General features: G+C 41.3%; 17 protein-coding genes across 32 annotated transcripts in view; 6 read left to right on the top strand and 11 right to left on the bottom strand.

The window, feature by feature from the left end:
* LOC125745640 (urea transporter 2-like) overlaps nucleotides 1–6,358 on the bottom strand; it is a 9,395-nt gene extending 3,037 nt beyond the window's left edge. Inside the window, exons 1-7 of one of the 4 annotated variants that reach the window (XM_049018663.1) lie at nucleotides 6,309–6,358; nucleotides 6,107–6,206; nucleotides 2,866–3,027; nucleotides 2,437–2,626; nucleotides 979–1,107; nucleotides 425–617; nucleotides 44–191 (exon numbers count right to left, since the gene is read on the bottom strand). In XM_049018663.1, the coding sequence (XP_048874620.1) occupies nucleotides 44–191; nucleotides 425–617; nucleotides 979–1,107; nucleotides 2,437–2,626; nucleotides 2,866–2,977 (772 nt within the window). In that variant the 5' untranslated portion in view covers nucleotides 2,978–3,027; nucleotides 6,107–6,206; nucleotides 6,309–6,358. Of the gene's footprint in view, nucleotides 1–43; nucleotides 192–424; nucleotides 618–978; nucleotides 1,108–2,436; nucleotides 2,627–2,865; nucleotides 3,028–6,106 lie in introns of those variants that run through there. The other 3 variants (XM_049018662.1, XM_049018664.1, XM_049018665.1) reach the window with 3 other exon arrangements.
* Nucleotides 6,359–30,083: 23,725 nt separating this feature from the next.
* Nucleotides 30,084–90,585, bottom strand: LOC125745629 (SET-binding protein-like). Its single transcript, XM_049018646.1, has 4 exons — nucleotides 89,905–90,585; nucleotides 65,665–66,244; nucleotides 37,087–40,327; nucleotides 30,084–34,881 (listed from the first exon to the last, which is right to left on the bottom strand). Exons 2-4 carry the CDS (start codon nucleotides 66,100–66,102, stop codon nucleotides 34,361–34,363), a joined length of 4,200 nt encoding a protein of 1,399 aa, XP_048874603.1. The 5' UTR covers nucleotides 66,103–66,244; nucleotides 89,905–90,585; the 3' UTR covers nucleotides 30,084–34,360.
* Nucleotides 90,586–109,734: 19,149 nt separating this feature from the next.
* On the top strand, nucleotides 109,735–131,038 carry LOC125745638 (serine incorporator 5-like). 2 transcript variants are annotated; one of them, XM_049018659.1, is made up of 12 exons: nucleotides 109,735–110,089; nucleotides 113,124–113,291; nucleotides 116,442–116,620; nucleotides 117,412–117,494; nucleotides 119,167–119,260; nucleotides 120,394–120,602; nucleotides 121,047–121,139; nucleotides 121,557–121,683; nucleotides 122,103–122,172; nucleotides 124,073–124,109; nucleotides 126,436–126,580; nucleotides 127,125–131,038. In XM_049018659.1, the coding sequence occupies exons 1-12, from the start codon at nucleotides 110,063–110,065 to the stop codon at nucleotides 127,267–127,269; spliced, it is 1,377 nt and encodes a 458-aa protein (XP_048874616.1). In that variant the 5' UTR covers nucleotides 109,735–110,062; the 3' UTR covers nucleotides 127,270–131,038. The 2 variants fall into 2 exon arrangements, with proteins under 2 accessions (XP_048874616.1, XP_048874615.1); XM_049018658.1 differs by having other exon boundaries at nucleotides 124,070–124,109.
* An 828-nt stretch (nucleotides 131,039–131,866) lies between these two features.
* thbs4b (thrombospondin 4b) lies at nucleotides 131,867–148,754 on the bottom strand. Its single transcript, XM_049018649.1, has 22 exons — nucleotides 148,502–148,754; nucleotides 145,796–145,993; nucleotides 145,212–145,459; nucleotides 144,230–144,332; nucleotides 143,782–143,864; nucleotides 143,649–143,700; nucleotides 142,028–142,179; nucleotides 140,934–141,071; nucleotides 140,317–140,394; nucleotides 139,793–139,945; nucleotides 139,147–139,251; nucleotides 138,955–139,062; nucleotides 138,719–138,878; nucleotides 137,563–137,681; nucleotides 137,366–137,418; nucleotides 137,087–137,280; nucleotides 136,286–136,464; nucleotides 135,883–135,931; nucleotides 135,355–135,551; nucleotides 134,326–134,498; nucleotides 133,370–133,509; nucleotides 131,867–132,213 (listed from the first exon to the last, which is right to left on the bottom strand). Exons 1-22 carry the CDS (start codon nucleotides 148,587–148,589, stop codon nucleotides 132,155–132,157), a joined length of 2,829 nt encoding a protein of 942 aa, XP_048874606.1. The 5' UTR covers nucleotides 148,590–148,754; the 3' UTR covers nucleotides 131,867–132,154.
* A 21,549-nt stretch (nucleotides 148,755–170,303) lies between these two features.
* LOC125745635 (poly(A) RNA polymerase GLD2-like) lies at nucleotides 170,304–199,333 on the bottom strand. Of its 3 annotated transcripts, XM_049018655.1 has the most exons (19): nucleotides 199,158–199,333; nucleotides 198,592–198,760; nucleotides 198,279–198,377; nucleotides 197,821–198,073; nucleotides 197,210–197,324; nucleotides 197,029–197,120; nucleotides 196,815–196,878; nucleotides 196,100–196,166; nucleotides 194,823–194,899; nucleotides 194,318–194,446; nucleotides 194,164–194,207; nucleotides 191,370–191,506; nucleotides 184,372–184,463; nucleotides 184,140–184,219; nucleotides 179,934–182,020; nucleotides 178,032–179,439; nucleotides 174,874–174,969; nucleotides 174,555–174,779; nucleotides 170,304–172,760 (listed from the first exon to the last, which is right to left on the bottom strand). In XM_049018655.1, the coding sequence occupies exons 2-15, from the start codon at nucleotides 198,723–198,725 to the stop codon at nucleotides 181,946–181,948; spliced, it is 1,458 nt and encodes a 485-aa protein (XP_048874612.1). In that variant the 5' UTR covers nucleotides 198,726–198,760; nucleotides 199,158–199,333; the 3' UTR covers nucleotides 170,304–172,760; nucleotides 174,555–174,779; nucleotides 174,874–174,969; nucleotides 178,032–179,439; nucleotides 179,934–181,945. The 3 variants fall into 3 exon arrangements, with proteins under 3 accessions (XP_048874612.1, XP_048874613.1, XP_048874611.1); XM_049018656.1 differs by lacking the exons at nucleotides 198,279–198,377; nucleotides 198,592–198,760; nucleotides 199,158–199,333 and having other exon boundaries at nucleotides 197,683–197,959; XM_049018654.1 differs by lacking the exons at nucleotides 184,140–184,219; nucleotides 184,372–184,463; nucleotides 191,370–191,506; ... (9 more) ...; nucleotides 198,592–198,760; nucleotides 199,158–199,333 and having other exon boundaries at nucleotides 179,934–180,231.
* A 1,750-nt stretch (nucleotides 199,334–201,083) lies between these two features.
* Nucleotides 201,084–252,167, top strand: LOC125745644 (homer protein homolog 1). 3 transcript variants are annotated; one of them, XR_007398726.1, is made up of 10 exons: nucleotides 201,084–202,124; nucleotides 225,905–226,061; nucleotides 232,352–232,483; nucleotides 233,990–234,082; nucleotides 235,543–235,685; nucleotides 247,524–247,680; nucleotides 248,655–248,765; nucleotides 249,162–249,242; nucleotides 250,378–250,623; nucleotides 250,954–252,167. XR_007398726.1 is itself a non-coding variant. In XM_049018670.1 (9 exons), the coding sequence occupies exons 1-9, from the start codon at nucleotides 202,120–202,122 to the stop codon at nucleotides 250,564–250,566; spliced, it is 1,068 nt and encodes a 355-aa protein (XP_048874627.1). In that variant the 5' UTR covers nucleotides 201,084–202,119; the 3' UTR covers nucleotides 250,567–252,167. The 3 variants fall into 3 exon arrangements, 1 of the variants encoding a protein (XP_048874627.1); XR_007398725.1 differs by having other exon boundaries at nucleotides 250,378–250,638; XM_049018670.1 differs by having other exon boundaries at nucleotides 250,378–252,167.
* A 490-nt stretch (nucleotides 252,168–252,657) lies between these two features.
* Nucleotides 252,658–306,043, bottom strand: jmy (junction mediating and regulatory protein, p53 cofactor). Its single transcript, XM_049018650.1, has 10 exons — nucleotides 304,569–306,043; nucleotides 280,900–281,073; nucleotides 265,994–266,144; nucleotides 265,313–265,482; nucleotides 264,976–265,141; nucleotides 264,246–264,433; nucleotides 262,507–262,593; nucleotides 261,316–261,402; nucleotides 259,640–260,210; nucleotides 252,658–259,518 (listed from the first exon to the last, which is right to left on the bottom strand). Exons 1-10 carry the CDS (start codon nucleotides 305,382–305,384, stop codon nucleotides 259,208–259,210), a joined length of 2,721 nt encoding a protein of 906 aa, XP_048874607.1. The 5' UTR covers nucleotides 305,385–306,043; the 3' UTR covers nucleotides 252,658–259,207.
* An 8,596-nt stretch (nucleotides 306,044–314,639) lies between these two features.
* LOC125745647 (G-protein coupled receptor family C group 5 member B-like) lies at nucleotides 314,640–319,503 on the bottom strand. The gene is made up of 7 exons (XM_049018676.1): nucleotides 318,953–319,503; nucleotides 316,420–317,277; nucleotides 316,221–316,327; nucleotides 315,951–315,978; nucleotides 315,701–315,777; nucleotides 315,556–315,604; nucleotides 314,640–315,473 (listed from the first exon to the last, which is right to left on the bottom strand). The coding sequence occupies exons 2-5, from the start codon at nucleotides 317,273–317,275 to the stop codon at nucleotides 315,710–315,712; spliced, it is 1,059 nt and encodes a 352-aa protein (XP_048874633.1). The 5' UTR covers nucleotides 317,276–317,277; nucleotides 318,953–319,503; the 3' UTR covers nucleotides 314,640–315,473; nucleotides 315,556–315,604; nucleotides 315,701–315,709.
* Nucleotides 319,504–324,077: 4,574 nt separating this feature from the next.
* On the bottom strand, nucleotides 324,078–338,493 carry LOC125745645 (G-protein coupled receptor family C group 5 member B-like). 3 transcript variants are annotated; one of them, XM_049018674.1, is made up of 7 exons: nucleotides 337,447–338,493; nucleotides 325,856–326,713; nucleotides 325,657–325,763; nucleotides 325,399–325,426; nucleotides 325,142–325,225; nucleotides 324,993–325,046; nucleotides 324,078–324,910 (listed from the first exon to the last, which is right to left on the bottom strand). In XM_049018674.1, exons 2-5 carry the CDS (start codon nucleotides 326,709–326,711, stop codon nucleotides 325,158–325,160), a joined length of 1,059 nt encoding a protein of 352 aa, XP_048874631.1. In that variant the 5' UTR covers nucleotides 326,712–326,713; nucleotides 337,447–338,493; the 3' UTR covers nucleotides 324,078–324,910; nucleotides 324,993–325,046; nucleotides 325,142–325,157. The 3 variants fall into 3 exon arrangements, with proteins under 3 accessions (XP_048874631.1, XP_048874629.1, XP_048874628.1); XM_049018672.1 differs by lacking the exon at nucleotides 337,447–338,493 and adding an exon at nucleotides 328,229–329,266; XM_049018671.1 differs by lacking the exon at nucleotides 337,447–338,493 and having other exon boundaries at nucleotides 325,856–329,267.
* LOC125745646 (G-protein coupled receptor family C group 5 member B-like) lies at nucleotides 333,278–345,660 on the bottom strand. 2 transcript variants are annotated; one of them, XR_007398727.1, is made up of 10 exons: nucleotides 342,781–345,660; nucleotides 342,582–342,688; nucleotides 342,299–342,325; nucleotides 342,097–342,216; nucleotides 335,074–336,160; nucleotides 334,875–334,981; nucleotides 334,600–334,627; nucleotides 334,342–334,425; nucleotides 334,193–334,246; nucleotides 333,278–334,110 (listed from the first exon to the last, which is right to left on the bottom strand). XR_007398727.1 is itself a non-coding variant. In XM_049018675.1 (9 exons), the coding sequence occupies exons 5-8, from the start codon at nucleotides 335,927–335,929 to the stop codon at nucleotides 334,358–334,360; spliced, it is 1,059 nt and encodes a 352-aa protein (XP_048874632.1). In that variant the 5' UTR covers nucleotides 335,930–336,160; nucleotides 342,097–342,216; nucleotides 342,299–342,325; nucleotides 342,582–342,688; nucleotides 342,781–345,660; the 3' UTR covers nucleotides 333,278–334,110; nucleotides 334,342–334,357. The 2 variants fall into 2 exon arrangements, 1 of the variants encoding a protein (XP_048874632.1); XM_049018675.1 differs by lacking the exon at nucleotides 334,193–334,246.
* A 625-nt stretch (nucleotides 345,661–346,285) lies between these two features.
* LOC125745642 (betaine--homocysteine S-methyltransferase 1) lies at nucleotides 346,286–351,646 on the bottom strand. Its single transcript, XM_049018669.1, has 8 exons — nucleotides 351,383–351,646; nucleotides 350,942–351,074; nucleotides 350,632–350,744; nucleotides 350,065–350,256; nucleotides 349,317–349,464; nucleotides 347,900–348,082; nucleotides 347,383–347,611; nucleotides 346,286–346,590 (listed from the first exon to the last, which is right to left on the bottom strand). Exons 1-8 carry the CDS (start codon nucleotides 351,398–351,400, stop codon nucleotides 346,413–346,415), a joined length of 1,194 nt encoding a protein of 397 aa, XP_048874626.1. The 5' UTR covers nucleotides 351,401–351,646; the 3' UTR covers nucleotides 346,286–346,412.
* A 3,381-nt stretch (nucleotides 351,647–355,027) lies between these two features.
* LOC125745639 (betaine--homocysteine S-methyltransferase 1-like) lies at nucleotides 355,028–360,749 on the bottom strand. Its single transcript, XM_049018661.1, has 8 exons — nucleotides 360,603–360,749; nucleotides 359,929–360,061; nucleotides 359,710–359,822; nucleotides 357,775–357,966; nucleotides 357,033–357,180; nucleotides 356,198–356,380; nucleotides 355,681–355,909; nucleotides 355,028–355,430 (listed from the first exon to the last, which is right to left on the bottom strand). Exons 1-8 carry the CDS (start codon nucleotides 360,744–360,746, stop codon nucleotides 355,241–355,243), a joined length of 1,332 nt encoding a protein of 443 aa, XP_048874618.1. The 5' UTR covers nucleotides 360,747–360,749; the 3' UTR covers nucleotides 355,028–355,240.
* A 746-nt stretch (nucleotides 360,750–361,495) lies between these two features.
* dmgdh (dimethylglycine dehydrogenase) lies at nucleotides 361,496–383,166 on the top strand. 2 transcript variants are annotated; one of them, XM_049018651.1, is made up of 16 exons: nucleotides 361,496–361,732; nucleotides 362,359–362,530; nucleotides 363,292–363,390; nucleotides 363,959–364,123; nucleotides 364,587–364,791; nucleotides 370,065–370,313; nucleotides 370,622–370,820; nucleotides 371,643–371,812; nucleotides 372,087–372,240; nucleotides 372,816–372,981; nucleotides 374,002–374,132; nucleotides 374,894–375,111; nucleotides 377,082–377,239; nucleotides 377,698–377,757; nucleotides 380,457–380,591; nucleotides 381,237–383,166. In XM_049018651.1, exons 1-16 carry the CDS (start codon nucleotides 361,617–361,619, stop codon nucleotides 381,459–381,461), a joined length of 2,622 nt encoding a protein of 873 aa, XP_048874608.1. In that variant the 5' UTR covers nucleotides 361,496–361,616; the 3' UTR covers nucleotides 381,462–383,166. The 2 variants fall into 2 exon arrangements, with proteins under 2 accessions (XP_048874608.1, XP_048874609.1); XM_049018652.1 differs by lacking the exon at nucleotides 361,496–361,732 and having other exon boundaries at nucleotides 362,397–362,530; nucleotides 363,296–363,390.
* Nucleotides 383,167–383,257: 91 nt separating this feature from the next.
* On the top strand, nucleotides 383,258–403,785 carry arsb (arylsulfatase B). Its single transcript, XM_049018657.1, has 8 exons — nucleotides 383,258–383,663; nucleotides 383,945–384,131; nucleotides 385,023–385,213; nucleotides 385,685–385,892; nucleotides 389,225–389,468; nucleotides 393,372–393,442; nucleotides 401,583–401,711; nucleotides 402,426–403,785. The coding sequence occupies exons 1-8, from the start codon at nucleotides 383,397–383,399 to the stop codon at nucleotides 402,689–402,691; spliced, it is 1,563 nt and encodes a 520-aa protein (XP_048874614.1). The 5' UTR covers nucleotides 383,258–383,396; the 3' UTR covers nucleotides 402,692–403,785.
* A 1,008-nt stretch (nucleotides 403,786–404,793) lies between these two features.
* Nucleotides 404,794–453,461, top strand: LOC125745651 (LHFPL tetraspan subfamily member 2a protein-like). Of its 3 annotated transcripts, XM_049018685.1 has the most exons (5): nucleotides 404,794–405,204; nucleotides 422,118–422,178; nucleotides 422,260–422,318; nucleotides 438,312–439,081; nucleotides 449,594–453,461. In XM_049018685.1, exons 4-5 carry the CDS (start codon nucleotides 438,670–438,672, stop codon nucleotides 449,779–449,781), a joined length of 600 nt encoding a protein of 199 aa, XP_048874642.1. In that variant the 5' UTR covers nucleotides 404,794–405,204; nucleotides 422,118–422,178; nucleotides 422,260–422,318; nucleotides 438,312–438,669; the 3' UTR covers nucleotides 449,782–453,461. The 3 variants fall into 3 exon arrangements, with proteins under 3 accessions (XP_048874642.1, XP_048874641.1, XP_048874640.1); XM_049018684.1 differs by lacking the exon at nucleotides 422,118–422,178 and having other exon boundaries at nucleotides 404,794–404,984; XM_049018683.1 differs by lacking the exon at nucleotides 422,118–422,178.
* A 2,763-nt stretch (nucleotides 453,462–456,224) lies between these two features.
* Nucleotides 456,225–485,358, bottom strand: LOC125745648 (secretory carrier-associated membrane protein 1-like). 2 transcript variants are annotated; one of them, XM_049018678.1, is made up of 10 exons: nucleotides 485,129–485,358; nucleotides 473,472–473,549; nucleotides 471,141–471,242; nucleotides 469,056–469,060; nucleotides 464,297–464,418; nucleotides 463,746–463,874; nucleotides 462,155–462,314; nucleotides 460,849–460,950; nucleotides 460,351–460,468; nucleotides 456,225–459,131 (listed from the first exon to the last, which is right to left on the bottom strand). In XM_049018678.1, the coding sequence occupies exons 1-10, from the start codon at nucleotides 485,183–485,185 to the stop codon at nucleotides 458,979–458,981; spliced, it is 1,026 nt and encodes a 341-aa protein (XP_048874635.1). In that variant the 5' UTR covers nucleotides 485,186–485,358; the 3' UTR covers nucleotides 456,225–458,978. The 2 variants fall into 2 exon arrangements, with proteins under 2 accessions (XP_048874635.1, XP_048874634.1); XM_049018677.1 differs by lacking the exon at nucleotides 469,056–469,060 and having other exon boundaries at nucleotides 464,297–464,402; nucleotides 485,129–485,355.
* Nucleotides 485,359–496,429: 11,071 nt separating this feature from the next.
* Nucleotides 496,430–575,898, top strand: ap3b1a (adaptor related protein complex 3 subunit beta 1a). The gene is made up of 27 exons (XM_049018647.1): nucleotides 496,430–496,743; nucleotides 504,519–504,594; nucleotides 504,754–504,828; nucleotides 511,119–511,214; nucleotides 512,448–512,608; nucleotides 512,803–512,869; nucleotides 518,952–519,134; nucleotides 523,251–523,400; nucleotides 524,369–524,466; nucleotides 525,216–525,270; nucleotides 526,719–526,790; nucleotides 527,286–527,348; nucleotides 527,575–527,707; nucleotides 528,980–529,089; nucleotides 530,916–531,092; nucleotides 532,540–532,726; nucleotides 533,808–533,938; nucleotides 534,439–534,580; nucleotides 537,268–537,394; nucleotides 539,069–539,249; nucleotides 544,709–544,757; nucleotides 545,390–545,493; nucleotides 557,171–557,399; nucleotides 557,871–557,955; nucleotides 561,742–561,839; nucleotides 565,585–565,723; nucleotides 575,078–575,898. The coding sequence occupies exons 1-27, from the start codon at nucleotides 496,607–496,609 to the stop codon at nucleotides 575,229–575,231; spliced, it is 3,279 nt and encodes a 1,092-aa protein (XP_048874604.1). The 5' UTR covers nucleotides 496,430–496,606; the 3' UTR covers nucleotides 575,232–575,898.
* The last annotated feature ends 818 nt before the right edge of the window (nucleotides 575,899–576,716 follow it).

Raw genomic sequence — 576,716 nt, 5'->3', positions numbered from 1 at the left:
ATTTTTTTAAAGGAATGCATACAAATGAATTTTAATTCCTTACCTGACACCATGCCAATGGCTGAACCAATAACTGCATGCAAACATATGATTGGAGACGAAATAAACAATGCAAAGGTGATAATCCCTCCTGTCCATGGACTGTCACATCCATACACTTGTCCAATACCAACAGGAACTGCACGGAAAAGCTAAATAAAGGACATCAGTGAGCATTATTGAAACCCTGCTGTAAAATATCTATGTCATTTTAAGAGGTACAAGTGGAAAATAGTCAGGTTTCTGTCTTATTGTACAAAAGAATCTCTCCTGATTTCATCTATAAAACAAATTGTCTTTCTGTTGAAAACTTGACAGCTGCACCTAATTTAATTTAATTTGAATATGACTTACAAGGACCATACTTAGCCAGAAAAAAAATTACCAGAGCTACATCCACATCGGACAAGTTGGTGCTGTGGAGAGAGAATCTGGGTTCAATTAGAACCTGGGGGAAGTAATTATTATAGGAACCAACTGCCACTTTGTGGATACAGACCAAGATGTTGAATGGCAATGTAAATACTGGGAGGTCCCATCTGCTGTTAACTGAACCCAAGGCACTGGAAAGAACTGGGCTGTTAAAAAGAAAATATGAATAGCTGGTGAGCGTAATTTAGGAAAATAAAGTTTAGTCATGCACAATGTCAAGCTGATTTCTACATAAAATGAGAACAATTCCAATGTAATATTATAAAACATTAGAGAAAATGGATAATCTATTTCTTCAGAATTTGACAGGAGCAGTATGAATATTATCCATTAATTTCGTTTACTGTAACTAACAGTTTTATTCTCAAATCAATAAACTTGGATTGTGAAAGCAAAATGTGGATCACCCACTGTACAGTATGTGAAATGCCATATTATATATTATATTATATTACTGATATTTCAAGGCTCCAGTAAGAACATATATTTGTCCATACAAACACTCACCATGCCATTGACATGAAGATATTTGGAAATAACAGAAACCAATACCAGTCTCCTTTTTCTGAAAATACTGCTATTAAAAGACCAACCAGGATCCCATTATAGCCATGCAAACCAGAAGTTATAGCCTCCCTGAAACAGAAATTACATAAAAGTCACAGTAATTTACATATATTCCTTTCCTCTTCTACAGTATAAAAAATTATAGTGCTTTTACGTAGAACTTAATTTTTATATCCATCCATCTTCCAACAACTCTGAAAAAGTGTTGAGGGGGTGGGAGATGGAGTCTAGCCCAGGCAGCACAGGGCAGAGGATGGGGTACACCCTGGATGGAATGGCAGTCTATTGCAGGGTACATATACAATACAGCCAATTTAGATACATACAGTACTAGTCAAAAGCTAGGACATTCCAAGCCGCCTACAAAGGAGGGTGATAGGCTGTGTCTGAATTCAGGGGCTGTACTGTATCCTTCTAAGGCTGCATTCGAAGACCGAATGTGTCACAGCAGTGCGACAAGGGTGTCCCATTTCAAAGGCTCCTTCAAATGCGTTCTCGAAATGCATCCTTCCTTTCCTGCTCTGCGAAGGATGCAGCCTAACATATTCCAAGATTTATTGCGCAGAGGTAAAGTGGGTGTGTCCCAGCTAGGCAATAGGAACTGTGCTTTGTGACTCAAGGGTAAGGATGGGAAGATGCAAATAGGAAATTATTCGTAGGCCAGAATTATTCGTAGGTCCCATTTGACAACGCTTTCTGTTCGACCTTTGAACAATGCAGCCCCTGAATTCAGAACCTGGTACTAGCGTCAAATGACATCATCAGTGACCGCCCCTGACTGACGTCACAAAGCGCGGCGAGGTATTTCTTTCGCTGAATTCAAACATATTATGATCTTTCACTTTTCTGTAGTCCTGCTTAAGTTTTTTTTATTTTCAAGCGGCATTGTTCGATGTTTCGCGTCTGCCCCATTTCTTCCAAGCGGCTTGCTATTACGGCAAATACTTTTTTTATTTCGAGTTGTGCCATCTAAATCCCACTGGATCTGTTCATTTTATTTCGTTTCTGGCTGTTCGCTGTGTGTTTCAAAAGATGCCGGTTGTATTTTGTTTCAGCGACAGGCTATTTGCATAACCAGTTGACAGCAAATGCGTTTGCCAGTCCCACCCCAAAGTACCAAAGTTTGGCACTTTCGATACTGGAACTTTCGGTACTGGTACTTGACCGGAAGTCAATGGAAAAGCGAAAGTACCAAAAGTACAGTACCGAAAGTACCATACTTTGTGCGGTGGACAAGCGTCCTAATACTCCTCCAAAAAGTTTCAAATCTGGCAGAAGGGCCCTTACAAGAGCATTTGAAGGCATAAACAATCAGGCAATAAGTATTTTGAGAAACACTCAGTTGCAATGTTTACCAGGGTTGAAAAAAAACACCTGTGTTTCAGTGGCAATATGTACCTGCTTTGTCTGAGAATGATGGCGGACAGAGTGGCAAACAGATTGCCGAAGAAGCCATTGAATGCCCACCACGTATTCTGCAGGACCAGACCCCCGAAGATAATGAGCCCACTGAGAGGGTTATTAACGAACATAACCTGACTGGCCCCACGAAGAACCCAATCCAGAATCTGAAAAAGAATAAACTGCCCTTCAAGTTAAAACAAGAGCACATTATATAGTTGAATGACGAGATCTGAGCATATGGCAGATAAGGAAATCATCCATTCATACATTGATTATTCATTCATTCCTTCATCCTCTTTTAATTGAATAGTATATATAATAGTATATATATATATATATATATATATATATATATAGGCACACACACGCAACACATTTAATGAAATGTCTTAAATTCAGCTCAGATATTAGATGGTCTCTCACTTTTCATCCATCCTCCAAAAGCCTCCATGTCTCCATTTATGTATGATGCCCATCTGGAAAGGTGAGGCCTTATTCTCTGCAGCAAGCTGAGGTTCTCGAGCCGCTCATTCATTCTTATTGGCTGCTTCTTCTAGTTAGGCTGAGTTGACTAGTCTGGCACTCCTGCGAAAAAGGTGCGTTAAAGCCATTGGTGCTTTCTACATTTGTAAAATAAATTTACACCATTTATTTAAAGGTAATCAAATACAAAAACGAAAAATCATTGGTAAGTTTTCATTTCTTATTTTAATCATTTTAATTTTAGGGTAACACTTTGCTGAGGGGGCACAGATAATGTAGTAGTACACGCTCGCTCAATTAATAACCAGAAACTAAGTGTCAGTTATGTATTGATCACATGTTCATTCATCATTACTCAATCATGACAGTTTATGTATTTCATGTAGGAACTATAAGCTGATTTGTACTTCAGTAACTGAATTACTAAGTTACTTGTGCCCCCTCAAGTAAAGTGTAACTGATTTTACTGAGTTTACCACCACAAAATCAAGAAGTCAATTCCATAAGGAAATGATGCATAAAATGCATAAAATAAAAACACAGTTTTAGACATTTTAAATGAAATAAAAAAAACAGACACTAAATATAAAATACGAAGCACTGGCAAATCACTGGGTAAATCAATGGGGTTTTCATCATAAAGATTTCGTTTTTGTTGATCTATTTCTGTTCTATTGTCATTTACTGTTTATATTAGGAAAGCAAGTACTGAACAGCCGCCAAACAGGAATAGTTACTTTCCTGCCTGGAGTACACACTGTTCTCTTCTTGGTCCTAAATTTTGCATCCATTAAAAACTGCTTTTTTTAAAAAAAAAAAAAAACAATGACAAGGTAAATTTCATTAAATGTATGTGTAATTTCTCCTGGGATTTAAACTGATTACAATTCTAAGAAATATAATGGTTCACTTGCCACTCTTACCTTAAAGTCTATGCGTGATAATTATTCAGATGTCATATACTTTGATGAAGTTTGCCCATAACATTAAAATAAAAGCACGTTACTGGTTTATGATTTCAGTTGTACTTGTGAAGGTCTTTAATGCACCTCATGAAAAAAGTCAGAGAACACAGTCATCATTTTTAGTATATATTATGGAAGAAATATGATTTTTCCTGACTGTTACCAGAGATACAAAAATCGGGCTGAAAATGATTGTCAAATATGTATGTACAATTCAGGAGAAGTGAAATCTATTAAAAAATAACATTTAAATTTTGAGACATTGTGACCCCATATTGAAATGAGACTTGATTCTGTCTCTCATGATATTCCACATTCCTCCTGTAAAGTACAACTCCATAACCCTCAAACAAACCTTTTTGTAAAAAAAAAAAAAACTATTCATACATTAATCTGGGCCAGGCTAAAATTGTTAAATAAGGCTACCTTCATGTTTTATTAATTTCAGTTTAAAGTTTCAAGTCATACATTCCAGTCACCTGAAACACCACAAAATGTTCCGCAAACTGTACAGGTAGTGTAAATCTAAATCTTCTCTTGTCCTGGCAAATACCAGCATGAGATTAAAGATAACTTGAAAGTAGACATGGCATGATTATCTTTTTATATAACAGACAGCACAATAAATTGACAAATCAGAAAAAAATTACTTTAAAACCCGAGTTAATTCTTGTTCATTGTCACAAAGCAGTGAGAACCTGAGAAAATCACTATGTGATATTTTCAGGTTTACCACCAGAGACCACTGCAGTACCATCTTAAAAAATTGTAGGCTTGTATACATTCCGAAGATACACTTTTTGCATGATTAGTGTCTGTATGAAAAACATTATTCAGTGATGTCTATGGTGTACATATACACCTTTAAATTGTGTTACTGTGGGGGGGGAACGTGTGGTCAGATGGTCACCAGTTCAGATTTCGTGACTGTTAGAGTCATTTCACCCATGTGCCCAAGTAGAAGACCCACAAGCCTAGAAGGTCCAGGGACTGGCTGACCTTGCCCTCTCACTCACACATTTGGACAAAATACCAGCTAAATATCCATCCATCCATCCATTTTCCAAACCGCTTATCCTATTGGGTTGCGGGGGGTCCGGAGCCTATCCCGGAAGCAATGGGCACGAGGCTGGGAACAACCCAGGATGGGGGGCCAGCCTATCGCAGGGCACACTCACACACCAGTCACTCTCACATGCATTCCTATGGGCAACTTAGCAAGTCCAATTAGCCTCAGCATGTTTTTGGACTGTGGGGGGAAACCGGAGTACCCGGAGGAAACCCCACGACGACATGGGGAGAACATGCAAACTCCGCACACATGTGACCCAGGTGGAGATTCGAACCCGGGTCCCAGAGGTGTGAGGCAACAGTGCTAACCACTGCACCACCATGCCGCCCCCCCAGCTAAATATAATAAATGCATATAAATGAAAGTGTGAACTTGGATGTTAGACTAATTAGACTAATCACTGAGAACACACAACAACACTATTATACATATGAATTTCAGTTTTGGTTACAGGTTAATTTTGGGTGCATCAAGGGAAATAGAAACAGATAACAGGCACAAAAAGCATTTTCCCATTTAAATATAAGCAAAGCTGGAAGATGTGTGCCAAAAAATTTCAAGTAGTTCCTCTCCTTTACAACATAAATATAACATATTTGTAAAGGAAAATCTCAGTGAACGAGATTTTATGCTCAAAATATTGTGCAAAATGTATAAATATTAGTGCTGCCTCGAAATGTAGGGAATCTGACACATCAGTCTAATGGAGACAGACTACATTTTTATTTAAGGTTCCACAAAATAAACGTACTTTTTCTGTTATGATGAATCTGTAGGTAATGTAAATTAATATAATAGAATGTAGTCTTATTACTAGTACACAATAAAAACCATATCACATCGTTTCACTTCAACTAATTATCCATGAAGATTAACAAATTAACATACTGCACATACAATAAATCCAACTATCACAACAAACCGTGTGCAAGGTTTGTTTTCGAGGATATAGAGAGATTTTGAGAATGCAACCTGATAGGAATTCTCATGGAAAAAAAAGTGTCTTAATGCGCTAAAATCACTTCTTTAAGAAGGGTTGCATTATTTATGATCTGGGTAATAGCTATTTTTAAGTTCATTATTTAGTTGCAGAATGGAAAAAAGCAACCTTAAACACTTCAAAAATGTACGAATAAAAACTCACACGAATTAATCTGGAGCAGTTCTGAAGAGGCCCGTTAACTCCAGAAGATTCCACCGAACTTTAGGTGTCCGTTTCCGATAATGACATGTAGTAAAACTACCTGTGGGTGTTTTACACCAGACCCAAAAGTAAGTTTGTGACAATTTATACTATTTAGAATTAGCAATAGGTATTTAGATTCATTTTGCACTTGCTTTCGTACCAGAAAGTGCTAGCTGATACTCTAGACTGAAGAACCATGTGATTGGGTCTCTATTCTGTCCGTCTCATCCGATAAGGCCAATTAAAGACCAGGAGGCGTATCCCTCTTTCTTTTTTGTAGTTCTTTTGCGACCTCACAGTTAATGTTTATCTAGCTACTGCAAACACAGAAGGGTAATGCATGGTGTTGCAGTGGTTAGCACTAGGACACAGGTTCGAGTCCCCTCCTGGGTTACATCTGTGTGGAGTTTGCATGTTCTCCTCATGTCGTCGTGGGGTTTCCTCCGGGTACTCCGGTTTCCCCCCACAGTCCAAAAACATGCTGAGGCTAATTGGAGTTGCTAAATTGCCCATAGGAGTGCATGTGTGAGTGAATGGTGTGTGAGTGTGCCCTGCGATGGGCTGGCCCCCCATCCTGGGTTGTTCCCTGCCTCGTGCCCATTGCTTCCGGGATAGGCTCCGGACCCCCCGCGACCCAGTAGGATAAGTGGTTTGGAAAATAGATGGATGGATGCAAACACAGAATGTACAGGGGTTTTGTGCCAGGTACTACCTGTTCCAAATGTTAAAATTAGTTTTCTAAAATTACTCTTCATTGTATGATGACTGAAACACTTCATAACAACAACGTCTATAATAAAAAGTTACAGTCCTTTCTAACCTGACTTTGCTTCCATTTAACTTTTCAATAGGCCATAATGATTTTGAATAGAATTATGCCATATAACAGAATTTTATGATTTACTGGACTTTGTTTTAATAGTAGAGTGTTATTCACATAGCAATAAAGTAGCAGATGTATGAAGATGGCTATATAATTTAGTGTTCTCACCTGAGACACTGGTCAAACATAAATAAATAAATAAATAAATAAATAAATGGCTCGGTAGAGGTCTACTAAATTGTTGATCATTATAAAAAAGAGAAATGGGTGGCACAATGGTTCAGTGTGTATAACTGTTGCTTAACCTTGAAATATGGCCCCTACTGTTTGTGTGTGGAATTTGCATGTTAATCCTGTGATGTGTGGCTCTCAGCGTTAGATCTTGGTCAGAAGGTGGCCAGTTTAAATCCTGTGGGTGGCATAATGATGTCACCATTAGGCCCTTGAGTAAGGCCCCTAGCTCCAGTTGCTCCGGTGGTGCTGGATGCTAGCTGGTCCTGCTCTCTAACCTCAAAACTTTCTCTTATCGTCATATACATCTGTGGGTCTCACAGAGAGCAATTTCCCCACAGGGATGAATGAAGTATTACTGTTTTTACATTATTATGTCTTGCTTCTGAAGCCCAAAACCAAAAAGTTAGGACTCTCTAAATCACCCATAAATTGCTTCAGGTCCCCTGAAAATATGATGTCTTTTGTCACTGTTTTATTCTAATTGTAGCACATATGCAATTTTCCTTATTGTCGCTGCTGATAAAATGATATGACACACATAACATAGGATATGACTGGCATTACCTAAATAAATTTCTTTTAAAAAGCACATTTAGCTGTAATATACTATGGAGGCGGGTAACACCAGTATGTTTGTAAAATATTTCAGATAGAATTTTACATACTTTCTTCATGCGGCCACTGAATAATTTTTCAGTTGTCATGAGTTGGCTCACTTATCCTTGATCTTGTCATTTTGATTCTTTACTGTCTTCTCTGTAATATATAACATGGCAGCAGAATCTTCAGAGAAACTCTAAAATTGACTTACACTGATGTGGGTGACAGTGGGGAGTACAGGTTTTTTAGGCAGGAAAAACAACTGAAGGAGTCAGTGAAAATCACAAAATATGTCACATTCACTTTGTGTTAACACTTTAAAAGTTCATTAGTGAAAAGAAGTAAACTAAATAATTTTTCATGACGGTGTGTGAGTGTGCCCTGTGATGGGCTGGTGCCCCGTCCTGGGTTGTTTCCCACCTTGTGCTTATAGCCTCCAGGATAGGCTCCAGTCTGCCCATGACCGTGAATAGGATAAGCGTTTTCAGAAAATGGATGGATGGATGGATGGAATTTTCCATGACATTAATAATACTAAAAATTCCCATGTACCAGATAATAGTGGTTTATTTGATACTTTGATAATGATGCTCTAGTCTGGAGGAATCTGAATACATTCTGAAAGCATCTACAATGAAATATTTTAACTTGTCAGTAAGTCCACACATCAGAGTGTACAAAGTCGGGATACATGCTGAATGGGATGAAAATAAATGTGGTATGGAGGTTTGAATCATTCACTACTAAGCAACATGTTTTACATTAATTCTCTTAACATGTTTTATATTAATTCTCTTAACAACATGTTTTACATCTGTCTCCAGATGTAAGGAGGGAAGGGTCCTGTTGGTTCTGCAAAACAGTGAAGTGTTTTTATGTTTTTGTGAGTGTGTTCCTGAGATATTGTGGTTATTACTAAGTTGTGTACTGGAAATGAGTGCCCATCATCTTACATTGATGCATTTCTTTCCTGCTGGGATGGGCTGTGAATGACATGCTCTCATCTACAGAGGGCTGATTTTATCCATATTCTGTGATTTCCTCTGTCAGCAGACCGGAACTCAATCAAGAATTTCTTTGGATTTACATAAAGGTGCCCAAATTAATGTCATGCCTATAGCCAGTCATATGAAACTGGAAAGTTGGAGGACTGGTTTCTCCTTCATTTTATCAGGTTATTTTCCTCTATTTCTATGAGTCCTGCATACATTATAGCTCCAGACTAGATAGCAATCTATCAATCAGTCAGTCAGTCAGTCAGTCAGTCAGTCAGTCAGTCAGTCAGTCAGTCAATCATTCAAAGTTATTTTTATTTGGTAATAGAATTACTTCTCTTGAAATACCCTAACTGAGCAATTATTATGTTTGTGATTTTTTTTATAAACCAGATGTTATAAGATATTTATATCTTATATAGTGACAGCTTATACAGTGACAATTACTCACCTTATAAACTGGCATAGTGTAAATTACCATTACAGTTCGTTTACAGGCTGTTCTATGGTAACTGAATTACAATAAAACGACTGTCTACTTTGCAGGCTTCAATTTAAAAATAACATCCTTGCTTTGCTTGAAATGCCATAAATTCTCTGCTGTTGTATCGCAGCTATCAAATTACACTGCATAATGGGTTGCACCTTCACCATTAATGAAGAAAAATGCATGAGATTTTGGTAACGGAATTACTTCAGACATTCAAGCAAAAATATTTATAGTGTTCTGAATTGCTGATAAATATAAATGGCAGGAGATCAGATATTCTGAGCCTATGATGAAATCTATGAACTGAAGGGTGTTACAACGGGACATGATTGACAGTCCAATAGGTTATGAACTCTAAACACTCAAAAACACTCTAATAGGTTATGAACTCTATGAACTCTAAACACTCAAAACTAAAGAGACCACGAAGAGTCTTATCAAAGACAGGTAGGCAAGACTGAAACAAACTAGAACTTTAACCAGAAACACAGAAACACAGAATGAGAATCTAGATTTATAATAGGCATTACCAACTGGAACTGAGAACAGGCAGGGATTTATAAACTCAAGTAACAAGCTCTTGATGAGGGGCAGGTGTGGATCATTAACAATTAATAGTCAAACACTAGAGACTAGGGGCTTTATTTTGACATTGTAATGCAAAAAGGAACTAACAATTAGTATCAGTTAACAGTTACTAACAGTAACCAATCGGAATGGCACGTCAATGCAGCGGCATATTATCTACTTTGCTATTACAATGGCACATTTGCCGTGTGAAGCCATTGAAGCCAATCGGGGTTAAGCAGTATGGAATGCCCTCAGAGTCAAAGCCCTCTGAATCAACACGTCAAATTTGTATATCCTAAGACGTAAAAAAATGAACATGTTGACACTGCACAACTGCACTGTTCCACATTTGTCCAAACGTGTACGTCATAAGTCAAATGATCGATACGTGTTCAAACACAGAACCAGCATCATCCAAGATAACCAACATGTGCAGCCCACATAACCATAACACAGGTGTACGTGCAGCCCGATGCGCTCCTGTGTCAGAATGGGGTGGATATGTGATGCTTTAATGGTCCAAATGTCTTAAGATGTCTAAGCTGAACATATTATAAATAAAGTGCAGTCTTTGTTCAAGCAAAACAACCTACAGTTTTTAAGGTGATGTAAAATTCTCAAATAAAAGGAAATTGGGCTGTTATTTTTCTACTCTCACAATTCATATTCCTTACCAGGCTACAGACGATTTAACTCTTCTGCCACCTGGTCCCTCCTCGCCCGTTCTGCTGCCAGCGTACACTCCTTTGTTGGCATCAGCACTTGCAGTTCAGCATCATGCCTTTCAAAGTCCTATAATGTGTCATTTATGTCCAGCAGACATCCATCACACATGGTAATGTTACGCAACATACAACATACCACAAAGAATACCGTGACTTTATAATCCGCGGCATTGTAATGTTTACATGACTTATCTAGACATCTGAAATGCATTTTCAGCAATCCAAATGTCCTTTCAATTATAGTATGCGCTTAATTCTGATTATGAGCTTGAAAGGTTTTTTAATGATACGGTTTGTTCTTTACTTAATATATACAGGTATATTGTTTTTCTTTTGGTGTGTCATTAAACAGTATGATTACGTGAAAGGACCAGACGTACTCTATAAAAAAGTACATGAAATAAAATAAAATAACCAACCATTAAAAAAACCATTAGTGCACATATTTGTGTCAATACCAACTGTCGTGCACCCACAAGTTTCTAAAATGTGCCGCTGAAATACCATTTAACAATGCGCCACTGATGTCAGACATAATTTTTGTTGGTCAATAGCGCAATGTTGTTTCAGGTCAGGTCAGGTTGGGGAGCATGCACTGATGCAGTGCGTTGCCACACCCACCACACAGCAAAACTCCTTGGGATCCCGGCCGCCGATCTCCCAGGCAGATACACAGTCCAGTCCTACCCTCCACAAATGGCAATCCATCTGCCACAGCCAGGTGTTACGTGGGCGTCCCCTCGGCCTGGTCCAGCTGCTTGGGTCCTCAGCAATGAGGATCCTGTAAGCCAGGTCACCCTCAGGGAAATGCGCCTCATGGCTGTAGTGCTGTAAATGACGCTCCCTCACAATGCAGATCATGTGTCTCATTCAGGACTCCTCTAGCAACCATTCATTCAACACCAAGTCAAACCAGCTGGACCCAAGGATTCTCTCAAGAGACACAGGAGTCCAGTATTCGTCTCAGCTCACTGGACAGCATCCATGTCTCACAGCCATACAGCAAGACAGGGAGCACCAGGACTCCAAAGACTTAGACATTTGTCCTCTTGCACACACCCCTTTCCAGCAACCTCAAGACTGCCCATCCATCTGCTGACTTCGTAGGAAGTCACCAGAGACATGAATGTCACTGCTGAGTTAAGTAAATCTCTTGACAAGGTCGACATTTTCCCCGCAAACAGACACATTACTGATGGCTGTGCCTAAGAAGTTATTAAATGACTGAATCTTGGTCTTTAACCAGGACACCTACAGTCACAGACACAGATTCCTCACTCAGTCTCTTGAGAGCCCCGATCAGAGCCTCCATTTATGCCACTAAGGTCACAGCATCATCAGCAAAGTCAGGATCAGTAAATCTTTCTTTACCAACAGATGCCCCACAGTTACCAGACCCCATGACCCTGCCAAACATCCAGTCTATACAAGCATTGGACAAAGTAGGAGCAAGAACACACCCTGAGCAACCCCAGAATCAACTGGGAAGAACGCGGAAGTTCTCGCTCCACTCTTTGTCAGCACTCACAGTACCAGTGTGCAGGCCAACCATGATGTCCAGCAACTTCGGTGGGATCCTACAAAGTCTCAGGATGTCCCTCGAGGCAACTCGGTCAATTGAGTCAAATGCTTTATGAAAATCGACAAAGGCTGCAAGAACCTCTGCCAATATTTGTGCTTGGGCTTTATGAGAACCCTCAGTGCCAGGATACGGTCGATGGTAGACTTAGGTGTAAAAACAGACTGCTCCCGTCGTTGACAGAAGTGATCACAGATCCTGTTAAGGCTGGCAAGGACATTACCTGGCACTGAAAGCAGTATTATCCCCCTGCTGCAATCCAGGTGATCACCCTTCCCTTTCCAGATATGGACTACAAGTCCTGTTTTCCTGTGAGTTGAGATGAAACCTGACTCCCAAATGGAAGCAAAGATTGTCTGCAATGCCAGGAGGACAGCCCTACCACCAGCTTGGAGAAGTTCACCCACAGATCCCTGTGGCCTTCCGCACCTTCAGCTGATCGACCACCCGTGCAGTCTCACTGAGATTTGGTGATTCACAGCTGATTGGAGAATCAGCCTCGAGAACCGTGGACCCAGAGATGGCCAATGTCCTAGCTGGAAGGTCAACTTAAAAAACTGCTTAAAGTAGCTGGCCCAGTGGGTCACAACTGCAGTGTCATCCATAAGAACTGTTCCATCACCCGCCCTGACTGCAAGTCTCTGAGGAACAGATTCAGATGTGTAAGCAGGACGTGGGTCACTAAACCACAGATGGTGTGTTACCTGCTCACAGATTCATCTAACAAATGCCTCTTTATCTGCCCTCAGAGTCCTTACAGCCGTCCTCCTCAGTTTCTGGTACAGACTGGAGTTGCCACCAAGTCGTGCACTGCGACTCCTCTCTATAATATCCAGGGATTCCCTGCAACATGAAACATCTTCTTCCAGGAACACTGGCAACACCATCATAACCCTTGGCAACCTTCAGGGTCTGATCACAGAAGGTCTCCCACATCACATTAGAGTCACCAGTCACACCCAAGTCTGCAAGTTCCTCCCACAAACTGCATGGAAACTCATCAGAAACAGCTTGATCTTGGAGTCTGGCCAAATCCAGCATCACTCTCCTAGTAGGTGGTAGCCTACTGGATCTAAGCTGAATCTTCAGAGTAGCAACAACAATTCTGTAGTCAGAATTCACAAACTGGGCACTTCTGTAGATCCAGCGACCCGCAGCCCCTGACGTTTTGCAAAGTGAAGGAACATGGAGCCACTCTCACCCCGTTCTCCATACCTATGGGGATTGACACAATCCTCATAGTCAGCCCTGTCAGTGCCAGTGGTCGCATTGAATGAAGCTCCCCGACAGCAGAGGAAGATGGTCATCTTGCCAGAGAGACAAGATGTTCCACGTGCCTACCAGGATGGGTCACCTCAAACTGGGACCCAAGTGTCATAGCTTGTGTTGGTTAAGATGAACATAGATGTCAAATATGGCTTAATTTTATTATCTTGGAAATCCAGTTAGAGACTTTCAACTTAACAGAATGCAGAGGATTTCTCAGTTAATTAGAATTCTTTATATCCATTGAAAGATTTGGTGCACCTGGAGAAATTTCAATTTCATGACATCAATCAAAACTTGTACTTTCTGTTTATCAGCACAAGGAAGAAAGTTGCAATAAAACTGAGTGTACTGACGCAAAATCAAGACCAGTACTAATGACTACTGAATAATACTAAAGCAATGTGAATGGATAATGAAATGAATGAATAAAAAATTAATGAATACATGAATAAGTGCAGAAACAAAATAAGCAGTAAATAAATAAAAGGAATGATGTAAAGTGAAATTAAATTAGAAGTGGAGACAGTGAATAGACTGCTACTTTGGGTATGCGTGTGCCTGTGGTCTGTGTGTGTGTGTGTGTGTGTGTGTGTTTGTGTGAGTGGGTATACCTATCCTTATGGGGACACAATGTCCCCATAACGTGATAAATATCAGTTTTTTTTCCCTTATGGGGACCGGTTTCCTGGTCCCCATAAGGAGAAACTCTATTTTATAAAAATCTGTGACTGCTATGAAAAAACTAAAAATGCAAAAAGTCTTGTATTTTGCTTGGTTACTTATGCTTTTGGTTAGGGCAGGGTGGGGGTTAAGGTTGTCATAGTTAGCATTAGCATTTTTCCCATAGAAGTGAATGAGCGGGCCCCATAAGGATTAAAAAAAAAAATGCAGAGTTACTGCTTGGGTTTGGGTAATTTTCTTTGGATGTATCTCTATCAAGTGCAGGTACTGCATATTCTGTGAAGGAATCTGCAGGATTTGCAGCTCTTCTGTATTTATTCAAGCACTCAGCTCAGCAGAGAATACTGAAAGGATATTTAGTTTCCATATACTGTAAGAAGGCAGCCAAAATAGATGCTAAAATTAACACAATGACAAATCAATTTTCTTAATAAACTTGTTGTGACTGATTTAATAAAATCCAAGGAGCATAATTTAAAAACTATTAAAATTTAATCTACAAACGTTACATTCATGCTATTTCTCAAAATATGTTAATGGCCCATCTTATATTTGTCTTCCGGTTTAAAATTATAGACTTCCATCTGTATAAAGTAACTATGTCTATTAGTCTTATGTCTGTCAGTATGTAATACTGTTTAAATTAGTTTGTAATACAGCAGCATATAATAATGTTTCATAGGTATAATTTAATTGTTGCATGTGTGTATTACAATACAAGTTTCACTGCGTAGCTTCAATATGCATATGTGATAATGGATGGAATTGCAATTTATTTTACATTATATTGTATGAAAAATAAGCCATTTGTAAATATCAAAAATTTAAATTTCAGTCTCTGATGCTCTTATGATGAATAGATAACAGTATCATGCAATAACTAAAGAGGAGTCGGGGAAACAAACATGCAGATGATTTCAAATTTAAATATTTCAAGGTTGTTTTGCACTACTGAAAGTTCAATGCTACAAATGTAAATACAGGCAGCATAATTTAAGAACTGCAATGTAGTTGCAGTTGCATCATCCACTGCTGTAAAGAAACTGGAAAAAAATACTACCGTCTCCATGACAACTGACACAGATTGCTTATATAAACCATAGCTCTTGCTTGCCTTTTATATGGATGTGAAACTAAAAAATTCATTTTATTAACGGTCATACAACACATTTTGAAAGAGTATAAAAAGGGCATAAAAACATGCATTAAACCCTTTTATTATGTCAGTGAGAATGGATGCTGAAGAAACAGAGTGCATGCAAAAATAAGGACCCGACATTTTATAACTTAACATGATTTATTTTTAAGCACAATAAAAATCATCCTTCTGTCCTTCCATCCATCGTCCATAACTGCTTATCCAGTAGAGAACTGTAGTGAGCCTGAAGGCTATCTTGGGAAGCACAGTGCCGAAGACAGGGGAACACCTACTCACTCGTTCAGTCTGACGCTCAGAAACACAATTTAGAAACACAGACTCTCCTAACTGCCTGTTTTTGGATGTCGGACAGAAACTGAAAGACTTTGATGAAGCCCATGTAATCTCAGGGAGAAAATGCTGGTAAAACATAGAGACTCACGGGGTCAATAAACAGTCAGGCAGTATTCTACTTTGGTTATTCTACCAAGGGCCACATTTAACCATAAACACAAAATAAAGTTGGTAGCACAATTATTTCTAACCTTTATCTCAAGAAAAACATTGGAAGTATCTGCACATTTTATAAAATTGATGACCAGCCATAACATTAAAACCACCTGCCTAATACTGTGTAGGTCACCATGATGCTGACTCCAGAATGACCATGTAGGGAATTTAGTAACTCCAATTAGATCTCAAAGAGACTCGATTAGATTAGACTGGAGGCCAAATCAACACCTCGAACTCTTTTTTATTTTCCTCAAACCATTCCTGAATAATTTTTGCAGTTTGGCGCATTATCCTACTCAAAGTGGAACATGAAAGAGGTTTGCAACAACGTTTAGCTAAGTAGTAGGTGTCAATGTAACATTCATATGACTGCCAGGACCCAAGGTTTGCCAGCAGAACATTGCCCAAAGCATCACACTGCGTCCACCAGCTTGCCTTCTTCCCATAGGGCATCATGGTGCCATCTCTTTCCCAGGTAAATGACATACACACAACCAGCCGTCTATATGATATAAAAGGAAATGTGATGCAGCTCCATATGCAGCAAGCTTGATGCATTGGATTCTGATACCTTTCTATCTATTTGTACAACAGTAGCTCTCCTGTAGGATCAGCCCAGATAGGCTAGTATTCACTCCCCAGCTCATCAGTGAACTTTGGGTACCTCTGACCTTGTTAATGGTTCACTGGTTGGCCTTCCTTGGACCACGTTTGGTAGGTACTGACCCCACAAGACCTGTCATTTTGGAAATTCTCTGATCCAGTCATCTAGCTATCACAATTTGGCTGTTGTCAACAATGTCATATCCTTACACTTGCTATTTGTGATGCTTCCAACACATCTACTTCAAGAACTGACTACTCACTTGTTTAATATATAATATACCTTTCACAGATGTTACTCACTTCACTTGTCAGTGGTTTTAATGTTATGGCTGATCAGTGTGCCTTTAGAACTGAGTTTGTAATATTCCCTTTAGAGATGGTAGGTTATCTTTAATAAGAAATAATGGATAGTTAATTTTGGGATGGACGGAGCTTATTATATGTTAGTTCTTGCCTTTGCATATATGCAATGGTTAGATGGGATTGAGATATGTAAATTTCTTTGAATATTTTATTGTAGGTTTATGATTGTTTCCAAACAAGGAAAGAGATCTAACCTGGAAACAGACAAAGAAAGGGATTATAACCCATCCTTCTATTTTCTATTCAGTTTATCCAGCTGAGGGTCACAGTAAGGGGATTAGCCTCGTATGCACATTCTCAGTGCTTCTCTGTGGTTTATATTAGATCCTCTTATATAAATCTATCAAACTGCCTGTGTCCTTGAGTGCCCCATGTGCTGTCTATGCATTCTTTGGTGCCACAGGGTATACCAATTTTTGTATCTTGATTAAATCAAGTCATCCCTTTTGCTGAGCTGTTGACTGAGTGAATTACAGGATGTAAATCACATTAAAATGAACATGTTAGCTGAGGACTTGCTATAATTTTTCAATTTCAATCCATTCCCAGAAGATATTTAGAAGCAGAACAATTTTCCTCAAGCAGCATCTGCAGTTTCTCAGAATAACAGCATGAAAAGCTTGAATATGATGGTTCCTTATTAGCTGGCTTAAAAAAAATAATAATAATCATAGAGCCGACACTGCAAATGACTCCATTCACCCACAAAACTGTCATGAGTCACACTGTTGCCATGGCATCCAAGGCATCTGCTCCTCAATTTATTTCCATAAAAAAGGTATTTCTTCAGAGCTCTTGACAGATAAGGTATGCAGATTGATCACTTTCAGCTGAAGAGAAATGCAGCTGAATGGAAAAAAAAGGGATAAGTGGAAATGAAATGAGGATGTGATGGTTCAGTTTAAAGTCTCATATTAGGTAGCAATTTTTAGCTAGGCTGATTCATGCAGCATCTGCATATCAATGTGACGTCGACACAGGTGGATCTATCTTTTTAGCACTTAAAGCCAATTGCAGGAGCCTAACTGTTACAGAATAATATGTGGCTTTTTTAGATTTTCATAGCCATTTAAAATAATGTGCAAGAGTTTATTTCACACCGAGGGCACCAGAGTAAAGTGGCTTTTCTGCAGAACTTCATTTCCTTGTGCTTGTAAGATGTCTTTATCGACGCAGCTACTTGCTAGCTTAATGTAAGAGTAAAATAATTATCGTTTTCATGACAATTCGAATGGTTTCAATCTGATTTATGCCTGTGTCCTTTGCCATGCTTTCAACAGTTCTAAGGAAACCCATTGCTTCTTTATTTTCACATCTTTACACTTCCTTGAAAAGATCACCACTTTGTGCAGGGGCAATTTATGTTGTCCTTAATATAGTTTAAATCCCAAGAGAAAAAAAATTGTGTAAGAAGTGGAGATAAAGTAATACGCCTTCAATATCCAACCAAGCCTTTTGTCAGATTTTCAAAGGCAGCCTCTCCTAAGAAAAAACGGAAAATTGTGAATAATGTACCTTATATTTTATACCTTATATTTCTTTTGCACTGCGATTTGTGTTGTATGCTGGAAAACAAGACAGCAAAATAAAACATCTCATGTACAGTATTTCACTGCTTAAAAAAGTTATCATCTATCTAAAATAAAACCTGTATATATGCTACAATACATATTCCTGTCAATAATGATATAAAACTTCTGAAATGCTGTGGTCTGTGCGGTATGTTATGTGAAACAAAATCAATGCAGCATCAATGCACTGGTGAACAGCTGTTAGTGTACCTTAAATTTGAATGCTAAAAATTGTTATGTATTAGTGAATTTAGTGATTGTCATTGTTGACACACCACAGCACACAAGGACAAAATGTGTTCTCTACATTTAACTCATACCTGTATGTGACAATGCAACATAACAGGTGGCAGCTAATTCAGGTCACTGCCCGGGGAGCAGTGCTTGGGGGTGGTACCTTGCTCAGCATACCTCAGTAGTCCCTTGCTGATCAGAGGTTTGGACCTGCAATCTTTCAATTACAAGTGCACTTCCCAATTACAACAGCCATTGTCATTCAGCTAACAATCAAATTTGACAATCTAGTTTTCTGTGAAAAGTTTTTGTGGTATATAACAAATCATTTCATGGTAGAGTGGAACAAACCAAATTAACATTCAATCAAACGGTAAAAGGACAGAAAGCACTCAATCGTGCAATTAAACTGTAGACTTCCTGCCAACTGGGAAGACGGAGCCTAAACTTGGGGTAATCGCATCTGGCAGTGGAAACACGCCCAACAAATTTTCATGGTTTTATTTGAAACATATTATAGGATACAAGAAAATGCCAAAAATTTATCAATTTCTTTGAAATAACTTGTGTTTATTAGGCTAGGCCAGTTATACAATGCATCAGGTATGTGTGGTGCTGCAGGTATGATGTGGTTAAGTTCTGGGGTAGAGGAAGATGTTACAGCCCAGGTCTGGATCCCCTAGGCTGTGCTAGACTCAGCTAAGAGGATGGAGTAGAACACTTTAGGAAGAAGAACAAGGGCAGTTGAAGGTCACAGCCATCATTTTCAGGCAGGATTCCCCCCTCTGTGGGGCCCTAGTCATAGCAGTGTTTCTCTCTTTTTGAGGATTTTAGCCTTTATGCTATAGATCTACCACCCTGCAGATGTATGTTTAATTAAAGCAGCACCAATGTATAGTAAATGAGTTTAATGATTATTTTACATGGGTGTTCACAGTAGAGAACACGAGTAACTTACCACCATTTAGTATGAATACAGCGTTGTCTATAATCCAGCAAACTATAGGCCAATCAGTTTAACTAGTATTACTGAAAAATAATGGAAATAATCCAAGTGAAAATGGTAGATTACCTGGATGAATAACATTCTGAGGGATAGCTAACATGGATATAGAGGTAGATCCTGTTTAACTAATTTACTTAAGTTCTTTGAGGAAGCTACAAGAGGAATTGATCACAAAAAGGCCTACGATGTGGTCTACTTTGATTTCCCGAAGGCCTTTCATGTTGTCCCCCACAAACAGCTCTTGCTTAAGCTCAAAGCTGCAGGGATTTTAGGAACTATAGCAGCTTGGATCGAAAACTGATTTACAGGCAGGAAGCAGCGAGTAGTTATTAGAGGCACAATGTCACAGTGGGCCTGCGTTCATAGTGGGGTACCACAGGGTTCAGTTTTAGGACCACTATTGCTCCTAATTTACATTAATGATTGACACCAGTATGTACAGTAAACCGGTTAAATTTGAAGATGACACTAAGGTGAGTGGTGTAGCAGATGCTGATCTAGCAGTGAAGAGACCACAATGGGATTTGGATTTAATTAGTGACTGGGCTAATTATACCTGATACCTGGCAGATTAAATTTAACATAGAAAAATGTAAGGTAATCCAGGCAAATATAAAGTACAGATATTTTATGGGTTCCACAGAATAAAGGTAGCTAATTACGAGAAAGACCTTGGTGTGTATGTTGATGCTTCCATGTCCTGCTCTTGCCAGTGTGGGGAAGCAATAAAAAAGGCCAATAGAATGTTGGGTTACATCTCTAGGTGTGTGGAGTTTAAGACAAGGGAGGTGATGCTACAATTATATAATTCCTTAGTAAGACCCCACCTACAATATTGTGTGCAGGTTTGGTCGCCATACCTTAAGAAGGACATTGCTGCCTTGGAAAGGGTGCAATGTAGGGCCATGAGAATGATTCCTGGTCTTAGAGGAATGTCTTACTGTATGAGGAGAGGTTAGCTGAGCTGAATCTGTTTTGCCTCGAGCAAAGGAGACTAAGGGGGGACATGATCCAGGTGTATAAGATTCTAACAGGTCAGGTTGCTGTTCAGCCAAATGGCTACTTCAATATTAGTTTAAATACTAGAACTCGTGGCCATAAGTTGAAATTAGAGGGAGAATCTTTTCAAATGAATTTGAGGAAGCACTAAAGCATGTAGTTAGAGTATGGAATAGTCTTCCTGCTAGTGCAGCGCAAGCTAAAACCCTGGGTTCCTTTAAATCCGAGCTAGATAGGGGTCACCTAGGTGTTGGTATCTGGTATCCATATATTGTAGGGTATCATATTTGATGACTAGCACAACGTGTATAAGGTAGTACCACAGTTCAGTCACTGTCCACTAGATTACAAGGGCTTCCTTCTCCAGGATCTTTTAGGATTGGTTCCACTACTAACTCTCTTTTCAGGTCCTGGAATACTGTATCCCCCTTGAGGGTTGAGAAGATGCCACCCTCAATGCCCTATGCCACTAGAGGTCAGCAAGCCTTTCTGTGTGAAGTTTGATACTGGGGCCACCAAGGCTGAAAAAAAAGGATGAACTACCAAGGAGCTGTTGGATGGTGGCTGTGGACAGATGTCCACAGATATTTACTCCAAAGAAATTGACACAGGTCTGCCAGTAAACAGAGGTGAAGGGGGTATCATAGTCAGTGAGAAGGTCCTCTTGGATCTGCACATGATTTGCCAAGAGGAAAACTCCCTTTATTATTGCTTTTGATATGGCCTTGCAAAGATATATGGTTTTGGATACTTGGTGGTGTAATCCATAAGTACCAGGATGCACTCTTGTCCCTGGGTTGACTTTGGCAACAGCTCTATGTCCATCCTAAACCATTCAACAGGCACCTCAATAATCGGGAGTATTACCAGAGAAGCTGGCAGTGCTGGCAGAGATTTCAGGGCCAGTGAAACGTTCTCATATTTTCTGCGAAAATTAATACATAGACCCAGGTGTTCAGTGAGTGGGTGCAGAGGGCCAGGCACATTACACAGTCTATTTTCAAGCTCAAGACCACCAGTGGCTCGGTCATCTTTCCTTGTCCAGGTGTCATGCAATTGAGAAGATTATTGTGGACCAAAGCATACTGTTGCAGAGTCCCTGTTTCCAACAGGTCTTGAGGGTAATCCTCCTTTTGGGCTTTGGTGAAAGAGCCCTTTGGGGTCACCTGCAAAATAAGGGCCAAAACTGGGGCTGGGCCTAGGAGGGGACCCATCTTCCTGATCTACCTCCTCTGCACTTCCATTTCCCAGGAGCACTGAATTAGAGTGATCTGGAGTCATGGAATTCCATCACTGCTATCAAGGAAGCCACCCTCAATGCCATATACCACTAGAGGTGATCAAGCCCTGGACAATCATCTGATATCCTACAGTAATCTGCTATACTATTGTTGTGTATTAAAGTTACACAAGAGTTAAAAAATTAAGTGTAATGAAATGTTGTGTCTTCACAAGCCATAAAACACCATTACTCATCACTATGAGAGTGGCACTACATAGCATGAAATGGCATTCACAAACTACGCATATTCTCTTTTCACATGACATATTGAACAACATCCAATAAATTGAGCACAAACAATTACAGAGGGCAGTTCCCCTTTTCCATTGTGTGGCTCAGTGGACTAAGCCTCTGTGATTTTGATCAGAAGGTTGCCGGTTCAAGCCTCGCCTCAGCAGAATTGTTACATGTCTGTGGGCTCTTAAGTAAACAAACTTGCTCTCACCTATATGGAGAGCAATATGGGGCAAAGCGAAAGGAGAATTTCCCCACTGGGATTAATAAAGTATCACCATTCTATTGTGTTCTGTTTATTTACAAATCTTATCTTCTTGGTGGACCCATGCAAAATAATGTCTTTCATGAGATCCTAAGATAGTAGCAGAATTCTGAGAACTAGCTGGGTTGACAGTTTTAGGATTGTTTGTGTCAAAAATAGGTTGCGGTGACATCAATGGTGTGAAGTCATCTTGGTTTTCTGGGCTGTATCGTGAGTGGTTGTATGCTGGATTATGGCATCCAGTAACTATCCACATGTCTATGGAAGACCCTGTTAGTTCGAGCCAGAGGACCTTTTTTGGAGCCTTTCTCCAAGCTGCCATTTCTGACTTGTTTAATGATAATCTTTAGCAGACACTAATTGTCCAACTCCAAAGTGTTCAGCTGAGGTTGTCTTCAGATTTGAGTGCTTTATGTCTTCCCATGAAAAAAGACAGAAAGTTTGCTGGTTTTTCTCATGGATTGTTTAAAGCTCTGGATGAATATCTCCACAGGACTGCAGGATGAAATAGTAATGTGCTTGGTATCCATCCATCCATTTTCCAAACCGCTTATCCTATTGGGTTGCGGGAGGTCCGGAGCCTATCCCGGAAGCAATGGGCACGAGGGAGGGAACAACCCAGGATGGGGGGCCAGCCCATTGCAGGGCACACTCACACACCATTCACTCACACATGCACTCCTATGGGCAATTTAGCAACTCCAATTAGCCTCAGCATGTTTTTGGACTGTGGGGGGAAACCGGAGTACCTGGAGGAAACCCCACGACGACATGGGGAGAACATGCAAACTCTGCACACGTGTGACCCAGGCGGAGACTCAAACCCGGGTCCCAGAGGTGTGAGGCAACAGTGCTAACCACTGCACCACCATGCCACCCCTGACACAGTGTGCATATATATAATTTTATTTACAATTTTTTTTATATACATATAATTTACATTTTCATTATTTTTAAAAAATAATAATAAAAATAAAAACCAGAATTTCTCTGATGAGATTACTTCCCATATTACTAACCAGTTGTTCTGATAATCCTGTGTGAGCAAGGAGGGTATGAAGGATGTTGATTGTTTTGATAACATGGCGTCTCTACTGTGAATATTTTTGTGTAGCCATTTTGAGCAGCATTGACCTCTATAGGGAACTTCCAATGAAAGAACAGTCTCACATAATCAGCATGAACTTGCTTCCTGATAGTTCTTGGTCATTCCTGTGTGTGTACAGTAGAAAACTGCAGCTGCCTTGGAGTTTGTTGCAGAGCATGACAGTCTTTTGTCCACTTTCAAGAGCTCTTCACTTTCAATAAGTGGTTCAAATGATGTAGAACTGCAGCTATATTTGGTAGATTTGCCATGAATAATGATCAACATGACCCAAAAATTAACACAGCAGGCTGGTGTTGCTGGGTCATGGCGCCTTCAGGACTGCTTCAGGCTTATCCTGCATCCTGCTTAACCTGCAGTACTCTACAGAATCTTTAAAGAATTCAGTTTTCCTTTTTGTTTACCTTCAATGTACCATTTCCAATTTCACACTACATACAAATGCAGTACATTCAGGGCTTTAGAGACCAGGCACACCAGCATATTTATGGCCAGCAAAATCTGTCTGGACTTTGGCTTTTCGGTCCTATACGGTCATTTACTTACGCCCACAATTTGGTAAGCAGATTAGCAGTGCACCTAAAATATTAATGAGAGGCGTATTGTGACGCCGAAAAGTTGCAACCTGTATAAATTCACCATATCCTTATGTTTAATAAACGTGTCGGACATGAAATTGCAAAAAGTACCGCCACACCACTGGCATCTTTTTTTTTACCTTGTTTATCCACAATATTACCTCTTTTATAAAATGTTGTGGTTGTTTCTTTACCGCCAATTATATACTGTACAGCCCTGGTACAATGTTCTTTTCTCACTTTTGACTGTCACTTTAACTGCATCCCCTGTACATTTTTCAGCACAAAAATACTTCTCAGTTCTTTGTCATCCTTGCAGGATATGATTGACAAAGCTGACACTATATTCAACTCCTAGTTTGATCCCTAGATTTCTGATGTCACCCAGGTGATTTTTTTTGATAATTTTTCTTTCATAGCATGAAGTTCAAACTGTGCCAAAGTTGCTTGCGATTCATTTCATATCGCTTAGCTTTACACTTTTTCTGTATGCGTCAGAGTCAGTGCCCATCCAACCCGGCCCTTTGTGTCTCCTCCCTGTTTGGCCGGCAGGAATTGCTGGCCATCCTGTCCTCCCTGTCATAAGTGGATCGTCACCTTTCTCCCGCCTGCACCACGCCATGCTGTGACAGAATGTGCCCTTTACTGCTGTACAGGTGACATTCCTTGTCATTACAGTACCAGTCTGTTAGACCATGAAGTCTCCTTCTACATTGAAAGCATGCCAGGACTTTCACCGGATAAATTTGTTGCAACTTGGTTGACGGACTTTTGCGATTCTCACGTGTCTTTCATGTCATACCTGAAGCATGTTCCAGCATGTATGTTCCACCTGTTTCCAAAGCATGTTCCAGCATCAGGTCTTCCAGTAAGGATCTGCGTCTGTGCGCCTTCACTGTGCATTTCACAGATAAGCCTGTCCTTCAGTATGTCACATTCACCTTCGCCAAGCTGCCAGTTTTGCAAGCCTGCATATCTCAGCCACATATTCCAAAATAGATTTGTTTATGCGTCACTCATGATTATGGTACCTGAATAGCACAGCGATGACCAGTGGTTTTTTTCAATACATTCACAATGTCTTTAAAACGTTTTAGAACCAGTTTTATCAGTGCTGTTAAACTATGCAGTAAGTTACGTGAGAGGCTTCTCACACAGTTCGATGCCCCACAGCTATAATGTTACAAGTCATCCAGTAAACGTGCCCCATTCTTCAGAAATGCTACAAAATGCATCCATTTGACCCACACATCCAGACACTTTGTACGCTTCCTGTGTATGTGTGTAAACAACCAATCAGGTGTAAACAGTGTAAACTCCCCCTTACCTCATGTCGTTCTTCTCAAGTTGCCCTTTTCTTCCTCCATAAGCCACCGGGCAAGTGCAGCCAGCCGGGGTAATTAGTGCTCTCCAGGTGGGGGTAATTATGGGCGTGGCTTGGTCCAGGGTGTTTGATTGTTGGTCCACAACATGGGTGCTGAAATTTTAACAGGTGGCTGCTATCCAAGGTGCTGAAGGAGAAGTGTGGCCACCTGTCTGTCGGCTGGGCCAGTATGGTGGCTCAGGAGTGAGGTTTTGAATGCTGCCTCTATCCTGTGTGAGAAGTTTGTATGTTCTCTCTGTCTCATGTGCATACACTGGCTTCCTCCCCTAGTCCGAAGACATGTGGCTACGCTAACTGGCATCTCTAAATTGCCCATAGTGTATGATTGCCTTAGAGTGTGTGCCCGGTGATGGACCTGCATCCCATCCAGCTGGTAGCCCAGTCTTATGGCCTTTGTTGCCTGTGATGGACTTGAGGTCCTCCTCCAAAGCTGACCAGGATAAGTGGTGCAAAGATGGATATGTAATAATACCAATATCCCAGGTGGCTCAGCGGGCTGCATTGTGGCTGGATACCTCTAGGGGTCTGGCTTTTAATTCCAGCCCCAGCTCTGTTTATGTGATTTTCATATTCTTTCTGTGCTTGCATGGTTTTTTTTTTTGAGTTCTTGGATTTTCTTCCAATATTCCAAACATGTGGGTGGATCAGTGTCTGTGAATTGCCTCTTTGTATGTGTGTGTTCCTCTTGATGGACTAATATTTTCTGACTTTAGCTCTAAGCTTGACATGACCCTAGATTTGATAAAGTTATAGAAGATAATAATAATTTGCAGAGGAAATATTTCAGTCAGCCGAAAACCACACAGAAAAATCAAGACATAAAAAGGCAGAGCAAAAATGAATACTTAATATGCTTTGGGAAATCACCCAAAATAGCCAAGTTGTCTCCCAAGTACACAATTTAACAAGATGTCCTGGAAACATGACAGCACTGATTAATTAGACGGCCAACCTGAGATGCGACACTATCTGTATAGTCTCCTTCGTCACAGTTACTCATGGAAATAAGACAGACTGCACTATGTGTTTCTCAGGGTAGTTGAAACAATAAATGCAAAGCAAACTGTTGATTTATTACACATGCGATTTATACTTGAGTAAAGCCTTGCAATGTAACCACAATGTGCAATAAAATGGAGCACATGCTTACACTTATGAGTGGTGCAGGCATGGGTGTGTTAAGTACAATGTTCTTATTTAAAAAATTATAGCACTTTAGTCTTATTTTTGGCTTTATCGCAAATTGCTCTGGTTTTTATTGGAAGCTATTTGTGAGTCATAGATCAAGGTTGACACGTCTGAGTCACCCCAGTCTGTTTTTTCGGCGTAAGATGAGTGCATTAGCATACTCCCACTTCCATTTCTTAACTAATTTCGCCCAGATGAGCTGCAATAAAAGCAACATACACATGTAAATGATGCTAAACTGTTGAATTTAATAGATGAACATAATAGATTTTCAAATACAAAATAATGGCCTGAAAACATTTAGTAAAAAATGTATGCTTTCACACTTGGCTTGCACTGTATTGTATTACCATCTAAAAATGGCTTAACAACTAACCCCGACCACAGCTGCTGGAAATTCGGTAAACCCCAAAGCCTATAGCTGTATTAGACATGTCTTTCCCTCCCCAAAAACCTGTTGTCTACAGAAAGCACAGAAAATGATGTCTGTAGGTTGATATGGCTGGACTGCGTGGACTGATTTAGTTTTATATCTGACAAGTTGTTTTTCTTTGTGAAGAATTTCAGTTTGTAGAAATTGGACCAGCTTCCCTTTTCCATGACTGTTTTTCTTTATAGCCTCGAGGGAATTACATCACATTACATCATCAAAAGACACTTTAAACAGATTTTTTATTATTTGTTTATAAGGAGTGAGATCAAATTTTAGATCTGATCTGGTCTTTTGGTGTTTTTATAAGACTTGAGATTTTCCCTTTCCTTTAAAAGGATTATGCAGAACAAAGCTGCCCTGTCTTTAATTAACTTACATATTATTTGGATTTTTTCAGTTATCATAAGCACTATACTTTTAATATATGGTCCTGCCCAGCAACAAAGCTGGAGAATCTAAAATTCATGTTATGTGGGGTAGAAATGGAGGGGTTAGGAAATGAATAAAGAAGAATGAAAAATAACACAATCAATTTGCACAGATAGAAGGTGCCTGTTGGGGCCTTTTAAATACTTAAGTATATTTTGATTCATTCCAAGCATTGAGATAAAACCTTTAAATATTATTACTTTATACATCATGCCACCTAGCTCTGTTGAACCGAAATATACTAAACATTTTCCCATTTCAGTTTTTATTATATTTTTATTTATATTTCCTTAATTATATCCATTATGCATGCATATCAATTATACAATGCAGTGCACCAGTAGGGGGCGTACAATCGTTAAATATATAATTATATATACAAAAAATTTTTTATATGCATTTATAAGGTAAACATTGATTACACTAACAACATAAGTGAATAGCATACAGCAGGCTTTTAGGAGCATAGTGCTCATGTTAAGTTATTGAGCAAATCTCTTCTAATTTTAACATATTGAAGTTTTCGAATACATATTTATTTATCATAAGATAAATCCACTTTCTGCTTATCCAGCATTCCTCTTCACATATTAGCGAGTTTGTTTACACTGTGACACATATAGGACAGGTACGTACCCTGCAGCAAGCAACCAGTAACCTTATGATTTTACCATACTATAAAGAAAAATCCATCCAACTGCTTACCCTGGGCAGGGTGGTGGCAAGCCAGGGGTCTGTCCCAGGAAATGCGGGCTGTGATGCCGGGGATCCCCTGGGTGAGATGTCAGTCTTCCATTTGGCACACAATTTAAAGACACCTTAATGGCATGTCTTTGGACTGAAACCAAACTGCCCAGAGAATAACACCCCAAACACATGGTCAGTCATTTGCACCTTATAATCAGTCATTTGCATCTTATTCCTTAAAAACCTATTGAACTTATGAACTTACTGCTTGACCACAAATCTCCTAGGCTCCTAGTAGTCAGCTTTATTATCCATTTTAAAGCTACTATGAAGAGCTATTATTTGCTATTTTAAAACTCCAGTTATTTTATGAATAACAAATGTATATACACAAATCATGCATTTATTTAAACATATATGTAGCTAAAAATAAATAATTTATTAATAGAATGAGAGCTACTAATAGTATTAAAAGCAACACTCTCCAGTGCAAATGGTGATGTGTTAGTTGGCTGAGAGCAAGGAAACGGTCCCTGCAGAGACACTGCCAAGGAGCATATTGGCAGTTCACTAAGTTGCCATGGCAACAGGAGTTTACAAAGTGGAACCAGCCTATAGTGAACAGAGTCCCACTTAACCTCAAACAACCACTTGTGTGGAAGTTGTCTAAGCCATTTTAGTTGCACAGCACAACGGTTAGACAGCATGTTGTGACTGCAGGATCAATGAGTAAGTTATCCTTTGATCAATCACTCAGTAAATAAATAAGTCAAGTGACATTAGTTACCGTCCTGTGCTAGAAATCTCCTACTCCTGTGGAGTTATAACACTTCATTTATGGTTGACAAGGAGCCCTCATGCAGTATATTCCTATCAATCTAATCCATAACACAGAGGTATGGTTACATATAAATGTGAATGCCATGTGTTACAGCTCATCAATACCGTTTATAACACATTTATAACACATTCATAATACCTTTCATGCGGTAGGAATTACCATTATGATTGCTCGTAAACAGTGTATGTGGGGAGTGTCATCAACATATATTCTTAGTGAAATATTACCTTAGTGGAAAAGAAAATGATAGCAAGCCATATTGTAAAAGACTGAGATGAATATAAATGTAAACTTTTTTAATTGTAGTAGTTTTGATTTTAAAGTAAATATCACAATAATTTTCTTGCTCATTTCTTTAAAGGTTCCAGGAATTTTGGAGCGGACTGCATATAGTGTTCTGTCAGTAAAATAAGTTAATAACTAGTATAAACCTGGTTCAATGGGTAACACTGTCGCTCCACACCGCTATGGCTGGGTTGGAGTGCTGCCTCAGCTCTGGTTCCCTCTGGGTTTCTCCTACAGCTCAAGGAGATGCAGTTACTGTAGGTGTTACTGTCCTAAAATGAATGTTCATCTTGTGCCCTATGCTGTCTGGGACAGGCTGCAGGTTGCCCAATGACCCCATCCAGAAGAGGCAGATCTGATTGGTTTAGTTTAACTCCTTGTTTCTGACTACACCAAAGTGATTTTCGAGTCTATTATGACTGCCATGATTCACGCAATTTGAAATATTTATGAAAACAGCCTTTCGGTCATTATATCTTATTTTGCATAAAGTAAAACTACGAGAAGACATTTAAAAATGATAATTTCAATGATAAGATATGATCTAAAGTGATCCATTTGTAATATGTAATTGGATGTAGATTTTCTTATAAAAAGGTTCAACTAGCAGGGTAACAATGTATGCATAGAGCCATGCACAAAACATACTATATATAGGATATTCAGAAACATTATTAAATAATGCAGACTTTTTGTCAACTGACAACCCAAACATTTTATTCTTAATGCCATTGTTGTGGTAATACAAATAATAATGACAGTAAATACCATGATTCTGTTTATGAAACATTGTTAGCACAGTAAAATAACACACAACTTTGTATTCAGTTGTGGATGAGTGTTTTTTTTTATTTCCACACATAAAACAAAACCAGATAGCAGAAAGATGAGATTTTTCATTAGAATAAACAAAAGAGTAAGACTGAAAACAGGACCTAAACTTGCAAATACCCATTTTTAACAAATACGTACCTATATATGGATAAATTTTGTCCAAATTACCTGACCAATCTTTGTCATATTTGTCATAGTGAAACCAGATTATCAGATACATACATATATTGTTTGTTAGTGTCTGCTATTGGAATATCCATAGAATATAGAAAAATGCTTTATGAATTAAAATGTATTACTTACAAAGTATAAAATAATATACAAATGTTTCTACATGTTTAAAATACAAACTTACTGCTTGTTCAAAATGTACAAACATACAATCAAGTGACATGCAAAGAAACAATACAATAAAAAACAATGTATACAAAAAGAAAAAATGCCATTGTGGTTCAAAACTCACACTGTGCTTTTGCAATTTACATCCATACATATATATTTTATTCTCAGATACTTCATTTGAACATTACCATTATAAAATTATCATTTTCAATGTATAAAATTTAAAACACATCTGCATTGTTTTTTTTTTAATTCTTAAATTTTTTTCTAGTCAGGTTATATTTGTCTATCATGTAAATGTCAATAGATTCCAATAGACAGATTATGTCCCATTAACCTGAACATGCTTTGTCAAAGCGAAACCAGATTATCAGTTACAGTAGCAAAAACACATTTCATAATGTCAAGGCACCAGTATGTTAGCTGGTATATTAAATAACCGGGTATTTTACATCTTACCAAAATGTCAACCATCAAGCTGCGACCTCACAGAACCATCAATTTTGCGTGCATCTTTATCTTAAACAGGAATCCACAATAATGACAGAATATTTACACTCCAGGTAAGAATGGCACATTTAGAGTCATGTAGATTTACAAGTTTCTATTGCAGTAACAACTAAAGGTACTGACTGTGAATTCATGACAAAGTTAACTGTTTGCTGAGGAAAAAAATAAACAAAGAAACTTTGGCCCCAAACAGCATTCAGACAACATTTAGAATTTTAAGTTAAGTGACGCCTGCATGGAACAATGAAATTTTTAGTCCAAGACATCATATAACCACAGTTTGACTCAATGCAGTTGGATACATTTCATCCAAAATATTTACAACAGACATTTGGTAAATAAATATATAAATTAAGGCTGTGCTATCATTGCACGGATCACTACTTTGTGCAATTTACAAGTTGTTGTTTTTATGGCAATTGTTTCACATTAAATTCTTTTATCCCTGTTTTCAAAACCATAAAATTGTACGCTCACTTTAGAAGGAACATTACATTCACAAAATGATTTATTTTTATTTTCTGTTGATAAATTTAATGCACAGTTGCACATATTTAATTTATTACTATCTGGAATAAAAATATTTGTGTGTAAAAACAAAAATAGTGTACAAGAAATTTTAGTAGTTTAATACTTAAAAGTTTACGTTGGTACCTGTACAGAAATATAATGCTTAAATATAATGAGACTGAATTTGTCATGTACACTATGGCGTTGAAAAAAATTATAAATTTACGCATTAATGCACATGGGTCGTAGAATTTTTATAAACTGTCTATAATGATACAACTAGAATATAGCAACCAGGAATTCCATTATAGGCACAGCTAAAACAGAGGTTCTTGATTTCTTTACTATGTTTCCCATATAGTAGTACCTAAATATGGGTCAGTCTCCTAAATGCATTGCAGCATTTAGATCACCTAATACTTAAAAAGTACTTTGCAAAGAATGGCTAAAATGGCTCTAGAAATATACTGTAGATCTATGAATTTATACTTTTAAATGCCTATGCAATTTTCACACATTTCTTATCTAGATGACTGAAATCGAAATAAATCAACACAGGCAATTATACAGGCAGTACTGAAAAAAGGCAATGTAATGTAATGCAATGTAGCACTGATCAAACAGTAAATGCATGTCACTTTCTCATCAGGAAATTGATTCCATGACCATCTTGAAAATCCAGAAGCAGAAAAAAACAACTAATTAAAATGAGATTAAGAAAATGAATGAATGAAAAAAAACATATATTATGAAGTTAAAACACCTAAAACTATTGTATATTGTACACAATAGCTAACTGTATGCCCAAGATAAACAGTATATAAAGCAATAAATGAGCACAAGGCACATTAACAAATGCTTCTATAATGAGATGGCCCTTAAAGGACAGCTTACAACAGATATATCGCATAGCTATGTCACCGGTTTGCTACTTTCCATGTATGAGTCTTTACATATTAAGAATGTTTCCCAAAACTGAAGCATTTATATTGTTCACTGTGAGAATAAGCAAAAACACACACGTAAATTAAAATTGCACATATTTGAAAGCAGAATTTCCTACTTCCTTCAGATGTAAATGATTACCTTTATGGCCTAAATATGCAGGCTGGCAAGATTATTTAGGTAAAAGTGGGAGAAGGTTATACAGTCAGGTACACAGGGCAAGGTCTTTTTTAAACACCTTTGCCCATAATTTTGCATGAGCATTGAATTTTCCTGTTCAGTGTGATCTCATTAAAAGATTTTTGCTGAATGACCAGAAGTTCTTCTCCAGACATGTAAATAACACAAAGCATTGTTCTGACATATCAGAATTTATGAGGACTTCAGACTTAAAATATCTTAGCATACATTTGCATATGTCTATACATTCACTCAATACTTCCTGTACGAAAAATGACTGAACTTGGCTGACATACAAAACTGCATACAGTACAAATGACCACTAGACACTTTATTCAAATACCAATATTCTGTTTTATGAGGATTGTGTCATTGTGGATTACTATTATTATGAATTATAATTAGAGTCTGGAATATTCTCCTGACCGAAAGGTCATCAAGGTTGTCAAGGTTCATGTGCCTTATGTTATTGAGGGCCTGATTAGTGTATATTTATCTTGGAAAAAGTGGATGATTCAATTTGTTTTGATCTATTGTTTTAGAATGTTTTAATCTGGGAAGAACATCCAGATACTCTGCTAAAGGTATCTTCCCTAATGCTGACAGTGTGTCTATTCAGATTGACTGATGAATCTACAGATGCATAATTTGATTTTCTAAAACAAAAGGATGTTAAGATGCTGTATACATACCATACATATGCAGACTATAGACCTTTTTTCCTTTTCTCCTGCCCATGCAACCCACTTGCTAGCAGATTTGTTTGTTTGCTCGCAATACATTTAAGATTATTTTACGTTTATGTTTCTGTTTTGTTTAAATTCTGTTTTTACCATGTTATCGACCAATTCACTGTCCACAAATGTACACATTTTGACAGTTCTTAGGTACCTGATTGAACATACTCCATCAATGCACAGACGGTGGAAGGAGGGGGACTCAAGTCAAGAAATCATGAAAAATATGGGCTCAAATTATTACACGAGTATTACTTTTATTCAATTGCTCAAGCGACGCCTCATTGTTGACATGTTTTTGAACTGTTCTAGGAATATCTCAACATTAGAACAAACACATGCTAAGCATGTACTGTATCAACCTAAATGCACAAAATAAGCCCATCTGACTGGAGTCTGAGCTGGTGCTAGGCCACGACAGTCCCGTGTATGAAAAAGGCACAGTGAATGCAGACAGATTTGCTATTCCCAGTTATATGAAAGTCTGCAGACCTTGCCCCCATATCATTTCTCCTAATGTAATTATGAACATTTGAAAAGAACTAAGACTAATAGCAAAAAAAGTGACTATAAAGACTCAAAGTGCAATACTGACTAGTGACTGCCCATAGTAATAAATAATGAAAAATGTTAAAGCAGACAAACAAAAAGTTTTCAATTTATATACATTCCTATATGCTCTAATGGCAGAAATGGATTAAAATAAATGAGAGGGGAATGATTATTGACTGAAACACTATATCTTCATAATAAATGGATTGTGCTGTAATTAAAATCCATGGGAAACAAAAGATGGCTATACTCTGAGAGCAAATGAACAATAGTCTATATACAGTTGCTGGTAAAGGTGTGGCCAAACCACAGTTCTAAACAAGATAATAATAACGGGACTTTACATGATGCTACAGCTGACACGGTAGAATCGATATGAGAACTGCACAATGCCTGCTCAGTTTAAACAGGTTTCGCTTCAAGGACTGCCTGTATCTGCCTTGAATCTTCCAAATAAATGTCGATAACATTAACAGGCCAAAGTGCTGGGACAGTTCAGGGTGTGAAGTGCAGTGATAAATGACCGGATGGCAGGCTGCAGATGTTGGCCCGCTTCTTCCCTGTGGAGAAGCTCACTTCCTTCTCGCTTCCTTGACACCATCGGAGCCGCTTGGCTTGAACTTGCTCCCAGGGCTTCTCAGGCTGACTCGGCTGCGGCTGAATCTTCAGACGACCCGTACGAACCACAGAATCAATGGTGTCCTGGCTGAAGAACTCAGGCTGCTGGAGAAGGCACTTCTTCCCTGGGAGGTCCACACATTTTTCCAGCACTGGCATTTGACGCATGGGCTCCTCATCAGCCAACAACGGCTGCTTCCTGGGTCGCCCTCGCCTCTTCTTCACTATGTTGTTGCCAGTCTTGGCTTGTCTTTGGAGCCTTTTGGCCTTCAGGATTTTGTTAACATGGTCCAGATTCTTTTTGGTAGAGAGAATCTTGCAAGCATTTCTCATGCTGCAGTGAATCTCCTCATGTCTTTTTCGCTTAAATGTTTTCTTCATTGGAGGACTGTGGGCTTCTGAGGAAAGAGAAATAAATATGGTTTAAGATTATACACCTAATGTTACCCTTAAAGGAGTATTTTAGTATATTCAGCAAAAAGTATACAAAAACATGTACTTAATATTATGAATGTGACCCTGCACAGGAGAGGCAGGTATAGAAAATGGATGGATGAATGGATTATGTGATGCCCGGCCAGTCCGTTCCTCGTGTGTGCCACGCCCCCTGATTACCCACGTGTTCTTCCCTGATCGTCTCCATCTGTGTCTGCTTATTTTGATTAGTCATGTCTTATTTAAGTCCTGGTCTCACCTGTTTGCCCTGTCCATCATTGATGTGAGTCGATGTTCGTGCTTCGTACCCTGAATAAACCCCTAGTTCTGCCCCGTATTCTGGCTGTTTGCTTGATCCATGCCTGCCTGCCTGTCCGTGCGCCTTACCCGCAATCCACGATCATGACAGATTATATGTAAAAATGGTTTGTATGTAAAAATGCATACTGTACACATATAAAATTCCAACACTTTTAAAAAGATGGGTTTAAAATGATTGATTAGATGTTACTGCAAGCAGACCTGTATTTTTTGATTTCCATTTTTCAGGGAGAATGGGATTATCTTTGCCATAAATGATAATTACGTCTGTGAACTTAATTTAATGTTTGTCTGAACATTGATTATGTATGGCTGTATACGTGCTTAAGAATACAATTTGTACAATTTCAACAATATATTCTGAAAGTTTGAAGAATTCAGCAAAAGACACTTACACAACATCTGGAAAAGAAAATCCAAGCTCACGTAATTAAACACGTAATTAAAAAAATCCCATCTGATTATAATCAGCCATTGCTACATTTCTTGAATTTCCATTTATACGCAGACCATAAAATATGGCATTGGTCCTAGAATATGTAGATAAATAATTTACTGCTTTCAACTCTATTCTGGAGTCTTGGAAAGTAGCCTGGACCTTAAAAGAAAACTACACTCATGCAGGTCTCATGTGGGAAAAAGTTATAGTCTATGGCTTTCCAAAAGAATACAGGAGGATGTATCATTTCACTTCAGATATTTGTAAAATGCTTTTAGCGATTACAGATTTTTTTCTGGTAGTGGGAAATGGACAAAAGAGAAGCATATTAGAAACGCAACAAAAGTCAAAACGTTTTATTTGTATTATTTTTGAGTGTTGATTGGACACACATAAGGAGGAGCTGAACAATCCTTGAACAAATATTAAACAAACCAGAACTGTAAAACTGAAATGTGTTCTTTAAAATCTATTAACACCGTCATAAAGAACTCTCATTGTAAATGAAATCAATCCAATATTCAAGGGAAATGGTTTTCAACTAGGGCGGCATGGTGGTGCAGTGGTTAGCACTGTTGCCTCAAACCTCTGAGACCCAGGTTCGAGTCTCCGCCTGGGTCACATGTGTGTGGAGTTTGCATGTTCTCCCCATGTCGTCGTGGGGTTTCCTCCGGTTTCTCCCCACAGTCCAAAGACATGCTGAGGCTAATTGGAGTTGCTAAATTGCCCATAAGAGTGCATGTGTGAGTGAATGGTGTGTGAGTGTGCCCTGCAATGGGCTGGCCCCCCATCCTGGGTTGTTCCCTGCCTCGTGCCCATTGCTTCCGGGATAGGCTCCGGACACCCCGCGACCCAGTAGGATAAGTGGTTTGGAAAATGGATGGATGGAGTCCATAATGGAATGGCACCTACCTACATTGAGCTATTCATCCGGACCCACGTTCCATCATAGCTAACATTACCTGGCTTATTTATTCTGGGAGCACATTGACTAACTCATCACTTAGCAATGCTTGATGTTCTCTTCTAATATTTCGCACATATCTAGTAGGAACCCAGTCCTCATAGTATTTTGATGTAACTGACAATTCTGAGATTAGGTTCTAACAATGTTTTGTAAAGTTCTTATTCCAATGCTATCTTGTACTTGTTACGTATTATTAATTGGAGACTCAGCCTAGGGGCACTTGTACCTAATTGGCTTCTTTACAGGTATTTGCGTGAGACGTGTTATCTGCCTTTCTAGTAAATTGATTGGGACAGAACTATATGCTAAATAAGTAAATGCAAGCGCTAAAATAAGTAAAATTGTGACCAAGGCAGAAGTTCATCACTGCTTTATGCTTTGGTACACAAAGCTCGTTAAATTTGCTTACAGAATCTTTAACTACAATGTGAGTCTCCTTACCTTCCAAAAGAGGAAGTGGCAGCTGTGTCCTCTCCCTTTGGCCATTTCTGAATAGTGGACTTTGCTCCGCGTACAAACCCTGGCTTTCAAGGCTTTGCTTCTTGTTGATGATGCCTTCTCGAGAGAACTGGAGTCTCTGAAACAGGTCTGATGAGAAATCCTGCCTGGACTGTATGCTGTCAGTGTGTCTGCATTTGCTGACACTCTGTATCTCATGCATTGGTTGTCCTGGTTGTTGTAGAAGCTTCCATTGCTTTGACTGTGGAAGAGATGATTTGTAAAGAGTATTTGCTTGAAAGATATTCTGAGAGCTTCTTTGTAGAGTGTGAGTGGTTTCCGGGTTCTGCTGCTTATCTTTTTGTTTAGGGTCATTGTGCTCATTTTCCAGCACCCTGAGCCTTTTACTTATATGGCTCAGAAATGTAGGCTTCATTGTCCTTCTATAAAGCCCACCCAGGTCTTCGTTATGGCAGCTGGAGAGTTGATTTTCATTATGCTTGTGTTTGTGCTTGTGTTTGCGTTTGTGGTGTCGGACGTTGGGTAAGGTATCGGCACCACCTTTAGGAACCATTAACAATGGCTGGACATGGTCCATTTTTGTGATGGGTAGCTGATGGGTACCAAATCTGTGTTTGGTACCAGGAGTAAACTTTAGATGAGCTCCAGAATGGAACTGGGATCCTGGGACAACTGGTCTTGAAAAAGGAGGGGTTGTTGTCCCAAAAGTATGAGGAATGTATAAAGGAGCAGGATATTGACCATAGTAGCCTAAGTTCATCATAGTGGTTGCAACAGGCATTGATGTATAAGGCATTGTATAGGGTGCATAGAAATTGCTGCTGGGAAAAGGATAGCCAAATCCATGGATAAATGGTGTCTTTGTTATCAACTCATCGGTTTTGCCTGGCTTACCACGCCGTTTTTTTGATTTCATTTCCAGATTCTTTCGAAACTGATGTAATTGGTCATAAGGAAAACATGGAACAGGATAGTACTGGTCATAATGAATTTGGTAAGTACTAGGATATAAATTCTCACAATATAACCTATAGCTGTGATGAGAAATATGGAACATCTGGAACTTGCTAATCAGTTCCTCTAGGTCAACTAGAAACTGAAGATCATTGTGCCTTTGAACACCCTTGCGTTTGCGCCAGTGCTTCTGTTTCTTCAGATTATCTGGACTAAGAGGAGTTTCTATACTGGGTGCAGTGCCATTCCTATTATGCCAGTGTCCTCTCCTTGATTTGTTGGCACTGTCGGCTGCAACAACCTCAGAGGGCTCAAGGCTACAAAAGTCAAAAGAATATCTTCTTCGGGAAACAGAGCCTTTCTCAGCTTGATCAGAAGTGCTGTTGTTGTCCGTGCCGATTCCACTATCACTAGGGATCGTCTCCTCACTATGTGACTCACTGACAGGAGATAAGGTAACCTCTTTCAGGGAGACCACCTCAGAGAGATGAGAAGGTGAGTTAGTCATAAGTTGAGGAGGAGAACGCTTCCAGTTGCTGGTCTTTGGGGTCTTCATGGGTAATCCACTGACGGCCTGAAGATTCGGCATGGTCCTCGGCTCCTGTGTATTGGTCCCTTGATTGAAAAGATGTGGTGTACAGCCTGTTCCACTAGCACCCACAGTTTGGGCAGAATTCAACTGGATGGCTTTGGGAGAAATATGCACAAGCGACCATGGTTTGGAAGGCACTGTAATGTTTTCAAATGAGTAAGAGGACAGTTGCTTATTTCTCATTTTGTCCTGGTCACTTTGGACTTGAACCCCAGGTCTTGGCTTCCTACCCCTCTTTTTACCAATATAAATAGTTCCTCGCTTACTGATGTTAATCTGCTTTCCAAGCCTGGCCTCGATTGTTGATGCTACAGTTGAAACAGTATTTGATGTGGGAGCCATGGATTTTAAAAACAGATTGTTCTTGTGACATGACAGAATTTCATTTAAGATACGTTTCATTTCAACTGTTTTTGTTTTATTAGAAGTGCTTTTGTTTATTTTAGTGACCTTATTTGCCTTCATTTCTTTCACTTGGTGGGTATGGGACAAACTATCATGGCCCATCTTAACAAATTTTGCTAAACTTTGCTTCCTCCTTCTTTTCTTTTGTGTATGAGATGTCTCCTTGGTAACTGGATTAACAGGACTGTCAGAGGTTTCCTCATGAATTGTCTCAACTGTAAGTAAAGGTTGCTTTTTTGGACGCCCACGGCTCTTCTTAACAGGGGCGATGACAGTCAAGCTGCCCACGTTGGTGTAGAGTGGGCTAGAAGGGGTGATAGGATATGCTGAGGGAAGCTCTGGAGCATTCTGATGACTTGACTCTTTTAATTTTGTACATGACATTTCCTCTGTCTGCAATTTGAGTGATTTCTTGTCTCTTTGTTCATCTGAAGCTGTCCTTGCATTGGACCTCCCCATACCATTTTTCCTCAGCCTTATCTTACTTGTGTTTACCATACCGCTCACAGGTCCTGCCATCTTTGTTTCAGGTTTATGATTATCTGCCACCTTTGCGGCCCATGACTCTATCTTGTTTGGGACCTTTGACTCTTTGTCCCTTTTTTTGGCTAACTCAGGGGGTTCTTCTCTTAAGTCTTCAGAGAACACTGCATCTTTTACTGACTGTTGATACTGTCGCCTTCTTCCAGCGTGCCCCTTTGACTCATCAGCTTGCACAGGAGCATACACTGACAGCATTTTGCTTTTCTCATTACACTCTCTATCCCCTGAAGACAGCTCAGAATTGTCAGACTCATTAATTCGCCTCTCTTTCACGCTATCTTCAGAGATGCTTTTAGCCATTTTCCCTTCCACGACATCAAAATTATAGGATGAAACTTTTCGCTCATATTTCCTCTTAATATTCCCAAACACTTGCGCAGAAACCTCACGTAAACCTTTATCTTTCTTGTCAGGAGCAAGTCTCATTAGACTGTGCTCTGTCTTCTGAGCTTCCTTTCGTGGAGGACTTGTAGGTATGAATGAGGGGATTATCTGGCAAGGGCTTCCAGTAACACAGAAACCAGAAGAAGGGTTGCTGGCAACTTTTTTTTGCTGGGATTTAGTATGGGTATTTATCAAATCTGGCAGAATATTGTGGGCTACATTCGTCATCTCTCCTGTAGGTCCAACACCTGTTCTGTTTTCTGGGGATGGACCTGATGATGCTTGTGACTTTGCGCTGTCCAGCTGAGGGTCACGTGTGTTTTGATTTAATTTCTTGAGGTCCACCTAGGAGACCAAAACAGAAAAGACATTAATAGAAATAATGTGAATTCCACAAAACAGTAACAATTCAAGAAGTGCTTTATGTTAATGAATAAAGTTCTTCCTGAACAAATATGCAAATGAGACTATATCTGTCATGATCGCGGGCGTGCTGAGCGGCGATCGTGAGGGTAGGCTGGTATGGAACAGGCAGGCAAGGCGAAATCGGGGCAAAACTCGGGGTTTATTAGGGAAACTAGGAACAGGCAGGATACCAGCACCAGACCACATTGAATCCACAACTAACTACAATGACGGACAAGGGGAACAGGTCAGACCAGGACTTAAATACACAAAGACTAATCAAAGGAAGCGGACACAGCAGGAAACGATCAGGGAAGCACACGTGGGTAATCAGGGGGCGTGGCACACACGAGGAGTGGACGAGCCGGGCATGACAAAATATCATTATGAATAGCATGAAAATTTTAAGTTTTTTGTCTTAAACATATGGCAAAGATAAGGAGAGGACTTCAACCCCTTTATATATCTTTTCTATATATACATTTTTCCCCAAAGAAGCTGATGTCTGCACTGTTAGAATAAATAGATGATAGTGTCTGTAACCAAGCTAAAGGAACGGAGGACGTGGAGTAGTACTGACCATTAATGCCTCCTAACAACACATTTCATTAAACATTATGCTTTTTAAAAAAGAAGAATTTATAATTGGACTAAAGTAATGAATGTTTAAACAAAAATTCATCTAATTCAGTATTAAAGATGAACCAAAAAGAACACTTTAATGAAAACAATATTCATGTAACTCTGCTCCGTGTTGATAATAAAGTGTAACAATGTAGTGTAACATTAATCAAACTGATAAATAAAAATTTAACTTGATACACATCTCCTGCTCATCTGGCAAAAGGCATTTTAAGGCATCGATTTAACATCATTAAATTATCATCATGGTTTACAAGTATTGCATATCTCCTGATATGACCAGTAACTACTTATGTCATGTCATGTTCTTATGAATGATCCAATTGCATTATTCTGTTTGACAGATTATTTTCATTGTTGCGACTGGTTTAGTCTTTATCAAGGACTGGGGGTTTGAATCTCGCCACCAATCTGTAGGGGGGAAGTTTGCATGTTCTCCCTGTGTTCTGGATGTTATCGTAAATACTACTCTCACAGTCTAATAAAATGCAAATTCGGATGTGTAAAACTGCCCATACCGTGATACTGCAAGTGAGAAAAATCCTGTGCATTAAAGTGCAGTAAAAGTACCAATGAGAAATAACCTGCAATCCTACTAATCTCAACTTGAGAAAAATGTAGATTCAGCTATTTATTTATATGGCATGAAACACAGGTAATGAATCAGACCAAAAAAACAGATTTTATTTTCCCGAAATTATTTGCTAGCCAAACAATACATCTGAATGTAGGCCTACATGTATGTATATTTATAAGAACAAATGCTCAGGCATAAGGATTTATTAATTTCAAATCGAAACTGCAATTTGAAACAACGCTATTAGCAAATGGGAAATGCTGCGATTTACAATATACAATATAACAGCATGTCTAACCCAGTGTTTAAAACTATCATGAGAACAGTTTTAGATATAGTTTTATATACATAGTTTTACATATTCATGCAATCCTCCTTGTGTGACAGTCATTCTCAGCAATCAGAAGTGCCATGCTCCAGAAATCTTACGCCAAATCTATCATTCCATTATAAACCTAAAATTAGCTGCAGAAAAGCACTGGGTTAGTTTCCAAACCATACAGAATTCTTATAAAGTAATGAAACTGTTACATATATGTGAATGTGTGTGCAAAATGGCTCAAATCGAAAATCTCAAGCCAGCCAGCTGACCAAAGTTGGCAACCCTGTAAGATGATGCACCTAAGTGATGGGGCTGACCTTCATTTTAGCAGCTATTATTTTGACATACAGTAACACCAGAAAGTAAATTAAGCAGAATAATTTAAGTCACGTGATAACAAAGACAGGCCAAGCTACTCCGCGTAGCTTAATGGCACGTCTATGGTTGCATTATATATTTTCCGAGTGTCTTATTTTAAGATATACTTGCATGGCAGTTGTTCTGTGATGATATTTACGTTTTGCTTTGCAATGCCTACAGACACTGTACAGAATTTTCATTCACTTTCAATGTGACAGAAATTATTTAGACCCTCACATGTTATTCACATCTTCCTTCCACCATATTGCAGAGTAATCGAGAAGAAAAGTTTTAACTGATGCGTTTTATTAATCAAGTAATCGTTAACTCTAATACTAGTACCAGAATGCTATCTTGATTTCTGTTTTTAAATGAATTTCAACCTGAACAAGAATACATTAAACATTATAACAACAAGTTCGAACAAGTTGTTTTGTTAGTTTAGTTAGTTACTGGAGGGATCAATTTCAATCATAAAGGGACACAGCCTTTCATTTATATTTTTTACTTATACATACTTATACTTTTACTTTTTTACTTATGGTCAGCCACTATATGGGGGCAGGGGAATATCTGGGTATAAATGAAGGGCATATTTGCAAGTCGCACTGGTGCGCCTAGTTATAAAATTTAGTCGCACTGTCTCCAAAAATGGTCGCAAAATGCTACTAAATGTTTACAACCTGGAACCATGTGGAACAACAAGGTTGATTTTTTTTTTTTTAGCCACTTTTCACACTACACAAGTAACAAAAACAACACACACACACACACACACATGAACCAGCTGAGAAATATGTCTCTGGGCATACATCTTTCAGTCTATATGACGTGCTTGTAAAACATTACGTTAGTCAGCCAATCACTTTAGATCTTTACACTGCATGTTTATTAGGTCACGGATGCTGAGATTTACTGTTTGTGCGTTGGAATTTGGAATAGAAATTAATTTTTCAATCCTGGATACGACTGGAGCATTTTGGTTGGTATTACAAAAGCACCGAAGTTTGGTACCCAGCCCTACGCTCACGTCATTATGCAACAGCAGGTGGTGCATTGAACCATTTGATAATATATATGTAATTTGAAAAACACGATATATAACGAACCATAGTAAATGGTATCCTTACATTCCTGTTAGGTAATGCTTTACATTAAATGCACTTTCATAATGCATTCATAGAACATTCATTGCACCTTCATAATGCATTCATATGCAACATGTAAGAAAACCGTAACATCCTATCATGCCTTAATAGGTTTAATGCACATAAATAACAAACATTATATGATTATACGATTATAGTATTTTATATTATATTATATTATTATATTATATTATTGTTTGTCATTAATGTATACTACAGCTGTTAAAGTATGTTAGGATGTTAAGGTATAATCCTAGTTGCTTATGAATTTTCTATGAATTCTTTAAGAAAGCATTATGTAGGTGCACTTAATGTTTTATGAATGTGTTATAATGACGTTATGAAGGTGTAATTAATTACCAAATATTAGAATTCTACTGCCAAACCAATTAGGCCTACAGTATCAACTAAAGGATTAATGAACGCAAAATTTGATGTGAGAGAATTTAGCATCCTTTCTCTGAGATCAGATTCATGTTAAATCTCACTTCTGCTTACAGGCAAAGCTTTATCATAGAGTAACACATGTTCATCTGTGCTGTGGCAAAAGAAAGGCCAATAAATCTCATGATTTCGCTGAGCGCAAAAAGAGGAACCATCTAGTTTTCAAATGCACCAGCTCGCTTTGAAAGGACCATCATTTTGTTAATGCAGCCCAGCATTTTGGGTGGCATGGGGTCTCAGTACATAGCACTCCTACAGAAAAGCTTTGAATCCCACCTCTGTTCTGCATGTGTGGGGTTCTCCCTGTGCTGCATTGGTTTCCTCCAGGTGTTCCAGTTTTCCTCCCTCAGTCCAAAGACAATTCAGTTTTTCTAAATTGCCAGGGATGGTATGTATGCATCATGCAATGGACTAGCATCCTATCCTGAGTGTACCCCAGCCTTGCACCCTAATGCTGCCTAGGGTAGTGTAGAGCTCCCCTACAACCCTGACCAGGATAAGCAGTTAGAAGTTGGAAATCCTGTATTTTATACATAGCATATACATAACTAGCATATATATAGCGTATAGCATATAGTCCCTTTCAGTTCTCATTCTCTATTTTTGGTAACTGCTAAAGAGTCCTTTGACTTCCAGTGAAACAAAATGTATTCATAATGAAAATTTGGTCTCCTTTTCTATTTGTAATCAAACAAAATTGTGTAACACTTTACATTAACTGCACCTTGCTACATTAATAACAAACTTTATATGATATTTATATTATGTTTATTATTAGTGTATATTAAAGCTATCAAGGTATGTTAGGATGTTATGGTATACTTACATGCTGCTTATGAATGTTATATGAATGCATTATGAAGTATACTGAATGCTATATGAATGCATAATGAATGCGTTATGAAGGTGCAGTTAATGTAAAGCATTACCCAACAATGTCCTTGAGAATCACCACTGGCACTCTGATACAGTATGTAAAAACAATAAATAATTAAAGCTGATAACGGACAAAGTTTTTATCAGCTTTGTAAGAAAATGTATCACGAATTAAAACAAAAAGAAATGCTGCAAATTGTTTGCATACATGCCAACTTGACTGTGGTGAACACAGGGAGCTGGGTGACGGAGAACTTGTACATTTCAGTGAAACCTGTGAGCGATCAAAAAAAGTCTCCTTATACAAAACATGTGTGGGCAGTGGTGGCTTAATGGTTAGGGAAACGCACTTGTAATTGAAAGACTGCAGGTTCGAATCCTCAAGCAGCAAGGCACCACTGAGGTACCCTGAGCAAGGTACTGCCCCATAGCACTGCTCTCCGGGCGCTGAATTAGCTGCCCCCTGCTATGTCACGATGTCATATATGGGTTAAATGCAGAGGACGCATTTTGTTGTTGTGCACTGTGGCGTGTCAACAATGACAACTATTCACATAAGTGTAACTTTCACCTAGTTTTGATTTTTCAATACAATCATGCTGACGGATCCACTGATCGGAAAACTCTGACAATATTGCCGTTTTCGTCTATAACCCGGAAACAAATTCAGGGAGGCTATAGAGGGTGGCGTATATTTTTTCTGCGTATTCAGATAAGCCTCTGCAGTAGGTCATGTCTGATACTGAAATCAACTCAGGTTTGGACTAAGCGCATCACAATTCATGCGATTTACATCTCTCAGCCATGAGACAGTCACATAATGGCTAAACACTACATCCGTTCATTACTTATGGCATAATTCAGTGACAGTAGAAACTGGTCTAATTACCATTGCATATACAGCAACTAAACATTTGTCTGAGAATAAATTTAGATGCATCTTTACATTGCTATATTAAAAAAAATTGAAGACCAGTTTCAGTTAATCAAGAGGATAACATCTGGAAGCTCTTCTGTGCTATGATGAAGTACTGCAACTGCCTCTTCTCTATAGAGCCATATCAGGGGAGCATCCGGTCCTGATAATTACAGATTGTAAAAATTAACAGTGAATATTTATCTTGTGCCAACAGTTACTTGATTCAGATTCCTTCCACACTGATGATGCGTTCTCTTCGGATTTTCCTAATTAGGCCAGATGCATTTGCCATCATCAGTCTCCTATATTCAAATAAGAGCACTCTTCAGTATTAACCCACTCTCTTTTAAAAATCACAGAGAATAGGTCCTTTGCGCTTTTACAGGTACTTGTCCCTTTCCTCTTGAAAGTAATTACCAGATTAGTGGATTATCTCTGTCCCTCTCACTCTCCATCTCAGCATGCAGCAACTCATGTAGTCTCAGAGCAGTCACACTTTGCTGTGAAAGAATTCGCAACAAGCTCAGTGTGGAGTTCAGTACAAGCTAGTCAATGTTCACTGGAGGAAGGTGTGTGTATGTGTGTGCAACCACTAACACCGCCTTCCAACCCTTGGTGCAGCATAATTAAATAACAGGCACAACAGTGATGAATTAAACAGAGATGCTCCATTGCTGGTCTCGCTCACTTTATTTCTGCTAAGAAATGGCACGACCTTCTTAGCTTCTTAATCCTGTAATCTACTGAGTGTACAATCATAGACATAATTCATGGAGCTTTCCAGGAGCCGTTTAATTTAAATAAAATGTCCCACAGTGTGCATTTCGGAAAACAACAGAAAGATATTAATTGTATTATGTTTCCACGGAGTAGTGGTGGGTTGCATGCCAGTATGAAGAACCTTTATGAATGTGATGTGTCGCATGCCAATATCGAGAACCTTTGTGAATGTGGAAGGTTATATGCCGGTATCAAGAACCTGCATCAAGACCACTCATCCATTGCTTACAGTAATACTGCACTCCAAATTAAAGTTCAAACTGCTATTATTATACCTATTACTATTAACAATAAATAAAATCAAACAAAGAAACCTTCAGGTATCATGGTATCTGAGGGCACAGATCTACAAAGTGAATGGCACCGGTACAAAGGCGGGTCACAGCAAGTTCTGAAAGGATTACATGGTAGAGTTGGAAATGCAATAATTTAATCCAGCAAGCTCCTACAGTATACTGATCCACGATCAGATTTCCCAGCCCCAATCCTAGAATTAACCTAGATAAACTAGGAATGTAATGGTAGAAGTATTCATATAAAAAATTTTCAGTATGGGTCTTTCGGTTCGGTACGCATATTAACCGAACGAATGCGGCAAATGCAGAACCTTTGATCTGTGTATTTGTGTGTTTCACTCGAGCCACATTCGGAAAGAGACGGATGAAGCCGCACCATTACGCATGCGTGTGTAAGTCCTAAAGTGAAGCTGGAAGTTGTTAATGTGATTATAAATAAAGCACAGGTGTTTCTTTAAAAGCTACAGCATAATGGATATTTGTTTTGTTACGCTTTGTATTTTTTTAGACAATAATTGTGTTGCACAGTTCTAATATGAAGCCGAAAGCTGCTGATGTGAATACAGTACAGATCAGGTTCAGCTAATTTTCTATATGTGCACCTCAATGGATATTTATTGTATTTTGATTTACTTGAGATAATATTTAAGGACATTTCCGTTTTTTATTAGTAGGTTGTAGCAGTACTGAAACCTATACTTAATATAGGGTCACAACTGAGCTGGCATGATAAAAATTGGGTTGCGATGCAATGCCCTAGAATCTGCAAGAGGTTTGTTTTTATAAACAAGGGTACTATTTTAATCTGTTTGGTTGTTACAAATCAAATTAAAAATGCATTCAAGCATTAGAATGACTAGTTAAGGTATGAAAAGTGGTGGGGTCTGGGGGGAGGGAGGGCATACATTCCAAATCCTTAAACAATTACAGTAGTCATCTCTGGGTTTACCATTTCTTCTACCTTACCTAGCTGATCCATAACACTGCTTTACTCTGCTTTTGTCATGTTGGTATGCCTTGTGTTTGTTCTGTAACCAATGGTTACAAATGGCCAGTGCTACATCCAGCCAACTTTCCCCTGGCCTGCCTGCCCCTGAACAGTGTGTAATATCCATTCTGGAAAACATTCTTCCCCCTTCACCCGCCCCCACATCGGAGTGAGAGAAGCAGTAGGCTGCTTCTCTAATTAACTGGCATGTGGGACTGATACCCAGGCTTCGCATATCTTAAGGTCAAACATTCCCCCCGGTATTCTCTGTGTAAATCTGATATTTTATATGCATTAGGAGAGCAAATTCACAAGAAATTACATCATGTGGTGCAAATCACAACGTGCATGCTGCATAAATTGCACTCGCCTGGAAAAGTCTAGTTATGCTAAGGGCAGGACAACAGCAGAGCAATGGCGAAGCAATAGCTTAATTAGGATGATGGCCATTTCATTGAGGGGTAGGCTTTTTAAATTGTTTTACCTTTTCAGTTATTTATGGTTTGCTTGGTTGTAAATTAAATGCTCAGTTTGACGCGGCTGATGGACCCACTTTAGTGATTTAGAGAGTAAATGAGGGACGATTCCAAATTTCTGCTGCAATTTTTTCCAAGGAAGGGAAATGTAGCAGAAAAGAGAACAAAACAGCCAATCACTATAACAAAAAAATGGAAACAATGAAGCAAGCTGTCATGCCCGGCTCATACGATCCTCGAGTGTGCCACGCCCCCTGATTATCCACGTGTGCTTCCCCAAGCATGCCCAGCTGTGTCTTATTATTTCGCCATGTCTTTGTTCTATTTCAGTCCACGTCTTGCCCTGCTTTTTGTCCGTCATTGATGTTACCTGAAGTTAGTGATGTCCCCTTCTGTCCGTAGCCATCTTCCCCTTAATAAAACCCCAGTTTTCCCCATATTCTGCCTGCTTGCCTCATCCTTCCCTGCCTCCTTCCTGCCAGCCTGCCCGTCTGCACCGCGAACTCTGACACAAGTGGCACAAGAAGCAAGTGGCTCTGTGACCAGTACTAAGTGGAATCTCAAAATTGCTCTACTGTATATGAGTATGTGTGATACACTAGCACTGTCCTTAGTGTGTACCCCTGCTCTGTCTCCTATGCTGTGTGGGATGCACTGGCACTGCACTGAGTGTGTACCCCTGCTCTGTCTCCTATGCTGCATGGGATGCACTGGCACTGCGCTGAGTGTGTACCCCTGCATTGTCTCCTACGCTGCATGGGATGCACTGGCACTGCGCTGAGTGTGTACCCCTGCATTGTCTCCTATGCTGTATGGGATGCACTGGCACTGCGCTCAGTGTGTACCCCTGCATTGTCTCCTACGCTGCATGGGATGCACTGGCACTGCGCTCAGTGTGTACCCCTGCTCTGTCTCCTATGCTGCATGGGATGAGCTCCAGGCTCCCTGAGAACCAAAGCTGAATAATAGGTTAGAAAATGAAGAAAAATAAATTACAATTTGTCCATTATTATTCCTGTCACTATAGGTCAATCAATCGATCAGTAAAAAAAATATAAAAAAAATAAAAAAATTGGCATCGGCAGATTAATCAGACTACATGGTCGATATAGTGCTGGCTGTGTGTGGGTGCGTGTGATTGATATGCAGCCAGGCGGAACACTCATGTGCTGTAGGGTGGTTTATCAGCACCTATAGTAGGGAACCATGTGTGACAATCAAAGGTAAGAGTTCTAAATTCCTACTGCTCATACCAGTTTCTCTTGATTAATAACACCACCACAAAGCAGAAAAGATCTGTTTCTAAACATATTGTTTTGTTACTTTTGTCAGAAACTGAATAATGAAATGCCAATGTGTTTATATTATTGGTATTGTTTTTATTTTCCATTTTAAAATGCTGCATGCCCCTGTGTAATCAATATTTAGAGTTCATTTTTGTTATTGTCTGTTGTTAATATTAAATAAATATTTAAAGTTGAGCAGTTGCGTTAATCAAGTGTTATTTCTCTACATGCACCATTACATTCCTGATGCTATTATATAATAAATAATCATAATCATAATAATAGTTATGTAATAATCATTACAGTCAAGACTGAAAGGCAAATCTTACCATCAGATATTGCAGCAGAACATCTTAGCACTCCCCAAGAACAAAGCAAAATTAAAATGCATGGAAAGTTTCTAGCTAGCTGAGATAGCATCATAAGGTCAGACCATTTTTCTCTTTCGCTCCTACAGATACATACCCGAGTAACGTATCATACCAGAATGGCTCGCCACAGAGTTTGGCCAAGCAGTGCCCAAACGCAGCCCGAGCCCTGTAAGCCTGACATTTCCCCCTGCCGTAACCAGGAAGAACAAAAGTCCTTATTATTATTTTCTGTTAGCTGTTGTAGCCTTGTTTGTTATTCCTTGTTTTGCCTTCATTCTTTTTTCCGAACTGGTGTGTGTAAGATACAATGTAAATGTTTCAGTTTGTTCCCGCAGTCACATCCTGTCCTGCAGCATGTTTACACATGGTATTGCTGTCCCTAGACATTTCATTATTCGGAATACATTTTCATATTTACCTTATCCCCATATTGCATTACTTATAGCTTATTTATTATTATTTTGTCTACTTATCCACGTATTGCATTGTCTTCTCCCGTATTGCACTACTGTGTGTCATCTCCCACCCCCGCAATTGTGGCACAAGAATTTCACTGTATTCTCAGAATACACAGGATAATAAAACAGCATTCTGGTGAGGTGGAGTCTTTTGAGTCTGATGAGTTAAAGTAAATAATACATGGAACAGGCACACGGACAGCAATGGACAGCATATGCAATAGAGTCTACAGAGTCACCAGTTCTGCTGAACTGCATGTCTATAAATTGTAGGAGGAAACCCACTCAAAAAGTGCTGGGAAAGTCACACCCAGTGAGCTAGGGGCTGCACTTAAACTTTCAACCTTGATGCTGTAAGGGAACAACTCTACCCACCGGGCCACCATCCTACCGCCAGTAAAAAAACACACTAATTACACAATTTGAACCTACCTTGTACTTATTGCCAAATATGTAGTTTGAAGCACGTTAACAAAATGACGTTAATTTGTTCTCCATGCCGCTGGGACAGAAGCGCATTGCTCAATACTGCCAATAGCACTAAAGGCTCATGGCCCTCGTCAGCTACTTTCCCTCTGTCAATAAATCTACCGCAGTTGCCTGTAGCTGAGGGAAGTAAATCATTTTAACCTATGCTGGAAAAGAGAGGGAAAATGAAAGGAGAGAACGGGCGGGGGAAAATAAATGATTAACTTTGGTAGGCTCCCACAGCTCCCTGTTGAGATATATAATGTAGCTGTACAATGCAGCTGCTGTGGAACAATGAATCCATTCAAGTGAACCATAAACAATTTAATTTGATAACGGAGTAATTAAAAAAAACATCATTCGTGAAGAGGCACAGTCATACTCATATGAAAATTAATACCCCACAACGAAAGGCTTCCAATTAAAGATTTTCTAGTTTTCCAGGACTGGAATACATTCACATGTGTGTAATTTTGCCATTCGGCTTAAAGAATGGCAACTCGTGCACCTTCAACAATTTGAAACTATATAAAAGGGGCCGGTAATCACTGTGCCTCCCCCTCCTCACATGCCATTCACCTGCTACACTGTACTAGGTAGGATAAACGTGTGCCATGACCCATAAACTCAGGCTATCATCCACATTGTCATAGAGTCAGACTGAAATACCAAAATTACCCCCTTAATTGCTGTCCTTATATTGCACTGACCATATTAGCAAGATTGAAACTGACATCATCATAATTACACAGTGAATCCTCAAATAAAAAGTCAGACTGCGTTTTGCAATTCCAGTAAGTTATGGATGGGAGTGTGCGGAGTCTGTGTGCTTTACCTCATGTGAAAAGATAAGACATTCATTTATTCAGAAACAATGTCTAACATCATCAATAACACTTGGCTGCACATATTAAATATAGAAATATATTTATGCATTTAACAAATATAGAATAATTTAGTATACTTTCCACCCAAATGTTTGAAATTAACACTTTGTAGATCGTCCAATTTATGCTGAACTACATAAGATACATTACACTGCATATTGATACAGGTAAAAAAAATCTATATTCTATAAATCCAAACTTGACTATTTCATCATGCTAGTGTCTGGCTGTTAAAATTTGCAGTGTTAATTTTGTTGATGAAAACTATGACAAATATTTGTCAATTAAGATTTTTAATTGACAAAAATGAGACGATAATAAAATGAAAATTCATTTATGATGCCAAATCTATGACGAAATGTACCGACATTTTCATCAATGAATAAAAAATGTCAGGAAGAGATTAAATTGGAACTGATGCAATGAGAAGCAATGTCTTTAGTTAGTGTTGATTGTAGTTGTGAATAATTTGATAATGTTGACTTAACCGGGTTCAAGAGTATGAACTAGAGATGCACCGATCAACTAGTCAGGGACTGGAATCGGCAGATTTTCAGCGTGCTTGGCCCATATCGGAGGCTGGCTGGTGAGTCTCATGTATTTCCAACACTGAACTGGTCCATTTTACGCATGCACCACAGGCTTATATTCAGTGGCGCAGGCAATGACCTCACAGCCGCCTGCACAAACATAGCCAAATGGCCACAGTGAAAGTTCTTCACTGTGAGTGAAGATGACACAAAGATGGCAAGTTGTAATACATGTAAAGCCAAAGTAAACCGCTACGAAATAAAGTGCATGTGTGAAATCTAGGCATGTGATAAGGTTGAATGTTCAACAAAAGCATCTCAAAAAGGTAGTAGTTGGCTGTGTTTGTCCAAATAGCGTTTTGTGTAACATTTTGGTCCTTCGAGTCGGATTGGCAGTAATTATTCCTGGCGTAATGGAGAATGAAGAGGAAATGTATGGAGATGGAAGAGCTACATGCCCAGTACGTCAACCTGCTCGACTTCAGGATTATGAAGTGCTATATATAGGCTACCCTCGAAGGGATGTAACTCTGAAGACCACACGCATTCCTAGTGTTGAGGGACAGCACTCAGGAGATGGCCAAGTTTGTTTCCCTTCCTAAATCACAAGCTCACTCTGACCAGTGCTATAGGGATTCCCCTCTTCATGAGATCCACGGGGTAGCCCCAGCACATTTAAGTATGACAGAGCCTTGTGATGCTTCAGATGAGCGCTCCTCATTGGAACAACCTGCCCACTACATTGCCTCTGACTACCTTGATGAGCTCCAAGCAATTAGGGGAGAGAATGCCATGCTCCATCCAGTCTAAAACACAAATTCCAGTCAAGCCTCAGGGAACTCAAAGAAGTACGTGCTGAGATTAGAGAGCTGATCCAGGCAGCCTGCTCCATGAAGATCGACCTCCATACTGTTCCCAGTAGCCCAGCATCTAGCCACGTTCTCCCTGCCATACCACCAGTACATAAACCAACCTTTAGGAGTGATCCTACTTTGTACCAACATCAGACAATAATGACTGAGGCAGAGGAGGAATACCGACGGCCTGACCCTCCGCCATGACCTGTACCAGGTGCAGGGCTCAGTAATGAATTGGAAGGCCTGAACCTAGCACAACAGAGGGAACACCCACTCTTTCCGCATGGAGACACCATAAGTCCTAAGGGCCTTCCTCTGCATCCTCCAATACAGTGTTGGGAAACCCAACACACTCCTCAACCTCACAAGCTATTCAGAACCCAAGTTTTGTGGGACACCTAACAGAACCATTGCATTCAGCCATACATCTTAACCCACCAAACCTGCAGTATGCAGACCCAAACATTTCAAGGCATCTGAGGCCTACTCACACTACAGCCTCCAAGGTAGAGCCAGGCATGTCCTCCTTTCCTTTCCCTACGTATGGTCAACTGCCAACAACAGAACAAGTATACAGAGGTCCCAAACCAAACATTCCAAAATTCATCCATACTGACCCTAGTGAATTTGCCAGACTCCGTATAGCTCTGCAGAACCTACTGCCACCAGAGAAAACAGGGTTCTTTAAATATCAGATATTGGTGGACCATTTGAAATTGGAGGAAGTCAGGTTAATAGCTGATGCTTATCTTAATTCGCCAACCCCTTATACTGACACTATGGCAGCATTGCATGAAAAATTTGAACAGCCCCACCAGCTGGGCCATTATCTGAGCATTATCTCAGTCAGTGCATTGCAGCTGCTAAGCTTTCCACAGGTCTGCTTAGAGAATGGGTACGCACTAATAAACGTTTCTGGCGATGTGATAGACGGCAACAAGCTGCCCAGTGCGATTTACAGAAGCCCTGCACTATATGTCAGAGGAAACATCTCCTTGTCCTTCATGAGCTGCACCAGCGATGCAGGGCACAAAGGAAGAGAGCTGCTTGAATAATTCTGCATCAGACATACTTTATTTGGTTTGACCGACAGCTGGAAGCAGAGTCATGTGGAGCTTGGACACCTTTACTGTTCTCGACGACGGCCCAGTGAGGACTATGAGGCTACCCAACGCTGCTAAGACCCTGGGCATTACAGGCATAGCAGAAGAAATCGCACTGTGTACAGTACGGCAAGATATTCAGACCAAAACAGTTTTCAGAGGTCAATGGCATCCTTCAGTATGCAACGCCCTTGCTGTGACAGAAGGAAATGCTGCCCTTAGAAGCACCCAAGGAATCTGCCAAGCCTACTTTACCAAGAGGCGCTTTCTAAGAGACCCTGCCAAGTCTGAGGCCTATAAGATCGAGATGGAAAAGCTTATCCAAGCTGGAATAGTTCAGGATCTCACCCAAGAGACATCACCAAAGAGAAGTCTGGTATATCTCTCACCATTTCGTCAATCACAACGGAAAAAATCGTCTTGTCTAACTGTTCCCATCAATACCTCGGACAAACCCTGAACCTCACCTGTTGCCAGGCCTTTCACTTGGTGCCTCCCTTTTGGGAGTATTGATCAGGGAGCACCGCATTGCAGTCAGCGGTGACATAAAGGAGATGTTTCACCAAGTGTGTCTCCTCCCTGCAGATCGCTCCCTATTACAATTCCTGTGGCATGACCCAAACCAGGAAGAGTTCCCCAGGACTTTCAAATGGTCGATGTTACCATTTGGCATTGCATGCAGCCCCTGCTGTACTGCTTATGCCCCGCAGCGACATGTTGTCGGCCATAGTCGGCCTGGGGAAGATGTCAGGGTTTCGGTTGAAAGGTGCTTTTATGTCGACAACTGTCTTCAGAGCCTGTGCACACCGAAAGAGGTTGGTCACCAAGCTGAGAGAGGTTCTAGCCTCTGCTGGCTTTGACCTGTGGCAATGGGCAAGTAACATCCCAAGTGTGCTGGGTCACCTACCACCAGAAGCCAGATCAGAGGGTCTGGAGCTGTGGCTGGCGCAGGACAAATCTGATCCGTTGGAGTCTACTTTAGGCCTTAGCTGGCATTTGCAGTCAGATACCTTGGGGTGCAAACATTAGCCAGTTAGCTATGAGAAGCCAATTATGCGGAACATCTACAAAGTATTGGCCACACAGTATTTCCTGCTGTGCTTTACTACCCGTGCGAAGATTATCATAAGGCAGCTATGGAAAAAAACATCGTGGATGGGATGATACAAACCTACCGCTGGACCTCCTGCAGTCATGGCAGACATGGGAGGAAGAGCTGTAGGCAAAACTACACGTTACCCTTCCACAAGTATATAACTCATCCAAGGTGAATGTAGAAGATGTCACCTATGAGATCCATATCTTTGCAGATGCTTCAGAACAAGCTTACGAGGCCGTATCACACCTGAGGACCGTGTACAAGCAAGGGCAGATAAATACATACTTCATTCTTGCAAGATCAAGGGTGGCACCCAAACGTGTGCAGCAGTAGTAGCAGCCCAATTGGTCTCCATCCTGGAAAGGGAGCTTACACTGACGATAAGTCAAACCGTCCTTTGGTTAGACTTGACCACTGTCACTACAAAGTCTTTGTGGGGACCAGGGTAGCAGAAACTGACAGAACACTGCATCTGGCCTTTTGTAGATTAAGAAAACAACCCTGCGGATGACCTTACCCATGAAAAAACCCTGAAACAGCTCATTCAACCTAACCGATGGACATCAGGGTCCCCTTTCCTCAAAGGGAGTCCCTCTTCATGGCCGGAAAATCCCAAGCTGGGGATTTCAGAGGACATCACAGAATTATGGAAGTCAGCATTTTATGGGGTTAGTACAACACCCGATGAACTAACCTGCATAGAAGGTAAGAAATGTGGCTCCGGGCAGGAACTCCTGAACACTGCCGTACAGGAAATGCAGCCTGAGTCAAACGTTGGTACCCAGCCTACAGCTGAGCATTGCTGGAGAGCGGAAATCCTCATGCTACAGCAAGCTCAGCAGGAGTCCTTCCTTGCTGACTACCAAATCCTTGTAGCAGGGAAACAGGTGAGCTCCCGACGCCGCCTGATTACTTTAGCTCCAGAAATCGATCAGGCCACTGGACTCATCAGGGTGGATGGGAGACTTCGGCGTTCTGCTGAACTGGAAGAATCGGCGGTGCATCCAATAGTCTTATATGCCATGCACCCGACTACACAATTGCTTATTCAGGACTATGACAATCGATTAAAACATCCTGGTCCTGAAAAGGTTTATGCTGAGATGCGGTGATCTTACTGGATACTTTGTGGTCATGAAGCTATTCGCCGGTATCAGCGTACCTGTGCTGATTGCCAAAAATGGAGAGCCACGACCATAGTCCCTAAAATGGCTGATCTACCTGCTGCTCGCCTTCACCTCCATAAGCCTGCCTTCCATTCTACAGGCATGGACTGCTTTGGTCCGCTGTTGTTTAAGGTTGGGAGATGCACGGAGAAGAGACAGGGAGTCATTTTCAAGGGTCTAACTATGTGTGCTGTACACCTGGACCTTCTCACACGCATGTATGGATGCAAACTCCTTTCTAATGGCTCTTAGGAAGTTTATTGTCCGAGGAGGAACACCAGCGGAGCTGTGGTACGATCATGGGATCAATTTCTGAGGCGAGGAAAAGGGAGCGGCCGTGATGATGCTGGATCCACAGTTGCTGCGGGCCTTGTGACTCATTGGGCAGGTAAACAAGGTCCATTGACAGGTCAGGTTAGCAGATGTGGACACTGATGGACGCACTTACACCAGACCCGTGGCAAGGCTGCCAGCCCTGACGTCTGGTGAGGATCACATCAACACATCAGGATGTAGGTCGGACTGAGTCACATTTTACTAGTTGCGAATGTGCCCTGCACATTCAGGGGCGGCTGCGTAGAAGGCTGCATGCGGGAGGACTCCACTCGCAATTAGACCGGGTTCCTTTACGGGCTGTTCGTCGGCTGGTCATGTGTTTAGTTTAGCCAGTCGCAAGTTAGAAGGAACAGCCATATTTTTCCTCAGTTTTTAGTGTGGGTTCTGTACTGTATGTAGGTATTGCTGTATTTATTCACCGTTTTTCAGGATTTATTTGTTACATGTTTATATGGATTATTCAGTGATTATAAGTACATTTCTGTTATTACAGCACTTTCTGCGTATCTGCACATCAGTCCCTGAGTGCTTCTAAGAGGTTATAAAGCCATCGTCATTCCCATCCCGAAGTCCGTCTCTTCCATTCACTGTCCTAACCGACACTCAGGAGTGTTTCTGCCATAACACTAAGGAATCACCCTAACAACCCTCCGTAGCACATTTCATGAGGAAAAAAACAAGACTTGCAGGGCAGCAATAACAGGAAAAACAAAACAAACTTGAAGCACAAATAAGTTTCACAAATTTTTCCTTTAATGTGCTTGAAAAGTTCACTTTGAACTGAGCTAGGTATACAAATAAGCACAACTCAATTGTTTTCACTAGTGTGGTACTTGTTTATGGTTTTAAGAGAGAATAATTGAGTTTTCTTTATTCCAGTTCCAATGAAGATGTGTCATATGAAAGTAGGCCAGTTTAGAATTAGTCCAATATTTCATATACAAACATAAGTTAATGTTCAAACCTACTGTCATGCCATAACAACTTTACACTGGCCTGTCTCCTTCAAAAATCTAGTTGATAAGAGGTAGACCAATATGTGAATGTTTGCATGTACACAGAAATTTAAGTGAAATTTTCTAATAAATGTGAAAATCATGTCTTAGACATGACTAAACCTCTTACTTTCATTCACTGCATAATGTGTAGTTGTTGACTAAAACAAACTAAAAAACAAACAAACCATGACAAACTAAACTGCTTTTTCGTCAAAACAATAAAACTAAAACCAAATTAAAATTACTCTCAAAAACAACACTGATCATGTGCTAGGGACTAGAGTACACAAAGTACTTATTTCAATATACTTCCCTGGCTAGAAAGTATAGTAGAGTGCAAAAAAAAAGAATAAATAAAAGCAAACTGGTACTAGAAAGGATGAGAGCAGGACCCTTTGCTAACACAGGCAACCCACTAGCTGCCAGAAGCAGGCAGATGTCCAAGAGCAAGCTGCAGAATTCCAGCCAGGACCACAGCTGGAGCCAGGAGGTCACCCCACAGAAAGGGGAACAAGAGTGCTGGTATTTCGGACCACAGCAATACTTTAGATCTTAGTGATCAATCATCAATGTACCATAATATATAACAGCTCCTTACTGATTGATCTTCACAAATGCAGAACAAGAAGTAGAACATATGTTGAGAAGTGATTGTTAGTCTTCTGAATTGGACATGCACCAGTATCGGCAGTATCGATCCAGGCCTATTAGGCAGACTGGGTATCGGCCATATGTGACCGATCCACGTCCAATAATTACTTATTTAGTTTGTACAAAGATAGCTCCTATTTCTTGTTAAATCGATTAGTACAATCAATCACATGACAGGTCCTTCATATTTTATATGTGTTTTTGTGGCATTTAAGCTGAATACTAATGCTGCCACTCAGTTTATTTGCCACTCAGTTTGTGTGAGCGCTGTGAATTCCGCTTGTGATGTCATACACATACCGTTTGCAGCAGGAGCGTAAGGATATCACATAAGGTGACAATCGGGGAGTGTTTCTACTTTTAACAGCAACCAGTAGCACTGACATTTGCAAGTTTTGAGAGCTGAAAGTAGCGTTTGGTGGGAAAATCCCACCAAACAAAGCAATATCAAAAAACATGAATATGACAAAAGCCATGAATGATTTGGGAGTCGCTAGTTTGGGCTGTTTTGCACACTCGCTACAGCTTGTGATACGCGAATGGCTGCTATCGCAATGAAGTGTAACTCACGATGCGGGGCATTCGCCATTTGCGTATACTCTCATGGAATATTTTCAAACTGAACTACTAAATCGCCTCGAAAATGCTTAAAATGATATATAGAAACGAGGCAGAAAAGTATGTTATGTATGTTTCTAGTAGCCCCATTAAAGATTTATTGGCATAGATCTTTTCATTTGCATGTACTAGTTTAAAAAATATAAATAATATACATGTTGGGATCTGAAAGGGCTGGCGGGAGTAGTTGCATGACATTGGTAATTACACCATATTGGTAACCACATGAGCCAGGTCATATGACCTACCAGGAAAAAAAGGCTGCCAAGATGGAATCTCATTCTCTTGCTGCTGTGTTTTACGACTGGACATGGGGGTAATTGCTAGTAGCATGTAACTCTTCATGGAGGACACAGAGGTGACTGTTTGGAATTTTATCATTTGATGTGATCCCCGACAAGCTGCTGGGCTACAGATATTGAGGCTCTGCATTGGAATGCTACCTCTTGGTGGTACTGTGCTGTGAGGACATTAAGCATTCCTGCAAAGGACCAGATCAGCCACTGTTTTATGGTTATTTGATAGGGTTTGTTTCTTTTATTAGTTGCCCTGATTGCTGCCATGGGCTAAGTTGTGAGATGGTAACTTAAGTATTGTATTTCGGGTGGTGGATACCGGTTGCTACCCTCCCCTTATATTTGTACGTGACATCTTTCTGTACAAGGCTGGATCCGCACAAGCTTTTGCTCTTCGCTGCTGGGGTGCCACACTGAGGGGGGGTACTGTATTGTTGTATATTGTAGTGGTATTTGTCTGTTGTGTGTAGTGCTTGTCGTGTTGCATGCTGTGTGGTGTTGGGTTTTGCTGTTTTCTTTGTCACCAGGGGCCTCCTGAGCTGAGAGCTGTGTGTGGAAATCTGACCTTACTACCTGCAGAGTAGTCAGCCGCCCCTCCCCAGCAACATTTTTTTATTTTGTCTATTTGATTTTAGATATTTGTAATAAAGTGGATTGGGTTTTATTTTCATATGCCTCTTTGTTATTGTCCCTTTGCGGGGAGGGTTCAGACTTAGTCACATTACAGAAAGGAACATTAGGGGTTTCTCCTGCCCTTACCAGGAGGTGGTGTAGTCAGAGAGCAGTGTGGGTATTCTGTGCTTTGGGTACCACATACAGTATAAGGTTTGTGTGTGCATCCACACACACACACACACACACACACACACACACACACACACACACACACACACACACACATATATATATATATATATATATATATAAATAAAAAAAAGTAAAAAGGGCACTTGTATTTGAACTGGTATCGACAATTGTGTATTGGAATTGAATGGGAACTGAAAAAATGTGTATCAGTCCATCTAAATCACTCATAGTTTTCACTGAACATACTGCAAAAAACCTAAATGTCCTTCATTTCTAAAGAGGATAGAATGAGAGGTAAAGGCATTGCTGTATTGTCTAATAAATGATACATTTAAATGTCCTGTCATAATGAGGATAGAAACAATGGCTTATTTATTTTCTTTTATTAAAGACACACATTGGCAATTTAAATCATTACTCATGGAAACTGTTGAAAAGCTCCCATTTCTGCTACACAGGTGAAAAGAACCCATTCTCTTTTTTAAAATCTATTGTGACAAAGTAACCAGTGTGTGTATTCACTTCCCAGTCTCTGAAACTGGGCTAATATCCAAAGCACTTCTACACAAAGAGGGAAAGGATGCCTGCCGTTTGCTCCTTCAATGCTATCCAGTCAAAAAAATGCAATTCATATGGGTGTCACATACTTCTTCTGGCTTACAGACAACACTGTCCTCCCTCATTTTCACTCGTTCTCACTGTTAGTTTTACTAGAGGGCTGCATTGCTCTGGGAAACCACTCATCAAAGGCCAACTCGTGATCACTCTCCATTTAATGTGACAGCCTGTCACATACAGTGGACACAAACCAAGCAAACAGCAGCATGTGTTTGCATCCCCTCCCAAGCAGGGAACACCTATGGACATTGACAAGGGTAATAAGGAGGGAGGGGGCAAAATTTAACAGGTTCAACAGTTTTCTTCAAACTCACTGGTTGAGTTCCACCCTCCCTCCTCATGATACTGAGATTTAAAATCTAAATTTCTTCTCTGATGAAAAAAAAAAAGAAAATAGAGGAAGACCTCAGTGGACATAAGCTGCTTTTAGCAGAAACTGACTGGCTTCACAGAGTACAGAATCAACAATTTTATAAATGACTAATCTCGCTTGACTATATATTATAAATGACTAATCTATCTTGACTATTTTTTCTTCAGAAAAACCTTTACATGCACCAAAACATGGCATATAGAAACTTGATTACATTATGGTTTTGGTTAAAGAAAGTTTCTTCCATTTAAAATTTACCTTGGAAACACCAGTCAGCCCAGGTTAACCTAATTGCCTGTTTTACTTTCTCAATAATTATTTCATCAAACAAAGTTAGCTAGGTGAATCCAGGAGAAAAGGGAAATATGGGGGTTTCTCCAGGTCTCTAGCAAGCTATGTCAAGCTTTGTAATCTGTTGCTGTTTCTTTGTACTTAAGAGGTTATGAAGTTATCCAAACGGCAGCAAAAGCTCCATTTTGTGTGTTGTGAGTTGTGTTTTTCTCCATGTGAACCATACTGCCCTGTGCCCTTGTGGCGTGGAGGTCTGCTGCAAGGCAGGACAATCTGCCACAACCTACAAAACATTAAGAGGCTCAAGTTTGTGCTTTGGGTCTGCAGGCCCAGAAAATCCTCCCTCTCCACTTCCTTACTGCGGCTAATCAAAAACAGGCGCTCTTTACCACTGACGTTTCATTCTTACTGTTTATGTTATATAACACAAGAAAAATCTTACTGTATTTTCTACAAGATAATATGATTGCTTTCACTACGAACATAAGCTTATTCCTTTATATCCATCCATCCATTTTCCAAACCGCTTATCCTACTGGGTAGCGGGGGGGTCTGGAGCCTATCCCGGAAGCAATGGGCACGAGGCAGGGAACAACCCAGGACAGGGGGCCAAGCCCATCTATTCCTTTACATGTTAGATACTTTAAACTACATTATTAAATCTAAGAAAATACACAGAAGATCAGAAGAACATAGAAGTAGGCCTACACAGCGATGATGGTGATGACGATTTTTATTATTATTATTATCATCATAACAATCATCATCATTGGCTTACTTGGAACATGTGCTGAATGAATCCATAAAAATACACCCTATACTATGATGCTAAACATGATATTTTTCTAATGACAAATGTATATGTAGGAGTACGCAACAGCACGTTTCTGTCCTTAAGTGCTCAGCGACCCTCTAAGGACAAAACTCTGCTCACTTCAATCCCCCATAAAATCCTTACTCTAAACCTTCCAGCAGACACTTTCCGTGTCTGGCCTGCCAAACCTTTCACCCGCAGACAGAGAAGACGTCATATGGAACAAGTTTAAAACAGCGCTCTCAGACTTTGTATGTTTTGCCATTGACTGAATGACTGAACTCTGTTTTGGAAGCATTATTGAGAGAAAGAACAGCACAGAAATTATGTGTGAAGATGAATGTGAATGTGCACAGGGTTTCACAAGATGTGCTTCTGAGCTATTGAGGCTCGACCTGTAATGTAACCATTACTACAGCACTTGAGAATTCTATGTATGCTTTGTCTCCTCTTGAAATATTTTTCTCCATAAAATGGCCTTCATTTTGTTATACTGTAAGCAAACAAATGTTAATTTGTTTGTTTGTATGTTTTGCAACTGGTGCAGTCTGGTGCAAACTTGTCAGATGCTTCCCCAAAACTGCACAAATACTTGGATTCATCAGAACAAACAAAGTATTTCATGTACCGTGAATAAAAATATAGTAACTTTTTCATGTTATTTCAAGCAATACGCTTTCCAAAGAATACAAAATTTAGCCTTCGTTGCTGAAATGAAAATGTTGTTTTTTGTGTTTTATTTTAAAGGAGAAAAGGACATCAATTCCAAGATTATGGACTATTTCTATTTGTGGAAATGGCTCAGGCAATGTAATTTTGGGCAGAAAAAAACACAACAAAAGTTTAAAAATGTGCCCAGTCCCACAAGCCATCATTTATGTGCAATAAACAGAGAGCTAGAATGTGGCTGAATGCAATTTAATATGAATGAAGTTGCATTTTGTTTTCCGCAAAGATTATTCACAACTGTCCTTAATATTCCTTTTCCGAGTAACAGAAATTAATTGCACAATTTTAATTGCACACAAAAGAAAACAAATTTTTACTATTTACTATTTTATAATGGCCTTTCAGGTATAGGTACCAGCAGGTCCCTAGTAACCCTGTTCAGGATAAGTAGCTGGAGGATGGATAGATGGATTGTTTTCAATGTATCACCAGCTTCAAGTAGCTCAAAGCACTAGACTGTCCATCCATTGCATTAATCTGTACTGATTACAGCAAAGAAACCTGAGAAAATAACTAATGTGAGACCTAACAAATAATTATTTTCATTAGGAATTCAGATGAATACCATATGTAAGAGTTACATCAAAGCAATGATGAATTATTTAGTTTCTTTTTAATTTATCGTTTTCTTCGATTTAATTTTCTACATTTATTTTCCTACATTGCAAAAAGTGATCTGTGCCTACATGTTTCTGCAGCACAGAAGTTGTTAAATCTTTAATATGTATATAGCTCATAAATAATAATTTCAACAATAACAAAACAACATAATAACTATAAGGAAGAGACTATTTAAAAAAAATCTTATTTTTGTTGAAGATTCTATTCAAGGTACATGCGTTTTTTTTTTTTGTTCGCATTATAAAAAGTGCCTGTGTGACATATGAACCATTTGGCTCTGATTTAGAACTGTCTTTTTGTTCTTACTTTATGGGATTAAATATCGAGATATATATCGTATATCGTCATTCAGCTTCAAAATATCGAAATATGATTTTTTAGTCCATGTCACCCAGCCCTAAATCAAACCTACAAATACATATAAACCAACTTTACTGAACTACACACCACTGCATAATTCAAGGACTTGAACTGACTGTCCTGCCAAACAAGATGATACAATAGTTTGAAAATTATAACAGGTAGTAATGTTGTCCTTAAAATAGCAAGGAATGCCAATTTTAAGATTATAAATACGATAACAGTAAATTTACTAGAATATGAGACTAATCTATTTAATTAGTTAGTCTGAATAATCGTTATCTCTGGAAGAATCGCTATCTGGAAAATGAACAATAATTAAAGAAAACAATCATTTGACTGTTGAAAATTCTGCATTCTACCACTATTCAAAATCTGGTTCATTTTCACATAATTCTCCAAACACGTTATAAAGATGATCTTGGAAATTGGTAGTTTTGGCTTGCAAGAAACTAGCAAGACTGCACTTCTAAAGCTGCATTTTGAATGGACCCATATTTATTCAGCAGGTGTTTAATTTTTGGTAAATTGTTTCAATAGTAGAACTTGACCACATTTAGGTGGGGGCTTGTGCTCAGGTAAATAGCTAACAGTTGTCAAAAGAGTAAACGCTGTGAGGTCAGGTTCATTCCCCAGATTCTTCCTTTGGCCTCACATGCAGCACTCCCCCTGTGCACTTAAGCCTGTGACACTCCCTTCCCCACAGCGGGCTCTCATTTCAAACAGGCTCCCCGTATGCCCAGTCTTCCCTGTCAGCCTCTCCACTTTGCCACCATCTGGCCAATTAGTTCAGCCAAAATAAAAAAAAAGAGAGGGACCCAGACACAATGAAACATAGACACTTCCCATCTGCTTGGTACCAGACTCAGAAGCCATCACAATACAAAAGCCTGGGTCTGACCCCAATGCCATGCATTGTTTGTGGAACCCACTCCTTTCCCACTGAGTCATCTCCACGTGTGGGGCTGACAGAGCCTGTTGGCACTACATCATCAAATATGCAAATATCCCATGAGTGAAACTCACATGAGCTAAAATAAATGGTACATTTTCACAGCTTAGGTGTATACGATGAGGCGTCTTTCTGGAAGATAGAGGCTATTAGCAAGCTGTCTAATTTACCAAGCAAGCGCATTAAAAATTAACACAAACATCCACACATTTTAAATCAGGCATTTGATTAGATAAAATCTGATTAAATTAAATAAATAAATTTCCATAATGGCCAAATGTTAAATTTAGCACCTCTGATGTTGTGAAGCACAAAGCTAATCAATGACTACTGGTGTTGAAGAGAGTTGTTAGTACTGGCATTTTCCTTTTGCTTTGGCTCATAAAAATATTAAATTATAAGGTCTGTGCCATAACTCTATATGTACCAGAATAATTTTTCACAAAAATAATAATAATAAAAAAAATCTATGTAGTTAAAACATAGTAGCGCAGAATGTTTTCTAAACTACAACTTGGTGTAATGCTCTGAGGATAATGCCTAACACTGGATCCTTGTTGCTCTGTAAATCCCAATTTCCAAACTGTAAACAAAGACTGGCAAATAAACTGCCTTCACACAATATGGAGAAAAATATCAGAAATGCTTTTCAGAATTTGAGAATTTCATCCCTGTTAAACATGCCAATCAGTTTAGCCAGGCTTATTTCTTCTTTTGCAATGCTTTAGTCATTACATTAGGCATGATTATGAGATCTTACCATCTTCTTGTGAATTTTTTCCTCTTCCTTTGCAACCTTGCCGCTCTTGCACTGCTTGGCCATCTTGTGTTCCCCGGATTGTTTGATGGTTATGCGTATCTCAGGGGGACATATGTAGTTCTCGAGGCTTTTTGGAGGCTTTTTGGCCCTCTTGGTGGTCTGTATCTTCATTTTGAGGCTGCCTTCTGAGAAGTTGGCCTCCTTAATAGAAAACTCTTGCTCCTCAAGCCCATCCTGTGACCATTTTCCACTGTCCAGGTTCGACCCTCTGAACTCAACCCCCTCCTTAAATTGAACGTTCTTCCCAGCCATGGATAGCCCACTCTCGATGGTGTGCAGGGGACCCCCCAAGTTTTTGGGGAGGTCGCTTCTGCTTGAGTGCATGTCAGCCTCCCCCTCCTTTAGTCGGGCAGAGCTTGTGAGCTCTCTTTGCTCCATTGATGTCCCTGGTTTCCGATTCAGATAGAGGGACTCTGTGCCTCGGATGAATGGCTCAGTTGTCAGCTGTCAGTACAGACTCAAACGTCCCACCTTGCCATTGCCCCAGAAATCCAATGACATTTGCACATCTGCCAGGATACTGGGGATAGAAAAAACATATGTTTGAGGAGGTATTGACCCACTGTAACTTCTGATAAGTTCACTTTATCAATGACTCCTCTCAAATGCATTTTACTTCCTAGGGACCGATTTCTTCATAATAATCTTCCAACTTAAATTACAAGCATACTAAAATATTTATTAAACATAGCTCTGTTAAATCAATATAAAAAATATAATTTAAGCTTATTTATCACACAGTCCTCTTTAAACAACCTCTCGAAGTGCATGCGGCACTAAACAAGTCGATTTAGGCATACGTCATAGCTGTGAAATGTCTAATATATGTACTATATACTCATACATATATTTCTTTTCAATCTCATTCTGCTATTCTTGCATAGCATGCAAACATATACATATTTAGTTCATACATAAAAAGACATATGATGAACATACACATAGATAAAGAGCTATGAAACTTTTTAAAACACCCGAGAGACAATCCCTGGTATTGATGCTAATTTCATAATGACTAATAAGAAATTTATTTCTGGCTTCGCATCCATCCTGTAAGTTCATGGTGTTATGTGGAACCATGTGATAGACTTTTTTCACAGGAAAAAAAGGTGAAAGACATTCCAGTGGGGTGTGGAGTTTTGGGGTGAGTCTGCATTACCTAAAAATAGTATGAATGCACAAATTTTTAAATAATATATGCATGTAATATTTTGGAAGCCAGCATCCCAATGCAGTAAATCATTTTGAGGTGAAACCATTTAATGCATTAGTGAAGGTCTATTTGTGAGTAAAGTGTGATTTCTTCTAAAAGTAAAGTTTTAAGCTTATACGATAAGTTTGCAGATGGCATGCTATGTCAAGTAGGGGTGTAAATTGTTGGCTGCAAGGCAATTAGATTCAATTAAGATTGAGGGAAGAATTTGATGCATGAGAAATGTTAAACTTCCCTCACGATTCAATTTGTTTTAATAACCTAAATTCAAACCTCTTATAACTTCATAAAAAAGTCACAAATATTACCATGGAAACTTAATTATGCACCATGAATGGAATACAAAACAGTAGAATCTCGGAACATTCATTTTCATTGTTATTATTAAATAGAGAGAACAAGACAGTGTAAATTGTCAAAATGCGAATTACTGAACGGTTCAGAAAAAATGAAATACCTAAAAGAAGGGCTACCTGATTGTTTGGAGGGCAGGGGCGAAACCATGCCAAGCTGACACATATTAGCAGAAGGACTTTACATTGTTATTCTGTGCAAAGCGTAAGATCGATTTGCAAGTCAGATTTAACACTGCATTATAAACATGTTGCAGGCCAGTACTTTGAGACCTCTTCCAAGTGGTGAATGAGCAGATTAAATCCCCTGTCGTCCATTATGGCTAGTGATCCGATGCAATCATTTCTATTAAGTTAATATGTATGTCTTTAGCTTTAGTGATTAGTGAATATGGATAAAGTTTAAATTGACCACCCAGGAGTGTGGGAACTTGTAGGGACTGGAAGGTATGTTGAAGGTATGTTAATTATTATTATTATAATAATTAATAATAAATTATTTATCAACCTTTTATCTAATTGAAATCGGACTGAAAAGAAGATCAGTGGTATCGCCCATCACTACAGACTTGTAAACCGAGTGAAAGGTTTTCTTCATGTTTAAAAAAATTGATGAAATGTGTAAAAACTGGACATCCCATTTGTCGTTCGCTTTTTACCACATCCAACAACTATTGAAACGGAGTTCTCTCCAAAAAAAAAAAAAAAAAAAAAAAAAACAGATCATAACTATGTGAATTTGTTGGACTTGAACTGAGGTTGGTCCCCAATGACTTTAAATGGTCACACCACACCTCGATTGTGGCCATGAAGGCTCCCCAACACCTCTACTTCCTCAGGAGACCGTAGAAAGCCGGGGCGTCCTGCCCAGCCCTAACCAGTTTCTACAGGGGTGTTGTGGAGTCTATTCTCACAGGATGCATCATATCCTGTTACGGCACCCACTCACAACAGGACTGAAAAATGCTGCAGAGGTGGTTAACACAGCACGGAGAATCACGGGCACACAGCTTCCAGCGCTCCAGGATATCTTCTTCACGTACTGCCTCAGAAAAGCAAGCAGCATCTTGAGAGACTCCGGGCCCCCAGGACCGTCACTTTTCACCCTCCTCCCCTCCGTCAAATGCCTGAAGTCCATCCGCACATGTACTTCCAGATTTAAAGACCATTTCTTCCCAATTGCAGTAAGAGTATTAAACAGGCAATAATACCAACATTTCCTCTGCCACTATTACCTCATGCTATGCTGTTGCCATCACCATTATTTTATTCATAATGTATTATCATAACATCCCCACTGCTGTTCTCTGCTTATATTATTAACATTGATAATTTTTTCTTCCTATTACTATACCCTATTGTTGTTACATACACTATATGGACAAACGTACTAGGACACCTGACCATTACACCTACAGGAACTTTAATGGCATCCCATTCTAAATCCATAGACATCAATATGGACTTAGTTCCCCCAAAGCTGCAAATGCTTTCTGTGGAAATTTTGTCCATTCATCCAGAAGAACGTTTGTGAGGTCAGGTACAAGCTGGACGTGAAGGCCTTACTGAATCTCTATTCCAGTTCATCCGAAAGCTGTTCGATAGTATTGAGGTCAGCGCTCTGTGCGGGCCAGTTAGATTCTACCACACCAACCTCACCCAACCTTGCTTTGTGTGCAGGAACAGAAATGGGCCTTCCTCAAAGTATACTCACAAAGCTGTGGTGTGGCGTGCTTTACACCACTCCATCTGATGCTTAGTATTGTGCTTGGTGATGTGAGGTTTGCATGCGGCAACTCAGCCATGGAAACCCATTCCATGAAGCTACTGGTACAGTTCTTGTGCTGGGGTTAATGCCAAGGAAATTTGGAACTCTGCAGTCAACAGAGCATTGTTGACTTTTATGCATTATGCGCCTCAGCACTCAATGACCCCGCTTTGTTACTTTATGTGGTTTGCCACTTCCTGGCCGGGCTTCTGTTGTTTCTAAACTCTTCCACTTTTCAATAATACCACTTACAGTTAACCATGGAACATCTAGCAGTGAAGAAATTTTACAAACTGACATTGCATAGGTGGCAATCCATAAAAATACCGTACCATGCCTGGATTCACTGCCCTCTTCAGAATAACCTGGGGGGTATTCCAAAAAGCAGTATACGTTGCTTAGCAGGAAAACCTGTTTGATTTATGGTAGTATGAACTAAATGTAAGTGAACGAAAATAAAGTTCATTTACCCACACTGCCTTAACTCTAACAAGCTATCTGGCTAAGCAACAAATCCTGGGGGGTATTCATGTCATTCAACTAAAGCAGTTCAGCTTTAAGTAATGAAGGTACGGTATCTTCTAACTGGAAGCATGCTAATATAACGCCCATATTCAAAAAACGGGATAGAAGTAATCCAGCAAACTATAGGCCAATCAGTTTAACATAGATAAATGTAAGGTAATCCATGCAGGGAGCAGAAAAATAAAGTACAGATATTTTATGGGTTCCACTGAAATAAAGGTAGCTGATTATGAGAAAGACCTCAGTGTGTATGTTGATGCTTCCATGTCTCACTCTCGCCAGTGTGGGGAAGCAATTAAAAAGGCTAATAGGATGTTGGGTTACATCTCTAGGTGTGTGGAGTTTAAGTCAAGGGAGGTGATGCTACGATTATACAATTCCTTGGTAAGACCCCATCACAAATAGTGTCCGCAGGTTTGGTCACCATACCTTAAAAAGGACATTACTGTCTTGGACAAGATTCAATATAGGGCTACAAGAATAATTCCTGGTCTTAGAGGAATGTCTTATGAGGAGAGATTAGCTGAGCTGAATCTGTTCAGTCTCACGCAAAGGAGACTAAGGGGGGACATGATCCAGGGATATAAGATTAAGATAAGAAAAAACTTTATTTATCCCGAGGGAAATTCTTTTGTCCTTTACATGCTCAGTGCAACAATAGGAATAAAGGTAAGGTAAAGAAAATAATACGATTCTAACAGGTCTGGATGCTGTTCAGTCAAATGGCTATTTCAATATTAGTTTAAATACTAGAACCATAGGCCATAAGTGGAAATTAGCAGGAGAACATTTTAAACTGAATTTGAGAAAACATTTCTTTTACAGCATGTAGTTAGAGTATGGAATAGTCTTCCTGCTAGTGTAGTGCAAGCTAAAACCCTGGGTTCCTTTAAATCAGAGATAGATAAGATTTTAACAACTCTGAGCTATTAGATAAGTTCTCCCCAAATTAGGTTGATGGGTCGAATGGCCTACTCTCACTTGTAAATTTCTTATGTTCTTAAAACGAGAAGGGTATTTTTTTCCAAGGCAGAACAAATGCTGCTGATGGAGTTGTATGAAGAAAACAAAGATGTAATCACTAAAAAGGCAATACTGTAGCCATAAATAAAACCAGGGAGTTCGCTTGGCAAAGAATTGCAGACAGACTAAATGCGTAAGTTATGTAAATGTTACAAATGCCTAATACAGTGGCATGGTGGTACAAATGGTTTATGGTTTAATAATCTTTCGGGAATCTGTTCCCACACGTCAGGCGTTTCAGACAACGCTTAACTAAGCGAGGCAGTTAGCCTGGTCTGGAGCAAACTTGTTCACTCACCTAAATTACCATGGTAGCTCAGCAGGGATTCATTTAAGACACGTTGATGGAACGGAACTCCCATTTAAATAAGCAGACTTGTCGAAATAAGTCAGATTTTCCTTAATCCTGCTTCATGGAACAGTCCCTGCCTTTTCACAATTGCTTGTAAACCTGACTGCATGGCTAGGTGCTTGATTTTATACACCTGTGGCAATGGGTCTGTAAGAAACACATAAAATCAATGATTAAGAGATATGTCTAGGGCTGGGATTGTTAAAAAATTTTCAATACCAAAACCAGAATGATAACATAATTTCAGTTCCGGTTTCTGAACAATACTTTTTGCGATATCAAAATGGTTTTAAATCAGTTTCAACAACGACAAGAATGCATTACACATTATGGCACTAATCTTTTATTTCAAGCCATTTTGTTAGTTATTAGATCGATTGTGATCATAACGAGCCTAATATTATGTATGTTTTACCAGGGTTCTCAAGATTCATCAAAACTTTGTGGGCGCAGCGTGTGTCTCACACTCAATGCATGAAGCTTTATAGCCCTGCCTACCGCATTCAACAGATCTTGATCTAACACTTCCATCTTGCCTGAACTCCACATGTGTGCACATCCATATAATAATGTGTATGCAAGGGGGATCACATGTAACGTTTATTTGAATTTACCCTGAAACAACAAATGCTATTTTCTGATTGGCTGGTACTGTAGGTGGACATTAATTAATTAAACTCAGGACAGCTATGAATTTGGCATGGGGCGTGAGAATTGGTCAAAATGTGTGTCTCTCATGGTCGATGCTTGAGTCTTGAGGGCCCTGATTTATCTTTTATATTAAGTCTTATTTTTAAATTTTATTTTATACGACCCATAACGTTTATATATCATAAACACAATGCCTATAAAAAGTATTCACCCCCTTGGATGTTTTACCCATTTATTGCTTTTATAATTCAATCATGATCAACATAATTTGGCTTGACAAAAAAACAAATTACAAAAACCCTTTGTCAAAGGGCGCTTTTCCACCGCACAAAGTATGGTACTTTCGCTTTTCCATTGACTTCCAGTCGAGTACCAGTACCGGAAGTTCCAGTACTGAAAGTGCCAAATCAGCTGTGGTACTTCGGTACTTTGGGGTGGGACTGGCAAAGGTATTTGCTGTCGATTGGTTATGGAAATAGCCTGTTGCTGAAACACAAAATACAACCAACATCTTCTGAAACACACAGTGAACAGCGAGAAACAAAATAAAAAGCAGTAGAAACAAAAATATTAAAAAAGTAAAATGGAAAGATGGACAAACACAGGCACGACTCGAAATGAAAAAGTATTTGCTGTAATAGCAAGCCGCTTGGAAGAAATAGGGCAGACGCGAAACACCGAACAACGCCGCATGAAAATAAAAAAAAAGCTTAAGCAGGACTACAGGAAAGTGAAGGATCATAATAACGTTTAAATTCAGCGAAAGAAATACCGGACCGCGCTCTGTGTTGTCAGTCAGGGGCGGTCACTGATGATGTTATTTGGCGCCGGTACCAGGTTTTACGCCAGTGGAAAACCGACATAAAAGAAGTACCATACTTTTGGCACTTTATGGAAGTACCGAAAGTACGGTACCTGGTGCGGTGGAAAAGCGCCTAAAGTGAAAACTGATTTCTACAAAATAATGACAATAATAATGGATGCAAAGACAAATGAAATACCCAAGCTTTAACTGCGGTCTATTTGGAAGAACAGATACAAGATCAGGTTTGCAGTGACAAGAAATAAAGTATTTTGTATAATATGTTAGGATATAATATACTATGGTTATCCAAATACCCTGCCTCTAAACAGAATACAACTGCAATCTGGAAAAAAAAATTACTCGATAAAAAAAAAAAACAACGATAAATGAAATTTAAAAAAAAAAATTAAATGCAATCTGGTCACAAGAAAAAGATCATGATAGCTTGCCAAGAAATTAAAAAAATATTTTGTTCAATATACTAGGCCAGCACACTATATGGGTGCTGTCCTAACAATGTGATTTTGTTGTAAAAAAATAAAGGAGTTCAAAATAATTTTTTCACAAACCCATCTATAAGTGATTTATACAGCAAGGATAAAAATGATTCTGATTGTCTCACACAACGCAATCAGCTTTCATGTAAAAGCAGCGGAGGTAAACTTTATCTAATATATGTTTAATAATCACTTTAATCTATAAAAAGGAATAACATGCCATATTGATATTAATTTCACCCATTGTCCAGCCATATGATATACTTCATCCATTTTTTTAAATCAGTATACCTCACTTCGTGTTGTCATGTGATTCGTCACAAACTGATACCAGTATTCTATACCAGCGGGAAACCAACATCACCAAGCACAATACTGTACTTTTGGTACTTTCTCGAAGTACCAAAAGGAAAGAACCTAGTGTGGCAGAAAAGGGTCCATAGTGTACCATACTGCTGCCATTTTTATTTATTTGTTTATTTACTGATTGATTGCCTATCCATCCATCCATTTTCCAAACCGCTCATCCTACTGGGTCGCGGGGGGTCCGGAGCCTATCCCGGAAGCAATGGGCACGAGGCTGGGAACAACCCAGGATGGGGGGCCAGCCCATCGCAGGGCACACTCACACACCATTCACTCTCACATGCATTCCTACGGGCAATTTAGCAAGTCCAATTAGCCTCAGCATGTTTTTGGACTGTAGGGGGAAACCGGAGTACCGACATAGTATAGCCTATTAGTGCCATTGACTAGTTGAATTCCATAATGCGTGCACAGGGAGTAGGGGCAGGAATCAAGCGATTCACCAAGGCATTGGATTAAATGACTGACTGGTTGGATAGATCAGCGTTTTCAAACTAAGGGCCGCGGACCGGTGCTGGTCCATGAGAGGGTTCCTGCTGGTCTGCGGAGCCCCGCTTCTGCACCAATCAAAATTCAGTCAGATCAGGTCAGGAACAAGAAGAACAAGAGTAATACTATGTATTACTATTCAACAATGTACTATGTAACAATATTTATCTATATCTATCTATCTATATGGATACGCATCCACAGGGTGGGGGGTGGGGGGTTGGGGGCAGTCGTTTATGCAGGGCCCTGCAACCCCAATGCCTGACATGACTGGTCCCCAGGACAAATAAGTTTGAGAAACACTGGAATAGATGTCTTTTTTTTTTGCAGTGGCGGGCTTCCACAGACAAATGTTACCAGCAAAAATGCTAGATGCATGTGATCAAATGTCAGTGACTGTTATTTTGTACAGATCAGGCAGACTCTGTACAAAATATGACTCTGCATATAGAAAAAAAGCAGAATAACTGGGCCTAAGCAGAGATATCCAAAAACGCAGCAGTAATGACAGTGCACCATCCACTGTGGTAAAGGCACCTCCCTAGTTCTCCATCATGATTCTCAGATGATACTGCCCATAGATGAATTGTGTGGTTTCCCTGAAAACCCTGGCATTCCAACATATAATAGACAGCAGCGGTAAAGAGCTCAGTATATAATTTTCTTAGACTGCCTTTAACCATTTTAGTCAACATTCCCCAGTCACGCTTGCGCATTTTCCCCTTTCCAAACGCATTGCCAAAGTTAGTCTTCTTGCTTTTTTCCTGGAAATGTACTTACTGATTATGGTATCACCAGTTATCTATGCTGCATGAAAAATGCACAGAAACAGCAAATTGTGTAAATAAAAACAAACGAATAAAAGGCTTCTTTCTAACTTACAGGCCAGGGCAAGGTGCAGAAAAAGCAGTAATACATTCATTATTAAGGTTAGGGGACTTTGCAATATATAAAAAAACATTTTATGGCAGAGTCCATTTCCTATAGTAGTTAGACATCTTTTAATTACATCATGATTGACAACATACAAAATTTCCATGACTGGCCCTGCCCCGTTCCTGTCTAAATATACAATATCCACTAAAGAACAAATAAATTATGACCACCCCCATGTGAAGCAATGTCATAGTCGACATGTTGAATACAAAAGAAATGGTCAGGGATAAAGATCTGAGTGACTTTGACAAGGGCCAAATCATTATGGTCAAACTACTGGGTCACAGAATCTTGAAAACTGTAAGGCATGTGGGGTGCTCATGGTCAGCCGTGATGAGTACCTACGGAAAACGGTCAGAGGAATGAAAAACCACAAACCGCTGACAGGGTGTTGGGCAGCCAAGTCTCATCGATGTGAGATGTGAATGAAGGCTCTCCTGTGTGGTACAAATCAACATAAGGGGTACTGTGGGACAAATGACAGATAATTTTGATGGAGTAATGTGTCATGTAAAACACAGTGCATGGAGTCCTGCTTTGTAAGGGGCTACATGGCTGTGGGTTGGACTGTGGGTCAGTTCAGCACATACCCACCCACCCACATGATGCAGCAGAAAATGGGATTCCTCAGACCAGGCTACCTTCTTCCATTGCTCCGAGGTGCAGCTCCGATGCTTGCGTGCCATACTGTAGGTGCTTGTGACGGTGAACAGGGCTCAGCATGGACACTCTGACTGGCCTGTGGCTATATAGCCACATATGCAGCAGTGCTTGATGACCTGTGTCTCATTACAGATTACTCCAACGATCATCATCAAAATTATTTGCCGTTTGTGTCACAGTAGCTCTGATGTTGAGCTGTACCACATAGGAGAGCTTCATTCACATCTCGCATCAATGAGGCTTGGCCACCAAACACCCTCATGGCAGTTAGTGGTCTGAGGAGGGAAAAACCACGATCAGTAGGTACTCACTACGGTTGACTGCGAGTTCCCCATGAGCCTTGCCATTGATTTGGCCTTTGCCAAAGTCAGTCAGATCTCTATTCCTGCCCATTTCTTCTGCATTCGGCATGTCAATTACAAGTACCGAATGTTGGCTTACGGTCTAATATATCCCATACCTAGACATGCACCATTTTTACTAGATTGTCAACATCAATCGCTTCACATAGAGATGGCCATAGTGTTCATCAGTCTATATGTGAGGGTATGAACTGAAAGAATTTCATTCTCTGTTACTGTAGGCCACAGGGAGAACAGGAAGTTATATATAAAGCTATATATAAAATGCTACAAATGAATGACATTAAATAGTTCTCTTTACACACATTACACTATATTAGTTAAAATTTCTATGTGAAAGAGACCTTTATCACTATGTTTGAACTAAACTCTGAAATTAGAGGAACATCTATTTTTTAAGGATTTTTGGCTTTACAAATAAAACAAAAGCTTTAATAAGCATTTCATAAGCAGTGTGTGTTTAATTTATTACTGTAGAATTAATATATTAAAGGTTCTATGGCCATAAACATTGCAGCACATTCCCTATGATTCCTTACATACTACAGTGAATCCTCCTCAAACTCATAAAAACATTTTAATCATACACCAGAACAAAAGCGCATGTAATGAGCATGTTAATGTTAGGAATCTGCATCCAAACCATCTGCAGCTGTCTGGGTTTAGAAATGAGTGAAGCAAATCAGAGACTGAACATGTGTTGAGCCAATTTTTTTTCTTTTTGGTTGTTCCATGGAGTTCTGGTTAAAGGTGGAGTTTAGATATATAGTTTGGTTAGTTAAAGCATGTCAAAGATCTAGTTTCTGAATAGTTTGACAACACTGAAGATATTGTAGTGGCACCCTTACCACATTACCACTAAACTCAATTTATAAAAGGTATGCCAACGCCAGCGCAGAATTCAGGGACAGTTTTTTCCACAGGCAAAACAAAAACTAATTGTACACTGAAACCAGCTACAGCTGACGCTCTAGCGCAGTTCTGTAGGTTCTACCTCCTGCACATTTAAATGCAAAAAGTTGGTTTACTGCATTCTTTCTGTTATTTATTTACTGTTATTAATCATCAGATAGAGTGTTTATTATTTTTATTGACACTATGGTCTGTAGGAAGCCCGCATCCATTGCATTATGTACACATGAAAATAATCACTATCATAAAATTCATCATGGATATGCCCATCTTATAGGAAGTAGAGTCTAAAATAGGTCGGGTTTGACCATTTTTGTCATCTGAATCTTTCAAGGACCTGAAACTACATTATAACAGTTTTTTCCCAAAATGAGATATTTATAGAATTTTTAATTAAGATAAAAAGCCTTGAGAAAAGATCATTTATTTGCATTATAATTTTAAAATTATGTAACAAACATCACCAGCTGCATTTACGATCGTCTCACATCAGCATCCTGTTGAATTGTACTAGCTGAAAGAATTACTTTGGCCTGACCTGACCAATGTCCTCCTTGAAAAAAAAGAGCAGCCTACAGTGAGAAACGCATACACCAAAATGCCAAGAAGCAGCAACGCATCAGAAATTGCGGTTCCCAAATACCCTACTTTGACTTAAAAATGAAAAGAAAAAGAAATCAAAAAGGTTATTCTGCAATACGTAGTTGCTATGTAACTATGGAGGCCAGACCTGCTAGGTACCCACCTTTAAGGTCATCAGTAAAAGAAAACAAACTGGAAGCACTCAGGTCAATGAAAGAGAGGAGTTTTTCCAGCCAATTAATGGAACTAATGGCACCAAACTGTAATATAAGGAATCACAAAAATGATTACATCATTTAACACAATGTACTATTACATTTAAAATGGCAATTTAACTGTGTAACAAATAATTTAAATTCATACTACAATGAACATGAATTAACACTGCTCAATACATGTATACAAGTGTAATTTTCATTGTTTTAAGCATTAAACCATACCTTAATTGTGCTTGTTTATACAGATAATGGCTCATGTACCTCATTATGTTATTGCATTTAAATTATCCTATACTGTAACTGCTACTTTAACTTGAAGGTCTTCACGGAGTAGCAGTATTTCCATTTCCACTTGCTCAACCAACAAAGCAAATTTTGCAAGCAGTAACATCATTATAGCTAAACAAAACCACTTTTTTTGTTCCCATATTTCCTCTTTTGTTGCCAAGCAGATACTGGTTAATTTTTGACAAAAAAAACATCTTGTGCTTACATTGAGTAAATTCAACAATAAAACCATTCCATCAACAATTTGCAAAAAAAAAAAAAAAAAAAGTGCACAGGACATTAGTGTTATGGTCCAAGAGATTTTACGACTGAAATGATTTTTGGTGACAGATAAATAGATGCAACTACAAACATTGCAATTAATGAAATAATGTTTTGGGGTGCCATGGTGCCTAATACCTCCAGGGGCGGGGGTTGACATCTCCACCATGTGTGAGGAGTCTCTCTGTGCCTTGCAGGCTGGCTCCCAGGGGCATGCAATTAGGATAACTGGGGTCTCTAAATTCCCCATAGTGTTTTAGCAAAACAGAGGGGTGTTCCACGAAGCAGGATGAAGGGAAAGTCTGACTTATTTTGATATCTCTGGCTCAATTATTTGGGAGTTCCTTTGCATCAGCATGTCTTCAATGAATCCCTGCTGAGCAAGTGAACAAGCCTGCTCCAGACCAGGTTAAGCGTCTCGCTTAGTTTGGCGTTGTTTCAAAGAATGTGCAACATGTGGGAAAAGATTCCCTAAAGATCATTCCGTTGGGCAAATTCCGCACTCACACTACTCATGTCATTTAATAAATATAATAAAGCTTATAAAAATCATGTGTCAGCATTCCAATTAATTCTAAAATAATTAAAGTAAAAGCGTACTCATACAGTATTACAAAGGTCAAACATGAGACGAAATAACTGAAATTAAAGACAAAAATCTATTAAAATAAACAGGAAGATATTTTTACATTTTGTTTAGTCACCGTCTATTTTGAAAGTTTATTAGTAAAAAGCAAAAGATAAGATACGGTTATTTGTGCAGAACATTTCACATGGATGCGATTGAAAGTACTTTACAGAGATCAAATAATACAGAACAATATTATACAGTAAGGATGACACGTGAGCTTAACCCAGAAGGTTCCCTGTTAGTTATGGGGATCAAACCAGGAAATTTCACGGTGTGAGGCGACAGCATAAACCACTGTACCACCATGCCAGTGTACAAGGCATTTGTAACATTTACATAACTTACACATTTAGTCTGTCTGCAATTCTTTGCCAAGCGAACTCCCTGGTTTTATTTATGGCCGCATTATTGCCTTTTTAGCGATTACATCTTTGTAGTTTTCATACAGCTCCATCAACAGTGTTTGTTCTGTGGCAGCAAAAAAACATCGCTCATTTTACACACTTTCTGACTCATTTGATCGATCTATCGTTCATCCAGTCATTCATCTGGGCTTCTTAAATATGTCTGGTGTGTGCACTAAGTGAGAATATGCAAGTCTGTCTTGTATGAGCTTCATAAGCTGTACTGCGTTAGTGGAACGACATGAGGCTAAGTTTAGAGATGGCGCTAGCTTGAGTCTGACTTTTTCGGGAGTCTGGCTTTCTTTAGCTACTTTCGTGGAATACCCCCCAGGTGACAAACTTTCAAAACAATCTAGAAACAGATAAGAGGTATATCTTTTTATAAAAAAACACATTGATCTACAATGAGGTCAAAATGTGGCTGGTTGTTGGAAAACATTTTAAATGCGTAAGATAAAACACACTGAACTTGCCAGCAAAGTAACCCAAAGACCCACACAAATGTTTTGTTTGTAGGAGAAACAAATTATCAAATGAAGATAATAAGTATCCATATTTCTAATCAGAAACAGCAAGGCAAGAGCACTTGACCATTAAAACATTTAGAACAGTGTCTGTGGGCAGACATTATCCTTCTGGGGTAGGTTAAAAAAAAAAAAAAACAACATTTTTGGGGACAAACGCAACTGGCATGCCAGAAAAATAGATAAATAAATAAATAACGCTTTGGAAAACACTCCACATTCAAATCCCGCCGCATAAACAAACCCTCTAGCTGGAGGACGAGAGGCTATTTGGAGTACCTGTCAATTTTGTGAATGCCACACTATTGGTAGTTAGACCTCTCCTGTGGAGTACTTTGCTGACAGCACATAATCTCATATGCTTCCTCTGTTTTGGTCCCGCACCACCACCCCAGTCATCTCTGAGTGGTTCCTTTCTCTGCATGCATTCAGCTTCGCCAATTCAGTGGTGTTTCCTGGGTCCTGCAGAGTGGTATACTATTTACAGTCAACACACCAACTCTGCATCTAGCCAGGGACTAGCAAACATAGCAGTACGCACCGCCATTGCCCCAATATCCTAGCTCGCCGACTTGAAGGTATTCATGAGAATACCTGGAGTCTATGGCATCAAGTGCATGTCAAGCAGACAGCAGTTACGACTGGCATGATTGCAAGCAGATTTACAAAGGGTGTGGGTGCATTGTTATTGTCAGGTAAACTTGAAATTTGTTTAGAATGTTGCTATATTGTCAGAGAATGTCACAGTTGTGAAACTGTACAAATTGGCCACAAGGCAATTTGATTCAATTACAATTATTAAGGGAATAATTTGATGCATCGAAAATCTTTCATTTCTGTCATGATTCAATTAATATAATATTCGAACGTTTTGATTAGAGACAATCTGATCAATTGGCAGCATGTGTAAATCAGGCTAAATTACTTGATCAGTGGCCTTTAATTTGACAGGTCTCAAATACCAATTTTGCAGATGATATAACACTCAGGAGCTCCACACTTAAATGTGGTTTTTGTGCTATGCTAGGACTGCATGATGTACATTAGGGCTGCAGCTATAGATTACTAAAATAATCGAGTATTCTATGGATTATTCCATCGATGAATCGGATAAGAAATACTTTTGTCTTATTAAAGAGCAATCGTAACTATTCTTAAAATGAATAACTCATGGGTTTCTGTTTTAGGAACATTTTTAATGATTGAACTCCATACTGACAAAAGAACTAAACCCTTTTAGTGCATTTATGTACATATTCGTTTTGCTTTTTAAAAGAAAACACTTTCTTAAATGCAAAAATAAATAAAATGCCAAATAAAATGACTGAAAAAAGGTATACATATATCAAACTAAGGCATACATTAAAATGGCCTTTACTCTATGTGTTCTTGTACATTTATAGGAGGCATAAAAAAAGTTCTGACAGGATTGTATCTCCTGGATGAGGTTGGAATGGTGTGTGCATGTTCATGTGTGTGTAAGTAAATGTGAGTGAGGGTGTGTGTTCGTGTGTTAGAGAATGGGTGTGTGTGTAAGCCTTTAAAAGGAGCATATGTGGCAGTTGGATAATTCCAACAATTACTCAGAGTTTCACTGGCCCAAGGCTGTTGGGGGAGGGGGGGGGTGGGTAATTTTTATGTTATATTTATAATATATTATTTATATTATTATAATTATGTAATATTATTCATATTAATGTAAATCTGCAGAATAATATTACCAAAGCCTTGAAATAGATCTAGCTGAATACACCCCAAGCTCCCCTTTAGACTCACCCCTGCATGCTGCAGGTATCATTGCAACAAAGTGTGACGGCTGCTGTCAGCCTGCTGCAAGTTGGCAAATTTAAATACTGTGTCAAACTAAGCTAACAGTTTAGCTGCATACAAACAGCTTCTATTTTAACTTGTATAGCTTTACTGTAGCTTTGCTGCTGTGGAAGACAAACGGCGGTGGATGGGAGCAGCTGAAAACATCGCTTTTCTTCACCTTTCAGCTTGTCGAACAGCTGGTTTGATTAAAGACTCTCGCCAGCTCTTTACCAGTAAGGGCTTAGTAGCGATTACAAGCACTGCTGTTGTTTTCTGTCACTCCACCTGAGTTCACCATCTCTGTAATGGAACAGTCTCTTTGCTCTTTGCTGTTAGTGTGTAGACAGGCTCCAGCTCCATGTTAATTAACTACGACAGCATCATTTTCACTGCTGTTGTGTTATCAGTGTTTTTATTGAGGACAAATATGGGCTGCATCTCGTTATACTTTTTTTATTCACACATATGCCCATAAATATGTTTCTATCGCAGGTTTATTTTGGCCGCAGATGTGAGTGAAACGCTCATGCTTATAATGTACTGGTTCCACTCTGTGGACTAGATACATAGACTGGGTGCTTTGTTGAGATGTTGAATCACTGACGTTGTGCTATTGTGGTAAGCTAATTCGGATTTACAACGGACACACTGTACAGTATTTTCGTTTTTCTTTTGTTTAAAATTGTCCCAAACTTTAGACATTTTACGTCTTTTTCTCTGACTTCCCTCTATTTTCCCCGTCTTCCTCCATTGCGCCATCAAATCAAACCTGCTACACGTATTGCAGCATAAGCACAGTGTTCGACAGCAATAATCCTCCAAGTGAAACACGGTGATCACTAATCAGTACATAGTCGTGTGGATTACACGAAGCAAAGAATTTGCATTGAGGATTTTCTTGTAATGGAGTTATTCGAGTTACTCGATGAATCGTTGCAGCCCTAATGTACATTGTGACATCATGATGTGCACACATACAATAGCCAAAGGGTGCAAAGTAAGAATGATTTCATCATTTAAAATAGGCCAAAAACATGTTTATTTGTAAAAAGCACTATCTTATGTTTAATGAAAATAATAAATTAAGTAAAAAATAAATAAAAATAAAGATAAAAATGATTTCATCAGCTATAGGACATTTCTTTAGCCTCATGGGTACCCTTTCCCCTTGAACAGAAAAGTATTAGCCTTCCCTATGTATATCTTAGTACCAAAAAACATTTTTAACACATCCATCTGCTGTGTTGACACGGTATAAAATGCATGTCTACAACACAAAAAAAACTTCATTGTGAAATACAGTTTGATTTTTTAGTAATCACATTTGCATTATCTGACATCCATCCATTTTCCAAACCGCTTATCCTACTGGGTCGCGGGGGGTCTGGAGCCTATCCCGGAAGCAATGGGCACAAGGCAGGGAACAACCCAGGATGGGGGGCCAGCCCATCGCAGGGCACACTCACACACCATTCACTCTCACATGCATTCCTACGGGCAATTTAGCAAGTCCAATTAGTCTCAGCAAGTTTTTGGACTGTGGGGGGGAAACCGGAGTACCCGGAGGAAACCCCACGACGACATGGAGGGAACATGCAAACTCCGCACACATGTGACCCAGGCGGCGACTCGAACCCGGGTCCCAAACGTGTGAGGCAACAGTGCTAACCACTGCACCACCATGCCACCCCATTATCTGACATAATGTTTTATAATAATGACTAACGAAAATCATAACGTTATTACAAAGTGGATACAAAGATAATACGTAGAAGACAATCATTATGAAATATAATACCTTTTATGGAATTATTTAAAAATAAAAAGGACACATTAATTATTGAAATATTTATTTATAAATATATTTCTTTATTTCAGCAACAACACTTTTTTCTGCACACCAATTATGCCTAGTACGACTTCTGGCTGTTACTCCCGCTGCGCAACATGCGTACTCCTAGCATCCTAGTTCTTTGTATTTGCATCTACCCTTAAAATGATGTTGAATAACAAGTTACGAACATTTCAAGTCACGAACGGCTACACACACACACACACACACACACACACACACACACACACACACAAACGCACACAACACTTTATATTCTATTTATATTTTTAAACTAGCAATTACAACTGAAAAAGCGTATGCCAAAACATCTTTAAAAACTAGGCTACTAGAAACATACACAACACATTGTTCCAACTCGTTTGTACATCTTATTTTAAGTGTTTTTGGGACATTTGCAGTTCAATCTGAATATTTTCCAAGCAAGGATACTCAAGTGGTGACTGCTTCAAATGGCTCACAATTTTTCTCCCACTGGCAACAGCGTGACTTACACTTTGCGAGTGTGCGAAACAGCCCAATCTAGCCACTCCCAAATCATTCGGTGCTTTTTTAATACTACTTGAATTCTTGCACAATTGCATATGCTTTGTTCAGTGGGATTTTCCACTAAACGCTACTTCCACCTCTAAAAACTTTGCTTTTACAAAGATTGGAAATTGCTGTGCTGATAAAAGTGTAAAGTGCTCCCAGATCATTTTCTTACATATGCACATGACATCACAGCAGGCGGAAGTCACTGTGCTCACCCTCCATAATCAGCAAAAAAAAAAAAAAAAAGACTGGCAACATTAGCATTCAGCTTGAATGCAGCAAAAACGTATCCAAAATGTGAAAGAGCTATCGTGTGATTGACTGTGCAAATAAATTTAACAAGAGATAGAGACTGCCAAAATCTAAATAAGCAAGTATCGGAAGTGGATCAGTGACGAATGGCAAATACCTGATCCGTCAAACAGGTCTGGATCGGCGCCGATACTGATCTGAATATGGGCTTGGTGCATATCTAATTTCTACCAGTATTTCTTACTCAGCCTTCTGGTTTTTGGTTTCATGTTCTGTGCTACAGCATAAAATGCTCAACAAGCTATTTACATTTTCTCAATATTGGACTTTTAAACAAATCTGATACCTCAGTTTTTCTTGAACAATTGAACTGAATAATTTTGTACCAAAATGTGTTATTTTTTATTCCAGGGAATATCAGAAAAATCCATCTGTGGGAAAGATATAATAATTAATTATAAACATGTTGGGTCAGTACTTCAAGGCCTTTTCTATGTGGTGAATAAGTCAATAAAATTCTTCATCCTCCACTATGAAAAGTGGCTGATTGACCAATGAAAAGATCGCAATTATTTTAGCAGATGTGTTATTTGCTCTGGTGCTATTTAAATACAGACGCTCCTCTACTTACAAATGTTCAATTTACAAACGTTCATACATACAAACGAAGAAAGTCCAAATTGTGTTCACTGGGTTCACATTTCCTGTCCGCAACATCATTTTTTTTTCTGCGTGCCAATTCCGCCTAATACGACTTCTGGAAGCTACGCCTGCCACGTAGCAGCGTAGTGTGTGAAATCCCAGCATCCTAGTTCTTTGTACTTGTGTATACCCTTAAAATGATGTTGAATAATGACTTACGAACATTTCAAGTTACAAACGGCCGTTTGCACATTGCACCGATCTGTTAACCAATGTCATACACAAACATTACTTTTTACTTAACTAGCTAGTTAGCTACCTCAGGGTCTTGATCATTGCTACTGTAGCTTGCAAAAAGACAACTTATTTGCACTACGAAAGAGAAGCATTTAACAACTTTGTAAGATAGATTTTTTGGAAGGGTACGGGGCTATATGAATGCTTTAGTAAGATGATCAATGTGCCAGAACAATTGTTATGGATTGAAATTCATACTGCTCATAGTAATTAAATGGAATTTACATCAGCATTCCACTACTGACCTCCATGCAAGCAACCATTAAATTAGCCCTAGAGACTATGCAAATGCGTGCAATGTTGCAAAGTTCAATGTAAAATGATTCCATAAAAGATTATGTACAATGACTGCACAACATGACTAAAAAGACCTTTTTAATGTGCAAATTATTCTGCTACCATTACCACTACTTTTTAACAAAAGGCCCTAAATCTGTCTTTTTTGGTGTAAAGATTTTATACTTGTTTTTGAGTACAGTTACATCTGCTAGCCAAGTGTATACCCTTAACTCTTGTTGGCAAGGTTTAATAATAAGCCAACACTTATCTATAGCACAATAGGGATTTCCTCTTACTATACTGTTTGTTATGAAAAATGACTAGTTTAATGGGTTTTTTTAAATCGTTGACATATCCATGGCCCAATATTTCTGATTCCAGGGCATGACAGGAAACAAATGATTCAATCTTCAGAGATAATAGATACTAGCAGACAGGTTTACAAAAAGATTTAACTTGTGAATCACATTCCACACTTCCTCAGCAGCATTATGCACTCACTCTGGGTTTGATAATTCGGGCTCATGCCTACATTACAGTACATAATGTCCCTTTTGAGTGTGTACATCCTGAATCAGTTCTGGGCGAGTTTCACCCTGGCAGCATTTCAGGAAGTTGTTCATTTTAAAGCTGCGGTTTGCAGATTATAATTTTAAAAATGGCCCATGGTTTGCCTTTCTGCAGCCGTCATCATATAAACCAAAGGGCAAATTTTGAAAATGCCACTACTCCTGAAAAGGATGCTTCTGGATTGTGGGACCAAGTTGAGGATGGCCAAAGAAAATGCTCACTAACACTAGTACATCACAGAAATATGACAAACAGACGTGCTGGATTTAACTCTGAGGTGTGACGTGACATTTCTAACAGCTATGCTACTTTGTAGCCCATAATTATTTATCTTGCATGTATATCAGGCCCAAAATTCAGACTCTGAAAATGCTTAGCATACATACTTCAAAGACACTAATGTGCTTAACTGGCACAAGGTACAATTCCCTACCTGAAAGATAGGTTTAGAGGACTGCAGATCATGTGGCAATATTAAGGGAAGACAGAAAATTTTTGAAATAATTATTATGGGGCTGTTGAAACCAGGTGTCAGAAAATAACCTCAAAAAAGGCAGAACTTACTGAACAGACCTTTAATACTATATGTTTAACTAAATATATAAAGGCAAGATAAAAAAGACAGGAAATAAATCTTGACTTTGGCTGCACTGTGCCTTTGTTGAGTATCTAGTTTAAGACATAAATTTAAAATTATAATGTCTGTGGTTCTGGATAAAACATAATTAGTAATGAAAGAGTTATAATAGGTATACGTATGCACAAAGTATTTCACAATATTCAAACGTGAACAGCTGCCAGAACAGCACTTCTACCTGATCATCTCTCCTCTTCTCATATCCCTGCCAAAATTAAAGGGCATATGCTCTTAATTAGCATTTCATTTATTTGTGGGAGAAAATATAAAAACAACATGCCTTATACTACACTGAAACTTTTATTGCTTTTTCAGAACAACCTGTCTGTTGTAATTCAGTGAACAGATCACCTTATGAAACCTACAACATGTGAAACCAAGACATGCCATGAACGCAATAATCTATCTATAAATAAATGTGAATCTGAAGCTAAAAATCCAGTACAAAAATCCTATAATCACAAGAAATCCCAAGGGTTCAAGGACATTTCTAGGGGATATTATATGGTAAGGAAGCAGAGTAATAGCTGTAGACATTTGATCACTTCTTATTACACAATGTCACTCATATACAGAGAGTGCCAGTAAACAAGATAAGATAAACAAGCCTAGGTAAGCATGAATGAACTGAACTGTTTATGTCCATGGTGTACCCAAAAGTGGCAAGTGGTAAGACCTGGTATCAAATTCTTTATCTCCCAGCAACCAGCATGACAACAATGGAAGTCACATTCAATTAAGTAACTAAGCAATTAAAACCAATTTAAAATACAGCATTTGTATTTGAACCTGATCACAAGGCTGCCCTTTAGATAGTGCTGCAGTCCAACACTACCTAAAACAAAGCTCCATAAACAATTCTCCATATAAATAAAAAAGAAATTTCATTAATTCAACACAGAAGAATACAAGTCAAAATAATACTTTTAACTTCTGGTTATTCTGCCCCAAAATTTTTTTGCTAGTATTGCTAGCAGTACAACAAAAATTTACACTGGATTCCAGGTATTAACTGACATAAGCAGGATGTATTCATGGACAACTGACACTAGATAAGCTACGCAAATTTCTTCCAGTTTTTGATTACAGCTATTTGGTACTGCATTCATAGATAATACTGAACTTTTTTGAAAGATTAATAAATTTTATATATGTATATATAATTTTGGCAGATGTAAATATTCTCAGTATTAGTCTTGAGGATATTATTGCCCAGGCTTCCCAGCTGGGGTTTACCACGGCTGAAGTACTTCTATTCAGTGACAGGCTCTCAATAAGTGTGGCCTAAAACGCATAAACCCTGTGAAACTGGGTTTATGGATGAACATCAGTGGGAGTTTATCCCCCATGGGGGTATTTATATAGTTAGCTGGAGTGTGCCCACAGTGTGCTGATGATACGTAACAATAATAGTGTGTTTCCTAAGCGGCAGACAGGGATGGGTATCGAAAACCAGTACTGAACTGGTACCGGTTCCAGACTGGGCGATACCTACACTATCGATAAGATCCTGGAACAAATGACAGTCATTATGGAAGCAAATTAATGAGAAAAGTTGCTGATGTAAAAAACCACGTTGAATTACACTAATCGAATAATTGGTACCCATCCCTAGTGGCAGATATAAATCTTTGATGGTGCCCCTGAACTCCTCAAATGATCCTTGAGAGAATTGAGAATGTGAAGTCTAGTAAGAACAACACATTGTAAAAATTCACATTTCAATTAAAAAACAATAATGCAATTCTAAACCTCACACCTTCTTGCCAGCAATACGGTGGATCTGTCATTTAAGTATTACAGTATGCAAGCTATTGCAAATGGGCGGTGAGATCCTGTGAAATCAGTTTTAAGCCTCTAGCTACACATTTATCTCTGGAATGTCTGATTAATTTCACATTCAAATATGTCGTATAACGCAATTAAGATATGAGGAGACTGTATTACCCACAAAGACCCATATTATATGGTTTTTGGCCACTCATTTTACACCAGGATAGTGAGCATCAGCTCCCCAGGAGGCAGAGAATTTTTCAGATTCTGAGTTACCCCTCAGATACCAAAATATTCACAACTAAAACTCAAAATAACTTTAATGAAATAACCAAGTAGTATACTGCAGAAGCAAGGGGATGCTGCAGCCCTACCAGATTGGATTTTGACCTCCCAAGGAACATGCAATTGGAATTAAGATACCAGTAAGTTTAAACTACAAGATATCCGTAAGCTTAAACTACAAAACTTGTTTTCTGAATTGGGTCCCCTCTATGGCAGGCATCCTATAGTAACTGCCAGGGCACTATGCACCTGCAGGGGTACACTCTGGGTTTCACTCAACCTTCCTCCTCTTGTCCAATTAATTATCTGTTAATTGTATTTAAACATACACGCAAAGATGTTTATTTTAGCTATAAATTGTAGTACTTCTAGAAAGCATTGGTGCTATGTCTTTAAATCTCAATAAGTATGCTAAGTGCGTAGGCATGTTTCTCCAGGAACTTTTTGATAACCCTCCCCAAGAGTACACAGAAAGCAAACTAATTTAAAACTATTACAAAATTAGCCGGCATTTTGATATACAGATTTAAGCTAGGACATTTTCTGTTCATGACTAAAACAGACTGACAGCCATATGCACAAACATTTTCAAATTTCATACCGTTTCTCACTACCGTCTGAGTACAGTATACTTCAAATTTCAATCCGTCAGTTGAAAGTTATATTATCAGTTCAGAAGGCGCCTCTTTATCAAACCACCGACATTTGATCACCCTCAACAATATACCGCAGAGTTGCTACATAATATATCATTTTAGGGCTACAGGTTGTCGGAGCAAGCAAGAAATACACTATTAATACCTTATATAAGATTTATACCATATTTAAGAGGTCATTAAAACGAGTTTATCAACCTGTGTAATTTAGAGGCACCAAAACGGCATCCATATTTTATAACGAGGGATCTTTATAGTAAGCTATGTCCGCTATTACGTTTTTATTCAAAGCTCATGCTCTCCGTTGAGACCCCCCGTTGGCATCTTAAAGTAAATAAATCTAGCCACCGAATGACAATGATGTGCATACGGAACGGAGAATAAACTTCAACCTCCTCGTTTTAAACTTTTAAAGCGCCTGTGATCACGAAAACGTAATAGACGTCAAAACTGAAAGTCATCATACCGCTCGTTACAAAATAAACTTAAGATAAATCTGACCGCTACAACACAGCCACCTCAGTCCATGCATCAGTTGTTTCCACTCAGGTAAATAAATTCTTTTTTTTAAATGTCAAAAACAAAACGCAGTTCGGCTCGATTCTTCACTATCAGAGCTAAAGGAAAAGTTAGCATGTAGACATCACCTCGGCAGGTTTAACTAACCGGTTAGCTACTAACTAAATACTGTAAAACCAGCATTCATCTCCACTTATACAGGACCGCATGTCTCCCAAAGCGTAAAAAATGCCCATTATCGATACTAACCCATGGTGCGCGGCGTGGCGATCGCTCCGACTGCCTCTGCTCCTCGATGCTGTTGTTGTGGTTCTTATAAAGCTGCCATCCGTCTACATGGACATGGTCAGCAAGCGAAATGACACCCCGACTACACCCCCCCGAAGATGCGTGTGTCAAACGGAGCAAGCCTCTATAAGAGAAGGGCGAAAATGGCGTCTATTCAAGGCTGACTTCGTTTTAAAATACAAAAATTTAGTTCGTGAAGGATGACAGACCACTGGCGTCAGTGTTTTCGGATAAATTCGTGAACGAAGGCAGATCAATTATTCATTATTTTTTTCCAGGAAAAAAATAAGCCACGGCTTTAAATATGTCCCACTTGTCAGTCAGAAGACTACATAGTTTGCCTCTCAAACCCTGGACGAGGAATGATTAGGGAATGAAGTGGATTTCATCTGCAGCGAAGCCAGACGAAAAAAAAATGTACTCTCAGTAAATCCAAAATAGCACTTGACGAGTCCTGACGCAATTTCTTGTATGCAAAAAGGCGCCTATGGATAACCCATAGGGGGGTAAGCAAGCAGCTTGGGCGCAGTTTTCATCCTTCGCTGTCTCAGAAAGAGTTCAAAATGTTTGCCTGGCTGACCCGTCCTGCAGCGATTCCCGATAATGATCTCATACGTACGGCACACGGCACATAGCCGGAGAATGCAGCAGCGCGGGCTACTCGCTGGCGCCCCCACCGGACAACCGGTACACAACGTCACGCTCCATAGTCTTACCCATCTCGCGTGTTGCTTCTCAAAACTAGCATGTATCTCATTTACATTTATGTAAACGGATTTTAGAGTAATCAGTTCTACACGATGACATGTATATGATTTGGGATTCGCGCCATTATGGGTTTTGTATGTTTGATAAAACGTGGTTTGAATCTGTAGAAATATTTATGCGTAGTCTTTCACTCTAAGTAAGCTCTTAATAATGTATGGGAAGTAAAAATCTAGATTTAACTTTTACATTAGTCCAGTTTAATTTTATCATTCTCAAATTTACAGGGAATCTCACCAAAGTTAATTTAAATTTTGAATAGTATTAATATTGTAAAGAAGAATTATTATTCCTTTGATGTTTAACAGGCCTACTACAGCAAAAAAAAAAAAAAAAACAGATTTGTTCCATTCTTAACTATATTATGCATTCATTATGCTATCTACCAACAGGCGTAGTATAGTACCTTTGTCTAAATGTAGAATAAAAGTAGTATAAAATCTACTAACATAATATAATAACAATATAATGAATGTATCAGTCATCTTCGGTCAGTTCAAGTTGAGTTGATTTTTTTCTTGGTATTTCTTGAAATATGTTGCTGCCTGTCACAAGGTTTGTTGGTTTAAATTGCTCCCCTGCTTTGCATTTCTTTGGAGTTTGTGAGTTCTTCTGATGTTGTGTGGGTTTGATTCCCACAATTCAAAGATAGCACCATTAATTTGATTGGCATTTCTGAATTGCTGATAGTGCAATGGACTACCACTCCCTCTAGGGTGTTCCCCTACCTTGTACCCTCTGTTGTTTGAATTTAGGTCGAGACCCCCCTCCTTCACTCCATATTGCATAACTAGTTAGGAAATTTATTTTATTTTTTATTTAACCTTTATTTTTCTAGGCAAGTCACTAAGGACAATGTATTATTTACATTGATCGCCTGGCAAAAGGCAAAAGAACCTTGTTCAAGGGATAAAGACATAAAGACACACAAACAAATAATACAAACACAATACAACAAAAACAAAATGCAGTATAAACACACAATATTTTCATCAGTAATTATTCAGATATGAAACAACTATGTATATCTACTGTATGAGAGAGTCTTGAATAAGGTTTTTAAAAGCTAGCAACCACAACAAATTGTCTAATTTGAACGTGTTCCAGTCTCTGTAGGCAGCAGTCTGGAATGATAATAAACCAAACTTTGTGTTTGCTTTGGGGACTCTCAATAATATGAGCTTGGCAGTACGGGGATTGTAAGCAACAGATCATTTCTGCAGCAGGTGACAAATACGGAGGAGACAAACCTAGAAGAGTTTTATAAATGAACATAAACCAATGTATATTTTAACGTGTGTGTTGAAATATACATTGGTTCATTCGAACAAATGATTTGAGGTTCCCAAATTGTAGAGTAGTCATAAACAGTGTAAAACAACTTGACAGAACTGATGTCTTACTCATCTTACTCACTTAACAGAACAAACCATCTAATTCCTAGTCACAGCATTAGAAGAAGAGGTCATTATGACAAGCCATAGTCTGCTAAATGATATGCCTTTGATTTATGAAATATAAAAATTCTGTTATTAGAGAATTTGCTGATCACATACCCTGTAAACAGCAACAGATATAAAAGTACCTGAATTTCCCTGAGGGGATGAATAAAGTATTTATCTGTCACAGTAGTTCAGAGAATTAGCTGTATATTTATCACATGAAAGACCTCATCACCTACCTGCCTACAGAGACATTGCTTTTAGATTAAAGTGTTTCTAATTGAAATTACCCACCAGGATACACAGAAACAATGTTTTCCTTGTTAAAATTTCTCTCATATAATTAGAATGTCAAATTCAAACCCATTTCATAGCCCTAACCCTAAACCTATCCACCTTCATAGTGATATTTCAACGAGTGGAAATAAATTAAATTTATACATTTATAAGACAAACACAAATATGATTTCCAGCACGATTTTGCTTGTTGGGGCGGCATGGTGGTGCAGTGGTTAGCACTGTTGCCTCACACCTCTGGGACCCGGGTTCGAATCTCCGCCTGGGTCACATGTGTGTGGAGTTTGCATGTTCTCCCCATGTCGTCGTGGGGTTTCCTCCGGGTACTCCGGTTTCCCCCCACAGTCTAAAAACATGCTGAGACTAATTGGACTTGCTAAATTGCCCGTAGGAATGCATGTGAGAGTGCATGGTGTGTGAGTGTGCCCTGCGATGGGCTGGCCCCCCATCCTGGGTTGTTCCCAGCCTCGTGCCCATTGCTTCCGGGATAGGCTCTGGACCTCCCGCGACCCAGTAGGATAAGCGGTTTGGAAAATGGATGGATGGATGGATGGATTTTGCTTGTTAAACTGAGTTTACCGCAGCTCCTAGATTTATGCCCTGTGAATTCTGAGATTGACGTAGGATGGATGTGACCAATAACTAAATAAGTGGTTATTAAAGATATAGTTAGATACAGATGGATTAAACTGTTTATTGAACAATTCAATCTATTTTGTCAAATTTTTTTTTTCGTTCTTCACCCTTCATAAGTGACAAATACCAACTGGGCCATAGTGGTTAAGAACATAAGATCTAAACTAGAAACCGCCTGTTTTCCCAGGTGAACGCTATGGTACCAGCTACCAGGAGGCAGTGACACATCCACCAGCTCATACTTCAACCACTTATTCTGGTTATGAGTATGTAATATACCCAGATGAATAATTGCATAACGAACTAAATCCCTTTGGATGAAAATGTAAAAATGGGTGCAAAAAAATGACTTGGTTCAGGGATAGCATTGATGCCTCAGCTTTCATTTGTTGGGTGCTGGAATCCCTCCTCTGCTCTTTATGGAGCTTGCATGTTTCCCCCATATTGCTTGGATTCCCTTTGGGTTTTCTTGTTTTTCAATGCAGTCCAATGACACGTAAGTAGGCTAATTAGTGTTTAGAGCTGGCAAATAATTTGCTGCTGCAGTTAAGTGTTTGTAAGTCCATGTGCTCTGTAATGGACTGGCAACTTGTACCCCAGCCTTGTGACCTATGGTGCTAGGATAAGTTTGAGGTTCCCTCTGTGACTTTGACCAGGATAAATGATTAGAAGATGGATGGATGGATGGATGGATGGATGGATAAATGATCTTCCAATTACTAATCAAGGACAGAGTCACACTGAGACTAGATTCTATTCCAGGAATCATAGGGCAGAAGGCAAGAAAACTACCTGGTCAGGATTCTAGTCCATCCCAGGGCTGTTACGTCTCAAATGAATAAATGGTCTAGCAGCTGAGATTAATTCCTTTAGCCTTGTCCAAAAATTCTGAGTTTGGCAGGAAATAAGAAATGTTGTATGAAGTGTTGATGAAAAAATGCCAGAAGTGTAATTAGCTAAGTCACAGGGAGTTGGTTCTCTGTACAGTATGAGCAGAACGTCGGCTAACCACTTCCTTTCCAAATGAGTTTGACGAGGTGGACAGAGTGCTTTTTTAGCCTTAGTATTTGTTGTTTGCAAATTTCATATACGGTTGCATAAGTTCAGATGCCCCTTTAATTATGTGCTTGAGTATAAAATTTAAAATAATAAATTAAATTACAGTTATATTGTGTAAGCTACTTTAACGTCTTAATGTGTGTAATTCTGGGATGAACTACATAGCTAAATTAATGAAAAACATGAACAATTATCCATCTAATTATTGGTACTGTTATGAAATTACATTGAATTGCACTGGTGATTTCCCTTACTGCCCTCCCTGTAGGCACATCCTGACTGCGCTCCAGTGTGGTAGCACAATACTCGTACAATAGACACTGGCCCTGCAATGCTATCATTGCATGAACGAGATCTGACCCCATCTACATGACATCACATTTCACCAAAGACTTCAGAACCCCAAAACATGCTATTTCATTTGTAAGAGGAATGTGGCTAAACTGCACTCAAAAGATGTTTCTCCATATTCTTAAGGGATGTCCTTTATATGTTTTTCTGTATTTCCCATCTGCCTGACCTGTCACACAGTTACTATTTAGCACTGCATAATATTTGTTGTGCTCGTCAGCTTATGTGCTTCACCGCTCTGTTATACCATGAAAGTCCACTAGAGGTCATGCTGTAAATGGTAAGAGTTACTGTAATACTTTGTAGCGTCTGTTTCAGTGCTACCCTGTAACACCAGTACGAACACTATAGATAATTGTAAACACTGAAACTGAGATTGAGTACACTAGGTGACTGGACTGCATATGTTTTAAATGTATTTTAAAAGTGGTAACCTCTGAAAGTAAGCCTCTGCCTCACATTTCCTGGCAAGTTTATCCAGTCTCGTTAAAATGATCAAGCTGGATAGTCATTTTTAACAGCAGCCTTCAAATCTAATTTTCTTTAAATAAAGTGATCAGGTAATGATAGTACTCTGTACCATTTTATAGGTCTCAGGCCAATAAAATTCTCTGTCCTTTTCAGATCTTCATGTATGCCTATATGTTTTTCCCTGTGTCTGGACAGTTGTCCAAAGGTTAAACAAATGTGTTTTATTTACCATTTGTACAAGTCCATTGGAATGCTTCTCTTTGCCTGCCCCATCTTGCACTACATAGCTGGGGGGTCACAGTGTAGGGTCAGCTTGCAGTGCCCCTGCAGCTGGTGATTAAGGGCCTTGTTCAAGGGTCCATGGGCATGTGACTGTGCTATTGAGGTTGGGCTTGAACCAGTGACCTTCTGATCACAGAGGCTTTTCCTTTGAGCCAATCGCTGCCCCCTACCACCGTCCTTCACAGAAGTTATGATGTTGCATGAATTTCAATTGAGGGCAAATTGATGAAAAATACCAACAAATATTACTTTGATCATAAAATTATTATATATTCCATCTATATTCCAAATGTTTATCTTGATCAGGGTTTTAGAGGGTATTCCAGGCAGCACAGGGCGCAAGGCTGTCAGCTCATCACAGCCCACATGCAAGGATACACTGACACACAGTGGGAAAGTTAAATGTGCCAATTAGCCTAACAGTCTTTGGACTGTTGCAGGAAACCAGATTATCCAGAGAAAACCTAAACAACATGAGAAGGACGTGCAAACTCCACACAGACAGAGCTGGAGATGAAAGACAACAGTGACACCCACCACTGCTAATATTGTCATTCTTAAATATCACACTGGGAATAATGCCTTCCAGGCAGCAAGGTTTTTAAGTATTTTAATGAATTATGTGTATTCATGTTGGAGTGTAAAAACCATATTATTAAAGTTTGAATACAAAAAAATGTTACTTATATTGCATGACGTTGGCATATTTAGCAATACATTTGCAATACCATTGATAATTATAACATTTCATTTGATATTTCTTGTTGAAGCTTATAATCTCTTTCCAACCACACAATTCAATTCCTGAGCCCAAGTGATATATTTGTTTTGTTACATTTGGCTATTTACTATTTTTTAACGTTGGTGGGAAGTTAGTGACACTAGGCTGAGATCCATCATTCCTAGTAAATTTAACTGAAATCACCATGCATATTGTTTTATTGGGTATATAGACTGCAATTCTGACCTCAGAAAGTGTACGTTATACATGCGTCTTATTTCATACTCCAATACACAATGGGCCACTTCACATTTGTTGTGTGCCGCTCTCCTTATGAGCTTTTGTTGATTAGATCACCGCCAGTGGCAGCTACTGACCATTTTCAGTGACGCAACTTCTAGACAGACCCCCAGGTTTAGTTTCAGACTTGATCATGTATTAGTCATTACTATAAATATTATAGTAAATAATAAAATATTCATTACACTGTAGTCATAAACATTTTCCATTGGTTGCTAATGTCGATCTAGTGTAGCCATATTTAGCCTGTTTGCCTGAGCCTTTAATTGTGTGACTATTAAGCTGGTGAGCTGATGCTTAGAATGTGATGCTGACAAAAGCTTTCAACAGGTTCATGCTTTTCTGAAATAGACACGACAGAAATACTGAACATTCTAGAATGAATAAATTAATTTACAGTAGGCTATATACATGGGATTAGCTACAATCCACAAGTATCTATGAATCAAATAATTTAAAAATAGAATTTATAAATAGAGCTTTTAAATAGAACAAGGAATATTAGCAAACGGGAGATGATCTTGCCTGTTGGCTGAATTCACATCCCCAGCAGTGATTGGTGGGTCACTGCTAGGATGGTACTTCATTTGGATGGTCATGCATTGAATTTAGTGGTGCATTGATGTGGAATTTTTTCCCAGTATTCCTGATATCCAAAGTATTCTTTTCAGTACTACCAACACTGTAAACAAAACAACAGGCAAAAACAGCTGCACAAACTATTTAGAGATTGTTATATGACAAGCAGCTGGATGATCAATGACTTCAATACAATCTATTATTTTGCATATTTGGACAGAAGTAGGGAGAGGTCATGCAAATACATAAGAAGTGTTGAGCTTAGTAATGTCTAATGTATTAAATCTTCACGTTCAAAGTAGAAGTCAGTGTTTGAAATCCCTTAAAGCTGTCGTACAGACATTTCCTATGCAAATAAGTCATACAGTATGATAAAACAAGCCAGTAGACTAGAAAGGTCACAATATATTGAACGATCATCTGAATATTTTACAGAAGCAGTGATTGACCTTGTCGCATCCTGGGATTCGTGCACAGGCATGCTGCATGACTGCACAGTCACAGCTGAGAAACACTTTGACAAACCCCGCCAGGTGAGGAGAGGCAGATCAATGACAATTTCAGTCAAAGGAGTGTTTATAGATGAGCAATACAGGAAAATAGACACGACTTATGGTGGTTAACAGTAATGCCCCCACCCTCACCAATTTATTAAAGATGGTTCATAATTAGCTAAAGCTGAGATATATCAAAACATATAATAAAAATAAAGAAGCTAAAACAGCCTTTAACTATTTTGTTTTAAACATTTCACTTGATCTTATATCTTTTATTGTATTATACTTGTTAATACACATTAACAACTTTCATTACTTAGAGACAAACAAAAAGTGAATCTTGCACTGGTGAAAAACCTTGAGCCTCACCCTCAGCACCGTCCCCTTAGCTCTGGATGCTGTAACCCCCTACTTGACCACGGACCCTAACCGGTGTCCCTTAGCACCAGGTGCTGTAGTCACCTACTTGACCAAGGACCCTCACCGGTGTCCCTTTAGCAACGGCTACTGTAGCCCCATACTTAACCAGAAATCTTCATCAGGTGTCCCCTTAGCTCCAGGTGATGTAGCACCCTACTTGACCAGGGACCCTCACTGATGTCCTCTTAGCGCCAGGACCTGTAGCCCCATACTTGACCAGGGATCCTCACCGATGTCCCCTTAGCGCCAGGACCTGTAGCCCCATACTTGACCAGGGACCCTCACCGATGTCCCCTGAGTGGCAGGACCTGTAGCCCCATACTTGACCAGGGACCCTCATTGGTATCACCTGAGCGCTGGGTGCTCCGGTCCCTTACTTGACCAGGGACCCTCACCGATGTTCCCTTAGCTTTGGGGGCTGTAGCCCGTTACTTGCCATGACTTGTTGAGATCATGAAGAAATTGTCACTCCTCACCTATTAACATGGAAATGCATAAATGTTATAAGTTGATAAGAACTATTTAGCAGAGAGGTTCATTTTAGGGTCTGGGTTGAGTTTCTGTGTGACTACTCAAGCGCAGAACACGCATGGAAATGCGAACACTTATACACTGCACAAGCAGTGTTAGATGTTTTTGCAGTGGGAATCAAAAAGCATCATAGTAAACACCATTGCAATTGTTATGAAAGCCTCTCTTACCACTTCAATGTATTAAGCTAAATGTTGAATGCAATACATAAATAAAAACTGGCGTTCCCAAAGGACTTTAGTATTAGACCAATTGCATTTTTTACCCATCGCCTGATGTGCCCTTGGGCTAAGCATCTTCTCTGGGGCTCAGGATGTTGGCACGGGTCCCATGGGGGTTAGAACTCCTGGAGGTCTGGTCGGGTGGGCACAACTTCCTAGGCTGTAGATTCCCCAAGTTGGCTGTCCGGAACTTCAGCGTCCAGAGCTTCTATGCCTTTTGCCTTGAAGAACCAGGGAAGGAACCAGGGTGGAGGGCTGCCAGGACCATAGACCAGTGAAGCAAATCGAAGCCAGATGAGTCAAGACGAGGCATCATCGAAACCCGAGGAACACAGTTGATAGGAAGCACAGAATGAGACAGGTGGGGAAGAAACTGGGGAACATCAGACAAGAAGCAGAGGGAGATCAAGGAACATGGGGAGGAGCAGAATGGCCCCACGGTGGTCCTCACAAGGGAGGGGGGCAAACCGAGGATGGCGTGGGTCTCTTTGATGGACACACACTGCGCAGCCCCAGGCCGACTGCTTGAAATTGGGACGTGAGAGGCTCAGGTCAACGGACGGCCTGGCCTGGGTCCCTACACCCGTTCCTTGGCACAGGAGGGTTGCACAGGCTGGACCTGTGTCACTGGGACACAGACATCACAAAGTCCCTGACCTTGACCCAGACGAGATGAGGTTGTGGCTGCCTCTGTAGGCCAAGCACCAGGGACACAAGGCAAAGTGGCCCTCTCTGGGCTTGGGACTTGGGACACAGGGGCACAGGGTGTGGCAGCACAAGGTCTGGTGGCACAGGGTTTGGTGAGACCAGCTCTGCTGGCTGTGAAGAGGGCTTCTAAAGCCATACCTGGGGAAAAGACAAACAACAAAGGTAAGCCCTTACCAGGCATCTGCGGAGGCATGTGAAACAGAGATGACAGGCGAGGAGGGCACTGATAAAGCGGCAGGTGAGGAGGGCACCAACTGGACAGCAGGAGGCATCTACGAGACAGCAGGAGGCTCCTATGGGACAGCAGGAGGCTCCTATGGGACAGCAGGTGAGGAGGTGGATACCAAAAAGACAGCAGGAAGAGTACCCTGGTGAGACTGCAGATGAAGAGCACCTCAGCGAGGTTATATGCACCACGTTGAGGTGAGGAGGCCACAACAGCAGCGGGCCTTGGATGGGCCACTGGGAAACTAGGGTCTTGATTGCTGGGAAACCTGTACCTGGTGCTTCGGGAAACAGGCAAGACATGGCTACAATGTAATTAATGTAATATAATATGTAATAAATCTAATAAGTCAATTAATGTAATGATTGTTTTGATATTTACTATAATATTTATAGTAATGATTAATACTGACCAAGTCCATAGGTTTTTCTTCGAGGGGGGCGTATTGTGTAAGGTGACCCCAAGGAGTCATTCATCCAGATAAATTTGTACAGACAGACAGACAGACAGACAGACAGACAGACAGACAGACAGACAGACAGACAGATAGATAGATAGATAGATAGATAGATAGATAGATAGATAGATAGATAGATAGATAGATAGATAGATAGATAGATTTGCAATAAATAATTTCACATTCATATCACTAACGCAAGCCACATTTTGAAATATAACTTTACAATTTAATCAAATTGCATGGTATGGATTATATGAGGGGGTCTTTCTGGAATTTGCTCCATGAATAATGTTGGTCAGTAACTGCCACTGACCACTACTAATATTTACCTTTAATTCCAATATAAATGTATCTGGTCAAAATTATAGGGGGAGCCTATCCCAGGCAATACAAGGAATACGGTTAAGATAATAACACCGTAATAACACCAATTAAAAGTAAAGCCAATAATAATCACAGAAAGATTAAAACAAGACACAAAATGGAGATAAATATGTGCTCAATCAGAAAGGGTTTTTCAAACGAACACACCCACACTGCTAGGAGAAATCTGATAGGGCTCCAGTCATCTCACTGCCTCTGACAAGCCATTAGTGTTCTCTTCTGATACAGAGGAGATGAGTCGTAGCAGATGTGCTCCCTGGTACTGTTTGGCAGAATCGTACCAGCATTTCTGTGCAGACTGGCGTGACAACACACAGAGAAAGGCTTGTCTTGCCTTTGAAGATAAATAGTGTAGCAGACGTAAACATGGAAATATTAAGATTTTAATTGAATTGTGTAACTGTAACTATAATTTACTTGTATATACATACAGAAAAAGGTGCTCCTATAGAAAGCAATCACCCTGTGTCAAAAAAACATAGTCGCTTTATATATATATATATATATAACAACAGTTGTGAACATATATACATATACTCTCAACTGTAAAAAGTGACTGTTGGGTTACTGCAGGTACTGCATGATGGACAGTGATGACAGCCAATAAATGTTTTGGGACTAACATATGAACTATGTGGTTATGTGTGAATAGAACATTCTTTTTTTGGTGGGTTACAGTTCAAACAGAACCGAGGTGTCACAGTGTGTTCCTCCATAATTATTTTCGGTCTAGCTTTGGATACACATACCAGAACCGCTGACCAGTTCATCTCTACCAGCAACAATTCTCAAAGACAATCAAAAATAAAAAAGAATAATCACCCCCCTGCATCAATACTTTGTGGAACCCGCTTCTGGTTGTGGTCTGGTGTCTGTTCAGGTACTTTTCTGCCAACTTACTGTAGCACACCCAGACTGGGCAGTATTTACCCACTCTTCCTCATTGCCAATAGATTGATCCATCCATCCATCCATCCATTCCAGCGTGTCCTGGGTCTTGCCCGAGGCCTCCTCCTAGTGGAACATGCCCAGAACACCTCACCAGGGAGGTATCCAGGAGGCATCCTGACCACATGCCAGAGCCACTTCATCTGTCTACTCTCGATGCAGGGGGGCAGCGACTCTACTCTAAGTCTCTCCTGAATGGAGAACCCAGCCACCCTGCAGAGGAAACCCATTTCGGCCACTTATATTCGCAACCTTGTTCTTTTGGTCACTACCCACAGCTCATGAACAAAGGTGAGGGTAGGAATGTAGATCAACTGCTAAATTGAGAGCTTTGCCTTTTGGCTTACAGTAGCTCTTTCTTCACCATGACAGACCGATGCAGCGCCCGCATCACTGCTGATGCCGCACCGATCCGCCTGTCGATCTCCCGCTCCATCCTTCCCTCACTCGTGAACAAGACCCCGAGATACTTAAACTCCTTCACCTGGAGATAGACCCGCCTCCCCGACCCGGAGAGAGCATTCCATCCTTTTCCGGCTAAGGACCATGGTCTCGGATTTGGAGGTGTTGATTTTCATCCCAGCCGCTTCACATTCGGCTGCAAACTGCTCCAGTGAGAGCCGAAGGTCACAGTTCGATGAAGCCAACAGAACAACTAGATCTGCAAAAAGCAGAGACCTAATCCTGAGGCCACCAAACCGGACACCCTCAATGCCCTGGCTGCACCTAGAAATTCTGTCCATAAAAGTTATGAACAGAATCGGTGACAAAGGGCAGTCCTAGCGGAGTACAACCCTCACCAGAAACGAGTCTGACAATGCGGACCAAGCTCTGTCACCTGTTGTACAGGGACTGAACAGCCCTTATAAGGAAGCCCGGCACCCCATACTCCCGGAGCACTCCCCACAGGACTCCCAAAGGGACATGGTCGAATGCCTTCTCCAAGTCCACAAAACATATGTAGACTGGTTGGAAAAACTCCCACGCACCCTCCAGGACCCTGCTGAGAGTATAGAGTCATCCACTGATGGCCAGGGCGAAAACCACACTGCTCCTCCTGAATCCGAGGTACGACAATCCGACAGGCACTCCTCTCCAGGGTCCCTTTGCAGGGAGGCTGAGGAGTGTGATCCCCCTATAGTTGGAGCACACCCTCCAGTCCCCCTTCTTGAAGAGGGGGACCACCACCCCAGCCTGCCAATCCAAAGGCACTGCCCCTGATGTCCACACGATGTTGCAGATGCATGTCAACCAGGATAGCCCATCCAGAGCTTTGAGGAACTCCAGGCGGATCTCATCCACCCCCGGGGCCTGGCCACCGAGGAGCTTTTTAACCACCTCAGCGACCTCCACCCCAGAGATAGGGGAGTTCACCCCCAAGTCCCCAGACTCTACTTCCTCATTGTCAGGTGTGTCGGTGAGATTGAGGAGGTCTTCAAAGTATTCCTTCCACCGACCCCCAACCTCCTGAGCTGGGGTCAGCAGCACCCCATCCCCACCATAAACACTGGTGATACTGCACCGTTTTCGTACCCTGAGCTGCTAGATGGTGGACCAGAATCTCCTCCAAGCTGTCCAGAAGTCGTTCTCCATGGCCTTGCGAAACTCCTCCCACACTCAGGTTTTTGCCTCAGTGACCGCCAAAGCCGTGTTCCGCTTGGCCCAACGGTACTCATCAGCTGCCTCTGGAGTCCTACAGGCCAAAAGCCAACAGCTTGATGGCATCCCTCACCGCTGGTGTCCACCGGCGAGTTTGGGGATTGCCACTGCAACAGGCATCAACCAACTTACGGCCACAGCTCCGGTCAGCCGCTTCCACAATGGAGGTGTGGAACATGGCCCATTCAGACTCATGCCGCCTCCCCCGGGACATGGGCAAAGTTCTGCCAGAGGTAGGAGTTGAAGCTTCTTCTGACAGGGGATTCTGCCAGATGTTCCCAGCAGACCCTCACTATATGCTTGGGCCTGCAAGGGCTGACCGTCTTCCCCCCCCCACCAGCAAAACCAACCTACCACCAGGTGGTGATCGGTTGACAGCTCCATCCCTCTCCTCACCCAAGGGTCCAATACATGCCGCAAATACGATGACACGACCACAAAGTCGATCATTGAACAGCGGCCTAGGGTGTCCTGGTGCCAAGTGCACATACAGTATGGATGAGCACAGAAGTCCAATAATAAAACACCACTTGGGTTCAGATCAGGGGGGCCGTTCCTCCCAATCACGCCCCTCCAGGTCTCACTGTCAGTGCCCACGTGAGTATTTGAGTCCCCCAGCAGAACAAGAGAGTCTCCAGGAGGAGCGCTCTCCAACACCTCTTCCAAGGACTCCAGAAAGGCTGGGTATTCTGAACTGCCGTTTGGCGCATAAGCACAAACAACACTCAGGACCTGTCCCCCCACCCAGGCAAAGGGAGGCTACCCTACTCGTTCAACGTGGCAAACCCAAATGTATAGGCGCCCAGCCAGGGGGCAATAAGTATGCCCATCCCTGCTCGGCGCCTCTCCCCACAAGTAACTCCAGATTGGAAGAGGGTCCAACCTCCCTCAAGGAGACTGGTTCCAGAGCCCAAGCCATGCGCTGAGGTGAGCCCGACTATATCTATTCAGAACCTCACAACCTCGCGCACCAGCTCAGGCTCCTTCCCTGCCAGAGAGGTGATTCTTTTCTATACTCACTGTACATATGGTGATTAGGGATGTGTTAGAGGTAGATAGATAGTAAACAAACAAGTAAGTGTGAAATTATGGTTGGAGGTGGACAGCGGCACATCGAGAGATGGCCTTCCAGTGCCAGATGACAGTAGGTAGGAGAAATCCCCAGTAGTGCTTGTTAACAAACCGTGGAGGAATGTGCTGGGGGCATAAAGGCCTCCAGGACAGTTCCAGTAATGTTGTCCAATTTTATCAACATCATCTTCTCCGCTGGCCCTTCTGATGAGTTTGTTTGGACGTTTCTCATCACCTGAACTGATCTCACTGCCCCAGCAGGTTTCAGTGTAGAACAACATGCCGGCCACTACAGACTGATAAAACGTACTCAGCCACTTGCTACGCACATTAAAAGACTTGAGCCTCCCCAGAAAGCAGAGTTTGATCTGGCTTTTCTTGTACAGCGCCGCTGTGTTGCCCACCCAGTGCAGTCTGCTGTACAGGTGGACCCTCAGGTACTGTTAGCTGTGTGCCACATCCAAATCCTCCCCCTGGATGGTGGCTGATCTCAGGGGGCTCCTAATCATGCAGGGATTCCAGCGGCAGCTCCTTTGTCTTGCTGGTGTTGAGCTGCAGATTGCTCTCACTGTACCACAAAAAAACCTCTACAGGCCCATTGACTCATCTCCATTGCTGATGTATCCTACAGTAGATGAGCTGTCTATAGATGGCAACAGCTGACAAGTAAACAAGAACAGCGATAGGATGGGTCCCTGAGGGGCCCCAGTGTTCCTCACTGCAATCTCTGACATAGAGTCCAGGGGCCTCACAAGCTGCCGTCTGATAGTCAGGTACAGTCTGTGATCCAGCACAGCAGAGAGTTACATATGGTTATGGAAATGTGCAAGTAGGAGAAGGTATGCATGGATGTACTCTGACAAGTGTTTCAGTGTCAGGAGAGAGGCAGGTAAAATCCAACATGTGGGTAAATAACCATTCGACATTACCTCCTGATGGACAAAGAGAGGGTGACACAATGGCTTATATACACATTTACATATAGGGATGGGATTTCATTTTTTCTAAAGGTTTTTTTTTACTATCTGGAAAGCACAGCTTATATGTTGAGCGGTGGAGCTTTACAAAATATGTCCATAATTCTCCAGCGTATACTGTAAGCCAGCTGTCTGCAGAATCAGAAACACATTTAGTCCCACATGAACTGTTTCACTGTTATTTAAATTATTCTTCCAAAAAATATGGCTCACAAGAGTATTTTCCAATATAGCATTTCACTTTTTAAAATGAAACCTGTATTGGTCTAACTCAGGGCTGCCCAACCCTGCTCCTGGAGCTTAGGTGCAGCCCTAATGTAACATACCTGATACACATAATCAGGGCCTTGAGTAATATCTCAGTATTAGGGCCAGCTTAGTAACAACATAGCTGGGTCAGGTACTAAGATGCTACTGAAGGGCCTGATTATCTGTATCAGGTGTATTTAATTAGGGCAGCACCTATGCTCTGCAGGTTGGTAGATCTCCAGGAGTAGGGTTGGGCAGCCCTGGTCTAGCTACTTAAAAAAAATGATATAGATATTGTTGCATGTGTTACTGTTCATTTTTGTTTTGTTGTGTAATGTGCAGTCTCACAAACAATTTCCTTCGGATAAAAAGATAAAAAGTTTTTCTGATTCTAATTCAAATTAAATGAGAACACGAGAACATCCAACCTTTTCAAATAAAAAGCTCATAACCAATGGGGGCAGTTCATAAATCAGAATCAGAATCAGAATCAGAATCAGAATCGTGTTTATTGGCCAAGTATGTGCAAGCACATACAAGGAATTTGATTCCGGTAGATGTTGTCTCTCAAGTAGTGTAAAAAGAAAACAAAAAACAAAACAGCAGTGTGTAAGGATACAATGAACAATATCCAGAGCAAGTGTAAATACTATAATATACAGTTACAATATGACTGTGAATATGGATTGTTCTACAGTATAAGACAAGTGTTAACAGGTGTATGTAAGTGTTGTTTGTACATATTGTATAATAATATGTTTATTCTATTTATAAATATATATATATAATAAATATAAATATATGTATGTATGTACATAGTATATATATGTGTGTATAAATGAGCAATGAACAGTACAATAAAATAATCTAAATCTTATAAGCAGAAAAAAAAAACAGAGATTACAGAATAGATACCAGAATATATACAGATATATACCAAGGAGTGTACATAAAGTGCAGTGCAGTGCTGAAGGTGTTTGGCAGTGCGACAGTTCAGCTGTTTAGGAGGGAGATGGCGAGGGGAAAGAAACTGTTCCTGTGTCGGGTGGTGCTGGTCTGCAGGCTTCTATAACGTCTGCCGGAGGGCAGCAGGTCAAAAAGTCTGTGTCCAGGGTGTGCGGGGTCTGTGATGATTTTTCCTGCCCTTTTCTTGGATCTTGAGAGGTACAGGTCCTGGATGGAGGGCAGGGGGGCACCGGTGATCCTTTCTGCTGTCCGTACGGTCCGCTGCAGTCTGTTCCTGTCTTGTTTAGTGGCAGCTCCATACCAGACAGTGATGGAGGAGCACAGGACAGACTCAATGACCGCAGTGTAGAACTGGATCAGCAGCTCCTGTGGAAGACTGTACTTCTCCAGTTGCCTCAGGAAGTACATCCTCTGCTGGGTCTTTTTGAGGATGGAGGAGATGTTGGTCTCCCACTTCAGGTCCTGGGAAATTGTGGTGCCCAGGAACTTGAAGGTCTCCACAATAGACACCGGGCTGTCTGCTATGGTGAGGGGGGACAGTGTCGTGGGATGTCTCCTGAAGTCCACTGCCATCTCTACCGTCTTGAGAGTGTTCAACTCCAGGTTGTGCTGACTGCATCATAGTACCAGCCGCTCCACTTCCTGCCGGTATGCAGACTCATCACCATCCTGAATGAGCCCAATGACGGTGGTGTCGTCTGCAAACTTCAGGAGTTTTACAGCTGAGTTCCTGGAGGTGCAGTCATTTGTGTAGAGGGAGAAGAGCAGTGGGGAGAGGACACATCCTTGAGGGGCACCAGTACTGAGTGACCGTGTTACAGAAGTGATCTCCCCCAGCCTTACTTGCTGCTTCCTGTCTGTCAGGAAGCTGGTGATCCACTGACAGGTAGCTGGTGGCACGCTGAGCTGGGAGAGTTTGGAGGAGAGGAGTTCAGGCACAATGGTGTTGAACGCCGAACTAAAGTCCACAAACAGGATCCTGGCGTAAGATCCCGGGCGGTCGAGATGTTGTAGGATGTAATGCAGCCCCATATTCACTACATCATCCACCGACCTGTTTGCCCGGTAGGCAAACTGCAGGGGGTCCAGCTGGTGTCCTGTAATGTCCTTCAGATGGGCTAACACCAGGCGTTCAAAGGATTTCATGACTACAGACGTCAAGGCAACAGGTCTGTAGTCATTCAGTCCAGAGATGGTGGGTTTCTTGGGGACCGGAATAATGGTGGAGCGTTTGAAGCAGGTGGGAACTTCACACAGTTCCAAGGATCTATTGAAGATGCGGGTGAAGATGGGAGCCAGCTGATCAGCACAGGCTTTGAGGCAGGAGGGGGAGACACCGTCTGGACCTGCGGCTTTCCTGGTCTTCTGTTTCTGGAACAGTCGGCTCACATCCTCTACGTGTATTCTGAGTTCCAGGGGGGAGGGTAGGGGGTTGAGAGGTGTGATGGGGGTCGTTGACTCTGGGGTGGGGTGGGTGAGGGGTGTGTATCTGTCCGTCTCAAACCTGCAGTAGAAGGTGTTCAGCTCGTCTGCCAGGTCTTTGTTTGCTGCAGCAGGGGGTGGGGGTCGTCTGTAGTTGGTGATGGTTCGCAGACCTCTCCACACTGACGCAGGGTCGTTGGCTGAGAACCGTTCCTTCAGCTTCTCAAAGTAGCTTCTTTTAGCCACTTTGATCTCCCTGGTCAGCGTGTTCCTGGCTTGTTTGTACAGGGCCCTATCACCACTTCTGTAGGCATCCTCCTTGGCCCGGCGAAGATGTTGCAGTTTGGGAGTGAACCATGGTTTATTGTTGTTGTAAGTGCAGAAGGTCTTGGTTGGCACACATACATCTTCACAAAAGCTGATGTATGATGTCACCGTGTCTGTGAGCTCATCCAGATTATCAGATGCAGCCTCAAAAACAGTCCAATCAGTGCAGTCAAAACAGTCCTGCAGTTCCTGCTTTGCTGCATTGGTCCACTTCTTCACAGTTTTGACTACAGGCTTGGCACGCTTAAGTTGTTGCCTGTAAACTGGAATAAGATGGACCAGACAGTGATCAGAATGACCCAAAGCTGCCCGGGGGACAGAGCGATAGCCATCTTTTAGAGTGGTGTAACAGTGGTCCAGTGTGATTTTGTCTCTGGTGGGGCAGTCGATGTGTTGTCTGTATTTAGGAAGTTCATGGGTTAGTTTTGCTCTGTTAAAGTCTCCAAGGACAACAAAAATAAATAGATTGGTCTAACTGGGTGTGTGTGTGTGTGTGTGACATGCTACTCACTATTTACATTTTGACATCTGGAACTCCAGAACTCTCCACAGCAGTAACCAAAAAATGTCTCACACATTATAATGGTACAAATGGTGGCAGTGACCAAGATGTGAGCGTCTTGTGACCGGGACATTAAGACTCGGTGTGTAAGGCCAAAACAATTACCTAGGTGATGTACACAGTAAGTTGAAGCAGCTTCCATTAATTACAAAAAAAAATAAATTGGAGTTGGGTAGACACAGGGAAGTTTCAAAATCCTGTGAAGAGACACCTGCCAAATCATAAATTCTTGAACTTCACTATGAATATAAAGTAAGGGAGTTACTAAGATTACGAGTTATTGTTTGATTCTAAGAGTTCTAAACTGAGCCCATATCTTCAAAACACTGAAAATGTGCTACAGTGAAGTCTTTCTTCCTGGCATGAGCTATTGTGTGCATATATCAAGATGACTATCTGTTGCTTAGAATGGACCTGATCAGTATATGGAATAGTGAAGAGAACCAGCTTTGTGAGCAGATTATGAATGTGACAGAGAATAGCGTGGGCAGGAAACATACCCCAGCCTCTAAGTAATGCTTATACAAAAATGACCCTGACAGAGTCATGTTGGGGGGGGGGGGGAGGAGGGGGGCTGCTGGAGAGTGTGACAGAGGCCATTGTTAGGGCTTATATATGGGTCACTGTTGACGCTTTTTGTTCTGTTGCTGCTGAGACTCCTTTGGCAGGGTGCTGTATGCTGGCACTGAGGAACCAGTGAGGCATTATTTGTTTGGAGTAACTTGGAAACACGTTTTTCCCATTCCATGAAATTTTGAACCTCCATCAGTTTTTGTTGTTTTGATAGCAAAAATGCTATAAGTCTATTCACTGACTAATACTGGTCAAGTTCTAACAGTAAAACATCCAACAGTATTTTATTTTTTTTTATTTCCCACTTAATGATCAATTATAGTCATTGCTTACAAAGTACTATCAATGTAACCTATTAGTGGTATTGGTGTTTTTCTAGGATGGTGAGCACCAGAGGATTCAGGATTTTCAAACATTCATTATAGATAAAAGGTTCCATCTTCATGTCTTCAACATTATTCTAAACACAATATTGCCACAACTGGCAATGCCATTGACTGCCACAACATTTTCTTGTAATCTTGGTAGCATACGATTGCTTACTAACCGATTGTTGTATGTTTTTTTCATCTGTATAACATCTGTATACTGTATAAACGTAATAAATAAATATCAAATATAACTCCATTAAATATCCATTGGATTTTGACATTTATTCCCAGTACTGATCGTGCAGAGAAGCCTTGCGGCGCTATAGTGTAACAACTCCGCAACATGACAGCTTGGCGAGGGAAAGGAGGAAAAAATGCGATTTTCCGCTCGGTCCCGGCGTACTCCAGAGAGCTATGCTGGATCCTGCTTTCGAGAGGCTGACACGGGAGGAAGTTGTATTCACCATTACTCCGTCTTGAAAGGAGATCGAGAAAGCAGAAAATGCTTAATCTATTCAGTCAGTGATCATCTTCGCATTTTTATGTCCTGCGTCCGCACCGAAAACTGAAAGTACTGTCGACTTTCGCCACTATCAAACCACAATAAGCGTGAACTTTGGACGATCCAATCTAACTGTTTGGAAATGTGCACCAAGTGCTGTAATTCTCAGGCAAGTAGTACATCGTTTCTCTAGCCTTTAGCATTGAAATCACTGCATGTGTTTTCGGAGTAGATGGCGAGAAGTAGGCCGGGACATTGCTACGTATTGTCTCAACATCAATTGTAAGATTTAATAAGGCATCTGGCTTCAGTTATAACCATGTTTATCTGAGTTAGTAGTACTAGTCTGTACGGCTATTGTGCTTGTCCTTCTGAAGGTTTTTGACGGGAGATGAAATCACACCGAAGTCGATGCTCGGTTGTAGGATAGTGCGGACACTAAGGATAATAGGTGAAACTTGCCAAAGCCTGCTATTATTGTTTTTTTTTTTTTTTTTTTTTTTTTTGGGGGGGGGGGGGCTTTGGTTCACATCTGAGTCCAATTAGATGTTCGCACACAACCAGTAACAACACTGTGTTTTGTCAGCGCTTGTAAATAAAGAGTCCTCCTGCTTATGCAATGTCGTTACACATAGGTCGCTTTTTGCTGTTTTTAGTTTGGTTTTAATCAAGGTGTATTACAGTGACGTGGTGTAAAGTATCAGATACTGTTGACAATTGAAGCACAAGTAAACGGCATTCATGCTGCATAATATTGTTTTCTAGCATCATCGATCCTTTTTGTACAGCTCAAGAATCTCTTCTTGAATAGTACGGACTGTTCGGTGCTTAAAAATAACGTAACACGTAATCGCAAAATAATAGACTTCCAGAGGCGTTCAGGCATTGCCACCTTAAACTTGTAGATGTATTGGCTGCATTTTGCCTTTCCATCAGTGTGTTTCATCTTTAATTTAAAAAAAAGAAGCGTGTAAACTGGAGGGTAAAGTATGTGTGCATGTTCTCAGACTTTGGCACCAGTGAATGAAAAAAAAACTACATATTTATAAAAATGTGCTAAGTGGTTCTGGGTGTAAGTTTCTTGCTCTAGTGTAGATGACCATGCCCCTTACTCACTTTAAATAATATACATTACGGACAGTTGCTTTATAAGATGGTAAATGGCAAAATCTTAAGAAGTAGTCATCTAGGCTTTTTCCAGTTAGGTCCTTTGTGTTGAGGAAGAAACGTACGAGTCCTTGGTCTGTGGTGACAGCTGTCTGCTACTGTATCAGATAGAGGGAAAAGTCAGATGAAGCCTAGCCCTTGTGTGCACCATTCCTTAATTTATCAGTCTAGAGAAGAGCTCCTGGCAAAGCCATTGGGGTACAGTAATCCAGCCTGGCATCTCTGCTCTCTCGAAGCTAATTAATATAAATAATAAAATAAAATCACAGCGCAAATGATGATTTAGCATTTTTATTACCGAGTCTTTATTTTTATACAAACATTGTGTTATCAAGGATATTTTGTTCACTGTAAGTTATGCCAAGGATGTACTGGAATTCAGTTTCCATTGCACTACTGTGGAGCAAAACAAGCAGGAATCATACATAGAAAGCAGATTGTGACACAACCTGTCACTATAGTGGGATACTTTACAACAAAGAAAGTCTGGTGTTTTTAATGGGTGTGTGGCACTGTGGGTTAGGTTCTGTGCTGGTTCAAATCCCTTGATCGGCAGAATGATGTGGCTGTTGAGCTGTGTGAGCAAGTCCCTTAACCCCAATTGCTCGACTGCTTTCTCAACTGTATGTTGCTTTGGATAAATAAATAAAAAGCTTTTTTTGCCAATTAAACGGGTTGATGTGCTACAGGTGTGTTTAGTATTCATGGCTGGTTGGTTAGGAGTCGAACGGACGAAGCTGAATGGACACTTTTCTTGGCTCATGAGGTTTTACTTACACAAGAATGATTTGAAGTCAGAAGGAAAAATGATTGGTTGAAGGAGATAACCAATCAGATTGCAGAGGTGGAGGGTTAAAGCAGAGGAGGAGGGTTAGAGAAGGCTGGACCAATCAATCGGATGTCGAGGTACTACCTCCTTTAGTTGCTTGAACACACCTCCTCTACAATCTGATTGGTTATTTCCTTGAACCAGTCATTTTTCTTTCTGCCCTCAGATCATTTTTGTGTAAGTAAAACTCCGACGAGCGTTTTCTTGATGCAGATGTGACAGGTTTCAGTTTCAGGTGAATGAACTGCTCTTGGTTATACAAAACACATTTTTCTTTTTCACTGGACTTCCTGGGAGATCACCAGCTGACCTAATTTGACTTGCAGTTGTCCTAGTGCATGTCTTCACTTTGATCATTTGTAATTTCTAGAAGGTCAGACTTCAAAATTTAGAATGAAGAAAAACTGTATTTATTGTCCATAAGTTGCAGATGCATGGATCGTTTTGTTTTCAGGAAGGAAGGGCGGTTTTTGTAATTTTGTGGTTCAGGGTATAAAAGGATCTTGTCATCTTTAGGAATGACTGTGCTGTTTGTCTTTCTGATTAATTGTTTACATTATTTGAAAATTCTGTCAAACTTCTACGAATACCTTCACAATTTTTGACTTGGCGACATTCACACTACCAAGACGAAGTTACTCAATCCAATTTTTTTCCTGAATGTGATTCAGATCTATTCTTTTTTCAGGGCTGCATGGACACACAGATCCAATCTTTTCAAATCAGATTTCGGTCATTTTCATATGTGGTCCTAGATTGGATACGTATCCGATTCATGGCCATGCAACATGAATGTGAACGGTCAGATCAGAATTCATGTGGTTGTTTTGCCTATACGCATGCTCTGAGCGCTAACGTCATCAGACAGCATGTTTTCTTGGTGATGCAGATGACGTGTGAGGTGTTGAGATGTGACGTGTGCATGTGATCGATGCATTCACATTACAGTTAGCTACAGGCCGTGTGCGATTATGAATATGAACAAAAAAACTGGAATTGGACAATGAGGCTTTAAATATGAATGTAGCCTTTGATAGTTTCAGTCCAATAGCTTAATTTAACCATTTAACTTCTGTAATAGTTGATGACGTGAATTGCTGAAGTGTTGATGTGTGAGAGGCTAGCTTTGTCTCATTGTGTCAGTATGGGTGTTTTCCCCAAATGAATGCGGGACACGTCATGTGACCTCATTTCTGTATTTTCCCAGCTGGCCTGCTGCTGTGGTTATGCCCCATGCACCCTCTGCTGTGAGGCCTGTCCTAATATCAAGCAATCAACAGGGACTCGATTCATGTATGCCTTCTATTTCCTGTTGGTCACTGGCATTTGCATGATCATGATGTCACCCACAGTGGAGAAGGAGTTGCAGGATCATGTGAGTGTGCTTTTCATTTGACTCTGTTAGCTGCACGGGACCAACACATTCTGTGCACATTAATCTGCTGGATATTTTAATGAAATGAGTTAAGTTGATCTTACTTTAGCCATACATTTAAAAATTTGAGTGCCCTGCTTTGTACACACTTGGTATTTTCAGAAATTTCTTATTTTTGAATCACACAAGCTTAATAATCACTGAAGTGATGATCAATGACATTACAATATTCTTTAAAATGATGCAAGTATGGCTCTTTTGACATTTTAATTTCATTTCACATAAATATATATTTTCCCTATTTTCTTGATGCATTAAACATAGAGAAACATTACCTTCTGTGATTTAAAATTCCTTCAGCTTATTTTGAAAGATGTAATGACCAGTCCAGTTGGCCTACGTATATGCAGTGCTGCTTGAAAATTTGTGAACACTCCAAAACATTGTTTTCTAAAAATAAATTTTAAAAAACTTATGAAATAAACATTTAAATCCCAATTTGTAAAGCAGACCTTCCAAATAAGGCATGCACAGAAAAAAAGAGATATATTTCCATTATTTATTCAACGAAAGTAATTTCTCTCTCAAAAAACAGAGATTATGGTACAGTATGTGCAAAAGTATGTGTAGTTAGTAGCTTGTGGCACCTCCATTTGCAGCCATGACTTCAACCAAACATCTTCTGTAACCATGAACCAGTGTCTCCCTTCTGCTTTTGGGGATTTTTGCCGATTCCTCCTTGCAGAACTCAGCCAGGTGAGAGAGGTTGGAGGGACATCTGGCATGTACCTCTCGCTTCAGATCTCGCCACAACATTTCTATGGGATTGAGATCCAGACTTTGACTGGGCCAATCCAGAGTGCAAATCTTCTTTCTCTTAAGCCGTTCCTTGGTAGTTTTACTGAAATGCTTTGGAGCATTGTCTTGTTGCATAGTCCGTTCTGTCCCAGCTTCAACTCGCTAATGGATAGCAGGAGATTCTGGTCAAGAATTTGTTGTTACAGTAGGCCTGGGAATTCATGGTTCCCTGGATAATATGGTGTCGTCTCCAGGCTCAGACATTCACATTTCCATCACCATGCTTCACTTTTGGGAGTAGGTTCTTTTCTTGATATGCAGTGTTGACTTTTCTCCAAACATGGCGTCTGAGATTGTGGCCAAATAACTCAATTTTGGACTCATGTGTCCAGAGAGCGGACTTCCAGAAGGCTTCTGGTTTGTCTAAGTGCTCTCTGGCAAAGTTTAAATGGGCAGCTTTGTTCTTTCTTGAGAGCAGAGGCTTCGTTCTAGCAGCTCTCCCATGAATGCCATATCTATTTATTTTTCGCCTGATTGTAGACACATGTACATTTATCCCAGATGCTACCAGAGAGGTCTGCAACTCTCTGAAGGTGATGTGTGTGTTGGCCTTTACCTGAATGATTATTTTTCTGGTGCTTCTTGGTGACAGTTTGGATGGTTGTCCACTTCTGGGCAGAGTTGCAGCGATGCTGAGTGCCCTCCATTTATAAATGATTTGTCTTACAGTGGTTGGATGGAGCTGGAACCTTTTGGAGATGGTCTTGTAGCCTTAACCAGACTGATGGGCTGTCACCACCTTCTTCCTGATGTCCTCGGGTGTCTCCTTTCCTCTCAGCATTGTTGATCTGTGTGCTTTATGCTTTGGCACAACAGTAGTTTTGTTTGGTTTCCTCTTCCTTTTAATCAGTGCTGCTCAAAACCTTTCCTAGTGATGTCTCACGTGATTGGTCTGCTTAATTGATTACTTGAGCACCCACATGTGTTTCACCTGAGTCTATTGGTTCACATACTTTTGCACATACTCTGGTAAAATGTTTCATGTAGTCTGCTGGTTACTTACATAGTTCCCTTAAAAAACAGGTACATGAAATTGATTAATATAAACCCGATATTTCATATATAAAAACCAGTGATGATTAAAAAAAAGAAAATCATGGTAAAACAACAGAAAAATCTAAACTACTCAAGGGGTTCACTAACTTTCAAGCAGCACTGTAATATAGCAATATAAGCTTTTCATACTTGGGATAGTATAATGCTTTATTGTTAATAAATCACTACACAAGGCCTGATATTCTAAGAAAGAAGATATAAATTCTAAATGGAGGCTAAATTATTGCTTTACTGTTAAAGGAAACACTGTTTAATCTCACTGTGCTTCAGGTGCATTCCATAAATAAAGAATTCTGTGCAGTAGCTTCCAATGTGCAGGTTCAGTTGCATGCTGGTGTGCCTTCGCTAACGTTAAAGTATTATCCAGAACCTTAAATGAATTTAGCCTGAAAATCCTTTGTGATGACTTTGAGTTACTTATTGAGTTGCCTGGAAAAGTGGTTTCATCTTCCACTTTGTTATGTAGATGCTAGATTGTGCACAGATCATGTTTTCTTCATTGGTTATGTGAAATTAGTGGCTATGGCACTTCCTTGATTACTAAGTGAATACCTAAGTTAATAATCTATTTAATATTTTTGTTCTTTGTTCATGAACAGTGCCAAAAAGTAATCCTTAATACTGTATGGTACGGCGGCAAATGCAGAGATATTGATCGCATCTTTTTTAAATGAGATGTGATGGCTGTTATGTATTAAAGCATAAAATACATTTAGCAAACTAATGAAGACTAAAGATAAGTTGTGAATAAAAAGACATTTTTCTTCCCTCATTCAATTATTGTATTTCACCGGTGATCACATGATGTAATGCCTAAAGGTTATTGGTTAGAGCAATAAATAAGTAGATCACACTCCCACTGTTACTTTTTTTAATCTGTTGCGGACAGAAGCTTTGAATAGATATAATACTATGTCTGTATATTTTTTATGCCCCAATTCAACAATGTATTCAGCATTAAAATGGTACGTGGTATTTGCTGTGTAATTAAACTGGACGTGTTTCAGGTGTTGCATATCATTTTCTTACACATGTTTTATCAGTTTATGTAGATTATTTGGAAGTTTTATGAATGCAAATGGAAGGAGAGTGAGAATCGCATCTAAAATCTCTTACCATTCTTTTATGACTTCTGGATGACATAGTCTGAATGAATTAGATATTTCTGGTAACAGATGGTAATATGCACAGTACTGGTGCTTTCAGTGTGAGTCACCTTTCTCCTTCTTTCCTCAGATTCCCTTCTACTCGGAAATGTGCCGTAAGCTCCTTGCTGGGGATAACTGTAAAGCGCTGGTGGGGTACTCTGCTGTGTATAAGGTTTGTTTTGGGATGGCCTGCTTCTTCTTTATCTTCACTGTCTTCACCCTCGGAGTGAGCTCCAGCAGGGGCTGCCGTGCTGCTGTACACAACGGGTGAGTGATCTAATACTGACACTCCTGGGTAGCAGAGAGTTCTCTCCTCACCAGTATGGGCGCCTATTAGTAACAGGCAATCTGAACCATGTGAGTCATGCTACTTTGTGGATGACAGGCCAACATCGATGTTTTTTACTATAAATATTTTTGTTACAAATGCTGATAATGTCATTCCATCTTCTTGATGGAATGATACTCTTAGCAGGGTCTCCGGGACAAATATTTATAGGTGAATCTAAAAACTAAACGGGATGGCATGGTAGCTCCCAGGTTACTGCTGCCACCTGACTCCTTCGTGGTTGATGGGGTCATTTTTGGCCCAGCTCCCATGTGGTGGAGGTTGACCCCTGATTGGGGGTGGAGGGCTCCTCTCCATACTCCAGTTGTCTGCAAGTACATATCATTGCCAACTTCTTGTCACTGTGGCTGTACCCTCAAGGGTCTGCTAATTGTACCCTTAGCTGTAGGTAAGTGTACCTTTCAAGGTACATAAATGTACTATGAGGAACATTTTTGTACCATTGGGGTACATTCATGTTGTTTGTGCTATGGGGATGTTCCTTAGAGTCCATTTATGTACCTTAAATTTGATTAAAAGGTACATTTACCTACAGCTAGGGTATAATTGGCACCCTTTTTTCTGAGAGTGTACAATGTGTGTACCTTAGGATGATTTTAATTTTTATTACGATAAAGTTGAATACAGGAACAGTTTAATGAATCATAGTTTAGAAATATATTTTGTGTTTAACAGTATAGTTTGTTTGCCAAATTGCTTTCTTCTGTAGCTTCTGGTTTTGGAAGTTCCTGGCACTGGTTGGCTGCTGCATAGGAGGATTCTTCCTTCCAGATGAAGAGAAATTCCTTGAAGGTAGATATTTTGCTGTACATTGCTATTCTGAGTACTCACTTGCTGTTCTGAGTACTCACTTGCTGTTCTGTGTACTCACTTGCTGTTTTTTTACCTACTGAATGGGATTTTGTTTTTGGGTTATGCGATAGAAAAATTGTGATTCTTATCCCTGTAGTTTTTGTGTGTGTGTGTGTGTGTGTCATATACTGTATATATTACAATGTCCCCACTGTGTGATATAAACCTGTTATTTTGATGATTTCACCAAATGTGCCATTGTGCTTGCTGAGATTTTTCTCTAGTCCCCACAAGGAAATTGGGTAAAAATTGGGTAGTGGTTAAGGTTGTCATTGTTGGCATTACAATTATGTCCATAGAAATGAGTGTGTGTGTGTGTGTGTGTGTGTGTGTGTGTGTGTGTGTGTGTGTGTGTGTGTGTGTGTGTGTGTGCGCGCGTGCTGCCTGTGTCTGTAGTCACCATAAATCAACTACCCTTACAGTCACAAGAAAAATATGGGGCATTTGGTTACACACAAGAATTATTTATATAGTTTATTTACATTCAGTTTTATATGTATGGGAGAAGTAAATGGGCACCATTTGGAGTCAGTAAGAAAAGGCTTCATACCTTTGGGTTCCTTTAAATCAGAGCTAGATAAGATTTTAACATTTTAAAATCTTCTAAGATTTTAAGAAGTATTATTTAAGTTCTCCTCAAACGAGTTTGATGGGCCGAATGGCCTCCACTCGTTTGTAAATTTCTTACGTTCTTATTTTATCATCAGTGTCAAGTCCAGCTAATACTGCCCTTGTATAAGAATATCAATATTGGTCAGTATGCCTTTGGGTTTAAGCCTTCGAATTTTACATACAATTTCATGAGGAGATAAATGGTTAAAAAAGTATGTGTCCAAACCAGGGGCACTTTTTATAAGTGATACTGTCTGTACCAAAACCAGAGCACTGTGTTTTAGATGATGGTGATGATCCTTCATAGCTTTCAGAATCATTGAATTGACCTTAAGCATAGATATTTGCTAGGCAAAAAAATACTGTTGCCCTCACTTGAGTATCTTATATTGGCATTTTAATGATAAAGTGGCATAAGTACTAATTTTCCCCTACTGATAGAAACTGGTATATTTGTACAGCAGGTACAGTAGAACCATATGAGGAACACAAAGATTGGTTTTACTTAGGGTACCAGAGTAACGGAAGGGCTAGGTTTGGCACTGCAAGACCAGCAGAACAAAAGAAAGGAACATGAACAAAGCGGGAGTCAGACATGTGAGAAGGCAGCATTCAGGGAGGCGGCGGAGTCAGTGCTATTGAGGCTGGGAGAAAAACTGGCTGACGTTTATAGTGATTCATTTGACAAGGACCGGATGGGCTGAAAATTGAGTTTAGGATATCTGAGGCAAAAATTCAATGGAAGTCAATGGCAATATATGACTAGTAAGAATTGAGTTACAGAGCTCTAAAATATGAATTTTTATGAGTGAAAATACAACTTTTACTAGTAAATATGATCATAGTTCCGTTTATAAAGATATGTGGAAGCTTGATGATTGTTCCATCTTTTTGCAGAAAATGTTTTTTCTCTGCAGTATGTCACTTGTCACATTGTATGAATTATTCCCCAGTCAGAAGCCGTCAATCACTGACAGTCTGTGTCTGTCCTGCCTTCCAGTGTGGCGCTATGTGGGTGCAGTCGGTGGGTTTCTTTTCTTGCTAATCCAGCTGATACTTCTGGTGGAGTTTGCGCATCGCTGGAACAACAACTGGTATGACTGCCAAAGTGTTTCAAAACACAGTCTGTATCAAGACAAAAGCATTATAAGCACACTATGCTTAAAGTAATACAGTGGTGCCTATGATTCACGAACGCTATGGTCTACGAACAATTTGGTTCACGACTAAAAATTTCATGAAAAAATGCATTGGTTCACGGACAAAATTTGGTTGATGAACAGATTCCTCGACCAAATTCCTTTTTTTTTTTCTTTTATTTCTTTTTTACTAGTGTAGCACCAGTAGGGCACATGCCCCTGCGTGCCCCAGCATGTCCCAGCGTGTCCCAGCATGCCCCTGCATGCCCCAGCATGCCCCGCGTGCAACTGTAAATAGAAGGACCACAACAGGCATCCAACGAGCACCAAACCCAAATACACAGACGGGAAACACAATGTTGTCAGATACCGAACTGCAAGATGCACACATGGTGGAAGATTTACACACACTAAATACACACGAGGATCGGACCGGGTTCACACGAGACACAGGCAAACACACTTACAACAATGGGGAAATGCAACCATGAACATTAAGAACAACAAGAATGCAAAGGTTAAGGACTGTTAAAAAAGATCGTTATTTCCCTGGCAAGTAAGTCTCTTTGTCTCAATCTGCTCCCGCGATGCCTCGGTCCGCCCCTCATCTCACTATATTGTTTTTTTCTTTAAAGTTCTTACTATAAAAACCATAAAATTAATCAACAAAAAAATGTTTTGGTCGGCTTGTGAACGAATTAATCGAACGTCAATGCTTTCCTTTGGGAAAAATTGCCTTGGTTCGCATGCAAATTGGTTCACGACCGCTTTCCTGGAACGGATTGTGTTCGTGAACCGCAGGCACCACTGTAATAAAGTAAATGACAAGATATACAGATAACCCCGGAATATTTTGAACTTATTCTACCCATTACATATTTATTACTATATTCTGGGCAGTGTCTGGATTTTAATTTGTATTGCCGGATTTGGCTTTATTAATTGCCAGCATGCTTATCCCTCTACCTAAACCAAAAATCACGCTTTCTGGCCTGGTACACCTTTATGTGTTGTATTTTGTAGCTTTGTTGGACCTGCAGACCTTGGATCGAGATGCTGAGACCGTGTCTTGTTTCCACCTGTTGCAGGGCGTCGGGCGTACGCTACAACAAGCTGTGGTACGCCGCCCTGGCTCTGGTCACGCTGGTGCTTTTTTCCATCGCTGTGGCGGCACTGGTCTTCATGAGCCTCTTCTACACGCATCCCAAGGCCTGCTTCCTCAACAAGGTCTTCTTGGCGATCAACGGAAGCCTCTGCCTTCTGGTGTCCCTGCTTGCCATCGCGCCTTTTATACAGAGTAAGACCAGATGCTAGCAGCCAGCTGGCTTCTTCCCAAGACATTCACTGGTGTAGGGCAACGTTCGGTATGTTAGATTGGTGTCTATAGATGATGCCTGCATTTCAAAAAAAATTAAAAGAAACTCCATATGGCTGGCATGTAGAATATTGGTTAAGGTTGTGGCTGCCGGAAAGATTGTATCCAGTGCACATCTAAAATAAAAGTTTGCATACTGTATATGTAAAGTACAAATTTATAGTTGTCATGTAATTTATTTTAGCCAGGTTGTTATGCCGTGTAAGACCATGTAGCATTCTAGAAACATCTGTCCAGCATGAGTTTGCTTGAATGGATTTTCTTTCCATGCCGTTTGCACACTATGATTTGGCAGCATTTCCACATTTGAATAGATTGCACATGTGCTTGTTGAGAGCTTTACTAGTTACACACGGTTTTCCCCAGTCCAGTCCACCTCTGGCCTGCTGCAGTCGGCCGTCATCAGCGTGTACGCCATGTACCTCACCTTCTCCGCGTTCTCCAGCAAGCCCGTTGAGAGTGAGTGCCGCGCCAGACCACTTTGATCAACCTGAAAGGGTGATTGACAGGGAGGCACTGCGACAGACAAAATAGAAGTAACCATGGCAATGGTTTTTCTAGACGGCTGTAGGAGCCACTCTTTTATGAATATGTGTGATGTACTCAGACATCCTACCTTAGACATACCCTGTATTGATTTCAGGCAGGCGGATGAGGGAGGGTGAGGGTGGCATGGGATTGCAGCAATTAAACTTCTTTGCGGCTAATTTTATCACCACTGACCAGGTGGAAAAAAGCACAGAGCCCTGCCATGTTTGTTTCTGCTTCCCGAATATCCCCCCCGTTTGTTTTTCCCTGAATATCTACAGTATTAACACCCAACTGGAAATATTCACTCTGTTTGCCTCCTGACTCATGGTTATATTTTCCCTCCAGCGGTTAAAGAAAACAACCTGAATGTCACAGTCTGCACCTTCCCCTTAAACTCGGGCTTTGAGAGCGACAGCAGGATAACCACGGCCGTGGGCACGGTCCTCCTTTTCGGCTGTGTGCTTTATTCCTGGTGAATAGTCGTCCGCGCTCTTGTCACAGTAGTATTTGTGCAGTCAGTGCTGATACATCAGCGTTATCCAAATTAGTGGATTTTCTGGAAATAAGGTTCCGGATGAAGGAGTACAAAACGTGACTCCATCATGCTGTTTTGTTCCTGTTATATCCGAGAATGTGACTGACAGGAATTGGAGAAGCACACAAAGGAGTGTTTTTCAGATGAAATGACTGCATCATGCATTTGGCCAGATCATAACAATGCAAGGCTTACTGTAACCAAAACGGAATATGGCTAGTAAATAGTGTTTTGCTGTGGAAATTTCCTAATCCTGTGTTTGCTTTTACGTTATTCTTGGAAACCATTATAGCTGTCATATATAAATACATGAAAGCTTTGCAGTCATCTTTTTTCTCATTATTTGTTTGTTATAGTTTGACCTCCACCACCAGAGCAAGTTCAGCAGCTCTGGGAGTGAGCAGGACAACTCCACCAGAATATGAGGTATTTGTCCTTTTGGAATGCACTTCCTCTGAAACGGTTGTCTAAATCACAGTACAGGTCATCCCAGAGGCATGAGGGGGGGTATGGAATTCAGCCTTTTTATTTTGATCAGGAAATTAGTTAATTTCCCTCTTATACAGTACTACTCAGAAGTCCTAGGGAGTAAAAGAAATTGATGTTTAAATGATCATCATGTTGGGGTAATGCTATGATATTATGTCTGTCAAAGGCTGTCAGTTTAAACATTTCAAAGACTCGGCGGGAATCACCCCAGCGTTTGCAGCAACCAGCCAATACACCCATGTTTTTTTCTGACCAGTAGCACACTTTGTAAGGCTAATTAAATTCTCATTTCAGGTTCGTCTAATTAAATAATTAAGTAATTGAGCTGCTGGTGAAATTTAATAGGTTTTAGAATTAAAGCCATGTGACAAAATATCAGCATGTGAGTTTTTATTATTTGCTCTAATGTTAAATAGTTTTTTTCCTGAGCAAATATATAAAATATATATGACATATATATATATATATATTTCTTTCATTGCCTATTATTTTTCCAGAGTACAGTAAAACCTTGGATTACGAGTAACTTGGTTTGCGAGTGTTTTGCAAGACGAGCAAAATTTGTAATACATTTTAACTTGATAAGCGAGTGAGGTCTTGCAATACAAGTATTACATATACGCTTTGTCTGCCTAGTGTCACGTAATCACAACTGAGCCGATGGTTCTTCTCTCGCTCCCTCTCTCTCGCTGCAGGATTGTGGGTAATCTTTTCCCATGCTCGGTCTCAATCGGTTTGAATCTCGTATAGTCAGAATTTAATAGAAAAGCACCATCCGAATAAGGGTGTAGCAGTGTGAGTGAAGAATCTGTTTAAACGACAATGCAGTGTCGGCATTTCCACGAAATCGAAAAGGAGGCAAAAGCGGCTGTCATTGAATAGGCTCCGTGTTAAAGTCGCACAAAAAGAAAAAGATTCCAGTGAGCCAACAGATAGCAGTGATTCCGTTAGCTATAGTGAAAGTCGTCCTACGAAATAACTCTCCTCTTCTCCTCTCTCTCGTCTCCCTCAAACCATCCATGATTCTTTTCAAGTTAAAGTGCCGGTTAATTAGTTTTATGTATTTTTATTTTATATTTTGCATTAATCATTTTTATATGAATATTCTTTGGTTGTGGAACGAATCATCTGAATTTCCATTATTTCTAATGGGACAATTTGCTTTGATATACGAATGCTTTGGATTACAAGCACATTTCCAGAACGAATTATGCTCGCAAACCAAGTTACCGCTGTATTGTATATCATAGCTTTTTAAGTTTTTTTGTGCATACATGTATATCCATCAATCTTCCTATCCACCATAAGGTTGCAGCAATCCTGGAGCCTACCCCAGGAGACACAAGACACAAGACAGACAATACCCTAGATGAGATGCCATTCCACCATAGAACACACACACACACACACACACACAGGTTTGTAATTATATCTTTGTGGGGACTCTCCATTCATTTCTATGGGAGAAACTTTAATCCCAACATGACGACTCTAACCCCTACCCAGCCCTAACCTTAATTACCTTAATGTAATAGAAACATTTGGTCCCCACAACGTAATACATATAACCCACACACAGTCTCCAGTCACCACAGCACCCAGAGGAAACCCACACAGTGGAAGGTGAACATACACACATTCATGGCAGAAGGTGCAGAACAGCAGTGCTGAGCCACCACATACATACACTATTACCAAGAATACTATTGTTATCGTTATTATTATAATGAATGAATGTGTTATATATTTCTAACATAGTATCTGTCACCTTGGGGGTGCTCTAATTTGGCAGAGTGCCATTTTATTCATACAAGTTTCCTCTTCTTAACACCAGAAGGCTCGCTGCTGTTTCTGCTTTGGTGAAGATGATCGATGTAAGTGCATTATTCCATGAAATATTTATTGTGGCTCTAATTACCTTTTTGGCCAATAAATGTGATTGCTTAATACTTGTTATTGATACTGTCCCCTATTTATGGGGTTGTCAGCATGCATAGGCATCATAGCATAGGAAAGTAAACCCACACAATGTATAAAATGATACATTATTAACTTTTCAGACAGTAGATTTTGTTGCCTTTTTAGTCAGTGAATTTAATTTTGATTTCACCTGTTGGACATATATGCCTTTGAACTATGCAGTTACCTGTGGAGTTATTTCTTGGTTTGATCAAGGAGTAGATTCTTCTGTTTAATAGTAATATGATTTTATGTGTTCTTTCCTTTAACGTCAGCAGTGTGCAAAAGTCTCAAGCACTCAAAGAAAATGATGTTTATATGATCTTCATCTTCTATAAAACTATGATTCTATGTCTGTCATTGTGCGTCAGCTCAGCCATTTCAACACCTCTCCTTAAGTCACCCCAGTGTTTTCAACAACCATCACTGGTGGTTTCTTTAACAGCTGAAGCAGATTTTCACCAAAAAAGTAATATTCATATCACATAAAATATTATTTCCACATATAACCAAAAATGTGCAACTGTTCACAGTATTTTGCAAGACAAAAGGAACTTCAGTGAAAAAAAACGTTTTCTGCCTCTTTAGCTCATAGAGATGAACACAAATACATCAAGATATTTTGTTACACATTACAAATACTTGCTCATCAAATATAACAAAATAATATACAAAATACTGGTGTGAAATAATGTATCGTAACCAGTAATGTAACGTAACCAGTAGCTGTTATGCATATCATATTCACCGCCTATAGTTCACCAGTCATTTCTCCCTTTTACACAGGCTCAGTGGCTATAAAACACAAACGTTTAGCTGACAAATTAATTTTGTCCTTTGGAACAGAAGTTGCTAATTAATCTCTAATGCAGTCACTGAAGCCGCATATAACAAACCACAAGATGCCACTGCCTGAGCATGCCTGTTGAAATTGAACTGGAATGCCACTAGCAGGCAAGCAGATTAATTCCGAAGTTCTAGAGCATAGCACTGCTTTTTGCTAAGTGCTCTATTTTTCTATCATGTAATGACATTCTGTGAGCAATATCTGATGGTATATTTACCTACATACTTCACCTTAAGGCAATTTGTACCGAGCACCAAAGCAGTCTTTCCTTGGGTTACTAGTCATGGGAAAACTAAGTTCACAACATGACCACATGATGTGTCACATGATTTACTTGCATCTAGCCAAAGATGGTGATATGCTATATTAAAAAGTTAGTGAGCCTCTTCGTGAAAGTTCTTAAAATGACAGAAAATAAATAAATAAGATGACAAATTCTATTAAATATTTTAAATACATAAAATTCAATATCTCAAAGTATTTTCCGTCCAGCAAAATACAAATTGCAAAATACTTAAATGCAAATAAATATGTATGTTAAATACGTTTATTTGAATGTTTGTAGACAATGTTTTTTTTCATTACGTTCTATTTAGTAGCTGATCGGATAGTTATGGAATATGACACATTTTTAGAATTTGCATCCGTTCCGTATGTAATGTGATTAAATATAGTTTTTTTTCATGTTTTGAAACAGTATATGACGTTTTTTTTTGTGTATTTTCAGACTGTGTGATCAGTCCTCCCCCCGGCTAATGTTACCGTCGTAGACCCGGGGGACTGGGGGAGAGGGTGATATCTATTATTTCTACAAACCAAAAGTGACATTAGTGACAACCGATAGTTTGATCAATAGCTGCACATGTAGCGCAAAACAGTAATATAAAGCTGTGTAGCCTGCTCATATTTTCATGTCACTCCGTCATTTTTTCTTGTATGTCTATATATAATCTTTTTAAATCAGAAAAAGGGTTAACCTGTTATAAACAGTTTAAAACATTTTTTTTCAACAACACTTTGTAAACATCAGCTCACCAGGTTAAAAGTCTCACAACTGAAGGGTACATCATAAGGCTACGATTTATTGAAATTAACAACCAATGGATAATGCTTAGTATTGTGTAATGAATCATTTAATATTTACTGCAATATTTATAGTAATGACTAATAAATGAGTAGGTCTGAAATTATATGGAAGGGGGGGTTCAGTCTACAGGTAGCTTCAGTAAAAAATTTGGTCAGAAGTGCAATTTTATATTTTGTTATTAGCAAAAGCATCATCAGAAGTTAATATCTTTCGTGATCCGTATTATGACTACTTACAAAAGCCACCTGCTGGCCAGAAGCAGCATTGCATGTGCTTCTCATTTAACGCTTGGCTCGGTTTTCACCAGACACTGCAGAGGAAGAGAATGAGACAGAGAAGCGGCGTGGCATTAATGATGAGATTGAGGGCACCGTCTACAGTTATTCCTACTTCCACTTTGTGTTCTTCCTTGGGTCGTTGTACGTCATGATGACTGTCACCAACTGGTTTCAGTAAGTAACTATATTGTCCTATATCATGCATGTGTTTTCCTTTGTCTGGTACAAGTATGATGAAAAAGTAACCATGGTACCAACTATGATAAGATCCTTATTTTGTTAATATTTCTGATTGTGACTGACGTGGAAAGGGGTAAGGTTTGAGGATGTGCCCCTTTAACACGCTTGTACCTAGACAGAGAGTGTAGAGACATTTTCGATTTTGGCTTATTTTTTGTAAGAGATAATCGTTGTTGTGTTTACTGAGTTCACCTGCTCATCATATTCCAAAGATGCTATCACTTAATTCCGTTCTACCATTTCCTCTTCCTTTGAATCTATTTGTCCTCAAAAAATTATTTTCCATAGTTTATGTTTCTCAGAGCTTTTTATGTATTTATGAGCTTAAGCAAAAACTGTCTTGCGGTTTACCCTTTGAAGGCTGGTGTTTATATATCTCTAAACAGCAGATAAACAGCCAGTGCCGGAATGCTTTTGTTTGCAAGTGTATTTCCAGCTAACATGGTTATTAACTCAAAGCCTCTTTTGCATGTCACAGTTATGACAATGCCAAGATCGAGAAGCTTCTGGAGGGGAGCTGGTCAGTGTTCTGGATCAAGATGGCGTCTTGCTGGGTGTGTCTTCTGCTCTACACATTGACCCTTGTGTCACCCATAATCTGCCCCAGGAGATTCAGAGTCTGAAATCTGCCTGTGCAGATCTAGCATTTTTTCAGTGTTTGTTTAGAGGTCTTTGGAATTCCTTTTGTATAATATTTCATTAATATAAAACCAATTTCAGTCTGAAGAGGCCTAAGTTGTTATCATGAGAACCGTAAGAATCGTTCAAATCCAGAAACATTTGATATATCAGCACTTCTCTCTACTGGTGCCTGAGGCAGAAGGGCTTAGTTTTTACCATATGTTGCTATTGAGCTATTTTATTCTAATTAGATCAATTCAATTTGTACATATAGAATTTTTTACAGCAATGCTTATTTTTTTCTAACAATTATAAACATCTGTCCATCTTCTAACTGCATATCCTGGTCAGGGGCCTGGAGCCCAGGTGATTCTAAATATGATACCGGAACATTTTAGCGTAAGGGACCTCCTAGGGCTTTGATGCCATTGTCCTCTTTCACTCTAGGTGCGGTATAGTGGCTAAACCACTGCATTCTCCATTAGTACGTACAAGTAAAACATCCTGAACTGAATATCAAGCTGTTTATATAGGTACAATTAAAAACAAATAAATATCTCCCTGGATAAAAGCATTTCACATAAACAAAGAGCTCTATTCAGTTTTCTGTTTTGTCTCAGGGTTTATTAGCAAACAGGAGTGATTATATCTTTGTTACGGTGTTGTGATTTTCATGACCTCAGTGCTAAGATAATGCTGAGGGTCTTAGACTTTGTTAATGATTCATACCAAGAAATGTCAACAGAAAATTGTTGCGGTTAAGAATGCAACATAGCCTTCGTTTTTAGCTAAATGATTTTATTCTATCAGATTTTTGTTATAAAATGCATTTACCGGGCACAATAAATTATGCAAAAAAATTCCACCTCATACAGCTTTGGAAAAATATTCATCCATCCATCATTTTCAAGTAGACACTTGTACACACAAGTACACGTGTTTAACAATTGGGATATAAAAGAAGGGAAGTTTTGAGTTATGGGTGTTGCTTATTGTTATTTAATGCGCTTTGGTACAAATGGGAATATTGTAGAAACATTATTTACAGTTCGCCAATAACTGTGTTTGCTTCAGAAGTACAGTATTGTGCAAAATTCTTTAGTAGTCAAAGGACATGTTTAAAAATATTTGTCAGGGTGACACATTTATATTTGCTCAGAACAAAAATTTAATTTAACATTAGAACATAAGAATAACACAAGAAAAACAGGAATGTCTTCTGCTGTTCAAAAACTTACTAATATCTAGTTGGATGGCTAGATAAACACGGCTTCAGCTCCCAAACCTCTCCTCAGGGGCACCTCAGCCATTCCATGTATTTGTTCAATTTCACCACCAGTTCACTTAATTAGTTGATTGATTTGACTGATTTAATTTGATTATTTTAAAGAAGTTAATTATGTATTGATTAGCTATAAGACGTGTGCTGGATGGTTGTCCCAAATATTGGGGTGACTTTAGGGGAGGCTTAGAAATGGCCAAGCTGACACACTTTGATAATATCACAGTATTACACCAACATGAAGATCATTTAAGCGTTATTTTCTTTGGCTGCCTAAGACTGCTGTACAGCACTGTATAAGTTAGTTTTTGCATATGTGGTATTACATGTTATTATGGGTAAATAATAAAAACCTTAAGTTTTTTGTTTTGGTTTTTTGTGTCACTTGATATGTTCATTTAGTCATGATAAATAAGCTTTCAGGATTTAGGGAATATTTTCAATGTGTCAGTACTAGCAAGTACAAAAGTTGAACTTTTTTCAAACTTTATTGCTACAAATTTTATTATACATTGCTAGTGGTTATTACCAAAGGGTTGTAATCAGGTAAATTAGTAAATATTATGCACTTAAGATCTATATAATGTATTTGACAGAACAATGACAGAAATCTGTGAAATATAAACTAATGTTCAGTGCAGTGCCTTGAAAAATAGTTGATTCTTTTTGCACTTTGAATCAATGTGTTGGCTTGTACATTTTAAAAGAAAAAGTTGTCCATTTAAAGACTGAAACCACATTCACATATGAATGAAGTTAAATGTCATGAGAAACCAAAACTAACATATATTGCTTATCAATTTTGCACAGGCAGATGGTGGCCCATGATTCATGTAAATTCTGGATTGTGACTGGAACCAACAGGTTAATCCTCAAAATTTCTTTAATAGTTGGGTGTATGTCCAGCTCATTTCCGTTTTAGTTATAAGAATTTTAATTATAGGTAGTTATTGGGTTCAGCCTGATTTTCCTGTAAGACTTTATTGTCACTTTCTCCTTCTCTTGAAGCTGTCCTGTTTCTGTTATTGGCAGGCTTAGTCCATAAAATTATGTTGCCACCGATATGCTTCATGGGACTGAAGGGGTATGCTGCATCTGTGCCAGATGTGTGGCTTTCCATTTTGTTGTAAAAGTGAAAAGTTCTCTTCGTCTGACCACTTAAACATTATGCCGTAATTCTCCATTAATGCACACTTACTGCTCTGCAAACTCGCGTAGAGCCTCAGTTGGTGGATGTTATACTGTATATTCATGGGCATTTCAGCTGCATCCCTCACTGTTCTGCTCCATGCCAGACTGTCATGATAACATCTTCCACTATCTATGGGCCAGCTTGCCTGATAGTTACTGAAGTGTCTTTTATTTACCCGTGCCTTTTGTACAGCATTATTGCTGCTTGCTGATCTTCATAGTTCAATCTTGGCTTTATTGACCGGAGGAACCTCACAAAGGCCTGATTTTTTTCTGAAATCACATTAATTATTGTTATTGCAATAAATCAAAGCCATTGAACTGTGTGAGTTTACTCCCCCTCTTTCTGCGAGGAATATTCTATAGTAGAATTATCAGTCCTTAATTAATCCTCACATGATTTCAAGCTCTGGATTATGTATAACTGCAAGGATGATAATTCTGAAACTGTAACCTTGGTATTACTAATCAATGTGTCATATTTTCTCTGTAAAACATTTTTCTTAATTTTTTGTCTTTTTAATGATGTGATAAATTATGAATAAGCACAATAGTTGATATTTCATATATAAATTATCCAAATGAGTGAAAATAACTTGACAGCAGATTTTGAAATGTTCATATTTTCTGCTTGCAACTTCTATAGCACTCTTTATTGCCTATGTATTGTTTATGTATTTCTGCATTTTTCTACATGCTTTTTCTGAAATGTTTAGTTGCATGTTCATATTATTTGACACTTGCAGATGTCTGTATCAGTACTGTATCAATTTATCTGACAAACTTTTTTAGAAATTACACATTATCAGCGTGTGACACTTGTGTGTAGTGTGTAACAAAATCTTGGGTAACGCTTTACATTAACTGCACTTTCATAATACCTTTAAAATGCATTTGTAGAACATTCAGTGCACCTTCATAATGCATTCATAGAACATCCATAAAAAGCATGTAAGTATTCCTTAACAGCTGTCATAACAAACATTACATAACAACAAACATTATAATTGTATAATGTTTATTATACAGTTATGTTTATTATCATTCAATGTTTTAATGTGTATTAATACACATTATTAATAATGTGCAGCTGTTAAGGTAGGTATACTTACATACTGCTTATGAATGTTCTATGAATGGATAGTGATTGCATAATGAAGGTGCAATTAATGTGAAATGTAGCCAAATGTTTATTTACGCCTTTAATGTTGCAAGGGTGAATGTTATGTAGAATACGTCACATATGAAATGTACAGATACAAATGTTTACCTAATTAAACATTTTGCTAATAATAAAATTAGTGGTTTCTTTAACACTAGAGAAAATAGCAAAATTAACCTGTATTATACCTCTACTTTTTAAATAGTACTTTAGACTTATCCATATATTTACTGAATAATACCTACATAACATTTATGTTGGAAATGTCACGTCACAATCATAATGGGGACTTCATACAGCCTGAAATGTCCTAACAGCAGCATTCTTACATAAGGAAAATGTTGGAAGAAATTCACAGATGAAGGAATGTGCTCGAAATTCCATTTAAAAATTTGAATGTTTACATTTTATTTTTAAAACACATATGCAGTACTGTTTTCGGCAGGGGCTCCGGTTTCCTCCTACAGTCCAAAAGCGTGCAGGGTAGGCTGATTGGTGTGTCTAAATTGACCCTGTAGTTGTGTGCATGTGAGTGTGACTGTGTGAGTGTGTGCGCCCTACAGTGTGTTGGCACCCGCCCAAGGTTGGTTCCCGCCTGCGCCCGTTGTTCCCAGGATAGGCTCCAGGCCCCCTGCGTCCGCAGTGGGGATTAAGCAGTTACGATAATGGATGCATGCATTACAGTACTTACCTGAAATTACAAATGGAAAAGCAATTTCACTATTTTAATGATTTCTTTTTCATTTAAATTACTTTATTAAGATGAGTTTTCCACATGTATTCTAGAAATGTTGCAAAATATGAAATATATTTTGGAATTCTGAATTTTCATTTTGGAAATTAATTTTAAGTTTGGCATTTGAACATATCAGGGCAGTTCATTCATGTACTTCTATGTAAAAGATAAAGTGTTTCTGTTAATCTTTTTAAATCTTAATAGTATAAGAACGCTCAAGAAAAATGATGGGATTTCAGATATTCCTTTCTTATCAGGACAAATGATCTCCACATTATACTGTAAGTTCATAATACACCATGTTAATATACTAGGCGATTGATTACAATTTCAATCTGTTTAGTACATAATGTTTATCTGTTTATTAGAAAGTAGCCAGTCAAAGGTGCGATAGGTACAGAATGTAATTTGTACACAATTTTTTTCTTTCTGTACAAGTAAAAAAAAAAAAACAGTACTCAAAAGACCTTTTCCCACACTGTCACATTCTTTTTGCATTTTTCCCCCCTCCGCTGGTTAACGTGAATCCCCAAAGTGCTGCGCATTGAACGCCTGGAAGTCTTCAGGGATGGTATCTGTGGAAAGAAAGAACTTGTAGTGCATAAAAATCCTTCTGGCCCTTTAGGCTTCAGCGGCATTATATTCCCATATTAATATCACAAAGTTGTATCCTTTTTCCATGCAACATCTTGGGAACTCAAAGAAAATTGTGTTTGGTTAATCAATATCTCGTTAAGTTAAGCAGCTTGGCTGCGAAGGGCAGTCACCAGTCACCTGCTGTGGCCCGGGATGCAGGGGCCTAAGGGCCCGGCTTACAGGCCCACAGACATGTGACTATTCTGCCAAAGCTGGACTCGAACCAGCGACCTTCTCACCGACTTAGCCCGCTCACTATATGAAGAGAACACAGTGCACTTCACGCCACTTAATGTTTCACGTTCTTTCTGAAAGACACTTGAGGTCGTCCTCTGATATATGAGACCGGATAAGTTGACGTTCATCTCTGGCATTAGAAAATCACTTTCACTGTCTATCGGACTGGTTTCTAATCATTGCCAGTATCTCCTGCTTCATCTTGTTCTTGGGTACTGCTATCTTAGAAACTTAGAGCCTGGAAGCAGCCTGTTGCACAGTGTAACTTTCTGCCAGCAGAACCACGATTAAAGCAGGATTTAAGAATGCAGATTTTTTTTAAATATAGAGTGCTCTCTACATTTTTCGAGAGCTATGTAAGTCTTTTGTAATTATATTAAGATACTATCCATCCATCCATTTTCCAAACTGCTTATCCTACTGGGTCGCGGGGGATCCGGAGCCTATCCTGGAAACAATGGGCACGAGGCAGGGAACAACCCAGGATGGGGGGCCAGCCCATCGCAGGGCACACTCAACGCACACGCACACACACACACACACACACACACACACACACCATTCACGCACACATTCACACCTACGGGCAATTTAGCAACTCCAATTAGCCTCAGCATGTTTTTGGACTGTGAGGGGAAACCGGAGTACCTGGAGGAAACCCCACAATGACATGGGGAGAACATGCAAACTCCACACACATGTGACGCAGGCAGAGACTCGAACCCGGGTCCCAGAGGTACTAACCACTGCACCACCATGCCACCCCATATTAAGATACTACTGCATAAAAATTACTAAGAATACTATATATACTATGTCTATTAAGAGAACTTCCCATTTTAAGTAGATGTTACTCACCATTGCAGCGGTATTTGAGGTTGGACCATATGATATTCTCCTGGGAGAAACAAAACACACCCAGTCGCCCCCCCCTCATGGTTGTATCAATTGTCACACCAGTATCAGCAACCAGGTTAGTTCCTTCATAGAATCGAGCCCTGTCCAAAAAACAGAGAGAAATTAAATACTGACAGCCAGGTCATGGAAAATGCCTGAAATTCAATTTAGGGTTTCACCTATATTCATATATTATATTCAAGAATATGTATCAGGAGTTTTGAAAATATAGCATATTAAACATGGAAATAAAGATATTATCAAGACTGCACTAGGATTAATTTCTGGTCCTGGACTTGGGTAGTCAGACCATTTATAATGGGGTAGCCGGACTAGACTCAGTGATTTTAGTGGGGTGCCAATGGACTAATATTACAGCAACTAGGGGGGTGTCCCCCTTGGTTAATTTTGCCAGGAGGGAGAACCATCTGTAAATTTTGTTGAATGGGGCCAGGAACACACTGACCCCCATACCCATCAGCCCTGCAGGTAATTGCCCAATATGGCAGATTCTCAGTCCAGCCTTGAATACTGTTCTTCTAAAACAGCTTAGCCAATCCTGGAAGTACAGGGCATACTGTACATACTATGGGCGATTATAGAGATGCCAGGTCACCTGACTACATTTTTTGGACTGTATAAAGAAACTCAGACACGACACAGCGAAATCCATCATTAACACCAGGAGAACATGCAAACTCCACAGGCTGAACCCACACCTCTGGAGGTAGGACACTTCACTGCTAATTTTTGTGATTTATTTTAATTTATTATATTAAAAATGATTATAACCAGTATGCATTTTTAGGTTTACGCGATGTAGCTTGCCATAACAGCCCTTACGTATAATTTTTGACGTGCTATTTACTAACAGTTCCATGTTTATCCCAGAAGTTGATCACGTCTGTCTTACTCACCGAATGTATCCTACTTGGGGTCTATGCTGCAGGTACCAGCGGTAGGAGACCTTGTCCTTCCATCCCACGTTGCGTGGATCCTTCCAAAGCAGCCGAACTTGGTCATTGGTGTCTCCTGTGTGCCAAAGGGAATTCCGCAGGTGCTCTCCAGGTCCAGAAATAGATTTCACAGCCTGATGAAATGAACAAGGTCGGTATGATTCACCACTATCAAAAATAAATATTTCCCCATGAGTTACAAGTATTTTATATGGGTTTGGATTTCTAACTAATGAAGCTCATTTGTTTCCAGTGCTGGTGGTCATGTCAGGTTTTTAAAGGATCCCTGTTTTTTTTTATGAAAATAAATATTTATATAGGTGGAAACTGCAATGAGCAAGGTAAATAGCATGAAATAGGTGTAAATAAAATATGAATTTTATTAAAACCATTATTGATATGTTGCATTAATGTTCTATTAATGACTGACATTTTAGAGCCATTGTAATCCATGCATTGAACTTCACTGGTTAGGGAGGCTGGGGGCCTATCCGAGGCAGCATAGTGCCAGATTCACTAAGCAGAGCAAATTTGCGTGACGTGCAATAAAAAAGCACCAATAGGAGTGGCCAGTGAGCCAATGAGCACAGACGCAGTCAGTACATTTAAATAATCGCTGACCCAATATACCAAGGGCAACACAAAATCCTGTAAGACATTGTAAGACTTTTTTTTTCTACCTACCACAAACCATAGTAAATCACATTACAAAACTCTTATAAATTCTCTTCTCCCCTAGATTTTGTGCTTTGAAAGGGAACTCCTACAAATGCATATGTAATATGGCCAGTTGCAAAATTAACCGCCTCAAGGAAGTTAGGGACACACCCTGGACAGGATGCTAGTTCTTTATAATCTAGAACCCATCTAATTAAAATTAAGGCTATGAGGAATAGTATTAGTCTAACAGTGCTAGTGTCATGAATGCACTCTAATTACTTTCCTCATACTTGCCGTTCAGTATATTTTATATATCAGACTGATCGATACCTTGAGCTGAATGCCAGGCTCAGCCACAGCTCTGAAAGGAGTGGCCTGCCAGTAGGTCTGCTCCGTCTGCTTCCACATGACCACATAGAAGCTGGAGGAGTCCTGGTATCCAAAGATGAAGCCGGCATAGTCATCATCCGTCACAGTGTTCACATGGAAGGTGCCTTCAAAATCCACCCCGCTGAAGGCTGTGTAACCTGGGAAACGTCACAGGGTCAAACCACAGTCTGGGGTCTAGCAATTACCAAGGCTAATGTAAGTCTTCAGCTGCAGTATATTACATGTCTGGATTCCAGGGGCAAACTGGCAATGAAAAGCAGCCTGGGAATTTGCTGCCAAGGCATCTCAATTTCATAATTTGCTACAAATTGATGGGGGGGGGACAGGACCCCGGCTTGGGGGGGGGGGGGTCCCTTTAGTATGTTCTGCCGACCGGCCCTCATTAGCTCAGACCACCCGGAAATTTCCTGAACATCCCTGCTGGATTACAGAAATAAATCAAACAGAAAAACATAGGAAGAGTCTTACCAACAGCAAGTCCAGGATCACTGTTCATAGTCTGTACGATCTCCATGCCCTAATGACAGATATTGAGGACAGCTGCACATCATTTTTCTACGACTTACATCTACATTAATGGTTGGTGCTCCTTTAAAACTTCAGTTTTTACAAGCAACCTTAGACTAAGACATTTCCTAGTGAAGAAGACAGTTGAAAGCATCATGCAGCCATTTAACAAAGGAGAAACAGACAGGAAAAACAAAGAGGGGGCACTGGGACTAAACATGGAGCAACGAGCTCCGGTTATGTGGTCTTTGTGGGCCGCGAGATGAGCAGAACCCTTTTCAGACACTATCCATGTTTTCCCCCTGTCTATGACCCTTATGCAGCAAAAGTGGCTTAAAGTGGGTTCACAGTATGAGTGGGTCACCTGATTGAGGACCACCCAGTTGGGGTCGATCTGAGCATCACCCTCAGGATCCAGCACCACCGTCTGGTAGGCTCTGAAGTCAGTCAAAGTGATCTCAGCGTTCTCTGGACAGTTGTCGATTCGGTCTATCGTGTTATCTTGGTCAAAATCCTGTTCACACACATCCCCAACTCCATCATCTGTCCGGAAAGAAATCAGGTCGGTCCAACACTGAACGGTTCCCTGCACACAAAGCAATGTACTACATGGTGAAGAATGGGGTCTTTCTGTTTTGGAACATGTGATTCTACGATGTTATGACAGCTTTTATCTATGGTGAGCAGAGCTCATGATCTCTGCAAGTTGTTCAGACCTAAATATCAACGCCTGTTGAAGAGGTTTTTATCAAAATTAACACACCAATGGAACCAATGTATATTCCCACCAGATGAAATATGTGCAATGATACATAAAGTCATCAAGTATCTATGGATTTTGATTAAAATTTTTCTCATTACATGAATATTTCAGTCTTCAGGAAAACTGGAAAAAGGACTTAACCCAAAAATGCACGTTGAGTGCCTGGGGTTTCCTGCTGCTACAATTTTCTGCCAAAAAAGACAGATTTGCATAACTCACTGTATAGATTCTGCAATATTCTGTGTTAAGATTTCCTTGGTTTTATATAAAAATTATTTATAGAAATAATTTCTTCAGATTAACAAATTTTCTATGCAATTTTCTGTAGCACAAGGTTTGTCTTTGAGCCTAATTATTGTCTATAGGTATGCGAGTTGATGTCATTCTCAGAGTATCTCATACTGTTATCATCAATCTGGTCTGGGTTGGGCACCAGCCTGCAGTTGTCTGGTCCTGGTGGTAGAACATCAGGAATGCCATCATTATCATCATCATCATCACACTCATCCCCAAGACCATCCTTGTCTGTGTCCAGCTGGGAGCTGTTGATGACATTGGGGCAGTTGTCTTTGGTGTCTTGGTGGCCGTCACCATCGCTGTGGCAAGAATAACAAGACAACATCAATTCTCTGTCTATTGCACAAAAAATATATTGGATTTTTAAACATTCACGTGAATTACCTGTCTTGATTTGTGTCACAAGAGTCTCCAACAAGGTCATTGTCTACATCTAACTGTAGACGTAAGAAAGAAATAGTGTAAGTTAATAACTAAATAAAGTCACTACACAGGAATAAAAAGTTATGATTTCTGTATCTGTATTCTGATGATTGTAATTTTTACAGAATTTCACACAGGCATCTGAAAAATATAAGAACCTGGTTGGGGTTGGGAATCTCCGGACAACTGTCACATGCATCACCAACACTGTCACCATCTTTGTCCAGCTGGTCACGATTTGGGACTCTCGGGCAATTGTCCAAGAAGTTCTTCAGACCTGAAGATCATCATAACATATTGTTATAAAGAGTAAGTATTCATCTGTGTTTTAGAAAACATAATGTATTACTAGAGTGAAAATGGCAAAACGTGCATTATATAAAAATAACTATATCATTATATTTTCTCAGTAAAAAAAGAATATAAACATGGAAGATATTTTAAAAGTAAACATCACTTCATGTGAGAGTTCATGCATAACACCACAAGGTGACACTGTTGTTCTCAAAGTGTCTAGAAACTCTTACTGCATTTGACTATCACAGAAAGAACAATCATTATTCACTTAAATGTCATGTATTGTAACTTGACTTATCAGAACCTGTTGCATTTTGGTGTATTTATTGTAAAAAATCATTTTGGCAACCATAACATATACTGTAGATTTTGGGGTGTAGAAGAAAATCAGATAAAATTTCAGACTTTAGAAAATATTTAATTTAGGTTTATTCGACAATATAAAATGTTCCTTTCGCTTTAAAACGGACTCAAATGCTAAACTTTCTGAGGCAAATCATTTGAAGCCTGTTAGATCTTGTGGTATGTACTGCAAATTTGTCATTCTGTCATGTGAACTTCTTTCTGAAAACAAAACTCAGTTCATTAAAAAGGAATCAGACTGTTTGTGATTTTTAAGTAAATTTCACATCATTAGTCAGTCCCAAAGAAAACAGATGTGTTTTTTTACAGTGTAATGTTTCCAACCAAGATGTCTGTCTTGTCTGCCCTGTTGTATAAACTGTGCAATGGAACAGTGACTTTTATGAGTGTTTAGAGTCTAATCAAGGTGCCATAAAAGAGCTTCAGATACAACATCTGTTTTATAGTTCTGTAGTAGCTACAGTGCTCTTGCAGTTCAGTCAAAGTGTAGGTGAGCTCCATTAGTATTGCCAGCTTTGCATCAAGGGACAGGGACAGTACACTGTACGTGCACTGGCCAAACATCACCCTGCTTTTCATTGAAACCATCTACATGGCATTAGCAACAGCACAGAAGGCTTTTTCAGAGAGAAGTGATGGGCAGCACTGTCTGACCGTCATCATCCATGTCATCGTCACAGGCATCTCCCCTCCCGTCGCTGTCCGTGTCCCTCTGGTCTGGGTTCTCTATCATGCGGCAGTTGTCACAGGCATCGCCATGGTTATCCTTATCACTGTTCCTCTGATCGATGTTGGGCTTCAGCCAGCAGTTATCCTGGAGGAGGTGCAGTGCAGGGCTGGCTCAGTGAGCTGAGAAGGGACCTGCATGTCTTGAAGGAGACCGGCCGTACCTGGTCATTTGGAATACCATCCCCATCCGCATCCGCATCACAGGCATCCCCCATTCCATCTTTGTCTGCATCCTCTTGTCCAGAGTTGGGGACGTAGATGCAATTATCCTAAAAAAGAAATGGTAAATTAGAGTACAAATCTCCTGCAAACTGTAACGTGCAGAATCTGCTCGTATAGCGGGTGCCTGTTACCTTTTTGCAGTTTTGGTCCTTGCACCTGAGCTTCTCATCAGGATAGCCGTCGATGTCGGTGTCTTTGCCACAGAGGTACCCATTTCCAGCCCAGCCAATCCCACACTGAGGAGCACCGAAGGGAAACGCACATTTTGTTAAAGGGTATTTCTGAAGCAAAATCGACTCTAATCGTTTGGACATTATTTTTTTAGATTCACACCTATTGGTATAATTATCATGCATGTTAATTACATTGCAACGTGTGCTGTGGCATAGTTAACAGTCAAAATATAACTAACTTGGAGAATTGTGGTAAATTTTAGAATACACCTGTAGCAAGTGGTAAACATAGGTGGCTAGTTCAGGTTCAGAAAGCAGTTGACTATAAAGAGTCACCTTTACAGAGTACTCAACTGCTTGATTTAAATAACCATCTCTGGTGGCCAAGTAATTAATTAATTGCTATATAATTCCCCAAGCAACATAACTGAATCCGAAACATCTCTAATTTATACGTAATTATACAGTTTAAACAATATTTAACCTCTAAAACTGAAAAGCCAGTTACCCAGCTTCAAACAAGCAATGCGAATCAAGCAGAATCTCTGGAATTTTGAGTCTTTTTCATGCTTCAGCACGCTAACCTGGGCAGAGTAAGGCTTACCATGCAGCTGATGGTGCCGTCCCTCTCCTCCACACACAGAGCATTGGCATCACAAGGGTTCCGCAAGCTGTTTCCACAGCCCCTCTCAGGCTTGCACCCCGTCGTCTGGTCCCCTGTGTAGCCGGTTTTACAGGCTCCACAGTGGTACGAACCCTGGGGAGCAAATAGCGCCGTGAGAGGCTTTAACCACATGTCCGTCCCTAACACAGAGCAGCTGCTTTTCTCTGTGCTGCTCTACAATCCAATAGCCAGTAAAAGATTAGCGTCACTGCTGCTCACTTCATTGAAAGGATCATTAATTTCATTAATAGATACTTGGCAGGTTTGGGACAAATCTATATTTATTTCACAGTTTGCAATTACCCATTTTAAAGATACCTTCTGTGCAGTAATCTTTATTACCTGAGCTCATAAACAAATATGAATACATCAACACTTTTTGGATTATCTATAACAATGCCCCCCCCCCCAAATAGAGTACTGAGGCTGTTGCTGGTAAAAAAAAAACAGCAATGTATGCTTACCACAGAGTTATGGCACAGAGAGTTCGCTGTGCAGCCTCCATTGTTAAGCATCTTGCACTCGTCAATATCACTGCACACCTACGGGTCGCATTATAAACACTCAGCAAATGTAAATCACATCTCAAAAATATGAATCACCTGAATAAATCAATCAAATTTTCAGAATTTTTCAACAAAAAAAAAAATCATAGCCACACACACACACAACATTTATTACCATTTTTCAACTTTAAAACAACTGAAAGTCTTATTTTTAATAAAAATAAAATAATATTTTGTAACTGGTCTTGGGAAGGGTCTATATTTTTATTGTAAATGGTGCTTGTTGCTGTTTTGGGGGGTTTCCCTAGGGGGCAGAGTGATTGATGGAATGAGTGATGATCGGGGGAAATTGCAAGGCCCAGAGCCTGGGGGTAGTTGGCACTGTGGGAGCCTATTTAAGAGGGTGCTGTGCTGCATGCAGTTCACGTATTTGTGTGTGGCTGTGGCCGAAAACATCCATGATTAAAATGTTAAAAGAAAACGCGATTTCATTCTTCTTCAAATATTATTCCTAAAGAATTTCATACAGAATCCATGTTATTAATAGTTTTAAGTCATCATAAATGAAATCTCACCTGCTTGTGCGCTTGTGCGAAGGCGATGCCGACTCCCTCGACCGCCTGCCCACTGTAGCCACGGGGACAGGCTTCACACTTAAAGCCAGGGGCTGTGTTGACACAGCGTACTCCAGGGAAGCAGGGCTTAAACTGACACTGAAAACACACGGCGGCAGCACATAACCTCACCAGCACGGGTAAAAAGAAACATAGGAGCCGAAAAAAGCATTTTGACCTTTTCTAAAATGTTTAGAATCGACTTGCTCATAACTGTGTACTTTCATTGATGTTTATGAGTTTGATAATAATAATTCAGCATTCCAAGTCCATTTTATTGTTTGTCTAAAGACACTTGAGAGTAATCACTGAAATGCAAACATTTTATTATGCTTTTTTTGTGTGGTCTTCTGCAAGAACAAGAAGAGATCTATTTTAAAGCAGCCTAAATAAGGATGTCTTAGCAAAGTGCTGACCCATATGTAAAGTCCTCGGGGCTCTTCATGGAGCCAAGTCCAGTCACAGTCTATGTTACAGTCTATGCTACAGTCTATGCTACAGTCTATGTTACAGTCTATGTTACGGTCTATGCTACAGTCTATGTTACAGTCTATGCTACAGTCTATGTTACAGTGTATGCTACAGTCTATGTTACAGTCTATGTTACAGTCTATGCTACAGTCTATGTTACAGTGTATGCTACAGTCTATGTTACAGTCTATGCTACAGTCTGTTACAGTCTATGCTGCAGTCTATGTTACAGTGTATGCTATAGTCTATGTTACAGTCTATGCTACAGTCTATGTTACAGTGTATGCTACAGTCTATGTTACAGTCTATGCTACAGTCTGTTACAGTCTATGCTGCAGTCTATGTTACAGTCTATGCTACAGTCTATGTTACAGTGTATGCTACAGTCTATACTCCACAAAGTGCTGCGTGTGTGTGTGTGTATACAGTATATTTATATATAATCATACCAAGCAAACCAAAAGAGCATGTACTCATATATGAGTTTAATTCTGAGTAGCCCCCTTTAAACACCGCCTACATATATTGTGAAAGGGCCAAAAGTCCAGCTAAGAAATATCACCCTGTAATCTGGGAGACATTACCTCATCCACATCATCACAGCTGAATCCGTCTCCGGTGTATCCATCAGGACACGGGCCACACTCTACCCCACTCTCCGTCTCGAAGCACGCACTGCCTCGGAAACACGTGCCAGGGCTGCACTTTGGCTTCTCCACTTCAGTGCCACCAAGACCTTCAGATGGAACCAGACGGCACTGAACGAGTCATTTCTTGTCTGGACATTTCAAATTTAACTGAATAAAACATAAAACACCGTCTAACATATATACAGCCCTGGAACACACCAAAGTTTTTTGTTTCACTCATTTCTCAATATATGGGTGCGCGTCTAAATAATATATATATATTTGGAAACTGCAGCCTGGTTCTTCTCTGTTTTTCATTAATGAAGGACTTCTTCTTTGCTATATGGGACTTCAGTCCTGCTTCTAGGTGCCGGATGCTAACTGTCCAAGAAGTGCACTTCACAACACTTAATGTTTCCCATTCCTTTTGAAGGTCATTTGAGGGGTCATCCTCTGATTTATAAGACACTGTTGGATAAGTTGACAGACTGCCATTAGAAAGTTGCTTCTGCCCTCAACCTGGCTGATTTTTGATTATTCCCAGTGTCTCCTGCTTCAACTTCTTCTTTGGTACTGCTGTTTTAGAAATTTAACTTGGAAGCAGCCTCTTGCACAGAACAGCAGGATTAAACCAGGATTTACAAATGCAGATTTAGAGTGCAGATATAAAGTGGTGTCTTAATTTTTTCCAGAGCTGTATCAAAACCACTTTCTTGATTTTGACTGATGATAAATGATTTTACAATGTACTGTTGATTGCTAGACTCTGGAGAATTTGAACACTAATGCTCGGTTCCACTGGATGGAGATGAGTCACTGTCAGGGTGACTGCCTGCCCTTCATGTCTCTTCCCCGTTTGCAGGCCATCCTGGTCCCTCCTCTGCCTTCAGGCTGGACCTTTGTGTGTTTTCATGGCTCCCCAGACTGCCGTCTGGTTCAATGGGTTGAGTATGTGGCACAAAGGCTGTGCTCATCAGTTCTAGACCAGTTGTTTGTATTTATAGGGTTTCTATTCCCTAGTTAGTAATTAGTTATCTTTATTTACCAGTTTCAGTTTGCCCTGCTAGTGTCCTGTTTGATTTCGGTTTTGCTTATGCATGTTCCTGGTCTTCCCTAGTACCGCTTCCCCTAAGTGTTTCTTTGGTTCCCTGGTTCTTGCTCTTTGTTAATTGTAAGTTAATTCATCTGCATCTAGTTCCATGGCCTTGTTGACTGGTTAATATTTTTGACGATTCACACTTGCCATTGTTAGTCCTGGTTACCTGTGTATTTAAGCTTCTGCCTTTGTTCATTAAGTCCATCATTGTGGTTAGTTACTGTGTATTTGTCTCTTCGTTCAGGTGTTCAGTCCTGTTCCCCATGTTACTCATTTCCTCAGCGTATTTACATTGGTGTCACTTTGTTAAATTCTTATTTCTCCCATTTTGTTCCAAACCCTCGCAGTCCTTTTATTTTGTGCCTTTCCCACTGTGTTCTGTTTTTATTAATAACCCCCCTTTTGTCCCTGCCTGTGCCATGCTGCACCCTAACAGGCCACTAACAATGACTAAAGTCGGCAGCGTGACGTTTAACTCACCACAGGCTTGGCATTCCGAGATGGTGTTTCTGAGGAAAGACGTTTCCTTAACCTAAGGAGAAACCGAAACAAAATTAATGGATAATGATAGCTTTCAGTGTAAAGAAGAGCAATGGTAAGTTGAGGAGGGTACCTGCTGGATAAGGACCTCTTTCAGCTCTGAGATCACTTTGCTGAGCTCGAGCATTTGGTTTGCTAACTGCTTGGTATTAATACCTGTGTGGAAAAACCTTGTTATCTACATCAGTCCATCCATGATTTATTCCACCTACCCAACACAGTGCAGTCATGGCATTACCTACCCGCTTAAATCCATAAACTAAGGTAAAAGGTTTAATCATGATATTTTTCACGGAATATCATTTAGCTAATGATGACTAGGTTACTGAATGAATTCCTATAAGATCAGGAAGATAAATATCACTAGATAATGTTCCTTAACACGTATTTGGTAGTTCTAGGCTTATGAAAATTCTTAAAACCCAGGCCAAATTACTCCAGACTTAATTTAAAATAATATCACTTCATCATAAGCTGCATAAAAACAGTATTGCAGGGTGTCAGATTTCACCAACACTTACCCAAGGCCTGGACTGAATCACTCTGATGTAGATAGCAGCCTTGGAGAGAAGCGACATTTTCTAATGAATCACCCATTACCAGCTTCAGTTCCTCTATTCCATCCTGCCAACAAAAAAGTGCATTTTGGGTAGCAGGCATGGAACACAGAGTTTAAATTACCGCCACAAGACAAATGAATGAATAATTCCTTCTACTCATTTGGCATCTTGGCTTATTCATATACAATAAGCAACCTGTCATACAATAAAAACCATAAGTTCCACTGTATATGAATAATATACATATACTGTACATCTCTTGAGAAGAATGAAGAGACCACTATAATTTTAAATAAACATTTTTAAGTCCTGGTTTAATTGTGGTTCTGCTGGCAGAAGGCTACGCAAAATTTCGCAGACAGTAGTACACAAGAATAAAGTGAAACGGCAGATAACAGAAGCCAGACAGGCAAAGGGCAGAAGCGACTTTCTAATGCTATAAATTACCGTTAACTTATCCGACAGTTTCTCATGAAACAGAGGATGACATTAAATGACCTTCAAAAGGAAATGGGAAACATTAAGTGCAGGTGTGAAGTGCTCTGCAAGCACAGTTATGATTGCTAGGACTGGTAGAAGCCCTTAAAGACTCATAAAGCATGGAAGAAGCCCTTCATTAATGAGAAACAGAGAAGAACCAGGCTGCAGATACAAAAATATATACATATTTTATTCACAGACACTGACCCATAAATTGAGAAATGAGTGAAACAAAAAATGTTGCTGCGGTCTCATTTTTTTCCAGAGCTGTATAAGATACAATACTGAAGCTATATAATTTTCACAATTTACAGTATGGCAATTAAGACAAGGAGGAAGTAACAGAAGAAGTGGAATATATTATATTCCTTGTTGTCGAGTATTGTAGACCCTCTGTAAAGGAGTTTCATATGCTGCTAATGTTGCACTAAATGATGACAGTCACAGCTTCTGCAAGTCTGACCTGTGTCCTCTGCTGCATGGTCTTAAGCTCCACCATGTTGGGTCCAGGAGGCAACCCCCTGAAGGCCGCCGGCATGTCCTTAACCATCTCGATGAGCCTGCAGTCCACGTAAAGTTCCACGCTGCTGGGCTCCCGCCTTAGGCCTTTCAGGTGGAACATCACCGCGTGCCGCTGGCTGTCAGCAAGCTTCACATTGTTGAACGTGACGGTGCTTGTTCTGCTGTCACTTCTAAGGTAGCGCAGGGTCGCTGTCACCACAAAACAAGCATTTCCCTTTAATTAGAGCCCTGGCTGGAACCGCAGGCCGCTCACAAACCACCTGGTTGTTATTTGACTACAAATGCATGTCTAGACAAAGGTTTGTCAGTTTTTTAAATGAGAAGATTTGTTTTTCCCATGCTTGAGTTATTTGCAGTTGACAGATAAAATATGTCATTAGTCAAATCCATTCAAGCTTCAAGAATCAATTTTTTATGGATAAATGTGCTTGTAAAAATTATTATACTATATGGCCTTGGCAGATATGTATAATTTTTAGATGAACATTAATTTTCTTATTGTTAATCACAATAAATGAGTCATACCTCTGTTCAGCTTCCCTTGAACTGTGAACTCAAAAAATTTGCTGTTGTCTCTTGGATTATAAAGGCTAAATACTGTGGAGCCTGTCTTGGGCTGGAGGCTGAATGAGGTGAGAATAAAAACTTCATTCACAGACTGGGCTGCAAGCCCTTCCTGCAGGAGGTCTGGTAAGCACTCTGGTGATGCGAGAAGATTGTAGACTGCATAGTAAACAAAGCAAACAGCAGAAGTTAGAAGCTGTATTATATCTGGAAACAACTTTAACACAGCGAAGGCTCTTTATGAATGCATAAGTCCTGCTGTCTACATTTTCCTAAAAACACTCTAAAACATGCACTGTACAAAGAAAGAACAGATTTTCCCTTTCAAAAGAAAAAACAAAGATGTTTAACTTTTCAATAGCTAAAAGAGCTTATTCTAACTGTCCTGTTTACTCCATGTCTATGTCACTACTTAACATAGCTTGTTCTCCTTATTCAAACTCAAATTTAAATATCGTATATAGTAAAAGTCATGGTTCTGGTCATATTAGTGATTTGCTGTATTGTAATAATTTTACGCATGATTTTCTAAAAACACACAGAGACATATTTTTTTTATGTTTTGTGCTAATAAAATCAAATACTCTAGAAATCACTAAGCGGTACTGTTACAACCAAAACTATTAGCATACAACATCATCACAAATGAAATTAATAAACTGGAATTAAAATGAATAAGAGATCATTGCAAATGATTAACCAGGTATGAACTGATGACTGCTGAACACAAATCAGTGAGGTAATTAGACCAAATTGGTAACAAATGTTGCAGGAATGTTCTCTTCTCTAACAATAACCTAGAATCTGATCTTTCAGACACATTTTACTCGCAATAAACTCACTAATCTTTCAGCACTGCACATAGAGACAATGATTATTCCAGCATGACTGAAATAACACAGAATTAAGGCATGGGCTTGCTATTTCTGCAGCTAATGCACCCCAATGAACACAAAAATATATGTTTAATGTCTTAAACTGCCAATAGTTCTTGTCTTAAGGTCATGCAAAAGGACGTTTGCCAACAGATATCCAAATCTTTGAGCAAGCATGACTTGGCCCAGGAACAAAGCCTACATAAAATGGGCAAATAAATATTTTCTCGTCATTAACCAAAGTTTTGTTTAATCATCTCCCTCTGACAGGAGCGGGTCATGCTCGGTTCAACGACAACCTGGCTCATTACTTGAGAATTGCCTCTTTCCATCTCCTAAAAAATTGGTGGGTCCATTCATTTGACAATTTTTGTTCTGAATAATACGTACTGATGTGTAATATGCAAGCACACTTGAAATGACCTGTATGTAAGAGCAAAATTTTTCCACATGCTTTAATATCTTATTTTGTCCGATAGGCAACAAAATATCTTCCTTTAGAACAGAATAGAATTGAATAGAATGCTTTATTTTCATGTGACCAAGGCCAATGGAAATTTTTATTGGTTAATTAGCCAGGACCCTGATCATGAGGCTGGAAGATGGATGGATGGAATAATGTTCATAATGATACATTTATAATTTAGAAATTCTGACACATTTGCACAAACATCCCTAATGCTGCTTTTACATATAACTTTGTTACAGCATAAGATTAAATGAGTATCTTTAAAAATGTATAGGAGATGTGTCTACCTAAGGTTCAGTGAGTTGAGCAAGTCTGTTTAGGTAAGATAAGAGGTAAAATAAGGGATATATGAATATCAAAAGATGATATGTACAAATATCCATGCAAAATAAACAATGCACTTTACTTTGTACATTTCCAAATGTTAAGGAATGCACTCCTTCTTGAACCACTTTTCCAGTACTGGATGGGCTTTGACTCTATCCCAGACAGCATATGGCTTAAGGCGCGTAAAAGGAAGCAGGACAACAAACCCATCACAAGGTATAATCAGTCGCACTCTACAGACAGTTTATAAGGTCAACTGACCTGACTGCCTTTCTGTGAACTGCAGCAGGATCCCCACAGAACACAAGGTAAAACACGTAAACGCCCCGCAAACACATAGAGATAAACAGCAGAAGATCCCATTGTTTTGAGTGTCCAGATCTAAACATTCCAGTCACTGGAACTTGTTGCTGAGTGGGAGATTTCTCAAGAGTGGTCTGCTAAATCAAAGACAGGTGACTGAAACTGCCCAGGGGAGGGTACTGAAGTCACTGGGAATGTCTGGCTGCACTTTAAAACATGTAACATTATACTCTGTGTCAAGGAAGAGTGCCGGAGCTCCTCCAGAGATGGTGATGTAATACAACATTTATTAAAATTTGTTTCCTGTGCTTAATTATGTATCAGTATGAAACAGTTGCTGTACTGACATGTTTATGATAAAATCAACATATTGTTTCCAAGTGTTGACATAATAATAGTTTTTCATGCCGAATTCGACATAATGCATCTATCATGGCAGTCACCAAAATTCTGTAAAAACATGCCTTTATTATAACCAGCCATTGCGTCAACATGCAGCTATTGCTGATACACAGTGCAAATGTCATATTTACAACCAACTTGGACAACAAGGATTAAATTTGAAATCGTTATTGTGATCAAAAAATAACGCTACTGAGTCTGAGACAATGTCAATGTATTGAAGAGAGAGGTTACTTAAAGTATGGTGCTCACAGAAATTCTTAAGGCATATGAAAAAATAAATGTACTGACCTGTACTTTGACCATGTGCTCTGCTGACTAGCTGTAACAGCATCTGTGAGAGGAGGAACGGCCCCACAAAGGAACCCATACTCCTCATACTCCGCTGATTTCCAATATCACCCAGTAGCGGTGCTCCCTGGAAGCACGGAGGCTGTAAATGAAAGGAACTGGGTGTCTGGCTGCCTTATAAAAGGAGAGAGGCCACACTGACATAGTTACGGGGTGAGGTATCTCCCCGGCCAGCTGGCTGAGAGGCAGGGCACTTCCTTGAAAGAGAAGCAGAGTAGTGGCTGATGGAGGGGATGATGCCTTTTTCAGACGGCCTCATGCTGAGAGGGGGCTGACTTTGCCAGAATGAGTCCATTAGATCCCCAGGACTGGCATCTCGCAGTTTGAAATGTTATCCTCCTTTTTGCTCATTTAAAAAGGAAATAGCTGTTCAGGTAGTACACTGAGTACTTGATTATGACCGTTATTATATATTTATATATTCCGCCTGGTATTTTTTCTTTAATTGTCAGGAGTTGAGCTTTACATGTAAATCAATATGAAATAAACGTTAAGTGATATTTGGGGCAAAAATTAACTGTCTGTAGAAATGATTACATTTTACCTTTTAATTACATTTCTTTCTGATATTTAGGAGCTATTAAAGCTATTTCAAATCAATATGAATACTAACGGCTTCATCTAGACAATTCGCTCTTCAAAGGGAACAAAAAATGCAAAAAAAAATGCAAAAAATTGCAAAAGATATATATATTTTGAATGACTTCTGCTTGCTGCATATAATCCAGTGACATCTGGCAAGCATTATAATTACCTTTAATAATTTTATTTTGATAAAAATTAAATTCTGCTATTTATGTTACATATTCAGTATTTTAGTATTGGAGTTATAAAACAAACAACAATCGATCTTAATTCCAGATCATAATCAGTCAGTTGTTTAATTAAATGGGACCAGTCATCTTGGCAGTTCTGTATGAAAACTGTTTTTTGATTACAACCATCTGATCAACTGATTGCAGTAAATTACATATAATCCAACATATGGGCTGGCACAGAAGACAACGCAACTACTCAAACCTCCAGATCCAAGCATTTCAACTCCACCTTCTGTGTCCCTCTGTAGTCCAAAGATAGGAGGTTATGTTAACCAGGATCTCTTAATATGTTTGTTGTGTGTGCTGCCTGAGACAGGTACCATTTCCTCAGTAATCCTGGCCATAACCCTAACCAGGATTATATTCTTTTTTTTTGTCAATGTCAACATTTTATCTGTCTGTTCTTAACAGTTTGGATATATTAGACACATAAGAAAGTCAGTAAAACACTCCTGTACAGTTTCTGAACATAGACCTTGACTGTAAGACTTAGCTACTATGAATGGTAAGCTGGTGAAGTCATTTCCATTCCCACTAGTTTTATGACGGAATCTCTGTCCAAATGTAAACATGGATATATACAAGAATCCATTTACATTATTATGGATGTATATTAGGCATTGTATTAGGTATTAGGTAACTTATTCAACCTTTTCACTTTCTGTATGCACATATATATGTAAGATGGGGTTATTCATATTCCCTGTATTAAATATATATATTTTAAGCAAAAGTGAAAGAAACTAACTCTAAAAATACTTCATTCTTCATTGCATGTGCCAGGAATCAAAGACCTAATTGAGTTTGTAACGATGACAGCTTGAATTGTTTCCCCAGATTGATTAAATATGTCTATTTAAATATATTACTTTTATTTAAAAAAATAATAATAAAAATTAAAATACCTAATGGAAAATGTGCACATCTGGGAATGTCTCAAGCACTTATGGGTTATTTCTGATGGTTTCAAGCATTTTGTTTTATTTGTTTAAACAGACTAAGTTAATTGGCCAGGAGCAGCCGCTCATTTGGTCCCAGGTGAAGCTCACCGCCTGCTGCCATGTTAGGTACAAACTTTAACTTTTAAGGCGCATTTATACGTATTTATTTAGCAGGTGCTTTTGTCAAAATCAACGTGCAATTGAGAAAGCAGGGTCAGCTGGTCCCTGGAGCAATTAGAGTTAAGGATCTTGCTCAACTTGACCATAGGATTTATACCGGTGACCATCCAATCACGGGCACAGAGCCACACACACACTTATTAATCATCTTTTTATCCAATACAAGGTCATGGGATTGGAAGGGACCTGCAGCCCAGACCAAACAGATCACAAAGCAGATATAGATGCCAGTCCACCACAGGGAACTCGCACTAGGAACAATTTATCAGAGGTGGAAAGTTCAGGTCCAGAAAGTAAAAATCCAGACCAAGATTTTATATCAACCAACCAACTGAGTACTCCGTGATTGTGACTCTTTATACTCAACTGGTTGGTTGAAACAAAATCTTGGTCTGGATTTGTACTTTCTGTGCCTGAACTTTCTGCAATTTATAAATGCAGGTTCGCCTAACTGCATTTTTTTGGAGTAGAAGTGGAAACCATAATACTTGAACATGGGGAGAACATAATAAAGCAATGATGGGATACCAACTCCAAGCTCTGGCAGAGCAACAGCAGTCTACCACCCCATACATACAGTATTAGGCGCACACCACCACACTTGAATCCCACCCTTATAACGTGTCCAGACTGTACATTATGTGTTGTGTAACACATTTTCATGATGCCACAGAGATGTGACAGGAAACGCACAAGGTTTTATCCAGCATGCTAACATGTTATCACATCAGAAAAACAGTAGAGTTACTTTACATTCTTCTGCTGAATGATACAGTTCCATGATAATTCTACATAACTACAATCAGGAAACATGAAGCAGGTGATGATAGTGAATGAAATAAGAATATAAGTGCATCCTCATTTCTGTTGAATGATACAATTACATGTTGATTTTACGTAACTACAATCAGGAAACAGAAAGCAGGTCATGATAATGATTGAAATAAGAATATAAGACCATTTTCATCATCTCATAGGGATGTGACCGGAGCCCACTATATCATTCAAAAATACGTGTTTATCATTATATCACTGTTATATAATTAATGTCTGGGGCAGAAACCGGCCAGTTCAATCCAATCTGAGGAATATGATTAGCTACCTAGAACAACATTCTGTATCCATCATGATACCTTTCGGTTGTTGGTCACTTTTTAGGTGCTTGTTATTTTTATACTTAACCCTTAGCGTTTGTTAATATTTTCTAGTTTCTTGTGCTTGTAAGTTGTAACCCGATTCATCTGTTTCTTGTGTTGCATGCCTATCTTGATTTCATTACGGTCCACACCTGCCCTGCGTTAATCTTGTTAGCCATGTATGTAAGTGCCTGTTCTGGTTCTGTTCTTTAGTTAATCATTGTGTATGAATAGGTGCTGTTGTCGTTATAGTTTTTGTATGTCTTACTCTGTGTTTTTAGTTTTATTTACTAGTCTAGCCTAGCTCCCTGTGTTGGTTCTGTTCCCGAGTTCTAGTTTTGCTACTGAACCTCCCATCCCCTCTCCCCGAGGTCCCTATATTTTGTGGTTTTCCTTTTTGTGTTCAGTTTCTGTTAACAATCCCTTTGTTGCTTGGAGCTGTTCTGTGGATTGTCAATCCTTCCTGTCTGTAACATGCCCCGTGGCAACACTACAATTTATATACATAAATGAAATTGCACTTTATTTTCATTAAATAGGACATGAAAAAACAAACTCAAAAGATTAAGCCATATGCCTTTATGAAATATAGGTATATTCTTGTACTTTTAAACACATTCAGCTATGATTTAACTAGCACTAAAAAAGACTAAGAACATAAGCAGACAGAAGAGAATTAAACAGGGCACGAGCAGGGTAAAACCTTCAACAGGGAAACAAAGATAAATAATAGCAAACACTAGGGAAACAGAAAACCAATAAACATTGAATGATAGTTGAGGCTGGTCCTCAGCCAGCCTCAAACCCATGGGTAGAGGGCTCAGTCTCTGAGGCACATAAGCAGCCTGTTGAGCTACACAGCGACTTGGGGGACAGGGAAACACCCCATGGCTAAAGTGCTACAAGAAAAGGAGAGGGAAGCAGGATGACCAGCGACACCTGCTGGCCAAAAGTGAACAGGACGCATAGGACAGGGTCAGAGGGGTGCTGACTCTGACAGTAGGCAGTTTTATTTGAAATTTATCACTGTTTTCTTTTAAATACCTGAACAGCTGCTTTAGTGGTGACCTATTTAACTGGAAGAGAGGAAGACATGATGATGGCTAGTTTCTATGAACCACATGATCTCAGTTCCCTAGAAATTTACGGATGCTAAAAAGCTATGCTGGTGGAACCTCGTGCTGGGTCATGTTCTAATGTGGTCAATGAGCTCATCTGAACCCTTAGACTTATTTAATGCTGCTTTTCACAGTACTCAGTGATGTGCTGGCAATGTACACGGCAGACTGCTATACTGTAAGCCGTAGATGATCAATTTCAAGATCTTTTGCTTTATTCTCCAGCATTGCCATATCTAAGTATGCATCAGACAGTACTTCCTTAAAATCAGCTTTATGTAAAAAGAAAGCAATACACTGAACAAATGGGAAGATGTTAATATACTGTATGTACTATTCTTGTTTCTAAGTGTTACCCCTGTCTCTTACACAACAGATTAATTATAGGGGTGTTTCACTGGTGACATAGTAAAGAACCATGAAAGGATTGGCTGGCTTGTTGTAAGGATGTGGCTGGCTGAAATTATACTTTTAAATTCACACTCTCTGTCATTATATGTACAGACAGGACAAACTGGGGCTCTCCCAGTAAGTCTGCTAGCAATGCTCTGCCTTTGAGATGATATGGTGGGAAACCTATTAAGAACTGAAGCAAATGGTACACCATACCTTTCTGTGACATTAGGTCATACTCTTCTAAGCAAAAAATAGAAAAAAATATAGAAAAAAATCACAACTTCCCTGTACTATATCCCCAGCCTACATCTCTCAGGAAATATTACTCAACCCCAAACTGCAAGATTATTCTCCTTTGGCTTAAATTAAAGTTGCCTTGTCTGAGAATGAAGCAGTTCTATTTACTTTGGAATCCAAAATTACGCAAGAATGTCTGTATGGGTTCTAAGGTATTCTTCGTTGGAGATTGTTTGAAAGGCGAGTTATTTGATCCTACATTGGCACCAAGAAGAAACATACAAAGACTCAGACACAAATGGGTGTCTTTTTTCACCTTGAAAAACCATTAAAAATTATGACAAATATATTCTTTATACACTCAGTCACAGGCTAGGAAGTATTACTACCTTGATTTTGGGACATGCTGCATGCCTTAAAAACAGGAACATTCAACAATCCTCACCCTATCAAATATGACTTTATGGTTTGTACATAAGAATGTTTAATAATGTAGCATAAGAAACTGTTTTAACTTGTGTTACCTGCTTCTCTCTGGTGAAAGCTTGTGCTGGTTATCCAGAGACAAGTCTGTGCATCTTGCATAATTGACGTGAAGTTTCTGTATAGGCAATAACCATAAATACCAGGGGAAAACCAGCAGCATAAAATAGGTCAAAAGGTGGTGAAATAAGTGATAAATTACTGATTTCATGTTTGTTCATCATTAAGTAGTCATAACACTTCATGTATTTCATGCATTTAATGATATGTTTTTTAATCATTAAGCAGTCAGAACGGTTTATGTATTTCATGTAGTGACTATATTAATTCATGATTTGTACTTCAGTATTATCTATGTCACTAATTGTGCCCTCTCAAATAAAGTGTTACTCTGGGAATTTTTGACTTGTGCTTTCTGTGACTGGCCTCCATGTGCTTCATTTGTTGACATTTTCAGTGACTTTGAATACAAAACGCAAACCCCAATCAGAAAATAAGATTATGGGGAGGTGCATACATTCTACTTATCATACATTTTCTTCTGTATTGTAGTTCTTATGAAATAGAAAATAAACTGAAAATGTGTCAGAAAATCCACAGATCAGCAGCACATGAAATGGATGGAGACTTCACATTGCAGTCAAGAGAGAAGCAGTCTATTGGGTTGTAAAGCAAATCAAGATTAACTGAAGTATATGTTACACAATACTCTACTTAAGCCATGTCTGGGGCATGTGGTCTACTTCTGGAATCCACATTATAAGGAGAAAATAGAACTCTGCAATATTCACAAGATAGGAACTGAGGTTTAAAAGGCTGTAGCTGTAAAATATCAGACGTCGAGGGCATTTTGTCTGGAGGTTTAGATTTCATAGAAGACATAGAAGAGAACAGAGGATTGAAACCTTTTTGGCTTGACAACAGAACAAGAATGCATGCGTGAAATAATCGAACAAATAAATATAGCAGATCAATTCGGAAGCCAGTGGCACTGACAATTGTGTCATGATCATATTAAAACACTGCTAGTGCTCTATGGAGATCATCAAATTAATATCGGATCAATTGTTGAATTATGAGGCACCATCCATCACTGTAGCTGCTTAATCCCAACCAGGGTAACGGTGCCTATCCCAGGAACAACGGGCACAGGCAGGAACCAACATACCGCAGGGCCAACTTAGAGTCACCAATTAACCTACCAAACAATTTTGGACTGTGGGAGTAAATCAGAGCCCCCAGTGGAAACCCACATGCAAGCTCCACACGGAAAGGTCCTACACCTGGCCTAGGGACCCAACCCAGGACCTTCTTGCTGTGAAGCGGCGGCACTAACCACTGCGTCACTATGCAGCCCATTTCAAAACATCTGATTGAATATTTAGGATTTCTTTGAAAATTATCACCCTAGAAGTCCTTTTAAATATGAAGCATACTCAGGTATGGAATATTCATATACATGTGGGTATATGCAGAGTTGTCCATCTACCTATTTTCAAAAAACATCTCCCTGTTAGGGTCAATTCCTTCAGAGAGGGTCATGGGACGCCTGTCCATTGCCAGACACTCATTCCTGCACCTACGCAGAGCGCTGACACAGGAACGTGGGAATTTAGAACACTGATTCAGAACAGTATGTCTTTTTAAATGTAGGCGGAAACCAGAGTGTCCGGAGGGAATGCATACAAACGGGTGGCAGACGTCCAAACTCCAACACACGGGGGCCAGATTTAAGCCACACAGCCCTGGAGGTGTGAGGAAATTTTTCAAGTATATGGGAGGTGGGGATCCTACATTGAAATACAAATTATGACAAAAATATTGCATAGGTACCAGTAAAGAAGTCTCTTACCATAACCATTACACTACTTACTATGATCTTACAATGTAAGTATAATTTCTCAATCAATCTAGTTTTCTGGCTGCTTATATTGGATCCTCAGGTTACATGAATTGGCAGCTTTTCTAATTATATGTACAGCTAGGCTTGGATAATACATAGACTTGGGCAATGTCAAAAATAGATCATTATTTTTCTGATTTAAAAGCTGCAGATGTTTCTGGTACTTAAAGCATCTATTGGACATATGCATCAGGTCAAATGCTTCAGAAAGGAAAAAGTCTGAACAAAAAACACATTGTTATAGAAATATGATATGAATATGTATTCTGTTTATATTCTGTAGACTCTAAACAAGCAGGTTTATGCTCAGTTTATGGAATGATCATTGAGATACATTATTTTCATTTTACTGCGTTAGTGCGCAGGCAAAACACAGCTGTGTCCAGCTGCTTTTGAGCACTTGTATTGTTCTTCTACCTAAGTGAGACAATTAGTTTTATTATTTTCTTGAAGATTAATAATAAAACAGGGATGCTGGGTTGTCACCTGTATACCATTAGCAGATTAGCAGTACAATCATTACACTTATTTGCTGCGATATTTATTGTGCTCTACTTAACAGCCTGGCAGAGATTAAATGAACTCACTGCTGCCTCTGGTGGGGGCAGGGAGTATGCCGCATGAGCGCCACATGGAAGCCATTAGCTCAACAGTCGATAATCTGACACATGTTGTACCTCTTTTGTGTGTGTTCTGCTCCGGGTACAAGATGAGAGAAAATCTGAAGCCAAAACATCTCTGCTCCTTGACCATGAAAGCATTCAAAGGTAGAAAAGTGCAAGAAAATGTGCAGAGGGTGGAATTATTTAAAACGTAATTAGTATTTACCTGCAATAAAAGGGAATTGTTGACTTTATTTATGGTAGAGTATTATTTTCCTTATGTTGTATACTTATGAGTGACAGAATAAGCAACTCAGGTTACATAGAAGGAGTATATAACCAACAAATATGTTCGTGTCTAGCACATGTGCTTAAGCATAAGGTTATATAGCTTGGGCACCCATAGTTTTTTGTTTTATTATTCATATAAGCCTCTATTCCATTACCCAATAAATACGCTTCTAACTACATAGTAATCTTTATGGGTATGGGACCACTGCTGGGAGCACAATAATGTTGCTAAATGTGTAACCATGGGTCTAAGACCCCAGTAGGGGATATTTTCTAAAAGGATGTGTAAACATATGGAAAACTTTACTTCCTAGAGAGGGGGTGTAATTTGCTAACCATGCAGAATTTTAAGCCGTGGATGACACGCCTGTTTAAATGCATTCCTTAGGACAACACAAAATGTTTGAAACCGAAACCTTTATTTCCTGCCATGTCCATCCAGGATGGAGAGGATAATGCTTTTTACAGAAAGGGAAGGTCTTTTCTTTGAAGCCATATGCAGGAAATTAAACTGATTATAGCCATTGCTCTTCTGTCCACTATGCAGTGCCTATTATGAAATCTCATTTGCAAAAACTGGGTAGTTAATAATTACTTCTATATTTAAAAACTTCCTACATGCACCATCTTCCATTCACTTTTTTGCCATTTGCACATGGCATACACAGAAGGCCTTAAGAAAAATAATATATTTCATAAGAGAAAAAGTTGCATTGAACAATTCTGTATTGCTATTGTGTTGTCTCCAGTGGATATGACCATATTTGCATAAATCTCTTGTTTCTTGTAAAATATCCCTTGTATTGCAATAGTAAAGCTAACAGATATTACACAGGTAGGTTTATCAGTGTGTTACTACAAATATAGAATAAACCCAATTGTCTTCCTTTAAGTGTTTGTCACTCACAAACACCCCACAAAGCCTTTAAAATCTCAAAAGCAAGGTTTTATTTCTTTAAAATATATAGCATGAGAGGTCCGCAAAATAATCACGATTTCCATTGCATGTCCTCAGCATAGTCAAAGCAATTCCTTGCATTACTGCATATAAATGCTAAGGGGGATTCCACCCTGGTTATGCGGGTAGCCTCATCACAGGGGCTGTCATGCAGTAAAGGTTCGACCTTTGATTCTAAACTGCATTCCCCCACCTCCAGATTCAGCCGGGAGACATGATGTAACCAAATGGGAGGCAATTAAAAACAACAGCAGCAGATTATAAAAAGTAGACAATCCTAGGAGATTCCACAAGGTCTGGGTTTCTTGAGGTGGGCAGCATTTGGCTTTTACTGCACAGGTTGTGGTGAAATCGGCACTACACCATCTTCCACCATCTTTAAAAAATAAAGACCAGCTGCTCTTCCTAGGCCATCCATGTCGATTGCCTGACCCCCGGAGTTTGAAATATGCAAGCTCTTGTCACAGCAGGGGCATCCAGCATCAAAGGCTCCACTAATGGCTGAAAAACAGGGCAAAAAAAAAAAACAAACTTGTTACATTTGTTCCAGGCTCTAAACAAATGGAGCAATTTGCTTCAGTGGGAGAGAGTCCCTGAAAACAGAGATGGATGGTTTGCGCACCGCGCCCAATGAGGTGCCACAAATCAGTCAGCCGTCCTGGGTTTTTTTGCATAAAACCTCACAATGCGGGCCAAAGAAAGCGCCAAAGTTGTGCAATGCGTCGTTTTTATGATGCAGATCTCAAGAGTGAAAATTTCATTTTGTTTGAAATGATTGAAAAGATGATTTAACAATACATTATACCCAGAAGCCCAGCCATTACATCATTTATACAGAACTATATTGCACATGAAAGAAGGAAAAGGGGAACAACGAAAAAAGTATGAGAGAAAGAAAACCGGATGACACCAAAGGAGAGTAAACGAAAAGTTTCTATCCCAAGTAGGAATAAAAAAAACCTCTGGGGGGGGTGGGGGGGGGGGGTCTACGGTCAACTGGCTGCCTAGCCCCCCCCCAGGTATGCAACATTATAGAAAAAAGAGAGAATAGATATGCTTGTAAGGTGACTGTCAAATGTCAAAGCCAACGTTCATTAATGCTTTGGTTCTCCATGCCAGCTTGTGGATTTGGCAGATTGAAGGCCGCACCCACGATGCCACACTGCACATGTCACACTGCACATGTCACATCCACAGTGTCACCATTCTAATGGACTGAATCAGGACTCCAGCTCAGATGGTGCCCACCCCACGCACCATCCGGACATGTGGCAAGGAAGGCAGAGAGCATGTGCAGTCAGCACAAACAGACACATTGATGAACAAGTATAGTACATCAAAATGGCCTAAAGGTCCCAAATTAAGAGTGCCACTGCATTTTAAATATTCCTCCTGATTTACGCTACCTACAAAACATTCCTCCTTTGCAAATGAGAAACGGAAGGTCAGACCCTGTAAGGTGATCAGTCTTGAATTGATTTAAAGATGCAGTGCTTAACCATTGTGTATTTTCCTATTTTGAATGTGTTGCTCCCTACAATGCATGACATAAAAAATTAAACATCCATCCATCCATTTTCCAAACCGCTTATCCTTCTGGGTATGCGGGGGGTCCGGAGCCTATCCCGGAAGCTACAGGTATGGGCACGAGGCAGGGAACAACCCAGGATGGAGGGCCAGCCCATCACAGAAAATGAAACACATGAAGTTATTTATACTTAGATATTGATATAAACAGGATTATATAAGTAACAGAAATATTATCAGTACATTCATTTTTCATAAGCAATGATCCAGTACTGGGCGTGGAGCCTATCCCAGTAAACACTCTGGGTGGGACACCAATCACATCACAAGAAATCCAGACACACAGCTGTGGGCAAGAACTCCCACCCCCAGAGGTGTGAGTTGACACTGAGGCACTGTGCAGTCCTACCAATGTCACAATTTTTATTAATTGATAATAAATATATAGTTTATAAATTACTCATGAATAATATACTCCAATTCATCTCATTGGTAACCCACACATTGAATATATCCATACAGCCACTGGGAATGGCTTTGTTACACTCTGTTTGATCAAATCAAATCACTTCAATTGTCACATCACTAGAACGGGTGAAGTAGTGAGTGAAGGTCATGAGTTCATATCCACACTGCAGTACATTAAATAAATGCAAACTGTACTTGAAACAACTGTACAACAGTATACATTCCACATACTGTCATGACCCGAACGTCTGCTTCTCCTGTGTGCCACGCCCCTCATTAACCTCTTGTGGAATCCCTGTATTATCAGCTGTTTTGAGTTGTCTTCATTAGTTCTGTGTATTTAAGTCCACGTCAGAGTATGTTTCCTTAGTTCTGCCATTGTATTGTTATGCCTGTTTGTTCCTTATGCCTATTAAATTCCTTTATTTTACCCCAGTCCTTAGCTCCTTTGCCTGCTTCCTTGATCTGTGCCTTTTAAGTCACAACACATTCAGTGGAAACCATTTATAGTGATCCCGTCAGTCTGGGTAAAATTGATCATTATAAGTGGCTGATCATTCTAACTGATTTCAATCTTCTGTACGTCTCAGGCAGATTACCATCTATTTGGCATTTATATGTTTATTACATGATATACAGTAAGGTAATAAAATGGACAGTGTCACTATGTACTGAATTTTATTAAATATTTCAAAATACAGTACAGCTGCTTCAAACACTTTTCAAATTACAGTACTGTACAAATTAAATGACTGAACTGTGTATAATTCAAATATGCTGTAATACAGTATTGTATATAATATTCAATTCAGTTTTATTTGTACAGCACATTTTCACAACATTGTCTCGAAACTGTAGTTCCACTGCTGTATCTCAGTGGTTCGTTTTTGACGGTTTGTCATAAGCTTTGATGAGTCTATATTTGTCATTAAAAGAAAATGACTTTCTTCTTCTTGTCATGTTTGCTGTGTATGCAGCATTAGCCTCAGGCAGATAGCCAGAAGCAAATGGGCTATCACAAGGCAAAGTAGGGCTATCAAAGCAAAGTAAAAAAAAAGAATTACTGCAATTGTCATATGTAAAAAAAAGCCCAAAATAAACATTATAAACGGACTGCTTGATTACTATAAGCAAATTATTTAAGCAGTTTTTGTACAGGAATGATTCTGTCCTAAGCTTTTGATCCATATAAGCGGTTGATCACTATTATATAACCGTGAACACTATAAGCGGGTTTCACTGTATGGAACACAAAGAAAGCAGTATATTACATAATACAATACCGTACAATATAGATACAGTGCACCATACAGTATAACAGACAAACTGTAGGTGTAACACAGCACAGTTTAGTGTACCAGAGGGATTCACTAGTGATTGTAATGCCATTCCATGTAAACATTGTTCACTCACGTCCATCTACTGACTAGATTGTACTCAGAATTCCTTGTCTGTTTCTTTAATATATGTCTATATATATTTTCCCTGGGATCTTTCAGAAATCCTATAAAGTCAGTGCTTGTGAGTGTTTTCCCCTATTTTGGTGCACTGTAGAATTTCTTCAAAAAGCACAGCTAGTTTTGTGAAAAAAAGTGTTTTTATAGTGTATATTTCGCATCTGAAATTGGATTTATAGTTTTTAACATAGATGGTGCAGAGAGTCGGGTTCAGCACCCGTCAGCCACAACCTTTCATGTCTCCTCCCCATTTGGCCAATAGGTGTCGCTGGCAAACAGTCTCCCTCCTTAGTGTGTTTCTCCATCTTCCTGCACTGCTGCATCGCTCTATGGGTTGAGTGTGTGGTTATAAACCCTTTAGTCATGAGTTTGAGGCCAGCCTCCTCTGTTTATTTGTATTTATTAGATTTTGTTCTCCAGTATTTCTTTTCTTGCTCCTAGTTTGTGGTTTCCATTCTGCTTTGGTTTTTGCTCTGTGTCTTTGATCATGTATTACTTGTGTTTGTTATATTTATAGTGTTAGATTCTGTTTCCCTGTTATTCTTAGTTCTATGATTTAGTTCATTAAATCTACCTGTTTCCTGTTTCCCTGTGCCTCATGATTGTTCTCCCCTGTCCTGCGTTGTCTTGTGAGCACTGTGTGTATTTAACTACATGCTCCTGCTTTATTCCCCAGTCAGTCATTGTATATAATTGTAGTAGGTGTTGCCATGCTGCTCTGTGAATGTTGTGTTGTGTTGTGTTGTGTTGTGTTGTGTGGTGCTGTGCTGTGTTGGGCTGTGCTGTGTGTGTTGTGCTGTGTTGTGCTGTGCTGTGCTGTACTGTGTTGTGCTGTGCTGTGCTGTGCTGTGTTGTGCTGTGCTGTGTTGTGCTGTGTTGTGCTGTGCTGTGTTGTGCTGTGCTGTGTTGTGTTGTGCTGTGCTGTGCTGTGTTGTGTTGTGCTGTGTTGTGCTGTGCTGTGCTGTGCTGCATAAAGCTGATGCCAGGATGGTGCTGAACTCGATATATAAAGCAGTTTGTCGTCAACATGTGAAGTAACGTTATGAATTTGGGAATTTGCAGACAATTTAGAGCCACTATGGGATTAAAATAGGAGCAGACACTGGGAGCACATGCAGACAGCCCTTACCTAGTGCTGCAATGGGATCCAAGCCGTCCGTTCCAATGTGTGAAATGTAAGTTAGTGGGCTCACTCATGGTCACGAACCGTGACCTCAAGGAGAAACTGGCTCTCATCCAACACAACGATGAGTTAAAGGAGAGAGTTAATACGCATTTTAGGGAGATGTTGTGTACATCACAAGGGGGGAGGGGGGAGAATGAAGAACAGGGAGGTCGAGAGAGCTGGGTGAACGTAGGTCATAGATGCAGAAAAGGGTGTACACAGTTTACAGAGGCGGCATCACCTGAAGTGACGGTTTCTAACCGCTTTCAGGTGCTTCCAGCTTTAGAGCCGGAAGAGACTGGGGAGGCAGGTGGCGCCTTAGGCACCAAGGAGCTGCCTACCCCCAGGAGGAGGGAGGTTGTGGTACTTGGGGATTCATTTAGTAGAGGTGTAGATAGTTATGTGTACACCCATGATAGAGGGTCCTGTACGGTGTCTAGCCTGCCTGGTGCCCAGGTAGGGGACCTTCTGAATCGTGTGGACAGGCTTTTGGCCCCAGCTGGGGTGGATCCAGTGGTCATGGTGCATGTTGGCACCGACGACATAGGAAAGGGCAGGAGGGCTGTTCTGCAGGATAAATTTATAGAAGTTATGGATAAGCTTAGAAGCAGAACATCCACGGTGGCATTCTCTTGAATACTTCCCGTGCCACATGCAAGACAGGCTAAGTTAGCTGAGATACTGTAAGGGGATTAAATAAAATGGTGGTGTAGGAAAGAGGGGTTTAGGGTTATGGGGCACTGGAAGACCTTCTGGAACAGGTGGGACCTGTTCAAGCCAGACGGGTTGCATCTGAACCAGAGGGGAACCAGTGTGTTGGGGAGGTGTATGTGTAGAGTAGTTGAGAAATATTTAAATTAGGAACTGGGGGGGCAGGGAGGTTAGTTATAAATATAGGTGGGGAGAGATGGAAAGCCCCAATTAATATTAAAAGTGGGCACTGTAAAAGGCCTACGCTTTGCGGTCTGTATCTAAATGTTAGGAGTATTAGAAACAAAATTCATGACTTAGAAGCTTTAATTTCATCAGACACTTACAACATAATAGGATTAACTGAAACATGGATGAGTGATAATGATGGTGAAGAATATAATATGGATGGTTACACGTTGTTCCTTAGTGACCGGATAGGCAAGAAGGGAGGTGCTGTTGCAGTAAACGTAAAAGAAAACTTGCAGCCAAGGGAACTCACTGATTAAAATAAAAGTACAGAAGCTGTATGGATTACAATAGATGCTAAAAACCTAAATGGCTTTGTGTTCTGCATGTCATCAAAACCTTGCTTTGCTCTTGTTTTGTATAGCTGGGACATCGGTATCTTTTCTATAATTATTAGCTTGGATATTTAAGGACATACGGGTGGCATGGGGGCGCAGTGGTTAGCACTGTTACCTCTCACCTGTGGGACCAGACCCTCTGCTATGGCTTTGTGTGCATGGAGTTTGCATTGTGTCGTTCTGGAGCCCCCCTCCCCACAGTCCAAAACGTGCCAAGGTTAATTGGAGTTACCAAATTGCCTTTAGGTGTAAGTGTGACCCATCCTGGGTTGTTCCCTGCCTGTAGCCCCTGGGATAGACTCCGGACCCTCTGTGACTCTGTATAGGATAAGCAGTAGAAAATAGATGTGTGGATGGTTTAGGGAGGGACATGAGGATAAATCAACCTTGATCTTCAAGAAGTAGAATAGCATAGTGAATAAAAGAAAAAATACTGTTAAAGAGAGACACCTAGTGGTTGATCACATCAAATGCAGCTGTTATGAAAGTCAACAGTTGCCAAATATCTGAATCCGAGGATATAAATACCAGACGCTACACAAAGCGTACAAGCTGAAACGCAACACCATTCAATAGGAAGCATAATCTTCCTTTTGAAGGCATCATAAAACTGAAATTTGTATTATTGTTCCTGTACATTATACTTTATGTGATATATATATGAAAAACATTTTGTTTTTGCAAATATGTATTTTGTTTGCATCCTAAAGTGGTGTTAAATATTCTATATTTCTCTTGAGGACCACCCCACAGATTACATCATCACTGAAGATACACTTTGGAATATATCTTCAATCACCAAAATACTGACCTTGTGGACTGATTTTCCTAATGTGGTATGTGGTATCTGAGAGGCTACGATGTCGCACCAATCCTGTAGGCCTCACTACCAACCCTGCTGTCTCACTGTAATTGTGTCCATAGGGAGGCAGGACCTACCTGCAGACTTTGGAACACTGGGGAAAAAGGAATTAAACTGGCATTTAAATACCATGCATATATGGAATTAATAAGAAACATGATATGTGGCAGGGTAGGTTTATGACATTTTGACCAAAATTTAAATAAGGACATTGTACATTTAAGAAACGTATATTTTTAGAATAATTCAAATCCACAAAAAATTGAATCTGAGCAGATACAATGCAAATCAAAGAATATTGGATAAACAGTTATCATTCCGCATTATTTCACATAGATAGAGTGATTTTTGGTGAAAGACTGGGATCTGTTTTTTTATTCAGAGTGATTCTCCTCCTGACAGGACATAATGCAGCAGGCTGTCATCCCCAGAGTCAGCAGTATATTTTAGCAAGTAGAATTTAGTACCTGGAAATGAAAGTGTCAGCTAATACAGAAAAATGAAGAGCAAAGGATTAATGAAGAGTATGAAGAGTGGACAGTTTTCGGTCTATGAGAAATAATATTTGGCACGGTGGAGGTGAGGGCACTCGCTGTCCTGAGTACAGTGCAAACGAGATACTACAACATGGAAAAGGTGGGTCACAAACTGAACATATAGATCACAGACTTTGATGCCATTAATGTATCTGCATGAAGTGATAAAAAACACCCCTCATTCTATACCCACAACATACTTACAGTAGAATTAAAGTGGGCCTTTTCAGTAAATTTAGCATTAAAAGAAACAAGAGAGCATGTATTAGTAAGCACCTGACTGTTCAAAATAAACTGACCTAAGGAATTTAATTTGCTAGCAGAGAGCAAACACCATAAGGAACAGTACTTCAGACCACCAGCTTCTTGGTGGGTGATTTGCAGTCTGCACCATTCAGTGATGTCATCCACTCACCACAGCACCTGTGCAAGACCAAAAGTCATGGTTGGAAATCTGGAGCCTATCCAAAGTACAGGAAACGTCAAAGGGGATTGTCTTCACAGGATGGCACACATACACACTATGGACAATTCAGTGAGGCCAAGCAGCCTGACTGCAGGAGGACACCAATGCACCAGAGACAAACCAAAGCAACACAGAGAGAACATTCAAACTCCAACCAGACAGTGCTGGCCAACCTCTTCTGAGCCAATCTCACTTTTTCAGGATGGTGGAGGTCAGGATCATGCACACAATGGTGTGGTGGTCAGGATGGTGCACGCAGTAGGGTGGTGATGGAGGTCAAGATCATGCATGCAACAGGGTGGTGGTGGAGGTCAGGATGGTGCACGCAGTAGGGTGGTGGTGGAGGTCAGGATCTTGCATGCAGCAGGGTGGTGGTGGAGCTCAGGATCATGCATGCAGCAGTGTGGTGGTGGAGGTCAGGATGGTGCACGCAGTAGGGTGGTGGTGGCGGTCACCTAGGGCTCTACATGCGCTGGACCACTGCGTTTAGACAAAGAGCAACTGAGAGTCAAACCATTAACCCTGGAGGTGTGAAGCAATATTGTAGCCCACTGAGCCACTCTGCCATTCACAGATAAATAATACATTACATAAATGATTTATTTAATCAAATTTGATTAAATATTTACATAAATTATTGAATAATTTACCCACTTCTCATCATCTAATTGAGCAGCCTAAATTAATGACACAATCCCCGTTTTATGGACAGACACAGATACTGAACAAACCAATGCCAAAGAGGTGGAAAATGCTAGTCTTTACCTAAATTTTATTATTTTGCTTTTTTGTTATTGTAAAATAGTCAGATGAATGAGGTGTTTATACTACAGCATTCTGTACGACCAACATCATCCCATTTTTTATGTTTCATGAAATGAAAGTAGCAAGAATGAGGCCACTTTTTAACCAAACAGGATGTGAATACCTTGTTGTCAGGTGCATAGACATAATCAAACACTTTCTGCCAAATCCGCTGCCCTTCATCAACCCCTGACTGAAAACTGAATTTTCACAAGGGAATGCAGGAAAATTGTAGCACCCTAGTATATAAAGCAGACAGAGGCTCATGAAAAAACTATAATTTTCCTCCAAAAGTTTTTCCATAAAATGCTTAATGTATATTCAACCACCATTCTTTTGACTTCCAAAAGGAAGTAGACAGAGATATAGACAATTCCAAAGTGGCTTTTAAGGAACTAAAGAGAAATATAGAGCACTTGCAATGCATATACATGAATACTGTATATTAATATGAATGTCTATTATACTGTTATGGTATAAGGCTCCATGACTTTTATTTTGATTTTTGGTCTTAGCCAATCATAAAGCATGACCTGACCTGATTTGTGGAGGGGGGTGTTCAGTGTGAAGGATAAGTCGAGACAGCAGCAATGTTATGCTTTTTATTCCAGCTGTGCCTTGACAAAGATCAAGTTTTGCGTGCAAATTGATTAAATCACACTCCATTTGTTTCTGCTATTTGACTTGGACTCTCTGGACCTTGTTGACGTCTAAATTGCTGGATGTATTTGGAGAAGGGGGCCCTCAAGCGGAGACTTGGACTCAAAGCAGATTAGTTTGAGGAAATACAGTATATGCCTTGCTGTTCTTTTATTTTGTATGTTGTAAATGTTATTTAACTGTGTTTCGTAGCAGCTGCCAGGAATCCCACCGGAAAACCATTTTAGTGATTGCGGGGTCCTCCCGCCAGTTATAACAATCTCTGTTAACCACTGTTGCAGAGCTAGAGAAACATCCATCCATCCATCCATCCATCCATCCATTTTCCAAACCGCTTATCCTACTGGGTCGCGGGGGGTCCGGAGCCTATCCCGGAAGCAATGGGCACGAGGCAGGGAATAACCCAGGATGGGGAGCCAGCCCATCACAGGGCACACTCACACACCAGTCACTCACACATGGGCAATTTAGTAACTCCAATTAGCCTCAGCATGTTTTTGGACTGTGGGGGGAAACCGGAGTACCCGGAGGAAACCCCACGACAACATGGGGAGAACGAACCCAGGCGGAGACTCGAACCCGGGTCCCAGAGGTGTGAGGCGACAGTGCTAACCACTGCACCACCATGCCACCCCCTGCTAGAGAAACATTATAAGATCAAACTGAGCATTTTAAACAATATGCCGTTTATTCCAAGCATGTTTTGAAAGCAGATATAATCAAAAATACTATTGAGCAATATTATTTTCTTGCATTGCACATACACTGATCAACATTAAAACCACTGACAGGTGAAGTGAATAACATTGATAATCTCATTACAATGGCACCTGTCAAGGATGCTGATATATATTAGGCAACTGTGCAGTCAGTTATTGGCTGTGTCCAAATTCAGGGGCTGCATCCTTCAAAGGACGCAGTCTATCAAGGTGTAACCCGTCAAGTGGGACTGCTGATTGAGAGGCCATCCCAAAAACCCACACCGGCTCTCCATGGATCAGGTTCCCTGCCCCTGCACTAGACACTAAAACTCAGGCAGGAACTTAAATACAAAACTGAACAGGGTAATGACAAGCAGGAGTGAAATAGACAATTAACCAATAGGGGAAGGTGCAGGAAAACGAGCAATAGGAAAAAAAACAGAAGGGCAGGCACAAGAACGGGCAACAGGTGGAACTAATTAGCTTAGGAAACTAGAGATGGAAACTAAGAACTAACCAAGGAAACAGGGAAAAAGAAACTAACACTGCGGAGTAACAGACAGGTAGAAACACAAGCACGGGCACAAAGAATTTAACCAAAACCAAATACAAATCAGAACACACAGGAACAAGAAAACTCAAACAATGAAACACTAGGGAACAAAATACAAAAACAGAGGAGGTGGGATTCAAACACACGACAGAGAGATTCACAGACAACCGCATGCTCAACAAGGTAAACTATGTGGCCCACAGGCAGCAGAGGAAAACACGAAAACAAAAAACGCAAGGGACGGGATGACCAGCAAAGTCTGCTGGCCAAACGGGGAAGGAACAGAGTGGGACAACAGGGGCTGACCCTGACAGCTTTGCAGTGTCAGAGACACGAAATCACGACAAGAGCGGAATGTGATCCACATTCTCCTGGTGTTATGTGACTAGGAGATTACACATGTATCCATAATGTTGTTTCAGGTTTCATATGCAGAGACACGGCAGCTGGTGTCCATGCACTAATACATTTATGTTTATTGTTTGCTTATTGTGGTTAGAAGGAACAAAGCAGTTGAATTAATGCAGAAATGTTTAGAGGAGGGTGGAATGCTGACTACGACATTCCTTGATTAGGCCTGCTTTGATCCAATGTCTAAGAAGGTCTTCTTGAAAATGAATGTGATCCCATAATGGACGAAACATATTACAACTATTGTGACAGATGACACCATAGTCACCTTCTGAAAGCAGTGCTGCATCCATCATTCTCTGAATTAATGCAGGCGCTCCATAAACCCTGCAATATATTACCTTAAACTGAAACGAACCACTAAGCAGTTTAAAGGGAGTCAGCTTCTTCAGTCAAGGACTCCTGTCAAAAGGCACTGCAGAGTTTGACAGTAATGACACCATTTGCCTTAGCCAGCCTTCCTACCTAAACACTTACTCTGTACATCAAATGGGAATTTAAGTTAAAATTGTATTTTAATATAAGAAAACAGAAACTTAAGCTCCTCCCCATTTGAGGAACTAGATGTACATTTCAGTGCTACATGCTTCTATCACTCTCAGGTTTCCCCAAAATAACTTTGTGCCAGTAGCTCATCTTGCAAATCTTCAGAGACTATTTGTGGCACTATAACATTTGATCACCTTCCTTCTCTTCATCTTTCACAACATAAAGCACCAAACTATGTTCTTTGCCTGCAGATTATGTCCTTTATTCTAAGCATCCTTTAAAGTTCACATGGAGGATTTGTCATACCACACGCTCTAGTATGCTTAGACTTCACTAACTTGACAAAACGCTCATACCTCATGCCATCTGAAAGCCTTGCATGTAGTTAGCAGCTATGCAAGAGTTCAAAAGAATGAAATGTAGTTATTGATGGGACTTGATAAAAAACATTGTAAATATTGAAATTATTTATAGCCTGTATCCCTCCAACAAGATAGATTTTAGAGGTATGAATCAGCTGTTGTGATGGTTTGGTCTTCTATTAAACAGCAACACCCCAATATCAGTGCTAAAAGTCTCATCACCCCAATTTAGGTGCTTAAAAAAAATCATCAAAATGGGTGTGTTTGCACAACAAAAGCAGGAGGAGAATGGAGCTGAAGACCTGCGGAAATCTCAGCAGGGGTGACAAACACCTCAGGACTCTCACCAGAAAATAAAAACTCAGTAAATCTATTGTTAAAAGAATAAATAACCACATGATGAAACAAATAGCACACGTGCTGCATGTTGTAGTAGCTAATCCAACCATTGCATGACAGCTGTCAGTGGATAATTTTCTGTGAAGGTTCGGACTAGGACTGTCATGCCCAGCTCGTCCGATCCTCATGTCTGCCACGCCCCTTGATTACGCCCAGTGCTGTTGCCGATCTACAATAAAACTCCTCGTTCACCTTTAACCTTCCGTTAGATTTTTTTATAAGGATGTACAAGATTTGTTGGGGCACCTGGAATGCCATAATGTTCCATGACATGAATATGTGACCCGATATCAACAATGATACTCACTTTTAACCCTAATATGAACGACGTATAAGGGGACTGTCTAATTGAAAAATAGATTTTTTTAATCAGACGTCTAGTCTGCATATGCTAATATGACAGATGTTCACACAATTCAAGAAAATGACACGTAAAGACATTATGGATGAGGGACCTGTCAGACACACCTGTACCTGATATGGTGGGAAACTGGGATTACTGTCAACATAGATTAAAGACATAATAATACAATACAGCAGTATTCGAGTGTTGCAAAGTCAAATTTATTGTAATTTCAAGCAAGTTTAACATATGTTAAGACTTGTTATCGATTGCCTGGATATCCTGTTGTATACATACAAATTCCTCCATATCAGAGACTGTAAATAAGGCTGCAGGAGGTAAATTTTTTTTTTTTTTAATCAGTGGATTTCACACATTCACTCAACCTCCCCACGCTGAAGCTACATTATTTCATTATTTATTCTTCTGTTTTCTTAAACACTGCTCTGATTAGAAATGTTCCTTTGACGTGTATTTCCTCTGTTTTTTTCCGTTTTATAGATTTTCCACACCAAACCTGTAAACATGCAAGGGAAATGGGGGTTGGGGGGGGGTTTAAGAATTTGCAAAATAATAAAGTATTACAGATGTACAGTGTTCAGATGGTTCAGATGCTAGTGGACCTTTTTATAGTTCAAGTTGCATAATGTTTTTTGTGTACTTCACTGGAATGCTAATAGATAATACCATGGGTAAAATATGGCATTAATATTAAATTATATGCTTAAATCACATTTAAATCACAGCTAAATCACAGTATGCAAGTTCTTATAGAATAGTAAATATCAGTTCATGTATTATTAGTACATAGTATATATTCGCAACTTTGTTAAAAGTCAAACACTTAAAGACAACCCAATGTCATTCTAGAGGTTCTGTAGCACAGTTTTCTTGTGTATTATTGTTCTAGTTATTCTTATTAAATAATTTGCTGCTTCCACTGCATCTTTCCCACTGCATGTCCAAACTAGGCCTCCACGATATGTAATGTCAATATCAACATCGCATGTTACTGTCACATTGCAAGGACCACGATAGTCAGTTGGGTTGAGATCAGGTTTGGGCAGTGTCTAATATTTTATACAATCCAGACATTATATGGTATTCCATCCATCCATTTTCTAAACTGCTTATCCTTCTGGGTCGCGGGGGGTCCGGAGCCTATCCCGGAAGCAATGGGCACGAGGCAGGGAACAACCCAGGATGGGGGGCCAGCCCATCGCAGGGCACACTCACACACCATGCACACACACATGCACACCTATGGGCAATTTAGCAAGTCCAATCAGCCTCAGCATGTTTTTGGACTGTGGGGGGAAGCCGGAGTACCCGGCGGAAACCCCACGACGACATGGAGAGAACATGCAAACTCCACACACATGTGACCCAGGCGGAGACTCGAACCCGGGTCCCAGAGGTGTGAGGCAACAGTGCTAACCACTGCACCACCATGCATATGGTATTTTTTCAGTTAAAACATTTTTATTTTGTCACAGGAAACTAAACTCAAATGGATGTTCTTTTTCAAGATTATCTAGTATATGGTAAAAATTGTAAAGTTTACCGCTACTGCTTTTGCATGAGCTCTGCATGTGCTCTCCAAGCCAATCATAATCATTTTCATCCTTGCTGTTTGACTCACTCAGAGACAATGTTGTGCGTTTCCGAGAAATGAAACAAAAATGGAGGAGATAAGCAAACAAGAACTGGTCACCAAAAGACATTCGATTTCCACGGTATGGATGATATTGAGCAAAAGCAAGTGATTTGTCGGCCCTGCTTTGTGTTGGCACAAGTCACGGCAACATCACCAACTTCTTAGACAGAATCTATTAGGCTATGCAGTTTATTTTTTGCTTTATAAATAATCCAATATTTATCCCATAAAAATTCAAAAAAGCCACATTTGGAATTTTATAGATATCGTGCAGCCCTAGTCCATAATAAACTTTCCAATTGAGAAGGCGGGTACAAATTGCACAACAGTGTAAATTATATCATCACGCACAAATATCATATCAAACTGGGCCCCCAACCCAGACAAATTCTATTATGTTCGAATTTTTTAGGGCCCCCATCAGACATTGAATGTTTTGTTTATCTTTACTTGCTACATGCGGTGCCCATATAAAATGTGGAGAAAACTGTCAAATTGAGACACAAACATAAAATTTTAACACGTTGCTGGGCCAGCACACAAGCCCCCAGCTTCAATGATCCTCAGCATCAGTGGCAGCTGGTGGCTGACAATATCACATTGGTGAATTATATTCTTAATGAGCTTTTGAAATCACAATAACATTGTATTAATTTCAAAGTTACTTGTTTCATAATTTAATCGCAAAAAAGAGGAAGTTTGACCTCCTCTACCTCTACGGAGCAACAGCCTGACAAGCGCTGGGGGACTCAGTTTTGCTTCATGAGAAATTCCATTCTGTGTTGCTTTGTTGACGGTAGAAGAACACATTTCCCCAGCTGTTCCTCCAGAATCTCTCAACCCTGGCTTGAGATCTGGTAACAGGGGGGGGCACGGTGTCACGCATCATTCTACTCAAACCACTCAGCCTCTCTGGTATCCGCAGGTGTCCCATGATATGACCGGTGTAGAAGCAGAATGATCCTCTTAACACCCATTTCAATTACCTTTTGCCAGTTTCTTGGTGAAAGAATGGGGCACAGAAAGGAAAAATGTTTAGTCTCCTCAAAACAAATAAAGAATACAGAACTCTAATCATCTATGTACAAAATCAATAGGATCAGTAGGAACTGGATCACTGGGCATACAGAATTACTTTTAGCAACAATTTATGGGGTAATTTTACAAACTGACATTAAGAAATGTTGTTTCACAGGAAAATATACGGAGGAAATTAGAACTGGAATGGGCCTGCATTTTTATTTGAGTCTTCCGCTATTACTTTTGACTGGCTAAAATGTGCAGTTTTTATACTGTATGATACATCAAATAAGAACATAAGAACATAAGAACTATACAAACGAGAGGAGGCCATTCGGCCCATCAAGCTCGCTTGGGGAGAACTTAACTAATAGCTCAGAGCTGTTAAAATCTTATCTAGCTCTGATTTAAAGGAACCCAAGGATTCAGCTTGCACTACATTATCAGGAAGGTTATTCCATACTCTGACTACACGCTGCGTAAAGAAGTGCTTCCTTAAATCCAGCTTGAAATGTTCTCCCGCTAATTTCCACCTATGGCCACGAGTTCGTGTATTTAAACTAATGCTGAAGTAACTATTTGGTTGAACAGCATCCAAACCTGTTAGAATCTTATATACCTGGATCATGTCCCCCCTCAATCTCCTTTGCTTGAGACTGAACAGATTTAGCTCAAGTAACCGTTCCTCGTATGACATTCCTCTAAGACCAGGAATCATTTTTGTGGCCCTACGCTGCACCTTTTCTAAGGCCACAATGTCCTTTTTAAGATATGGTGACCAAACCTGCACACAATATTCTAGGTGAGGTCTCACCAAGAAATTGTATAATCTTAGCATTACCTCCCTTGACTTAAACTCCACACACCTGGAGATATACCCCAACATCCTATTGGCCTTTTTTATTGCTTCCCCACACTGGCGAGAATGGGACATGGAAGCATCAACATACACACCAAGGTCTTTCTCATGATCAGCTACCATTATTTCAGTGACACCCATGAAATACCTGTACTTTATATTTCTGCTCCCTAGATGGAGTACCTTACATTTATCGACGTTAAATTTCATCTGCCAGGTATCGGCCCAGTCACTAATTAAATCAAGATCCCGCTGTAGCTGCTGAGCCACTAATTCAGTATCTGCTACACCACCCACCTTGGTGTCATCTGCAAATTTCACCAGTTTACTGTATATATTGGTATCCATATCATTTATGTAAATTAGGAACAATAGTGGTCCTAAAATCGAACCCTGCGGTACCCCACTATGAACGCAAGCCCACTGTGACATTGTGCCTCTTATAACTACTCGCTGTTTCCTATCTGTTAACCAGTTATCAATCCAGGTCGCTACGGTACCTAAAATACCAGTTGCTTTGAGTTTAAGTAGGAGCCTCTTGTGGGGGACAACATCAAAAGCCTTTTGGAAATCTAAGTAGATGACATCATAGGCCTTCTTATCATCAACTTCCTGAGTAGCTTCCTCAAAAAACTCCAACAGATTTGTTAAACAGGATCTACCTCTCCTAAATCCATGCTGGCTATCCCGCAAAATGTTATTGGAGTCCAGGTAATCTATCATTTTCTCTTTGATTAAAGCCTCCATAACTTTACCAGTTATACAAGTTAGACTGATTGGCCTATAGTTAGACAAATTACTTCTATCCCCTTTTTTGAAAATAGGCGTTATGAAGGCGTGCTTCCAATCAGAAGGTACCACACCTTCAGATAAGGATTTTTGAAACAAATGCAAGATTTTAATGTAAAACTTACAGACGCTTTAGAGGTCTCCTCCATCTTCATCAACTCCATCACCAGAGCTTCCCTCGTTGATTCCATGCTTTCTTTGATCGTGCCAATCTGACTCTGTAAAATTTCCAACTTGAAAGCCTTATTTTCATCCATGCATTCAGTCATCTGTTTGTAAAGATCCCTTATTTTCTTCCCTGTCTCTTCGGTCTGCTCGTCTGCAGACTGTTTGAGGCCTGCACAGTACTCCTGTAAATGAAATCCCAACACAAAAGCCCGGTTTCTGAATATGCTGAAGTTCTGCATGGTATTGCATGGAAACATAATATTTTATATATCTTACCTCTACTGCACCATGTATCAACTCCAGGTCAGATACGGAGACCTCAGTGCTTTCTGATCCTCCTTTTAACACTGATATCAATCCACACAATTTATCCTGGAAATGAAGACCACTCAAGTTACTTTCTGAAAATAAGGGTTTAAAAGTTTAATGTCACGCTACACTCGCGATCGCTGGGTGAGCGTACAGGCAGGCGAGCGAGCAGGAACAAGCAAGTGGGCAAAGTAAGGGAAAACGGGGTTTAATCGGGAACTGTGGATCAGGAAACATCTGACGCATACGAACATCAATGACAGACAAGGGAAACAGGTAAGACCAGGACTTAAATACAACAGGACTAAGCAACGTAATCAGACAGGGCTGGAGACAATCAGGGAAGCACACGTGGGTAATCAGGGGGCGTGGCACACGTGAGGAGCCGACGAGCAGGTCATGACATTTAATTTTTAAATTCAATAGCACATGTGTATAGGTGAGGAAAAGGATGGATTGCTCTTTTCAGGTGAAAAAGGAGAGTCTTCCCCTGAAGTTCAGGTACCTCTGATAGCTCTTATTCATGAGTGACGGTAAGAGGGAGCTTGTGGCTGACAGACAGATTGATTCAGCCACTGCAGTTTTACAGGCACTGAGGATGTCCATGGTGATAAAGTGGGAGCAAAAGTCATAAGACAAGACTAAGACAGACTTTACCACTAAGTCAACGTCCTTATCCTAACTTCATAAATTGTGGGTAATAACTGATAAAAACAAGTTCGCAAGTACAAGCAGCCAAAATCAGGTTGCTTCAAAGGGTTGCTGGATGTCCACCTAGAGCCACTGCTCATTTGGATCGAGAGGAGTTAGGTGAAGGGTTTTTTTTTTTTATCTTATAAGGATGCCACCTGGATGGCTCCCAAGTGACTGTTCCAAGCATGTCGCACTGGGCAGAGGCCCCGGGGCAGATACGCAGATACTGGAGGGATTATATCTCCCAGCTGGCTTAGAAACATCTAGGGATCCCCTAGAATAACACAGATAAGATTTGTGGCCACAGAAAAAGAACTACTGAGCATGACACCATTGCAACAGTATTCAGGCAAAGCAGCAGGATGACAATGATGATGATATATAACAGTCAAATTTTGGTGATACTAATTTTTAAACCAAAATACAGTACATGTTGGATTTGTTGCATGGCAAAGAGATCACTGTGTGATGAATTATGGGGTGAAGGACTCAAGGGCAGGTATAGTAGCAAAACAAAAGAGGTTTTATTGAACTCAAAAGAACAGAGACTGGAGACAAATAGGATCGGGAGGGACCAAAACTGGAAAGAGGGGAGCAAGGAAGGGATAGACAACAAGAGGGTTCGAAGTCAATGACCAGCCTGGGGAACACAGAACTTGGAAGCACATATATATGAGACCATGATTCAAATTACGGAGGAACTAAGAGGAACTCGGCTCAATTGAAAAGGACATGAGCTCCCTCGAAATTCCCCCATGAGACATTCAAGGGGAGCTTTAAAAAAAAGTCCACTTTTGTGTTATATTTTATTTTCCATGCATTAAATTTCCTGAAACTAAAAATAGTATAAATATGTCAATGTCGCGTGTTTATACGCTCATTACATTCCATTTTCCGAACATCTGTCTCCAATAATTAACACAATTCTGTGTCTATTCCTGCTGTGGACATCCATGCGTGGCGGTGCTGCACTCAAATTTCTAGATTTACATAGCCACCCTAAGTCCTCATCAGTGTGTGGGTGTGGTATTTGAATGGAAGTTGTTAATTAAGAAAACAAACAGTGCAACAGAGAAGGCCAGAGGGAGAGAGAGAGCTGCGAGCCGCAGACAGCTGTTTTATTTCACTGTGGTTAAGAACAAGTTAGCTAAATGAAGCTCAGCTTTTTTTTTGTTCAAGTGATGTGTAGTTCTTAAAGGGGTGTGTATGAGGAGCAGAAAGGTGTTTCCTGTGCCCCTCTGCTTTGTGATTTTGTTTTTTTGTTTGCTCTGACTAGGCTATTAAACTTCTTGAGTGATTAGTATGTTAATATGGTCCTCATATAAAATATTTCTGATGGCATTAACTGCCTGCAGGTGTAAGAGCAGAATGTTTTTTGCAGCATTCCTGTTTTTAACCGCGCTACTGCTCACTTATATGTATGTGTGTGCATGCTACTGAGAAGTCGTGATGCACACTGGAATAGGGCTCCCCTGAAAGCCACTGTGTAATTTGAACTATGCACGAAACTAACGAGGGAACTAACGAGATGCAGCTGGGAGTGATTTGCACATGAGGGTCAGGATCGAGAGACAAGACGAGAGGGATAGATGTGGCTTGTTAGGACCATAACAGGGAGGAGACGGGCAGGAATATGACACACTGAGATGGGCTTAATGGGCCAAATGGCTTCCCCGTTTCTGTAAATTTCCTATGTACTCTCTGATGCTGTTTTTGCATCATATTATTGTTGTTGTTGTTGTTTAATGAAATACAATGAGCTATGATAGCAGTTACACACTCCAGAGGCTGAAAAAGCACAACTCAGCCCTGGAAAAGGCATCCGGTTCCCCCATGAGTGGTGGTATATTGTATGTCTCTATAAAAATCAAATTTAAATATGAAAGGGCACAACACAGGAGACAACCTGGGTTACATGCTGGTCATTGAATAACACACATGCATGCATCTTCAAACTGTTTTTCCCGATTGGGGTTGGGTGGGGGGGGCTGGAGCCTATCCCAAGCAGTACAGTGCACTAGGCTGGGTGTACACTGGATTGGATGCCAGTTTATTGGATTACAGTATTTTGCATGTCCTCCCCATGTCGTCGTGGGGTTTCCTCCGGGTACTCCGGTTTCCCCCCACATTCCAAAAACAGGCAGAGGCTAATTGGAGTTGCTAAATTGCCCATAGGTGTGCATTTGAGAGTGAATGGTGTGTGACTGTGCCCTGCGATGGGCTGGCCCCCCATCCTGGGTTGTTCCCTGCCTTGTGCCCATTGCTCCGGACCCCCCACGACCCAGTAGGATAAGCGGTTTGGAAAATGGATGGATGGACGTGGGTCTTTTCTATTAATAATTGGCAAAGATGTATTTATGAATATGCAGTTAGAATGTAAATAATTTATTTATTTGTTTGGCCACATTTTATAACCCTATAAGTTAACTTACCTTTTCAGTAGCTTGCACACTTATCAGAGCACTAATGTCAAATCCATCCCCTCTGTAAACGTCTGTGACAGGTTCACCTTCGACCACAGGGGTTTCGTCTATTAAGATAAATTTCTCAAAATATCCACAAATATCACTTGCATCTGATAACCTTCTCTGCAAGGAATCGGAGGAAACGCTCTCCACTTCCTCTGAACACTCTGAATCTTCCGTCTTCCTATTTCCCACTGCTTCCGCATAAAGATCAGAGTAAAGGAACGACATTGCTGTTGGCTCCTCGAGAAGAATGGGGTCGATGATTTTTGGTGGCCCAGGTGATAGAAAAATTGGAAAGAGGGTCGTCTCCTCACTACCAAACAAATCAGAACCACTTTCCTTAAGTGGGGATTTTGGCTGCTCATGTGCTTCTGCTTCATTTTCTTCTTGCATATTCATCACATAGCTTTCATCTAGTGAAGTACTTCCATAAAATATGTCATCAATATACTCATTTGCAATTGCAATGTCACTGGAAGCTGCAAAGTGGTCTAATTGCTCTTCTGGAGCACATTCTTGCTTTTCAGGTATTTCTTTTTGTTCACTTGGTTTTGAACAAATGTACTCCTCTGTGCCAGACAGGAATTCACCTGGACTGCACTCATCCATCAGGGTAAATTTCTCAAAATAATCAACGCCACTGGTTGTAGCCTTTATCATTTGTTTACCATGAGAACTTGGAGAATGCAGATAATCCACTGTCGGATCTTGTAAATGTTTTTTTTCGTCATATTTTGCGTTGTCCTCGTCGTTCTGTAAGTTAAATTCACCCGAGAACTCAAAATATGGTTCCAGAGTTTCTTCAATCAATTGCTTTGCTTTGATCTTGGGACTGTCCTCTAAATAAAACAGGTTATCAGCCATCACAAGGCTTTCCTCTTCATCCACTGTGGAAAGTTTTGATGGAACCAAAATGTTTAGAATCTCAGAGCCATCAGAAATAATACTAAACAATGCCTGATCTCTGTCCTTCTTTGGGTCTGTTAACCTGTAATATTCATTTGTATTTTCAGGCCTTATGTTGGGCATAGAAAACTCTATCATTGCTGGTCTTTCTGGTACGACATTTTCACTAGGTGCGGTTACAGGTCTGCTTGATTTTTCACTAGGCTTGCTTTTGCTGCTTGACATTTTTCTCCTTTTGTCCTCATCCATGACAAAAATTACTTGACCTGGTGCCCCACAACTCTCCATGCAATAGCCTTCTGAGGTGGTGCTGGCTACCGGCGATGTGCATCCGTCACCAGTGGAGATGGCCTCCCACACAATTGCACTGTCTTCACTTTGGACTGTCACCATGGAGAAAGAGGGTTCCACCATGATACACTGCAGTTTGGGCTTTACATCTTGGTCATGAACAATATCTTTCAAACTGAAAAAGGAACAATGAGGACAGAACAGGGGAAAAGCAGTAGTTCTGAATATTAAAAACAAATATTTCTACCAAGTAAAAATTTTAAACCATTGATTGAGTCTTAAAGTATATACATATTCAAGCTGTAAACTTTAAGATGATATTAGCCAATATTTAATTATATTAGACCTAGTAATTTTGACGAAATACAATTTAAAATGTTTTGTGTCATTCTTGGAGTATTACGTTTTTTGATTGTTTGACACATATTTATTTATAGGTTATCTGAACAGTCAGCCGTATGTTACTTCGCGTTACTTTATACATGCAGGTGATCACCATATCAAAAACGTGTATGAATTACTCAAAATTAATTTTAGCTGAATCCTCTCAAGGGTGCTCGGTCAAACCTTCCTACACGCTTTCAATGTGCGAATACGTCCCTGAAGCACGGAAATTCGCTATATCTCTTGTCATTTACATGACGCGAATGGTTGCGCTAAGCATGGTACCTGTTGGCAATCTCCTCAACTTCGGCGTCTTTATCAGTTATTTCCATTCCGATCGATTCATCCCCTAAAACAGTCAGTGGCGGCACAGATTGAATTTGTTCCCCTTCTTCTAACCGGGTATCCATTACAACTTAATTATTTGAATAATTTTACGAAGGCTTTCCAATCCGTAGTGAACTTTGTGTTATTCCAAGTTAGGGAATTTTGTCTGACTCAGCGTACTCTCTAAATAGAAAGCAGCACGTCCCGTGTCCCTGCTCTCGATCTGCGCACGTAATATGCAGCCTAAGTAATGAATCAACTGTCTTCTGTTTCTAAAACTCGTGTTGCAAAATTGGAGCCAAATGTAAAATGGTATTAAATGGTTATGCAATGATGGTGAGTAAAGATCTAGCAGTATAGTGAGTTTGAATTTTAAACTGCAAAAACGGTTTGCTTCCCAAAACACTTCATTGAACACGTCAAAAAAAGGTTTGTCTACTTCGAAAAATCCTGATTCCAGTAGTGTCCTTTATTATCCAAGAGAATAATTGTGAGACTTTGGTTCCTGTTCTTCAATTAAATTACTTTTTTCTACAAGAATAAGGCTTTAAAGATACATTCAAAATACATAGAACAGGTTAATAAAAACTTATAAAATGACACCACATTCAAGAAAAATCCTGTAAATTGTACATTAACCAGATGCACGTCCTTAATTCTATTAATAATCTGCCTCCAAAAAAGTACAATAACAAATACTTTTTGATATCGTCCATTTTAATTACAGTAATTGAAAAAAAAATGGCACTTCAGTTTTCATAAGTTTAATTTTTTTTTACAAGTTAACATCTAATAGAAGCTTGTAGGACATACATACATAAAAAGGGCAAGCATATAATTATAGCCTTTGCATACAGTAAAAGGGAGACCTGCCAATGTACGAAACACAGGCAGTCAAGGTCAACCAGACACACAACATACTCACCCACATTACTCATTTTACCTGAAGTCCCTCAAGAATATAACAGTGATTCTAACAAAGACACATTATTCCCTTCGCCATTCCATCCCAATGGCTTTTCAGTTCGCCACAAAGAGGACAGTTTGGGCCCATTGACTGTCCTTGAATGGAGTACACTAGCACCATGAACTGGATCCTAACGCTGAGAAATGCTTCAGTAAATACGCTGTATCAGAGAACACTGGCGCAGCTGCAGACTTATTACACAGCGATTTCCAAAGTCGCCTTCAGCCGGAAAAAATACACAAGAAGCGGTTTTGTAGTTTTATGTAAAAAAAAAAAAAAAAAGATAGAAATGTGTTTATAGAATAAGAACACTGTTTTTTACCCCATTTACTTTATATCCACTTTTATGGAAGCATCCTAGGATCTATTTTCATGGATCATTTTTCCTATTTCATAAAACAATGTTTCTTCAAAAAGTGGACACCAAAAAAAGTGAAGACTGTTGAAGGTTTTCCCATATAAACAAAGCAGAGATATAAGGAAAACATGGCCTGAAGCAGGACAGTATTATATACACCAAAGCAAATTATTTATATATATATATATATATATATATATATTTATATATATATATATATATATATATATATATATATAAACTAAAATCTAGCATAACACTCACTCCATGGTCCGATATTTTAAGCACAGGTTGTCAAATAATTCTGCAATTTAGCTGAAGATGGGTTTCTTATTTATTTGTGTGTGTGTGTGTGTGTGTGTGTGTGTGTGTGTGTGTGTGTGTGTGTGTGTTTGTGTGTGTGTGTATTCTTTAACACCTGGATAAAGTGTCTGAACTCCAAAAAAAATAAAAAATTTGAAGAAAAAAAAGTGCAATGACACGGCCTTCAACAGACAAGCTAAAAGGTTCAGCTAAAACATGTACCGTCACCAACCAGTAACAGGGACCTAAAACAACATCTGGAAAAACCCTGAAGAGATGATTCTTTTCCATGTCCTGCTGGCAAGCAGGTCCTTCAGCATCCAGAGAAAAACGGCAGGGCTGTCAACATGTTTGTATCGTCACCTTCACTGGCAAGATGGAATTCAAATCCTTCTTCTGTTGCAGCAACTGCCATGACTAGAGAAACAGAGAATTTATTTTATTCCATTTTCCATCTTGTCGCAATGTTTGAGCTTTTTAAAAAGACACTTTTGTATAGCAACGATTCCTGTCAGAAATTTCACCCACTCACAGAACCATACAGGTAAACAGCAGAAACTCCTGGTCTTGCACAAAAAAAATTACTGGCATTAAGATTTACCTGCCAGTAGGTTGCCAAAGAAAATTCGGCTTAAAGCTATTTATCTAGGCAGTACGGGTGTATTTGGTCATATATTTTGTACATGACACCGATCAGCCACATCATTAAAACCACATCCCTTATATTGTGCAGTTTTGTGAGCTCTGACTGGTTGAGGCATGGACTCCACAAGACCACTAAACGTGTCCTGTGGTATTTGGCACCAAGATGTTAGTAGAAGATCCTTTAAGTCCTGTAAGCTGCAAACTAAGCCCTACTTAAATCTGACTTATTTGTCCAGCACACTGTGTTGTGAAACCTTACTATAATAGCCAGCATTAACTTTTTCAGCAATTTGTGCTAGGGTAGTTCTCCTGCAGGATCAGACCAGAAGCTGCCCATGCCCAAACACTGGCCGCCCCTGACCCTGTCTGATTTACTGTTTGGCGTTCTCTCGACCCCTTTTAGTAGGTACTCACCACTGCATACTGGAAACATGGCACAAAACCTGCCGTTTTGCAGATGCTCTGACCCAGTTGTCTAGCCATCACAATTTAGCCCTTGTAAGGACCTCAGCGACTTAAACACTTGCCCATTTTTCCTGCTCCCAACACATCATCTTCAAGAACTGAGTTCTCATTTGCTTAATGGAGCCTTTTCACTCCCACTAAGAACCAAGCTATATCATGAACTAATGGGTTTCTATTGTAAATTATCTGAGCCGTACCCAAGCCATACCTGCACTGACATGACCATACTTAGTAGCAGGGCCGAAAGCGTGTCTAAACCAAGCTAGTAGTATCACCGCCATGTGATTGGTCGAAATGCACAAAGATGCCAGTGATTTGCGTCAGTACATATGGATTATCTGAAGGAAAACATACATATTCTTTATATATTATTCATTATAGTCATATTGCACATTTCGGTCACTGTTGTTCTCCAAACCCGACACGCCTTTACCAAGCCGGCCCTTCTGCAGTGGAAAACCAAAACGAACTGGAACCGTGCCATAACTAATTTGTCTTCATGATACAAGTCGCATATGGCTGGCTTCCTGTGTGCCAGTGGAAAAGCACCATCATATATAATGGCACCTTTGTCAGATGCCACTGCAACAAGATCAATGTTATTCACTTCACCTGTCAGTGGTGTAAATGCTGTGGCTGAGCAGAGTATAATATTGACAGTGTGTGTGTGTGTGTGTGTGTGTGTGTGAGAGAGAGATAGATATAGAGATAACTAGAGATAGAAAGAGACAGAGAGAGACAGATATCAAGACAGAGATATAATATTGACAGTGTGTGTGTGAGTGTGAGAGAGAGAGAGAGGGAGATAGAAGCAGAGAGATAGAGATATGTAGACAGAAAGATCGACAGATACAGATAAAGATAGAGACAAATTGAGAGACAGAGACAGATATAATATTGACAGTGGATGTGAAAGAGAGAGACAGAAATGGGGAGATAGAGATGGAGAGAGATACAGATATGGGGAGCTAGAGATGGAAAGAGAGACAGAAAGAGAGACAGACAGAGACATAATTTTGCTGTATGGCTATAAGACCTCTGGGGCTTCCTAATCATTCCATGTATTTGTCACACTTCACCACCATTGAATTAACCAATGAATGAATTAGTGAATTGACTTCATGAGACATTGATTATTCAAGTAAAATATGCTGGTTGTGACACACTGGATGATTACTGCAAATAGTGGGGTCAATTGAGGAGAGGGTTTGAAGTGACTAACCTAACACACCAATGAAATCAAAACACGAATTTACACACAAACTCATAAAATTTTCTTGGGCCTCTTTTGCATATTTCGTATGTTTCTTTTTATGCATGCAAAAAAAAAACACAACAGCCTTCAGTATTTTTGGTTAATATCAAGACAAACAGGTGATGATGAAGTAGAGAAGCCTGTGTTGTCCGGAATGAGAAGGGAGAATACCTTAAGGAACACTGCTTTAATGGCGTCAAACTGAACCCTCTCGTGAACCGCTCGTGCTGTGTTGGATCTGTCAAAGGGCTCTAAAACAAATGAGATTTCTTAAGAACCCAGCCTGTGTCATCATGTCTGTACATATGCATAGATAAAAAAAATCTACATCTCCTTAAGCAAGGTTACTTGAAAAGGAAGTTCTGCTGCGCTTATTATTTTTCAGTGGAGACTGAAGTAGTACCTTCAACACAAATGAACTTGTCCTTCCATTCTCTGCAGCTGGGCTTTGGGAGGGCTTCAGCCTCGCGGACTGAAATCATTTGCTGCTCCCACCTGCGGGCACAAACAGGGCTACCATGATGACATAACCTTGTTATAACAAAATATAACAAGTTTTTTCGGTAGCAGATACAGATAAGTAACGGTAATACTTTCTATGCCATGTCTCTAAGAATCTATGAATACTTTTGTAACACATTATAATGCATTAATAAGCCATTATGAACATGCTATTATAGCCATATTTATGGTGCATTATGAATGCTTCATGAAGCTGTCATCTATAGCACACAATAGATGCCTGCATAATGTAGTATAAGGTATCCTTAATTCTACCATTATAATGCATTACGAAGATATCTATAGTACATTATAGATGAGAGCTTCATTGGAGCTTATGAAGTATTAAATGAACTCTATATTGCTTATGACTGTCAATAGAAGATGCTGTAACGTTTTATTAATTCTTATACCCACCATTAAAATGCATTATGAAGGTATCTATAGTGCATTAGTAGATGACAACTTCAAGTCAAGTGTTACCGTTTGATCTAAATTAAAGCAATTCCTTCAGTGTTGCAAGAAAACATAACCACAGGTTTCATAAATCATCATTCATAATGACAAATCCACTTATTTTTACATTTACAGGTCCCTCCTAACAATAGGGAAAAATAATGTGAACCCTAAGGATGGAATAAAAGAAACAAAACCAAATGGATATAACTGCATTCAGGGTTAATTTATAAGCAGAGCCCCCACGTACAAATAAGCCATTCATCAAGAAGCTACTGGAAGTGCCAAGGGCCCAGCATTAGAGCGTCACCTGCTTCTATCCATTACCTCAGTAATGTGAAACAGGAGCTGTGGAGCTCAAGTGAGGCTTCAACTCCACAAGCCATTCCCCTTCAGCCTTAGGCACATGGCAAGCTACACTTAAGGCTATTGGCTATTTTGGAGCTCAGCTTGGAGATAAACAGGGATTAAACATGACAGACTGGACAATAATTCACACCACTATAGAGCAATTAAAAACACTGCCTTTTTGCACCTGGTTGACGGCCACTAAACGAGATCACGGGGACTCAGAGCAGCGAGGGCTATCTGGATAGATGTATGATACAGAGAAGAATCACAGCAAGACATGCATGCATAGGAGTCATTATGCAGGTGCAGATGAGCATGTATATATGGTAGTCAGTTGCAACATATGTATCATGACAAATGCCACAGAAATGCAAATATGCAATTGATTAGTTCCAAAGTGCAGTATTAAGCACATTAAGGAAACTGATATGGGGTGACTTTCCCGAAAGCGATCGATCTTAGCGGATAATGAACGATATAAAGAACGACATGGGTAAAGAATGAGTGAGGTCTACGTGCGTTTGCCAAAAACCTTCGTTATTCCAGAATTAATGAACAAAGGTTAAGTAATACTTTGTTGTCTCCTCCCCAGGCTCCGGGTGAGAAAATCCCAGACTGTCAATAACATGAAAACCAGTCCCACGTATTTCAATGGTGAAATATGTTAAACAAGAAATGTTAAACTAAGTAGAAAATCAATAGACACCAAAGCAATTACAACCAAAATAATTGTACCTATTTGCTGAAAATATATAAATGGGTTCAAAACATGATGTTGCTTCCTTTCCTAAAAAAAAAAAAAAAAAAAAGCGAAATGTAGCAATAGCAAATGGAAAATATCCATTATCAAAAGAAGCCTTAAAACAACTTATTGAGGTGATGGTCGAAAATATATTTTAATAAAATAATCACTGCAACGTTGTGTAGCATAGTACCCATATGAAGAACAGCACAGCAGCATTCAGGGGGAAATCTAAGAGCTCTCAAGGTCTTGCGTTGGCACCAGAATCTTCCATATGCTCAAAGCACGCTCTTCAGCAGTCTGTGTTCTTTGGTGTGCAGTTATACCTCTCAGCCACGGTTTGGGGATCCGACACTGGAATCAGCAGATATTCGCTATGCAGATAACCTGCTGTCTCCCAATAACCAGCCACCAGCAAACACACTATACTTTGCCACCTGACTAACTCCAAGTCTGGGCCAGACATAAGCATCATGTGTATTCCCAGGCCACTTGGTGACAATGCCTTTAAAATGTCATTGACTATTGCATATCACCTACACATTTAGGCCTAGTGCCAATAATCCTTTTCGACATGGGCAGGTGGGATTCAAGGGACTGCAAATACGAATGGGGTTGAGGGTTCCATCCACTGCACCTACACCATGCCAGGTAAGCCCGCAACTGCATGAAAACCAATTTTAGTGTTGCAAGACAACCCCTTCTCCTGGACTTTGTATGTATTTGTGCGCACGGGGCAACAGAAATCTGATCATTGCATGCACAAATGCAGGACACAGCAGCCTTGTTGAGGACATGTGCATCTGTAGGTCTGCAGGAATCCACCAGTGGTGCAGAAGCTACACAGAAAGAAATCTGCCAGAAACTGCACGGTGCACTGAGGGCAAATTCTGGTGTGCTCCTCTTTTAAATTTATCAAGCACCAGATCAAAGAGGCTCATTATTTCACCAAAGGCCAGCCTGTATTTCACTATAAGCGCAGATAAACATATGAGCAAAATTTCAGAATGCAATTAGGAAATAGTTTACTCATCCTTAACACAACGACTTTCTGTACAAGGTGGAAGTTATGAAAATTGCTCTTGCTATATGTCAGTCATATTTATGATTAATGTTTATGCGTTACATAATGTTCCATTAAATGAGTGTTTTCTACACTTTCATAAAAGATTTTAAATGATTTCATTTAAAAGGATGCATAGAACAGTATTCATTAAAATTAAGAGATAAAGGCACATCTGGATTATGACAGCTGAAAAAATTACAGCGGTTCCTGGAGATTATCCCATTTATTTTCAAGCTCACACTGACAGCTACATGCGCATCAAGCAGAAAATGAGAACACAAAGCACATTCTCCCAATAACATTTTTCTCATGCATGGAAATAACATTTTCTAAGGTCATAATAAATTTTCATACGTACTGAACTTGGGTTATACCAGAAATGCCTGGTAACCCCCATTATGCATGAAGTTTGAATACAAATCAGAGTTTTCAGTGGGAGTAATGTACGATATAAAATCATTGCTAAATTAGTAAGATAGTAAATTAGCATTTACCTAAATGATCAGCTATTTACCTTAATCTAATAAAGTACACGTACACGTACACACAGTTAAAGCACGCGCACGCACACACACACACACACACACACACGATGTAAAGATGCATCATGATGAATGAATTACTAAAGGTGCAATTGAACTGCATCAATCTATAACATCATAATTAACTTTTGGAGACAAAATCCTCAAAGACATTCCTACTTCTGGGCTGCATGCTTTCATATTCACAGGCTGCAGGCAGATGAGCAAAGTAGCATTGCCTGCATATGAATTTCTGAATAGTAGGATTATAGAGGAAGGCTGATTAGTAGTCATAAAGGAAGGGCTACATGAACGCTTTTGGAAAATAGCTATCCTTTGTGGCGTAAAAAGTACAGTAAAACCTCGGATTGCGAGCATAATTCGTTCCGGACACGTGCTTGTAATGGAAAGCACTTGTATATCAAAGCGAATTTTCCCAATAGAAAAATAGGAAACTCAGATGATTAATTCCACAACCCAAAAATATTCATATAAAAATGATTAATACAAAATATAAAGTAAAAATCCATAAAACAAATTAACCTGCACTTTACCTTTAAAAGAATCGTGGATGGTGTGAGAGAGACGAAAGAGAGGAGAAGAGAAGGGTTATTTTGTAGGATGACTTTCAGTATAACAGAATCACTGCTATCTGTTAACTCACTGGAATCTTTTTCGTTTTTGCGACTTTAACAAGGAACCTATCCAATGACGGCTGCTTTTGCCTCCTTTTCGATTTCGCGGAAATGTGATCATGATATCCTAAAGTTCATATGAAGAAAAAAGTAAAATATGACAGGTAGTTTAGAGTTTTTCTGATTATGATGACCAAACTGTTTTAGTCATAGTAAAGAAGCGTGTGACCGGTATAATGATAAATTACGTCAGACTCAAACCTTCATGGAAGTTGTTTAAAGGTGCCATAGAATGAAAATTTGACTTTATCTCGGCATAGTTGAAAAACGAGTTACACGGAGGTACATGGAAATGACATACCGTGAATCTCAAACACTGTTCCCTCTTTCAAATATAATTCCTGAATATGTAAAATAAGGAAGTGAAATGAGCCATTTCAAATTCCTACACTGTTACTTAATCTTAACCATGCCCCCAACCTTAATATATGCCAGCCCACTTTTAAGCTCAATGGACATGCGCATTCAGACTTCAATAGTTCTACAGGCACTGAGAAAAATGAAGCAGAGGACAGCCATGAAAATGGCAGGTTGTATACATAAGTGTGCCGTTTGAGGTTGTGATGGGGATGTCGGCACTTTTTATACCCTTCCTAGTGAACCAAACTATCAACAAGCATAGTTGATGTTCATCTTTAACAGGTAAGTCAGGGGTACATTTCCCAAAGGCTCCCATTAGCAACTTACACATATGAAACAGTTCAGTTGCATGGTTCGAACTACAAAAGTTGCTAATTACATTGCTAGCAACTATGCTTTTGGAAAAAACGTACCCCAGCTTAGCAGGGGAGCAGTAAACAACACTACAAAGTCTGACACTGATACTGACATTGACAAGAGGATTCTGTACTTCCAGTAACCTACTTAGGTTAATGAAACAAATATCTAATCGACAATGCAATATATATATAAAAAAAGAATTAAAGCAAATTCATTACAAGCAACACATTTACAAGCTACTGAGCTTGCATTTTTGAGTGCTTTATGAAACTCACATAAAGCTAGCATCGGAAAATCATTTATTGCGCGAGATGAAAAATTATTTCAATGTACTTGTTACAATGCCCGAAAAAGTTATGATTGCATTGTGCCTAGGCTGTAGAGGGACTATTACAGTTATATGCGGCAAATTGATTCTGTATCAGTCATCACAGTGCCACACTGTAATCCAGCTAATCAGAGCAAAGCTCATGAACATATTAATGTACACACGAAATAAGAGAAAACCTCCCATTTCATTTAAGGGCCAAATTATAGGGTTGTAAATAGGTCGGTAAAACCACTTCTGGACATTTTTCGACCAAATCAAAATACCTCCTATCTAAATATAAGAGAACAATTTAAATAAAAAGTGCATTATAACCATCAAAACTCACAAAATTCAAATTGAGGATATGAATGTTCATAGTCAAAATACAATACTTAATATGTCACCCAGACCTACTTTAGAGATGCACAATATATTGGTCGACATACCGGTTTCAAACATCGATTAAAAATCAAGATACAGATGCTCCTCTACTTACGAATGAGATACGTTCCAAACGGCTGTTTATAAATTGAAATGTTCATAAGTCATTATTCAACACCATTTTAAGGGTATAAGCAAGTACAAAGAACTAGGACGCTGAGAGTATGCATGCTACTCTGCTGCGTGGCGGGAGTAGCGGCCAGAAGTCGTACTAGGTGGATTTGGCATGCAGAAAAAAAAAATTGATGTTGCGGACAGGAAACGGGAGCCCAATAAACACAATTTGGACTTACAGTCCTCTTCATTCATATGTCTGAAAGTTCGTAAGTTGAAAATTCATAAGTAGAGGAGCATCTGTATTCAATCTGATTTAATTATTACTTTATAAGTTGGTTAGCATTTGATGAACGGCCTCTTTCCCTAAAGTCAGTATCATTAGTCTCCTCTTTAAGAATACACAACCATCTCATAAATTTGATTTTCCCCAGTACAAATACAGGGACTAATATGAAGTTAATGACTTGTGTTATACTGAGTGAAGGTCCCCATGTAGAGATCTGAGAACCAACGTCAAGTATGCGGCACCGTGTGTGAAATCGTGTAAAAATCACATTAGTGAGTTACACCGTACAGCAACTTTACACAATTTACTGCAGTTATTATATACTTGTATCAAAAATCCAACTATTCATCCATCTATCCCCGCTTATCTAGCACAAGGAGTTGAGGGTACGAGGCTGGGGACACCCTAGGCGAGCTGCCGGTCTTTCATGGCACACATACATGCACACACCATGGGCAATTCAGAAATGGCTACTGACACAACTCAATGCCTTTGGACTGCAGAAAAAACCAAGGTTCCCAAAGGAAAGTCATACAACCGCAGGCCGGGGTTGGGAATTAAACCTGGACACTGCTATGCAATGAACCACAGTGCCACCTAAATTACATAAGACAAATCGTAAAGTTAATCCCTCGTTACCTTTAATAGGAAAATAAAGCAGATGACAAATACAGAGCCACTCCCTGTTAAATCAGTACTGGCTACCTGCTAATTTGGTAATTTACCAAAGTCCATGATCAACCATGAATGGTTGTTTTTGGGCAAGGTGATATCACACATTAGAACATAGTGAGTTGGCTGGCTGTCAAAAACAGCTTAACCCATCTCATGGTGAAATCGAGTCTCTAGCTGATTTATGAGGCACAGCAAACTAGCCAGGAACATAGTGATTCTGTGAAGGGCAAGTCCCCCCTCCCCCTATCAGAGTGGGGTAATACTACACATCAAGGTCATACCATATTTAATGAATTTTGGCAACTCACCATCCTTTTATTCAAGCCTGTTAATTTTGTTCTACAGCCTGGAGTTCTTCTTTATTAAATACATGAAGAAAATATTACTGCACCAAAGTATCAGAAGTCGTAGAATTATCAGTAATTTCAGTGTTTTTCTGGTACAATCATGTTTCATGCTGTCTCAGACTTAACAGATGTACAATATCTAGGATTCATCAGTATTTTGACAGAACAAAGAATGGCACCTCACAAATCAGGGTTGACCCCTGATAAAGGATTTTGAAAGAGGGCTCTCTTACTTGAACTCAGTCGCAAAATACTTCAGGAAGCCAAGTAATAAAGTCCCCAAGGTAGACTGGTTCTTGGATTTGAAAGGAGGAATGCCTTTCGGACCCTCTGGTACAAGGTGGATCTCCATGGAAGGGTTGAAACATTCCTAGCCAGAGTAGTTTTTCATCAGATATCACAATTAGAAGTGAACTGTGTCAGACACATTAATGCATGTACATACTAGCCCACTGAACCAAGCCAAAAGGGATTCTAAAAGGATGTACAATCCTTTTTAAATGACTCTCTAAACTAATACAATAAAAAGGCATTAAAGGTGATCAATTGGTGTCTTCATACTGTCTGCAAAAAACATATACACTGCAGTTGCAGGATCAATAGTAGATACTCAGTCTATATAGTAGATACTGAGACTATGTATGACACACTACATATTTAACTCTTCCTGATCAAATAGCTATACAAGTATAGGGAAAGATAGGGCTGGGCAATATCATACTGATTTTATATGGCACATGCGCAATAATGACCAGGGCTTCAGATCAAAGATGAACGCAGTTTTTCGATACTATATGGACATTTATTTACCCCCAATATTTGGTAAGCAGATTAGTAGTACAGCTAAAATATTAATTAGATGCGTTTTGAGCCACCCAAAACTTAGTAATCTTTATTAAATTTGGTTAGCAGGGCACACCACATCTAGGCCTGTCGTGATAAACGATTAATCAATTAATTGCACGATAATTAAAATGAGGTCGATAATTTTTCTGGCTGTGATAATTTTCATTTGCATGCTTGTTTGTTTTCCTCGTATCTCTCTCTACCAAATGGGAATATCATCTCTTTTTAGCAAACCGGCTCATTTGGCTCAGCTCACCAAGAAGAGCCGGCTCTTTCAGCTCCTAAGCGGCTCTTTTTAAAAAAAACCCGCCCCTCTCTTCATTTAACCTGATGCTGATTAACGTGATCTGATTTGAGCTTGTTAAAAATAAGACGCCATCACGTGAGCGGGCTTTTTCGGAAGACAACGTGTTCCGGTCACTGTCGTCCTTAATGTTTAGGCAGCTCAAAAACCCGTACAATTCTATAAACATTAATAAAACAGCTCTTGAACGGGAGCCGGCTCCCATCGATCACTAAAGGGTCGGATCAAAGAGCCGTCTTGTATGCGAACGACACATCACTAGTAATGAGGTGTGAACTCTCGTGTCAGTCGGCTCTTTGCTCTTTGGGCTCACTCATTTCCAGTCTGTGAAAAATGGCATTGGTTTATGCATGCCGTTTACAGGACTTCCCCAAACTTATGATCAACGACGTACATCGCTTTTGCAAATCCTTCTCCAAAGTACCAACGAGTAAATTAGAGAAGGGCTTTAAGATGTTTGCCTTGTCTTACATCCACAGATATGAAGGGGAGTCTTATTCGTTCAACTTTGCGGCTGGCGTTAGACTGAGACATGAAGAAGAAAAAATTGGTTATGATGATCATCCGGGGGGCGGCATGGTGGTGCAGTGGTTAGCACTGTTGCCTCACACCTCTGGGATCCGGGTTCGAGTCTCCGCCTGGGTCACATGTGTGCGGAGTTTGCATGTTCTCCCCATGTCGTCATGGGGTTTCCTCCGGGTACTCCGGTTTCCCCCCACAGTCTAAAAACATGCTGAGGCTAATTGGACTTGCTAAATTGCCCATAGGAGTGCATGTGAGAGTGAATGGTGTGAGAGTGAATGGTGTGTGAGTGTGCCCTGCGATGGGCTGGCCTCGTGGCCACCCTGCCTCGTGCCCATTGCTTCCGGGATAGGCTCCGGACCCCCCGCAACCCAGTAGGATAAGCGGTTTGGAAAATGGATGGATGATCATCCGATTATAATTATCAATTTCACCCAGGCAGACGTGTTCACTATAAGCGGTAAAGTAAAATGTGGCAATAAATGGTCCAGAGCCTATCACGGAAGCAATGGGTACGAGGCAGGGAACAACCCAGGATGGGGGGCCAGCCCATCACAGGGGACAATTAATCGTCCAGCAAAATTTGTTATCGTGACAGGCCTAACTACATCATGCTGTTTTGGTATACTATGCTTGATATACCTTGGTGCGATTTGCACTGAAGTGTCAGTGAAGAAAGGAACAGCTCAGCAGCCTCGATATCTTTTAAAAGAGGTGATCTTGCGGATAAACAAGGTAAAAAGACGTCGGTGGTGTGGCGGTACTTTTTGCAGTTTAAAGTCTGACATTTATTAAACGTAAGGATATGCCGAATTTGCTAACTTTTGGGCGCAATAAAATGCCTCATTGATATTTTAGTCATTAATATTAATCTGCTTAACAAATTGTGGGCATAAATAAATGCCTGTATAGTACCAAAAACCTGGCGTCTGGCCAAATGCTTTGCCTTTGATCTGAAGCCCTGGTGATTATTGATGTGCCATATAAAATCGATATGATATCACCCAGCCCTAGGGACAGATATATGGAATGACTATGAATCACAGGATTATTTGGAGTCAGAGGGGTCAAATTACAATAACTGGCTGTTCAAAATATAGCTGACCTAAAAAGTGACATTTCTATTCCTACATTCTTACAGTATCATTTATTCACACAGTATTTCAACTCCTCTAAGGAATAGTTCAGAAAAACTTTCAACACTTCAGAAGTTACAAGCAATGTATCCATCCACTAAAATTAACCCAACGAGAGGAGGTGGGACCAACCAGTCAGATGTTATGACAAGGAAGGCACAAAAGGACCCAGGGCAACAAATAGCATGAACTACAGAATGTGACTTAAGCAGAACTTACGGCATAATCTTTCTGAAGGCAAGGTATGACAGGTTCAGACAGGGCTGAAAATTAAACAAAAAAGAGCTAAACACCCATTTTAGAGATAAATGCCAACACAGTGCAAGTGGCAAACCAAACACATTGAGGCAGAACTTAGAGACATATTACTCACTCTGGAGGTAATGCAGAACCATCAGTACCAGAGTGTAGCTGCTAAGAGTCCCACGACTCGCATCATTGATTCCATGGTGCTGGGCCCACTTCTTTATGATGAGCACGACAGGACGAACACGACATTCAGCTGAGGGTGAAATCATCACGTTCTTAACAGTACTGCAAGGGATCCATTTCTTTGTATTGAAATATGTCACAGCCATGGGTACCTTGAACACTGTACAGAACATATTTGTCCTTTATTTAAAACATTAAGCTTAAATGTCCAGATGTTATTATAAGCGTAATTAGATTAAAGTAAATAAAACTGTGAAAGTGAAAGTAGGCAAAACACAGGACCTGGCTTTCTCTTTCTCACTAACCTCACTTACTGTACACCACACTTATGACAAGGTCATGCTCAGTGGATATAAGGCTAATCAGAAACAATTCATCAATGTACTTTTGTTAAATAGAGAGAAAAAAGGATTCATCAGCTCTTAGTTTGGCTATATTGTACTTACTGTATGCATAGCTTCTTAGAAGGAATGTGTTTCGTATGCCAACAATGTTGTTAACATTCAAGTCAAACTCCACACCACTGGGGAACAAAGATTATAGGTATTATCAATATTCGGAATTCAGAGATGATCGTAGGTTTTAAAAAACCCGCAAATTCAATGTCCTTCACAGTGTCAGAATCATATAAAAAGACTGCTGGTGTTATAAAGCTAAAGAGTTTCAAAAGCTTATATTGTTGTTCAAGTACCATGGAGAGATTTGCTCATTTAAACTGGAATTCTGCCTGTCATTGGTGAACTGGCTGAATGTATACACAGAGCTGCCCTCTGTGGCCCAAAATTACAGAACCTGATAGGGCAGATCAGTCTTTTGTGTTAACCATCACAGTCATGATAGAGACTTATTTTTGCTAAGAAATTAATAATATAGACCACTATAATATGGAACAACTATTTAGACACATCACTCCACAAACACGGGAAAAAAGCTTACAAAAAATAAGCATATCAATCCATCGGTTTTATATTATCACTTCCAGAATCACCAAGAGGCAGGGGAATGCCCTAATTTCAATCACTGACAAGCATGTTTGAAACAAAATGAACTGCAGAAAAAATACTATTTTGCGTAGGTTAACCTTCCATGAATCTGGTCCTAACTGCATCTCAGGGGGCTGGTATTTGCATAATGTTCAATCAATGAAAAACACCCAAAAAACATATTTTAGCACATAATGCAAAGGACAGGATACAATAGATCTAAACGTACATTTTGGTGACTTCATAACAGCTACCTAAGATGAAGATAAAAATGTCCCCTACCATGTTTCTGCGACATTTACTGAGCCTGTTTTAAATCTTTAAAAATGCCAAAGGTGGGAATCTCACAGAAAATTAAACGTAGCTTAACAGCACTACTGTGATGGAAATAAAAAAAAAATGTCACATTTATTACAATGCTATAAGTCTGTCTGCTTGTACCTTGCCTTTCATTGAACTTCAAATTCATATTCACTCAACCTATGTTATAATTCATTTTAGTGTGGCAGTCAAAAATGAAATGCAGCCAAGTTCAACCAACGACTCTGAACTGTACTTTCTGCAAGCATCCTTTGGATATAAAAAAATCAAATGTGATACACCTAAATTCTTTAGGAAAGGCACCTATTAACCTTTTTTCCCACATAAATAACATTCCATTCTCTCATGTATTTATACACAATTTCTTGGAAATATCTATAAGCTATAGTCATGTCACTATTAGTGAAAGAAATGCCTACCTGAATTTATCCCTGAATTTCAATATGGGCACTTTTGCACGAATAAGCTGTGGTCTGTCAATATATGCTGAGAGAAAAGAGGAAAGAAATCTAACTTGAAAAATATACCCAAGAAATATATTTTCCATAAATGTCAATCACGGCAGAGGACAATCCAAAAATATTCCAATAAAATAGTGAACTACCAATGTAAAATACTTCATAATTCAATATTGTAAATCGGATTAAAATATATCCAGTCAAATGGTGGGAATAAATAGAATTACCATGAGCATCTAATGAAAATGCACAGACCCCATAAGCCAGACTGGTGTTAAGTGGACTGGAATATATGTGTACACTCAATGGTTAGCACGGTTATGTGAGTGTGAAGCAGCTCCTAAGCAAATGTCATATTGTAGGCTTTCACTGAAGCCTTTCACAGGTATACAAGCATCCAAACACCTCGCAACATCTGTATGACAATGATGACAGCACGAGCAAGTGATTTTTTTACTTTTACATTTTTTCATGGATAGTTCATGTTGCTGGCTTACCATATATTAAACACCGTTCTGGTCAAACAATAATCCTGTATTTGTGCAGAACTACAGAAAACTTAAAGTTATGTCCGAAGCATATTTCTCATATAGAAGCATTATACCACAGAAGACACATTCTGCCTTACTGCAATGCTCCTGACCTCCAGTAAAGCATACAGTAGCTCAGTACTTACACAGCTTGTAAAGCAATTTCTGAATCAGACTGAGGATGTATACGGCATCTGTTCTCTGGTTCACCTAAAATGAAATAAAAAATACCAGCAAGACAGCACTTTCAGTTTGGCTTACATTTTCTGAAGGTGCTAATACGTATTCAATTTTCAGTCATAATTATGATGTAAGATGTGTGAGCTAAAGAACATCTTTGCCTCAAAAGTATAAACTCACGTTTCCTTCTTTGACAACGAGGCACAGATCTGCATCACTGCTTCGGCTACCAAAGCCGTTGAGAGAAGAACCAGCCAAGAACAACCTGGCATCTGAAAGGGAGACATAGTGTGGGCACAGTGACCTCGAAAGGGCTCCAGTCATTTCTTAGAGAACAACATAAGAGTGTTTTCAGGCGTACATGGAAAAAGCCTCTGGATTTCCCTTTGGAGCTGAGTCCTACAGAGTTCCTTCTTTTCCAGGTCATCAGTCTGCTGCTGGGAGGCTTGAAATAGATCCATAATCTGCTGACTAAGCTGATGGCACAACAGGACATTGCATTTGCACACATTCACACCAGTGACTGAAATTAAACACTCAGGGAAAACTGGACAAGTTTTACTTGCACAGTTAACTTTTATTTAACCAGGATGCGGGACATGAGCAGGAATCTTGAGTGCAGCTGCTTGCTATTAAAATCAGCTTTGGACAACATTGTCATGTAATTTGTCATAACAATAACACTTAAATATTTTACTGTAGTAACTTTCTCGGTTGTATTTAAGAATCACCATCTAATACTGTGAGCTGGGGCACTACTGCACCTTCCAGCTTCAGTTTCAGGACTTTGTAAGTCTGCATTATCATTGGCTGGGAGTAAAATAGATTCCTCACAGATGCATCAGATCTGGGTCATTGCATGCCTAGAAGGTATGGGTTGCAGTGCAGTCCTGTAGTGTAGACGGGAAAACACAGTAACACAGGGCAGGACTAGGGATGCCCCCTATATGGGGAAACTGAAGGAGACATTACCTTATCGGTGGCAGCAGCCTGAAAAGAGTCAGGAATACCGTGGCAGGGTTCCCCCGGGAGAGCAGGCGCATAGCCAGCCTGCTGTGATCTAAGTGGGCTGACAGAAGGCCCACAACTCTCACTGCGCAAACGAGCCCCAATGGTCTGTGGTGTTGGCGAAGGGGTGACCACCCTGGACGTCCTTTCATGGCATCCTGGAGAACTGAAGCGCTGCCGCTTCAAGTCATACAATCCGTGATCATCACTCCTCCTCCTAGAAGACACCGACACAAATACCTCCTCTTTAATTTCTGACTCTCCATTTGATGTTTCTTTGATGAAGTAGATTGCAGTGTGTCGATAATGAAATTTAATTTTGCAAAGATTCATTCAAAATTGTTTAATGACCAAAGAAGAAAAAAAAAATCTGTGGTCGAAGCACACTAAAATAAAATAGATGAACATTGACCATCTCTTACTTCCTGCTCATTCCCACTGGGGGCACACTGAGAGCTTGAGGAGCTGTATGGAGTACCGGTTTCCAGTCATAATGACGGTTGACAGGAAAAGGTGAAAGGCTGTTCAAAGAGAAAATATTGAGACAGAAGAATGGAATAAAGACCTATTAAACAGAAAACTGTCCAGATCCAATGAAACAACAGTGTGTGAAATTTTATTTAGGACTTTTACATAATCACTTAATTCTAGGGCAAAATATTTGGAATTAAACAGAAATATTGAGTCACGTGGTCTTACAAACATGTTTGGCATAGTGATTGATCCTGTACTTACTTATTTCTGTTTTTAAAAGGAGGAGCTGTCATTTGTTGTTGAGCGAACACAACAGGTACGGAGAGAAGTCCATTCGCTTGCCCATGTTTAGGTGGGAAGTGCGGGCACCCCAAAATAGAAGAGTGGGGGAACATACTCCCCTTCTGATGCTAAACATTTATTCTGCTACCTGCGTAATAAGAAAAGTGCCTTACTTACGTTGTATCGCATTCCCCAAACGTTAGAAATAATTTCTCTCGTTACAATATAACCCGACACGCATCACATGGTAAAATAAGGGTAAAAATAATATGCAGAATTAACATGGGAAATAAAACGTATAACACTGTTTATCATCTGATGCAACGAGGAAACAAGGTTGCGAAGCGGAAATAGCTAAGATGCTAAATGCCAAGAGCTTGTCCACAGACAAAAGTTTAAATGCTCACATTTAACCAATATGTTAAAGTAAAAACTTCCAAAACGTCTAAAAATGACATCACCAAGAAGGTCTTAGGAAACTGAGTACTAACCCCCCAAACTTGAAATATTACTTAAAATTACACCTACAGCAATAAATGACTTACAAAGATTCGAGCCAAAATCGCTCTTCAAAGCTTTAATCTCTGACAAGAAGTACTCCTTATGTCATTTGTGTATTCTTAGCTTCTTCAAAATTGATATTAAGCTGGAAAGCTTAGCTAACACGCCCGGACCAGTTTGTTGATTGACAAGCAGTATATTTTTCAATACTTCCTGGCAATCGTAGAAAGAACAATTCTGTTCCGGGTCATAGTGTTTACCGTATAGTTTGTTTTGTGCGCATTTTATTTTTATCCGGAAACTATACTTCTTTCCGCGACACTGATCAGTTGAAACAGTTGAGTGGATGGATTGATGTTTATATGGATTATTATTGATGATTGATGATACTTGCTCTAAATATGTTTTTTTAAGATAAAGACGCTTCACAGTTACAGTCTTGTAAACATTTTTTTAAAACATTTTAGCTGCAGCAAGGTAGTACTAGCTTCAATAGCATCTACAGCACCTTAGTATATTTATATAAAAAACGAAATAACGACACATCACTCAAACTTATTTTGCACATGTCCTTAGGTTTTTACTTCTCTTTTTACCTGTGTTTGAAAAATACTGTTTTGTTTTATTTCATCTTGCAGTACGTTTTTATACCTAATACGTGATTAATACAGCTGTTGGTGTTTCATCCATCCATCCATCTTCCAACCAGGGGTCAGGGTGGACCCAGAACCCATCACAGGCAGCATTGAGCACAAGACTGGGGTGCACCCTGACGATCTTATTTCTAACAGGGCACATGTTGAACTAACTGCATGTCTTTGGGTTGTTCGGGTTATTATTATTATTATTATTATTATTATGCTTCAGTACTACTAGTGCGTAATATAGTTTGGGTAGCATGGTAGCCCTATGGATAGCATTCTCCCTGCGTTGTTTGGCTTTACTCCTATACTCCACAGGCATTCTGTGGGGGGAGCTGCCCAATGTGTGTGTGAGTGTGTGCCATTACTTGGCAACCCATCTAAAGCAGTGTTTCCCAATCCAGTCCTCAGGGACACACAGACAGTCCATGTTCTTGGGGGGAGCAAAAATGTGGACTCTCTGGCAGAGAGCTCAGAGGAAGCAAAAACATGGACAGACTGTGGGTCCCCGAGGACCTGATTGAGAAGCATTGATCTAAAGTGTTCCCCCACCCTGAATAATATTCTGCCTGGGTTAGGATCCTGCACAATCCTGCACTTACATGTAAAAAATTGTTGTAAGGTGCATGGAAGTTTGACTCACCCAGAAATATAGCACTCTGATTCTAAAGATGTAATATTTCCGCATTCACAGATAATTATGTTCCTTCATGTGTATTTTGATATATACTTGGTGCTGGTATCAGCAAGAAAAAAAACACAAAATGCATGATATGCATTTTATTAGTATATAATTGTATTAATATAAATATATTCTTTTATGTAAAAAAGGAATGATTATTTTAATAATTAATTTGTGTATATATATATATATATTGGTTTAGCTGTTTTAACAAGCCCACCATTTAACTAAATTTATGTAACCATTTTTACATTTGAAATGCATTTGTAGACCATAATAAAATAAAATTCACGTCATTAAATAAAACCAACTTATTCTAACATACTGTTTAATGTATACAATTTTAAAGTGTTAAATGTGTGCAATGCCATAATTATAAATTAACCTGACAATTACTGATGGATATTAGTTGTTCAGAGGGTAAAAAAATCAACCATAGCTACATTGTATTTGATATAATGATTAGTCTTTGAAAATCAATGTTTAGTTTACATCCTTTATTGTATCTGTTCCTGAACTAACTGCACGTCAGCCTTCTTTACAGAAACAACGTCAGTCCCAGAACATGTGATGACGTCAGTGCGGAGGGTGGCGTAGTGACGTTGGTCCATTTAATACTGTCAGTGAACGGTGGATGGGGACAGAGATACTGAATAAGATGGCATTGGTTGCAGGAATATGTAGACGCCTAAAAGGAAGCTTTTGATAAGGATATGACAATAAAATATTGTATCTGGTGAAAAATATAAAAGGTATACTCATCCTCTAATATTACCTCTAAGAATCCAGTTCTTGCCTGTAAAAACAAAGGGTGATGGAGCCATAAGAATATTGGTTTAACGGAAAACTGAAAATATTTCTCTTTGGAAGGACAAATATACATTACATAATTTTTGTCTGATGGTTTTCGAAATAATTTTTAATTAATCTTATTGTCCATGTATCATTGTCTTATAATTTCCTGTAGAGGAATTTTGATGTGACTGATTTAGATCAGAGAACCGCAATATAGGCAACGAACGAATGAAGATCGAATATTGGCGAATTAAACTTGAAGTGGGAGCTGGATTGAACCGTTCAGCATTTTTCTTGCCCCAGGATAACTATATGCGGTGCAGCTGGATACATTCTGGAAGAGGTGTCAGCTTTGGAAAGTGCATACCGGAGGGCGTTATGAAAGAGCACAGAGTTGTTATACGCTGTGTTTCAGACCGAGTGGATATTTAAGGGTCATTTGGAGATCAGAGAAGGCAGTGACGCTGGCGACCCTTGCAATGAACACAAACGCTCCCTGTTCTTCCTATCTGTGAGCAAACCATAGCCCTCTGTGCTCTACAATTACAGTTACATTTAAAAGAGAACGATTTATAATGAGATAAGTAGCTTTATTTGCCTTTGCTTCTCTGGGTGAGCACACCTGCAAATAAGAACTTAAAATGCATTTGATTTGACATTTGCTAATGCACACAGTGAATACATTGCCTTGGATTTCATCTGAACTCGATATTTCGTAGCTGGATTTAAAATAATGTATTACTGAAAGGAAGCGAATCTGGAAAACCTCATCAAAACGCCGCCACCGTCGAGGCTATTCACAGCGCCGTAGTGGGGAAAATACAGCAATAACCACCGTGGGAAGCTTCAGTTAGGCGCACCACATTTCCATCAAACACATCAGCCAAAATGGGGTAAGTCTTGCTTAAACGTGTAGTTTAAACTCTCATTTTACTAGCGTGCCTCTGTCTCTAGAGACGATATCGTTAGGTAGATTTGCATGTTTTAGGGGATTATGGAGATAATCTATAGATACGCATAATGCAACTCTGTCCTTTTTTTATATTACTTTTTTCGTTAGTCTATATCAAATTTATATTTTAGCAAGACTACATGTTATAAAAAGAAGCATCATGGCTTGCTTGTATGTTCAGGCTGTTCAATATATAGCTGTTTAACGTAAATGGGAATTGATCCCCTTGAATACACTTTAGTAACGCCATTCATCAGTAATTCTTGTGACCGCACTTGCGATACACATTACTGCGTGTCTTACAATAATAGTGAGTTTAGGCGGATTATTTAAAACGCACGGAACTACTGGTATTCAAGTCCTCAGTGGAGATACTTGTAAAATACTAATAAATGTGTGCCTGTCTAATTTAAGCATATTAACGAAATTGTGAATTTTTGAAGTTTAGCTTTTCTACATATCAGTTACCTCTACTCTTTTAAAATTCTATTATAGTAATTTTGGGTGGAAATAAAACTTGGTTAAGGATATATATAGTTTAATGTTTTCACAAAGACGTGCATGCACGCACAAACAAATTTGTGTATTGGTAAACATTTCTACGATAGACATGTTTGCTATTAAATATTGTAAACATCAGCATTTACTTTCACTTTTAGCTCACAATAGGTTTGTCATGTATAATAGTTTGTCATTTTAGTAGGTAGTAGAAATGTCGTTTTATATTTATATGATGATTACATAATATCGATCTACTACTGATCTTTTTGTTCTGAAAGTGGGCATGTATAGCGGGGTAACAACAGGGCAGCAGTTCTGCATCCCGTTTCCTCGTTCAGGTTTTAATATTTACGTATATCCCAAGGATTCACATGTGACAAAATTATGTAAGGCCAGTTGTTCATTCCTAAACGCACCCAAAGTCTAAGTGTGCTCCAGTAGCAAGTACATTACAACCGTTATACTTACAATTTATTGTAACACTACGTTTAGTTGACTTGTTTATCCAGTCAAAGCACATATTTATTATATTTATAATGAAATTAATATATTATTTTATGAGAGCTCTGAACTTTTTATACCAGCAAAATAGTGTTATTTGGTATCAATAGTATTAGTAATAGAGGTTTTGAAAAAAGGTTTAAAAACACATTAATGACAATTTTGGAATCATGCTGTGTTTATCCGTCTCAGGTTTGGCTCTAATATAAAAAATTATAAATAACAGTAATGAGAACTGCAAAATGTGCTTGTAGTTAATGAAACACCTGCATGTGAGATTGTCTAACTAGATGACTTTTTATATTTTAGTATTTTACTCATGAAACATCATATAAATCACTCTACTATCACCAAACGTCAAAACACCTTAATTTTTGCATTAGTCTTACCAGCTTAAACTTGTAAAGTAAAAGTAAAGAACATGTTACTTAGTTCAAGGTGAATATATTATAAGTTTATTTAAAAAATGGATAAGTTAAGATAATGGGGAAAATGGTAGCGCAGGAGGTAGTGCTATCTTTCGGCAACCGGAGGGTTGCAGGTCTGAGTCCTGGTTCCTCCTGATCCCATCGAAGTGTCCTTGAGCAAGACACTGAACTCCAAATTGCTCCCGGTGAGCAGGTTGGCGCCTTGCATGGCAGCTTCTGCCATTGGTGTGTGAATGGGTGAATGTGAGGTATGAAATGTAAAGCGCTTTGAGTACTTGTAGGAGTAGGAAAATGCTATATAAATGCAGTCCATTTACCATAAGAAACTTGAAAGCTAAAATGTAGTTCTTTGTATGTTTGGGGAAAGCAGGAAATGTTTTGTTTTTCAGCATCTTCAACATCCCATAACTGACACATTCTAAGAACTGACTGATGCAATAGTGACTGAGGTTTTTCTAAAGATTTCAGAAGGAAGAGGAAGTAAATGGAAAACACTGTCTGATCAGTTTGTGCTGGGCTGGTGATCTTTCATATTTTAGCTGTACATAAGAAATCCATTTGATATTTTATTAAATATAAATTATTAAATAGGTACATATATCGTAACATGAACTGTATGTCACCACAGTCTTGTACTGCATAAGTAGTATAGAGGATGAATGGATGAGTGAACAATATGTCTGTAGATATTGATCCATCTGTCCATCAATCCATCATTCAGTGTTCTAACTGCTTATCCTCATCTAGCTTGTGGCTATAGATGTTAATTTTTAGATTTTTCAGAATGATTTAGGCCTATATTTAGGTTTGACATTTTGGTTTACAGCTATCAAATAGCACTCTTTGTTACATATTCCATTTATACTTTTTAGGGAGACTTCGTTCTTGGACACATCTTAAGAAATTGTTGTAATAGGTTAGGAATAGAGTTTAACACTAAAAACCAAGTGTTCAGCTGATTCCTTTACAGATACCGCTCCATGACATCAAAGTGCCCTTTGCCGTAACAGAAAACATTAATAAAGCAGCTGTATGACATCAGGCCCAGTTCTGCTGGTGTACATTTTGCCAGAGCTACATTCGCAGAGCTCTGACCTCTGATGTTTTCTTTCATGAGGAAAAAGAATAGCTGCCAACATCACATCATTTTGCAGCACACAAAAAGCACTGCCTTTGGACGCTCTACTGAATTTGGTGTTTTTATGATGTATGACTAATGACTGTTTCAACATCAGTGGGAATTTTATTTTATTTTTTTAAAGGAATGGATATTTTCCATGGCATCCCAACCATGGTGTTCCCCCGTCTTTGATAGGCTCCAGGTCCCCATGTGATCCTAACCAGAATAAAAGATTGGAAACTGGATGGATGGATGCAGTTGATATCCTAATTTTATTTAAACATCAGTGGGTATTTACATATCTGTAAGTATACTGGCATGATGTAGGGAATGTAGTTTGATGTGTTTTACTGATCTTCCTTTACAACATGCACAATCTGACACCAGCACTGTAAAAAGCCACCCAAAGCCCAGTGTAAATTCGTTTCCTGCATCACAGAACAGCTGGGAGAGCATGGCTGGGAGATCATGAGATACTGCCTGCAACCTGTTCTACCACACGATTTGACCACTGAAAAATGTTTTTGACATCTTCGGGAGCTGGTAATCGCTGTGCGGCGGGAAGTCAGTTGGGCTGCCTGTTCGTTTTGTGGCGTTCACCTCCAACCGTGAGTCTAGCCTTTCACACATTATGGCTGGGGAATGCATCCCCACCGAAATTCAATAGCGTTAAAGCTAGCTAGCCATGCACGCAAACGGGCTGAGGCTGCAGGTCAGCCTCAGTGACAGCTCAGTTGCTCTATCTGATACCCCGAACATGATAACGTCCTCAACACCCGTCTGAACTGAATCAGAGGCGTAATATTTTGAATTCTATTTGGGAAAATGTTCTGCGGCTGTGAAATACTATTAAATGGATTGGATTTAAATTTATAGGCTAAATAATTTTTGTAACTTTGTAAATCACACATTGAAAATAACAATGTGTTCTGCATAAAGCACTATTCAGTTTTGTACTCCACATGTTTTTACTTATTTTATTTGTTTTTATTCTAATTCTATTATAATTTTTCTTACTGTGTCTCACAGTAATATAGTATACAGAATACAATGACTTATTCACACTCACATGGAGCAACAGGGAATAAATGCCCCCCAGGTGGGACAGTGATGAGAACCTTGGATCTGCCTCTGCATCATCTACCCAGACATTACCTGCATGAGTCTGAGTAATGAATAAGAACATAGATATGAATATGAAAGTCTGGTCATGTGAGCAATTATAAAGTGTAATTAGATAATCAGGTATAAATACTTATGAAAAGTAGCTATTTTTTTTTATGCAAAAATACGGTTATGCATTATGAGTAAACATCCATCCATCCATCCATCCATTTTCCAAACTGCTTATCCTACTGGGTCGCGGGGGGTCCGGAGCCTATCCCGGAGGCAATGGGCACGAGGCAGGGAACAACCCAGGATGGGGGGCCAGCCCATCACAGGGCACACTCACACACCATTCACTCACACATGCACACCTATGGGCAATTTAGTAACTCCAATTAGCCTCAGCATGTTTTTGGACTGTGGGGGGAAACCGGAGTACCCGGAGGAAACCCCACGACGACATGGGGAGAACATGCAAACTATGAGTAAACATGCTTTTTAAAATGAATTTTAAATAGCAGTAATTTTACTGGTATTTCACGACTACAAAATGACTGTATAGATTTTTACATCTTAAAGCTTGGTTTTTCTGTTGTGAGTAAAGCTGCCCAGTAAATATGCAGGATCCTAATCGGCAGCCCTGTGGTCTCACACCTTCAGGGCTAGGTTGGGATTTCTGTCCCAGCACTGTGGTTGTTAATGTTGTGTGTTCACCCTGCTCTCCCCGAAACATGCAGGCAGGTGACTGATAAATCGTTCTTGGTGTTGTGTGACTGTGTGTGTGCCCTGTGATAGGCTACATCCTCTTCATGTTACCCCTTGTCTTTTGTCTTGTTCTTGCCGCCATGTACTTAGTTCACTGCTTATTGGATGAGCAGTTATTGAAGATGGATGGAAAAAAAATCAACATTTATGCACAGCTGCAGTGCCCTGTACTTTGCAGGGTAGCGAAAAGTCAGTATTAACCAGCTTTAATCCTGTGTGTTTCACAATGTATTCCCAACATGGTTTTCCACACACAGATGGCATGGAGGCTCAATGGGAAGCACTGTTGCCCCATGTGTTAAGGTTTGGGAGTTTAAATCCCTCCCTCACTTTGTGTGCGTAGGATTTGCACGTTCTCACCGTGTTGTCTTGGTATCCCTGGGCACTCCGGGTTTTCCTTCAATCCAAAGGTGTGCACTTAGGTTAATTGGTTTCTTGCAATTGACCATGGAGTATGATTTTATGAGTGTGGGTGTGTATGCATGTGCATGTGCATGTGCATGTGACGAAATGCATCCCACCCATGGTGTAGCCCACCTGTGTGCCCTATACTACCTGTGATGGGCTGTAGGCCAGGACACTGAGCAGGATAACTGAGTAGGAAGACAATGGGTATTTCTCATTCATTAATGCCACCAAAATAGGCATTATATTGTTTAAACTGGAATGGATGTAACTCAATATAAAAGATATAAGTAGACATTTCAGACAACAGTAATGAAAATTGTGTTGTTTGTTTCGTAATACGGTACCGTAAGCTTTTTCACGGATTCAAGGGTGAACTGGGTCTCATAGCCTTGTATGTGTATGGGACAGAACAGCAATAAGCTAAAAATAATTCCCAGAGTAGCTGCATGATATGATGCAGTATGACATTGCATATCCAGTCTCCCTCTCAAAGGAACATGAAGCTCACATACTACCAGCTGCACATACAAAAAATAACACTATTAATTAACCAAAAGATGCCATTTTAGAGCAGCGGTACATTGTGTTAGCTGCTATTATCAATAGCGAATGAAACCGTTATAAATCTGGAGTGGCTTTTGCAGTCTGTTTAAGGACAGTCCCTGTCATGTCAGCTAATGTTTTTGGCACTGTAGAGGAACATGTGTAAAGAACGAATGCAGGTGTTGAGATGCGTTCTCTTAGCTGCATCGCTCTGGCGATAATGCGTCTTACAGCAGTGTTTCAGCCACGCGACTGGAATTGCATAGATGGACTCCAGTGAGTGGGAGGAGAAGAGACCCCTGTAGTCCTTGCCGCTGATGCATGCTTGTAGGGCTATTCTGATTTTTTATTTTTTTTTCCATTTTTTTGTAAGAGTTCATATCTGAGATTGAAGTAAGATCCCTTCCCGCTTTTGTTAACAGAGCTCGTTTGTGTCGCAGTTGCAGTGAAGGGGTTACTGCTTTGCATTTATTAAAATGCACAGCTTGTGAAGGGCATGTGTAATGGATGTTTTAGGATACATAATAAGTCTTTGATTTTATGAGTTTTACTATTGTTAAGTATGCAAATGAGTTATGCAAAGCAGCAATGCTTCTGTGGGGTGTGATCAAATGGGCGATGTCTTCTCAGTTGTTGCACTTGATATTGTCAAAAGCAAAGACGGACACTCCTCACAAGTCCTTTATAAATATATACATCTGCAGTGTATTTATGGCTTGCTATTGCAATTCAGTGAAATACGAATTAGAACTGCAAAACGTTTGCTTGTATGGAATGGAAAGGAGCAGGATAGATGTTTGATTGACCTACATACATTTTTCACATCCTGTGAAATCCAGGTTTCTGAACCACTATACTGTAATGGGCCACTGGACTACCAAGCACACACCCCCCTCCTGCGCCCACTAGGTTGAGCCTGCTTCGACAGGTTGAGAATTCCTGGTCTACAGTACCTGCGCAGTGTGCTGCACTTTCCTTCTTCTTCTCATCAAATTAACCCAGTTTCCCCATCCTAGATGTTCTCCTTCCCACCTTAGCTATGCTAGATTATATGTACTCCTATATTCAGCCTTTTCACACCAGTTCCAGTTCCTGGAAATTATCTTTTCATTTAGCTTAATTAAAACTCGCCGTCATATTACCTTTGATTAATTAATGACTCCTGCCCTGTAAGTAACAGCTGCCAGTTTCATTTGCTTTGTAATTAATTCACATCTCAGGATAGAGGACAGCTTCCATGCAAGGCTGCCGTGGAGGACACCGTTTTGTAGGTTAATCAGTCTTTTGTCCAAATAGATTGCAGATATCTTGTACAGAAATGGGTCTGATAGCAGCTCTATATCTCTTAAATATATCTATAGTGGGGTGCCATGTGGCTCAGTGGGTAAGGCTGTTGCCTCATGAATCTCGCCTCCACTTTCTGTGTGTGTAGTTTTCTCACATGGATTTTGCAGGTACTCCAAATTCCCCCTACAGGCAAAAGACATGCATTTAGGGTATTGGGCATTTCCAAATTGCCTGTAGCATGTGTGTATTTGTGTGTGTGTGTGCGTGTGTGTGTGTGCGCGCGTGTACGCCATCCAGTCCAGAGTTCACTCCTGCCTCTCCTCTATGCTGCCTGGGCTAGTCTCCCCCCCCCAACCCTGTACAGGGTAAGTGGTTGGAGGATGGCTGGGTATCTACAGTATTGTATTTTATCTTATTATACTCAGTCGAAATTGGGAAAATGTTTCCCTTACTTACGACTCAGTGTTAAACCACAGAACCTTTAGATGAGAGTGTGCTGTCCCAGTCAGCCTAGAATATTCTGCTTTCCAGAATGACAATATACCACCAGTGAACTGGCAACATGGAACTTCAAAGAGAATGTTGGCTTTGAATCGCGTGTAAACGTTGACAGAAGGAAGAGGAATGTTAAGGTGAAAACTTACACACTGTATAACACACCAGGAAAAGGAAATATGTCCCTTTGCATTATGTTACTATCACCACTAAATATTTAAAACAGTAGCTGAGTCCCTCATTTTAATAATGTGTTATATAGAGTTTCAAGTAAACCTGAATGTCCTTGGTAATTATTCAGATGGATTCATTGACCTTTTATGTATTGATTATAATCAAATTAAACTTAATGGTATATTATTTATAGTATACTGTATAAAAATATTAATTGTTTAGATCACTGAAAATTGCCAAATTGCTTATACTGTACATTAAAACTTGATCTCATTATGTGAGGTAAAACTGAGGCAAAGTAACTCACATAGTGCAGTGAGTTTATTTTATTGGGTGAAATTTTATCAGAACACCAAGCTAACATTTTGTTTCTGCGGCGCAGCATCAGCAAGTAATTGTAATTATTATGGGATTGCAATGGAAATGACCTTCCCAATGTCAAAATAAACCATTCAGCTTTCTTTTAATGTTGATCTTGTCATATCTCATCTACAGAACAGTTTAAGGTCACGTGTCTTTAGAGGATTACACTATGTATACATAGTTAGTATAGATAATGGCTGCATATGAACCTTTGTACTGCTTTTTTGTGTAGTTTTGGTTTTTGGTTAACAGTTGTAACAATACAAATTTGTATTAGTCACCTGTATGTTCTTAGGCATTGGTTTGGTGTGATGTTTGCACAACATACTTTTGTTGCTGTGGACACAATAAACGAAAGATATTTGCTTGTAGGAGGTGTTTGCTTGCCTTCTGTTAGCGTTAGAGAAATAGGCCTACCTCAGTGTAGTTCACTTAAATTAAACTGCAAATTCATTAAATATTTAAAGCAGTCCGGACTACCTGTTTCATTTGCTTTCAAATTCATATTTATCAAGTTATTTGAATATTTTTATTTTATAATACATTTAAAATAGCTAGCATTAAATAAAATGTTTGTAAAATCTGGACTACTTTTATACATAGCAAATATTATATGATGCACATAATTTGCTATTCTATACTGGGAATAATCCATCCATCTTGTAGCTCCTTATCTTGGTCAGGGTCATGAAGCAGGTGGGGGGGCTATTCAAGGCGGCACAGGGCATAAGGCTGGGGTGCACACTGGATGGGTTGATATTGGGAATAATTTTGTTCCAAAAACACTAATATATAATGCATACTCCCATGAGAGCCTCAGTGCTCTATCTGACCCACCCATACATTCCTGCCAGTCATGCTGACCGGACACAGAGAGCTTTATTTATGACATTGCAGTGCCATACTCTCTATAAAGGTACATTACATGGTAAGGTATATAAAGCATGTAATTATGCAATCAGATGAATAATTAAGCTTATGTACAGTGTTTATATTTCAATGCAATCTGCTTATAAAAATTTCTTTCAACTGGCACATTTATAACATGTGATGCTCTCTCTTTTTCCTGATCCTGACATTAACTGTATGGAGTAATATGGAGATTGTAGGTACTCGGAGCTTAGAACCTCATAGAAAATTAACCTGCAATCCAATAAGCTCATCCCACCACCAGGCAAATGGTTAAAACTGTCTGAAAATTTCGTGGAGGTACCACAGATGAAGCACAGTAGCCAGATAGCAGAGGGACATACGGAGTAAAGCAAAGTGGACAGCACTCTGCCTGCCTGTGCTTTTATGGTCCTTGGTGGGCAGCAATATTCTAGACTAGACAGTACCAGCATCCACATGTATTGGTTGGTGAGAGAAGGCTATATGTGCATGACATATATGCATGATTATTTCAAAGAACCTATGGAACCTCTTCACTTAAACAGTGTTCCTCAAAACAGGATGCAGGGAAGGAGTGAACTTTCAGACATCAAGGGAACTTTGTTTTAAACTGAACCAAAAAAACACTAGAAACAAAAGAGGACTGCGAGGGGTAAACTAAGAACACACACTAAATACTGGAACCGATACTGAAAACACACACAAGAAACATAATTACCATGAGGTCAACAGCAAAGCAGGCCCCTGGCCAGCCTTGAACCCATAATGGTCAAGAGGGACAGATTCCCAGCCACATACTCAGCCCATTCAGCCATGCAGCAGCCCATGACAGGGGATAAACACTAGGGATAGTGAGAGGTACTAAACAGAGAAAAGAACAGGATGGCCAATGACACCTGTTGGCCAAACGAGGACATGGACAGAACAGGACAAAACAAGGACTGATCTTGACAGTGTTCTCAGTAGAGGCCAGTACAGTATGTGTCTCTCAGTGGTCTACAGCCATGCTGTGATCAATGGTTTATGGAGCTTTAGCCAGACTAGTTTTTTTTATCTTGCTGGTGGTTCAACTGGCACCAGTTCATGACAGCTGTTAGTTCATTGTGTGATAAATCTTTCTGCTTTCATGCACAGTAAGGCATATGTATGTATGTATATGTTTGTGTGTGCGTGTGTGCATGTGTGCGTGCGTGTTAAGCTATGGTTTGCATGGTTGCTCAGATGACCAGGGTTGGGGGTTCCAACCCTGCCTTTGTTCTGTGTGTGGAGTTTGCATGTTCTCCCAGTGTCAGGTAGGTTTTACTTGCGTACTGCAGTTTCCTCCTGAAGTCCAAGGACATGCCAATATACTAATTAATGTCTCAAAATTGCCCATGGAGTGTAAATGGTGATGCACTGACATCTCATCCAGGGTCTAAACCCGCCTTGTATCTGATGTTGACTGTGATAGGCTTCAGACTCCACCTAGCTCATCGATTGGAAGATGGATGGTTGTTAACTTATGCTTAATTATGGATAGAAATATGAGCATTAATCATTAATTATTATTTCTCTCTAGTGAAAGTAAAAATGAGAGTGATATAAATATTGCATTTATACCTGCATGTGGTGCATTACTTACTTACTGTAGAGTCAGATGCATTCCTTAATCGTCTAGGAGTGTATAATTTTAGTGTACCTGCCCAATGTGCTAGGTTACCATTAGTGATAATTGGAGTTGAAGAGGGCCTTAGTCAGTATTTTTAAAATACCGAGGTCAAACATGTTACCCCTTCCTAGGGGATGCCTGAGAACTGCTGAGAACATTTTTAAGACTATAGAATAAATTCTGAATTTTTATCTTGTGTTTTTGCTTGAGTCCAACATAATTACGTTGACAAATGGTTACTCGATTAGCTTTATTCTCAGCACATCATTCAACCAAATACCCCAGTAAAAATACCAAGGACATGACCTCAGTGTCCTCAATGGTAGATATGGCCATGGGTTTGAATAATTGTTCCCAGATACATTTAAGTCAGATCTTGTAAGAAAACCATGTTTCAGCTGAATGTCTGTTAAGTCTCAGTTCAAGAAAGAGTGACATTTTGCAGTGAAATTAAATGGAATGATGTTTTTTTGCCATTTGTACAATTATCTGGTTACATTACAGTTCTCTTTTTTGAGATATACAGACACATATATACAGTTGTGAGTGAAGCTTGAGGTACCCCTGGAACATTTCGGGGGGGTTAAGGGCCCAACAGAGATTTTCAACACTTTAGCAATATGCCAGTTAGCCTCATTGCTCAGTGTATTTGTACTGCAGGAGAAGACCCACGTGACTTGATGAGAACATTCAAAGACCAATGGTTCCGCTGTTACTCAGTAGGCCAACTAGTGTTAGGCGGTATAACCCCGGTATAATGGTGTTCATACCGAAAACCATTTTTCTTATACCACAATACCGGTTTAAATAGCCTACACAACGTTTGGAAATTGGTGCAGCTGGAAACTGTTTAAGGGGGAACCTTTTTCACTGCTGCGCTGCTAAAAATAACCGCGAAAGATCAGAAATGGAAGCTATAGCTGACGCTGGAGTTGAAAATAATGAGACACTGGGGTTGTCAAAAAAATCGATTTACAGATACCAATAGATATAAAAAATTAGTATCTGATTAAATACTAATTTTCACCATTATTGATACTAACGGTGCGGCTTTCGCCTCATTCGCCACACTTCACACAGCACCACTAAGTTAACACACACTTATGGAGTTGGCCGAACATGACATATGCTGCAGTTGAAAGCGCTTCGCAAAAAAAAAAACCGCAAAAGTGCCGTTTGGAAGTGTTTTGCAGACGAGCATGGAAAGGCTAAGGATGTCGATAAGCCTCTATGCAAACAGTGCTGCAAAGTTGTGGCGGCGAAGTCAAGTAGCAAGTCAAACCTGGGGAAGCATCTTAAAGACCGACATCCCGGTCTTTATGAGAAATTTCGCGAGGTCAGTAATCCATGAAATGCACTACATTTGAAGAACAGGCTGCTGTGTCCTTCAAAATAAAACTATTATCGGACCAAATAGAACTCGTAATAATTCATCCCTGATATTTGAAAAGGTTTTGATCACTTAGAGATTGTGCTGTCAAGCCATACTTGCAAAGATCAAGACTTGGTATGAGCATTTACAGCTTCCTTTAAATATTCAAAACTGAAACAAAAATCTGAATGGAAGATGAAGGGGTGGATTTATGACAAAACTGAAATATCTGAATACTGTCCGTTCAAATTGCATGACATTGTTATGTTGCAGTTGTGGCATCGGAGAGTACATTTGATATATTGTGTATGAGCAGAGGGCATTTTCATTATTTAGTGGTAAATTGTGAAAGGACACATTCTGATTTGAGTAATAGTTATCTGTCGTGTGTATGTGTGATTTGGCTGAGCAGGCATGCCACACAGTGCTGGATTTCAGCAGAGCAGCAAACCTGAAAGTGGTGGGACCCTCCACCACTCTCTCTTTCAGGCATCTCTCTCTGCCTTCTGTGAATTATTGGACTTCTGAACCTACATAACAAAGCTGTCCCCACCCCCCAGTCGCCCCGGTAGCCTATGTAACAGCGCACCGTACTCCTCAGTCGGTTTTACTAGCGGCCTAAGGCTCACTTTCTGAGCGTGGCTTTGCCACTTACAGCCATGGTTTGGTTCTGTTTCTTCCGTTTATAATAACAGTGTGTGACTCTGTCTGCTTTGGTTCTGCATAAACCAGGTGAAGCTGTTTGCCATCAGAAGATTATTATACCAGTGGCCTCTAGAAGTGACCGTTTACCCAAAGTCAGTCAAACTGAAATATAAATTTTAAATCAAACGCTGTATTTGTTTTGTGCATTATGCTTTACAGACTATATTATGTTGTATATTTAATCTAGAAGGTTTTCACATCATAGGCTGTGGCCAAATATCATTCACCTACGATAAGTAACAGTACAGGTTTACATTCCAAGTTACCTATTCATTCCTAGACCTCTGATGGGTAAGGGCAACTTTCCATTCCTTCCTAATATATTCCATTGCAAAGACTTAAGGGCACTGCATTTGACATAACATGACATTAATTGGTATAGCCATTCCAAAAAGAGGTTGGAGAGAAATGATGGATTAGAAGGTCTGCAGGAACAATGTGATCATCAGAAGCATGATGCTTGGCACAGGCCAGCATGCCGTGCGAATGCTGCATAGGAGTAGGGCGATACCTCGAAGTTAGTGAGGATACTATAGTCGGGCTAGTTTGAGCTGCTACGTTCTTAGTCTTGCTTTGTTCTACAGCACAGACCCATTGATATATGTCTGTAAGGAAGGTGGGGGGTTGGTACTATATATCCTCTGACGTAAGAGGATTTCTTAGTTTAGTTAGTAGCTAATTGTGTAATTTCTGCTCCTGTGTGGGTAACTAGTGACTATACCAGTGACGAGAAATGTTAATAACCTTAGATTTTCCTTCGCCTTATCTGGGAAAGGAAACGGGAAAGTTTTATTTTCACCAGGAGACCAAAAGCACCAGATTAACTGTCATCTAAACAAAAGAGAGGAAAACAAAAGACAGGGGTGTTCTTTTATAAAATTCTTTTTTTTTCCGTCTGCCAGTTGAAGCACTTGCCAAATTTCTGACAGCTCAAAGGTTTTGTGCCCTTCTGTGTGAAGTGCAGGCGCTTTGTTATCCATTTACCCATACAGTACCTGCATGTCAGGCAACCATTCCTTAGTATACCGGATACTTCCTTTTATCACTTGATTTTCACCATCTGAGGTCTATTTATGAAAGGCTCCTGGACTTTGCAGGGCCGTCTTTCAGACTAACTCTGGCAAGGGGTTGCTGGAATCCAGTGCAACATTCAACCATGGGTCTTGCGAAGATGGAGTTCCTTTCCGTTTGGAGCATCTATTCCTAAACCAAACCCTTTTCACATAAATTTTCTAAAACACTGAGCATTTGAGGGTGCTTTAAAATGAATTGGCTTTTGAATATCTCTTCCCTCTGCGGATATCTGCATTGTTCTACTTCTTTAAATACACTAGAACACCCAAGTGAAATTTGCATATCTCTCCCCTGCTTCCACATGCAGAATTCCAGCTTTATCTCTGCGCTCCCTCCCACGTGCCAGTTAGGCCAGTTTCTCTTCGACCCTCTTCCCTCCACATCTCTGCCAAATTAGGAGCAGTTCTCATGGCGGTCGTTTCCTCAGACACCCTCTGCCCAAAAAGCAGAGGCTTTTTCCACAGCAGCGTCCAATGTCATGGGACATCTGTTAACAGAGTTGGAGCAAGACAGTGGGGGGGTTAAGTATTCCATTTAGGCTAATTATATCCAGCTGTTCTGGCCAATCCTCTGTGCAGATAGGTGTTTTGTTTCTGCAGTCTTGGCATATTGTTCCTTTGGCATCATTGTCATTTATGCTTCTTTTTCAAACAATGCTACTTATTAACTTATCTTTCAGTGCAGCTATCGTTGTTGTGGTTTTTGGATGTCAGAGTGTGATAAATCAAAATAAAAACACCCTAAGTGTAAGACGTCCTGTCTATCTATTTTCCATACCTGCTCGTCTAGTACTGGGTCCTGCTGAGTCTGGAGTGATGTGTGCCCTTTGATTGATTGGCATTCTGTCCAGTGTGTCCCCTGCCTTCATACCCAGTTCATCTTGGGATAGCTTATTTGTGGAATTTGTATCTGAAATGCAGAAGTTGTATCTAAAATGCAGAACATCTTGCGTGACCAATAACTGATTCATATTTAGAATTTCTGTATTGGGTTTATAGCTAGTGACTAAAGAGTGTAATTGCTGGTTTTATTGGCTGCTAAGATGATTCCAGCATTTTCTTGAGTCACCTGTCCATTGAATGTACCGTTTCCCCTCAATGCTGCATCTGTAATGCCACAAAAATTTTGTAGCAGATCGTCAGAGAGGAAGTGATTCAGCTGTTCAATGGCAAGCATAATCATTTCAATTTGCTGTTTCTGAGCAAATCTCTAAGCAAAAAATGTTACCCTTTAATAAGCTTAGTATTGTGCTCTTGTATTGTGCTCTTGTGTCATCTAGAATCACGTAACATAGGCATGAGGAGTGTGGGTGTGATTGGTCTGTCGAGTTTGCATGTTCTCCGGTTTCCCCCTATAGGCCAAATGCAAGTGGTTGATGTATAGTATTCATTTCCTGTGATGAACTAGCATCCTATGTACACCCGAGAGTGACTGCAGGCTCATCTTGATATACTACATATAAGTGGTTTTGGGGAAACAGACAGACACACACACACACACACACACACACACACACATATATATATATATATATATATACACACACACACACACACACACAGACAGACAGCGAGAGAGCATTTGGTTAATAATACTGGATAATAACAGATCCAGTTGCACTACAAATCGGTTTGTATGTTGCCAACTTAAAATTAAAATCCATGCTTTACCCCCAGGTTACCTCTGTGGATTAACTGCAGCACATTTAGTCTATTACTATGAAGGGAAAATCATGCATCTTGCCTGTAAATGTACCTTTATTGATTTTATTAGATTGAACTTGGTTTGCGTGTTTGGAGGCCTACTCACTCAGTTCAGTTCAATGTGGCAGATCTTTATAAATAGTAAAAAAAAATAAAACTCACTTATAATGACGTGAAGGCAGAAAGAAGACAATGGAGACTGCCAGGCACCTCAGCAGTTTAGGAGTCTGGTGGAATTGAGTGCTATGTTTCAGAAAAGAGCTCAGCAAATGTTACAATTAACATTAATTTAGTGCAAGGTTCCCTTCTAACAGTCCTGGAGCGCCAGTCTGCAGATTTCCCTGCCCAGACACACCTACTAAACATGGCAATTAACTGAGGTAGATGTGTTGGATTCTGGCCTTCCAGGACTGGAACTGGGTAACCCTGATTCTGTGGGAGCTTTTATCCAAAGCAACATACACCGAAGGATCAGAGAACAAGGCCAGACAGTGTCCTGGAGCAATTGGGGTTACCGAATGTTTATCACTTGTCTGCAGTTTTTTAAATTCATATTATTATTTTTTTTGCATCTTTAATGATATTAGCATAGTAACAAATTTACTACATTTTTATTTTATTATAGTGTAAATGCTTTATTTATTTTGTAGTTGTGTATAAAGAGCTTTCAGCTAATTGTTTTGATCTCATTGTTTACATTTTTTCAAAAGCAGCAGTTCTGTACATTTTTTTTGCTACAGTAAGTTGTAAGCACAGGTCTTCACAGAAAGCTTCCAGCACTGTGAATGAGTTTCTGTGTGGTCGAGGTAAGTCAGCTCTAAAAGGTAAAACACTCCATAGTATATGTAGAAAACATAAGAAGATATTATCACACCGTAGCCAGGAATGTACCACACCCTTGATTCCCATTCAGGCAATATTCAGTAAATGGAGCTTTTAGGCCTGAGGGCACCTCCATCTGCTGGCCATAAGGTAGAACTACACCATGAATGTAGGAATGAACACCTCAAGCTTCAATCCAGTGATTACATTTCAACTTCAAATAAACAGAGAGAATACATTAAGATTATGGTAATTTCTTTCATGCTGATTATAGATATCTACTGTATTCTGATACTGGCTCTTTATAGAGTGAGTAGCATATTGTTTAGTTATTTCTTCAGTACAAAAACCGAGTAGGCACTTATTCCCTTCTCCATAGCATATGATCAGATAAAGATGGTATGAAATGCAGAAATGGAGAGATAGAGAGCTAATGACGGTGATATTTATGTGCTGTGTCCATGAGCCATTGGAACCACCAGACAACAAGAAGCCCCCAGGCATGCGTCCCGTGACAGAGTGTTGTTAAAAAGAATAGTTCATCTTCTGCTATTTAAACTCTAATTCTTCCCATCCATCCAGTAACAAATTACTCAGTCCTGGGTCACAGCTGGTACTTTTGTGACATTCTTAATTATTTAAATGCCGATGACCAATTTCAAACAAAGGTGAACTAGAGTTGAAGTAAAAAAAAAAAAAAAAGAGTAGGACACTGCACTACTGTTTTCCAAGCTGGTCCTCAAAGATGCACAGGTTAACATTTTAGCTCTCTCCCAGCTCCCTGACTGACGGGACACATTTTTGCTTCCCCCCAGCTCCCGGTAGGAGCAAAAACGTTGACCGTCTGCTGGTCCCTGAGGATCCGATTGAGAAACACTACTCAACACTAACTGAATGATTCATTGACTTTCAGGAGGCATTTGGAGACTCAGTCTGTGTGCTTTTTTGTTGTAGCTGCATAATAATTGTGAATGTGATGCTGAGTAACTCCAGAGTAATGCCGCAGTAACGCTCTGCGCCTCCACCAGTTAGCACGGCATGGCGTTCTCCGGCACGCTGACGCCTTACACTTGGCTGTGCATTCTCACTTCCTTTCTCACTCGCCTCCCACTTGCTTCAGTATCCTTACAGCGGAGGTGACAGATAGCCCACTAAATGGCCCGGGGGGGGGGGAAGAAATTAGTGAAAGTTACTTATCTGAATTGCTCAATTAGAAACCATTAGATCCCTGGTAGTCTGGTGTTAATATTATAAAGTCAGATTATATAAGATCAGGCAAATCAGGTCTATTGTCGTGTGCAATATGTTTGTATGTATAATATTATACAAGAATGAGGCAAAACAGTATGGCCACCCCCACATGATGTGAATAATGTTGACTAAAAACAGCGCTAGATGCCCTGTGTGTCATGACAGATTACTCCTGTGATCGTCATCAAAATTATCTGTCATTTGTCCCACAGTACCCCTTCTGTTGGTTTGTACCACACAGGAGAGCCTTCATTCACATCTTGCATTGATGAGGCTTGGCCGCCCAACACCTTGTCAGCAGTTTATGGTTTTTCTCTGCTCTGACCGTTCTCTGTAGGTACTCATCACGGCTGACCATGAGCTCCCCACATGCCTTGCTGTTTTCGAGATGCTGTGACCCAGTCATTTGGCCATAATCATTTGGCCCTTTGTCAAAGTCACTCAGATCTTTATTCCTGATCATTTCTTCTGCATTGAAAATGTCAGACAGGGACACCTGATGTTAGCTTCTAATGTATCCCAGACCTTTTCTGCCAAGGGTATAGATGGCTGCACCGCATCAAAGAAAAGATGGATGGGGTCATGTACTGTAAAATCTTGGATGAGAACCTCCTTCCTTCAGCCAGGGCATGGAAAATGCATTGCGGGTGGATCTTCCAGCAAGACAACGACCCTAAGCATATGGCCAAGGCAACAAAGGAGTGATTGAAGAAGAAGCACATTAAGGTCATGGGGTGGCCTAGCCAGTCTCCGGACCTTAATCCCATAGAGAACCTATGGAGGGAACTCAAGCTTCGTCTATCCAAGTTGCAGCCTAAAAACCTTAAAGATTTGGAGGAGGTCTGCAAGGAGGGGTGGATGAAAATTCCTGATGATCTGCACGCAATCCTGGTGACCAACTTCAAGAAATGTCAGACAGCTGTGCTTGCAAACAATGGTTATTTCACCAAGTACTAAAGCAGGTGTTCTAAGGGATGAAATGCTTATTTCCCTAGATAAATTCCATAGACAAATTGGTTACTGTTACATAATGATTTTTTCTTGCATGTTTTGTTAGTAATCTATTCTTTATATACACTATATATCTGAAGAAGAAAAATCAGATCTAACACCAAAACAAATGTTTTGTTGTGGCACCATCATATGGAATCTTCATCCAGAATGCTTCTTTGTGATATTTTTGCAATTAGTGCATCTTGATCCCTTTTTGAATGGCGCCCTTGCTGGTGTAATACTCTTCATAGAGTACAGCTGTGAGGTGCTGTCACGTTTCCCCAGATGGAATGTAATTCGCATTGTAAATGATGCCATGCGGCATTTCCCTCTGCAGCAGCCAGCTAGATGGATGGCTGAACGTGCCTGAAGGACACTTAGCTGTGTCCTTGCAGAGCATTATCATGGATGGGAGGGGCCAATCCGCATCAGAGAGCTGTATAATCAAGGCATTGAGGAGGAACCTATAGTACTGTGTGAAAGGCTTAGGCAAGCAAGGAAAATTAGGTTTAAAGTTATTCATCTGGGCAGTGTGTATGCATTTATATATAGTGTGTCTAAAATATTTAACATTACAATATATTCAAATATACAGCCATACATTAAAAAGGAATATGAATTGCTACAGTTACGGATATCTTGCTGTATGACTAAAAGAACAGCGTTTGGTTCCCAAAGCTGCCCCTCTCTCATCTCGTTAGCCGTGTATGGGTGTATTTGATAGTAACTCAAATACTCTGGTGACTTGATGAGAGGTTTTGAAATGGTAAGCTGACACACTTTGACAGACATAAAATCGATGTTTTACATGGACATAGACAATGTAAATGTCAATACTGTAGCAATCTAAGACATTTGCACAGTATTATAGTCTTTGACATGCAATCCTACCTTTAGAGACTGGACTGTATGATAGGACTAAGTGCAGAAATTAGCCAAAGATGCACACATGATACAAACCCTATACAATGTATGGGCTCTTGAAGTAGAATCAGGTCTAAACAGTCCTTCTTTTGACAGTTTTTCTTAATATGTTTTCACAGTTCCTAAATGTAGCTGGTGCCTTCTTAGGTATACATCCCATGCAGTCTCAAGGATATGTTGAAGCTGTGAGACGGAAACCATTTTCCAGGATTATCTTTTAGGGCTTGTTCTTGGGACAGAGTTTGCGCTGATATTCTGTAACTGGGTGGAAAATGTTAAGAGACAGAGATTACATAGGATATTAGCAGGAAGTACGTGAGCCTGGATCCCAGCAGCAAAGGGCATGCACAGAATATTCCACATACAGACTATATGATTTCAGATATTAGATAGCTACTTTGTCATTACTGTACATAGTATATCTGAATATAGCATAGGTTTTTATTCTCTGTAGGTGAACATTGAAGGCCTGCTTAGAGGCTTGTGTGTTTTAATATTTACACAATAATTAATTTTTTATACATTAATCTCCAATTTCAGTATTGGCATACAGTTTATGAACAGCTTAACTCTGAAGCCGTGAAGCTGAGGCTGGTAATTTGCCTTCTGTTGAATTTTTCTCTCTTTCTGAATAATCTTAAATTATACTGCGGTATATTGCAAAAAATTGGGCCGGCTTGGTATTGTGTGCTGACAAGGGAACAATTAACTTTCCGCAGCAGAGATAAGCACCAGTAAGCTGTGTGTTATCCGGGCCTATACTCTTGGTATTGTGGACCACAGTAAGTGAGTTCATTTGGTCCCAGTTGATTGTATAAAGCCCTCTTTGACAAGTGGCACGCTATGGGCTTGTGGAGCCGTTGCAGATGAACAACTTGAATCTGCCGATGTGTCACATGCTGTTTTGTTTCCTTATCCTGAGGTATACTAGGAGTGCGAAGCCTTCTGTGCTCAGCTGAAGTGTCTGGATGTCATTCAGGTTCTTAATTCAGGCCAGATTCGCTTAATGCATATTTATCTGAGTGTGACCTGCAGCAAGCTGCAGAGAGATGAAGAAATGGGTGGAAACAGACATTGTCATATTAAATTCCGTTTTCAGTGCAATTAAATGGGTATAGGTGAACAAGACCCCAAGGTTTACCTGTCGATCTATGTTCCTACTGTTACCTATGGTCATGAGCTTTGGGTAGTGACAGAAAGAATGAGATTGCAGATACAAGTGGCAGAAATGAGTTTTCTCCGCAGGGTGTCTGGACTCTGCCTTAGGGATGGGATGAGGAGCTCAGACATTCAGCAGGGACTCAAGGTAGAGTCGCTGCTCCTCTGCATTGAAAGGATCCAGTTGAGGTGGTCTGGGCATCTATCTAGGATGCCTCCTGGACCCTTTCCTGGGGAGGTGTTTCGGGCATGTCCAACCAGGAGGAGGCCCCGGGACAGACCCAGGATATGCTGGAGTGATCATACAGTATCTCTTGGCTGGCTTGGGAACACTGTGGTATTCCCCCGGTGGAGCTGGAGGAGGTGGCTGGGGGAGAGGGAGGTCTGGGCATCCCTGTTTATACTGCTGTCCTCGCAACCCAGCCCCGAATTAGCGGCAGAAAACGACTGGATGGATGGATGGATGGTTCGATCGATCGATCAGTGGATGGATGGTTATAGGTGATATATGTCAACTCTCATGTAGAATCTGTAGAATCTGTACAATGGCATGTTTTCCTAGTGTCATTGTGGGATTTCCTATCGTTACTACGGTTACCCCCCACGGTCCAAAAACATGCTGAGGTTAATTGGAGTTACCAAATTGCCCATAGGTATGCATGTATAAGTGAATGGTGTACTGTATGAGTGTATGGTGTACTGTATAAGTGAATGGTGTACTGTATGAGTGAATGGTGTACTGTATAAGTGAATGGTGTACTGTATGAGTGTATGGTGTACTGTATAAGTGTATGGTGTACTGTATAAGTGAATGGTGTACTGTATAAGTGTATGGTGTACTGTATGAGTGTATGGTGTACTGTATAAGTGTATGGTGTACTGTATAAGTGTATGGTGTACTGTATGAGTGTATGGTGTACTGTATAAGTGTATGGTGTACTGTATGAGTGTATGGCGTCCCATTCTGGGTTACTCCCTGCCTTGTGCCCATAGGTTTCCAACCCCCCACGACCCTGACTAAGCCAAGCAATTACAGAAAATGGATGGATAGATGGACAATTTGAAGAATGAAGAAGGAGTAATATTCTTTGGCCTTAACTCAGGAAGTGGAATTCGATGGCCCTGGAGAAATTAACCAATTGTCTGGGGTCCTTCATAGCTCTCTCCTTCTTTCAGGGTGGGGGGGGTGTTTTCCTTTTAAAGTGGCCAATGCTGTTGAACTGCAATTTCAATTATGCGTGGCACCTTTGAAATTGTTCAAAGAGCATCACCCCCAGAGCAGGGAGAGAGCTCTGTTAGCTCTCTGCAGTCCACAAATCCTCACTACTCTCAGTACCGTCATATGCAAGGATGACTGCAGCTCTTTAGGACTGTGTATGGCCTGAGTACGCTAATTGTTCAAGATCTGTGAGGGGAATGAGTGAAGCCTCGCTCACAATCTGTCGTCATCACCTATACGACCTTAACCGGAGATTTTGGCATTTACACATTCGCTTCTAGCTGTGTATTTTTCTTGGGTAGCATAGCTTGCGTTGTACTTTGCCTTAAGGTGCATGTGAAGTACAGTGGGACCTGGGGTCTTGGGGAAACTGCAATGTGTAGGAGACGTTGTACAATGTGCTCGATGGTGCACAGCGCAGCGGTTTTTAATTTAATAAAAATGCCACAATGAATGATGCACATTCTCTGCCCACTGTCGTCTTCTTCCTGAGTCCTATGTTATTGGTCTTGCATCTAGCTGATAGTGCTATGCCATTACTTGGATCAAGACTTTGAATCCATTATATACATTCTCATTTACATGTTACTAGGTGTGCCAGTGCTCCTTTGTAAAGAAGTTTACAGTACCAGTGAATGCAGTATGAATGACTACAGTGTGTGAGAAATATGAGTGTGTGTGTGAATATGCGTTTTTAATCAATACCAGGATAAGCTACCCAAGTGACTGGTTCAGCTATATTTCTCTCCCAAACTAATCGCTAAAGCTCACATCACACCTTCACTATGAGGTGCGTCATTTGACAGTTTAGACCAGGAGTCCCACAACTGTGGAACAAACTGGCACTTCTGTTGCGGTAGGGGAGGGAAGATTAGAATCTGACAGTGTATTTCAGTCTGACTGCTGAATCTGCTATTTTAATAGTAAGGTCTGTCCAAGTCACTGGTTGAAAAAGGTTTCTTTTTACACTCCAGGCTGTGAGAAATTTTAATGGTGTAGGCTTTCATTTATTTATAACTATATTACAGTACATGTCACTTTTATCTGAACAAATACTCCAGTTCTTTATAGTGTACAAAAGCAACATACAGTCACAGGAATAAAGATGTCATAATTCATATTGCTGACTGTACTGCCTCTCATCATGGTTACATCCAAATGGACCATGGGAGACTCATACTTGGAAATAAGACTATATGGTTTTATGATGTTTTGGAAAGGAAAGATTTTTCACTAGCTGACACAAAGAAGTAGCTAATAAAAGCGTAGTGTCAAGGGAAGTAAAGATGCCGTTCTGCTTCTCACTCTCAGGCTCCCTGATAGTATTGGGTTATGCATAACTATTCCCATCTACCCACTTATCCTGAGCAGGGTTACAGGAAGCTTGGTGCAGATCCGAGGCAGCAAAGGCCATCAGCCAGGGGGTTACACACTGGATGGGGGGCACACACACACACTATGCTACCCTACAGAGGCAAAACACAGGTACTGCAATGACACTGGAAGTGAGAAAAAGGCAGTTTAGCCCTGGACTTTGTAGTTGCAATCATTTTCGCACTGTTTTGATAAAATACGCAGTTATTGTGTTACCTTTGTAGGGCAATAGACAATTCAGTGACCCCAGTTAACCTGTCTGCATGTCTCTGGACGGTGACCCTGGGATGAAATACATGCGCTACACCGAGCAGAGGAAGCATTTAAATCCCAAAACCAGGAGGTGTAAAATGAAAGCTACTGAGCCACCATGCTACCTTCTTAACCGTTCCTCTAGCCCTTAGGGCACAGGCTTTGTAACCAGGGCACACTCCTGAGTCCTGTATTGTATAGAGAAACACTCAAGTCCACAGTCTGGGGTTAGTGTCCCAGACGCCAGTGTGGTCATGCAGGAATAAGCCCTCTCATTCTGGTTTTAATCTTTTGTGCTTTATTGCTTTCGCTAAGAATTGCCATTCTGCAATGTTTCTCAGCCCAGTCCTCAGGGACCTACAGACAGTCCACAGTTTTGTTCCCTCCTGGAATGTGGTGGTCTTGATTGCCTGGGAACTGGAAGGGAGGAAAACTGTCCTAGGGTCCCCAAAGACTGGGTTGGGAAACACTGCCATAGGGTATACATACCCATATAAGCTCTTCTCTGGTCAATTTGAAAATTGTTAATTATAAAATTGGTGTGTAAGCCAGTGACCCAGCCTGTGAGGACCCTGCGTCTGTGATGGAAACCGTCATGCTGTGGCCTCCAGATCTTACCCAGATCCTCTTTCCTATTTCCCAGGGAGCAGCCAATCTACAGCACCCGTGCCCATGTCTTCCAGATCGACCCCAACACCAAAAAGAACTGGGTCCCCACCAGCAAGCATGCAGTGACCGTCTCCTATTTTTATGACAGCACAAGGAATGTCTACCGAATCATTAGCCTGGATGGCTCTAAGGTAATGCTGCCACCGGTGTCATTACTGTTAAGAGATCTGTAATATCTACCTTTTCATTTTGTCTTCCACACTGCTGCCATTACACCAGCTGTTACATAAACTTTGTGAAAGTATATGTCAGAATATGCTTTTCGATTAGGGAACAAATGCATTTGAATGCTGTGAATGCTTATGAAGTATGTGCTTCTCCTCTGCTAATGCACGCGTAGGTAAGGCAGGACAGTCAGTAATGTCACAGAAGGGAATGTCTGAGCACCTCCAGGGTCACTGAAATACCGAACGAGGCAAGCTGAGTGTGAGTGAGTGCTCTTGGCTTCCATTGATAATGGAGTGAGAATGACAGATCAGGAAAGGAGAACCGAAGAGCGGGGTTTTACAATATGACTTCACAGTGTTATGGCCATAGTTCAATTGTATGCCATGTGTTTCTGAAGGCAAGGCTTGTCTCATCACCATTACAGCACACAGTGCAGCCCAGAGAAAGAAAAATCATTACTGGGGAATCGTATTCAGACGCTAGAATTGAAAATGTAACATGGTGGCAGTTGTACATATAGTCTTCATCACTTGTAAAATATCATTGTGCATTTACCGCAAGTATTTGTGTTCATGTGACTGAGTTTAATTCAAGTTCTGCCATTTGCTTCAGTTGTGGACCAAAGTAAAAGGCTCATTAGCTAGTATGAAAAATACAAATTAGATGGATAACACTGATAGTCTTAGTGATGTTTATTGCTTATAAATGTTTATGAAGGGCAATGTAAAAGATACTCCATTCACCATTTGTATAATTCCAAATGCAGGTACATAGGAATTCCTTAGTATTCGCTTATCCTGTCTTGCTCTCCACTGAGACATACACAAATACCACTGAGCATGCAGCTTGGGGCCTGAGTCATAACCCTTCAATCATATGGATTCAACTAGAACAGAATAGTTACTTGGAAATTTTACTTGTGAAAATGTCCAGCAAGGTTCCTCATTTTAAGCTGAAGAGGTTGTCTTACACATTAATGGTTACAAATCACCTATATATATATATATATATGGAAAACTGTACATACTGTGTATTATGCAATTTTCATTTGTACCTTTATTGATACAGTTTATGGAGTGTTCTGTCAAAATAATGATTCTGTGGTCCCGACCAAAAAGAATCTTCTCTTCTTTCTGTATCTGTGATGAGATGACATGCATCAGTCTGCGTTGAAAGGGGTACTCAAGCAGAAGAGGCTAACGTTGATATGCAAGTCTATCCTCACTGTTCTATTTGTACTTGCACTTGGCAAAGAATTTCCACTGAACACATGCCATGAAACTAGGTAAGCTAGTTTTGAGAAATACTAGACCACAGTTTATTACTTAACAGCCTGTGTGCTGAGCTGAGTTGAGGTAAACATACCATTGAGAAGAAACACAAACAACCTTCAAGAATTCGCAAAGAAGCATATAATGGCATTGCGCAAATGAAGCATTGATCTCTGCAGATTAGACGACTTCCTGATCAGTAGATCTCAGTACGCAGAGACTATACTGAACTTATTTTTCCTGCCTTTTAAAATTCTCGTTTTAAGAATTTTCATATACAGTGCGGACAAGTTATTACATAAATCATAGTGTAGCTAATCTGAGAAGCCCTTCCTGTGCAAAAATCGATTCTGTTAATGGAAAAACAAACACTGAATAAATTTGTCTAAGGCAGTTCTATCTGGGATGATTAATTTTACCATTTCTGTGTAAAGATTTCAGAAATTCTGAATAAGTAATACTGATTTATCTTTAATACCTCCTTTGTTATTATTTTATTTATTAAAACATTAACATAAGCATTGTATCATTTGTATAGTCCACATTAATAGAGCACAGATGAGCAGGTTGCTATGGCAAGAACTACTAAAGATACTTTTTGCTTAACGTTGCCTCTGGCTACAGTCTGTATAGTGTGTGTCCATGCCAGCACCGATTGCTGTTATACGGCTGAAATAGCTTCTGTGCTCTACAATTCAGCTTGGGTTGTAGCGGGAACTTTTGCACAAAACGAGTTGCTTTTACTGTAGTTTCGCATGTTATCGCCGCTACCTTTTTAGAATGACTTCAGCAGAGATGGGGGTGGTGTGGATGGAAATGGGTCAGAGTATAATGTGAAACAAGCTAGTTAGTATAGCCCTGAAAGAGAGCTTGGAATGGACTGCGGCTACACAGCTGTGGTTACATTTGCTAACAGAAGCAGTAGGTGGAATGCCTTTAGCTGCCAGTCCCTGGGTCCTTGTACTTAATCAGCCACACGTTGCCCGTTATGTCATCGCTCTTATCTCTCCGAACTGGACGGCTTGGGCGACTCTCTGCAGGTGTTCTAATAAGCTCACACTCTGGCACATTGATCTGGCCATCTGTGACCAGGAGAATCAATTTACACTAGGAGACGGTAAAGTCAGCAGCAAGGTATCTGGCATCGGGAAAGGCCGGCGATAACTTTGGGGGAGCAGGTTTTTGCAGCTCATTTTTTCTTCCTTTTCTTTCCTTGAAGTATAGATTTCAGTCTTACGTATAAAGACCAGAAAGAGCTTTTTTGGCTGTATGCTATAATTTAAAGCAGCTGAATACACAACTCATGTCCTCAATGTCATACTGAGCATTCGTCAAATTTTGAAATATATTTGCAAATAATGCCCCACAAGTACATACGCCTCCCTTCCAGTCAAACTAAGTATGGATGCCATAGCTCTAGGTTTGGATGCTATATTGTAGCTCTAGTTTTGGTTGTCATAGGTCTAAGTTTGGATGTCGTAACTCTAGGATTGGATGGCGTAGCTCTAGGATTGGATGGCGTAGCTCTAGGTTTGGGTATCATAGCACTAGTTTTCGATGTCATAGGTCTAGGTTTGCATGTCATAGCTCTAGGTTTGGTTGGCGTAGCTCTATGTTTGGATGGCGTAGTTCTAGGATTGGATTTCGTAGTTCTAGGTTTGAACGCCATAGCTCTAGGTTTGGATGCTGTAGCTCCAGCTTTGGATGTCATAGCTTTAGGTTTGTATGCCGTAGCTCTAGTTTTGGATGTCATAGGTCTAGGTTTGGATGTCATAGCTCTAGGTGTGGATGTCATAGCTCTAGGTTTGGATGTCATAGCTCTAGGTTTGGATGTCATAGCTCTAGGTGTGGATGTCATAGCTCTAGGTGTGGATGTCATAGCTCTAGGTTTGGATGTCATAGCTCTAGGTTTGGATGTCATAGCTCCTGTGTCCCAAGCTGGCATTTCCCACTTTAAATATTACAATATGAGAACTGTCAAAAATTGTGTTTTTTTAAGGTAGCATAATGCCACAGTAGTTATTTTCCAGTGATGGATGTTTTATTGTTCTTAAACCATGAAGGTAGAGCTGAGTAATAGCAGCTTCCCTTTTTTGCATTCAGAACCACACTGAACTTCAGTTCTCTTTTTATTTCTTCATGTTTATGATGCTCCAACTGCCGAGATAGTGCTGGCAGCAGTGCCATTACGACAGATTAGACTGCATCTATTCCCACCTCCCGATGTTAATGCCCCCCCCCCCATCCCCAGAGTGAAGTACAAATCTGCTCATCACACACCTCCTCTCCAACACCACAACTGTCATGGCCCTCATGCGGAGCCTGTGTGCCGCTGCCGTGCCAGCGCCCCGCTTAGCATCCTCCCGGCGGTGCATCGCGTAAGCGAGACCCCCTCGGATCAGGGCCGCGTCATTTTAGCCCCCGTTCTCCCAGCAGGGCCTGCCTGTGACACTTGCTAACACAAGGCCTTTATCGCAGAACTTGGCCACTAGGGGGCCTGGGAAACAACCTGAAAATGTGTCCTGAGACTTCTGGGCCAAGTCAAGTGAAGATGAGCTGTATCTCTACCAGCAAGTGTGCTAAGCCCCCTCTGCGCAGGAGCAGAGGGTGGAGAGCAGACGCCCAGATTCAAGATGTGGAGGGTCACAGTGGGTGAAAACCAGTAGCCTGACGTCATCTTCCTCACCTTTGCACGTAAAAAAAGAAACGGTGAAAAATCAGTAGTTATCAAAAACATATCATAGAAGTCTATAGGATTTACAAAATCATGAACTAAGCTGTTGTACAAAGCGCAAAACTCAGAAGCTCTATCAGCTCGTGGGCTGAAGTGCGTGGTGGGTAGAGGTTTGAAGGGGTGGATTTTCAGTGCATCTTGAAGAATGAATGGTTGCCCTGAGTGACAGAGATGAGAGGATTGTAGCTCCTGGCCCTTTACTCAGACACGGATGATGTGGGCCATTATGACCTTGATGTTGTGCGTAGGTGTTACACAGAAGTTCTGCCAATATCCTGCCAAACCCTTGGTGCTAGCCAAATGTCAGTACTTTACTAAATGTCAAGAATTTCAGAAGAGCTCGGATAACCGGTGGAAGAAAAACGGGAGGAGTAAAATATGGACAATTCATTAGATAAAGAACAAGATGTACCCGGTGTTCCGGATGAACCGGCACGGTGTGGAAACAGATTGTGACAATGCTAGGCAGGAAATTTACAGGGTTAGTGGCATGTGCTAGGAGAGAGTTTGCAAGTGAGTGCAGTGTGTTCTTGAGAGTTCTTGGTCACGCTATGTTTGTGTCATCTCGAGTAATGCTGAGTTCATAGTGAGTTCATCCATGAAAACAGCTTTGCAGATGACTGTTAGTCAATCAGATGGTAACTTTGGCTGTGTCCCAACCGACACAGGGAGAGACCCTGGTCACAGTGCAGATAAACATCTGTCTAAAAGCAGACAAAGTTCCTCTGGGTTTAGTTGTGAGTAATTTATTTTATTATTACGCTTGTCGCTTTGGATCAGATGAGCCATCATGTAGAAAATGTAAATATGTGTATGTGTGAATATGTAGTTACTACACTTGAGAGATTGCAGCACATCATAAGTCAGGGAAAACCAGACATATGTGAACACAGAGATGATACTGTATACTCACACCTACCTAAATGCAAATTTCCCCCAAATAATTAAGGTTTAGCATTCAGGAAGTTATTCAGATTTTAGAGATTCTTTTCACAGCTGGCAACAGAAACAATAACTGTTCGTGGGTGTGTGTGTTTGGCATAATGTTATGATTATTTTTGTCTTGAGGGGTCCTTGATGAGTCATTTTTGAACAACGTTACATAATGAGCGTTCCTGACTGACATCGGTTCGCAGAGTCTGGCAGACGGGTCAAAACTCGAAACACTTAATAGCTTGGCTGCCCGGTGCCTTCGAGCTCGAACATAATCAGCAACTTTACACCTTGGCAGTGCCACGTCTCTGCTCAGGTTGAAGCTCAGGAAGCCTTGAAGGAAGGTTGACACCCTGTTCCTAACACCCCTCTGGCTGCCTGGAGTTATGCGATGAGTCGGCAGCCTGACCCAGCTTCGCGCACTCTCTTCCTCTCTCTTTCCAATCGGGTTTATGCTGCCAACTTCAGGCGCATATTGCCTCCCCTCCACAGACCGGAGGGGATTCTGAACACTTAAGAAGGATTTTGTGTCCAATTCCTCCAATATCTGGCTCCTGGTCTGAGTGGCGGAGAGCGGGTGCCGTCTGCCTGTACTTAAGAGAATGGCATGCAAACTTATGTCACATGGATTTAGTTAAAGGGCAGGTGCTCAGTATGGGATCAGGGCAGCCAAGAGGCACATCATGTCACTGCTGGTGCCCTTAGCTTTAGCTCCCGTTCAGGGGATGTTCTCTGATTGACTATTTCAGCTAATAATATTCATCAGAGACAGAATGTCTTCAGTGTTTTACTTTTAGAGCTATCTTAGATTTCATAGCAGAAATGTATAATGTCTTCTTCAAAACAGCAATTCATTTCAAAATATTGTATTATTTGTAACATGTATAGAATACAGAAGTATTACATAGAGATATATGAAAATAAACATCATATATATATATGTATATATATGTATATGTGTGTGTGTGTGTGTGTGTGTGTGTGTTTCACATATATACATACATTTTTAGTAGCATTTATATGCGCACACACACACACACTAAATACCGTGGTACTGTAGATATTCTTATGAAGACATGTATATGGTTAAGTTCTCATATGGTAAAATTTAGGAATGATTAAGAACTAAGATTTTGTTTCAGATCTTGTTACAGAATTTAGTGCAATTTAATGATTTATAAGATGATATTTACTCCCATCTAAAAGTGGACATGACGTGAAGTGTAAGTGTGCTCATGCTTTTCACTGTGAAACGTGTCTGGAGCCGGTGGGCTCCCACAGCATCCTGAATGGGCGGCCGCCTTCATCTCCGCAGGCTATAATAAACAGCACCATCACCCCCAACATGACTTTCACCAAGACGTCACAGAAGTTCGGCCAGTGGGCAGACAGCCGGGCGAACACCGTGTATGGGCTGGGATTCTCCTCTGAGAATCATCTGCTGAAGGTGGGTGGCCTCGCTTTCGCAGGGGGGTGGCCGCCGTCCCCGGCGTGTGGGAGGCTGACGTCCGCACCCACCCCACCTTCCTCCTCCTCCTCCTCCTCCCCGTACGCTGTGATTCACTGCTTGGGTGAATGGAGGCGGCTGCCTCTTTCTTTTACTTTCTAAGCATTTCAAACTTATGCAAGAGCGCCCACGGCCACGTGCACACGCACCGGCCTGCATCTCCCACTCCCTCACACGGACACACCGCGTGCAGCCAGCACTGGCAAGCAGTCGCTCGAAATAGAAGCATATTTCAGCTCCACACCCAGCTCTTAACCAACTGCTAGTCATTTCTGAAGAATAAAAAGGAGCTTTCGATGATCAGGCGGTCGCTTGACAGCACTAATATCAGACTGGCCCTCCGATTTTACACTCATTCACAATAGCTGTAACCATTATAACATTATAACACTGGAGTGCCTTGTTCATTATTTTGTTTGCCAGAGTCCTATATCCATGGTGACTGGCCTACAGCTTTCATTATTAACTAAACTGGGACTTAAACTGAACTTAAACTAAACTCTATTTTAAAAAATCTCAGGCAGTGAAAACAACCATCACCCCAGTGACTTTGTATAGTTTGCCAGGTGAAAAATTCTACTGCAACTTGGTATTTTTTTAAGACTATCAATGACTACTGGATCATGTAACTCACATTACCACCCCCCACCCATATTGGTGACGAGCTTTATGAAATCATGATTAAGTAATAAACAGCTGTGTTGCCATTATCTCGCAAGCAGCATCCCACGCACATGCAACAACTCAAGAAGCCAACTTGCCGGATGTAAACCTTCTTTCCCTATGAATATGCATGATGCCTGTGCTGATATGGCCATAACTTCAGCAGCCGCTACTCTGTGATCAAAACATATTCTGCACATATCATTAGTGTCAGTTTTACATTAAATCATCAATTACCTCGTATATTTGTTGCAGTTACTTTGCAAGCCAATCTTAGCCATTAACACTATTTGTTCCAGACTTCATTTGTCGTGTGAGTGGTGTGCTCCTTCAGACACTGCTGTAGCTAAGTGCAGAAACTATTTCTGGGAGCCTGTCTCGAGGGTTACAAATATTCCATTCTAGGCCTGAACACAGTTCTTCGTTTCTATGAAATAAGCTTGAATTTATAACCATTAGTGTTTGTGTTGCGTAGATAGAAAGTCATTCTGAAAGGATAAATTTTGTTTTCCCAGTCGGACTATCCCTTCATAAACACATAGTGAGGATTAAATTGCACATAGTGATCCAAACTTCCCGGAATTGGGTTTATAATGCACAGATTTGGTTCATGAAACTCATATCACAGTAAGAGTCACCATTAGCGAGTATTAATTTTTTGTATAACAAATGCCTGCCGTGTACCCAGAGTCCCTCCCACGGCTCAAAATCTCCTGCGACGTTTTCCATCTGTCCACCATAAACACCTGTGAATGTACATGTATTCTGCGGGACTCTTCACAGTTTGCCGAGAAGTTCGCCGAGTTCAAGGAGGCGGCACGATTAGCCAAGGAGAAGTCCCAGGAGAAAATGGAGCTGACCAGCACACCATCTCAGGTGCAGTCCCACGCCTGACTCTGTACCATCCAAGGCTGGCCTACAAAAAATACACAGATGCATATGAATAAAGCCTAGTGGACTGGTTCTAGGCTTATTATGACCCTGTACTAGATAGATGATTATGGAGGAGGAATGGTTGTATTATACTGCATACCTTTCTGTATTGTGCTGCGGTATGTATAATTATATTTACTTAGGACAAAATAGTAATAAATAACTTTATACATGATTAGATAAAAACCTTGCAAATTAAGTACTATTTTTAACCATCTGTTCATCTATCTTCCATATTCCTTAACCAGTACAGGGTTACCCTTTTTTACATTAATTGTAATTAGTTATGAGTGACACTAAATTTTATAACAAACTAGCACCAATGTTAGGATGACTATTTTCAAGTTCAGATAACCAGGAGAGTTAGGTGACAGGTTGATTGTAAATCATGTTGATCAAGGGCATTGTTCTGAATTAATATATTGTTGAACGGGTCAAGATAAAGCAACTAAAAGATGCATCCCAAAAGCTAATAATAATAATAATAATAATAATAATTTCATACTGAACATTAGGCAAGAGAGAATCCAATTCATTCCGTTTTAACTGTAACAAATTCCATCCAGTGTTTTTATCATTTATTTTCAACTTTCTCATAGAGGCTATAATGCAATTCGTGATTGTGAGGTTTTTTCAAAGATGAATCTGCTTGCAGCTTGGTTTATTTCTGCCAATGTAATACTTGATGTTTTAACGTCATCAACTGTTGTTTAACTGAGCTTTAAGGGGAGAATAAATCCTTGGGTTATTCTGAACTATAATTAATCAGTTCAGATATTCAGCTGCAGAGCAGATCCTGTACTAGGACAGCTAAGTCCATCGACATGTGAAACGTAATTCACAGTACTTACTCCAAAAGTCAGGCCAGGATCAGTAAACAGATCAGGTAGGTGGGACACCAAGTCCTGCTCAGAAATCCAAAGGACGGTCAGTATATCACAACAACAACCACAAAAACAACAAGCGATCTGGAGGAGCAGGTACAATACATCAGAAAGGTTTTCCTTTGAAAAGATCCTTGTATTTCCCTTGATCTTATACTACCCTTAGGAAACAGTCAACTCGTGTATCTAATATTTAGGTGACAGATGGGCATGTCCACAGGGAGAGTTCATTGGTAGTAACTATTGTTAAGTCTAAACTAGTAATGTACTGTTAATTATTTGCAAACATCGCTTTTTTTCACTGTCCCATAATTTTAGTTGATTTTGATCAGAAGTAGTTTGATGTTGATAGTCCAACCAAGCTTTGTGGTTTTACTTTTATCATGCAATTACGCATGAGTGTAATCTAGGAAATATCTGCAGTGAGAATTAATGGTTTGTCAGTGGTAAGGATTCATTACTGGATAATTGTGCCGGTAAGTCTCTCTAATTAATCCTCATTTATGCTGCTCTTTGAAGGAGTCAGCCACAGGGGACGTACAGTCGCCCCTTACCCCAGAGAGCATCAATGGCACCGACGATGAGAGGGCCACGCCGGATGCTACCCCCAACTCAGAGCCCCGACCTGAGCCACCCCAGAATGCATTGCCCTTTTCACATAGGTAAGTTGCCTTGCCAGGTAGCCCACTGGTGGCAGGTTTCCAAACCCTGCCTGTTTTCATTGTAGCAATAGTTGTTCCTTCCTCACTTCATCTGTCATCTGGACTGGAGGGAAGGCATTTTCCAGGAAGGGACACCATTTTGATACTTGGATTATTAGGGATTTCATTGTAAGGTCTGTTGACAGTGGTGTTTGGTTGCCTGCCATTTTTTTGTAGGGTGAGATACTTTTTGTAATGTTGGAACAGTTTTAACTCATGTGGGTAGCAATGTAGCCTCGAACTTCTAGGGTTGTGGGTTTGAATACCTCTGCTCTGTGTGTGTGAAATTTGCATATTCTTCCTGGGTTGTGTAGGTTTGCTCTAGATCAGTGGTTGCCAAACTCGGTCCTCGGGACCCACTGCCCTGCTTGTTTTCCAGCTATCCCTGCCCCACACACAAGTCCCAGCTGTCTTTCAGCTTCTGATTGACTGAACACACCTGATCCAGGTAATCAGCAATGTGTAGGGCAGAGGTAGCAGGAAAACAAGCAGGGCAGTGGGTCCCGAGGACCGAGTTTGAGAACCACTGCTCTAGATATTCTGGTTTACGTTAAGTGGCATCTCTTGCTGATAGAGTGTGACTATCTATGTGCCCAATGACTGACTGGTATCCCCTTCTGGGTGTACCCGGCCTTGTGCCCTATGATGGACTGGCATCCTCTCCAGGGTCTACCCCAGCCTTGGCCTTGTGGTGGACTGATATCCCCTCGGCTGTACCCCTTGTGCCCCGTGGTGGATAGGCACCCCCTCCAGGATGTACCCCAACCTGTGAAGGGCTCAAGGCCCCTGTGACCTGACATAATTATGAATTTGGAAGATGAATTTTATGGTACAACAGCCTTGGAATTTAGGTGCTTTTGCTGTCTTTTTAGAAACATTTACTGTATAATGCTACAACTAAGTAACATAAGGTTTTAACTCAAAAAAGCTGGTTTCTAAATTATTAGCTGACATTTGTAATATCCAAACCAGCCCCTCAAAATACAAATAATTACATTTGAATATATGTAGTACTTTTATTTCAGCACTAGAACATTCAGTGGAAATAGCATCACTAAATCTTAAGTATTTCTCTTGACTACCATAATGAGAAAACAGTCACGAATCACGCTTGAACAATTTGTTTGTTAGAAAGGTTTTTCACTGTGTGTCTATGGAGGGACTTTAAGGTCTTCTCTATCAAAGCATCTGTTTTAAGAGAATGTACACACTGGGTAGCAGTTAAACACATACTATTACTGTAATTGTGTTAACTTGATGTGTGAGGGCAGCTTCCTGATAGGATAGGATAGGATAGGATAGGAAGCTGGCTGTGTTATGGAACAATGTTGTGATGATTATGACATAACGGTGGGTCATAATGACAGTAGACAGAGCCACCATCATGTGTCTGCTTTCCTCTGAGAAAGCACTTGGCATAAAGTGGATGAGTTAAAGTGAACAATGCTCAAGTATTCAGTCCCTTTTGATTGCCTTCCCAGTAATGGGCAGTGGTGGCCTAATGGTTATGGAAATGTTCTTGTGACTGAAAGGTCCCCTGCCTGCAAGGTACCCTGAGTAAGGTTCTACCCCCCAAGCACTGCTTCCTAAATAATAACTGCCCACTGTGATGTCATATGTGGGTTAAACGCAGAGGACAGAGTTGTTTGTTGTGTCAACAATGACAATTAATCACCTTCACTTAATATTGTGTTTAATACTTAAGTAAATCAGCTGAAACAATTGCAAATGAACAAATAATGAAAACTGTATGTAATGTAGCTATTTTGCGGATACTTCCTAAGCAGCTATCAATGCACATGGATCCGTTTTCTTTCTCAAACTTGCACCAAACACAACTGGAAATTGCATGTTTGGTCTGCTGGTATTTTTGATAATTGCAGTCAGAAATCAGTCTCCTCACAGTAACTAATTCTCCTTGTGGTCCTTGCTGAGAGATCAGGTATAGATCATTGTCACAATGGCCATGCTTTAGTGTCCTTTTGCTGCACAGTGGTAAAGTGTGTCTTCTGCTCTTCTATTCTGTCCTTTTGTGTTAAGTCTTAAAATCAATCTCCTGTGCTCTTTTTCAGACAACTCTATAAAACTTTTCGAGTCTACTCCTTTTAGACAAAAATATAATGAGGATGGGCCATCAAGTATCTCTTCTCCAAACCAGCTATTCATTCTGTAGTTCTAATCTACTTTTTAACATAAATTTTTAATTTCTTGACTCCCTCTGTTTAAGAAAAAACAGTTAAAAATCATTTTTAAATGTTTTAAATGGTTGAAGTTTCTATGTGTAGTTTGATAATACAGTTAAATTGAGTGATACATAATACTGGTCACTTTTTTACCTCTGTTCTTGTTAATCTTTCAAATTTTATAATTGGGTTCATATATGCATTTTGGTACATTACTGTATTTTGTCTCCACTTAAAATGTATTTTTAAACACTTGATGCCTTGTGTTGCTTACAGTATTTTCGTGCTTGATTACATTGACATTGTTTGTGATAATCTGAATGATACCTTTATACTTGACCTTGTGGTGTTGCTCTCTAATTTGTGGTTGTGAAGTATTTTATGTTTCAAAATAAGAAAACATTTCTATTAAAAAAAAAACATGAAGAAATTGAGTATTGATATGTGTGTTCAGATGTAGCAGTGATTCATGTTGAGAAGCATCACTGCTTAGGTGTATCTGCTGCCCTCACACTTCCAGGGATGAGGATCCACAGCCCCATCCCTCTCTGTCTGTCTGTCGAGTTTGCGTGTTAATCCCTATGATGCACCAGGCATACAGTCTAAAGGCATGCAGAGTGGCAGACTGACATCTCTATATCGACCATATTATGGATGGACTGGAATCACATCTAGGGTGTACACTGCCTCGAGCCCTGAGATGGACTGAGATCTTGTCCATGGTGTCCCCTGCTTTGTGCCCTGTAATGTACTGGTGTCCCATCCAGAGTGTCCCCTGCTTTGTGCCCTGTAATGTACTGGTGTCCCATCCAGAGTGTCCCCTGCTTTGTGTCTTGTAATGTACTGGTGTCCCATCCAGAATGTGTCCCCTGCCTTGTGTCTTGTAATGGACTGGAATCCCATCCAGGGTATCCCCTGCTTTGTGCCCTGTAATGGACTGGAATCCCATCCAGGGTATCCCCTGCTTTGTGCCCTGTAATGGACTGGAATCCCATCCAGGGTGTCCCCTGCTTTGTGCCCTGTAATGGACTGGAATCCCATCCAGGGTGTCCCCTGCTTTGTGCCCTGTAATGGACTGGAATCCCATCCAGGGGGTCCCCTGCTTTGTGCCCTGTAATGGACTGGAATCCCATCCAGGGTGTCCCCTGCTTTGTGCCCTGTAATGGACTGGAATCCCATCCAGGGTGTCCCCTGCTTTGTGCCCTGTAATGTACTGGTGTCCCATCCAGAGTGTCCCCTGCTTTGTGCCCTGTAATGTACTGGTGTCCCATCCAGAGTGTCCCCTGCTTTGTGTCTTGTAATGGACTGGAATCCCATCCAGGGTATCCCCTGCTTTGTGCCCTGTAATGGACTGGAATCCCATCCAGGGTATCCCCTGCTTTGTGCCCTGTAATGGACTGGAATCCCATCCAGGGTATCCCCTGCTTTGTGCCCTGTAATGGACTGGAATCCCATCCAGGGTGTCCCCTGCTTTGTGCCCTGTAATGGACTGGAATCCCATCCAGGGTGTCCCCTGCTTTGTGCCCTGTAATGGACTGGAATCCCATCCAGGGTGTCCCCTGCTTTGTGCCCTGTAATGGACTGGAATCCCATCCAGGGTGTCCCCTGCTTTGTGCCCTGTAATGGACTGGTGTCGCATCCAGGGTGTCCCCTGCTTTGTGCCCTGTAATGGACTGGAATCCCATCCAGGGTGTCCCCTGCTTTGTGCCCTGTAATGTACTGGCGTCCCATCCAGAATGTGTCCCCTGCTTTGTGCCCTGTAATGGACTGGAATCCCATCCAGGGTGTCCCCTGCTTTGTGCCCTGTAATGGACTGGAATCCCATCCAGGGTGTCCCCTGCTTTGTGCCCTGTAATGGACTGGTGTCGCATCCAGGGTGTCCCCTGCTTTGTGCCCTGTAATGGACTGGAATCCCATCCAGGGTGTCCCCTGCTTTGTGCCCTGTAATGTACTGGCGTCCCATCCAGAATGTGTCCCCTGCTTTGTGCCCTGTAATGTACTGGTGTCCCATCCAGAATGTGTCCCCTGCTTTGTGCCCTGTAATGTACTGGCGTCCCATCCAGAATGTGTCCCCTGCTTTGTGCCCTGTAATGTACTGGTGTCCCATCCAGAATGTGTCCCCTGCTTTGTGTCTTATAATTGACTGTTGTCCCATCCAGGGTGTCCCCTGTGGTGCTTGGGAAAGTCTCTGTTTTCCCAAAGCAAGATGGAAGGATAGTTTAATCTATTGTCGATATTCATTGTATTTCAAATTATTTCTACATGCCACATAATGAATACGAACATCCCAATTTATAATGATTCAACTGTAACACTTTACTTGAGGGCACAAATAATGCACTAATATACTTTTAGTTTACATGTATTAATTAACCATAAAGTGTTAGTTACGTACTGAGCCCATTTGTTCCTTATTAATCATAAGGGTTCATGTATTACATACAGTTATTATATTTATGAGTAGCAACTGACTTACTAAGTTACTTGTGCCCCTCAGGTGTTACCAATTAAACAGGCATATGAAGAAAGCAGCCAGAAATACAGCCAGATTTATGTTATGCAGAAATTTCTTCATGTAAATCTTAAATGATGCAGGTGGACAGGTCCAGTCAATGCGATTTCCAAAACACACCTCTTAAACAAATAGCATTAACAGTCTTATAAGTCGGTCATTAACTTTATTTGATAGTTTCCTGCACGGAGACCAGATACACTCAATTAACAAAATAACGTGCAATCTAGAGTGAAAGATGTTGGATAGAACAGAGATGGCTGAAGCTCTGTGAGGTGCTGGGGGCACTGCCGCGACTCTCCGTCAGGCTGGGTGCTGATGCTAGATGCTGGAGCAGGCAGCGCACGGAGAACTTGATGTGGAGACGTAGGAAGGGACCCTATTCCTGTCCCAGCGGCGGCTGGAGGCGGTGATTTCCCTTCTCCCATGTGTCACCTTCGCCCACCGGCTCCGTGGAGATGCCGCATAGCTTGGGAACGCTCAGCAATGCGCTTACGCAAAGCCGGGAGAAGCACACAGGCGTTATTCTGACTGTCAAGGTGCAATTCAAGGCTGAGATGGTGCCCCCCAGTGGCATTGAATGTAATTAAAACCGAAATATTCTTTAATGTGCTAAACATTTTCTCCTCGTTGCAGACAACTTTCTCGTTTTAAATTTTTGCATTTGTTTACATTCTTGCGATTAAAAACTAAACCAAAATAGTATTCCTATTAAGTAACTGGTTAGAGCATAGTCCTTCTGACACCTAAAGGCTTAGATCTATGATAGATTTAAATCACAGGCGAGTGTGCTAGTTGTTTGAATATATCACAGCCGCTGCAGGGGCTTGGATGCACCATGGAGAATTTAAGGCTTTTGTCCTCTACTTGCATGCGTTGCGCATTCACAGGTGCTGTGGGATCCACTAAAGAACAAATGGAGGGAGTCAGAAACGAAAGACAAAGGCTATCAATCCAGATTTCCCTTCACTATACTGCTTAACATTAGATTCCATTTCCTTCCAACTGGGAGGAAACACAATAGGAGCAGGAAAGAGGTGGGCAGATTAGATTAAGATGTTGCCTCGGAGATTTTCGCCTCAGCAGCCTCCGTTATAATGGCTTTGAAGATACTTCCGGCTCTGTGGAGCAGATGCGTGACATATGCTGATGTCTCAGTGGCTGACGTCATCTGATTTATGTGGGATGGTGCTGTCAAGATGTCTGACCTCACCCTCGTAATGAGGTACTGATGATGTCTGAGTAAGTAGTGCGAATTTGCCATGTTTTTAATTGCATGGGTTCTTTTTAAAGGCAAAGGGGTTTGTTCTCATGTGCAGAGTGAGATGTGTTTTAAAAACTTGGTTGAATTACTGGGGATTCATATCATAGGCTGGAGTATTTTCAGATTGTTCTCTGTTTTGGTTCAGGAGCTTTGGGGCTCTTTGAGGCATCTGGTGTGATACCATTGCAGTCTGTCTTCTGTGTGGGATTTAATTTTATAGTTTTATAGGTTGTGATGGCTTCCGTGTGTTATTTTATAACAAGCCACCTTGGAGAACTTCTCCAGTTGGTCTCTTTTCACACATTTATACTATTCACACATTTAACCTTATAGATTTGCATTTATAAAATTATCCAACCAAGGGTAGGCAACGCTGATTCTGGAGTGCGAGCATCCAGCAAGTTCTCTCTCCTAGCTGGTCTCTGATGAACCAGACCTGACCTCAGGCAGATAGTAACTCATCAGGTAGGACAGAAAACCTGTTGGATACCATCACTCCAGGATCAGGGTGGCCTACCCAGGGGAGCTTTTGAAATGATCAGAGGCAAAGTCAAGTTTACCTGGGGCTTGACTTATTTTATTTTTTATATTTTGAAGGAAGATTGGCATCGGGGCTAAAATACTCAGGGCCCCGAGTGATCAGACCTAACGACACCCCTGATCTAATGAATGGCTACAATTTTCTCTTTAGATGCTTCACCAAAGTTTTATTCTGACCAGCTTTCATCAGATTGGTTTCAATGCTTAGGTGCCCTACTGTATCTTGTACCTGAACTGGCACACTGCTGTTGGCTGTGGAGGGCAGCAGCACATCTTAATTACTCTTAATTTCCACTTTGATTATTTCTGCAGTCAGTGATCCGGATATGGAGCTGCCAGCTCTGAAACTGAGTACAGCCCCTGTGACCTGAAAATGAGCTGGTGATGTCAACCAATGAAAAAAAACATGGGAACACATTGCATGCTTTGATACTTCTGATTTCAGTAATATTATAGCAATGCATTAGGATAGGTTACAAATATACAAGTAAATCTTAAAAAAATATATTTTTTATAATTAAAAGTGGAACCTCTAGAAAAAAATGCAGAGTGAGTAAAACTGAGTAATTAAAAAAGTACAATAGTATAGAAATGGTTCTAGTTACCAAAGCAGCTTTACTTGGATTTACCTACAGAAGACAGAATTCATGACTGTCAACCTGACATGATAAATGACTAAATGATTCTCCTGTAACTAAATACATACGCAGAAAAAAAGGTTAATTCTGAATATTCCAATCGTTCTCCTAAATCCCTTTTAAATAGTAAATTATAAATATTAACATAATAACTAGCATATAGGCAGTTACAGTCACACATCTGCATTCTGTTAGTCAGGGTGCACTCAAATATTAACATCCTAAGTGGCAGGAAAAAGCGAAGCCTGCCTGGACCCCGAGCGATCACTCTGTATCGCACGCCATTACAGAACATGATCAATAATGATAGGATGCCAGGGCTTTGTGCCTTGGGTTGCAAACACAGAGGACATCAGTGTAAATAGAACACTTTAGTAAGAAGGCACTGAATCACAGCTCTGCAAAGCTGCACTCAGAGGCATCCATTATTCCGGATAAGTGGTACTGAGCTTGGCAAATGTAATTAAAAGTAACTTACCTAAATGAGGCGCCATCCCTCCAAGGGCTCCTCGTCCTGAAAGCCGGTGAGAGTGAGAGCCCTAGTCGGTCAGCAAGCGACCAGAGTGCCCACGTGCACGCTCTCTCTCTCACTCTCTCTATTTCTCACTCTCTCCCGCCAGCGCGGGGCTTTTTAAAGTGTAGCAGTAACGCCCGCTGTCACGTCAGTGGCCCGGTCCGTCCGTGGGTTCCGCTGTGTGGGATGGGGCTGCCGTCGATGACGCGTAAGCACCGCGGGGGCCCTGAGAGGAGGAGGAGGAGACGGGGGGGCGATAGTGAGCACAGCAATTGAATGTCTCCCCATGTAGGGCTCAGAGGAGGCAGTCACATGGTGAGTAACGTGGGGGGGGGTAATTACTGAACTGCCTGGCAGGTGGGCAGGGACAGTATGTGTGGGAGGTAATAATCATTTATTCATGACTGCTGGGAAGTCTACTGTGATTAATGTCAGTCAGTAACTTTTTGCCATGCCTCCAGTTTACTGGGGTGTGTGTGTCCATGAAAACGTTTCAGAAGCTAAACTTCATGTTTGGAGACAGGAGAAATGTCCCGAGATGCTCTGTGGCGTTTAATCAGTAAGGTGTTTAGCTAACAGGCTCAGGCTGACTTTTAGGATAATTGTCAGATATTTGAAAATATCAGTGTCACCTTTTAATACCTTATTTTCTCTCATAACTTTCCAGATACCTGGAGTTTGTAGATAATTTCCTGTTTTTCTTTCTCTAATACAGTGTTTCTCAATCCAGTCCTCGGGGACCCACAGACAGTCCATGTTTTTGCTTCCTCCCAGCTCCCTACAGGAGCAAAACCATGGACCATCTATGGGTCCCTAAGGACAAGATTGGGAAACACTGATGTAATGCACACTGGATGATGAACTGCATTGTCATATATTGTAGTTGTTTTACTTCTTACATGATTTAATTTGTTTGCATCTATCCATATGGTCCATGGTGCCTGACACTGACACAGAGAGATTCCACAAAATTATTTTTACAGACCTTTGCTTGTCAAAGCTCATGACTTTAGGGTAGGAGGTGGAATTAACAGACTCGGTGTGGTCGACACATTGTGCTAACCTCACCACAAATGGTAAAACACAGCAGAGATTGTACTGTTTATATTTTAATTTCTGAATACTGTGGTTGATGTGGTTATGGGCTTATTATGTCTCATTTAGAAAGTCTTGTGATTAATGAGGTATCTATCCCATCCATTTTTGTTTCATTTTTTTGTCTTGCTGTCATCATGTTAGCATGAAAAACATGGACTTCCTAAGCATAAATCATTTATTGAAAACTCATGAAATGCCCATGCAGGAGACTTTTTCACCTTAATACCATTATGGATGTTAACAGTCAGTCACAACCCATTTCGAGGGTGTCTGCTGCCCCCTGCTGTACGAGAGCTAAGAACTAACTTTACCAACCCTTCAAGGAGCCAAGAACTCCTAACGGCCCACTTCAGCAAATGAATTATAGAGCCATTCACCAGGCTCATCCCACAAAATAACTCAGGGGCTAAGAGCCTAGGCCAGCGTCCTGTAGCTTAGGAAAAGAAACGTAATCAAAGAAGAAATGTCAGAGTTTTGGGGACATTACACCCGCACAAAGGGCAGAATTAGGCCACTTAAACACTAGTAACGTCTAGTGTTTGTACAAGGGGCTATAAAACATTTATAGGACAGAATTTTAGGTTTCTGTGTATGTCTTTTGCCTGCGCTTTATCTCCTAAGGTAATTTCACCTGCCTTGCAGTGAGGCTGGCCTGCGTTCTTGGCAGGATCATTCAGGAATGCTAGCTGAAGGTTTTTCAGGGTTCCAGCTTAGAGTGCCAACCTGCAGTTCGGCTGTGTATTAATTTCCTTCACAGAGTGAGTTTTGGCTTGGCTTGACTGTAGGGGCTTTCTGTAATTGCCTTGTGGTGCTGGTGTGAAGTCTGTTGCTAGTTGTTACCCCGACAGAGTAACTGCCCACGAGGTGCCCCCCTACCCTCCCCTGGGGTTATCCTGATAACTTTCAGCAAACCCCCCAACGCTCTCTTTATTGGGGGTGCAGGTCCCAGCTGATTGGCACTGAATTTGAGTATAAAATCTATAAAAATCGAATGTGTCTCCCAGTCTCAGACAATGACAGTGCTGGCTCAGGCAGACGGTTCTCTCACACCTTGGCTGGAATTTGGGTTCATTCCAGAAGGCAAAAGGATTCAAAACCATGATTTGTATTTGGCTCCAAGTGTGGATTATTTCTGTCTTTTGGCATCTGCAGTTATGTTTATCTCAAATCAGCAATCTAATCAGTTTACCTACATTGTAGAAGGTCAAACTGAGAGAAAAGGTGAACCTTTTTGGAATTACCTGCTTTTCTGCATAAATGGCACCTAAAATGTGGTCTGATCTTCATCAAATGTATTTAACATTCACACAGCATTTTACATATCTGCTATTTCTCTTTGTTAAATAAGATATAAATGCAGATGAACCAAAACATTGTTTTTGTGTATGTATATGGAAATTTGTCTATAAATCAAGAATGTGAGTTCATGTATGTTTATTTGGAGACATGGAAAATGTTAGCCTTATAGTTGAGATGGATAATTTAATAATAATTCTATTTATTTAATAATGTAAGATATACAATCAGGGGCGGCATGGTGGTGCAGTGGTTACACTGTTGCCTCACACGTCTGGGACCCGGGTTCGAGTCTCCGCCTGAGTCACATGTGTGGAGTTTGCATGTTCTCCCCATGTCGTTGTGGGGTTTCCTCTGGGTACTCCGGTTTCCCCCCACAGTCCAAAAACATGCTGAAGCTGATTGGACTTGCTAAATTGCCAGTAGGAGTGCATGTGTGAGTGAATGGTATGTGAGTGTGCTCTGCGATGAGCTGGCCCCCCATCCTGGGTTGTTCCCTGCCTCGTGCCCATTGCTTCCGGGATAGGCTCCGGACCCCCCGTAACCCAGTAGGATAAGCAGTTTGGAAAATGGATGGATGGATATACAATCACTGTAGGTATACCTTGTTATAACTGGGTTGAATCCACTTTTGCCTTCAGAAACTGCTTTATTTCTACATGGCATAGATTCAACATGGTGCTTGAAACATTCTCCTTAGAGGCTCTGGTCCCTGTCGACATGATAGCATTATGCAGTTACTGCAGATTTGTCTGCTGCACATTCATGACGAGAATCTCCTGTTCCACCACATCCCATCGGTGGAGGCCATTTGAGTACAGTGAACTCATTGTCATGTTCAAGAAACCATTCCTGCTCAAAGCAGCCATTAGAATTCTGGGTACATTGTAGTCATAAAGGCATGGACATGGTCAGCAGCAGTTCTCAGGTAGACTGTGGCGTGTAAATGGTTCTCTTTTGGTATTAAAGGGCCCAAAGTGTGCCAAGAAAATATCCCCCACCCCATTACACCAACAGCAGCAGCCAGAATTGTTGATGGAAGGCAGATGGATCCATGCTTTCATGTTGTTTACCAAATTCTGACCCTCTGCCACAGCAGAAATCATTCAAGAATTCATTCTTTCATTATCTAATTTTGATGAGCCCATGTCCACTGTAGCCTCAGTTTCCTCCGAACAGGAGTGATACCCAATGTGATCTTCTGCTGCTGTAGCGAGAACCAGAGAACCACCACTCACTGTATATTTTTTCACTGTTTTCATTCTCTGTACACCCTGAAGATGGCTGTGTGTGAAAACCCCAGTAGATCTGCAGTTTCCATGTCGGATTCAAAGTCACCATGATCACCTTCCTTCCTCATTCTGGTGTATAATGTGAACATTACCTGAAACGCTTCACCAGTGCCTGCATCATTGTATACATAGTGCTGCTGACATATGATTGGCTGATTAGATATTTACTTCAACAAAAAAATTGAACAGGTATGCCTAATAAAGTAGCCAGTGAGGGGATATATAATATTTAATTGCTTAGACAAGCACAATTTCAGTATATAATGAAATTTGAATTCAAAAGTCGTAACCAAAATAATTTACTCATTATTTACTGTCCAATTGCCTTGCAACCTTGACCTAGGTAAGCGGTTAGAGGATGGATGGATGGATGGATGGATGGATGGATGGATGGATGGATGGATGGAACTTTCTTCAGTGTTGTAAAGTAGCGTGTCTCACAGGCTTGAAATGTCTCTCCAGCGCTGCCATCAACAAGCACTGGGAGGCGGAGCTCGCGGCTCTGAAGGGCAACAACGCCAAGCTGACGGCCGCGCTCCTGGAATCCACAGCCAACGTCAAGCAGTGGAAGCAGCAGCTGGCAGCCTATCAAGAGGAGGCTGAGCGGCTGCACAAGCGGGTAAGTGGGCAGCAATACGCAGCAATACTACGGCTGAAGCACAGAAGAGGGAGCCGTCTGAACGGGTGACAGTGAGCAGAAATCGTCTGCAGATAAGCAGCACCTTTACTACTGGTGTTCTGGGAAATGATATTGGCAACCATTAGCAGGTGTAGTAAAAAACAAAAAAAAAATCACACTGTTAAGGAACACAAATAGAATGTATATTTTCTTTCATAGTGTGAAGGATTTAATTTACTGTGCATTCATTTGGCAATCAAATGAGGCATGTTTCAGAGCTCTGACTGTAAATCCATCCATAGTAATTATCCAGTACAGGGCCATGCAGTCCAGCGCCTCTCCCCAAAATCGGAGGCCATAGGGCAGGGGAGCCCGGGTTGGGATGTCAGTCGATGACAGGGCAGACACTTACTCACTGAAGGCAATGCAGTCAGTCATCTGCCCGTTCTTGGACGGTGAGAGGACACTCACAACAACATGGGAAGAACATGCAGGCTTCACACATGCAGGGCTGTGGGCAGGAATCACAGCCATGGCTCCGGAGGTGTGAGGTGATGGTGCCGCCCACTATCTCCCACCCGCCCACTATCTCCCACCCGCCCACGTCATGAACAGACACGGTGATTAGCGTTGGGGCTCCTCTCCTTCCCACAGCACAAATGTGTGTCACTCATAAGTTATTCAATTTAAGATTTTAGGGGCAGTTAATCTGCAAGGGGGTTTGAAATGTTAATTCAGATATTTATTTGAAATTGCAATTACAGTTAAAGATCATGTTATATATGTACAGTATATATCAAATTGGACAGTTTGAGATTTCCTTCTGCCAATAATAAATCAGTTATAGCTTAAAGGTATCTTCATCATTTGCTTGCACATATTCACAACAAGAGGGCATGAAATACGCTCCAGTTCTCGTTTTTGAAAATGCAGGACAATATCAGCTGCTAATTTGTGTCCGTGTGTGTTCTTAGGTCACAGAGCTGGAGTGTGTTAGTGGTCAAACCAATGTGATCAAGTCTCATAAAACTGAGCTCAACCAAACAATAGAGGAGCTGGAGTCTACACTGAAGGCTAAGGAAAAGGTGAGTCTGAATAGCCAGAGTGCGTATGAACTTTGGCCAAATGGAAGAACCAAAGATAACCACAGAGGTAGATAGTTCAGGTCCAAGTAAAAATCCAGACCAGCATTTTGTTTCCACCAGTCAGTTGAGTATAAATAGTCATAGTCACAGATTATTCAGCTGGTTTGTTGAAACTAAATGTTGGTCTGGCTTTTTGCTTTCTGGGCCAGAACTCTCCACCCCTGGCTAATCAATGTCTTGTGTACATTACACTCCTAAGAATGAAGACTTACTGTAATAAGACAATCAAAACAATGGTCACACTGGCCAGTTTGAGCAGTCAACAAGTGGCATTTTATTTAGGCTGTTGTGTTTTAGATCAGCCCACGGAATTGATCTGTTCTCACGTCCTTGCAGGAACTTGAAAAGTTGAAAGAGGAGGTGGAAAATGCGAACCAGCTACAAGCTCAAAGAGACTCCCTCACTGAGAAACTGCAGGCAAGGGTTTATTATTCTAAACTTATTGCTAATATAAGCATCTCTGAGTACCACACCATCCTCACTGCATGAAAGCCCTCCTGGCCTGAGCATCTTCAGTGCTTGAGATTAGCTTCAAATTGCTTAGCAGTGTGAACCCATATTTCCGCTGGGGAAAAACTGCAGAGCATGCATCTGTGTTTTTCCAGCAATACAACTTCACAGAGAAAATATTTATATATGCAGAAGTACAAAGGACTATGGGTGGATACATAAAATTAAAAAACCGCCTGGGTTAGGGAGTTGAATCCCACCTCTCCTTGTGTGTGTATGGAGTTTGTGTGCTAATTTGCATCTATAATGTACATACGGCCATACACAGTACCAATCAAAAGTTTGGACACCCCAAGCCACCTACAAAGGAGAGTGATAGTGTCGCATCATATAACCAGGCCACCTGACCTAAACACAGTAGAAATGCTTTTGCAGGAGTTTGACCAGAGAGTGAAAGAAACTGCAGTCAATAGGTGCTCGGTATATATGTGGCACCTCCTCCAGGACAGCTGGAAAAGCATCCCAGGAGGCCACCTCATGAAACTGGTGTAGAGGAGACAGTAGGGTCAAAAAGTCTCTGGAGCAATTGGGTGCAAAATTGGTGGGATCACTCTGCCAACCCCGAGATTTGAACCAGCAACAAACCACAGAGCTAACCCCCCGAAAAAATAAATATATTTAAGTACTTTTTTTTGGTCAGTAAAAAAAATAATGTTATTTTATGGTCTTGATGTCTTTATTCTAAATTGTAGAGAAAAGTACAAATAAACCTTTCTTTGGATAGATGTGTCCATGGTACATTTGACTAATACTGTGTGTGTGTGTGTGTGTGTGTATATATATATATATATATATATATATATATATATATATATATATATATATATATATATATATATATATATATATATATATTAACACACACAAAATGTGTATGTTACACTATGTGACATGTAGCTGTTGTCCAGCGTTGGTTTATTTGACATTGATCCAACTACTGCCATTTAACTGCTACTACCAAATTAGCCAGCCAGACAGGTAGGATCTCCTCAGACATTCCTGTCGTAGCATCTGCCTCCTGTGACACCTTTCCGCCTCCCAGGAGACAGAGACGCGGAACAAGGACCTGGAGAGCCAACTCACCGAGCTGGAGAAGCGCTTGGAGAGCAGCCAGCTGGAGCAGGAGACCTTCCGGAGGAACCTCAAGAGCCTGCTGGAGATCCTGGATGGGAAGATCTTCGAGCTGACAGAGCTGCGGGACAACTTGGCTAAGCTCATCGAAGGCAGCTAAAGACCCCCAACGCCCCAGCTAGGAAAACGACAAGCCAACGTTGTGCAGAAACACTCGGTAAACAAACTCAAGGTACCCACCACTGAGTCCTGCCTACCATCATCTCTTTTCCACTAATTCAGAAGGCAGTTACTTTTTAGACACTTGATGAACTTTACCTATTTTTTTTCTCGTGTTGGGTTGTATTCCATCTTGAGAAATATCCAATATAGTCTTCTTTCTTTGTATCCTTCCATTTCAAAAGGGGTGATATGATGTGTGTATCAGGTGTCACCTGAATGTTGAGAATTTATGTATTTGCATATTTATGTATTTATTTATATATTTATTTACCTGGGTCTCTCTTATCCTTCTATTCATTTCTGCATTACCACTGACATGATCAAGCCAAGGTAGGGCAGATGACAGAGGGGGCAATGAGGACGTAGACTGTGCCGCCGTCCGTCTCACTCCCCCTCTCGAGGTTCCCCTGGGGTCCTGAGGCTGCATCCTGTGTGACAAACTGGACATGAGCTGTGAGAACGAGGGGAGGGGATGGGATGGAGGGAGGGTAGAGCAGGACGGCTGGAAGAGACTCCACAGGTGTCTGCCAGCGGTGTCTGTCCACGGGAGGACTTCCACGGCTGCACCTCCAGAGCCGCTCCCTGCCCTCCCAACACACACATGTACACCTTACCCTCAATAAATCAGCCTTCCAGGCTTCGCTCTCGAGCACCGTGGTCTAACGCGCGACGTGAAAGGCCTGTAATCAAAGAGCAATACAAGGAGGAGCCTTTGAAAACACTGCGATCTCACAATCAGGTATTCCAATCCTCTCCCTGCTGGCGCGAATGGGACAGAGAACCTCTCGTCGAGATGCACAAAGGCTCTTTTCGGTTGCTTGCTCCAAAGTGACTACAAAAAAAGTCTTTGATTTTATGTACTTTTTTTTAAATGAAACTTTTTACAATACTTCTAGAACCTGAATTGTACGAGACTGGATGAATCTGAGAAAAATCATTTTAGTTAATTTTTGAAGTGCGACAGTAGATCTGACTCCCTTCTATGATTATTTAAAGGAATGTTGTAATGGAATTGTTCTTCTCGAAACAATGATTTTATCAATGGACCTCAGATGTTCTTTTCCTCCTAGTTTTCTATGTATGTCTGGTTTGTGGGTATTATGACTATTTCTAGGTGCAAAAAAGATCTGGCAATATTTTTGAACTATTTAACACACTAAATAAACGTCAGACAGCAACTTGAACTGAACGTAAGTGAACTGCAGTGATGCAAATGATGATTTAATTTGTTTTTTATTGCTTTGCCAAATACGATATAGTTTCTTGTACAGTGAATTTATAGAAGCTGCCTTTAGCACAAAGATGCATTATGGGTAGCTTGTTGATGGTACTGTTTGTGGGGTATATTATTGCCAAAAATCTGTGATATATGAAGAAGAAAATGTATACTCTAAGAACATTATTTAAGGGCTTGTAGTTGGACTGGTTTACTTTGAAGAATACTGCTAAAACTAGCGTTACACTACCAGATGTAAGCATTAATATAAAACTTTGAAAGGCAGTAATGATTGAATAATAAATTTTAAATGTTGCTATTGAGCACACGACCCTGCTCGGTTGGAAGATGGATGGGTGACTTATTTTAGCCACATGCTTAACAAAGATATGTTTTACTGCGTGTCGTAGTTGCCACGTCTGACTCGTTGTGAATTCTGCTGTACATTGCCAGGCGGGGTGATCTTTCGACGTTTTCAGGGACACTTCACTGCCCTTCAAGCAAGAGAAAAAACAACTGCAGCAACTTCTTTATTCCCCACCTAGGTACAGAATGTAAATCGCAGAGGTTTGTTTCTACAGTTTGGCCACGGGAGCCCGGAGTACCAGTTCCGAGCTGGCTGGATTTTGAAACAGAGCAATATTACGTTAAACTAAACATGAGACACATTTGCCGTCTGACATTTTGGAGGGTGACCAAGCTCATATAAATACACTCAACGGAGGCAAACCACCTAAACAATGAAGTGCATTAAGTAAAGAATGAAGAAAAGAGTTCACGTAATTGTTTGGTTTACAAGGTTTTATTCACCTTGGCGGGGGGGGGGGGGGGGATATTTAAAATACAAAGCAGGAATAGAATTGTAGGAATAGGCAGAGTAGAGGCAAACAAAACCATTGAAGCATTTTTTCCATTTGAATAACGTAGCTAGCATTTACTTTATTCAATAAATAATCCTGTCATTCTATTCTCACATAAATTCAATGTGATTGCAAGATTTAACAGTACTTCTTTACAGTATAATATACATTTTTTTAAAGTATGTTTATCATTCAGTTTTTATTAATATAATATTGCACATATCTAGTGACTGGCTAATCTAATTACCATGAATTGAATCATCGGAATCCCATGTGAGCCGTGTATATCTACAATAAAATTTGCTGGCTAAAAGAAAAGGAAAAAAAAAAAAAAAAACACACAACCCTTTAGTGTTGGTTGAAAGAGATTAAAACAACAAAAACTATAATATGGAAAAAAAAAGTTACACAACGAACAGGGCTTAGAAACAGGTAGAAAATACAGGAAAACAAAAATTAAATAATTACAGTACACTACGTGGATGGATGGACTAGGTCCGTGGTGAGGATCCTCTATGCATCTACAGTAAGTCAGTACTGAAGCAAAATCATCAATTTGGTTTGCTGTACCAGTAAGGAAACACTGTGTGACCGGTGACACATTTGTAATAAAAAAAAACAAAAACTTCAATATAAGGTGGATTAGCTACCAGTAAGCAAAGCCAGCAGTTTGCATGCATGTGATGTACACTTCAAACAAGCAAATGACTGGATGAAGAGTTTATCCAATGTTAATAACAGCAGTAAAACTTCATTCGACCTATGGGCATTCACTTCATGCCACTCCATATGTTTTTTTTTTCCAGTGCAAGTTTCAGACTTCATGTTAACTGGTGCTACTTCGGTCACGCTAATGTTCACACTCAAAGAAAAAATAAACTGGGGGTGATCGATATATGCCAAATGAAGGACATTTGCTTTCCTAATGGGACACCGGTGGGCTGTAGGTCTACACTGCGACCCAGGGAACTGCTGCTGCAGAAGATCCTCCAAATACCCTTAAAGTATGTTGCATTTCCAAAAGCGTTTAGAATCACAGCATGCAAAAGCAGTCGTCAAATTGTGGCCCGAGGTACCATTCCAGACATTTACACTGGTTCACAGTAAGTTACGCACTGCGCAAACCATGCAAACCTAGGACACATTTAACCTATTTGTTCTTGCACATTCCAGAAATGTGCAAAGAATCTGTCAGGACAAATGTACTTATCTACTTGTACTATAAAAGGGAACATTAGAAAAGCAGTTAGAAGCAGGTTTTTTTCTTTAAATCTTTTTTTAAAGGCCAAATTCACAGACTAAGTTGTGCCAGCGAATATCACAGATCAGCTAATATATTCAAAAGAAGGAACAAAAAATCAATTGTAATTTTACAGATTGTTTCACTGGCTTTTAGTGCTGCCCAAAATAATACTGAAGAATCCGGATTTTAATATAAATACAGTATTAGATTATTTCACACTGATGCCTGTGAAATTACTGTCACTGCAAACTCCTTATGCAGAAAAAAAAATTAAGATGAATAAAATTTGTCTTCTCTAAGGACTGAAGCATGTGAGTGGTCCATACAATCACACAATGAACAAAGTACACACTACTAGAATAAAATAAAATAAACAATGACAAAATATACAAAAAACAGGAGTAGCCAGAAACTTGGTTATCAGTTTAAACTTTAAATTGAACCAATCATGCTACAGCAGAACTCCATATGCTACAGAGTGGTATGGTAACTGTGTGCAGCATTGCTGAGTAGCACTGCTGCCTCACACCTCCAGTGTTGAGGTTTGAAAGCTGTCCCTACCTGTCTGTGGAGCACCTTCTCCCCCTATTATGTGGGCTTTGTCCTGCATTCCCCAGACATGCAGTTTGGTGAAATGGCCACATCTGCAAAGAACTCATATCTGTTCCCATACACAGCACACCCTGTGCCCTGTGCTGTCGGTCCCTCCAGGACCCCTGCTACTCTGCCTACACGCTTAATACAATACGACCAGATTACCAGATGGCAGAACAGGACAAATTTATGGAGTAGCAGGGGGTCCTCAAGCACCACAGGTCCTTTAAGTTATAAAATTAATAAGATGAAAGTGGGAAATCAGAATTACTCTGATCTTGTATGTCTACAGGTCTGCAGTCCCCTTTCTGCGCTATCCTGCCGCCCCCGTTCCCTACAGCCAACATACACACATCACATGCTACCGAAAGACTTTGTCCTCCGTCAACAAAGGCCAACGCGAACACCCAGACAAGCATCCTTCATCCTGAATTATTCTGATTACACTGACTGTTCCCAGCACAACGCAGAGGGGCGAATTAGGCTCCCAGTAATGCCCATCTTGTCAAACAAAGAATAAGGCAACCCTTCATTTATGGCACCAACTAGTGGGCAGCCAGTGAACTGCAGAAATACAGAGTACATTTAGGAACAAGAGCTCCTCTACTTCCAGGACATCTTCAAAAATGCTGAAAATGTCCAAATCAGACATGTGACAAAATGGCACAGGTCCGGTAAAGATATGGTGATTTGTTGGGCTGTGCTTAATCACACTGCCCAAACCAACAAGACCGATGTTAGCAAAACATATTAACATACAAATAATGTATACCAAATGTAATGATGCTGACCAAGTACTTAGTCATGCAAAAAGCAGCCCAATAAAAAGTTATGGAAAAACAAAAGACAAAAAAAGAAAATCTAATGTCAATGATCATCCAAACTAATATAATTATTATATAAATGAAAGAATTACATAGAACTGAACACCACATAATTTTTGGGGGGGAAAAAAACTAAATAAAAGCACAAGAATCAGTTAGCTAAGATATATAACTTTTGCCTGGGAAATATAATTAAAAATTCAAAGTGTCACTGCACACAAGCATAGAAAAGCAATCTGCTCAATAGGAAATAAGAAATGCATAATACAGTATATAATAGTAATGCAGCAAAATGCAAGTATAATTCTAATTATAAGCAGGAATGGGCAGGTAAAATAGATATGTTTATTTACACAAGATTTATTATTAGAATTAAACACCTCAGTCTATTGGTATTTCATTGGAAAGCAATTAATTCCAAGAGGGAATGCAGAAAAGGGAGTTACCAGTAATAAATAATAATAATAATACATTACGTTTGTTGTCTTCTTAAAGCTCATTGCAGTGTCTCTGGTGAGATTATATTCTGAGGTTAACTGGGGAAAATCTTTCATTTGACTCCCTCTTCAAAAAGTAACAGAAAACACAATAACAGACTGAGGTTAACATACGACCAATTTCTGAATGCAATCTATGAAACTCTGTTGGGACACACTTGATATATTACCTGCAAGCAATCTCAGTAATTCTCTCAACGCAAATGCTGTATTGCAACAGTCAGTCATCAAGGGAATTCTCTTTTAAAATACAGGTAACCATCATCCATTCTTAAAAGAACTGACCTGGGACGCACACTGCCATTTTCTCTGGATCACATGACATAAATAGTTTTTTTTTTTGGTGCATCACCACAGCTGGAGTCCTTACAGGGAATAGCAGTTGCAGTTCTCAAGGGCAGATATGGTGATATGGTGATCTCCTATTTGACTATCCCTGCCGGCCCCTGGAGGATGGGCTCCCCCTTTGAGTAAAGTCCCTCCCAAGGTTTCTTCCTTTTTGGGAGCTTTTCCTTGCCACTGTCGCCTTTGGCTTGCTCACTGGGGGCTTTGGGTGGGGATGCTGTAACGCACTTTGAGACGATGTAATGTCGTGATACTGCACTATACAAAAATAAATTTGATTGTTTGTTTGTTTGCAGAGAGGAGCTGTATTTCTGCCACAGCGCCTAATTATTAACTACAGCCCCGGGTTTGCCACTGTTATCTGACAAATTTCTGCTGGCAAAGCTGCTTTAAAACCAGTGGAATCTGTGTCCATGTGGGGCTATAAGGATTGATCACTTTAGATACACTAACCCAGTTTCACTCTACAATTCCTACTTGCTTCACTCAATCACAATCTTTTTACGATCCATGCCAAACAGTAAACTGAGCACAAAAGACTGACAACATTATTTACTCTTCAGTCTGCAACAGACCGCTGGTAAGTCTTATAGTTGTCTGTCTTTTCAGACCTGTATGTATTAGATAATAATTAAGCAGCCACAGTAACATCAGCAAGCCTGAGAATCAGACTGGACAAACAAAAAAAAAATAACCCATCTAAATTCTGTCAGTAGGTGGCACTGTAGCTGTGCACAAGAATAAAACAGTGGCGGGATATGTCTGCAGTCTGGTAGTCTGGATGAAGTAAACGAAAAATCAAAAATAGATTTAAACTTAATTCTACCAAAACGGAGGAACCATGACACACAAACATTCAACCACCATGCATGCAATGTGAAATCAACACAGTGCAGGAATGCCTTAATGAGCTTGGTCATGTCAGATGGCTCACCGGTGCCACTCAAGCAGCCAGAGGGCAGGGCTTCAGCCTAGAGGTCAATCAGTGCGTAATACACACAGAAAGCAGCCAGTGGTGTCTCCGGCAAATCCACGCGGTCTACAGTATTAGGATTGGCTGGATGTGGCACTATTGCATAACAATCAGTATTACAAAGAGTATTAGTGTCCCAGGCTGGAAATCGCAGTACGATAAAAAGTCGGAGAATCTCCACAAAAGAAAACTGAGCATATAACAGGAAATTCTGATTCAAATGCAATAGTACTCAGATCTGTCCTTTGATTCCAGCTATCGCAAACATCAAGGGAAAGCAGCAGCCAGCCGTCTCCACTGCGCAGACAGGCTGGTCTTTGCAGAAACTGCCGGGCTCTGATTTCCAGTAAGAGTGAATCACTGGTCCTCGTCACCAACAGTGGAGAACCCTCCCCTCCCCCTAGAAAGGGTGGACAGGGGGTGACTATAGTCAGAGCTGGCTGAAAATGAGAGCCCCCCCCCAGGCCTCTGTACAGACATTGGTGAAGGATTTCAAAGTGCATTCAAAGACAGCCTGACAGGTTTAGTATTCTGTGGCAGCACTGTAACACAACAAGGTGTTAGAGACGACCAACGCGGTATTTAATAAATAAACAACACAGGTAAATGAAACGCAAATCCACTGACGACAGGTGATAAGCCTGCATGGGGATGTTTTTTTCACTCCTTGAATGTTATGTTTCCTAAACATTTTGTGCTGACACGATATTCTGCAATGATAAGCCTTGATGACAGCGGTGTAATACCGGACAAAAGCAGAAGCACGAAAATGCTAATACCGCCGAAGGACTAAACAACTGAATGTTTTCATTTGGAATCACCGGTAATGTTTTGTTTAGCGCAAAAATGACAGCATGATAGTTTGGATTAGTCTATGTTTTAAACATTAAGAAAAATATTAATACTGAGAAAATAATTGAGTATTAGTCCCACGGACAGCATTTAAGTGAGTAAATTATCTGACGGGTAAACATAAATCAAGTATACATTTCCTAAGAAGGAGAGAATAGCCTAATGGCCAAAAACACATGGCAGGAGAGAGGGGGGGGGGGGGTGTCAGAAAATCAATCAACTGCAAAATAGGTAAATGAGTTAGCATGCGTACTGGATGGACAAACTTAAATATGTGGCAATATGCGGCAGATACAAAGACCAGCAAATGGTGAGTATAAATGGAAAGGATACAACAAAGCAGGTCATCAAAGGTATTCTGTGGGGGAGAGGGGGGTGTTCCTGCTTTGGGATGCAGGGCCTTGACTGACCTTACAGTTGAACACGAGGACTATGTGTTGATTGCGGCAGTAACGGGGGTTGTACCTTCAAGGACTCCCCAGAGTAAGCTCTTAAAACGTCAGCTCCTTAAAACGCGAATCCAACTAACTCCAATGTTAATATTGCAACAAAATTGATCCCCCACAGGACGACTCAGGAAAGGGGGGGACACAAGCCGAGGTGAAAATAAAGCTGACACATTCCGTATAATGAAAGATCTTAAAAAGCTATAAATCACAAAAAGAAATCAGTAAATATGGACACAAAAACAAAGATAAAACGTACAGAAGAGGAATATATCAAACATGTCACCAAGTGTAGTGTAACAACACCAGCCTTAGCTGGATTTGACCGGCAGGACGTCTGCTCTCCACTGTCGCCTTCTGCCCTTCTGACACCTGATCTCACATACAGGGTATGAACAAAACAGAGCAATGCACCAGTGAGCGTGTCAGTCGAGGCGGCACAGGCTGCCAGTCCTGCTTACCGCTGGCTCTTCCATGGCATCCCACTCTGCTAGGGGGTTTGGCCTCGGCTGCCAACCAGGCTCAGTGTGGGGGGGCAAGGGTTCGAAATGTGAAAAAGGCATTCAAAATACTTTTTTTTTAAAAAAAAAAGCAAACATACATACTTCAGTTCTAATTAAAACTACCAGCTATGATGTGCAAGGGTTGAGATCCACGTGGGCTTTTGGGCATGTACTGGAACGTGTATGTTAATGTGGAAAGTACAGCAGCCTGGGGAGCAGGGTGGGCCTAACTCTCCCAGTCGGTGCAGGGCAGCCCTTCGTCCTCAGATTCCGACTCGGGCGAGGCCTCCTTGATGCGGCGCAGCGCCTCGTGGATGCTGCGCGTCAGTGGGTCGGCGGTGTCATGCAGCTCGCCCAGGCTGTCACGCAGCTCCTGCTGCTGCACCTTCTTCAGCTTGACGCCCTTGCGGATTTGCGCCAGGATGTTGTCGCCGTCTTCCTGGCTAGGGTCGGGCCGCAGCACGCGCAGCTCGGCCTTGCGCAGCCGGAAGCTGCCACGCTTCAGGGAGGCCAGCACCTCGTCCATTGGGGAGCTTGCTGTGGGACGGAGTGGGGGGGGGGATGTCAGGTGGATTGGGATAGGGGAACGAGCACTACCCAGTTCTGAGCCAAACCGAGGGTAACCAACAGGGCACCGGGTGGCCACCAGAACACCTACCTCTCCTCCTCTGGGAGGCCTCCAGCGCTGAGGTCTTTTTCAGCTTCTTCCTTGCATTCACCAGCTGGCTGCTGTCAAAGAAGCGGCCGCAAATGGGCCCAATGGCCTCCTTGTTGGCCTCTCTGCCCTCATCCTTGGGCTTCCTCACGGGGCTGCCCGGCCCCTCCAGTTCCTCGCCAGCAGCTTCCTTGGTGGCTGGAGGGGGCAGCGGCGGAGGAGGAGGAGGAGGCGGCGGGGGAGGTGGCGGTAAGAGCCCAGAGGAAGCAGGGGAAGTAAGACCCGCGACGGTGTCTACCAATGGCAGGATGGTGGGCAGGGAGGGAGGAACTGGCTGTGCGTGAGGAGCAGCAGCGCCTCCTATAGGTAACGAAATGCTTTCTTGTTGGGGAACTGGAATGGTGGGGCATTCCACGAGCTCATGCACTGGGGTCATCTCCTCTGACCGAACGTCCGTGATAAGTGGCTGGGGCTGGTCCAGGTCCACGTTTCTGGTGGGGGTCCCAGCGCTTTTCCTTCGAGAATACGCCAACCGGAGTCTAGTAGACTTTAGTATGACCTGTCCGGGGTACCGCTACAGAAGAATACAGAAATAGAAATTGATCTGAATTTTGATTAAAATTCCAATGTTTGTGTGTGCACTTCAAGTTCAATAGCCCAACTGTCTGGCTTACAGTCACTGGCGGTGAATAGACACAGTGCAATTACTAATAAACTTATAAAAAAACCGAATACGAAAGTTATATGGTGTGCATTGTCCCTCATAATTTAATGCTTAAAGCACACGTAACTGGACATGTCTGTATCATTTAGGCTTATACTTATTAATTCTATGTTTTGTACTTTAAACAGACACAGAACAGTCATTACTAATGATACAAAACTATTGTGAGGGAATGCAAATCTTTCAATAAAAATGTTCCCACCCTGACCTCTTAGGGGGTCTGTACAAATGTGACATTCTAAGGGCAAAATAAAATACTGAAAGGAATTATTCTGTGCTGCTTTATTTATTTTTGGGGGGGGGGGGGGGGGAGTGGGTCACAGGTATTTCAATATATTTAAACAAATTGTGTGATATTTGAGATTTGTTCAAAAGAGATTTTTGAAAAAAGTAACAGCCCTACTTTGATTATGGTGCACATTCAATGCATTGTTTCCACATGCTTATGCAGCATCTCAGCATTTTTTCATCCATATTTGCATTCATTTCTCGTCAAGATCTTATATTGATGATATGCAAGTTGAACTACTCAAAGATTTTCAATCAAGACTCTGTGGCGGCCGATTCATGTGTGAAAATGATTTCTCGTGCTCTCTGAACCAATCCCTGACAATTCAAGGCCGATGCATCTTGGCATTATAGCCTTGGATTTGCCATTAGGAAAGAAAAAAATCCATTGATTGGATAACCAGGCCATTCAGTAGATTCAGGTACTCAGCTGACTTCACTTTATTGCTACATAACATTTCTGAGCTGTAATAATGATCCAATCATTGGCTCTTAAGTACTTGCTGACTTAAATTCAAACTGTGAGTTTTTATTGGCCAGGCAATGTATTAGAATAATAAACAGACAGGTCATGCTATCTTTTTATGGATGCTTCACCCAGAGCATAGAATACAGCAGATATTTCCATCACACAGCTGTTGAGAGTGAACCTGCAGCCTGGCCTGACCTGTTTGAAGCTCCGCAGTCGGTCCAGCGTCGTCTGCCTCTCCTGACTGACACGGATGCTCCTCTTTTCTTCCTCCTTCAGCTCGCTCTGCATAGAAGATGGAGAGAGAGGCTCAAATGACGAAGCACACCATGTTTTTGTCTACAGGTCAGGTGACACTGCATTTCATTCTCATGGGGGATAGGCAGCTGATTCACTGGCAACAGTGACAGAAAAGTTCAGAAATTCTGATTAACAAGGCAACAAAAAACTTTAACGACTGTTGCAAAATGTCTCAGATTTAATGTTACCAGCATATATTATACCACTAACTTAGTACAGCCAACTGCAATTTACAAAATGGTTACCACTCAAAACACCCACATTAGCTAAGTTTTCTTTTCAATTTTTGCTCAAACTCTTGGGGTTCCTCCCATTGTTCCCCACAGAGAATTTTTGTAATATGTCACAACTTTGTGTCATGCTACAGACACCCAAGTTTAATAAATAAGTTTGCATTGCGGCAAACCTCCGATTTATGGTAATTCGGTTAATGTCTTTCCCCACTATAACCGGTCTTGAGTGCTGATACCAAAATTTTATAAAAGAATTTTCTTGATATAACATTTTTCATCCAAGGATTATTGGGGGGGGGGGAGATTTTTCAACATTACACTTTTAGCACGTTATATTATGTGTAGAAACATTTTAGTACCTGCACATGTTCCTGCAAAGTGTAGAATGAACATGTGCTTTCATATTGTACCTCTGATATTTATTTCAAATTGTTGTTTGTTACTTATGTCAGCTTTTGTCATTATTATAGTGAAATCCGGAAAATTTGTTTGAGGTTTTTGGGTTGAGATGGCAACATTCATTTTTCCATTAAAAATAATAGAAATCGTTTTATAGTGCTCTTTGGGAAGAAAGAAATAAGTCAAGGTAAGGTGTTGCTGTAATTTGTTTTCAAAATATCCATGGGAGGGACAGGCCCTCATATCTCCAGTGTTAAGTACTCAAATTCTCTCACTGCTTTTTTGTGCCCGTTGCACGTCCTTCCTGTGTCATGAGCTTTTCCTCTGGTTACTCTGGTTTCATTCCGCAATCTTAGACATGCAGTTAGGCTAATAGGCATGCATGTGTATGCCCACCCACTCTGTACTGGAAATGATGTAAGATGGATGTATACAGTAATTTAACACAGGGACACACCTGTTGCAGGGCTTGCTGGGATTTGTAGTCTTCTTGACTGCCATGGTGCTGCTGTATCTTCTCATTGTGATTAATAACACAGATATCCTGATAAAGAAAAGGCTCATTATTGTTGTGGTTTGCACAGAAGATAACAACGTGCAAAAAGGTCATAAAGTAATGCTGCTGCTTCATGTAAATATCAATAAGAGGTGATATAAGCATGGAATCGATTGCGCGTCATTGGTTTAAGATTGTTTCTCCTAAACAGACACTCCTGTTGTGATGTGAAAGTCAGCATATTTATCATTACACTGACAACATACAAATCAATGTGGGCATTAAGTCAAAGACTTTCAGTCCGTTTCTCTCAAGTTAATTGAAATGATACGACAAACGAGCTTGATGGGCCAAATGGCCTCCTCTCGTTTGTTCATTTCTTATGTGGGAATATCAAATGCCTGATAATAAACGCTACACTTATAAATCTGGCAAACATCAGGTCATAGTTTTTGTTTTTTTTTTTTTCAATAAAAGGGAATGTCTATCCAGAACAAAGAATTAATGAAAAACATTTTGGTGGATGTTAAAGCCATTCTATAATGAATATTAAAACCATACTCTGGCTTTGGCATTTAAGTTCCAAATTAATAAAAATCACATCAATGAATGATGCAGAAAAACTCTTGTTCTTGCTCTAGGACAGATTAGTCATCGCTGTGAGATCATCCTGTCGAATGGCGAATCGACAGTCATTTCCACAGGCTGCAGCCTCCTGCATCTGTCCTTAATAAACATTTCACATTGTACTAATTCACCTTCCCTACACTGAGCTAGATCATCATTTTCAGATTTTCATAATGCCAAAAAAGGCTCTGTCTTCCTATTTTTATTAATTTGGCTACGAAATTTATAGTTAAAGCACGCACACACACGCACACACGCTTATAATCATATCTTTGTGAGGAGCATCCATTCATTTGTATGGGGGAAAAAAACCCTAATCCCAGCAATGACACCCTTAACCCCAAAACAGCCCTAACCTTAACTATAAGTAACCAAACAAAATACAAGACACCGATTTTTCTGTCAATAAGCCAAAACACTCTGGGACCCAAAATCCCACCTCCCACCCCCTCGGCTCAGGGGACCTTCCAATGCACCAAGGTCCGGTTCCGATGGTGTTGTGCTAATTGTAGGTGCTTGTGACAGTGGACAGGGGTCAGTATGGGCTGTCTGACTGGTCTGCGGCTAAGCAGCCCCATAGGCGGGAGGGCTCGATGCCATGTGTGTCGTGTCACATTAGTCCCATGACCATCATTAAAATCATCTGCCATTTATGCCCTTCTATTCATAACACACAGAATAGCCCTTATTCATGTCCTGCATCAAAGAGGCTTGGCTGCCCAACACCCTTTCGGTGGTCCGTGGTCTTTCTCTCAGTAGGTACTCACCCTGCCTGACCATGAGCTCCCCACAACCCTTACCATTTCAGAGATGCCCCGAGCCAGTCGGCCGGCCATAACGATTTGGCCCTCGTCAAAGACACTACGATGTTTATCCCTGCCCCTTATTTCTTCTGCATTCAGCAAGTTGACACGTACCGAAGTCCCCTTACCATCTAATATATCGCAGACCTTCACATACACCTTTTTATGAGAGTAAACATTCACATCACCTGCATAATATTTTGGCTCGTCACTACACTGCCCTATGTCTCTGCACCAGGTCACCACGAGGACGGCTGCCCACTGGCGTACCTTTTTGTTTCTGAGGTAGGCTTTCTTGGCAGTGATACGCCCCCTCTTGGCCTCCAGCTGCCGAGCCCTCTGCTGCAGCTTAAGCAGCTCGTCCCTGCGAGGCTGCACACCGCCTGAAACATCCTCGATGCCCAGCATGGCCTCCATGCTCTCGTAGGTGTCGTAATACACCACCTCGTCCTGTCTCTCTGTCGCACGACATGGCCGGAAAAAAGTGACAAATCCACAGCTAAATTAAAGTGCTTACACAAGTGGACAATCATTATTTTTTCATTTAACCCTATGCCATAAAAACTCAAACAAGTAATAATACATTATTAATCAATTAATTACAACCTCAGTCCTGCAACCTAAGGGAAACTAATAGCAGACTGTACAAGTGTTACCAGTTCTATCCTTGTTTTAAATTATTGTGGCTATTTGTGATCACCACTGTATGGCTTATCTGACATATGCCAGAAGAAACTGGAAACTCACACAGACATATAAGCACAAGGCCAGAATGCAATGCGCAGGCCTGCAGGCAGAAGCTACAGTGTTTCCAGTATCATAATAAATCTTACAAGGGCTCATAAACGTCTGTCTTTGACCTGAGTAAAGTACATATTTCCAGCTACCCAGGGTATATGAGGGTAAGTGTTACACAGCTATATATTTTCCCTAAGAATAATGGCTGACAAAAGTTCTCCTCCCCCTACTGGGGGTGTCCCGGCCATGGAGCGGAGCTCACCGATCATTTGCCTCCTGATGCTCTCCAGCTGTGCTGTCAGCAGCAGCTCCTCATACCTGAGGACCTCGAACTGGATCTCGTAGAGCTGCAGCTGCAGCTTGTAGTACTGGGCCTCCAGCTGGTGCAGCCGTGTCATGGCGTCCTCGCCGCCACGCAGACTCTGCATCTGTGAGAGCGGGCAGAGCGGGCAGAGCTGACAGCCTTTGCCAGGGAATGCCTGTGCTTAATCCGACCGCTCAATGCCATTCCTGTAACTACACCACCGCGCTCAAATAAATCTGTTATAATAAAGTGTTCTCTTCAGGAACAGCAGAGGTGCCCAGAGGGTGCCGGGTACCTCGTCCCGGAGCGTGTGCTTCTTCTGCTCCAGGCAGATCTCTTTGGCTCTCATCAGCTGCAGCGTCTCCTTAGACGTGGCGTACTGCAGCTTCTCCAGACGCTCCACCGCTGCGGCCCACGCCGCTTTGCCAAACTTCTTCTGGTCCACTCGCATGCGCTCGTACACGGCTGCAGATGGACACAGACATACATGCTTTTAACCCTTCCTCTCAAAACCAGTGAATATATGCAGATTTGTGTGCCTTTACCAATGTGACAGGCTACACATATATACAAGGACCCAAAGAGAAGCATGAATACAATCACCAAAACACAGTCAGAGAATAGCACTTTAGCAGCATGGCGCAAAGGTCCATTCCTAACCAAAACTATGCACAGGAGATTACTGGAGATGCTTTATTTGTTTGGGATAACATCCCACCATTAAGGTCCTCATCCTGTATAAATATACCGTCTCCAAATCACCTGACTTAACTGGTGAAACATCCTGCTTGACTTTGGATCCAACATATTATGATTGGTGGAGAAAAAATGTTTCCATGTAATTAAGTCTTAATGCAACAGTTTCAAGGCATTATTAAAGGTATCCTTTATGTTTGATAAAAACGTCTGTGATTTTATAAGGCATGATGATGACTGTACTGTGAGTGGGGCATGCAGTCCTGGGGCTTAGCATTACCTTTCTGTGCTCGTGCAGTGATCTCAAAATACTTGACAGTGAGCTCCTGGATTGACAGCACAGCCGCATGGGCCTTCTTCTGCCAGTCCGAGTCCTCCTTCTTCAGACCCTCAATCCTGCGGGGGCCAAGGTAGTCGTTCTCCATGGAGATCTGAGGAAAGCAGTGCCTTCGTTAAACCTAAAAGACCAGCTATGTTATTGTGACTTTGCTGATCTAGTGGTGATGGAAGCTATATTAAAATAAAACATCCGGAATAAAAGACTGATTCTTTGTGCTGTACTTTCTCAGATGGCTAGTTACTGTAGTTGACCATGAAACACAACCATGTAAACAACAATTGAGTCCAAAATTAGTTGCCTTACATTCTTCATTTTAAATTTTATTGATCCACCATGAGCGTAGCACATTTTATCAACATTTTGGCACTAATTCATCAGTATGAACTAGGACTGCGTGATATTGGAAAACTTTCAAATATCGTGACGTGAATTTTTTTTTGCAGTGAATATTGCAATATTTATAAATCAAAAAAAAAAAAAAAAAAAAGTTGAAGGCTTGACTAGTATGTCCATAATTAACTAATTTACAAATCACCTGCTTTTGTTCAATACAGTCTGCATGAAATCCAAAATATTCCCAAACAGCAGAAGAAGAATGGTGCTTTTCTCCTCCTCAGTCATTTTTATTAAGTTTCTGACAAACGCACCACATCTTCCATGAGTGAGTCAAACAGCAAGTATGAGGAATTATTATGCTTGGCTCAAAGAGCAAAGGCGGCTGTGGTAAACTTTAAGCTAATTTTTTTTTAACATATACAAAGCAAATACAGAGGGTTCACTGCAAGATGCAAGCCACTCATAAGCCTTAAGAATATAAAGGCTAGATTGGACTATGCAAAAAAACATCTAAAAATATCCAGCACAATTTTGGAACAGCATTCTTTGGACAGATGAAACCAAGATCAACCTGTATCAAAACGATACAAAAAAAAGTATGGAGAAAAAAGTATGGAGAAGGGCTGGAACAGCTTATGATCCGAAGAACACCACATCATCTGTAAAACATGGTGGAGGCAGTGTGATGGCTTGGGCGTGCATGGCTGCCAGTGGCACTGGGTCTTTAGTGTTTCTTGATGATGTGACACAGGATGGAAGCAGCTGAATGAATGCTAAGGTGTTCAAAGTCATCATGTCTGCTGAAATACAGCCAAATCCAGCCCGAATGCAGCCAAATTGACTGGATGGCGTTTCATAATACAGATGGATAATGAACCAAAACACACAGCAAAACCAACCCAGGACTTTATTAAAAATGAAAAAACTTTGTCTCTATTCAAATATGCATGTTCCTGACTGTGTATGTGTGTGTCTATGTCATATTATATATATATATATATATATATATATATATATATATATATATATATATATATATATATATATATAAATAAAACACATAAAAAATTTGAAGCTAGTGGAGATCCCACAGCCATTCCCTGCATCGACATGGGTGATTCAATTCCGATACACAATTGCCGATACCGATTACAATACAAGAGCTCTTTTTACTTCAATATTTTAATATAAGAAATATATATTTATAAATATATTTAAATTTTTTATACTATTAATATTTTTAAACTAGCAAACACAGAAAAAAAATGTTTAACTACTATAAACATACATAATGTACTATTCCATCCCGTTCATACATCTTGTTTTAAGCGTTTTTGAATCATTTTGCAGTTCAATATGAATATCCTCCAAGAGAGTACACACAAGTGCCGAATGCTTAAAATGCCCCACAATTTTTCTTCCATTGGCAACAGTGTTACTTTAATATACTGTGTATATACACTTTTACATGAGGCGACAGCAGCCCCTCCTGGATCACAATCATACAAACTTTAAACTCTGATTCATCATTGCCATCTGTCATCATTGTCATATTCTGTATATGCATTACTCAGGTTGCATGGTCTTAAATTCTGATAATTATCACAAGCTGTAGTGAGTGCGCAAAACAGCTAGTGACTCTCAAATCGTCCATTGCTTTTCATTACCTGTTTTGTCTCGCACAATTGTGTACACTTTGTTTAGTGGGATTTTCCACTAAATGCTACTCTCACCTTCCAGAACTTTATTTTTACAAAGACTGCGAATTGCAGTATTCCCAATTGTTGTTAAAAGCATAATATACTTCCAGATGGTCACCGTCTTATCTGCTGTTCTTATGCTCCTTGTACTGCAAAAGGTATGCGCATGACGTCACAACGGGCAGACTGAGTGGCAGCGTTAGCGTTCAGCTTGAATGCTGCAAAAAAACATTTAAAATGGGAAAGAGCTGTCATGTGATTCATTGTACAAATAGATTTAATACAAAATAGGAGTCTTTTTACGAACTGCCAAAAACTAAGTAAATATCGGACATGGATTGGTCACATATGGCCAATACACGATCCGTCAAACACGTCTGGATCGGTGCCAAACCGGACATCTAAGATAAAAAATATACATCAGAGAGTCATTTAGTTAAAATACTGCACTAATGAACATAAATCTGTGGTTAGACGTCATGCCAAAACCACACCAGTTGAGACATTCTGGTGAAGTTGGTCACTGAATCTGGTCACATTACATTCTTGGATAAACAGAAACTCAAATCTGACATACAGGCTTTTGTCTCATGATGATTTGATTCAGTACAGTTAAGGCTGCGGTTTACGTCAGAGTATATAGCCGTCGTCAGCGAGCATTTCATAGCTGGGTGCAATCAACATTGTTCTGCTGGGTGGGGGATGTTTTGTGGTCTACGTCAGCAATAGTTTTCATTTTAAATGTAAAGATACGCTACAGTATCTCATGCTATGCTTGTTTTCCAGCAGTTCACTGGAACCTTCAACCAGGGAGAGCAGGGTGGACTCCCCATCCTGATCAAAGAAGGTCAGGCGTGCCCAAGAGAGAAGGTCCTTCCTTTAACAATCACCAGCATTATTAAACATCAGACATGATCTCACCGGTGAGCTATCTGTTTAGGCTCGAGGGCTATGAAAACCCAGAAACACCCACAGAACAAGACGTACGTGGGCTCATGTTTCCACCACTGGATGTTAGCCCACATTACTAAAATTAATACCAGCACAACAATCCAAATCTTTAATTTATCATCCAAAATGCCTAATTCATGGCAATGCGTGATCTCTGTGTGCAACAAACATCAAAGGCTTCTTTCATTTCCTACATACATCTGACAATTAAGTGGCTTCAAGCTGCTTAATCTCAAATCTCATCTCACTGCAGGCCACCACCTGAGCCACCAGCCCTTTTGAGGCCATAAAAATAACCCAGGGAATCCAGAGGTGAGCACAGTGAACCGCAAACATTTCAAAGGTCAATTAGGAAGTTTATGACATTACACTGAACATCCAAATATAGATGGATGACATCCATGATGAATTCCACCGGGTTCCTGGTGCTTTGCCCGAGTAAGATAACAACTCTTTCTCTGCCTCCTCCAGCTCCCATCCCAGGCGTCACATCACTCTCCCCAGACACTGCTGCTGCCAGTTTAGCGCACGGAGCAGTCACCTGTCTGCACCACACAATGACTACCCCACCCCCCCCCCCCCATTCATCTCAATGTGATCGGCAACAGACCTGGGGATGTGGGTCAGTGAAAAAGCAGCACAAAGCAGATGACATTCCCATGGAATGATGATGATAAAAAGAAACCCATAAAAAAACATAAAAAGCACAAAACATCAGTGAGCTCATTCCGGTGTCAGACTGAACTAAAGGGCGGCACAGAGGTGCACTGGTTAGTACTGTCGCCTCACACCTCTGGGACCTGGGTTCAGGTATCCGCCAGTTTGCATGTCGTTGTGGAGCGTCCTCTGGCTACTTGAGGTTCCCCCCAACTTAATTGGAGTTAACTGCCCATAGGTGTGTGTGTGTGTGTGTGTGTGTGTGTGTGTGTATAGATCACATTTGGGACCAAAATGTGCCCAAAGTGCGGTAAAACCTGAAACTTCCTTACTGTTGGGGACACTTCTTCAGGTCCCCATTTGGATAATTTCAACTTTATAAAAATCTGTGAATGCAATCAAAAAAGTAAAAGTGCCAAAAATCTTGTATTTTGGTTGGTTACTTATGGTTAAGGTTAGGGCTGGGTGGGGGTTAAGGGTGTTGTGACTGGGATTAGGGCTTTTCCCATAGAAATGAATGGATGGTCCCCATTTAGATAGGAAAATCAACTTTTGTGTGTGTGTGTGTGTGTGTGTGTGTGTGTGTGTCCCTGCAATGGGTTGGTGCTGATTGGCAGCTAATCATGCAGGCTGGCCCCCCAATTACTGTAGACATACTATTACCCGCCAACTAAGGCCCTCAGTGTAAGCACATGTGTCAGAAACCAGCTGAAGGGCCAGTTTCTACATTTAGAAAAGTAGACCATGAGGGCTTAAGGAGCCTCAAACAGACAGTTTATTTCAAACTGTGACAATTCCACTGTATCTGTGCATGAGCGTGGCTGGAGGGACCACAGCAGCAATCTCTAAATTCACACTCAACATATAATTACTGCATTTTCATTGGGCAGTGAGTCAGGATAATAGATATCACAGCCATAAGTGTAGGACTGAGAGGTGGGGAGAAGTTTTATCCCCTCAGGTCATACGAACTTTAAACTCTGCTTAATCATTATCATCTGTCATCATTGTCATATTTCTGTATTTGATTTACCCAGTATGCATGGTCTTAAATTCTGATAATTATGCCACTTATACTGCTTTTGTACTTCAATATTGTGGAAAGATTTTACATCTAACTTTGCACACTTCATATTACACTCATACATAATTATTCTTTAATGTTCTCTATTTGGATATTGATCTTGACTTTTTCCTTTATAGTATATATGTTTATGCACAATGACAGAGCTGTTTTGCCACAATAACATTTCACTGCCACTGTATTGTACAATTGTGCATGTGACATTTAAAAATCTTGAATTCATTAAATCAATAACAATGGCTGTATTTCACTCCAAGTACTCTAAAATAAATGACACAATAAATTTGCTAATACATAATAAAGCATATTCAGCTACAGAACACAACCCGTGTTATGGCCTATTGCTACGACCACTACAGTCAACCGTTCTGCATCGTGACTTTCCCTAATGCGGTCTCCATATATCAAGGGGTCGACACAAGAAACACAGACAACACACAAAGGCCAGCAGATGACATAAAAAAGTTAAGCAACTTGTAAATGCATAGAATACACATACAAGGCCAGTTCGGAGAACGTCAAATGTGTTTATGGCAGCCTCTCACAAGATATCTCACAGAGATCTGTTTATCTCACATTCTTAGTATCTTTTTGTGCCACTCACCAAGGAGACCAAAAATATTTTCAAGGTTTTCCCAGATGACAAGAGGTCTGTGCCCCTAACCCCGGTGACTTGGAAGGGTCAACTGTAAAACACTAGAGCAAATAAGATGAACAGTCTACATACTGTAAAACCAGAGTGAGGTTCAGAGAAATTCTGGTAAAACTGGATACTTGCACCACTGTCTGAGCCTCTGACCAGGTCATAAATCTTTGACTTGTTCAATTGTGCCATAGAGTATTAGCTATTAATCTGTGCAACGTCCAAGGCAAAATGCTGAGTGAAGAGCAGTTGGTTACAGAACTGTTTATGTTTCTAATGCACGATAAGAGGAAGTTCCTCAACTAAAAAGACAAAAGGGGTCTACAATAAGATACAGCAGGGGGCACTGTAAGCTCATCATTGAGCTTCTCTCTAGCATTTTATAGTGTAGATTTAGCATCCTGTGTTTCAAAAGGTTTTCCCCCTCATACTAGGCTGAAGTAAGTTTTCTGTCTTTAATTATGCTATGACATCATTTGAGGTCACATCAGTGACATATGAACTGTGCTCCACACACCAACATACAGATGCTCTATGTCATTTAGTTTGTTAGGAAGGCACATTACGTAAATTATTTGTATTTTATTATACTATTAATCGAAATCTGCTTTGGCTGTTTCATCTTATAAATGATGTGTCAAGTTATACAAAGACAAAACTGATTGAATAAACATCTCACCGATAAACTGCCTCCCGAATCATCGTAGTGCTACTGTTTGCAGTGTCTGTTAATACAAATACTGGATGTTGTTTCCAACAGGGAAGGACAAGGAAGTCGTTTTCAGAAGTGCAGTGAGTCATTAGTCAGCTACCAGTAGAACCTTTGTTGGAAATGCAGTAGATCTGCCTTCACAACAGGTTAGACCCTGACGACATAAGACCCAAGAAAGGTTAAGTCCTACAGCAAAACAAGACAACTCCCTCCTCAAAAAAACCCGAAACCAAACCAGCAGACAATACTGAATAATGGCTCAGTCTTTCTTCAAAACCACACAGTGATAAGATTAGCACTTAGGCTATCAGTTAATGATAAAATGTTACCAGAGAGGATAATTATCTGAGTGGAGAAGGAGCTTGCCCAAATTTATCCCAAAGTTCTCTTATATTTTCTGAAGAAGTCCAGCGTATTTTTTTCTGATGAGTTTCCAGTAAACTTGTTTTCTTCACTTGGATTTTTTTCAGTGTTGTGGTAGCTTTGGGTTTTAGTATTATAGACCCATGAAGACCCTATACAAATTTACTAAATACAGGCCCAAATACATTTTATTCAATGCATCATACATATTAATTTAATAAAGCATATTACACTTGACCATGATTCAAAAGTCCTGATATTAAATCTTTAAATAGTGATAAAACAAAGCTATACCTCATTTCTTCATCAGAAAAATGGTCCTCATCTTGTTTTCACCATCCAAATTAGGGCTCATTCATCTTAACCCAAACAAGATAATAATTTGGAGGAAATTAATAATTTAATTTGATGTAATTAAATACGCAAGTTTGTAATGTGATCAATGTCCCAATGGAGCGGTTCCATCCATTATTTCTATCTTACATATTACATATCTTACATAAAAGAGGAGAATTTCATCCAGCCCCTTCAGAAATGCCCAACTTTTGACTGAGAGCTTTCAATCTGAGGGGACAGTTATACCAGAACGCCTGTCAGTGGACCCGGGCTGCGGACCATGGGCTGCAGCATGTGCGTGGCCCTGTGGACACGCTGAGACCCATGAGTTATTCATGCTGCTCTCAAACTGCCGGTAACAGGACACCCTACGCTGAGCAGCAGCGCTGCACAATAGGGGAGCCCACAATGCTCCATTCATGCTGCACAGGGAGCCTGCCAGTGGGGCGTTCCTCCGCGCCCGGCGCTCTGAACTCCCCATTCAGAAGGAATTAATGCTTGGGCGCCACCTTCTACCCGCAGTTACTTTACTACTGGCCCCACTTAAATCTAATAAAGCTGCTTATGGAAGCATTAACAGTGGCTTTTGTTCAGGCTTTGGAACTCCAGAGCCCCCCTTACCCCCACCCCACCCCTATAATTACGATCTGGCTCATTCCTTTCTGCGTCGACTTCAAAACTTGTGAAACAATTTCTTTAAGGCACACGGCAGGGCTGCTCCCAAGATGGGATGCTGGTCCAAGGGTCTAAATACATTTTTTTTCCCATTTTCAATTCTTTGCATTTGGATAGTCATTTTATGTTGGTTTACTATATATTATTAAATGGAATTTTTAATTAAATATTAAAAACACACACACCCAAAACATTCAACCACAGCCATGGAATTTATCAGCTCCAGATAAAAAAAGAAAAAGACAGAGGTGTGGTTATTTGGGTCAGGAATGCTCTAATCATGAGCCAAAAATGGAATCTGAACTTGCTGGCAAGAGTGATCAAAAAAAAAAAAGATGATGTGTGTATATCCGCACACAGCCTGCTTTACAGCTTAAAGCTGACGGGTCTGCGGAGCCCCAGCTGCTTTGCACACAAACCCTGAAAGGTGGAGACTGTCATCCTGTCAGTGAGCACGCTACCCTTCTGCCTCATCTCCTAGACCTGAGGCACTCAGAGCTTCCCATTTGCCTCCTACACACCAGGGATTATCTATATCCTGATCCTGAACACTGAAGACAGGTCCAGTCGGCATCGGAAACCTGATGCAGATCTCTTTCCTCGTGGAATATTTATTATATACATTATATTCGATTATCAACGGCAAAATAAAATCACGTTTAATGTCACAACATTCACAATGGATGTATTTATTCCACAAACGATGAGTGTCATTTTTAAATATCTAAATAAATATCTTAAAATTCCAACAGAATTACTCTGACCTGGATTAAAAGACTTACTTCTCTTTTTTTTTTCTCTGATGTTCTGCCAATCAAAAGCATCCCTTCTAAATATAAAATTATCCAAGCATGTCATCATCATATTCTCTTGTGAAAAGTAAATGCCATCTACCTTGCCAGTAACAAATCCTGATCCAACCTGATTCACCATGACTCTGGCACCTGCCAATTCATACCCACAGAGAATATACTCAAGTTTATCATCATCATCATCATCACGTGACTCATTCAGTAGCTCTGTCACTTCACACCTCCAGGGTTGTTGCATGTTATTCCCACATTGGATGGCTTTTCACCCAGAGATTCATACAGTTTCATGCACTGGTCTCCCCAAAATGTGCCCATATTGGGTGCGCCCTGCGATGGGCTGGCACCTGGTCCAAAGTGTTCTGCTGCCTCATACCCTGTGCTTCCTGGGATAGGCTCCAGGCTCTCCATAACCCTGCACTGCGGAAGTGGCATGGAAGGCTTATGGGTAATAATTTCATTTGTAGCTGCTTGTACTCAAAGCAATGAGCATCAGATGACCTAACGGTTGCATAGCCAGGGATACACAGAACTGCACAGGAAGCTACTAATTACTGCCCTTCTCAGACACCAGAAACCTCCTCCCAAATGATGCACGGGCCTTCTTTCCTCTCGCCTGCCAGCTGTCAGCCACTGCTTCCCCTACCACCCCCTCTTGGCTTCACACTTGAGAAGGTCACAATCACAGGGTTCCCCAGTGGTCTTTCCTTTTCTCCCTGCCCTTCTGTGACAAGAAAGGAACTGGAGTCTGTTATCCAGCCTCAAGAGATTCCTCAGACGGGCCAAAACCGAACAGCCGAAATGCTATCTGGCTTCCAAAAATTCCACTCCCATCACAGTCCCCTCCCCCCCCCAACCCAACTCCAATCTGTTCCTCTTCTGTCTCCTTTGCATACTGATCTGTTTTGATTGGAGTACACCGGCAAAGAACGTATGTTTTACATTACATTTTTCTACAACAACTATGTTCCAGTAATGAAAGTTCAATTATCACTATTTGTTTATTTTGCACAGTTTTACCAGCCTAAAACGATGCAGACTGTATAATTCTTAAAACGATTTAAAATGTACTGCAATTATCTTATTTGAATGCACTGTGATTTGTACATGTCTGTCAGTGCTTTGCAAGTCGATTAGGCTATTTCCTAAATGAGTGCATAAATTAAAACAAATTTTCAGTTGTAATGAATGAACAGAGACATATGCAGGCTTAACATTTATCGGTTTGCCCACACATAGAATCTACAGTCTATGAAAGTAGAGACAGATTTACTGCTAGCAACAGCCATAGCTCATTGCTGGAAATTACCACAGAAAACCAGTAGCTATTCTACTCTAAATACAGACGGGAATGAATGGGTGGCAGAAAATATACTTTCCTCTGTTCATTTTCTAACACTTGCTTGGTTCTCAAATGAAATCCTTAAATTCTCAAAAATATATTTTTATTCCTTTGTCAACAGACAAACTCCTTTTGGTATTAATAATGGGTCTGATTCGGCAGACCCCACAATATTCATCCATAAAAGAAAATCCCAGAATTGTTTGGTCAAAGTGAAAAATTAAAGAGTTTACTTTAGTCTAAGTAAATTACAAGTGGGTAGCATAGAATAAAAAAACCAAAGAATAACTTAATTACTATTGCGCCACTGCGGATTATAAGGCAGAATCAGTTTTTTGGTGTTTACTGCAAAGAATTAAAAAAATATATCTAAATAGATATAATACATACAAACACACATACATATAGTACTGTGCAAAGACTTAAGCATCCAAAGAAAATGATATTTGAATGACCTTCATGTTGGTGCAAAACAATGCTATTATGCCTGTCAACATGTGTTAGCTTAACCGTTTCATGACTTCTGCTAAAATAACCACAGTATTTGCAGCAACCATCCAGTGCACCCATGTATTTTATGACTTGACCACTAGCACAGGGTGTCCATCTAACTATCCAACCAGATATCAGTAACTTTTTGGAGAAAAAGGTCTCAGTAGTTTTTATTGTATTACTCTTAATCTGAGTATCTTCTAATGCTAAATTTTGTTGTTTGCACTTACTACACAGTTAAATAGCTTTAAACATTTCTTTTGACTTTTGCACAGTACTGTATGTATGTGTGTGTGTGAGCTCCTCCCAGATAAATTCTGCACTGGCTTTCTTCAGGGTAATTTCTTGACAGATCTTGTCATTGTCTTGTGTGTCTGGAGATAGCCCTTTGTCTCTTATTTTACTGTCCTGTCCCATCCCCCCAAACTACTGCTTAACAGAGTCCAGCTGTAGTGCAGTACTTGGATAATTTGGGTCATGTCACTGGCATTTGTAACAGATTTCTGATTTATCTGGCCAAGTGTCAATTACAATTACCTTTTGAAGTCTGGATGCTATTTTAAGCACATTCAGAAAAGCATGTGAGAGCTCTCTGGTCTAGAACTTATTAACAAGCAAACCCCTTCATGTTATGTCAAGACTGAAGGAGGCTCTTCAATGGAAGAGAACTTCTCGCTGTCCCTTAGTGATCTTGACAGCCACACACAAAAAACAGAATCAATCACATGTAAACCCAACGTCCAAGGTGATACCCACAAGCAATAAGAACCTTGAGAAGTGACCTAGAGCTCCTACTGAACATCTCATATTGCTTTTTTCCCCATTGCGGGTTACCAGTTTACCTGCAGGGTGAATAAAAAGAAAATGCAAATCAGATTCAAATTTCCAACCCTTCCTTTCATGGAAGCCTATCCAGAAGCACAACTCGAATGCCTCACATCATCAGTGCCGAATCCAAGTCAGGGTATTAAGCCATTCAAATGAAAAATCCTGGCAGCGTATGAGTCATTTGCATAACGTTTCGAATATCGCTGTCTGCAGATATAAGGAGGACGGTTTCACTAAACATTCTGCACATGTCATCGCTGGTAAAATCAGTTTAAGTGAGGGAGGTGCATCCCATTTTATTTTCCATTAACAGTATGATTACATTTTAGTCAAACACCTCCAAGTACTTGGAAACATCAGCAAGATAAATTTTTACTAATGAAACCAGCCACAAGAAATGAGAGACCACAAAACGCTGCTTTGTCCATTAAAAATGTTTTGAGGAATTACAGTATCCTGCTCTCCTCTTCCATCACACCCAACTCATAGTTTTGAAGTCTATAAATGTCCCAGAGGCCAGACATTTTCTTCCCACATGATTCCAGATTAGCAGTCATGAACCACAGAAGGCCACTTAGCTCTTCCAAACTTAGCATTGTCTCAACAAAACTGTGGGGAGCTACAGAGTAAAAACATGTTAGTAGAGTAGACTCTTCAAAGACTTGGGCCACATTCTATTTATTTAACCACACGATTTGTGTGGCTTGGGTTTTCACCCTGCTTTTTAGATTATTATTTAGCCCCTGGGAGCGGCATGGTGGTGCAGTGGTTAGCACTGTTGCCTCACACCTCTGGGTTCGAGTCTCCGTCTGGGTTACACATGTGTGGAGTTTGCATGTTCTCCCCATGTCGTCGTGGGGTTTCCTCCGGGTACTCCGGTTTCCACCCACAGTCCAAAGACATGCTGAAGCTGACTCTACTTGCTAAATTGCCCATAGGAGTGCATGTGTGAGTGAATGGTGTGTGAATGTGCCCTGCGATGGGCCCCCCATCCTGGGTTGTTCCCTGCCTCGTGCCCATTGCTTCCGGGATAGGCTCCGGACCCCCCGCGACCCAGTAGGATAAGCGGTTTGGAAAATGGATGGATGGATCTAGCCCCTGTTTGATTTTTGTAGCTTTTCACTGTCCCATGTGGTGGTAGAAGGAGGGGTATCAGGGAGACCAACAGACCTCTACCAATCATGTTCTCTCTTGCATTGTCTTTGTTGAATTGACATCCCGTTCCTGTTCTTTAAGGCCCACCGTCTTTCACTTTGGTGTACATGACATTCTCAGGTTCCTTGATATCATTGATGGCACAACCTAGGAGAGCATGTGCCCTCCTCACATGTAGGGTGCTGGCTGACAGTTTAGCCTCTTTGTTGTGAAAATAAACCCTGCACAGTTGTTACTTGAAAGACTTGTAGACTCCTGTGTGGCTAGGTTTAAAATACAAATTTAAACTTTGATATATCCGGCTGAGGGTGGCTAATGCAATACGATGCTGTACTATTATGCAGAAAGATGATGTGAGCTTTATCCTTTATGATGTCATTTCTCCTTGGAGAAAAAAACACAAACTGTAGTCACTTTAGGTATGCTGGTACCACGAAAATGGAAACCCAACCCCCTGGAGTCAAAAAAATCAAGGCCAGGTCTATGGGCTAAATTTGCAAGGACTGCAAATCTTTATCACTAACAGAGTTACCAAGCAGATTTATAGCATTCAACCCTCTTCATTGGTACTGAATTGGGGAGGGGGGGGGGGGGGGAAATAATAGCAATAATAACCAGGGCATATGAACCTTTTTCATGTTTTAGAACCTTTTTCACACTGAAATGCTGCAGATACACTGCAATGCTATGCCATCATCAAGGCAGAGAAATAGTTCACAGCATTCATTGGGCAGGATCTGCTTTCAGGGCATCGCTGTTCTTATTCTGCTGAGAGGCTGACGGCAGTATGGTCTGTGGCTAAAATGGTCTGTGTTAAACATAAATATCACCGCTCGGGCCACTATGTCAGAGACAGAAAAATAACAAAGACGGGCTCTAAACAAGGAAACCGAAAGATCAGAGAGAGTCAAAATGTTACCAAAAGGAGCTGAATACAATTCACTCTCTTTGAGATTCCATAATAGTTTTTTTAACGACGATACTCTTTTGCAGCACAATTGAAGGTGCTGCAGTATGTTAATAATGCTAATGTATATAAGCAGATCTGGCTCGAGCAAATCCGGTCAGACTGATCCTTTACTAAGAAGGGTCTTTCCAGCCATGCTCAGCAACAATGGCTCATGGGAGTTTAATTGGCATGTTAATTTCATTTATGGCTACAAATATTTTGACAGCTGAGCGGAGCCATACATACAGATCAGAAGCTCCTTCGGAAATGAAGCACCTGGATTCCCCAAATGGTTCAAGCACACAGTCAATGATAACCAAGCGAGGCAGTTCTGACATGAAGTCATTCATCACAGGTGACAGTAAACCCAAAGGGATGGCGGCGGATTGAAGTTCGGGTTTGTTAACCCAGCTTTAAAGACAGATGGTCAGCAAAAACAGCCGTAACAAGAATGAGATACAAGTAGGGCTGAGTACCGAACTTTGGTACTTTTGTGGTACCGATCAAAATATCTTATCGAGGATCAAAAATGAATTATCTTTCATGCCAAATTCTGATACACACAGTAAATGCAGCATGCTTGCGTAAAGAACTAAAGCCGCTGATGATTGGCTGTCTAACGTAACGTTACACATCAGAATTTGGTCCGATGGCAGGTCCACGGAGGCACTACTAGGAAGGCGCTTACCGTGATAATCTTGCCGACTGCTTGACCACAAGCCCCAGCACTACCATGGAAGTTATGCGTAAGTGAGAGACAGTAGATGGAATTATCTTTGTACCTCAATAATAAGATTGAATACCTTTTGCCTGCATCTCCAACCAGCATCAGTGGAGAAACATGTCAGTGCTCAGCAGGATAACGTTTTAGTAAAAAACATTGTTTTTTTAATCTGTGAAAAAGATTGATCTGCTGGCCAGATTTATTTATCGCAGTTCATATGAGTAAAATATAAATAAAAGGCTGTTTCCCATTTTGATCGCAATCGATCCCCCCAGTAACTAACAAAATGAAACAAAAAAAAAATCAAACAAAAAAAAAATCTTCTGTAATGTTTATTGTATTTTTGACGTTGAAATGATGTAAAAACATACTGGCATCGAAAAAAAGTATTGTTCAGGTACCGGTACTGAAATCTAGGTATCGTTCAGTTACTGGTATTGAAAAATTTTGAACGATGCCCAGCCCTAGATACAAGGGGCCCTTAAGAATGTATATATGGATATCTGGCTGTGTTATCTTTCAGATACTGGGGAAGAGGGATAACCTTATCTTAATCTTACACCAGTCACCTCACAGGACACAACTACAAACAACCTAGTATTCAGATGCTTATTGGTTTAACTGCCTTAATCAGGCCGGCAGTAGAAATCTTACATTTAAAAGAGCAAATTAGAAAGCTGCCAGCCCATTGGGAGACAGGCGACAATAATTCCTGTCTTCCAAGATAATGACAAAATGGTCACAAAGTTCAAAGTTTCAATGTTGTCTAGATTTATCTTGTAAGCTGTCACCCCAACTTAGAAAACCAGCACAGATTTTTAATTTCACATGCAAGAGTACCTCAAAACAAAATAATTCATAAATAATAAATTGTAATTAAACTATTCAAAATTTCTTCCAGTGCTTGCCCACTTTAGAGAATTATCCACTGTATCAGAGGATAATGTAAGTTAATTTCCTAGTTCCAACAAAAACAGTTTAAAAACTCAATAACCTGACTACACACAAGCATAGCACTAAAGACCCAGCAATGCACCCAAGTTAACCCCATGTGAGCTGGATTTCCCTGCACAGGTTGCCTTGCGCTCACCTTGATCTGCTGTCTGCGTAGCATGGCCAGCTCACGCATGTCCCTGAAGGGCTGCAGCAGGTACTGGTACAGCTCAGTGGTGGCCTCCACCAGGCAGCCGTAGGCCTCGTCCTCCTCCTGGTAGATCTTCAGCAGCTCAACCATGCTCTCCATCACCTTGTGCTTGTCCAGGAGCTGATGGACATAAAATATCATGGTGAAGATTGCTAGCAAAAATACCTGTATCAGTACATCCATCCATCCATCCATCCATCGTCCAACCACTTATCCAGTAAAAGGTCTATGAGAGGAGGATCCTGATACCTGGAGCTTTTCCCAGATAGTACAGGGCATGTGGCAGTGGACCGCCCTGGAACGCAACCTAACATCACAGGGCAGACACAATACAGGCAATCCTTAGATGGAAGTTTAACTGCATGTCCTTGAATTGCAGATGGAGACAAGACAACCGGTAGGGAAAGAAAGCCCTGAAACATGGAGACACCATAGGCGCTTTCCCACCAAATTCAGGAATCTAGTTCCCATTCTAAGTTATTGGGCCATCCCGAATGAGAACTTTAGTAGTTCCTGGCCACTTGTGTATGTTGCTTTCCTACCACACAACAGGAACTGTGATCTTTATGCTAAATAAGCATGAGACGCAAAAAGCTTTTAGGTCAAACTTCACGTGTAATTTCATATAAAACTACAATAAGCAATAAAGGAAAATATGGAACAAATCACATTTCATTCATAATTTATTTATCCAGCCTGGAACAACTTTATAATCCTTTATTAGATATTTCCAGCAGAGGAACTACAATCATTCCACTGAAGTTCCTAGTTCCTAAAAAATTCGGTCCTGGTTTCTGAAAAAAAATCATGTAGTGGGAAATCCACAAATACAGAGCAGGGGAGGGAGTCCATCCCTCAAACAAGCAAAAGTCAACAGTGCTGTTCACTGAGTCACATGCTACCCTTGTAGCTTAAAACACATGGATAATATACTGCCACTTTACAAAATATTATCAGAGCAAATAAATATTTGAATAGCATATCTAGTTTTTCATAAATAAGCAAGTCCAAATCCTGAAAATTATTACACTCTTTATGGAAATTACAGACAACACACTGAATCCAAGGAGCCAAAAATAATCCTCTATCTACACTGATACTAGATATGCAAAACTAACAATTGTTACCACCTTCTTTACCTTATAAACTACATACAACAAAGATTAAATGCCCTGTGTCAGCTGATCACAAGCTTAAGTCTTATTGTACCCACCAGAAGAAGCATTTAAGTGTTTCTCAGTTTAGTCTATTCTAAGTTTCAATTCGTGGTCATTAGGAGAAAATATATCCTTAAAATAAAAACACAAAAGGACAACAACAAAGTAATAGGTTAATCATTTTTTCCAGGCTTCTGGAAATAAATAAATAATGTTCAGAGAACACTGGTGGGAAAATACTTTTAGTTAAGATGGGTATCAAGTGTGTAAATACTAGCATTAACTACAATTAAGTACAAGATTCACATTGTATATTTAAGACCACTAAACGCTGAGAAGAGAAAAGCTATTCAGCAAAGTCTCCTGCAATGCAGTCTGACAATGTACAGTATGGTGTCTCAGTTCAAAACTGAATGTATATCTGTAGTAATTTCAAGGTAACAGGCACCACAACAACAACATTAAAACTGCTTCCAGATTTCCCCTACAGTTCATATTAATTATGCATTTCCTGGTTTTTAAGTTTTCAGGCAGCTGATATGCAAACTACTTCATTATCTTGCGTACTATGTATTGTTGATATGATGAACTGTTCACATCATTATATAATTTTGTTACTGTTCTCAATATGAAGTTTTGACTCATTTTAACCAAATGACAGTTCTGCTTGTGAATGCAGTGTGCCAACCTGCATTTTCCCATTACCTTAAAGCAAAAAAGGTCCCATTCATATCCAAGTTTAACTAAAACACTGTCTTTCCTGCTTAACATTTCAAGGGAAACACTGCGTTTTTCAGCCTGAACACTGTGACCACTGTTTACCTTGGCTTATGCACTGCAAGGAAAAACCAAGCACAGCCCCAACCCTGCAGCTGTGGGCTACCAAGAGAGATCCTCCATGGGACCGAAAAGCTGGGGAGAGGCTCATTTCACATGGTTCAGGACCACAAAAGAGTCTGCTATGCTTCCATCTCTGTCACTGAAAGGCATCATACCTTCCAAGAAAAACTCATGCATGTAGAAATTCCAAGGGCAACTTTTTACATATGCACATTAATCTAGGACTTCATTTCCACCTGCTGCTGTGAAGCACGACACAACACAGATTCCTCCAGCTGTCATCCCGACTGGCTGCAGGTAACTTGAAGGAAATAGCACGACACTCGTCACTGTGCTAAATACGTCATCTGTATGTTAGTTGTTTGGTCAAACAACTAATAAGCATTAAAAACTGGACTCGCCATTAAAGTGAAATGTTATGAGGACACCCTCAGATTATAAACATGCACCAGTGACTTCACCAGCTCATCGCTCTTCTTTTACACACTGAAGTGTCGCTGCCCCGAAGCTTAGTGCCAAATTCAATATTTTAATGTCCGTCTACTAGACTTTGAACAGATAAACATAATATAAAGAAACAATTAAGCATTTTAGTAATCTGTATGGACATCATGGAGCAATCTGAATTATATAGAAGCGAATTCACACCATTCAAGTAGCAACACCCCAAACCATGAATACATCCTTATGTTTTAGTTCATTTTCATCTGAAGCTGTAAACAAGTGAGCAAACACACAGCATATTGTACCATCCTCTCAGACCACCCAAGCAGCCTGCTGTTGAACATAATGCTTCAATATGTACAACACAAACCTGTAACACTGACATTAGCAGATCACGGAAGGGGGAGGCGGGCGAGAAACAAGCGTATGGAATCACTGCAGACTGACTGCTGTCACTGCTCATCTCGCTGCAGCAGGGGACATAGCTATTAGTCCAGGTTGACCATTCAACTACAACTGTTTTGAAACAAGAGGACTCTTATACACAAAACAAGTACTTAAAAAACCCTGAAGAGATGTATCAGTTACACCTAGTCTCACATCATATCTGGAGAGACGGCGCTTTCGATGTTTAGGGGATCCAGCCATAAGTGAATCTTAACCAAAGCACAGAGGAAAAACAGCTATCACTCTTACTAATGTTCTCCTTCGATAAGGAAAATATCTTGGTCGGCTTGTGGAGAAACTAGTTGAGCCTAGTTGTGTCATAATGAAATTGCAGTCTGCTTACAACAATACAAACTGGGTGCTTTTCCTGAACTGCAGCCCATTCTTTGCATTCATTTAACAAAACGTATACTTGCTTTTCTTTTCATTGCCTTCATTAAGTATAGAAACAAGACTGCAGTCAACATTTGACTATGTGTCTATTGCAAACCAACACAAAAAAATTCAAACCGTTGCAGTGATTGAACTGGACTACATGTCTGTCCATTGGTTAAAATAATAACAGTAATAATAACAAATGGTGAAACTGCATTTAAAATTCTGGTCTGAATTACTCCAAGAGTAAATAAATGAATGTCCTGGATGAAGCTGGTCACAGTGACCAAAACTTATATTTCCCAAGTCATCTGCCTTTGAAATGGAGGGGGAAACTATGCATGGTGGGAAAAAGCAGCTTAACAGCTTAAGAGCACTGTGAAAACCCCAGGGCTCCCGGCACTTTCATCCCAAACAATTCACAGCATTAGTCATTCACACAGCAGGATATTTTACTAGAGCAATTCAAATTAGACGTCTTGCTCGAGGGTACTTCACAATAGCCCGTCCAGGGATTTGAACCACAACATTCAGTTTACAAGCTAGTTTCCTACAACTACACTATTTTTATCTCCATTACTGCTTACCTTATAATCCACCCACTATACTTTCAGAAATTCATTAGGAGAACATAACAGTCCCTCAAAATTCAACTTAGGAGGCAATGCATGGCTCTGTGGGTTAGGCCCCTGGGAGCGGAAGGTTCCTGGTTCAAATCCTGCGGTTGGCAAACTGATGTCACCAAGACCCTTAAACCTAATTGTTCCATTGACTGGTTGCCCCTGCTTTCTGAACTGTACATTGCTTTAGAGCATCTGCCAAGTAAGTAAAGGAAACTTCTCAAATCCCAGTGCTTCATTTCAGTGATAATTTAGTTTCCAACATACAGGTATCCAACCAGCTTGTCCTGGGGGGCCTGGAGCAAATCATAGGCAGCTCAGGATACAAAGCAGGGGTACCACCTGGGCTTTCACATACGCAGTCTGGGCAGGTCAGCCCCAGTTCACCTAAATGCAAGTCTATAAACAACAGGACAGGAACCGGAGTGTCCGGAGGAAATCTGCACAACACCGGAAGAACACGCAAACTCCACACACACTGGGCAGTAGCAGGATTCAGACTGCTAGCTTCAGAGGTGCAAGGTAACAGTGCTACCCTCTGAGTCTTGAGCCTCCTATCACACCATTTATTATCTGGTCAGTATATAAATGTATTTCAGAATGTACACTGAACACCATCAGACACATTATATTGCTGCATGATGAACTTCAGAGCCTGTTACCACTCATTGTACCTATGGCTGCATGACACTGGGAAAAATAAATCAAATAAGGCAATGTAAATTTTTTATAATAAATACTGCGATATTTAAAAAGCAATAAATGAGTTGAAAACTTGCACCAAATAAACTGTAATCAAACAGGACTTATCTATCAATAGAGTCTGTCAAAGTCGGTGGTGCCAACAGACACAAAACATCTCTATTGAATCCAGAATATTTGCATACAGCAGAAGGTGAACAACTTTCGGTGACCAGTTCTTGTTCGCTTTTCTCCACATTTTTGTTAAATTTCTCACAAACGCGCAACACTCTCTATAATCAAGTCCAACATAAAGGAAGAAAACAAATCTATTTGTCTCGTAGTGCTCATGCAGAAGCAGGGGCAACAAACTTTGAACTGTTTTTAACATGTACTATATGATCTTGAAAAAGAACAGTGATTTAAACTGCATAGTTTGCCAAGTTTTGTTTCGTTTTCGTTTTGTTATGATAGAGTAAAAAAAAGTGTTTCATTAAAAAAAAAAAAAAAAAAAAAAAAAAAAAAAAAAAAACTTATTGATGATCTCAACTAGGCAGTAATACGGTAATAAGGCCAAAATTTAAAAACACTGAAACAGTGTTGTTTTTGAAAATACCATCCACATACCATGTATAATGTCTGGATGGTATGACTGTATGAAAAATTAGATACCACCCAAGCCTAATGTCAACCCAGCTACTGCAGTCCTTGTGATGTGACAATCGCATGTGCATAACGTTGATACTAATGTCGCACTTTGAGTAAGGCTAAGTGTACCTCCCTTCTTGGTTACTAAACAAATTAGATTTAGCCTCCCGTGCCAGACCTGTTACTGAGCTACTTTTAGTAGCCCTAAACATAATTGCTGCAGCAAAAATTCCTGCAACACAGATCCCCAGCATCCTACATTGCAAACATGATTTGAACTGAGGACTCACCAGTCCACATCTGTACTTTAGCTGGAAATGTGCTTGTCCTTGGGTATTTCTCAGTATGCGTACTTCACTGTACCCCGGTTTACGTCATCTTCCAATGCTTAAGACCAGTTCCAATATTAAGAACACAAGAACACAGACGGCAAAAATCCTGGTCTTGCTCCGCCCCAAATATCAAGGATACATCAACTGCATCCTCGCCAAACACAACAATTCCATGATGCATTGTGCCCTAAGTTCGTTCTTGGGAGGCAAGTTAGCAAGACTACTCTTGCCAAGTCCACAAGTACAATCTTTGCATTCTTGGTATTGAGATTTGATTCAATTCAATTCAAAATACTTTGCTTGTCCCCAGAGGAGTAATTCAGGGCATAAAGGTAAGCAATAGAATGCACAAAAATTTAATCTAAACACAGACACACTAAAATGCAAACACCCCTTGTGTTAGCAAAAGCTGAGGAAGAACGGTGGACCAGTGGGGCTATATGAGAAGCTGCTGACTGTTGTTCTGGGAAATGTTGCCATCACTGCCATCAGTCTTTAAAACGTTGCCCCCAGTCAGAATTTGAAGCTTCTTAGCAGGGACACACTTACTTTCAGCCTTAGAGTCAATTTTCAAAACTGAATTAATCATATTTCTTATTATGGGAGACCAGCCTTCAAGACATGTTATAGCCATTATTACATGCAGCTGGTAGGGGTGCTTCCTGGCTCCTGAGATATGCTGGGGTGGCACAAAGCCCTCTGGTGTACAATAAGGCTCACGCGGTACACCTAAACACCCATCCTAAAAAACATCCACATTTATAACCCAGACAATGCAGCACAACAGGCTACCTAGAAAGACTATTTTGTTGTAAGTTGCATGTTCCCACAATATCTACTGCCTTGGAAGGAGGGGTTTTGTGCTATGACCCCAAAATAAAACACGTTACTTCGATTTCAGCCATCTGAAATTATACATACCTAATTTTATATAGAATACATTTTTATTACTGCAGGAATCTCCACAGACCAGTAAAGAACTCTAAAAGAATGCAAGTGGGCACTATGTGTTTGGTACCTTCCCCATGAAAAAGATACAGAACAATCAAAACCAGAACAGAACGCAGTAGCTGTTACCTCTGCAACCCCTCCAATACAAGTAGGGCTCACTCAGGACTCATTTTTTTAAATTGTTGCACTGTGTTTGGTATTTAGTATTTAGATATATAAATATTTAGTTGTCTTCTATATACTCTATGTATTTTATTTACAGTCAAACCTCGGATTGCAAGTGTTTTGCAAGACGAGCAAAAATTTGTAATAAATTTTAACTTGATAAACGAGCGAGGTCTTGCAATGTGAATACTACGTGTACGCGTTGTCTGCCAAGCGTCACATAATGAGCTGATGGTTCTTCTCTCTTGTGGGTAATCGGTCACAGTTGGCGTGCCTCACTCGTATAGTCAAAATTTAGTAGAAAAGCACCACCCGAATAAGGGTGTAGCAGTGCGAGCGATGAATCTGTTTAACAATGCAATGTCTACATTTCTGCGAAAATCGAAAAGGAGGCAAAAATGTCTGTCATTGGATAGGTTTCTTGTTAAAGTCACACAAAAAGAAAAAGATTCCAGTGAGCCAACAGACAGCAGTGATTCCATTAGTTATAGTAAAAATCGTCCTACAAAATAACCCTCCTTTTCTCTTCACACCATCCACGATTCGTTTTAAAGTGCAAGTTAATTTTTTTTATGTATCTTTACTTTATATTTCATATTAATCATTTTTATATGAATATTTTTGGGTTGTGGAATGAATCATTCAAGTTTCCATTATTTCTAATGGGAAAATTTGCGTGCTTTGGAGTACGAGCACGTTTCCGGAAGGAATTGTGCTTGCAATCCAAGGTTTTACTGCACTTATATTTCGTATAATATACTGCCTTTGAGAAAGTGCCAATCCAAATTTCATTGTTTCAATTACAATGGCAAAAAAGATATTTATCTAACTATCCATTTTAAACAAAAAAGAAAAAAACCATGACACCCTGAGAACAAAGAAGTCTTGTCATTAAACTGCATACAGATAAAAGAAAAGCTTCTTAAGATGGTGGTCCACTGGACTAAATCTGTAGCACAAACCAGGAAATACCCAGGTCAAGTACTATGCTGCTATTATGTAATGCAATATAATCAATGGTCCAGTGAAAGAAAGATACATCTCTTTGGCGAGATTCAACCACGTATGCCCCAAACATGTGGTTAAGAACTCAAACACTCAGCTCCACTCACGCAATTCCAGAAACGTGAAATTAACATTTTGACATCAAAGTAAGGAGACAGAAAAGTAACGCAAAATGTGGCATCTAATTTTTTCATGGAAATGATTTATAAGTGCTTCTATTTCTTGATTAATTGACAGACACACAGTTTAGACTAGTGTATCTAATGAAGAAAGATGTTAACTATAATCTAATTAGGTGGAATGTTACATTATACCATGCTATCATAGCTCCAGTGTCAGGGCACTTTACCTGTGATCGGAAGGTCACTTGTTCAAATCCCATGGCTAGCAAAGTGATGTCACTATTAGGCCCTCGAACTAGACTCTTAACCCCAATTGGTCCAGGGACACTGCCTGACCTTGCTCTCCGAATCCCGTTTGTACATCATTTTGGTCAAGAGTGCTGCTAAATGTGTAATTTCATCAAGCTGCAAAATTTAAGCACTAAAAATGCTTTCAAGGGAACCAAGGGCCTCCCCTTGGGGTACCTAACTGTGATATAAAGTAGCTGGGGAATCAGGCCTATGGACCAGCTCCATAAAGCACTCTGAGCAACAGACTACATGTTGCCAACTTGCCCGTTTCTACTTAATTACAACTGGGAGTTTATTCATGCAGAAAAAAGAACCTGAAGACTGTAGATAAGTCTTTGGAATAATCCCAGGAAACTGAAAAAGAAACTTTGAGACAGCCACAGTAAGCTAAGGCTTTCGTAAATGCACATATTACAGCAGGATTTATCAGAGCAAGTGTAAACTTCCTTCTATTGCCAGGATTATATGGAGGGTTATAAAGGCAATACAAATATTTTTACCAAGCAGACTATGCATCAATATTCGCCCACACTTTCTCACAAAAATAATCAGGATATTCACCACGAAAGACGATCCTTTTGGGTGGACAGCTCAGATTTGAACTATTCCATCATAAATAGCAATTAGTGGCTGATGCTTTTTTACCGTCTGCCAGACTTGGCAAAGGTTATAAACTGTAGCATTAATCATAATTGCACAATTATATAGCATTTGCTTTTCTTCACTTTAACAAAAATCCACAAATAATTGCGAACAATAACCAAAATTTCAATATAATAATCCAGTAGATAAAAACGATGGCCTATTTCCAGAGCTTAAGCTGAAATGTGGCCAATGTACGAGTTTCCTCTGAGTGCCCTGGTTTCCTCCCATAGTCCGAAGACTAAAACGCTAAATGGCTTTCCTGAATTGGCTGTGTTTGAGTGTGAAAATGAGTGTGCCCTATGATGGCCTGGCACCCTACCCAGGGAGTGGCCTACATATTGAATCCCCTGAAAGGAGGTTAGGATGATGGATGGATGGATGGATGGATGGATGGATGGATGGATGAAAAAAGGACACAAAAACACAAACGACTGCTTTCCTCTGGGTGATTTCTGGAGTATAAGAATATAGCTTCATCCTTGTTTCTTATCCAGAAGCTACACCAAAGTTATACTAGTTATCACTGTAGAAATCCAAAGCTTAGAATTTTCTTTTTATAAGTAAAGAGGAAATTCTCTGTAGTCATAGGTCATGTATGAAAAATAAAAGTTTGGAGCAGCAATAAGCCAAAACGGCATCCACTCTGTCAACTAGCAAACAGAACCACCAACATCCTTCAGCACCTTGCCTTTGTCACGGCATCCCTGTAACCAATATACAGTAGTACCATATTGCACAAAACAAACAAAACATTCAGGGCTACTGCTGTAGGAGACTTTACTCTTTTTTATGGCTTTGCTTGATTATTCATTTTTCATTACAGTCATTTGGATTAGTCTCAGTATTGGCACTCGGTGCACATAAACCCTGAAAAATATGGTCATACACCTGCAGCCTCTACCTGCTACTCTTACAAAGGTGCAACATTCCTTGTAAAGTTGAGATGAAGGCCATTTCAGGAAATACACTGAACTCTGTTGAAATCCGGCGACCAACAGTTTTCCATTTAGCATGCACATATAAAGGGAAAATCAATAGAAGGGAAAAATGTAACTTCATTAGTAACTTAAGGGTCCAACAGTTCCTCAGGGATGAAGAGTATTCATTCCAGATATAACTGCACTGAAATATATTAGGGATGTAACGATACACTCAACTCATGATTCTGAGTTCACAATACCATTTTTTAGCAAAATAAGCTGCAGACAAATTTATTGTAAAATATTCCTTTATCATTCTAAACTGTGCAAAACGTGTCTTCTAAACAGTCCAACTGAAATTGAATAGAATACTGTTTTAAAAAATCCCAAACCTAAATAAGTAAATTAAAAAAATCTTCAAATAAACTATGGCTTGCATGTGCAGCTTTTTAGCGCGGTTTGCCCTTTTACTAATCTTTGCTCAGCTCACTGTGGCACCGGTGGACATGCTGAAGCATGTTCATTGTACTACTTGTGTGTTATCAGTCTTTTATAATGTTTGCATGCAGTTTTTGTCTTGTCTGTGCTTTTCTCTCTGTTTTCGTTTGTGATTACCGGAAAGCTAAAATGCTGCCACACCGACAATATAAGACTGGGTGGTGCATCCATCCATCCATTTTATGAAACTGCTTAATCCCAGCTGGGGTCGTGGGGGGGACCGGAGCCTATCACGGGAACAATGGGCGCAGATGGGAACTAACCCTGGGCAGTTACCTACACACCACAGGGCGCGTGCACACACTCACACAACTACAGGGCCAACTTAGATTGACTGGTGAGTTTATCTTGCATGTTTTTGGACTCTGGGAGGAAACCGGAAAATGGGGAGAGCATGCAAACTCCACACAGAAAGGACCCGGGACCGAAAGCAGGACCTTCTTGCTGTGAGGCAGCAGTGCTAAGCACTACGCCACTGCGCCACCTGCCCATGCGTCCTCAATTTCAAATTCGCTCTCCATCTCGCGTTTGGTCAAAACCAAAAACTGACGTCCAACGTCGGCATGATACACAGTGACATCTGACGTCGAACTGACGTCATGAAATCAAATGTAATATTACACTAGATATTGATTTGAGGTCATATCGTCCAGCCCTATGATGATGTCGATGCTGAAAATGCATCAACATCGATATTTTAAAATCGACACGTCCTTTTTTGAAAATATTGGAATAAAATTACCTTTTCGATTTCTAAAAAGCTTCAGTTCATTATAAGAAAAGTTTTCCTTTAATATCACTATGTAATTATGGGAGTATTTCAAATTATCACCAAAAAAAACGCGGTTTTACACTGCGCTTTTTCGATGGCATACCACAATGTACAAGCACCTGAAGAGGAAACGCACAGGCACTATTCTGGACTTCCAGAAGAGGCAAAACCACCTTCAGTGTTGTCTATTAATGTTTGAGAAAGTGTTTGAGAAAACCTTTAGGCTACAATTGAAACGAAAAGACAGTAAATTTTAAAAAATTGTGAACTGAAATAAATTTTAAAACTATATTTACCAGAAAAATGGACTTTAAACTGCAAAAAGTACTGCCACCCCCCAAAGCCTTTTTACCCTAACTACAATATCTCCTATTTTAAAAGATGTTTGGTTGCTGAGCAGGCTCTTTCTTGACTTCAGTGCTTATCCACTAACCAAATTTGATAATCATAAGGATACACCAGATTTATACAGATTACTATAACTTCTGGGTATCACAATATGCCAATCATTAATATGTTAGGCATACAGTACTACTAATCTGCTTATTGCATTATGGGTATAAGAAAGATACATATAGTGCTGAAAAGCTTATTGAAAGCCCTGTAATGACAAACAGTTTGTTCTTGTCAAAATAAATGAACTTTAATGAAACTGTCAATTTTATTTTCAGGAAGAAAATTAATTGTTTCGATTAATCAACAAATTGGTAAAATAGTCAATAAATTAATTGACAGAAATATAGTTGTCAGTGGCAGCCCTAACACACATACACCTTATGAAGACGAGCTTGTCATTAGCTTTGAACTTTTTAACATAATTGCATTTCTGTTTGCCTTATAAGCTTTGTAAATAAAAATATTACAGGGCAGATTTGACATAAAGAACAAATAAACAGTTGGTGTTACTACCCAAATCATACCACCTACCTGACTTCTACCTCACGTGTCTGAGCATGTGTACATCGCCCGACCCATTCATCCTGCCATTTGACAGTAAGTGATTTACAGCAAACTCGTCGGATTTAAGAGGGTTCTCTTATATTTAGCCCAGACTAAGATAAAGTCTATTTAAACTGGGCTACCTTAAAATCCATTTCCTTTGCTTATCAGTTTATGTATGTATCTGGTTGTCTATTTCCAATTTTTGGATCAAATCCATCCATCCATCCATCCATCCATCTATCCATCATGTAACCACTTATTCTCAACCAGGGTTGCGGGGTGGATTGGAGCCTATCCCGGGAATAACAGGTGCAGGCAGGAACCAACCGAGGGTAAGAGCCAACACACTGCGGGGGACACACACTCACACAACTATAGGGCCAACTTAGATTTGCCCATCAACCTACTGTGCACACTTTTGGACTGCGGGAGGAAACCGAAGTCTCAGATGGAAACCCACACAAACACGGGGAGAGCATGTGAACTCCACACAGAAAAGTCCTACACCCATCCCAGGGACCAAACCCAGGACTTTCTTGCTTTGAGGCAGCAGCACTAACCACCAGGCCACAGTGTCACCCTTAGATCAAAATTATTACCTAAATTTCCCCGCTGAAATGTCAGTTTATATTTCCATCAGTTGATATTGCTGCTATCCAGCGACATGGTATTTTGGTATACTTACCGATTCGGTTCACTCTGAACTTGGGTTTTGGGTTTGTTTCAGCCATATTTATATCACTCCAAAACAGCATGCTCAGAAAAAAACTGGACAAAATTGGAATATCTGGCTGAATATTCCATTCTAATCCGGTGCAAATCATTCACAAACAGTCTAAAAATTAACCTGAATATTAGTAACATCAGCTGGGTCGTAAAAATGGTACAAAATCGGGCACCATCATAAAATATGCCATGAGGTGTAATGCTGTGCATACACATAAGTGAAATCCTCACTATTACAGCACCATGTTTTGTTGTTAGGATACAAGCAATCTTCCACCAACATTCTTAAAACAATCACCTGACACTCCAGAGTCTAAAGAGTCTACCTGGTACCCGGTGACCTGGGTAAGGCCACTCCCTGCATTCAGTCCCTTGACATTTACCTGATCTGAAAAATAAGTAAAATGCAGTACATCTTGTTTGCTGAGGAGAAAAACAATATTCCAAACCCACAGAACGCACAGTTTGAAGAACATTACTGCAAAGCCCTAAACACCAGACAGATAGCATCATATAAAGTGGAAATCTGGAGTAATGCTTACCACACACACACACACACACACACACACACACACACACACCTGTACTCATATCTTTGTGGAGACCATCAATTCATTTCTATAGGCAAAACCCTAATCCCAACAATGACAACCTTAACCTCTACCCAGCCCTAACCATGACCATAAGTAACCAAACAAAATACAAATATTCTGGCATTCTTAGTCTTTTAACTGCCATCACAAATTTTCATAAAATTGAATTTCCCCCTGTGGGGACTGAAAAATGGTCCCTAAAACGTCAAAATGACAGGTTTTTATCACATTGTAGGTATATTTGGTCCCCACAACGTAATCCACACCTGAACCAAACACACACACACACACACACACACACACACACACACAAACACACAAACACATACACAAACAAACAAGAAAATTGTTCACTCCTACCACAAATAAAATATGAATCACAATGAACTGGATTGCTCCTTAATAAAAAGAGGGCTTTGGTGATGCAGTCAGATCCATACTAGCGCTGAGCATTATGACAAATTATTTTATCATGATAACCCTTTTCATATCAGTTGATATTTATCACAGGTATAATTCAAGCAGGGCTGCGCGATATATCGTTTCAGCATCATCATAACAATGTTCGCATGTGCAATAATCACATTGCATTTCCCAGCACTGCTTTGTACCTGTCGACAGAATTTGGCAACACCTCCAACTTATTTGACAAATTCTATTGGTAGAAATTAAGTTCAATTTGGTTATAGTTTATTTTGGGTAATTTCACCTGCTTTTTTGTTTTACAAATATCACAGTATCATGGATATTTCACATATCACAATGTGATATCAGGCAGCCCTAAATCAAGTCATTATTTCTTTACTTCAAGGCTGTTATTCTTTTAACTTCCTTTGGGATTCCCCTCAAACAGATCCAGAACATGAAGAATATGCTTCAATCTGAATAGACTGCAAGCTGAAATCTACATTCAATAAGTAAATAATATAAAAATAAACCTATTTTGTCATGGGGCATAACACCAGAAAACTACGGTTTATTGCTGGGTTTTTCTCTGACTCCCCACTACAGGGATCAGGTTTGACTTTACTGACAGGGATGGGAACAAGTCATTCCTTGGCGAGTCCGAGTCAAATCTCGAGTCAAAACATTGCAGTCCGAATCAAGTCTCAAGTCATTTGCCCTCAAGTCTATGCTGAGCTCAAGATTTTCCATAATTTTTGCTGTCAAGTCACAAATCATCAAATTTGTGACTCAAGTTAAAGTTGAGTTGTGAGCCATGTAACTTGAGTTCCTACCTGTGTTAGCAAGTCTTGAGTCATTGCCCTCAAGTCCAAGTCGTGTTCAAGTCTTTCCATCAGTTTTGTTGAGTCGAGTCACAAAGTCATGAAATTTATAACTTGAGTCCGAGCAGAGCATGCTGGTAGACTGGCCACCCGCCGTGTGTTTTACTGAATCTCCCAAGTTGAAAAATAAAATGCTGTGTCCCCTTTCAAACCAATACAGGATGTAATTTGTCCTGATAGTGTGCTGTATTTCTTCAGACTAAAAGTGGAAACCCTAAATGTAGCTACTGCAACTGTAGGCGTCTGCATTCCGTATGTTCTACTGGATGGCAGTGTTTCAGGTAGTGAAATAAGCTTGTATTCAGTGACATCCTGAGCCAATTAAGGTCGAAAATGGGGCCAATCCATACATTTTTTTAATTGATCAGTATCACCTTCCACAGCCTAATCCATTTAATTTCCCGTATCTGCCTAATTTATGTCAGTTGCGCAGACTGAATGGTTCCTGAGGCCCATGGCTTGAAACTACGAAATAAATCGAGAGCTCATCCATGAGGAAATTCTTTAAATGGAAACTAAGTACCTCAACGTTTGCAATGCCACCCTTTCTAGAAGAGGTAGCAAGAGAGGGTCATTTAACACAACAAATTTATTTATGAAAAGAACCGATCAGGACTCGAAACTGGCAGATATAAATAATGAATGAACTGGATCAAATCAGAGTATGAAAAAAGTAGATGGGGACATACCTATTCATATTATTTCCATTATTAGTTAGCATACATTTCTGGAAGATTACAGTACATGGTAGCACTGTCGTGTGTTGGACTTCAAATTGCCAAAGTATTGCTACAGCACAGACTAGACCCGTCACAAGTATTACATTACCGCCAGATCACCATAATTTGAGCTGACCTGACCATGATTATTTCCACGTTCCACGGGTGAATCTCAATACCAAGAACACAAAGATCAGTCCTGCTAAATTGCCTTCCACGAATGAACTTGGGATACGATGAATCGTGGGATTGGTCTCATTTGGTGAGGATGCATTTGATGTATCATTGATAATTGGGCCGGAGCAAGTCCAACATCCAGAGATTTTTACCATCCACATGTACTTGTGGTGTTCTTAGTTTTGGACCTGGTCTTTGGCAATGGAAGATGGCATAAAACACGAGAACACAAGTACAGTAAAACCTTGGATTGCGAGCATAATTCGTTCCAGAAACATACAAGTGCTTTGGATTACGAGCACATCAAAGCTAACTTTCCCATAAGAAATAACGGAAACTCAGATGATTCGTTCCACAACCCAAAGATATTCATACAAAAATGATTAATACAAAATATAAAGTAAAAATACATAAAACAAACTAACCAGCACTTTACCTTTGAAAAGAATCGTGGATGGTGTGAGGGAGATGAGAGAGAGGAGAAGAGAAGGGTTATTTTGTAGGATGATTTTACTATAACTAACGGAATAACTGCTATATGTTGGCTCACTGGAATCTTTTTCTTTTTGTCCAACTTTAACAAGGAGCCTATTCAATGGCAGCCTCTTTTGTCTCCTTTTCGATTTTGCTGAAATGTAGACATTGTATTGTCGTTAAACATATTCATCAGGCACTGCTACACCCTTATTTGGGTGGTGCTTTTCTACTAAATTTTGATTACATAAGTGAGGTACGACGCAAGACAGAGAGAGAAGACCCATCGGCTCAGTTGTAATTATGTGATGCTAGGCAGACAAAGCGTATACGTAATACTCGTATTGCAAGAGCTCGCTCGTTTATCAAGTTAAAATTTATTTTAAAATTTTGCTCGTCTTGCAAAACACTCGCAAACCAAGTTACTCGCAATCTGAGGTTTGACTGTACAGTCAAGTACGCATATTGAAATTCACCCGTAATATTTGACTGATGCTCGTTTAATGCCGTCATCTCATTACGATTCTGATCCGATCCGTACCAACTGCCCTTGTAGCACATCACACATCTGCTCGTGCGCAGCATTACATTTCATGAAATAATTTATGACAGTGCCCAATTTGTACCACTTAATTTTACAGCATTTTCACAAACCAACCTGGGGTACATTTCCCAAAAGTATATGTTAATGCTGCAGTGAAGTCAGCAGATTATGCCAATAGGAGCAACAACTAGAGAAATGTGTGTTATTTTGTCAATTATTTTCTGATCCCACTGACTTGGAGGGATTTAAATATGGCAGGAACAAACACAAAATACCACAAACTTCATATTTTAGTTCAGTGAACCAAAGTAATAAATATACCATAATACCATGTCGCTGGATAGCACTAATTCTGATATATTCCGATATATGATATATAATTCTGAAAATTAACTTTTAACATGTGCATATGAGCATATGTATTCTTCATACAGTAACATAGGCTCGCTCACCGTTAGAAAGCAAGATCAATTGACTGAAATTTTTGAAACATTTAAGATGAGATATTTGGGTAATATTGCTGATGTAAAAAGTGGAAATAGATGAACACTTAAAATGACAAGCAAAGAAAATGGATTTTCCATTTCCAGAATCATTAACACCAGAGGCCTTTATCAGGATTGACCAAGACAGATTTCTTGCTTACCCGAGTAACTTGTCAGATTTAAGGTACCCCAGTTTAAATGGACTTTATCTTGGTTCTCTTATATTTAGCCTAGAATACCTTCTATTCTGAATAGTGATCGGGCTTAGTTTACTGTTCATCATTTGCTGTAAAATGCCAGGATGAACAGGTCGGGCAGTGCCAGAAATGCGATTTGGTGTACACTTGCGCAGACATGTGAGGTACATATCTGGCAGGTGGTATGGATCGGGTAGTGACAACACCAATTGTTTATTTCTAGAGGTTTAACATCTTATTTGTTATTTATATCATACATGCCTTGTACAGTTTTCCTTACAAAGCTTAAAAAGCAAGCAGAAATGCATTTTTTGTTTATATGTTCCAAAGTTCATTGCTAATGAATAGCTCTTCTTCATAAGGTGTATGTGTATTATTAAACTATGATTAGGCTTACTCTATAAAAGCAGGGCTCCAGAGTATGGCTGATATGGTTGCACGTGACCCAAAATCTGTTGAGTGCGACTAAATTTTTCCCTGGTCGCGCTAGTGCACCTAACATTTTGCAGGTCAATCTTTTTTTCAGGGTGAAAGCCAATCAAAGGCAGAGAAGGGGTGGGTCTTTGCCACTTTACAACAGTGTTTCTGAAACTATATATTTACGAATGTTTTAAAAAAGTATGTTTTTATTCATTATAAAATCAATTACATTTAGCTTGATAGTATAATTGACATGATTATCAGATTATTAATGTACATTTAAGTCGATAGTGATACATCGTATTTATTGCAACCGTATATTTAGTATGGTAGCATCATTAGTATAACTTACGTAACTATCAATGTGCATGGGAAACAATGAAAAGGGTTACCCGTTAAAAAGGTATTATTTCGGCGCTGAAGGCACTGTGAAAAATTCGGATGCACCTCAATTTTATGTAGGTGGACCTAAATGAAAAAGTTAGGTGCACCACTGCAAACACTGCTATAAGTTATTCTGGAACCTGAATAGTGTTATAAAATGAACAGAAAAAGACAGTTGATCATCAGCTAAATGTTGACATGTAAATGTTACATGATTGTAACACCCCTACCCCCGACATTTTTGCCTTCTCTACAATCTTATTTTTAAAAAGCTACTGAGCTGTTGCTTTCTTCACAGACACTTGAAGTTTCCACTAAGTGATCTCTCATCTGTTGCACGACTCAAAATGTATTACCAAAACAGTTACAGGCGGCATGCTCTGCCAACTCAAACAAACTTGATGTGCAATTGTCAGGCATAGGGTGTCCATTTTTAAAAAGCTACCTCATGATTGGTTGGAACTGCATTTGTTTCTGGGATGTGATAGGCTGAAGTGTGCTGTGTCCCTTAACAGTTTAGCAGCTTACATTTGATATAATAAGTCAATATATCATTTACAGTATATTGCCAAGCTATAGTCCTTACTGAGAGATCTGACAAACATCAGGAATTATAGAGAGGAGTGAATATATGGAGACAACTTATGATGAGCTGGAAAATAATAGCAAGATGGATGTTTGGAAAAGATTGAGGCGATTCACTGGCTATGGCATGGCAGATGGCCCTGGTCAAGCTGGGAGTCAGGAGAGTTCAGACAAGTCAAACCTGTTCTTTAGCACGTTTGTCACAAGCATCCTCATCCCAGGAGGGGCCACATCTGTTTTAGTCTACCCACCCCTGTAATAATGGCACATTCCATTTGAACTGGGAAGTCGGAATTTCCAAGTTCCTTGTTGGAAATTCCAATTGGCATGCCCCTGGAAGTCGGAGTTCCGACTCTGAAAATTGGAAGAACCTCTGCAACCCCTCAGAATTCAAGATGGCTGCGTACTTCATCAACAGAAGTGAAAGCTGTAGTTATATACTGTTTATTAGCACTTTTGTATTATTTTTGGCTCGCTAAATCGGTTGTACACACAGTACTGTCCAACCAAAATCTGCGGACTTGCTGCTATGGTGTTTGCAAGTGCAAAGTGCCCCGTAATATGTTGTTATCAACTGTGTTATCAACTGGTATTGCTAACAATGGCTAACAATGAATCTAGCTAGAACTGGTACTGTTAAATGACTTTCCAACTTGTACTGGAATGCAATCAACTCGGGTTTGACATCATTCCCAGCTCATTCCTCAGCTGCGAGGTAAGCATAAGCATACACAAAATCCTCTACATATGAACCTTCAAGATGCGATTTTGCAAAGATGCGAAAGTGTGTGTCCAATAAATAAAAATTGCTTAAATTATTCCAAAAAAAAAAATTGTGCCCGAATTTCAAATTACGCAGCAGCACGTAAGTTACTTCATACCTCTGACGCTTAGCAGTGTCAAATGTGCATATGTATTCTTGATGAAGTCACATGGGCTCACTCGCCAGAAGTAAGCAAGATCAACTGACTGAAAACAATTATAAATAAAAATAACTCAGTTGTTGGGTGTTAAAATGCACCCAAAATCAAAAACAAAAATACAAATATTAACTTTTAAAAGCATTTTCTTTTGTAAATATTTTCAAGTTGAGGAAAGAGAGGTAGGCTAGGTGTGCACATGTTGAGTAAGCTAGCTTTAAAATGGTAAACAGCAAGATAAGCTGAAATGAATTCTCGTTTTTTGTTAAAATACACACAAATAATAAAAGCACTTTCTTATGTACAAATAGCTGTACCTGTACATGTTTTCGATAGGAGCTGAGGGTTGGGGGTCGTAGCATCATCACCTGGACGCCTAGGCTAACTTTGTTGAACTTGCGAACCCGCTCTCAGAACTGCTTCATATCCTGGGGACTTACTGTACCTTGACCCTACCCCATAAGCTTCCATTTGTATCCAAGGCCTGTCCAACACTTCCACTCAAGGCAGAAAAGAGTTCAGAGTGGCCCTATCAGCCTCAGGGCACTTAAAGCCTTTGTCTCCCAGCCCGAAGAGGTTCTGCAGCAGTCATAGGTTCTGTCCCTAAGGCAACAGAATGCTCCTCCTGAAAACCCTAAGCATTGTCGCAATGCCCAACAAGGGTTGCTCAAGTGCCCCTAATGACTACAGACCACATCACTGACATTCCACTTAATAAAATATTCATGAGGCTGATCAATCAATATGTCAGACCACTCATGAAGGACTTCCTTGATTCACAACATACCAGGAACATGTAGGTTTGGAAGATACCATCCTGTACCTGCTTCATTCATGCATCCAAGCTCTCTGTTTCCGGTACACTTCTGTTACGCTAGCAAACAGTCATATGAAAATGCATGAATTATATTAACACATACAACACATCTTCCACAAACTGCAGCATTAAAGAAATTCAGCTAAAATTTACATTCCTATAAGTGAACCACTGCCATGGATGCATACTTATCTAACAGGAAAATGCTCAGCCTAAGCAGAATAAATGGCAGAAAAATCAGGATGGGGAAGTACAGCCTTTCCTGAGAAAATAAAGCCCTTTACAGAAACCTTCCAAGGTCATCTGGTATAAAACATGCTTTATTAAACAACTGCTCTAATCAATACAGTGCTTTACAGATAAGAGTGTAGCAATGGATTACCAGTAGCAAGACGTATTGTATAAATTCTCTTTAAAATGTGTAGGTCTACATGGTCTACATTAAACTGATTTACTGACCATACCATATAAAAAAAGAAAACAATGACTAGATGACTTCATATTACAAGTGGACTTGTGTAGTCTAAAAAAATACAATGCAAAACTGACAATGGCTTTAAATCTGAGGAGGTAGCTCAACTAAATTCAAATTATCAGAAGGATGTGAACTACTGAAAATAAAAAAATAAGACAGGCGGGCATACAGAATTACTTTCCCAGGTATCCATATTTCTGACTCGCCCATTCTATCTGATCCTTACAAATCATCTAATAGGAAACTGCCCTCTATAATGCTGGAATGAACTCATTATGAACTGAGAGATAATCAAAACATCTGCTGCCAGATTTACATGTTAAGCATGTCATAATTATATGGAATTACTGATGATAAATATTTAAAGGGAGGGGATCTGAAGAAATCCTGACAGTTAAATGAGGACATCCTACAGCTAAACTTTGTGAAAATTGACTGAAATGGCAAGTTTCCTCAGGGATCGTGCATCTGTGGGTTCAAATCCCATGACAAGAAGCGCAAACATATCACCATCAAGCAAGGCCCTTTATCAATCTTCTCCAGAGTTGCTGGCTGACCAACTCTGACTCTCTGATGCTTTTTTCATTTTTGCTTTGGACAAAAGCATCTACTAAACAAATACTTGAGATAATTGCAAAAAGACTGACCAGTGGTTCACGGAGTACAAACATCTCACAGACCCTCGCTATAAATGATAACCATAATATTTCCAAATTATTACTATAAAACACTATAAATACATGTCACACTAGAGAACAGTCACCCAAAACTCACCATGCTGTTTAAATTACAGATGGTATGACACACAAATAAGAAAGACATCCTGTTCCTATTTCATTATGCTAATAGAGGGATTCTCCTACATACTGAAACCAAATGTTTTTGCCTGTGTGACACTTTTCTTTTGCCTCCATGCCTCAATTAGCACATGCAGCATGCAGTGGTCTCATATTCCACAAGGCTTACATGGACACTGGGTCACTAAACCCTGCTAAAGCTGCCTTTGACCCAGTCTTTGAAACCAGCATCTAGAGTTCACCATTCACCCACAGAGCACTTTAGTTTAGTTGCAGAGACGTAGAGCAGGGCAGCTATGCTATTTTGACTACAGTTCACGGCGATTAATCAAAGTAGGGGCAGTTCTCCATGCTACAAAGAAGCAGACTCAAAAGAACTGGCCGACATCCATTTCCTGTCCAGTTTAAGAACAAACATGACCTTTAGAAACCAGTGCAGTGAATAACAAGGACAACACTGCAGAATCCCAGTTTGCCCTATAGGACTCAAAAGTATGGGCAAATTATATATCATTTAGAGAAAATACACAAGTCTTATATAATGCTTAAATCAGTACGCACCTCCACAATTCTAAATTATATATAATAAATCCATTTTTATTTGAAGGTAGATCCATTAGAAAAAAAATAAATCCCATATTGCTTTACTGGAAGCCAAATCATATTTAAAAGGCTGATGCTTCACAGATCTGCATTTAAGAACTTGGTGAGCTACTGTAGAATAACAATACTTCTAAAGGATTTTACATTGCCCATCCATCAAGACATTTTAAGGGTCAGTCATTTCACATTGTGTTTAACAAATTGTGTTATCTTTCCTTGTGGCTTTACAGTATAATACAGACATCAAGGTTTGCTTTATTTAATGATGCGTCCTACAGTCTATCAATTAATTTTCATATTTCATATATTTGTATTTGCACTAGCATCAAGAACTTATTATTTGCACTGTAGTCTTACAGTGAACCTCTGCCAGCCTCTTGGTGAAAGTCTCACTTCTCGACACTAGCATAAAGCTTGTCAACACCAGTCACATTCACAGCTTTCACTGCCATTAGTCCATTGACAAAGTGACGTGACAATATTTTCCACGTGACACAATCCAATGGTGTATCGTTAGGCTCCACCTGGGTTGTTGACACCAAAGAGCATTCTTAAGAAGCAGCACTCTCAGGCTTAACCTTTCGTACATATGTATTTCAACCAACATAATAATTATTTAACCAGATAGAGAGAGATATACAAAACAAGTACTTCAGTTGGCATAGCAGATTGTTTTGCTGATCGATGTACAAGACGATCATGGCAAGTTAGTCATAAACCAGTTTCGTGTATGAATGGCTACAAACCCTCGGGTGAAACTTTAACAAGCTATTTCAGGCAAGCAACGAACAAATAAAGCCGTAACAAAGCGGCAAACGCTGTCAGTTCGTCATGTCTATTTATAACTCCTAGTACAAAGCGTCAAACGGCAGTTTATAAAGCCATCCCCTCTACAGCCTCATCGGCTCGTCCTGGCTCAAACCCCCTCCCTGCTCAGCGCACACGTTTGAGGAAGTGGTCTCCGCTCTCTGGATCATGTTTCCAAGATGTAAAGCAGCCGTTGTCAGCTTTCCGAAACAAAGAAACACGGGGCCATGTGCCTCTGCTTGGCCAGCCATACTGCCAGACCCCCCCTCCCCTCCAGAAAGTACCCAAGGCAACAAAGGACATATACATCACGCAGTTTCACCTTCGTACAAATTTAATACACGAAGATCATTAGCAGTTTGGGATTTAAGCAGGTCCAGAAAACGAAAAAACGACTCTCACCTCAACCAGTCATCAAGATATAATTGTCGCTTCCTAATTATGGCTACTATTGTTTTTAAGTGTCTTATTTTTTTAAATGGTTCTATCAAATAACCAATTATAAAATGAGTTGTAACTGCTTTTCTGTTAGTTTATTTTAACAAGAGCATACATATACATGTAATTACACTGTTGATAAGACAACGCTGGATAAATATAAATATTTTTACAAGACATATATGACAATAGGCTTTGATATTCCTCATGCAATTCCTTACACGCCGCAGCGCGTTCAAACAGCTTTTTCCCAAAACAATCTGTTGGGGCTCACACGGCGATGTCGCCTCATCCGCGCGCCTTTTCGCCTTACCTCGTGCAGGCGCTTCTTAGCTCGCAGTACTGCTTCCTCGTATCCCTTCTGGCGCAGTTCACTCAGACTCTCGTAGTACTCTTCTGGGTCATCGGTCTCGGTGAACAGCACCTGAGATAGGATCTTCCATCCGCAGGTGTCTAACGCATGGCCTAGGTACACTTGGAGCTGGTAGCACAGGGTTTCCACCTCTCTTTGAGTCACCTCTGGAAGTCCAAACAAGACCGTCCACACGCCGGAGGGTTCCTCGGGAAACGGGGGCAAGCATGACTCCAGATCGGAATTGACAGAACAGAGCTGCAGGTGAACAGCCTTCATATCCTGGAAGGAGAAGAGTCCGGCCCAACTATAGTGCTCTCTGCTGCCGGCATCAAAGTGATCCGAGTCAGCCAAATCGGCATCTGGGGTACGCAGTTCTCCTTTACTGACTGTGGGATCGGAGCCCTCAATGTCCACTGCTTTGCTTAGGGTTTTAAGGTGACTTGGACTTTTCGTGCTGACATTTCCTTTAACTTTGTCATCGTCTGCGGCGCACACAGTCGCACTTTCTTTAACGGGACTGTTTAAAGCTTTCAGTTTGTCCTCTGCGGAAAGCGTCCCCTCCGCTGCCTCCTGAAAGACAGTCGCTTCGGGGACAGGATTCCGGGCAGCAGTCCTCCTCTGCACGGTTCTATTGTGACAAGTTATAGCGAACTTCCCTTCGACCTCATTCCACGCGACTATAAAAACGAACTTGTGCTTTTCCTTCTCATCGAAAACATTTGGCCGGACCGCCACCCACCCGGACTCAAGCGTGTCTTCCATTGTAAATGACATACTGCAGGTAGTTAGCCAACGACCCCCGGAGCCAAGTCTCTTATTTTTCCCGTAGCCAAATAACAGTCAGCGGCGTAACTATGCAGAAACAATAAGTCCTGCGAGATTATCCTTTGCTTAAAAAACGATCAAAGTCCGTTAAAAGTAGGTATTACACAACTATCAAAACAACAGCCATCTTTGTTCATTTTAAAGCCTACCACAAAAAAATATGTTTGGCTTGTCCCGCAGCTGCCATCACCGGTCCCTGCCACCTGCTTCCCGTATCGTACCTGGTGTGCGGCCGCCGACGGCCCCTTTGTGCGTCTCGCTCAGACAATGCGGACCTGCTCTCATTGTCACGTGTTAGGATCTGTTTACAACCAGAGTGATCGGTGAGCTACTTGGGAAAAGCTCTGCTGTCAAACGCGTTGTTTTTTCTCCAGACCCCCTTCCTCTCCACCCTCTTAAAAAGCTACCTTCCCGGCTGGAAACTTGAAATAGCCAGGCATTGGAACCACCCGAAAATCTCTCGAAATAATTAAACTTTCACCCAAACGCCATCTAAGATATATACCCGTTTTCATTGCGGAATAAACGAACATCCTGACAAACACGCAATAATCACCAAAGCTCCTCTCCGCTCCATTAGCTATAATGTTTTCATCCGAAATGCTGCTGACGTACGCTGCCAAAGATGCGTAAACATATGCACGTGGGCCACGCAATGGACGTGATGACGTTAACCACAATTTCGTGAGTGTGGGGTGGGGAAAGAGGGGCATTGAGCGCCTTTGCGTGCTCGTTTACAGTACCGTAGATGATACGTTTGTCTCTGCTGTTGTTTGTTTTGTTCTCTCAGAAGCTTAGGCGACGTTATAAAAAGTAATCGGACAACACGTAGTATCTAGCAAATTAGAGTTTATGAGAGAGCATTGATCCTTTGTGTAAATGTCATCTATTAGACTTAGAAATCAGTCTACAAATGCTTAGATCATTGTACATGTTTTCATAAAAGAGCTAAATTAAAGAAATAGGACAAACGAGTATGATGGATGGATGGATGGATGGATGGATGGATGGATGGATGGACAACAGTTACATTGGTAGAGAAATACAAAATTAGGATACCACTTTACAATAAGAATCCGCTTATAAAGATTTTATGAATGGTTTATTATCAGGTTAATTATGTTGTAACATTTTGTAATTCAGTATACTATTTATTACACACAAAGATTAAAATTAAAACACAGTTAGTGAAACCAGATACTGAAGGAGCAAAACCTCAGATCTACACAACTATAAGCACATTCTCAGCCTCACACTTTTTGCAAAACACTACACACAATATTCTGCAAATGACTAAACATGCTTCTCTACATTAGACACATAAATCTAATATGATGTCACTTATTTGCCATTGCAAGGCAAAACCCTACAAAATACCACACTCATTAACCAACTGATGACGTGACCGTCAAGTGTGAAATAGGTGCTTAATTTAATGAAAAGGGGAGCCTGTGGAGGAAGAGGAGTAGGTAGGGGAAGAGAGAGAGGTGGGGATCGACCTGAAGTAGGATGTGGACAGAGAAGATGAGGACCAAATCTACTGAATGAGATTAGAGCAACACTAGTTGACCATGTGGTAAACCATGGTTTGATGTTGAGAGAGGCTAGACAGAGGGTTTGGCCTAATCCTAGCAGGTATACTCTTGCATCAGTAATTTGCACGTTTTGGTGGGAGTAGAGGTGGAAAAACAAATTTTCTCTGTAATTTCTCTACAGTGCCAATTACTTGTACAACATCAGTATTTTGTAGCAACTCACCTGTATTTTAATTGGTCTCCATAAGATTGAGGGTCGAGAACATCAAGGAGGAAGGAGCCTCATATTCTCACCAGAACAACAGAGAGCAATAATACATGTGGTTTTGGCCAACAACACCATATGCCTCAGAGAAACACAAGCAGACATCCTTAATGACAGCACAGTTTTCAACAGCATTCATCAGGACTCATTAGGAACTCTGGGGAGAATTCTTAAAAAACATCAGATACAGATGAAACAGTTATACAGAGTGCCATTTCAAAGGAATTCTTAGAGGACAGGAGCATGAATAGGTGGAGGTAAGTACTGAACACACTATTACTGCACACAGAGAACCTTTTACAGTACCATGTATGTTTATAGTAAGGATGTACTGAACTACACAATTGTGTCCAGTGTTGGGCATTTCAGGTCCAGACGCTACAAATCCAGACCTAGATTTTAAGACAAGTACTCTGTGACTCTGCCTCTTTATGCTCAACTGATTGGGAGAAACAAAATCTTGGTCTGGATTTGTAGCTGGATTTGTACTGGACCTGATTTTATCTTTATTTAGAGAATAATGCAGATGGATGCCGATGCAATACCACATGGATTTGACATTCAGAAAGGTTCTTCCCATGCTGTCTTTGCCTGTGATGTAGATGAGATCCTGTGGCCAGATCCAGCAAGGCGAACAGATGATACTTAGCTTTCTGTTTTCCTTTTTTGTCTCCACATATTTTTTTGTAGTATATGTGCTACATTTGTTTTGTGTAAAATTTATTCTGGTTTTCAGTGTCAATTGCACCTGTATGGATGATTGATGCCTGGATGTGCAGAGAAATAAATATTCATCAATATGCACTATGGCCTTGTGTGTTGTCGTCAATATATTCATATATTTAGCCCAAACAATATTTCTAAAAGAAAAACAAGCCGAAACTATACCACTAGAAAAGTATAAATGTTAAAAGTGTGTTAGATTGATCATTGCAATGTGTGACTAGTCCAAATAAAGTTTTTATGAACTGTCTGTATTCCATATGGTGACAAAATTAAGTTTTATGTATTAGTGTATGGTTTTCATTGAACTGTTTCATTTTGCAAATTATCTCAGGTGTTCTGCTACTCTTATGTGCATGGTTGTGTGGATTGTGTGTAGAATTTTGAGAAATGAGCCCTGTTTTCAAAATTGTGCTTAAACAATCATAAAAACTGTAATAGTCAATTAGACCCAGTTACAATATTTTTGTATGAATGGGTTACTACCATTTATAAGTGGCAAAGGGGTGGCTTATTTTATTGTGGTGCCCAAAATTAGCTTTGACGGTTTTAGAATTATCAGTGTGGACTTCAGATGGGTCTTGATTTCAAACCAGTTGCAGAAGTTAATGCAAAGCAATCTTCAAAAATTAACAATGGTGCAGATAGTTTGCTATATATGTATATATGAAGCAGGACCATACACTACATTTGACCTCTTCTATTAAGAGCAATCTAAATTTATACCCCCAGAATGATTCATAATTTTGAAATGACATTTAGATTTTTTGTAAGCACTTGAGGAGACAGGGTAACAAACTAGAAACCTACAGTACAGACCCTGTGTGTATGAGGCTTCCATGTGAATGCTTGAGGAAAAAAATCCTCTTACCCTGCTGGTTCTCTATGACCACTAGGTGGCATACTTGACTTGAAATATAATTCTTAGCAGGTGACAATATGGTTTATACACTTTTACAATTTTTCTGAATTGCTGAAACACTAAACCTCATTCTTGGAACAAAATTACCAAAACTCATTTACTGAATCAGCAACTCGTTTGGTGAAACTTTAAACAGTGCTCACCTATTAGACACAACTTTTGGATCTGAGTCACCCTTTTTGCAAAACTCTAAATACATTCTCATTCATTAAAACACTTTTTGCACTGCGGTGAACTTTAATGCAAAATAAAAAACACAGGTCAGAAAAGTTAAGCATAGCCAGAATACAGTAGCCATCATTTACCAACACAATAAAATCAGACATAGAGCTCAACTACAAAAACTGACACTCAGAGAGCAAAAAACATTTGCAAAACTAAACATATAAACTAAACATATATTGCACCTTCGCATACAATTTGCAATTAATGACATTTTCTGCATTAGAGTGCATACAGTTCTCTACAAAAAACACATTAATCTGACGCAAAGTCACTTTTTGCCATTTCCAGACACAGTCATTCAAATATCCACACCCATGCGCCAATCACCTAACTGCTTATTAGTTACCTCAGCAACCAGAATGTGAGCACTATAAATACTGCAGATTTACCAGGGCAACAGTAAACAACAATGGAAGCAGCAGTGAGGGGAAGATGTGGAGAAAGAGTGAGAGGTGTAGGAAGAGAGGGAGGTTGGATTAGAGCAGGAGGCAGAGAACAAACAGAAAGCCACATCATAACAGTCATACCGCTCTACCCTGGCTTGTATTCTCCACCAACACCAAATACACATGACACAGATTTACAGTATAAGGTACTGTTTGAGAGAAATTCAGAAAGAATCAAAGATCTGAGACACGATTAGGTGGAAGTAAGTACAAGATTGACCACAGGACACTACATACAGTACAACATTTTCCCAGTAGTAAACTAAACCATATTCACTGTGTTTTTTCTGTAAAAAAAAACAATCATAAATAATGGAGTTTTCCACCACCAAGCCAATGCAGACCTAATCTTGATGTTTTTTGGACAGACTGCGTGAGACTGTACTACAGGCAGACCACATGGATGATGAAGGGCAGCACAGATGTGTAGTAGTGTGGGACAATGTAAGTTTTCATTGTGCAGTCATGGTTCAAAATTGTTTTAACAACCCACAGTTTACAATCCTTTACCTTCCCCAGTACTCTCCATTTCTAAACCCCATAGAAGAGTTCATTTTGGCATGGCAGTGGAAGGTCTATGACATCCTATGTGCATGAGTGTCTATTTCAGGCAATGGAGGAGGCATATTAGGAAATTAATGTGAGCGCTGTCCAGGGATGGATTCGAAAGTCGAAGGAAAGGCAAGCAAATACAGACTGACAATACAATAACCGGACTGGGGAAATGAACTGAAACACAGACTAAATACATAGGACTAATGACAGCAACAAGAAACAGCTGATCACACAGGGATTCCACAAGGGGTTAATGAGGGGGCATGGCACACGGAAGGAGCAGACGATCGGGGAAGGACAAATTACAAGCATTTCATAAGTGCCAAAGGCTTGGAGTTTGTCAGAATTTGTGGGGTTTTGTTTGTCCACCTGCCTCTTGAGGATTGATCACAAGTTGTCAACATGCATAAGATCTGGGGAGTTTCCTGGTTTGTTTCCTGTTGATGGTTTGTCACTTAGTTATCGCTTTTGCTTTATGGCACGGTGTTTCATTATGCTGCCATTCTTTATTCGTAACTGTTCTTAGGCAAAATTGTGAGTGAGTCCACTCCCTTGGCTGAGAAGCAACCCCACAAATGAATGGTCTCAGGATGCTTTACTGTTGGCATGGTAGCGCTCACCTTTTCTTCTCCAGACAGTCTTTTTTCCGGATACCTCAAACAATCAGAAAGGGGATTGATCAGAGAAAATAACTTTACCCCAGTCCTCAGCAGTCCAATCCCTGCTTACCTACCCCTCTGGTTTCTCCCTAGAATTGTTTAACAAGCCACGTCTGTTCTGTGTTAGTCTCTCCTCCTGTTACTGCCCCATTGTTAATTCACTCCAGCTACCTCCTGTTTATACCATTGTTAACCCAGTATATAAGTGCTTATATAAAGTACTGGGTTATATATATATATAAGGTGAACAAAGTGGAATTTTGATCCTGTTGATTCCTTTATTTCTCACCCTGGTTCTTTTGATCTCAGTAAAGTCCCTACATTTCCTCATAATCCTGCTCTTGCATCCTCTGTCTTTCCAGCACGTGACAGTTTTTGCACGTATGTTGATAAATTTGAATATTTTCTCTTTGTACAGTTCTCAGCATACACAATTCTGATAATCCCTAAAAGATACGTGTTTTTGATTATACACAGCAGTGTTTAGGTGGTTAGAGAAAAACCTTTGGTTTTTATTAGTGTTTATATAGTTTTGAATGCTGCGCTTCATTTTGTAAGATATGTGAGGTGTTTTACTCTTTGGAAAAGTTATTTGAAAAAAATGACCTGTTTTCAAAATTGTGCATAAGCAATTATAAAAAAACTGCAAACTCAATGACTCAAAAGTGTTCACACATGTTTCTAAACATTAGAAGAAGCCAAAGAGTGACTAGAACATGGCTCTGCAACGAAGAGTTTGTCATGGACAGAAACGGGGCAGGGAGAGCCCTGAATATGTGTCTTATGTTTGCGTGTTGTCATTGCTTCTATATGTACCAGTAGGTTATGGATGCACATATAACTAAGCCAGTCACATTGGCGTTATTTATGCATATGTCATCTCTCCTCATTAAAACAGTAACAGTTTCACACATATGTACACTTATCTCATGGCTTGTTGTTTGGTTTCTTGTCCATTGTTGCCTTTCAGTTGTATTGTATTGTGTTTGTTTTCAGAGTCGGTACCTGCTCTGATAATGCCGAATGTAAAGCATATTGGGAAACTGAGTCCACATTTCAGGATGCTAATTAAAGGCGTCAGTGATTCTGCGTGCGGGAAATGGGTGTAAATGTATGTAACAATGTTACTAATTTCACATATTAATTTAGGAAGCCGCAGCAGGCGATGGCGAAGCCACAGCAGGCCAGGGCAACGTCCACCGACGTGCCGGAGTGGGGGGACCTCCAGGTGACCGAGGAGCCGCAGCGGGGTAACCCGCAGGCAACTGACAAGGCGTCGGAGGCAGGACCAAGGCTGGGTGACGAGGCATCGGAGGGGGACACAGAGGCGACAGCCGAACCCGAGCCCCAGGACCTGCAGGTGCCCCCTGAGCCCCAGCCAAGGCGAGCGAGGGCAAGCCAGGGAGCAGGGTGGGTGGGCCTGCACCTGTGTCCTCTCCCTTTTCGGGACACTGAAAGGCAGGGCTTTGGTCGGGCCCAGGACTGGCAGAGTCTCAGGAGCCGGAGTTATAGGCGCGGGCGGAGGCGTGAGCGGAGGTGCGGGCGGAGGCTGAGGGGCCTTGGGCGTAGCAGCAGGGCTGCAGGCGGAGGCAGAGGGGGCTCGGGCGGTGCTGCAGGCGGAGGCAGCACCACTGGGGGTGCAGCTGTAGGCACTGGTACCACAGAGGGCACTGCAGCAGCTGCTGAGGAAGCCTGCTCCATCCTCAAGTGAGTCTTCTCTGCGACGGTCAACTGCTGGAGTAGGGACTCGGGGGTAATGGCAGCGAAATTACCACACCGTTCCAGTGCATTGTGATGGACATTGTTGGTCTTCTCAAAAAAATCAGCATGGGATATCCATACATTTTAGTGATAGCTAACTATGCCACAAGGTTTTCCTTGTGCTTAATTTCAGTGCCCAAAATCTTTAGTGCTTTGGTGCAGTTGTTTTCTAGGGTGGGCAAGCCCAGTGCAATTTTAACCGACTAAGGCACGAATTTTACATCACAGCTGATGACACAGCTATACCTTCAATTGGGAGTAACCACAATTCGGATTAGCTCGTATCATCCCCCAACAGAGAGACTGGTGGAGCAGTTCAACCAGACCCCAAAGAACATGTTTAAAAAGTTTGTATCGGACACAGGCAAGGATTGGGACAAATGGTTACCGTTAATGATATTTGCATACAAGAAGGTCCCGCAGGCCTCTAACGGCTTTTTACTTTTCGAGCTGCTGTATGGCTGGCCAGGTCAGGGGCTACTTGACTTGCTGAAGAAAAAATGGGAAGCCCCTGCAGCCATGGCAGACAAGAAGGGAATTCATTCAGTATGTACTATTGATGAGGGAACGAGTAGAGAAATAAAGGGGGCAGGCTAGGTAAAGTCTGGTGCAGGTGCAGAGAAACCAGAAACTCTGGTATGACCGACACGCCTGGCAACAAGAGTTCCAACCTGGCCGAAAGGTCCTGCTTCTGTTACCCGTATCTGCAAGCAAGCTTTTGGCAAAATGGCAAGACCTTTCACTATCCTTCAGAAGATTGGACCGATGACCTACGAGCTACATCATCCAGGCTGGGGGGGAAGCAGGTCTACCATGTTAATCTATTGAAGGAGTGGAAGAAGCAAATTCCAGTGACAGTGCAGGTGATTCCTGCGCAGAGAGTGGAGAAGCTAGATGAGCACGAAACAGACGTGACTCCGTGGCATAACAGCGAACAGGGGGAGTCCTGCCATCTACTGCCAGACCAAGCAGAGGAGCTGAAGCATTTACTTCTGCAGTTTCCGGCCCTGCTGCTGCCTACTCCTGGCAGTTGTTCAAAATTCCATTCATCTCAAAGACCCTAGCCCCATTAGACAGAGGCCTTATCGCATGCCAAAGTCTGAAGGAGGCTTTGGAAGCAGAGATATGCACCATGTCAGACCTGGGTGTTAGTGTGCCCTCTTCCAGTGAGTGGAATAGCACCCTCATAATTGTCCCCAAAAAAGATGGCACGTTGAGGGTGTGCATCGATTTTAGGTGAATGCAGTGTTGAAGTTCTATGCCTGCCCAATGTACAGGGTAGATGATCTGTTGGAGAGGAGAGGATCAGAACTGCCAAATTCATTACAACCCTTTGCAAAGGGTATTAGCAGGTACCAGTGACAGAAGATTCAAAGCAGTACACAGCACCTACAAGCTGTGGTGCTTACGTAGATGATGTGGTGATTTACAATGACTCACGGACCACTCATCTGCAACACCTACAAAAAGTGCTGCGCAAGCTCACTGAGGGAAGGGTTGATGCTGAACCGAGCTACGTGTGACTAGGCAAAACATGAGACCCGCTACTTGGGTGGTGTTTTAGTGGGCAGGAGGTGCGCCCTCAGGTGAACAAACTGGAAGCGATTAACCAGTGTCCAAGGCATCAAACCAAGAAGTAGGTGAGTTATCTCACTTTGCTTGGATTAGATTTTCCATTATGTAGGGGTTTTGGTCATATACTGTCCACCGCTATGCTGAGGTATGCTATTCTTCAACAGGGTTTTAAAAGAAAGAGCATGGTGGAAGGCAAACATTCAGAAAATGTTGGTTATTGCTAAATCAATGATGTATTTGTGGACCAGGGTGAAAGCTCACATTGTCCCAAATGATAACATAGTTTTCCTGAACTGATAAAACACATTTCCTAAAATCTTCTCTCCTTTTCTCAAAACACTACAGTAAGCACAAACCCTAAAATTGAAACTAAACTCATAAAACCTTTGACTCATCTTGCAAAAACTAACAATCTTTTCAAAACTATACTCAATGACAAAAAAAGTTAAGCAGCCTGAAGTAATAGTGTGATTTGTATGTAATTTGGTACACGTGCAGTCCAGTGATGGCTATGTAAATGATTCGATTTGCAAGGAGATTTAAGATTCAAGAGATTTATTCGTCACGTACACAGTCGTACACATACAACGTAGTGGAATGTAACCCTGGTCACTCTGAGCAGCCGTGCATGATAACAAAATACATAGAAAAAATAACAATATGAGATAAAAAATATATATTAAATCTTCAGCTGTACATAATCTGTACATAAGTGATAGATAAGAGGTACTTGCTTTGCAATATAAGTGCAATAAAGGCCTGAGGTATGTGCCAACAATTTGGACAGTGTGAAAGCAATACCTAGAGGCACTGAGTATTGTCCTGGTTTAGAAGCCTTACAGTATGACCTGTGGGAAAAAGCTCCTCCTTGACCTTTCCATTCTGGTCATAAGGCTGCGGAAGCATTTGTCTGAATTCGAGCCGCTACCTCGCCTTGCTGACCAGAGCACGTGCGTGTATGGACCAGGTGAGGTCCTCCTGTAGGTGGACACCGAGGTATTTGAAGGTGCTCACTCTTTCCACTGTAGCTCCATTAATGTGGACAGGTGTGCAGGAGCCCCACTGCCTCCTGTGGTCCGACATCAGCTCCTTTATTTTTCTGACGTTCAGTTTGAGGCTGTTATGCAGGTACCACCTTCCAAGGTTCTCCACTTCCTTCAAGTAGGCAGACTCATCATTGTTGGAGATGAGGCCGAGCACTACTGCGTCATCAGCAAATTTCACATAGGAATTTGAGCTGAGTGTGGCTACACAGTCGTAGGTGTAGAGGGTGTACAGCAGTGGGCTCAACACATAGCCTTGCGGAGCTCCCGTGCTGAGGGTGATTGCGCTGGATACACAGTAAGTGGAAGATCAGAGACTTCATTGTAACCTAAAATTTTAAATATATGGATATTAGGAAGATGTGACAGAAATACTTTATTAAGTATTCTTTAGCTTATTGCCATCTTTACCTTCAAAGCAGTTGCATCCTTTAAAGTGTCATGACACCACGGATATTTCCTATAGTAACAAATCACACAATAAAACCAGTAAAAAAAAAGCCAGCAAACCACAAAGGTCACAGTTTACTGAATATCTGTGGGCAGGCAAGCTCACCATCTTGAGCTAGGGAAGTTGGCCTAGCTCCAGGTCCTGGGGGGGCCCAAGTGGGAGGGGCTGTGCATCATGGGGACCTGTGGCAAAGTGCAGGAGTTGCTGCTGGTATCACGGTTTCAGTAAACAACAACAATAGCAGCCAAAAATGACAAACGTAAGTGCCCTTCAGCTTATAGTCAAAATCCAAGAGACACACACCCAGTCGTCCTCCCCACCCCTCAACCTAGCCTTTAACAATCTGCTTGCTTACCTGTGAAGGTGGGGGGCATGGAGGACACCTGCGGTGAGAGACAGGCATTTAGAGACCATGTGAAACATCCTTCAGCAGTACATAAGTGAATTTTTTGAATGGGATATACACTTCTATGTACATGTGTGAACTGCAACCATGGTTTTTAACACTGGGCAGATGAGATCTAAGTAACATTAAAAGGCCCATAGACCAAACTTGTATTGTAAAGCATTTGGGTGTGTGTGTGTGTGTGTGTGTGTGAGCTGCTGCATGAGGAGCTGCACTCACGACTGCCTCATCCACTATGAAAATCTGCACATTGGGCTGGTCAATGCTGCCCTGGCAGGGAGCAATGGGCTCTGTTCTCATGGTGCCATTCTGGTCACTTTCAGAAGCTGCACAAGAGGAGGTGGAAGGAATAAGTAAAGGCTATGCTCTCTCTCAAACATGCACACGCACACACAGTGGTAAAATGAAAGCACCATACCTGAGCTGCTGTCATCAAAGGGAAAGCCGTCCCTCCGGTGGCGTGTGGCCCGCAAGGTAGCGTGGACCTTAGGGACGGCATGCAGCACCAGCAGCACCCAGGCCTGTGCCACCAGCAGCAAGGCCTGCTCCCAGTCATCCCAGGCGGAGGACAGGCCGAGAGCTGCGTTGCCATGTAGACGTAACGTAAGCCAGGTGGTCCACAGGAGGGCTGAAGAGAGGCACGTGGCGAGCAGCCACATGGCACTACATCGCCACTGTGGCTGCCCCCCGCACAGGCTCCAGACTGCTCCCACCAGTGCTGTCGCAAGCAGGAGCAGCACATAGGAACTGGTTAGCACCAGTTCCAGTGGGTGGTATTCACAGGCTGACAGGTCCCTGCGCACCACAATGAGTAGGATCCACTCAGGATCCACTATGGCAAGGAACACTGCCAGCCCCACCAGAACACCATTGCCTGGACTACGGGCACCACGCACCAACTGCCGCAGCCGCACACCATGGACCACCAGGCAAGCAAAGCTGAGGGCGAATAGCACCCCCCAGAAACTGCGCCGTACAACGCAGAGATGCTCTCCCCGCTCTATAAGGTAGGTAATGCTGAGGCTGCAGAGCCCAACGATGCCGGCGAGCAGCAGGAGCAGCGGTCCCACTCCACTGCGTACCTCTGCCACTTGCCACATCAGGCCCACCAGCCCCAGCAACAGCAAAGCCACCAGTGCCCCAACCATTGCTGCCGTCGCCACCATGACCCACACCGTGTTTTCCTTGCCAGGAGGAGAAGCCACGTCCAAGGAGGAACTGTGGCTGACCAGGGACAGGATGAAAATTATATGGACCATGGAAGAAAATGCCATTGCTAACAGAGAGAGAGAAAGAGAGAGAAAGAACAGAATCATTTTATGGGTGGAAGATACATTAGTTCAGGATATAAGACAGGTCACAAACTGACCATGTCAATGTCAGCAGCAGACTGCAAGTATGTGAGACTGTTGGCACTTAGTAAAAAAACATAAACCACCATTATACAAAGTCAACAAGCTGAGCAACTATGTGAGCATGACAGCACATTTACTGGATGTGTGTGTGCCTGTGTGTGAGAGAGAGCGAGAGAAAGAGAAAGGCAGTTACAAGTGGGTATAGAAAATGGATGGCCAACAAATGTCCAATTTAAGGAACATACTACCAGAAACAAATAGTATCTGCCCTGGATTGTTACAGGGAATAAAATGTCCATAACCCAAAAATGTCTGAAACTGACTAGACATTTTTTATATCCGTAAATATTTCTGTAAAGGAATACATCATTCTTTAGATTCTCAGTTGTTTGTTTCTTCATTAAAAGCTTTTAATTAAAAATTACTCAAAAAATGTACTGTCCCCATCCAACTTGGAGCTACATATTTAATAGTTTTGTTATAATAATGAATAAATTTAGAAAAAAAAAAACTAATTTAAATGTCCACCATTCTTATCAGTTGATGAAAAACATGAAAATTATTTTGTCACTATGACAAAATTTTGTCGATATCGCTTCCTTTTGCGGCCCTTTCAAAAAAAATGGAGATATAAGAATTGACGTTTCAGAGGGTGCATAAATAAGCATGGAAATAAGTTACAATGTATTGAGTTGTGGTATTTGTAACTACATTATGTCCATGTTGAGAAATTTGTTGGGAGGGGAGATGGACAGCACAGCTCTGGGAATTAAGGAGTTTCTCACTGTTTGTTTTAAATTAATGATATTTCAATTCATATATAGACGTAATTTATATTATTTTCGAGTAATAATGACTGTGATCTGCGATGGCCTGGCCCCCCGTCCTGGGTTGTTCCCTGCCTCGTGCCCATTGCCTCCGGGATAGGCTCCAGACCCCCCGCGACCCAGTAGGATAAGCGGTTTGGAAAATGGATGGATGAATGACTGTGATTGTTTCAATCAATTGTTACATATCTTTAACATTGTGTATTAATATTGTGAAAGTATTTTGTGGAATTTTAAAGATGTTTGGACTATAACAGATGTCAGTTATATTCTAATAAATTATGTCCTTAATATTTGTCCTTGGCTGAACTTCAGGAATCTAATGATATTGAAACAATCGAGATTGACTATTTGTACAAATATTGATTTAGTGTCTTTAACTGCGTAGATGAAGATGGGGGAATATATCCATTAAGTTTCTATAAAAATTTCCTATGTAAATGCAGTTTTCTTTACAACTATTTTAGTGTCTGGCGGTTAATCTGTGTTTAACATCCAGTACAGCAGACATAATCAAACAATTAAACCTGGTCCACCGATCACAAGGCGTCGATTTAGGTATGGACGGAAGGGACATGTGGCAGTACCGTGTGTGTTTAGCGATGGAGGTTCGGCTCTGACTCGGTCCTTACCAATACTGAAAACAAACCTACCCTTGCTCTGATTCCCATTCAAGAAAATCACAAACGATGCAATCTCAGTCCGCTAATCAGTGCAAATTTTACCCTGACGCCGCCAACCCCCAATATTAACGAGGAGCTAAGATTACCTTTGCCGATATCCGTCGTCTTCACGAGCCGTTTAAAGAGACACTGAATGTACTTAATATACTGTCTTCGTGTTCTACCGAAAGATTCTTATCTTCTAATACGTTCTATTACTACGTGTTTGCCTGATTTTGACGTATTGTATACTTTCAAATACAGCTACTGCGTAAACCAATCAGAAAAAAACGCAAACATATCAAATTCCACTTCCTGAAGTTCGTGATGGACTCGTGGGGAAATTTCGGCCATTAGCAATACCCATATTAACATATTTTTGTCCAATAATCTACAGACTGGGCCATCCAAGCATTTGCGGCCTAAAGGCCATCTTCACCGTCGGTAATTCTGACCACTACACACTTCATATTGTCTGTGATGTCGAGATTGGATTGACTCCCCCTTCCAATATCAGTAATCAGTACTGATAACTTCCAAGCTTCACAAATCTGTAGTGAAAGTGATGTTGCTAGCGTTATTTTTTAAGATCTCCAGGGGACGTTTTTGTCCAAAACGACATACAAGTGGTAAAATGGACTGTAATGGACACAGTCTGACCTACTGTTTTTTCTTGAGGGTATACAATTAACTGTTCGAGCTAACTGGTAACGTAGCCTTGGTGCTCTATTCCCGCTTTTCTGTACTGCAGTCATTCTGACCACAGACGTTAAACTTAGCAGCAATGCTAATGGGACACGTCTTACTTGTAATCAGCAGTCACGCAAAAATTACCTACAAGTAATTTAATGCAAACTATACAATTGGTTTTAAAACAAAATTGTGTGTTTTAGACAAGTCAAATGAAGATTTGAAAACTACCATTTAACTGTATTTTTAGACTACCGTCGGTCCTCCTATATCCGCGACTTCGCCTCTGCGGATTCATCCAGCCAACCGTATATGGAAAATACAGGGTTACAAACTTTCATCGTTTGGCTGCCTGGTGTGAGATTTTTAATGCCAAACAATTCTGCACACACATGCCAATTCATGTATGCAATAGTTTTACTGCCTTGTGAATAATCTATAGGGTTTGCAAGCTACCCCAATGCTTTGATATATATATTTTATATAAATGTATAAAAAATTAATATATTTTATAAAAATATTGATATATTTTATAATGGAACAATATAGATTTCCGTAATACTTCTCGCGTGAGCCCACTGCGATGGTTGCATCTGTAGTGTTCAGACTTTTTTCTTGTCATTTTTCCCTAGATAACACAGTATAACAACTATTTTACCTAGTATATACATTGTATTAGGTATTATAAATTAACTAGGGGTTGTTTGAAGTATACGAGAGGATTTGCCTAGGTTATACGCAAATACAATACTACTTCATTTTATGCAATGGATATTACCATCCGCAGATTTTGGTATCCGCGGGGGTCCTGGTACCAATCCGGAGGGACGACTGTACATTTAATCACTGTTGTGTCATATGCAGCAATAGCCACATCGCAACACGCATCGCAAATCAAAGATGTGTATCAGAATATGAGCGTCACTTAAGAAAAAGCTAGGAGACAGTCAGAAAGTTATTTTTCTGACTCTGGAACGGATTGGGTGGTGTTGGCTATTGCTAACTAGTTTAGTCGGTTAATATTCTGTATGTCCGTGCCGAATAGTAAGGGGCCGTCCATAATGGTCATCATTTTCACGAGCGTACAAACCGTACGCTGGGGGGGGAGCGGGTTAATAGCCCATATACGCTTTTTTGAAAACGGAAAAATGACGACCGTACCGATGTTCATATCGAGCGTCATTTGAATTTCGCGCGGACGGCTAGCTCCCGTCGCTTGGTTTTGCATCACAATGGCGGATACGGCCGACTTCACAAAAATATTTACATGTGCAAATCACAGGAAAACGGCCATTCATAAGGCCCCCTGTAATGCGTATGAACAGTTTATTAATGTTTTCTGCTTTGTGCATTCTTCTGGCAAACGTGTAGATGCCGTGAAGGCTGGACAGAAACTCCAAACTGGAACCAAAACATTGGAATCGAGCCGGACTGACTTCTATCGCAGTGCAATCGTCTGCATGGAAAAAAATCTAAACAAAACCCTCGATTAAGACTATTCAGAATTATTTTACGCCCTATGTATTTGTTTTTCTAGATACAATTTTTCCAAATTATACCATTTGTGTATTAATGCTCTAAAATAGCGTGAAAATGCCGAGATCGCATCCCAATTAAAGTCAATGCATATACTATTCCCATGGGGACGGGGTTGAAAACAGTGCTGCTATAGAGGGGGATCCCATGTCAAATTTCTGTACAACCTCGTCACCAGGAGGCAGTTTCCTATATTGCATGCTGATAGTGTTCTGTATGCATATTATGACTGAGCTTGCTTTTTTGGTTCTGCTGCATCTTTTTCAGGATTCTGATATTAGTTAAGACCTGGTTTGTGTTCTATGCAAAACTGTCATGTTGCACAGCTCGTCAGGTACTGGTATTTATTTATTTATTTCTCTTTTTTTTATAATTAGTAAAATATTAAAAAGGCAGGCATCAATTTTCATAGCAGAATTTTTGTATATCAGCAAAGCTTCCTAGGTATTAATTCTTATTTATTTCAGAGTGATGATCCTCAGGCAGCCATCAACGGATCATGCCCAACCTTATCACAAATTCCTCATTGTAATACCCTCAGCTTTCATCACAGAATTTTCTTCTTGACTTCTACATTTTTACGTATTATCCAATTCAGAAAGAAGATGCCGTTTGTTCTGGGAAAATGTTGTCATGTATCTATTGTTCCAGGGACAACCAACCTGTAGTAGAACTGTGTATCAGAATGAGTTTGTTGGCTTCTGCTGATCTTCCTGGCACTACATGTACATGTTTGTCTCCTGTCTTTGGTAGATAGTTCATACATGTACATCCTCATGTATCCTACATGTTTTTGGAAAAACAATATAACAACCCCTTTTTCTTGAAATCCCTGTCTTTATTTGAAATACTACAGTATTCTAGATACTAGTAAACTCCACAGATACTACCTGTGCCCTACAGAGCTCAAACATGTTAAATGGGCACTGGTATTGTACGCATATCATAATTTTTTTAATAGGTTTGTACACTTTTTTTTGGGGGGGGGGGGGGGTAGGTGAAAAGAGTACTCTGTATACTTGTGAAAATGATGACAATTATGGACGGCCCCTAAGGTTGGACAGTATATAGACTTTTTGCTATATATGCCAATGGGTTGTATTAAGTTAAACCCGCAATACGTCACGATTTGTGTGTTGTGATCATTTTACTAGGGGATGTCGAAGACGTACGTTGCAGAGATGCATAAAGTTTCTATATTTCTTTTTAATGTTAAAGAAAGTTTCATATAAACTAAATGTATAGCGAGTGCTCAGGACTATGAAAAGCTGTATTTTGTTAAGGCAAATGGGACTGAGGCATTTCGTATCATTTGAAGGTAGTAATTTACAACACAGTTAAGCATAAAGTGCAAATGCAGGCGTAATGAGGCGCCGTAACGCTTTCTTAAATGATCATAATGCGTGAATTGCCAACTTTGTCTTACAGTAGGGTGCCAAACATAAACTCAAAGAAACTGTTATTTAGATATAAACTCAAAAAATACAAACGGGACCAGCGACTGCGACGCAGATGATATGCAACGTCAAGTTCACCAGTCGGTTCTCCCTTTTACACGAGCTCAGTGCCTATAAAAACTCGCACGATTAGATGATAGAAATTAACTTTGTCCTTAGGAACAAAACTAGCTAGTCTGATTTATCGCTAATGATGGTTTCTATATATGATAAACAACAAGATGACACTGCATGAGCATGTCGGTTGAAATTAACTTAATTTAGAATGCCACTAGCTTTAGGAGGCTAGCGAATTACTTCACAAGTTCTACAGCACAGCACTGCTGCTTGCTAATCGTCCTATACCGACATTCAGTCAGTAATATCTGCCTATTTTATTGCATATACAAAAAGGCAATTTGCGCCGATCACCAAAGCAGCTTCTTCCTAGGAATACTGCGAAGGATGGCGATAGGCTGTATTTAAAAGTTTGTAAATCTAGCGATGAACGTTCTTAAAATGGCGCGTTAGTGTGCCCTCTTCCAGTGAGTGGAATAGCTCCCTCATAATTGTCCCCAAAAAAGATGGCACGTTGAGGGTGTGCATCGATTTTAGGTGAATGCAGTGTTGAAGTTCTATGCCTGCCCAATGTACAGGGTAGATGATCTGTTGGAGAGGAGAGGATCAGAACTGCCAAATTCATTACAACCCTTTACTAAGGGTATTAGCAGGTACCAGTGACAGAAGATTCAAAGCAGTACACAGCATTCAGGGCCCCTATAGGACTATACCAGTTTATTGTGATGCTGTTTGGGTCATGGTGCACTTGCAACTTATGGAACTAAGGACTGCTGTGGTGCTTACGTAGATGATGTGGTGATTTACAATGACTCACGGACCACTCATCTGCAACACCTACAAAAGGTGCTGCGCAGGGTCACTGAGGGAAGGGTTGATGCTGAACCTAGCTAAGTGTGACTAGGCAAAACATGAGACCCGCTACTTGGGTGGTGTTTTAGTGGGCAGGAGGTGCGCCCTCAGGTGAACAAACTGGAAGCGATTAACCAGTGTCCAAGGCATCAAACCAAGAAGTAGGTGAGTTATCTCACTTTGCTTGGATTAGATTTTCCATTATGTAGGGGTTTTGGTCATATACTGTCCACCGCTATGCTGAGGTATGCTATTCTTCAACAGGGTTTTAAAAGAAAGAGCATGGTGGAAGGAAAACATTCAGAAAATGTTGGTTATTGCTAAATCAATGATGTATTTGTGGACCAGGGTGAAAGCTCACATTGTCCCAAATGATAACATACAGTTTTCCTGAATTGATAAAGCACATTTCCTAAAATCTTCTCTCCTTTCCTCAAAACACTACAGTAAGCACAAACCCTAAAATTGAAACTAAACTCATAAAACCTTTGACTCATCTTGCAAATTCAAACAATCTTCTCAAAACTATACTCAATGACAAAAAAAGTTAAGCAGCCTGAAGTAATAGTGTGATTTGTATGTAATTTGGTACACGTGCAGTCCAGTGATGGCTATGTAAATGATTCGATTTGCAAGGAGATTTAAGATTCAAGAGATTTATTCGTCACGTACACAGTCGTACACATACAACGTAGTGGAATGTAACCCTGGTCACTCTGAGCAGCCGTGCATGATAACAAAATACATAGAAAAAATAACAATATGAGATAAAAAATATATATGAAATCTTCAGCTGTACATAATCTGTACATAAGTGATAGATAAGAGGTACTTGCTTTGCAATATAAGTGCAATAAAGGCCTGAGGTATGTGCCAACAATTTGGACAGTGTGAAAGCAATACCTAGAGGCACTGAGTATTGTCCTGGTTTAGGAGCCTTACAGTATGACCTGTGGGAAAAAGCTCCTCCTTGACCTTTCCATTGTGGTCATAAGGCTGCGGAAGCATTTGTCTGAATTCGAGCCGCTACCTCGCCTTGCTGACCAGAGTACGTGCGTGTGTGGACCAGGTGAGGTCCTCCTGTAGGTGGACACCGAGGTATTTGAAGGTGCTCACTCTTTCCACTGTAGCTCCATTAATGTGGACAGGTGTGCAGGAGCCCCACTGCCTCCTGTGGTCCGACATCAGCTCCTTTATTTTTCTGACGTTCAGCTGAGGCTGTTATGCAGGCACCACCTTCCAAGGTTCTCCACTTCCTTCAAGGAGGCAGACTCATCATTGTTGGAGATGAGGCCGAGCACTACTGCGTCATCAGCAAATTTCACATAGGAATTTGAGCTGAGTGTGGCTACACAGTCGTAGGTGTAGAGGGTGTACAGCAGTGGGCTCAAAACATAGCCTTGCGGAGCTCCCGTGCTGAGGGTGATTGCGCTGGATACACAGTAAGTGGAAGATCAGAGACTTCATTGTAACCTAAAATTTTAAATATATGGATATTAGGAAGATGTGACAGAAATACTTTATTAAGTATTCTTTAGCTTATTGCCATCTTTACCTTCAAAGCAGTTGCAACCTTTTACTGTAAGTGTCATGACACCACGGATATTTCCTATAGTAACAAATCACACAATAAAACCAGTAAAAAAAAGCCAGTAAACCACAAAGGTCACAGTTTACTGAATATCTGTGGGCAGGCAAGCTCACCATCATGCGGGGACAACTAGGGAAGTTGGCCTAGCTCCAGGTCCTGGGGGGGCCCAAGTGGGAGGGGCTGTGCATCATGGGGACCTGTGGCAAAGTGCAGGAGTTGCTGCTGGTATCACGGTTTCAGTAAACAACAACAATAGCAGCCAAAAATGACAAACGTAAGTGTCCTTCAGCTTATAATCAAAATCCAAGAGACACACACCCAGTCGTCCTCCCCACCCCTCAACCTAGCCTTTAACAATCTGCTTGCTTACCTGTGAAGGTGGGGGGCATGGAGGACACCTGCGGTGAGAGACAGGCATTTACAGACCATGTGAAACATCCTTCAGCAGTACATAAGTGAATTTTTTGAATGGGATATACACTTCTATGTACATGTGTGAACTGCAACCATGGTTTTTAACACTTGGCAGATGAGATCTAAGTAACATTAAAAGGCCCATAGACCAAACTTGTATTGTAAAGCATTTGGGTGTGTGTGTGTGAGCTGCTGCATGAGGAGCTGCACTCACGGCTGCCTCATCCACTATGAAAATCTGCACAGTGGTGTGGTCGATGTTGCCCTGGCAGGGAGCAATGGGTTCTGTTCTAATGGTGCCGTTCTGGTCACTTTCAGAAGCTGCACAAGAGGAGGTGGAAGGAATAAGTAAAGGCTATGCTCTCTCTCAAACATGCACACACACGCACAGTGGTAAAATGAAAGCACCATACCTGAGCTGCTGTCATCAAAGGGAAAGCCGTCCCTCTGGTGGCGTGTGGCCCGCAAGGTAGCGTGGACCTTAGGGACGGCATGCAGCACCAGCAGCACCCAGGCCTGTGCCACCAGCAGCAAGGCCTGCCCCCAGTCATCCCAGGCGGAGGACAGGCCGAGAGCTGCGTTGCCATGAAGATGGAACGTAAGCCAGGTGGTCCACAGCAGGGCTGAAGAGAGGCACGTGGCGAGCAGCCACATGGCACTACATCGCCACTGTGGCTGCCCCCCGCACAGGCTCCAGACTGCTCCCACCAGTGCTGTCGCAAGCAGGAGCAGCACATAGGAACTGGTTAGCACCAGTTCCAGTGGGTGGTATTCACAGGCTGACAGGTCCCTGCGCACCACAATGAGTAGGATCCACTCAGGATCCACTATGGCAAGGAACACTGCCAGCCCCACCAGAACACCATTGCCTGGACTACGGGCACCACGCACCAACTGCCGCAGCCGCACACCATGGACCACCAGGCAAGCAAAGCTGAGGGCAAATAGCACCCCCCAGAAACTGCGCCGTACGACGCAGAGATGCTCTCCCCGCTCTATAAGGTACGTAATGCTGAGGCTGCAGAGCCCAACGATGCCGGCGAGCAGCAGGAGCAGCGGTCCCACTCCACTGCGTACCTCTGCCACTCGCCACATCAGGCCCACCAGCCCCAGCAACAGCAAAGCCACCAGTGCCCCAACCATTGCTGCCGTCGCCACCATGACCCACACCGTGTTTTCCTTGCCAGGAGGAGAAGCCACGTCCAAGGAGGAACTGTGGCTGACCAGGGACAGGATGAAAATTATATGGACCATGGAAGAAAATGCCATTGCTAACAGAGAGAGAGAAAGAGAGAAAGAACAGAATCATATTGTGGGTGGAAGATACATTAGTTCAGGATATAAGACAGGTCACAAACTGACCATGTCAATGTCAGCAGCAGACTGCAAGTGTGTGAGACTGTTGGCACTTAGTAAAAAAACATAAACCACCATTATACAAAGTCAACAAGCTGAGCAACTATGTGAGCATGACAGCACATTTACTGGATGTGTGTGTGCCTGTGTGTGAGAGAGAGCGAGAAAAAGAAAGGCAGTTACAAGTGGGTATAGAAAATGGATGGCCAACAAATGTCTAATTTAAGGAACATACTACCAGAAACAAATAGTATCTGCCCTGGATTGTTACAGGGAATAAAATGTCCATAACCCAAAAATGTCTGAAACTGACTAGACATTTTATATATTTCTGTAAAGGAATACATCATTCTTTAGATTCTCAGTTGTTTGTTTCTTCATTAAAAGCTTTTAATTAAAAATTACTCAAAAAATGTACTGTCCCCATCCAAATTGGAGCTACTTTTAAAAAAAATGGAGATATAAGAATTGACGTTTCAGAGGGTGCATAAATAAGCATGGAAATAAGTTACAATGTATTGAGTTGTGGTATTTGTAACTACATTATGTCCATGTTGAGAAATTTGTCGGGAGGGGAGATGGACAGCACAGCTCTGGGAATTAAGGAGTTTCTCACTGTTTATTTTAAATTAATGATATTTCAATTCATATATAGACGTAATTTATATTATTTTCGTGTAATAATGACTGTGATCTGCGATAGGCTGGCCCCCCGTCCTGGGTTGTTCCCTGCCTCATGCCCATTGCCTCCGGGATAGGCTCCGGACCCCCCGCAACCCAGTAGGATAAGCGGTTTGGAAAATGGATGGATGGATGACTGTGATTATTTCAATCAATTGTTACATATCTTTAACATTGTGTATTAATATTGTGAAAGTATTTTGTGGAATTTTAAAGATGTTTGGACTATAACAGATGTCAGTTATATTCTAATAAATTATGTCCTTAATATTTGTCCTTGGCTGAACTTCAGGAATCTAATGATATTGAAACAATCGAGATTGACTATTTGTACAAATATTGATTTAGTGTCTTTAACTGCGTAGATGAAGATGGGGGAATATATCTACCATTAAGTTTCTATAAAAATCTCCTATGTAAATGCAGTTTTCTTTACAAGTATTTTAGTGTCTGGCGATTAATCTCTGTTTAACATCCAGTACAGCAGACATAATCAAACAATTAAACCTGGTCCACCGATCACAAGGCGTCGATTTAGGTATGGACGGAAGGGACATGTGGCAGTACCGTGTGTGTTTAGGCATGGAGGTTCGGCTCTGACTCGGTCCTTACCAATACTGAAAACAAACCTACCCTTGCTCTGATTCCCATTCAAGAAAATCACAAACGATGCAATCTCAGTCCGCTAATCAGTGCAAATTTTACCCTGACGCCGCCAACCCCCAATATTAACGAGGAGCTAAGATTACCTTTGCCGATATCCGTCGTCTTCACGAGCCGTTTAAAGAGACACTGAATGTACTTAATATACTGTCTTCGTGTTCTACCGAAAGATTCTTATCTTCTAATACGTTCTATTACTACGTGTTTGCCTGATTTTGACGTATTGTATACTTTCAAATACAGCTACTGCGTAAACCAAGCAGAAAAAAACGCAAACATATCAAATTCCACTTCCTGAAGTTCGTGATGGACTCGTTGGGAAATTTCGGCCATTAGCAATACCCATATTAACATATTTTTGTCCAATAATCTACAGACTGGGCCATCCAAGCATTTGCGGCCTAAAGGCCATCTTCACCGTCGGTAATTCTGACCACTACACACTTCATATTGTCTGTGATGTCGAGATTGGATTGACTCCCCCTTCCAATATCAGTAATCAGTACTGATAACTTCCAAGCTTCACAAATCTGTAGTGAAAGTGATGTTGCTAGCGTTATTTTTTAAGATCTCCAGGGGACGTTTTTGTCCAAAACGACATACAAGTGGTAAAATGGACTGCAATGGACATGAGTAACTCTTACGTCTGACCTACTGTTTTTTCTTGAGGGTATACAATTAACTGTTCGAGCTAACTGGTAACGTAGCCTTGGTGCTCTATTCCCGCTTTTCTGTACTGCAGTCATTCTGACCACAGACGTTAAACTTAGCAGCAATGCTAATGGGACACGTCTTACTTGTAATCAGCAGTCACGTAAAAATTACCTACAAGTAATTTAATGCAAACTATACAATTGGTTTTAAAACAAAATTGTGTAAACTACCATTTAACTGTATTTTTAGACTACCGTCGGTCTTCCTATATCCGCGGCTTCGCCTCTGCGGATTCATCCAGCCAACCGTATATGGAAAGTACAGGGTTACAAACTTTCATCGTTTGGCTGCCTGGTGTGAGATTTTTAATGCCAAACAATTCTGCACGCACATGCCATTCCATGTATGCAATAGTTTTACTGCCTTGTGAATAATCTAAAGGGTTTGCAAGCTACCCCACGGCTTTGATATATATATATATATATATTTTATATAAATGTATAAAATATTGATATATTTTATAAAAATATAAAATATTGATATATTTTATAATGGAACAATATAGATTTCCGTAATACTTCTCGCGTGAGCCCGCTACGATGGTCGCAGCATCTGTAGTGTTCAGACTTTTTTCTTGTCATTTTTCCCTAGATAACACAATATAACAACTATTTACCTAGTATATACATTGTATTAGGTATTATAAATTAACTAGGGGTTGTTTGAAGTATACGAGAGGATTTGCTTAGGTTATACGCAAATACAGTACTACTTCATTTTATGCAATGGATATTACCATCCGCAGATTTTGGTATCCGCGGGGGTCCTGGTACCAATCCGGAGGGATGACTGTATATTTAATCACTATTATGTCATATGCAGAAATAGCCACATCGCAACACGCATCGCAAATCAAAGATGTGTATCAGAATATGAGCGTCACTTAAGAAAAAGCTAGGAGACGGAACGGATTGGGTGGTGTTGGCTATTGCTAACTAGTTTAGTCGGTTAATATTCTGTATGTCCGTGCCGAATAGTAAGGGGCCGTCCATAATGGTCATCATTTTCACGAGCGTACAAACCGTACGCTGGGGGGGGAGCGGGTTAAGAGCCCATATACGCTTTTTTGAAAACGGAAAAATAACGACCGTACCGATGTGCATATCGAGCGCCATTTAAATTTCGCGCGGACGGCTTGCTCCAGTCACTTAGTTTTGCATCACAATGGCGGATATGGCCGACTTCACAAAAATATTTACATATGCAAATCACAGGAAAACGGCCATTCATAAGGCCCCCTGTAATGCGTATGAACAGTTTATTAATATTTTCTGCTTTGTGCATTCTTCTGGCAAACGTGTATATGCCGTGAAGGCTGGACAGAAGCTCTGGAACCAAAACATGGGAATCGAGCCGGACTGACTTGTATCGCAGTGCAATCGTCTGCATGGAAAAAAATCTAAACAAAACCCTCGATTATTTTACGCCCTATGTATTTGTTTTTCTAGATACAATTTTTCCAAATTATACCATTTGTGTATTAATGCTCTAAAATAGCGTGAAAATGCCGAGATCGCATCCCAATTAAAGTCAATGCATATACTATTCCCATGGGGACGGGGTTGAAAACAGTGCTGCTATAGAGGGGGATCCCATGTCAAATTTCTGTACAACCTCGTCACCAGGAGGCAGTTTCCTATATTGCATGCTGATAGTGTTCTGTATGCATATTATGACTGAGCTTGCTTTTTTGGTTCTGCTGCATCTTTTTCAGGATTCTGATATTAGTTAAGACCTGGTTTGTGTTCTATGCTCGTCAGGTACTGGTATTTATTTATTTATTTCTCTTTTTTTTATAATTAGTAAAATATTAAAAAGGCAGGCATCAATTTTCATAGCAGAATTTTTGTATATCAGCAAAGCTTCCTAGGTATTAATTCTTATTTATTTCAGAGTGATGATGCTCAGGCAGCCATCAACGGATCATGCCCAACCTTATCACAAATTCCTCATTGTAATACCCTCAGCTTTCATCACAGAATTTTCTTCTTGACTTCTACATTTTTACGTATTATCCAATTCAGAAAGAAGATGCCGTTTGTTCTGGGAAAATGTTGTCATGTATCTATTGTTCCAGGGACAACCAACCTGTAGTAGAACTGTATCAGAATGACTTTGTTGGCTTCTGCTGATCTTCCTGGCACTACATGTACATGTTTGTCTCCTGCCTTTGGTAGATAGTTCATACATGTATATCCTCATGTATCCTACATGTTTTTGGAAAAACAATATAACAACCCTTTTTTCTTGAAATCCCTGTCTTTATTTGAAATACTACAGTATTCTAGATACTAGTAAACTCCACAGACACTACCTGTGCCCTACAGAGCTCAAACATGTTAAATGGGCACTGGTATTGTATGCATATCATAATTTTTTTTAATAGGTTTGTACACTTTTTTTGGGGGGGAGGGGGGTAGGTGAAAAGAGTACTCTGTATACTTGTGAAAATGATGACAATTATGGACGGCCCCTAAGGTTGGACGGTATATAGACTTTTTGCTATATATGCCAATGGGTTGTATTAAGTTAAACGCGTAATACACGATTTGTGTGTTGTGGTCATTTTACTAGGGGATGTCGAAGACGTACGTCGCACAGATGCATAAAGTTTCTATATTTCTTTTTAATGTTAAAGAAAGTTTCATATAAACTAAATGTATAGCGAGTGCTCAGGACTATGAAAAGCTGTATTTTGTTAAGGCAAATGGGACTGAGGCATTTCGTATCATTTGAAGGTAGTAATTTACAACACAGTTAAGCATAAAGTGCAAATGCAGGCGTAATGAGGCGCCGTAACGCTTTCTTAAATGATCATAATGCGTGAATTGCCAACTTTGTCTTACAGTAGGGTGCCAAACATAAACTCAAAGAAACTGTTATTTAGATATACACTCAAAAATTACAAACGGGACCAGCGACTGCGACGCAGATGATATGCAACGTCAAGTTCACCAGTCGGTTCTCCCTTTTACACGAGCTCAGTGCCTATAAAAACTCGCACGATTAGATGATAGAAATTAACTTTGTCCTTAGGAACAAAACTAGCTAGTCTGATTTATCGCTAATGATGGTTTCTATATATGGTAAACAACAAGATGACACTGCATGAGCATGTCGGTTGAAATTAATTTAGAATGCCACTAGCTTTAGGAGGCTAGCGAATTACTTCACAAGTTCTACAGCACAGCACTGCTGCTTGCTAATCGTCCTATACCGACATTCAGTCAGTAATATCTGCCTATTTTATTGCATATACAAAAAGGCAATTTGCGCCGATCACCAAAGCAGCTTCTTCCTAGGAATACTGCGAAGGATGGCGATAGGCTGTATTTAAAAGTTTGTAAATCTAGCGATGAACGTTCTTAAAATGGCGCGTTAGTGTGCCCTCTTCCAGTGAGTGGAATAGCTCCCTCATAATTGGCCCCAAAAAAGATGGCACGTTGAGGGTGTGCATCGATTTTAGGTGAATGCAGTGTTGAAGTTCTATGCCTGCCCAATGTACAGGGTAGATGAGCTGTTGGAGAGGAGAGTATCAGAACTGCCAAATTCATTACAACCCTTTACTAAGGGTATTAGCAGGTACCAGTGACAGAAGATTCAAAGCAGTACACAGCATTCAGGGCCCCTATAGGACTATACCAGTTTATTGTGATGCTGTTTGGGTCATGGTGCACTTGCAACTTATGGAACTAAGGACTGCTGTGGTGCTTACGTAGATGATGTGGTGATTTACAATGACTCACGGACCACTCATCTGCAACACCTACAAAAGGTGCTGCGCAAGGTCACTGAGGGAAGGGTTGATGCTGAACCTAGCTAAGTGTGACTAGGCAAAACATGAGACCCGCTACTTGGGTGGTGTTTTAGTGGGCAGGAGGTGCGCCCTCAGGTGAACAAACTGGAAGCGATTAACCAGTGTCCAAGGCATCAAACCAAGAAGTAGGTGAGTTATCTCACTTTGCTTGGATTAGATATTCCATTATGTAGGGGTTTTGGTCATATACTGTCCACCGCTATGCTGAGGTATGCTATTCTTCAACAGGGTTTTAAAAGAAAGAGCATGGTGGAAGGAAAACATTCAGAAAATGTTGGTTATTGCTAAATCAATGATGTATTTGTGGACCAGGGTGAAAGCTCACATTGTCCCAAATGATAACATACAGTTTTCCTGAATTGATAAAGCACATTTCCTAAAATCTTCTCTCCTTTCCTCAAAACACTACAGTAAGCACAAACCCTAAAATTGAAACTAAACTCATAAAACCTTTGACTCATCTTGCAAATTCAAACAATCTTCTCAAAACTATACTCAATGACAAAAAAAGTTAAGCAGCCTGAAGTAATAGTGTGATTTGTATGTAATTTGGTACACGTGCAGTCCAGTGATGGCTATGTAAATGATTCGATTTGCAAGGAGATTTAAGATTCAAGAGATTTATTCGTCACGTACACAGTCGTACACATACAACGTAGTGGAATGTAACCCTGGTCACTCTGAGCAGCCGTGCATGATAACAAAATACATAGAAAAAATAACAATATGAGATAAAAAATATATATGAAATCTTCAGCTGTACATAATCTGTACATAAGTGATAGATAAGAGGTACTTGCTTTGCAATATAAGTGCAATAAAGGCCTGAGGTATGTGCCAACAATTTGGACAGTGTGAAAGCAATACCTAGAGGCACTGAGTATTGTCCTGGTTTAGGAGCCTTACAGTATGACCTGTGGGAAAAAGCTCCTCCTTGACCTTTCCATTCTGGTCATAAGGCTGCGGAAGCATTTGTCTGAATTCGAGCCGCTACCTCGCCTTGCTGACCAGAGTACGTGCGTGTGTGGACCAGGTGAGGTCCTCCTGTAGGTGGACACCGAGGTATTTGAAGGTGCTCACTCTTTCCACTGTAGCTCCATTAATGTGGACAGGTGTGCAGGAGCCCCACTGCCTCCTGTGGTCCGACATCAGCTCCTTTATTTTTCTGACGTTCAGCTGAGGCTGTTATGCAGGCACCACCTTCCAAGGTTCTCCACTTCCTTCAAGGAGGCAGACTCATCATTGTTGGAGATGAGGCCGAGCACTACTGCGTCATCAGCAAATTTCACATAGGAATTTGAGCTGAGTGTGGCTACACAGTCGTAGGTGTAGAGGGTGTACAGCAGTGGGCTCAAAACATAGCCTTGCGGAGCTCCCGTGCTGAGGGTGATTGCGCTGGATACACAGTAAGTGGAAGATCAGAGACTTCATTGTAACCTAAAATTTTAAATATATGGATATTAGGAAGATGTGACAGAAATACTTTATTAAGTATTCTTTAGCTTATTGCCATCTTTACCTTCAAAGCAGTTGCAACCTTTTACTGTAAGTGTCATGACACCACGGATATTTCCTATAGTAACAAATCACACAATAAAACCAGTAAAAAAAAGCCAGTAAACCACAAAGGTCACAGTTTACTGAATATCTGTGGGCAGGCAAGCTCACCATCATGCGGGGACAACTAGGGAAGTTGGCCTAGCTCCAGGTCCTGGGGGGGCCCAAGTGGGAGGGGCTGTGCATCATGGGGACCTGTGGCAAAGTGCAGGAGTTGCTGCTGGTATCACGGTTTCAGTAAACAACAACAATAGCAGCCAAAAATGACAAACGTAAGTGTCCTTCAGCTTATAGTCAAAATCCAAGAGACACACACCCAGTCGTCGTCCCCCGCCCCTCAACCTAGCCTTTAACAATCTGCTTGCTTACCTGTGAAGGTGGGGGGCATGGAGGACACCTGCGGGTGAGAGACAGGCATTTACAGACCATGTGAAACATCCTTCAGCAGTACATAAGTGAATTTTTTGAATGGGATATACACTTCTATGTACATGTGTGAACTGCAACCATGGTTTTTAACACTTGGCAGATGAGATCTAAGTAACATTAAAAGGCCCATAGACCAAACTTGTATTGTAAAGCATTTGGGTGTGTGTGTGTGTGTGTGTGTGTGTGTGAGCTGCTGCTTGAGGAGCTGCACTCACGGCTGCCTCATCCACTATGAAAATCTGCACAGTGGTGTGGTCGATGTTGCCCTGGCAGGGAGCAATGGGTTCTGTTCTAATGGTGCCGTTCTGGTCACTTTCAGAAGCTGCACAAGAGGAGGTGGAAGGAATAAGTAAAGGCTATGCTCTCTCTCAAACATGCACACACACGCACAGTGGTAAAATGAAAGCACCATACCTGAGCTGCTGTCATCAAAGGGAAAGCCGTCCCTCTGGTGGCGTGTGGCCCGCAAGGTAGCGTGGACCTTAGGGACGGCATGCAGCACCAGCAGCACCCAGGCCTGTGCCACCAGCAGCAAGGCCTGCCCCCAGTCATCCCAGGCGGAGGACAGGCCGAGAGCTGCGTTGCCATGAAGATGGAACGTAAGCCAGGTGGTCCACAGCAGGGCTGAAGAGAGGCACGTGGCGAGCAGCCACATGGCACTACATCGCCACTGTGGCTGCCCCCCGCACAGGCTCCAGACTGCTCCCACCAGTGCTGTCGCAAGCAGGAGCAGCACATAGGAACTGGTTAGCACCAGTTCCAGTGGGTGGTATTCACAGGCTGACAGGTCCCTGCGCACCACAATGAGTAGGATCCACTCAGGATCCACTATGGCAAGGAACACTGCCAGCCCCACCAGAACACCATTGCCTGGACTACGGGCACCACGCACCAACTGCCGCAGCCGCACACCATGGACCACCAGGCAAGCAAAGCTGAGGGCAAATAGCACCCCCCAGAAACTGCGCCGTACGACGCAGAGATGCTCTCCCCGCTCTATAAGGTACGTAATGCTGAGGCTGCAGAGCCCAACGATGCCGGCGAGCAGCAGGAGCAGCGGTCCCACTCCACTGCGTACCTCTGCCACTCGCCACATCAGGCCCACCAGCCCCAGCAACAGCAAAGCCACCAGTGCCCCAACCATTGCTGCCGTCGCCACCATGACCCACACCGTGTTTTCCTTGCCAGGAGGAGAAGCCACGTCCAAGGAGGAACTGTGGCTGACCAGGGACAGGATGAAAATTATATGGACCATGGAAGAAAATGCCATTGCTAACAGAGAGAGAGAAAGAGAGAAAGAACAGAATCATATTGTGGGTGGAAGATACATTAGTTCAGGATATAAGACAGGTCACAAACTGACCATGTCAATGTCAGCAGCAGACTGCAAGTGTGTGAGACTGTTGGCACTTAGTAAAAAAACATAAACCACCATTATACAAAGTCAACAAGCTGAGCAACTATGTGAGCATGACAGCACATTTACTGGATGTGTGTGTGCCTGTGTGTGAGAGAGAGCGAGAAAAAGAAAGGCAGTTACAAGTGGGTATAGAAAATGGATGGCCAACAAATGTCTAATTTAAGGAACATACTACCAGAAACAAATAGTATCTGCCCTGGATTGTTACAGGGAATAAAATGTCCATAACCCAAAAATGTCTGAAACTGACTAGACATTTTATATATTTCTGTAAAGGAATACATCATTCTTTAGATTCTCAGTTGTTTGTTTCTTCATTAAAAGCTTTTAATTAAAAATTACTCAAAAAATGTACTGTCCCCATCCAAATTGGAGCTACTTTTAAAAAAAATGGAGATATAAGAATTGACGTTTCAGAGGGTGCATAAATAAGCATGGAAATAAGTTACAATGTATTGAGTTGTGGTATTTGTAACTACATTATGTCCATGTTGAGAAATTTGTCGGGAGGGGAGATGGACAGCACAGCTCTGGGAATTAAGGAGTTTCTCACTGTTTATTTTAAATTAATGATATTTCAATTCATATATAGACGTAATTTATATTATTTTCGTGTAATAATGACTGTGATCTGCGATAGGCTGGCCCCCCGTCCTGGGTTGTTCCCTGCCTCATGCCCATTGCCTCCGGGATAGGCTCCGGACCCCCCACAACCCAGTAGGATAAGCGGTTTGGAAAATGGATGGATGGATGACTGTGATTATTTCAATCAATTGTTACATATCTTTAACATTGTGTATTAATATTGTGAAAGTATTTTGTGGAATTTTAAAGATGTTTGGACTATAACAGATGTCAGTTATATTCTAATAAATTATGTCCTTAATATTTGTCCTTGGCTGAACTTCAGGAATCTAATGATATTGAAACAATCGAGATTGACTATTTGTACAAATATTGATTTAGTGTCTTTAACTGCGTAGATGAAGATGGGGGAATATATCTACCATTAAGTTTCTATAAAAATCTCCTATGTAAATGCAGTTTTCTTTACAAGTATTTTAGTGTCTGGCGATTAATCTCTGTTTAACATCCAGTACAGCAGACATAATCAAACAATTAAACCTGGTCCACCGATCACAAGGCGTCGATTTAGGTATGGACGGAAGGGACATGTGGCAGTACCGTGTGTGTTTAGGCATGGAGGTTCGGCTCTGACTCGGTCCTTACCAATACTGAAAACAAACCTACCCTTGCTCTGATTCCCATTCAAGAAAATCACAAACGATGCAATCTCAGTCCGCTAATCAGTGCAAATTTTACCCTGACGCCGCCAACCCCCAATATTAACGAGGAGCTAAGATTACCTTTGCCGATATCCGTCGTCTTCACGAGCCGTTTAAAGAGACACTGAATGTACTTAATATACTGTCTTCGTGTTCTACCGAAAGATTCTTATCTTCTAATACGTTCTATTACTACGTGTTTGCCTGATTTTGACGTATTGTATACTTTCAAATACAGCTACTGCGTAAACCAAGCAGAAAAAAACGCAAACATATCAAATTCCACTTCCTGAAGTTCGTGATGGACTCGTTGGGAAATTTCGGCCATTAGCAATACCCATATTAACATATTTTTGTCCAATAATCTACAGACTGGGCCATCCAAGCATTTGCGGCCTAAAGGCCATCTTCACCGTCGGTAATTCTGACCACTACACACTTCATATTGTCTGTGATGTCGAGATTGGATTGACTCCCCCTTCCAATATCAGTAATCAGTACTGATAACTTCCAAGCTTCACAAATCTGTAGTGAAAGTGATGTTGCTAGCGTTATTTTTTAAGATCTCCAGGGGACGTTTTTGTCCAAAACGACATACAAGTGGTAAAATGGACTGCAATGGACATGAGTAACTCTTACGTCTGACCTACTGTTTTTTCTTGAGGGTATACAATTAACTGTTCGAGCTAACTGGTAACGTAGCCTTGGTGCTCTATTCCCGCTTTTCTGTACTGCAGTCATTCTGACCACAGACGTTAAACTTAGCAGCAATGCTAATGGGACACGTCTTACTTGTAATCAGCAGTCACGTAAAAATTACCTACAAGTAATTTAATGCAAACTATACAATTGGTTTTAAAACAAAATTGTGTGTTTTAGACAAGTCAAATGAAGATTTGAAAACTACCATTTAACTGTATTTTTAGACTACCGTCGGTCTTCCTATATCCGCGGCTTCGCCTCTGCGGATTCATCCAGCCAACCGTATATGGAAAGTACAGGGTTACAAACTTTCATCGTTTGGCTGCCTGGTGTGAGATTTTTAATGCCAAACAATTCTGCACGCACATGCCATTCCATGTATGCAATAGTTTTACTGCCTTGTGAATAATCTAAAGGGTTTGCAAGCTACCCCACGGCTTTGATATATATATATATATATATATATATATATATATATATATATATATATATATATATATTTTATATAAATGTATAAAATATTGATATATTTTATAAAAATATAAAATATTGATATATTTTATAATGGAACAATATAGATTTCCGTAATACTTCTCGCGTGAGCCCGCTACGATGGTCGCAGCATCTGTAGTGTTCAGACTTTTTTCTTGTCATTTTTCCCTAGATAACACAATATAACAACTATTTACCTAGTATATACATTGTATTAGGTATTATAAATTAACTAGGGGTTGTTTGAAGTATACGAGAGGATTTGCTTAGGTTATACGCAAATACAGTACTACTTCATTTTATGCAATGGACATTACCATCCGCAGATTTTGGTATCCGCGGGGGTCCTGGTACCAATCCGGAGGGACGACTGTACATTTAATCACTGTTGTGTCATATGCAGAAATAGCCACATCGCAACACGCATCGCAAATCAAAGATGTGTATCAGAATATGAGCGTCACTTAAGAAAAAGCTAGGAGACGGAACGGATTGGGTGGTGTTGGCTATTGCTAACTAGTTTAGTCGGTTAATATTCTGTATGTCCGTGCCGAATAGTAAGGGGCCGTCCATAATGGTCATCATTTTCACGAGCGTACAAACCGTACGCTGGGGGGGGGAGCGGGTTAAGAGCCCATATACGCTTTTTTGAAAACGGAAAAATAACGACCGTACCGATGTGCATATCGAGCGCCATTTAAATTTCGCGCGGACGGCTTGCTCCAGTCACTTAGTTTTGCATCACAATGGCGGATATGGCCGACTTCACAAAAATATTTACATATGCAAATCACAGGAAAACGGCCATTCATAAGGCCCCCTGTAATGCGTATGAACAGTTTATTAATGTTTTCTGCTTTGTGCATTCTTCTGGCAAACGTGTAGATACCGTGAAAGCTGGACAGAAGCTCTGGAACCAAAACATTGGAATCGAGCCGGACTGACTTGTACCGCAGTGCAATCGTCTGCATGGAAAAAAATCTAAACAAAACCCTCGATTAATTCTATTCAGGATTATTTTACGCCCTGTGCCCTATGTATTTGTTTTTCTAGATACAATTTTTCCAAATTATACCATTTGTGTATTAATGCTTGAAAATAGCATGAAAATGCCAAGATCGCATCCCATTTAAAGTCAATTCATATACTATGGGGGACGGGGTTGAAAACAGTGCTGCTATAGAGGGGGATCCCATGTCAAATTTCTGTACAACCTCGTCACCAGGAGGCAGTTTCCTATATTGCATGCTGATAGTGTTCTGTATGCATATTATGACTGAGCTTGCTTTTTTGGTTCTGCTGCATCTTTTTCAGGATTCTGATATTAGTTAAGACCTGGTTTGTGTTCTATGCAAAACTGTCATGTTGCACAGCTCGTCAGGTACTGGTATTTTTTTATTATTATCATTATTTTTCTTTTTTTATAATTAGTAAAATATTAAAAAGGCAGGCATCAATTTTCATAGCAGAATTTTTGTATATCAGCAAAGCTTCCTAGGTATTAATTCTTATTTATTTCAGAGTGATGATGCTCAGGCAGCCATCAACGGATCATGCCCAACCTTATCACAAATTCCTCATTGTAATACCCTCAGCTTTCATCACAGAATTTTCTTCTTGACTTCTACATTTTTACGTATTATTCATTTCAGAAAAAAGATGCAGTTTGTTCTGAGAAAATGTTGTCATGTATCTATTGTTCCAGGGACAACCAACCTGTAGTAGAACTGTATCAGAATGAGTTTGTTGGCTTCTGCTGATCTTCCTGGCACTACATGTACATCTGTTTGTCTCCTGTCTTTGGTAGATAGTTCATACATGCAGGGACGGATTATAGGTTGTGTGGGCCCCTGGGCAAAACGTTCGCGAGGGCCCCCCCCCAGCACCACAACCACCACAATTCAAGGGCCCTTGGCAGCCAAACACCCTCCCTATAGGGTCAGGGGCCCTTGTAGGCAGAGGATCAAAGAATTTAGGCCCTCTAAAATAGACAAACGAAAATACATTGTTGATAAGCGCTGCAAATTGTTTTGGGCTAGGGGCCCCACGGGCCCCCCGCACCCCAAAGACCCCTGGGCAGCTGCCCCGGTCCGTAATCCGTCTCTGCATATCTTACCTTTATAAAGAAACATTTTATTTGACAAGAACATATAATAAGCGAACCAGCACCCACAACTTAAGCAACGACAGGGAATCGGATTTCAATACGTGTATTAAACACACAAGACAATGAATATTAAAAACTACATAGATATATATATAACCCTTGAGGGTGCAGAATGGTTTCGATGCAGCAGACCCACGTGAAGAGAGTAAAAAAACGTATTGCGGAGAAAGTACGTTATATTAATAAATGACATGACAGCTCTTCTAAAAAGAATTTACTATCTTTATTAACAGCAACTCTCTTTTAATACTAACAGCAGGACAACTAGGGAAGCCAACAATTTACACGAAACTTAGGGATACACGCTAAACACGCATGTTGCCATTAATTGATGCCAACTCTCACGCATCTGGCGTGACATTCGCGCTTTTTGATTCTTGCGCTCACGCAAGAAATCACGCAAATCTACGTTACGGTAAGTGAAAACGCTCGTTACAAAATATCGTGTTTGGCGCGATCTATTCCCTTTTGTGTCTAGACTCCGAATATGAGACATCACCTTTTTAGGCGTATTTTAAGGAATATAATAAAATCATGATCTGGAACTGTCCACCTTTGGCAGTAATGAAGGGAAGAATGGTGCCCCAACTCTACTCCATATTTAATAATGAGGCCTATTCTCTGACCAGAGAGTAGCAACCGTTGAGGAGCACTTTCAGGCAAAGGCTCATCTCTCTCCAACTGAGCGTTTAAGCTGCTCCTGTGTGCCTATTGCCATTCGTTTTTCAGTGTTTCCAGTATGCATGTCCCCACCCAGCTCAGATGACAGTAACCCAGCTCTCTGTGATTCATCTCTGCATTGTTCCACCTGCACTAAATTACACACATTACACGTTTAAAATATGTGTCTATTCCTCAATTAGAATATCTGCAGCATACTATACACTTTCTTGTAATGATTTAGTTATGTATTTGGCAGGGGGCAATTATTATTTTTGTAATACTGCTGGACAATAAACAATACTACCAGAGTACCAACAAAGTCCTTATCTGTTTTGCACTTACTGTTCTTGTTAGAATCTGCATTTTTAACAAGTTCCTTACATGACCACTAGATGACAGTCTATAACAGTTGTAGAAGAGCCCTCCTATAACATAGCCAAACTTTACATGACATAATCTATAGGTTACAGCTTACAGTTTCAGCTAATGGATACATATGAGGTATCATAATAAAGGAAGAAAAAGCACACAAGTCTGTCATTCACTGGCTGTTAATTATTGTTTATATAAATATATAAAGAAGAAGAGTGGAGAAATCACATCCTGAGTAGACGTTGGAGTAGGAGGGCAGGGAAACATTGGAGAAGGAGGGAAGAGAAGGGCTGCACGAGACATTGTTGAACCTGTTACAGTTCAACACACACTACCAATGTGTGTGGGCAGGCAAGCCCATCATCTTGCGGGGACAACAGAGAAAGCTGGCTTAGCTCCAGGTCCAGGGGGGGCCCAAATAGGAAAGGCTTTGCGTCATGGGGGCCTGTGGAAAACTGCAGGAGGTATCACAGTTTCAGTGTGTGGGACACACACCCAGTCCCAGTCCCCCAACCTAACATTTAACAAGCCGCTTACCTGTGAAGTTGGGGGCATGGAGGACACCTGCGGGTGAGAGACAGGCATTTAGAGACCATGTGAAATAACCTTCAGCAATTCAGAAGTGAAATTTTTGAATGGGATATACACTTCTATGTACATGTAAGCCCTGCAACCATGGTTTTTAACACTGGGCAGATGAGGTCTAAGTAACAGGAAAAGGCCCATAGACCAAACCTATATTGTAAAGCGTTTGGGTTTCCTGAGTGTGTGTGTGTGTTTGTGTCTGTATTTGAGCTGCTGAATGAGGAGCTGCACTCACAGCTGCCTTGTCCACTATGAAAACCTGCACAGTGGGCTGGTCAATGCTGCCCTGGGAGGGAGCAATGGGCTCTGTTCTCATGGTGCCGTTCTGGTCACTTTTAGAAGCTGCACAAGAGTGGGTGAAAGGAAGAAGTAAAGGCTATGCTCTCTCTCAAACATGCACACACACACACAGTGGTAAAATGAAAGTACCATACCTGAGCTGCTGTCATCAAAGGGAAAGCCGTCCCTCCGGTGGCGTGTGGCCCGCAAGGTAGCGTGGACCTTAGGGACGGCATGCAGCACCAGCAGCACCCAGGCCTGTGCCACCAGCAGCAAGGCCTGCCCCCAGTCATCCCAGGCGGAGGACAGGCCGAGAGCTGCGTTGCCACGTAGACGAAAGCTAAGCCAGGTGGTCCACAGCAGGGCTGAAGAGAGGCAGGTGGCGAGCAGCCACATGGCACTACATCGCCACTGTGGCTGCCCCCCGCACAGGCTCCAGACTGCTCCCACCAGTAGATACTGGCCGACAAGTTCCAGTTGGTGGTACCGACAGGCTGACTGTCTCCTGTGCACCACAATAAGCAGGATCCTCTCAGGGTCCCCTTTGGCCAAGAACACTGCCAGCCCCACCAGACCACTGCTGCCAGGGCTATGGGCGCCACGCGCCATCACTAACAGAAGGAGAGAGAGAGGGGAGAGAGAGAGCTAGAGAGAGAGGCAGTTACAAAGTGAGTATAGATAATGGATGAACAAACCTAACTTGCTTCGTCTGTTTATTCGTTTTCTGTTTTCCAAGTGTTCATTAGTTCTCTGCTTCCCTGTTTTGGTTTATCCTTTATTTGATATTGTTTATCCCTGTGTTTAATTTGCCTTGTTTATGATTGTCTGCCCCTGCCTTGGTTATGTTTTGTTTTACTTGTTTTTTTATTTTTCCCCTACTGCAGTATTTCCCAATGTTTTCTTAGTTTCAGGTGTTGTAAATTCCTTAGTACTCTGTGCTCATTAGTGTTAGTTTCTTCACCGGTGTCTTGTTGCCCCGTGCCCTCATTGATTGGTTTTTGAATGGGATTGTTCCTTTGTGTTACCTTTATTGCAGATAATATATATTTATCACATGTCACAGTAAAACATTTTTTTAATAAATAGACATTACACTGTAAATTGTAATTGTAAGCTTTTTATGTCATTAGACAATAGTTTTGAATTTGGTACCTAGGCCTATGTTACACAGCTTTTGATGCTGCACTTTTTATAACAATAAGTATTGAGAAACAGAGAAAGAGACGGAGACTTGCTAGCCAGAGAGGACACGCTCTTAATTGATAGTCCTGAAAAGGACTACATCTGGCACCAAACAGGCACCAAACCAATTGCAAATAGAAAATAGAAGGTTGTCAGACGCCGAACTGTAAGACGCATACATGGCGGGAGATTTATGTAAGGTAAATACACATGGGAATCGGGACAGGGTACACGCAAGATACGGGCAAACACACGCACGACAATAAGGAAATAACATTAACAACAACAATGCAAGGGCTATTTACAACTGTACGCAGGGTATGCTGGAACACGCGCCCTGCCGGCAGTACAGTGTCATACTTCCTTATGGCAAAATTTAGTCAACACCTGTTCCTTTTAAATTATAAAATTTTAAATATGGGTTATAAAAATGGAGATTAGACATTTCAGGGGATGCATAAATACGCAGAGAAATAAATATAGTGTGTTGAGGTGTGGTACTTGTAACTGTATTCACGATACAGTAGAATCCGTTTATAGTGATCATGTCTATCTGGGTGAAATTACTTCATGGCAGATTAGCCTTAGGTAGCTAGCTAGAAGCAGATGGGTTACCAAAGGGCTATCAAAGGAAAGTAAAGTAAAAAAAAATTACCATAGTTTTAATTTTTCCCATATCCAAAATGAACACTACTTGATTACTATAAATAAATTATTTAAATAGTATTTGTACAATAATGAATCTGTCCCAATGCTCTTTGATACATATACCGCAAGTGATTGATAGCTATAACCGTGATCACTATAAACAGTTTCAACTGTATTTCCATGCTGATAAGTTTGTAGAGTTGGGAGAGGAGATGGGACAGCACAGCTCTGGGAAATAAGTCTTTCATTATTTGTTTTATATTAATATTTTAATTCATATAATCATATAATAGTTACTTATATTACCTTTGAGTAGGAATGACTGATTATTTCAATGAATTGTTAAATGAAATATGTTTTTATATTACGTATAAATATTCTGAAAGTATTTTATCAAATTAAAAAGATGTTTGGACTATATCAGATGTCAGTCATATTCTAATGAATTATGCCTTAATATCTGTGTTTGGATGAATATTAATCTAATATTACATTAAAATCTACATAATTTAAAACAGTAAAACGTAAAACAGTAAAGAATGTTCACAAAAACATAAAGAACACAAAACACTTCCTGTGTCAACAAAATCCATGAAGTCAGAACTGTCACACAGGACATTATCATATAGAAATTGACTATTTGTGAAAATATTCATGATTTAATGTCTTTAACTACGTAGATTTGAAGGGGTTTGGCTCTGACTCGGTCCTTACCAATGCTGAAACCAAACCTGCACGCTTGCACTGATCCCCACTCAAGAAAATCACAAACGTTGTAATATCAGTCAGCTAATTATTGCAAATTTTACCCTGACCCTGCCAACCTCCAATCTTAATGAATTACACATTTAGGAGCTAAGATTACCTTTGTCTTCACGAGCCATTTAAACAGACACTGAATTTACCTGTCTTCTATATTTTTAGGTAATTACCTGATTGTGACGTATTGTATTCTTTCACAAGCACCTACTTTATTGTGTAAGGAACATAAACTCAGCAAAAAAACAAAACAGTATATCAAAGTCTACTACCTGAAGTTAGTGATGGACTTAAGGAGAAATTTCAGCCATTAGCAATACCCATATTAACATATTTTTGTCTAATAATCCACAGACTGGGCCATCCAAGCCTTTGCGGCCTAAAGGCCATCTTCACCGTCGGTAATTCTGACCACTACACACTTCATATTGTCTGTGATGTCGAGATTGGATTGACTCCCCCTTCCAATATCAGTAATCAGTACTGATAACCTCTAAGCTTCACAAATCTGTAGTGAAAGTGATGTTGCTAGCGTTATTTTTAAAGATTGTAGGGGGTGCGGCTAGGAGGCTGTTGTAAGAGAAAAGCCAGTCTCGGAGATCTACTCAAATGCATGTTTTACTGTTAACAAAGTGTTCATTTTCCTTACAGTTAGCATACGTTTTTGTCTAAAACGACATACAAGTGAGGCAAATGGCACATTTATGAGTAACTCTTACGTCTGACCTACCATTTTCTCTTGAGGGTATACAGTTAACTGTTCGAGCTAACTGGTAACGTAGCCTTGGTGCTCTGTTCCCACTTTTCTGTACTGCAATCATTCTGACCACAGCCGTTAAACTTAGCAGCAAAGCTAATGGGACATGTCTTCCTTGTAATCAGCAGTCATGCAAAAATTACCAACAAGTAATTTAACGCAAACTGATTAACCATACAATTGGGTTTAAAAAAAAAAAAATGTGTTTTTAGGCAAGTCAAACGAAGGTTTGAAAACTACCAATTAACTGTATTTTGAGATGTCAGACTATGGGTTCATAGATAAACTGACCAAAAGAAGAGAACACACTCAGATCAGTAGTGAGCATTCCTTTATGATAAACGGGCTACCTAAGACTGGTCCTGAAAGTGTAAGCACAGCTTTAGTTAATGTGTACTGTGAGCAATCTTAAAGGAATGAACTCAGAGGCTCTGAACAGGATCATTTAGCCGGGGCTTTCTGGAAGAGCTGCTTCAGCTGCTCCTCCGTTGTCGCCTCTTTCTGTTGCATCAGATCCGCGTGGCCCTTGGTCACTCCCCAGCCATCTGGGCAGGACATGGAGGGACACAAAGGTCGTCCAGATGCTGGTTTCAGCTTCTCCCAGTAATCACGGCGTGCCCTGGACAACAACGAGGTCAACAACGGGTTCTTATATGCTACATGAGTATTAGCAGCAATGACGGCTAAAACAATTAAGGATCAACCAATAAACTGAGATAATACAGAAAATCATCACATTTTTAGCCTATGCCAGTCATTTTCACACAATGCCAACAATAAATACATACATTAGATCACATTCACTAGCAGACGTGTCCACTCAAACGTTTATGATGCGTTTCGCGTCATTGTGTGTCTCCGCGGACAAACACCTGCTGCTCTCTTCAAATTTGTGTCTGCCCAGCATTGTATGCATAGCTCTGGATACACTGTGCATTATCGATTCGTTAGCGTCCAACATGGATGCTTTTGATAAGCGTTGGGGTAGTCTGCAAACCCTTTAGACTATTTACAAGATAAAACAGTTATACATGTAAATGTGTGTGTGTGTGAGTGTGTGTGTGAGTGTGTGTGTGAGTGTGTGTGTGAGTGTGTGTGTGAGTGCAGACTTGTCTTAAATTTAAAATCTCATACCAGCCTGCTGACCGAAATTGCTGTGAGCTGGTTCTCTGAATTTGTAAAACGGAGAAACAGACACAAACTTCACTGCTGTGCTACATGTGCTAGGAATCTCAGAATAATAATAATTTTAATTAATGAAAATATAAATACAACATGATGTTCAAATTCACAAAGTATGCAGCTTGACTGGAGAACCATGAACATTTCTGAGCCTGCATATACACAGAGTGAATACGCGAGTGTTGCGCTTTTGCCGGAGAAGTATGAACCAGCCTTTCTGGTTGCCCACCTGGCTCTGACCCAGGGCTTTGTGTGCATATCCAGGCCGCTGCCCCACGTCCCATGTTTCTCAGAGGCAGCAGGTAAGAATCCCCTCTCAGTGGCCAGCTCCTCCGCTACGGCACGGATGTGGTACGGCTCAAACCCGCAGCACCCGCCGATGTAGCGGATGCCAGCGTTGTACGCTGCCCTGGCATACTGCTGCATGTCCCATCTGGTCAGAATTCTGGGTTCCAGGGCTGTGGGGTAGCAGTAGATAAGGATTACTGAAAAAATATTCAGTTGTACCGAGTTGCTGCTCTTTCTGAATGGTGCAGTGGCACAGAGCACAGAGATTTCACCTTAACCCTTTAGCACTGGGCCCCGGTTGCTGCTAGCTGCTCTGGGTGTGCCGAGTTTGCAGGTTCTCCCTGTGTTTGCTTCCAGAGTCCAAATACATGTTTTTAGGTGAATTGGTATCTCTACTGTGCCAATAATGTGAGAGTGTGTGCCCTACAATGGATGCTGTTCTTTTTGACTTTGCCTACCAAAGGGGAACTCTGGCAGGTCGATGAAGCCCTGGCGATTGCAGTCAGGTGTGTGGTAAGCCAGGGGCTGCACCATGAAGTGGGCCTTCAGACCCGCTCGTTCCACTCCCTCCTTCATCAGCTTCACAGTCTTCACACACGTCATGGGGTCAAAGTGACAGTTCACGCCAACTATCTGGGCACCTATGTGAATTAAATTTTTTTTGGTTCCACAGCAGGAAGGCGAGAGAAAACCACACACATAATGTAAGTATGTTTTTGATTATACAGGTAGTTCTCAACTGCGCGAGCTAATCCATTCCAAAACATTGCTTGTTAATCAAGAACTCATAAAAGCAGGAGATTTTGACCCCATAGAAATATTATAAAAATTCTTTGGTTCCAGCCAAATTTTTTTTATCATAAATCTTTGCCAAATAAGCAAAGCAAGCACAAATGTATTAGCATTAACATTTAATTAAAAATAAAGGCATATTTTAACAAAAACCTTCAAGAAAAAACAAGAACTTCTTTGCCAAAATTAACATATACAGTCAGTTTTGGTCACCGTTTTCAGCAGATTGGGTGGGTATTTTTCTTCATGTTTCCCATTCTGAACTGATAGAGGTCGCTAACAAATGGCACGTAAAAGGAGCCTGGTGTATTACTGGGATCAGGTTGGGTCATGAAACAAAGTGGTTCAAATTGAGCACCATCTGAAAATATGTGCAGACATGCAAGGTACAAATCGGGCATGCACAGTCAGATATTTCACAAAGCAAAGTTATCTGGAAACTTTGGCAGGCTACGGATGGCTTTTTTGGGCAGCGTGCTTTGAGTGCAAATGTTTTTTTAATTATGAAAAATTGAAATTTTTATTTTTGCCAAAGAGAATTCTTGTGAAGATAAACTCTTAAATTGGGAGCTCAGAAAGTGAGAACTACGACCTGTGAACAAAGCAGCAAAGAAACCTAAAAGCATGTGAGAGAAAAAAACAAAATGGTGCGGAGTTCAATTAGCAAGACATTCAGGGTTGAGACTACAGGTGCACGTGGCAAACAGATCATCTGCCCACTCAACAGTGACAGACCACCTCCCCGGTTGAGATCCCCCCGGGGATTCCCCAAGACCTCTGAGACAATTCAAACACTGGTGTCCAGTGCCGTGCACAGAAGGACTGTGGGTAAATTCTACCAACTCTTGAACACTGTGCACAGTGAATTTTGAGTAATTGCCAATTATCAAAAAGGGGCACTTAACCTCAAAACGGGTGCACCATCATCTTCCCCCCCCATGCACGTGCCTGCCCATGCCCACCCAGCATACCCAATTTTACCCCCCCTCCCCCCAGATGACATCATGCTAAAGCCACTGCCATGACTTGAATGATGTTCTAGAATTAAATAAAAATCAACCGGAAGCACTGAATGAAACCTACCAGCCTTCACTAGCCTGACAGCACAGTCCCCAGGACTGACTCCATTCAGGTCTCCCTCAGGTCCAATACACAGGGTGGTTGCCACCGGTTTCCCTGTACTCTTCAGGACGTGAACAGCCCACTCTGCTTCCTCCACATGCTCAAAATACTGCACAGGACACAAAAATCTGAACTTATTTAAAATGCGATGGGGCTGACAGATACCATCCATCTTCTGAAACCACTTATCTTCTTCAGAGTCAGAGGGGGGTCCAGAGCCTATAGGTGCAAGGCAGGGAGCAACCCAGGATGGGGCACCAACCCATCACAAGACACTCTCACACACCCCTCACACCTATGGCAATTTGGCAATTCCAATTAGCCTCAACCGGTTTTTGGACTGTGGGGGGAAACCAATGTACTCAGAGGAAACCCCACGACACGGGGAGAACATGTAGGCTACACACACATGGAATACTGGTGGAGACTCAAACCCGGGTCCCAGAGGTGTGAGGCAACAGCGCTAACCACTGCACCACCCTTGACTGATATACAAGAGGATTAAAATAGGGCAGCTTATAAACTAGGAAGGAAGCAATTAGCCTTTAAAACCTAGGGTAGGTATGATTAATTTGGCAATCACTGGCAGGTTTAACCCAGTGGAAACACATATAGTGACCATAAAGTACAGCAGCAATGCGCGGCAGTATTTGATGTGTTTATGTACACCGCTCCAAACAATGTTACCAGGCGAAGAATTTTTAAATACCTCAGCAATCAAGAAGTCAACATCCTTCTTGATGAAGACATCGATCTGCTTTTTAAAGGTGGCCTTAACGTCATCCTCACTCTTGCAGCTCAGGTAGGAGGGTGTCTGAGAGACTCCGCCTGCCACCAGGGCATCACCCTCACTGGCCACCTCTCTGGCAAGGTCACAAGCCGCCTCATTGATTTGCTGACCCTGAGATTAGTAGAATACATTTTAGTTGCCTAGTTGAAGATCTTAGACAAGAGACTTTTCACTGATTTATCATAGGTAGAGTTTGACGTTTGCACCTCAAAGGCAAAAAAAACCTGCATACTTTATATTTTTACGCACGTATAATCAAAGCTGCAAAGTGCCAGCATAGAATACTGCAAATCCGGTCTTGCCGATTAATTGCAATTTCAACTCAGGCGACTGGGGGGGGCAGTGTTCCCGGTTGCCAATGCCATTAAGTCAGACGTAAATTTAAATCGATTCAGGTTAAGTAATAATTATATTATGTATATATGTATATATACACACACACACACACTAGAATGTTAAAAAAAAACCAATGTACAGAAAACTTACCGTGAACCGAACAACGTTGCCTCTGTTCTCAAGTTTATCATCACTTGCATAGAAGGTAAAAGTCTGCATGACATTTGAGCCCGCCCTCAAGAACTCTCTGTGCAGCTGTCGGACTAAAATGCCGAACACAGACACGTATATTAATTCGTTTATTCATCTGACCATTTTTATTATACAGTTTTCGTCTCCACCTTAGAAAATAAATGCTTTTGGTCGACTTAATAGGCAGTAATCATCAAATGATGGTGGTAGTAAACGTATAGTAATAGTAAAAGGATACTTCATTTGATAAGTGCATACTGCTGCCCACCGGCTTCAGGATGCTCGGCCGCCGCCTCGGGAGTCCACGGCCCCGCTTTGACGTAACCCCGCTTCTCCAAGGCGAACACAAATCCCCCGTCTCCGATTACTATTTCGCCCTTGTCAAGGCGCTCCAGAATCCCCTACAGCGCCAAATAGAAAACGTCAGCTGACTCGCAAATGCCTGAGTTTTAAAGTTACGTTTTCACATCAGAAAAGTTTGCAACATTTAATTCAAAATGAATTAAATTTCAATTATTTCACATCTTTACACAAAATGTTAAATTGTAAAAGTGTAAGAATAGGACGAAACCTCTCACAAAACCACTAAATTAATTATTTTACTTATGTCTTTGTAACACCCTATCGTAGTTTTATGCGACTTAGAAATTATTTATCGGTTGCATTTATTTTTGTTGGTAAAAGAGAGCTAAGCTTAATTTGCACTCACCTTCTTTGCTGGTGCCATTATTAAATGCAAAAGAACCTCGTGTTACAAACCCGAAAATGACACGTTGTAAGCGTAGAGAAACTTCAGTCGTCTCCGTGCTGCTCTTTATAAGACTGAGGGAGGGGTTGTTTTCGAGGTCGCTCTGACTCCTCGGTGTGGTTGGTAGTTTGTGTGCTATGTGATGCCACCCCTGAAATGTTTTCAGATGTCGCTCGAACGACCCATCCGACTTATTTTTTAGTAGTGACATCTCATGCATTGTTTAAACTACAGTTCATACGTTTCCCTTCTAAAGACAATTCAAGGCATGCATTAGTAGCCAAAACTTTGGTAACACCTAACATTTTTGCATTACGCTTTAAAAAATCACTATACGAATGCTTGCTGTAATGTTTATAAACAATCAATAATGTTCACAAATACCATACACTGGGCGATTAGATAAGTAACTGGACTGAATGTGATCGTGCACGAAGTCAGTTTGTTTATTTAATTATTCTTTAATCTTCCAGTAGCTTATATTGGATGTCGCTAGTTAAGCTGACAAACTCGTTCTTCCTGAAAGGGATGTGTCATGGATCCCGGCGGGTTTGGCACGAGGGCGTGGCATCATGCAGGCGGGGAACAGAAAGTGGACGACCCACTGGCGGCTCAGAGGACAAATGGGGATTTAGCAAAAAGAAAAACCACTAGAAACACTTATAAAGCAAAAACAGGCTACGAGGGGTCAAAAGTAAAAGGGGAAAACCAAAGACTACTTACGTCATACAATAAACCACTGGGGAACTGAACTGAGGCAGGGACTTAAATACTCAGTGGTAACGAGACTAACACAGGACAGGTGAGACTAATTAATAAAGGTTGGAAAAACAGGTCACAGATGAAACTAATAATTAATCAGAAACTAAACAGGGAAACTAAGAACTGACAAAGAAATAATGAAAACAGAATCTAACACAGGGAATAAGAAAGACAGATAAAACACAATCAAAGCACAAAGCAAGAAACCAAAATGGAAAATGAACTACAAAATCACGGGAACTAGAAAAACTGATGAAACCAATGAAACACTAGGGAACAAAATACAAAAACAGAGGAAGCAGGATTTAAACACACAACAGAGGGTTAACAGGTAGCCACATGCTTGGCTTGTTGAGCTGTGCTGCTGGGGAGTAGGGGCAACACTACAGACTGACAACAGGGGAAGACAGGAAAGACTGGGACAAACAGGTGCTGACCCCAACATGATGAACTAGAACTAGTTGCATCAGATATCATCTGCTTTATAAATTTAACCGCCAACTTACCAGCTTACCAGCACAAAGACATAGTTCTAACTCAGTTAATACTGAAGTACAAACCATGAACACGGTTCAGTAATTATGAAGAAATGAGCAGTATTTTACTTGTGTTATTTATTACTTGTTCCTTCAATAGTACCTTAGTAGTTCATTCAGTAGTCCCTTAGTAGTTTCTTCAGTAATTCACAAAGATTTGCAGATTTAACGAATATACTAACAAATATCGTAACTGCTTGAGATGCATCATGATTCATTACTGATCAATAAACATGAGATCTGTATTTCACATGTTATTCATTTTTTATTCCTTCAGTAGTTTTGGAAGGCTTAGTTTATCAGATATAGTGAATAAATATTATATTTATATAGCGCTTTTCGAGACCCCTAAAGCCATTTCAACCACCACCACTGCGCAGCACCCACCTGATAATACGATGGCAGCCATTCTGCACCAGTATGCTCACCACACAGTAGCTGTGGCAGTAAAGGAGCAGGAGAGAATTCACCAGTTAGATATAAGGGATGATTAGGAGGCCAGATCTGAAAGGGCCACAGTGGGCAATTTCAGCCAAGACATCAGGCTCGCACCACTACTCTTTCAAAGTTGCCCAGGGGTCTTCTATGACCTCAGTCAAGTCAGGAACTTGGCTTTATATCTCATCCAATGGATAACATCATTTTTTCAGCACAGTGTCCCCATCACTGCACTGGGGCATTGGTACCCACAGAGACTAGAGGATAGGCTAACCGCTTGGCCACACCAACCCAACTTTCCTAGTTGGTATCCCATCCAAGTACTAGCCAGGCCCAAACCTGCCTAGCTTCAGATGGATTAGTCTGAACTGCAGGCAGTATGACTGCTGACAAAATAAAATACATAGAAATTGCTTGAGATAAAACACGTGTCATGAGTCAGTAATGGTGAACAAACATGAGATCAGTTTGTAACTAAGATTTAGTTTTTGTTTAATTCCTACACAAGGTGTTTAGAACAACGTCCACTGGATAGATGAGACAAGCACAGAGATGTCTGGTACACAGTGTTATGTTTGGTGAAAATCAATGTATCACTACAACACCTCATGCCAACTGTCAAGCATGCTAATGGGGTGGCGGGGGGGGGGGGGGGGGGGGGGATTTATTGAGCTTGTTTTGCAGCCAAAGAACCAGAGCACCTTGCAGTCATCCAGTAGACAATGATCTCCCCTTAATACCAAAGTACTGTAGAGGCAAATGTGAGGCAATCTGTCTAACAGCTAAAGCTTGGTTGAAGTTGGGTCAAAAGACAATGACCAAAACTCACCATGAAATCCACAGCTGAAATGCTGAAACCAAATGCCCCTAAACATTAATGAGCAATGTTGAAAGGAAGAATGGGGCAAAATTCCTGTGAATCAAAGTGAGAAACTGACAGACTCATGCAGATGATTTCTTCATGATGATCTCAGCATTGTTAATGAAAATAAAATTAAAAGGTCTCCAAACCCCAATAACGAAGCCCAAAACAATTAGAAATACCAAATTTATAATAACCAAAAATATTTTTATTATAATACAAAACAAGGCAATTTTTCTTTGTTAATTATCCTATATATGCCTATTTGCACTTCATTCTGTAAATAAATTGCACAGAGCAGATGCAGATAAATGGAGAGCCTGTAATATTTCATAATTACGCTATTTGAGACCACTTTTCAGATATTTTATCACTTCTATTTTCACATATAATGGTACTGAATCTTTTGATCTTTCACTTAATTTTTTATTTTTAATAACCACCCACTAATCACTTTTCCTGGTCATATATGTGATACAAAGATATGCAGCACAAACTGATTAATGTGGTTGTGCATTTCATTCTTTTTACCACTTAAATGGCCAAGAAACTTACGCAAAATTCAAGATGGAGCAGAAAACTGAACTGTGAAATGGCAGCAGTAAATAACACTGTTCTTTACAATGTTTGTAAATTAAGGGATGACTATTTCTGGTGAAGGTAGTATGACAAGCTACAGAATTATGTAGCAAGTGTATAACACATGGCTTCTGCATGTTATCTAAAATTTGATAATGGAATCTTTTATGTGTTGCTTGTCCCCTGAGGTTATATTTACCTCAATTTGGCACTGGTAAGGCTCAGATATTTTTTCTTATACCATGATATATAAACCACAGAACTGATAATGGATTGTACTGCTATTTTTTCACATCACTGTGATACAACAGAAATCTCATGAGAAATTTACTTGTCTGGTCTTTCTTTTGTAAAACTGATGTTGTTCAGTGAATATTCATGCATTGATTTTCAGCTTGTGTGATAATACTCAAAAATAGCATCAGTCAATTTTTCGGGTGTTGAATTCAGTTTATTTTTTATGCGTTTTCCTTTATCTCACAGCAAAACCAGGTGTTGCAAGAGCTTTTGAATCTAACAGTTGAAACTGGAAGGAATTCATTCATTTTCTTGTTTTAAGATGGTAAGAAACAGGCAGGTGTAATCTCAGGTATCTCTGTGCTGGACCATCTCCCCAGATCCTGTTTTTGTTCCTGTCCTGCTTCAGGCACTGGCTTTGGCTTTCTTCTGCATCTCCAGCAGGTGCTGTATCTCCTGCTCGCTGGTGGCCTCCCTGTGCTGGATCAGGTCAGCATGTCCCTTCGTCACACCCCATCCCTCAGGCCTGGACATCGAGGGGCATGTCGGCCTCCCTGAGGCTGGCTGTAGCTGCTCCCAGTACTCACGACGTGACCTTTGCAACAAAACCGAGCATATGAGCACAAGCTCTCCGTGTGCGATGGGTCGTTAGCTTTACCTGGAAACCCAGAGGCACTTGCTTAAATTAATGTTATTAAACATCCTCAAACATAATTTCTACGATGTAATGCAAGGTATGATAAATGGAGGTACAATCCATATGAATGAACATTTTTGGAGACACCCTCTCTCCATGGCCTTGCCCTCGAGACCTCCTCCTCCTTGTAGTGCTTCTGGTTGCCCACCTGGCTCTGACCCAGGGCTTTGTGTGCATATCCAGGCCGCTGCCCCACGTCCCATGTTTCTCAGAGGCAGCAGGTAAGAATCCCCTCTCGGTGGCCAGCTCCTCCGCTACGGCACGGATGTGGTACGGCTCAAACCCGCAGCACCCGCCGATGTAGCGGATGCCAGCGTTGTACGCTGCCCTGGCGTACTGCTGCATGTCCCATCTGGTCAGAATTCTGGGTTCCAGGGCTGTGGGGTAGCAGTAGATAAGGATTACTGAAAAAATATTCAGTTGTACCGAGTTGCTGCTCTTTCTGAATGGTGCAGTGGCACAGAGCACAGAGATTTCACCTTAACCCTTTAGCACTGGGCCCCGGTTGCTGCTAGCTGCTCTGGGTGTGCCGAGTTTGCAGGTTCTCCCTGTGTTTGCTTCCAGAGTCCACATACATGTTTTTAGGTGAACTGGTATCTCTACTGTGCCCATAATGTGGGAGTGTGTGCCCTACAATGGATGCTGTTCTTTTTGACTTTGCCTACCAAAGGGGAACTCTGGCAGGTCGATGAAGCCCTGGCGATTGCAGTCAGGTGTGTGGTAAGCCAGGGGCTGCACCATGAAGTGGGCCTTCAGACCCGCTCGTTCCACTCCCTCCTTCATTAGCTTCACAGTCTTCACACACGTCATGGGGTCAAAGTGACAGTTCACGCCAACTATCTGGGCACCTGATTGGGGAACACAAACAAATTGTTAAAAAGCACACAAGGGTTTCATTCTCAATGTACATGCATGGATATAGAGACATGGAATAAAACACTAAGCAAAGAGGATAATTTCTACAGATTCTGGGGTTCATGCAGTATTATAATATAATTTAGGACAGGGAAGAACAGATGTTCTCATGTGTGCGTTGCAATCTATGAATATGGACCACCAAGATAATTCAGGAAATAAAGAAATTATGGTTAGAAGCTATAACATAAACTCTGTATAGGCAACACATAATATAGTGCTGTAATGTCCTAAAAACTACATAATTTCACAGAGAATTTAACAGTATGCATTTAACCTGAATGATTCATAGCAATGTGGAATACATTGAGATTTATATAGACAGTGTATGATGTTGTCCTAGTAAATATGCTCCACTGTGAAAGAGGACTGTCTTAGACTTGACTTCTTTCGGAATTTAAATAATTCCCGGATATGCTCTAACAATTTAAGGCTGGTTTTATGTGTAGGTTACTCCTGCAATCTCAGAGGGATTCTGTGACTTTTAGTAAAATAGTGCACATAACTTTTAAGGAATTCAGTTTAACTCATATATCTTCATACACCCTCACACAAGTGCTGGAGAAAGTAACATTTAGGCCATACCAGCCTTCACTAGCCTGACAGCACAGTCCCCAGGACTGACACTATTCAGGTCTCCCTCGGGTCCAATACACAGGGTGGCTGCCACCGGTTTCCCTGTACTCTTCAGGACGTGAACAGCCCACTCTGCTTCCTCCACATGCTCAAAGTACTGCACAGGACACAAATATCTGATCATAATTAAAGTACAATGGGGCTGCTGCATAACAATGAACTAAAAAGAATAAGCTACAACCTTATATCAATGTAGGTCTTAAAGTATTAAAAATAATAATAGAACATAGCACAAATCTAGCAGTACAGTCTCATTTATTTATCTAACATACACTTTTGTCCAAAATGGCACACAAGTGAGAATGAGAGTGCAGGGTGTGTAGCTGGGGTTAAGGACCTTGCTCAAGGGCCCAATGGTGACATCACTCTGCCAACCAGAGGATGTGAATCAGTGACCTCCTGAGTCCTAACCCAAAGAGTCACACACCAGCCTTAATAATCAGAATAATCCATCCATCCATCCATCCATCCATCCATCCAAATGATTATAAGTCTTTTAAGGTATTACAAAAGATTCTTTTATATTATTTAATAATTTACCAGTTGTAGAAATGTATAAAGAAGAACGATATATACACCACATGACAATTAATATAGGATATATATTGATGCATTCTTTAACTGTCCTGTAAAACGTTGCAGGGAAACTGCAATATCCTTCTGTCTTCAAAACTCGAGAGCATTATTGTACCTCTGCAATCAAAAAGTCCACATTCTTCCTAATGAAGACATCCAGCTGCTTTTTAAAGGTGGCCTTAACTTCAGCCTCACTCTTGCAGCTCAGGTAGGAGGGTGTCTGAGAGACTCCGCCTGCCACCAGGGCATCACCCTCATTGGCCACCTCTCTGGCAAGGTCACAAGCCGCCTCATTGATCTGTTGTCCCTGGAGTTAATAGATGGTAAATATGATTCAGACCAGTTACATAGATATTGGTTGTTTCTGTTTTATGAGTTACTCTTCAGGGATACTTTGAGTACATCTTACAATCTTACAAGTATCTTACAATAAAGTTTCTTCCAATATTTTAAGTCCAAAAGAGCTCTAAATCCTGCAGGAGAGTAGGGGTCTTATAATTCAAAATGAAATCAATATAGTTAATGAGTTTAATGATTGTTTTACACTGGTATTCACTGTAGAGGACATGAGTAACATACCGACTCCTAATTCCTAATCCAGCTTCATCTTTGACCAATATATGTATAACTGAAGTTGATGTACTACACAGCCTAGCTAAGCTCAAAATAAATAAATCACAGGGCCCTGATGGCATCTTATCTATAGTTTTGGAAGAGATGAGGGATATTATTTGCCAACCTTTAACTTCACTATTTCAGAAATCCTTATCTGCTGGTGTGGTATCTTCTGATTGGAAGCATGCTAATATAACACCCATATTCAAAAAGGGGGATAGAAGTAACTCAACAAACTATAGGGCAAATAGTTTAACTTCCATAACTGCAAAAGTAATGGAAGCTATAATCCAAGCAAAAATGATAGATTACCTGGATTCAAATAACATTCTGAGGGATAGCCAACATGTATTTAGGAGAGGTAGATCCTGTTTAACTAATCTACCTGAGTTGTTTGAGGATACAACAAGAGAAATTGATCACAAAAAGGCCTACAATGTGATCTACTTAGATTTCCAGAAGGCCTTTGATGTTGTCCCCCACAAATGCCTCCTGCTTAAACTCAAAGTTTCAGGCATTTTAGGAACTGTAGCAGCTCGGATTGAAAACTGGTTAACAGACAGGAAGCTGGGGGCAGTTATTAGAAGCACAATGTCACAGATGGTCTGTGTTCATATTGGGGTACCGCAGGGTTAAATTTTAGGACCACTGTTATTCCTCATTTACATTAATGATGTTGACACCAATATATACAGTAAACTGGATAAATTTGCAGACGACACCAAGGTGGGTGGTGCAGCAGATACTGAATTAGCAGCACAGAATCTACAGCAGGATCTTGATTTAATTAGTGACTGGGCTGATACCTGGCAGATGAAATTTAATGTAAATAAATGTAAGGTGATCCATGTAGGGAGCAGAAATATAAAGTACAGATATTTTCAACTGAAATAAGGAAGCTGATTATGAGAAAGACGTCGGTGTGTATGTTGATGCTTCCATGTCCCACTCTCACCAGTGTGGGGAAGCAATTAAAAAGGTCAATAGAATGTTGGGTCACATCTAAAGGTGCGTGGAGTTTACGTCAAGGGAGGTGATGCTAAAATTATACATTTCCTTGGCAAGACCCCACCTGGAGTCTGCAGGTTTGGTCACCATACCTTAAAAAGGACATTGCTGCCTTAGAAAGGGTTCACCATAGGGGTACGAGAATGATTCCTGGAATGTCTTACGAGGAGAGGTTAGCTGAGAGGAACTAGTGGCCATAAGTGGAAATTAGTGGGAGAACACTTTAAACTGGATTTGATAAAGCACTTCTTTACACAGCGTGTAGTTAGAGTATGGAATAGTCTTCCTTTGTTCCTTTACATCAGGGCTAGATAAGATTTTAACAGCTTTAAGCTATTACTGTAGTTCAATTAGTTGAGCTTGATGGGCCGAATGGCTTTCTCTCACTTGTAGGTTTGTTATGTTCTTACAGTCTTAAGACACTCACAGAAAGACGTAGGTCGTTGCCTCTGTTCTCCAGTTTATCATCACTGGCGTAGAAGGTAAAGGTCTGCATGACATTGGATCCTGACCTGAGGAATTCCCGGTGCAGCTGGCGCACTGAAATATAGCGGAGAAATGGAATCTTCACTAAAAATCTGTTTAAATCACGCAGATTTGCATTATCTGCCCGCATGACTTGTCAGAGCCAAGAAATGCGTCTTACCGGCCTCTGGGTGAGTGACGCTGGCCTCTGGTGTCCATGGCCCTGCTTTGACATAACCGCGCTTCTCCAGTGCAAAGACAAAGCCGCCGTCACCAATGACAACTTCACCTGTGTTCAGGCGCTCAAGAATTCCCTGGCAAGAGTTTATATTGTCAAGTTTTCTACATTTATATGTGTTTGTCTATCCTAATGGAAGTAGCTTGGCTGAGGTACATAAATTTGTGTCTATTATTGATTCTTATTCACTCTGTATTTTTGAATTTAACTGGGGCTGTGTCACGCTTGAAGTGTTCTGAACCAGTTACAACTCTGACATACGCCTAGATAACTTGATTATTTGATTGTCAGTGTTTTCTTTTTCAAATGCTAAGATTTAATGGCATTTGCACTCAAGCATGCAGAGATAAGCTGTATTTTGTAACAACAAAACCATAAAATGTGCAATATTTTATCTTCATCCAAAGTTCTCCTAGTTTCCTTCACTGGGAACCTTTCATTCTTATATTTTTATTTTCATGTATTATTCTTTTACTAATAATTTGGAATTACAAAAGAATATATTTCCTAAAAATACAATAGAAATGATTGGTGTCTATTTTTTGACTGTATAAATACTCTAAATTGTGAAAAACAAAACGTCTAAATGAAGACAAAGGCACATAAGAAGAACTTACTTTTTTGACTGGTGGCATATCTTCCCGTTTAAGAGGCACTACGAAGCACTTTGCAACAGCTGGTTCCAAAGCTGAATCTGGACAGAACTGAACCAAATGCCAGTTTATATTATTGAAACTGGGACTGGGTGGAACTGATGTCATCTCCATAAGCCCAGCTGATTGGCAATATATTGTTTGTTAAGGCCAGTTTTGCAACTGACAACCTTTACTCACCTTCCACTGTGTGAGCATGTGTGTGTGTGTGTGTGTGTCGGTGGGACAAGAATAAGGTCAAACATGTCCTTTTGTCATAAAATCATTTCATGGTGAATATACACCTGAATAAACACGAACAGGAAGGACCATAACGCCACATCTTACAAACAGCCTACCAACACAACATCCAGAGTAAGCTCCAAATATTAAATTTAAGTTTAACTAAAATTTTCAATGAATGTTTAATGTAAGACAATAATTATGTGTTGCCTATATAGTAAATTTGGAGTTCATCTTTTTAAAGCGCAAAGATCCCATTAGAGCACAACACAGACTCTGAGGGGGGCATCTAAACGGGCCACCCTTGTACGTCAAAACAATAAAAACGAAGTATGGATTTTTTATTTTCTTAGCGGAACCACAGAAGACCCACCGACCCCAATATAACCGACCCCAATCACAATTTTCTGCAGGCGCCACAGAAAGACACCCCCCATGTCTAACTGTTCCTTGTACCAAAGCGAATATCAATCAAATCACAACCTCGATCGGACTGACTTGGGTTTTTTTTGTTTTCGTTTCTTTACCTATCTGATTCAGTGTGCACTACTATTTTCATAAGGTGAATTAAACTTAAGTAGTGATTGGCCGCCGATTCCCAGTCTGGATAATTAATAGTTAATCCAGAAGGTTTCGCGGAGGCTGATTGGATAAAGATCCGTTCCGGTCGGTTTGCTCAGTTCTAATGTGTCATGTAAGAACTCTGCATGAGATATGCTTTGAATCGCGCAGAATACTCATTTTATAGATATAACCATGAAAAACGTATTGAATTCTGTAAACTTGCGAGTGCAGAAACATGTTTATGCGTGTCTGTGGCGTCCTTTGTGGCGTGCGTTAAGTTCTGCTCCGCAGACATGTGCAGCGGAGAGGTGAGTCCTCCTGCGCTACATTTTAAAATACGTTTTTCACCACCCATATATGTGGCAGTGAACTTAAGCGAGGATTTAGCGTTGTGCACATCATTCATAACGCAGTTGTTTTAAGTAGAATGTCGAGCTGCATAAGTTATTCTGTGCTGTCACACGACAATTATTGGTGTTGGTTCCGATTTTCAAAAGTTGTTACAGGAGACGTATGGCATTTTCTCTGTCTGTTATGTTCCAGCCATATGAAAATTAGGAAAGATCAACTGTTTTACTAAAACAAACTTTGTATTAGGATTGTTTTAATGTACATTTATTTTGTTAGGATTACAGTTTTACAACAAATAAAATGCATTATATATCTTTTAAATATTTATAATAGTAATGTCATGAAGGATGAAATGAAAATAAGACTTAAACTGAATGTGTAACCACTGGTGTGCCTATAATTGCTACAGTTTTGCTCCAAAATACATTCTTCACAAAGATATTTTATTTCAATACCAGCCTTTATATTTTTATATGTAGCCAGATGTTACCATTTAATTTAGTGTCGAATCACTATAAATTAACAGTGAGAGTGCTTTAGCTATTCTGTGTCACACATTTTGATTCTCGGTACCCAACCCCAGAGACAGTGGGGCCAGTATCCTGAGGAGCAGGTGGAAAGACACAGCAGACACCGTGATCATCGGAGGGGGATGTGTTGGGGTCAGCCTGGCCTACCACCTGGCCAAGGCGGGCGTTAAGGATGTGGTGCTGCTCGAGAAGTCCGAGCTGACCGCTGGCTCCACCTGGCATGCCGTAGGTCACTCCAGTGGGCATCAGAATCAGGGGAGACTTCATTTGCACAGTGCAATACCATGTACATTCTGCTTGGTGCATTTTTTTCTTAAACATAATGCAATTGACAGTGAAGTCAGCGTGCAATATGTAACAAATAAATAGATGAGTTCAGCAGTTAAGCTTAAAATCTATGCAAATAAAGTACAAAAATATAGGCAAGTATTAACACAAATAAGAATAAATAACTGAAATTATTATACACTCTAGGTAGAAGTGGACATAAACCATTGGCTTAGAGTCATTTTAATACCATTGTTTTATCATATATTGAATTCCTCATTAATACACTCCTTAAAACATTGTCAACATAAACTTATGAAATATCTTGATTAGGTTAATTTAATACATGTCAGGCTTTTTGACTGAAGAGGCTAAAGACATTTGAAAGAATAAATCAGAAACTGGGTGTTTAAAATGTAAAACTGTGTAGACTGAAGAAGACTTGCAGTTGGAAAATCAGTAGAGGTGGATAGTTCAGGTCCAGTTTAGAACTCAGTGACTTCTTATACTCAGCTGCTAGGTTGAAACAAAACCCTGGTATGGATTTTTACTTTCCAGACCCGAACTATCCACCTCTGGAAAGGAGGACATCCGAATATGTGTAACTGTTACATAAGTGTAGCATATTAAAATATTTTCACCTTTCCTTCAAAGATTGATGATGTATTAAACACGTTCTGTGTTTGCATGAGTTTAGTCTGTTCTGCTCTGCTTCCCAGGCAGGTTTAACCACATACTATCACCCCGGCATTAACCTGAAGAAGATTCACTACGACAGCATTAAGTTGTATGAGAAGTTGGAGGAGGAAACGGGTCAGGTAACTGTTACCTCACATTGAATGCAGCTGGGCAAAGACTTGAAATGCATGTCTAATGTTAAAGATGTATGAATAAAACAAATTTTCTATCCCAACACAAAAAGCATCACTATGTGTAATGTGGGGGTGGCATGGTGGTGCAGTGGTTAGCACTGTTGCCTCACACCTCTGGGACCCGGGTTCAAGTCTCCACCTGGGTCACGTGTGTGGAGTTTGCATGTTCTCCCCATGTTGTCGTGGGGTTTCCTCCGGGTACTCCGGTTTCCCCCCACAGTCCAAAAACATGCTGAGGCTAATTGGAGTTACTAAATTGCCCGTAGATGTGCATGCGTGCGTGAATGGTGTGTGAGTGTGCCCTGCGATGGCTCCCCATCCTGGGTTGTTCCCTGCCTCATGCCCATTGCTTCTGGGATAGGCTCCGGACCCCCCGTGACCCAGTAGGATAAGTGGTTTGGAAAATGGATGGATGGATGGATGTGTAATGTGTACCTCATTTTCATCCTGATATTCTGACACTGGCTATTTTATTTCCGTGGGATGTTATCCTGCTTGCCACTGACCTCCACAGGCCGTTGGGTTTCATCAACCAGGCAGCATTCGCATTGCATCGACCCCAGTCCGAGTGGACGAGCTCAAATACCAGATGACGCGCACACACTGGCATCCAACACCGCAGTTCCTCATTGGACCGGAGAAGATCCAGGAGCTCTTTCCATTGCTTAACATGAACAAGGTGATGTTACCCGAATGTATGAGAGCTTTCCTGTATTCACTTTGTGTAAATCAAGGTAATGTTTAACTTGTTGACTTTTATAATGTATCCGTACCTCTTACATGCTTCTACAATAATTGTTACTATAAGAAAAGTCATCTGACATGTGCCTCTGGGGTCAATTTGACCCCAGGGTAGGTGTGAGAGTTACACACTCCTTTTCAAATATGAACTCAAAGCATAAAATTTGCCTAAAACCAATTTATGTAAATCTATTTATGTAAAATCCAGATTTACTCAAATAATTTCTGAGATACATGTAGTTTACGGAAGGGTTGATGCAAAAAAGAAAAATTTACACTCTGTCTTTTCAAAAATTTTATTTCTTATTTTTAGTATATTTTTGGCTTGTGTGGGGATTGTAAGCGGATTACTTACGTCAGCTGAGACCTGCCTGTAATACTGTTATGTTTTGGCCCTTTAGGTGTTGGCTGGACTTTACAACCCTGGCGATGGGCACATTGACCCGTACTCTCTCACCATGGCATTGGCTGCAGGTGCTCGCATGCACGGTGCCCAGATATACCACCCTGCCCCCGTCACCGGGCTCACTGCCACATCTGATGGAAAGTGGGACGTGGAGACACCCCATGGGAGAGTCCGTGCCAAGCGCCTCGTCAATACAGCAGGTCTGTATATGAGCGAATTCACCTGATGTGCAGCAAGCCAGGAAAACTCACCGCATGCCCTTTGTAGTCAACCGTTGAGGTTAGTTAAACTAGAGTAGCAGATGCATTGTCAGGGAGGGCTGAATAATCTGGAAATATCCGGTTGTTCCAGCAAGATTATGCCAAATACTGGATTCAATGCAGTTAGATCAAGGTCTCTGGCAGCTGATAAAAGTCTTTGAAAGCAGTTTGTTCAGATATTTAGAAAAGTGCTTTCTGCATTATTGATACAGGTCTGATTTACATCTTTTATTTTTATAGGTTTATTTTATTAGGTTTTTTATTCTGTTTCGGAAAAATGTTGATGTTTCTGTGTTTGCTATTCAGGGACTACATAATCATTTGAGGTTAATGAAAACTACCTGTGTACCAAGTACTGTATAGGGGTGTCCTTGGGTCATAACCCAGGTGTCTTCTGTTTCAAATGATAGTCAAATGTTTGGCATCAGGCCTATCCGTCACTTGGGATTCTTCCGATAGCAGTGAATCATAACTTGAGTCAAACATGTGTAGAACATATGATTCGTATAATCGTATGATTTTAATGTCACGCTTCTAGTGGTTCATATCAGCTCCAGGAAGATGTCCTGCAGAGATCAGGGAACTGATACTTTAATAAAATCACTTTCAATATTTCAGTGGAAACATTCAATTTAAATTGTAGGTAAAAACACAAACAAACAAAAACATTAAGCACTAGTAGCAGTAACAAGAGTGACTGGTCTGAAGGCATTCAAAAATCACCATTTATTGCTTGTGTATTTTGTGCATTTGAGCCAAAGTAGTCTTAAAAGGAGCACAAATGGTTAAAATAGACTGGTGGCAGTGTAACTCATAAATGGAATTTGGTGTTTGCATTTGGAGGGCAAAAAAATGCATCTTGCTTACCTTATATGTTAATACCTATATATGATAAACACATAACCTCTCATTATGTCTACCTATGGGGTACCAACAGATCACTTATGCAAACGTGCAAAGTGCATGTGCAACACAATGCAATACTGCATGGTCTTGCCAATTGTGACCCTCCCCACAAATTCCACCCATGGTGTAACTTAATTAATGACTCTCATCTTTTTGGCAAGTCGCAAAAAACAACTGACATTTCCAGTATGACATGGTTCAGAAACTGTTAGCATTATGTAATGAAAAAAAACTGTTCCCATTATTACTTAAAAGACCTTGTTGTACAGCAGGTCATGTCCAAGCTAGTTATCTGACTGTATAGTTCAGCTATGAATGCTTATTGGTTCAAGTCCCTTGCAAGATAATTAGAAATGAATAACAGTCCTGCATTATTGTACTGCTCGTCCTTTGTGACTGCATTTCTCATGTCTTAGATCTTCAGGCATAATAATGTTAATAATAGAATATTTTTAAAATCAGGATCACAATAGTGTATGAAACATCTCTATACAGTGTTTGTGCAAAAATAATAAGTTTATTACAATATATGTATCTATGCAGATACTCTTGTAGACGGAGAATTCATTTCTGCTCGGAAAGGTGTTATAAGTTCTGGTGTTTTCTCAAGCATAACTGAGGGAACACAACATCTGCTGGATTAGCTTAGCTCGCTAATGCTGAAGTTGTTTACCTCAGACTTGAACTCACTGATCAGCCAATCCCAGAATGCCACAGTACTGGTTTCAGCCAATCCCAAACTGCTATTCACATACACCCCCTTTCTAACTGTTTGTGCTCCGAGATCTTTGAAGGGAGTTTTTCTTTTTTTTTCCTTTTTTTTTTTTGGTTTTGGCCTAAATTACTAGTTGTACTTATATCACCGCTCACTCTTTAACACTTGGTTTTGTAAGTCTGTTCTTTTGCCCAGACACACTGCACACTGTATGGGGGATGGCATTGTTCAGTGATTTCACGGTCCCATAGTTAATCATAAAACTAAACTGCATACATATCATATTTTATCCAGGTTTTTTCCTCCTGCAGTAAATGCCTTATGGGCTCAGGTTTAACTTGTATTAATTAACAATAACATAACTGTATAATCATTATTACTTTGATTTTGTGAATTTTAATTGAAATAGACTATGGGAAAAATATGTACATATATAAAAATGTTCCTTATAATTTTACATATGGAGGAGAGAATTTCATGGGGCAATTTATAGAGCTGTGTGAGCAGGGAAAAATGGATACGTGAATGACTTTTGGGTTTGTTTACCAAGTTCTCGGCCATGTGGCTTTGCATTTAGGTGCAGGTTTAATACACCCAGACAAAAACATGGGGATGGACACCTGAGCAGGAAGGAAATATTACACTTACTGTTATCCCTTAAGCTCAGTCCACCTCCAGCTTTGTTAAGACACAATTTCAGGCTTTTAAATTCACCATTTCAATTATTTAAAAAAAAAAAAAAAAAACCTTTATAGAGTTAATGTTGTTTTAAACTTCAGGAATGATAGTTATCCCATCCCTCAATTTTGGGAGTCCAGCCCTGAGCTTTTAAATAGCCTGTTTATCTATGATCTGTTTAGCATTTTTTTTTTTTTTTGCATCTTTTTTGTATTTGAGACTTTTCTCCTTGGCATTGTGAACTGACTTCTTTTCCTGCATACCAATGACGGAAAAATACTGAGATGTTTTGGGAAGTCTAACTGTTTATTCAAGTTTTTGAAACTTTTTACAGCGTTTATTTAGTTTTTTTGTATGTGATTTAGACAGACGAAGCAAGGAATGACTTGATTGTAAGCCCATTCCTTAGCGATTTCTTTTCCACGCAGGAAATACTTGTTGACCAGCCCTGCGGTTGCCGAGAATCTACGACTGGCAGCGGTATCCGCATAAGTAACGCCGCAGTGTAAGCGGAGCTGCAGGTGCTGACTTAGCATGTATCCGTGTTGCAGGAGCCCCTTCGCTCCCTGGCAACGATTCACGTCTCGGAAGGAGCAGCTGTTGCCTCACCCCGATCACTTGCAGCCAGAGCTGAATACTGAGGCAAAGGGCACATAGCTAGTCATTCAGAGATTGAGATACATGGCATATTTTTAATGAGTTCTTTGATTGCCACCATGATTATTTACTATCCATCCATCAAAGGACCAATGACACTGTACCTGCGGTTTGATGTGCACAAACAATTATTCAAATTACGTAACTCTAGCACAGAATAAAGCATAAAATTCACTTGAATGTCATACTCAAAAGAACAGGCTTTCATGACCAGTACTGTACATAAAAGATCTTGATCTGGTAACTTTCAATGAAACACACAAAACGTAGCCTAAATATTCTCTCATTTTTTCATCTGTTATATTTTTAAGACATATAAATGTATTTCTAATGAGCTACTTGCACTTCAATTAGACTGTTCATTCTGTTTGTGTTTTCATAGGGCTTATGATTTTGGATATATGCTCTCAAACAAATTAGTGTGACTTCCCAAGAAAGTTAAATTTGAGCATTTACCTATATTTATTCAGAATATTATTGATTCTGTGCTTTTAAAGCTTTACTCCAAAACATCAGAAGAATTTGTAGGATTCAGAAGAGGAGCAAGGCTTGTATATCGGCTGACTTGTTGAGCACGTTGGAAAGTGATACAGAGACGGTTTAAATATGTTAGTACAGTGCAGGAATAGCTTTGGTCATCAAGTATTCTGCGACACATTTGTCTGAGAAGCCACAACTGGTTCTTACAGGTTTCAGCTGACCAGACAGCAGCCGGCTTGCAGTCGACAAGAAATCTGTCCCTCGTTCTCTTGCAAAAAAGAAATCACATCCTGATTCTGCAAAAGCACGTTTGGAAATACACACATAATTGTAAAAGCAACAAATTTACTGGTGCAGTTAGAAATTTAACATGTGGGAAGTGGGCAGGAAAATGGATATTTGCATGAATTGCTGATACAGTTTTTGTAAATGAAAACAAACTGAGTGACAAAATGCCCATTTTATGCACGGTATTAGCAGCGTTGTCTTACAACAGCTTCCCAAAGCAAGATGTACAGCATCATCAGACCTATTAGCCAGTTCTGCAGATGTTGCCGCGCTGGAATGCTTAGCTGGTGGTGATGATCTGATTTGCTTTCAGCAGCATGTGCTACTTCGTTGCGCCATTGCCTTGGCTGCTGCACTGATGTCTGTCACTGCTGCTTGTCTCCTATTGCTTTCACAGCGGTCCCATCATTTCCATTACAAGCCTATTTAACGAGCTCCTCAGGATCAGAGCGAGGACACAAGAAGTCGGTTTTCTCTAGGATTTTGGCCCAGTGTTTTATTTTTTTAATTGTGTAGCCATATAGGGACAGCAGGGCCATTTGCTGGCAGGGCCTCTGGGGAGAGGTGCTACATAAATAAGTAACAAACACCAAAACACTCCAAGAAATTACCTTTTCTTTTCACGAACCCTTCATTTTACTTTTCACCTGTATGCTAGATGCGTTTTTTTCATTCTGCCACATTTGGCCCTAACTTGCAAGGGAAAAAAAAAAAAAAGATATTTTTAGGAGCCACCCCTCATCGTGATGTGAACCCTTTCACACGGGAGATTCCCTTGCCTCGGCTGTTGATAGGCATGCCTGTGGCCTCTGCAGATGGGTGGGTGTCACACAGGCTCCCTGAAACCTCCAGGGGAGAGAGGAGCTCTTTGGGAGGCGGAGCTCTGCAGGAGGCGGAGCTTCACGCTCTGAGTTCTGAGTAGTTGAGAGAAAAGTTAGAGGCTGTGATTTCTAGCATGTGATCCTCATTACTCCTGGCCTAATAAGATCAGTGATTATTTGAAATGGATGGATGTCAGTGCAAAGCCAGTGTTTACACCAGGGATGGGCAGTTTTATGCAGAAAGGGCTGTTGTGTATGCGGGTTTTCCCTGCAACTCCCTAATTAGGGTACTAATTCGACCTCACACCTGGGTTTGAACAGCTGACCTAAAGGTTATCCCAAAAACCTGCACACACACTGGCCCTTTGCGGTAAGATTGCATGAATTAAGCATAGATTCAAGATGCAAGATTTAAGGTTCAAATTATTGTCATATTTACAAAGTACAATATACAAAGTACTTGCAATTCTTGCTTGAAGTACAATGAAATTCTTGAAATATATATGTTACTGGTACTTAAACAAATATGATCAAAGACTCTAGAGCCACACCAGTCCCTCCTGGTTATATAAAACACCCGTTTTTTTATCACTACTCAGCCACAACTATGAAATTTGTACCTCCAGCATTTTCTGGATGGTCTTTCTCATTTATTATTGCACTTTCAGGATTTTGGGCTCGAGAGGTTGGGAAGCTTATAGGCCTGGAGCATCCAACCATCCCGGTTCATCACCAGTACGTGGTGACGGCGACTGTGCCGCAGGTGAAGGCCTTGAAGGCGGAGCTGCCTGTGATCCGGGACCTGGAGGGATCCTATTACCTTCGGCAGGAGCGGGACGGCCTGCTCTTCGGGCCGTACGAGAAAGAGGCCAAGATGAAGCTGCAGGACTCCTGGTTCAGAGACGGAGTCCCTCCGGGTAGGTTGTCTGCCATCAGCGGATCAGGAGCTGCTTCTTTACTGATTCTTGCCGTGACGCTTTTATCCAAAGCCTCTTACAACAGTGGGAGGGGTTACAATTTATGTTTATGCTCCCTGGGATGTACATATTCAGCAGAGCTCTTGCAATAGACCCTTACATGGAATGTTGACCAGCATGGTGGGTATTATTACAGGTGGAGGGTGCAAATGCATCCTCAGCTTAGTGTTTGTAGATTTTGAACGATCCTTTTTTTCCTGTGGTTTTCCAGTTTTCAGTTTTGCGTGTCTGTCTTTTCTTTTGGTTAGGCTTTGGGAAGGAGCTCTTTGAATCAGACTTGGACCGCATTATGGAGCATGTAGAGGCTGCCATGGAGATGGTTCCTGTTCTGAAGGATGCTGACATCATCAATATCGTGTCAGGTCCCATCACATACACCCCAGACCTTTTGCCTATGGTGGGACCTCACCAAGGTGTGCGCAACTACTGGACTGCAGTTGGCTTTGGGTAAGCGTATGTCACCTATAGATGCAGCATGCAGCTTTGCCTAATGTCATATCCCTTAAATTTTATTTTGCAATGAAAAATCGTAACGTTAGTTCCTCTTTACTTTAAGACTTACCGGCTGTTATTGAATGCATTTGTGTCTTCATATGAGCCATCATAAAGTATAAAGTACTCGTCAAAGGTTTGGACACACCTATCCACAGAATTTGTACTATTCTCTACATTTTAGAATAACAATAAAGACATCAAGACTATAAAATAGCATATATGGAATTATGTACTTGCCAAACAATATTAAACAAAAAATTTATTGTACTGTAGGTGTGGGGCAGCTCTGTTCAGAAGGTTCAGATGCTTGGGTTGGAAGAGCTGCCACCATTGGTCCCCTGACCAAGGCCCTTAACCCCAGTTTCTCCAGGGACTGGCTGCCCCCACTGTCTCCTCTGCACCAGTTTCATGATGTGGCCTCCTGGGAAGCTTTTCCAGCTGTCATGAAGAAGGTCCCACATATATACTGAGCACTCATTGGCCACATTTCCTTCACTCTCTAGTCATACTCCTCCATCTGTACTGTGTTTAGGACCGGTGGCCTGGTCATATGATGTAACACAAGCCTTTGTAGGCAGCTTAGTGTCTCCAAACCTTTGACTAGTACTGCATATTTGTGACCTTATGGAGAAAAGAGAAGAACGTGGGTCTCATTCAAGAAGATGCAATTTTTGTCTGTACTGGAATGGATTGACAGCCACAAAATAGCTTTACTGAGGAGATGCTTGTCTGGGTTGAGGTGAAGGGCTAATCTGAGACAGATGTGCACTGCAGCTATGGAATCATCCATGCTGGAGGGATGGGCAAGTTCTTGAGTGACTGGATTGTTAACGGGGAGCCACCCTTTGACCTGATCGAGTGTGACCCCAACCGCTATGGAAAGTGGACCACAGAATCTTACATCTGTGCTAAGGCTAGGGAATCGTACGGCTTCAACAATGTGGGTGAGTCTGCAGACTGTGGGAGTCTGAGCTGCTGTGGTCACTTAAGATGATGCCAGATGTAGTCTGGCCTGAAATTGTACAGAATTAAATCACTGAACCTGCAAAGCCATCTGATGTGCTCTTGCAATAGTCATGTGATATGCTCCAGCAATTCTTGTTTGTTCTACCAGACACTGATACTGTAGTATCACAGTCCAGGGACAGAACAGAACAATTTTGTTGTTGCACATCTCTTGTGAATATCTGCATGTTCTCCACCCCTTCATCTTTTCAGTGGGATACCCAAAGGAGGAGCGCTTTGCAGGCAGACCCACGCACAGGGTGAGCGGCGTGTACGACCAGCTCAAATCCAAGGCGTCTATGGGATTTCATGCCGGTTGGGAGCAACCTCACTGGTTCTACAAGGATGGAGACGAGACCGGATACAGGTTGTTGATGCCTTTGAGGGTTAACTCAAAAGCCAGCAACATCCCTGTCAAATATTAAATAATATTTTTCAGTTCTTAAACGATGTGGGATTCTGCCTTATGTTTCATGTCTCATTGGCTAAGCATAACAGTATCTCCTGTGAAAGCTCCTTTTCCATTTATGGGTTAGGAATATAGACCATCTACATAGTCTATAGGAATATAGACTATCTGCATAGTCTGTATTAGTGCACATAAAACCACATTGGAAAGAATTTAGTGAATTACTTGAAGAGGAGAAAATATGTCCTGACAGGCAGTATAATTTGCTCTCGTTGGGTTCTCTTGGACGCCGATCAGGAGAGTGGCATAAGACATAATAGCAATTGGTAATAGCAGCTGTTTTTTGGTGAAATGTACTAGTGGGAAAATGCAGTGCAAGGAGAAACAAATTAATAAAAGATTTAAAGTAATAAATTACCATAATAAAGTAATATATCAGTTTTTTTGTGTCTCACTGTATATAGCACGTTGTTTGAATATTCATTATTGCTCATTGGTCAACTTACTGCTTGTATTTCTTCTATCCTGATCAGGCCGAGTTTTCAGCGCACAAACTGGTTTGAACCTGTGAGACGGGAGTACAGGCAGGTCATGGAGAAAGTGGGGGTGATTGACCTGACACCATTTGGAAAGTTCATGGTCAAAGGGAAGGACTCAGAGAAGCTCCTGGACCGTCTCTTTGCCAACGTTATGCCGAAGGTACACATTGGTCACGTTAGGTTTTTTATTGTTTAACGTCATTACACCACATTCATCACTTTTATGTAGAGGATTTTATACTGAAGGCTTCCAAATGAAGTGCAATGCAAACTGCATGATGCAGCAAGGAAGAAATATTATTAATGAATATACAGTTGTGGCCAAAAATATTGGCATCCTTGCACTCCCTTCAAAAAATGCACCATTTCTCCCAGAAAAGTGTAGCAATTACAAATGCTTTGCTATCGACATGTTCATTACTTTTGTTTGCATTGGAACGACAGAAAAAAAACAGAGGAAATGGGTCAAATGTGAAATGTCACTATTTTTGTCCATGACTGTAGCAGGTATGTTACATGACAATACATAAGTCAGGTGGTTACCACTGTAGCCTTAGGCAAGCAGGATTAGGGGTTCAGACCTCACTTTTGATCTATGTGTGAGTGTGGAATTTTTCTCCTTGTATAGGTTTCATGCTGCAGTCGTAAAACATGCAATGCAAGGGAACCGGTTCTTGCAATTAGCCCACAACGAGGGTGTGTATATGTGTGTGTGTGTGTGTGTGTGTGTGTGTGTGTGTGTGTGTGTGTGTGTGTGTGTGTGTCTGTGCGTGTGTGTGTGTGTGTGTCTGTGCATGTGTGTGTGTGTGTGTTATGATTGTATTACATTGTGGGGGCCAAATATTCCCCATAAAAACCTGTTATTTTGACATTGTGGGGACCATTTTTCAGGTTCTGACAAAGATCCGCGAAGACAATCAAAAAACTAAAAATGCCAAAAGTCTCATATTTTGTCTGGTTAGGGTTAAGGTTAGAGCTGAGTAGGGGTTAAGGTTGTCATGTTGGGATTAGGGTTTTCCCCATAGAAATGAATGGGGAGCCCTCACAAAGACATAATAAATGGCTATGGGTGATGGGCTGTGAAACCCAAATAAAGGTGAAACAGTACTTAGGATTCCTCATAACCTTGCATTCTGCTAAAGCTTTGGGTGAAGACCTCCTTTGTCCTCCTTTGTTTCAGGTGGGCATGACCAACATCAGTCACATGCTGACCCCCACAGGGAAGGTTTATGCCGAAGTGACGATAACGCAGCTCACTGAAGGAGAGTTCCTTCTGATCACTGGCTCTGGTTCAGAGCTGCATGACCTCAGGTCAGTCTCAGAATCTGTCCAGAAAATATGCAGAGGTAAACCAATAAATAGTGAAACGGCACATGCATCGCTTACACCCATTCTCGCGCACTCCTGTGGTATTGACTCCAAGCCAGGAGGTGGTTTGCAGGATAAGGACTTGCACAAATATGTGAAAGTTGATAATTTAAGTTCCAGGAGGAACTCTGCAGTGGTCCCTGTGAGCAAAATGTCTAATTTGAACTTCTTTAGTACAAGGTGCAGTTATATTTGGGTCTTGGGAATTTAGGTATGGTGGAGTTTTTAAGTCCCTGTCTTGATAGTGGGCGTACCCTGCATTACTTAGGCTGAATACCTAGGCCCAGCCGCACAAAAGGATAAAACTGTTGGAACTGAATGTGAACAAGGTCAGGGTCAGCAGTTTTAATGCAACATAAACTGATAAGGATACACACACTAAGAGAAGGTACAGCAAATGTGTGCTCTCCCAGGCTATCCAAATACGTAACACTTTCAATCACTTATCTCTAACCCTCTTTGCTGGGTGTGTAGTAATCCAAGTTCACATTATGCGTGGGATTCAAGCCCTTCTCCACAGCTGCGTTTTGATATTGCTCTGCTTCTGCCTTTATAGCAGCTGATTATTAATCTGGATTCTCTCAAGGTTTACAGTAAAATCCAGACTGGTTGTGTTGCACATTGCCCTCTACTGGCTACAAGTGGCATTTCAGGCATTTTATAAAAACACAGTCAGACATGTTTGATCAGTTTTCACCTTGCAGATGGATTGAAAAGGAGGCGGAGGATGGTGGCTACGATGTGGGCATTACCAATGTGACAGAGGACATGGGGGTGCTGGGCATAGCGGGACCCAAGTCTAGGACTGTCCTGCAGAAACTGACAGATGAGGATATGAGTGATTCCAGCTTTAAGTTCCTTCACTGCAAGTCCATCAAAGTGGCCGGAATTCCACTGAGAGCTATAAGAATCTCTTATACAGGTAGGATGTTACAGGTGCATGAAGGGGGACGCAGCACCATTCTGTTAATGTTACTCAGCAATTAATCCCCCAAAATCTGAAGCACACCCAATAAAAACACAATTACATGGAATCATAACCTGAATGTTGTTAGTTTAAGTCCCAGAAGGTCGTCTCCTGTAAGTCCTCTGCATTGCATATGATAAACTTTACTGGAGAATTATTTTAACATTTGCAGTAAATTTAATTCCTTTGATATATTTCACAATAAGGAGATTTAGGTTGACTGGTGTGTGTGTGTTCCCTGCGATGGGCTGGCCCCCCATCCTGGGTTGTTCCCTGCCTTGTGCCTTCTGGGATAGGCTCTGGACCCCCCCCGACCCAGTAGGATAAGCGATTTGGAAAATGGATGGATGGATGGAGATTTAGGTTATGTTCCTTACAAAAAAAGCTAGGCCTATTTCACTATCAATGTCTCATAATCATGTCCCTTGAGAGAAGAAGCCAAATTACTTGTGTATTCACTGTCAGGTGTGATCATGGTTAAATTGATGATGATACGAGAGTCTTAGGGCATTCTGAATTCAAAATTCAATCAGAATTTTGTCACTGAGGTCACACCCCCAGTTGGTATAAATTCAAAGCCTCTTTGAGCATGGCTAAGGTGAAGAAGGAGCTAACGAATGAGCAACAGGTTTGAATAAAGGTCCTTTTTGATGCTGGCTGGAGTTACCGCCACATAGCCAAGGACCTGAGATGCAGGCCAAGCACTGCAAAGCATACTTTAGACTGCCATGATCCCACCAATTCACACCAGAACTGAAAGGGTAAGGTAGGAAAAAGACACAAGTGAAGCATCTCAAAATTCTCAGTCTTATGGACCAAAGACAGACCTTACAAGAATTTCATCACGAGATCAACACCACAGTGACTAATGGTGCAACAATGTCTTCAAGAATCATGCGTTAAATACTGGTATGACAAAAATTTGTTGGCAGAATAACAGCAAAGAATCCATTACTGAGAGAGAGAAATTAAACGCCTGAAAGTTGCAAAAGAACACAAGAAGTGGACAAACGAAGATTTGTATAAAGTGTTGTGGACTGATGAGTCCAGTTTGGCAACACGTGAGGAGTGTATGTGCAATGGAGGGAGGGGGAGAGATATAAAAAGGAGTGTCTCTTGCCAAATAGTGAAACACAGAGGGAGTAGTATTATGGTGTGTCACTTCAGCCTCAGGAACAGGTGACTTAGTGAAAATTGATGGCATCATGGATAAGAAAGTATACCACAACATTCTGGTGAGGTACGGAGTACCATCTGGGAGTCGTCTTATTGGGCCTGGATTCATTTTCCAAGAGGACAGTGACCCTAAACATTCTTCTAACTATTTCCAGAACTACCTGCGTCAGAAGGAATCTGCTGGAACATTGAAAATTATGGACTGACCCCCTGAAAGTCCAGAACTCGGCCCCATCGAGCACATTTGGGGCGAGTTGGAAAATAAACTGGACAGATCTATTGTACATTCAAAAGAAAGCTTTTGGCTTGAGTTGCAGAAAGCATGGAATAACATTAGTGCTAAAGTTCTCAGGAAATGTATTGACACTATGCCAGAGAGATGTGCTGCTGTAACTGCTGCAAGAGTAGCAAATATTACAAGTAGCAAAAAATGTGCTGCAAATATTATCTGTTTTGGAGGCAAAAAAAAGGTCAAGGTCAATATTTTCAAATCTGTCAGATGTTCTAATAATTTTGGCCAGCACACTGTGTGTGTGTGTGTGTGTGTGTGTGTGTGTGTGTGTGTGTGTGTGTATAAAATAAACTGAGTATACAAAAACATAGAAATAAAATGAGTATACAGGAAGATATTTACTCCAACTTTTCATTCAGAACTAAGCAAATTTAGTTCAGAAGCAAAAATGTTTCCCAATTATTTATTTGATATGAGACTGGTGAGACACTGCCTGTGCTATGTGTGTATGCTTCAGGAGAGCTGGGCTGGGAACTGTACCAGGACAGCAAGCACACAGCCGCCGTGTACCAGGCCCTGATGCAGGCTGGAAGGGACGAGGACATCGACAACTTTGGAACCTACGCCATGACCTCATTGAGACTGGAGAAAGGCTTCAGGGCCTGGGGAGCAGAGGTGAGCGGAGATCCAAACCAACAAACCTATTCAGGAGCCATCTCTGAGCCTTATCCGGGACATTAATCTAGTCATACTCATCTTCACGACTCTGACTGTCCACAGGCCAGTTTCCTAAAGTGTCCTTCCTTGGTAGTATAATAGTAGTATTGTAGAAAAATTTAATTATGGTATAAAATCTTTTTATTATAAGGAAGACCAGGTCTGAACTCGGATGGCTTATGCCTGGTGAAGGCCTAGTGCCAGATTGTTTAACCTAGGGGGAGCGCTAATAAAATTAAAATAAACCATCAGCATTTGTACCCGATCTTCATTATTTTGATTCCATTGAATTGTCTATGAACTGGTGTTATCAGCCATCTGAGTAGGTAGTGCGTGGTGTTTTAAGTGTTTTTACTGTAACAAAACCTTTTCAGGAAATTGGTAGCTGAAATAGCTTTTTATGCTCTCTAAACCAGATGAACTGTGACACCAATCCTTTGGAAGCTGGCTTAGACTACTTCATCAAGTTAAACAAGGTACTTTTTCCATATTATGTTTCCATAACTCATGTTTAACATTTTTTATGTCATTGTCATGTACACGTGTACAGTCTGCCATTCCACCTTTATTCCAGTACAAAAATCTGTACCTCCTGAGTGCTTTAGTTATAGACAGAAACTAGCAGAAGTGATACTTATCTGACATCATTTACATGTTTAGCTGAGCTTTTGAGAGGAAAGCTTGGGGTCACGGAGCAGGGGCAGTCAGTGTCCCAGGGGCCTTTGGGGTTTAGGGTCTCGCTCAAAGCCCTAATGGTGATACGATTCTTCTACAGCTACAGGATTTGGACCCATGTTCAAACACTTAATTAGGGTGGAAGTGATTACTCAGAATTCAGACTAGAGAACATGCAAACCACATCCCCAGAGCTCCCACAGTCCTGAGGGCAGGCAGATACCTACAGAGCTGTGCTCTGCAAATGCATAGAACCATATAATATTACATTAGTTTCATAATTTACCATTCTTTCATTACTATTTTGTACTACTGGATGTTAGACTGCTGTGCATCTGTAATACCAGCAGTGCCCAATTTGGAGCCCCCAGAAAACAGCCCCAGATGAGTCTGGGGGGATGAGGGCATCGGCAGCCATAAGTCTCCCCAGGGCCACGTGAAGCTTTGCAAAATTAATATATTTTATATTTTAAAATATTTAATTTATAATTTTTCTAAAAGCAAAATACAATCACACTACAGCCCACCCTCAGGCAATTTATCTGATGTTGATCTGTTGTTATATTAATTCACAGTTGCTAAGACACATGACATTTTTCACAGTTTTCTTAGAAGCTGAAACACAAAACCTCTGACTTGCTTGGATTTTCTTTGTCTTTGCTCAAAGCAAACACTGTGTTCAGATCACACTAAGTGTATCAAAATATAAACACTTCTCAGCATTCATCACACACCATGGCAAGAAGCTAAAACATTGCCAGATAAAATGGTTCCAGGCATCTATACTGTAGATAAAATGTCTGCTGTGGATAGTGTCTTTTGCATGCCAAGTTGCAATATTAGAAACCAACTGCACCTTAAGACCAGAGTAAAGACTGTTTTATTGTTTAGAAAAATATGTGCATACAACTATATGTGAATCAGTATGTAATGTTTGCAGTATTCAGCACTCAAAAAAGTTACTGCAAAGGTCAAAGGAGAAAGTAAAAAAATTCAAATTGGAGCCATATTACAGAAAATGCTATATAACAGCCAGGTCAAAACAAAGGAAGAGTACTGTAGATCCTTCTGCCTCATCACCATGAGTCAGGGCTGAGTCAGAACAGGGAACTTAGTCTACATCACAGGAAATGCTCTCTTGCTGATGGATCCTCTGTGTGACCCATTTGTACCTTGATATCAAAATTCAACTAACCTGTGGTACTTGAACAATCATCCGGCACATTTTCTATGTTCACATGACTCTCACTTCTCATGTTTAGAAACGTGGGACCAGTTTTCCAAGAAATAGTGATCGATTTGATAACTGAGTTTTGACCTTTGACAGTTTTGTTCAGAATATCAGGTTTAGTGTATAAGCAATTGAGAAACTTCAACATTTGAGGTGTCAACGTCACGGGCAAGGATGGAGACGAAGGTGGGCGGGGGGGGGGAACCAAAGGGGGCTTTATTAACTGAAATTACAGGTTAGGGCAAAAGGAAAACAAACCACAAGGGGTCAAAATAGGGTAAGAAGGATCAGGCAACCGTACAGGACACAGTGGAAACTGGGGAGCACAAGCAGCAACATCAATGACTGGACTAGGGTGCTCAAGCCAGGGAGACACTATATATACATCACCGACAAGGAAGCAGACGAGAGGCACCTGGGGTGATCCACAAATGGCCTGTAACGAGAGGCAAGATTAAAGAAGTAATAGGGGTGGCTCATTAGAGCCACACTACAGAGAGAATGGGGGGGAAAGGAATGCAGGGTGTGACATGAGACGTTTCATAAACTCACGAAAGAGTCGGATCGAATTAACTTGCTGAACCATGTGAAGTTCCATTCAGCTGAGTGTTCTGTCTGCAAAACCATGCAGTTCCTGGTGACACTGGCCAGACGCATGGGCAGTCTGCCCAAATGTATAAAAAGCTCTGCGTGGGGTGACGGTAAAGGTAAAATCAGAAATATTCCACATGTGCTTTGAATAAACACCTCTGTCAACACTGCTGGACAGCTCAGCCATAACAAGGAATCAAGATCTGTAGCTGTTAACTGCATTCAGTCCTGTGCTAATTTCCCTTTCCACCCATCATTGGAACTTCAGATCCAAAGTATTTGCTAAGGGGTTGCAGCTGTGAGGCCGGCAGGGAGGCTTCACACCTCTGTGGTTGGGAGTTTAAATCTCACCTCTGGTTCTTTGTGTGCAGAGTTTGCATTTTCACCCTTTGTCACAGGTTGCCTCTTGCAGTCCAAAAACATGTGGTTAAGTCAACTGGCGGGTCTAAATTTAGAGTGTGACTGTGTGTGGCCTGCAGTTGGACCGGCGTCTGATTCAGGGTGCCCTGCCCTTCTTGGGATAGGCAGGTAGCTGCTAATCCATAGTAGATAAATGCTTCTGGGAGATTAATGGCAGCTGGCACAGAACTACACAGGCATTAGCATGGAGTGACGTAGTGAATGCCCTGAGGAGATGGCTAGCAGGGAGCGGCCTTTGCCATGTTCACTGTTTTCCAGCCTGCTGACTTCATTGGAAAGAAGGCTCTTCAGGAGATCAAGGCTGTGGGCCTGACACGCAAGCTGGCTTACCTCACCGTGCAGACTGATGACATTGACCCTGAGGGCAATGAGACCATCTGGCATGATGGCAAGGTGAGGTTTTCCCCACATCAGCAGAAGATGGTGGACTACATGCTCTTACTCAATTACTGTACATAAACTGCCAAGATTCTGTGATACGAAGCTAATTAAATTATATGTACTTCAGCTTTTGAAATAGGATAACATAATTTACTTGAGGGGGCACATAATGTAGTAATACTTTTAATGCATTAACTGATCAGTAACTAAGTGTTAGTTACGTACTGATCCCATGTTCATTCAAATCATGATGTTTCATGGATTTCATGCATGTAGTTCATGATTTGTTCTTGAGTAGTAACTGAGTAAATTAAAGTTATTTGTGCTCCCTCAAGTAATGTATGACTGATAATACTTCATTGATTCCAAGGGAAATTTCATTTTATTTAACCTTATAATAGGGGGGTTCCCAAACTTTTTGTGGGTGCAGATTGGTTTACTTCATGCAATTATTTGGGAACCCCTACCCTGAGCTATATATGAAGAACAGTATCATAACTTCAGTGGCAGTCAAATACAACATTGCTATCCATAAGATGATTGTTTAAAGTGTAGATTTTTTATGAGTATAATAATGATCTCATATTTAAGTATCATGGGATGACCAATTTTCAACAGCAGTGTGTATTTTGTCACTACCTGTTGTACTTGCTTCAGGTGGTTGGAAACACGACTTCCGGGGCCTACAGTTACAGCGCTGGGCAAAGCCTGGCCTTTGGTTACCTGCCCATCGCGCTGAGCGCCGTGGGCCAGAAGGTGCAGGTGGAGCTGCTGGGCAAAAAGTATACAGCCACTGTGGTCCAGGAGCCTCTGGTGATGACAGAGCCAACGAGGAACCGTCTGAAGAAGGCAGCTACAGGCACGACTAAGGAAGGCCACTGAGAAGCCTGTTTGGGACCAGCGGGCAGAGTGGTGTGTGTGTGTGGGGGGGGTAACTGCGTTTCGATGGCCTATTCAAAAAAAACATCTTCCTCTATGTGGTCAGCTTCAGACGGAGAAGTAAAACCCATGTCAACATTATATAACTGCCTCTCAGTTTGCTAAAGTGTGTTGTGAAGAAGAATGATGTATTTATATGGGGTTTTGTGAAGAATGAATATTCTCCACTCTGTTTTCCCTTTCTGAACACAATTTGAAGGACAAAGAAAATAGCTGATATTTCTCTTGAAGATAAGGTTTAATCTGCCAATATATACTCCAAGTTTAGAGCAGCAACATATCCCTGTCGCAAAAAGGTGAACCCCAAAACGAAGAAAAGGGATAGCTTAGATACCATTGAACTATAGCAACATCCCCTTTCATTCTATTGGTGGGCTTGGTTGGGTCTTCATCTCATGGGGCCTGGGTGATCTCCTGCATCCTTCACTTATCTCCTGCATTCCTTAGCAGGCCACGATGCCCTAAGGGCGACGAAACTCAGGGTGTCTCCCCGAACACTGCTGCTGACCAATGTCACTCACCCATTTCCCCATTAATATTGGGCAACACATGTCTATTACAAAAACTTTGATCGGCGGTGGGCAACTTTTCGCGATCATCCAGATCCAGATGAGCTGCCCCTTGTCTCACCTGCTTGTCAATTCCAAGGCAACATTGCTAATAAACTTGCCCTGTGTATCATCACAATAAGACCTTCCATCCCCCGGCACGCCATCCTTGAATCTCCCTTAATCTCTCCAAACGCCTAATACGCATGTCCCTAAGACTCAGCATTACTGGCACATGAGTAATTAATTCATGATTAATACAGCCTTCCTTATAATCATACTCCAGAATCACAGTCTCCCATAGTAAAATTCAATCAGCCGTTATATGTATTAATCCTATCATGCACCTCAAACTATCACACACCTATTGCCCCAACAAATTCCTTCCAGTTTGACCAGGCCGAGTCATGGATGTGTGCTGTGTCACGTGGATTTGGTAAAGGTCTGCATGACTATCTTGGCAAAGAGTGTCATTTGCAAAAATGTTGGTGCAGTTTAACAGTATAAGCGACCCAGTGTTTTCATGCATCAACACTTTAGATACCCACATAGTAGGCGCAGAAAAACTACTTTTCTAAGAATTACACAGATATGAAAAATGTCATACTTTTATTACGTTATATTTTCAATGCATAAAGATGATACGACGTCTGTTTATGTGTAATTATTCGTTCAACATGTTGAAGAAGCAATATGACATATCAAATGTCCGTACCAAACGTTGTGTAAGTAACCAAGATTATTGTAACAACGATAAGGAAGGATTAAACTGTGAAGCTAGTAAAGTTGTATTGTATAACTTTAAACGTTAGATTGACCATACTCCTAGTAGAAAATAAGCGACAAGTATTAAAACAAATTTACCTTAATTAATGCATGTTAATACATGCAGACGTTTATTATTCAATGGAAAATACACTAACCTTTCCGCCAACATAAAAGAATATATTTCAAATAACAGTTTACTGCCATGAAAATGTTATCCCCTGGTCGAGATGTTGCGTGAGTTTCATCACCCACAAAAACGTCTTATAGTTTGGTTTCAGCGTGACTGACTGTACGTGCAAAGCTGCAATTTGAATAAAAGACGTTGCGTCAGAGTCTGTTTCTGCACTGAAATCCAAGCTAAAATTCGCTTGATTTCATTAATATATAGGATAAAATCCCGACCGGAACAACCATGATAATACGGTCTGCTGTGCAGTTGCAGTTACGAAATTAAGTACAGCATGGCGCAAAACCACGTGCCTGTATCTTTAAAAACGCAAGAGCTTCCTTTAGACTGCAACTTCCTCCTTTATTCCTGTAACGTACCCGACCGGCAGCTAGAATGGTGACTTTAGCCCTAAGTGCCTGCTTCCTCCTGGGGGTTTGTTTGATATTAGGCTTTCCTTCTTCAGAGGCTGCCAGGACACAGCCGCACATCGTGTTTATTTTAGCCGACGACTACGGCTGGAACGACGTGGGTTACCATGGCTCCGAGATCAAGACGCCCAACCTGGACGAGCTTTCAGGTGCCGGAATCCGACTGGAAAACTACTATGTGCAGCCGCTGTGCACGCCGTCCAGAAACCAGCTCATGACGGGGAGATACCAGGTGACTGTCAGCTGATGCCTGCCAAGCCAGGCGCCTCAAATAAACTGTGCAAAAGTACCAAAACGCAGCGATCCTAGGGTCTAGCAATAAGTCAGTGTTGATGTAATATTTATTTGACTGTTAAGTGTTTTATGAAATAAACACACTCGCATTGCTTTGAGGCTTCTTGAAGTCCATCGTCCTCCGTTTTTGACAATTAAGATGGGTCATAAAAGATAAGAGGAAGTAAACAGCCGTGTAAATGCAGCCCCGAACATGCCGTGTGTCTCGCTCTGTATCAGATCCGTACAGGTATGCAGCACCAGATCATCTGGCCATGCCAGCCGTACTGCGTGCCTCTGGAAGAGAAGCTCCTGCCTCAGCTGATGAGAGAAGCTGGTTATAATACTCACATGGTGGGCAAGTGGCATCTGGGCATGTATAAGAAGGACTGCCTGCCCACTCGCAGAGGCTTCGACTCCTACTTTGGTGAGCTCTGGAATTTGCGTCTCAGATGCTGTCAGTCTAATAATTTAGTAACTTAATTATGAATATAAATGCATCATCACTTGGTTCTGAATATGGCTGTAGATGCATAGCCCTAAGTGGTTTACGTTGTCAATGAAAGAAAGTTATTGTAGTTGAGAAAATGCATTCATTCATATGGATGCAAGGGTGTAATTTTTTTGGTATCAGATGGATGCACTAATGCAAATGCGGTACTTTTCTGTTGTGATGAAGAGGGAACTGAGCTGGAAGGCAAAGCTTTCAATTTACCAGTTGTTCTACATTCCTACCCTCACCTATGGTCATGAGCTCTGAGTAGTGACTAAAAGAATGAGATTGCTAGTACAAGCAGCAGAAATGAGCTCAGACATTTGGGAGGGGCTCAAAGTAGAGCCGCTGCTCCTCCGCATCGAAAGGAGCCAGATGAGGTGGTCCGGGCATCTGTCTAGTATGCCTCCTGGACACTTCCCTGGGGAGGTGCTTTTGGGCATGTCCAACTGGGAGGTGGCCCTGGGGCAGACCCAGGACGCGCTGGAGAGATTATATATCTCAACTGGCCTGTGAACACCTTGGTATTCCCCCTGGTGGTGCTGGAGGAGGTGGCTGGTCTGGGTATCCCTGCTTAGACTGCTGACCCAACCCCAGATAAACTTAAGATGATGGATGGATGGATGGATGGATTGTTGGATGAGTGGTAAAATGAAAAGGTACGCATGCTACAACATAGAAAACTGTAATAGTTTAAATGTGCCAATAGGACACAAGATAAATTCTTTTGTTGTGAAATATAATGATGTTGTGGTTTATTTGTTTGGTGTGTAGCACAAGTGGAGTATGTCACGTAAAAGTTGTTAACTTGCATCTCACCCGCAGGTTATCTCACAGGCAGCGAGGACTACTTCACCCACAATCGATGCGTCATCATTCCGCCCAACAACGAGACTCGGTGTGCACTGGATTTCAGGGACGGCGAGGATGTGGCTGCCGGGTTCACAGGACAGTATTCGACGCACCTCTTTACGGAGAAAGCCACCGATATCATTAAAAAGCATGACCTGGCCAAGGTACGGGGGAAATCAACATCTAAGCAATTACACATGGAAGACATAGAAAGACATTTTTAGGACACAATCATTTCATCCTGCCTGGATATCTTCTGCTGTCTTTGATTAGCAGTATAATATCAGACTTCAGGTTTCTGATGCATCTAGGTAACTGGCAACTGCGAGGCCTGTTATCTGTCACTGGATGTTCTGTTGCTTTTTTATGCTTAGGTATTTCTGGTCATTTTGCTGTTTTTTTTCCCCTTGCCACTTGGTTTGTCTTGTGGACAGTTTGTCTTCTTAAGCAGGCAGCTATGCTGTTGGCAGTCAGTCAAGGCCATTCGAAAAGCCCCAGCTTCGAATGTTAATTTACTGTTAGTTTTATAGTAAATATTCATCCCATAGGTTATGCCGTTGGTTTTTGAGTAACTGATTAACATCCTTAGCTTCACTGTTCCCATTCTGGTCCTGAGTGCTCTCCTGTCTCCCCAGCCCCTCTTCCTGTACGTGGCCTTTCAGGCTGTCCATGCCCCACTGGAAGTCCCAGAGCCCTATCTGGAACCTTACTCCTTCATCCAGGACCATAAGCGCAGGTACTATGCAGCCATGGTGTCGGCCATGGATGAGGCCGTGGGCAACATCAGTCGAGCCCTGCAGCAGAGTGGACTGTGGGACAACACTGTGCTGGTCTTCTCCACAGGTATGGTGCGTCCTGTACAGCCATCTCTGCAGGGAGAACACAGGTGTTGCTCCAGAACACCATGTAAAATTCTATGATTGATCACTATTGTGTTCAATACTCATCCATCCATCCATCCATCCATTCACTCACACATGGACACCAGTGGGCAATTTGGTAACCCCAATTAGCCTCAGAATGTTTTTTGGACGGGGGGGGGGACCAGAGTACCTGGAGGAAACCCCACAACAACACAGAGAGAACATGCAAACTCCATACACAGAACCCAGGTCCCAAAGGTGTGACACCACAGTGCCAACCACTGCCCCACCGTGCCACCCCTGTGTTCAATACTTTATATTGCTAAATATAATAGATAATAGGGTAATACAGGATCTAAGGGGTGGCCATGGCCTCCAGTAGTTAATATGTGATCACCCCGGTTGCCACTACTCATCAAAAAATACAAACAAGATATATGGAGCAGACCTGTGTGTTTCTAGCTCGATGATTAACATATAATGCTTGCAATTACCAAAATGCCCCCCCCCCCCCACATATTGACCTGCTGCCACCCCATTGCAATGACTGGGTCTTGTCTGGCCATCCCATTGTGCAAGGTCTGACTACCCTCTTGTATTTATCTTACAGTAACATCGTAGAAATGTAAAAATAAGGAAGAATGACTTTCGTTTTTGTGGTTTCCTTAGTATTCTGTACTGATGAGTACTCATGGAGTACATGTGTTCTCAATACTATTTTACTTATTAGCAATGGTTACGAATGTAAGTGGCTGTTCCTAAATTTCTTGTTACATGAGCTAAAAGTCTTGAGTATGGTGGTCTTCAAAGTAACAGAAGAACTTGATCATGACAGATATTCCTCGAAAAGTTGTATGGCTAAATTGTCATTTTGAAATTCAAACGGCTCAAATTGCAAAACATGATTTTAAGTTAAGTGATCTTTTACACAACCACTGCTACAGCATAGAAACAAGGTATTTTCTTTGTTTATGAATAGGTAAATAACAAATATACAGTTGCTAACAAAAATATCTAGGCTGAAATAACCCTGGTAGGAAAAGATTGTATTTTCATTAACGAAAACTAAAACTATGAGAACATTTTCATAAACTGGTATGAAAATAAAATAAACTACACCTATACAAAATCTCTATGTAAAACTTCTGAGAAGAAATGGAAAAAACAGTCAAATACTGTCATCATTTTCCAGTGCTATTTAGATGAGGTACTAATTTGTTTTTGTTTAATTGGCTTTAATAATACCTGGATCATGTTTTGCCCATTTGTAGGACATTAGGACATTATGTGCACTGTATATTCATTTAGTATTCTCTCAACATCAGACACACTCAACTTTCAGTCTATCCCTGGAAATAAAATTACTAAAACTGAAACCAAAATATATAGAAACTAAATAGAAATATCTTTAAAAAAACAAATACAACCACACTGAAAATGAACTAAAAGTAAACTTGATTTCTAATGAAAATGTAAAAATAATATGAAAATAAAAACCGAAAAACTTCTAAAATCAAAAGTAATAACTCTGGTTTCAGCTTATTTGTTTTATTTAAATTCTGAGGATTTTCTGCAGTTATTATTATGCAGAAAGTAACTGTTCATCCATAACTAAAATATCCACTAGGGGTCGCCCGTTTACTTTTATTGGGAGTTTCTTTGCACAGTGATTGCTGACTGACATTTATCTTTCCCAGTGACCAATAATTCTGCGCAGCATACTGTTTAGGACATGGATGTTCAAAGCAGTATGTATCACCATTTTAAAGGATTTATCAATATTGGTATTGGAAAAATTATCGGTAAATATTGGTTCATTTTGGACCATTGGCTGATGGCCAATATCGGTCTATATCGATAGTTGGCCAGTACAATCGGTGCATCTCTAATCTTCCCTATATTTCCTTTAATGAAGAATGCTAGCTACAGTGATTTTTGCCTGCAGAAGTGTTCCGCACTGAGTGTAGCAACTCCTGTTATTCTGTGACCTTTATAAATAAGAAATCCAGGAACTTTAACTGCCAGAACTCTTGATGTCATTGTTTTTCCAGTCACTTGACACGTATATGCAGGTATGTGTCTGTGCCCGTATCCGTGTCTGTGCTGAGTTGCAGCTGCTCAAGAAAATTAGCAAAATTGCAGATTTTAAATATCCAAATGTTCTGTATTCATTTTATGCTGTTGATCTGGTTATATGTCTGGAATGGAAATTTATTCTTCCTGACTTCAATTGATATCCCAGACCTCAGTCCAGAATGTTGCATTTGCCTCCGAAACCTATTTCCGTCATTTAGGAATGATTTCTTCTTGCTGAACCACTTCCCGCACAGAAACAGGAACCAAATCTCTAAGCTTCCAGAATCATGTTCCCAGCTCCCGACTTTTAACAGTTACTTACCGAACACAATGAAGTGAACCAGCAAGGTGTCAAATGATGATGGCTGCTGGCACAGAGTCCAACCTGGATTGAAAATAACTTAGAAGGCAGTAAAGCACTTTGCAGAGCCTCGCTTTCCCCAAAGCTACTGGCCCTCGGCTCTGCTGTTATTCCCCAGGCTGCTGGCATCGCTTCCCAGCCGTTAACTGGTATTGACGTTGGGCAGGCCTGGAAAATGCTGCCGGGGTGTTCAAAGCAGCCCCCGGTTGCTCCTCGTTTCACCTCACTGAGATCACTTCCTCATTTCCCTCAAAACTTCCCAGATGTGTCGAAAGCAGAGCGGGGGCACGGGAAGGGGGCGGCGATTAAAGTGAAGTAAATGAAGAGCAGACTTGTGTCATGAATGGGAAGGTGATAGAAGATAGTGTTTTAACCGCCAATGTGTGTTAAGTACAGGAGGCTAATGTTCATTAGCCTGTTTGGCTGCAGACCTGCAACATCCTCTTCTTAACCAATGTCTGTGGTTACTGACAGACTTACATGCATTTTGAAATAAGTAGGCTAGGCTACGCTTATATATATATCATGCTTGTGTATCTAGACTGCCATATTTGGAAATTGATATATAACTTTTTCCAGCAATATAAAGAAAGAATAAACATCTGCTTACTCTTCCCGGATGTGCATTAGAAATTACTTTAAACCTTGCATGATTCACTTTTTGGAATTAAATAATATTTTGTAGACAAGGTTACACTAGTTGACCACTAGGGGTCACTGAATAATTGCTGATAATGCAGAAAGATGCATATGTCAGGTATGCTTGTATTACCTGTTTTAACTAATGAAAATGAGTCGCGTTCTATTCAGGCCTTTTTAATATGTCAAATTCACATGAAGTGAGAGAGAACTGTGGCTTGTTTTTGTCCTGATAGATAATGGGGGGCAGACGCTGTATGGAGGCAACAACTGGCCACTGCGTGGCAGGAAGTGGTCTCTGTGGGAAGGCGGCGTGCGCGGCGTCGGCTTCGTCACCAGCCCTCTCCTGGCGCTCCCCAGGACCATCAGCAAAGAGCTTATCCACATCTCTGACTGGCTGCCCACTCTGGTGGGCCTGGCAGGGGGGACCACCAACGGAACACAGCCTCTGGACGGATTCGACGTCTGGGGCACGGTCAGGTGAGAGCAGAGCCGCAACCTGTGCAGTGCCTCCGCTCCAGTTCATTACTGTGTGTTTATTTCTCCATTTTAAGTAAACGGAAAACTAAAAGGTAACTATGGGTTTTTCAGACTTATAGTATATAACGTTCTATGGTATAGATTCTAGACTCTTAAATGTGTATATATGTGTATATATATATGTGTGTGTGTGTGTATGTATGTATGTATGTATGTATGTATGTGTATGTGTATATATATATATATATATATATATATATATATATATATATATATGTATATATATATATATATGTATATATGTGTGTGTGTGTGTGTGTGTGTGTGTGTGTGTGTGTGTGTGTGTGTGTAAAACTTCCAAATTTTAAGAAAATAGAAAAAAACAATTACAGTTTAAATATTAAATCAGTGTTATCAGTCAAATCAAAATAGTCTTTCAATGTCAGCTTCAGATATGATGCATGGAGTGACACACAGCTGAAATATCATTCTTCTTGGTCAGAGTGCAAATGAAGTAATTAACAGAATATAAATACTAGGACGTATAAGCATATCGACATGACATTTAAAGATCTAGATATTAAGAAAGACAGAGATTGTTAAACACCTGCTGCCTGGAGAAAGATTGTGCAAATTAATACAGAGGTTTGCCATTGGTTCGGAAAGATTGTGCACATTGGTACAGAAGTTTGTGATGCAAGTAGACTGTACCACAAATAGATTTAATTACGAGAGTTATTTACTGTATACAAAGTTCTATACTATAGTTCTTAATGGTTAACAGCTACATTTTATTTATTTAGCAGATGTAATTCAAAGCAGCACACACAATTGAAAGAAAGCAGGCTCAGATAGTGCCTGAAGCAATGGGGGGGTTAAAATCACTTTGCCAGATCTGGGATTTGAACTGGCAACCTTCCGATCAGAGGTAGGCCGTCCTAATCTACTGAACCACACAGCATCCCCTCTAAGCACAGCCTCCGATGAAAAAAATTTTGAAATTATAACTGATTACCCTGTAAAAGTGTTTGCGGCCTTCGAGCTCCTATGAGACCAGTTCCCAGGAAGGATGGTCCCAGAGGTGAAAATGGACGTTGTCACTGTAACCATGTCATGTTCCCAGAATATAATAGAACCACTTATTGCTTCATTCTGCCCCACCCACACAGAAAAAGGCTACCTTTTATACTGACACAATGGGGCGGTGTGTATCTGTACGGCCCCCCTCAAACTCATTTCATGTCCTGGCCCTCATTGTCAGAGGATGGGTGTTGTCATAAGATCACACGTCCTATCTGTAAAGTCAGTGTCCTCTACCTCCTCCTGCTCATCTTCATGAATGTCCCAAACAAGGGTTCTGGGGACGTCATTCCCCAGACTAGGCACCATCCCATCGCCTTGAGTTTCCTTCCTTTTCCAAGGGGAAATGTTTATCTCTGCTCTGCTCTTTCTCTGGACTGGCACCCAAAGCCAGGCACAGGCAAGCTGTCAGATACGCAAGCATTTTCCCTCATCTGATATCTCCTATGGTGTCGGCCCTCTCTGTAGAGTTTCGTCGGTCAATGGCCCTTTTGTTGCTGAAGTGATGAGGTGTCAAAGAGAAGGAAATTCCCCAAGTCTTTCTCACCAGTGTTTTTTTTTTCTTTCTTTTCCATTTGCAGTGATACATGGCCGCAGTAGAGGGTGGGTTTCTTTCAGCTGCTTTGTTTCTGTAACATGTCTGTGACTCATTCTGGAAGCGGTGGTCTAGTCCTCCTCGAAACGGTACCTTTGATCTTCCCTGTGATCACATTGTTTTTGTTCGGTGTTTGTCATTGAAAATGTTACCTGTTAAGTCCATAAAAGGGCAATTTCCCTGTTAGTTGTTCATTTTTAGTGTTTGCTTCATTCACAGTAGCTGATGAATATAGGTCATTTTTCACTTTATAGGACAGTCACCATAAGGATTTAATGTAATTGTTGTAGTTTACTGTAAGGTAACAGGATAATAGCCTTTTTTTAACTGGATATCTGTTTAAATCATTTTTATGATATGACTGTCACTTCTGACGTATCAGATATCATTCCAGTGGAACCTTGTTGCCGTCAGCTTTTGGGTCTTTGTTCTGGGAAGTCCTCCAGGTTCCCCTCTCAGCTCCTAGCAGACAGTGTTCCCTGCCTTTTATTGTATGTATTAGCCTGAATGTGTGGGAATTATAATTAGGATCTGTAAGTCTACTGAAAACTGAAGCTTTGGCTATGAGGGCACAGCTGATATTTTAAATAATTAAATAAAATATCCATCCTGTTTAAGGCAGAAGTTTGTTTCTGTAGATGGTGCAAATGTTGATTTGACCTGCACTATGACTTGACTTTTGTCTACCCCAGACTTTAGCAAATTTTTCCCGAGATATTGCATGTGCTCTATTGGTGCTTTTTCCAAAATATGAGGTGTTTGTCTTTTCGTACATTTCTGACTGAGAAAATTTTTATGATTTTGTTATATGGTATGGCACAAACACTTACTTTAAAGCCTGCTTATCAATGTCAAGGCGTGTAATGAGCGTCTATGATTGCTGCTATAATGGCAATGGTTATTAAGCTCATACGTATAAAATGTCACTGCGTTCTCATTTTACAGTTTCACTGCATATTTTCTTGTTTTACTGCAGATTATCACTGCTGTAGGAAGCCATCATGATGTTATAAGATGGTTGTGTGGAAAGCCTGGGTAACTTGCAGACGTAACTGAGATATGTGAATTTCAGAGTGGACCACAGTTTTGTTTCTGAGGTTTCTATCGTAGAGACGCACTGGGGTTGGTTGTGGGTAACAGGACAGTGTTAATTACCGCAAAGGTCTTCCAATCAGTAGGGGTAAAAGACACAACGAAAAATAAACAAAATTGGTCTATGTAATTGTTAAAAAAGTAAAACGCATGAATATACAGTACTTGCCAAAAGTTGGGACACCCCAAACCGCCTACAAAGGAGAGTGATAGTTTTGCATCACATGACCAGGCCACCTGACCTAAACACAATAGAAATGGTTTTGGAGGAGTTTGACTAGAGAGTGAAGGAAAAGCAGGCAGTAAGTGCTCAGCATATATGTGGGACCTTCTTCATGACAGCTGGGAAAGCATCCCAGGAGGCCACCACATGAAACCGGCCTAGAAAAGAAAGTACTGGTATCTAGGCCCTGGAGCAATTGGGGTTAAGGGTCTTGCTCAAGGGCCTAATGGTGGGATCACTCTGCCGACCCAAGGATTTGAACCGGCAACCTTCTGAGTCCCAACCCACAGAGCTGCCTTACCCCCTTAACAAATTATTTTTAAAATACTTTTTTTGGTCAGTTAATAATTCCATATGTTATTTAGTGTTGATGCCTTTACAGTTATTCTAAAATGTAGTGAATAGTACAAATAAGCCTTCCTATGGGTAGGTGTGTCAAACCTTTGACTGGTACTCTATGAGGAAAAGAGTGATATGATAACGTGAATCACTCCTCTCTGCCCTATGGAGAGTGAGAACACCCCACTCACAATATTGTCATGATGTAATGTTGGCAATAATAAAAAGGAAGGGTCAAATTGCTACCTACCGCATTGCTACCAAAAATGGCAGGAGTTTGAATAAACATTTATAATGTGTGTTTGTCCTCTGTTTACTGTTGCCTCTGAAAGTGAGGGCCACAATGAAGTGGACATGATTTACACGGCAGTTACCTTAAAAGGCATGTTCTTCATAATCACCCATCAAAACACAGTTACAGTCACCTGTGCACACCCACAATCAGCATGAACCTATGAAGGCACTCGTCTGCTGGATGTCGTTAGTCAGCTTTGGCCATGTCTTAGGATTTCCCCTGGGTCGTGGGCAATAAGGGGGGAAGTGATGAAAATCCTGATAATTCTGTCATTTACAGCAAAGGGAACCCTTCACCTAGAGTGGAGCTGCTGCACAACATTGACCAGATGTACGTCGACACTGCACCATGTGAGTTGGCTTTGTGCCTTTACCCCATCCTTTAAAGCTCTAACCCTTCGTGTATTGACACCGTCACTATTCGATCTGCAGCCGCACGAACAGCTCCAGCAGTTCGCAGTCCATTTTGTTTTTTACTCAAGTGAGCTTCCAGTCCCCACTAACACTGTGCACTACATAATGTCCGCCCCCTTGTCAGTTCAATAGGAAGAGGAGCATCTGTATGACAGTATTAAAAATAATACCTTCGGGATTTCAGAATATATCGTAACACCCTCACATCACCCAAGCCTAGTACACAGAACATTCTGTAAGATCTGAAAAGCTTTGGTTGTTCATTGCTGGATTTAGAACAGTTTAAATACACATCCGGGCATCACTGTGAATTAATACTGGAGGTTAAAGATTAGAAAGCAAAATGCAGAAGTTCAGCTTTTATGCGAGGTGTGTAACCTCTGTAAGGAAATTAACCAAAATGTGTGCAATCTGGACCAGTTATGCATCACACAGAATGTTAACTACACATGTGCAGTGATAACTGGTCCATGATCAGTTAAGACACTAAATGAATCAGAGCAGCATGGGGGTTAACCCTTCAACAAGGAGTTGTCTCCTTGTTTTCTAACGCTCAACTTCCACATTAATAAGCCTGTTTAGGCTGACTTTGATTGCAGAGTTTACGGTAGCTTGCGTGATTAATTTTTTTTTCTTTTTAAATGTTGTATACTGGGGTGAAATGTCTGAAACGTATAGCTGTACACAAAAATAGACCCTGGCCAAGCCTACTGTATATGTGTTTAGTATGTTACTAGACCACAAACTCGGGCTTTAATGTCTCTCAGTTGTTTGGCTCAGTTTTCATATGATGTCACTGTCAGTCTTAATTCAAAACATATAGCCGGGTGTAGCTTCCCTGATTCTTGTTTAAGCTGTGGTATAGAATAAGCAGCAGATCAGGAAAAAATACATGTGTGTGACTTGCAATGGCTTTTCCACAAAGGTATAACTTATTCATGTTTATAGGCTGAAGAGTAATAGAATTTGATACATCCTGCCTTTTGGCTGCCCTTCAGTGGACAGTATGGCTCATTTTCGTGTATGTGTAGGTCGCCTCTGTGGCCTTGTCCTGTACTATTATGTAGCTGATTGGTGTTTTTGGCAGAAGTTTTCAGGCCTACTTCTGGCCAAAGCTCAGTTGAGCAATTCATTGGCTGTGACTGAGCTGAAGTTTAGGCAAATCACATCAAATTATATTAAGCTAAATGCATTAGCTTTGATGTTTCATAAAAAAAAATCTTTTTGACAAAGAATTTATGTAAGAGGTTTGGTGTGGCCAACAGGGTAGCCCATCCTGTGGTTCCCATGCCCCAGTGCATGTGCTGTAAAAATGATGTCATCCTTTGGATGAGAGGTCCTGACTCTCTCTCAGGTCATAAAAGATCCCTGAACATCTTTCAAAAGAGTAAGAGTGTCCTGATTAATATTACCTACTGCGATTCTTTCAAATCTGGAGTCCTAATCGTCACCTATATCTAACTGGTGAATTCTCTCCTGCCCCTTCACCACCTTAGTGTGTAGTGAGCGTACTGGTACAAAATGGCTGCAGTCACATCATCCAGGTGGGTGTTACACAGTGGTGGTGGTTGAAGTGGTCTTCCATTGGTTCTGTAAAGTGCTTTTGGTGTCTTGAAAAGCTCAATATAAATATTAAATTCATTCATTCACTCATTCATTCAACTGAATAAATGTATTTTTCTTACTTCAGCAGATTGTCATTATGATTGGGCCATTGTTTCAGTGTTGTATTCTTTATAAAGGGCAAAGTAAAGATCTTTGCTCATTTATTTTTAATTACAGGTAGGCTGGTCCCTGGCTTTTGATAAATTTTCTTCATGTGGATTGGAAATGCAAGAGTAACTCCTCAAATGATGAGTTTGCTTAGCCTTATTTGAACTTCATTCAGTCAAAACTCCAGTCAAGATTTGTTAAATAAGATCTGAGTTAGACTAGGACTTGGGCAAAGAATCCTTGATTTACTGTTGGATTTCTGCATTTGCTGTTGCGTCATGGACATTGGAAATCAACAGTACATCTTTATATCTGTGCTCAGTTAGTCAAAGATTAGATGCTCTGAGGACATTATTTGATTAAATAAATCTTATCAGCTCCAAAATACAATATTCTTGGGTTATGGAAATGTGACTGTTATTGCCAAGCCTGGTAAATTGTATTTCGGGTGAATGACATCTTAAATTGGCAACAGGACCTATGGAAAAGGCAGAGGATTTCCGTAGAGAAAACCAGGGCGACTTTGTCAAAGCTTACATGAACAAGGCCATTTGAATCCAGTGCAAATGTTAGTGGTTTGGATTTTCATGAAGAATGTGTCATATTTGAATTAGACTGATGTCCACACTCACACACACACACGCACACACAGACTGTTGGAAGTCATACTCACACCCAGATGGAAAAGATTTCCTTTTTTTGCACTGTATCTGAACTCACTGTATGTATTTTACTTGTTGTTTTATCACCCTTTGTTACACTTTCACTGTACATGTGTTATAAATCAAACAACAAGGAATCAAATTATGTTGGCACTATATTTACAGGTTCTCTTCTCTTTCTACAGTTTTACGTAACAATCAATATCAATATATTTGTCTATATTTGTTTCTCCACCAAACCAGCTGGGGGTGTCCCCTCCTCTCTCCCCCCCCCCACCTTGTTTCTCCACTGTGTTGGAATGCCCTGTGTGAGGATGCAGTACAGCCATGTAAAGAGTACCCAGATGCACTGGGGCATGTTCAGATGGTGCTTTTGCTGTGACAACTTCTACACCTAAGCTCTGTAATCTTTCTCCGGCTTTAATTTTTCAGTTTTAGACAGAAAAACTGTTTATTTTACGAGGCATGTCAGTGCTTCATTTGTGCGTCTACGGTATGAGCTCTTTGTTGTCCTTGTTTGAACTCTACTAGATTTTCTTGCACCTTGTTATGCAGCAGGGCAGGTTATAAGAGTTTTTTTTCTTTCTTTATCATCAATTTTCTTCTCTGAACCATAGATCCTGGTCCTAAGCCGGTATAAGACGCATGAGCAAGCTAGGTCTAGTGCATAGGTCTTTAGGCCCAGTACAAGTTAAACGATGAGGAATGTGACAAACTGGAACTGAGCAGTGGAATAAGCAAGTGTTGGATGGAGGGTTCACCCGTGTGACTCAAAAAGATGCAAGTGTGGTAGGTTCAGGGTTAATGGGGGGCTGGTATGGCTGAGACCACGGCATGACAGCCATCCATACAGCTGCCAACTGCTTTTTCAGTTTTGAACGGGTGGAATCTTCCCCAGGCAGCATATGACAGGGGAACTCCCAGGACAGGACATCTATCCTCCCCTGGGGACCTACTGCACATCTATTATGGGCAAATGGGACTGTGATGTGTTTGGGCTGTGAGAGGCATGCCCGGTGGGATTTGTACCCCGGTACTGGAGGTGTGACACCACAGTGCTCCCCACTCAGCCACCCTGTCAGCCCAAAGAACCACTGTTATTTCAGCAGGAATAGTGGTAAAAAAAGAGGAGACCAAGCCCAGATTTGTGAACTTAGGACAGAAAGAAATGAGAAAGTATCCTTTTTAATGAATCTACTTGAGTTCTTTGAGGAAGCTACAAGAGGAATTGATCACAAAAAGGCCTACAATGTGATCTACTTAGATTTCTAAAAGGCCTTTGTTGTCCCCCACAAATGCTTAATCTCAAAGCTGCAGGGATTTTAGGAACTGTAGCAGCTTGGATCGAAAACTGGGTAACTGCCCGGAAGCAGTGAGTAGTTATTAGAGGCACAATGTCACAGTGGGCCTGCGTTCATAGTGGGGTACTGCAGGGTTCAGTTGTAGGACCACTATTATTCCTAATTTACATTAATGATATTGACACCAATACATACAGTAAACTGGTTAAATTTGCAGATGACACCAAGGTGGCAGATACTGATCTAGCAGCAGAGAAGCTACAACGGGATCTGGCTTAATTAGCAACTGGGCTGATACCTGGCAGATGAAATTTAACATAGATAAATGTAAGGTAATCCATACAGGGAGCAGAAATAAAGTACAGATATTTTATGGGTTCAACTGAAATAAAAGTAGCTGATTACGAGAAAGACCTCAGTGTGTATGTTGTTGCTTTTTAGAGGAATATCTTATGAGGAGAGGTTAGCTGAGCTGAATCTGTTTAGCTTCAAGCAAAGGAGACTAAGGGGGGACATGATCGAGATACATAAGATTTTAACAGGTCTGGATGCTGTTCAGCCAAATGGCAATTTCAATATTAGTTTAAATACTAGAACTCTTGGCCATAAGTGTAAATTAGTGGGAGAACATTTTAAAACAAATTTGAGGAAGCATTTCTTTACACAGTGTGTAGTTGGAGTATGGAATAGTCTTCCTGCTAGTGTAGCGCAAACTAAAACCCTGGGTTCCATTAAATCAGAGCTAGATAACTAATAGCTCTCTTAAGTTGAGTTCTCTTAAGTTCTCTCCAAACAAGCTTGATGGGGCAAATGGCCTCCTCTCGTTTGTAAATTTCTTATGTTCTTATGTAGAGCATGCAGATTGCTCATCTCACCCTAGCATCAGCTCTCCGATTTGGATCACAGTAAGGAAACTATCTGAACACATCAAGTTATGTCCGTTTCAGGATTGACAGGATGTGGACTGAATTAACTGCAATAATTATGGTCACCTAATTCTCCTGTGGCCCATTTCCTCTCCTCACACAAGCCTTTGAGGAAACTTCCTTCCAAGAATTATGCAGTTCGCCCCATACCAACCACCAGACCACTGCTCCCAGTTAATAAATATAATGCACTGGAACCTTTTAGTGGGGAAGGATACATGTAAACAAATTATAAAAAAAATCTTCATTAGAGCGGATTATAATGTTACGGGGTAAGGAGCCAAGAACATGAGAGAATGCATTGCCATACTCTCCAGTGAGCTGCTCTTGTATTGGATGGGAGATGCAGTGGACATTTTCCCGGTCTGTCTAAATAGTAATGCAGTGTTCATGCCAGAATCACAATCAGCTTTATTAGCCATGTGCAGCCCGAGTACAAGACAGTTGTTTTGGTGTAATTGGTCACATTAACTTAAAATAAGGTGATTTGCAAAAATATCATTAGATAGAATATAGCAGAGTAATAACCAACAAGAAATGGGTTAACAGAATGGCAAAGGAATGAGAATGAATATTATATACCTAGAAACTGCAGTATTTTTAAAGTTGTGCCATGTTGTTATATAGTGGATGGATGATGAGGATGTCCACTAGGACCTGGCCTCACAAAGAGAAATGTTTGAGCCACATAGGAAGTATGGCAGGAGTGATAAAAACGGAGTGTGAAGTTCCTAAATAGTCTTTTACCAAGTTCCAGATTCAGCTTTAATTGTGTAGCCATAACCCTGGAATGTGACCCACTTTCATCCCATTTACTGTGGCAGCTGGAAAGGTGCTGAAGGTCACCGAATGTGCAATTATATATTTTTGGAAAGACAATGGCTTTTGTGTCTCAGTCTCCTTTGTTGAGTGCTCTCCTGTGCTGTGATCCTGCTGTTCACTGTTTTCAATTATTAGTCCTTTGCAACATCACTGTTTCATGATCTTTAACCCAATGCCCAGAATTCCAGTTATCTGGGTAAGCTCTGTTTGTTCTCCGGACTCCTGTCTTACGATTTGCTCCTTTAGATGAACAACAGTATCATGTGGTCCTGTTTCATCCTGATCCAAAGATGTGTTCACAAGAGCTGCTTCTCCAGTTTGCGCCTCTGCTGTGGGACTCTCTCTCTCTCTGAGTTCTCTGACTAACATGATACACATGGTCAGTGACTCAGAACAAGGAACAGGCCTTTTATACCATTTGGGCAAAGAGTTTTCCCAAACTGCATAAGGTTTGTTTTACAGGTTTCAGTGCTCAAGAGTGAAATACACTCTCTATCTCTGCATGGGGAATTTTTCTGGAAGGGACTATGCTGACATGGATATAATAGCTATCAGAAAGCACATGTCTGACTTAGTCTCTACCCCCTGTGCTGTCTTCACTTCGTGACAGTAATGAAAGTTTTCTCTAACTTCATCTTATTTGCCTCAAATGTTCTCAGCAGAACAGGCCAGAAATGTGAAGCAGTGTTGCCTCCTGCGTACCCAGTCCGATTAGCTACCTTTATCCACCTGGATTTCTTTTTTTTTCCCCAGAAAAAGTCAAAACAAGTACTGCCATTACGCCAAGTGGCCTGCCGGCTTTGAAACGCAGGTGTTTATGTGCTTCAGACCAGAAAGTTGGTCCAGAGCTCGCCAGACTGAATAAATACCCAGGCTTCTGGAAGAAAAGGACATTTTTAATAATTACACAGCTAAAAAACACTTATGTGTTACCAGTCCTACTGGTGCTCAAGATGTCCTGATTAAAATATGAAGTCCCGGTTGCTGGTGTACTGTGTCCAATCCCAGTGCATACTACTGGTGCTAACAAGAGAAGATAAGCAAAAGCAGATGCAGCAAGTAATGACTAACAGACCATCTTAACAACTAAGACAATGCAATAGAGTGCACTGAATGCACATAAAACTCATAAGGGACAGCACATAAGAGCAATACAGTGTTTGCCAATAGCAATATAGCTGCACTTTGACTGATGTACAAAAAACCGTATACACATTTCTTGGGGAGCCCAGAAAAAGCTAGTTAGAGTCAACCAGTCTCTCAAAATAAATTTTACCTTTGATATATTCTTTATTTATACCTAGAATAAATACATATTGATATGTGTTAGCAGCCATTTTGAAATATATCACTATCTTACTCCCATCCATCCATTTTTTGTAACTGGTTTTCTTAGCCAGGGTCGCGGGGGGTTCGGAGATAGTTCATCTTACTTTAAAAATATAAATGGAATATTCTTCTGCAAATGCCCAAACTATTAGCACCTTTGAACAATTTGGGATCCTGTATCTACAGATGTCCATTTTCACTATATGTAATTGTAATATGTGTTTCTACACAACAAATTAACCTGAAAAATAAATGAACTGTTCTTTAGCAATAGATTTGTATGTTTTTTTTTTTTTATATGGATAACCAGATATCTCCAGTGTTCCCAGTGTCTTTATAGGCTTCTTGAATTGCCTCTGGATGTTGTACAATGTGAAGAAATCCCTAAGCCAATGAATGCCAACAAATACATATGTTATATGTCATTTAAATTTAAATCTGATATAAACTAGTTTATTCCCTGTATAATTGATCTGGATCTGACATTCTACAAGGAAAAGCAAAGTTATCCCACTTATCACATACAATAAGTCACCTTGGGTTTTTCTGTTCCCAGAACTGAAATGGTACACCACGCCCCACCTTGTCCTTGAATTTCTGACAGCCGGGACCAGAACTCTGTGATTGGATCACGGAATTGGCTGAGGGGCCGGTTGTCTGTTTCTGACATCGCTGGGCAAAAATAAGTGCTGAGTGTCACCCAGGCCCAAAGCCCCCCCACCCCCTATGCATGAACTCACTGAATACTGAGTTAGTTCCAGATGTGGGAAGCCATTAGGGGTACTTCTTTGTCATTCCTTAATATGAAGAACATTCCCTTCCATTATGCTGGAAGGCGAGGTCTGTTCACTAGGTGTCTACTGCTGTGTCCAACAACCTTTAGACAATAATGGCAAGTTTTTGTGAGCTTAGGGAATTAGTTATTGTACATCTTCACATATGCAGCCTGATTGAAAGAAACCTGCATTTACGGAAGTTCATCTCACAAGCAGTTGTGGACACTGATGCTAACTGGGATTTGTGCGCTTAAATGTATTGCAGTGTCAGGGACAGGCTTCAGGAACGTCTCAATGTTGACGGAGGACATTTCCAGCACCTAAGAGACTAAACTTGACCCAAGCAGTACTGTAAAACAATGACTATAAACCTACTTTTGACCTTCTCTGTAAATTTCTTAGGCATTCCCCTTCTGCCGTACCTTGTTCCTCGTTATTTTTACCTCTACCGTTTAGGCACTTCTGTGTTGTCACTGTGTCTATATGTTAGTTTGGCGCTTGAGGAGATGAGGCTCTGCTTTCAGTTTATGTTCCTCACTGCTCTCCAGGTCCTGGAAGGGAATCCAGAATGAAGGCCCCAGCCATCAATCACAGTCCATGGTCTGACTCAAAATTCAATGTCTCTGTTCATGCTGGCATCCGATACAAGAACTGGAAGCTGCTTACTGGGGATCCAGGTAATTCCATTGGACATTCATGTCACTTTTTGATGGGTGTTTGTTTAGTCCAGAGGTGGAAAATCAGTACATTTAGGATTTTCTTTAGCAAGGTATAACCTTGGTAATACTTTGATCAACACTAATGGAGTTTTACTGGTGAATCACCAGTTCCAGTTTTGTCATTTTGTTTATTTTTTCTAGTGAAATTGGGAAATCTAAAAAAATTAAAATAAATTCATACTTCAAGAATTACAAATTCATAATTCATGCTACTTAAGACACCCACAGTTCTGTGAGCAAAACCCATTACAAAGTATGTCGTAGCTCTTGTTTTAACTTTGCTGGGGGATGTCACAAAGTTATAACAAATGTTATGGCCCTCAGTGAGCACCTGGTGAAAGCCAGGCAGCTATATAATAATAATAATAATAATAATAATAATAATAATAATAATAATACGTGTTAGCACTATTCTTCATCCATTACTCATTTATCTGATGCTTTTATCCAAAGCACCTTACAATAGAGGGAAGGATTACAATTTATGTTTTTGCTTCCTGGGATTGGAACCCACAACCTTTGTGCTCTTAGCGCAATGCTCTACTTTGTTGAGCTACAGAATTAGAAGTTTCCAAGATTGTTATGAACAATAGTGAAACAAATAGCTACGATTGCAATATTCCATGTGAAGAGTAAAAAAAATGTTATACTGGTCCCCTTGTGTCCATTTAGGCTGTGACCACTGGTTCCCACCTCCTCAGCTGTCCAACAGCTCAGAATCCAGTAGGATGGATGCTTCCCTCAAGCCTGTACAGCTCTTCAACATTGAATCAGACCCTGAGGAGAGGCATGAGGTTTCTCAGCATCACCCGGAAGTGGTGCATTTTCTCCTAGACAGACTCGAGTATTACGCCAAGGCTGCCAAACCTATCAACTATCCTGACGATGACCCCAAGTGCGACCCGGGGCCCAGCGGAGCCTGGGGTCCTTGGGCCTAGTCTGAGATTGACAGTCAGAGGGCTGATCACTCCCCTTTCATTTTTAAAGTGGCCATAAGAGGGAGAAATCAGGTGAAAACTCTATGAATGCAAGCCACTGTTTTACTTGATCGTGTTTAATACTGTTATATCTTTTTATACTCTCCAGAAATACAAAAAATTTATATATTTTAATATATCATGCTAGATTATACATATGTGAGAGATTATTTTGTATAATAGAAACTTTTTAGAACAACTAATTGAGTACTCTATATATAAATATAATGTCCAATATTCTTTTAGCTGAGGATGATGGTCATTTTCTTACAGAAATTCTAATTTACTGTAGCAGACAATCCAGGGATTCTGTCGGTGTTGCCACTGTTCTAAATGGATAAAGCAATTAAAACAGAAACAGTTTGACAGTCTTTAAAATATATAACAGCTTTATATGATGATATTTCTGTTATTTTAATAATTTAATGTTAGTGGATTTCAGCAGCATTATATTAGTGATCAAATGTTTTTGTACACAGAATGAATGTCTGTGCATCCCTACAGTCTAATTCAAATTTTTAGTTTTATGTTTAATACCGACGTGCTTCACATAGCAAAAAAAAAAAAATGGACCAAAAGCAAACAAGCACACAGGGATACGTGATCATCCTGCGTATGTTTTAATTAGGTTTCTTTGCTTAAACGATTTTAAATTGTGTTAACAGCTCTCATTCCGCAGAATCATGGTTTTACAAACGTCCATTTTCAAGGCTGATTCACATCCATCTCTTAACACTATCCCCTAATTTGGTGTTGCCCAAAAAAAGGATTAGGCTGGGAAACACTGCCCTAATTTTCTATCAGGCTTGGTTCAGCCATCTGTCACTCACATAATAGTATGAAAAGATGGGTGGAAAGAATTGCTTGTGTGTGTGTGATTTTTTTTTTTTTACAGCTGTCATCTGAAACAAAAGGGACAGAATGTGCTAAAGTTGCACTTTGTTATAGGCTGTGAAGGAAAATGTACCCATTACCTTGTATAATTCTTATGACTCATTGCTGTGGATGATTATTACACTTTTCTTTTGAAAGAGAAATACATTTTTTCAATAAAACTGGCATGTTGTGTCATATGTCTAAGGAACTTGAGATTTGCAGTTAGGATCTGAGAAAGCAATGAAACACCCTTAACACTATGGTTTCACCATGTCATTTATTATTTCCCCTGGTTTGCTCCTTCTTGTTTTATGTTAGATTTTCCTTGCCCTCCTTGTCATTATAAATCCTATGAGCATCATCATGCCTGTATTTGAAGCTGCTCCTCTGGGCCTGTAAGGTCTTATGCCTATTTTTCAGTCACATGATCCTGCGATGTCCACCTCATGTGCGGTAAACACTACCCACAGTAGATCCATGGCCTTGATATTCATTTTCAAGTCCTTTTTGGGTGGACATATTAATGATTTGGTGGTCTGCTTGATGTCTGAACCCTTGTGATTCTTACAGGAAATAGCAGTCAAAATAAAAGTCTTCTCATACAGGTCTTTCTGGAAAACCTCTTCCCTTCACAGTAAACAAACAGTCCTAGAGCCGACTGAATCTCTTTATCTCAGTTCTGTCACAGAATTTGTCTTCAGTAATGCAGTAATTCAGATGTGAAACCATTTTTTGGAAGACCGATTTATTGAAAATGCATCTTGCATTGTTTGAAGTCTGGAGATGTCTACATAGCGATATGAATGGAATTGTGGACTCAGGCACTAGACCCTTGGCTTTATGTTTACTATGTGAAGATTAACCACTTGCTTTGAGGTTTAGTCATGGTGAAGGGCATGATCAGTTTCCATAGAGACCTAACTTCTCTATTGGATAAACAAAACTGATTATATCCTTGGCTCACTAGCATTAACAGATCCTGTGTATTATTTAAAAGCAACACTTGTGTTTTTTGTTCAGTATTTATTCTGGACTGTATTTGTTAAGGTTTTATTTTCTGTTACTTTCAATTCGTATATATTTAGGCAAATTTTGTTTTAACTCAAGTTTCATGCGGTAAACTAATTCTTTCTTTGTCCCAGGCAAACTGATCATTAAGGAGAACTGCTGACACTTCATAATCTCCTCACAAAAGAAAAGTTTTTTATGGGTGTCTGCACAGCAAAGTAACAAGCACAGAGGGGAAATCAAAAGTTTTGTTTCTGACTGACCCAGTACGTGATGTGTGTCAGTAGGGCTCCGTGGGTTGGTTCAGAGGTTCGGCTTTGAATGAAGACGACGTCATAATGCCTGTAGGTTGGCACTAGAGATAATTCGGGTAAGGAAGAAAACGTCTCCGGTTACTTACTCAATAGCGAGGGGGCAAAGCAAGGAAAAGGGGGAAAAAGCATTAAAGCGTCTGCCCAAAGCGGAAACATCTAGGCAACGAATACTTTGTTAAAACCTCGAGGAATTTAACCAGCTAATTGTGAGGGAAAAACGTCCGCATCCTGGATGTAACTCATTCATTTTGGAACATTTCTGCATCGGGGAAATTCGTAAGTGCCAAAATGCTTGTAATAATAGGATATTTAGTTTAAGTTTTCCTTATCCAGCTGCTTATTTGTCGCTGCTGAACCTTTTACTTTGGTGGTTTCGTTTAGAAACCACTTTAAAGCTAGAGCTAGCTGCATTTCAGTGATTGGGACCATAGATCCCAAATCGGATAAAGCAGAGTCGTGGCAGCGGCGTAACAGCCAGATTTATCCGGAGTGTGAGATTTCATGGATGTATAACTACGGCTGCTGACACTTTATTCTGGGTTTCTAGCTGCATTAACAGTTAATAGCAAACGATTATAATCATCTATAAAGAATTCTAGCGAAAAACCACAAACTAACCGCTTTTTGTGTCCCCTTTGAACTAAACTGTATGCAGGAAGAAAGCGTAGCCAATACATGGGACTGCACCGGTTACTGGTTAATTAAGCCTTATGTGTTTAAATGGTGGGCTACATTATCAATGATAAGTCAACGATAAAAAAAAATTGAATAAAGTTAACCACGGTTCCATATCACTTGATGAAGTTGACAAGAAATCCATAGTTTGTAGGAGTTTTAAAAAAAATTATTTCGCGACTGCAATAGTTTAAGCATGGGGAAAATACGCTAGTAATCCAATTTATGAGTTTGGCGGTTTACAAAAGTGTCTGAAAATGTCGTTTAATGAGGACGAACCATATTCCACACCAAATCCTGTTTTGCTAGACCTAAAAACCGTGCATCTCTGAGTCTATGGAAATATCACTTTCAGGGGAAAAGAGGGGCTTCTGTTTTTAATTTAGCTACCAAAGACTTATACTCATGCAAAAGCACTATACTTATTTAACACAAAGGCTGCCAGCACGAAATTTTGATCGGAACTGAAATTGAGAACGAGCCTTTTGCGCCTTTTCTTATTACTGAAGTTTATGCGTTGATTTCAGATTGGACATTCTGTAGATATTTCAGTGTTGTTATATTGTTTCTCGTACTAGTTAATTTGCCCGTTTATATGACCATTCCTTATAACGGACTGAACATACAGATGGTTCTCTTTCATATGCATATTAGGTCTGTCCTCCATTTCTCAGTCCGGGAATGGTCCTTAAGAAGCAGTGCTGCTTTGGAGAAGTTTCCCCCAACACACAAAGAGTGCCTATAGTATCAACACTGGGCTTCCTCTTATCTGTCTCATATTTTCACAATACATTAAGAGAGGGAGCTGCTTTCAGATCTTTTCACGAAAGCGCTTAACATTGGTCTGACAGTTTGGGAAGCATGTATACTAATCCGATTTTGCATAACTTGTTCTCTCTGGCATTGTGGTGCAACGTAGCCACAAATCGGCTTTTTTACCACGTCGTTTGCTTGTGTGGCCTCACATATAACAAAGCAACAGTGAGCCGGTTTAATACGACTAATACGAAACTCCTGGAATAAGTAATGCCGATCGCGGCACGTTTTCTATGACGTCATTCCGTCCGGTCAATTTATGTTGCCTGATGGAAATAATCACGGCGGATGAATAAAGGCATTTGGAGAAATTGGCTTAGAGATATGGACAGTTGTGGTATCTCTTAAAAGTTGGTATTCTTGAAAGATTCAGATGTGACTTTTATCTTTGCCAGTATGTGCACTTCAAATCCTTTTTACAGGTTGGGGCTTATTTATCCATCTTTTTTGAGGCCATAACCTGCCCTAAAATGGGACGCAGTCGTACCCCACAGAAGGAGGGGGTTTCCAATATACCGATGAATATGCAGTATTAGTTTGAAAAGTTGGATTTAAAAACGTTGAATATTTTTTTTTTTCTGTGGGCGGCACTAGCTTCTGGCTCGTTTCCTTGTGATGCTGTGGGCCTTGAATGAAGTGCTTGGCTCAGTGGACTGCACACATGGCCAGACTAAATGGGAAATGTTATAGCAAAACAGTGTCCAGAAATGTAAATGGCTATTAATATCGTTTTATTAGCATTTTTTCTGAAGACCAAATTTAGGTAAACCCATGCATATTTTCCCATTTTGTGTATGGTAAAACAGGTCATTTGTGGCTATTAACTAAATAACGATATCGAGCTGTGGTCATCCATAGGTAGCGGGATTTCTGTGGACGTGATCCTTTGTTACTTATCTGCCCTGTGAAGAGTAGAAACCAAATGTAGGCTGCTTATGGACATGGAGAACCATCATTTGTTCAGCTTCAGGTTGCTGGTAGTGCAGAACACAGTTTCCTTAGTAGGTTCTTTTAATGTTATTTTTACAGGATGGTGGACTTTCAAGGACTGGGAAAAAAGAAGCAATCAACCCGTATTGTAGGTGCATCGTTCATCTCTATTGGGACTAGTTAGCATTTTTTGAATAGATCACATGATATATTTGACTGTACTCCCCTCCTACAAATGAAATCACTGACCACACAGTAGGCCCTCGATGTTAGAGGCATTTTGTTTTGTGCAACATGTGTGTGTCGCTTCCGTCACAGCTGTTATTAATGCTTTCTAGGGGGCAGTAATGCTTGTCTATGATTGAACAAACCAAAGCCATGAGAGAATTGAGCGTGATCAATCATCTTTTCAAACAAACATTAATGAGAGGGCCTGATTGGACTAAGTGGTATTTAGCTTTGCAGAGCAAGGACTTGAGATGTAGCCTGTTTGAAAAACTCTTGTGAAAAATGTGCGTACAAGGGGATAGGACAAGGCTACTGTTTAATTAAGCTCTTTCCTTGGAAGTAAGGTTAAACAAAACAATATCCACCACATGTATAGCTTTTAGGTTTATAATATTCATAATTTATAATGTTACCTTCATATAATATTGATGTTCTATCACTTCTCACTTGTTTTATTTAAAAAAAAGACGTTATAGTATATGATTGTCACAAGTCATGAGGCTTTCCTGACTCTGTCAGAACATGATAGAATGTATAATTCCAAAGTGGTAAATGAACTTCATAATAAATTGTACTATGCTAATCTATCATGTAGATTATAAAAAAATAGCCTTGACTGACAGAGGTGGTTTTGTTGAATTTTTGTGGTAAATTTCTTTCTGTATCTGTCGCATCTTGAGAGGACACATTAAATGGTGTCTCATTAGTCTTAGGCCAGATCAGTGATTAAAGTAGCTGGAGGTTTTTTTTGTTGCTGTTTTTAATGAGTATATCAGTCATTTTGAATGAGAAAGCTTAAGCTTTTACTTTTCACAATGACCGTAAAATTGTCTATAATTAAGTATAAATGCACACAATATTTTTTTTCATCACTGTACACAGCTTCTCCCCCATGTTCAGTCAGATTGCACTCTAACGACCGCAGTGTAATTAGGTTCGGAATGCTTTATTTTGATTGAACAAGGCTTGTGTTTGTGATTATATCCATTTCTGGTTACAAAATTTGCAAATGCTTTTTCTCAAACTTAATAATTTTGTGATTTTAAAGAGATCCCCTTTTCAGTTATTAATAAGAGTACATTAACTAAGAGGAGCTGAAGATTAAGTGTGTGAAGGTATCTGTGGAGGAGTAGATTGGGCGACGACGATGGCCATTTTCCCCTTGGATACTGCCGATGCTTGGCAAGACTCCAAATGAATCATAGCTCCATCATTGCAGCCGCAGTAACTATGCATGGAGATAGATTAGGCACAGCTCCAAGTAATCTCTATACCCCCCACCCCCACTCTCTCTCTCAGTGCTTTTGGCCCATGCTGACCCCATGGGGCTTTGCATTGTGGGTGGAGATAAATGACCCCGGACACACCAGCTGCCAACATTTTTATTCCTCCCAATCCAGGGCCAGCAGGTGTGTCTGTCTGCACCTATTGCTATGCATATAATCCTGAAATCAAGACACTAGTAAGTTAAGCACACAGCTGGCAGTGTGGCTGTTGCTGTCTGATGATGCTTCAAGCCACAGCACCCTGATCACTTTCAGGGTCAGCCTTAGTCACAAGCTACCGTCTGGAATATATTGTTCTGCTAGGCCGTGCAGAATTTCTTCAATTTATAGTCCTGGCATTGTTAAAATGTACTTTAATATAGGAATTGCAATGAGCAGGAAATACAGTATTGAGCAGAAGTGTGCAGCATTTTGAAAACATGAAAGCATTCTCAGCAATTGTTTGACATTCATTTTTTGATTTGGTGAAATATGGTCACGTGAAAAAGTAAGTACTCTCGATGTACATCAGCTGTGTAGTATTAAATATCAGGGCATAAAGAAAATCTGGCCTTTACCAGCTCCTGAAAACTTGGGTAGAGCTGACACACACAAACGATTTTACCATTTTGATATTTCTCCAACAAAAGTGGAATGAGCTCAACTTGGAATTGGAGCATCTGGGGACTAATAGTGGCATCGTCCTGGGGTTCTGGGTTTCAAAGCCAGAAATTGGGGAGAAGAACGAATCAATATGAAAAAAAACCCAGTCAACTGACTGCCATCTAACCAGAACCCAACGTACTTCTTGGTGAGATGCATTTCAAAAACATTTCCTTAGAAATGTGTACAATACACTTAATGTGTTGTGCCCTGACTTTATGGATAGATGTTGGAAATTTCTAGAAATGTCCAAGAGTGCTTTTAGATGCTTGATTTTTTTGTTTTACTATTTAACCAATGGGTTAGCCTTTTTTGCAAGGTGACTGTTTGTCAGATCTATTAAAAGGTATTGATTATTCTTGGGCTACACTGGCAGATGTATAGGGTGTGATACCAAACTCAGCCAGGGAGGTCAATATACACAAAAGCCCTCAGAGGCAGTTATCTCGCAGTGCCTTTATCTCACACTTGGGAGGCATTTGTCGGAAAGTCCAGCTGGAATACTTTTGCAGCTCCTAGGCAATATGGTTATTCAAATTAAAACTAAGGTAAGTGCCAAGAGCTTCTGTTCGTTGGTGATTGCCAAGCCATCGTGTCTGCAGCAGGGGTTAAGTCAGGAGGCGACGGAGTGCCCTTTTTGGGAGGGGGGGTTGTTTTGTTTTTACAGTGCGGCCATCACTATGCGCTATTTATGACGTGGTCATCCCAGTGCTATGGCAACTGCTATTTAGTACGGGTAACCCATTGTCACAATCTCTTTGAGTCCCAGTCGTGATTAGTTGTTTTAATGGTTTCCCACAGGCTGATGAATTTAAAAAGGCAAAGTGTTTTGTCAGCAGTGAGTCTTAAGGTAGCAGTCTTAGGCATTTTAATTGTCTTATGCCTCCATTCTTTGTTGAAGTGTCACTATGGGTCAAAAGAATGTATTTATAAATCAGTTTTTTAGTCATGTGTCTAGCACTATTGTTCCTGTCATTAATGGGTGATCAGCAGATGATCCTCTGCATTTCACAGCAACCCTGTGACCTGATCTTATAATCACTTAAAATCGGACTAACTGGAGATGAACACCATTGACAGTAGGCAAAATGCGCAAAACTGTAAACTGTAGTTATAGATTTATCCTTTTTTGGATTTGTTTGTTTCTGAGTATACCTGGATTCTTACGATTCTCACTTGTAGGTTTTCATGTTGAGATGCCTACTTCTTGGTCGAAAAACTGGTTTAGCTATAAAGAGCTTTTGTGAGAAGGTATGAAACATATTTTAAGCACAGTTAAGCGCTGACCCTAATGTAATTTGTTTTATAGAAATACAAAGTAGTATCACATAGACAAACCAGTCTTGCAGTGTAGTAGAAACCTCAATATTGTGTTAAAAAGCAGGTGAGGATGATGCTTTCATCTGTATTGAACATTTCAGTTATCAGCTATTCTTTGTTCCTTGGCTCATTAAATGGCTCAGGAAAAGGTCAGACATCTGTGGTCTGTCTCTGGCCGAATACTGGCACGTCCACGCCTGCGGCTCGCTTTCATCCAGGATGACACGGTTTGTTTGTTTTGAAGATGTTTGCTTTAATGGAACATTGTCTGCTTGGGGTCCTGACATTTCTTCTCCATGATTTTTCCGTGAAATCTGACATTAACCTGGAGTTAAAAAATGATCCACATCATGTGGGGAGAAATGATTTTGAGGCATTTTGCGGTGGCTGCTGAAGTCTGACGCACATGCATTACAAATGCTATGGCGTTCATGTGCCAAACAAACTATGCATCCCTCAAGACCAAATGCCAATTGTACAGCCAGATTAAAGCAGCTGGACCTTTGTTTAAGTGTAAGCTAAGGAATATGTGTGTGTGTGGGGGGGGGGGGGGGGATTGGGTAAAGTTCAGCACTAGCCCTTATAGGTCGTAAGCAAAAAGAATGATACCACCAATGGCCAATTACTCCGCAAAGGGATATTCAGGCCCAGACAGTACCACAGCCAGGCCCAGAAACATGCCATCCCCCAGTACTACAGCTCATATCTAACTCAAAGGGAAGCAGATATGCCCAGTATCTTTAAATGATACAGGAGTGATGAAGATGCTTAGCGTCTGGAGGTTCCCTATGGAACGACCAAACGCACATCAGCCCTTCCATCCCCCTCATCTCCCAGCATCTTGGTTGCAATGGGTTTAATTGTGAGTGACTCACTAGATGTAAAAATATCTGCCAGATGTGACAGCTTCCCACGCTTCTCTTGATTATTTGTTGTGCCTCCGCCTGCAACCCAAGCAGCTGATGTTTCCAAACCTATGGTAGATAAATTCCATGTGCTGTTTAACAGATATACTTCTTTGTTAAGTGCTCCGAACTGAAAATGCTTAGCTTTTTTCCTTCACAAACTTAGACCCCCATAACTTAGACACACACACTGTGATGCTATCTGTTGGCAGCTTCATTTAGAATTGTACTCCTGAAGGACTTCAGTTGACACGTTCTACTCCTATTCTTAAATTTCCTGTACAGACTGACACAGTGAAACAGGGATTTAGAGTTAGGCTGTTAAGTTACAACTGCTTCAGTACAGCAATTAAGCTCACCCAGTCATCAGACAGGATGCAGGTGACATACTTAAGATTCATTTGCAACTTACAAATTGCTTGTAGAAAGCAACCTCATTTCCAAGGTATTGAGTATCTATATCCGAAAAATTGAAATGGTGGTTAAATCTAGTCTAAAAATCCAGCGTTGAGTAAAAGAAAATAGTTAGAACATAAGAAAATTTACAAACAAGAGAAGGTCATTCGGCCCATCAAGCTTGTTTGTGGAGAACTTAACTAATAGCGCAGTTGTTAAAATCTTATCTAGCTCTGATTTAAAGGAACCCAGGGTTTTAGATTGCGCTACACTAACAGGAAGACTATTCCATACTCCAACTACATGCTGTGTAAAGAAGTGTTTTCTCAAATTCATTTTAAAATATTCTCCCTCTAATTTCCACTTATGGTCACAAGTTCTAGTATTTAAACTAATATTGAAATAGCCATTTGGCTGAACAGCAACCTGTTAGAATCTTATATACCTGGATCATGTCCCCCCTTAGTCTCCTTTGCTCGAGGCTAAACAGTTTCGGCTCAGCTAACCTCTCCTTACAAGACATTCCTCTAAGACCAGGAATCATTCTCGTAGCCCTACGTTGCACCCTTTCCAAGGCAGCAATGTCCTTCTTAAGGTATGGTGACCGAACTGCACACAATATTCTAGGTGGGGTCTTACCATGGAATTATATTGTTGTAGCATCACCTCACTTGCCTTACATCTCTAGGTGTATGGAGTTTAACCCAACATCCTATTGGCCTTTTTTATTGCTTCCCCACACTGGCAAGAGTGGGACATGGAAGCATCAACATACACACAGAGGTCTTTCTCATAATCAGCTACCTTTATTTCAGTGGAACCCATAAAATATCTGTACTTGTTGGCATAAAAGGATATTTTAAGTACAGCAACCAATTTGCTATATAGCTTGTCTGTGACCTTTAGAATTGAAAACTGTGTACAAAGGCAAGCATAGGGCACTCGATGAATGTATCTGACGTGTGTAAATGTCTGGTGGTATATTAGCGCATGTCTTATGCAGTCTAGCTAGAGTTACAGCCATTAATATGAACCTTCCTCCACATGGGCGGGACTGTTCTTTACATTTCTGTTAAATGTTTTGGGGGAAAAATAACATTTTGGAAAGAGAGACTAGGAAGAGAAAATCCATTACATTCGAACAGCCTCTAATATGCTCTCTGTAAAAAGCCCTTTTGATGTTTGTCCCATTTGCTAAGGCTGCCAAAGCTTGGGATGTCAGAAGTGGGATTTTTTTCCACCCCTACAAAGGGCACATCTGCAGCTTCAGCACTGAATTCTCGTGATGCAGTTTACCAGAGCCAATCATTCTGCTTGGACCATTTAGACCCCAAAAGCTAGACCACATTCTGGGGTTGAATAACCTTTAGCCAGTAGCTGATAAAAGCCTTTTGCTAATGTTCCAGCCCTCAAAAAAAAAGAGTAAATCGTTAATGGCTAGAGAGTGACATAATGCAAGCACGTGTTCCTTAGCATGTGGGCAAAACGTGGCGAGGAGAGGAGCTTCCCTCCAATCACCGGTCTAATGCTGCTAATGCAGCTGAGGGGCTGGGCTGGTGGTTAGCGTTTGTGGTTGCCTTCTATATGTGGTCGATTTGGCATGAAAACCGCGGTTTGTTTCTGCAGAAGGGCTAACAATCATGACCTAAATTGAGAAAGCTGATAAGATCACATGCACACAGTGGCCAGTTTATTAGCTGCACCTGCTGGTTACACAAGCAGCCTGCCCGTCCCAACCTTGACTCGTGGCTGCAACTGAATACGTACAACATGCAGACTGTCAAGAGATTCATCATTCAGGATGTGTGATCTAAGCAAGATTCAATGTGATGTGACTGTTGATACCAGATGTGGAAGTTTCGACATGTCAGAAATGGGTATCTTCCTGGGATTTTCATTCACTACTGTGTCTAGAGTTTACAGAAAATGGTTCAATAGACAAAAAACTCTGTTAAAGCTAACAGGAAGGCTGCAAGTGCAAAAATAACAGCTCAGTACAATGAGTACAAAACAGTGTTTTGCAATCTCAGCTACCCTTGGAGTGGTTCTAGAGGCTGTATGGCGACACAGTGTATATGAACATCAAAAAATATGAAATTAGCCAGTTAGCCTAAAAATTTAAAATGGAAATGGAATTCACCAAGAGGCAGTGCAATCAATGCATGGGGGTGGAAAGTACTCATATATGTGTAGCTTACTCTCAAGCACTAAATATTACTAAATAAGTGCAGTGGTGATGTCATCTCAACAAAACTTTTTTCCCCAGACATGACAATGGAATTGTGTGATTGTATTTGTATGTGTGTGGTCATGTATATCTTACATTGTAGGGTAGCCACAATGTGATAAAAATCTGTTTTGACCTTGTGGGAACACTTTTTTTCAGTTCCCAAAAGGGGAAACTCAATTTTATAGAAATCTATGAATGCAATAAAAAACTAAAATGTCAAAATTCTTGTACTTTGTTTGTTTACTTTACTTTAGGTTAAGAATGGGGCTGGGTAGGGGGTTAAGGTTGTCAGTGGGGATTCGGGTTATGCCCTTAGAAATGAATGGAGAGTCCCCAGAAAGATGTGACTGCAGTCTGGGGGCGCTGGTGCCTTACTGAACTGGGCGGGTGGGGGGGGGGGGGTGTCCTCTGCCCAAGCCACATTGTCCAGGATGAAATGGGCCATTATATAATATCTGTGTCCCTGCCAAGAAAGCAGCTCCCTTTTTTCTTCCTGGAGTTCCCGTAACTCTCTTAACTAAATCTGCTTTGCAGTGACGTGCAGTTTTGAACCAGAAGAAACTTTTTGCTGCTGAATCTTTAACTGGATCTGAATGAAACTGTTCTGTTTGTTTGTTTTCCTGGTTTGTTTTCATCAGTAATACAACATGTCAGAACAATCTCTCGTCTGACAAAAGTCTGTCTGCTTTTTGTAGCTGGATTTTTCAGAGTTACTGAAGTCTGAAACCTCAGTGTACTGATGACTCAGTGATGACGCAAAGCGGCAGATGCAGAAGGAAAGTTATTTTTTTAAAGTAGGTTATACTTGTAAGATGATACTGTACGTTACTCTGTTCCTGTTGGCTTGATGGATATTCATCTGTACCTTTTTCCATAACTTTTCACAGTGAGCACAGGGCTAGTGAGACTGGATGGAAATCCACCTTTGCAGGGCACACATACTAAAGGGAGCAGACCTGGTGGCTCAAGCTCACCTAGCTATATGAGTGCAGGAGGAGCAAGGAGACTGTGTGCAAACTGCACGCAGAGTCTGCGCCTGGATTTGAACCCACAACACTGCAGATGTGAGGCCACAGTATTAACCACTGATCCACTATATTGCCCACACACTAAAATCCAGCAGTGTTATACTAGGCAATACGTATCAGCAAACATATCAACTATCTGTGTGTAAATAATGTGTAAGCCTAATAAAAAGGGCTGATATTCTCGGGCCTTTCCTTCAGAGCGAGAGCAGCCTGCTCACCCGTCACACGGAGTATCATTTGCAGTGAGCTGTCGGTGCTTCACTGGGCTCTAACAAGCGCCGACAGCCTTGTCAGTGACCAGTGTCACTCAGGCTCATGCAGCTATGACTCAGACAGTTGGACTCTTTGCTTAGGCCACTACTTTTACTCATTAGTCTCACTGTTATTTTATAATGGCTGGTTCCAGGGCTTCCCCTGCTTTATGGGAATTCTGTCCACCACGTCTGGAAATGACTTCATCGTGTCGGGGTTTGTGTGTCAGTAAGTGGCGTCGGAGTAAGAGAGCAGATCGGTCTCAGGATAACGAAGCTCGGCTGCTGGAACATTCAATCACTTTCACAGCTGGTCACTCACAGTTTTACCGTAGCTGGTTAGAATCGGTTCGCTTTGCCACCTGTGCTGTTGCTCCCTGTGTTACTGCATGGATTGAGTAGGTCACTCTTGGCTGGTCAGTGCCCAGAATCAGGTTCAGACCCAGAGTTAAGTAAGGACACAGAGTGGTCTGCAGAAATCTTCCGGTAAAGTGCTGTGGCTTTCCAGTCGGTTCCCAAAATCTCATCGTGCATTAAATAAATCGAGCGTTGTGGTTTGTAACACTGCTGTGAACCGTGAATTTTGAGCAGCCTCCTAAAAACATTCGTTTAGTTTGGGCTCATTTTTTTAAAGGAAGAGGAAATGTGGAGCTTATTGGCTCAGGTTCTTCTGGATGTGTCCACGTGGCCAAGCGATGGGAACATAAACACCACGGTTTGAGGGCAATGTAAAGATGAAATATGGTACGTTTAACAGCTGAAATCAAACGGTAGAAGAATGCTTATTTTTCCCCAGTGGTAGTCAATATTTAAAATTTGGTCATGTGGTGACATAACTGTGTTTGCAACATCAGTACCTATTGGAATACATGGATATATTTCAGCCAACTTTGTTCAGTGGCAGAGCAGTTGATCTGCTATCGGCTTATTTGGTCTGGAAGTTTACCTCACCTTGGCGACCATGCGCTGGAGACAATAGTGGAAACCTTCTAGCCTGCCTACACCACAGCAACGCATTGTGGAGAAAGCCAGACCTTTCTCAGCCACACGATCACTATATATTTTTGAAGCCCGCTAAAGTTTCCTCCATCTGCGGTGTTTTGCAGGACAAACTATAAGTAGCAGCCGTGCTATACATTGAGTTATATAATCACTGTAATGTGTGTTTCCTTTTAATTTTCTTGAAATGTTGAATATCAGTTGTTCAATACTGGAACACTGGAGAATGAATGCAAATCTAATCGTTTAGTTCCCCTGGCAAAAAATATTCCTTGTTTTTTTTAAATAGGCAGATTTGCTGGTGTATAAACACATCTGACTTTATATGCTGCACCATTAACAGTAGCTGAAGATGGATGCTTTTGAACTCGCACTATATCATTGACCTACTGAACCTGAGAGAATCCTGAACAGCTGCAAAAATTCAACCCTAAACATCTAGCTGAACAAAGTTTCCTTAAATATTTAAAACGCGCTATATGAAGATATGAGTTCCAGATAATTCAATAGATTTTTAATATGCATTTTAAATATCCTACATTTCACCCGATTTATGAAAAGCTGTCATTTGTTCTTATCGCAGAATTAATTTTAACGATCAGTTTACATTGTTGGGTGGTTGTTTGTTATGCGTGAGTGACAGTCTGCCGTTTGCCTCAGCCCATCCTCTGCCTAATGGCATCTCAAATGCTTCTCATTACTGTCCTGTCGCTTGGGGGAGGACTGGGGGGGGGGGGGTATTGTGGGGGCCAAACTGCTGGGGACCAGATGTGGTTCGGTGAAGGACTTGTCTTCCTCAGGAGGAGTGCCCTCGTTCTCTCTCTCTCTCTCTCCCTCCCTCTGACCCGGGGAGCAGGTACCATGCAGTTCAGCTGTGAGGTGAAGCAGCAGTGGGTGACCTAAGAGCTGAAACACGATGTCTGCCGTGACTCCACGTGGTCAGGGCACGGTCCAGCAAAGACTGGCCAAAATCCCACATTTGAAAAATCAGCTGACGCAAGGAGACCCTGAAATACACCCTTCCTGAATAGTTTCGTATTATGAGCATCATAAGTTTGAAAGTCTTTGCGGTTCGAGACAAAGCTTAAATATCACAAAATGTCACCACTGGAGGATTCCACCCCTCCTACAGCTGCTGCTTAAATTGGAAAAGGTGCAAAATAATAATCAGGTCATCTGACTAAATCTGCTATTCAAAACCCAATTCACTTTCAGCTAGGGAATCCATTGTACTGTTGTTCCTACTTTCTACAAATATATAGAGAGCCACTCTTTGTATGGGATTTTCTCCTACCCAAAGACCTGTAGCTGGCCATTGTAGTATACCATTAAAGCCACCAGGACCTGTGGGACATGAATTTGCAGTGGCTGCTTGGTCATTTGCTCACCGCTCTCTTCCCATTGGTTACTGTGGGGTTGCAGTGAACCTGGAGCCAATCCAGGAAACACAGGGCATGTGGGTAAACCCTGGGCCCGATGGCAGTGCACCACACCATACACACAGAGTGAATCAGGCAGCAAATTACCCGAGCCCCACTTTGTGGAATTATGGGAGTAAAGCAGAGAACTAGGGGGAAACCCACACAAACACCAGGATACTGTGGGAACTCCAAGTCGGGTCAAAGCCGTAATCCTGGTTCTGTATTGGGACAGTATTAACTGTGATTTTATTTCTTAAATATGCTCATGATGACAGTACAACATACTTGGTAGCTCCCTTCATTGAAAGTCTCATGCTATAGTGACAGTGGGTTTCAACTAGGTCCTCAATTCCCCACCCCCCCCCCCCCCCCCCCCGATAATCCACCAGGATATAACTGGGCATTATTAGGGTATAATGGCTCCTTGACCGGGGGCAGTATGGTGGTGCAGTGGTTATCACCGTTGCCTCACCTCAGGGACCAAGAGTCTCTGCCAGGAGTCTGTGTGTGTGTGGAGTTTGCATGTTCTCCCGTGTCGTCATGCTGTTTTCTCTGGGTACTCTGGTTTCCCCCCATGGTCCAAAAACATTTTGAGGCTAATTGGAGTTACCACATTGCCCATAGATCTGCATCTGTGTGTGTGTGTGTGTGTGTGTGTGTGTGTGTGTGTGTGTGTGTGTGTGTGTGTGTGTGTGTGTGTGTGTGTGTGCGCGCACGCGCGTGCGCACCCTGCGATTGGTTGTTCCCCACCTTATGGCCATAGGCTCCACACACCCCACAACCCTGAATTGGACAGGCAGTGTCAGAAAATGGGTGGATGGATAGTTCACTGACCTCATATAAGTTTTTAAACTGTTTGCTTTTGTTTTTTTCCAGAAAACATTGTATTGTTTAGCTGCTCTCCAGATTATCCACAGGGAGATGACAGCCACAGGTCATCTGTGAGGCCTGTAGCTTGTGTACATGCCGTTGGTATATGGATCATTCAGACTAGAGATGCACCACTCAAGCACCAGCTTTCACTGTGCTTGGCCCGGACCGGAGACCAGACAGTCAATCTCATGTATTTCCAATATTGGACTGGTCCATTTTACTCATGCACCACACGTCATATGGTCAGCAGCGCAGGCAATAGCCTCGCAATCGCCTGCACACTCACATCCACACACTAACATGTCATTAGCATGGAAGTTCTTCACTGTAAGTGAAGATGGCACAAAGACTGCAATCTGTAATACAGTAAAACCTTGGTTTGTGAGCATAATTCATTCCGGAAACATGCTCGTAATCCAAAGCACTCATATTTCAAAGCGATTATTCCCATTAGAAACAATGGAAACTCAGATGATTCGTTCCACAACCCAAAAAAAGCATATAAAAATGATTAATACAAAATATAAAGTAAAAATACATAAACTAACCAGCACTTTACCTTTTAAAAGAATCGTGGATGGTGTGAGGGAGATGAGAGAGGAGAAGAGGATTATTTTGTAGGATGACTTTCGGTATAACTAATGGAATCATTGCTATCTGTTGATTTACCGGAATCTTTTTCTTTTTGTTCGACTTTAACAAGGAACCTATGCAATGACAGCTGCTTTTGCCTCCTTTTCGATTTCGCGGAAATGTGAACATTGCATTGTCGTTAAACAGAATCATCGCTCACACTGCTACACCCTTATTCGGATGGTAGTTTTCTACAAAATTTTGACTATATGAGTGAGGCACGCTGTCTGAGACCGAGCATGGGAGACGATTACCCACAATCCCGCAGCGAGAGAGAAGAACCATTGGCTGAGTTGTGATTACATGAAGCTAGGCAGTCAAAGTGTATACATAATACTCTATTGCAAGACCTCACTCGTTTTATCAAGTTAACATTTTTTCAAAATTTTTGCTTGTCTTGCAAAAGATAGTTACTCCCAATCCGAGGTTTGACTGTATATGTAAAGTCAATGTGAGTTGTGGGAGGACCACCACGAAAATATGGTGAAACGTCGGAGGTAAAATTTGAGAGATTATCAAACGTATACTAGATAATCTTGAGGGGTGGTATGGTGGTGCAGTGGTTAGCACTGTTGCCTCACACCTCTGGGACCCGGGTTCGAGTCCCAACAAACGTTGTATCAAGACTAAAAGTTTATTATGTGTCTGAAGTGCCCCCTTTTCCCTTTTCTATGACAGAGCTGAAACATGATTCTTTGCTAGAATGAGGTGGACAGCTAAAGGTTTTAAGGGTGTCCTGATCTAGAACCATGGGAACTGCATTGTGAAGGGCAATAGCTTTTTGGTTGAATGGCAAATATAATTGTTTTCTTGTGGAGTAAAATGTATTTGGAATTTTCAGTCAATCCGTTGCATTGACTTCATAAACTGCCATGTGTTTGAGTTTTTTCATGATGAAGACATGGAAAAATACCTCATGCCTCAGGCAACTGAATTCAAAGTCATATTCGGCTTGTAGCATTTTGGATTCAACTGGAGTAGAGTAAAAACAAATACTGGATGTGGGACAATGATCGATCAGTGGGATGGTGTCTTTCTGGGTGTCACATGGTTCGTTTTGAGAGTGAAGTGTTTGCTTTCGTTGGGCCTCATGAAGTATTTGAGAAGGCTGCAGGGGCTGTAATCCTCTGGCCAAGGCCTGTGGTTCACGTGGGCATCTGTTGTTTTCCTTGCGTTCTGCTTACGTGCGTTCTCTGTCACCGGTCCACTGGGCCGAGAGTAATGAGCCAGCTATGCGGTGCCCTAACCCCTGGAAAATCAAAGCTGATGCGTATCTGCCAGGGTCCCGCGGTCTGAAATGCGGAATAACAAAGACTCACAGAGTTAGATTTCGTTGAGGACCACCTAAGGTTTTACTCTGGATTTTGTTGGCTCCAAGATGTGCGTTAGCTTTGACCGCCACCCTGCAAAGCCTAATTAGGCCATTTCCTGGTGTTGCAAAAGGCTCTCCAGCTCTAGGTCAGGCAGGATTTATAGATTCAGGGGACATGAAAATCCAAACTGGAGTGGCTTTCACAACAATGTCTTTTTTTTATGAACATTGTATGTGTCTAATTAAGAACTGCTTTCTGTGATGACTCCGAGAAAAGCCTGTGGTTGTTTTATTTGAGTTTTTGTCGTTATTTTAAAAGCTGTTTTTTAAGTTTGCTGTTCTTTTTGGATGTTTGACTGCATGTTAGGACACTTGAACTACATGGATCTGCATCCAGAGGTGGAAAATTTTAGGGCCAGAAAGTACAAATCCAGACCAAGGTTTTGTTTCAACCAACCAGTTCAGTACTCTATGACTCTGACTGATTATACTCAACTGGTTGGTTGAAACAAAACCTTGGTCTGGATTTGTACTTTCTGGACCTGAAATTTCCACCTCTGCCTGCATCTGAGATCCTGCTGGGTTCCTGTGTTGTGCTCTGAATATTGTAGGCCTGCCTTCACCTCAGCATTCCTTTTGATTTTGTGAACGCAGAGCCTGCAATCTTAACCTGCTTATTTCGAAAAGACAGTGCCATTTCATTTTAGATCTTCTCTGTGATAATTTGTGTCTGCTGAAATGTTTCTGATGATGAAGGGCTTGTGTGCAACCAAGTGTCGCTACGTCTCCACCTTTCCATCCCACAGGCCGTCGTAAAACCAGCCACGTTTCATTGAAGCTACGAAGTAACCTGCACGCTCTGTGACCCTTCTAAGAGTTTTCGCCTACAGCATGGCGGCAGTATCTCCCTAAAGCAGACAGGGAGAGCTCCCCTTTTCAGGAACATTAGATGTGTGGGCAGAAATGTGCATCTGTGAGCACGCTCAGCACAGCATTTGATATAAATCTCAGTGGACTTGATGCGTGCAGTGGGAAAATCTACGGAATGTACACACTGATTCATAACTGCGTGGCCTACACTCTGATTTTTTCCCAGCTGTCAAACTCATGATTCGTTTTTTTTTGTGCAATTACTGGAGAAAACCCACACTTTTCCTGTTATTCCCACCCCACTAATGTCCTACTGTCCTCACTGACCTTTATTACTACAGTTGTGTCCTTTGATTCGTTATTTTGTCCCATAGCGAATGAGGCCTTCCAAATCCCTTGTGCCTTCAGGATGTTTTTTGGTCTTCTAGACTTTGGGTCAGTGTTTTGGTCTTTTGGGTCTTGGGTCTTGAGCAGGACTCCAGCAGCATTACATTAACATTTTTTCTTTGTTTTTAGGGTCCACAATTCATATGGTCTCCAAAGACTGAAGGACAGCCTTAGGATCTGCTAAAAAGGTTAGTGGGTACAGAAATGTGATCATGGTACTCAACTGGTTGTTGAGTATTCAACATGGTACTCAACTTTTCAGAGGTTTTCCTCAAGGTGTTCTTGTGGAGATCAGAAATAATTTGATAATCAGCAGAGGCACATGACAAATAAAGCAGCCTGTGTAACATTTGCTTATTATTGACATATACAGTGGAAGATACACAGTGCAATGAGAGTAAATGTCAAAACGTTCTTCCTGAGTATACTAAGAAATGGTTGGTGCAGAACTTTTGAAATTAATTTTTTTTGTAAAGCTGCCTTATGATTTATGATACAGTATGACATTTCTCAGACAGCAAAACGTGTTTTTCATACGTCTATAAAATCTTTATTTACCCATAAAATGTTTAATGGCTACTGTCATACGATTGTTCGCAAAAATCTTTGAGAGAATCTGTAACAGCCCATAACTGAGAGGTTTCTGTGCGTCTTTATTTGAGAAACATTTAAACTGTAGTCTTTGAGGTCTTTGGGGAAAAAAAGCTGCACTTGGTATCAGATAAATATGCTTTTTGTCAAAAGTAGACATGTTTCCTACCTAAGGAAGTTCATAGGATAAACAATATATGAAAGATTCCCAGTGCTCTGAGTTTGTACTGCATGTAGGCTTATTCCCATTCCCTGTGGTGTGTTTTTAATACAAACTGAATGTTATGTGGAAGTAAAAATGATTGTGTGGATGTTTTTCATTAACACAATGGAGCAATTTTTTTATTTCAAGGCCACCTGTGAGGACAATTTCAAAAAGGAAATCCTTGTACGAGTAAACAGAATAATCATTGTAGTCTGCTGCACTTAAAATAGGTTATTATATAGACGGGCTCCCAGTTTTAAAGCCATTTTAAGCACGGCATCCGGTGTGGATAACACTAACACGACATGTCAGCAAGGTGGAATTTTTCATTGCTCTAGATTATATGGAGTCATAAACAGAAGCATATTTTGCTTGTTTTACAGTAACAACATTGATTTTAATATTTGACTGGTTTCAGTTCATGGTTATGTAAAAGATTTGGCACTGAGGTCTGGTCTTGTTGCCTGGAGGTAGTGTAAATGGCTTATTTACTTTTTAATACATTATATACAATATCAACTAATATACACACCCTTTTTCTGAGACCTTCTCTGTAATGAAATGTAACGCATTCCATCAGGGTGGGGATTTAATGGTGAATTTGGGAAGGGAGGTGGTCTATGCTGTCAGTCCAGCATGGTGACTTAAGGACTTCAAGGCAAATATTTAGATTAATGTTTTAGGGATTATCAAAAAGCATCATAAATACACTGAGAACAATGCAACAGGAACCAGCCGCTGGTAAGATACTAGTGACATGTCTGATTGACTGCTTATAATGGCTGGGCTGTTTCAGTGAAAAACAATTCCCATCAGTCGGGGGTGTAGCCAGACCTCCTACCGTGGGGTGGCCAGAGTAAGCCCAATAATTGCATTGGAGTGGCAATGGGGGGTGGTGGCTGTGTGTTTACTGGGGGGGGGGGGTCATGGCCGTTCTTTACATCTGCCCCTGCCGTCGGTCTATGACAGAAAAACTGTAACTGCAAAGACAAAACTACATTTGGTTATATTATTAAGGAGTTAATTTTGCCCATATCTCTTTCTGAATATGTCATAAGCAAAATTGACTTCGATTTTCAAATGCATCCATCCATCTTCCAACTGCTTATTCTGGGCGTGATCAATGGGACGTCCTGGTATCTATCCCAAGCAGAATTCGGCATGAGGCTGGTGATATCCTACACAGGGTGCCGGCTCACAAAAAGCACGATCATGCAATTTAGAGATTTCCACTTACATAACATGGGGTGAATGTGCAAACGCCACACATACAGGGCACGGGTGGGATTTGAACCCGCAGCCATGAGACTGGAGAAGTTAGCAGTGCTCCCCACAATCCCACCATGCTGTCCACCCCATATATAAAGCAATGTATAAAAGTGCAGTGCTGTTTTGCTTTGTTGGAGACGGGAGGAGAATATTGCTGTTATTTTAGTTCTAGTTCAGTGATCTGCATTGAGTTCTGTGAGCCATCTGGCAGTTTGACAGATTAATTTCTCCTTTAAGCTTGAGTGATAAATTAACTGTGAGATTTTGTGTTATTTATGTAGGGCAGTGCTCAGTTCTCCCTCGTTATCAGGACCCCGCATGAGTAATGCCAGAGGAGGTTCATGGCTTTAGAGCGCTCCCTTCTCCTGTAGCGCACTAAGCCTGGACGTGAGCCATTGTTGTTTATGGTAATAACACTTTCCAGCTGCTCACACTCACTTTGTCAGTCGAAGGACCTTTGGCTACGTACGATGCCCACGCCTGCATTACAGTAGTTTTAGCTCCTTCACCAGTTAAGTAACGGGGGTGTTGATTTACGTTTTGATCTTTTTTCCCTCTCCATTTTCTGTTCATGATGAAACCAATAAAAACCAATGAAAAATTCAACACATTTGTTTTGACTGTAATTGACCCATTGCGGTAATTATGACGAGACCTAAATGCAGTTAAACTCAACATTTTAGGTCTATAATGTGCACCCCAAACGGAGAGAATTTAAAATATACTTACCACTATGTATACCTTCTGAGCTTCTTACACCAATGGGTCAGTTGTCTTTGAGTTTGTTTGAGCTAGTATTTGCAAATCTGCTAGATGCAAAGCTTCTGAACTTCACAACAGCCAATAGGGTTTCAATAACTGTAAAGTAAATGCAGCTCAATATGTCTGATTGAACTTTATTATCTCTTCCCTGTCATTATTAATTAATGCTTCCTGTTGCTAAAATCTGAATGGTGGTGGCAGTGATTGTAAGCATTAGCTTTGGAGAACACACCTAATAGTGAGATTGGTTACTGGAAAGTGGTAGCCAGAAGCTTATTGCCGTGACTCATTGCCATGGTTAAACAGCTGGGTCCTCTAGCAGGAGTTTAATACAGAATTTACCTTTAGGAAAAAAAAAATGGTTACTGTGCATTTCCACAAGATCGTGGGAAATTGAAAGGGGTAAATGAAAAGGTTTTGTTTATGTTGTTATTCCTCTGTCTGTGTATCCATAGCCTGAACACAGCTCTGAGTGCTCTTTAATTATGTATTAACTATGGATGGAAATGTATAAACTGCACAGGAGCCACAACAAAGATAGCGCAACATGTCGATAATTATGGGCATGTGGGTAATGCTTTTCCCTGCAGTGTTTTCCAGCTGCATAATCATACACTGCCGATCCCTATAGTAACCCTTGCTTATCTAAATGTGAGTGGCGTTTGTGAAGTAAAACTGCTATTTTTCATATAAAATCAGCTTATAAGAGTCTTTGAGTAAATCTTCGGAATTGATACCAGTGTGATTAGCTTAATTCACAGCAGATGGATGTACTGTTTTGGTCTAGGTCACCTACCTATTTGTTTGTGGCTGTTTTTGGCCTCTTGAAGCGGTCATGTTACAGGCCCTATAAAATCAGTCCTGTAAGTGCATTTTCTTACCTGCATTCTTTTTGTTTTGTTTTGCTTTAAATTTGGAATAGTGTCTCAGTTTGGTTTTTTTTATTTCAGCATCCAGTTACTTACTCTGAACATAAGTTTAGTAGTTTGTATTTTTTGTGTGTATTTTGCTTGATGTCTTTTCTGGGTTTGAAACTCAAGCCGTCCCATCTTACTAGGTGTTTTGCACTGTATGCCTTTTTGTATTCGATAGTTTATTAAATCTGTTGCTCTACGCTGTCTCTTTACACAAAAGCGACTATTTGGAGGAACCAGAACCACCTGAACAGTATGAATCACTAAGTATCTCAACATCAGTAATTCACAATTGAATGCACCTCAAAGGATTATCTTTGTACTGTCGTGTTGATGTGTGGCATATGAAGGAGAGGAGCGCAGTGAAAGCCTGGTTTGCTGCTTCAGCAAAAGCCTTATAAAACACGCAGGCATTAGAGCTCAAACCTGGCCTGTTCACAAGGGCACTGATCCATCCATTGGAGACTGAACATTCTGTTGCATTGTGATGCTGTTTGTAAAGCGAGAAAACTGTCACACATCTGTCACTTCTCATGAGACTCTGACTTGCTCACCATGCAAACTTGCTGTTGTTTGAGAAATGAGCATAACAGCCTGATGTTCTTTCACTAGATGGGCTCAGTTTAATGTTCTGAGACAGAAATGGAAATTCTCACTGCAGGAGAAGTTTGCTCTCTTTTTATTTTATGTTTTTTTATGTTGTTAAACCACAGTGTCACCCTGTATCCACATTTTGGGAATAATGTTTAGTAGAACCTAATGTCACCCCTTGCAGATTCCATCTGTCACATCTCTGGCAAGCCAGTAATTCTTTCATATAAGAATGTATTAACAAATTACAAGAAGAAAACCTTATTCAAACCTTTTCAGCATATATAGCATATGGAGGTTCTGCTCTTATCTAGGCTGTGTCTCCAAGTACAATGGTACAGCGATATTGGAGCAGGAGCTACATAACTTCTAACAAAGCAAGAACCTGATTAGACTATTGAGTGGCCAGAAGTGCTTTACATTATTTACTTGAATGTGTCCGTGGACCCTAATCATGAATTAAAGTGTTCATTCATGGCAGTCATCTGTAGATGGGTAGCTTATACATGTACAACCAAAAAAAAAGTAATTGTCTCAGGATTTTTCTTATTCTTCTTTTCTTTGCTTTCTGTGTCAGAGTGACTTAAATGGGCAAACTAGGGGAAAAGACAAAAGGCAGATCTTTACACAGTTAAGGCATTCATTGCCATCCTCATTTGTATTTCATCTGAACGTTCTGTAGGAAACCCTTCATGAGGTTGTCCTCATTTTCTCTTTCAGAAAAAAGATTCCAAATATGAATAATGTAGTATAGCATATTTGAACTGCATTACCAACTAAAATTATTTTTCATCATAATTTATATGACCAACTCAAGGGATGTTTAGCATCAAGCCCTCTGCCATTCATTTTCTACAGACAGTTTGGTAACTAAGGTTTATCTCCAGTGTTTTTGGGATGGGGGGGGGGCAGAGAACCAATAGGAGACCCCAACATGACACACAGATAACCTACAAACTCCACACACTGGAGCCATGGCAGACACTTGAACCCTGGTCCCAGAGGTGTGAGGTAACAGTGCTAACCCCTGCACCACCCCCATATCAATCTATCTTTACAAAAATACTGTGTATTTAGACGCTTGTCCTGTGCAATCACGGTATTACATGGTTAGTGTTATCAACATTTTGACATGATTATTGTGATTCTTGAAATGAGTGACACATAAATGGTAATTGTTTAAAAACCAAGCATCCTGATCTCTGTGTTCATTTGAGTTAGTCTACGTCAGAGAAGGCTCGGTGGACTTCCTCCTGTATGTCTGTTTCTCCTTAGTTCCTATGGGGGGTTGAGCCACAGTCAGCACTTGGAAAGGAGTCAGTTCCTTGTAGTTTGTGGTGTGTGGCCCACAAAGTTGCTAAGGCATGTGAAAGTAATGAGAATGAGCTTACCTGAGGTGTTACAATCTATCTGCTGAGGGGGAGGTTTCACACCTCATTTAGAAGTGCTGCTTTTCATCATTATTTCTAAACTGCAATTGTCCCCCTGCCCCCCTCTTTTTTTATAATTTGGAGTTTACAAGAAGAGTTCAGAGCTCCAGGCCAAATTGGCTCATCTTCTTGCTGTAGAGTGCACAACATTTCTCCCATGGTGAACATCAGCTGCTCACTGGTCCAAATGCCAGGTCTTCCCATCAATCACGGCATCAGTTTCCACTCTGATTTCATGAAACAGGCCTTGATAACTTCAGCATGCTCGCTCTGGCTTCATGCTCTCATGGAAACTATGAGCTCTGGATATTATTGTAATAGTGGGTGATTTCTGAAGATGTATTGTTACAAAAGGTAGAGATGACGAGATATCACATGTTTTTTGTTTTGCGTAGGTGGGGTAATTTGTTAAATACTGCTAATGAATTCAAAGCCTTTTATGTCGGGGAGTGTCTGCTGTGGCCTCCTTAAAATTAAACTACAGAGTTAATGAGATACAGTCCCTGTTTATGCTTCTCCGTTCATCCCAAGGAGGAAAATGTTACGGATGCAGAACGAGAGATGTAATAAAATTAAGTTAATCAACATCATTTGCCGTGCCTGTTTTTCCACTCTAGTTATTTAATCATTAGTTGTACTAAATTAAGCCCGAATGAAACACGCATAATTAGAATATAAGGATGGTCATGGCAGAAATGAACGGAGTAAGAAAACCAGGTGCCTCTTCTGTAATGTAACATAGCCATGGTTGGAAGTGGTGAGAAGGGCTGCAGGCAACATTGTACAGAAACCATCGATGGACAGGGAGCTCCTTTGCGGGGGTGGGGGGGGTGATCTGCAGGAGTAATAACAGGGCCAGCAATTTGCAACCTGAATTCTGGCCTGTTTATGCGTTTCCTCCCAAGAAGTTACGAAGGGTGTCTGTTTCGAGCCCTAAAGCTGAAAAACTAGCTGTGGGGCTTCTGTTGTTTGACCGAACGCTTCATTAAAAATGACAAGCTGTGGTTACACGGCTCAGGGACGTGACCCTAAGAGCCCCCTGCCACCATTGTCCATACATCCAATGATAACGACTTGTAGCAGAAATACTTGGATTTTCTGTTGATCAACAAGTTGTGATTGATCAGTCAATTTTTTTGCCTGTCAGGATGATTAAACAGGCACAGATGCTTCTTCTAAGTGTAGGCAGCATATCAAGAGATTTCAAGACACATGTACACTCTGCAATAACAAATGGGTTCTTTGTTGAAGTCTAGAGTCCTTGGCTTTTAATATAATCCTTAAAGCCAAAGACTTTGATGCCCTGGGCACAATACCATCAGTTCCATGTTGTATAATTTTAAAAGCTCTTCAGAATCGGATATGCATCAAAATGCATCCATTGCCCCTCAAGCATGCAAAATTTCAAGTATGATCTAAAAATTTGCTCCAGGAAAGGACAGAGCAGGATGAGGTTGCCATGTGTAACAGGTTTCACTTCTGGAGGCTTTATACAGTTCCTGTATTGTCTGGATGGACCAGCATCACGAGAACTATAATGCTTATATAAAATATAGATTTACCTATTACTTGCTTTGTTTACAGTAAACATTCAGAGCCACTTAAATCACAGATGTTTTTTTTCCTAATTGAAGTAAGATTTAAACAAATTAAAAGAGTTCTCAGAGCAGTTTGACTTGGAGAATTGTATATTAAAAAGACAATGCATCTACTATATGTCTGTGCTTGCCACTATACTTCTTGCAACTGGTCTGCACACTCTTTCACTCCTCTTTGATGTGAATGTCTGCATAGTGTCTCAAATCACAGCTGCCAAGACAAATCAATTAGAAAGCAGTTTGGGTAATTGGACGTGGTTTTTTGTGTCCTATCCTAAGCTCGCTTCTCACTGTGAGGGCAGCAGCTGCTCTCTGAGGCCACTATCAGCAGGAAGGCTGCTGCTTAGCTGCTATCTGTGCAGCTGTGATGACAGGCAAACTGTTCCAAAGCTCCAGTGAGACATACTCTTATATCTTTAGGTTACTTCCACCAAGAACAAAGAGACTCTACCTCATGTCCACCCCAATAACATTTTGAATAGGGTTTTATATGGTAAGAAAATTAAAATTTAGGTAAGAGGGGAGGCTTAGTGTAAAGGTGAACTCATGAATTGCTAGTTTTAATGAAGGTTGTAAAGGTGTGGTATGAATAACGAAAAAGGGCTGAAAATTTATTTTATATCCCATCAACATATATTGCTTTAAAAAGAATTCACCATATTACCACCCATCAATTCTAATCACATTTTAACACTATGTGGAAATTTCAGGCCGTCAGGTTCATTAACTTCCTGTTTAATCCAACCGCTTCCTGTTTAATTGAAATACATGTGCAAGTCATTTGCCTGAGTGAAGTTGAAACGAGCAGTGCTTGGTAAAAGGACAAAGTAAACAGATTTTGCTCCATTCAGTAGGGAACCGGGCGTTCGTATGTGTGCAGATGATCTTTTTCTCTTCTTCAAGACTGTTAGAAAAAATAAAGCTTCTTACCAGAAATACATCATGTAGTTTACAATCAGGTATTGTTATAGAAATAGATTTCTTATTGTTCTCTGGGGTCTGTATATGATCTGAACAATATCTGTTTTGCTACCAAGCATGCTGGCTGTTGATGCTGCTACACGAATAAACACATCAAAAATATTGGTGCATCTCAATATACGTACTTGACCGTACTTCTGTTCCTATCTATCTATTTTATGTCATCCTCCATTGCCGAGGACCGGTTCCAATACTAAGAACACAAATACAGAGTATGGTAAAAATTCCCAGATGTCATTCTTGACCCGCCTCAAATATCAAGGATACATTAGTTGCATCCTTGCCAAATAAGACTAATCCCATGATTCATTGCGCCCTCAGTTCATTCTTGGGAGGCAAGTTAGCAAGACCACATGTACGATCTTTGCGTTCCTGCTGTTGAGAAACGCCCTATGTGTTTATGTGAATTGGTGTTTCTGACTTTGCCGTATGGTGTGTGCCTGAGATGGACTGGACTTCCGGCCAGCGTGTTCCCGCACCTCATGCTCTGTGCCTGCTGGGATACATCTCATGCTCACCTTTATTCTGTATGGGATATGGGCTTATAGGAATTATATGGCTAGTGCCCAGAGGCAGATAATCACTCTAAGCAGCTTTTCCTTGGAGTGATCCAAAGCCTCAGGGTTTGGTGTCACTGGGGCCATCTTAGGCTCTGCAAAAGTCCTGTTGTTTGCTGAAATGGCCCCCAGATTCTTGGTGGTGGGCGGGATGCAAAAACAAACGAACCCTTGGATCCTGGTGTGCCCTTCACAGCCATGGGATTTGTTATTGTAACCCAGGGCTCTGGGTGAAATACGGCCACCCCCCGTGAAACCCCCCCCCCCGGAGTTACAGGTCCGAGAGAGAAAGAGGGGGGTGCAGTAGAGGGGAGGTGGAATGCACTTTTAAGGAACTGCACTTCAGGATGGAGAAGTAACAATATTATGCTTGACAGTGTTTACTGTAATTATAATGCAAGTTCATTTAATTACATATGATATTATTGCATCGCGGTGAAGGGTGATTGTTGTTACTCGCAGCGTCCATGAGAGGCTCTGGACCCCCATGACCCTGCAGACGAGAAGTGGGTACAGAAGATGGATGGATGGATAGATGGATGGATGTTATACAGGAAGAGGGGCACATAAAATTTGTTTTATATCTAGAAGAAGGATGCCATTTATTTTAAATAATATTGATTGTGCTTTATTTTATGTAAACAGACATCATACATAATTTAGGGTAATAGAGAATATTCCAATAACATACTGTGTTTAATCTCATAGACTTCCATTGAAATATTCCTAGAAACATATTTGGTGGTTTACTTTGTACATAGCGTGCGAATCTTTCCTAACCCTGTGGCAGTGCAGTCCTCAGCTTTATCCTTTTTATTGCACTTAAGAATTCTGCATGCTTCTCTTTTGGAATAAAGTATCAAACTTGATAGTGTGAGCATGCTCTGTCGTTAACAAAGACTCTCAGATATTCGCTTTCCCAGTCACCCCCATCGCGTGTTATTGGTTTAAGTCTTTGCACAGTAATGGCTTTTTCAGAGCGACTTTATCCAGTGCTCAGCAGACATGACTTCACTTTCACTCGACTCCCCGAATCTCGCAGCGGCGCTAAAGGCGAACGGAAAAAAAAGGGGGAAGCCAGGGGTCATGCTGTGTGTCCCTCATCCCATCCCATGACACCCTGTTCCAAGCGTTACATACGACTGCAGGCATCGTGATTCACGGGCCCATTTTATGGCAGGGCTGCTTCGTGTGTGAAACACGAAGATGGAGCGTTTCGGAAATTATTACAGCCCTCAGCTGCGCTACTTAAACGTCACTGGAGGCTTCTGAAGATTCCGTTTTATTGTTTTGCTGGAAAATTTTGCTAACAATTGTCTATCAGATGTCCTGCATTTCAAATGGCACAGCCGTGTTTAATGGAACTTCACCGTCTTGCATAAAATGCCTTTTCAGGTCAGAGGTATGAAATCCAAACATGAAATGGGAAAGACATCTTAATATATTTTTCAGCCCTGCAGAGACGTCAGTCACCCCACCATGGTTAACAGCATTACTGTAGGGTTACAGTCCTCATTGTTGTTATTGTGGCCCCACTTAAGTGTTAATAACTGAGCTGTATATCTTTAGCAACATGTTAAACAACAAATGCCCATGAACGTTCCTTCGGTGATAAGGACAGATGTTGATGTTGAGAAGATAAGGCGATCCTGAGCTCTGTAGTTTTTTTTTCCCCTACAATGTTAGTGATGCAGATGTTCACAGGACTATTACAGGTTGTAAAGTCAGACTCTCTGAGGTTCTTGATTTCACCATTAAATCCCTGAGAGAACTTCTTCCAAGGAATCATTAACCTCCTTTCCAGATGATGCAGCCTGATTCCTTCACAGCAGGCTCTGTCCTCTGCTAAGGATTTGCTCACCACTGGCTAAAAGTCAATGAGCATAATACCCAAGGGTTCCGTGATAACTTGAAGTTCTTTCCATTTCAAGGGTTCAGTAACCACATGACTGGCATTATGTAGCAACACTCAAAGGTCCACCTTTGGCAGGGCCTGATGGCCCCTATTATTAACCCCAGCTTTAGGGAACCATGACCCTTATCTATTGCCCCCCAACCCCGCTGACCTCTTCACCCCATGTGTTGGGGCTTTTTCAGGATTAAAATCTGCTTGGGTCACTGGAGAGGTTGAAAGTTCAGCCCGGGCTCAGCGAACATGATCAGGCGATGCCCACAGGCCTGTAACTAATGAGTGCTGGAAGACGTGCACATGGTCACCTGAGGAGCCGCATGCCAGCCCCTAACTCTGGTGTCAAGGGTCATTTCGAGAGGTGGAGCAGGTGCCCGCAGAGCTGGGCCGCCGAGTCATAGCATCTCTGTGTAATTGGAACCGTAAAAGATTTAACTGCACCCTTTGCCCCAGGTATGTGACCAGGTTATTCCAAAACAAAATTACGTGCATCATAAATTTTCCACTCTGTATACATTTACTGGGTTTCTACTTTGATCAGCAAATAAAACCGTAATTGGGTTACCGAAGATGGTTTTTAACGTTACGAGGCGAAGACCCCTGGCCCCGAATTGCACTGAATGTAGAATCAAATTCTGCAGTAAAATATGAACTCTTAGTCCATCATGCCCTTTGCAGCCGGTCATGGCTCATGGTTTTGCCAGTTGAATATATTTCCTTAGATTTTCCAGGTATTATTGGTTTTGGGGCTGTGAATATCCTCATATTTCTTATGTGCTCAGAGGAACATCGAGAGATACTGAGAGATGGCTTAGTCTTATTATATGGCATCAAATGACTTTGATCAAGTGAGAGTTCTGGGTTTTGCACAGCTGTTTTGGGGTGGGGCTGTCTGATATAGTGTGACTATGGCTGAACAGTTTAATAATAATGATCCTTTATTTGCATAAGTACTTTTGAATTCTTCTCCTTGCCTACCCCCTCTTGTTCTCCATAGCTTGGGGGTCACAGTGCAGAGGCAGCTAATGTGCATTTTCCCTGGAGCTGGGGGTTAAGGGCCTTGCTGTGGGGCTCACATGCATGTGACTCTCACTCATTGCCCTCTAATGGGACTGAAGCTGTCGCTAAATATTCCGTCCTGCTGTTTGTCCCTAAAACCCAAATGATTCATGGAAAACGAAAGTCTCCCCCTAGGCACAGGTCTGAACTCATCTAGAAGGGTTAACCGTATGCCATCAGGTGAGTGGCGTGGGTTATGGAAGCAGACGGCCGGCAGTGCACACACGCTCCGAGGTTTCTTTCTTCCAGACCGTTTAGTTTATGTTTGGGATTTTCATTATGGAAGGCAGGGGGAAAAGAGTGGGACCTTCAGACTTCATTCTCATTTACAGCATTCCAGAACATTCACTTTGTGTGACCATTACAGTTTGTAATCATCTGCAAATAAATTATTGGTCATATGGCAAGGTTTTTTTTTGTGCTTTTCTTATCTCACACAAAGTTGAAAATCAGTGTATGTAGGTATGAAAGGCAAATGTGATGGTCTAAAAATTCTATTGTGACTCTTTAATGAGACTTTATGCATTTAAAATCGCATTGAATTACTGATTTCTCTTGTTACTTGGCCCTCTGATACTGCCTTCCAGGTTTAAAGCAATGAATAATGTTAATAACCCTGCAGTCTCTGACCAGTTTGTGGTTAAAACCTTAAATAAGAATGACAACAGACAGACAAGCACTGAACAATCAAGGCTTGGTTAAAGTTCACCTTTGTGATCCCTATTTCAGTCATAAACTTTACTGCGCACGTTTTGACAGAATTCCCTGGCATGAGGCAGGCCAAATTGCCCCTATTCTGAAATATTTTCATTACTCAGGAGTAAGAGGTACATGATACAGTTGTTCAGAAGCCACAATATTTTGGAAAGAAAGAAGTGCTTGTCTTCAGGGACCTTTGAACCGCATAATGTTTTTTCCTCTAAGGATACGGGCAATATTTCTGGTTCTTTGCTCTTCCTTTTGTACCATTAAAGCGTAGCCAAACAATCCAGGCGCATACATGTGGTAAGGAAAGCTGCTCTCATATTGACCTCCATTTTTCATGTGCAGTAGCTGTGGCGGTTCTAGCCCGTGGTCAGATGTGGTTCACACAGTGTTGAGTTTCTGTGCCGTGCAGCTGGTGAGAAAACAACACCGTCATGTTTGCACAGGAAAGCCGAGCTCTGATCGCACCCTGCGAGGCGGTATGAGGTGTAGTCCGCTGTTTACCCAGCCTGCCCGGTGCCAGAGCCGGCCCAGTGCCAGAGCCCGCCCAGGACCTCTCTGCGGGGCAGGCGTGACTGGGTGCCAAGGCCCTCACAGCCTGGTGAACACCTAGCCGGTGTGGGCAGTGTTCTAAACGTGCCACCCGGTCACACTGGCAGCGCCCTTATCTCTGAGCAATGTCATGTTCTGCACATGCTGGACCTGAGCTTACATGCTGTTGTGAAGGAGTGGATGGAGGAGTATTGTGACGCAGATATGAACAGAACAAAGTCAATCTGGATTCATGTACAGCAGGAGTAGGCAGACCGAATGCTGTAATTCCACAATGCAGCAGGTTTTCTATCCTACCTGATGAGTTACTATCTGCCTGAGGTCAGGTCTGGTTCATCAGGGGCCAGCTGGGAGAGAGAACCTGCTGGATACCGACACTGGATCTACAGTGATGAGGGTGAAAAATCCATGGTGATGAACAATGCTCCAGAAAAACAATTTATTATAACAAGTAAACATAAAGGCATTAGCTGAAAAATGTTCTTGTGATAGACTCACACACCGGCGCACGTTTTCCTGGTTTTATTTCAAAACCGGTTCTGGGTAATCGTATTGGTGCTTGCTCAAGTGAACAATATAACACTATACTGAATGTAGCAATCAGGTGACGGTGGAGCCTTGGAAGACAGAGTTATGTGAGTTTTTGGCCTTGGTGGATAATTTCCTCCCCTCATCATTTTAAAATTGATATTTGTTTGGCAGATGCTTTTGTCCAAAGCAGTGTAATGCAGGTGATGCACAAAGCTTGCAGGTGTACTTTAGTACATAGTGGGAGAGAATGACACGCACATACAAGCCGGCTGGCCTTCCAGCAGTCCATTACAGTGTGTAGAAATGCTCTGCCAGTGTTTTCCAGGCTTGTCAAACCGAGAGGGCTGGCTGCCGTAGTGGAGTCTCCACAATATTCTCTGCAAATGTTTCCAAGATATGCGTGATAAACTGTGTCCTCCCGTGAAGCCGACCTTACTGCAGATCTGCGGACAACCCAGATAAACACATGGGAAACTTTTGGAATGTAACCTATGAGTATCTGAAGATAAGATTTCCTACCACACAAGGCACTGTGGTGATTATGAAGAAAGCATGCTTTTGTTTGTTTTAGAAACATTTTCCAAGGTAAGAGTATAATATCAGTGTCTCAAACGGTTGGTGTTTATCAAACGCATCTCCAGACCTACAACAGTGGGCTTAGACTTCCTACCCTCTGAGTCACTGCAGTGTTTACTGTGCTTTTTATTGGGAGGTAGGTTTGATCCATTTGGCTTTTCTTACTGAGTAAGATGTACCTGCAAAGATATGAGACTTCAAGAAATTTGTTGATGTTGTATAATAATCTTTTCCATTCTCAACTGAAGTAGTAGTTCAGTGTGGGTTAGAACACAGATCAGTAAGGCCTTTTATATTCCATTGGTGTCCCATCCACGGCATCCCCAAGCCTTTGATATTTCATTGCTCTCCCATCCACGGCGTCCCCAGGCCTTTGATATTTCATTGGTGTCCCATCCACGGCGTCCCCAGGCCTTTGATATTTCATTGGTGTCCCATCCACGGCGTCCCCAGGCCTTTGATATTTCATTGGTGTCCCATCCGGGGAATCCCCAGGCCTTTGATATCTCTGTCTTGCGACTTGTGCTTCCTGGGATAAGTTCTATGGCTGCCAGTACGCCTGTACTGGCTACATGGTTATGGAATAGATTAACGATATTTCAGTGGTCCCCCGTGTAGGGAAAAGGTGAATTTGAGAAATATGCTTCATCGGTTTAGGAGCATTCATGATATATTGCATTAGTTTAGTCCATAAAGTGAAATGATGAATTTGCCATCTTAGCTTATAATAATTTTAGTTGTTGTCTTTGTTGTTGCTTTATTAGCGGTGGTGGTATTAGGGAGGCAGTGTTACAATGTGCTGTTCCATATAAAACATTCATATAAATTCATTACCCCTCACTGCATCTGACTACTCAGTTGCCTGTGGTTTAGATACTTGATTCTTGTTATGCTTTCAATACAAATCAGGGCAGCGTGTATGTGAACCCAAACATTGAGCGGATTGCTGGCCGACTGCACTTCAAAAGTAGCGATAAAGACATGCACTTCAAAGGCCAGGGGTGACTGATTTTAACATGCAACACAAGTCATCCTCTCAGGGCTGCTGAGCCGCCTGACACATACCAATCCAGGGCTTCTGAGAGCTTCGTCAGGAATATATATTTTTTCTGAAGTCCATTTTCTAGGACAAATCTTACATTTTATGAACATGAGGAACACATTTGCGGAAATGTGTGGAGGCTCATAGTGATCAGCGTTTAGCATGACCCCTTTGTGTGTCTGTGTGCGTGACTTTATATTTTGTTTGCATATTGTATACTTTGTATACATCCCCACAATGTGAAAAACAAAGTGAATACAATGAAAAAACTTTAAAATGCCAAAAAGTTAGGTTTGAGTAAGGGTTAGAGTTTTCATAGTTAGGGCTAGGGCTATGTCCATAGGAATGAAAGGAGAGTCCCCTTAAAGATAGGATAAGTTAGGAAGTTAGGGTTGTATATGTCATTGTAAAATTATATATGCATTTCCCCTATAAATTTTATACTGCACAGTTTGGGGAGAAATATTGTTCATTCATTTATGAGAAGTAATAACTTCTAAACATAGTAAACAATGTCCTTTTGAACCCTGTTCTTCTTATGTGTGTGTTTTGTACTCAGAATGTCACACTGGATGGCCTGAGGATTCACATCTCAGTGTTTATAATGAAAGGACAGTTTCTTGCATTATCAGAGCAGAATGGAATGAGCCCGGCGTGAAATCCCGCCTGGAAAGTGCACGGCACTGCGATTTCCGCAGCGCAAACAGTCAGTCCCAGCCTTGACTTCATTCTGATGACTTCCACAGGGGTGGTGGGTGTTCCCGGAGGCTGCGAGACAAACAGCGTGTCTGGGAGATGTGGGCGGCCACAGCTCTGTCCCTATGGTTTAGTGGGCGGTGCTTCCTGGCCCTTTAAATGGCTCTGGCCTTCACGAAAACCGCTTTTGCTGTTTTCTTTCCATTCTCCTAGGTGTCTCCCCAGAGTGATGTCAGCGGGCAGGCCCTGAGGACTCTCCTGCAGTAAGATGTAGCGCCGTGGCGAGGTGTCCAAAGTGAGAGGGATCGACACATCGGGCCAGGAAGTCGCTACGGAGGGGGAGCAGCCCAACAGCCAAGTCGTCGGTGGGAGATAAGATAAGCGGTTAATCATTCTCCGGAAGCCCTGGGAAACCTTTGACGACGTTACACCTCAGAATGCTTTTTGCTGTACTGTGAGTTGCCCTTCTTCGCTCTCGAGGGATATAACATTCAGAGCGCTAAGGCGAGCATCTAAAAACCCGTGACCACCTCGGACACGCAAGACAGGAACTCGGCCCGCACCCGCCATCATGTGTCATGTGATTGTGACCTGCCGCTCCATGCTGTGGACTCTGCTGAGCATTGTGGTGGCCTTCGGAGAGCTCATAGCCTTCATGAGCACAGATTGGCTGGTGGGCTCCCCACGGGTGCCTGAGGCCAAGCTAGATTCACACATCTCCCCTGAACCGTACCGTCCAACGTTGGGGATCTACGGGCGCTGCATCAAGGTGACCGGCTTCCGTCGGGACGTCTTGTGCGGGCCTTACGCCGTCCACTTTGGAGAGATAGCCAGCGGCTTCTGGCAGGCCACCTCCATCTTCCTGGCAGCTGGCATCTTGCTGCTGTGCGCTGTGGCCTTCATCTCCGTCTTCACCATGTGCTTCCAGAGCATCATGAAGAAGAGCATCTTCAACGTGTGCGGCCTCCTGCAGGGCATCGCCGGTGAGACTTCTGTCCGCCCCTCACCCCTCCCCCACCCCTGCTGTCCTAGTTGTTTTCTTTTTTTAGGTCCTGGTCTCAGTTGGGATACTTTGTAAAAATCCTGTTTTTGTTGTGCTTTTCCTGTAGCACCTGCTTTGTGTTATGTTTTCAGTTCCTTGTTTGCCTTGAACTCCCAGAGCATGAAAAAGAAACCTTGAGAGTCTCTCTTTTATCTTCTGTGTTCTCTGGACAGGCAGCATTATCACTGAGCCCTACTGTCATTTAAACGTCGACCAACACAATGAATCAACGTTGACCATTTCCCAAGTTTTCTCTATGATCTTTCTAATACTGCATCATTCTCGTAGACATGATGAGAATGGGAATAAGATGAATGCTGGGAGAAGGTTGGAAGGGGGTTGCCGTGAATTACTCTCTACAGATATTTATGGATATTCATTCACTGGCATCATCTGGCGGGAGAAGCACTGCGATTTGATCTGCGGGGGCAGCATTGTCTGCAGGGAGATCTATGGCTCGAAAGGTGTTGGGCTGCCAGCGCCATTTCCAGCTGCCAAGCGATTCCTCCGAAGATGACTCCCTCTCACTATTTTGGAGAGTGGGAGGGTCCTGTGTCACGCGTGGGGCAGCCAGCCAGGAGTGGTGATTGCAGGGGTCGGGCTGGGGGCACGTCACTCAGGCGTGCGTTGGGAGTGGTCATGCAGAACCAGGTGTCAGGTTCCCATCATCCACCCATGTAGGCACGATGAAGTGCCACTATCTTCCATAATGCTCTGGAGTGACCTGTAGATGGTCATACCACAACTACGCATTGAGACGCTTAGGAAAGGTAGCTTCTTAGACCGCTTGTCCTAACATATCACTTAATATCGCTTCTAGCACAGTAACATTGGGGGTTGTCACAATTGTTTTTGGTTTACTGTATCCAAGGTAACATCAGAGTATTATTTGATGGTTCCACATGATTGTCTTTTCTCTCAGCGTTTGGGCAATAATTGAATCCGATGTCTAGGTAATTTCCTGTTGAGTGAGGCAGATGTGGAGGCAGATTAGATGAGCCAGTCAGTTAACGTTATTAAAACGAGTTATTGAGAGCTGGCTGAGAATTTGACCTCTGACCTGTGACTCCACACAGTGCCATGGGAAGCATTGCAGTCGCTCCGCTCAGGATGGGTAATATTACTGAGCCACAGGAGCTCTATATGAGTATGTGTGGGCTTCACTGGTTACTTAGCGCACTGTGAACCCAAAGCATTACAAAACCAAAAAGATGATCAACGATAAGAGGACAAGGAAGATCATGTCAGTTAAACCATGAGTCAGCTAAAGCAGATGAAGTCTCCGTTTTACACAGTTTAAATTATGTCCATGAAATATACACAGGGTCCTAGAATTTTATCCAGCCATCCATCTATTTTCTGTACCCTCTTGTCCTATTGCCTGGAGGCCCTATTCCAGTATGTGCAAGACAGTCAATAACCCAGGATGGGGCACCAACCCATCCCAGTGTTTTGTCTTTGTTTTTCAGATTTATTTTCTGTCTCTCCTAAGAAATGTTAATGGCTAGTGGAATTGAAAGGAGTGTCCATTCGTAAAAAGACCATTTGAAAAAGGTTTATCACTCTGTAAAGACACAGTGCATGATTCCCTGTAAGGAGCCTTTATCCTTGGCAAGTTCTCTCGGCACATCGGTGCAGAAAGTGCTTATAATAAGAGGTGTTGTAGCCGCAAAGAGAACCAGCAGACACACCAAATGCCACATAATGTTACAAAAGTATTCCAAGGATTTTCTGTGGTGCGTAATCTGTCCTAAATTTAGCCCCCCCCCAGTATGGCACACTAAAAATTTCAGGTTCACTTTATACCTTCACATAAATAGCATGCAGTTGTGGAGATCTCTACCTGTAATAGCTCATATTCCCAAAATATGTTCAAGTGAAAGTAGGTACCTGCACTGGTGTGAAGTGACTTTTCAGGGATATTGACTTGAACGATAGTAGTTTCATCTTATTTTCACCCAAGTTGTGTTTTTTCTGTGGAGGACGGCATGATGTTTGTCCCATGACTAAATGTTGTCATTCTAGGCCAGTAATTTCACACACAACCAAAGGGCCAATTTCTCATTCCGCTGCATTTTTTTTTTCTTTTGAACTCCTCATTTTGATGTTTTCTGCAAAGTATGCTGACCCAGAGTAAAGGGGAAATGGAACTCTGCATGTTTGGATGTAACCTAACACTCGACTGGGAGATAGATTTTCCAAATGGCCGTACAGGTTTATTACACAATTGGGTTCAGGCTGATTTGTGTGCTGACGTTTATTTTCTTACCATTGTTTGTTCATTTTGGTGAATTTGAACAGATATTCAGCAATGTCTGCTTATTGGGTTAGTGAATTTATATTCAGGAGTGTGTTTATTTTACTTACTTTTGTACAGTATGCAATATTTTCTTCCATAACCTCTTCTGTGACCTGGGATGTCTTTTCAGGCCTGGAAATTTTCTCCCAGCTGTGGTGCGAAGTATCTTTTATAAATGCACCACATGGCTCACATTGTGTCACTTGCTTGGTTGTTGCCTCACTATACCAGCACGGGGTAAGAGCAGTGAGCCATATAGGGCTTGAGATGTTTCAGAGTCCCTAAAATGCACGGCCGTCATCACTCGCTTGCTGGTAATCTCAGCTGTCCTGGGCATTTTTGTTTAACTCTCTTTCTAGCAAGAGAGATTTAATATGCCCAGTGTTACAGTCTTAGCTGCATGGCTAAACCCTGGTAAACAATCTGGTGCTGCAGTTGTCCAAAAGCTCAGCCTGCCATGATCACCCACCACTGGGCGTCTGATTGGGAGTTGGGTGCTTTCCAAGCAAGGGTTATGTTTGGTCATCAGAGCATGTAAAGCCCCTAAGACTCGCATATGTACCTAGGCCTCGTGGAGGAAGCAGCGTGGACAGGAAGTGAGCTGAGCCAGGCCGAACGTTCATTATCATACCAGGAACAGGGATTTTCAGTCGGCCATCTAGTGATGCTCCAATGTATAATAAACCATGTTTTCCTGCTTTCGAAAGAAGCTTCTTCCCCTCTTAGCCTCTCAAAACAGTTTAGCCACTCAAAGTCATATAGGATAAAAAAAGATAACAGATGCTATAACTGCAATTTCTCGACGCCTCTTTACTTCGTCTCGATACCTTGATGCATACGGCTAGTGGCGATTCGAACCAATACTTTGAGTGCTTCTCTTTTCACCACTTGCAATTTTTCTGTCCATTTTTTAGCTGACCCCCCTACAAAAAAAATATATGGTGAAGTTTAAAGTCACGAGCACATGTGACTTTTGTAGGTGCATTTGGGGTTTAACACATCAGTATAGATTGTTGACGACCACATTGAGCGACAGGATTGTGAGGGGAAAGAACACGTGCAACATGCAGCTGAACCCCCAGTAAAACAGAGCCTGACGTAAGCCGAGACATGCTAACTGGAGACTAGTTCTTTGTGTAAGGGTGGGGGGGGGCTTTGTTTTTAAGATGCAGGTGTCGTGCAGATGCAGCTTAATGTCGAAAAAGCACTTTGTAGCACATTTCAGCATCTAACACTGGAAGAAAAACAGCTACATATTTCACGAAGACTAGAGGTTGGAAAGTAGCTCACCTCAGAAATCTGTGTCATTTGCACGAAAGATATTACAGGAAACCTGGAAGCGTAATCGAGAAACTTGCCATAAAATCTCTTCCCACGACTTCTGCATTCATTTTTTATGAATGTTCACTCCTGTCTGTTGTCCGACAAGCACACGACATGGCAAGCAGCTAAGCCGCTTGTCTTAACATTTACGTTATATTTCATACCATGTAGTTAACCCTGAATTCTAAAGTGGTTTAATGTTTTGTGTGTAGCATACATACTTTTAAGGGTGACCTTTCCTTGCTTGATCCTCTAGGATCCTTAAAGAGGCTCATCCATTGGCCTTTCGCTGATAATGGTTGCAGTTGGACTGTGCTCTGCTTTGTCTATAAGCCCGTTCACCCCCACCCTGTAGACACTTTTACTACAGGTAACAACTGGCTTAGCAGCATGAAGTACGTAAAGCAGTGCCAAGCCCCTGTTTGTTTCATTGTGCTTTTTTGTGTTATAGGAGGTTTGAAAAAATAAATACACTAAACGCTTAGCATCCTTAGACCTGGGTATTGGTTATCGCTAAACACTTTTTTGACTGGTTATTTGTGTAGTATTGTATAGAATATGTTGTATGCGGCATACTGTTTATTTTTCCAGTTTTCCAGCATAGCTTCTTCAGGGTTGCTCTGACTACAGTATAAAGGATTTGATGTTGGTTATATTCTCATGAAAATTATAATTAATCAGAGATACAGTACCAGTCAAAAATACAGTACCACCAACCAAGTCACCTACACACACCTAAACACACTAGAATTGGTTTTGGAGGAGTTTGACCAATGAGTGAAGGAAAAGCAGCCAATGAGTGCTCAGTATATATGTGGACCTCCTTCAGGACAGCTGGAAAAGCATCCCAGGAGGCCACCTCATGAAAAGGATGTAGAGGAGACAGTAGGGGCAGCCAGTCCCTGGAGCAATTGGGGTTAAGGGTCTTGCTCAAGGGTTCAATGGTGGGATCACTCTGCTGACCCAAAGATTTGAACCAGCAACCTTCTGAGTCCCAACCCACAGAGTTGCCTTACCCGAAACAAATTTTTTTGTTTTAATACAATTTATTTAATTTTTTTTGGCCAGTCCAATATTCCAGGTTATTTTATAATTTTGATATCTTTATAATTATTCTAAAACATAGAGAAACGTATAAATAAACCTTTGTCGGTAGGTGTGTCCAATCTGTATGACTGGTACTGTATGTTACAATAATAGAGCTTTTAGATAAAACCGAAACAGTCACATGTTAATTGCTATCGCTGAGAGCAGTAAAAGGCTTTCCTTGCCAGATTTTCCATAGGACCAAAGGCTGGTCGTAACCCACGTCAGCATCATTGTTGCACCAGGAAGAGGGTAACATTTATTGACAGCTTGTGCATGACCTGAATGTTGTTGTGATGGTTGAGCTTTTTCAGCATGTCTGTTGTACCTTATATTTATGCCCCAAGCCTAAACCTTTCCTCCTTTGGTACCACTGGCAGCCATTTATTGACCTATGTGGTCAATGAATGAAGTCCCTGAGCGCTCCTCATGGTGACCCGTTGGGTTTGGTTAAGGTATGTTTGGGACAGAGAAGGACATTAATTCTTACGTCAGGGAAACGAGGGCTGCAGTTTCCATCCATGAGGCTCATACTTTCTGCTTCCCTTCTGTTTGCAAGATTTACCGACAGGGCCTTTGACAAACAAGCGGCTGCTGACAGCGGCATGCAGCGAACGTCCAGCAGATCGGCAAGATAATGAGCGCATAGTAATGTAGCTGGCGAGGGGGAGAAGTGAGATAGACAGGTGTTCTGGATGTTACTAGTGCGAGTTATAAGGCCCAGGCATGCTTTGGGACATCTCTGTCCCGGTCAAGTTTTGGCTTAGCATTGAGTATGACACAAACCTTCTGCTACCCCATGTTGAACCCCTCCACTACCCCCCCCCCCCCCCCCCCAATGAACCACATCAGGATACTGGCCCGAGACTGAGGTCATCGGAATTACAAAAGTATTACGTGCTGAGGGCTGCAGAAAAGCAGGTCTGTTGAAATCGTGCTGGGCCGGGGGGGGCAATTATAAAATCTTGGCTAGGGAGGCCTCCCCCTCAGAAAGCGGCCCTGGGCTCGTGAAGACACACGCGACCCCCCCCCCCCGGAGAGGCCATCCGGGGCTGAGAGTGCACCCACTTTGGGTCAGGCGGTTCTGGAATCCCAGCCCAGGGTCCCTCTCCAAGGAGAGGAAGGCAGGGAATTAAAACCACACCGTCTCCCATAAGTTACCAGAAACTGTCTGGCTGTCAGGCCAGCTAACATGGGGAAAGAGTTTATGACCCAGTTTTTATTTCCGCATTGGAGGCGACGCACGTGCGGCAGGGCAGGAGTGGTTAGTGTCGGTGCCCCGTAAGCTCCTCTACCCCGAAACTGCTTTGAAGGCCAGCAGTGTAAAAATGCAGAACAGTGCTGGACATGAGGCCTCTGCGTTTGCCATCTTTCAGGTGTATCAGGTGCCCAGTTTGCTTGTCAGAGTTGCATTAGGCTGACAGAATGATTCATCTCGTGAAAGGAAGTGGTAGATTCACAGGAGTGGAAGCAGTTGATCACTATGGACATTCCAAGTTTACACCCTAACCCCGTCCTAACCCCCCTACCCCCACTCCCCCCCCCCGCAGCCCTGGCAGGCACTGTGGAGAATTGCAGTGGTGTTCAGAAAGCCGAAAACTGCAGAAGGATGAAGAGAGAGCTGACCTACAGACAGCCTGATGATCCACAGACACCTGACACACACTCGCACGCACAGATGTGCGCGCACACACACACACAGAATCACACGTGCACACGCACACACAGCTTTCTAAACTGCAAACTGTTAGCTTCCCCGGGGGGAGTTGGGTAGCCAGTTAACCCCCGAGAGTTTTTTACTCCTGTCTCAAAGTATTCGCCCACATTCACAGATATACTCCTTAACCCTTCACAACTGAAGCTGGGGGGACAAAACAGGGTTAGGAAGGTCCTTTGGGACAGAAACCTATGCACAGTCCTGTCCAGAAATATTAAATATTTTTGCTAAAAAATGCAAGCAGCCCAGCCTCTGGGGATCCCCAGCCATGGTCTGACTGGTGCTTTGTTGCAGCTATGCTGGGAGGGGCTGCATATCAAAATTAATCAAAGTGAACTGAGTCAAAATGGACAGTGTAGGCGGGGTGTTGCATGCGCTGGGGGGCCGAGGAGCACAGGGCCCTGGGATGCTGGTGTCTGCCCCCTGCTTATGGTGGAGGCGGCAGCCTCATGTGTCTGGATGCCCAGCTGCGCCGTGTGGGGGGGGCAGGGGCAACGCGGAGGGAGGAGTCGCATTACCCCCCACCAGGCAGCCAGCTGCCATGTGATGCCTCACGCTGATTCACAGCTTGCTCCTGATTTCCTCTGCTTGCACATCTTTGGCGCCCCCAGCTGGTGGGGCGACAGACGTGGTTTCAGATTCCTGCTGGGAAAACTTACACTTGCGTCTGACTGAGTCGCTTGCGAAGCTGCCGCTCCTGGTAGTATATTTCCCATATATTAAATACACATAAAGTTATACTGATATAATTTCTCTGAAGCTTTTGACAGCTAGAACATAATATTTCCACTTTGATTGTGACTTGCGATTTTATATTTCTGACATTTTTTGTATACACTTATTATGGTGGATGTATGGTGTGATTTTTAATAAAAAAAAAAAAAGTCCAACAACTAACTTAAAATATAATCCATATTATTGTTTTGAAGTCAAACTAAGCTGTTCCTTTTGTATTTAATGGTTTTCCGTTTGAGGAATTTGCAAAGAAACTGCAGTGCATGATAGGCAGCCTTTAGATCCTACCCATCGTCCTCATCCGTCTGACAACATACATCAAGACTAGGAAAAGGTGCATAATATTCGTGCCTGCTTGCGTTCGTTGGTCCAGAAAGTAATTCAATTTCGCCATGTAGGCCAAGTTCTTAAAATCTGCTTGGATATAACCCGATTATATGCTGTGGGCCTTTTCATTTGTTTGTTTGCATTTTCGCCAGGTAGGCTACCTTCTTTAAACTGCGTTTTGTTAGACTACATATTTAGGCATGTTTTATTGTAGTCTTTGTAAATATGCATATAGTTTAGCCTAACCCAGCCACTTAAGGCAGTAAGCCAGCTGAACTAGGTGCCGGTCCCAAGCCCGGATTAATGGGGAGGGTTGGCGTCAAGAAATAGACTGTATATTCACTGCATCATTGATGTCAAAATGTGGGAAATATGTGGTTGTATAAATAAATGCGTTAAAGTGGGTTAATGATTCTGTGCTGTCTAAATTGTATAAAAAATTTCTTAGCCAAACAAATCTCCTCCTGTCTGAAAAGGCGTAGAAAATGCAATTTGGCCACTAAAACTTTTTTGTGAGGGACAGTCGAATTCTCTCGTTAAGTTTTTGTGATCCTGCACCTACATTTTAACACTCGTTTCAGCGCCGACACATACACGCGTGCGTGTGCGCGGGGGGTGGTAGGGGGGGCCCGATTGGTGTTTTGCCCCGGGGCCTTGTGTGCAGTTGCTCCACCACTGTTTGTAGGTTTGGCTGTGACCGTGAGCCAGACCGCCACGCAGCAGAGTCCATAGCTTTCCAGGACCCTGATTAAAATCTCCTCTCTGGAGGACTCCGTCTGTCAGTGAACGCTCCCCCCCCCCCAGGAAAATGTATCTCTGTCTTCCAAACCATCTATTAGCATCATTCGATACGCTTCGATAAAAGGAATAAGCATCCGCATTCATAGAATGCTGGCACTACCTTCTCTTTGTCTCAGTCTTAATTGCTGCATTTGCACAGTTATTAAGCTACATTGACTCGGGTAATCGTATCGCCATGCACTCTGGCACGTTGCTCTGTCCAAAAGCTTAATAATGAGAATAGTCAGAGGATGGGGGATTCCCCAGAGCAAAGCTGCCCTCCACTGCATCTAAAACAAAAATAAGTAATATGATAAGAGCTTAAACTGGGCAGGCACCAAGTCTGCATATTGGTTACTGTCTGAAAATGACCATCATTCCACCGTTGTCTCTCCAGATTGGGTTCTGAAGGGTTAACCTGCGAGTATGTGTGAATGTGGGTCGGCAGACCGTGAAGTCGCCTGACCTGGTAACGGACACAGGAAACCGGCAGCGGCCAACGGCCGGGGAAAACCTGGCCACTGCTTCCGGTTGTTTTTCAAGTAGCGCCTTTTGAGAGATGTGGAAAAACACCCCCACACACACAGGAGCCCTTCTGAACCCGGCTCAGCTGACTGCGAGGAATGGTCCATCATCCACATTCTCTGTGTCTCTTGCTGAAAAACACTGGGGCGGAAAATCCCGACGCGATCCTTACGCTCAGATGTTGATGCTGAGGTTCTCTTAAGAAATTAATCAAACCCCAGAATCACATCCTGTTGCTGGAATCTTCGGCAGGGTTCGCCAGATCCGGACCTGGAGGGACAGTCCGCAACACAGTTTGCATGTTTCCTTTCTCAAACATACCTTATTCAGATCACCAACTAATTGCCAGGTTTAGTAGGTGTGTTTGAGCAGACTGGCCCTCCAGGCCCGGAACTGGGGAATCCTGGTCAATGGTCAAAGAAATTTGACCAACAAAAAGGAATTAAGAATACATATAAACACTAATTTCTCTCAGTACTTATTTCCAGTCTTATTTAGCTTTGGATGTAAGCACAAGTGGCTAATTAACATTAAGCATAATGTTGATCCAAATACTAATAACCATTGAGGTTTTACTGTACTATACCTAGACAGATGAATCACTTCCTTTTCAAGGTGTGGGTATCATGGATGGGGGGCCATGGATGATACCCGTTTTTCAATTGCAGCAATGCACCCGAGTGTTATGGTCCTTTTAATATGGATAACATTACTATTGCAGCTTGACTATGGTGAAATTTACTGCCACCATTACAGAACAGCAGAACCGGTGTCTGGCTTAACCTTACAGGAACCTCCATCTCTATCCGGTTTTGCGCACCCCCCACCCGTTTGTGAAACACTACCTTAGAAAGGTCTGCTTGACCTATCACCCATACTGCTGATTTTTGTTGGGTCTCATGGAAAACGGAAAGATCTGAAAGCCTCTGAAGATCCCTTCATGACCCAAAGTGACAGGAAATCTGAACAGCCTTCAATGGAATAGGAAATATTTTGATTTAAGGAAACTGTTGATGTTGGCACAGTGAAAGACAGTGTCGTTTCTCACCCTCTTCTCTCCGACAGTTATTTGTCAGTGGCTCACCTTGATGGATCTTCATGCGCGTCCAGGTGTCCTTGTAGTCTTGAGCTGAGTGGGGTGGGGGGCTCATCCATTAAGCAATCTACAGCCATAGGCAGTCAAATCCCCAAGGGGATATTTGCTCAGGTTCTCACAGTTCGTGCAGAATTCCTCTGGCGTTTGTTGTTATAGGACATTTTCCTGCCTTTTTTAATTCTTATTGTGATACAAAGTCAACACTGGGAACAATAGGAGCTGGCAGCAGTGCCCTGATGTCCCCAGCAGTTCTGTGCCCTCTGTAACTCGTTTGTTATACGAAAGATTCCTGGAATCCAAACTCCTAAGTAATTACATTATTGCAACCAAAACTGACAAATTACAATGATGTTGGCTGTTTTCTGTAAATTACCTTGACGAGCTGGAGTGTAAGGCACAGTCTGGCGTGATGTAAACCAGCTTTGGCCTTTGGCTGATTGTTTACATTCTCAAAAGAGCTGATGTCTGATCTAGGTCGATCACACTGTGTCCATGGCTGTTCTAAGTCATGGCCGGCGCAATGACAGGCCTGTTTCTCTCTCTCCTTCTCTCTCCGCCTCCCCAGGGCTGTTCCTAATCCTGGGCCTAATGCTGTATCCTGCTGGCTGGGGTTCAGATAAGGTCGTGACCTACTGTGGAACAGAGGCATCGCCTTACAAGCCGGGCATGTGCTCACTGGGCTGGGCCTTCTACACGGCCATCGGCGGCACCCGCGCTCACCTTCATCTGCGCAGTCTTCTCTGCACAGGCTGAGATCGCCACCTCCAGCGATAAGGTGCAAGAAGAGATCGAGGAAGGCAAGAGTCTCATCTGCCTACTGTGAAGCCCTGCCCCCCCCCCCCCCCCCCCACACACACCTATGATGGCCACTGGTCAGTGGGCCCCTTTATCGCTCACGAAAGGGATCAAGACTTTGTTTACCACTAAGACCCCTAAGCGGTCTGTCTCTGTGTTCGCTCAAACTAAACCCCATGTGTCTGCATGTTTCCCCCTGGTGCCAGTGGGGGGCGCCTGGTGTCCCACCGCCCAGCGTTGGCTGTAAGCTTGTAAATACTTGTACAGAATGATCAGCCAGACAGCGTGGGAAATCGATCTCAAGTTTTCCTTAATCTCCAACTTTGAAAACCAGCAGGCTTCTCAGTAATTGGTTACCAGTGTTGACCTGGCATATGCTGGGTTGTACAAGAAAACCACTACTTCAGCTGTATTAGAAAACTGTCTCGAATGCCAATATTTTAGCCTTGATTTCTAATGCTACCGAATGTAAGACCCTTTAATTGTATTTAAAAATATACCTGTACATGTTTATAGGTCACTATAAAAACTCCGCCCAGGACTGTGGAATTAAATGAACCTTGCCCGCAGCCACCTCTTCTCCCTGTGTGCCCCCCTTTTCGCCTGGGGGTGACACGCTTCTAACATGCAGGCAGAAATGCCAGCTTAGTGCCGCGCTCAGCTGCCTGAAAACGTTGTCCTCCTGCTCTCCCTGATGCATGATGTCATGCAATGCTGCATCTCCATGAGGCTGCTGTAGAAAGGAGCGAGTGGAAAGCGGAGGCCTGGCGGCTTGTACTGCGGGGCCTCCTCAGAGGAAGGAGGTGGCCCTGGAGGGCCTCCCTGTTGCGTTTCTCGCTGATGGCGGGGGCCTGCCAGCTGAAGAGGGCCGATGGTCAGCGAGCTTCTGGCATCTTCTCCAGGAGGATCCCTTATGACATCTCTGCTGCTTTCCCTCCGCTCCACTGGCCATCTTAACGTACGAGAATGTATGAAGTGCCAAACGTTTGCAAAAGGAGACACTGCTTTCTTGCTTATCGCATTCTTTACAACTCACCTGGAAATCTTTTAAAAAATTTGTTGATGGAAATAGTGATATGAAGCTGTCTGCCAGTGCTGGTGAGCCAGATAGTTTGTGTGTGCATGTCTGTGTGCTGGGGGGCTTTATTCTGTAACTGGTTATCAGTAGAAACTTTCCATACTGGTTTTCCCCTGTCCAGGCCCATTGCAGCGTTAGTCTGGTTTAATGCGGTGCTGGTTCTGCACACTGGACTGCTCTATTCAGTGCCTGGCCTATATTCTGCTGTGTTGGGGGCCAGGCAGTGACTCACTGCTCCTGTCACATGCTGCACAGCATTTAAAAAAATAGAATGAACATCTGGCTTCTTCCACTGCTGCAGAGTCCAGAAAAACCGCACAATTACTTCCAGATATGACAGAACGCTGTGCCTTCGACAGACGACTTCTTCATTCAAAAGGTGACGCAGTATATTAGGGCTTCGGGATTAATGACTGTTTTCATTAATACTTAAAAGCTGTTACTTTTACACAATTAACCCTTTTTTACGGAAGCCAATCAGATATCTTTCTGGGGAAGTAAGCAAAAAATTAACACATTTGATTTATCACCTTGACTGCAAACAGTCTTCAGCGTCGCTGGTGCTATGTAGCTGAATTTAGATGTTAAATGTTTAAACCATTCAGGGAAGCAGCAGAGCAACAAAGTGCCTCAAAACCTCAAGCACCTCTGCAGAGTGTTTGGTTTTGTGGTCTGCACAAGTGTGCAAGCAGAGTCCTCAAGTTCTGTCATGGACAGATGGCTTTACAGCAACTGGGTTGTGGGAGAGGAATAACTTTTCATATCCACAAGCTAATAGTCTGTGGCAACCACCGATTGCCAGTTTGCTGTCCATTCTGACAGCATGAGAATGAACTTATGGGTGTCTTCGGCCTGCTCCCAGTGCTGGCACCGAACAATGTGTTTGTCCTAATGATTTGGTGAAAATGCTTGTTTTCTATTAACCTGTCCTGCAGAACTGCCAGCCAATTAGTCTGGAAAGAAGATACAGCACAAAATTAATGTGGTGAAGACCCAAACCAATAGCAGACGTCTAACAATGTTTAAGGACGTGGTTAGGGTCATTGAGGACATACGTGATTCTTTAGTTAGTGTTATTTAAACTGACAATAAATGTAATCACAGGTCACAACCATATGTCACAGGGAGTCTGGATGACTTACAGAGGTCTTGGGAATAACCATCCTATTAGACTAAACAAACTTACAGAGTGCATTTAGTAAATCAGTGCAACAGAGCACACAATACAGTGAAGATTTTTGCCATTAAACCAAACCTTTGAAATGATTAATGTGTTTCTGGACTTTGGCAGTCTGCCCGCGTGTTTAAGGCCATCGATCCAGGGTTACTTCTGTTCTGTTGATGCATTAGCATTCATTACTATGGATGTTTGTACGCTTCGTTAGGTGCCCTAATCACCATTGTGGCCCTGTTACATACATGATTCACTGTGAGAGACGTGCAATATATACCATAATAGTTCTCTGTCAGAGGAATAGAAGAAGGTGTGTAAATGGAAACTAAGCAGTTATGGAAGTGGGGGATCCCTTTCTTAAGCTGCAGTGGATCAGAACTGCTCCAGGCTGGACCGAGTTTTAGGCCGAAACCACATCGGACTTGCCACAGGAAATTGCATCATATCCATGCATATGTTTTTTGGGAGGGCCCTCTTAACTTATGTAATAGACTACAAGATTTTTTTTCTTCAACCCACTATTACCGAATATATTCCTTCCTGCTTGTTGCCTTGCTATACTTTAATACATAATGTCCTCTTTAGTGAACATTTTTGTTATATTAACAAAATTATAGTATTACATTTGAGTGGTGAAAGATTTGATGGAAACTATTGATGTCCAGTAAGCAAACAAAATCCTGTGGCTTTCCTGACTGAAAGGAACATGGTGCTGACCTTGGCAATGCATGCAGTATTGTCTACAGAGGGCAAAACAATGGCTGAACTCCTTGCTGCTAAAAATGGGTTAAAAAAGAGGAACAAACATGTTTGATAGACATGAATATAGCCGGCTGATAACTTCACACAATGCCCTTTGCCCAAAGATTGAAGAGTCCTCTTTTTCTTCCTAGCTGGGAATGCTACCTATTATGTATTCCCATTGCAAAAGCAGAATGCATGTTCCAATCATTGTACACAAGGCGAATGTCCATGGACTGAATTGTAGGCATAGCAATGCTATGGCATCTATGTTTGTTTCACTGGTTAACTGCATTTCAGGTGCAGCTACTTGAGTATACAGCACTCTCCTATTCTTGCTGTCCACAAGCGTATCCGTCTCGAATTACACCTTACCTGTTTTTTTCTGTTGTGTAATTCCTATTTACACACATGATTGACTGCCATCAGAAAATGTTTATAAGGTTCATCCTGTTAGTCTCCATGCAGGACAGCCATATTAGTCACAGTCCTTTGTGGGCCTCAGATCTGCCATTTGTATTGTCTATTGTTCTCAACCGAAGGAATTACATTTTTTTTCAGTAGTGTGCAGAATGCATGCAACATTTCCATGATGCCAAAAATCAATTTATTGCTCCTTTCAAAATAAATTCTGTTGTTTAAGCACTTTGAGTCGGGTGTCCTGCTTCATATGGAAATCCCCTATTTTAAAGAAACATGAAGAATTGATGGGTAAACAATGTAGTGGTTCAACATTTTACTTAGGGCAGCAGATTGACATATTCGTCCAAGTTCCATGTTCATTTCAAACAGACCGTTCTGGTTCTCCATAGGTTCAGTGCCAAATGGGCCAAATTATCATCAGCAAGAGGAGGGTCCCTTTCAGTGGTCAGTGGTGATGCTCCCAGTATGTTCTTATATGTTAAAGCCATGTAAGAGTAACCTTTAATTATCAGATCATTTCTGTCATATCAAAAATGTTTCTGTCAATGATTTTTGTCTACTATTATGTCAATTTTACAGTGGGGCCTTAAAAATATATAAAGTTTAACAAGCACAGCATTGTGCAAACAACACAGAGGTTTTGGGTTCCAGTCCCGAATGGACACACAAATTATAGCCCTTCCTTCCACTGAAAGCCACTTTCAATAAAAGTATCAGATGAATGAATGAAACAATTTACAGTACAATTGCTTTTTTTATATATATATGCATGCTTGGTAAACATGAACTTGGTGCCACCTGGTAATAAATAAGGGATAAAGAAAATCTGATGATCATCATTGGTGACTGTGATTCACCAAATACATTGTCAAACATGACCTAATTTTCATATAAAATGTTGTGGTAAAACCTTGATTTTCTACATAAAGAGCAAATAAAGCATACGAGTACTGTGGTTAAGTGTGACCATCTCCTCAGCTAGTAACTGGTCAGAAAAGACAAAAGGAATTTGTCAGTCATTCTAAGTTTTGGCTGATTGGTTTTCCATGCTTCATTTCATGAGGTGACCTTCCATAGGCTTAGGAATGCAGAGGAAGCACGGCAAGATCATGTTCCTAAGCCTGAAGGCATCCGCTCCCAAACAATATATGGTCTGTCTTTTCAGGAATAAAGAATTCCTGCATTACTGCAGCACTCAAGATTTTGATTGGCAGAATTATTCAATTAAAGGGATTTAGTCAAATTCTGCCCAACTTATTTACTATGGGTGTTTCAAATTTAAAAGGAAAATAAAAAATAACCCTCCTACTTTTTCATAGCCATGGGAATTCTAAATTCATCTTTTTTCCTTTTGCCAGTTATCATGGGATCACAGCAAGGGTGCTTATCCCAGGACGCACTGGGCAGGGGGCACCTTGGATAGGATCAGGCCTGTCGTGTGTCTTGCTCGGGCACAAAATGAGCCCCCCTATCTCTCCCCACCCTCACGCACACATTTTCTGACTAAGCACAGGTCACTAACTGGCTATAATGCACACACAATGCATGTTCCTTTTGCACATGGTAAAAGAGCTCTCACTAAAAGAGCAGACCAATCCATTATAAGGAGGAAGCGTAAAATGGTTTTTGACCACTGTGTCAAGGAACATTAGTACAATAAAAAAATAAGCTTTCATATGATGAATAAATACAATATAGTTTTCACAAATCTGTATTTTTTTTAAATTATTCCAGTAGATTATTTAAAGGTTTGAGGGCCCTTTTGGGCCCCCCTTGACCTAGAACCTGGGGACAACTCATCTGGCCTCCCGCCTGTCCGCCCCTGGATGGGATGAATGTTCGTTGCATTATGGGAAATTTAGAGACACTAATTCACTTAGTCACATGGATGGCAGGAGTTAATCAGAGTATGTGGAAGAAACCTCGATAAACTTGGAAAGGACATCCAACCTCCTTAGAGGTACAAAGCCAGGAACAGGGGTCAAACCCACAAACTGGGAGATGTGAGGCTGCATTGCCAACCGCTGAGCCAGCACACCTCCCAGAAACCTTGCAATAGATGAAGGAAGTGAGGGAACTGACTGGCCAAGAAGAGCTTGAGAAACAGATAAAGGGGCTCTTAGTCATATGCTTGGCAGTGTTTTTGGATCAAGGTTAATCAGGGTCCACAAAACAGCTTTGGTTTATGAAAGAAAGAAATCTCGATATTAAGAATTTTGGCAGTACATTAGTGTTTTTGGTGAAGCATTTGCATAACATAAAATCCAGATAACATTTTCAGCTCATCCCTACTCACTTGCCTATCATACATCAGAGAAAAAATATATTAAACAGCTGTATTAGTTTCAGTGTTTCCCAGTCCGGTCCTCATGGACCCACAGACAGTCTATGTTTTAGCTCCCTCCCAGCTCCCAGTAGGGACCAAAAATGTGAACTCTCTGCCAGAGAGCTCCGAGGGAGCAAAACGTGTACCAGCTGTGGGTCCCCAAGGACCAGACTGGAAAACACTGGTTTAAACTAATAAACTTTTAAAAAATAACAAACCCGAAAGCAATAGGAATAATAGTTTCCGTTGCACTGTCAGTTTATAAATGCAAGTGAAAAGACAAAGTGTCAGCCAGATTCCTTAGTTACACTGCCACCTGCTGTTTGGTTTTGTAAGCAGTGTGAATGGTGAGACCGCTCTTTCTTCCTGTTGGGGTGGAGCTTCAACCAAGAGGCACAGACTGGTCCTGCAGACACATACTGCCTACAGTGACAAAATGTATGCAGTCATAGATTAAAATTGACAGTTTTAAATATACTGATGTATACACAGAATGCATTATCATTCCTTGCTGATCAAAGTGGATTAATATATTCAGCTGGAATATTTTTACAAAGTAGCTACTTTATCAAAACAGCATGGATGCCAGTTTAAATAACATGGGCATCCTTTTAAAACGAAAGCACTAGATTACAAGCACATGTAGTCATGGGAGCATGTAAAGTAATGTTTTTAAATTTTATTTTATGTTAATACAATAAATATACAAAACCCAAACTACGCAACATGCGACAGAAGGAGAGAAGAGTGCATTTGTACAGTACAGTAGAATTCAGGACGACAGCAAACCAATTTTACAAAATATACAAATATCCCTTAAAATCTGATTTCAAATATATTCAAATCCATAATCACATACAACCTCTGGAGCAATATCATTTTCACTGTTTCAGCTACATTGGGCATTGATTAAAAGATAAAACTCAAAGCCACTGTCGCAATACAGGGAAAAATGCAATGACACGGAAACAGTTTACATCCTCAGATTTTCTGTTTTCCAACGAATTGAAAACAAACAAATGTGAAAACATTTTTTGATGCCATTCATTTTAATGGAAGAAAAAATCCTGTTGTAGCACACCTGCACGCACACACACACAAACACAAAATCACTAATCTATAAAGAAATCACAATTTTAGAAAATATAAAAAGAAAAGGTTGGGGAAAACCCCTGCAGCTTATAACTAAACATAAGATTTCAGAACTCTGCATCAAGACTTACTGTAACCTATGTGCAGGAACATGAAAGGAAGTGACCTTGCCTCACCTTGGCGGCTAATCTGCCAATCAGAGTTACAATGCTGTCAGCGTGGAGCATCACTCCAACATATCACTTCACCTCCATGTCCGCTACAAGAACCGCCCATGTAATGACATCACTTTAAGAAACTAAAATACTGTGCTGTTGAGGACTAAACCAACCCTGGAACAAATAACAAACAACCAAACAAACAAACAAAAGAACAACCAAACCAAACAGTAAAATTATCCAGTGTAGCCCTCCGAGTTAATTTATTCCAGTTGCGGGATTTCAAAACTGTGCAAAACTGACTTAAGGTACATCGGCTGAGATGGCTTAGGGAAGAAACGTCATGTCAAATGGGCTCTGCTTTCTCTGGAACACAAACTGAAAAATCTTACTATATATATATATATATATATATATATATATATATATATATATATATATATATATATATATATTTGTGTATATATATATACACAATTAAACCATGTGGTCTCTTTTACATGTTTTATTTCCCTATTACAAGTTGTAAATGTCATCATGGATATACAATGGTTATACAGCTGGGAGACAAGGTGCCAGTAGTTCTCATTTCTGCTTACTTGCATTTGCATGTTTATCTTCACATCTAAGTGAACAGCACATGAAACCAAAGCAGAAATGTTTCAGGCATCATTCATCTGGGCTGCATTCTATAAATTTTGAAATATTTAGAGAAGTACAGACATACAGGTGACCAACAGCAGACAGCAGGAATGCCAGACAAGGCTGTGAGCACCGGAAGAAAAATGCAATCACAGAAGTCTCTTGTTTAATAAACTCTCACCCTTGACCAACATGTCCGCCACAAGCCATGCGGATGCTGATACACTGAGGGTCAAACAAGGAATGGGGGCAGCATCAACAACAAATACGGTCTATCGCCTTGACTGCTGTGTTGAAAGTCTCTCCTTTCACATTTATTGAAAGTACAAGCGTTTGAACCAGACCGGTTTCCTCCCATGATGCTCTTCACAGTGCCGCCAACAAATCCCTAAAATAAGTCCTTAAAAGTATTTCAATGTGGAACCACTAAACAAAGCAAGGATGACAGGATGCTATTATCGTGGTAGAGAGCACTGGAGGTGTAGCCAAACTGTTCCGAAAGGTCTGCTCATAAACGTACGCCAAATGTGCAGAGATTAAGAACTGGTTCCCCGTCAGCCTAGGGGATCTACGAAGAAATTACGATAGACACAGCCATCGCAAGTACCCTGATTTAGTGACTCCACCATCCCATTATCTAGCCCTAATTCAGCATAAGCCTGGGAAGTCTGATTAGTAAACGTCCAGAACTGTAACTATCCAGGACTGGCCCAGCCAGATGCGCCTTTGCGAGGCTCCTGTGTGTTTACACTAAATGACTGTTGACAGTTAAGTGATCGATGCATTCATGCTCATTTCTGATCACAGGGAAATACTACAAATACTACCCTGACAGAGCTTCAAAACTCATAAAAATAAGCAATCTCTTTCTAGCTTAAATTGGGTTATTATACCATTCTTTCAGTCCAACCATTAGCCTGAAAAACAGCCTGTTTCATAAATTATCTTCTAAATGGTGCATTTCTTGCATTGCGCTCAAGTAATAATAATGACCTCATTATGGGAGTGTCTGAATTCCTTAACCCTCCCACCTGGACAGAGAGGCTTTCTAAGGAGAGCAGTCTCAGAAAGAACAGCAGGAATGCACTGAGGTTTTGTCTGTGACTGCACAGCGCTGACTTCATAAGAAACAGTGGCAATGGAAACACAGAGGAAACAGGTACAGTGACTCCACCCATTTTTCTGCCCCCATCCTCACTCCCTGCCCCTCCGGGAGGATGAAATGTGCTATGGTCACAGTCACTCATCTCCTACTGCTCCTCGTTCCAGTAATGCTGAAGTTATTGGGGGCAGTATTGTAGAAGTATGCGGTGTGCAAGTGGCAATCTCTTTGTTCATCCCGATTCAAAGGCCATGCCGGAACGCCGGAAGACACGTTAACGGACATGCTGAGAGACACAGATGGCTCAGGGTCACAGGAGAGCAATAAATAAATGAGAAGGAGGATCTTACAGTCTCTGTATGGGGTGGGGGTGTAGTGTAGTGTGGGGGGAATGAGCTGGGATGAAGGGGAGAGCTCCCTCAGATCTGGTCCCCCTTGAATGCTCCACGGGCAGCAGTCGAGGCCGCGTTGGCTGCTGCCGTCTGAACAGTCTTGTTGGACATCACACCCGAGGCAAATTCCTGCTGGGCCTTCTCAAAGCTGGCGCCTGAGCTGCGATACAGCTCATGAACCTGCAGGGGGCACACAGGATGATGGAGGAAGTTACAATAACAAACTGCACCGCGTACAGTACAAGTACTGGCAAATTAGACAAAAGAACAGCTTCATTTGATATGCAGAATGAGACTTATAAAAACCCTTTACATTAAGCAGAAGCATAAATAAAGCATAAAGTCCACCACTGAAATTTAAGCATTTGAGTACCATGAGAAATTGTCTACAGCCCAAAGCACTAAAATCAGTTAGCATACACAGGCTAAGCTATCTCTATGATTAACACTAGTAAAATGTTCACAATAAAAGTCCCTTTCCTACTCATTATAAAAGCTGCTCAACAATAAAGAAAAAAGCACTGGTCAGCAGGCAGATCAATCCTGCTGCTCCTCTGGGACCTCCAGCTCTGGACCTGACCAAGCAGAAGCTCAGAGCTGCGCTCTACTTCTCCCTGATGTATGGCTCAGCTTCGATTCCATTGACTGTGCTCAATGTCATGCCAGCTTTCCCAAATTGCTTCTCAGGGCAGTCCATTCCCAGAGTGAGACAGGTCCAATCGCTTTCATTTTCTGCAGCCTTCCCCCAACCACCCTTTGCCTCTGCTTCAGATCACTGCCATTCCGCTCTCTTTAATCACGTGGTGACGAGAACAGTGGCCTGGCAATTTACAGCTATGCTCATTCAGAAATTCTGAGCCATATCTGGTTTTTCACTAAAACCAGTGGAAAGAAAAAAAAAGTGAAACCTAAACTGTTTCCTTCTTTTACATTTTCAAAAATTGTGTACTGGCTCAAGACTTAACATTTTGGGCTCCATAAAACCATATCATATTGGGCCCCCAACCCAGACCAATCCCAATGTTCCACATTTTAAGGTCACAGTCACTCAGGAGCCCTTGGAATTATTCTAAAAAGTATTTCAATGTGGAACCACTAAACAAAGCAAGGATGACAGGATACCACCCCCCCCCCCCCCCATTTACAGCACCCCTGCTCAACATCCTGAATAGTTATGTTCTTAACGTTACGCAAACAAAGTGGTCAATACTGCCACCTAATGGACCATTTGACGTCAACCAACAATAATAATGTGTGACTAACAAACTACAGACAAAAACGGAGAGAGAGGAACAGCTTTCCAGGACAGCTGAGAGAGGATCCTCAGGCTGGGATTGTGCATAAGAGCAGGTTAGTCTTTTCCTTCTTTTCACACATGGAACTGGGGGGGGGGTCCTACCTTTTTAAACATTATTAGTGAGAAGACAGCACAGGCAGTGAAGAGGCCTGCGATGAGGATCAACAAGATTCCAACCGGGATGCTCGTGTTTAGACATGTGAGGGCTGAGATCCAGCCGCTGTGGGGGAGAAGAGACAAAGCAGAGGGTCCCTCAACTCTGTCACAAGGCAGATGCTGTGCACTGCAAGCTGGCGACTAATGTATGAAGAATCATCCTCAGCTGAAGAAGGTGCTAAACTCCTGGGCCTAATTATCACTGATCAAGGTTTTATTTTATTTCCATAAGCATCCCATTCCCTAAACCTCCCACTTTGTCACAAACTAAAGCCAGAAGAGATCTAAACAGTATGATAAGAAACATATTTTTGCTTGTAGAACCTTCCCTGTGTAAAATCAGCACAGACTGCTTTTGGATCGGCCGCTGTGAGCCGTAACTCAGTCCTTACAGTTTGACAGTGGCAGATTGTCCCCGCATCACTTCTGCCCCTGTCCACTCACCAGGTCCCCCAGCTTGTGATGCCGATGGCCTGAAACACGTGCATGCCGAACTGACAGATGTATACGAAGAAGAAGACAAAGAATCTGAAGGAGCTGTCATTCCTGTTGTGGCAAAACAAGAGGAAAAATATGGCAAGTCAAGATAATAGCTCTGGTAAGCTGACAATTCGCTGGCATGCCCAGTCGTCCACTACATTTCCTATTCCGATGGCACCGATGCCTGATATAAAAAATGAAGTGTCTGTTTGCTCGCGGGTGTAAATCCATCTGTTTGGCTAATTACACCCGGCCTCCACGGTCCCCTCACCTGGCTTCACAAAAAACATAAACACTCTGTTGCTTGCATGGTTGCATATCACTTCAGTGGCTGAAAGGTGCCAAAGTGGGATACAAATACAAAAGGTGTAATAATGATAATGGAAATAATACAGAACTGTTGGCTACTGACACTTGGATGCAAATGCAGATGCTCCTCACTTTACGATGGTGCGACTCACGATTGTTTTGGCTTTGCGATGGTGCGATAGTGATCCACACTTGGTAGTCATCAGAACAAACTTTGAATTTTGATCTGTTCCCGGACCAGTGATATGCCGTGCAATACTTTCTACTGATACTGGGTGATGGCAGCATCTATGCAGCCACACTTACAGTGTTCTGCAGAGATTGCAAGGTTAAACATCTCATACAGTTTGTAACAATGTATCATATAATTACTTATTTGTTTATCATAATATTCAGCTTATGATATTTTCAACTTACAATGAGTTCACTAGAACATAACCCCATTGTAAGTTCAGGAGCATCTGTAGTAGCTGCCTGCTATATACACCCAGGTGCAAATAGGCCGATTGGCAATCCACCCCGGATGCAAATAGCATCTACCTATAAAAAATTCAAAACTGCATTTCTTAAAAAGAAACTGAGCCTATGAGCTCAGCTCATGCTTACTGCCAGCTACTTAAATTTGTTTCCCTTTCTCCCCAGGCACACTGTTGACTTACGCAGCATGAATTACCAGCTGAATCTCTTGACCGTTAAGTCAATACTGTTGTAACAGTTAAGGATTTTCTAATATTAACATTCATAATCCAGCTGCACAGAAAAAGCAGTGTTTTAAACAAAGGCATTATAAATCAAAGTCAGAGGACTGTGTCCTCTGACTACACACAACAGTTGTGCTGTAAGCTGTTAGTAATGACTACTGTAAATGTCGGCCTGCAGTATTAGCAGTAGCTTGCGTTCTCCAAACAGGTTGTTCACTAAAATGTTCATACTATGTATATTTATTCTTTTGCAGTGGTACCTGAAAGCGCCGTACAGCGGTCTGTACCAGCAGACAAAAGAGCAGGGGGTGAAAACCATGAACCAGAACATTGCCAGGCCAAAGTCCACCCCTCGCCTGGAGTCCACGCAGAACCAGATCAGACAACCGAAGATGTTCACAAGCAGCGTCCCCGCATAAACTGTAGAGAGAGATGGTAACAAATACCAATAAGAGACAACTGGCCACATCCACAAGGAGTCATTGACTTAGCAGAGGTTAAATTACTTTACAAATGGGAGACATATTGATGTAAAAAAACACTCAATGGGATTAAGGTGTCTTATGACCATGTGACCCACATGTTTATTACAAAAGTAGCAGAGCGTAGTGGTTAAAGGCAGAGCCTGGAAACCCAAATGTTGCTATTTAAAGTCCCGCTGTGACACAGTACTTAACCTGAGAAGTACGCAGTACAACATCCAAATGTATAAACCTTTTACATACAAAATGATTTGAGTAAAACTAGCACCTTAATGGAACAGGTGGGGTGCCCAGTCGTGGGGTACTCTGCTTATAAAATGAAAGAGTGATGACTAATGATAGAAGAACATACATGGACAGCCCTTTACAGAGGTAGACCCTGGTTTTGAGAAAGCCAGTGATACAGACCCCCCCCCCCCCCCCCAGTCCAGGGTCACCCTCAAAGAGATGTAGATAAGAGAAAATACTATCCATTATCTATAACATCACTATTAAACACCATTAATAAAAGCCCACTGGTTCAGAAAAACACAGCAACTCATGTCTTATGTAGTGGATATTTTAGTAGTTTGAGTGATACATTTCTATTTCCACTCCCCTTTAAAACATACAGTATATGATGCCCATTTCCCGGAAGCATGGTTATTGAAACATCTTTGAAAAAAGAGGCCTTCCCTTGCAAACCATTGTCAGTTCACAGAAAACTGTACTTAAAACTTTACTTATAAGCTACTATTGTAAAGCTTGCTAATACGTGAAGTGAACATTGTGGAAAACATCAGCTAAACAGCAAGTATTAGCATGAGATGGAGCATAGAACTCTAATCATGTGACTGCCATCAGATGACCCTTGCACATGACTAACCTCTACACACCTAAACATGCCCAAATCCCAGACTGAAGAAAAGATCCCTTCATGAAGCAATCGGCTTTAGCATATCTAACTAAATTCTTACATCATTACTCACTGTTCTGAGATGCTTAACTGAGGTTTTTAAATTACACAAGTCAGGAGGAAGAGGCGATCATGTGGATTAGTTTGATTGAGTCTGGCAAAATTAGGTTATGGGCAGGAACTAAAGAGAGATAGAGGAATACTGGTGAAACACACGCATTGTGACATTTCTTCTTAAATTATTGCTGAAAAGAACATTAGAAGATTACAGTTGAAAAGTTAAAAAATATAAGGGGGCAGTAAAATTATGTAGAGGGCAGTAAAACATGCACATGTCCAGTGATTAATAAAATGCATGATTGCAAAAGCTCAAAAACAATGCACTATGGAAGATATATATTTGTATTTTTTCTGGTAATATTCCAAAATGTGCATGCAGCAATGCCCTGGAGTACAGAATCATTCGTTACTCACACATCCACAGGTAGTACATGGTCTTGACTGTCTTCTGATACTCCACAGGGATGTCTACAGTGATATCATGGTAAAAACATGGTCCGACAGGGAACTTGTCAGGAAGAGGGGGCCAGTTGTTTTTCCTTCCTGAAAGAGAAGGCCCGCAGTAAATTCTCATTAAGAAAACACTAAGGTAGCTGAGGAGTAAGACTTATTTCAAATTGTGATTTGTCATTCTGAGGGGTTCAGTGATTCCTATCAAGTGACACGGGAAGCCAATGAAAATAATGGTTTAAAGGGGATCATTAGCCTTAGTAGCCAGCACTGTCAGGGCGTGTTTGTGTCTGTGACAGCTGCTGTGTGAAGATGCTGCAGGTCAGTGTGCCTCAACCCGTTCCTTGGGGACCCCCAGCTGTTTCCATGTTTTGGCTCCCTCCCAGCTGCCAGGCAGTCCCATTGGTAGGGAGCTGGGAAGGAGCAAAAGTGTGGACTGTCTGGGGGGTCCCTGAGGACTGGGTTCAGAAACACTGCTGCAGGTGTTGCCTGCAGACAGGTCCCAGAAGCCTCACCCCCCGACGTGCCAAGGGACTGCATCTCCTTCTCCCGCCGGTCCAGCTCAGCGGCTTTCTTCTCCAGCTCGTCCTGCCGCCGCAGCAGCTCTGTCTGAGCCCGGTCCTGTTGGAGGGGATGCGTACATGGACCGTGTGTGAGTGGGATCTGCGACCACATTAACACGGACTCCCTCGACAAAACGATACTATGACGGGCAACTACATCAAGATCACATCTACATACCCGCAAAGACTCCATTCTGAATAAGGATCCCCCTGATGGTCATCAGTGCTGATTAGTGAGAATTATATATATCTTTGGTGTGAAGGGAGACCCTGGATAAACACTATACATTACTTTTAGATCAACTAAATAAACTATACAATTGTACAATATCAATGAAAAAATACTTTTGACAAACTGTATTTAAACACCAGCTGAGATAATTTAAATCAAGTTAGAAATCCACATTGAAATATCTGAGTATTTGCTTCATATATACCATACAGATAGAAGTCAGATAATCTGAGAAAAAACATGTATCAACTATAGTATATTGATGCATGCTGTGTGTGTGTGTGTGTGTGTGTGTGTGTGTCTGCGAGCAGGTATACCTATAACGTGATAAATATAATTTTTTTTCCCTTATGGAGACCGGTTTCCCAGTCCCACAAGTGTAGTAACAGTAGGCTAATCGGTATCTGTAATACTGTATACACATGCCCTGCGATGGACAGGTGTCCCATCCACATTCCACCCAGGCCTTGTGCCCACTGCTGCCTGGAATAGGCACCAGGCCCTTTCAGACCAGGATAAATGGTTAGAGGATGGATAGATGATAATATTAACTTCTAGAACATTCCTGTTCAGTTATTGCATTGTTTCAAATATTCTTTAAAAAAGCAAATAGAAAATAAAAACACAAAAACAACAATACATATACCTTACGTCAATGGGATCTATGATGACTCCCTAGTGATACATACAAATAACAGACATTTAATTTACAAAGTGTAAAAGTCTGTCTTACATTATTTTTCTAATTAAAATGTGCATTATTTAGTTTTACAGAGTGTTTTAGTTTTTTGAAAATGAAAAATGTATTATTTTTCTTAAGTAGTTTACCGTGGAAGAAGTTCCAGGTTACTGTACTGCAGTTTGGTTTCAATATGGAATGGGGAATCACTGAATATTTCATTTCTAAGCACAATATACATAACAGTTATTGCTATAATCATTTTAGTGTCTTCATCTGGACATCAACAAAATTACATCCGTAAATTCATGTTTAAATTTAAAAAGTGTTCTGAAACAGCAAGTCTACTTTTGTGGGAAGAAAAAAGCTCATTACTTACTAAGCGGTTTGCACTGAATGTGCAAATGAACACAGCTGTAAAAATTCCATGGCCTAAACACAGTAATAATAAAGTACTTACATAAATACTGTACTGTACCTCGAGTTGACGAACCGCTGAAGTCACGCAATGTTTTCATGAGTGTCACAAACTTGTGTGTGTGCGTTCGTTATTACGAACCATTGTATTTAATCCAAATGTTTAATATAACAGAGTTTATGGTAGTCCATTTGTACAGTAAGTAACAATAACAATAACAATACGAGTTATTCGTAAGTCTTAACCTAGGGAGTGTTTTTGCTTTGTAGTTAGAAGCAACTTCACGCAAATATACTCAATGCACAAAATAAAATGAATTATGTTGACCTTTTGAGTGTCTGGTCATACCGCTCATTGTTTTAACATAACATCTACCAGTCTGGAGTGATCCTTTGACCTCTCAAAATATTGCCATGTGACTGAGGTCATTTTCTGTAAAGGCATGTTGACTGCTTTGCAGAGACAAGAGAAATGAAGCTTCGACATCGACACCTAATGGGACTGTTGAGGACTTTTGTTAATGGAGCACAAATACCAACATTCATTACGGTCTACTTCACTGCTGCACAATCTTGACACATAAGAACGTAAGAAATTTACAAACGAGAGGAGGCCATCTGGCCCATCAAGATCGTTTGGGGAGAACTTAACTAATAACTTGTTAAAATCTTATCTAGCTCTGATTTAAAGGAACCCAGGGTTTTAGTTTCCGCTACACTAGCAGGAAGAACTACATGCTAACTACATGCTGTGTAAAGAAGTGCTTCCTCAAATTCATTTGAAAATATTCTCCCGCTAATTTCCACTTATGGCCACGAGTTCTACTATTTAAACTAATATTGAAATAGCCATTTGGCTGAACAGCATCCAGACCTGTTAGAATCTTATATACCTGGATCATGTCCCCCCTTAGTCTCCTTCATTCGAGGCTAAACAGATTCAGCTCAGCTAATCTCTTCTCAAAAGACATTCCTCTAAGACCAGGAATCATTCTTGCAGCCCTACGTTGCACCCTTTCCAAGGCAGCAATGTCCTTCTTAAGGTATGGTAACCAAACCTGAACACTATATTCTAGGTGGTGTCTTATATAATCGCAGCATCACCTCCCTTGACTTAAACTCCACACACCTAGAGATGCAGCCCAACATCCTATTGGCCTTTTTTATTGCTTCCCCGCATTGGCAAGAGTGGGATATGGATGCATCAACATACACACCCAGGTCTTTCTCATAATCAGCTACCTTTATTTCAGTAGAACCCATAAAATATCTGTACTTTATATTTCTGCTCTATGCATGAACTACCTTACATTTATATGTGTTAAATTTCATCTGCCAGGTATCAGCCCAGTCGCTAATTAAATCAAAATCCCATTGTAGCCTCTGTGCTGCTAGATCAGTATGTACTACACCACCCACCTTCTTGTTGTCTGCAAATTTAACCAGTTTACTGTATGTATTGGTGTCAATATCATTAATGTAAATTAGGAACAATAGTGGTCCTTAAATTGAACCCTGTGGTACCCCACTATGAACGCAGGCCCACTGTGACATTGTGCCTCTAATAACTACTCACTGCTTCCTGGCAGTTACCCAGTTTTCGATCCAAGCCGATACAGTTCCTAAAATCCCTGCAGCTTTGAGGTTAAGCAAGAGCCGTTTATGGAGGACAACATGAAAGGCCTTCGGGAAATCAAAGTAGACCACATCGTAGGCCTTGTGATCAATTCCTCTTGTAGCTTCCTCAAAGAACTCAAGTAAATTAGTTAAACAGAATCTACCTCTCCTAAATCCATGTTGTCTATCCCTCAGAATGTTATTTGAATTCAGGTGATCTACCATTTTCACTTGGATTATAGCTTCCATTACTTTTCCAGTTATGCAAGTTTAACTGATTGGCCTATATATAGTTTGCTGGATTACTTCTATCCCCTTTTTTGAATATGGGCGTTATATTAGCATGCTTCCAATCAGAAGGTACCACACCAGCAGATAAGGATTTCTGGAATAGTAAAGTTAAAGGTTGGCTAATAATATCCCTCATCTCTTTTAAAACTATAGGTAAGATGCCATCAGGGTCCTGCAATTTATTTATTCTGAGCTTAGCTAAGCTTTGTACCACATCAACCTCAGTTATACATATATTGGACATAGACGATGTTATATTCGTACTTAGTGGTGGTAAGTTACTCGTGTTCTCTACTGTGAACACCTGTGTAAAATAATCATTAAACTCATTTACTATATGAATTTCATTTTCAGTTATAAGGCCCTTACCATCCTGCAAATTAGTGATTTCAGATTTCATAGCTCTTCTAGAGTTAAAATATTGGAAGAATCATTAACCTCCAATGCAATCTTCCTTTCTACATTACTTTGGGCGAGGCTAATGTTATTTTTTTAACTCAACCTGTAGACTTCGATACTCCTGCTTTATTTTGAAATCATTAGTTATTTTCCATTTGTGGAACAGAGCCCTTTTCCTCCTGACTTTATTCTTAATTTCCATAGTTAACCACCATAGTTGCAGTTCCATAGATATAATTTTGCTGGAAACATGTATGAAGTTCTCTTACACTTGCAACAATGTGCTTTTAAAAAATTCCCATGCCTCTTCAACCGTTTTGCTATTTAACTCCATCCAGTTTACAGTTTCTAGTTTCAGTCTCATACCATTAAAGTTAGCCTTCCTAACACTGTATACTTTTGTTTTGGACTTTGCTCTTTGGACACTAAAATTAACCTTAAATTTGACCATGATATGATCACTACCTTCCAATGGTTCTAAAACTAATTTTCCAATACTATCCTGGTTATTAGAGAAAACACGATCAAGAAGGACTTCCCCCCCGGTAGGGGTATTAACAAACTGAGTAAAAAAACAATCCTGCACTAATTACACCACCTCAGGTTCATTTACAGATGAGCCACAGTCCCACTATATCTCAGGTAAATCACCCATAACCACCACATCATTTTTATTACTCATAATCCTGATATCGTCATATAACATTCTGCTTTCCTCTGCAGCTACATTTGGTGCTCTATAACAAATACCAACAATTAGGCCATTTGAGTTTTTAGCATCTAGTTTTATCAATACCGCTTCTGTACTTTTATTTTAATCAGTGAGTTCCCTTGCCTGCAAGTTTTCTTTTACGTTTACTGCAACAGCACCTCCCTTCTTACCTATCCGGTCACTACGGAACAACGTGTAACCATCCATATTATATTCTTGTCCATCATTGTCACTCATCCATGTTTCCGTTATTGCTATAATGTCGTAAGTGTCTGACAAAATTAAATTTTGTTTCTAATACTCCTACATTTCAATACAGACCGCAAAGCGTAGGCCTTTTATAGTGCCCAAATTTAATATTAATTGGGGCTTTCTGTCTCTCCCCACCTATATTTATAACTAACCTCCCTGCCCCCCCAGTCCCTAGTTTAAACATTCCTCAACTACTCTACACATACACCTCCCCAACACACTGGTTCCCCTCTGGTTCAGATGCAACCCGTCTGGCTTGAACAGGTCCCACCTGTTCCAGAAGGTCCCCCAGTGCCCCATAAACCTAAACCCCTCTTTCCTACACCACCATTTTAACCACGCATTTAATCCCCTTATCTCAGCTAACTTAATATTCCAGAGAATATCATTGTGGATGTTCTGCTTCTAAGCTTATCTGCAACTTCTATAAATTTATCCTGCAGAACAGCCCTCCTGCCCTTTCCTATGTCATTGGTGCCAACATGCACCATGACCACTGGATCCACCCCAGCTGGGGCCAAAAGCCTGTCCACACGATTCAGAAGGTCCCCTACCTGGGAAACAGACAGGCTAGACACCGTACAGGACCCTCTATCATGGGTGTACACATAACTATCTACACCTCTACTAAATGAATCCCCTACTACCACAATCTCCCTCCTTCCGGCTCTAAAGCTGGAAGTACCTAAAAGCAGTTAGACACTGTCACTTCAGGTGATGCCGCCTCTGTAAACTGTGTACGCTCTTTTCTACGTCTATGTCCTACGTTCACCCAGCTCTCTCGACCTATCTGTTCTTCATTCTCCCCCCTCCCTGCTTGTGACGTACACAACATCTCCCTAAAAGGCGTAAAAAATGGTTTTTGTTATGTTGTGGGGGACATTTGGTCCCCACATTGTAATATAAATCTAATTCACACACACAGGCACACATATATTTATATTTGTATGTTTGGGGGACAGTCCATACATTTCTATGGGAAAAACTCAAATGCCAATAATGACAACTTTAACCCCTACCCAGCCATAACCTTAACCATAAGTAACCAAACAGAATACAAGACGTTTGGCATTTTTAGTTTTTTGGTTGCATTCACAGATTTTTATAAAATTTCCCCTTTTATAAAGTTTCCCCTTGTGGGGACTGAAAAAACATCAAAATAACAGATTTCTATTACACACACACACACACGCGCACGCACACACCAATCGTGGAGGTGTGAGGCAACAGTGCTACCCAATGAGCCACCATGCTGTCCTCAAATACAATCACATATTTTAAAACCTCATTTCAGTGATTATAATCAGTAACTAGTTGCTTATAGAAAAGCTATAAAATCATGGCGCACATACAAGAAGCATTTGGCTTAACGGAGCGTATGGGAACAAGCCCACAAACTGTCATACCGCTTAGCTAATTGGCACATTTTGGATCTTCTGTTCTTAGCTGACAGTGCACTTGGGACTTTTGTCATGTGACTTGGCCTTACAATGGGAGATAACTTGCCAGCCTGCTGCCTAAAAGCGTGTCCACAGAATGCAGGCTCCCCCGCATCAAAAAGCTTCTGGCAGCATTTAATTATACATCTCCTCTCTCGTTAGAAGCCCTCATTTCCTTCTGCACTCCCGCTGGGCTACAGAGCTGCCTGATGCAGGCACAATAAAAACAGCTATTTCTCAGGTCCCCATGGTGAAAGTGGGGCTTCCTCTTATACTGAAACTGTCAGTGGACAAGGGGAGGGTCTTGCTTGTGTTCACACCATATGCAATTTACCAGAATATTCAGATTCCAACAATGGTTGAATCTGGCCAACACAATAGTTTGGCTAACACAAATGGCTAACACAAATGTAGTTATATAATTTAAATAATAGTCATATAATTCTCCATAGGAAAGACTGGTAGTAACAGTGGATGGTATTACTATAAACTGGCAGATTAACTCAAGCACCATTAATTACAATCTAATACTGGAAGTACATCATCAAGGAACATCCTATTTACAGGGAAAGACAGTGCCCTGCTTCCCTAGTCCGAGGTGCTCAAAGGCCCCGTTTGGCATGATTTGGCCCGAAACGACAGGAGAGACGACGACTCCACCAACATGAGCAGGCGTACTGGGGAGGCATGAAAGGGGGCGCTATGGGGCCAGAGTATTGGCCAGCCAGGGGTTGGGGAGGGCTGCTGAGGAGGAGAACCTGGGTCTGTGACTGTGCATACGCTGAGGCCTCCTCTGTAAGCTTCATGATGGCAGGCTGAGTGCTGGTGGGGGCCATTTTGGTGGCCACGCCAGCCACCGCCTAAAGAGAGGAGACAAAAACAAGGACAGCGATCACACAGTGATACTGTTTTATCACTTTTGTACGTTACATTTCTCTGCATCCTTATTTCAGCATGTGTCACTGTTTCGAGAGTGAATCACATGGAGTCCAGACGGAGATCAAAATCACGCAGCTGCTTAGGATAATGTTACACTTTTAATGCAAGAGGGAGAAAACAGAGAACTTTCTAGAAGATTTCTCAATATATCTGGCAAGGCCTGACATGTTCAAGATGCATGTTGCTAAATCACTTATAATATATAAATATTATAAAAGTTTAAATGACATTTTTCATCCATTTCAAAAGCAAATTTGAAGTTTTGGAAAAGAATTAAGAGATCGCAGCAGCATTTTTAGTTTCATTTATTTCTCAGTTTATGGGAATGCATCTGTGTAAAATGCATATTTTTTTCTTTACAAACTCCAGCCTGGCTCTTCCACGCTTTTCATTGATGAAGGGCTTCTTCCATGATTTATTTGTCTTTAAGGGCTTCTATGAGTCCTAGCAGTGCTGACTGTCCTAGCAGTGCTGACTGTCCTAGCAGTGCACTTCACACCACTGAATGTTTCACATTCTTTCTGAAAGACTCTTGAGGTCATCGTCTGATACAGTATATGAGACACCACCGGATAAGTTGACGGTCATCTCTGGCATTATAAAGTCGCTTCTGCCCGCTACCTGGCTAGTTTTTGGTCACTGACAGTGTCTCCTGCTTCACCTTGTTCTTGCATACTGCCGTCTTAGACACTTAGAGCCTGGAAGCAGCCTGTCGCACAGAGTAACCTTCTGCTAGCAGAACCAGGACTAAACCAGGATTTAAGAATCCAAATGCTAAAAAAATGCTGTGATCTCTTAATTTTTTCCAGAGTTCTAACTTTTTTGCGGTACGTTTTGAGTCTTTAAAGGTAAAAAGAATTTATTTAAAATAATTTATTTTATTAATAATAATAATAATAATAATAATAAATTGTATTTGTATTGCACTTTATATTCTAGCAATCTCAAAGTGCTACAAAGTAAAAGAGTAGTGTAATAAAAATACTATAAAATATAATAATAATATAAAATACAAAGACTAGACTATAAAGAGTAAAAAGTAAAAATACTCAATTAAATGTCTTTCTAAAAAGATAGGTTTTTAGATTTTTTTATTTTGTTGCCTAATTACTAATTAAGGATTATGACGTATTCTGCTATGTATAAACATGTGTTTGAATTGAAAAGTAAAAACACAACTGACATTACAATGTATGCAGAGGAAAGTTCTCTGGCGTGTTTGGTGCACTTGCCCCCACGCCCACAAATGGCTGAGGGGTGTGTAGCACCGACATGGGCAGCTGTTACCAGTCACCCCCACCAGTCATGTGCCCCTTCATTCCTTAATAAATGTGCTGGACCAAATCCCCAGCAGAAACTGACTGTGCGGCTTTCCCACTCAACCTGAATTCCTGCAGTGAAGGGGCTCAGTGATTAACTTACAAGTCATGTGACCTGGGCTTGAATCAGGCTGTGGGCTCTTCTTTGCGCATCTATTTATGATCTGAAAACAGCTAGTTCTTCTTTGCACTGGGTGTAAGTTCTGAGCAAGTAAGCATTCTGTTGCACTTGCAGCACTTGTTCCCATTTGCACTGCTAAACAGATTCAGAATCAGTTTTATGAACACCAGGCTGATGTCACACACCTTCCATGGCCTTGCCATTCACCTGATTTTTTTTATACTCTTATATGCAGAGAATATATAAAAATAAAAAAATGAAAAAGGAGGGGAAGGGGAAACATAAATACATTAACATAAGGTCCTGAACATTGACACGGGGGGATGAGAGACAGATAATATGCTCAAGTACATGACAGAGGTTCCTGGGATAACAGAGTTCACATATAAAATCCATTTTCTCCAATATTTCTTAAATGTGTCCATCCGCAACTTTAGGGAAAAAGACAATTTCTACATTACAAAAATTTCATCACCTGATTTAAACATCATTGCATATATATGGGAAGTTCCCATCAGCAGAGTGCAAAGTAGATTTACATTTCCTTGGTCCTTCAACGAAATGGAGGCTTTTCTTTTTGAGGAACAATCTGGTATCCCATGACATACAGTTAAGAACTGGCATGACAACATTCTGAGAAGCATAGCAGCTTATCTAGTACAGGGTTGCAATGTGAGCGTGGGCCAGGTATAGAGTAGGGCTGCACCCACCGGCTTTGTGTTTGTGAAAGGGTTGTATTCTTCCAAACCTGAGGTGACCGTTCGCGTGGCCTGCGTGACTGCAGGATCCTAGGAAAGAAAAGGAAAGAAAAGGAAATTAACTCAAGCATACAAATCACATCAGTTTATTTACTAGAAATATATCGTCTTATAACTTAACAAGTGAATTATTTCTGATGGTGGTAATTTTTTTAATTTACTTACTTTCTACTGCACACACACAAATTCTGTAACTGCTTAAAAACTACTGCTGAATCTAAGAGGGGAGTCAACAACTACAACACTGGCCATTTGCACAGCAGCAAATCAGATTAGGTCACCAAGTTTCTGTGTAAACAAAATAGAAAGTACTGATATGCAGCATAGGAGGTACGCCAGGGTAACTGTCACACTGTCTACACGCCATGCTGTATTTTGACAGCTGTGGCCCCGGACCTCCTCCAGAGATGACAGCAAAGCTGTGAGACGACCTTCAGTCAAAATGGAGATGAAAAAAGGCAAAAACAAAGAAAGCTGGTAGTAAGTCATATCGAAACCTGATGGCTGTCCATTTGGATTTCCTTCAACCTAGTTTCCCTCCAGTGTGAGATACAAGACCAATTCTGGGAAAAGCAGCCTGTGAGCCGTGGCACAATCCCGGACTAGCAGGGGACTGCAGCAAAGCCCACACACACTGAAACTAGACGTGGGCGATATGACGATATGAGATCAATGTATGTGTTGATGATCCGCCAAAGCAGAGAGACTGTAAAATCGTCTATATAGATTACATTCTGTGTCTATTGCAGCTCTATGTTCTTCCTAACTTTTTTCCTCAGCCAAAGCGCACTATTTGCTAGTCCGCTTAATGCCCTCCTTATACAAACAGCGCTCAACCAACCAAAGTGCTCCACCACTGTCTTTTATTGTGAGTGTAGTGGGAAGCAATGGCTGAAAGTGAGAATGTAATGAATGAGTTGGTCTATAAAAAAACTCTACATCGGTGGAAGTGGTTTGGCTTTTACCCAAACGATAAGGAACAGACAGTCATTATTTGCAAAGACTGCAGAGAAAAGGTTCGTGCGTTGGACGGCGACAAAACTTTTCAATCACTAAGGAGACAGCATCCGAAACAGTACGCCGAGAGCATAGAGGCTAGGAGAGCAGTCACCCCACAGGCAGCAGAGGCAACAGTTACCAAACCAAACCAAACCACTTTGACACAAGCTTTTGAGAAAGGCGCTCCATATGAAAGGACAAGCAAGCGATGGAAAGAGATTACAGAAGCAGTTACGTTTTACCTCAGAAAAACTGTAGAAAACAAGGGGTTTAAAAGTCTGCTGAAAGTAATTGATCCGCGATACGAGATGCCCAGCTGAAAATATTTCCCCAGCACTGCCATTCCACGTCTGTATTCTGAATGCCGTGAAAAAACGGAACGCAAAGTTCAGAGATATTGTCATGTCATGTTAAAATGACAATGTTGAATAATTCAGTAATAGTTTAAGAATTGCATTAGCTCATAATAAGAGTTGCCATCTTTAATGATTACCATTTGTAAGCTTTTGTTCTTGTTGATATTTTGTTCTGAAGTACCTTTAAGTATTTATTTAGCTTTATATAAACTTGTGGGGCGGCATGGTGGTGCAGTGGTTAGCACTGTTGCCTCACACCACTGGGACCCGGGTTTGAATCTCCACCTGGGTCACATGTGTGCGGAGTTTGCATGTTTTCCCCATGTCGTCGTGGGGTTTCCTCCGGGTACTCCGGTTTCCCCCCACAGTCCAAAGACATGCCAAGGCTAATTGGAGTTGCTAACTTGCCCGTAGGAGTGCATCTGTGTGTGAATGGTGTGTGAGTGTGCCCCGTGATGGGCTGGCTCCCCATCCTGGGTTGTTCCCTGCCTCATGCCCATTGCTTCCGGGAGAGGCTCCGGACCCCCCGCAACCCAGTAGGATAAGTGGTTTGGGAAATGGATTGATGAATTATACTTTTACAAAGGAAAATAGCTTGGTTGTACTGTTCAGTAACTTGCAAAATAGTAAAAATAATCTATATCATTCAAATCAGTATAAAAACTGTGATAAAATCAAAATCACGGTTTAACTGTAAAAAAATCATGATACGATATTTTTGCCATATCGCTCATCCCTAATTGAAACTATGTATGAGGCAGAGCTGCTGATTAGGAATCACAGCAGGGACCATAAGATAAAACACAGAGCGCTGAGGCAGCCACACCACAGTCCTATCCTCCAAACATTTCTTATTATTCATGTGCTGCCTCTGTAATTCACCAAATCCAATAGTTATTACTGCAGCCTGAAAGTCAATCAATTTTATTCTTTTGTTCATTACTGACATCCACATAGATGACATTGCCACAGTATCAGGGAATGTTGGACATCCCCAGGAAAAAGTGTAACAGCATCCATTCTAACCAAAGGCAGTAAGTAACATATATATATATATATATATATATATATATATATATATATATATATATATATATATATATATATATAATCAGAGGACGAAAGTTCAGAGTCAGAAAATACAAATCCAGACCAAGATTTTGTTTTAACCAACCAACTGACTACTCTGTGAATGTGACTCTTCATATTCAAGTGGTTGGTTAGATCATAATTTTGATCTAGATTTGTACTTTCCACCTCTGCATATATTGAATGTCCTGTTGTTAATAGATGTGCCTTTGGTAGACAGCTTATCTACTTCATGGAAAGACACCATATAAACAGAGGAATTTCTGTCATTTTCACATGTAAAAGATTATAATATATAAGGCAGAGAAAAGTTTAGATACAGTAATGAGCATTCATAAGAATGGATGCTCGTAAGATATAGTGTATTCGACATGTGGGACATCCCCAGTCGATAGGCATAAATAATGATGTTTTTAAAAACCATTAGACTTTTGCCAGTGTGGAGCTGGAGAGCTACTAAATATTACTAACCAAAGGCCTAATTACACAAACAAATAAATTAGATTAATTATGTATACGTTTATTTCTATCCCCGAGTGTGCTTAGTATTTCATTCATCAAGGACAGTTTGTTATTGTCACATCAGGAGAATGGATGAACCTATTCCTTTTGCCCTCTAGTAACAAAAATGGCAATTATTTTCAGCTTTCACTATGAAATTCATATAAAAATTATACACTTCACCTAGCAGGCAGATCCGAGCTTAAAAAGATACACAAAAAATCATGATGCTAAAGTTTAATACAGTCCCACTGTCACTGTCAAGTTGTTTTACTTAATTTCATTTATTAAGTCATGGAGCCATCTCCCTGGGTAATTATTACGGCAAATGGCCGAGGGCAAACCTCTGTGTGAGTAGTTCAAAGGCTGCCAAGGTGCCATAGCAACTGTAGGAACCCGCCCCCGCTATTTCAGGGCCACGATGCAGAAAACACCGCCGCATGCTATCAGTTGTTTTCTGCCATTCTGGGAACACACTGCGATAATGATGTGTCATCTCGCTGTCCAAGGGGGTATGCAAACTGGAATCAGGGAAAGAGCTCTGGAGAAACAAAGAACAATGGATTATGGTTTCTCATACCCTCAGAACACCATCTCCGTAAGCGACACATAAAGATCACCTAGCAAGCCTTTCGCTTAATTATCATCAGCACCAATTCCGACAAAAACAATATTTCCCTACCACCCAACATCCTCAGCTGCTGAGGCCTCAAAAGTAATGCTTAGAATGAAAGCCTATAATTTCAGACTTGGCAAAAAAATTGCACTAATTTGCTTTGCAAGCAGTCTATAAATGGCATGAGGAGAGAAAGACGCAACTGTGGGTGTGTCGGACGAACCGAAAAAGGAAGTCGCAGTCTCTAGAAAACAAATTTAGAGTTCTTGTGCCAGTCTTTGTGCTTCTATTAAGAAGACCCTAAGCAGAAGACAGGATGGCTCCATGTATCTCAGAATTTAACCTACAACAAGTTTTACTATTTATAGAATAAGCAAAGAATATTTTTATGTCACATTAGCTAAATTTCATAACTGTATCTCAGCCACACCTTGCAGTATAACACTGAGAAACTCTTAGATTTTTGTTTAAAATTATACAACAAATATATAAAGGAATGGATATCCCACCTTTACAATAAATAAAGTGCCTAAAACATAGCTTAAATGGACACATTTCATGCTGCCGTCATCATTACTGTCACAGTCCTCGCTTGCGGTTCCAGGAAATTACACATTTTTTAGAAACACTGGCTATGCACAGATAACAAAGCAAAGGCACTTCAGAAATAAGTGACATCTAAGGCAATGGATTTTCACAGTCAATTTAATGTTTAATGTTTGCCAAATACTCCGGGGCCACGATGAAAGCTAGAGGAAAGATGAGCGCTTCTCTGTCAAGTCAGAGACTTCAGCACTTTCAGCAAACGATAAAGATGACCTCCTTAAAAACCATTAACAAGATCCAACAAAGAATTTAAAGGCAGTTTTACTAAAAGATGAGTAATTTTTTTCTGTTCCCAAAGGGGCCCCAATAATTAGGAAATGTAGCAGCCTTGCATCTCTGTTTCACATCTATCCAGCTCCAGGATAGACACTGAGGTAAAGCCAATGGCACTGGTGTCTTAGGTGCAGATGAATGTTTTATGTGCATGCATCACCCAGAGGAGCCCATCACACTGGTCAATTATTCAAAACTGCTGGAACAAACCTGACCTACCTTCCATTGTGTGGCGGAACACACACACAGGTAGACATGTTGCACGAACCATGGCACGTTACCCATGCCTCAATCCCCAAAAGGGGTTCAATGTGCTCTACAAAAGTGTCTGGACGACAGTACAATGGTGAAACACAGAAATGGAACTTAGGATCTGCAAATAGTTAAACGTACTTTGATATTTTTAATTCAAATGAATCGCAATGTATGTAAATTGTCAGAAGTCAATCAAAATTTTTAACGTCATATTTAAATGTAACATATCTCAGGTAGGGGCAGCATGGTTGTGCAGTGGTTAGCACTGTTGCCTCACACCACTGGGACCTGGGTTCGAGTCTCCGCCTGGGTCACATGTGTGCGGAGTTTGCATGTTCTCCCCATGTCGTCGTGGGGTTTCCTCCGGGTACTCCGGTTTCCCCCCACAGTCCAAAGACATGCCAAGGCTAATTGGAGTTGCTAACTTGCCCGTAGGAGTGCATCTGTGTGTGAATGGTGTGTGAGTGTGCCCCGTGATGGGCTGGCTCCCCATCCTGGGTTGTTCCCTGCCTCGCGCCAATTGCTTCCGGCATAGGCTCCGGACCCCCCACAACCCAGTAGGATAAGCGGTTTGCAAAATGGATGGATGGATATCTCAGGTTCATACTTCAAAGGAACAAAAAAAATCTAAATTAAAATTACCATTAGTATTCAGTTTACCCTTTGAACTGAAGTGCAAAGGACCGGACTGAAGCTGTAAAGGACTATAGTGCTTGGGAAAGATGAAGGTAAGTGAGGAAGAGGACGACCAACAACAGGGTGTATGGACTGAAATGCCATGATAGCGACCCCTGGTACTTCTCATACACGTACTCGTAAAAATTGTCCGATACCAAGTACCGATACCACTTAATTGCAACATTACATCCATCCATCCATCCATCCATCCATCATCTTCCGCTTATCCGAGGTCAGGTCGCGGGGGCAGTCTCAGCAGGGAAACCCAGACTTCCCTCTCCCCGGCCACTTCATCCAGCTCCTCCGGGGGAATCCCGAGGCATTCCCAGGCTAGCCGAAAGACATAGTTCCTCCAGTGTGCCCTGGGTCTTCCACGGGGCCTCCTCTCAGTGGGACATGCCCTCACCAGGGAGGCGTCCAGGAGGCAAACTAAGCAGATGCCCGAGCCACCTCATCTGGTTCCTCTCAATGCAGAGGAGCAGTGGTTCTACTTGCCCGAATGACCAAGCTCCTCACCTTATCTCAAAGGGAGAGCCCAACCTCCTTGCAGAGGAAACTCATTTCAGCCGCTTGTACTCGCAATCTCGTTCTTTTGGTCATTACTCATAGCTCATGATCATAGGTGAGGATAGGAACGCAGATCGCCTTTTGGCTCAGCTCTCTCTTCACCATGACAGAACGATGCAGCGCTCGCATCACTGATGACGCCGCACAGATCCGCATGTCGATCTCCCGCTCCATCCTTCCCTCACTCATGAACAAGACCCCGAGATACTTAAACTCCTCCACCTGAGGGAGGACTCCCTCCCCATCCCAGAGAGAGCATTTCCACCCTTTTCCGGCTGAGGACCATGGTCTCGGATTTGGAGGTGCTGATTTTCATCCCAGCCGCTTCACACTCGGCTGTGAACGGTCCCAGTGAGAGCCTACGGTCACGGTCCGATTAAGCCAGTAGAACCACATCATCTGCAAAAAGCAAAGACCTAATCCTGAGGTCACCAAACCAGACACCCTCGATGCCAAGACTTCTCTCTCCCCGGCCACTTCATCCAGCTCATCCAGAGGAATCCTGAAGCGTTCCCAGGCCAGCCGAGAGACGTAGTCTCTCCAGCATGTCTTGGGCTACTCCTAGATATTCTGTCCATAAAAGCTATGAACAGAATCGGTGACAAAGGGCAGCCCTGATGGAGTCCAACCCTCACCAGAAACGAGTTCGACTTATTGTTGCCCATGCGGACAAAGCTCATACAGGTCATACAGGGAACGAACAGCCCTTATAAGGAAGCCCGACACTCCATACTCGCGGAGCACTCCCCACAGAACTCCCCGAGGGACACGGTCGAATGCCTTCTCCAAGTCCACAAAACATATGTAAACTGGTTAGGCAAACTCCCATGAATCCTCCAAGACTCTGCTGAGAGTATAGAGCTGGTCCACTGTTCCATGGCCAGAGCAAAAACCACAGTGCTCCTCTTGAATCCGAGGTTCGATAACAGTTGCTGTTGATATTAATAAAAATGGATATTATTATAATGATAATAATACCAGCAGCAGCAACAATATTTTACATTGGTTCAATCTCTTCCCCATCCTATTTTCCCTCAGCCTGCAGTCATACCCCGTCCCCCAAGACAGTGTAATACACGTAAACCAGTGAATGCCATCAGTCACCCGAATGCTAAGCACTGATACAGAATGGTAACTGGGACTAGGCTACCTACCCCCCCCCCACCCTACACACACACAGATACACACATACTCCCCCACCCCAAATGGAATGGCAGTTGGTTCATGGCCTCTAGATCTCTCCAATTTAATCAATGTGCTGCCATTCATAAAAAAGTAATAAAATCACATTATACCAATCAAGTGTTTGCAGCAGTTATGTTACTAATTCAACTGTTCTACTTCGATTTAATTCAAGATCATGCTAAAGGTTACTAACCAGTGGGGTCAGACTCATAATTTGCTTACTTACTTTACCCATTTTGCCATGTTTGGTCATTAGAGGAGAGCCCCAGGGAAACAGGCAGATGTAGGTTCAAAGAGGTGAATGCGAAGAAATCAGGGAGGTCAGTGACTTATATAACTTTACCCACATCACCTGCCACACACAAATTTATCATCGCACTCATCTGAAGGGAGGAGGAGGACAGTAGCTAAAAACAGTTTTACTATTTTATTCATTCATCTGAAGGTTGGTGTTTAGCAGGTGCATCCAAAAAATGGGCAACAATTTTAAGCTAGCCTCAACTTGAAACTGTGTCCACAGATTAATTAGAGAACCTGTATTTTTGGGTACAAAGCTTTAATTGTTTTATAAGAATATTTATATACAGATTAGTAGATGATGCATACAGACAGCCTCAAACAGGAGGACTTTCTGGTCTTAATTTCAAAATTTCTCAAAAGAAATTGTGAAATTATGCAGCTTTAAAAAATGCAATTAAAGTATAGCTGGTGTTTGGAGTGGGTTTGATTTTTAGTAATACTGATAAAGCTGGTCTTTAGTGAGTAATTATTAAAGAACAGTACAGGAGGGATAAGAAAATATATTTTAAACGAATGCTATACAGTTTCAAAGTTCATCATTTAATTTTTAATTAGCAGAATGCCGACAGTCCATGACTAATCTAAATTATAAATCAGAGGGGGAAAAACTGCATGGAATATATACCAGTAGCTATACTTAGGTTAAATGAGGGTGATGCCTGACATTTCATTATTATAGGATTCTTCATTTAAAAATGTCGAGCATTACTATAGAGAAATAGCTAATAGCCAGGAAGAAAACAGTTCGAGTGTGTGTGTATGTGTTTTTTTTTTATATAAAATATATATATATATCTTCCAAGGTCTAAGTCTAATAAATGTTCACCTTGTTGGAGGGTGGGAGTTTGTTTGCAATAATGATTCCCCGTGCTCATTTGGGGGAAGTCTTACCTTGGTATTAATGACAACCACATCATTAAAAATCTTACATATTCTTCTGCCTTTTTACCAACATTGTAACATATTATTCAGTAGTATGTTATCCCCAGCAATTTCAAAACGACATTTAACACAATATAGCCAATAGCTGCTAAGACTAATATCTGATTACTTCCCTGATTGAGTCCAGACCAGGATCCCAAATGAATTTGGTGCCCAGTCACTACATGTTATATTAACCTGAGAAAACCATGGGAAAACAACATTGGAATGGATATTAGAAAATATTTTCAAATGATTTACTGCTTTTCAGGGGCATTTCCCTAATGAAAGGAGAAACTTTTTATATCTGCAAACAAAAACTCTGCATTCATACCAGTACTGTGACATTTCACCTTTTCTCCTTCAGTCGACTGTAATTTCATTAAAGTAAGATCCTTCCAATAGCTAAAGGAGACAAAAATTTGTTTTCTGCCCTATAACCTGTGGCTCTCCTGCCGTACAATCTGTGGTTAATTAACCAGTCTTCATATTTCACATATCCAAAAGCAGAATTGTAAAAAAAAAAAAAAAAAACGAAAAAAAGTAAAAATAAATAAATAAAAATCTCAGATCTACGTCGTAGGCAACTCTGACCTCAAGAGACACCCACTCACTTTGAGCTATCTTCATCACCAATCTCTTTTTATGTCTTTTTATGAGGTTGAGAGAAAACCTTTTTCAGTGGAAGATTTTCAACAGTTTAGTAGTTTATCTCCTTGGGTGGAAATAACTATTTAAATAACTATTGCCAGCAGGCAATTTCATCAGCCGGGCAGCAAAAAAAAAAAGAAAAAAAAAAGATATTATTCATGCACTGGACTCGAGCAAAATAAACAGAGATAACTCTTTCATGGTCCAAAATGAATCCATGGGATTCACTCACATTTTTTTGTACAAATACAAATACTCATTACTTGTTGGCTGCTAAAACACTTTAGAAATACGTAGTTATTTTCTTACTTTTCTTACTTTTTGGAACAATATAATGCCACATCTAATATTTTTTAGAATTGCTCTTACAGTATGAAATCACCTTTATTATTTGCAAGCATAGCATTGACTGTAGATCTGAATGGGTACTGAGTGTTTTGTTTGACTAAGAAACATGCCTGTCTGTTGATCAGCGGTTTATGTAGAACCCCAGCAATATATATACAATAAGAAATATATACAAAACTCCTGGTAAAAATCAAAAACAAACAAACAAATAAATATTTAAAAATCCAACTTGCAAACTTCAGTTTGGAGCGACTTCAAGCCAGAATACAACCAGTAACTACCAGAGAAATGTGCAAGACAGAGAACACATCCATTCATCTCAGTAAAAGTTATTTTTAAATTGCCAGCCATTGTAGAGGTGACTCTTTAGATGTACTCTTTTATTTAAACTCTTTTATTGTGGTTTTACAATCACTATTGCAATTACGTGGCATGTCAATAGAAAACTTCTGCACCCATAAAATTGTTGTTCCGATTCTCATTTATTATTTAACAATGTGTGACAACACAGACTCCTACACTGTGGATTATGCCTTAAAAGGCATACTTTGGGTTAAATTGTTTGGGGACACCTCCAGGCATAGTGAAACAATCACACACATTGTGTCCTTGCAAATAGCAGAATGCATGTAGCAGAAGTCCACCAGTACACAATTCAATGAACCAAATAATTTTAAGCAGAAAGTTTTATGTTTGTGTGTATGAAATAGTTGCATACTGTTGTGAAACAATGAAACACTGTCTTTGAGGAAATTATGGATTTGTGCTCTGGAACAGCACTTAGAAGCACCAAAGTGTTTTAATCAGAAATTCAAGAATATAATTTTGTATTGTGCTGAAAACAGATTCATTGCGATTCAAAGTAGGCTGAGACAAGACACAACATCCATTCACAGTCTTGAAGTTGGCTGTCTTCTCCCAAATGTAATAAGCTGAATGTGATTTCCTGTTATTTTGGAGAGGACAGAGTCAAGACGGACCAAATCTAATTAAAATAACCTAAAGCTAAAGCACATGAATATTGTCCAATACGTATTGCTGGAAACAAAATACCTACTTAGAAAGTTATGCAGAATCACTCTACAGCTTCTGCATAGACATTCTTCCCATTTTAAGGGACCGACTTACTTGAAACCTAATTATCTAAATATGAACAAGAACATTCACAAATGGGCAGTCTTTTCTCCAAGACACACTACAGTACGTTGAAAATAAAACAAGCATTTAACCCCGAAGCCCAGTTAAATTACGAAACCGTTAAGAACAGTTGTACCACAACAGCACTTTCAGCTATAAAATTCATGTTGTTCAGATCTAATGTTCTGCTAAGCTTAATTAATTTAAATGAACCTTTAAATTGAAAGGGTACTGTTTTCAAATATCCCAGTGTGTAAAAATCCAATCTGACAACTTCATTTTTCGATATTTTAATTGTTTGCATGGCTTTCACTACTTTACATTAGTACCGTTAGACAGTCAAGCATCGCTGTCACACGTTATCAACCACCCATACAGTGCACATTGTCATTTTATTAACAAAATTTGTTATATACTCATATCGAATGTGACTTATCGTCGATACTTTGTCGTGTGCTAAAGGTCCATCAACAACAAATACGCATTTTATACGCAATAGGTTCGCGGTAATCTAATATCCAGGGTGTAAAGTTACACCGCTAAACTAATTGCACTGTGCCAGAAAAAGGTGCTTTGCTATTCTAATGGCAACGTTACAGAGCGCCACACAACCGAACTGACCACCGAAATATATAAAAAAAAACACACATCTAACTTTAAGTACTCATGACTAAGTGTTTGCTAGTTCGAATCGGAGCTGGTATGTTATAAATCTACAAGGTGAAAGAACAGTAAAAGAGTAAAAGACAATTAATCTAAAACCATTCGCATACGTAATCCGTTCCCAAGGATGTACACGCATGTGGCCAACGGCCGCCTCTGTGTCGTTATCCAGTCAGTAAACAAAACTAAGGCGTCGTAATAAAAACCAAAGAAGCCAACGGGAGCCCCGGCCAGGCAGCTACATGTGCCGAGGTGCTAAACAGTGCTCAGGTTCCTCATAACACCGATGAGTTAATGTGGATGTGACAGGGCGCCTATAGCACGTCCGCAGGTGACCGTTTAGCTGGGCTGCCGCTGGAGTCTACAGGCGCCTGTCAGTAAGATAACGAGCCAGCCTGGGCTGTCAGTGCGTAACCAGCCGGGCTGCCCGGTAAGCCCGCTAACCAAATAGCCATTTCCTTTACCTGAAACGGGTTACTAAAGTCCGGGTCCGCGAACGGGTTGCTGTCGAAGTCTGACATCTTTCAGGTTTATGTTCCTCCGTCTCTCTTCTGCTTTTCCGGTGCTTTGTATTTATTAATAATTTTTTTTGAAGAAAGGATACCCCCCTCGAGGAACGTTACAGTAAGACGGCTCACTTTGGGCTTTCTTCAGTAGCAAAATGGCAGGAACGGAAGTGATGTCCGAGATCAATCTGACACTCCGCCGCACCGCGACGTCACCCTCACTGCCACCGCGGGGACCTTTATCTGTCTAAAGTGCGCTCACTCCGCCCTGTTACCGCGTCTGCCTTAAATCCTGTGAGGCTGCAGCTATATAGCAGAGTATACCTGTCTTCTCTGTTATAAATTACATATGTTAATTTGATACTAAGAATGAAGTCCTGATGAAAATATAACTTTATCATCACTTGCTGCTAGTTATTACCATCTTTATCATGAGCAAAGTATTTATAATCACTAAGAGAGGAAATCAAAGAGCACCCACACACCCACACACAGAGCTCGGAATAGGAGTTAAAACCACACCACTGGCCGCACTGCTACCCTCCATACCGCTATGCCACCCACTGAGCAATTAAATTTACTTTGATATAAAAGCCTTCTGTGGCAGTGAGGTGGTGCAGTGGTTAACACTGTGATCTGACATCTCTGAGACCTGGGTTTGAGTCTCTACTAGAATTCTACATGTATGGAATTTGCATGTTCTCCCTATGTCTTCATGAGGTGTGCTCCACGTCCCCCCCCCCCCCCCAGTCCAAAAACATGCTGTTATTAACTGGACATACCACATTGATGACAGGTCACTTGACCTTTGATTGCTATGATCCACCACCTTGTCAATCAACATTAGTATAGAAGGGGATGTGTACCAGGTGACGTCACTCTACAGGTGAAGGCCAATGCACAAAATGTCATTACACTTCAAAACTGATCATTTTCATGTTTCTTGAATACAAGGGGTTAAATCAGAAGAGGAGCCCTCTCAGGTCAGGTAAGCAGCTCAGTACATTGGCTTATTAGTTTGGCTTATATGTTGTATTAAAAGTTTAAAGAAATGTAATAAACTACAGTTTTGAGTGCTCATCTGATGAAGAGGACCAAGTAACAGGTCGATGTTGTATATACAAGTAGTACACATATGTATTTTATCATAAAAATTATTAACTTTGACTTGGGAAACCTAGACTTGTGCTAAAGTTTTATTTGACCATGCTATTAAAATGGTCTCTTATTGAACTTTCCAATGAGCTTAGGGATGTAGCTGTAATAGTGAATAAGTTACAGCTCATAAGAAAATGCTCTAAATTTTTCCATCTTTTTTTGCTACCCATTGTGTTTAGAAGATGTTATATCTCAAATGGGAATTAAAAAAATATATATATTTCTGAGCACTGGAAGGAATTTGTTATTCACATGCCAAATTTCATCAAAACCAAAAATGATGAAGCAAAGACCATTTGTAGAATTAAAATGGAATGACTTATTTGGTATCTGAAGCATAGCCATGGGGGAAACAGGTGTTTTTGAACTGGAGTTGTTTTTGCGTTGGTTTTGAGTTTTATATTAGAAGTCGTGTTCTTTTTGTGGAATTCTTCCCCTGTAAGATAGACCTCAATGTTTGAATGTTCTGAAAAAATGCATTGTGGTTTCTTGAATGAAGAAGATAATATGTCGTGCGATGGAGAGGCATTCCACCCAGGGTGTTCCCCTGTTTTATGCCCTGTGTTTCCTGGGGCTAGACTCCATATGTTATGCCAAGACTTGGTTCTGACTCAAGTGCAAGGAGGAAAAATCTGTCAGAACAAGGGTTAGCGTTATTTCAAGCAGGGGCGTTAGAAATAGTGGGGACAGGGGCAGACCCCCCCTTCCCCAAAAATAAATAATGAAGATCATGTTCCTTATCTTTTTATTCTAAATCCATGTGTTACTGAGACCAATTCGCTGTGCATGCAGCAGAGCCTGAGGACAAAACAGATACCAAGAAAAGATTGTAGTCCTGCATCAGACAAACATTTTATCATAACAGTGTTACTCTTATTTCAAGTGATGAAATCTTTATTATTGTAAAATAATTTTAAAAATCTTGCATCGTTTACTGTTACAATGTCACTATTGCATGTGTGCCCATTCTGATGATGCGATATACATCACACCCCACCCCACCTCCGCCGCAAATTTGTTCATCTCCAATGTCAAACTCCTTGTAACGCCACTGATTCCTAGTGTTTATCATATGTAAATCAGACAAAATCAAGAGCTTTCCAAACAAAAGAATTGGTAAGGACCAACAAGGGCAAAACTAGAGTTTGAAAGAAATACCTTCCTACTGGCGGTCACATAAGCAAGACTCAGCAATTAGGTAAAGGAAAGTAAGAATTTAAATGGGTCACGTCACTGATTAACGATGCCACCCTTTGCTGCTCCGCAGTAGTGGGTTGGCATTGCTCACACCACACGGTAGTGACAGCACAAACATCCATTTATCTTCCAGAGTTGTGAGGAGGGGAGTATATTCCAGGCAGCAAAGGGCACAAGGCAGCACATTCTACACTGGATGCCAGTCCATCAGGGGCATACACACACGCACCCACTCACACACAATTACACACTATGGCATATTTACAGATGCTATGTCACCTAACTGCATGTGTTTGTGATGATCCCAAAGGAGGATATAAAAGAATGTTTTAGTGAGTATTTTATTTATACAGCACTTGTCTGGACAAAATGTCACACATCCATCCATCCATCCATTTTCCAAACCGCTTATCCTACTGGGTCGCAGGGGGTCTGGAGCCTATCCCGGAAGCAATGGGCATGAAGCAGGGAACAACCCAGGATGGGGGGCCAGCCCATCGCAGGGCACACCCACACACCATTCACACACACGGGCAATTTTAGCAACTCCAACTAGCTTCAGCATGTCTTTGGACTGTAGGGAGAAACTGGAGTACCCGGAGGAAACCCCACGACGACATGGGGAGAACATGCAAACTCCACACACATGTGACCCAGGCGGAGACTCGAACCCGGGTCCTAGAGGTGTGAGGCAAGAGTGCTAACCACTGCACCACCATGCCGCCCCAAAATGTCACATAATGCTTCACAAAAAAACAAATCAAAGATATTGAAACATGAACAAAAGGCCTATCTGTAAATAAAAGTTTTCAGACGCCAACCAAACTGACGGCTGTTCCACTGCTCTGGCAGCCCTGGCTTTAAACTAGGCCCAGGGATAATAAGAAGGCTCTGATCTGAAGACCCGAGAGTCCAGTTTGCTGAGAATGGGGTCAAAAGGTCACAGATGTAAGTAGAGCTTACCTTGTATTTATGGATTTTTTTCTACAGATCAGCTGCGGTAGGAATTGGACAAAAATCTGCAAATAAAAAGGAGCGAGGTCACAAAGGCAACGTGATCCACAAATAAATGGGAAGTGATCTACAAATATGCAAAACCCTTTTCATGTGTACAAATACCTCCATATTTTTGTGGATATTATTTTACACAATAGTTTTGCATGCCCTTGAAATATTTTTCCATTACTAATAATAACTGTACTGTGTCAATTTAAAATACAAAAGATAAAATTAATGGACTAATAAGTGTAAGCCTAAAAAATACATACATGTCCAGTTACGTGTGCTTTAAACATTAAATTCTAAGGGACAATGCACACCATATAACTTTCATATGTGTTTTGATACGTATTTATTAATAGCTGCACAGTGTCCATTCACCGCCAGTGACTGTAAACAAGACAGCTGGGCTACTGAATGTGAAGTGCACACACAAACATTGAAATATTAATTAAAATTCGCCTGTAATCTGGAAAACCAAGGCATGTTGCTTGTTTTTGTTTTAAGATATTACCTGTTAACTTTACTGCGGTATCATAGTTAAGGTTTAAACCAAAGCCCACTTTTCGGGTATTCTGGTATTCTCACTTGATGATGTATGTAGGGATGTGCGGATCTATACTGAAATATTCCAGCAACCCAGCTAACATTTACCGTTGGCCCAACGTTGATAGAACGTCAGACATAACGTCATTAGCAGACGTTGGCTGGACGTGCATCTGCACATCGGGTTTACGTCAACTCAACGTCTGCAGCGAACGTGAAATGCACGTTGTCCCAACGTGCAGTAAACCAAGTAGTGATAAGCAAATGTGTGCAATTCCCTGGGGCCAACATAAAACCAACGTCCCACGGACATTATGGGGACCATGTGCCAACCTACTTTCAATGTCTGGGTTACGTCAACTTAACGTCTGCAGCTAAGATCGCAAAACTATTGTGGGTAAACATAAAAATGCTTAAAAAAAATTTCCTGCCCAGACCGCTTAGGGGCTCCGTAACGGTACAAACTGGACAAAAATCCACAAATCAATAGGAGGGAAGTCACAAATGTAATGAGATCAACAAATCATAGTTAGACAAGTCGTAATTCACAAATGTGCAAAACACGTTTCACATGTAAAAATCATTTTCTATTTTTGTGGATATTTTACACAACACAAAGTATACACATTTGTGGATAGATAAATTAAATGTACATATTTCTGGATTGTCTTCTGTGGGTTAAAAATAATACAGTCCAACAAAAACCTCCAAACGAATGCCACCTCCCATGTGGTGGCGTTTAACTTTGGAAACAAAAACTAAGGATAGACATCTGTACAGCCAATTTGAAGGTTGCTGGTTGGAATCCTGTGAATGCCAGGAGTGATTCTACTTCATTGGGCCATTGATTGAGACCCTTAACCTGTAGTTGCTTTATACTGAGTGTGATGTTAATCTACATCGAGCCATACAAGCTGGTCCTCCAATGTTCAGGAAAAACTTGGGGGTTGGTGGCAGGATTGGAACTCTAGCCCCTGAGGGAAAAACTTCACACTATTCCATTTGAACTGGTGTAGTGCTGAGGTATCACCTGCTACATGACTGCACTTGGGGTGTCATCCCTAAGATGGTTTGTCATGTGGCGGGTGCAGTAACACAGTGTCAGCTTGTGCTCCTTACCTCTCTCAATGTAGAGAAGCCAGAATGGAAGCAATATGTGCTCCGTAGCTGTTTCTGCTTAAACGTCTAGCAGCAGCATTTTTAAATATTTGAAGTTTCTTTAGAGCCGAGTTGGAGAAGCAGGCACACAGAGAATAATCTAAAGATTTTTCTTTAAATGATGATATTGTAATTTAGTTTAAATATTTCCATTTAATGGTTTGGTATATTTCTAATCTACATGGTTTGTTAAATGTTTTGGGTAGCTCCACATTTTCCCAGAGCACTTTGAAATAGTCCAGTGGGTGGCCACATTTAAATCACATTTTCTCCAACAGATGCTGAAAATGAGTCATTTTAAACATTTTCATTTCTGTGTGAAGGGGTCATTTGGAGGAATGAGTGTCCCATCCACAGTTAAGCGCCAAACACAGAGGAAAAGAGTATGTTTGACAGACAGGTTAGGATAAGATTAGAATTATTTCATTAATATAGCAAAATTTCACTAACATGCCATTATGGATCAAAAACCATAATCAGTATTGCACTAATAAAATTTAAATCAAGCTGAAAGTAGCATTAGCCCAAATACAAACTACCTTTACAAAGACAAAATAATTTTATTTGGCAAGAACATATAACCACATTGTTAGAATCGCAGGTTAGCAACAGGCAGGAAGGATCAGGCAGGCAGGCGAAAGTCGGGGGAAACTAGGGATTTATTGCGGAGCAGTACAGAATGGAACAGATCACTAGCACTGACATCGACTAACAAGGCAGGGCAAGACGTGGACTCAAATAGACAAGACTGGGCGAAAATAAATCGGACACAGCTGGGCAAGATCGGGGAAGCACACGTGGATAATCAGGGGGCGTGGCACACACGAGGATCGGATGAGCCAGGCATGACAGAACCCCACCTCTCCGGGCGCGCCTCAGCGAGAGATCTAGAAAACAAGAACAGAACCATTAACAGGATACAGGGAATAGAACGGACAGACACAGGGGCAAAAGCCAAGACAGGACCTAACATAGGACAGGAAACGCAGACAGATCAGGAAGGGAGACACCGAAGGAACAGGTGGAACATAAGGGCCAGGAGTGAACATCGGAGGAACAAAGGGACAAGGAGCAGAGACAAGAGGAACGAGGAGGAAACAAAAAAGAGGGACAGACAGGAGACCAAGGAGAGAAGGATGGGGGACAAAGGGGAGCTCGAGGGAGCCCCAGCGGGTGACGGGCAGCAGCCAGAGGGGCCTCAGGCGACCGGGAGGCCGGAGCAGGAGGGGACCTCGGAGGGGCCGAGGAGGCAGGGCAAGGGACAGACACATGGGACGAACAGGAAGTTGGAGGGGACACCAGGGAAGGTGATGGAGCCGGAGGGGACACCGGCAAAAGCAAGGAGGGAGGGGGAGCCACAGCAGGCGACGGCAAGGCCACAGCTGGCTCAGGCGACGTCCGATGCGCTGGAGTAGGGGGACCCGCAGGCGACGGAGGAGCCGCAGTGGGGGAATCTGTAGGCAACCAATGAGGAGTCGGAGGTGGGAGCGAGGCAGGGTGACGAGGCTTCAGAGGGGGACCCACAGGTGACACCCGGACTGGAGCCCCAGGACCCGCAGGCGCCCCCCCCCTCCAAGCCCCAGCCAAGGCAAGTCAGGGCGGGTGGGACTCCAGTCCTACGTCTATGTCCTCTCCCCTTACAGGGCAGACATGCGGGCCTCCGGCCGGGGTCGACATCGCCGGGGCAAGGGCAGGGAAGACACTAGGGAGGTCCCCGATGGGTCCCACTCAAGCTCCTCTACCTCCAAGGAGAGAGGAGCGGTGGTGGGGTTATCCGGGACCTCCTCGGGGACTGGAACGATAGGGGTTGCAGTCACAGGTGGAGGGAAAGCCTCGGGCATAGGGGCTGCAGCAGGCAGAGGCGAGGCAGCACCTCGGGCGTAGCGGCTGCATCAGGCGGGTCAAACGCCAGCGGGACAGGCAGGTCTCACGCAGGCGAGATGGGCGTGGCCCCTTTAAGAGTCCAGGGAACACGTGGGATAGCATCCTAAACTGCGCTGGCACATTTGTTGGTCAGTCGTGCTGGCCAGTAAAAGTACGTCTTGAGGGGCCGGTGGTAGCTTTGCGGCAGCCAGGCGCGTTCCCAGGACGGGGGAAACCGCCCGTAAAGGCAGCTTAGTCATCCTGCTCACCGGCTGGGAGGGAAGTGGGGGCGAGCACGCATGCCCCCAAGACGATCGTCGGGACGACCGCCGGCTTTTTCCTCCGCCGCCTTCGGGTCACGGTGGTCGCTGGAGGCTGTGCTATGTACGACAGGGCGGACGGTAGGAGGACAGTCCTACCACCGCTCTGCCCTGAGCTTGGCCTGCTGCCGGAAGTTCTCATGCACCTCCTCCGCGAGGTGTGCGTCCTCTTCAAGAGACAGCCAGTCCAAGACATCCCAGCTCTGGCTTATGAGATCCCACACCGGGGGATCCTCCCCGATGCCAGGCTGGGCAATCCAAAATAGCACCTGGTTGACGAGACCGAGGTAATCCTCCTCGGTCACGGAAGATGCTCTCTTCACAGGGTCCGTCATTCTGTCAGAATTGCAGGTTAGCGACGGGCATGCTGGCAGGAAGGAAGGAAGGAAGGAAGGAAGGAAGGAAGGAAGGAAGGAAGGAAGGAAGGAAGGAAGGAAGGAAGGAAGGAAGGAAGGAAGGAAGGAAGGAAGGAAGGAAGGAAGGAAGGCAAAAGTCTGGGGAAATTGGGGATTTATTACGGGGTGGGGCAGAACAGATCACTAGCACTGACATCGACTAATATCAATGACGGACAACAAGGCAGTGTAAGACGTGGACTCAAATAGGCAAGACTGGCCGAAAATAATTGGACACAGCTGGGCAAGATCAAGGAAGCACAAGTGGATAATCAGGGGGCGTGGCACACACGAGGATCAGACGAGCTGGGCGTGACACACATCATATAAAACAATCACAAGCAATCATATTACAATAAATATTAAGCATTCCAAAAAGGAAATGTTATTTTTCTTTTGGGGGGGGTGTAGATAATGAATATTATAAACTCCACAACCCTTGAGGGCACAGAATGTTCTCCAGGCAGCAGACAAACAAGGAGAGGGTAAAAAATGTATTGTGGAGAAAGGTACATTATATTAATGATATAACACAGGGGTGGCCAATCTTATCCGCAAAGGGCTGGTGTGTATGCAGGTTTTCAGTGCAACTCCCTAATTAGGTCACTAATTAGAGGACTGATTGGCTGAAGATTTCTCACACCTGGGTTTGAATAGCTGACCTAAAGGTTTCCCCAAAAACCTGCATACACACCGGCCCTTTGCGGATAAGATTGGCCACCCCTGATATAACAGCTCTTATAAGAAGAATTTTGTTATCTTTATTAACAGCCATTGACACTTAGGGATACACACTAAACATGCATGTTGCCATTAATTCAGTGGTTCTAAAACTCGGTCCTCAGGACCCACTGCCCTGCTTGTTTTTCAGCTATCCCTGCCCTACACACTGTTGATTACCTGGATCAGGTGTATTCAGTCAATCAGAAGCTGAAAGACAGCTGGGACTTGTGTGTGGGGCAGAGATAGCAGGAAAACAAGCAGGGCAGTCGGGCCCAAGGACCGACTTTGAGACCCACTGCACTAATTGATGCCAGCTCTCATGCATCAGGGGTGACACTCACGCTTTTTGACTCTCGCGCTCACGCAAGACATCTTACGGCAAATCTACGTTACGGTAAGTGAAAACGCTCGTAACAAAATATCGTATTTGGCCCCTCAGTTCCCTTTTGTGTCTAGACACTGAATATAAGATGACACCACTTTCTCAGGCTTATTTTGAGGAGATAAAAAAGCATCTTATATTTGGGTCAACAGAGGAATTATAGGGAATAATTCAGTTAAGACCATCCTTGGATCATGAAATGCAACTCTCATGCCCATCATCTTATAAGAAATTTAAGTATACTTGAATATATTACATAAAATATCAAAAAATGGCAAATGCGTGAAACACAACTTGCACGCAAAAACAGCCATAACGATGTCCGATTTGTGAACGAATCTTTCATCGATTTGAACCGGTTCTTTTCAGAGAATTTGTGGAACTAGTTTGCAAATATAAAAGAATAGAGCTTTTTGTACATCCACCCATTGCACAGGTCGAAGTCTTAGATTCTAAAAAATATTCGTCAAATTAACATATAGAAACACAGCAGTTTTAATTCACATTTGCTTCTCGTAGTCTCACTATATCCACGTTGCCTTCAGTGGCCCTCCGCATACCATACCCTGTTGCATCTATACTGTGTGAATGCCTGAATACCATGGTAGCAGTGGCTCACTACTTCCAAATAGATGATATTCTCTCTTCATAAAATGGCTCTAAGCATGCTTAAGCACACCATCTATTGGGGTCAGAAAATATAGCAAATGGTTCTTGCGGAGCCATTTTGGCATCACTACTCCCAGCTCCAGACAATGGAGAAGTTAGGGACTCGGCGCGCTCGGTTGAAGCGGATACTAGGCAAATTTCGCGAGACTCATAAGACAAAACACATATTCCTTCAAAGCAGTGCAATGAGCACACAGTAAAATTTGAGGGGGTGCAAAAGAAAACACATTTTTTTCCAAAATCTTGTGAAAAGTGAAACTGGCATTGTTTCTTCAACATTCACAGTTTACTTATAGGTATACTCTCTTGCTTGTAACTTCATTCAATTAAGTTTCTATCAATTCATCCACATCTTTACTACTATTGATTGGACTATCAATATAAAATGTTACATTTGTAAGAATGTTAACAAGCCTATTCAATATTTTGAATTATTACTAATGTTAGTAAAAATATTCTTTTTTTTTTTTTTACAATGAATCGTGGTTAAATTGTATACAACGTAGCCTAAAAAATACAGAAAATGTCACACATGCAGTGCTTATTCGTATTAGGGGGTATCTTTTAGCATTTTCACGGCACGCAAATGTGTGAACCGTGCTTAGTGAATAATACATAACTGAAACTCATGAGAACAGGAAGAACATTCGGCCCAGCTATTATTACTGCTGATACATTTATCATGTTAACACATCTGGGTATTTCATTACATTATTTCGTTGAGAAGCTTGCCCGTTTTAGAAGCAAGAATATAACCTTCAGAAACAAATGAACATTAGCTGACTGGATAATGAATAAATAAATGACTCCCGACAAGTTCATAATCCAGAACAGGCAGCCGGCACAATCTCTCACTTGAGCAATGGATATATGTCAGCCAAGCACCGCGGGCTACCCCACACAGAACTATGCATTGTTAATATGCTTTATACTGAATGATCAAAAATACTTTTCATTTGTGTAAAACTAATAATTTGTAGAAACCTGCCTTTAATCACAGTCTTCCAATGACCAAATTTGTCCTTGGAAAACAAAGGTATTTTTCGTGTCCTGTGGCTATTACATACTCACCACAAAACAAATATACACCGACCTAAGAACTTATTAAGAAATGAAAATCTCCATGATGTGAAACAGGTCAGAACATGAATGAAACTTTAAACTCTACAGTAGTTTATGCAACCATTACCACAGAAGTTAGGGGCGCAAGGCAGGGAATCCCTGGACGGGACGCCAACCTATCGCAGGGAATTTAATATGAGATCTTAAAGTAATTTGCCTGAATCAAAACTTTGATTAAAAGAACGATGACTTGAGTGATTGAGAAAATCTGCCATTTTTTATTTAGTTTGTTTTCGATAGGGTTAGTATTTCTTTTGTTCAGATCGTGTTTATTGATGCACAACCATTCATCCATCCACCTGTCAGCCACTTAATTGTGAAGTACATATTTAAATTAATTTGCGGGCGGTGGTTCCGCGTAGAAACGCCGATTCATCCATTTAAAATAAAATATGTAACACATCATGATCGTAAAAGGGCTATTGATAAACACGACTTTAACAGCTTAATATATGAGCTTTACGATCTCCTTAACCGGATTCTGCTGACAAAACAACAGAAACGCAAGAATTGGATTTTAGCGCACTCTTCTGTTCCAAAATAAAGGCTCCAATTGGGACAGTCCTACAAGCCTGACCAATGTGTAGTTGATTCTTCTTATTTCACTCCATTTATTGGTCAACCAAAAGACTGTAATTGTAAATGAAGCTTGTCTCGCATTCTCATTGGTCTATGCTTCAGGTTACCGCAGAAACGTCAGGGTCAGGCGCGCTCATACTACTGTCATGTGACTCGGTCTTTTGCGACTCTTTCTTGGATACTTCCGGTACTGCGTGGAGAGCTGGCAAAGTTGCACGAAAGTTTTTCTGTTTGTTTTGTAGCGTTACGCGATTGTTTCCTCGTCCCACATTTTGTAATACATACAGATATTAAGACACGTGGATTTTTTTCGCATTGTACTCAGATGCTGAGCATGTCGGCGAATAACTTGTATAATGACCAAGGAGGAGCCGAGCCAGCCGTAGAGGCTGGACAGGAGACAACTCCGACTTCTTCATCTGCAGGGGTGGGATCTGGCCTTTTCAGCAGTGATTTCAAAAAGTAAGCCAACTTTAGCTTACTATACGAGAGTGTCTTTATTTTGAAAAGTAGTTAACTTAATTTTAAATGGTCACCTACCAAAATTTCTCGAATGATGCTAACTGCTAAATATTCACTGCTATTCATTTCAGCTCTTAATTAGTATCTTAGTTACCCGTTCAGAGCACTAGCAGCTAACTGAGATATCCTGCTACAGGTGATATGTATACCTCACAAAACCAGGATGTATTTTGTGATGAAGGCGAACTTAGCTTACCACATTCTGACAAAATAGTGTGTAGGGCGCATCTTGAAATTGTGGAAGGAGGCAACGTAGTTTCAGAAACTTGTCCGATCTCAACATGTTTAATAAGATCCAAAATCCAGAAAGATTCAAAGTCAAGTCATCCTCAGCTAAGGTACAGACACACCGGTGTAAACACTCCTGTACCACTAGATGTCAGTGAATTACCACATCAAAATGAATAAACCGGTGTCCTACCACGGATGTTGTGCTAGTATTATGATGCTAATGTTAGGAAAGCTCCGTAATGAATGCTAGTTCACGCTATATCATATCCAAACACTGATATATTTACAGACTGTCGGGATATTAGATTTGGCTGTCTTGTATAAAATTTATGAGAAACCGAGAATGTCTTTTAAGTAAAATGTTTTGTTAATGTTTATTGCATTCAAAACTTCTGGTCAACAGATAGTTGACATTACAAAATGTTTTTTTTTGTGTGTATGTGACTTAGTCGGCTGATTTCTAATTCGTTTTATGATGAACAATTAGACCACTTATCTAACTTTTAAAAATATACTTCCTGAATTTAAACTTAGACACTTCAAACTACAGAACGTTCATTTATTATGTTCTATGTCTTTTTTCCATTGTACTTCAATATTGTTTCACAATAGTAAAAAAGCACACTTATAGTTAGTTCTGGCTAATAAATACTTTATGTGGCTGCTTATTTACTGTATTAGCTTGACATAACCTCTAGTTGGCTAATATTTCACTGTGTACAAAGGTTGTTCATTCTGGGAATCGTGCATGTTCTTACTTTACATGCATTGATACACTTTTCAGAGCTGCTGTTAATAGCATGTTTACTGGCTGTCAAGTTGGCAGCTACTGCTGCCGTTTTAAATGGCCACATAAAGTAAGTAAACATTCTGTCACAATTAGGATGGCACAGAATTTTTTTGTTGCTCATGAATGCTGCAGAGGAAAGGTCATGGTCATTAGAAAAAATTTGGTGAAATGATGAATTTCCATGTGGTATTGAAGCCTTGTTTAAAATGATGTACTATTTGATTACATTTTTTAAGGTACTGTTTTATGTATTTTTTTGATGAAGATGAGATTATTCTATACTAACTACTAATGTCTGCCAGTTTCTGTGTGACAGAGCTTCAGTAGATTTTTGAAGTTGGGGCCTGGTTTGGGGGTGGATCCGGATCTGGGTTGTTGTCCCACTTGGCGTGATGAGAGGGCCTTCTGTTTGTCTCTCAGGCTGAAGTTGCTATTCCAACCTGAGGGCTTTTTCCAGCCTATTTGTGCCTGTGCTGTTGCTTTCGTCCATCATTCTCTTGTGATGATTGAGCACATTGTGCATGGTCATGTGACGGGGGTACGTGGCACACTCTCCAATCACATCATTAAATCCTGCGCGGGGTTGTGTTTAACAGTGATCAATCCTGTATTTCATTAGCATCAACGCCAATCCTCTTTCAGTCATTCCCACAAAAGGAAACTATTCTTTACATTTATCTATTTATTTTGAAAGCCTTCCTTTAGATATGTTTATTGGGCAGATTTTGTTTGGATGCCGTAGCATGAGCACAAAAGATTTTTGCTTATGAAGTTTGCTGTTCATAATCTAAATGCAAAAGTGTCCAGTCCCTATTGGGCAGGATTTCCCATACTCTCTTGCATAATGATAATATGGGAGGTCATACTGGTCATACTGGGATTCACTGAAGTACTGCATATCGTGAGTCGATGTCTGTTAGCACTGAATTAATCAGTTAGCTTGTAAACAAACTTTAGCAAGGAATCAGAAGTCGTCATATATATCTGAAATAAATGAAAATGTTTGTTTTATTAAAATAACTGGCAGTCGGCATATGTTCATTGATCAGTAGGAATTGAGTACTGTAGACCTTAACTTATAACCATTTGAGTAAGAAAAAAAATCTCTCTCATTCATATATATTTATATGTATGTATACAGTACAGGCCAAAAGTTTGGACACACCTTCTCATTCAATGTGTTGTCTTTATTTTCATGACCATTTACATTGGTAGATTCTCACTGAAGGCATCAAAACTATGAATGAACACATGTGGAGTTATGTACTTAACAAAAAAAGGTGACGTAACTGAAAACATGTTTTATATTCTAGTTTCTTCAAAATAGCCACCCTTTGCTCTGATTACTGCTTTGCACACTCTTGGCATTCTCTCGATGAGCTTCAAGAGGTAGCCACCTGAAATGGCTTTCCAACAGTTTTGAAGGAGTTCCCAGAGGTGTTTAGCAAGTGTACAAAGCAGTAATCATATAAATAATATGCACTGTACTTCCTGATGTTGATCCCCCAGCATATTTGGTAACAAATTTGTTAAACGATTTCATACAGGAGAATTTGAAATGACCAGCCTACACATCACAAATCACCTCTCAATCAGTTACACTACTTGCCACTACATTGGGTGTAGCTCATGACATCTGCTGGGTGCTATGGGTCCCAAAAATTGTCAGTGTTTGAGCAGCACTGCCCCAGGTCCCAGCCTGAGTAGTACACCTCCAATATCCTAGCAGATTGCTTCTCTTTCAATTGTTTTCCTGAGAGAGGTTTTGCATCTATTTGTGTTGTTTATAGCAGATGATCTTGACTTTGACCTTTTAAGTCCAGGGACCTCCTGTGTCCAGGAAAACATTTTTTTGACCACCCTACTCATGTTGTGATCTTGTATGCATTCTGCACTAATGACAAAAATTCAATGTTTATTAATATAAACATTTAAATTTGGTTCCACTTCCAAAAAAATAATTATTTAAACATGTAATAATTATTAAATTGTGTAATAATTTTTTAAACATGATTCAAGCTCCACTATTCACAGATTTCACTCCACTATGTCCACCAACATATTTTCCCCCTCAGTTTATGGTATTGCTCTCAAAAAAAGGTGAATGTTTATGAACAAAAAAACTAAAATCTAAAACCTATTTGGCAAATGGCTCTAAAATCAGACGCCTGACAATCATTAAACAAATATGAAATTGGCCTCATTTTACATTATTTGTCTTCAACAAAAAGTAAATACTGTAAATTATGCCATTTTTAACAATTTTTTAAAAACATAACGATTTCTCGCATTTTCCCTGCATAATGCCGCTAACTGGTAAAACCAAACCTGTGAATTCTGGGATTGTGTAAGATGTCACAACCAAAGCTTGTTTTTTTAAAAAATTTTTAAGGGCCTGGTGAGGAGACCACTACCCCCCGCCCCCCCCGAACTCCACAGTCAGGCTTTCCACCCCCCTCATCAGCATCCATTAACACTTGTATACAATGGAACCACGGTAGAGGGTAGTGTGTACAGTGTGACAGATACACCTGTGGCAAATATAGGATGGATGGTCCTTGAGTGTGTGGGGACTGTTATTGCCTGCAGGGAATTATTATATATAAAAGTTAAAAATGACTTCATACCTTTTGTGGAAGTGTCTGTTTTATGTATTACTGTTCCTTCTAGTAACCACTTGAATGACACGACTCTTTCTCACCCACACACACGCTTTATTTTTATACCATCTGATATTTTTCATTGCAGTCATCTCTTGATCATCATTCTAGAACATCAGAATCCTTTTCATTTGACAGAGTGCAGAGCTGTATAATAATGCACTGTACTGTAATAAGGTACTATTACTGCATTTAATGTCTGTAATGTCTTACTGTGCTTAATCAATTGAACTCTACCTCACGTAAGTATACCAAAATAACATTCTATGTTATTTTCTAGATGAGAGACTTGTCACAAGCAGACTTGAGTTGAAGGTGTGACTTTTGGCTATGGGATGATTTTGTGATTCGTTTGCAAAACAAAAGGTGTTAATGGAGCTGAAGAGGGGGCGGACAGCTTGTGTGGGGAGCAAAGGGGTGGGGGGGGGAGAAAATAGTTTTGTTTTTCCAGGAAAGAATACTATCGGTTTCTATGAAAAATCTTTAACAAGGCTCTAATTTCAATGCACATTTAAAATACATCGATATAAACCGTAGTGTCATCCTATGTTTCGTTTTGAAAAATGTCTACCGTAAAAATTTGATATAAGTTACTACCCAGCTCTAGCTTTAGTAGTCATCTTGTGCCCCCCCATTCACTGGTTTACAAACAGCATCATTTCTTTATTCACTTGTCAAACATTAGGGGGCAGTGTTCATCAATACAGTGGTACCTTGGTTTGCGAGCATAATGCATTTCGGAAATGTGCTTGTAATCCAAAGCACCTATATATCAAAGCGAATTTTCCCATGAGAAATAATGGAAACTCTGATGATTCGTTCCACAACCCAAAAAATATCCATATAAAAATGATTAATACTCAGTATAAAGTAAAAATAAAATTATAAAACAAATTATCCTGCATTTTACCTTTGAAAAGAATCGGGGATGGTTTGAGGGAGAGGAAACGGAGGAGAAGAGGAGGGTTATTTTGTAGGGCGACTTTCATTATAACAGAATCATTGCTATCTGTTAACTCACTGGAATCTTTTTTTTTTGTGCGACTTTAACAAGGAACCTATCCAATGACAGCTGCTTTCGATTTCGCGGAAATGCGACGTTGCATTGTCGTTAAACAGAATCATCGCTCCCACTGCTACACCCTTATTCGGCTGGTGCTTTTGTACAAAATTTTAACGAGTGAGGGACACCGACTGAGATCAAGCATGGGAGACGATTACCCACAATGCCACAGCAAGAGAGAATATCTATCGGCTGAGATGTGATCACCTCGCTCATTTATCAAGTTAAAAAATTTTTTTAAATTGTGCTTGTCTTGCAAAACACTCATAGACCAAGTTACTCACAATCCAAGGTTTTACTATACTTTTAAGACGACACATTTACTTTACCTTATCTCTAAAGTCCCGATGTGGTCACTGCCTAATTTTTTACATAGCTATGGAGACTAGGGCTCAGACCAGATTCAGGGAGACCAGATTCAGGGGCTCCAAATTTACTATCAGAACCCCCCCCCCCCCCGCCCTTCCTACACACACCCGAGGAGCAGGAGGGTTGAGGTGACATTTTGTCGAGGGGGGGGCAGAATTTTTAATTTCAGGTACAACAGTCATAAGTATGAGCTGGAAGTGGAGCTTAGCAATGTACGTGGATTAAGACCAGAATGTGTGTAACATACCGTATTACTGAGCAGCTTGGCCCGGTGGAGGTTTATATTGGCTGCTGTTTCGACCAGCATTTTATCACTGTTTAAATAGCTGATGTTTCGTTTCCATTGAATGACGTGGGAAAAAAATCCGCTCAGAATCACAGCCATCTCAAGGAAATGGGTGATACTGTTGATACTGGGTGTTAATCTTGCGTGTTGTGCCATGTGAATAGCTCTACTGTCAGGAGAGACTGATTAGCGGGCCATTTACGGTCATGGTGCGTGTTTGTACAACATGGAGCGCTTCAGAGTACGTTATTAACTCATTTTCTGTCTCCTGTCAGAGGCAGCAGGATGAGCTCGTCCTACTTTACATGCCGTTGCTGAATGAAACCTGGTTCGGTATTTGCCAGGTGACACGGAAAAATCAGTCGGGCAGTGCTGTTTAAGTAAGGTTAATTGTTTAACGAACCCCACACTCCAACCACCACCATGCTTAATATAACACAAGCTGCTGCTGGAGTGATACTGAATCCAGAGGCTCGGTAAGGGGGTGTGTGGGGGGGTGGGGAACCTCGATTCGGTGACAGCTGTCGGGGACGGTGGATGATCCTTTTGTCAGGGTATGGTGCGGAGGCGTCGGCGGACTGACAGCCGTGCAGCCGACGAGGGACGGCCCTGCAGAGGCGGCGGCGGTTATCCATCAACAGGTGCCAGACCGTGTACCTGTCGCCATGGCAATTGGTGCCTTATGTCCTCTCTTCTTGGAAACGGAGGCTGCACACGTCATCCATTTTAAATGCTGCAACCACTCCCCAGCCACGCCACGCGATTTGTATCGCCGCGCCTCCGCAGCCTTTGGGCCACATTAACGTTACATGTGCCGCCGGGCAGCTTTAAGTGCCGTTTCCTGCTGTCAGCTCATGCTACCCAGTCATTCTTGGCGAAACGCTCACATTTTTCATCCTCATGTCGTCTCTGCGTTCGGAGCCACCTGAGGCGGTTTGAATATCACATCAGCAGTATCTCGTGGTGGCTGTGAGCAGCCTGGACCACGTGGAAAGTGACTGGCCTGCCTGGGGCAGCCGCAGGTGTATCGTGGGGTCAGATGGGATGACCCCATTCCTCTTGGGGGACCCATTTCAGAGCTGTGTTTCAAGCTGGTATGGTTGCCAGTAACTGGTCAGGGAAGTAGAGAGATGGATTTGTAGGCAGGGCTGCTGAAAGAGCCCCAGTGTTTGCAGAGAAGCGATAAGGCCTGTGTGTGAGTGTGTGTGTGTGTGTGTGTGTGTGTGAGAGGGAGTGAGTTTGTTGGGTGGGGGGGGCGCTTATTTAAATATAGATATCCACATTCCTTTCCTGACAAAGGCTGCTCATATAACCTAGTTGCTGCTTAAGAGCAGCTATCAGGGAATCAGATGAGGACGTAGTGGGGAGTGCAGGTCGAAGCAGGCGGGCAGGTGGGCGGTCTGTCAGGCAGCGTCTGAGAGGCTGCTGCATATGGTGCGGGGCTGTTGTTCGCGGCGCAGGATGGATGTGGGCTTCTCACTGCAGGGGGGAGCCGCCGGGGCCGTGAGGATGGTGTTGGGAATGGCTGACAGCCTGCAGTTCTCCATCAGGCCCGAGCTCACCCTGGAGGAACGGGTGCTGACCAACAGCGAGGGCAATGCGGAAGAGATGCCCACCATAGGGTACCGTGTGTGTGTGTGTGTGTGTGTGTGTGTGTGTGTGTGTGTGTGTGTGTGTGTGTCCGTCCTTACTGCGAGGGAAGGTGCTTGTGAATCTTAACGTGGACAAGATATTAAAATGGCTTTGTATGCCCCCCGCCCCATTTTATGTTTTTGTACGTCCCACTTTACGTCATAGTTGTACTGCATAGTTTTAATTAATTTTTAATTCATATGGGGTGATTTACTCTTTAAATTCAGATTATTCACAGGGTTATGTGTGGCTTTCTGGCGAGACCTTGAGGTGGGAATGATTATCCTGCTGCAGCAGAAATACAGATGCTCTTGTGTTGTCATTCACACCGCTGTCAGAAGTTGTAATGTGTGTCTGTGTTTGGATGACCAGTATTTTTTGTTTGGGTGAGTACTGGCACTGACCTCCGGTGGATGGCCGAGGATGGGGAGGGAAGGGCCTCTGTCCCTTAGCTTGCTGTAGCGTAACAGTGGATTTTCTGTTGGGGATGGGGGGACACTATATTATGTGGACGGCTGGTTTTTTAGCAGTAAGACTTCGATCCTCCAACGATGGTGTCGGGAGAGTTGGCATTGCCTTGTTCTCATCAAGTGTGTTTGGAGTTCCATTTCCGGGCCAGTATGGCTTGGTAGTTTCAGTCTGTAACAGCGTTTTCTTGTCTCCCCACCCCCTCCACAAAAAAAGGAACGATGACCTGAAGGAAATGCTGGAGAGCAACAAAGAGTCCCTGAAACTGGAGGCGATGAAAAGGATTGTAGGGGTGAGTGATGTCGGATGGTTGGTCTCTGAGGGTAGCCTCTGCAAGGCAGCCCGCCATGCTGATGCATCGCCATCTCAAAGACGTGGTTCTGAACCTGGGAGAAAGTGCTGATCGGTTAATGTGCGCTGATTTGCTGCCTTTGCTGTTTTCACATCTCAGCTGATGTCCAGGGGGAGGAACGCTTCAGATCTCTTCCCGGCTGTCGTGAAGAATGTGGCAAGCAAGAACATTGAGGTATGACGGTCTCATCTGATGCATTCTCAAAAATGCATACCTCCTGCAAGTTCACGCGGGACATGATCTTTCAGAATGAGTAGAACCACTGCTCGTTTAGTGACTGCCTCAGTAGTAACACTACCTCAACATCTCGGCAAATACAATGGTAATAAAAAATTCATTTTCCGACCATTGTGCACAGTTACAACCAAATTTTGCACGCCGGAGTGAGGCAGATCCTTGAAGCAGAATGTACGAAATACTAAAAGTTCCACATCATGGAGGGTTAAAGAAATTGAGTATGGAAGGTTGATTTGAAGTTGTAAGTACAGTCACGGTCACGCCTAGGCTACCGTGATTTTCACTTAACATCCCGGTTGTTGTAGCGGAGCTTGATCACTGACCGATGAGTGGTTGTAATTCATTTGCTCTTACAGTAAATGATATTACAAGATTAAGGAGTATTATGTGGGAAGATGGTAAGTAATAGTACTGCACTAACTAATTCTATGTAAAACAATTTATCATGCCCAGTCATCATGTCGTCTCATTCGCTGACATTTGATTATATAAGGGAAGTAAATCAAAGCACAAGCTTAGCAGGACACCAACCAAAAATGATGGTCCATCATTGCTTCTGCTGTCCACAGCATTCCTGGAAATAATAGGTCATTGTTTTTTAAAGTTATTTTTAAAAACGATCCGTACCTGAAATGACAATTATATGGCGAGACCTCTGGCACTGCATGGTGAAGGCTTCCCAGTGACCCGGCGTGGAGCAGAGCCCAATGGATTCTGGGTCCAATGAGTCACGAAGAGCGGCCCGTGAATATCGATTAATAAATGAAACCTCTGGCAATGAGAGGGCTGCCCGTGTTCTGGGGGCCTAATGCGTTTCTATTTTGATTAGGCGCCAGGCAGGGCACCTCGTCGCCTCGCCGGGTAATTGGCGGCGTAGGGCCTGTGGTCATGTCCCGCGCACCCCTGCTGCTCGCACCCTCCCCCGCATCCCTGACGCCCCCTCCCCGGCCGCTGGGCTGGCTCGGCTTTCGGTGTGCTCCCTCCATCCCCAAAGTCCCTGGCCCCTGCCGTCTGACATTGATCGCATCTAATCAGAAGCGACTCAGGAACAAATCGAGTGTTTTGCTGCCTTCTGTGATTTAATATCAGGATGCTGTGTTCCTAAACTAGTGCGAAAACGGTTTGGGAACAGCAGCCTTGAAATGGTATTTTTTTTCCTCTCCTCTCCTCCTACTCATCCTCTCCCTCCCTCACTCTCTCCATCCCTCCTCACCTGCCTGCAGTCCCTTCAAAGAGAAAATATCGCACAATCTATCAAGTACTTTATTCGCTTAGATTGCCGCGTTATGAGTGTTGCCGTGTTTCCTCAGTAGTGAGGGGGCACGCATTCTCCTCTGGGTACAGCATTCGTGGGCCGTGGGCTCCCAAGGTCAGCTTTTTACTTTCTGATTTAATTGTCACTCACCCTTGAATGCTTTAAAGGCCACTGTCTTGTTTTAAGCGGGTAATAAGTTTACTGACCAAGCTGCCGACTGAAGCGCACAGGTCCCACGTTACACTGCGGTTTCACTATTCTATTGATTTCCATTTCCTTTTGTTTGCTTTTCGATGGAGGGAGAAAAATGGAGAAATTCCTGAAGGATATTTTAACTTTGTTTAAAAAATATCAAAGTGGTTTGTCAGTAGGCAATCACATCATTTTCAATAGAAATGCAATTGTTATGGTCACATGATCATTTCATAGCTGAAAAGTTATGCGTAACATATGGGCTCACATTTTATGTGGTATACTTGCATGTGGCTTGGCTTGGTAAATATGCTTGGGCTTAATTTGAATTTAAGCGAAAGAAACTGACACCTTTCTAGGCTTGTCAATAAAGGGAAACCTTCAATGATGACCTGAATGTTTAGATCCAGTCTTACTCTTATGATATGACTTGTTTAAAATTTCATTCATCCATCTGTCCATACGTTTTCCGAACTTGCTTCTCCATTCACACCTATATATATATATATATATATAATATATCTTTGTAACTGCTTGTTGACGCAAATTACTGATCAGCCGATCACATGGTGGCAACTCAATGCATTTAGGCATGTTGACATGGTCAAGACGAACCGCTGCAGTTTAAACCGAGCTTCAGATTGGGGAAGAAAGGTGATTTAAGTGACTTTGAACGTGGCATGGTTGTTGGTGCCAGACAGGCTGGTCTGAGTATTGCAGAAAATGTTGATCTTCTGGGATTGTCACGCACAACCATCTCTAGGGTTTACAGAGAACGGTCCAAAAAAGGGAAAACATCCAGTGAGCGGCAGTTCTGTGGGCGAAAATGCTTTGTTGATGCCAGAGGTCAGAGGAGAATGGCCAGAGTGGTTCGAGCTGATAGAAAGGCAACAGTAACTCAAATAACCACTCATTACAACCAAGGTATGCAGAAGAGCATCTCCGAACGCACAACATGTCGAACCTTGAGGCAGATGGGCTACAGCAGCAGAAGACCACACCGGGTGCCACTCCTGTCAGCAAAGAACAGGAAACTGAGGCTACAATTCTCACAGGCTCACCGAAATTGGACAATAGAAGATTGGAAAAATGTTTCCTGGTCTGAGTCTCGATTTCTGCTGCGACATTTGGATGGTAGGGTCAGAATTTGGTGTCAACAACATGAAAACATGGATCCATCCTGCCTTGTATCAATGGTTCAGGCTGGTGGTGGTGGTGTAATGGTGTGGGGGACATTTTCTTGGCACACCTTGGGCCCCTTAGTACTAATTGATCATCGTTGCAACGCCACAGCCTACCTGAGTATTGTTGCTGACCATGTCCATCCCTTTATGACCACAGTGTACCCATCTTCTGATGTCTACTTCCAGCAGTATAATGCACCATGTCATAAAGCTCGAATCATCTCAGACTGGTTTCTTGGACATGACAATGAGTTCACTGTACTCAAATGGCCTCCACAGTCACTAGATCTCAATCCAATGGAGCACCTTTGGGATGTGGTGGAACGGGAGATTCGCATCATGGATGTGCAGCTGACAAATCTGCAGCAACTGCGTGATGCTATCATGTCAATATGGACCAATATCTCTGAGGAATGTTTCCAGTTTCCAGCCTCTTGTATTCGCGACCTTGTTCTTTCAGTCACTACCCACAGCTCATAACCATAAGTGAGGGTAGGAACGTAGACCGACTGGTAAATCGAGAGCTTTGCCTTTTGGCTCAGCTCCTTCTTCACGATAATAAACAGATCGCTGCTGACACTGCACCAATCCACCTGTCGATCTCCCGCTCCATCCTTCCCTCATACTGTGTGTGTGTGTGTGTGTGTGTGTGTGTGTGTGTGTGTGTGTGTGTATATATATAATTATATATTTATATATTTTGTGTTGAACACCGGCAGTTTGGATTTATGGCATATTTTTTACTGAAATCCTGAGGCCTAAGCTGTCAAATGGGAACACAGTAGCGATAAATTGGTCGAATTCAGATTAACATTGACGCTGTGAAGTTGCAGAAATAAAGTTGCCTGATTTGACTTACTTGCACAAGAGTATTTACAAAAAAATCATGACAAACCTTTTAAATGCTCAATAAATAAAACGATGTGGTTTATTTAAAAAAAAAAAAATCAGCTAAAAATCTTTTTTTTTTTCAATAGCAAAATCATAGTGCGTTTACTGATTAACCCCCTAATTGACCTCTTATTAGGCTTCTATTGCAGTAAATAATCGTACAAAATTAAATAGTCATTTGCCTGTTAACGCTAAACATCTAATCCAGTTGCTTTCGAATGGGTAGCATTTATAAAAAAAAAAGAACAAGGAAATGTGGAAATTGTTTAGGGAAATATCAAGCATTAGAGCAGCGCATTGGGGCAGAGCTCAGCATAGCTGTCATTTACGTTGGGGACCTGTGGCGCGCTGGTAAGGTGAATTTAGCTAATTGTACTGATGCGAAATTTGCCCATCCTTCTGTGTTCTCTACACTTATTATTTTTGGTTATTTTTGGGGAGTCTAATTTAGTTATTTCAGCTAACATAAAATTTGCCTGTGGATTTATCCTGTGTTTAAAACAAAAAATAATTATCGGTTCTTGCTTTTAAATTGGCCTAAGTTATATAACTGTTGGAAAGTCCATTTAATTTTTTTTTGCATGTGTTAGGGGTGAAACTGGAATCCTTGGACTGTAGTAATTGACCAGGTATTGGCATGTAACTGTAGCTTGGTACATTTCATAATTTAGTTAGTGGCTGCAGGGATTTTTTCTTACGCAGTCTGTTCTCAGGCAGCCGGGTCAGCTTTCCTGTTGGAAAAGGCATGCTAAAGTTTATCCACTTAGGTTGTGGAATGTGCTGAAATCCGGCGTCTCAGGAAACGCCTTTGTTTCCCTCTGTTTATAGGGAGCCTCGTGAATGGAGGTGTTCATCATCTTTGTACAGGGAGTCAAAATGTTTAGGTTAACCATTTTCCTCAAGACAATTTGTGGTACTCAGGTTTATGAAATAGTTTAGAAATGAAATGAAGCCCCCCCCCATGTTTACAAGTACAAGAATGGATGGTTTTTATAAAGCAGACCAATGTAACCAATCACATGCACAGAGACCAACATAAAAAACATTTCAGTGGCAGCTGTAATAGGTACACATGCTTGTCATGGTAAACAGGCTCTTTCCCCAAACTGCAAATCATTTGACTCAAATTCAATAAACGCAGCACAAAGACCAGGTCAAGTAGTTCACTTGGTGTTCGACAAAGCATTAGAATGTCTGAAATGCCTCATCTTGATGACTTTGAATGTGGTGCCATCGTTGGTACCGGATGTGCCGGCTCCAGCATCTCAAACAGCCACCCTGGAGGGATTTTCATACTGTTGTCCAGAGTTTACAGAGAGTCATGAGATGAACAAAAGACATCCAGTCATTGGCATTTCTGTGGCTGAGAACACCTTGTTAATGAGAGAGGTCAGAGGAGAATGACCAGACTCATTAAAGCTAACGGCAAGTGCAACACAAGTGCAACCATATCAGCTCAGTGTAGCGGCAGCATGCAGAAAGGCTTCTTGGCACTCAATTCATTTACCCATGGGGTGGTTCTGCAGGTAGTTGCTTCCTGCCTGACATTAGCTAGGTGTACTTTATATGACCACCGAGCCTAATATTTTCAACCGATTTCATTTTTCGCTAGGATGCAGTGCAAAAGTCTGTATAAATTCTCTGAACAGTATACTCCTTAGCAAGTAGTAGTTTACCTAGCCCTTTGTTAATCATAGTGGACTGAAAAAAGGAGGAAATTGAAACTTTTAAAAGTAACTTTCTGGAAAGACGATGCAGCAGGATGTTAATTTGGGGGACGACTTAAAAATTGTCTGAACAAGCCCTGCTTTAATTGAATATTTTGTTCTTTAAAAAAAAAAAAAAATCAGTGACTATTCGTAAATCGCATGTGGCTGTTAAGTCATTAAACAGCTCTCATGACAGTAATTCACTTGGTGTTTAGAATTCAAATCAAATCCCTGTGCATGTAAATTAAATTTAGAAGTCGGCGACAGATTGGCACCGTGTCCGTTTTAAGTGAGTTACGCTGTTCATTTACCTCATAATCACACGAACGATGATTGAAATGGCAACGCAGTGCCAGTTCGGGGGCCCTTCACCTGTGGAATCTGCCCGCATTACAGCAGGGCCTGATCCCTGACCCGCAATCACAACTCATCAGGCCACTCGACTGAGTATTTGCGCAGCCTTTCTTCCGTGCTGATGGTGGGAGGGAACAATAGAAGGTAAACGATGGCGGGCAGACCCAGCTGGCCACATTGGCCACACCATCAGAGCAAACTGCTTCTGTCAAGCCGGCCTTTTAACCTGTAATGGCTTTGTTACCCCGTCCGAGGAAAACAAGGGGCCCCGGCTGCCTTCGATTGCACGGGATCGCTCCGCTCCACTCGATAACGGCCGCGTCGGCCGTCGTTGCCACGTCAACGCCTGAGGGAGAAGTGGGAATTCCAGCAGAGGTCTCCCAAAAGCAAACGCTGGTGGTCGATGCTGATGGAAACAATTTATTGGCATGTATGGGGTTCATTATATATCTCTCAAAGTGCAATTTAGAGGAAATCAAAGTACCGTAATGGAGAGCGAAAGTCCTAGATGGATAACCTCTGAACTTGTGGTTTCCTTGGGATTGTTGAGAACCGTGTGTGCTTGTGTGTGATGTGCACACTCGTGCGCTCGCATACTCGAGTTTGTGCACATGTCCATTTACGTGTGTGATTCTTTTGCAGCTGAAGAAACTGGTTTATGTCTACCTGGTCAGATACGCCGAGGAGCAGCAGGATCTTGCTTTGCTGTCCATCAGCACCTTTCAACGTGGCCTCAAGGTCAGTCCCTGCACCCTGGTTCCTTCCCATAATGCTTTGCAAGGCAGGGCCATGCCTTGTACACGAGACATTAATTTGAGCTGTACATTCTTACAGTAAATCATAAATGCTGAATCAGATTAAGTCAATAAATCAGAACCTTGGAGAAAAGGTGGGTTAAGTGTGGCATGGTGAGCAGCGGGTTGGTGTCATTTTTTACGATTACAAACAGTGTTTTTTTGCCTAGCATTGTCGCAGCTGCCTGTGACTTAATTTATGGCAAGTTTTTATTTCCGATAACGGCACGTCCCGTTTCCTGGAAACATATGGCCTGTGCGTGAGTGAGTAAATGCAATGTCACAGCTGGTTGCTTCTTTAGCACAACCCCTAAACAATGTCTTATTTCAGCAGAGGAATAATGGTCTCTGGGAAAGGGTCAACCACTCACGCATGGAGCAGTGTTGTATCTATCCCCCATATTGTAACCGTTTTCAAAAAGCAGCATTTAAATTTGTGTTGCACTTTACGAAGTAGCATAGTGCTGCCGCAATAGGAAAACCTCTTTATTAAGAAAGCTGTATGACATTGGGAATAAATCCGGCCACCGAAGGGGTGTGGGTTTGTATTCTGGCTCGTGCTGCTTCTGGCCACCTGAAGGAGGAGTATTTTTACAGCTGCGGCCGGAGACGTCGATGTTTGAAAAGCGGCCTGCATGCTGTTGAAAGCCCCACGCCGAAAACCCATTTCAACCCCTGCTAGTTCTCAATCAGGCTTCAATTTATCTCAACATCTGGGCTTGGGGAAGTGTCTCGTCTCGTCTCCTGGCTGCGCGGGATCCATTGGCGTGGCCTCCCAGCAGCAGGCGGTCCCGGGTGGCCGGCCCGGGGGGACGCGGGGGTTAGGGAATCAAAAACGAGGCGGGTCGATATGGCGGGTGAGCGAACGGCATGTTCTTGGCTTAGGCGGCTTCCATTTCTGTCCACCTTGTGGTGCGTTACGATAACCTCTGTATCTGCAGTGCGGGGCAGAGTGTCAGGGCTGACCCCCAGTGATCAAACCCGGCAACAGCAAAATATTTAAGCGAGGTTTGGCTGATAGTTTGGCCACTATAACAAACGCCCCAGAAAGAGGTAGTGCAGGCAGGCGGCTCTGGAATATGCTGGATGCCCCAACTATGCCACTCCGTCTGGGTACCGCTCTGCTTTACTTAGCCAGCACCCCCTCCCCCCCCCCCCCCCACCCCTCCAATGACAGGACCCGAATCAGCTGATCCGAGCCAGTGCCCTCAGGGTCCTGTCCAGCATCCGTGTGCCCATCATCGTGCCGATCATGATGCTGGCGATCAAGGAGGCAGCTGCAGACTTGTCCCCGTACGTCAGGAAGACAGCTGCCCACGCCATCCAGAAGCTGCACAGGTAGCCAAAGCCCGCCACATTCGCTTTGGCCTTGCTTCTCCTTCTGGGCGTCATCTTGATGCATCTGCACTCTTTCTGAGAGGATTATGGCAGCAGTAAATGTACTCCGTCGTCTGAAAGTGTCTTCAGATATGTTCCTCAGGTTTTTTTTTTTTTTTTTATTATTATTTCTAATGTGTTTCTTTTATTTTTAGTCTTGACCCCGAGCAAAAAGACCATCTGATTGAGGTGATTGAAAAATTGTTGAAGGACAAAAGCACAGTAAGTATAGTAGAAGGCTAAACAAACCTTTTTTTGTTTAACAACAAAGCTTCTGAATGCAGGTAGCACTCTTAATCAATCTGTTTTTGATTGTGGTGATGGGATGGTACAATCTTTTTTGTGTTTGCATTTACGTCAGTTGGACACATGGGGGAGCCGTAGTCAAGCTTTTCTTCCCTGTAACATTATTGTTGGCCATTATTTACCTGCTAAACAAAACGTGCATTACTCTCATTAAGTAAAACAAAGGCCCACTTGAAAAACTATTAGCATTAAAAATAAATAGATAAAGCAAATAAATATTTTGTCTGACTAGTTGTTTATGTTTCTGTATGAATATAATATTTCATTACCCTTTGAACTCAAATTGTTAATTGACACCCGTTTACTGCAATGTTTTCTTCCGGAAAAATGAGATTCAGAGGGTCGTGCTTTGTCACTATAATGGACTACATGTAGATATTCTGAATATTGTTTGTCTGAGTGTTCTTGTTTTTCCTCTGGTTTTCTTGGACATTCAGCCCCCTCCATTCTGAATTTCATGTTTTGATTTCACAATGTGCAGTTTAGTCTATAACCTGGTTAAGGTTTGCAGAGCTCATCGCCCCACCAGCCTGCACACTGAATCTGCCCAGTCTCATTCAGTGCTAAAACCTACAGCGTGTGGACAAATCTCACGGTTCAGAAGCACTATGTTGGTTTGGTGATGCTGGGGAATCTCTCACCCATCCAGGTATCACCTTGTGGCCGACATTCATACCTGTTTCTACACTCAGCCAATTTTTTTCATGGCGCCCCTCCATCCCTCCAATCAGCGAATTTTACCATAGCATATATGCCATATGCTGCTGTATAATGTCTGGACAGTATGAAAAATTCAATACTGCCCAAGCGTACCTGTTACATATACCAGACTTCCTTCATCTTAATGTTTTAAGGTCTTAGTGTTGTGTACATAGTGCAATGGAGTCCTTGCATGTGACCTTCTTGCAGACCACAGTGCTACAAAAATACAAGAAAATAAATAGGTGATGAAAATAACAATGCAGCAAGCCAACACTTAGCATTAGCATGAGATCTGTTGTGATAGAACCTGTGAAATAAAGTATCAGAGTGTTCCTTGTAGTAGCATTTGCCAGGCAATTAGCTTTTGTGCTGGATAAACAGCTTAATTGCCTACAGATTAAAAAAAAAAAAACAATTATGCCTGAATTTTTAGTTTGTGGACTTTTTGAAGTCCACATGCTATATATTGCCTCAAAGATTGTTCAGCACTAGAGGTGAGTTATAATTTTTGTACCTTATACCAGTACTCCTATAGCATGCTTCCGCCAGGGATGAATAAAGTGTGTTCTGCATGTATATCCATTATCATGCAATCATAGCATATGTGATAGTAATGATGTGTATCCTGCTGCCTTCAGTGTGATTTGGCTGGCATTGCTGTCATTTACATTCCTGTCAACGTTTGACTATTCCTATTGACTGATTTGCCTAATCCAATGGCACAGGAGTTCAGCTGTATCAACATATACTAGAATTTTGGTGGCTCAAAACTGAGTTCACGTATAATTGTGGTGCTCGACTATAGTCGAGGATATTGTATTGATTAATTTATTCGTAAATCAACATGCTAAAGTATCTCTTTTACTAACGTCTTTCAGCATTTATGACCATAGGCTCATGCCATTTATATATGTAGAGCATACAGAATTCTCTTGAGTCACTAGCAGTGTCATCTTGTGTAGCACTGGAGCTTTTAGCCACCCTGTCCTTAACTGCAGTGGTACAGTGATGGTTGGCAGCAATGCTCGCGTTACTTTGGACAAACTGGATTGCCAGCATCCTATTAGCATGTTGTGTAGAAATATTAGCTTCTTGTGGTAGGTAGCCGCTCATCTAAATGTTAACAGCAGGTCCTTCTGAAAAGGCTGAGCAGGAAACAGGCTAATGGGGTTTGCGTCTGCACTCCGCAGTTAAGATGATGCACTCTTTGCAGGTTTGGGTTGCTGTGAAACACTGACATAAATAGGAGGGACGGAAAGTGATGGTTTTTTCTTGTCTGGGTCATGGGGAGGCCGTGGGCCTTATCCCAGAGAGTGTGGGGCAAAGGCGAAGGATGCACCCTGGACAGGAGACCCACCGAGAAATTTAACTAATTTAGAGATGCAAATGTAACTAATTGCGTGTCTTTGGACATTAGAAACCTACACAAGTGTGGGTGACATGCACACGGAGAGGGGAGGCAGGATTCAAGTTCAGGTTTCCAGTTTGCCTTTCAAGTGGAAGACAAACCCCCAGTTCCCACCATACGAAGCACAATGCTACTCACTGGGCCACCATACCATCCACATGATAGATTCATTTGCTTGATTAAGGTAGTGGCTCCATTACAGTGGTAAACTCTAATATTTCACAGTTATTTATTTGAGATATTTCTTAAGCACAACATAGAGACCATTTGCTTTTTGTAAAGCAATGATGTTCAGTCTTTGGGTCTTTAACATTCTACCCTAAATGCAAACTAGCTGTTCATTCGCATTGATTATGTTCCATGAATATAGGTTTGGTGCCTATTATATAATTTGCACAATATCAAATGAGTGAATTTCAAAGGAATTTCACAAGGGCATGAAACACATTTGCCCCCCCCCCCCCCCCCCCCCGCAGAGCACATTTCACAATCAATTCCACAGAAATCAATGTCCTCTCTGAACGCCCTTCCACTTTGCAAAGAGTCGCCGAACAGGGGCAGGCCGAGCTTAGGGGCCTGAGGCACAGCGGGGGATGGGATGGCTCTAACCTCCACTGTAGTTCCCTTTTACATCTGTCAGGCCACAGAGAGGGACTAGCTTTTGTTTCTTTTTTTTTGCTCCACCTTTTTCGTTCGATTAACGAGAGCTGACAGAGCAAAGCCAGGTTGGGCTGACAGCTTGCAGCTCGTGTAATGCATCCCTTCCCTGTGTTAATTTCATCCCGGTGACAGTCATTTTCAAGATGGATGCCGGGCCCCTAACACCCCCCCCCCAAAAAAAAAAGAAACATTCTTCTTAGCTGATGTAATAGATATGGAATCTGCATTTTCTTCACGTCCCGATTTTATTTATTCCTTTTGTGCCAATTGGTTAGTAATTCCTGTATAAACAAACAAAAAAAAGAGCATGCTGATTTGTGTGTGTTCTTTGAACTGTGAAGTAGCTGAATAGGATGCCATGTTTTCTCCAGAATCCGTCTGTTTGGGTGCCTCCATGCCAGCATGCAGATACTGTAAATTGGCTTCACGGCAGCTTGTCTGCGAGCAGGGTGGTGGATTTCACAGCCACGTCATGAAGGGATATCGAAATTAACGTATGAAAAATGGTCCTCATACCAGATGCATGATATGTTTAGTTAAGGCTTTAACTAAGAGTGATCACCTCTTCATATAAAGACGCCCTTTCTGTTGGTGGGGGGGGGGGGGGGGGGGGGGCAGTAATGACTCAGAAGGTGTCACCCGGGGTCGTCGTTTGGCGCCTATTAGGAGGTGCTGTTGTGTGTCGCCTTTTGTTTGTGCATGTATTCTCATATCAGAGAATTTTTTCTTTCTCAAACAATACTTTTTATTCTTCGATTTGTCTCCGGTTTGTGGTTTTTTTTTTCCCAGTCCTCCGTGTGCATTTTTTTTGCATGGTCAGCGATAGTGATTTAATTGAAGGTAAAGTAAATGCAATTTGTTGTAATACAGTCGTAATACATTAACTTTGATGTACCTTTTTTTTTTTTGTTTTGTCTTTCTCAGCAATATATCCGTGCAGCGGATATGCAGGCGTCAGTATTTATTTACATGCATATATAACGCACAAGTTTTACTCCAGTCTGTTGTGAATGTGATCGAGGAGTTTAAGGTAATTAGTAGCACGTCTAGTCCATCTCGTGAGTTTTTGAATGAAAAGTTTGGGTGGGTTCCTGCCAGAGTATTGATTTCAGAGGTCACTCTGGGGTGGTGGGTGGCCAGATTTGGGTTGGGAGTGTTTAGTGTCGCCAAGGGAGGAAAACACTGAGTTTGTGCAGATGTTTCATTGTGATGGATCTATTATCCCGCCATTACAAGATAAATGAGCGATCTCTCCTATTTCCCGTGCCTTCTCGAAATTGAAATAAGAAGGGGGGAATATCATTGGGGCCGTATGATTAGGGTAGGTGGGACGGCCATTAATTCCGAAGCGAGCGGCATCGCTGGCAGCCTGGGCCAACCCGGCGACGCATTATCAATCAAACCTCAGCAGTCCTCCAGTGATGACCCAGCACTCTCAGGTTTCCGCCACCTTAATTAGAATTCATGGCAAAATAGATGCGAGGAAGCATTTTGTACCCCTCGTAATTTTATAGGAAATTTATTGTTATTAGAGGAGCCATTTGCTTAGTGTGATTTTTTCCATTACCGGCTTGTCAACTAGCATAGATAATCTCGAGAAAATATGAACTCCATAGATAGCGTGTCAGGTTTGTAGATGGCACATGTAGTTTACCTTGGAACAGCGCTAATGGGCGAAGTCCGCACCAGGGAGACACGGGCAGAGACGGATGGGTCTTGCCCATTACCCAGGCATCACAAAGGAGGAGGAAGGTGAGTTGGGGGTGCTGGCTCGCACGCTGACGCGGTGCGGGCTCGCGGTAAACGTTGGACTTCAACCGTTTGTGTTTGCGTTAAGCCTGAATTGCGACCAATTTGGCAAAGGTTGGTTCATGATTTAAGCTGTTTTGTTCATGAGATCGTTCAATAAAAATCCATAAACGGTCAAATTAACCTGAAACACAAGTTGATAAACTATTTGCTGAGGAGCATCTGCACAAATATGACCATTTATCTTTGAACGGTGATTTGCCTGATAAACTAACTAGATTTGTGTTTCTGCATTTGCATAATAAATGTAATGCCACTAATATAATAATAATCAATATAACATTTAACCTAGTTTTCTAGGTTAAAGAAAACAACACGGTGAGTGGAAAAAGTATCGCAGTTGTGTTTACCTTGAAGCTACTTGCTTCACCAACATGGCCGACCTATTAGTTATTCAAACGGCATCTGTTTACTCACAATGCTGGCGTGTGCACGGCTGCTCGTTACCGGAGCCCATAAATGCGGGGCCACGTTCGCACCTGATGGGAAAGCATGTTAGATCTCTGGGGGGGGGGGGAGATGGGGAGGGATGGGGGGGTCGGTAATGGGGAGACAGCATTCCGAGCTTCTTCCCCCCTCACCGTTTAATTCCGTTTGCATATTAATAAGCTTGTATCCGTCAGCTGCCAGGAAAATAGCGGAATCACAGACTTCTTGAAATCTTCGACAGAATGCGGCAGCTTCGTAATATATAGCTTAACTAGATCACCCCCCCACCCCACCCCCTTTTGTTGTCTGTATGAATGTACCATTAAATCGGACACGGACTGGGGTGACACGTCACCTGGGGCGAGACGCCGTCTGAACGATGCTCTTTGTTTTTTGCCTCAGTGGGGGAGCTAAGTGACAGGTTTGTAGACGTTCAAATCATTAGGGCGACGCTCTACTGGCGGCTGAATGTAATTACATTTGTTAGGATGCAAAATGCTTTAATTAACTTACCTAATTAAAGTGTCCTTTTTTTGTTTGGGATCTAATAATTGTTTTGTTTTTACTCCACTGCCTAAATTGACACTGGGGCTGTTTTGTATGTGGTTTTATAGTCTGTACTCATCACTGGTGATGCCCTGGGTTCATGCTGCCTGCCTTATGGTCAAGATAGGCAAGGTGTTCCAGATTGTGTCTTCAAATAACAGCTGTATTCCTGGCGAGGACCACAACATGTTTGTTTGTTTTGTTTGTCTGTTTGTCTGTTTTTTTTTGTTTTGTGTGTGTGTGTGTTTATAATGATATATACTTTGTACATGTGGTGTGTTTTATGTATATTCTTATGCATGTATAATGATTCCTGTCTCCATCATGTTCATCTGTTTCAGGAGACCTTGTCCTTAGTAGGCACACACAATCTGTCACCTAAACTGCTGTATTCCCTTTAAGCCAATAGACCGAGCATTCACCCTGCAACCCCTCCCCCCCCAGCTTGTGGCAGGCAGCGTGGTGATGGCCTTTGAGGAGGTATGCCCGGACCGCATCGATCTGATCCACAAGAACTACCGCAAGCTCTGCCACCTGCTGGTGGATGTGGAGGAGTGGGGCCAGGTGGTCATCATAAACATGCTGACACGCTACGCCCGTACGCAGTTCCTCAGCCCATGGAGGGAGGTGGGTCCCCCGGCGGGGGGTGGGAGATCCGGCTTTTCGATACCTGGGGGGGTTTGGTCCTTTACTACTCAGCATTAACGAAAATCTGCCTGTCCTACAGTCCGTAATGAAATGTTTTTGAAGGTGCACAATAATCCTTCATTCTGCTTCTCTGTTTCTGTTGGTACACCAGTCTCTGTTCAGTTATTTAAGTGCTTGAAAGGCGTAATATTCAGATTTAAACCGTTCCTGTCTCTTTTGATAATGCCTCATTTGTGTCTGTCTCTATAAAGCCAACCCGGAAGTGTCTCAGGTAAGGATGCAGAAATGGAACAGTCAGTCATTCGAGTGAGCTTTGCCTGGAATGTGTCTAATAACATGCAGCCAATGCTGCCACATACTGTGCATTCTTATACCTGGGAGGTATAACTGTATTCCTTTTTAAACCCCCCCCCATTTCTGTAGCCTTGGCTGTCCACATTGTACACCCCACCCCCATCACATGGGTGCTGTCCAAGTGTGCACTTCCTCCTCTCTCGCTATCTCTACACACCAAGTGCCACTTGGTGTCTGTCGTTCCCCATCAGTCTAGTGCCCTTATGCGAATCGGTCCCGCCAGCAGCATCTTCCATACAAATAGTTCTCTTCTGGTTCCTCTATAGGTTCTTAAGTTTTTTTTTTTTTTTTTTTTGCAGATATTGTAGATGCAACGTTTTGCTTGACTTTCTAGTGGCTGGGGCTTGTCTCGGCTCCTGTAGGATCTGCTGAGACCTGAATGAGGAGCCGTGATACTGTCAGTGAAAATAATTTACGAGGCTTAACAGCTCCCCCTAATGGAGATGGTAGCTGCTGCACCTTTAACTGTGATTAATTGGGTTAAACGTCCTGCTGCATCGCAGAAAATGGGATCTTCCAGACCTTTTTTCCCCAAACTAGTCTTAGTAGTCCAAACTTTAGACTCCATGCAATTTGGCTTGTCCTTGAGGTGCCCTACCCCCCCCCCCCCCCCAGTATGTAGCATTTGAGGCCTATGGAGTCTCCAGACCTTCCAAGAATATACTGGTTGAGGGGGAGGGTCCCACATACCGTTGCTCTCGTAAAGTGACATTTTATGATAAATAGCGGATGCCGAGTGAAAGCTGATTACACAGTGTACTCGAAGATTTGGCGCGCCATCGGAGAGAAGACCGATTGACTTCGAATTTACATATTAATGAGAAGATTTGTTAAGAGGCTGCTTGAGTATAAGGAAATAAAAGGATATTCATAGGCCGCGACATTTATAAATAAAGCTGATGCAGGAAAAATGGAAATTAAACCTTTTCAGCTTAGCACCAACTCTCAGCGCAGCGCGGCATTTGCAATTTAGTCTTCTGAAATTACTCGACTCTGGGGCAATGATGAGCTAGTTACGTTTTGCATATCTCCAACTCGCTTTCTTTTGTTTTCCTGTTCATACAATCAGCAAAACAAATGACCTTTTTCCTCTGCTACTTCCATTTCTGCCCGGAGGGTAATATGCAGTTGAGGGAACAGGTTGAAAGTTTTTACTTCATAAATACTCTCTTAATTTACTAGAAGACCTTCTCATTTTATTTTTGTGAAGATCAACGCTCTCCGAGGATGACTTATGTAAATGCACGCAAGCTATAGTGTGGTGTCTGTTATGTGTCTACAGACTGATTCCCCTCCCCAACCTTATCATGCCTTGTGGTCCTGCGCTGTGTTATGGGGGATTGGTGGGCAATTTGCAGAATGAGCTGTGCAATCTGAAGGTCGCTGCTTTTCACCGAGCCGTCAGTTTTAACTCGGGAAATTAGTGCGAGCGGCCGCACCTTCATGGACCTCGCAAGCAGAGAGGAGAGAGGTCACATGTAAAATAAAGCCAGAGGTGCCCGTGGTCTGACAGGCCCGCATTCGCTACATTGTCCTAAGCTTGTTTCAGACAGTGGATAGATTGGGTCAGCCCAGATCTACAGTCATAATCTGTGTCAGAGAGGGAGCTCGACGCTTTGGCGACATGAAAGGTGAGAGTGCAATGGAGAGTGTAACCAGATTGATCTGGTCACAGTCTGTCTCAAAGCAAAGATATACCTCTTAATGAAGTGTCAGGAATCTAGCAGCAGACCTATGAAAGCAGTCTTAGCTCAGTGCCCAGGGATCTAGTACTAGGCCTCTGAAAACAGATTTAGGACATTGTGCTGTGGTTCTACAACTGCTGGTGGTAGAACCTTAATGCAGCTTCCAGATATCTGGTATTAGAACTCCTGGGGTCATGGCCTAGTACCAGATCTCCTTGGGGGCCATTTTTAGTTCAGTGTTCTGCAGTTTGGTCAAGCTTAAAACATAGAGTATGGATCATGTTTTGGCAAGTAATTGAATTTACCAGTTAGCCCCCTTAATGAGGCAGTAACACGCCTCATCTCGCATTTCTGCTGTTGATAAGACACTAATTTAAGTAATTCGGTGCTGTGAGCTGTTAAACACATGAAAAATAATTTTGGAGGGTTTCCACAAAACCTTCTTGATCATCCCCGGTATTTTTTGGGTGACTGATGCTGTATGAACAACAGGTGTCACTGAGTGCTACTTCTTCCCAAACGTTCCCTCTTCCCCAGTAAACTTCTTTCTAAATGATTCCTATAATGTGCAGATTCATTGAAAAAACGCAATTCGGCGTAAAATAAACCTACATTTGTCGGCCTATACGTCTCATTTTATGTGTAATTTTTCACTACTTAATGGTTCATTATCTAGTTACAGTACAGTCTGTCTGTAGGAAGGAATTATTGAATTGCTATGCAGTATAACTGTGGAGGGTTAGACTGAGAGAAAAGAGCCAGTGATGGTAATATTGAACAAAGGGCTGTAACGGGTGCTGAGATCGGAGTGTGTTGAAGAGTTTGGTGGTATGAGGAGAGAAGCTGGCCACTGATGGCATGCATGGACTGCAGGAAGCTCCATGCTTCTGAGCTCTCCTGACCACTTCGACATCTGTGTTAATGGACCTCGTATGGCTAAAACGGAGACCTATGGAGGAAATGCATTGTTTAACTAGATACTTTAGCGACTACCCCTGCGTGTCCCCCGCTCTGCAAAGCAAACATGAAACTAAGTCAGCCAGTCTAATAGTTACTTGATCAGCTACCTCTAAACTGGCATTGGCCCAGCCTGACTGGGAATAAAGGTGAGGAAGTCACCCACCAGAAATGTGACTGGTGACTGACAGACACGCACCAGCGCTGAGGGGTCGTTCCCGTTCTTCCTTTTCTCTACTCGGGGGGGGGCGACCCTTCTGCGTGCTGATGGCGTGCTGTCATTTCCACGGCTGGCTAATGCACTTTGAGGGGCCAGCATCTGTACGCCGGTAATTACAAATGCATTCAGAGCAGCATCATTAAAGCTGTCTGTAAACAGAAGAATAGAAATGAAACAAGGGGGGAACATGACTGTCAAGGGTGAGCAAAAAGCTTTCTAATGCCAACTTTCAATAGCAGAAGCAGTGTTGTGTGTTTTAATGTCTGCCCCAGCTTATTTATTTTGATTTTGTTTTTGCATTTTAAGCATAATAAGTTCTTTATTTCATTTGTTAATTTAGTGCGGTGGCTGCGGGTAGCGCACTCTGCCACACTCAGTACTGTGGTTTTCAGCCTCAGTCCAAGGATGTGCAGTTAGGTGAGCTGGTGTTTGTAAATTGCCCATGATTCTCTGTGGGTGTGTGTGTGTGTGTGTGTGTGTGTGTGTGCCCCCCAACTTCCAGGGTGTTGCCCACCCCTTCTGCCTTACGCTCCTGGTTCACCCCTGACCCTGTCCACTTGGATGATGGCTATTGGTTGATCAGAAATTCCGAATGATATGCTTGGTGCGTTTAGTAAGGTATAATAAGCAATGGACTCAATTATTTTCCCCTGACATTCAAATTCCATCAGCGACACAAAGACAAGGTCCGCTGCCCACGGGGGGGGGGGGGGGGGGGCGAGGTGCGTCTGGGAGATTTCACCGAAATGGGGGTGGTTACTCGATCGATGACTCGAATCGTGCGGTCCGCCGATTGAGTACCCCCCTCTAATACATCATAGACAAAGCTTTTCACCGGATTTTACGCACAAAGAACAAGTGCATTTGTGCATTTTCCAGGACGCCCAGTTCGATGAGAACAGCGAGAAGACCTTCTACGACTCTGATGAGGAGAAAGACAAGGCCGACAGCAGGCCCTATGTGATGGATCCAGACCATCGGCTGCTGCTGAGGAGCACCAAGCCCCTGCTGCAGAGCCGAAACACGGCGGTGAGCCGCGAGATGCTGAGGCTGCCCTTCGCCGTGTTTATTATGGCGCTGTAGCCTGCTGTTAAAACTCTAATGGCTTATTAAATTAACAGTAATGCTGCTCTCAAGACTTTGCTCTTCTGGCCATTGTGTATTTTTAGTACACAATGATAATGCATGTCTGTAAGTTAATGACATTTTAAAATGATGGTTCTCATAAATTTTGTCATTCATACCAATATCATACCATTTTAGAAACAGCGCCCCTAGCGGAGACTTTTGTTACTACAAATAGTCTCCATTGCAGTGATGACACAATGTGTGGCTCCTCTTTCCATCCTGCATGGTCCAGATTTAATATGGGGAATTAGAAATCCGTTCAGTCTGTTCTGTGCTTAGTTATAGAAGGAATGTGACCCCCCCCCCCCCCCATGAATAGTTCTGGCAGAAAGAGTAATGTACTTAATGTATTACTGTGCACACAGCACAACCTTACATTTCCATATCTTGGGACGAGGGCAGGGCAAAGAGGTTTCATTCCCTTTTATTTAGATGTATTTTTTGACATGGTCACTTTAAAAACAAAAAAACAGGCGCAGCATATTTGAAAACTTTCCCCGGAATATACCACATGAACATGTTTGATATAAATGAAAAGGAATATGCAGCCCTGATTTTATTTGATAATCATATCTTTCTCTCGACATTACAGATTAACTAAGCAGTTCTTTTGAGGGGTAGACAGCCGCTGCCTTTGTCTTGATGAGTAGCGAATCCGTTGTGCCTGTGTAGTGTGTGGGCTGCTTAGAAATGTCTTAAGTTTGGATGTTGGTAAGCGAAGGTCACCTTCCCCTTCTAAAGTGCCGTCATGCTGTGTGGCAGAGGTCCATGTAGAAGGTGCAGTAGGCCACTGTGACAGGAATGTCAGTCACTTTTGCCTTTGTAACGCCCCCCCCGGACTGACTGAAGCCTTTCCGGCCTGCGCTCAGGTGGTGATGGCGGTGTCCCAGCTGTACTGGCACCTGGCCCCGAAGCACGAGGTGAACGTCGTCACCAAGTCGCTGGTCCGGCTCCTACGCAGCCACAGGTGATGCCTTTCGTCGGCCGGCACTGCGGCACTGGGGCTAACACAGTTACCGAGGGGGCAGGTTTCCATCACACCCAGTGGTGAATCTTGCACAGTGCCTTGTATTGCAGTGTGCTACATTTAGTGCTATCAGATTAGATTACCTTTCATTCCACATTTCCCCCAATTTTAATATTTTTCAGCTAATTGTGGTTACTGCTTCGCTTAATAAAATGACTGTGCCTATATGCCACTTCGGTCACACGGTTCTGCAAGTGTATTTGAGGTAAATATGGTCTGTGGAGCTTAGTTTTGCTAATTGCAAGGGCTATGGGTAGTCAGTATGCTCCTGAAAGTGAAAGTCTTAGGCTATTCCATCCTTTGAGGCTAGGATTACAGTAGCTGACTGACTTGGGTGAGAATCACCTTTGGAGCCCTGATTGGGGTTTATTGAGGGGATTGACACTGTAACAGGTGAAGCTGGTAACAGCCAGTGTGCGCTCGTTAGAAGCCACTTCAAACCCACACGCTGCCTCCACAACGAGAAATTTGGCCAAATGTGGGATTTTAATTCTAAACCTGATTTATTATGGCTGTTCTTGATATTTTTTTTAATGATTTTTTAGATCTAGTTCCAGCAATTGATTGTTTTAGCTTTTATTTGGGAGAACGTCTTGACAGCACAGTTAAAAAGACATCAGTGTTGTGTTCTGTATATCTTAAGGGTCTTCCAACTGCTTACCACTAATACTTTTTCTTGTGTCCTACAGAGAAGTTCAGTATATTGTTTTACAGAACATTGCCACCATGTCAATTCAGAGAAAGGTAAGGCCCATTTTTTTTTTAAAGATAATTCCTCTAAAAATGACATTTTTCTGTTAATTCCTGTGTGTCATGGTAGGCATCTGCACCAGGGAATATGCTAATTTTGCTATGATGAAAAATGACAATTCAGGTCTTCCACTTCCTGGTTTGTGAATTGCAACTGGTCATTGCCCGTGTTTTCACAATATGCTTAGCTTTCTGTTTTATGATCTACCTCTTGTATGCTACTACTCTGCTGTCAAGTTAGCAAGACCAAAGCCAAACAAGGGTGAAACACATTGAATTTGTTTTTCTGTTGTAACTAAGAACCTAGACTAGAGCATTGACTTAAGGTGACTTCTGCAGAAAATAGTGATGCTTAGAGGTGTGCTCCAACCCTTGTGATAGATGTAGTAGTACTTATACTGTACCACACCAACTATTATTAGATTAAAATGTCAACACAAGTTATTGCACAAATGCCAGCTATAGATATCAGAATAAAAGTTAGCCGACGTGTTTCCTGGCCTTACATCAAGGAAGAACCTGTGCTATGGAGCAAACACTCGTGTCCCACAGGAGACATTTCTGCTGAGCCAAATGATGAGATTTGTGCACTTGGCTCTGTTTTGCTTTCACGATATTACGGCTCCGAAGGGGGAATTTTATGAACAGCGTTTGACAGATTGTGATGTCAAAGTAACTTGGTTGAAACCTTTGGATTTGTCACGTTTTGTCATACTTAAGATGTCGATGGAAACGCAAACATGGCTTTGTGTGGCTCCACAAAGCAAAGCCAATGTTGAATGCAGAACTGGAAGCTTCAAAGAGCTTGACGAACCTAGTTTTTTTATGTAAATACCACAGCATCACAGTTTTGTTTTCACTAGTTAAATATATTATGAGGAAAATACCAAGAATACCAAGTGGCAAGTGTGGATATTGAGATGAATGAAACGCTGCTGATTGTGCAAAATACATAAATTTTACTCTTCATAGACTGCTAAATGGAACTACAAATGCTGTTGAAATAAGCAATTTTTCTGAGTAGAAAATGCCTGTTCTCTGTTAAGATGCCGGCAGTAATTTCCTTTGAATGTGTGTGAAATTGTCTTATGAGTAGCACAAGGAAGTTAATGTCATTTTTGGATGGAATCCCCCTTTAATGTAACTAAGTGAGCGTTCAGACAGTGTTGTGTTGAATCTATCCCTTCAATGAATCCTTAATGCATTCACTTTCTGATAGAATATTTTAAGCCATGATGAATCACTGTGAATTATCATTGTTAACCAGTTCCTTTAGGCTGTTTTCTGAATGCACTTTCTCAGGTTCAAAAAAGGTGCCCCGTGTGCATATATATACACGTATGCATTCACTCAAAATGCAGTGCCTACCTGGGAATTTTTACACATTTAAAAATGTAAAATGTATTCAGTTCAGCATGTTTCGCTTTAATTATTCCCATCAGGGCATGTTTGAACCTTTCCTGAAGAGCTTCTTTGTGAGATCTACAGATGCTACCCACATCAAAACCCTGAAGGTAATTGCACTGCGCTCTCCCTGCACTAATCTAACTTTTTAATTAATGCAAATTAAGAAGTTTAAATGAACTTCTGCAAAGCTTTGTGCAGTGTTTGAACTGGAGGTAATCTGTGTAGTCGGCTATGACAAACCCCCACAGTGCCCCGACACAGGCCATGGCATTACACATATGAAGCTATTTTGGGGTAAGGAAAGTACATTTTGACTGCAAAGGCAGGTAAAATGCCTTTATATCCATATGCACAATATGACATGCAGCCACTGAGATTCTTATGGTGCTGGCGTGTGATTTAGAGCTATGGAACATTCCATCTCTGCAGACTCTGATACTGTAAGTTCACTCAAAGTGAAATCTCTGATTCAAGATCTGAATATTTTGGTGTGAACCAATACATGAAGCATCTTGTGCACTTTGGGATCAGAAACCAGTAAGTCTGTGTTGGGGGAGGGGGGACGATTTATTTCCCTTATGTCCTCACATCTGTTTTCTTAGCTGGAGATCCTAACAAACCTGGCCAATGAGGCAAACATCTCCACCATCCTGCGGGAGTTCCAGGTAGGCACTTTTCCATAGTCTCTCTCTCTTTCCCTCCCTCGGCTGAAGGCTGCCCGCCTCTCTCCTCTCTTTGAGTTCGCCTCACGTCTGTCCGCCAACACTTTATCATTATTGCAGTTCATTCTCGTTGGAATTGATATCAGTCCTTTCTGAGTTGCACTACATGGTACAAAAATATTGATTTATTCCCCCCCGGCTGCCCGTTCACTTATTTTCCCCTTTCCAGACATATGTGAAAAGCCAGGACAAGGCCTTCGCCGCCGCGACCATCCAGGCGATCGGCCGCTGCGCGACAAACATCGCCGAGGTTACCGACACGTGCCTCAACGGCCTGGTCCTGCTGTTGTCCAACCGAGACGGTGAGGACGGGCTTCTTTGGTGATGCTGGTGCAGGCCGAGACCCGGGAAAACTCTTCTTAGTCTTACTCCACCTTCATTATGCTCATAGCTATAGCATAACCTGTTAGCTGTCCGTCAGCTTAAAATGCGATCATGCTGTTCGCAAGTTTGCAGGTCTGGTCGCCAGTGGAAGCTGGCAGCTTCAGTGATGCTTGACACAAGAATAAAACTGGGTTTTTATGCAATAAAATGCCTGGTTTCATAGTCAAATAGTCAAAACAAACTCAGCAGGCTACACCGTATGTAAATCAGCAGCTGGTGCAATGGGCAGATCTGCTTCTATGGCCCACAAAAGTGGACTTGTACATTGCTATGTTGTGTTTTTTTTTTTTTTTTTTTTTTTATACATGTCCCAGATTTTGGGTGTCAGTGTTCCTTTTAAATTTTTTCAGCTAGCATTGGCTGGAACAGACATTTTACTTTTTTCAAAGCAGCCTGCAGAGGGCACCCTTAGCAGATTCATCTTCATATCTCTCATCCTTAGTTCAGTTCATTTTGGTTTTATATAGCCCCTTTCACAACAGTGTCACCCCAAGCCGCTTTACATGTGGTAATTACTAAATCATTTGTACCGGATGATACAAAAACAGTGAAAAGGGAAGCCAAAGAAGGATGGAATGTCAGACGACTGCAGAGAGGAACCAAAAACTTCCTAGTAGGGATAAAAAACATGGGGATCCCCCCTCGCATGAATCTGCATAAATTCAACGTATCCTTATGTTTATTAAATTCAGTTAGCGGAGCACGCCACATGCTACTGTTTTTGGTATATCGTGGGAAGCGATGAGCACTGAAGTAGCGGTGAAGAAAGGGACAGCTGAACAGATGCCAGATCTTTTAAAAGAGGAGATACTGTGGATAAAAAAGGTAAAAAGACATTGGTGTTGTGGCGATGCTTGTTGCAGTTTAATATCTGATACATTTATTAAACATAAGGATACGCCAAATTTATACAGATTACTAACTTTTTAGCGTCACAATACACCTGTCATAAATATCTTAGGCATACTACTGATCTGCTTACCTAATTGTGGGTGTAAATGCTTGTATAGTACTGAAAAACTGGCATCCGGACAAATATTTGCACACATTAAGTGCAAATATTTCAAATAATCTCATTGTGATATTGTGCGGCCCTAATTTTTATCCATAATATTTCAGAATTAGAAATGGAAATATTTTGTTCTGCTGTGCTGAGAGTGATGGTGATGGTGCTTTGATATGCTCCTCAGAGACGGTAGTGGCGGAGAGTGTGGTGGTCATCAAGAAGCTACTGCAGACACAGCCGTCCCAGCACAGCGAGATCATCAAGCACATGGCCAAGCTGCTGGACAGCATCACGGTGAGGCCGGCCGCAGTGCTGACGTCTGTGCGGCTCCCAACGCAGGCGCCTCATTTGCATTTTAATCAGCAGGAGCAAGGCCTGAATGCTACCCATTTACAGATCGTTTTAAACACTGTAGAGGCACTGCAATAGTACTGCACTTTACACTGGTTTATTAGTATCTGTGTAGTATCTCTATTTACTTTAACATTGTATATATTTACTTATATTAATTTATCTAGTAATGCACATTTGTTGATAATGAGAGTTAAAAGAGTATGTTAAGCAGAGTATGTTAAAAGAAAGCATTTCATATTAGTTTTTACCATATATGCATTTTGTAGCATTATTTACTACATTTTGATATTATTGTGTATACTATATAGACAGAAGTATTGGAACACACCACTTAATCATTGAATTCAGGTGTTTCATTCTTACCCATTGCCACAGGTGTATTAAATTAAGCACCTGGCCATGCAGTCAGGTTTACAAACATCCATCCATCCATCCATTTTCCAAACCGCTTGTCCTACTGGGTCGCAGGGGGTCCGGAGCCTATCCCGGAAACAATGGGCACGAGGCAGGGAACAACCCAGGATGGGGGGCCAGCCCATCGCAGGGCGCACGCATGCACACACACACACGCACACACACACACGCACACACACTCGCACACACCATTCACTCACACATACACACCTACGGGAAATTTGGCAACTCCAGTTAGCCTCGGCATGTTTTTGGACTCTGGGGGAAACCGGAGTACCGGTCGTTCTGAAGAGCTCAATGAATTCAAATGTGGTACAGTCATAGGATGCCACCTTCAAAATAAGTCAGTGCGGGAAATTTCTTCCCTGCTAGATATTTCTTGGTGAGCTGTAAGTGATAGTATTACAAAGTGGAAGCATTTAAGAACAACAGAAGCTTAGCCACAAAGTAGCAGACCACGTATACTAACAGAACGGGGTCGTCAAGTGCGGAGGTGCATGGTGTGTAAAAGTTGCCAACACTTTCTTGTCTCAGTAACTTCAGAGTTTCAAACTTCCTCTGGCATAAACCCCAACGCAAAAATTGTGTACCAAGAGTTGGATGGAGTGGTGTGAAGCACGGCGCCACTGGACTCTGACGCAGTAGAAACGCGTTCTGTGGAGTGATGAATCACGCTTCTCTGACTGGCAGTCTGGACGAGTCTGGGTTTGGCGGATGTCCGGAGAACATTACCTGCCTGACTGCATTGTGCTAACTGCAGAGTTTGGTGGAGGGGGATAATGGTATGGGGTTGTTTTTCAGGGGCTGGGCTAGACCCCTTAGTTCCAGTGGAGGGAACTCTTAATACTTCAGCATGCTAAGATATTTCAGACAATTATAGGTTTCCAGCTTTGTGGGAACAGTTTGGGGAAGACCCTTTTCTGTTTCAGCATGGCGGTGCCCCAGTGCACAAAGCAAGGTCCATAAAGACATGGTTGGGGAAGTTTGATATGGAAGAACTTCACTGGTTTTCACAGAGCCCATGACCTCAGTCTCATCAAACACCTTTGGAATAAACTGGAATGGAGATTGTGAGCCAGGTCTTCACACTCAGCATCAGTTCTTGACCTCGAAAGTAGGCAAAAATTCCCAGCGACACACTCCAAAATTTTGTGCAAAGCCGTCCCTGAAGAGTGGCAGCTGTTATAGCTACAAAGGGGGGTTCAACTCCACATTGATGCCTATGGATTTAGAATGGGGTATCATGAAAGTTTGTGTAGGTGTAATGACCAGTGTCCCAATACTTTTCTTTGTAAAGTGTGCATATGTGTTCTTTATGGACAAACCAGTTCAATTATGCAATCGTCTGTCAGGTGGCCATGGCCAGAGCCAGCATCCTCTGGCTCATCGGCGAGTACTGCGAGCGGGTCCCCAAGATTGCACCCGATGTGCTGAGGAAGATGGCCAAGACCTTCACAGCCGAGGAGGACATCGTCAAGCTGCAGATCCTCAACCTGGCTGCTAAGCTGTACCTCACCAACTCCAAGCAGGTAGGAAAATTTCCTAGGATGGCCTGCTACGGTTCCGGTGTGATTTCACTAGACCCCTGCGGGTCACTGCCAAGTAGAGACCTCAGGAAAACAGATATGTGACCTGGAGCCTCTTTGAGCCCCAGAAGGGGAGTAGATTTTTCTGTTACACCTGCTACTTCTGAGCTATGCAATGCTCTCTTGGAGTAGAAACATGATCTGTGGGTGTTGCTTTCTATTAAACTTTCCAATGAACAGCTAAAGGAATGTGCTGTCCACCCACACTCTAAAAACTACGTGTAGACGATTTGCTAACCTTCATCCTACCCTGCATTCTGTTCACTGTTGGATTTCAGCGTTTAAAAGGCAAAGATGATCCTGACATATTAGGCAGGTCAGTGCCTGTTATAGACAGAAGCATTGTCCTGCAAAACTTGCAGCCCCATTAAATTCAGTTTTAATTTTTCGTATCTCATTGGCTGCGGGCCTCGTTTGTGTAAATGGAAACGTAGATCCGGGCTGCTCATTTCTGCTCCTGGAGCTCGGCTTCGGCGTAGCTGGCTGAGATGCCACAGAAAGACCTGATTATCTGTATCAGGTGGGCTTGAATAGGACTAAGCTCTGCCGGCTGGCACATCTCCAGGAAGACTTGGATGCAGCCCCCAGCCCCCTTTGCAAATAAAAGACTGCCGTTACCCTCGGCCGTAAACGCTGAAAAGGGGGCGGCGGTCAGTCAGTACCCGGCCACCGCAAAGGGCAGGAGTGTCTCCGCCCTGTGGGGGTGTCGAGGGGGGGGGCTGGGGATAACGGCTAAATGCACTGCAAATAATTTGCAGTAATACACTTCGGTGATTCATGGGCTGCCTTTAATGGGTCATAATTCAGGGGAGGAAGTGCGACGTGGGGGGAACCAGGGGGGGGATCCACAATGGGAGTAGTACCTCTTCATAAAGGAGCTCCCCTGCAGCCAAGCGCCCCCTTTTGACACCCACCCGTGCTGTGATGTCTTACATATTTCCCTCATTAAGCCTAGGGGTCTGCATTTTTTTTTTCTTCCTTCCTTCCTTTTTTTTTTTTTTTTTTTTTTAAAGCTGTATTTCTATATTCATTATCGTCATGCGGCGACTTTGGCGCCTTTGCCATATATGATTATTTTTTAATGACGCCTTTCTTTCCAGCCCAGCGGTTTAATAATCTCGTGCGTGCCCGGATGGCTGAGCTGGCCACAGAGCTCGCCCACCTTCACCGCCAGGGAGGGAGGACACACTTGTGCCCACCCCCTGCCAAGATCCCGCTGATCCAATTGGCCGGCCCCAAGCCTGTCATGTCCCCTCTGGGACACGTTTGTTTTCCATAACCATTTGTTTTTGTTACCACCTCGAACATGTTTATTCAGAGGTATCGATAATCGTGAATCATTTGCTTTTCTTTCGATCCTCCCCTCCCCCACCACGTACCCTTTTCTCAGACGAAACTGCTCACTCAGTACATTCTAAACCTGGGCAAATACGACCAGAATTACGACATACGGGACCGAACCCGATTTGTCAGGCAACTGATCGTCCCCAACGAGAAGAGCGGCGCTCTCAGCAAGTACGCCAAGAGGATTCTTCTGGCCTCCAAGCCGGCCCCCGTGCTGGAGTCCACGTTCAAAGGTACAAGAGTTCACTTAGGCCGATGAGCTTATAGTGCTTAATAGAGGAGCATCACACTCTCATACAGGCCACTCACCTGCAGTTTCCCTGCAAACTAACCAGTATTATTTGTCTGTCCTCACACTGGGTGATAAATGCAAGCAAATTGACACTGAGGATCATGATGGTTATTTGGTAGCAAATGACTTCTGTCGCTCTGAATTTACTGATCTATACTTTTGTTAAAAATGTGAAAACATTAGCATGAACTTTTTTTTTAATTATCATCATTCATGCTCATATGTTTTGCACTCTCTGCTTTGCTGGTCTGAAATTTGCATCGTGCACAAACCATTTTAGATCCCCATTCATCAAGATTTCCCATTCTGCCCACATTTCTTGATCATGTTTTATTTATGTGCTTTCTTCTCGTCCCGCCGTTGGTGATCACATTCGCTGCCTCTAATTGCGGCGCGGAGTCGAGGCTACCGTTAGATACTGTGTCTCGGTCATTTCTGCTGCCGTCTTTACTATTGCATATTGCAGTGGGCAGACAGGCCACGCGATTTAAAAGTTTGCGCCTGTCACCGTCACGGAAGGAAGGTCAGTGGGTTCTGAGCTCTCGTCGGCTTACTGAAAACGCAGAAACTGTGACATTAATCCCTGCCCATCTCCGATGCTGCTTGGGGCGGGGAGAGGGATTGCCTTGAGTTAAGAGGGATGTCTCCATTCTGGGAAGACGACAGAGGAGAACATTAAAATTCTGAATGTGTGTGTGGCAGGACATGTATGGTGCTTGTTTAACTACGCTGTCATTCTTAATATTCACAGTAAAGTCATTTTTAGAGAAGCTACATTTCAGCAAACACCTCTAAACACACTGACTGATTACCTTTTTTATTGACCATTATGGGGGAGATTATTGTAATCTATGGGCTTAAATCAGTTTTCTGACCCATTAAAAGCCTTCTTAGTTTGTGTTTATACTGTGACATTTGAGCTAATTTAGTGCCAATTACCAGCAGCTCTGATTAAGACTGGACCGTGTGACATTGGGTCTGTGTTATTTATTACACTGTTCCCCTCCTGTTCCCCTTAATAGATAGGGATCGCTTCCAGCTGGGGACACTGTCTCACACCCTGAACACCAAAGCCAACGGCTATCTGGAGCTGTCCGACTGGCCGATGGTGGCCCCCGACCAGTCTGTGAGGAACGTGGAGGTGTTCGAGCCGGTATGACTCCTGCCCTGCCGCTAGTTACTGTGTCGTACTGGATCTCAAAATGCTCGGCGTCATCAGAAGGCTCTAGTCTGCTTCAGCGGTTAAATAGGCCGAGCATCCTGTAGAGCTCCTTACCAGTGTGTCTGTCAGCTCATCTCCCATGTATAACAAGCATCATCACTCAACAATCTGGACATTATGCTGTGCGATATTAAAATACAAAGCTAGCTGCTCGAAGTAGCTTGAACTGTAATTTTGGTTGTTTGTCATAACTAGCGATTTTTTTCTGGAGATATTGACAAATTTGTTTATAGGTAACTAGCAGCTTAAATGTCATGCTATGGGCCTGTAATGCGGGCTAAAAAAAGGAGGATGTTCATTAACATTGGATATAAATTTTTGTTCATCTTCTCACCTCGTATCGCTTCTGCTTTAAACGCTCTCGATCTCTCCATCTGTTATGGGGTATCCAGGTTTGACTCTAAGTTTCTTCACCTCTGCCGGTGCCCCAGGTGAAAGAGTGGGTGCCATCGCTTGGCAAGTCTAAGCCAGCGAAGTCTGACAAGTTCTACTCGGACTCAGAGGAAGAGGAGGAGGAGGAGGAGGCGGCATCCGGAAGTAGCAGCGGTGCTGAAGACAGCAGCAGTAGTGAAGGTAGGTATCAAAGCACCATTTCCCATAGTATTCTGTGTTTATGTATTATCTATGCACAGGATATGCAGTATCCAGGCTTTTGCCTTCCCTTTGTTGATGGCCAACTCCCCAAATCTTGAAATCCTCTATTTCACCCAACCAGTGAATCCCAGTCTGCGGTGGGTTCATATTGCCTGTGACTGACTGAGACAAACTCAATTGGTCATCTCGTCTTGCAGCGCCATGTAAGGTCTGACAGGACATCCTGCCAGACGTGTCGCCTACACTGTGAGGATAATCCCTCCACGTCGGAGCCTCTGTTGTGTCTAATCAGTGACATAGCTTGTCGCGTGGCAACTGTCAGAGCGTCGTCAGAATATGTATGAACGCATTTCATTGGACCACTTACCCGCCTCCCCCCAACAGGTCGATTTGAGGCATTAACTTATAGAGATTTGTGATTCCACAACTAGTACTATATAATTTTATAAGCAGTTTAACTCAAAAGGCATTGAGTCTAATCCATGTGTTAATGAAATGAAATACATGGAAGCATTTTCACATAAGCACCTACGTCTGTCATGGACAGAATCGCCACTTGATGATGTCCTGAGTTGTGGTCCTGCTTGTGTGTACCCAGCCAGGGAGTCTGCTGTAGTCTGCAGCCCACATAGTTGTTCAGCGAGCAGAGTTTTTACAGTCCAGGTTAAGAAGTGACAGCATGGAGACTCTTAGGGTGACGATACACTGGGCATCTTCTTGAGCAATTTTGCAGGGCAGTAGTGCTCAGGCACTTTCCCATTGATGTTGGACAAGAAAGTTGAAATACTTTTATTGACTGTAGGCAACTTTTCCGATCATCCAGATGAGCTGTCCTGGTTGGCGGTTGCCCGGCAACATTGCTCAAAATGCTGCCCTGTGGAACATTAAGGGGATTCATGCCGCTCGCAGTACATGACTGACACAGCAGGTCTTTCCTTTCCTTTCTCGCAAATGAAGTTGCCCACATCTGCTGGAGTTAAGATGAGGTACTCCCCCCTGACTGAGCTGCTGAGGGAAACGTTACCCTTTCTTTCGGCATAGATCTAGATTTGCAATTACATCCAGTTTCTTTCACTTTTTTTGCCGTTTGGTTAGAGTTTAGAATTTGTGCCGTGGAGTTTTCACCATTGACATGAATGGTTTTGGCCTGTTGCATATCAGGTTAGCGTGTATGTCAGTAGTGGTGGGCTTTGTGAGAGAGATCAGGGTCCCGTTCACATGCTGCCCAATGGCCATGTGCCTCATACTGCCTCATAGTGCCCAGCCACTCTCAAGATCCACTCAGACGACCTAAGAATTGTAGCATCCTTATCTCTGTTTGCTGGGGGTCGCTAGCGAAGGTCCTGGCTGGGGCTGGTGATTAGTTGCCATGGGAATGAAGCTGATCGGTTTATCTTTCCCTACATTAACTTAAATTAATTTTTAGTAAGTCTTACATGCCTTAGTTTTGGAAGTGCTGCAAACTAATATTTAGAGTTGATGTGGCATTACTTTTGCGGAATAACTGTAATGTTCGACATGTTGTCTCATTAGGAAACCATTTAAATAAATTGATTTGTACAAATTATGCTAACTTGGTCTTGATCACTCTATCTGGATGAGAAATATAATAGCAGCCTGCTCATTTGTAGTCTTTTCCCATTCTTTTTCGTTCTGCACCCACAATTAAAATGAGTCTCTGATTAATCTCAATCAGACTTCCCAAAGCGATATGTCGAGAAGTTGTTTTTGCGTTCTTTAAGAATCATGACTTGCTATTTGTTCCACATTAACATTAAATAGATGAATACTTAGTACCATGGTTCGGTTTTGTGAACGATTTTAGAATAATTTGGATTGTCACTGCACCTCAAGTAAAAGTAATTGTATTGTTCACTAATGTGTGGAAATGTAGCCAAAGTGTACGTCTGTGTACTAACGATAAAATGTCTGTTTCTAAACTTAACTGGCGTCCATGTCACTAATTTCTATCAAGGAAAACTAAAAGCATCAAATAAACTCTCCCTTTGCCTTGCGTGACCCCTGACCTTTCTACCTGTAGGAGGAGTTTTCTTGTTATTTTGATGATTTGCAAGTTTAAAGGCCACTTATGTGCTGATGAGGTTATTAACAACCAAAGAATATCTCATTTGGCAATTAATTCTTGCTGTATTTATCACATGCTGAGGTAATATTGTACTGTAATAAGTAAAAATGAGGTGTTCCATCCATCTTCTAACCACTTATCCTGGTCAGGGCTGCAGGGATATTTTTTAAATGATTTTCTAAATTGTACTGCATTAGGTTCAGCAATTTTCCATTTATAATGTGTTATGTGTGGAAATGCCCCATGTCAGGTAATGAAGAGGTAATGAGAAACACTCAAATAAATGTTGTCAGTGTATTATAGAAAATACTTCTGCTACTCTCCTATAAACAGCTGGTAAAACTATATTAAAAGAGGTTGAAATGTGTATATTAATGTGGGGTATCGAGGGAGTATGTGCCGGGAGCAGTTCTGGCCTGACTGACTTGTGTACCAAGGCTGGTTTGTGGGGCAGATCTGGGAGATGTAGCGCAGAGGGAAGGAAAGGGGCCATATCAGCTTAGGTCTGTTTGTTTGTTTGTTTGCTTGCTTCTTTGTCTTTGTAAATCCTTGCAAACGTCTGGGCTGTATGTCTCTGTAGAAGAGTCTGGGAGCGAGGAGGACGAGAGCAGCAGTGATGAAGGTTCTGACAAGAGCTCCACCCAATCGGAGTCTGGCAAGAAGCAGCAAGTCCTCAGGAAGACAGCTGGCCGAGACCCCCATGACAGGTAGTGGGCCTCTGTCGGTTTTTTAAGTCCTGTGACATGGAAATCCAGTCTCTGCCTTGTCTCCTTAGGAAAGAAATCACTGCGACTCTGTTCATGACCCTTTGGGAGTTATATGTGCTTACATGTGGGCTAAGTCTGGTGTGAAATAACTGTTTACATCACAATTTGTACACTCTTTTATCAAGTCACTTTGCAATGTTATTAGTGTTAGTTATTATCACATTTCTTCCTGGCATTATTAGCGTTAGCGTAATGATTTCTCCTAATATTAATTATTAATACGAATCTCATGCATCCTCGGATATTGTAATTGCCGTACTGTTGGTGATTTATGTTCATGAGCAGCGTGTTTTGCAGGGGAAGGAATTCGTATCTATGTGGCGTGATCTGTGCAACAGTGCACTCATGATTTTTATTTGCATCTGATGGAAGTGCCTGTTGTTCCTAGATCCCCATGTACAAACCCTGTATGGATGTGATTACCTCCCCCCCATCCCTCATACAGTGGAGGTTATTCTTAGTGTAATTTGCTGTCCATTTGCATCGCTAAAGGCCCTAGATTGGCCATTATCAGGCCGTGTTGTCACCAAGCACGGTTTTAATCATTAGCTCCCTGAAGTGCTTGGCCGGTACTGGCCCCGCCATCCCACCTCCTGCCAACCTCTTTCTCACACACTCACACACTCACACACACACACACACACACACACACACACACACAGACACACAAAGGAGCTCGCAATAACATCAGCCACCCTACTGCTCTGGTAGAGTATGTGAAACATTATTGACAGACAGCACCCCCCCCCCAGCCCACGGTGGGTCTTGCCCCGGCCGTGACGGTACTGCCCTAGCCTCTCCCTCCATTACAGACACTAATTAAAGCAGCTCACCCCACTGCTTCCATAACAAACAGAGCATAATGCCCTAATTATGACTTGGTTAATTTAAGTCAGGATTTAATGATTTTAAAAGTGATTTATATTGTTTTTCCTGTTCGGAACAAATGAAATCTGTAGCCTAAATTAATACTGGCTTTTCATCATCGCAAAGTTAAAAAGCCAGCTACCATCACATTCTCCTCATTAATTCCACATCTGAAAATCCCAGGCAGGCAAGGTAAACATTCATTATGTGGCAGAATTGAAGTAGGGTTTGGGGGGGGGGGGCGGGCTAAATCCAGTCTGATAATGGAATATTAAATTAACTTTGCAAACACAACAGATTCGTCTTCAGCCTTCTTGCAGACTTGTTGGTTCTAGTTGTGCTTTGCCAGCTGCATGGAAAGGTGGTTATTTTTAACTTTGCCCGCAGATTGATCCTCAGCGTCTTTATTAGACATGGATGAGTTTCCCTTTGGTCACCGAAAGTTTCTGCCGCTGGGATCTTTTCTTGTGCTGCTGTGAGAATTATACTGTGGGCCATCGCATCTTATTAGCATTACTGTCTTCTGCAGGATGTGAAGTTTGTACATATGGCTACTTCTTTGTTTTGCTTTGCTTTTTTTTAATCTTTCTAAATGCTACATGCTTCTTGCTAATTAGACATATAAGAACTTTTAAAAAAAATGTCTTAAAAAAATAAGATCCAATGGAGGTTAGTGCATTTCAAAGCCCCGATATTTTACTAACTTAAGTTATTGGCTCTACTGCCCTTTTTAATTGTTTCTTTCAGTTGCTCGGAAAATGAGAAGACTGCAATCAGACGGAAACCCAAAGCAGGAAGCCGCCCATCCCAGCCCAAAGCCAGCTCCTCCTCCAGCTCCTCGGGCTCCCAGTCTTCCTCCGAGGCAGACTCGGACTCTGACTCCGATGGCAGTGCTGGGCAGGAACAGAAGCAGATCTCAAAGCCCAAGGTGAGTCAGGTGTGATCCTTCAGGGGCACTCTGCTGTCTAAATACAGAACACCGCTCACCCGTGTACAGCCAAGGCAAGCAAGCAGCATGGTTTCCTATGCAAAATGACAGAGGTGGCTTTCTCGCATGCCTCCCTAGGTAGCTTGGGTGGGTTTGGAGTCTCTGGTATAAATTATTATCCCAGCAGAGTTGTGTTAGAGAGTGTGCAGCAGCACCCTTCGTAAGCATCAGATCTGGTAAGAAATCATTAAAAAAAAACAAGTAAGGTCATTCCACAAATGGTTTAAGCACCTGGCATGCAAGGTTTGTTTTCCTTTTTTGGCCCTTTAAGTGGAAGTGATGTGTACCCAGGGACACCTGGGAGATCACGCCCCGTCATTGCTGTGGATGTTGAGCTCTATGTGAGACTATGAGTTTGTTTGTGGCAGGTGAGTTACTGTCTATGGCTGCAGCTGTCAGAAGTAGATTTTGTTGCCGTGGCAACATGTATAGGAAATAAATACCCATCCTGTTTATATCATCCAGCACTTTACAGATGAGACAACGTCACCTTGATAAAGTCACTTTGTGTGGGAGGTAGTATAATTTTTTTTATCAGTCTTCAGTAGTGTTGTAGTTCTCGAGACTTTTTTGCAGTCCTGGTCTTGTCTTGGAATCGACTTAATTTTGACTTGGTCTTGTCTCTTGACCGCTCCAACTGTTATGCGCTAAAATATTCCAGAGTAATCCCTTGTGTAATGAGGCATATATTTTAAACGTTTTCCACGAAAAAGCACCCATGATAATCTATAAAACATCAATATTATTCACATTAGATGAAAACAAAGTGCATATTCTCTTCCACAATGATCCACACACTACCCTTCTGGGGTAAAAATATTGGTTACACTTTACTTAAAGCAGTCATTATATTGCGTTATGCATACCTTCATAATAAATTATAATACATTCATGGAGCATTATAAACAGGCTATAACTATTCATAAAAAGAAATAACACATAGTCGTGTGTATTATGCATTATGAATCCTCTATGAAGGTCTCATCTATAAATACCTTCACTATGCAGCACACAGCATTCTTAATTGTTATACTATCCATTATTATGCATTATGAAGGTATTCATAGTACATTATAGATGAGACCTTCTTAGATCATTCGTAATGCATAAGAAACATGGCTATGATGTTATGCCTTTTTTATAAATATTTATAGCTGCATTTATAATACATTATAATACATTATAAGAACAGTTACTAGGCTTTATGAATTTGGGCTTCATAGAAAGTGTTACCAAAATGTTTATTTTATAATTTATTATAAGCCTATAAATAAAGCGATTGAAAAACACTCAGACTAGAAATAACAAAATGTAGCATTCTATTTATTAGGAAGACAATTACTTGATATTTATTCACAAAAGTTTATATATGTGTGTTTGATGTTGAGCTCCGTCAAATCAGTAGAAATAGTATAATTGGAACAACACCTACATGTAAACAGAATTACATACTGCTGAGTTGGTTTGTTGTTTGAGGCTCAAATGCCATCTAAAGGTTTCATTCTCAAATTTCACTTCACCCAAAGCGTATGTAGGTGAAAAATAATGATAGCGATAAACATTCGGCATTAGACTCTAAAACTTATGTCTGTGTTTGAGTGGATTATAAGCTAGACAGTGCTTTTATATTTCAATTTTAGATGTTATAAAGTAAAAAAATTATAAAACCAGACATTGCTGTCTTTCAGATATCTTCAACAAATTGCTAAATGGATCAAAGACATTCTTTTCTGCTTGGCACTAACCATGTATTCCTCCATAATATTTAGCCATAGGAAGGTCCTCAATGAAACCCCTGCATTCCCACATCATCGAGACTCTAATCTCAACATTTATAAGATTAGATTTGTTATGCCTGCAATTTTTTGTATTAGGTGAGACTAAAAATTTTAAATTTCAATATACGCAAGTAATTTTTCCTCATATGAAGGATAATATGAAGACTGTCAGCATTTACATATCAAATTATGACATCTGAGTAGCCCAGAATGTCCTGAAGACAAAACGATAAAGCATATATGGCTAACTCATGTACGTACAATGTCAAATCAAAAGGATAGAAAAACACTCAAAAACGGATAGGGTTTTAAGGGTTAACACAGTACTGTAATTGGGTGTAAAACATCCTGTTTTCAAATGCAACCAGTAAGGTGCATCTTATTTGAAAAATATGTACATTTGTACAGAAGCATTTGTATTGAAATTTTGAGAGAAAACATCCATGGTTCAAATTATACAAAACTTTTCGGTCATACTGCCTTTTCCCAAGATGATGCTTATGCTCCACATTTTATTGTGTGTTGTATTATGTAGCTTGTTTCTAATCTTGTCTTGGTCTCTACACTCTGACCTTAGTACTCAGTTGGTCTTGGTTTAGTTGGTCTTGACTACATCACTAGTCTTCACTGGGTGTAAATAAGCAAATAGTTAATATTTGGGTGCAATGAGAGTCTTCTTTATTCAAGTAGACCAAACCTGCTGTAATAGATTAAAACTGACAAGACGACAACTGCAAACGTGGTTCTGGTAAACCTGGTCGTAAGCGACCAGAAGGCGCCTGAGGTTCTGCTTGAAAGCCCGTCCCAGAGACCGCTGATGCGGTCCGAGATCAGGCCTCCACATGAAACAGGCAATGCTTTGGCCCCACAGCTAGTCCGACGTGGGACACCTCAGCGACCCTCATTTCAATCAAGATGCCTCTCATTGCCCCGGTGACACAGTTAAAGATCAGTGTCATGTGCCCCTTAGATGGAGTGTGATAATCCGTGCAGTTCCATCACACTCCTCTTAATGATCGTTAACAAGATGAAGGCTTTTATCAAAGAAAGCAGGCGTGGAACATGCATTTTGGCGAACTGCAGATAGACATTGTGCTAATGGTCCTTTTTTTTTTTTTTTTGTCCTGACTTTCACTGTATTGTACCATTACATTAATACATTACGTTAATACCATCGTCATTGTTCACACTAGTATTATTACAGTTATGTCTTTGTAACACTTTCTCAGAATATAAAATAAGATAAATATATACTATCTTAATTTAATCTTATTTTTTGTCAGATGTGCAATAAATTTATCGTTCGGTTCTTTGAATGCATTTGTATATCAACAGATCTTCCCACATTGTTGCAGTATTTCTGCTGCGATCAGGTGGTTGGTTGTTTGTGAAGTCTTCATTTTTGTTAGCGCACGCACCATAAATTATCACGTCTTTGCAGCTCATTGAGTTGCATGAAACACGCACATTTAAGTAACCAAATCTCTGAAGAACCCCCTCCCACCCATCCTGTTTATCTAAATTCTCGCCTCCTGATCTACTCATCAGGAGGGACACGACGACGGAGGATCCGTCGATGGCGCCGTCGCACGAATGCGGAGAGGCTGAGAAATAAAATTTGCACAGTGAAATGCGATTTCTCCTGCCTCTTCTCCCCGGCTCCATTGCTCTTGCCACGCTGTGAAATTCTCATTTTACACACTTTGCTGGCTGGGGCCATGAATTATGCATTGTGCCAGAGAAATCCTCAATCTCACGCTTCAAGCCCTGTGTGGAGCTCCCAAGTTCCGTCTCTATTACCAAGATGAATAGCCGATTGGGGAATATTTGATAGGATATGCGTTTGACTTCATTGTTTGTTTTTGGCATTAGACTTCTCTTTTGGGAGATTTCTTTTTGTCTGTAATATCAGAGTGAAATTTTATGGTTCTTTGATAGTGGGGGGTGGGGGGGGGTGGTTATGTGTGTGCGGTGTGTAGGAAACGCATCCGTAACTTAAAATGCGCTCTTATCGTGCCCGATGTAGTGAGACAGGCTGCGTAGCGGAGCGCGCTCTGTAATTCCCGCCGTGCGAGGTCATCCTACTGTGAGCCACGTGGAACGAGAGCGTCACTTCTGGTGGCTGAGCAGAGCGACTGTTTAATGAAAATTACACAGGAGAAAATGTAGATGTAGAATTGATATCAGTGTCGGACGTTTTGTCAGTCCTGAATGCTGAATGCAAGCTGATGCAGTATATTATTTTTCAGCAAGATATGTTTACTTGTGTGTTTATTTCATTTTTAATCTTATTTTCTCATTGAGATTGTATGTTTCTCTCCAGGTTTGAGTTGGTTATTTTTAAGGCTGCATAACACAGTAATTGTAGTGTACAAAAGGCCTGTGGTAATGCATGGAGAGCGCAGTGGGAAGTGCCCCCCCACATTGGCAGTCCAGATTCTGCTGGTTTTAGGTGCTCAAACAATTAACCCTTGACTGGTTGGGTGGAGGAATACATTCTTGGATGTTGGTTTCCGTTGGAGAGAAGGTTGTGTGTCATGCCATTTCAGTTTGGTGTGCTCTTATTCAGCCCTTATTCCTTGCAATCTTTTGTTTACCAGCATTTGGAGCATTCTTGGTTGTTGACATTGAATCGGGAATTTTCATCCTTGCCTTTGTTCTCTTGTGTTACTAGACAAAGGGCTTCATGCGTTTGTGTTCCCCCAGTGGTCAAAATCCGCTTAATGCGCTGTGCTACCTGTCCATCTACACTGTGATGGTTTGTGTAAACTAAAACGATGAGATTATGCCTGGAGATCCTAAATTATACGATGTATTTGGTCAGATATTGCTGCTGACTTGTCTGTTCATTCACCCACTAATGGGTGGCACGGGCTGAGTAAATATATAATCTGAAAAGGTCTTAAGGTGTATTTTATTTTTTTAAATAACATAACGCATATATTATGATTAACAGTAATATTCAGCACTTGTAAACGTCATGTGTGGCATTAAGTTTTCATTCATTTCTGGGAACTCTGAGTTTTTCTTGGGCATGTTAGAGGTTCTGGAGGTACCACTTCTTACAGAAACATGCTCTCATGCATTTCATCAATCAATAAGTCTACCAAAGAAGACAATTTTTGGGAGTTTTCTACCGCTTGGTAAAAAATGAAATGCCGTCGTTGGAACACTTTTAAAGCTCTTTCCTGTGTCGTCGTGCCTGTCCTGCTGACGCGGCAGTCTTTCTGTAGCTAAAGTGGTCAGGATGCATTTCAGGTGCTTTGCTGGCTGTTCACTGTAATCAAACATCAAAAGCAGTATCTCTGTGCGTTTATCCCTCTGAAAAGGAAATTTGTCCTTCCAGCTGTTTTTGCTGCCAGAGGCCAAATCAAGGTGATCACCAGGGTCACCGTGCTCTGATCCGAGAGACACGTGCACACGCAGGGTGATGTTCCGCGATCGGGACTCCCTGCAAGCTGGCATGCCAGCTTTGCCTCCAATCTGTTAGCCGCTCATCTGAGCAGCGACCAGTTCCGGTGGTTAACAAAGGCATTGTTTGGTCTGTCCCCCTGTTATTAGTGCTAATGGAGTGGCCTGTTCCGCTGTGTTTGCTAATCATTGTTATTTTTGTTTTTGTAGACTGAAGTAAAGATGAAAAAGGAGGTGTCCTTGCTGGATTTAGATGACTGTAAGTGTGACTATCGGTTATTTCTGCAAAATACTGCCATTAGTAACTTCCAATAAAATTTCTGTGTATTCTAAGTTCTTTCGCTGAATTGATGCAATTTTTGACAGCATTATGATGGCATTATTATTTTTCATTCATTCATTGAGTCGTCGTCGATAATAATAATAATATACATTATTAACAATAATATACATTTTGTAGGAAATTTTCTGAAACTCGTTTATGTTTTTGTAATTCCCTAATTTACGCAGTACTTCAGGTTGCACAGTCAGATTGTCTTTCTTGCCTGCTTGTTGTTCTTTAACATGATGAGCACTACGGAGAGCTAGCTGGGTTAAACTAACACAGTGTGTGATAAATGTCTCCCAAGCTCCTTAGCCTGACTTCTCCTCTGCATGTCATGTCCCTGAGCTGGGAGATAGTGGATGTTACACAGATCATGATATGTGTTAGATATGGTACATAATATTATGGGGCTTTGAACACTTTTGTTCAGCCTGACAGCCATAATTGTTATTAAGTGTCCATTTTTATAAATACTTGGTTGGGTATTTATCGTGAGTGGTGTATGCATCAGGTCTCGCTGAGTGATGCCCGGCCATTAACTAACTCCACATGCTCTGTCCCTGCAGTCAACCCCGTATCAACATCCGTGCCCAAGGCCTCTATTCTCTCACCCAGCCTGCTGAGTGACCTGGAAGGCCTGTCCCTCTCCAGTGTCTCTCCAGCCATTGAGGTAAGAGGTGTGCCACATAGCCACGCAATAACCTGGATGACTTCCTCAGGCTGCTGTGTGTGTGTGAGTGTGAGATTTATATATATATAAATGTGTGTGTTTGTGTGTGTGTGAATTTATTTGCCATCTCCTTTGTCTGACATGACGAGTTGTCTTTCTCGGGTGAGTGTGCAGTGAGGGATGTCCTTCGCTGACTGACCTTTTTCCCCACCCTGCGTCAGTGGCAAATAGACTCTCTTTGTCACCCCCGAACCCCCCTGGTCTGTTAGCACTCGGCTGTGCATGGCCCCTCCCTGCCATCGGCCGCTGTCTCGCCGCAGACCCCGTGTCTGATTGCTGACCTTTTCCAGCCTGACGACTCTTTCCTCATTTGAAGGATTCCCCTGTCACGCTGTTCAGGCCGGAATGCTGCTTGCTGGGTCACTTTCATCTTCCCTTAACATCATCTCTGTGGGAACCTGCTGTCATCCCTACTTTTGTGTTTGTTTGAACAATTAGGACCTGAATCCTGGATTGTCTGTTTTTGTGATACAGGCTGATACAAGTCCCAGCCTTCCCATCACTACCACCAGGGGGCGCCTTAAAGGGGTGGGGGGTTAGGCCCCAAATTTGGGAACACAATTGGATAGTTGTGGGTTAGAGGTCCAATTTGCTATAATTTCATGGGCCCTAAAATCTCAATTGTCACCATGTACATCTGGAGATTCAAATTTTGTTACATGTCACAGTGATGTTCTTATGCCACAGTTGCAGGGGTGGGAACAGGTGCATGGCGGGGGGGGGGGGGGGGGGGGATAGAACAAGGAACAGTGTAATACAGATCAGAACAACAGTACAAAGAAAGAACAGTACAATACAGGAAGTGATTTAATATAATATAGTCATTAAATATGTGCATGTAAAGCACAGTTTATTCTAAGGAGCTCTCATATTTCAAAGTGACACTTCAATGTAAATTTCCTTATTTATTCCCCCCCCACGCCCCCAAAAAATTTCCACAACCAGCCTCCCGTACACAGTATTGAGGGTACGTCTCACTGCCATGCCCTGGCTAGGGTTGGTTACATAGGGATAAAACGTCTCCATGCCAAGGGGGACCTCAAGTTCAGTCCTACAGAATATACTTTAACCTTCCCTTGTGTAAAAGGCCAAATGAATCATATTAAGGAGCTCAGAGCAGCGATGGCTCTGCAGCACTGAGAAATTAATTAGTATCTGAGGAATGGAGATATAAGGCAAATAGATGAGAAAGTGACCCTGATATTCCGTGTATATGTGCAGCTTTTTCTATTCTTGGAATGGGCTCTGCAGGCTATTATACAAAGCTTCTGGCTCTGTAATTGGATATTGCTTTATAAGTGTGAGTCTATCTAAGGGGACGGAGCTGTGTCTCATCAGCGGCCCTCAGCTTTGGGAGTGACGCCTTTTTCGGCTTCCCCCCATTTAGCCGTAATGCTTAGTAATAGCAAAGTGACGCATGTTGCCTGTGATGAGCCCCCCCACATTTGGCGAAAGGTGCCGATTTTCCAAGAATTTGTAAGAATTCAATAATGAGTCCACGGGTTACATTGCATTCATTTTCAGTAGAGTGTCCCGTTAGGAAATTTGAGTAACTGCGAATTAACTGTGATTGGTTAACTTCAGGGAACGTCTGGGAGGTTAATCCGCCATGTTAAATGGCTTCAGCTCAGCGTGAACTCTGCTGGACAGACAGGGCCGGTTTTGTGAATGAATATCACCTCTGACAAATTGCATGCTCATTAGCTCTCACCAGTATATATACAGATGCTCCTCAACTTACGATATTTCGACTGTACAATTTTCCTGTAAAACTGCACACTTGGTAGTCAGCTTTGAGTTTTGATGTGTTCGCAGGCTAGCGATTCGCGGTCCGGTACTTTTTGCTGATGCTGGGTGATGGCAGCATCTATGCAGCCAGGCTTCCAGCCTCTATTGCCGCTGTGAGCATCACACAGTTTTTAACAATATATCGTACAATGTTTATTTTATTTTTTCTGTTTGACCGAATAAACTTGCGTTCATTTTCTTTACAGTTTCTGGTAATTCGTTACTTATTCAGTGACAATATTTTTTTAAATATCATAATCATATACAACTTATTGGAATGTGACCCCCCATCCCCCATATGTCATGGAGCACCTGTCTTATGTAAGCTTTTTAGTTAAGTGAGCAGCATATATTTAACAGTCTGCTGTCGTGTGCATAACTGTGGAAGTGAAAACAGTTTTCAGGTCTCTTGTACAACAATGTGTTTCTAATTGCAATATCTATATGCAAGAGTTATTAATTGTAATGAACCATTGGTCAGCTAATATTGATTTATTTATCCCTCATATTTGCAGAAATAGCAGTTGAAACCCCACTGATGTTAGAAAGATGCAAGATTATCGCTGTCAGGTTCAGGCCATATAATAATCAGAAGAGACTGACTGCTTTTTAAGATGAGCTTTTAAATTATGGCTGAACATTAGTTACTGATGCCTGTTCTGGAGTTTTTGCTCTATCATTAAGTTAGACTTTTTCCAGTCTCCGGTAAGATAGATCCAGTTACTCCCCCAGGTACCAAGTATTGGCACTGAGCACCAAACATTGCCCCTGACCTCGCACCCCCCCCTCCCCACTCCCCCAGTGGGTGTCCAGCCCTGCATCTGATCCTCAGAGATCCTAGTGTGGTTACTGTAACACTCTTTCCTTGAGTTCTGAGAGCTGGAGCAGTGTGGCCCAGCCTGAATGTCCTGGTCATTGGGGGGGGGGGGGGGGGTCTCGCCCTGCACTTGCTGTGATTGGCACATGCCCTCTTCAGGCCGCTTGAATCATAGCTCATGTGACACGCAGCCGCTGGCTTGTCCAGTGTCCTTTATCTCTGTAAGGACATTATGGTTGAAGACGCTTAAGTTCAGGGAATGTCTGGGTAATGCTGTTTGGGGTAAAATGCCACGAAAAGTCAGCGTGCAGGAATGTTTATAAATAAAAATGTTTATTAGCATATAAACCTGTGTCGTAACAGCAGTGCAGATCCTAAAGCTGCTTTGTCCTTCTGTTTACAGTTACTGCCTTCGCTGCCTTTGAGAGTGCGGTAGAATGGAAGAGGTTTCTTATTATAATCAGTTTGCTAATCCATTTACAAAGCTAATTTATTTAATGAGTTTGCTTTATTTAGTCCAGTGAAAAGCAAAATATTTTAAAAAGGCAAAGAAATTAGACTGTTCTTTATCATAAGCATGTTTTAACTCAGGGTTGATAATGGTGATTCTTGGCATAATTGTGTTGTTCTAATCCTGTATTATTAAAGGTTGCCGCTTGCCCGTCATGTGCTCTCCCCTTGTTAATCCCGAGTCAGTGAATTAACCTTCAATTATGGCTGTTAGAATTGAAATGAGGCTTTTGTCTGCGCTCAGCGACTGCCTCTATCCTCTGTCCGCCCCTGATGGAAATTCTAAGGGTCACCGAATATGTCCTACGTCATGTCTGATAGCTCCTAAAAAATGTGCACAAAATTTTTTTTTTTATAAATCACTGGGGTTTGCCAGAGAGCTTTTCAGCCCGCAAGTAAAGCATTTACAGCTGTACTCTAGGTTTGGTGCCCCCTACTGTTCAAAGTTGTTTTCTTATTTATGAAGTGGGCCGCATTTGGTATGACTTGGGTGCAGTTTTTTGGGTAACGCTTGTGATCCTGTATGATCAGTGTCTGGGTTTGTGTCAGGTTGTGTCCCAGATGGGGGCTGTCATGCGACACCTGACCTGGTCCTCATGTTCTTTTGATTTTTGTCAAATTCTGGCTGATTGAAGAGGGCCTCAGATGTTTTTTGTTTTTCCAAATTGGCAATGAAGTGCGTTCTTCATTGGAAGTCACACAGAAATCGAGAGTCCTGTTTCTACACTGTGGCTGGGGCACCCCATGGAGAAATGAATTTGTAAGTAAACAGATTGTGGGAAAGACTCTCACCTGTCGGACTTGCCTTCGCCCGTTGGTATGTCCAGAATTCTTCAAGTCCCCCCCCCACCCCCACCAATTCTGTCAGTCAGATCACACATCCATTATTTCGCTTGACTGAGGGAACCTCATTTGCCTGTCTGAATGTTTGAGTGACAGTCTGCTTGCTTCAGATTGTAGCAGCAATCAAAGGGAGTCGAGATGATACTGAAACCTTCAGTCTCTGTGTTAATGGAAGCCGCCTGTAAGACATCTAGTTTGGGTTTGGAATCGTCACCAGATGCCGAATGCCACTGCGCTTGGAGGGATGCTTTTCTGCAAAAAATAAAAGCGTAATGAATGTTAAAACATTTCTGATTTAATGGGTTCTATGCATAAAGACCATGGACCGCCAGTACATTTAAAAAAATTATTTAATATAATTTTTAAAATGCACATCATAAATAATCTCCATGTCAATTTATTATGCTGTTTTCAGATTTTCTTTGTTTTAATCCACCCGCTGAGGAATGTGTCTCTGAGCAGCTTTTTAGAAAATGACTACATGGTTATCGATAGCATTTAGATTAACTCAGGTTATTGTGTTTGAAACCCCCCCCCACTCCTCCCCAGCCAACATGCGCTCTCTAATAACATTTTGACATTAGGATCTCAACGAAATAGTCTTTAAGGCGCCGTCTGGGTGGGCGGTTGATAACTTTTCATTCATAATTAGCTCATCGCGAATCGGGAGACATTTCGGGGAAATTGAACTGTCAGCGGGTAGAAACAAGCGTTTGACCTCATCACGTTGAGTGGGGCCCATCATAATTTGTTCATTTGGTGCCCATCAGCCCAGCCTCATCTCTCATTCGGCACCTCGCTGACCTTCCCTCTCCAATTCCACTCGGTTCAGCTTTAATTATGACTCAGCAGACCCCGGGAAATATTGCAGGCCCCGCTCTCCAAAACCCTGAACTGCCACTCACCCAAAGATTGGTTTTTAACAGGTAATAAATGCCCAAAGGAAATAGTACGTCGCTCGTCCAGTCCGGCGGCTCGCTCGCGTGTGTGTCTGCGCGTTGGCTCTCCCCCGGACACGGCCCGGGTCCTTCTTTCTGTTGCTTTTTTGTCGTTTTTTTGCATGCTGACTTCATGCAGGACCTTTCTCTTCCTCTCCTGTGTCCAGGAGCTTTCATTTGCGATAATGCTCAGAGGCAAAGAGGCTTTTAACCATTGTCTTTAAATGTCACCCCCGTAATTGCTTTTAATGAGGTAATTCCGCCTCATACGCAAGCTAATTTTCCATCTGTTGAGTGGAAGGCAATTCATAAATAAATGTGAATGCCTCAATTAAACAAATGTCAGAATTTTGTGTCGGCTTTAAACACCATATAGTTCACCCCTGCCCAAATTGAAATTGTTGATTATCACCGTTTTACTATATTTACGGTTTTTTTTCCCCCTGACAACCCTGTTGTCCTTTGTGAAGATATAAAAAAAAAATCACATAGGCATTATGCTATGCTATTATCATAACAATCATTAGATGCAATCTTCTTTTATAGATAAATATTATACATAATTCTTTAAAGATGGTATTACATTATTGCCAATATCAACCCCTTAAATTTAATAGGAGTTGATTTTTGTTTAAATTGGAATTTGAATGGGAGTTTATTTTTATTCATTCAGCTGTAATAATTATTTGTACCCATAATTCCTCTAACATAAATATTTTCAGCTCATATTTTGATTCTCTCTGTTGTGTGGATCTCTTGTAATTAAAGGAAGCTGTGATTAATTAATTACCTGCTAGATGACTGAGTTTTATTGGTAAAACAGTGTGTGTGCGTATGTGTGTGGTCAACAAGCAGGATTCACAGTAGTAAGAAAAATCTCCATACAGAAGCAGGAAGAGACCTCAGCATAGATATGCTAATTTTAGCCATATTGGCCGTTCAGTCACCATCAGAAAAAGTTTTTTTTTTCTCCCTTACATCCTTGTTACATGGACAGGCCACCTTTGCAATAAAGTGCCCGGTTATGGTGACTTTGAATATGTCAGCAGGCTTCTCAGGTCATTTGACAAAAAGGATACAGGTATTGTCACGAGCATTGAAGGTGACTGCCGGCCTCATCAATCATGCCAGCTTTCTTTAAGTTGATACATAATAGACCCTCTCAATCAATTCCTCTCTTCGTTGTCAGTCTTTTGGGAACTGAAAGGTGAGGAGGCTTGACTGGGAGTCAAGGTTACCCTGGCGACTCTCTCGTTATTTACACTTGGAAAGGGAGGGATAACTCAGTGTTAGGGGGAATCCTCATGGGGTGTCCAGTTTGTCAGCTGGTGATAAGCATTTTGAAGCCCAAGCAGGTCCTTGAGCAGTGACAGTCCCTCGTCAGAGCTGTAAATCTCGACAGGTGTTATTAAAGATCATAGCTTTTCTTATTGACAAAGACTAGAGTGACACACCCAAAAGTTCTGAGATAAATTTCTGTTCTTTTGCTGAGGAGGGGCGGTGACATGACAGCCCAGTGCCAATATTTGCCTGACCTGCAGCGTGTTGAGATGCTGGACAGCTGTGACGCCTGGGAAGGCACTGCCACGCCAGGCTAAGAGGCCTGTGCATTTTGGTACAATGCTTAGTTAGCTTGTGTATTTGGTCACATGTGCCCAGAGGCATGTCAGTTTACAAGTGAAGAACAAATTTCCAAAACTCACTCTGTACATTTTTTTGCTTTGTTTTTAGAATGAGATCATCAATGACCTAAAGACCGGCTTCCTGAGTGTGCATCACAGTATTGGGAACCAAAACTCATTTAGTGCTCATGTAATCCATTGAAGAACATTTGTTAAATTTAAAAAATTCAGTAAGTCCACATTCTTGAGAACTCTGTGGACTGGGTAAGTTTTGGAAATTTGCTCTTCAGTTCTGCTGATTTTTAAGACCGGACCACATTATCCATAATCGAACGGCAGTGTTCACATTGCATTTCTAGTTTGGCATGTGCTATATTGGGGCCGCCTCATTGACATGTGATGTCATGTACTGATTTGGGAGTAGAGTGTCTTGTAAGTGGTCCTACCCGTTTTTCAGTAGTTCCCCTGGAGATGTTTCCCCCTGCAGACCACAGCGTTGAGTGCTGTGATTTGTGCCATTGATTTTAAGTCAGGTCAAGGAATCTCACCGGGATTTTAATCCCGTGATGTAGATGGCGATCCATACCGTGTTTCTGTTGCCTCTCCTTCAGTGATCGCTAATGGTCATTAGCATGCAGGGAAACAAATGCCCGCCGAGTGAGCTTTCGATCGTGGGCCGGAGGAGGAGGCGGCCCGGCTGGACGTAGCTCCGCCCTCATCCATTCCTTCTTGTTTGTCAGCCGCTCCCATGTGATGTGGCAGGCACACCAGTTACTCTTCTCGCCTCCTGGATGTACTGGAGTGCAAAATGCATCTGTGCTCAGATGAAAATTAATTTGCCACCATGCATTCATTCCTCTAGCCTATGTATCAAAATTTGCATTTGGAATATTTCAGCACTACGGCTCTAGTCATCTTTGGAAGTTTCCAAAGTGCATAGTCTGGAATTTAACTTTTGGTACGGTTCCTCCCCCCCCCACCGCAAATAAGTTTAGTGTATGCTGCCCTAAAAGCAAAACATGATGAAACTGAGAAAAAGCTCTTTTTCTGAGAAAGAGTTTTTTGATTGTCCACACTTGTATGAACTAGGTAGGTAAATGATAATGTACTTATTCGACCATAGTTTGGCTGGAATATTTTGTTATGCAATAAAACTGAACCTAAGAGAAGCAATTTCAGTCAACTGAGTTTTGGTTAAATATGCAGCTGCAGCTTTTTGAGGTACCTGTTCCACACCTCTCATCCAGGACAGGGGGGCTGTCGGCCTGCAGCCTAGTCAGGCAGCACTGGGTACAAGACGTGGGAGACCCTGGGTGCCTGTAACCAATCCTTAACACCGAATATATCGCTGAAAAAAATAATAATTTAAATATTCATGAAAGTTTCATATATGGTTAAATTCAGTGTGGTTCAGTTTTGATTTCCCACAGCGAATGTAATGCATATTATCCACCGTTATAATCCCCACTATTTAATGATTAAGTGCGTTTGTAGGATGATTGGAGGTCGTCAGGGGTATGTATCTATCTGCAGTGTTCATTGGCATCTGAATGTATGTTAAATACATCAAGAGACTCTTGATGCTTCAACTCATTAATAACTAGAATAACTGAGTAATTGAGAAATTCATTATTATATGTGGTAATTGTTGGTGGTAGGGGTGATGGTTTATTTTTTGTTTTGTTATGAATTTGAATAATTATGATTGACGTGAAATTCTACAGACTTTCTAAAAATCATTTGATGTCTAAAATGAGTAATTCTGAATATAATATGCTTTTTAAGCCTTGAAAACATCTTTTGTATCGTCTTGATTTCCCTGACAATTTGACCATCCATCCTTCTTCAAATAACTTTTCTTGCTCAGAATTGCGGAGCAGGATATGATGTCAGTCCATCACAAGAAACGCACATATAGTCGTGCACTTTGAGAAGTATAGTGATGTCATCTAGCCCAACTGTATCTTCTACTGAAGGTGCCGCATATAGCACAGTGAGCACATGCAAACCACGCACAAACGGCACAGGTAGGATTCAAACCCCCAGCCCTGGAGTTCTGAGGTAACTTGACAAGAAAACGAAATGCATAAATTATCACGTTCTTAATATGGTGATGCATTTGCATAGTTGATTAGCTGTTCATGCAGTGCTTTTTTTATTAGCTTATAGTGTTTTTAGTTTTTGGAAAAGTTCATTGACAAAATTTAAAGAATAGGGTGGTCTGTTACTTTTGAAATGGTTTCAGGAGGATAAGATATTCAGAAAATATCATTGCCTGTTTTTTTTTTGCCAAGAATGATACAACATAATATGTTTCCTTGATTCGTGTTTTAGATGTTTCAGTCTCTCTGGATCAAGCATTGTTAATAAACGCTTCTGTTTACTTGGGTCTAAAACATTTTACAGGCTTTCCCGTCACTAGGTTAGCAGAAATGTGACAGAAAATGAGGTCTTTATAGAGGAGCCCTGTGCCATAATTGTTTAAAGGCTTCCCTTGGTCTCTCACCAGCTTGGATCAGTCCTTGACTAGGCTTGAGAAGGAAACCTTTTATTACTCTCTTCTGTCCCAGACTCCTACTAATTCAACAACAACTTGTTTACTTGGTCAGACGATTCTTCGCTCTGATCTAATAGGATCCGGCGCATTGCTGTCAGCGAGATGGTTAGACCAAAATGATTTTCTGTCACCGACTTTTAGTAGGGGGTAGCCTCAATCGTGGAGCCCCCATGACAAGAGGCCATCTTATTAACCTTCTCAGTGCCAGGGGCATTTGATTCGTGTCACCGCAGTGGTGCTGAGGTTAAGGCAGAGTATTGATAAACAGGTATGCTTGGCTGCTTTTGGATATTTGACTCTCGCTGACTCTTCCTCCACTGCCACCTTCGCTTAGAGGGACTGGACAGGGATTACTGGAAGGAAACGATTGACATGGAAATCATTTAGTGTTTTTTAAATTGGCAAAAGGAAAAAAATCTTATTGTTTTATAATAATAATAATGAGAATCGGTATTTGGTGGTTAAATGAATAAAATTGCCAGAAACATTTTGTCATTTTTAGTCTTTGCAAAATACACCCTGTGGTGGCAGAGTCTATTTACTAACAGCCTTTCAGTGTTACCCTATAACGGTTTATCTGCTTGTTTTCCTGCGTTTCCTTTCCAAAACATGTCTGCACTTGTGTGTTAGATATTCGTCTCCTGCTCTCCCCCTTTAGGACGGCACTAAAACGGATTAACACCCACCGGTGACCGCTTGTCGGTCATCCCCGCCTTTCAATCCCGCCGGTTTGTACGGGCGCCCATAATATGGTCGATTACCGGTGAAGTTCGTCGTTTGACACACTTAGTATTTATTTTTTGCCTTGTGGCGTGTCGTAAAAGGCTCCTCTCCGTTCGGCTGCCTACCCATCTGATTCAAGTTGTGGCAAACGGCTCTTATAAATGTTTCAGTGAGTGTTAAGTAGACAGTTATGTGCACTCTCATTCCACGCTTATTTGCGTGCTGTAATAAAGTGTGATAAAATACGTGTCTGTGGAGCGACGGGCTCAGAGTCACGCACGCTTCCACTGGAAATTAGGTTGTGTCTGTTGTAATTGTCCGACTATTTATACAAACCCGTCACAACATGTCAAGCGGCTGATACAGTCGGGCTGCTCTGTTTTATTTATTTTCCAAATCTGAGTGAATCAAATAAATGATGCATTGAATTGCTTGTGTTTTATCCACTCCCCGTTTCCATTTGTCACTGGTGCCACGCTGACGCTAAGAGTGTTCGCTCAGAAAATAGCCACCGAAGTGTCCCTGCGCGTGTAATTCGCTGTAGGTGTGTGGGTGTGCATGCAATAATTTGTATGTGTGGGTGTTGCGTGTAATATGCTATCTGTGTATTTTATGTGTAATATGCTGCATGTGTGCATTATGGGTAATGTACAGTATGAGTGTTGTAATTTATGTGTAATATCTTAGTGGATGTGTATGCGTAATATGCGGTGGGTGTGTTGTGTGTGTTGAGTTTAATATACTGCCTTTGTGAGTGTTATGCGTAATATACGATGTGTGTGTTTCGTGTAATATGCTGTATGCAGGTATGTTCTGCGGGAAGTTCATTTAGACAAGCCGGGATGAAAATGCACCCTGTTCACTCAACGCCTTTGCTTTTATTGTTCCTACTGCTAATAGTTTCTTTATTTTCTCGTCCGTATGATTATTCCCATGCTGTGCTGTAAGAAAAAGCAGTGCAGACATTCGGCACACATTGCAGAACCTCGGCATATTTCATGGTGACGCGTGCATGTAACCAAACGCGCGCATCCATTCTTATTCACTAGCTGCTGCATTGGCCAAATTCGTAAATGCATGGTTCCCGATCCAGCGGGTAACTGTGTTACTTCAGCCTTTCGGCGGACCCAGGGCTCTCGGCGTGTGAAAGGTTTTATCGCTTTCAAACTAAAAGAAACCCCTCTAATGCAGGATGTTTCGTGGCCAGAGGTACATTTTTACGGAATAAGTGAAGTTTGTTTATTTGTCTTTCCATTCTCCTTCGGTCCTTTTATATAGACACTATGGTAATTAGTTTAGTGCTGTGGAAAAATGAAAGGCCCTTTTTAGCCCCCGGAGAGCAGGTTATCCATTGTATGCACTCATGTTTTGAGTGATGGGAGTTGTTGTGCCCCCCCCCCCCCCCCCACTGCTCTCTCGCCAGCCTACTTGTCCTTTTTAAAGCTAGTTTGTAAAATTGTCCCCCGGCCAGCGAATAGATTTGCTGTTTGAATTGATGTTAATTGAGGAGGCTGAGGCGTGAGCTCCTGTCGCCCGTAATGGAGGGACGTGCTTCTGTATTGTAGGTGTGTCAAATTCAGTTTCAGGACAAAATATTAAATATAAAAGGGAAGCTAAGAGAAATTGAAAAATGAACGCTTTTGTAACCGGAAATGCATTTTTTATACCCCCTCCCCTCCCCCCCGGAAAGTCTGCCTTGATTTGATTATGTCTCACTCGACATGCATACGCATCAGAGGACGCATTTGAGCTGCAGTGTTAATGGAAACTGCGAGGCATGCTCGCTGTGCCCTGACTCTCTGCCCCCCCCGTGCCCCAGGTCAGCTCCCCGGTCTTCGTGCCCCACATGTCCCACGAGCTGCTGCACCGCATGAGTGGCAAGGGCCTGGCGGCATGCTACCACTTCCCTCGGCAGCCGTGCATCTACGACCCACGCATGGTGTCCGTGCAGCTCACCTTCACCAACTGCGGCGAACAGCCGGTGCAGGACCTGCATGTGGGGGAGGCTTCCCCACCGGCACTCAGCCTCCACCGCTTTGCCGCCATCGGTGAGTGTGGCCGTGACGGAGACCGGTTGCTCCATCTGCTCCCTCTTATTCTGTCCCCCAAAAATCTCTGGACACATACTGATGCAGTGTAATTCATTCATTCGTTCACAGTACCCACACCTCTTAAAACAAAAAAAGACTTGATTTATTGATTTATATGTATTGTATATGGCCCAGTGCAGTTCCTATGTTAGCAAAGCCGTCTATGCTGAGTTCTGGCTTTTGATGTCGATTGTCAAAGGCCCACAGTACAGTCAGCTTCATCATTCTCCTGGTCGAATTTCAGTGCAAAGATGTTAAACACCCAGTGGCCACATGCTCATTACACTGGATTGTGTCAAATTTAATATAACTTCTGCAAAAGTTGTGCAATGCTTTGAATCTTTGATCAGGTAGCACAGGTGGTATCTGTAGGTAGCTCATCGGTGCCTCTTCACTCTGCCCCTCTCCCTTCCTCACTCACCCTTCCAGAGTGTCTGAAGCCTGACGCCTCCATCACTGTGTCTATGGGCATCGACTTCAATGACTCCACTCAAGCTGCCAGCTTCCAGCTTTGGTAAGAAGCCCCTGTTCCCGCTCTGGTGGTGTGGGGCCCCTGTTCCAGAGGCCCCTGATCTAAGCACTTTATCACTCGATCCTTTTCAACATTGTGGAAATAACGTTTTAGCAATAAATGCTTCTCTGGACCCAGTGACAACACTGCCAGTTCTGTTATATTTTATTGATTTCTGGGAAAATCGTTCTTCCTTATTCATTCTCTTTTGCTTCGGAAGGTCTGCTGCCCTGGTGAGATTTTAAGAAAAACAATCCTTTCCCTCCATGGGGGGAGTAATTGTTTATTATTTTCTTATTAGGTGAGCAGCGTTGATCGATATTGTAGAATGCCTAGATATGAATAATATCGATGTAAATAGATTAGCCTGTTGCATTGAAGTGGGATTATTCTTAATGATCAGAGCAACGTGAGCCCAATGACACAGCTCATGAAATTACAGACTGTTAGGTCTGCAGCAGTGAGAGAGAAATCGTTGCATTATTATTGCCGCTTTTCATTCGGGAACCATCGTTCATTTTTTCAAATGAAACCAGGATGTGTTAATATGGTTTTTTTTCTCAGTCTCTGAGTTTCCTGTGTAATGTACTGCAGAAACTCACCCTATCTTACTTTGTCGCCTATGTCTCTTTTTTATTTTGTATGTTTTGACTGGTTTAAATTTAATTAGTTTGGTTATAATGAAATTGAGGGAATACCTGTTTTCTCTTTAGTTTTTCTGGCTCTTTGATGCTTGCTTGGTGAATTTGCCCATTTTTGTCATTCCATCCATCCATCCATCTTCAAACCGCTTTTCCTGCTGTCGGCTGTTTAATACCTCAGAAGAGAAGCACACATATCTCCAAAGGGTTTTCTTAAAGAATAACCATTGTACTTCTCCAAGCTTGGGATGAAACACATTTTTATCTACAGCAGGAAAACCCTTCAGATGAGTTCTTAAGGCAGGAGGCATCGTCCCATGACCCCATCAGATACATCGTTTTAAACATGCAGTTCATCATCTCACATCACATGCTTCCCTCCATCCCCCAGGGGCTCAAAGATGCGGAGCCGCTCTTAATCTGCACAGCTTGGCAGATTCTGCAAGGTTGTGGAGGCTGTCGTGAAGGAACACACCAAAAGCTTTGCTCATTCGGAATGGCTATTATGCTAATTATTCATTCTACAAGTGTCATTGTGCTGGGGGGGTCTACCAAAAATGAAATATCACCCACACTTAGAGGTGATTTAATATCTGTTGTGTATAATACAGCGCTGAGTATTAGTCCAGTGCGACATGTTGGGTTTATTAAAATGCACTTTGGTTGTGGTGCATTTATGCAGCGAAGGTATATCCGCATACAGAAGTAATACGATGCAAAACCATTCGTCATTTTCTTTCTTGTTGCTCCTCCCAAACAAGCCCACCCCCCCCCCCCAAGCGCTCCATCAAATACAATTGATTCTGTAGTAGTGTAATCACAATTACTCACCTTCTTAATTGGCCTGGTCCAAATCAGAAAATGAGAACCGATCGGCAGTGCGGCGATCGATGGTGTTATCAGAAAGCCGCTCCGGGGCAGGAGAGATGGGGGATCAATCAGCACCAAACGCCAATCATCAGAAATGTGCTTTGCATCGCAATCGGGACGTTTGCAGCTCAGTCAGACCAGGCGTCATCAGGTGGTCAAAGCCAAGCATGTGCTGGAACCACCGCTGATAATTCTACATTTTATAAAAGTCCCAGGAATCGCACTGCGGGCCAAAATTGTCAGACAGATTAGGCCTAACAGCAGGTCCCATTTTCTTCCCTTGATCGTGTGTGTTATCACACACTTGTGACATTTTATTACCCCCGTATTTCGGTGGGACCCTGTGGCTTTCTGCTCCAAAGTAAAACTCATTGCTGCTAGTTTTAAAATGCTCTGCCAGTAGTATGTAGTCAGGTCTTTCATTGTTGTATTGGAAATTTAATTTACAGTGTGCTTCATCTTAAAAGCAAAGTTAACATTTATTCCAGAAACATCTAAAATGTTCCACAGAAAGTGCTCTGTTTAATACCGTCGAGATATTGTATGGGTTTACTGTAGCTCCGTTCCACTCCTCTTTTTTAATTAATGTTGCCACCACCCCACTACCCCATAAAGACAACTTTTACTTTTAATTTCCATTGCAAGTTCAATGTGTTAGGGTAGGGGGTGGGTGCCTTCACCTATCACCATAATGCCTAGACCAAAATACAATGAGACGTACATGAAAAAACAAGATTATGACCCAACACACTGCAGAAACATTGCCTGACCGAAAGCGGCGGACTTTATACACCTAACTGTAACTCCTTTTATTCCTGTACGAGACATTTAATAATAATCATTGCTTTATAATGACAGGTTTTGCTGCGTATCATTAGTAATGAAGAATCGCTCCCATCCTGTAACATTGACTTTCTTTCCGCTGTTTTGAATTTTGGTTTGTCCCTCTTTGGTTCTCCGCTGCCTTGCTTCCCACCTCCATGTTCCATGCTGTTCTCCTGAAGACTGCCATGCATCGTAAAACGGCACAGCATGATGCCAAATGGCGAAACGTAGAATTGAGGCGCGCAGACCCCGTCGTGAGCGCTCTCGGTGGGCAGGCGTGGTGCTGTCCCAGGTCTCAGCGATGAGGAAGCCCTCAGATGGAACCTGAGTGATACGGGGGGGGCAGGCTGAACAGAATGAGAGCACCTACGCCTTGGCGAGCACGGCTCGGGGTCTGACAGCACGCGGCCACATCCAGACGAGACAAGCCCCCTAACTGCAACATGACGGGGTGGGGGGGCCGGGGTACATTAACACCCCCCCCCATTCAATTTCCACATCTTAGTTCTGTTATCTTAAAGTTAAGCGTCAGGCAGCATCCTAACAGTGTTAATCGGTGTGTGCCGAGTGTTCGGCGTGTGGCGGCCGATTTCCCCGCCTGTGGACGGAGATGCAAAGGTGAGCTGAGGAGCGCGGGGCCATTACAGTGCGAACGGCGGGGAGCTAATGAAGGTCACGCAGAAATGTGCCAGCGTACCAGCTGGCTAATGGGCAGCCCGTGGTGGACAGATGCACAGCTGCCCGCGTTCACGCTCCCTGGCCACCTGGGATGGGCGGCGCGCTGGGGACGGCCGCGGTGGCCCCAGCACTTCCGTGAGAAGCAAAAAGGTATTATTCCTCACACTGTAAAGATGAAAAAATAATCTCTGCGTAACCCACCCCCCCCTGAAAATCTCCCCTTTGAGATGCTCTGACGAGGCCAACCAGCAAGATCAGGCGTAGTGGAGCAGCCCGACACGGGGGTTTTTAATCTACAGCAGACGGCTCTGGGGACCTGGCCGTCCCCCGCCTCGCTTCCGTCTGGCTGCCCAAACGGCTGAGGCTCATTCCCTCCATCGACGGCGGCATCCGAGTCTCTGCGGAGGCCTCTTTATCTATGACGGCTTCCTGGGCAATTCTGCTAAACGTCAGAGCCGTGGGTCAACAAAAAGTAACGCATGCAGACACAGGAAGCTGAAGCTCGGAGTCGGCATGTCAGGAGCCGGCCGTCGCTCTGGGAGGCTGCTGGCTGTGCTCGGTGGGACGGAAGTGTCCTGAAATGTGGCAGCCAGTGTCACTGTCCCCTTTTAAAGTGAAACAAAACGCTGAAACGTAAAGGTTATAAAAAAAAAAAGTGTCATAGATGTAAAAAGGCATCAGATTTAAAGAAAATGTCCATCGGTTCATTGGCGGCAGTGACATGTGGGTGGCGTTCCGCGCCGGTGTTGAAATAATCGTATCTCTCTTGCTGCAGCACCAAGGAGGACCAGTTCAGCGTGTCCATACAGCCGGCGGTGGGAGAGCTCTTCATGCCCGTCACCATGACGGAGCAGGACTTCTACAAGGAGCAAGGTGAGACCCCACCTGGACTACAGCCATTTTATAACAGATGGAGGTGCTCTCCAGTCTCAGAATGCCGGCACATCGCCGTTACGCCAACTGATTCCAGAGTGTGCAGCAGTGTTAGGTCACTGTCCAGCACACAGTGTGAACGCATGCTTTAGTAACACCTTGGATTGTTGTCAGGTTTTTGCTTTTCTTTACGTTTTTGCCAGGCGTATCTGGCTCCTGTGGTGAATGCCTGTTCACCATTGTGAAATATTTTTTTTCAGATGCCCTTTGAGGGCATCTGAAAGCTTGTCGCCCATATCCAACTTATTTTGAAGAGCACGTTCATCAAGTTGAGCTGTCTATGGACATCCATTCTTCAGAATGTCAAAATTCTTTAGGATATGAAGCCGAAGCCTTAAAGCATTTTTAAGTTGAGCTTATTAATTAGCTATTTTTAACTATGATAGGTGCACAGAAATAAGCTCAGGCATGGCTCAGTCTTTGACAGGCAAATGCAGTTTTTTTTCTTTTTAGTGTATTACAATCCTTGGGTTATCCCACACTCTTCCCTTTTTCATTTATTTGTGCGAACTTCTTATCCCTTTTTCCAAATAATCTTCGATACAGCTCTGAATTGGGCAATTTAAATCCGTTCAGAGCATCTCACAGTTCCCCGTCTTTCTCAGCGCTCCTAAACAAATGAACATTTTCCTCCTCGGCTCACAGAGTTCATTGCATCACATAGTAAATTTACCCCGTAACGGTGTCCCTCCTGGCCGGATCTTTCTCCGGACTGTAATAGCCCCGCGTCTGTTCTGCCAAACAGCTGTTGTAGGCCTCTCAAGCAATTCCCCCAACTTCAGGTCTCCATTTGGTCTTGGGCTTTCAGCCTCTAAGTTGAGGTGATGGGGTCTGTGAATGCACAAGCCCATCAAATTACCTCCCCCCACACACAGCCACCCACACACCTGCTCCTCATGTTTTCCTGGGAGCTGGGTGTTTTGATCAGACTTTCCCTGCCTCGCTGTGAGCCCCCCGGCCCCCTTCCTGCCCCCGCGGAGTCACGGCTGCAATTCGGGCCCCTCGTTCCTCCTCGGACCCAGTTGCCTGGGCCTCTCTTTCTTCTGCCACTTTCCCTCTACGGTTGTTGATTATTTGTCTGAATAAAAGTGGCAGCTGTGTGTTATGTTTAATAGAGCAGAAATGCTACTCAGAATAAAGCTATTTGAAAATTTGTTTATATGAAATATTTGTAAATATAGGCCAGTCTCTTGGCACTGCGGAATCGCCTCCCCCTGTCGTCCCGAATTCTCGTTTTGACGTTGGACCCACGGCTGGCGAACGCACCGCCTGGTCTCCCGGAACCCCCCCACCAGCCCGTCGGCCCCTTGCATTTCCAATGACGCCCGTTCTCTCTGAAATGAGGGCGGCTGGAGTGATGTCTTATCTCCGAGGTGGACCAGAGCGAGTCCTATCAGAATCCCCCCCCGCAACTCCCCAAGGGGGGCCAGCCACGGCAGAGAAGCTCAGGGTTTATTAGACTAGATGGTGGAAGATGGTCCGCTTGACTGCCTGTGCAGACCTGTGTTCGCCAGCTCCAATCTCCTGGGAAAGACCGGCCAAGACTGAGCCCGGGCTGCATGCGTATTGCCAAGCGAGTCCTGTCTTGATGCCCGAAGCGAGTCCAGTGTCACATGGAACCCAACCAGCAGCTCGGATTTGCACGGCCTTCTCTTAAATGCATCACTTATGAATACAAAAAAGGCTACTAGACTCTGATCTGCAGTTGGCCATTTGCATGTTTAAAATTCATTCTCTGTCTTGCCTTTTGGCAATATTAAAGTTGTCCTCCTCGCAGTTTTATCACTAGCCATAGCTATTTTTGAGAGGCAGACCGGTAGCTCCAAATCCTCCCCTGAATAGAAAAGCGTTTACCTTTTTTGGCCTTTTAACTACCTTAAGCAATCACATTTGATGTTAGTTAATTACAACGCTTTGGCCCCCCACTGCCAGCCACTTCTTTTCCAGCTCAGCAATCGAGACAATGCATTTGCTTACCGTGCCGCTCGCCTAAGTGTTCTCCTGCATGTAAATTAATCTTGATTCAGTTTACACTGTCATGCTGAGTGGTACAAATTGCCTATAGCGATAAAACAGCACAAGTATTTTTTTTTTTTTTTTTTTTTTAAAAAGGTAGATTGAACGTGTGCCTCAATTGATAGGATGTTACTTTGCTTTATGCCAATACATTAGGCGCAGATAATGAATCTTCTGTTCTGAAAAGCATGGTATAGTTGATTTTTAATTTTACTTCAATAGAGCGGTACCTTGTCTTTTAAAGCCCAAGTTAGACAAACCAGTAATGACAAGAGCGTTAAGGTTAAATATTAAGCAATGCATTCGCCCGCCTGAGTGCCATCCATCTTTCCATTTGCGGGAGCCTGACAAAAGTGCCGGTTTTGTGCAACATTTCCTTTAATTGCGCCGCCGGTGGAAAAACAGGCTTTTAACATAAACATAGTTACATTCATTATTCAGCGTTTGCTCTTCAATGGAGCTTAATGGATAAGGTTTAAGCTCTAAGTGAGGTGCACAAATCTTTTGCCGAAGCCGTACCGGCCCCCGGCACTGTCTAAAAGCCACCCGCTGCAGAGTCTGAAAGTGGCGGCCCGCTGCCGCGCACCATGCCCCCCCCAGCCGCCCTTTTCTTCTGTTTGAGGGAATTAATAGGCTTCTTAAGCATCCCATCATGCCATTCCACGGTACTGTTTTCAGTTTTATTTTCACACCCCCCCCCCCCAGTTTGTAGAGGCACATTTTTGCCCCCCCCCCCCCCCCCCAGTCACTTTGATCACATTATAAAGAAACCAAAAATAAAAAAGTACAAATTAGGTGAAGTAACCCTGATATTTTTAATGCCATGCATTTTAAGCAAACTTTTTGAGTTGCCAGCGCAGGAACAAATCACGTGCATAATTAATGTTCACTTTTCTTTGTTCTCAGCTACTTATTTTTCTTTTTTCTTGCCCTGATCTGTGATGATCAGATGAGTAGTTATACAAAGTATGAACAGATTTAATGGTTTTGACGTTTCTTTCTTTTTTTCTTTCTGACCCACCACTATAAAATGATAATGGACACAATTTCAATGCAGTTTGTTTCTTTTGAGTCTCTCGTTTTATTTTCCGGCTTAGTTTGAATGTTGTTGCATAAAAAGATTTTTATACTAATTTGATAAAAAATGGTGTAAAATTATTGAATACAGAAGGCTTTACCAGGACGCTTATTAGGTAAAGCCATCTTTTTTAAAAAAAATTGGTCTTGTATATGGATTACAGTAGTCTTGCAAAAGACTTTATGATTATATTTTAAAAACTTCTGTATCTGATTAGTCAGGTGATATGGCTTTAAATAAGATGGGCTGAATGAGGTAATGTTTTTTTTTTTTAAACTCACTTTAGGTATATCTTTTATAATAAATGCTTTTATAGAGGTCTGGTTTATTTTAGCATGTGGCGTTATAATACCCCCAAAAAAAGTTTTATAGGGAACAGCAACCATGCAAAAACCCCTTGAATTAGGCAGTTATTCTCAGTTTTATTACTGAAAATGTTTCTCTGGGAACTGAAATGTTACCTTTTCTTATCACACTCCATTGGGAGATAATTCAAATCTATCACTATGCTTAAATTTCTGAAAATGAATCAGAGAAGGTTATGAAGGTCTGTGTTCATCACTGATTGCTGAATAATTCTCCTGCGAGCAGGGAAATTGACTGGGATGAACGAGAGTTCGACAACCGTCACCGTGAGCCCTGAGAGTACATCTGCGCAGATCATCACCAGGAAAGTCGTGTGTGTGGCCAACATGGGGGTGGTGCCCACCAGCCAGACCAACGTCCACAGGTAGGCCTCCCTCACGTCACATAGCACTAATGTGCTCAAAACAACTCAAAGCATTTTAACCTATTTCAGTAAGTAGGGTTCCTAGAAAAACTTACATGCTAAGAGTTCACTTGTGTCTGGTTTTCTGTTAAACTGTGGAGCACAAATGAGATGTGTTTGTGTCCTAGTTTTCTCTTATTGGAGCCCCACCCCATGTGATTCAATTACTGCTAATGACGATATTGTAAACCACTGCCAGTCATATATTGTTCATTGGTTGATTTTGAGGTTCTCCAAAGCATCTGTAACAGGCTATTCTTCTCACTGGAATGAATTCCGTTCCCTTAAGTGTGCACCTTGCAGATGCTATGTTGAGTACAGTATCATCTGCCCTTATAGACTGCCGATTTGGTCTCGTTCACCTGTGTGAGACTGTAGCTATTGGGTTACCCTACCCGATGATGGATACCCATGCTTCCTGCCAAAATAGTGAGAATAATGTAACATGAAAAACCTCCATCTTCTCCATCGCTTTGATGGATGACTCGCCGACATTTTTAGCTTAAAAAAACTGTCCAATAGAACATTCCGGAATTGCCTCCCCAGTTACTCGGTAAGATATGCTGGGCAAATGTTTGAAAACGCTTGTGCATGTAATTAGTGTACACAGTATGTGCTAATTAGTTTCCTCCTCTGCCATGCATATATGAACATCTGATGGATAATTACACCTCATTCTCTCTCACTCTTGCTCTCACACACGGCCTCCTTTTTTATACCCCAATTGCTCCATAACCTAAATGATTGCTCATTAATAATAATTATACTAAAAAGGTTGATAGTAAAAAGAGGATTTTTTTTCGTGTTTGGAACATTACTACTGAATCCTTTCTGAACGTGCAGGCCTATTGTACGATGCAGAAAGCAAAGTAGTGTTTCATAAGTATGTCAACAAGAGTCTAATGCTAACTGCAAACACAATGGAAAAGCAATCAGCCACACGTGCAGAAAAACGGCACCTCAGCAAATAGTTGGGCGACAGTCGTACTATAATTTGATTATACGATTGCATATGGAATAACCTTGGGAGGCGCAAACCAAGGACGCGTAGAGAATATGTAGAAATCGATGATGGGGAATGAGAAGGTGCTCTTTGCAAAGCCTCGTATTTCATTTTTAATAACCAGCAGTACAAATTGCTTCACGCCATCCATCTCTTCCCTGTATCCGATATGGAGAAAACATGCTGGTGGTTCAGGGGTGAAGTCGGGAGGGTCTCTGCTGGGGTCTTGTGGTAGTTATGTTAGAGGAGAGGGCCTGTATGGTCTGAGTACTGAGAACTTGGTATTTGCCATTTGCATAAGCACAGGTACATTGGAATGCTTAGCTGGGGGTTTAAGGGCCTTGCTCAAGGGGCCACAGATGTGGTTATTCTGCCGAGGCCAGGACTCAAACCGCCGACCTTCTGATCAAGGGTATAGAGGCTCAACCCACTCAGGCACTTCAATGTTGAAGGGTGCTAGGTCACAGTACTCGGTGCGTACTAGCTCACCATGCCTTCCTTTTTGGGTTGCATCAGCCTGTGTCTGTCAGTCTGTCTCATAACAGCAAGATTTTTTATGTGCTTGCACTCATACTCGTAGAAATGGTGAAATAAAGCACAGATTTCATTTGTTTGAAAAACTGAGCCAGAAAAGTCTTCACTGTGCTTATGTGGATGTCTGTCAACGTCCCAAAGTCAAAACACACCGAAACCAACTATCAGTTAAAGGAACAATCAATTGAAATGTTTTGGCTTATAGGGATTTAATATTTAGGAATTTCTGTAGAAAGGTTTTTATCTTTAATATCCCAATGACAGTGAGGAAACACATGATGTAGCTAATTCGGAAGATAATAGTGATGATTGTGCGCAGTCTGATAGGCTTAGGAGATGCTTTGTGGTTAAGAAGGTAAAATATGAGAAATGCGAGATGATAAAATGACATTTACAACATAACAGTATGGCTTCCACAGAAATGACGCACGTCTTCTGCAGCGCTTTGGGCTGATGCGGCTGGATAGGGGGGACAAAGTGTTAGGGCACCGGTGCAGCACCGTGCCCATGGAGAGGTGATTGATCCAGTCGGCTGTGGACCCCGAGTGCTGATTGCACAGGTCGCTCTCTATTACCGGCTAAATGAAGGACCTCCATCAATTTGCATCCCTCTGAAGAGGAGCTACGTAAAGAAGGTGCAGCCCGGCCAGGTGCAGGGAAATCCCAGGGGAGCGGCTCTGACGCGCTGCTTCGATGAGCTGCTTCCTGGGGCCTTCGCTTCACTGTCAGGCACTGCAGTTAGCTCTGCGTTATAACTCTGGCTGGTGCTGGACCCTTTTTGTATTGTAATCTGTTAAATTTTCTGCGGCTCAATGAATATAATGATTTGTTGAATGTTCGATTCTTTGGAATTTTCGTTGAACTCAGGTACAGCGCTGCCCGAATTTGCATTACTTTCATTCTTAGTTGCTTTTCTCAGCTATTCCATGTATTGCGCTGCAGGTAGGAATCATCCCCAGAGCTGGTACCGCTCCCCCCCCCCCGAGCCCTGAGGAGCCAACTTGCTGGCTATGAACATGTGTCCTTAACCACTCCCTTTAAAGCTGGAATGATTCTGAAATATAAATGGGGTGATCTTGACTCTCAGCATTGTCTTCAGCTGGTGGTGGCCAGGGGGCTGTTTGTTTACTGAAGGCTGGTTGTGGGGAATGAGGCTGGGGCTGCGACACTGGCGGGAGCTGACCCTGTGGTGGGGGCAGCGAAGGTCTTGGAGGTGGGAGATTGTTGTGTCATTGTATATTATTACATGTGTTCTGTCACATGACCAAGAGTGGAAAGGGAGGGAAATGTGTATTTAAAAAATGGTTAAAATGTAGCTATGCTAAATGAATGTCTTTAAGCCTAAAGGGACTTCAAAAGGGCCAAAGGAACCCAGAAAATTATTTTGGTGTTTAGTTTTCAGCACAACTCTGCCACCCCCACACATATTGAAGTCGGCCATGTAAATGTCTAAGGCCAGCAATTCTCTGCTTCGCCACTAGGAGACAGCACTGCTTTTTCTAAGTCTTAACGTAGAAAATAGGGTTAGAAAAGCCATAAATTGATTTGCGAAATGGAAGTCGGTAACAAATCGGTGTTTTTTTTTTTTTTTTTTTTTTTTAAATAAAAAAAGATTTATTACTGACTTCCATTTCGCAAATCAAGTTTTCAAAACACTTTGTTTAAAAAAAAAAAAAAAAAAACTTTGGATGAATTTTTGCAGACATATATTTGGAATCAAGAAAAATATGAATGTCCAGTTCAGGTTTGTCTAGGAGAACCTCATATAGATTTAGTGTAAACGGTTACATTGACAGTTTAGGTTGTATAAGATTTCTAAAGTTTTATGTATACAAATATTTTTATTTAATTTATGTAGAAGTTGAGGTAATCTAAAGCTTTGTTTTATTTTTAATGAAATGTCCCTAATAACAAGCTAATAGCGTCTGCTGCTATCCAAGGAGGGAATGTTCTAGAAACGCATGTTACACCCCTTCAGCAGAATCTAATTTAATCATTTAGTCCACTGCGTTTATTGTTCATATTATTAAACAATTTACCATTCATAAGAACAGCACCTCCTAGCCACACTCCAAGTCTCCTGCACTTAAGCATGCTGGCCTGGCTCCACCCCTCGAGCCTCCGTCCCTGGTCACTTCCTCTCTCTGTCTGCATTATTGCAGGTCCTTTCTGCTTCTAGCTATTTGTGTGCAGTCGGAGCTGGGTGAAGTGCGTCCCGGAATCGGCGGCTTTCCTTAATCGGACCGCCTTTAATTGAAGATTTCATGTCGAGTGTTCTGCCGACTGGGTCCATGTCAGAATCGAAAGGGCAGGGGCCTGAGCAAAGCACCAAGCCTCGTTGCTCTGGGTTTATCAGGCATACTGAGAATTCTGGAATGTGTAGTTGATCTGATATCGGCCTATTTATTCCCAATCAATGTTAAGACTGCCCCTTATTTGATTTGGCCAGTATGACACATTGACTAAGTAAGAAGCTCTCAAATTCCAATGATTGAGATAAGCTCTGGGTCCCGCATGGCTTATTAGAAAGGTACAACGCACATCAGAGAGAGATGCAACATGTACATCATACAAAGTTTTATAAAATATGATGGTTCGGATCCTTTTCTGTTTTTCTCAATATTTGTCAGTGATCTGTGCAGTGTTACATGAAAGGGTCTTTTGTTCAAGCTTTGGTATTTGTGTGATTTATCATCTGTGTGTTAAAACTTATCTTTATATTTAAAGCAAAAAAGCAGATGTCATATATGTATGTACTGTTTGTTGAATCATTTATAATCTGATTAGATGTGGATTTTTTTTCTCCATGTCCAAAGGACTCTCTAGAGATGCTATCTTTTAAACCAAGCTCCACCGAAGTTTGTTGACACGCGACACCAGCCTGACTGGTCCAGCTCATCATGACTTTAACATAATCCCTTTTCGGCAAGACAGAAAAGCTGTTTGCTCTGGAGGAGGGCACCTCTTCGTCTTTTTTTTTTTGTTACGGTGAAAGGAAGCAGATGGCAGTGAAAGTGGTTTACATAAAGAGACCCTAAAGTAATTGGGAATCAGCGCAAGCTTTACGAATCGATAGCTATGCACCTCCCAAAGTCAGGCGGCCACAGTTCGTGTTTTCATGCCTCCCAATTAAATCCCCACCTAGCTGCACCCCAAAGCATCCTGAAGAATACCAATGTGCCAGTGAGAGATTATCAAGCAAGATCTCATCTTTGCCTCATTGTGGATGGCTTTAACATCTGGGGAAAGAGGGATGTGGTTGGCTAGTGTTGGCTTAGCAAAGCAGACTTTTAGAATGCTTTCCACTTTGCCCTTTGCTGCAGATTTAGGAGTTACACTTTCAAAATCTTGACATGCATGTCACTGGAGAAAATGAGTTGCAGTGAGAATAATGAGTTTCCCCCTCATGTTATTTTGAAGATGTGAATATCACTCTGTATGCATTCTGTGTAAGAATTAGCACACGCGCACACACACAGTGCAAGAGAGACTAATCAGCCATTTACTCCTTTTAGTATATAAACAAGACCAAGTTTTTGGACCCCTCGAGAACACCTAAAACGTTGTGGGTATGTTTGCTTTTGGGCGATACGATATGGTATGTGCCTGTTTTTGAGAGATCAATGATATTTGAAGCCACGTGTGCTTAAATCACTCAATTTGTAGCATGTTGGTTCCTGTTTACGACATTTTCATAATTTTTTGATTATAGGATTTGCATCATGTTTTACACCCGCGACATGGATCACCTCTACCGCCCAGCGGAGGGGCTCCGTCTGAAGGTCCTAGCTTCATCTCCCATGTTAGCGCAGAGCTGTAGGTGGAGAGGGGCTTTCATTTCCACACCTGGAGGGGAGCGCAAGGATGCCCGGTGTGAAAAGTGCATTTGATATGTCACCGCGGGGCTTTTTGCGGGCCTGTCAGCCGTCGGTTTATTTAAACAGCCGAGGACTGCGAAACACGGAAAGCAATGATTCATGGCGAGGTCCCCGTGTAAATGCATCACAGATACGCCTGCTGTCCACCAAGGTCGTGTTCCGTAGTGGAAAAATGGCAGCCTCGGTCTCCTGTAATTGTAGAACACATGACAGATTTATATCTTGAACCACTGTTTTTTTTTTTTTTAATGATTTAGAAGTCTAATGGATATGTCCCAGTGCGTATTTGTGCTAAAATTTAGGAACAAACAATTAAAAAAAAGAAGTAATGATAGATAATAAACCTAGTTATATTAGGTCACGTTTTTGTATGTAGCTCTGTGTTCTCTAGTTTGTAACGGTGCAGTTTAAGCATCAAACTATCACCGGTTATTACATCGTTAATATGGAATTGTAATTATTGCACAGTTGTTAGTGCTCTGCTTAGTATTAGTATCATTAGTAACTGTAAGTGTCCACTGGGGGCTTCCTGTGATTTCTGACGCTCCCCGCGTGTCATCATGCTGGTTAGCTGCTGTTGTCCCGAGTATATGACGCGGAGGCTAATGCACTTTTTATTGCACCCAAGTGGTTTGTTGTACCCCAGGCTACAGGAGCAGGCATCTAAATCTGAACATCCGTGTTAACGTGCTAGCCCTAAGGCTAGGGCCATGAAGCGTACCGGCGGGATTCAGGACCCTTGCCTTTTAGCCGTACGATAGCCCCCGTGGGAGGCTGCCTCTGGACAGCCTCCAGCAATGTCCCCCGGGTCACCTCTCATGTTTGGGGGGGGGGGGGGGGGGGCGATACGTCTACGTCAGTTTTGCACCCTGGCCCACAGCCCGGGGGCAGGCCAGGGCCAGGACCGTGATGAGCTTTGTCATCTTTGTCGTTGTGAACACCTTGAGGCTTGCAGCAACATTCAAACCAACCTTCTCCTGATCCCAGTCCAGCAGCACATTACAGTGCTCATTGTGCTCATGTTTTTGCATTTTTAATTTTTTTTTCTGCTATGATGCCACATATCTTACTTTTTTCACTATATGTTCAGTATAAAGTATGCTCTTTTTAGCAGCCCATATTAGGCTTCTTTAATTTCCATGGTTTCTACCAGAAACCTGAGAGAGAACAGTGAGAAGTGTCCGCACCTCTAAGGGGGGGGGGGGGGTGGCGGCAATTTGCTATTTATGTGCCAATGTATGTCTGTAGATATTACCTGATGGGCCAAATGGTGTAGCTCCCGGCGAAGAGGTCAAGTTAATGACCTGTCCCATGTTAAATAAATGGATCTATTGCTGCCTCGGTGTGATTAATGTGCTTTTAATAAATCAGCTGATATAAGCCATTTATAAAACGTTTGTCCGTACATTTCTTTTTAGATGCCTCCATTGAGATGTTCCTTAACCCTTCTGGGCCAGGGGGTGGGGATGTTTTTTGTCTTTTAATTTATGTGTTACTGCTAGATTAAAGCATTGTCTGTTTTGTGTAAAGGCCACTGCAGGATATTGTTCTGGAGTTAGATGCCAGTTAGATGGTGTATGATCATTGTGAATGCAGAGCAAAATGACACTTCTGTTTAATGTGAAATTTAGACTGGGGGGGGGGAGAATAACAGCCTGCATAAGCCCTGTGGTGGGATTTGCTTACTTTATTTAAAGACCAGATCTAATATAGTAATTTTATTAATAAGGCAGCCTGCTTCCACCCCTGGTGTAATTGTTTCAGTGCTGCAGGTATTCCTGCCCCCCCAAGCAGGCCCCTCCACTCACCGCACCATCGAGTAACACTATCAAGCATGTTGATGTAATTAAAAGAGGGATGAGGAGAAAAAGGAATTACTCCTCATTTCAAGAGAAGCTGCTTCCTGCTTAAGTGGCTAATATTTTAATTAAGTCTGGAGATAAGTTTTTGGAGTATCTGGTGATAAAGTCCTTCTTTTCTGTTGATGGTAATTAAGCGGGTCCCCCGGGGCCCGGCGGCGGGATGTGCGCTAATTGTTCGACATGAGACACTGTCCAGTTGGTTGGCTGCTGAATGGGCCCCCAGCACTGAGGGGCCCCGGTGCCCATTGTGGGCCTTTGTCAGGGCTAACCAGGGGCCTATTGTGGCCAAAGATGTCGCGCAAATTGAGGCAGATGGCCCCAATTCAGACACGTGGCATTCAGCAGTCCCGGGAGTGTACAGGGGGGCGGGAGCGCGCGAGCGGGGGTGGGGCCGTCCTGTAAAAAGAGGGTCGCCCCAGGTCGGGGACCCGCTTGGCACTTGTTAGCATCCTCAATGGGCCCCATGTGTGCCCGTTCGCCTCTGCTGTGGTGTTGCCAAGTAACCGGACAGGGAGCGTTATGCCTGCTCCCTCAGGAGGGGTGCACCAACCCCCCCCCACCGCCCCCATGCACCACCCCCTTCCCGACTTGGCCCCAGTTCACCTCGCTCTGGGGCCAGCGTGAATGGGAACGATTGACAGGAGACTGCATCCAACCCCAAATGGCTTTTCAGTCAGCTGTGATAATGGACTGGCTGTTTTTTGTCTCTCTCACTTATTCTGGGTAATTAAGGGATTTCCAGTGTTTAGGAATTTGCCTGTTTCGGAGATATTGCACGTGAGGTATGGAATCAGGCGATAAACTATTGTCCCCATCGGACTGGATCCATTTCCTTAAATAAAAGAGTAATGCGGTTTGTCACTTTTAATCGGCGCTGGTATGGGGCAGTGTTACCCACATTAAGTCTTTCACGTTCATTAGCTTTGTCTGCGGGCTTGAGTGAAACCGGTAATTCCCAGTCAAAGGACAAAGGCTATGTGTTTGGCTGCAGTTTAACTGGTCTTATGTGTTATTAATCCCTGCTAATCCAAAGGGTTTAATTTGTTGTTAAGAGTCTTAGTCTTCTTGTGCACATACAAAGTACATAACCTTAATCCCGCTCTTCTGTCCTGTGCTTGCTTACTATAAGGCAGCAGTAGGTGCATAGATGTAAGAACATTTTGTTTGAATTGACTGAATCTCGCAAACACTGCTAAAAATGGAAAATCCCAGTCGAATATCTGTTGAAAAACATCATAAATGTTTCTTCTGTAATATGATGATAGTCGAAAATGGATTTCAGGACAATTACAGCTTTGGCGCCTTAAAAACAGAGAGAGATGGGTAACTGACTGCTTCTTGCTATTCATTGGCTATACTTCACTCCCTTACTGGACCCAGCTGCAACAAACTAATATAATTACTAATTTCCATAGTGATTACAAAACTGTAAAAATTCATCATGAGTTTGCGTCACTTAATATTTTTCAGATTCTGAAATCCAGAATATTTAGAACAAAGTAAGTTCAAAATGTGTAAAAATCCAATTATCCAGCGATGGAAACTCCCAGCGCAGGGTAATAATATGAATAGGCAGCCTTTGCGTGGCCTTCTTGTGCAATAGGTCCCTGCTGTTGCGGTGTGTCATCTGTCTTCCTGATGCCCCGGGTTGTAGCTGCTGGCCGATGTCACTGTGCCCCACACTGTCTGGCATCTTCACGCTGTCCAGTCATATCCAGAACCAAAGGGGGGCGCCGTCCTTTAAACAAAGTAACAACAAACGTGTGTGACTACACAGTTAAGTAGCATAAAGGGGATGCAAGAAACTAAACAAATAACCAAAGACATGTTAGAAATATTAAAAAGAAAAAAAGCCAGTAGTCAGTCAGCCTGGGTTTGTGTAAGATGTTGGCAAACAGTCCTGATTATTTCATTTCAGTGCTGCTGATTCTTCCACTGATTTGCTCCTGGATTTTTTTTCCTCCTGGAATGTGGTGCCTCCAAGAGTTCATCCAGCCTTAGGGTGCCCTGACCAGTTTTGTGCCCCCCTCCTCCGCAGGTTTGCTGCCAGGACTGCCAGCAGCGAGGCCCTGGTCCTGGCCACCGTCGAGCTGGAGGAGGCATCGGCTGCCAGGCTGCTGGTGAACACCGAGAAGACGGTGATTGGCTCCATGCTGCTACGGGATCTGAAGACCGCTCTGTCTCAGGGGTAGAGATCTCGCAGCTGGACCTCCAAGCCCGGCATGCTGCAAACATTTACCGCATTAAAGCCGCCATCTGGTGCTGCCCTCCGAGGAAAGAGAGAGCCGCCGGGAGGGGGGGGGAGAGCAGGAGAGGAGGGGGGACATGTCAAAACGGTGCTGGTGCCCCTCTAAACACTGCCTAAGTGCTGCCAAACCAGTGCCGCTCCTACCACACAAACACACACACACACACACACACCTATTAAGTAAGGCCAAGTTCTTCACTTTTATTCCAGTAAATTTGCTTCTCCTGTTTCCATGTGCACACAAGCACAGGCTCACCACTACAGAATAAAGACCACAGTTGTGGTGCAGAAATCAAACATCTGACTGACAGGAAGCTGAATTATTTTTCTTTCTCTATTATTTTACATTATATACAGAATTTTTGAGGAAATCTGCCTTAGAGTGCTCAATGCCAAAGGTTTGTGACGATACACCGTGGCATAACCTAATGAATCGGAGGGTCCCTAAGTTTGCCCCTCTGAGTGCCATCTCTGGATGAACAGACATGGCAGTTATCACTGACAATATTTAAGTGCCTCTCTGTGCAAGTAAAGGTATATTCTAATGACCAAAAAAACAGTATTTGTTGATTGTGTTCCTTATGATCCTAAATAAAGAGCATTAGTGATGAGCTCATTGTTTCTGGTTATTTTGGGAATGTGAGATCAATGAGAGTGTATCTAGGACCCTGTTAGTGGGATGCATGGGGGCAGCCATCACGCAGCTCCGCAGCCCAGAAACCACCAGCAGAGGAGACGTGCATTTTGGCATCTGCATTAGTGGGTGACGCCACATGTGCCCCTGTACTTCAGGCTGTGAAAAGGCCTCTTCTGCCTAGTCTTTCACTCACACATGGATTCTGGAATTTGACTGCTGATGACACGGTGAAGTTCTTTAAAAACCCTGACAGAAAGTGCCCCCCCCCTTCACCCCCGCTGATCTGTGTGTGATTTAACCTGTGTGCTGCTTACCCACGTGGCCGTCGGGACCCTCCTGCACCTTCCCACCGCCCGCTTAGAGCAGCCATTGCCGGATCGTCATCTTAGCGCTGTGTTTATTCAGACACAGCCAGGATCGCCAGTGAAGATGTTGCTATGCAGCCATTCATCACTGCGGCAACGCCTCCGGACCGGCTCACCGCGCCGCTCTCCGCGCTTCCAGCCGATGTTTTATAAAAGAATAACACATCAGCCTCCACGCGCACAGCCATTAATTTTCCCCCCAGGCCGCCTCTCCCGGTGTACGGCCCATGTCTCTCCTCCTCCCTCCCTGGAAATGGAGGGAATTGTTTGCCGGGATGGTTGAAATCATCTGCCCTGAGGCTTTGGGGGGGGGGGGGGGTCATGATGGGGCGCTTAAGTGGGCCTGTCGTGCTGAGGTGTTAGCCGGACTTACTGATGTCACACGGGGGCCAGTGTCTCAGGCCCTCAAGCTTCCGCGGCCTGCAGC

Source organism: Brienomyrus brachyistius, chromosome 7, assembly GCF_023856365.1.
Source record: "Brienomyrus brachyistius isolate T26 chromosome 7, BBRACH_0.4, whole genome shotgun sequence".
Classification (NCBI taxonomy): domain Eukaryota; kingdom Metazoa; phylum Chordata; class Actinopteri; order Osteoglossiformes; family Mormyridae; genus Brienomyrus; species Brienomyrus brachyistius.
Note: the sequence above shows the minus strand (reverse complement) of the source record. Positions and strands in the feature narration are given on the sequence as shown.

What these genes read in the sequence shown, in the direction of transcription:
- arsb (XM_049018657.1), top strand. Translation starts at nt 383,397, where the DNA reads ATGGTGACTTTAGCCCTAAGTGCCTGCTTCCTCCTGGGGGTTTGTTTG. An exon ending in GACGTCTGGGGCACGGTCAG is followed by an intron (nt 389,469 to 393,371) that starts GTGAGAGCAGAG and finishes TGTCATTTACAG; the next exon opens with CAAAGGGAACCCTTCACCTA. An exon ending in GTACGTCGACACTGCACCAT is followed by an intron (nt 393,443 to 401,582) that starts GTGAGTTGGCTT and finishes ACTGCTCTCCAG; the next exon opens with GTCCTGGAAGGGAATCCAGA.
- LOC125745629 (XM_049018646.1), bottom strand. Translation starts at nt 66,102, where the DNA reads ATGGAGCAAAGAGAGCTCACAAGCTCTGCCCGACTAAAGGAGGGGGAG. An exon ending in AAAAAATTCACAAGAAGATG is followed by an intron (nt 40,328 to 65,664) that starts GTAAGATCTCAT and finishes TTGGTCTCCTAG; the next exon opens with GTGGACCTCAAGAAATTAAA. An exon ending in GCCACTTCCTCTTTTGGAAG is followed by an intron (nt 34,882 to 37,086) that starts GTAAGGAGACTC and finishes CTCTTTCCTCAG; the next exon opens with AAGCCCACAGTCCTCCAATG.
- dmgdh (XM_049018651.1), top strand. Translation starts at nt 361,617, where the DNA reads ATGAAAAACGTATTGAATTCTGTAAACTTGCGAGTGCAGAAACATGTT. An exon ending in CTGGCTCCACCTGGCATGCC is followed by an intron (nt 362,531 to 363,291) that starts GTAGGTCACTCC and finishes TCTGCTTCCCAG; the next exon opens with GCAGGTTTAACCACATACTA. An exon ending in CAGAGACGGAGTCCCTCCGG is followed by an intron (nt 370,314 to 370,621) that starts GTAGGTTGTCTG and finishes TCTTTTGGTTAG; the next exon opens with GCTTTGGGAAGGAGCTCTTT.
- LOC125745648 (XM_049018678.1), bottom strand. Translation starts at nt 485,185, where the DNA reads ATGTCAGACTTCGACAGCAACCCGTTCGCGGACCCGGACTTTAGTAAC. An exon ending in CCGCTGTACGGCGCTTTCAG is followed by an intron (nt 460,951 to 462,154) that starts GTACCACTGCAA and finishes TTGCCACAACAG; the next exon opens with GAATGACAGCTCCTTCAGAT. An exon ending in ATCACAAGCTGGGGGACCTG is followed by an intron (nt 460,469 to 460,848) that starts GTGAGTGGACAG and finishes TCTCCCCCACAG; the next exon opens with CGGCTGGATCTCAGCCCTCA.
- LOC125745644 (XM_049018670.1), top strand. An exon ending in TGACCAGCACACCATCTCAG is followed by an intron (nt 234,083 to 235,542) that starts GTGCAGTCCCAC and finishes TGCTCTTTGAAG; the next exon opens with GAGTCAGCCACAGGGGACGT. An exon ending in CACTGAAGGCTAAGGAAAAG is followed by an intron (nt 248,766 to 249,161) that starts GTGAGTCTGAAT and finishes ACGTCCTTGCAG; the next exon opens with GAACTTGAAAAGTTGAAAGA.
- LOC125745638 (XM_049018658.1), top strand. Translation starts at nt 110,063, where the DNA reads ATGTGCACCAAGTGCTGTAATTCTCAG. An exon ending in CCAAGTGCTGTAATTCTCAG is followed by an intron (nt 110,090 to 113,123) that starts GCAAGTAGTACA and finishes GTATTTTCCCAG; the next exon opens with CTGGCCTGCTGCTGTGGTTA. An exon ending in CATCGCTGGAACAACAACTG is followed by an intron (nt 119,261 to 120,393) that starts GTATGACTGCCA and finishes CACCTGTTGCAG; the next exon opens with GGCGTCGGGCGTACGCTACA.
- LOC125745635 (XM_049018654.1), bottom strand. Translation starts at nt 180,058, where the DNA reads ATGGATACCCGGTTAGAAGAAGGGGAACAAATTCAATCTGTGCCGCCA. An exon ending in GTTGAGGAGATTGCCAACAG is followed by an intron (nt 179,440 to 179,933) that starts GTACCATGCTTA and finishes TTCCTTTTTCAG; the next exon opens with TTTGAAAGATATTGTTCATG. An exon ending in TGATACATGGTGCAGTAGAG is followed by an intron (nt 174,780 to 174,873) that starts GTAAGATATATA and finishes TTTCATTTACAG; the next exon opens with GAGTACTGTGCAGGCCTCAA.
- ap3b1a (XM_049018647.1), top strand. Translation starts at nt 496,607, where the DNA reads ATGCTGAGCATGTCGGCGAATAACTTGTATAATGACCAAGGAGGAGCC. An exon ending in CGGCTCCTACGCAGCCACAG is followed by an intron (nt 524,467 to 525,215) that starts GTGATGCCTTTC and finishes TGTGTCCTACAG; the next exon opens with AGAAGTTCAGTATATTGTTT. An exon ending in CTTGCTGGATTTAGATGACT is followed by an intron (nt 544,758 to 545,389) that starts GTAAGTGTGACT and finishes CTGTCCCTGCAG; the next exon opens with TCAACCCCGTATCAACATCC.
- thbs4b (XM_049018649.1), bottom strand. Translation starts at nt 148,589, where the DNA reads ATGAGGAGTATGGGTTCCTTTGTGGGGCCGTTCCTCCTCTCACAGATG. An exon ending in AGCACATGGTCAAAGTACAG is followed by an intron (nt 145,994 to 148,501) that starts GTCAGTACATTT and finishes TTTACTATGCAG; the next exon opens with TCTACAATCTTCTCGCATCA. An exon ending in AGCCTGGCATTCAGCTCAAG is followed by an intron (nt 134,499 to 135,354) that starts GTATCGATCAGT and finishes TCATTTCATCAG; the next exon opens with GCTGTGAAATCTATTTCTGG.
- LOC125745647 (XM_049018676.1), bottom strand. Translation starts at nt 317,275, where the DNA reads ATGGCATTTTCTTCCATGGTCCATATAATTTTCATCCTGTCCCTGGTC. An exon ending in CTTTGATGACAGCAGCTCAG is followed by an intron (nt 316,328 to 316,419) that starts GTATGGTGCTTT and finishes CCTCTTGTGCAG; the next exon opens with CTTCTGAAAGTGACCAGAAT. An exon ending in CATGCCCCCCACCTTCACAG is followed by an intron (nt 315,778 to 315,950) that starts GTAAGCAAGCAG and finishes ACTTTGCCACAG; the next exon opens with GTCCCCATGATGCACAGCCC.
- LOC125745639 (XM_049018661.1), bottom strand. Translation starts at nt 360,746, where the DNA reads ATGACATCAGTTCCACCCAGTCCCAGTTTCAATAATATAAACTGGCAT. An exon ending in ATATGCCACCAGTCAAAAAA is followed by an intron (nt 360,062 to 360,602) that starts GTAAGTTCTTCT and finishes AACTCTTGCCAG; the next exon opens with GGAATTCTTGAGCGCCTGAA. An exon ending in TGGACTTTTTGATTGCAGAG is followed by an intron (nt 357,181 to 357,774) that starts GTACAATAATGC and finishes TGTCCTGTGCAG; the next exon opens with TACTTTGAGCATGTGGAGGA.
- LOC125745646 (XM_049018675.1), bottom strand. Translation starts at nt 335,929, where the DNA reads ATGGCATTTTCTTCCATGGTCCATATAATTTTCATCCTGTCCCTGGTC. An exon ending in CTTTGATGACAGCAGCTCAG is followed by an intron (nt 334,982 to 335,073) that starts GTATGGTGCTTT and finishes CCTCTTGTGCAG; the next exon opens with CTTCTGAAAGTGACCAGAAC. An exon ending in CATGCCCCCCACCTTCACAG is followed by an intron (nt 334,426 to 334,599) that starts GTAAGCAAGCAG and finishes ACTTTGCCACAG; the next exon opens with GTCCCCATGATGCACAGCCC.
- LOC125745645 (XM_049018674.1), bottom strand. Translation starts at nt 326,711, where the DNA reads ATGGCATTTTCTTCCATGGTCCATATAATTTTCATCCTGTCCCTGGTC. An exon ending in CTTTGATGACAGCAGCTCAG is followed by an intron (nt 325,764 to 325,855) that starts GTATGGTGCTTT and finishes CCTCTTGTGCAG; the next exon opens with CTTCTGAAAGTGACCAGAAC. An exon ending in TCATAGTGGATGAGGCAGCC is followed by an intron (nt 325,427 to 325,656) that starts GTGAGTGCAGCT and finishes CTCTCACCGCAG; the next exon opens with GTGTCCTCCATGCCCCCCAC.
- LOC125745642 (XM_049018669.1), bottom strand. An exon ending in GCAACGTTGTTCGGTTCACG is followed by an intron (nt 350,257 to 350,631) that starts GTAAGTTTTCTG and finishes TACTAATCTCAG; the next exon opens with GGTCAGCAAATCAATGAGGC. An exon ending in AAGCCCTGGGTCAGAGCCAG is followed by an intron (nt 346,591 to 347,382) that starts GTGGGCAACCAG and finishes GTTGTTGTCCAG; the next exon opens with GGCACGCCGTGATTACTGGG.
- LOC125745651 (XM_049018684.1), top strand. Translation starts at nt 438,670, where the DNA reads ATGTGTCATGTGATTGTGACCTGCCGCTCCATGCTGTGGACTCTGCTG. An exon ending in CCTCCTGCAGGGCATCGCCG is followed by an intron (nt 439,082 to 449,593) that starts GTGAGACTTCTG and finishes CCGCCTCCCCAG; the next exon opens with GGCTGTTCCTAATCCTGGGC.
- jmy (XM_049018650.1), bottom strand. Translation starts at nt 305,384, where the DNA reads ATGTCATTTACAATGGAAGACACGCTTGAGTCCGGGTGGGTGGCGGTC. An exon ending in AGCACACGCTCCGGGACGAG is followed by an intron (nt 265,142 to 265,312) that starts GTACCCGGCACC and finishes CCGCTCTCACAG; the next exon opens with ATGCAGAGTCTGCGTGGCGG. An exon ending in GGCCTCCCAGAGGAGGAGAG is followed by an intron (nt 259,519 to 259,639) that starts GTAGGTGTTCTG and finishes TCCGTCCCACAG; the next exon opens with CAAGCTCCCCAATGGACGAG.